Below are 565,000 nucleotides of genomic sequence, written 5' to 3'. Positions count from 1 at the left end.
ATATATAGATATAGATATACATATATATATATATATATATATATATATATATATATATATATATATATATATATATATATACATAAAGAGAGAGAGAGAGATTCCTTTTTTTCCATGAAACATAACATTCTAAATGCATAAATTGCAATCTTTTTATAATCAGTTGACATTAGAACTATACAAACAAGTAGCAGTCCTTACACTAATGCAAATGAATGGGTCAAGAATGTTGACAAAGTAACCAAAAAGTAAACGCATCCAAACTAAACAAACTAAAACTTATTAACAAGTTTTGAATAAGAAATGTTCATAACTGGATAAAGATATTTTTTTCTAAAACATATCATAACATAAGTGCCCACAAAAAGTAACCCCCCCCCCATTAAGGAATGTCAAATATTTAAATGAGGTGACCATTTAGAAGATAATAAACCAAGAACATAAGAATATCAGTTGATATTAGCAATGGAAAAAGAGGAATTTATCCTGATTCAACTTCTAACTGGAAAATGAGGAAAACAAATCTATGACAAGAAGAATCTTTGGAAGGTTCAGTTTTGGAAATATAGTTTAAATGAGCTAATCATCGGCAACAGCTATGATTATTTTAGGGATAATTAAATCACTTGATGAATAAATCAATTAATGTTACATAATTTGTTTGTGTCTTTCGGCTTTTCACGGTTAGGGGTCGCCCCAGCAGAACTCCGGTCTGCTAATGATTGGCAGTAGATTTTTACGTGCTGGCTTGCCAGGCCTAACGCACAACTTTCAATGAAGGAATGCCCATTCACGCATGTCGCCACACAGAAGACACTCTAACTGAGAATCGAACGGGCAACGTCTAACTGTGAAGTAACAATGCTACCGCAGCACAACCACCGCAATAAGAAAACTAAAGTTCATTGTGTAAATTTAAAAAATGAGATAGGGAAAACATATTATGATCCTAGCTTTAATAAACCTGGGAAGTAAGGCAGAGCTACTAACATAAAGAAAAGTGAAAAAAAAATGTATATTGAAATTTTACAAACTAATACAGAAATTGACAAGGCAAAGTTACCAAAACATTGAATAGAATTAAATGCACTGCTATATCAAAAAGATTTTGCAGCAATCAACTGACAATGCAAAAAGGTTGATTACAATTGTTTGGCATATAATGCAGATGATTAAGGCTCTGAGCTTTTACCAAACTGCTTCTTTTAATTAAGTATATATGGCTTGATTCCTTTCACATCTATTTGCCTACTCTGTGATTTTTGAGCAATTCAATTAACCAGACAATGCTTCCTCATTGCCCCAGAAAAGGGAAACATTGTCTGTTGGGTTTACACAGTTAAAAAAATCATTAAAGACTGCATGGTTAAAGATGGATCACATTTGCCTACCCTGTAGGAAGTCAGACTGACAGTTAATTGGTAGGCAACGGTTCTGTATCTTAATTATCCAGCTATTTTTTCTTTAATTTTATTTTAAGTTTTCCCTCATTGATACGAGTGGCTTTTAGGTTTAAATGACATTGTGATAGCACTAGCACTGATGACCACTGTAAATTTTCATTTTTATTTTTAATTAATGGGTTAAGTAGAAGAATTATTATTTTTTTTCTTTTAATTTGTTTTGTACTTTTTACATAGCTTAGATTGACTGCAATGCCAGAACTTTGAGTAACTTTCATAATTTGTCATTGCTTGAACTTTATATTATTTTGGTTTATTTGAGGAACTCAGAACATGAAGCCTTTGATGATTTTTTTTAGTTTAGTTGTGCATATTGAGAAGGAATTAATGTTACATGTTTAGTTCAATGATCCACTGGGTTGGATGTGTTTAACACTGCATAATCATTAATTCAATCCCACCACCCAAAATTATCAATTCCCCAAAAGCAGCATATAATACAGAACAAGCGTTCCTTAGAATTGCCTTTTTATTGCATAAATACCATTTTAATGACATTGTTATCAACCCTGTTTTTCACATTTTTGTACAGGGGTGAGGTGTTTCAGCAGTGATTGTCATCTAGAGGCAATTTTTACAATCATCTTATAAAATAATGATGTTACACAATTAATTATAAAAACTCTGAAGGCACCAGTGCAACTCACCTCCTTCTCGTTTCATTGAATAGAATGTTCCTTAAAGTTACACAGTCTATACAGGACAAGCATAATATACAACTTTTAAATGTACATGTGACAATGTACTAATTATGGTTAATCTGGCAGGCAACAACTATCAACACATCCTTTAGCACAGAGGATTATGGGTAAGAGCTATTAATGAGCTGCTGTTTCCTATAGTGTGTTTCCTCTCAGTCTTCATTCACCTACTGAGTGACTTTGAACAAGTCACTTAACCAGAAGCTGCTATGGGACAAGTGAGTAACTGGGCTAGGCTCATCAATGGTCTTTTGGACCACATATCTAGCAAAAACATATGAACTTGTAAGGCCTCTCACAGCCGGCTAAAACACAAACATTGACTGACTAGCTCTCCTGAGATGACACAGTCATGTGGTCATCCCTTATCTCCTAAGCACTCCTTTATCCATACAGTGCACTCATTGCTGTTCACTACGAAAGCTGTACCCTTCTCTTTACTTCAACAGTAAATATAAAATAAGCTATGTGACACCATCTTAATTGTTCACAACTGGCAAGGCCCAAACTACATGTACATACATTGCCGAGAATGTATATTCTTCTTGATTATTCAATGTCAGAATATAAATTAATATGCAGAATACAAAATATTCTTAAAGGTACAGACCTGCTCAAGACATGCTAAAGGTATAAACAGGTATACTGCATGATGCTTTATTATTGTAACAAGGACTCTGCATTACTCTTCAATAAGGTCTGTTGTACTCTGGTCACATTTATACATGAGTTATTAAATGTAACTCAGAGCCCTGGAAGTTTTACACGTAACTCCCTGTGAGTGTAACCTGAGCTTTTTTGAAAAAAAATCAAGTTATAGCCTCAGATTCCTGTAGCCATAAGGGTAAAGAAATGTAAATGGCAAACTGTTCATACAAACCAATCTTTTCAGTGGCAGTATTCATTAGATTCTAGGTCTTAAATTGTATTATGTTAGTCATAATAAACACAGTTAATATTAATTGTGAAATATTTTGTAAAGAACCTACAATATCTCAGTAACCACTCAAAGAGCACACATATTGTCAGGAGCATTGTATTCATCCATCTTGGCTAAGCAGTAAAGTTTATGTTATGTGGTTGTTGAGATATTTAGAAAAATATGAGACGTCACTATGCTGTAATGAATTACTATCTATTGCATCCCTGATACAGCAGAATCTCCGCCACAAGGGCCAACTCTCAAAACATTTTCATTGAGAATTTTGTCTTAGTACAATGTAAGCAACCATAATTTGAAGAACCTTGCTGTGTATTAATGTCATGTAGTCAAATACGTACCTGCAAGTGCTGTGAATTAGTTTTTGACATTCCCTGACAGAGTTGTTCTTGCATACAAAGGGCCACTTACTAAGTTGACCACTCTCCTTTCTGATGACCAATAGATTACATTGTATATACCAGTTACTTATTCTTGCTGGCTAATAGGCTTCTGCATTCAGGAAATGGAAAAAAAAAAGAAAACTAAATTGATTACATTCTGTTATAATTTGACCTAAGGGAGGAGGGTCACTGTAGTCAAATGTATTAGTATGTATCCCCACACTATTCTATCCTTTTTCACTCACTCACTAACTTTATCACATTGCATGTATGTATCATATGCTGTTACATTTCTATTTGCTTTAAGACAGTGTAGAACAAAGGAATAGACCTTGGTAGTGTGTTGTATTTGTATCAATGTCATTCAAATCAGATAATCTTTATGTATGGTGAGCCTGTGTCAGTTTCTGGTGTTTATATATATATATATATATATATATATATATATATATATATATATATATATATATATATGTATATATATACACACACACACACACACACACACACACACACACACATATATTACTGGCTAATCCTATGAATGTTACTAAGTAATGATTTTATATTATTTTGAACCCATCACTGCATAGCACTCAAACGCCTAAATTGCTTAGAACGACCAAAGCAACTAACATATATACAGATTCTTACCACCTATAAAATTATCCAGAATGCACTGCTTATCCAGCACTAAATAACATTATACACAATTATGTTCCTAGGTGGTTATTATGAACCAGTGACTGTATACTATTGCCTGCCTACAAACCTGTCAAATCTGCTAGGCATTGTTTGTACTTGTACCATGTTGCCAAGGCCTGGAACTCCTCATCTCTATCCATTAGATCAATACTCTCTATCTCATCCTTCAAAACCATTCTGAAAAACTTCCTAGCCAAAAACTGGCTCTGTTCTTGCTCAACCCCAGGATAAACTATATTGCTAAATGTGAACAAACACCTATTCATACCTTACATATCTTTACTCTCTCTTTTTTACTCATGTCCTTAATTCTTTTAGTTTCTCTCCCTTGTTTTTTTTTTTCTATAAACATACTATAAGCCTGCTTTTCTCTCATTTCGTATAGCAGTTCATGTTTGCATTATACTAACTTAGCTTTAATTTCTCTATAAACTGACTAATATGTCTTTAAGTATTAAATCATTGTGATATAACTTGAATCTGTTCTTAACTCATTCACTCCAATGGAGTTCAGGAAGTTTGCACTGTAACTTCCATTGGGCAGAACCTAAGCCTTTTGACAGAATCAAATTATGTTTTCACATTCAAATAAATGTTCATATCTCTGGAACCACAGGGATTATAGAAGAAGTATAAATGGCAAACAAACTCTTCAGCACAAACTATTTTTATAGTGTTAGCATTCTTTAGATTCTAGGTCATAAACTGAATTTTATGAGTCACAGTAAATACAGTCCCTAGGAATTAATAAGCTCTGTGTAGGCACTTTGTAGAGCTTACACGGAATGTATCCATGTACATGGCCACAGTTTCCCCTTGCAGCACGCCATGCATATTAATGATGGCACTCTGTCATAGGAGAATCATGGGACAGGGATACTGAATCAGTGTAGGGAGAGGTGTAGAGGCTACCTATGGTTCTAGATGCTTGGTCATATGTTAAATGGAGGGTGAGGCTCCCATTAATGCACTCTGCCACTGCTGACATGCTGTGAAGTCTGTTAAATGTGTAATATTTTTTATTTTTTTTTATTTTTATTATGTTATTTTTTTTTCATATTCATGTTTGCCCGATGCGGAGTGCAACAATGCCAAGCAGCGCTCACATACAGATCTAAAAATAGAAATCGGATGTAACCAATTCTCATAATTAATGTAATTATTTTATTTATTTTTTTATTTTTTACAATTGCCATTTATGCATCGCGGCATGCAGTGCTGCAGAGCTGAGCACCACTTACACATACATAGCCATCACTTGCCAGACATCTGAAAATAGAAACCAGATGTAATTAATTATTTAAAGTTTTGCTTATACATGTTTACTCTTGTTTACATGGTGCAGCGTGGTGCTCACTAACACTAACAGGTAGCTCAGTAGTATATGTGAAGGTATAATAGTTTTCATAATATCTAAGTAGCTAAATGGGTAAAGTTCTAGCTTTATGTGTAGTAGGTCCTGTGTTCATATCCATAGCAGGGAAAACATGCATGCAATTTATGGTAGCTTTTTAGTATAATTTAAGAACAAAAATGTAAAATATGGTGCTCCTATGCTCTGCTGAGTTCTGCTGAGCTCTACTCAACCATGTTAAGCACGGCATAAACATGATAACCATTTCTAATGTCTGCATAGTGTTTAGCTTTGCTAAAATTACTGTTGTATAGTTTACAAGCTGCTCAGCTCTACTTAGCTGATTTGTGAGATGCTAAGTGACACAGCACTTTTTTGAAATTTGCTCAATGACTTGTAAAGGTGGGAAAACAGCCTGTATTAAGTGTAATAGGTAGGAATTCTGCATAATTCATTTGAGGTCAATCGACTGTTGATATGGAAGGTGGTTCTGGTGAAGATACGTGCTTTCAGGTGCAGAAATGGGCCATTCAGGAGTCTAGGTCATGGTTGGGCTCCTTGTTAAAAAACAAAAAAACAGGCTGATGCAGGGCAGAGTCCAGTACTTGGGGTGTAAGGAGGTGGCCTGGACCATTTGGCAAGAGAACTCATCAGTGTTACTGATATCTCCTTATAGCTTGCCTTAGGCATAAGACAACTAGGCAGTTGCCTAGGGCGCTGCTCTAGTAAGGGTGCTTTTCCAGCAATCTGGATGGTGTAGGTAGACCAGGAAAGGGGCACAGGGTGGTGTTGGGGGCACTGAGGAGACCTTTGCCTAGGGTACTAGTTGACCAAAGGCTGGTCTTGTATTCCCTGCACAGTTGAGCAGTGTTGTTACCACAATGATGACCTGAAAAGGAAAAAGAGGGGAACCTTTGACACCTGGGTCCAAGAAGTGAGAGCAGGGAATGCCCAAGTATGTAAGTAACTTTTCCACTGTCTTAACAAAATGCAAGCTGAATCTTTGCAAAACTGATATGCATAATGGGGTGCCTCTCTCCCAATAGCTGCAGCTGAGACTGCTCGCAATCTTGAGTCCCATGTGGAGTGCCTAGCCAGGTTGTGCCATGAGTGTGGTGAGTACAGATGTATTATGCTAACTGTAGTGCAATAGGCACAAAAGAGTAAAGCATTAACTGCAATAAAGTATATGCAAGAAAATTTGTAGTGCAATAAATGGCGAATTAGAGTAGTAGTACAATAAATGAATAATAACAACTGTAGTTAAATAAAAACATGAAACAATACCAATAACAGTAAGCAAAATGATGTACAGCAGGATTGTGTTGTCATAGCCATTGAAGTAGAGCTGTGTGCATTGGTTCTGTAAGATACGGTTGTTGCGTCAAGTATAACAATGTAACAGCTGTAGAATACAAATCTAATGGCCTAGAAACTGTACTGCTTAACTCATAGTACTGTTCAAGGCTGTCACCAGGCCAATATCAGTCACATAATGTTCTTTCTTCCACAGATTTCAAGTTATAAAGGTATATGGGTGAGGTAGCCCACTCCATGGGCAGATATTGTGTGTGGACTTCCCAGATATTTCAAACCAATAACAATAAAATGTGATCACCAGCATTGCTGAATGTAAAATAAAGCTGTATTAATATATGCAGTACAGTTGTATTCCATGCATGTGTGTCCTACTGTCACTGCAGTCTGTTAAAACACAGTAATAGTACTAGAATAACAGAGGAATGTCCTGTAACTTGTATTGCTCAATTCATAGTATGGTTCCAGGTGATCTCGAGGCAAGTATCAGTCACCCAGTAGTCAGCAGTGACTCAGTAGATCAGTCTGTTAAATGCCCTGCACACAGCATATTTTGCCACACACAGTCCTGCATTCGAATCCACTACATTTTCAGTATCAGTCATGTAATGCTCGCATTTTCTCTCACCCCAGGAACACAAAATATATATGGGTGAGGTAGCCCTTTATTATGTGCAGATATTGTGTTTAGATCTCACAGAATGTTACAATCAATACCAAGAATATATATATTCATCAGCATTGTTGATTCATAAATAAATCTGTATAATCCCAGTATGGCTCTATCCTTTGCATGTCTGTACTATATTGCTGCAGTCAATTATTGCATTATTTGCAGATGTCCCCTGCAGTCACAGCTATTGGGTTCTACTCCCATACCTGCCAATTAAGGCATGACAGCTGTCTAGTTTACTTACTGTACACAAACATGCCTTTCAAGTGTCACAATTTATTGTAATATAATTAAAACTGCCTAATCCATCTGTCACATGATTACCAAATAAATTATTACCTTAATGCAATGTATTACCAAATCCGTTTACAGAACACCTTGGTAGTTATATAAGTCCACATTACGTTAAACTGTTCTGTGTAGTTGTGTACCTGCATTTGGTAGAGCCTGGCCCTTACTGTCCCATGCTATCAGCTTGAGAGGTATGTATGCGCTACAACAGCTATAGGAGAATTGTAGTGAATGTAATCACAACTGACAGTACATACCTGTAGAAGTATGTATTAACAGTGTTTTCAGGGATATCATCTGCAATGTCGCTAATGGAATTTTTTTTTTTTCTCTCTAGCCACCACTTATCTTAATTTATTCTTTACTGTTATGTATTATTATGATTTAATATTAACATACTTTGTTAAGCTAACTGTATTTTGGAAAATGTGGTTGATTATTGCTATGTTTTATTATTATTCAATATTAACATATTTTCTTTAACTGTTGTGTTGGTGTTATGGTTTATTTCACACTGGCATGCTATTACCATACTGACTGTTATGTTATTTAATGCTGTGTTGCACTTAATATACATTAATATGCATTTGGATTAATAAATGCAATGTTCCATTCTGTTAATACTAACAATGGTTTGGTTATAACTAACTATAACTTTTTGCTCTACCTCATGTCCACAGCATGTCAAGGTCGGCAGGTTCCGGCTGATCCCCCTACCTTGCCTCAACCTGCCATGGCACTGGGTCCCAGCACATCTGGGACCTAGACAGATGGTGTTCTCTCTACTTCCCCTGCACTACTTATGGTGTCTGGTAGTACCGCCCGACGGGATGGGAATGGGTTCCCCTTTGGAAGCAGTGGCCAAGGGGTAGTTGTCACCCAGAATGAGCTTTATGTCCTGGTGCACAGGATAGTCCACCGTGGCTATGATCGCCACCTACCCCAGATTGAGAACATGCTGGACAACCTGGTGGGGCAGCCACATCCTGACACCCAGCCTCCAGCACAGCCACCCTTGGGGCAGTGATGGACCAGTGCTAACAGTCCCATGAGTGGGGACTTGAGTAATGCTGCTGCTGTCTGGAGTCACATGGGACTCATTTTCCACAACACCCTCCCTACCCAAGGTGTTTTCTCCCCTCATGTGTCACACACTGTCCCTGTCTGCTGTCTTGTCTGTTTGCAAATGCATCCTCACCTACCCAACTTGCCTCCCCCACATGAAGCTATGATCCTTCCCCAACATTCCACTCTCACTTTAAAAAAAAAAAATGCACACCTGTCCCAAAAAATATCATCCCATACATAGTTCTCCATTTTGCACACGCATCCACTGGACACACGTAATTTGGTCCAATTGACTTGACAATGCAGATATGTTGTCCTCACCTCTCTCTCTGGGGTTTAGAGTCCAAAGTCATGTACAAATTATGTCAAAGTGCACAGTTGTTGCTGTACAAGCAATGGATAGCTATGGTTCTTTCCTACAATCTTCTTGCACATCCCTACCTGCCTTTCACTATGTTTTCCCCCTGCTGGCACCCATTTCACCACTTTCCTATCTCCCCCTTTTTTCTTTTCTTTATATTTTTAGCATGGTGCTGTGGAGATGTGCCACATCATGCAGCTTCGTCTAGCTCAGCTAACTAGAGGTATAATGACTATATGTGTTTATGACTTTGTAGGACACGTGTACAAAATAAACACATCTGCCATGCTTCAAACCCAAGCCTATCACACCTAGAGCACACTGCATTAACCCACCACACCACATAACTCTTTATTAAAACAGGTAGTTTATACAAATCATATTCCAAGGTACACTCATTAGGCTTGTTTCAGTGGAGCTGCAAGCTGCACTGCACTGCACAAACTGGAATTAAATGTAATGGAATAAATGGGAGTGCACATTGGACTCTAGTGCAATAGTACACCACTAGCAAGCCAAAGACATAGTTATGGATGTAAGTGAGGCCTGTGATAGCATGTAAATGTGCCTGTTTATCAGCAACATAGAAAAACACTTGCTAAGGCATCCATGGCAAAGTACATGTACAACTGAGTCCGTGGTGCAGAAATATAGTTATATAAAACCGGTGATGTATTAATGGATGTAGAAATTGTTGGTCACAGCCTGTATGTGTGCATATATATCTTGCAAATACATCTGCTTTAGCAGGGACTACTCAGTAGCTCAGTCTGTTAAATGCCTTGCATACAGTACATTTTGCCACACACAGTCCTGCATTAAAATCTAGCATTGTGTTGCATTTCAATTACATTATTGTGAAGACAGAAATTAATGAATTACACATGCACTCTTTATCCACACAAAGCATTGCAAATGTAATAACTGCTTTTCAGTGCTGGAAGTCACAGGCCTGCAGGTAAAGACACACATCATATATCCTTATAGGATAATTATATGCCACCTAGTACTCTGTTAGTGACACAGTTGCCTAACATAAGTACCATAAACACATGCCTTAATTGGAGTGTAAAAAGTACTCTCACCATGGCTCTGCCTCTACTACAAGGCTGACACAGCTGACACAGGTACACCTACAGCTTGTTGTCCTCCAAAGTGTTCACACCCTCTACCTATCTCTATTACCTGCAGCAGCAGCTGCAGCATGTGGTAGATACAGCTCTATGTAGAGGTTTCTGCTACAGACCTACCCTCTGTAACGATGTAGTCTCCTCACCCCAGTAATGTCCATCACAACAACTAAGAATGAGGGCCCTAGTCTACATGAAGGCCTTATATATTGCACAGTGGTTGCATGTCATTGGCTAATGTTAGTGCAATTCATCTGTTTAGGCTGCAATTAGAATATCAGAGCTGCAAATTGGTTTAGAGGAAATTACCTGCTAATGAGACGCATGTTAAAAATGCAAGCAGCTGGCTATGGGGAAATATTCTGTATGAGACTTTCACACACAGCGCATGTCTTTGTGAAACATTGCTAGACGCAAGTTTCAACAGCGGAGTATTGCATTGCAGCTGGCACACTGGTGCCATAGTAGTTTTGCCTCACAGCAAGAGGTTCTCTGGTTTGATTCCCGACTGGAGTGCCTTCTGTACAGAGTCTGCATGTCCTCCCTGCTTCAATATGGGTTTTCTCTGGGTACTCCTGTTTCCTCCCATGTTACAAAAATATGTGCCTCTCCCTGGGCCTTCACTGAAAAGTGGCTTTGTTCCAAGTTGGACTTTCCCGGTAAATACATGTAACTCTTTTTTGTATATAACTGGATGCAGATGGGAGGCTAGAGGTATGGGGAACAGGGATTACAGCAGTAAGCCTGTCTTAGACCTGTGGTTATGACATGTCATTGACACCCTGTTGTCTTACACCTACAGGGGATCTACAATATATCAGGGTTGCATTGCCTTTTGTCATTGCGGCACACTGGTGTTGTTGGACTGTCCCTATATAAAGGTTGTAATACCACACTGCTATTTGTCTGGTACTGATCTTATGTCATATTATTGGGTGGTTGGCCTTTGGGGACACACCACATTGGACCAGAGTGTTGGGTGTATGATCATACATCAGACTCTCATATGGCACACAGGGAAATTCCAGAAAAATAAATAAGGCAACCGTGATATAGCTAAATGTTTAAACACAATAGCAATGCAAAAAAAAAAAAAAAAAAAAAAAAGAAGAAATCGACAGTTTAGCAATGTTGAAACCTTTTATTAAAACACAAAGCTTTTGGATAACAATCCGTCTTCAGTGTGATACCAAATAAAGTATACAGCCAATTAAATATGTGAATGCCAGTGGCCACCAGGACAGGGCATCTGAGACAAAGTGCTACAGACATGGTGAATGCTGCATGATGAAGGGCAGCTGATGTAGCCAAGGATTGTGCCATCACCGGTGGGGGGGGGGGCTGCAGCAGAACAACTGCTCACAGTCACTGAGGAATTCCTGGTGAATTTAGGGACACACTACAGCTCCTAGGCATCAATCACACCATACATCATGGAGGTGGGTGCCACAGTCTCCACAGCACAGAAGCGTGCAGGTAAGCTTACTGTGATCACCACTGACATAATGTACCAGTCAGTCAGGCTGAACATACCTTTACGTGGGTGTCAGGTCAATGTGCTTTGGGGAGGGTTTAAGCTCAGTTGTACAATCATACTCAGAATGTCAACAATACATCAAATAACACAGTAGCTACTGTACATGTGAGATATATGCAGGTATTACCTTGTTGTGTGCAACATGCATTGGTACTGAAATTACCTCACTCTCACCTTTTTACAGGTCTGGCAGGTGTTGTCCAAGGCAGTGGTCCTGCTCCTGGTAAGCTATATATATATATATATATATATATATATATATATATATATATATATATATACACTATTAAAGTTAAGGGGAAGAATAATGTCCTATGTACACATCATTTTGTGTGTAACAAGAGTACAATGTTTGTATGTTCCAGTCTGGAACATTTACCTAAGGTTCCTAGAGTGGGTAATCACAGGAGTGTAGTTGAATGGACAGAAACACTTTTGCAATTATAGTTAAGAGCAATTAAGCCTCCTGGTTTACATGAGGCAAGTAATGTGACATGCCTTTTGAAAACTGAAAGGTTGACGGCACATACCAACCACGTGGCCAAAGTGGTTAGAAAAACATTTTATATAGCCCACCTAATCATGAAGGGATTCACATCTAGATCAGGGGAAGTCATCGTGCCTCTTTACTCATCCCTCATCAGGCCCATAATTGAGTACAATGCCCCTTTTGGGATGTACCTTACCAGACACCTGCAGCAACTGGAAAGACCCCAAAAGTACCTCACCAAGAGGATCAAAGGGCTCAAACAGATGCCATATGCTGCCCGGTTAAAGAAACTCCAGCTCTACTCAGTGGCATACTGCCTGTTCAGAGGCGATCTGTGCCTGATGTATAAAGCCATGTCCAACCCGGAATTAATGGACATGCTGCACCTCAGAAAATCTAAATCACATCGAGCTACATGCTCGAGAGACTTGAACCTCAGCAGTGAAATAAATAGGACATGCTGGAGGGACAGATTCATAACCCAGAGGCTCCCTTCACTCTGGAATAAAATCCCAGTCCAGGTTAGGCAGAGTCCTTCATTGACTCTCTTTAAGAGGAATCTTGATGAGTGGATGGGAGATCATAGGTTTACCCTGGGTATCACTTCTGTGTCACTGTTAGACAGAGGCACAGTATACTAACCTCGAAAAAGGGCATAGCAAAATAAATTTAAAATGGGTGGCGAAAGCCAAACACATTCTGGCTAGGCTTATAAATGCCCTAGGGCAGATAGCCTAGTATGAACCTATGAACCTATGAACCTATACCTTAGGCATTGAAACTTGTATTTGTATGTATTTGTTAAGATAGGTGTACTGGGTTTTATGTGTTGTTTTATCAAGTATAGTGAGATATTGCATAAATAAAAGGTAAAGTGTATTGGTCAAGTTTCACTGAGTTACCTGATGTGCTTGTTATAAAGGCCTTGAGTCAAATGTGTGTGTTGTTGTAAGGAAGTCTGTTGTGCATGAAAGCAGTGATGAGAAGATGTGAGACTGGTAATACAGTTGTGGATCCCCATTATTATGGGTCTTTGTAGATTTTCCATGCATAATAGTGGAGATAGTAATGTACTGCTTTTGTTCTTGGTTTTCACAGGTGACCAGGTTGGGGGTTTGGGACCTCTTCCCCACACAACCTTATGTCAGTGTCTCTTTGGGCTCTGATGATGATGGTGGCCACTGTGAGCCACAGGTAGGGTTGTCGGGAGCTGAATTTGTCCCAGAGGTTAGCATCCCTCTTCTGCCCCAATTGTCACTGCATACAGTCAGTATGCCCACACATACCCAGTTGCCAGAGGCCACAGATATTGGACAGTCAGAGAGTGGAGACATTAAACAAGGCAGTGTGGCAAATATGGCTTCAGTGAGTGTAGACAGTGGCCATAGCCAGAGAGCTGCTAACTACCACACAGGCAGATTGACAGGGTTGCTCATAGGAGGACTGCTGTCCATCCACCACCAGTTGCAGGTGTTACATCACAGGTCACTTGGCACACATTTTGGGCTATCATGGAGGCACATGCACATTCTTACTGGAATGCCAGATGTATGCTTAGGGTTATAGATGCAGCACAGTCTGACATCCGTGACTGCCTCCACCACATTGGGACACCCTGGTTTCATTCACTGATGCAGTGGACAGATGGTGGGCTGAGACAGTGTCTACCTTGGACCACACATTGTCTGTGCTGGAACATGTGGTTGAGGTAGGGCATCAGCCCCATAGATGTAGGAAAGTAACACAATCTGCTGAGAGTCCACGCAGCCATGCACAGTTACACTCCCATAGTGGCAGTACATCCAGCATTACAGAGGGGTCTGTGCTGTCCACATCACAACATGGCAGGCCATGGGCTCATGGTCCTGGGCAGTCTTTGAGGGACACAGTCCCAGCAGACCACAGTCACCATCAGGTACTAGCACTGCATCTGACCTTGGGCATGGTGGTACCAGTGCAACTCCTGGCAGAGCCAGTTCCCGTGTTTAGGGCCGGAGATGGTGAACTATCAGCTCTACCATGTAGAGTCTAAATCTATCCAACACACATATGTGTAGGGCTAGCAATGAGTTTGACTGTGTACATGCACGCACGCATACACCACTGTCACATGCAGGTCACCTATAGACACACACATGGCACCTCTCCATGGTCCATCTAACCCGCTCCCCTTCCTGACTCACCCACATGCTGTCAACTGTTTGGGCCTGCCTAGGCCTCCAGCACCCCTACACAACACCCTGTGCAAGTGATGATAACTGTGCCACATCCCTCTCATCCTTCCCATTGATGCAGGGAAATGAAGCTATGTGTCTGATGCACAGGGTTACTATGTTACTTGACATGCACTTGTGTAATGTAGTATTGTTTTGCCATGCCTCTTGTAGTAGTTACCAACATATACTGTATTCTGACATGTGCCTTGAGTATGCAACATACTTTTGTGTACCTTATGTTGTATGATATTGTAAAGGTGGTATTGCTGTACAATGACAGGTATGTCATGGATCTGTGTATGTTTCTGTTGAAGGAGTCTGAGGGGACAACCTATGGACACATGGAGACAGTAAAGCATCACAGGATGGCATGGCAGCACAGCAGAAATATGACATCAGCAAGGTACAGCAGTATACATGCATGGCTCCATAGGTTCACATCTGTATGACAGTCTACCAAGGACAATGGCAGCAGTCAGCATACTCATGCATTCATAATTTGTGATAAGGTCCACTACCTTTAATACATGTCACCTGTGTTTTCAGAACTTACACATCTACAAGCTGTGGTGATGGTTTGTAGCCATCTACAAATAACCTGTGTCTGGTTAAGACAGTTGGCCAACATCAGTTATGACTGTTATGTTCTGCATCCCATTGAGTTACATGCATGGGGGGTCCTGTTTCAAGTAGGGTGTACTTTTTATGTTATGTATCACTCTACCCAGTATGTACTATGTATACCGCATTGATGTTGTAGGTGTGTATAACACATGAGGCATGCATACTCTTGTCATGGCAATGCGGGAGGTACACTGTGGGATCTGACACCTCCCTATATGGGGACATACACATCCCCTTCAAACATTTAGGAGATGGACTACATTTGTATGGTTATGAAATGGACTCCATAGGACATGTCATCTACACTGTTTAATGGTGCACCATGCCGCCTGTGGGTCTGCTACAGCTGTATGATATGCCTGTGTGGTGACATGGCAAGGATGCCATTGCACACAATGATAGGTGTGCTGGCTGCCACAGTCAGTATAACAGTAACAGACTGACATTTACATCCAAAATCTGTTGGTATAGTTGGTACAACAGTGAATGCATCCCTACATCCTAATGAATGGTGACCATCAAAAGGTACAGTACAGTGTGTCCATACCATCATGTGTAATGGCTCAAGTGTGTGTGGTGTGCAGACACTACAGTATTATGCTGGGGTGGATGATATCCCACAGAGTAGTATCATGCAGTGGTTGGCATGTTGTCTGTGTCAGTGTCTCAGACAATAATTGAGTGTGTCATAGGCCATTCTGGATAACTGTTGGGTCTGTGTTGGAGTCATTGATGGCTCCCAATATGCAGCCACCTGCTAATGTACCAGTTAGAGGTCACTTACAGTGGCTGTCACTGCAGGTAGGGAATACCTAGAAGGGGCATTCCATTAATGGCAGATGGCAAATCTCACTGGTGAGTGGTGTCAGTGCAGCATAGGTCTCCTAATGCTATGTTCCCAGGGTATGATCTGAGACACATGCTTATACACCAGCTGGCATACCCCCCTGAACATAACGTACACAGTTTCCAGCATGGCCTGCTGCCCTAATATACACATAAATGTTGTCAGGCCACTGATGGTGGAGAGAGGCTGCTATCCAACATCCATCACATAGTGTAACAGTAATAAGGCTCCACTGGTCACAGTCGGTAGGCATGATCTGGCATATAGAAACATTAACAGTGTTTGGCCCAGTGTCAGTAGGTGTGCAACAGTGTTAGTGCTGGTATCCATGCTAACTCCTATCATGTGTTTCAGGTGACATGGCTCAGAGATCTGGGACACTGCTTGGTGCTACATGCTAGTTGTCTTTTGTGCAAGTAAGTATTGCAGTTACATACATCATGTTGCAAGGTGAGAGTCATGCAATATGTCTGTACAGACCACAGACAAATGCATTAGGGTAGAGTAATATGGACATACTGTGTTGCCTACTGGTGCTGCAGCTCCCTTGTTCACAGCATGGACAAGGTCCATACCTACACTGCCCTGTAGAGTGCCGTGACATCTCCACACAGGGAACCGACATATAGCATCATGTGTGTAGCAATATAGGTGACCACTACAGCCCCCCAATGTGAGGTCCACCCTGGTGGGATCTGGCCAGATGACAGTCTCCTTAGACCTACTAGCATGTAGCCCCTTGCAGACAATACAGACATATATGTCAAGAAAGTGATTGATAACCTCCTGTGGGATGCTTGACATAGTGTGACTGCACCTCCCCCTTCAGATGGGACCAGCATGTCTGCAGAGCTCTACACTCATGCACTATGTAATCAGCATTACAACTGCATGAACTTGGCTGCACAGAACAGGAGGGACACAGGCTCTTTATGGCTCAGCACACTTGGCTGGTGGAAAAGTCCCATTAGCAGGCTGTGCAATAACAGGTGGATATTGCTGTGTGACAGTTGTGATGGGGGTGCCCCCCCAACATGGTGCACAGCCTCCTCAGGTAACAGCAACACATAGTGTTGTTGTGATGTTGGGTAGACATGGTAAGTGACTCCTGTCATCACTCACACAAAGCAGGACTAGAACACACAGTGTAGTGACATGTTTAACCCCAAAGGACAGGCCCAGATAGTCACTGACCACAGACATCATGATGCCACATATGATAGGTCTATACTCATAGCTAACCTATACTCCCACACTGTCTGCATCATGTAGACTACCTAGTCCCCACCACACATGACACATGACATTCCTACCACCTGTCCCATAACTGCCATATTGACAGAGCAGTTCATAACTGGTCTCACAATGGAAGGCACACATCATCTATTGGACATGCTAGCATTCCAGGCTGACTCCCACTTGTGATCTGACAAGAATTACTAGCACCATTGAGAATCCCTTGCATTCATACTGACACTACTATCTGCACATCAGCTGAGTGGACTATGTCACATGTTCTAACCTTGCACAGAGGTGGTGCATCCACTGACCAACATAACTATATAACTCTCTGTGTAAATATCCATAACTGTATGCCTGTAGGAGTGATCATCATGAAGCTGATCAGCACACATATCTGTGGTGTAAACACAGTTCAGTGTACACACTTTGGATGTGTGACAGGGGGTGCTTAACTGTTACATGTGGTGGACATTTCCGAGGCAGTCAGCAGGTACCTGGGCGAGGGTACATTAGGCCATACAACCACCAGACTGAGCCAAGCTGTCTAACTATACCACCCATTTAGGCAACAATTACAAAGCACCCACGTTAGCATCCACAATACTGTCACTGTAGGGGTCACTGCATAGCCCATTGATGGCAGACATGTGCAACATAGGGACATCCCACTCCAATAGCTGATCTGTAAGCAGCAGTGTTCATTAGTTTGCAGTCCTGGGTCCTCTTCTGCTTAGACTGCATGTCACCATAGTACACATGAGTATTGAATGACTATGGTTAACACTGTTGGCTGCTTCCTGCTAATTGTGAGCAGTCATACAGTCTATGTGTTATGTTAGTATCCTGCAAGATGGCATTGCAAACATATGCCTGGTGACATACTAATGGCCATAATCTCCAAGCAAATATATTCAGTATCATTACCATCAAGTAGACATGTCCCAAGTTAGTAGCACATCAATCCAAACATGTGATGTACATACCCTCGGTTGAAAAGTAGCAACACAGATCTGGCCACACAGGTTTACACCTAATGTGCCTCAGATCAACATGTCTCTACAGTGGGATGGCAGGAGTCATATGGCATAGCTGAGACCACAGTCACCAGTAGGTGACATACTCATAATATCTGACTCCAATGGCCATTTGTTGACGCACCTTACCAAGCTGTACTGACACTTGCACACAACAGTATGGTCCCTCATGAGGCCACTACACATCTTCAGTATGTGCTCACTGCTGTTCATCTGCAATGGGTGTCATTGCCACCTGTGGCATATAGACTACTCAGAGATGATCTGTGCTTTGCATACAGGGAAAGGTGTCACCCTGTTGGAGTGCATATGATGCCTATCTGTAGGGAACATAGTAGATGGATGCATACCTCTAAACCTGGAAACATCAAAAATCTGGACAAGGCCCATGAAAAATAGGTACAAATCTGCATGTTGATTAACATAAAATTTGCATACATAATTATGTAACCCCACCCACTCCGGTGGAATTGTGGGATACCACCTTTCAAACGAAACTGAAGAACAGACAACCAAAATATGGCACCAGAGCCCCCCTGCAGCCATTCCAATGTCCCATTACCTGGCTATTTTGCCCCATTTACCATAAAGACTAATGTGCGTACTGCTTTTCTTCTACAATGATTTAGATTTTATTTTTACATTTTATAGCACAATGCACAAACACTAAGACATCTGCTAAGCAAGCAATACTGTCTCACAAGTCACAATGAAAAGAGACTTAGCATTAAAACATTCTCTGCCCTTAAAACTGCAATTAATTGAAACAGCATTGAAACCCACACCACATCCAAAAAAAAAATGCATCTGGCCAGTGGTGGATAAAAGATTACCTTTGGGCTGTTTTTAAAATTCACATCAAGGCCCCTTGCACACACAAGAAACATACATGTGTTCTTTGATACACCATCCTGACTTTATTCAATTATATTCCTTGTATAATACAGAACACTTGTTACACTTGGAGCACATTTTAAATTTATTGTTTAGATTTGAACACTTTTCCAGTAGGCAATGAGACAAAATGCATGAACCAATAATGACAAAACTGCGCAATTCAGAACATTTCCATCAAAAAAGTCTACTTCCACACGTGTGTGTGTGTGTGTGTGTGTGTGTGTATATATATATATATATATATATATATATATATATATATATATATATATATATGGATTCACTTCATAACATTGAAATATCAAAATACTGAAACTCAAAACACTGAAACAAATACTAAAGCTCAAAATACTGAATACTCAATATTGAAACTCAAAATACTGAAAACACATATTATGCATAAACTCAAACAACATAAATCATAACAATTTCTACCAAATATATGCAGGGGCAAGCCCTGTGCCCCACCCCTGCTAATTAATATATCAACTCCAAGATTGCACATAGTGTAGTTAAGTGCAATCTTGGAGTAGATATATATAATTAGCAGGGGTGTGGGGGGTGCAGCCCCCCCATGTGAGGGGTGCAGGGGGGCTTGCCCCCCTGCATATATTTGGTAGAAATTGTTATGATTTATGTTGTTTAAGCTGATAATATGTGTTTTCATTTTGAGTTTCAGTATTTTGAGTATTCAGTATTTTGAGCTTTCAGTATTTTGGTCTTCAGTATTATGAAGTTTTGTCATTTTCAGTATTTTGAAGTTTCAGTGTTATGAAGTGAATCCACATATATATATATATATATATATATATATATATATATATATATATATATATATATATATATATATATATATATATATATATATATATATATATACACACACAAACACACATACATATATATATATATATATATATATATATATATAATAGAATGATAACAGTGTAAACCACGGGCATCTTGCATAGCTTCTCAAATGTATTTTCAGTTTCAGTTTTGACTTACTTTGATTTGTGTTATCAGACCAACTCAATAGCTGTAAAACACACAACAAAATAAACTAGGAGAACTGCATGTTTTAAGACTTCCAATATTTAGTCTAAGTACTGACAGACCCTCTCCTATATTCATCCTGAAGAATAAAAACTATCATTGTAATCCAGGTGCTGTTAACTGGCCACTCTTGCTTCACCACTGTCTGCAGTGGAAAAATAATGTGTTTTATCTTCAATGCTGGAAAATGTACTGCACTTGTTTAAAAATAGTTTTCTTATAATGCAGCACAGAATTCTGATTTTCTGTTCCCAAATTTGGGTTAATGATATTTGTTGCTCATTCCACTGAGGCACAAATGCCCTTATGCATTACATTTTCTCACTTCTGTTACATCTGTAGTAGCTACACACTTGACTTGCTACATCCACCCCTCACTCACTTTAAAAGTACAACACAGTACAGTATCAGCAATGCATCTACATACTGTGGGAGTAAAACCCACAGCTGTCTGCTTCAAAAGCAAGTATGTGATGCTATTAACAATGCAAGCAGACCCAGCATAAGCAACACTAAACTTCTTTTCCCCTGAAGCTCTCAGCTCCTTGAAAAATCCACTCGGCACTCAACTGTATCTCTTAAATTTGCAGCACAAGAAATCTGGAAAAAGCCAAAATTTATTGGGTGGGGACAAAAATCTCAAAAAACAGGGACACATTTTAAACATTGCTTGCATAATTTTGGAAAGTTGTTAGAATAAAATGCTATGCTACCACCATACATTTCACTGCCAAATCTTGAACTCAGGACCCTATGCACTACAGTCAGAGAAACATACCACTATGTCAAATCAGCAGTTTCCTGAACAATAGAAAGACTGAAACTTAAATGGCTACCATTTAGTTAATTCAATTATCACTTCTCACCATAGTTCTCACCCTCTTAGCACAAAATAACCTGGACAAAGCCAATAATGGGGGAATACAGCTGTACTGATCTTATAAATTTAGAAAATTGCCATGCTGATCTTATAAACTTAGAAAATTGCTAGAATAAAATGTTGGGTGTTGCCATTTTTTTCTGAAGAATATGAAGTCTGAAATTGAAATGCTTGTCATGTCATTATTTAGTGAATTCAATCCTAAATGCAGAAAGACGCAGATTTTATTTGGAACCGTTACAGAACATATGAGGCATAAATGTGGAAAAAGTTTTCAGAAGGGGTGGTGGGTAAGGCTCTTGGGCTCTTGTTACTTGTACCCAAGGTACAAGGTTTGAGCCTGATTACCTCCTCTAGCCACCAGGTATATTCACCTGGGGCATCACACCCACACACACACACACACACACACACACACACACACACACACACACACACACACACACATAAACACTCTTGTAGGCACTCTCATAATATTCACACACACTCTTGTAGGCACGCTCATAATATTCACACACACACTCTTGCAGGCACTCTCATAATATTGACACACGCACTCTCATAATATTCACACATGCACTCTTGTAGGCACTCTCATAATATTCACTCAAAACACACGCACCTTCCCAGTTGGCAGCAGCTCTTTCCCAGCCATGCCATTTCAGTTTCCCAGCCACGCACACACCTATCTTTCTAGTTGGCAGCATCACAGCAGGTCTTTCCCAGCCATCAGTTATCCAGCCAAGTTTCCCAGCCATTTCAAATGGTTGGTTGCTGTTCGGCAGTTTGGGTCGTTCCCAGCCATCAGCCATGCCATTTCAGTCCTCCAGCCATGGTTGGTTGCTGTTTGGCAGTTAGGGTCATCCAGCCTCACTCACACAGTTGGCAGTTACTCCCACTGCAGTCATATTGTGAGAAAATTCCAGCCTCGCTCGTAGTTTCCCAGCCATTTCAAATAGTTGGTCGCTGTTCTGTTCTGTAGTTTCAAATGGTTGCTGTGTTCCCGCGCAAGTATGCATTAGCTTCAGCTTCAGTTCCGGCAGGCTGTTTCACAGAGCTGATGTCATCGTGTATGTGATGATGTAAGTTCAAAAAGCCAGGAAATTGAAAATACAAGTGCCGAGAAACTCCTAAATTAAGGGACAAGTGCTAGGAAACTCGGAAATTAAGGGGTGCCACTCAGGAATCGTGGCACCCCCTTATTTGGACCCCAAAACTCATTTTTTACTCGGTTATTCAGAACGGTTGGGAGTTATGGATGGATGACTCACTGTAAGGACATTAACCTACTATGAGATGTAAGTACTACATGCTTGTGTGAGACATTTGTCTAGCAGACATAAACACACCCTTGAAACAGACCTTACCTAATGATACATAGAGCATGATCGTTTGGCTGGGCGACTGCCATCTCAACACAGGATGTGTGCCTGAGTCTCTCTTGGACTGGGGCAATATGTGCTGATCTGGGTCTATACCATAACATCGAAGTTTCAGAATTTTAAATGTTATAATATCGAACCCAAAACCTCGAAGACTGACAACAGTGAAGCCACGGAACATTGAATACTTTCCCAGGGAAAGAATTTGGTGAGCTGTTTACATGTCTTCGCTATTTCCTCTACTGTGGTGTGATCTCAGAGTTGGTATATTTAAGTAAGGTGGTGTGGGGGGCATAGCCCCCCATGTTGGGGGTGTGGGGGGTGAAGCTCCCCACATTAGAAATAGTTTGTAGTGTTTGTGTGTTTTGTGCTGGAACAGTGATTTTTTTCCCAGGGAAAAAAATCACTGTTCTCAGTCTTCGGAGTTTTTAGCTTTCGTGGTTTTGGGTTCGATATTATAACATTCGAAGTTTTGCAACTTCGATGTTATGATATAGACCCTGCTGATCCTGAATCGAGTGGTATACAGATGTCTCTGTTTGTGAGGGCTGTATAGCCATTAGGCTAGTTAAGTTCACATGTCCTAGGGCTCCATAACATGATGTATAATGCTGTAACAGCCTCACACACAAACATGGCCACATTCAGGCTAGCACCACTTTCACTCACTGCATATAGGGCACGCGAAGGCACACATGTAGTGCAAGTTGGCTGAATGTAGATTAGAACACTTACATATTTACTGGTACAGATCACAGTATCCAATGCACACAGCACACCTCATGCCTGCTAGTACTATCAGCTTAGAACATATAATGCTTGTTGATATAAGCAAGCCTTGTTGTGGTCAGTCTTTTGGGGAGCCATATCACCTTTTACAAATAAAATAATGCAATATTCTACCTATGTCTTAGTTACAAAAGTTATCATATGCATGTCATATGGATATATACATGCACCAAGTTGGGCAGCGTGAGATTAGATCCCCTACCTATTTAAGCTTATTCAGTACAGATCATAGTAATTTCCGCATGTGCCACAGCATACATCTGACACTACATATTCAACTGATAGCCTTAAGGTGGCTGACATCATCAGGCTTTGTAGAAGAGGGCAGTTTGTAAGCCAGCAGCAAGTTATGGGGTCAAAAAGTACATAACTATTGCAGGTGGATAGCCCATGAGGGCATGTTCATTGTTTGCTGGGGTATATGTACACATGCACACACCAAGTGGGCTGGAGTAAAATTAAAACCCCTTCCTATCTAAGGTTATACACTGTAGATCACAGTACTTATTGCATGCAGCATGGCTTATGCCTGATACTACACTGTCTGCTGGTAGTCCTTAGGTGGCTGACATCATCAGGCTTTGTAGAAGAGGGCAGTTTGGCAGCCAGCAGCAAGTTACAGGCCAAAAAGTGAATAACCATTGCAGGTGGATAGTCCATGAGAGCATGTCTGCTGTTTGGCTGGGGTATATATATATATCTATATATATATATATATATATATATATATATATATATATATATATATACACACACACACACACACACACACACACACACACACACACATTTACACATGCACACGCACACACACACACACACACACACACACACACACACACACACACACACACACACACACACACACACACACATACTGACACACACCAAGTGGGCTGGAGTGAGATTAGAACCCCTTCCTATCTAAGCTTATACACTATAGATCACTATAGTTATCGCACGCACCATAGGTTAAATCTATTTTATATGTGACTGCAGGCACAGTACTTGTGCATTACACAAACTATGCTTGTGTTGAACAGCATCTATGGCCTACAGAGTGATATTGCCTTGTACTGTTATCTGCATCTACTATCCTAGCAGTGAGATAACTGTTGTTATCCTAGCTATGTGTGTACAGTTGCCAGTATGTCCATATGTGGCTGCTTGCAGTTAGATAGGTGACATTCTGGGCATGGACAATGTGCCCTGTCCATATGTGCATTGACACCATTAAACATTACATGACCTGCTCACCTGTGTCTGTCCACGTGGTGACATCCAGCAGGCATATGGGGTCTGTATGTAAGTGTATTATGGAGTGTTGCACCCTTATTTTGGATCTTTTGAGCAACATTATGGCTGTGTGATAGTGCAGATATAGTCACCATTAGAAGGGTATGTTGGACAATGCAGACATCCACACACATATTTCTGTATATAACAGGGATGTATATATAAATGTAGCTGTGCATGTGTATGATATGTATATGTGTTATGTAAATCCATGGGGGGTGTCTGTGTATCATGTAAATATATATAGCTATATATTAGTTGACACTACATAGCTATAGATATACAATGCCCGTGAGAGAGAGAGATACTGACAGATGGATATGTATACATATATGTCTGTATGTATAGACATTTATACATAACAGGTAATTTCAGTGAAGGGCCAACATAATTGCACTCATTTTGCCTAAATGTATGGGCATGCACAGTGGGACTGTTAGTACTTATAATGTGTCTCCAGGCCACACCTACCTGTACTCCAGTCCAGGTTGTTACAGACATTAACATCCTCCCCTGTTTCTGCAGTACTGCACTTCACTCAAAATGTCCAGGGCATTCCCCAGCTGTGTGCTGTAATTAATATGTGACTGCGGTTGGTAATTTTACACCAGCAACAGACTGACATTCTGCTTACCTCTCACCTATCCTGATTTTTACAGAATGTCCAGAGTTTTGCTCATATGTTTGTTCTGTTCCTCATACAATTGTGGTCTTCCAGTGCTTTATTGAATGCTGACATCAATACATTCTACTAACTATGGACAAACATTTGTGTTTCAGACTTTTTATCCTTTGGAAAATATGTGATACTGCAACACCTTTAATTCCAGCAACTATCTAGGTTTATGCAAACAATATTTAAAATCTGTCCCTATGTTTGGGCTTTTGTTCCCCCAATCTTTCAGGCTTTGTCCATATTTCTTGCACTAAGAGGTTGAGTGATATGATATTCTGTGAAAAACATCAACATGGTGCTACCTCAGATGCAAAAGATGTGAGTAATTCTAGATTAGATCCATCAACACAATCTCCCATGCTAGCTTTCCTAGTCCATTGAGCCACATGGGTTGCTACTAGACAGAGATGAGTCATTCATCACACAATCAACAGCATACATATGTACAGTACATTGTTTTCCTGCATGAAGAGAGACATACAATGTGTGAGCAATATGTATGTTACAACCCTTGGATTGCCTGGCCCACTGATATACTATAGCTGCTTTTTTGTTACAGCAGTTATATGGGAACACTGTTGTGTTGGGGGTGGGGGAACAAAAGCACATGATCAGCTTGGGTAGAAAGTAGTCCAAATATCATGTGTGTCCACTGTTTCACATCTCCCTTAACTGATGTCATGAATATTCCAACCATGAGGTCAAGAGAATACTAAGGAATGCATACTATTTGACTGGGTGTCTGTAGTCCCATGTGGATGTTAAATCTGACGACATAGCCCACTAGATTCACTTGCATAACAGCAGCAGATCCATACATATGATACCTTATTATAGTAATCCTTACAATTATTGTGTAGGTTAGAGACTTATGTTGCGAATGCAGCAGTTGACAGAAATGTAATTCAGGGCTGACTCTGTGTGATGCAAGCAGTACACAGCCAATACATGGATAGGTACAAATTGTGTGGATTGCCTGGCATCAGCTATTTTAATATATGTATGTGAGTGCTAGATTGTCAGTGAATGTGCTATGCATTGTCTCTTAGCCAATGCCAGGGCATACTGGGCAGCCTATGTCTGCCTACAGGGACACCATCAGGGAGATTTTCCTCCAAATCCTGCTGTGAGTGTGGCTGTGGTGACCTAGGCACTGGTAGGGGGCTGTGTATCCCTTCCCTTTGCTGTTCCTGCTGCAGCTGCTTCCGCAGGATCATATTTTGTAGCATGGCACAAACTGTGAACACATTTGCACATGTGGCTGGAGAGTACTGCAGGGCTCCACCAGATTTATTGAGGCACCAGAACTATGACTTCAGAAACCCAAACACATGCTCTATGATGTTCCTAATTTGTATGTGTGTGCCTAATTATGGCATTCTTTGGTGGGTGAGTATGAATTTCTGATGGTTGTCATCATTCACGGTTCCTGTGCATAGCCAGCATCCCCCAGTAAATGGCCATGTGGGATGTCCCCCCCAAGCAAACATCTGGTACAGCTGTGATGTGGGCCAGATATGGGAGTTGTCATAGCTGCTAGGGCTGCCAGCACACACATTCATGATAATGCCTTGGGCATTACACACAACCTGGCAGTGATAGAGTGGTACCCCTTGCAGTTGATGTAGATTCTACCTTCTTCACCAGGTGGTGCCTTGATGTGTACATGACTGCTATCTATTGGACCCAGTACCTCAGTGTAGTGTGATACATGGTAGAAGTGTTGCATATTGCTGGCCCTCACCTCTGGGGTGAGAGGAAAATAAATGTGCTCACTGGCATGTGATAGCATGGCATCCATGAACTGGTGGAATACCCTGGATGTTGATGCCTGTGAGACCCCCCCCCCCATTATGTTCCCAGTTGGTCTTTGGAAGGTATCTGTGACTATTATCCTAAGGACTATACATACCTTTGTTTCCACTGGGATGGGTTCCCCTCTGTTGGCTCTGGGTCTGAGTTGAGGGCTGCAGAGCTCAGTGAGTTCTTGTAGCATGTCCCTGTCCAACCTGTAGTGCTCTACAATCTCCAGCTCATGTAGCTCCTCGAAGGTTACCCTGGGCCTGAACACTCTTCCCTTTCTCTGCCTAGGCCTATTGTCAGCAGCAGCAGCATTCATATCAGCATCTAGCACATACAGATGTAGCACACCTGCAGCTGCCCCTAGCATTCTTTGAGTTAGAATTCCCAAGTCTGTACTCCGATGGTGCAGAGTATGGGGGATAAATCAGATTGTAGGGTGCATGCATACTTTATAGTGCTCTACTGTAGGTGCTACATGCGTGATTGACTACCTATGATGCATTGCACCTGCCTAGTATATCATTGACATAATTTAATGGCCCTAGTTTAAGTTAAACAAGGCTCAGGAGTAACTAATACATCATTGGCCTTTTGATACTCTTAGCAATGTGGCACGGCAAGCAAACACGCACCCCATAGGCAAACAAAGCTTACCAGTTAATGGACACAGCCCCAAAACTTGCACACTCAGCATGGCAGCACACTGCACAAACATGTGGAAACAAGCACCTCAAAGGTAAATAAAGCTTAGAAGTTAGTGCACACACCCCCAGACATGCACTCTCAGCATGCCAGCTTGCCTCGGAAATAGGTGCAGCTAAGCTCCAATGGGCTCCGAAGTTAGTGGACACACCCTCTCTTGATGTCAGCTACCTCTTCTGTGGTCCCCAACATGGTTCTCTGCCTACATGGAGGGGATCTGCGGACATGATTACCCCCATTGTGCTATTCAGTAACTCCACCTCATTTGCATAGGAATCCATGCTCACAACCTGGATACTACATGCTTCCAAGCCCTACCATATTAGCAACAGTACTAATGCACCATTGTAGACACTCCACACAGGGTCCTGTAATACATTTCTGTCTCATAGTATTAATTTTGTTTTTTCCACTGTTTTCTTTTCTTTTTTTTTTTTTTTAAGGAATGTTTGCTCACTGCGGCATGCTGCACAAACATGCCTAGATTATAAAAAAAATATATTTTAACATATTTTCTGTAACTTTTGAGACACACAGAGGATAGTTTCACTCATATCTGTGTGTGGTATGCCATTTCTGTCCATCTATCTACATTTTTACAACCCCCTTTGTCTGTCCACATTCCTGTACACGGAATTTTTCCATGTACACTAAGGACACTGACATGGGGTCTGCAGGGCTGCCTATCTGCTTACTGTATCACTCTACCTGCCTCATTTGTATGAGATTCACCTGCTTATGAGGTTATTTGCATGCCATGGAACATCCTGTCTTGGCACGTACATGCACACCACCCAGCTGTGCTTATTGAATCGCAAATATACTTACTTTCATATAAGCACCATGGCACGATGCCTACATGGTAAATAAGACCTTGCAGGCTTTATTAATTCCCCCTAGTAACTATTACCTTTGTAATATTTTGTAAACAACTTACAATATCTCAGCAACCACTCAAGTTACGCACATACTGCCAGCAGCATTTTCTTCATCTAGCTGAGAGCTTTCATATGAGACTAAGGAGTTCTTTCTGTGTTACTTGGTTGTTGAGATACTTAAAAATTATGAAAATTATACCTATATAAATTAACATAATAAAAACTACAGTTAGTATCTATTTACCTTTACTAGACAGAGGTCAATACTAATGCAGCTGAGTTTTGCTATTGTGTAACATTTCAGATGAAATCTTTTAAAACCTTGTACATAGCATAGTTTTGGAATTGCTCATGGAAATATGAACAATCAATATTTGATGCCTAGAGGTGTCAGTAGGAATTAACTACAGAGGCACCTGGAAGTGTCACTTGGATGTAATAAGTTAACCAATGTTTTCATATTAGGTCTGATTTGGTATAATTATTTAAACTGTATTTGTTTTGTATTGTTTTTAAAGACTATAAAACTATTGTTCTTAAAAAGCTTTGTAATACTTTGGAGCGTTTCTCCATGGGCCTTGTCTGAAAATGGGCTCCTACCCAATCAGACTTTCCTGCTAATCAAATATCAGTAAATACATAATAAATAAATGTAACCTCAATCTTTTTGACTAGACCATTTTCTGAATATCCCCAAGAAATATTGACCTTTTCATGTAGAAAAAGAACCTGAATTACACCTAAGTTTTGAAAACAGTAGCCGAGTGTGTGCAGCAAACTAATAGCTTGGTAGAATATGTAGATATATTGGTGGGTACATGCAAGAACATTTAATATCCACCATATAGAAAGATGTACGAGGGGGTGCTGTAAAGTTCTAAGCCATACTAACTTTCTAAATGCTGAGAGTTGTTTGCATTTGTAGCTGAAAAGAGGGCTATTTCATCTTGTAAAGTGTCAATTTGCAGGATCATATGCTTTGTGTTGACATTGTTTCAGAGCATTGATTTATCCATGTCAATGAGAAATGTGGAATTTTCAAGTGTGCACAAGCTGTCATGAAGTTCCTATTGCTGCAGAAGAAAACTCCAAAGGAAATCCATGAATGTATGATGCAAATATTGAGTGACAAGTGCTCTTCTTATTCAACTGTGAAGAAGTGGTGTCCAAGCTTTCAGTGTTATGATTTCGGAACTGAAGATGCAGCAAAGTGTGGGAAGCTGCAAACAGTGTCCTGAAATTATTGACAATTTCCATGACCTGATTTTGGAATATATGTGAATATCAGCTAAACCAATTGCTGAGACACTGCAGATAAATGGGGAATGTGTTTGATTTATAATCCATGAGCAGCTGGGTATGCAGAAGTTGTCAGCCAAGTGGGTGTGTAAATATTTGAATGCCGGCAAGAAAAGATGTTGGGTGGGCACTTCCAAGTTGATTTTGTGGCATTTTTATAACACTGGTGCCAACGTTTTGGAACAACTAGTCACTGCTGATGAAACATGGTTACAACACTATGATCCTGAGACAAAACAACAGTCCATGCAATGGTAGCTCTAAAGTTCACCAAGGCCAAAGAATGTCAAGACTCAAAAGTCATTAGAAAAAGACATGGCTACAGTGTTTTGGACTCAGGAAGGTGTTGTAATGACTGACTATCTTCCAAGGCAACAAACAGTTAATGCAGAATACTAGTGTAACTTGCTGTGCCAATTAAATGAGGCATTCAAAGAAAAAAGAAAGGGAAGCTGCTGAAAGGAGTTCTGTTTTTGGAAGACAATGCACCTGTTCACAAGGCTGGCAAAACAATGGATGTTTTGACAAAATTGGAGTTTCAGTGCATAGACCATCCACCTTACTCATCAGATCTTGCGCCATCTGACTATTTCCATGATTGCAAACCTTAGAAAGAGTTTGAAAGGTCAGCAATTTTCGAGTGATCCGGAGGTGATTGCATCAGCGGTCAGGATTTCAGTGACCAGATTTTAGACTTTCTTTTAGCAGGGTTACAGAAACTTCAGACATGATGTGCCAGTTGTGTTGAACTTCATGGAGAATATGTTGAATAACTTGTAAGTTTCATGGCTCCATGTCATTCCCTTCTTAGTTGGGCTTAGAATGTTTCAGCACCACCTCACAGTCAAAAAAATAAAGACACAATTCTATTTGCTTTTCTTCACTTTTTGTGATGTAGTTTTTCTCTGCCAGTTATTCCAGTGCATTTTTTTTTGCAAGTTTTGTAAAAGAACGGGCTTTACCACCTGGATGACATTTTTATTTCTTACAAATTTAAAAAAATAATCAATACTCCAGTTCTTATTTTGCAGGTGGTTATTCACTGAATGAAAAGAGCAAACAGGTGAAACATTTAACTACTACAAGCAGCTTCCTAAAAATTGACTTTAGGATTTCAGGATCTTTCCCCCAACATGTATACACACACACACACACACACACACACACACACACACACACACACACACACACACACACACACACACACACACACACACACACACACACACACCAGAGCAGTTGTGGGCTGTAGGTGGTTGGTGCCTCTTCTGTCTATCTTTTTTATAAGGAAGAGTATACAAAGTTTTCTGCCTACTACTAGAGAAAGCTTTCTTGGTATTCGATGACTACCGCCTAATACTTAAAAAGCCCATTTTAAGTTCATATGTTCATAGGTGTATACTAGGCTAATGGTGCTGCAACCCAAATGTGGCACATAGATTTGATTTATATAGGGGATGATTTACTGACTGCCTCTATCCATCAGGTACATAGGCACCAGACAAGATACAAATTTCTGATTAGCTATCTATTGGCCCAGGTTTTCCTTAAATAGGCCTAGGGAGGAACAATACCTCACATGGATGGGGAGCCTGTTCCAAAGAATGTGAATTCTCTTTTGAAACATATCTGTCTCTCAAACGGTTTACCTTTAAAATGTCAACTGTATGTAGTCGAATGGTCACACCACCGAAACATTTCCAGGAAACCCAAACCACAGAAACTTCAAAAATTTGAAAAAAACTCGAACGTTGACATTTCTGACCACCCCACACCTACAACAAGTGCTAACATGGGTCAAAAAGGGGGTCAGATTTTGCATTTCTGAACATAGGCATTCGAGGTTTTAAGAAAGCCCAGTTCAGAGTTCGTGGAAGCAGGTTCAACATTCCGGCCATCAACATTTTGAAGGTAAACCCTCTCAAACATGTGCTATTTATGTCGTAAGCAAAATTTTGATGCAGTAGTTCTGATGCTGCATGTTTTGCAGATGTGCGAAAAGGTTCATCAAAATAGTGTCCAGGGATGCCTCGTGCACCCAACAGAGATAACCTGTCAATAGTCTGTATGATACAGAGTAAAGAGACAGGGCTTTGAGGTGATCAGCATAGGACATTTTGTTTATTTCCTGTATTCTTTTTGGAATGGACCGTTGTGGACATTTCACTTGCTGCATATGTCTGGTCAGGTATGTGCCAAAGGGGGCATTATTAGACTAATGACATTGCTACATTTTTCACTGGAAATTCTAAGGTACAGTTAAAGAATCTTTCAAGTGGGGTTTGGTTGTCTGACCACCTGCTTTTATCATATCTGGCTAAAGGTTTATCCCACTAACCTGGGTAGAATTACTGATTCTACTGTTTATGTTAGGCCTCCATTGATTGTTTTTGTGTAATTTACAGTAATTAGACAGGCTAAACCATCAACAACAAGACAGGCTAAACCATCTCAGTGCAGCATCACTACCTTTGACTCTGCTTTGGTCCAGTATCCTATGCTACCCTATCCCCTACTGCCCCAAACATTAATTCCTTTATACCTAGTTTATCTGACCCACTGGACCTCCTCACTTCCTGCTTGATGTATACAATCATGAATCTCCTGAGTACAGATAATTTTACTGACTAATACCTGACTCCTTTCCATGCCTCTCAACTGCCCAAATTTTCCCAGAGTGTCCAGATTTTCCTCATATTTTTGGTCTGTTCCTCATACAATTTGTGGTTTTCTGGAAAATGTTTGAGGTTTGAAGTCAGTAAATAATAGTAAGGAATGACAGACAATTGAGTTACATACTTCATATCCTTCAGAAAATGCATAATAATGCAAAACCTGTTATATTAGCACCTTTCTATGTTTACAGGAGCAATTTTTAAACCTGTCCCTATTTTTGAGCTTTTGTCCCCAAATTATTTCTGGCTTTGACTAGATTTCTTGCACTGAAAGGTTTCCCATCATTCCCTCTTACCATTTCCTTCTCTGTAATTACAAAAAAAAAAAAAAAATCATCTTATAAATAATCCCTTATATATATATATATGTATAGAGGTCTACTTCATATGATCAAAAGCTCATATGAGCGACACTCATTTCACAGACACCAAAACACCTAAAGCTCAAAACACCGAAAAGTCATTTGATCGAAACTCATAACATTAACACATGAAATTCAAAGTATTATGCCCTTTTCCCGCTGTAGCACAACCCTGGATTTAGAATAAATAGTTATGGGGGTGTGGGGTGTCATTTATGTTATAAGTATCCACATGTATGTTTGAAATTTTTATGTATGTAGGGGGCTTTGCCCCCATATCCCCAATGTGGGGGGCTATCTATTTATTCTAACTCCAGGGTAGTGCTACAGTGGGGAAAGGGCATAATGCTTTGAATTTCATGCGTCGATGTTATGAGTTTCGATCAAATGAGTTTTCAGTGTTTTGGTCTCTCTGAAAAATTTGTCGATCATATGAGCTTTCGATCATATGAAGTAGACCCATATATATATATATATATATATATATATATATATATATATATATATATTTATATATATATATATATATATATATATATATATATATATATATATATATATATATATATATATATATATATAAAATACGTATGATGTTTGCAGATGACATTGTGATCTGTAGTGAGAGTAGGGAACAGGTGGAGGAGACCCTGGAGAGATGGAGATATGCTATAGAGAGAAGAGGAATGAAGGTTAGCAGGACTAAGACAGAATATATGTGTGTGAATGACAGGGAGGATAGAGGAATGGTGAGGATGCAAGGAGTAGAGGTGGCGAAGGTATAGCTATAGCTATAGCTATAGCTGTTGCCTAACATCTATATATAGTATCATCACAAAAGATAGAGGCCACATGAATTTATTGAAGGTAAGGCCATTATTAGCACACCATGCATTTACCTGGTGTAGCCCTTGCTGGAGAATTTGAGTATCAGATTGGGATCTGATAACCACCCACAGTTTGCAATCATTAACAAATTTGGTTAGCCATAGTCATTGATATCAGATATCAAAGATGAGCGGTCCCAAGAAAGATCCTTGTGAAGCACTGCTGATAATGCATTACTGTATATAACAAAGAGCCCTTACCTTAGCATGGGTTCTGACAGAAAGACAGTTATCTGTCCAGGGAAATATGTATTGACTAATGTTGAGATGAAGAGTGTGTCAATAATCCCAGCAAGTGAAACAGTGTCAAAAGCATTAATAGAGTCCAGATTATGGCTCTATTCATTACCCAGTAACCCTTTCAAAGACCTTGATAAGGTTGAGCAGGCATGACATACCGTTTACAAAGGCAGACTGCTGTGTATCCAGGGATATAAGGTTACCTATCACGGTTTACTATTTAAGCCATAGCTTTCAAATAATATTACAGAGGATAACAGGCCAGTAATGTCAAGGGACAGTAGAGGGAGTAACTTCATGCAAGGATACCAAAACAGCCATTTTCCACACCAAGGCGATGTGACCATTAGAGAGACTCAGTTAGATGATGAGTTGGAAGATGGGTTTTGCTAGACAGGATTTACTACTTCAAAGCAGAAATATACTAGTATTGCCAGGAACCTTGAAACTGGTATTTTTAATTTTGAAAAGTGTTTAAGGGATTTTGTCTAAAGCAATGCTTGAAGGGAATGTGTGAAGCGGGAACATAAAACAGGTGGGACCGGTAGATGAAGTTTGAAAAAATTTTTTTTTGCAAACATATTAGCAATGTTCTTGGAGTCAAAGGAGTTACCATGAGGTAGGGTCGGATGATGAAAATTCTTTGTCCCGACTCACTTTTAGAGGAATTATCCCTTGGGGATACTGTGGTCTGTATGATGGAACACTTTAAGTGGGATTGTGCCCAGGTCCTAGAGGTTCAAAAGAGGTATCATGATTTCTTGAAAATGGACTCACCCTGACCTTCTGCAGTTACTCCTGTTTTAGCCACCTTGTTGGACACATTTACAGCAGCTTCTCTAAGGCTCCTGATTCTCAACCTCTTGCCCTTAAGAAGTCAGGTGCATTTTATAAATTAACTGATTATCATAAATACTTGCAAAACAGTTCTTAATCTGCACGTGCTTTTATTTCCATGTCCACAGATAAGCCATCCAAACTGCTTTCCTTTTCAAAGCTTCTGCCTTCTGATAAGGATAACTGTGCTATGGAGAGATATGACAAAAAGTGTGTAATTCTGCTACTTTAGCTTTTAGGGCCATTGATTATCAGGCATGCATGACTATATATGTCAAGGCCCTTCTCTTCTTGCTAGTGATGTTTGACTGACATCCCTGATTCTGACAGTAAGATTTCTGCTCTCTCACTTTTGAGTTATGCCTCTCAGGTAGCTCACCATTCCATTTAATGCACCTCTGACGTAGCTGGTGCCCCCCTCTAGGGTAGCTGCATCTGGTTCTGTCATGAGGAGATATTCCTGGTTGTAACTGCAGGCTTTACCTGAGGACATAAAGGCCAAATATTTAGATTCTTGTTAGACAGCCAGAATGTTTTTGGCAGTGCTGTGCTGAAGAGTTTTTTAAAACTCTGCAGGATAAGGAGAAGGTTATGCAGGTTCTCAAACATGTTTTTCACCAGTACTTAGGTTCCAGAAGAACTATCCTTCAAAATCTTTTGTCCATACGCAGCCTAGAAGTAAGAGGGCTTCTAAGCAAAATTTCACAGATAAACCCACTCAGAATTCTAGATGCCAAAAACCTTCTTTTCTGCCTCATCCTATCATCCAGCCTCTCAGCCCCTTTGGCCACACTTTTCTTTCCCTCAGGCTTGCCTTTTCTTTCCCTGTTTGGCAACAGATAAAAACAGATGCCTGGGTTCACTCTACCATACAACATGATTATTTTATGTTTTGTAAGTCCCTTATCTTCAGGCCTTCCTCAGCCTCCTTCTTGACAGCTCCCTCATATTCCTCTGGCTTTGTGAGATCTAGTGGAACAGGAAACCATGCAACCTGTTCCTTGGCTAGACATGGAACATTTATTTTATTCCAGAATGGTCCTGGTTCTTAGGATGGAGAGGTTGTGGAGGCCCATTCTAGTCCTGTCCTATCTCAACACTTTTCTCAAGACTCCTTGCTTCAGGATGTTGTCTCTTTGGACCCTTTTACCTCTTTTACTTCCCCTGGTATTTATGGTCTCCCTGGATTTGAAGGATGCTTGTCTCCATATTCCTGTTTACCCTCTCTTCAGGAAATGTTTATGTTTCATTGTTTCTTCCTATCATTATCAGTTCTCTGCTTTGCTTTTTGGTCTTTTTATAGCTCAAAAGGTATTTTCCAAATGTCTGACCCCTATAGCAGCTTCTTTCAGGCTTCAGGGAATTCACATCTTCCCTTATCTAGACGACCTTCTGATTCATGCTTCCTCTAAGTAACTCCTACTTCAGAATCTGCACGTCACTCTCCTGCACAGCATGGGATTCACCCTCAATCTCAAAAATTCTGTGTGAACTCCCTCTCAAGACCAAGTGTTTTTTGAGTTGCAAGATTCAGGCCATTCCAATGTTGGCTTCATTTCCACCTTCCAAGATCCTCTCTGACTGCTTATTTTCTGTCTCGTCTTCTTATTTCAGTTATTCCTACAAGGGAATTTTTCCAAGCCCTGGAGTTTATGGAATCCACCATTCCCTTTAGGTTCACAGGTTAGTACTAGGCTAACTGCCCTTGCAAGCCTGACTAATTATCCCTTGTGAGACTCAAACCCTGCACCTTGTGTTTGTAAGGCAAACACCTTAACCATTAGGCCACCTTCCCAACCTTTGTTCCTTTTTTCCAAACTCCACATGAGAAAAATTTAGTGGTATCGCAAGACTATTTTGTTTCAGCACTACCACCCACTGGAGCTTGCAGTACTTCTCTTACCTTTTCTCAGACTCAAACTCCACTGGCGGAGTCAGCATATCTCCCTGAATCCAGGTCTGCCTTTTCAGGTTTCTCTTCCTGCTCAAGAGCTGTACATGGATGCTTCCAGTCCAGGCTAGGGAGCTTCCTCCAATGACCTGAAAGTACAAGAACTTTGTTCTCATAAACAGATGTCAAACCACATCAATATCAAAGAGATGAGAGATTTAATCCAAGATCTTTAGTCTTTCACTCCCTTTGGGTTCCATGTCCTCTGAAGGTTTTTAAAGACAATACCACAGCCATATGGTACATCAACAAGCAGGGGGTATAAAGTTTTACCTACTTAGCAGGTTGGCTGTTCAGGCTTGGGATCTTGCAAACCATCATCACTTAGATCTTCAGGCATTTATATCCCTTCAGAACATGGTCTAGGGACAGAGTTTCTGAGCAGGTCCAGAACACATCCTCATGAATGAATTAATGCTTCACAGAGAAGTTTTTCTTGACATTGTCCATTGGTGGGCTACTCCTCAAGTAGATGTTTTTGCCTCCCCTCTGAACTGACAGCTTCCTTGGTTCTGTTCCAAAGTTCCAAGTCCACTGGCTTGGAAAGTAGACAGCATTCTTGAAGTGTATGTACCTGTATGTCAGTCCTCCTCTTCCTCTGCTTTACAGGGTCTTGCATAAGATCTTGTGAGACACACCCAAACTCTTACTGGTTTCTCCCTTCTGGCAAAGACTGCACTGATATCCCCTCCTCTTACTCCTGGCCAAGGTTAATCATCACAAGTTAGGTCTTCTCACACAAGACAAGCAATCTCTGATTCCCCCTTGCTTGTCCACACTTCAGCTGACACTTCAGGTGATAGGGTTTTGATATTTTTGAGGACATACTTTGGGTTTTGCAGGAGGCTAGAAAATCTACTACTAGAAGATCCTATGTGGCAAAATAGAAGAAATTTTCTATTTGGTGTCTCAAGTATGACTAGGACCCTTTTTTGTGGAGTCCTTAAGTTCCTTTCTTATTTGTGCGAATTGCTCAATACTGGTTTGGCATATTCTTCTATTAAAGATCATTTGTCAGCCATTTCTGTCTGTCTGCCTTTGAGACAGAAAAATGGCTGACAGGTGAGCTCTGAGAAAGAGAATGGGGAACCAGCCCCTTCATAAGTAAGGGGATGTAGCTCAGTGGTAGAGGGGGAGTTTTGCATGTATAAGGACCAGGGCTCACTCCCCTGCACTTCCATACAGCAGCATCAGAACTACTAGATCCAAGGATTTAAATTTTGCTTATGACATAAATAATAAATGTTGGTGAGACAGATGTGTCTCAGAGGATCCTCATGTTCAGGAACAGGATTCCCTTCCATGTGAAACGAAATCCATCCCTAACCCTATTTAAGTATAACCTTGACCAATGGAGTGGAAATCTGAAATGCACCCTGGGTCTGGCTCCCATATCTCTGACAGACAGAGGAAGAGAGTGATGCCCAAACTAACATACCCTCACCCCACATAACCATTGGAAACTTCATAGCTAACCTACCCCTCTAATAAATGCCCATGATACATAGGGACACAACTGGGTCAGACTGCATAGCTAGACATAAAGGCCCTGGTGGTCATTAGCTTAATATATACTTATGACTGTTTGAAGCTATGAGCCCACCTTTGACTTCTAAGTTTGAAGTCAAAGAATTCCTAAAATATGTCCTTCATATCAGGCCCAAAAGAAAGCTTATTCCTCCTTCTTGAGACCTTAATTTTGTTCTTGAAAAATTTATATAGTCCCTTTTGAGCCTACCCTTTCTTCTTCCCTGCAACATTGTACTTGGAAGAGTATATTGTTGGTGGCCAAGAGAGTTCCTTAACTCCAAGCCCTCATGTAGGTTCTTCCTTTTTTGTTCTTTTAGAAGGACAAGATGTCTCTTCATACTAAGCATTTTTTTATGCCCAAGGTGGTTAATGATTTGTCTTTGTATTACTTCATTCATTTTCTCACCTTTATTTCCTTCTCCACAGACTTCTAGTGAAAGGGTGCTACACACATTGGATTTACATAGACTCCCCAGATATTATTCAGGTAAGATAAAGCTCATCAGGAAGTATGAACAACTTTTTGTTTCCTTTCATGCCAGGAAATTGGTTTTGGCACTGTCTAAGCAAGCTCTCTCCTCCTGGATTTCTGACCATTTCTTTGTGTTATTATTTCATGCTCGGCAACTTTTGTCCTCTGTTTGTGATCATCCTTCCAGGACAGTTGCCTCTTCTGGTGCTTTTTCCAAGGGTCTGGATACTAGACCCATCCTGGAAGCAGCTGATCTTCTGTTCACATTTTTACCAAGCACTATAGGTTGGATGTCATTTCCAGGGCCAGAACTGGATTTGCCAGGGATATCCTTCATGGGTTTGAGGAGGGGTCTTCTCTTCCTTCCTCCTTCCAAACTTTCCAGTAACTTTTGTACTCTCCCAAGAGTAAAGAATACTGCAGCAGTGATATGGAAAAACATAGTGCACTTGTGTAAGATCTTACTATATCATTAGATGTTCTACTTCTCATTGTTGCAGTATTCAGTCCCATCCTCCTGCTCCCAGTTATTTTCTGTTACCCTACTGCTGGCAGAGTGGTTCCTATTCCATCCTTATTTCCTTCTGATTCCCTTATTGAATGTGCATGTTATTATTTTTGTTGGGATGCTCTGACTCTCCTAGATCACTTCAGTTCTGAGGATTAGGCATCCGTATGTTACTTATGTACTTTATTCCTTACAGGTAGGACCTGCAAATGATGTATGATACTTAGAAGGAAATGCTTTGGTATACTAGCCAGACATTAAGCTATCCATAGGCAGGATATTCCAAGAGTAAGAAATAGTGCAGCAGTGAGAAGTAGGACATCTATTGTTATGTTATGATCTTACACAATTATACTATTTTGTACAAAGTTTAGAAATGGATGTATCAATCTGCAATGCCAATTTGCAGGCTAAAATTAAAACTCTATATTCTTTTTTTTTGCACTGATATGAATAGTAAGGCACCTAGAAGAAGAAAAAAATGGTCAAATCATTAAGAATCAATAGGGGAGCGTATGTTTTTTAACAATGTATTCAGAAATGTTATTATTTATTTTCCAGACCTTTTTTCACAAAGCATTTTATGGCCAAGTAGACACTTATTGCCATATATTTCTCAAGCAATTTTTCATAAAATCACATCCTAGATATGTCTGAAGAATAGCCCTTGACTGACATAGACACACACGCGTACACACACACACACACACACACACACACACACACACACACACACACACACACACACACACACACACACACACACACACACTGCATTGATTTGGTCCAGACTATTGTGGAGTAACTGAATAAGGAGTTGACAATGCCACCAAGTTTGCAGTCATCAGTAAACCTGCTTAGCCCCATCACCTTAGATTCTGTTTTCATTTCATAGAACTCAGTGCTGAAGAGAAGCAATATCAGGACAAATACCTGTGGACCCCCTCTGGTAATACTCATGTGGTAAGAGGAGGTTTCCCCAACTTTAACAATATGGGTTCTGCCACAGAGAGACAGTTAGCTATCCAATGAACTGCATGTGAGTATTGTGTTAATTTGAGTAAATGTGTATATGATACCAGCAAGTGGGACTTATGCCTTGGCAAAGTCTATGATAGTAGCATAGACCTTCATACCACATCTAGGGCTTCAATGACTCTTTTAAATAATCAGCTTGGTTTAGTAGCCATGGTACCATTTAAAAATAAACATTGTGTTGGATACAGAGTTTTTGTTTAGCAGCATTTTAATTATATGCATCATAACATTACGGATGATAAACATGGGGTTACTAGGACTATAGATCTGGGTTTGTCACTGAGCTGCATTGCTGCAATGGTGTCACTACAGCCATTGTCCATGCTTCAGGAAGATAAACTGCAGGTTTAAGAGGGGTTTTGCTGGAATGACACTTACTACCGATCACCTAGTGATTATCTAGTCCCTCAGTGGAAATAGTTCTTGATTTTGCATAGTGTGGATATTAACTGATGGATCACGGGGAGCTTGCAGGGGATGGATTGGCTGATAGAACAGGGAACATCTGGCTGGGAAGTTAGCATTACATTAGCACATTAGCACTGAGTTTTTCTGTGAAAACATCAGCACTAGCATTGGGATCTGAATGTTAAGAGTCCATTGGAAATAGGATAGGTACAATAATGGCTATGATTTCTATACTTTATAATATAATTTAAAAGTACAGTGTGGTTATCTGTAGATATGGTAACAGCCTTGAGCTCACATCTGGCTCTGCAATCCTTGATGGTGTGCCTGAGAGTTTCACATTTTAGAAGTCCCTTTTATACTGGGGTAGTGGGCAACTCTTACAGAGAGGCTGAAATATCTTATTTTTGTTGTAAAGCTTGTTTATTTGGGAATTATATCATGTATGCTTATATTAAAAATCATTGACTTTATTAGGCAAACGATAGAAATTATAATTTTCCAAACAAATAAAAGTCAACAATTTATTCAAATAGCTCTTCAAATTTAACTTGCAAGAGTGATACAATTTCTCTATTTATTGGCATGTGTTTACCAGGATAGTCTGATTGCATAAAATGAGTAACCCCTTTTCAGTGGTCACCCCCATAGAAAAGTTCCTTGCACATGATAGTAGTAAATACACCGGAAAAAGGACAATAAAGTTAAGGAGAAAATATTGGTTCCAAATGGAGAAATAAAATCATCCTTTAGGCAGAGTAAGGCTGCAGGAACTAAGGCTGCAGGAACTGACTTCATCCTCATGTCTTAGTGAGTACCTTGACATGGTGGACTTTGTTTTTGCAACACATATAGACTGTGTTTTATGAATAATGGAGAAAGATAGCTCAAAAAAATAAAAAAGAAAAGACAGTGCCCTCAGGTCCTGGGATAAAATGCCCATATCTGGTGTACACACTGGTGTCAGGGTTGGAAGAAAATGCAGTATGGAATTCTTAGAACATGAAAACAGTCCTACTGCACGGTTAGGCTGGGCTCTTTTTATTTTGTCATTTTACTATGTGAAGCTATGAGTCCAGTTAGGATCATGGTCTTACCTGGACTCAATTCCTTCCTAGTGATTTCTACTATGCCAGTATGTATATGACACACGCTTCAAGTTATTCGTACCCACTTAGGCTATACCTCTATCTATGTCATATTTTTTTTTTTGCTCACTGCAAGGGACTGAATAACCCTCATAGCAAAATGGATCATGTCACCTGTAGATATACTGTCACATAGATATGTTATAGTTGAGAAGTACTGCTAGTGGGAAAAGTGCAGTTTATTAGATTTCATTAACAGGATAAAGAATGGGAGGGTGTTTAAGGGAGATAAAAGAAGACTGGTGGAAAGAGGGAAAATAGGAAAGAATTGAGGATAACATTTCTGAGGTATAGTTACTGTTGTGTTACAGGCTAGATAGGTCTGTTATATGGTAGTCCTAGGTTATTGCTAGGTTGGTAAAACAGTAGCAGGTGCCTTTTTTACGCAGATCCTGCTTCTACTTTTTTAACACTCGAGTTGTAGGAAAGTCTCTTATTACTAGGGGATGGCTTTCCAGAGATTTGGTCCTAAGACTGAAAAGCTGTGGTTGCAATAGTTTTTTGTTTGACATCATAAGATGGAGGGATGAGTCAAGAGAAGGTTAGGATATCATGTTGTATAGCATCTCTCACACTATAAATCTGCCTAAGAGGCAGAGGAAGGAGTACTGATTTATCGGTTTACAGAGTAGATAAATACCTGTTTTAAACTTCTTACAGATTTTGTTAAATTCTTTATGCAATGACATAGAATATGACATTGAATTTATTTTTAGCTGATGTTATAAACAATGAATATGTATATAATTTCCTAAAATATATTATTATTTTTTTGGATTTAGCACTGAAGTTGCATCTACTTATACATTGTGTCATCCATGTTTTCCAAGGCTTTGTAACTAAAATAATGAAACTGCATCTCTAAAATGTACATTTTTTAAACTTTAGACTTTAAAATTCAGTAGATTAGAATGTTGTAAGAAACAGCTGTACTTGCTGATTTCATGTAGTGAAATAAATAACATTTAAAAAGAAAACGAAAAAAAGTAGTGGCAGAATATGCTTTCTTTGTAATTATTACTAACTATTAGACGTATTTAAATATCTAACTTGAATTTCTATAGGACCAAAAATTAGCAAATATCATAATATAAATTATTTATCCTTTTTTGACTAAGTTTATCCCACTAGATTACTGGCGTGTTTTAAGTGGAGACCCAAAGTTGTGTTTAAAATACAAAGGGAAATTTGACCATGGAAAAGGGGAACTTCCCATACTCTTTCTGACAGCTGCCGCTGGATCTTTTACATCTTCCTTAGCTACCACTATCTAATGCAGATGAGACTGTAGTATAACATCTCATCCAAGGACAGTACACTCATTTGGAGTGCAGTGTCAGTAATCTAGTCACCTGGAATGGGAAGAGAACCCTCTAACGTCTTGTCTTGCAGCACCAAATGCAAGTGTGCAACCTGGTTTTCATGAAATTATTTATACATTTCCACTATTCAAAGCAGTGATAGTTAAGTAAAAAAAATGAAATGGAACATTATCTAAAGTTGTTTGTGCCAGTACATTTTTTACTTTACATTTCTAGGCTGTTATGCATTATGAAAAGTTTGTTACAAGCCAGTGTGTGATCCCAAATAAGCAAACAAAGGTGTAACAAGAAACAACAAAGTAGTACTGTGCAGAAAAAAATACAATGATAGATAATTTAAACTTTGGGTCCATAACTAAGAAGCACATTTGCTTTTTTCTTAGTTCAAAGATCAGCCTGAGTAGAACTATTATTGAGAAACAGACCAAAATTGACAAAAAGTAAATTTGTTAATCATCATTAAGTATAACATTTTATACAATTTACATTGAACCAGAAGGTGCTTCCATCAAATAAATTATAAGGAATGATATAAAAATACAGATATATAATCTTTTCTAACAAGTTATTTAGCGAACTGGGCTACCCTTGCTATTGAGAATGATTATATAAATGTTTTTCTTCCACAATGCATCACAGCATACTCACTGCTGGCAAAGCCTTCTCGGAGGCCTTTCTCTGAAGCTTATTGCAGAGTTTGATGAAACTGAGCGAACTGATAAGATGCCACCTAAGATGACATCACCAGCCATAGCATATCTGTGCATTTCTGAGGCTGAAAATGTACATTGAGGTGCAAGTGTGCTACCAGCAGATGTACAGAGCAAGAAAAACAGGAAAATAATCTGTTTCACATCCATGTCAGCACTCCTTGTGTGCAAACAGTTTAGTGACTCACTGCTGATATTTATAGCTTAACAATAATTAGATAGTGTGAAAAATATAGCCATTAAATACTGTTTTGACTTATTATATGTTTTTGTATCATGTGCGATGGTGTTTTCTCAAAGGAATGAGAGGTATTTTTAAGTTCTTAATTCATACCTTTAACCCCTACATCTCCTCATCACTACTGAGCATATAATTTATTTTTCAGCAATACTGTTTCATGCATATTGAATATTAGTGTAATGATTTTGTTCTTGCAAATACATCTAGAATAAAGATCATGTCATTTATTTCTCAGAAAATATTTCAAATTGTGTTTAAAGGTCTCCAAAGACTTGACTGATGCAGCATAAAGTATTACGTTTCTTAGCAGCAACTTCTGGCCAGTCTCCATTGATCACTTTTAGTAACTTTGGCTCCCACTACTTGGTCAATAGTATATAAAAGATTTTTTTTTTCTCTTCCTTTCTTGCATTGTATTTAATTTATTGGTGCATTTAATGAATAGCTGCTTACAAGTGAGTGTGAAATATAGTTCTAAACACTATTTTAAAACAGAAATGGAGACACAAACAAGCTATATAATGCCTTATTACATGATTCTGTGTGGTGTTTTAAGATGTTTTCTCAAAGGTCTAAAAAATAATTTTATGTGCAAAAAAAACTGTTTTATCTCATACCATGGCCCTACTGCTAACAACACCTGTGTCATCAATATATATACAGTTTTATTTTAACTTCCTGACAATATTTTCTTATTACTAGAAATTTTCACCAAAGGGCCACCCAGCTCAGATCTTAATAGAACGTTGATCAGTGAAAACGATGTCCAGCTCAGTATAAGAAGGATAGCTCAGGGTGTGAGATAGTTTATGGCGGATCACTAACTCTTTAACATAATGTTATATAGATATGTTCACCGGTTCATATCAAACCTGACACCACAGCTGCCCCATGTGGGAATTTATGTGTATCCTTTACAGAGGTGTTGTGAGACCAGCAGTATAAATGCTACCTAGCCCAGTGGGACTAAACTGCCTAACAAAGTAGAAAGAAAAAAAAAAAAGAAAAAAAGGACAGTTTTTGAAGCCTCTCAAAGTAAATCAGCTAACTAAACCCATCAATTAGTTTGTCAGTGAACCTCTGCAGGCTTTCAAGCTATTAACAATGTTTTGTTAACAGCACATAGAAAGCAGCACACTATATAACAGATGCTAATAGGAGACAATAGCCTACATGTTCTCTGAGAATAATGTGAGCGACATCAAAGGTATTTGTGGATGTGCCATGATCCTTTATGGTGGCATCCACTTTGAGGTGTTTTCCTCATTATAATAACTCAGTGGAATTATTTGCCTCCTTTCTTGCATTTTTTCTTAATGATATACCACTGTTGTTACACTATGAGTGGGTTACATCAAACACCTGTTGCAGTACTAATGTATCTGTGGGAAGGGAAGACTTAACACCAGTTTTGCAGTCATCAGCAAATTTGGTTATCCAAGTAGTATTGGTACATTTTAGTTTGATACCTAATACTTAGTTTCCATATGAGATCATAATCATGTATGCTTGTCGATGGTTGAAAGAGACATGTTGCCCATCTTCACATACTGCTCAGATTCTTGTGTTTAAGTTCTGTACACCTTGTGTTTGTATAATCACACTAATCCTAAAGTCACTCTTGGTTTTATTTCTACAAATGCTAGAGATTTTACATAACTAGACAGGAGAGCAGGCCATTTCTAAGTCAATGCATAATTAAAGTACATGAACTCAGTTTTCCTTCAATCTTTGACATTTGATTTGGATGTTCTTCTCGACACCCGCAACGTACCCAGCATTTCTATTTTTGCAGTTTATAAGGGATAAGGTTTATTTGTAGCATATCTAAATAAATTTGAAGATTCTTTTTTTTAATAGCCCAGCCATTCCTGCTACAGCTAGACCTGTGTACCCTCACACCACTTTGTTATAGTTTCTACTTGTAAGTCTTGATATTTTACAAATTTATGTCTTTTGGCTCATAACTTTGTAGTCACTAGATATAGAAATGTTAATAATCAATATTATTTCTGTCTTTTTCTCTTGAACTACAATATATCGTGTTTGCTTATACCTTCTTAGCTGCCGGCATGCAGTGATCCCACATCATTATTTCATCATTTTCAAACATTCTTTCTTGTTCATGTTTCCAGTGCCTCTCAGCTGCTTCTCTCTAAACATATATTTGCCTGTATCTTATACTTTTTCTATGGAATTTGTGATCCACCTAGTATATAACTGACTGTCTTGGGCTGCTAGTTCTAAGCTTTCTTCAGTTGATTTAAATTCACCTCACCTGAGCCATTCACATGTCAAATCTTAGTCAACATGTGGCTGTTCCAGTTGATCTCTGTACTTCTTGCTATAATTCTGGTATTTTCATTTATCTTTTCTTTATTCCTGATCCCTTTCTTTGTATTCCTTCTTTTCCTTTTTTTGCACTTTCCGTTGCCACATTTTTTTTAATCCGTGTTTCATTGAATTTCCATACATGCTTATTTCCTAAAAGCATCTTCTACCCTAAACAAAGAGATCATCTATTCCAAGATATTTGTGCATTCCTTATTGTCTTAAATCATTTATATCACATGCCTCCTCAAGTTTTATAGTTTCTCAGGTCTTCAGTTTTTCTCTTTAAATTTGTTGCTTTTCCTTGTTTGTCATGACCAAGTGACATTCCTATTAAAGAACCACAGAGGTTCCTCACCAGGAGAATCCATAACCTCATGCATCTACCCTACATAGATTGGGTAACAGTCCTGTCCCTCTACTCAGTCTCCTACAGACTCCTCAGAGGTGACCTATGTCTGGCATACAAAGCAATCTCAGACCCCGCCTTGATGGGATTGCTGCATATCCGCAAGTCAAGCTCCACTCGAGTAACCCACATACGCCACCTCAACCTGGTCTGTAACATCAATAGGACTTGATGGCGGGACAGATGTGTGTCCCAGAGACATCCCCTTCTGTGGAATAGACTCCCTCTCCACGTCCCTTTTTAAGCTCAACTTGGATAACTGGATGGGGAACAGAAAATACACTCCTGGGATTTCACCTGTGTACCTGCTGGACAAGGGCATTGGGTGCTGACTTGTTGGAACATGGGCTAAATTCTTGGCTAGGCTTATAAGGGCCTCAGGGCCAGTAGTCTAGTAACATCTTATGATCCTGTGATCCTATGTCATCTGAGAAGGTTTTAACTTGTACCTGCTCTTTGAGGTGTTTATTTAATGGACTATACAGTTTTATATCACCCACAAAAAGTAGATGAGATCTTCTTTGACTTCTTAATTTTCTAAGAGTCAGACTAAATCCATGACCTAGGTTATTGAGTAAACAGCTTAATAAAATGAGAAAAAGAAAAAACAGTAATGGTGACAAAAAAATCTCCCTGAAATATTTCATGCTGAATTTTTACACCATAGATAACAATTTGTCCTTTTTTGTGGTTCAGCTGCAAAGTAGTTTGCCATTCTTCAAAGTAACTCCAATAAAATATATCAGTGTGTGATAGATCTTGTGCATCTGTAAGCATTTTATAATTGAGGAGAGATGAATACTTTCAAATTCATTTTTGTAATCTATCATGTCATATTGAGATTTCTGTTCTTTTCACGTCTCCATTGTGCCATTGTTTAAAAAAAAGATGATATTTTTTTTCAATATGAATGTTTTTATTCACTCTCTTTCAACACCATGACTGAATTTTTACCAGAATAACTGTTTCTGCATCATTTCATATATATAATTTCTACATTGCTGGGAGACAGGTTATTGATTAATAGTTCTTAAGGAGATTTTCAAGTTCATTTTTAAGTATGAATTTCCCATTCTTAGACAGTCTGGTCTCATTTCAGAGTATGCATATAAATAGCTTTTACTCAAGGCTAAATCACAGTGCAATGATGCTAATACCTTTAACCAAATGTTAGGTACAGCATCTGCAGCAGACTTGTTCCAGTTGTGAGTCTTTCTTAACATTCTGTCTACCTCAGTAGCAGTTACTTTGTTTCAATTCATAGGTTCATAGGTAGGTACTTGGCTATTGGCCCTAGGGCCTATATAAGCCAAGCCAAATGGTACCCTGGCTTTTGCCACCCAAGAAAATTATTTTCCTGTGCCCCTGTCACGCAGAGCCACAGAAGTGATCCCCAGGGTGACTTTCCTATCTCCCATCCAATCATCAAGATTTTTCTTGAAGAGTGCTAATGAGGAGCTTTGTTTGATAAAGATAGGTAGTTTGTTCCAGAGTATGGGAAGTCTCTGAGATAGGAATCTATCCCTCCAGCATGTTCTGTCTATTGTGGTGGCAAGGTTTAGGTTCCTAGATTGTGTAGCTCGGAGGGATTGGGATTTCTTTACATGGAGCATGTCCAAAAGCTCTGGGTTTGACATAGCTTTGTATGTTAGGCAGAGATTGCCTCTGAGTAGGCGATATGCGACAGAGTAAAGCTGGAGTTTTTTGAGATGGTCTGCGTAGGGCATCTGTTTGAGGCCAGTAATCCTCTTTGTGAGGTATTTCTGTGACCTTTCCAGTTGTTGTAGATGACTTCTGAGGTACATACCAAAAGGGGCGTTGTACTTTATAACGGGTCTAATGAGAGATGAGTAAAGGGGAACAATGACCTCTTTTTTCCTGGATGAGAAACCTTTTGTGATAAGGTGTGCCACATAGAAGGATTCCTGACTACTGTGGCGATGTGATTATCAAAGGAGAGACTACTGTCCACCTGTGTCCCAAGGTCTCTTATCACACTTTCAGTGTTAAGTAGACTACCACCTATGTGGTAGTTCATGGGTACAGAGTTTTTACCAAAAGGGATGACAATGCACTTTTTAGCATTGAGCTTGAGGCCATGGCTTTGACACCAGGCATCTGTCTCAGTGAGACCCTTTTGTAGGATGTCCACATCATTAAGTGATTTGATTATGGCTCCTAGTTTGCAGTCATCTGTGAACTTTGTTAGCCAAAGACCTTCTGTGTTAGCCTGTACTTCAGAGAAGTAGATACCAAAGAGGAGAGGACCTAGGAATGAACCCTGTGGTACTCCACTTGTCACTGGTCTGAAGTTGAATTTAGAGTCTGCTACTTTCACCGTGTGGGTTCGGTCAGTGAGCCAGTTGGCAGCCCATCTCGTGACATAGGGATTTATACCTAGTTTAGTGAGTTTGCCTATAATTCTAGAGTGGGGGATGGTGTCAAAAGCCTTGGCGAGATCTAGATAGGCTGTGTGTACCACCTTACCCTCATCTACAGCTTTGGTGACCACTTCAAAGAAGTCTATCAGGTTTAGGAGACATGATCTGCCTTTTACAAACCCGAACTGGGAAGGGTCCAGAGTCTGGAGATTACCAATGTCATTGTTTATAAGTTCCATGATGATATGCTCCATAGCTGTGCAGACCAGGCTCATCAGGCTAATGGGGTGGTAGTTCCCGGGGTCTGTGGTGGCTCCCTCTTTGTGGAGTGGGATAACTGTTGCTGTGTGCCATTCAGTGTACACAAAGCCTGAGGTGAGGCTATGATTGAACATGGTACTTAAGTGGGGTGCCAGTTTGTTCCGTAGTTCATGTAGAATGCAGCCTGGGATGTTGTCAGGTCCCATGGATGCTGTGTTCTTGGCTTTGGAGAGTGTGTTTTTTACCTGTGCAGCCGTGATTACAGGTACTTTGCATTCTTCCGGTATAGAGATGGGCCCTTTAGGGGATAAGAGAGGGGAAAAGTTAGCATGGAACCTATCTGCCAGGATGTTGGCAATATCAGTTGGTTTAGTGCCATTGTGCTGTAACTCAGAGCAGATCTGAGCGTTGCCAATGAGATTCTTGACATAGCTATAGAATGCTTTGTGGTTGTCGTTAGAATCAGTGGTGATTTTGTTTTCATAACTAGCTTTGGAGGATTTTATGAAGGCTCTCAGCTTCTTACTAAGGCTGACCACAGAGTTCCTCCAATCATGGGATTTTACTCTTTTTTGCAACAGTTTCTTTCTTCTGTTGTAGAGTTTGTTTATAGCAGGGGAGCACCAGATTGGCTTCCTTTTTTTGGAGGATAGCATCTTGGTTCTGTTAGGGATTGCACGACCCATGCACTCGTGTAAGTGCTTATAAAGTGCAATTGTATAGGATTCAGCAGTCGTATCTCTATTGTCCATCAGCATGGGTGTCATGAAGTTTGCCACTTCTGTCTTAAGAAGCATGAAGTTGGCTTTGGAGAAATTTTTTTACGGTGGTTTCCCTAATGGGGGATGTGGCTGGGATGTGGATGTCTAGGGTGATTTGCTTGTGGTCGGATCTGACCAACGAGGAATTGACCTCTGGTGTGGAACTCCGGTTGCCCATGTTGGCAATGACCAGGTCTAGGATATTGCTGCCCCTGGTGGGGGTGTGGATAAGTTGATCCAAGGCATTGGAATTTATGAATTACAGAAAACGTTGAGCACAAGAGTTGGTACATGAGTAGTTTTCGCAGTTAATGGTGGGGTAGTTGAAATCACCCATTATTAGGGTGTTAGGTTGTACACTAATATTTTCCAGTGTATCAAGAAATGAGGAGTGAGAATCCTGGGGCATGATGGGGGATCTGTAGCAAGCTACAATTTGCATTGCAGTCTTGCCCAGAGTTAGTTGCACTTGGATAATCTCAGATGCATTATGCTGAGCAACTAGCCTGGAAGTGTGGATATCCTTAATGAATATGGACACGCCTCCGCCTTTAGTGCTTCGGTCCAAGTTAGGTGGCCAAAAGGTGAGGCATGAATTATAGCCTGGTAATGCAGGGATGCTGTCTGGAACCTTGAACCAGGTCTCTGTCACTGCACAGATGTCGATGTTCTCCATTTTAAGTAGTCCCTCGAGTGAGTGCATTTTGAGGTTTAGACTTCTAGCACTGAGTAGTATTACCCTCAGATTTTGCTTGTTTGTACCTGTTATGGTGGTGAATTTGTCATTTGAATCTTGACTAAAAAAGGCACTATAGGGGTGGCAAGAGCCTTAGCCAGTATCCAGAATCCCAAGGGCGACAGGTGCAGGCCATCTCTGGCAAAGCATTGTGGTTTGTCGATCATGTCATCCCAGGCAGACAGATACTGGATCCCCTTAGAATGAGACCAGAAGCTTAGCCAATTTTTGAAGTCAATCATTTTGTCCTTGTACTGTGGTATCATTCTGGGTGATGGCAGGATGTTACTCAGGGCTAGGGTCATACCTGCTTGGGCTACAAGATCAGAAAGCTCCTCCATGTCTCTTTTCATGTAGTCCAGGGAGGTACGTCTCAGGTCATTCACACCAACATGGACAATGACTGAGTCATATTTGTACTTGCTGTGAAGTGACCTGAGTGCATGCGTTATGTGGCGGATCCTGGCACCTGACAGGCAGCTGACAGTGACGTTTTCCTTGTTTGGCCTGGTGAGTGGAACATCAGTGTGCTTGACTATAGATTCACCTATGACTAGAGTGTTAGGTACGTAGTTATGCCTTATGGGCTGTGGTTGAGTGGCACACTGAGTTTGTGGGCTATGTGTCATTTGGGTTGTGTTGGGGGGGTGGAGGTTGCTTGCGTTTCTGCTTTGGAGGTCCCTGTTGCTTTGGTAGATTTTTTTTGAGAGCCTCCATGAATGTAGGTGTGTGTTTTGTGTTTCTATGGGTGTGTTTTGGTGGTGTAGGTTTTGAGGGACTATGTGATGAGTGTGGTGTGGTGCAAGTGTTTACCTTCTCCTCTTGAATGTCTAGTCCAGTCTTGGGTGAAGAGAGCTTTGCTTCCAGTTTGGTTATATAAGTGCATCTCTCACAGGTTGTAGTGCTGGGTGGTAGGAGGAGAGGGTTGTCTGTGTACATGAGGCAATTGCTGCATTGCCCCAAGATGCCCAGATTCATCAGGCAGACAGGGAAAACACCGAGAGCTGACCCTTAGACATGCCTGGATAGTTGCTTATTTATTAAGTACTAAAAACTGTTTTTCTCTAGACAAGTGAGGAAAGTTGAGTGCTGTAATAAGTTGTAGCTTATTTAGTGCTTACAATGAGTTCTGAACAAGTGCTGAGCTCAAAGAAACAGATTTGAGTGCTGAAGCTAGAAAACTGGCTAGTTCTAAGAAACAAAATTAAGCTAAAAGGCTTCCCTCAAACACACAAAGGCTTGGGGGCTCAGAAGCTTACAAACAGTCCTGGATACAGCAAATCTGTATCTGGACTAGACAACTTATAGGAAAGGCAGGAAACATGCTTAGAATTTATTTATTTATTTATTTTTGTGTAAAGTGGAAAGGGGAAATTAGGAGCAGAAGCTAACTGGGTTGGCCTTCTCAAATGTTCTCCCTGGAATAGGTAGAATGAGGTAATGACACTAGACTGGGAGGAGTGTCCCAGATCAAATTTACAGTAGGGATGGGCAACTGCAAAGCCACCAAGTATAAAAACAAGATACCAAGAGGAAGAGAGGGTGGGAAACAAAAATCAGAACAAACAAACCCAACCAGATGCTTAACAATTGTAGAAAATTCTACTTAATACCTCACACAGAGTGAGTAAAATAAAAGTGCTATAAATAACTCAGAAATAAGCAAAAAACAGGATACTTAATGTTATATATCTCAGATTCGTTAGCTCAGAGCCCATCCTCCAACTTCCTCCGATTAGCTCAGTGTGAAATGTCAGAAACATTCACAAGTAACAAAGTTGAAACCTGAAACAACTTTAAAAAATAGCTTGAAAGAAGCAATGAGGTGCTTACTCCAAGGCGTAGTCCAGGCAACCCCAGTCAGCCAATGACCACAAACAATTCACTCTCACTGAAATGCTATACTGGCCTTGGCTAAGCTATGATGACCTGGGACATGTGCTCAGACACACAGCCTCTACTAACAAACAACTAGGCCCAAAACACAAGCCTGAGTACAGACAATGCTACACTACCAACACTACTTAGGTAGAAAAAAACTGCAGAAATGTTTAAACAGATAAAGGATCAAGGAGACTCTAGAGAATGCTTTTAAATGCAAACAAGTTATACTCCTAGCAGGAAATCAGAACAAACAAACCCAACCAGATGCTTAACAATTGTAGAACATTCTACTCAATACCTCACACACAGTGAGCAAAATAGAAGTGCTATAAATAACTCAGAAATAAGCAAAACACAGGATACTTAATGTTATATATCTCAGATTCGTTAGCTCAGAGCCCTTCCTCCGACTTCCTCAGCCCTTCCTCCTTAGCTCAGAATTTCATAATTGTTCTTTACTCTTTTTATCCATTCAGCCCCTTATTGTGCTCAACTACATCATCATAGATATTTCTCCAGAATATAATTGTTTGTTTGTTTGTTTGTGTCCTTCGGCTTTTCCCAGTTAGGGGTCGCCACAGCAGAACTCCGGTCCGCTAATGATTGGCAGTAGATTTTTACATGCTGGCTTGCCGGGCCTAATGCACAACCTTCAACGAAGGAACACCCATTCACGCATGTCGCCACACAGAAGATGCTCTAACTGAGAATCGAACGGGCAACGTCTAACTGTGAGGTAACAACGTTACCGTAGCACCACCACTGCAGTCAGCTACTTCTTGCTGACCTCTCTCCCTGTGCAATTTCTTTTGGTCACCCCTGCAATCCTTGTTTTTTGTCCTTTCTTCATATTTCTCTGTGCATCTCCTGAGTTTCTCAGCTTGCACACAGATTTGTAATTTACTGTTAGAGATAGTATAACTCAAATCTTGATCTGTTTTGTAGTTTTTTTAGATCAATTTCATTTTCATTCTAAAGACATGCTTCTGGAGCATTTCTCCCGGGCCTCCACTGAAAACAGGATCTGTGGAACCTAGTCGGACTTTCCCGGTCAACAAATGTTAAATAAAATAAATAAATAAATAAATAAAAATTTTCTGTATTGTTAATGCTGTTTCTTTCCTTAAGTGTTTCACAGCTGTTTGTAACTGGTATTCTCATGGCGATGATCTATTTGCTTTTTTATTTTTATTTGCTAATTTAGACTTTCATCTTAGTACATTCTCTGTTTCTGCACAGTAATGCATTCCTTTAATTTCTGTTATATTGTGTGGATCTATCTTTAGAGTTTCAATTACTTTATTAATTTGGCTTATTGATTTTTTGACATTCTGTGTCTTATTCATCTTTGGCAGCATCAGTTTCTCATATGTGTTATAATTCTCAATTTCTATCAAATCCAGCAGGTCTTCCTTTAAATTATTTTCTTCCTGATTGAGAGTTTCTTCTATGGATGGCACTTCCTACTCTTTTTCTACCGCTCTGTGGAAATATCTTGGCTTTAGAAGATTCTGGCATACTGTTTTGTAAATCACGTTCATTGCATTCAACATTTAACTGAATTAATGAGTGATCCTTTGTACTACTGCACTGCTCTACTTCCTGTGTCCCTTCTTTAAGCAGTACGTGTTTTAATAGACCACCATTCTGAATTAGAATTTGCATTTGGGATTCCCATTCAGATCCTTCACTTCATAACTTATCTGTTACTTCATTTCAGTTTCTTCCACTTCTGTATCAGACCAGTTACTTGTCACTACATTAGACTTCTGGGCTACTATTCTCTCTCTCCCTCTTGTAACATTTATCATGCCTGGGTGCCTTTGCCTCTATGTCTCTTCAAATATTGTTTCACTTTTCTTTATGACTTTTAGTTAACATTCATTTATTTTGTGCATATGAACTGCACCAGATTGGAGTTCATTTCTACTCGTGGGTCCATTCTTTTCTCTTTAACTTTGCAAATACATGTGATCATTTTTCTTTGTCTCTTAATAATTTATTTTTCCTTCCTATTCCAATTCACTCAATATGTTCTTGTCTACATATTGTTTTGTTTGATTCACTAACTTGACCTTAAATTGCCAAGTGTAATGTTTGCTACTTTTTGTATTTCAATGGTGATTCTCGTCTCTCTTTTTCCCTTACTCTTCCAGTGTAACCCCTCTCTGAGAACTCTGGGTTAGTTGTATAGAAAAAACAATATATATATATATATATATATATATATATATATATATATATTTTTTTTTTTTTTTTTTTTTTTGAGGTCATGTGTCCATTTTATAGTTTCCATGCATCTTGTTTAGCTTATTACAGTTTTTTTTATTCTAATTTTTTTGTAGACTACATTTTATTATTGACAAAATGGGTCCTCTTAGATAACCTACGGTATCAAGGCCTAACACTGTGTCAAATTCTCTATCAACCTTGCAAGACTTGGCACTAGCCTTTCTAACAGCCCTGGCCCTAAATATTTTGCTAGAGTTAGATGCTTTTTTATCTTGGATGACTGCGCCCAGCTCATTCTTTCTTCCTTCCTTCTTTTTTTCAGGGCATATATAAAAGTTTATATATATATATATATATATATATATATGGATTCCCTTTACAAGCCTGAAGTTTCAAAATTTCCAACTGCAGATCGTCAAGGCCATAAGATCAAAGTTTTGAAACTTTAAACATTTTGAATGGAGATCACTGTACAGTGTTGAATGGGAATGTACTAATCTCATCTTTCCATCCAGGCCCTCATTTCCCCATCCAGGTAATTCAGTCTTGCCCTGTGGTATTTCTAGTCTCTTCCTATCAGAAGTATGAGATCCGTAATTACAAGTCCTTGATCATCAACAAATGTAAGACTTAGGAAACAAAAATACCATTATCAAGACTTCCTGTAAGACCCTCAATGTACTTTACAGGAGGACATTGCCGACCTCCCATGCACCTTAACATGCCTACTACGTCTGTCTGCTACCTCCCAGATAACAGTAGCTCAGAGTGGGAGGAATACTCCAAGATACTACAACCCTTGTCATAATATGTAGGAGGAATACTCCAAGATACTACAACCCTTGACATAGTATGTAGGAGGAATACTCCAAGACACTACAACCCTTGACATAGGATGTAGGAGGAATACTTGAAGATACTACAACCCTTGGCATAGTATGTATGCTTTCTGTTTGCACTACTGTCTCACTTTTGCTAATATTACACTTATTATCTTCAGAAATCAACTAATACTAATTTCCCTCAATTCTACTGGAGCTGCACTGAAGTACTAACCACACTTGTTGTGCTTGTTCTCTTTAACTTTCCTCAGCAAACCTCAACTGAAAATGGATTCTTCCCAGCTTAACTTTTCCCTTTAAAAATGCACATTTTTATTTTTTGTTATTTTATTTATTATTTGATGACTGGGGGTAGAGCACTGACTCAGATGGAGCACTTCTGGACTCAGCCCAAAAGACTAGTACTAATATAACAAAAAGAACAAATAACATAAAGCTTTACAAAGTACTGCAAGCAATGTCATTAGAAAATAGCTGACTTGGCAAGAAGACTTGGCAATATGCTTAAATACTGACATCTTGAGTAGGAATAGTAGTGTTAAGATTGCATTTACAGTATGTAAACACAGTAATTAAGAAAAAGATATGGAGACTGCAGAGTTGATGCATTTCTTGAGGAGTAAGAAAGGTTTTGAAGGCAGTTAGCACACAAGATTAAGGTCAAATATCATGCAACGTCCTGCAGTGCAGGATTAGATTCCCATTGCCTGCTGTGCAACAGTGTGAAAGTTGCTTAACCAGACATTGCTCCTGTGCCATGCCTAGAAATGAACATGTATAGTGGCGGGGTTACCTGGACAACAAATAGCAGACCTATGCATTTAGGCAATTTTGAGAAGACCCCTCCCACTTTTAAACTGAGGAATATATAATCTTATAAGTTCATAGGTGTTTACTAGGCTAATGACACAAGGGACTTTAAGCCTAGCCATACATCCTAAATAACTGACAAGTTCTGTTACCCTTGATAAATGTAAGCAGGGTCTTGGGAGATGAATCATTTACAAGCAGGTGCCTGGGAGATTAAATATTTACAGGCTGTCTGTATCTTTGAGAGGCACAGGCACCAAACCTGGGATGAATTTCCTGTTCCCCATCCAATTGTCCCAGTTACACTTGAATTGGGTTAGGGAGGAAGTCTGCTTCACATGGATGGGAAGCCTGTTTTAGAGACAGAGTAGTCTCTGGCATACATACCTGTCCATCCAGCAGGTCATATTTATATCACAGGCAAGGTTTAAGTCTTTAGAATGGATAATTCTGGTGCTGTTTGTTTTGCAGATATGCAGAAGGTCTGACAATGCCCTGTATATCAGTCATAGATCTCCCTCAACAGCCTGTAGAAGACAGAATACAGGGATAGAGCCTTGAGGTGGTCTGCATAGGACATTACTTATATCCTGTATTTTTCTAGTGAGGAACCTTTGTGGACATTCCAATTGCCGGATATACCTGGTTAGGAAAATTCCATAGGGGCCATTGTACTCAATGACAGGTCTGATGGATGCCAAATACAGTGGAACAATGACTTCCTTGGACCTAGATGCCATACCTTTTTTTTATAAGTTGCGCAACATAGAATAATTTCCTCACTACTCTAGATATACTGTATGAAGGATACTATTATGCATTTCTTGGAATTCAGTTTTAGTCCATGGCTCTGACACCAGTTGTTTGTTTGTGTCAGCCCTTCCTGGAGAACATTTGTGTCAGTGTGGGATTTAATAACAGCTCCTAATTTGTATTCGTCTGCAAATTTAGTCATGCAGAGACCATTGAAATTGGCCTTGCCTTGAGAAAAGTTAATGCCAAAAATGAGAGGTCCCAAGACCGATACCTGAGGGATTCCACTTGTGACTGGATTCGTTGTCATACTTCTGAGCTGTACCAAATTACTTGTTTTTTACCAAGTTTTGGGGTCCAAATAATGGGGAGCCAAAATTCCAGAGTGGCACCCCTTCATTTCCAATTTTCCCAGCTTTTTGTTTTTTTATTTTTTTTCGCTTTTTGAGCTGACATCATCACGTGTGTGATGATGTCAGCTCCATCAACCTGTCAGGTTTCTGCCCTGGATTTTTCGCAACTGTTTGAGAGCAACTGAAGTTAACTGCCAGGAAGCAATACGCATGTTTACTTCTGTGAGCGGGAACCAGGAATTGAATGCTGGTGTACTGCACAGCTACTTCTATACTTGTATTTTCTTCTGCGAGTGTGAGCGGGAAGCGGGAATGCTACTTAACTGCACAGCTACTTGCATTGCTGGCGTACTGCACAGCTACTTCTTTATTTGCATTTTCTTCTGCGACTGCGAGTGGGAACTGGGAATGCTGCAGCACAGCTACTTGCTGTACTTGTATTTTCTGTGACTGTAGTGCAAGCAATAGTGTAGAGAAACTGCCTAGGAAGAAGGATGTTTACGTCTGTGAGATGAATGCTGGCGAGAGTTACTTGTTTTGAAGGTATTTCAATGCTGGCAAGAGCTACTTGATTTGAAGGTATTTGAATGCTGGTGAGAGTTACTTGTTTTGAAGGTTTTGAATGCTGCCAAGAGGCAGAGCTGTGTGTGTGCATGTGTGTGTGTGTGTGTGTGTGTGTGTGTGTGTGTGTGTGTGTGTGTGTGTGTGTGTGTGTGTGTATGTGAAAATGCCCCAACTCTTTACTTAAAAGCACCATTCAGAGCAATAAGCCTGTAAGCATCGTAGCCAGTAAAATAATAAAAATGTACAGTAATAGACTTTTTCAATAATGGCTGAGCCAGTAATCCCAATTTTATACAATAAGAATACCCAGTGAAATACCAGGCTGAATTTAAAGATGTGATATCTTTAAAGGCATGACATAACTTCTGTACATGTAGCATCCCATTGTGCCCTCATCACCTCCGTGGAGTATTTATTTCAGCCAGGAATTTCATTATATTTTTCCTAGGAATTGCTTTCAGAGTCAGCAAAAAGTGACTATTTATATATGGGCTTAGCATACTCCACAACAATTCCTGTCACTGTTTCCTAATATTTACTAATTTATTTGTTTCTTTGTTTTTGTTTACTGGAGAGTCTTGTTTAAAAAAAGTACATTTTCAGTGGAAGTGTGGGGAGAAAAGCTCAAGCAGATAACATTTTATATAAAAAATAGTGAAAACATGCATGGTATGATACTCATGATAATGAAACAATAGTATTTATACAGGTTAATTAGAGTTTATGGTAAATTAGCATTACGTGTTGTGGTAGGATACATATATAGAATATCAAGTTATATTTTTAAAATAAGCTATTTGGAATCTCAAGTAATTTAGTAAGGCCTGCTCATAATTACTTGTTAGCATTACACAAAATGTTACATTACACATGGAAGAAACAAAATAGCTCAAACACTACAGGTAGCACAGTATAGAGAGTCACTAGATGTTATGCTAGTAGATGAGTAAATGGAATAAGTACAATTGTATACAGATGTTTACAGTGAGCTGTAGGAGGCATGGGAGGCTTAAGGACTATTAGGTGTTATAGAATATGTTTGGTGGAAGACGTCTGTTGGAAATGTATATAGTGAGATAAGGATAGGGGAGATGGTGGGAAAGCAGATCCATCTGCCAGTTATGCAAAAGAATATTCAGATGTGTAGCTTTTCTTGTCATATTAAGGAAAGGAAACATGGTCATAACCATGTGTTGTTTAATTAGATTTTTGAATCTTAGCGTCCTTCTCTGCTTTACTTGAATTGGAATAGGTTTCCAAAGTTTAGAGACACAATGGAAATAAAGTGAGTCTCCAGCTGTGTTGCTTGATTTTCTTATAATTAAAAAAGACATTACTTGAAGTTGAGATGGGTGGTAGGAGGTGAATACACCTGGTAGCTACAGGTACTCAGGCTCAAACCGTGTACCTTGGGTAGAGGTAAAAAGAGCCTCAAGTCCCTAGCTGCCACCACTTGTGAATTTATGCCTCATATTTTTGTTCTGTTCCTCATAAAATCTGTGGTTTTTCAGGACTTTTGTGGCAAATCAGTGAAGGATTGAATTTACTAATGACAGACATTTGAATTTCAGACTTCATATTCTTCAGAAAATACACAGTAACACAAAACCTTTTATTCTACCAATTTTCTAAATTTATAATATCAGTATTTGAGATTTGTCCTTATTTTGGGGCTGTATTTCCCCGTTATTGGCCTTGTCCAGGTTTTTTGTTCTAAGACATTGACAGCTATGTTGAGAAGTGAGAACTGAATTCTGCATTCCCCCATTATTGGCTTTGTCCAGGTTTCTTGTGCTAAAAGGTTGAGAGCTATGGTGAGAAGTGAGAACTGAATTCACTAAATGATAGCCATTTAAGTTTCAGTCTTCCTAGCTTTCCGGAAACTGCTGATTTGGCATAGTGGTATGTTGCTCTGACTGTAATGCATAGGGTCATAGGGTCCTGGGACCAAGACTTGGCAGTGACATGCATGGTGGTAACATAACATTTTATTCTAGCAACTTTCCAAAATGTTTAAAATGTCCCTGTTTTTTTGGCCTTTTGCCACCCCCCCCCACACCAAAAAAAAAACTGAAATTGAAAATAAGTGCGAGAAGCTGTGCAAGATGCCTATGGCATACACTACTGTCATTCTATTTATACATATATATATATATATATATATATATATATATATATATATATATATATATATATGTATTGTGTATGTGTGGAAGTAGACGTTTATGATGGAAATGTTCTGAACTGGGCAGTTTTGTCATTATTGGTTTGTGCATTTTTTTCATTGCCTACTGGAAAAATGTTCAAACAATAAATTTAAAATGCGCTCTAAGTCTAACAAGTGTGCTGAATTATACAAGAAATATAATTTAATAAAGTCAGGAAGGTGCATCAAAGAACACATGTATGTTTCTTGTTTTGTGTGCAAGGGGCCTATGATTTGAAAACAACCCAAAGGTAATCTTTATCCACTACTGGCCAGATGCATTTTCTTTGGATGTGGTGTGGGTTTCAATTCTGCTTCAATGAGTGTGAGTTTCAAGGGCAGAGAAGTTTTAGTGTTAAGTCTATTTTCATTGTGAGACAGTATTGCTTGCTTTGTTTATCAGACATCTGTTAGTGTTTGTGCATTGTGCTATAAAATGTAAAAAATAAAATCCAAATAATCATTGTAGAAGTAAAGCAGTATGCACTCATTAGTGTTTATCGTAAATGGGGCGAAGTAGCCAGGTAATGGGACATTGAAATGGCTGCAGGCTGCAGGGGGACTCTGGTGCCATATTTTGGTTGTCTGTTATTCAGTTTGCATGTGAAAGTTGGTATCCCACAATTCCACTGGAGTGGGTGGGGTTATGCAATTATGTATGCAAATCTTTGTTAATCAGCATACAGATTTGTACCTATTTTTCATGGCCCTTGTCCAGATTTTTGATGTTTCCAGGTTGAGAGGTATTCTCATTGTGGAGGTAGACTTCCCAATTCTAACTTCCCTGGTCCTGTCTGTGAGCCAGTTGGCTATCCACTGGGTGACATAAGGGTTTGTGCCTATCATCTTGAGTTTGTCAACAATGCCTGAGTGGGGAATTGTGTCAAATGTTTTGTCCAGGTCAAGGTAGGCAGTGTGAATCATTTTGCCCTTATCCATTGCTTTGTTGACCTTCTCAAAGAAGTCCACCAGGTTTAGTAGGTATGATCTGCCCTTGATGAAACCAAATTGGGTTGGGTCCAATGTCTGGAGGTTTACTACATCATTACTGATCATTTCCATGATAATTCTTTCTATGGCTTTATGTATGAGACAAGTGACACTTATGGGTCTGCAGTTCTGAAAGTCTGTAGATGGCTCACCTATGTACAAAGGAATGACAGTTGCTGTTTTCTGTTCATGAGGAATGAAGCCTGTTTGGAGGCTACAGTTAATAGCAGTTCCATGGGACCTGATAACTCATGTTTCATGCTATTTAGAAGGCATCCTGGGATATTATCTGGGCCCATTGATGCAGTGTTCTTGGCATTAAGGACTTGTTCCCTAGTGATAGAAAGGGAGTTATATTTGATGGTATTTCTTGAGGCATGGTTGAGGGGAGGAGAGAGGGGTAAAGCTGGAGCTGAATTTCTCAGACAGTAGTTTTGCTAAATGTTTTGGCTCAGTATAGGTGGCTCCATTTACAATGAGCTCTGCAAACAATTGTGTATTGCCTTTGAGGCTGTGGACATAGCAAAAGAATGCCTTGTGGTTGTTCTTGGCCTAGGAGGCCAAATTTACCTCAAATGTACCTTTGGTAGACTTTGGCCTCTGTTTAGTTTGGTGAGCATGTTTTTATCTTGCTGGCTGCTGCTTCTCCCTAATTTTTGCCATGATTTTCTTCTTTCTGTTATACAGTTTATTGATTTTGTAATTGATCAGGGTGGTTTGCTTTTTGAGTTAGTTCTGTACTTCTTCCTCGTGAGTACAGCTGTCTCAATGAGAAATGTTTGTATAGGGTTTCTGTGAACAGTTCTGCATAGGCAGCAGTGTTCTCAGGATTTATGGGGACTTGAAATTTGGCCAGGTTATCACTAATAGCAGGAAGTTAGCCTTATAGTAGTTCCTGAATATTCCAGGGCTAGCTGGGGGTCCAGATTTAATTTTTACTTCAAAGGAAACCATTTCTTGGTCTTTAGTTTGGCCCTACAAGGGAAGACATTACAAGTCTGGTGCCGGACGCTGTTGAAGACTGGTGGGGGGGGGGGGTGAGAGGGGCACTTAGTGATCTAAAAAGAGCAAATTTTTAAATCTATTTACTACCACAACATAGGTTCACTTGGAGAACATTTTTAGCTTATCTAATTTCCCTTTTGGTGATTTAATTAACATTTCCTAATTGGTCTTACCTATCCAATGGCTGATAATTGTATATTAGCCCTAGTGAGAATAACTATAATCATACCATAGGTAATTTGTGGGGACCCATGTAAGGGATGCAGCATTTAGGAACTGCTTCTATCCATTAGTGGCATGAGGGGCAATCCTGGAGTACATTTTTTATTACCATCTTTAGGTCCAAGTTGCATTTGAATATGGACAGGGATGAGCTTTGTTTTACTTGAATGGATACTCTGTTCTAGAAGAGCTGTATATCAATTTCTCCACAACATTCAGTTTAGATACCTGAACTAAGTATTTCTGATGCCATTTGACTTGCTTATGTTCAGTAGGTCCATCTGTATTAGGTCAACGGGTGCCTTGTATGCCAGACATGTCAACTCTAAGTACTCTGTAGGATACTGAGTATAGTGATAAATCTTTGAGGTAGTCTATGCAAGACCTATTGTTTAGGACTTGTATCCTTTTAGTAAGGTATCTCTGTGGGTATTCCAATTGTTGCATGGGTCTGGAAAGATACAGGAAAAAGTGAGCATTATACAAAATGATTGCCCTCATGAGGGCTTTGTAAATGGGGATAATAACATCTCTAGATCTAGTGAAAATCAATTTGTTTATAAGCTGTGCAATATAGAAAGAATTTCTTATGACTCTGGGCACATGTTGGTCAAAAGTTAGGTCACTGTACAGACAAGTTCCCAAATGCCAAACAACTGGGTCAGTTCTCAGGGGGCATTGTCAATTTGGCAGATGACTTCCCACAGGATACAATAATGTATTTCTTGGAGGTTAGCTTCAATCCATCCTTCTGGCACCAGTTATTGTTTGGGGTAAACCTTCCTGCATGATGGCTAAGTCATTTGGGGATTCAATAACAGCTCCTAGCTTGCAGTCATCTCAAACTTAGTCCGCCAAAGCCCTTTGGTATTTCCTTCTACTTTGAGATGTATATGCCAAACAGAAAATGTCTCAGCACCAAACCCTGGGGACTCCTTTGGTGACAGATCTCTTCCCCTATTTTGATCTTCTGCATCCTGTGAGCAAGCATACATGTATGCATTCTTTGATTCACCTTCCTGATTGTATTAACCTGATTGTAGTGAATTATATTCCTTGTATAATACAGAACCACTTGTTAGAATGTGTTTTAAATTTGTAGTTTGGAACAGTCTTCTAGTAAGCAATAAAACAAAATGTATGAACCAATAATGACATAACTACCCATTTCAGAAAATTTCAACCATAATAGGCCACTCAAACTTCTGTTATTACAATCCACCAATATCAGTAAATATGCAAATTCTCTGCAGAAGTAAGTCATCTAAATAATTCTACATTAAAGGGATCTGTAACTAATGAAGAGACTGTTGCTAGCAAACCACTTTACATTTCATTGTTTCATCTACAAATACAGTGCCTGTTGCCCTTGAAGAATAAATTGCATATGCTACATTAAAAAAATGATAAGCTAGTAATTTTGCAATGAGGAATGGATGGCAAACTGATTACAGAAACATAATTACTAGGTAACTCATCCAAAGGAGGACATTCATAGGACGGCAGCATCCACTCTCTTTAAAGTACAACACAGGACAACATCAGTGATCCATCTGCCTACTGTGAGAATAGAACCCACAGCCTTCTGCATCAAAAGCAAGTATACTACCTGTTGTGCTACTAACAATGCAAATTGCTTAGTATAAGTAGCACTAAACTTCTCTTGCCCTGAAGCTCTCAGCTCCTTGTAAAATCCACTTGACACTCAACTAAATCTCTCAACTTTGCAGCACAAGAAATCTGGAAAAAGGCAAAATTTATGGGTGGGGGGGGGGTGTTGGGGCAAAGGCCCAAAACCAGGGACACATTTTAAATATTGCTTGTATAATCTTAAAAAGGTGCTAAAATAAAGTGTTTTGTGTTACCATGTGTTTCCTGAAAGATAGGAAGACTAAAACCTAAAGAGCTATCATTATTTAGTGAATTCACTTCTCACTGATTTGCCAGAAAACAACAGATTTTAAGAGAAACAGACCAAAAGTATGAGCCAAATATTCTGTGAAAATCTGGACAGTTGAGAGCTATGGACTCAACTGCCTGAATCACAAGTGGTGGTACGGGTAGAGAATTCAGGCTCTTGTTTGAGCCTGAGTAACAGTAACCACCAGGTATACCTAACTGGGGCATTTTACACACACACACACACACACACACACACACACACACACACACACACACACACACACACACACACACCATAACTCCTGCAAATAAAAGAACAAAACTCTCCTTACCGACATGACTGACTCTGGCAGCACCAACAGAACAGCAGCAGCATAACTCCTGTAACACAGAGCAAAAAGAGAACAAGAGCAGCTAGTTTAGTTAAACGTCCACCCGCGAATCCATGTTAGCATGAAAACTCCACTTCATTAATTTTTCCCGACAGGTCTTGCAGCTGTAAAAGTGTGGGGGGGTCCCCCTTCCCATGGCTCTATGGTTCTGGCACCAATGTGAGAGGTATGCTCTAGGGGGCAGCACTCTCCCATTTTAGTGAGGACCATATCCAGTATGGTTGCACCCCAGGTTGGTGTACTGGCAATCTGGTCCAGGGAGTTTGTGTTTACAAAATCCAGGAATTTCTGTGCCTGTACATTTGGTGTCATATAGAATTTCCAGTTAATAGTAAGGAAATTAAAGTCACCCATGAATATGATATTGGGTTGGATGGAGAGTGTTGCCAGTAAGTTTAAATACATTGTATGGGTTTCCTGGGTCATAGAGGGAGACCTATAGCTTGCAAGGAAGTGGTATTGGATTTTGTGTATGGTGATTTGAACATGGAAAAGTTCAAGTGCATTGTCCTGTTTAACCAGTCTTGAGGTATATTTGTTTTTGGTGCAAATCAAGACACTTCTACCTTCAGTCCTTGTCTGTGTAGGAGCTGGTCTAAATGTGTGGAAAGCATTAGAATCTTGCACTGTCAGTATTGCTCTCCGTGGCTTTAAACCTCATCTCATTGACTGCACAGATATCAGCATTCTCAAGGGTGAAGAGAGATTCTAAGAAGTAGAGAAATACCACCAAAGACTAGGAACCAGAACCTCCAGCACAATATCAGCAAAATTTCTTTTATTCGACACAATAGATGTATCAAATAGCAGCAAAACAATCTCTCTTAGTGCCTCGGCTAGAACACAGCCTTTACAGAGTAAATTACATCTAAAAATAAACTCCTTTTAATATAGCTGTTAACAAGTTATTTAATCAAGCACTAATTCAATGATACAATTAATTAATAAAAAGTGCAAATGATTTAAAAAACCCATACATTTAAATAAAACTTTTCCAGTTACATTCTTTATTCAATCCCTTCGGTTGTAATGTATTGTATTTCAATATAAAAAATTGATTCCTTCTTCCTTAATAAATATTTAATCATATCCTCACTTAAAAATTCTGACTTAATTTGTTCCAAAACTGATACTTGTAAACTACTAAAATCTCCCCGATGAATCCTATTGAAATGTTTGGCTATAGGGCTTATAGCCTTATTATTTTTAATGTCCCTGACATGTTCCTTTATTCTTTTCCCTAAACTTCTTTTACTTTCTCCTATATAAAAGCTTCCACAGGGAAACTTAATAGCATAAATAATGCCAACGCTTCTACATGTGAAGCACCCTTTTATTTGAAACTTCTTACCATTTATTCTTTCAAAAGTTGCTACTACATGCTGACATATTGTGGGACTGCCACACAGAATAGTGCCAATATCAGACAGTTCCCTTATTCTCCACAGGTCTTCTGCATGTACCATGGACCAAGAAATCGTTCAAATTATGTCCCCTTTGGCAGGAAAATTTTAACCCTACCTCTGCAAGAGATAAAACTTCCCTCTTCACTATATTCCAATAATCTCTCAGTAATTTCTGTAGCTTGGTAGAAAATAATGTGTATTTTGAAACAAAAAACAGAATCTTATCTGGGGCAGACTCTTGTTCTACTTTCCCATATATATATATATATTACCTTGTCTTTTACCCCTTTCCTTCCCTGCATCTCCATATATTCTGGCACAACTATCCATGACTCATCTCTCATCATATCCCCTATTCAGGAACATGGTCATTGTTTTCTTAGCTTCCCTTTCTGATTCCTGTCTATCACTGCAAAGTCTATTTATTCTCAATATTTCTCCATAAGGGATAGATGTCAAGGTATGTTCTGGATGGCAGCTTGATGCACGTAGCATATAATTAGGCTGATCAAACTTTCTATATATTCTTATCTTAATCTTCCCATTCCGTAGATCTTCCAAGGTTATGTCAAAATAATTCACAAGTATTCCCTCCTGCAAGCCATCATATTTAATTTGATATTTACTTTCATTTAAATATTTAATAAATTATTGCACTTCATTGCTTCCCCCTTGGCGTATAAATATGAGATCATCTATAAACCTGAAATATCTTTTGACATGATTCGTGTAGAAAGTATTTCCATAAATGTGAGTAAACTCCACCAAACCCATAAACAGATTTGCATACATGGGAGCGAAAGCTGCCCCCATGGCTGTACCCTGCATTTGTTTATATAGGTCTCCATCAAACTCAAAAATGTTGTTTGTCAAACAAAAGTATACTACTTCCTTAATATATTGAGTTCTGGACTATCTCCCAAAAAATAATTTAATGCTTCCATCCCAAACTTGTGTTGTATACTTGTGTAGGGGCTAGTTGCATCCACTACCAAAAAATATGTCTTTTTCCCATTTAATTCCCCCCAATTTCTTCAAGAAATCAAAAGAATCCTTAATATAGGACAGTATTTTCACCACTTCTTTCAGTAAAAATTGATGTAAAAAACATCCTAAATTGTGGGTCAAATAGCCACTAGCTGACACTATGGGATATCTAGAAGGATATTGTATATTCTTATGTATGTTTGGAATGCAGAAGAACTTAGCCATAGTACTATCTTTGCTTGAAAATTTGTTAGCGACATCTGATGTTGTAAAATAATTTAAACAAACTCCTTTATTTAACAATTGTTCATATCCCCTTTTAGCTTGTTTGTAGACATCTATATTTACTATATGATAAACTAATTCATTATTAAAAATGCTCCATGCACATTTTATAATAATCAATGGATTTCATTAATACTACTTTGCCCCCCTTATCAGAGGGTTTATACACTATATAATCATTCTCACTCAATTGTTTTAATTTCATCCATTCATTTTTTGACAAATTAAATGCTTTCTCAGCCTTATTAAATTCATGCATTTCCTTTTCTAGTACTAAATTAAATGCACTGTAAAAACACTGAATACTTTTGTTCTTAAATGGTGGCATAAATGTACTTTTAGATGGTATCGTAATAGTATATAATCTACTATAAGCATTAATGTCTAAATCTGAGTCAAATTAATAATAACTGTTATCACTTGAAGACTCAGTTTCATTAGAAAATGAAATACATTCAATATTTCCAGAACTATGAAAGTATTCCCTCATATGCATCTTGCGTACCAACTTGAACACATTCCCTTTTAACTCATATAATAGTCTATATACTTATACTATATACATAGTCTCTATAGTCAGGCACACTGATGTTCCACTCACCAGGCTAAACAAGGAGAAAGTTACTGTCAGCTGCCTTTCGGGTGCCAAGATCCGCCACATAACGCACGCACTCAGGTCACTCCACAACACGTACAAATATGATAAACTGATTGACTTCAACAATTGGCTAAGCTTCTGGTGTCATTCTAAGGGAATCCAGTATCTGCCTGCCTGGGGTGACATGATCGACAGACCATAATGCTTTGCCGGAGATGGCCTGCACCTGTCACCCTTGGGATTACGGATACTCGCAAAGGCTCTTGCCACCCCTATAGTGCCTTTTTTAGGCAAGGCTCAAATGACAAATTCACCACTGTAACAGGAACAAGCAAGCAAAATCTGAGGGTAATGCTACTCAATGCTAGAAGTCTAAATCTCAAAATGCACTCACTCGAGGCACTCCTTAAAATGGAGAACATCGAAATATGTGCAGTGACAGAGACCTGGTTCAAAGCCCCAGAGTACATCCCTGCATTACCAGGCTATAATTCATACCACACCTTTTGGCCACCTAACCTGGACCAAAACACTAAAGGTGGAGGTGTCCATATTCATTAAGGATATCCACACCTCCAAGCTAGTTGCTCAGCATAATGCATCAGAGATTATCCAAGTTCAACTAACTCTGGGCAAGACCGCAATCCAGATTGTAGCTTGCTACAGACCCCCTCCATGCCCCAGGATTCCCACTCCTCTTTTCTTGATACACTGGAAAATATTAGGGTACAACCCAACACCCTAATAATGGATGATTTCAACTATCCCACCATTAACTGGGAAAACTACTCATGTACCAACTCTTTTGCTCAATGTTTTCTGGAATTTATCACCTCCAATGCCTTGGATCAACTTATCCACACCCCCACCAGGGACAGCAATATCCTAGACCTGGTCATCACCAACATGGGTGACCGGTGTTCCACACCAGAGGTCAATTCCTTGTTGGTCAGATCCAACCACAAGCTAATCACCCTAGACATCCACATCCCGCTCCCACCCCCAATTAGGAAAACAACTGTAAAAAATATCTCCAAAGCCAACTTCACACTTCTGAAGACAGAAGTGGCAAACATCACGACACCCATGCAGATGGACGATAGAGGTACGACTGCTGAATCATACACAAATGTACTTTATAAGCACTTACATGAGTGCAAGGATCATGCTATCCCTAACAGAATCAAGATGCTATCCTCCAAAAAAAGGAAGCCAATCTGGTGGTCTTTTGCCATAAACAAACTCTACAACAGAAGAAAGAAACTGTTGCAAAAAAGAGTAAAATCCCATAATTGGAGGAACTCCCTGATCAGCCTCAGTAAGAAGCTGAGATATCTCATAAAATCCTCCAAAGCTAGTTAAGAAAATAAAATCGCCACTAATTCTAAAGACAATCACAAAGCATTCTATTGCTATGTCAGGAATCTCAATGGCAAGACTCAGATCTGCTCTGAGTTACAGCACAATGGCACTAAATATACAGAACCAACTGATATTGCCAACATCCTGGCAGATAGGTTCAGTGCTAACGTTACCCCCCCCTCGCACCCCTAAAGTGCCTATCTCTATACTGGAAGAATAGAAAGTTCCCATAATCACGGCTGCACAGGTAAAAACCTCACTCTCCAAAGCCAAGAACACAGCATTCATGGGACCTAACAACATCCCAGGCTGCCTTATACATGAACTACAGAATGAACTGGCACCCCACCTAAGTACCATGCTCATTCAGAGCCTCACCTCAGGCTTTGTACCCAATTGAATGGTGCACAGTGATGGTTATCCCACCCAACAAAGGGGGAGCCATGACAGACCCCAGGAACTACTGCCCATTAGCCTGATGAGCCTGGTCTGCAAGGCCATGGAACTTATCACCTTGGAACTCATAAACAAAGACATTGCAGATCTCCAAACTCTAGACCCCACCCAGTTCAGGTTTGTAAAAGGCAGATCATGTCTTCTAAACCTGATAGACTTCTTTGAAGCAATCACCAAAGCTATAGATGAGAGTAAGGTGGTTCACACAGCCTATCTAGTTCTTGCCAAGGCATTCCACACCATTCCCCACTCTGGAATTATAGATAAACTCACTAAACTAGGTATAAATCCCTATGTCACAAGATGGGTTGGCAACTGGCTTACTGACAGAACCCACACAGTGAAAGTAGTAGACTCCAAATCAGACTTCAGACCAGTGACAAGTGGGAGTACCACAGGGTTCAGTTCTGGGTCCTCTCCTGTTTGGTATCTACTTCTCTGAAGTGCAGGCTAACAAAGAAGGTCTTTGACTAACTAAGTTCACAGATGACTGCAAACTAGGAGCCATAATTAAAACTCCTAATGATGTGGACATCCTACAAAAGGTCCTCACTGAGACAGATACCTGGTGTCAAAGCCATGGCCTCAAGCTCAATGCAAAAAAGTGCATTGTCATCCCCTTTGGTAAAAACTCAGTACCCATGAACTACCACATAGGCGGTAGTCTACTTAACACTGAAAGTGTGGTAAGAGACCTTGGGACACAGGTGGACAGTAGTCTCTTTTTTGATAATCACATTGCCACAGTGGTCAGGAAATCCTTCTACATGGCACACCTCATCACAAAAAGTTTCTCATCCAGAAAAAAGGAAGTCATCACTCATTAGACCCATTATAGAGTACAACGCCCCTTTTGGTATGTACCTCACAAGACATCTATAACAACCTGAAAGACCACAGAATTACCTCACAAAGAGGATTACTGGCCTCAAACAGATGCCCTATGCAGACTGTCTCAAAAAACTCCAGCTTTACTCCTTCGCATATCGCCTACTCGGAGGGGATCTCTGCCTAACATACAAAGCTTTGTCAAACCCAGAGCTGTTGGACATGCGCCACTTAAAGAAATCCCAATCCCTCTGAGCTACATGCTCTAGGGACCTAAACCTTGTCACCACAATAAACAGAACATGCTGGAGGGATAGATTCCTGCCCCAGAGACTTCCCATACTCCGGAACATACTACCTATCTATGTCAAACAGAGCTCCTCATTAGCACTCTTCAAGAAAAATCTTGATGATTGGATGGGTAATAGGAAATTCACCCCGGGGATCACTTCTGTGTCTCTGCTTGACAGGGCCACAGGAAAATAATTTTCTTGGGTAGCGAAAGCCAGGGCACCTTTTTGGCTAGGCTTGTATAGGCCCTTGGGCCAAAAGCCTAATACCTACCTATGAACCTATGAACCTAGGCAGAACTGAAGGGATAAACTTTAAACCCCTCTGCAATATAGACATTTTTACTTCATCAAATATAAAACCAGATAAATTAACAACATAAAAATCTTTTTCAGAACAAAATACCTTGTTAATATGTCCATTTGCTATATTTGCTACATTTGTTGTAAGGGCCATAGCCCTGGTCCCTGTTAACATCATGTCCATACCAAGACCATTTCTTAGCACCGTTTCTGGGTCCTGCAGAGTCGCGAAATGTCTTACGAAAGGACTCTTTATTATTGGGTCTCGGCAGCTCTGGAAATTGTTTTTCCTCTATTTCTCCCTCGTCCATGGAAGACACTGACTTTCCCCTGAAAAAAGGTGTTAGTTTGCTGAACCTGAACTTCCTGTCCTTTATGGAACCTTACATGATGGCATTTAGGCTGCTAATTAGATGTTAACAAAAACTCCTCCTTCCAGCCATAATCACATAGGTCCCTTTGAAGTTTACTCTTTTTGCGGTTGATTAACTCCTTCTCATAGGATGACAAACGATCATTCATATTGCCTAGGAAGGATTCCAAGGCAGAGTTAGATGTCTCCCAAACCACATCCACACACAACTTTTTGGTTTCCTCCTTAAGTTTATTACTTTTGAGTGTATCCCTTTCAATCAATATTGCGACCCATTCACTGCTGCAATTGTGAGCAGCCACTGTCCACCTATAATGGAACACTCGCTCCTGTTCCTCTGATAAATTAAATGGAGCAGATGGACTTTTTACAGCCCGGAGCCCACAAGGTGTAATTTTTAGCTCCTGATATCTTTGTAGGCTGTACAAATTATAAAATACTGCAGTCTCATTAAGTATCAACTTTTCTATCTCGGTACACAGTTCCTGCACTGCCGACAGAGTAGATAATTCAGTTCTCTTACCCACTACAGCAAAGGGATTAGATGTTGTACGAGGTCTACCTTCTTCCCATTTTCGAAACACACGGGGTTGCGTATCAGATGTATTGTTAGTCAAAAGACCCATATTGTCCTTTTCAGCATTATTAACCATCCTGGGTCCCTGTTGTGCACTCAATACTCCGTTCTTCTGTGAGAAATCCATGCCTGTTTCATGGAAAATACGTGGCAAGGAGGTGAAGGATTCACTGGTCATAGAAATTATTAAAACCACTTTCCAAGAATTGCAGAGAAATACCACCAAAGACCAGGAACCAGAACCTCCAGCACAATATCAGCAACATTTATTTTAGTAGGAAGTAGAGTTTTTGTTTAGACTCCTAAGACTGAGCAGTAATACCTTTAGATTTTCTTGGTTTTGATTTGCTATGTTGGAAGTACTTTCAGTTTGGTATTGCCTAAAAAAGCACTATGGGGGATGACAATGTTTTAGCTAATATTTGAAAGCCTAGAGGGGAGAGGTGCAGTCCATCCCTGGCAAAGCAGCATGGTCTGTTGACCATGTCGATCTCTGCTGACAAATATTGCACTCCCTTAGAATGATGCCAGAAACTAAGCCAATTATTAAAGTCAGTTATCTTTTTTTCGTAATGTGGCATCATCCTTGTCGAAGATAACATGCTGCTCAGTGCTAGTTTCATACCAAGCCAGGACACATATTCCAAGACCTGCATGATGTCTCCCTTCATATAGTCTAGGGAGGTATGTCTCAGCTCATTTATATCCATGTGGACTATGACTGAGTCATACTGGTACTTGTGGTCCAATAACCTGAGAGTGTGCATAATGGGCTTAGAAGGAGAGGCTCCATGGGATGTGGCTGTATGTGATGATGTGGTTGTTATTTTGAAAGAGTGCATTTGGAGCTTTTGAGGGTATTTGTTATGTGCACTTTGTCTAGGAGGTCCTTGGGGTTTAGGAAGGTTACATTTAAGTGCCTTACAGTATATGGGTCTATATGTCTGCTTTGAATTGTATGGGTTGAGTGCAGAGTGTGTACCACTGACAACCTTAGTGATATTAGAAATAGTTTTATGTGAGAGCTTTGCCTCCAGTGACATTGTGCAAATACATCTCTCACATATCATATCAGTTTGTTTGAGAATTAACTGGTTGTCAGTAAACATGAAGTGATTTCTACATTGCGTCAGGATGCCCATGTCCGACAAGCTTGTAACAGAGATAGTGGGAAAGTTAATATCCATGACAACAGACCCTTTTATTGATTAGACAGTTGGAGTGAGAATACAAAGCAATGTCAGGAGTATCTGGTTTCCAACTCATGGTCTACATTATTTTTTTATAAATCTTCTGATAAGCTTGAAACATTTTTGTTTTCTTGTCCACCTGTCTCAAAGCTTTTTCAGGCCGGTCAGTCTCAACAAAACTTTATGTGAGCACATGAAGTACTAATTGAATTATAGCCTGGACCTTATGCGTAAATGTCAAGTCAGTTTTCAATATTAGCTTTAGTCCTTTGAAGTATTCCTTACTAAATTCTGTTCGCATTTGCTAATGTAATATTGTTGGCGCTTCATCTTTTCCATGATATGTATATACTTCCTCATGTTTGTTTGTATCATATTCCTGTCTCAAGGAGATATTTTCTTGGCATTGCAGCTTTCCTGTTATAATATTGCATTTGTATATTTATAAAAAAAGTTGTTCTTATATCATCTGGGAAAGTTTTAGTCATTTGTTACCCTACTTCGTGGTCTTCATTTGATGTGCAATACAGTTGCAATTCAACCACAAAACACTGATGAGGTGTCTTTGGACATGGCTGATTTCTGAAAGTTACTCGGTAACTATATTCTAGTCTATTAAATATACAGTTTAGTGGGTTGAGAGCAAGACAAAACAGCAATAGTGACAAAGAATCAACTGGAAATAGTTACCTTTAAAATTTTTCCCTGGGATAATAATTTGCCATTTGTCATTGCTCGTTTGCATAGTGGTTTGCCACTGTTTCATAATTACTGCAGTGTAATGGAGTAATGTAGGCTGTACCTCATGTATCTGTCAGTATTCATAATCCATGGCATACTTAGATTCTTACAGCTTTCTTCATACCTCTGAACTGTCCAGATTTTCATACAATGTCCAAAATTTTACCTCGTACTTTTGGCTTTTTCTTCAGAAAATGTGTGGTTTTCTGACAAATCAATGAGGACTAAAGTCACCAAATAATGACAAATTTTGAATTTTAGATTTTATATTATTCAGAAGTTTGTACTAAATGCAGAAGCTTTTATTCTATCAGCTTTCTAAGTTTATAAGACCAATAATTAAAATCTGTCCCTGATTTTGTGCATTTGTTTCCCCTTTATTTTTTTCTTTGTCCAGATTTATGGCACTATGAGGCTGAGAGGTATGGCTCTCTTTCATTGTTTTATTTAAAAACAGATAATCATTTCTTCCGCATGACTTTGTCTTACTACCCTTTAATTCTACTGATATAATTCAATGTTTCTAGAGTGGCTGTTAGCTCTATCAACATCAGTTCCAATATATAATTTATATATTGCCAGAAGGCAAGGTATTGGTAGATAGTTCTTAGGGTGGCTTATGTTTAGACTCTTAAGGAGGAACATTTTTTTTTTTGCTATTAAACAGGTGGGTGTCATTTTGGGATGTGCATACAACTAAGTTTTACTCAGAACTAAATCTTTCTGTAAAAATATAAATGCCTTTAGCCAGAGGTTTAGTATTACATCTGGACCTGAGGTTTTCCAGTTAGAAACTTTACGTAATTTTGCAGTAATTTCCAGAATGTTAATTTCACCTATTTTTGTATACTAAACAGCTCCTTGTTTTTTCTTGTAACTCTTTTATCCATTGAGAATATTTGTTAATTTTAACAGGGTTTTCTTAAATCTCCAAAGTATGCCAAGTTACTCATGTATTTATTTATTTATTTATGTTGGCATTTCTATTGTTTTTGCTTTGTTTCACATTTCTCTGTATAACACTTTTGTTTCACCGAATTGCTTTTTTTTGCAATTTTCATTTATATTTATTTGCATACCTTTTTCTTCTGCTTGCGCTCATATTTTTAGTCTATTATTTGAAATAGTGTGACAACTCATGGTTTGCTTGATACTGTGTGTTGCTCTTAGCTTGTCTATCTTTCTCAGAATTTTTGATGACCTGTTCTTTTTTGTATTGTTCTAATAATGATATTTCTTGTCTTAGTTGCTTTATAATTTTTTCTGTTTGATGCTAGCATGGTGGAATTTTTCTGGTAGCAGTTTATCTGTTATAATATTGTTAGCTACATAATATCATATCCTATTTATTTCTGCCATAACACTCACATTTCTCTTAATAGCCCTGTTTCATTGTTTATCTGTTTTGCCAGCTTTTTTAACATATTGGGTTGTATTTACTTTCTGCAATTTTAGTTCTTTCACTGATCTTATTATATCTGCGCAACTCTTATTATATCAATCAAATGTTCCCTTAGAAAATTCTCTCTGCATTTTCTTTGCTCTCTGTTTCCTGGTGTTTCTTTTGCTGTGCAATCTTAAATGGACTTTCATACAAGTATCCTAGGGAACATTTCAGAATATTACACTTTTGCTTACCTTGTTCAGATATATCCTGTCCCTTCAGTTCTTCCTTATTTTCTGACTCATTTTCCCCATCACATTGTAATACTACCTGTGTTAGAGACTCTGTTTTCTATTCTCTCCTTTATTTTGTAATTCTAACTCAGTTTTAATTCATGTCATCAACAGGAGGTTCCAGAACATCTCACTGCAGTTTATCTTCTTCAGCTTCATTCTGCTCTACCTGCTAATCCTACATCTGGAGACTCGTTGACCCATCATGTTGAAATATTGCTGGTGTCAGTTTCCACATAATTTTTTTCATTATGCAGATTGTGTGTTATTTCTATTTCTAATTTTATAAATTCTGCCTCTCTAAACTTCATTTTATCAATTAATTTGCTAATTTGTAATCTTATTTGTTATGGTAAAGTTTATCATATCCAGGTTTCTTTTTTTTTTCTTTTTCTTTAGCTTGACTCACTTCATTTCCAACCAGCCCGGTGTTTCTTCATCTAGGCAATGATTTATTGTAATCTGATTCTTTAATGATCTTCAGTTATTATTTGTAGCTTTTAACAGTTTTTCTTGTTTATTTTATTTTTATTTTATTTGACATTAGGTTACTGGGAAAGTCCATCAGGGTTGGTAACCCATTTCCAGCGGAGGCCTGGGGAGAAAAGCTCTGTATACTACAAGACCACACAATACAATACTATACAAAGAAAATTGAAAAACAGAGTAGTGTGGGATAAACAATGTACAGATGCTGTCAGAAATTAGGAGAGAAACAGAACTAGTCATGAATGAAAATCATGTGGTACATAAGCCTTTGTTTGTGATACAGTTATCTGACAATGTATGTTTTGCCTTTGTTTTGCATTTGTCAAGATTATTTAATTGTTGTAGTTTGTCTTTATGTACCTATAAACATATTTACATATTTACATGTAGAAGTAAGAATGATCAGAGAGAAGATTGAAACTTGTCTTGGGTTTAAAGAGTAGACTACAGTAGATTATAGATACTTTTGTAAGAAAATATAATGGGTGATAGCAGATACAGTATAGATTAAGCATATAAAGAAGAGTTTTGGAAGTGGATGTTATAGAAGCAATGGAGTATCAAAGGATTAGGTACAGTATGTGTTTAAGAAGAGAGGTTTATGCAACGTAGATATAGCATTTTGATAGGGATGTGGAATAAGGAGAAAGAGCAGCGAAGGAAAACAGTGAGTGTAAGACTTATGTATAGTGTAATTGCATGCCATTAGTGGGCTTTTTTACAATGACAGTTGCTTGACATACGTAGTGGTTGCTTTAGCTTGAACTTAAATTTCCTGTGATCTAGTGTAGATCTGATGTCTAGTGGCACTGTGTTCCACAATTTAGTTACTGAACAGGAGTAAAGAGCTTGTCCTATAGCTTTATTTGGCTTATATAGAGCTAATAGTTGTTTGTTTTTGGAATGTGGTACTCGATTGGAAGGATAGGTTTGTACAAATGTTTATTCTTTCCTCTAATTTTCCTTTGCTCTTGCTACATATCCTTTATCTGGATTTTTTTGTATAATAGTAATAGTACATAATTTATTCCTTATTCTCAACAGCCCACTTTATTGTCCCTATGTCTTTTTCTTGGCCTATCGGGGTTTTTTTCTTGTTGTTGTTGCTTTTTCTGAATAAATTCTTCCTTCTGTCACAGGGGGGCTACCTTCCCCTAATCATGGTGTAGTCCTAGGAATGTTTCTATGTTCTGAGAATTCTACACATTTTTTTCCAGTCCTGGCACCTGTGCATGCACTGCAAGTGGGCACATTTCTATTCCAGGACCTGTGTACCCAAGCTTCTCTTTTTGATTTTTTACCTACCTTTGTCCATGATATATAAAATGTGGTCTATATATCAGTGCCATGGTGAGATATTTTTAAAAACAGAGTCCACCATGTGAAGATACTCACCAAGATTTGAGGATGAATTTACTTCCAGCAGCACTGCTCTCTTTTTCTTTCTGATTTTATCTTTCCATCTGAATCCCTAAATTAGGAAATCAGCCCTATGTTTCACTGGGTTCCATGCAGTTTTCTGCAAAGTAAAACAGAGATGATGATGATGATGATGATGATGATGATGATGATGATGATGATGATGGTCCAAATGGACACATTTTAGTACCTTACTTTTTACAGTTTGTAGTATAATGTATTATGTGGAGAACTGAATGATATAATAGACAAAATATATTAAAGTCTTGGCTACAGCATGTGGATTGTACTTGCTTTTCTAACTTTTAAGAATGAAATATGAGATTATAGAAAAACTCACCAGCCTGAACATAAACCACTACGTCACAAGATGGGTTGCCAACTGGCTTACAGACAGAACTCACATGGTAAGAATAGCGGGCTTCAGGTCCGACTGTAAATCAGTAACAAGTAGTGTCCCACAAGGCTCAGTTCTGGGACCCCTATTGTTGGGCATATATTTCTCAGAAGTACAGGCAAACACAGGAGGACTATGGCTAACCAAGTTCACCGATGACTGCAAACTGGGAGCCATAATTGACTCTCTGGCTGACACGGACATCCTTCAAAAAGGCCTTACTGAGAAAGACACCTGGTGTCAAAGTCATGGCCTCAAGCTAAATGTCAAAAAATGCATAGTCATCCCATTTGGGAAAAACAAAACACCCACGAATTACCACATAGGTGGCAGCCCCCTTAATACAGAAGAGGTAATAAGAGATCTGGGGACCCAGGTAGATAGTAATCTCTCCTTTGACAATCATATTGCCAAAGTAGTTAGGAAATCCTTCTATGTGGTCCATCTAATTACTAAGGGGTTTGCATCTAGAAATAAAGAGGTTATAGTGCCCCTCTACTCGTCACTCATCAGACCCATCATACAGTACAATGCCCCATTTGGGATGTACCTCACAAGACACTTCCAGCAGCTGGAAAGACCACAAAAGCACCTCACCAAGAGGATTACTGGCCTCAAACATATGTCCTATGCAGCCCGACTGAAAAAACTCCAGCTGTACTCAGTAGCATATTGCTTACACAGAGGTGATCTCTGCCTGACTTACAAAGCCATGTCCAACTCAGAATTGATGGACATGCTCCACCTAAAGAAATCCAAGCAAGCCACGCGCCCTAGTGAGCTAAACCTCACCACAACAATAAATAGAACATGCTGGAGGGATAGATTCCTGTCACAGAGACTCCCCATGCTTTGGAACAAAATTCCTAACTACATTAGGCAGAGCCCCTCACTAACACTCTTCAAGAGAAGCTTTGATGAGTGGATGGACAACAGAAAATACACCCCTGGGATCACTTCATTGGCTGTGCTTGACAGAGGCTCAGTTAGTTAATCAGTGGGGCGGTGAAAGCCGACACACTCTGGCTAGGCTTAAAAATGCCCTCGGGCAGATAGCCTCATACCTACCTATAAACCTATGAACCTATAATTACAAAAAATAATTGGGGACTTCATGAGCTATTCACTCCCAAAGTTTCTATGACCAAATAGTCATGAACAGCTACAACAAACACTCATGTTTCCCAGCCTCCTGTATGATTCCTTTCTATTAGTTAACATTTTCAGAAGCACCACATATAATCATAAGTTTGTCTTTGATAGAATAGAATGCTTTACTTCTGGTACAACTTCTGGTTCTCACTATTGCAAAATCATTACTTAGGTTTACCTTGCAATAACGTCATAACTATCTGATGTTCACTGAACTACCTTTAGTTCAGTAGCTATTAAACCCCAGAATGTCAATCATTTTCTGAGATACTAACCTAGAATTCACACTCCAGATTTTGTCAAAAGATAAGAAAGTTCAGGTAATGTTTCTGATGAATCACCCTAACGTATCGACAATGAAAATTGCACTTAACATGTAAACCTTAACAATGTCAGTAGCTCTGAAGGTGGTTCACATGCTGTTAAAATCATTACATTCAGTTCATTACAGTGCATTGAACACTCAAAAATACTTACTACATATACAACTATAATTATCTTAAATTGAATATCATAATGTGTCTTCCCTTTTACCACACCTACAAACATTTTGAGGTGTAATTACTATATTCTTCCTAATACTTCAGATTTTATGCAGAATTATCATAATTTTCTCACATTGAATCTTCAGTACTAAACAAAAAATCACAAATTTCATTCACATTCTGATGAACATATCCTTTCTGTTCTTCTCTAAAACTGTTAAAATTTGAAACAAAAACTTTGAAGATCTGCTGTTTTTCTGTTGAAATTACTAATGATTACTCCAGAAAAAACAAACTAATCAAGCTAAAAGAGGTGCTAGGTTTAAATAAGTATAATGATATGCAAGATAGAAAAGTAGAACAAAAACTTTAGTAAAATTCACAGTAAAACTGGGGTGATTTTAAGCATTTAAGCAACATTCCAAACTCAGGAATTGAGGAAAAAAACTGTATTCTTTATGACCAGGAGGAAAGAAATCAGTATGAAACAAAATTATATTGTTTTTAAATAAATATAGATGAAGATCAAATAGCAAAAAGGTGACACAAACAAAAAAAAACCCCTAAAAATAAATCAGTTGCAACTTAAGAAAAGAAAATAGAAGGTCAAATATGGAAAAAAATAGACTTAAGAGAGAAAAAGCATTTACGGGCAAAAAAACTAAGAGGTGACTTCACTGAATTTGAATCAGCAAATGTTATTTTACAACTTAGAAAATTCTTTTAAAAAAAGTTACAGTAATTCTACATGGGATAGCATCTGGGGCTATGATCTGAGTAAGAAATAGTTATAATCTTCCTTAAAAAGCTTAGAGATAAGTACAGAAGATTGCATAGATAGTTGTGGGGCTGTTATTAGAATAGATGTCAAAAAGATTGATGACAAAACAGCTCTCAGACTGATGTTTGAACACATAAATGATAGTTTTAGAGACAGAAGAAATTTAAAGTATTAAATTCTTAAAGCATTGTAAGCAGTAAACATTTTAATAAGATACAAAGAGATAGGCAGGAAATGACCTGTTACACCACTCTACTTTTCTTATAAAAGGAACCATATATCAACAAGTGAAGGAGGTAATAGGATGCCAGAGTTTTAATTAGGTCCCTAATCCATTGTTGATAAACATTTATTTCCATGGCTAAATAGCTTAAATTATATGCATTCACTTCTGGAGTATTTATTTATTAAATCCCAGTGTAACAGAGAGGTGCAGATTGATGAATAAGGTTAAGTCACGCATTTCTTTTTTTTTTTTTTAAAGCATTTTTATTTTGGTTTCATTAGAAACATACACACATGTAAATATAACAAATGCAATAAAACAATAATAAAACTATTTACAATATTTACATTCATCCATGATAAACAATCAGTTATCAGTATTTGTTCAAAAGGTTTTCCAATTTTTGCCATGCTATTGTTTTATGAATAATGTTATGAGTTCTATATAAAACTTATATTTAGATATTTATAAAACACCATTAATGCACTGTATTAATGTTTATATGTATCTAAACAAAGAGTCTAAGACATCTAGTTAGAAATACTGATCAGAAACATATTGTTACCCCACCACTGACCCACTAGAAAAATGTACTTTGGTATTAAGTCAAATTATACTATTGCTGAAGAATTAGAAGACATATATCATTTGTAATTATTTAAAAGGGAAAAGTATATACAGTACTTATAACGAGAAAAAGACAGAAAAGGAACATTAGCAATTAAAAATAATAGGAAGAAAGAAGAGAGAGAGAGAAAGAGAGAAAATGTTATTTAAATTCTCAGTACTATATATAATTAGAACAAATACATATAGAAAGGAAATGAGAAAGTTAATAATAAAGATGATTCACATTACCTTATAGTACAGAGATTTCCAGAATCAAATATATTATGATTCATAAAACAAACCATTTAAAATTAGAAGCAATGTGTTCGTTTGTCCTTTAGTTTCTTAGTTTTGTTTGCTCCTTCCTTCACAGACCATCCATTTTTTGTTGCCTGTCTCTTCAAACTCTGGGATGACCATTACATTTCTTCTATGTCCGACTGCATTTTCTTCTTTTGGATAAATTCTACTGCTTCTTGTAGGGAATCAAAGATCTTCACTCATCCTGACAAGGTGATTTTTATTCTTGCAGGAAAAAGAATATGAACTTTAATATTGGCTTATTTCAAGGTCTTAATTAGAGGAACACACTCCTTTCTTCTGGATATGACTTTAAAGGTGTAGTCATTGTCAAAATGAATAACTGTTTCACCCATCTTGATAGGGGAATTAGTCAAAGCTGATTTCAGCACTAAGTCCTTGTCTTGTGAGGAAAGAAATCTCACTATTCTAGACCTGGGGGTTAGATAAACTCAGAGATGAAGCTGGATTTGCCAGGGACCAATGAGCCCTCTCAGTTCCAAAAGAGAGGAATTCAGGCAAGATTGGTGCTGATGGAAACCAATTATTGAGGAACTGAATCATGTTAGCACCCTCTTCTTTCTCAGGGATTCCATATATTCTTATGTTATTCCTCCTTGTACCTTCAAGGTCTTCCACTTCCTCAATCAGTCTGGTGTTTTGTTTCAGAAGAAATTCATTGTGATGTTCATTTTCTGTCACTCTAGTATCCAGGTCAGTGACTGTTTCCTCTAAGGCAAGAATCTGTTCAGATTTTTTTTACTATTTCATTTAGAAGTTCCAGTTGTTTACTGCATTCTTGTTTGATAATATCCATTTTGTTTTCGAATGTGTCCATTTTAGTGACAGTTCTTGGATGTTTGTTATTATAAGATGTAGTTCTTTCTTCACTGCACTCTCCTGGTGTGGGTTCTTCACGTTGCTCATGTTTTTAGTGACAGTTCTTGGATGTTTGTTATTATAAGATGTAGTTCTTTCTTCACTGCACTCTCCTGGTGTGGGTTCTTCACGTTGCTCATGTTTTTAGTGACAGTTCTTGGATGTTTGTTATTATAAGATGTAGTTCTTTCTTCACTGCACTCTCCTGGTGTGGGTTCTTCACGTTGCTCATGTTTTTAGTGACAGTTCTTGGATGTTTGTTATTATAAGATGTAGTTCTTTCTTCACTGCACTCTCCTGGTGTGGGTTCTTCACGTTGCTCATGTTTTTAGTGACAGTTCTTGGATGTTTGTTATTATAAGATGTAGTTCTTTCTTCACTGCACTCTCCTGGTGTGGGTTCTTCACGTTGCTCATGTTTTTAGTGACAGTTCTTGGATGTTTGTTATTATAAGATGTAGTTCTTTCTTCACTGCACTCTCCTGGTGTGGGTTCTTCACGTTGCTCATGTTTTTAGTGACAGTTCTTGGATGTTTGTTATTATAAGATGTAGTTCTTTCTTCACTGCACTCTCCTGGTGTGGGTTCTTCACGTTGCTCATGTTTTTAGTGACAGTTCTTGGATGTTTGTTATTATAAGATGTAGTTCTTTCTTCACTGCACTCTCCTGGTGTGGGTTCTTCACGTTGCTCATGTTTTTAGTGACAGTTCTTGGATGTTTGTTATTATAAGATGTAGTTCTTTCTTCACTGCACTCTCCTGGTGTGGGTTCTTCACGTTGCTCATGTTTTTAGTGACAGTTCTTGGATGTTTGTTATTATAAGATGTAGTTCTTTCTTCACTGCACTCTCCTGGTGTGGGTTCTTCACGTTGCTCATGTTTTTAGTGACAGTTCTTGGATGTTTGTTATTATAAGATGTAGTTCTTTCTTCACTGCACTCTCCTGGTGTGGGTTCTTCACGTTGCTCATGTTTTTAGTGACAGTTCTTGGATGTTTGTTATTATAAGATGTAGTTCTTTCTTCACTGCACTCTCCTGGTGTGGGTTCTTCACGTTGCTCATGTTTTTAGTGACAGTTCTTGGATGTTTGTTATTATAAGATGTAGTTCTTTCTTCACTGCACTCTCCTGGTGTGGGTTCTTCACGTTGCTCATGTTTTTAGTGACAGTTCTTGGATGTTTGTTATTATAAGATGTAGTTCTTTCTTCACTGCACTCTCCTGGTGTGGGTTCTTCACGTTGCTCATGTTTTTAGTGACAGTTCTTGGATGTTTGTTATTATAAGATGTAGTTCTTTCTTCACTGCACTCTCCTGGTGTGGGTTCTTCACGTTGCTCATGTTTTTAGTGACAGTTCTTGGATGTTTGTTATTATAAGATGTAGTTCTTTCTTCACTGCACTCTCCTGGTGTGGGTTCTTCACGTTGCTCATGTTTTTAGTGACAGTTCTTGGATGTTTGTTATTATAAGATGTAGTTCTTTCTTCACTGCACTCTCCTGGTGTGGGTTCTTCACGTTGCTCATGTTTTTAGTGACAGTTCTTGGATGTTTGTTATTATAAGATGTAGTTCTTTCTTCACTGCACTCTCCTGGTGTGGGTTCTTCACGTTGCTCATGTTTTAGTGACAGTTCTTGGATGTTTGTTATTATAAGATGTAGTTCTTTCTTCACTGCACTCTCCTGGTGTGGGTTCTTCACGTTGCTCATGTTTTTAGTGACAGTTCTTGGATGTTTGTTATTATAAGATGTAGTTCTTTCTTCACTGCACTCTCCTGGTGTGGGTTCTTCACGTTGCTCATGTTTTTAGTGACAGTTCTTGGATGTTTGTTATTATAAGATGTAGTTCTTTCTTCACTGCACTCTCCTGGTGTGGGTTCTTCACGTTGCTCATGTTTTTAGTGACAGTTCTTGGATGTTTGTTATTATAAGATGTAGTTCTTTCTTCACTGCACTCTCCTGGTGTGGGTTCTTCACGTTGCTCATGCTTTAGTGACAGTTCTTGGATGTTTGTTATTATAAGATGTAGTTCTTTCTTCACTGCACTCTCCTGGTGTGGGTTCTTCACGTTGCTCATGTTTTTAGTGACAGTTCTTGGATGTTTGTTATTATAAGATGTAGTTCTTTCTTCACTGCACTCTCCTGGTGTGGGTTCTTCACGTTGCTCATGTTTTTAGTGACAGTTCTTGGATGTTTGTTATTATAAGATGTAGTTCTTTCTTCACTGCACTCTCCTGGTGTGGGTTCTTTGAGTTGCTCATGTTAAGATCTCCAGTAGAAAACTTCTTGACAGGAATAATTAAAAAAAAATCTCTTGACTATGTATTAATGTTTGGAAAATAATAAGGAGTCTTTGTTAATCTATCTTTCAGTGTACTTTTAGATAGATTTTTCTAAAAATTAAAGTATATTTCCTGTCAGGATATTAAAATCTAAGCAGAGCTATGGATTTCTGCTGCTATCAGACTGGCATCTTGGCCATGCCCTCAAGTCACGTATTTCTGATTGATGAGTAAGCCTACTGTATTTAGATGTCTATATGTACTGTATTCGGCATTCATCAGCATTGAGTACAATGTCCACTTTGGTATGTACCTAACCAGGCATATCCAACAAATGGAATGTCCACAGGGGTTCCTCACTAAAAGAATACAGAGTGTAAGTGAAATGTCCTATACAGTCCGCCTCAATGCCCTATTGCTGTATTCTGTCTCCTACAGGCTTGTGTGGGGAGATCTATGCCTGGCATATAGGGCATCGTCAGACCCCACTCTGATGGACTTCCTGCATATCCACAAAACAAACACCATCAGAATTACCCATTCTAAAGACTTAACCCTTGCCTGTGATATAAATAGGATCTGCTGGAGAGATAGGTATGTATTGCAGCGACTACCCCATCTATGGAACAGGCTTCATATCCATGTGAAGCATAATTCCTCCCTAAACCAATTCAAGTGCAACTTGGACAACTGTCTGGGAAACCAGAAATTCATCCCTGGTTTGGCACCTATGTATCTAATGGACACAGGTAACCTGTAAATGGTTCTTCTCCCAGACCCATGCTTACACTTATCAAGGTTACCAGAAGTTGTCAGAGATTTAGGATGCATGGCAAGGTTTAAAAGGCTTTTGTGGTTGCTAGCCTAGTAAACACCTATGAACCTAATTCACCTTGTAAAGTTCCCTGTATTCTAATCATATTTTTTTATTTACTACTAACAGTGAGAATCTTGCAAACATTGTATTTAAGTATCTCACTATTCATCAGTGAGCATATCTAAAGCATTTACAAATATTATTAACACCAATCAGTTCAATACACCAAGCAATTTGTACAGTAAGATAGGCTGCTGGGTGCCCTTCTTCAAAATACAAAACTATTTTCCTCTACCAGAATGGGTTAACATAACAACATGCTGAATTAGTCTATATTTTATTATACCAACATTTTTTAAAGAAATATAAATTGGCCATGTATCCTTGATGTCCCACCAAAAATAAATTATCTATTTTTTCAAGGAACATAAATAGATCATTTGTTCTTGGTAGAGTGTCACCAATGGGAGATGAGCTATGAATCTTCCACTCCATGCTCAAAGTAAATTGCAAATAAAACTAACTTAGGATACCAATACTTTTTATCACTGCCTTGTCATCATTTAGTTAGAAGAGCATACAATGCTCATTTATGTTTTCATAACCATTCCCACTAACTTGTGACATGTCTAGATATCAGTTCTCGTGTTCCTCCAAGTGTTGCTCATAGATCTAGTTTGTCTTCTCATGCATTATTAGTTGTGCCATAAGCATCACATTTCTTTACAAATGACTGCTTACACAAAAGCCTTTCAGGCATTTATACTGAGCATGGACATTTATAAGAATCCCATCCTTGGTAGACAAACTCAATGGGTATATATTTTTCAGCACATTACACTGGGGATCCATCTTTACAGTTGGAGAGTTCACCTCTACAAGAGGCCAGTAACAAGTTGGATCCATCGGAAATTGGTCCAGAGACTACTTCTTTTTGGCATTTACTTCTCTGAAGTCAAGACCAGTGTCAATGGCCTCTGGTTGAATAAATTTGCAGATGACTGTAAATTAGGAACAGTCATAGAATTCCTCACTGACACAAATGTTCTCCAGGAAGGGCTGACACACACAAATAGCTGGTTCCAGAGCCATGGACAACAACAAAATGCCAAGAAATGCATAATAGTATCCTTCAGAAAGTCATCCACACCTTGTAACTATCATACTGACAACAGACCTCTAAGAGATGAACCAGTAATCAAGGACTTGGGGACGCACTTAGATAGTAATCTAGCCTTTGACCATCATGTGTCTACAGTAGTGATGAGATCATTATGTATTGTGCAGATTATAAACAAAGGTATGGCATCTACATCCAAGGAAGTCATTGTTCCACTCTAGTTGACATTTATCAGACCTATCATTGAGTACAATGTCCACTTTGATATGTACCTAACCAGGCATATCCAACAATTGGAATGTCCACAGAGGTTCCTCACTAAAAGAAAAGGGTGTAAGTATCATGTCCTATGCAGACCACCTCAATGCCCTATCCATGTATTCTGTCTCCTACACGTTGTTGAGAGGAGCTCTATGCCTGGCATACAAGGCATTGTCACACCCCACCCTGATGGACCACCTATATATCTTCAAATTAAACAGCACCAGAATTTCCCATTTTAAAGACTCAAACCTTGCCAGTGATATAAATAGGACCTTTTGGAGAGACAGGAATGTATCCCAGAGACTAACCATTCACTGGAACAAACATCCCATCCATGTGAAACAGAGTTTCTCCCTAACTCGATGCAAGTATAACTTGGAAAATTGGATGGGGAACAGGTAATGTATCCCTTGTTTGGCACCTATGTCTCTAATGGACACAGGCAGCCTGTAAATGTTTCATCTCCCAGGCTGCTACTTGTAAATGTTTGATCTCCCAAGGCCCTGCTTACAATTATCTAGGGTACCAGATCTTGTCAAATAGTTGAGATGCATGACTAAACTTAAGAAGGCTTAAAATTACCCTTGTGGTCATTAGTGTAATAAACAACAATGAACCAGCAAGACGATAAACTAAGCCAGACTATAAGAAAGCTGAACTTGCAATCAACTCAGCCTAATACTGAGAGCACTCAATAGATTTAAGTTATCAAGGTCAGAGAGTGGCTTCATCAGTATATTTGCTTTCTATTTAATTGCCTAGCTATGCAACCCAACCCAACTGTGCCCCTATATACCACTGATATGTATTAAGACGTGTGTATGTTAGTGAGGACGTTTCTAGACATTATCCTGGGGTGGAGTTAGTTTGAGCATTACTGTCTGCCTCTGTCTAACAGAGACCTGAGGGCCATACCAGGGTGAATTTCCAATTTCCCATCCATTGGTCAATATTATGCTTAAATAAGGTTAGGGATGGACTCTTCTTCACATGGATGGAGAGCTTGTTCCAGAACATGGGATTTCTATGAGACACATATATGTCTTGCCAATGTGTCTTATTTATGTCACAAGTGAAATTTAAGTTATTGGACCTAGTGGTTCTGATGCTGTTCATTTTGTGAATGTGAAAAAGTTCCATAAGAGCTGGATCAGAGGGCATCTTGTATAGCAGGCACAGCATACCTCTTCCTAACCTATAGGAGACTGAATATGCAGGTATGACTTTAAGGTGATCCATATATGACATTGAGTTTATATTCTGGATTCTCTTGGTAAGGAAGCTTTGTGGGTGTTTCAGCTGTTGCCTATAGACATACAGTTAGGTACATACTGAAGACGGCATTATACTCAATGATGGGAATGATAAGGGCCAGATACAGTAGCACTATGACTTCATTGGACCTGGATGTCATGTCCTTACTTATAAGCTAGGTGACATAGAATGATTTTCTTACTATCTAGGCCACATGTTGGTCAAAGGCCAGATTACTGCCTATGTATATTTACAGATCCCCAACTACAGGGACATCTCTTAGGGGATGTCTTCTTAATGGAGTAATTAGCCTAGGTGGCAGTTTTCGCAAAAGTAACCACTATGCATTTCATAGCATTGAGTTTTAATCTGTGACTTTTGTACCAGTCATTTGTCTGTTTTAGACACTCTTGTAATATGTTTGTGTCGTGGGGGGAATCCGTGATAACTCCCAAATTGCAGTCATCTACAAACTTGGTCAGCCAAAGGCTCTTGCCATTAGCCTTTACCCCCAAGAAATAGATGCCAAATATGATTGGACTCAGCATGGAGCCCTGAGGTACCCCAATGGTGACTGGTCGGGGTAGTCTCACCAGTCCTGACTTCCTGGGTCCTGTCTGTGAGCCAGTTGGCAATCCAGTGAGTTATGCAGTGTTTTATGTCCAGTTTCATAAGTTTGTCAACTATACTTGAGTGTGGTGTGTGGTATTTTATCAAATGTCTTAGCCAGGTCAAGGTAGGTAGTATACACCATGTTCCCCTATTCCATTGCTTTAGTGACCTTCTCAAAGAAGTCCACCATGTTTAGTAAACATATCCTTTCCATGACAAAGCCTGACTAGTTTGAGTCAAGTGTTTGAAGGCTGTCTGTGTCTTTGTTAATCCTTTCCATGGTAATTTGTTCCATGGCTTTGCATATTAGACTAGTCAGGCTAATAGGTCTGTCATTTCTGGAGTTGGTTGATGATTCCCCTTGTGAAGGGGGATAGCCATTGCAGTCCTCCTCATGGTACAAAGCCTGTTTGAGGTTATAGTTGAAAAGTGACTCATGTGGTCCTGTTTTAAACTATTTAGGAAGCATCAAGGGTTATTGTCAGGGCCCACTGAAGCTGTGTTTTTGGCCTTAGTGAGTGCTCCCTGGACCTGCTTCCTGTTGATAGTTGGAGAGGTTATGCATGGGGGGGGGGGGGGCAGGGTGAAGTTTGAGCTGAATGTTTCAGCCAGGAGATTCATTATTTCACTCTGCTAAGTGGAGGTGGTAGCATTAACCACCAGTTAGGCACACTGATGTATGCTGCCTTTTAGGTTTCTGACATAGCTGTAGAAGGCTTTGTGGTTGCCTTTACCCTTTGAGGCTATCTTGACTTTGTAATTAGCCTTGCTGGACTTAATTAGTCCTTTTAGATTCCTGTTTACTTTAAATAGAGAGGTCCTGTCATTATGGGAGTTGTTCTTACTGAATTTAGCCATGACTTTTTTTCCTTTTGTTATATACCCTTTTAAGGTTAGAATTCTACATGTGTAGTTTGTATTTAGAGTTTTCTTGGGCTTACATATAGTAAATACAGCAGCCTCTATACAGTCATTTACAAGGCTGTTCAAGCTCTCAGTGAACAATTCCTCATTGGTTGCTATGAACTTGGGGCTGGGAGGAGCACTGAATTTTGACCTTGATCTGTTTTTCACCTAATTGGCCCATTTGTTCCATTGGAAGCAAGAACCAGCATCCCATGGCTAGCTTACAGTCCTACAACCCATGTGTTTTTGCCCAAGGATGCTTATTAGTCTATTACTTCCCTCTCTAGTGAGGATTCTGCATTAAGGAGCATTTCAACTTAAAATACCTGGGTGCAGTTTAAGTAAAGAATTAGTTACCTTTTCTTATACAGTGATAATGTACAAGGTTAAGAAGTTAACTTATCTTGTCCCTGTGAACAACTACCCACATGAATTAAAAATCACATACCATGCAATCGTACATCATGGTGGGACTGCCTGTTTCTTTAAAAAAGAAAAAAAATGTGGACACTGAACTTCTTCTTAAGTGTGGTGCTTGGGCTGCTTTGCTATTCTCTAACCAGCCTTTGCTTTATGCACATTCCCCTTATTTGGTAGTTATGACACTTTTGGTGGGGATGTCAGTGATGGCAAGGAGAAGGCCTAAGTGGAAAATAGAAAATCATGCTTTCCCTAAAAGGAAATGCATTGTACAAAACTGATACATTTATTTATGTATCTGTTAACATTTTGTTAACCATGTTAACTATTCTGGACAATGCTCATTTTCAGAAGGAATGTCGGGTTGTATTCTAAATAGTAAAAAGTTATAAAAAACAGTGCATAGTATAACTTTATAACAGATGACAATCAGTAATGTAGATTAATATCCATGATATACAAAATGTTGGCAGATATATATTTGTCTTTACTATGTAAATTAAGTGGAGTGAGAAGGATTGAATGAAGGAGGATTAGTAAGGGAAACTATAACAAAGGGTAAGAGAAGGAGTAAAATTGCAAAGTGTGAAATAATAAACTCAAATGCCAAAAGATAAGGAGAAAAAGGCAACTTAGAGGTGTTACTCTGAGGCTTAGGACTAGGTTAATGGACACCTACACAGTTTGCTAAACTTGTTTGCATAACAAGCAATGGCAGGTGAGCTGTTTGCAATCCAGAAAACAGCAGCAGATGTTGTGGTAGTCTGTAAACAGATGTTATCAGAATATCTACCTGAATTACATGTTAATGAAACAAATAATCAAGGCAGGGCAATTCAGAAACATATAAATGAGCAACTAGATATCTTGCTTATAGCTGCTCTGAATTCCAAGACATACTGGAATATAACCACAAGGACACTGAAAAATGTTAAGGGTTACTGCAGCCATCATAAATCTGCATGTGCAACAGGCTCTTATAAAGAGTGTGTAGGGCGTTCATACCATGTTTGACCTAACAATGGGTGCATAAAATAGTAAGAATAGACTGTTGCAGGGTGGACAGAGATACTATAGAACAAATAGTATCTGATATCCTCACCTGGGACCCATGGGAATCATGCAGAACATGTTCCAATGGACACTAAGGTATTTGTAGCATGATATATAACAGCTACAGGGACTTTTGAGTGACCCACAAGGTATACAGTGGGGGTTTCACACACCTCTATCTCCAAAATGCTCTACCACTTCCTCAATACAATGTTGCAATATGTGTGTGAACATACCCCAGAAGAGAGAGCTACCATTCTGCAAAATCTGAATGACATAGCACATTTCCTTCAGGTACCGGAGGCCATAGACTGCACCCATGTTGAAATCAAGGCTCCAACCTATGAACTGGGAAGCAGGTATATAACCAAAAAAAGGTCATCAGCCTCCTTTGTTCATTGCCACAGCCTTGGCTCCATTTGTAGCATTTTGATCATACCACTGGAACTATATCTGGCACCATTGTAGTAATGGCCCTGGCCACTTACTACATGACATCATTGACCACCTGCTGCCAGACATGGTCATGGAAGAGCTTCTCAGCTAAATGAGCTTCTATGATCTGTGCCAAGTATTTACACAGGTCCTGGACTATGACCTCACCCTCAGCATTGGAGAATGGAAGTTGCCATGGGACTGAAACTTTATTTTTTGGTGCCATATCCTTTTTGAGAAATAAAAAAAAAAATATGTCAGTCATAAACAACACACTAGGGATTGTGGATTAAATGCTGAACTAAAACTGAGTAGAAAAACATTAAATTTTTATACAGGCATCACCGATGAACATGTAAAAAACATACCTGAATTTTATCAATGAAAGACATGTACAATCTCCGTATGCCCTTCCCCCAAACAATGACAACATAAGACTACAGAATGGAATGAATGATGACACGGGCATATAAGAAGATTGGTTAAAAATAGAAATGCTCAGCAGACAGAACAACATAAGCAGGGAACAGTTTCTAAATTAATCATAACCCACATAAGTTTCATATCAAACATGTCTCAACATACTCAGAATGTTGCCAGTAATTCATGAAATAGAAGTTTGTCTCTGAGGCCTGTTCCAAACTAAAACGCATACCATTTCTTGCAGGTGTGACCAACTATTTATAGTTAACCAAAAACATTCTAAAGTTGTCTGTAATTGACTGTAAATATTAACACCATGACACCAAAAATTGCATTTTGGAACTTACATGACACAGCTACAATCATAGGCCTGAATTTTCAGGTGGCATGACATAATGACCTCCTGATGGCCTTTAATTGCACTTGATTAAAAATTCATCAAACTGCAAATCCTGCCACTACATCTGCAGTGCTGCTGTGAATTGAATTCTTTGGTTAACATATTCCAAACATGGGAAAAGCGGGGAATGTGTAAACAAAGGGGGGCTGATCCCATAAAGAGCTGCTCTGGGAAGGTGCTGGAGGTGTTGGGCATATGTAATTAGTCCAATGCAGTAGTAAAAGTATGTGACAATATAATTAATGGTGAAAATCTGCAATGCAGTGGTTGAAAGAACAGAAAGCCCACATCATAGAAGTGAAGACTATTAGGAAGGTTTAACCAGAAGAACCTGAGGTGTACCAAGAATCCACATCTAACTGCTACTTTAGTAGAATCAGCATTAGATTGTCTCTTCTGTGCCACTAATACGTTAGACAAAATGTGCAACATTAGTGGAGTGAAAGGAACTGAAAGGGCAATGAGATTCAGGGAACATAGTCACACTTATTAAGTAACTTTATGCCTGCAAACATAAAACATTGAACAAAAAGAAGGTAAATGAGACATGTATTAATGAATATATGAACTAGTATTCTACAGTACATGCAGAAATATAGACACACAAGCAATAATGCCTGACAGGGTGTGTGTTATTGTGAAAATAACACTCACCCAGGGATGGGCATCTACACCCCTGGAAGAGCGATATTTCTATAACACACACCCTGGAGGTCATAATTGTGCTTAGAAAATAGATTACTAGTGGCTATATTTAAAAAAAATGGACTTTAATTACTTTACGATTTCTTTTAAAATTAATTTTTATAACACTTTTGAAATAAAATAAAACAGTCCCTTATTTATTTATTTATTTATTTATTTATCTATTTATACAACTGTATTATTGCAATGTGTTCATTTTTTATTAATAACATTTTAGTGAAACATTCTAAATTATGAAAACTATAACACTTTAATTAGAAAATTTGAATTTTTATGTTTAGTAATGTAATATTCATTTTTTTTGTTTTCTGTAACATAAAATGTAATAGGTGCATTGAATATGCATGCTGTCGGTTTAAAGTAAGTTGTTTCTACTTTCAGATTTTGTGCTTTTTCATCATTGTTGGTTGTTTTGATGGTTGTTTTTTGTTCCTGTTGTACTGCTTCTTATGTTGATGATGGTATGTTGCTCCATTTGTTTTTTTTTTTGTTTTTTTTTTCTGTTTTCATTCATTGGTGTCCAGTAGTTTATAAGGCTCATTTTTCAGTTGTGTCCAGTTACTGATGTTATTTCTCTTGGGGTTAGTCCTGCTTCTGCAAGGATTTATATAGCATTCACTCTTATACTATGCTTGGTATAGCTTCTGAAAAGATTTGCTAAATTGCTTATCTGTGGCATTACATTTCCTAGGTATTTTTTGCCATAGGTTCTGTGGTGTACCATCATGTATGAAGATGAAGATGGTGCTCTGGTATTTTAAACCACAAGGAAATCAGGCAAACTACCGGAATTGAAAAAAAAAAAAAACAAGTTAAATGAAGCGCTTTTCATCAACACAGTCGTTGAACTTCATCAGATGAAAAACAAACATAGTGTAATGATTGATGTCATGTGACCATTAGAGGGGGTTACTTAAATGTGAAGGGAATGTTTGCTTTTAATCTGATGTTCACCAACTGTGTGGACAAAAAGCGCTTCATTTAACTTGTTTTTTTTTTTTTCAGTCCTGGTAGTTTGTCTGATTTCCTCTTGGTTTAAATTATAGTTTGTCTTCATTGCTCTGGTATTTTCATTGGATGTAAGAATAATTCTGGTGGGGGTTTTGGTAATTTTTCTATGTATTTCTCAAATGATTCTACTGGGCATAATGAATTGTCTTTTTGTTTATAAACTTGGATTGTTTTGTGTTCATATATTTGACCTCTGTACCATTGCTTGTTAGTTTCAGTTGAGTTTTTCCTGGTTTTTACTTTCTTCATTCACTGTTAGTGTCAAATATCTTGTTCCTGTGGAATCTGATAGTATTGTGAAGCATTCTGGTGTCAGCTGTCTTTGTTCTTGTCTCCCTCTTCATGCCATGTAGAGCTGTAAATTGAACCAGACCTTTGTGAAAAGTCTTTGAGGTGTGTTTGCTGACAGTGCTTTGCAATGTTTTATTTCTTATATGTCTTGTTTTGAAATTGCAGGATGATGGCTTGCGTTATCTTTGTTTTCTTTTCTTAGTTTTTTTTTAAAATCATGGAATGTAGTATATTGCTTGCTGGTTTGAACATTGAGTATATTACAATGTTTCTAACCATGAAAAACAAAACACCAACTGTTCCAAGAAAAAATGCTAAAACTGCCAAATCTCTTTAACACGAAGCAAATTTAATATAATTAAGCGCTTTTCATCCAACAGTATTGCTGGACTTCTTCAGAAAAGCAAAGAATGTTTGAAAACATTAAAACTGTATTTAAATAACTTTCACTAGGTCACACGATAAGTCAATAAAAATTTTTAAAGCCATAAATACCTAAACATATTTATACTGTTATCAGAAAATTACATCTTAAAACCACTCATACTCATCATAGCAGCAACAGGTTAATATTTCTATACATCAATGTCTTGCAACCATATTAGTTGCCTAAATTTAATCATAAAAGTCGAATGGATACAAAATATAAATAAATAAAATAAATAATTTTTTTATTGTCTTATCATGTGACCTAGTGAAAGTTATTTAAATGCAGTTTGAATGTTTTCAAACGTTTTTTGTTTTTCTGAAGAAGTCCAACGATGCTGTTGGATGAAAAGCACTTAATTCTATTAAATTTGCTTCATGTTAAAGAGACTTGGCAGTTTTAGCAGTTTTTCTTGGAACAGATGTTATAATGTTTATTATTCTGCCGTTATTTGTATTGTTTAAGGCTCTGTTTAATCAAACTCTTAATGCTATGGAGCTTTGCACTGAATATTGTTTACCATTTGTTGCTCTTACTTCACCATAAAATAGTTTTATGAGGTCATCAGTTTTTGTATTATGTCAGTATTTAAGTTTATTTCTGCCTTTTTGTGTTGAGCCCATTTGTATAATGTAGTTACTGCCCATTTTATGTTTCGAGTATTCTCTGCATTACTATTGTACTTTATTTCTTGTAGTTGTTCATCTGTTACTGCTTTGAATCTGTTATGAGATGAATTATCAAAATAAGTTGATGAAGTTGATTGTCTTCACTTCAGTTTACCTGAGTTGTCAGTATTTGAACTTGTGGCTTGTTTGTTACCTGTGTTTCATTGTTTGCTGCTGCTTCTGATGTTTCTTGGGTGTTTTCAGTCATTGTTTTGCATTTTTCTTCTTGATTCAAAGATAGTGGTATTGTTTATATAGTCCATAGCTGACTCTTCTTGTGTTTCTTTATAATCTTCATTGTAGTATAAGTTCTAGCTTGTACGAGGGTAGTGTGACAGTGGTGAGGTCTGCAGTGCATGTGACGGATGCATTTAAGGTGGAGGTGGGATTACATCAAGGATCAGCTCTAAGCCCTTTCTTATTTGCAATAGTGATGGACAGGTTGAAAGACAAGATCAGACAGGAGTGCCCGTGGACTATGATGTTTGCAGATGACATTGTGATCTGTAGTGAGAGTAGGGAACAGGTGGAGGAGACCCTGGAGAGGTGGAGATATGCTCTAGAGAGAAGAGAAATGAAGGTCAGCAGGACTAAGACAAAATATATGTGTGTGAATGAGAGGGAGGATAGAGGAATGTTGAGGATGCAGGGAGTAGATGTTGCGAAGGCGGATGAGTTTAAGTACTTGGGATCAACAGTTCAAAGTAATGGTGAGTGTGGAAAAGAGGTGAAGAAGAGAGTACAAGCAGGATGGAGTGGGTGGAGAAGAGTGTCAGGAGTGATTTGTGACAGACGAGTACCAGTAAGAGTGAAAGGGAAGGTCTACAAGAGGGTAATGAGACCAGCTGTGTTATATGGGTTGGAGACAGTGGCATTGACAAAAAGGCAGGAGTCAGAGCTTGACATGGCAGAGTTGAAGATGTTAAGATTTGCACTGGGTGTGACGAGGATAGACAGGATTAGGAATAAGTATTTTAGAGTGTCAGCCCAGGTTGGAAGGTTTGGAGACAAAGCCAGAGAGGCAAGATTATGTTGGTTTGGACATGTGCTGAGGAGGGATGCAGAGTATATTGGGAAAAAAAGATGCTAAGGATTGAAACTGCCAGGTAACAGGAAAAGAGAAAGGCCTAAGATAAGGTTTATGGATGTGGTGAGAGAGGACATGCAGGTGGTTGGTGTGACAGAGCAAGATGCAGAGTACAGGAATAAATGGAAACAGTTGATGCACTGTGGCGACTCCTAATGGGAGCAGCCGAAAGAAGAAGAAGAAGTATAGGTTTTAGCTTCTTGGTTTTATTTTGTCTAGGCTGTATATGTTCTTTTATTTCCTTTCTTATTAATATCTTCATGTAGTTTATTTAAGTCGGTTGAATCTATTACCTGAAACATTATACCAAATGAGTTTGATATTATTTTCTTCTGCCGGTTTTGTTTTTTTTTTTCTGTCAACTTTTCCTTCTGTTATAATTGTAGTCTAGTCTGCTGGTCTGGTTTATGTTGCTAGATTATGAGATCATGTTAAAATCTTTCTTATGTTTTCTGACTGGCTCTTTAATATTTTATATGTAGATAAATATAAATGATGTCATTTTGTGTGGTATTTATATATTTTCCAAGGTATTTGTTGCTATAAATTGTGGCAACTAGATGCCACTGTCTATAATTTAGATCGTTTGAACTGGTTTTGGTCTTTGTTAGCCTACGTACTAATTGTTTGGAAGGATGTATATCTGGTGTTGTTATTGAAGGTTAGTTTACATTATAATAATAGGGGACAAAGGTTAAGAAACAGGGGTAAACCTTAAATATTGTTGTTATAAAGTTGATATAACAAGATTTTTTTGCATCCTTTTTTCTGAAAGATACAAATGTTTGTAACTAAAATGTGTGTGCTTATATAGTGAAGTCAATGCTTTAAGATTTGCTAGAAAATAGAAAACTTTATGGGAAACAGCAATTGTATAATAGATTCTGCAAAAATGCAAATGATTCAGTGGTATGGAAGTTTTCAGTATTATGTTTGCATATTTGTGTTTTGTAAATTTTACTGGCTTCTGGTTTTTATACTATAAATGCTTGCTTAAGTAGCAACACGGCTCATGGAAGTTTAACTTTTATTTGAAGTATTAAAAAGTTTAAAAGAAGATGTTTATGCTTACTAAATAACAAAGCACTTTAGCAAGCGTAAAAAATGGTGATTTTTTTTTTTTCAGTCCAAGTTTCATGGCACCTTAATACTCTGCTGTGAAGTGTTGACTTGTTTTTGACCAGGCATTATCTGTAGATTAACACTCTGCTGAAAAATAGGCCCCGGGATTCATGAACGTTGTGCCAGGCGGACGCATAGCGTAGGCGTTACAATGCCAAATATGGCCAGCGAGCGATTCAGGTACGATCCAATCTCACGTGCACTACCGGCGTGCACTGGATCTGCGCTGCCCCCGGTGTAGGTATGCTAAACACCCCATGTGTGGTGTTGCACCATGCAAATGAAGGCATATAGCGATCCACGAAGTGGCGCAGGCGTAGCATAAGGGCACGGCAATGTAAACCAAAAAAAAACGGTTTACATTTACCCAAACATAACATAGGAGTAACGGAAGGCTGTCAACGTTAGGTATCACACTGTTGCCATATGCCAATGGCGAAAGACACAGAGAATGTCAATAGAAAACATGCACAACATGTAAATAATAACATAAATGGTATGTCCACAGAAACTCACAGCAGAACCCCAGGACATGTCCGTGGAAGGTGCTAAACAATGAAATAATATGACAATGTCATAAAACAGCAGTGTAATACACATCAGCTTCACAGCCACAATACACCATGGTATGCAAGGAAAGCCACATCCACACTGCAAGGGTTGCCAAGGAGTCGCGGCAGTGTTCGGCGCGGTAACTATGAATTAGTAGTCAATGCCATGCAAATGAGGCAGATAATACTGAATCGCAAAACCCCCGCCGGCGTAAGGCTGTACCAAATGGCGCAGCGGTAATACACCGAGGAGTGGCTCCGAGGGAATACATGTCACCTGCAGAGGGGTGTGCCACTGTAGGAGGAAGCACATTGGAGCCCAGCAAACCTGGGCTGTACATTGCACAGCACAGCTGCAGGACCAGCGTGTGTGGAAATAGTTGAGCTGAGAGCACACAATGCGTGCAGAGGTGCATGTGCACGAGGATGACTACGTTCCCTTAACCCAGTCATGTGACGCTCGCCCCGCAAACAACATCGGATACAGGAAGGTGATGTTGACAATATGAGGAAATGCGGAAGCAGTGTAATCGGAGTAGTAATGAGCAATCAACAGTAATCAACCCACAAAGGCCAATTTGGCGGCAGCTGACAACTCTGTATGCAGAAACCTGCAAAACGGGATAGGGGAGGCATATGAATGCAAAGAAAGTAGGGGAGGTATCAGATTACAAAGAGTGAAGACCTGACACAGCAGAGCCAAGTAGACAGGCAGCATAACTTGGCGGCACACAAAACGCACGATATGCCATGTCCCAGAAACTACACATGACAGGGCTCTGCAGGATGCATGCCAGGAAATAGTAGGTGCAACGTGCAGAAACAGTAAGGTAAGGTCGAAATCTAATCCAATGCAGGCAAGAGTAAGGCAACACCAAAGGCAACAGCGTTGCAGTGCCAACGGTAAAACACAGAAGACAATCCACAGATACGGCCGCAGAGACACACCCTATGACATCACCGGGTGTACAGCACAACAGTATAAAGTGTGAACGCACACAACACACAGCCGTGTATTCCCAAACGCTGCACTCTAGGTGTAAACACATGGGGAACTTTTAAAATGTTCATGTTGGGTGCCGCCGTGGCCGTGATCCATCAGCATGTGTTAGAGACAGACGGAGTTGTGGAGGAGGGTGCTGACAACTACCGTAGGCCTCAGAGGAGAAGGAGAGTGTTCAGACCAAGGGTAACCTACCAGGGGCTACAAGACCTGGAGATAGTAGAGCGTTACAGGGTGGATAGGGACACTTTACAGCAAATAGCGGAGCTGTGCTGGCCATGCCTGAGAACAAGAAACAACAGAGGGGAGCCCATCCCAGTGAACACAAAGGTATGTGTAAGCTTGAGAATACTGGCCACAGGTACCTTTCAAAGGCCAACTGGGGATATAATGGGCATCTCACAGGCATTAGCATCCAGGGTACTACACCAGTTCCTGGATGCCATGTTACTACATGCCAATGAGCATATATACTTCCCCAGATCTCAGGAGGAGTTGGCTAGCAGTATGCGCCACTTCCACAGTGTGGCACAATACCCGGAGGTACTGGATGCGATAGACTGTACGCACATACAAATCAAGTCACCACCTGGGGAGCAGGGTAGACGCTACATAAACCGCAAGGGATTTCCCTCCATCAATTGCCAGGTCATGTGCAATGCGCAGGGCATTATCATGGATGTGTGTGCTGGCAGCCCTGGAAGCTACCACGACTCCATATCTGGCATGCCTCACAGCTGTACCAGGTATTCGCCAGGGGGGACATCCCACAAGGCCACCTTGTGGGGGATGCTGGCTATGCACTGGAGCCGTGGATGATGACTCCCATCAGAAATGCACACACACACACACACACACATGCAAGAACGCCATAATGAGGCACACGCACAAACCAGAATAATCATACAGCGTGTGTTTGGGATGCTGAAATCACGGTTCCGGTGCTTGGATACATCTGGTGGAGCCCTGCAGTACTCTCCAGGCACATGTGCCCACATATTCATAGTATGTGCCATGCTACATAATATGATCCTGCGGAAGCAGCTGCTGCAGGGACATAATGGTGAAGGGCCACAAAGCCCACCACAACTGCCAAGGCCAGTACAGGCACAGAGGGCTCAGGACCATGAACACACTGTGCCAGCCCCAGTAGGCAGATGGAGGTGTACCCAATATGCCTATGCCCTGGCAAAGAGGGAACGTATAGCACATACTCTGACAGCGTAGGCCCCATGGACTGACACCTCCCTACCTGCACACACAGTGAAATGGACGGCACACAAACATGGCCACCTGTAAAGTGTACCGTATGGGTGGCCCCATGTGTGACTCCAACATAGGCAGCACCCAAACACTGCACACCCAACAGCCAGCGGAGGATGGAACGCCAACACCTGAACCGTACGTGGGTCCTACAGCAGACGGCATTGCTGTCTGCTGCCACGTTCGCCGCAAGGTGTACACATATAGACATGTAGATATGTGCATATACAGATATGGAGATAGATATAATTACACACATAGAAATATATGTACACATATACATATAAGTACAACAGGTAAGACAGGGAATCAGAGGGATGTAAGGTGACAGAGAAGTAACACGTGATATCTGTACATAGTAAACATAGTGAACGACAACCTGAGCATCCAGGAGGTTTAACAGAACAGGAAACCGCCACCCATGGAAAGGTCAACATACCGAAATGCATAACCGCGAGTCGGGATGATCGCCAGGCCACAGTACAGTAACAGTACATGTGCGGGTAATACTATGATGATATGAGGGGGGAGGTAGACACTGCTGCCGGTGATGCGGGCCACGCAGGTACTGTGTGCAACCGTCCGTGTGACTGCCGCAGTATGTGTATGTGTGCGGTGAGGGTGCCGTGTGTTTCGCTGTGCGAGTGTAATGTGTGTGCCACTGTAAAATGTGTATGTTGGTGCCATGTGACAGGCGGAGTGGAACAACATGTGTAGGCATACAGTATAGTAACCTCAGGCGTATGTACACCAGTACTCCCAAAGTAGTACTGAGAGCCCTTCCCTGGCTAGGCGTGTGGTGACGTATAACGATGCAAAGTGAAAATGCCCCAGAATGTACCACAGGAATATACCCCACATGAAATGGAAAGGACGTATGTACAAATCATGACCGTATGTATAACACCGATATGCTAAATGCAAAACGATACGTCGGCAAAGTTACACAGCAATAGGTATGTACCGCGGAAATACGCATGTGCTACCCCGGTACTGATCGTGGCCACGTATCGGCCTATAAACACCGCTGTGTGTTCTACATGTGTCAAACAAGCAATCGCCACCTGAATAGGTGGCAACCACTAGCAAACAGGCCATCCCAAGTACAGGACCACAATGACTGTAAATATCCGGGACAGAATGACAAGGGATAGTCGTCACGTACAAACAACCGCAGATATACCACCGATGTGATGGAGGAATACATGCAGGAAGCACACACGCAGGCGATACCAACACCACATGACAACAACACAACCTACACTCCCAGAACAACAGACAAGTAACTGCCAACTCCCCAGGCAGGGATGGAGCACACAGACAAGCATACCGTGTATGTAGAGATGCAAGGCCCACAACCCGTATCCGTCACCTACAACCTCCGATATTCCCCATCGCACATATCAAAGGGATACAAGCCGTAATAGCAGCACAAACATACAGGCAGTCAATGACAGCTGCATAACCGCAACATCTCACGTGGGAAACACTATCAACAGCGGATGCATACTTGCATCCGTTGTTTAAAGGAATACAACAGCTATGTTACACATCCGAATGCAAAATGCCGTCAGGACAGGGACACCCACATGTCGAACATAATACCATACCCAACACACACAATCCACGGCTAACACCACTGTGAAATATACCTGACGCCACACATAGCGGATGCAGTTACACATAACATAACACAATACAGACCATCTCCACGAAGGTAGGGCAAATAGCCAATGCCCAGGTGAGGAATGCAACCATGCCCTAGTTACAGGGGGGTAAAACAGGGGCCCGGTGGAAAAACCCAAAAAACATTTTTGGTAGGGAAAAAATAAACAAGGGTTAAAAAAGGAAACCCCTTCCCAGGCGATGGAAAACCCCCCAATTTTAAACCTCCCAAAAGGTAAAGGGTAAACCCTGAAAAAGGGCCCCCTCCTTTTTTTTTTTTTTCCCCCCCCCCCCCCCCCCCCCCCCCCCCCCCCCAAAAACCCTGTTTCCCATAACGGGATCCCCCAAAGGAAAAATTCCCAGAATGCCCACGGAAAAACCCCCAAACTTTGTGGAAAACTTTTAAAAACAGCCGGATGAAAATTGAAAATCCGTTTTTTAAAGGGTTAAAACAGCTATTTTACCCCAAAATGAAAATTGCCCCGGACAGGGCACCCAAAACATGTGGTTTTCCCTTTTCCCAAACAACAACCCCGGCCCCCCTGAAAAAAGGGGGCCCCAACCATAGCAAACGGGCCATCCCAATACGGGACCACTACGAAATAGGGCAAATGAAAAATGCCCGGTAAAACAACCCCCCAGTTACCACCAAATGTAAAATAAGGGGAAGCACAGGGGAAAAAATGCCAAAAACAAACCCACACTGGGGAAAAACAGGGTAATGAACCCCAGGCGGGGTAACCCCGGCGGATATTAAGGATGAACCCCAAAAGGTATTCAAACCCCCCGTTTTCCCCATAAAAACTATAAAAAAGGGATAAAGGGGAATAGCACACAAACAAAACAAAAAAACAAGAAAAGGTTGAAACCCAAATTAGGGGAAACATATAACACCGGATGTATTGAATGTTGTTTAAATCAAAGAAAAGGGGGTTAAATGAATAAAAATCCGTGGGGCAACCCCCCACTGTAAACCCCATTCCAACCCAACAAAAACCCAGGAAACCCCCCCCGGGGGAAATAACAGCCAAAAAGGGGGCATTAACACAAAAAATCCACAAAAAACCATCTCCAGGGGGGGCCAAAAGGGAATCCCCAAGGGGGAAGGAACCATGTAGTTCCGTAAGACAAATGGGTAGGGCAATGTATCGAAGTCACACTGGGAACGCAGGTTATGCCCCTTTGCGGGAAAGGGGGATACTAGGTTAAAAACCTATGTTAAATTAAAAAGGGGATGGTGGAAAGCAGAATCATACAAAAAAAAACAAGGAAAACAGAAAGGAGTAGGCCCCTATTTGGTTGTAAATCAGGATTTATGGGCCTGTACTTAGGGGAAAGGGGTTTTTAAGAAAGGAAAATTGCCTTTCCCAAAGGGGGAAGGGGGAACACCGTAACCATCCAAAACGACTGTGGAAAAGGTGCAAAGGTGGGCAAAAATGAAAGCCGGGAAAAAAGGGTCCAAAGGGGAAACACAGGAAAAATGCCACAAGGCCCTCCCATGGATGCCCAAAAGGAAAACCCCAAGAGGTGGGTGTAATGTTTTGTCACACAACTGTGTTGGGGCCATATCCCTTTGTCAAAACCCCGGGACTATCCCAGGGGGAACTTTGAAATTTGTTTTGTCCCTGGGGATTGACGGGCCCTATGTTCCAAAAAGCTTTGGGTTTGGTTTTTGGGAAGTAAAAACGGGAACCCCAGGCCCTTTGGGAAAGGTGTGCAAATCCATAAAAGGGGGGCCCAATTAACCCCCCCAAAACGAATTCCTGTAGGGGTCAAGGGGCAAAAATAATCCGGAGGCCATGGTCCATGTGGCAGGACCCCCTGTGTATTGGTATGCCAGTGAACAGAAGGGGGGGTTCCTCTGTCACCAAAAAACTGTCTGGGTGGTACCATATGGCATGAAAGCTTCCATGAAAGTGATTTGTGGGGTCCCTTGGGATTGAAACCCTTTGCCCAGGAGGGTGTGTTTTGTGTTGCGGAAAGGAAACCAGAAGCCCACCCATAAAATTTGGGTGCGGCCCCGCAGATGCGTACCCATGCCATGCGGAATGGCAACCACAGCACCATGTGGGGTATGTGTGTACGGCAGCAACCATGCGCCGTTCGATATACGTACGGCATTGCATCCATGCGATACCAGTGGATGAACGTTGCTATGCAAAGGTGATGTGCATGCACCATGTGTCATGCATCCCGATGCCATGACACCCACATGATGTATCTGTTACCAATCGACACCCGCACGGTTGTTATCAGTATGAGCTGGTGGAGCTATAATGGTGCCAGGTGGCGTAGATGTGGGATATCTAGGCATGGACAGTACTCTGTGACAGTATGTTGTGTAAGGGCAAATAGTGAACAACATGAGGGGCCCCATGACTGAGGACTGTGTAATGCCATATGCACCTGACATGTAGTAGGTAGCATGATATGTTTGCAATCCACTGTGTGTCCTGTCCAGGAGCTCATATAGCCCAACATCCCGAGACAGGGCATGATGATCGCCGGGATGGCTGTTACATTACCAACGAATGTGGAATGGTGCTGAAGGCCGTGGAGGACAATGTCTGATCTGCGCCGTTCTCTGTACCACCCCCAACACACCCATGGCAATGGTATGACAGGTGGCCGCATGTATGCGGCGTGCTGTGGCAATACAGAAGCCCAACAAGGTGCCAGTAAAGCGCATGGAGGTCATCAATGAGGCGCGCGAAGCACGCCAGGAGGAAGTGCCCCAGTGCCATACAGAATGGTCCAGTCATGGGTATGAATGCAGTCCCACACGCAATGCAATGCAGTGCCAACGGCGTGTAGTATGATAGATGCTGCAGACGGGCCAAGGTACAATAATGTCCCGACAACAGGCTAAAGGGTGAATTCAGTGGGCTGGTGTGTGGAGAGACATACCAAACAGGTTTTAGCGACATAACAGGCTAGGGAGATCGAAGGTGAGATTGGACAGCGTCTTAGGACATAACACGTGCGCTGGTGTACCATGTATGTATTCAATAGGACAATGTCCATGTATGGATTGCAAACCCCGTAGTGAGTAAGAGTGTATTGCTGGTAGGTAACATTGCCTGGCATGTTACCAACATTATCTCAGTCAGCAATGCCTGGTGACTGTTGTACGCCGAAGTATCGGTCGTGGATGTAGCCAAACAACACAGACATGTACCTCACCATTAATTGCCCGAGTTAACCTGCCACTGCAATGTGCGCAGCCAAGGTAGGTAATTAGCCTTGGAGCATGTGATGGACCACGAGGGACCCACCATAGCTCGCTCAAGGATGCACCCACAATACGTGAATATACCCACCGCAACAGCTCGCACATGCGCCCATACAGCAGATGTGCAAGGGAACATGACCACCACTGTGGCGTCCAGAAAAGGCCAGTACCCGCCACAGTCTGTGTGAATACATGGTCCCTACCATTGGCGTATTACGCTATGGAAGTGCACTCCGATATGTGTCAGCATAGTTACGGCTCGTCTATCTGCCGCCGCGCCATTAACAACCCCGTCAGCAGATGTCAGTAGTACCGCTGTGAACACATGCACCATGTACGCCGCGCATGGGTGCGCCCAGGGTGTGGCTAGCAGGCCGCGGAAGCATATATGTTCATCTACCAAAGGGGAACCCCCAGGTTTAAACACACCAGACATACGCGGAGGTATCGCATGCTGAGGTAGTGGTATGGTATGTGTTGTGTAATGTGTCACCCAGCTTGGTGGAGTGCATGCCCGCTACGTGTGGGTACATATGTCCATTCTAGGAAGTGGGTTTCTTGTCAGCATTACGGCAGTAGCATGTCCGAGGCCCACGTACAGTATGACAACACAGACAGCATGTAACCTGTGGCATGGTAAGCTCTGCTGCATGTTACAATGTCTCTAGCAGTCACAAAACATGGGTACCCGAACGGAGCACCTACAATGCATTGTGTTCGCAAATATCCAGTATGTAGCAAAACATTGTGTGATGTGATCCCCCTCACCTGTGTGTGTTGGGTAAAGTCCGCATGTGCCTGGGAGGTATGATCCGTACAATCTGTACTGCAGGTGTGTTTGCAGAGCATGGAGGCAGGTCCCAGGCACCGCAGATAAATGTGAGTTGTGCACTAGTGCGCCTTTATTTGTGGTGCGCAGCACAGTAAAAGTAGCATTGTCCCATTACGACCGAGATGCCATGCCTGCCTGCTACAGTCCTGCTGGAGACAGTCATGCGGACAATCGCCACGGTTATGCGGTATAGCATGCGTGAAGATGTACATGTAAAAATTCCACAATCACAGGCAGATGTCTGCATATCGCGGTGCCACAAGTGTAATGACCAGGACTGTCAGTAGTGGTCTGATACCACATGCCCGTATAAGTACAGTGGCGAGCATAGTCAACAGTTGCAGTGACAGAGTAGGGTCATCGCACAGGTCCCTGTGTTCAGACCACTGCCCACCGTGACACTTGGTTAGACACACAATCTGGGGAGGGTGAATATACCCGTGAGCCATCACATGTCCCAGCATGGTTTAGCCTGTATAACGCCACAGGTAACCAATAACATGCGGTATGACAAGACATGTACCCAGGTGATGTGTCATGATATGTTGAGCTGCACAGCCGTCACACATCCGCAACATATCAGTGCATGATGCCTAGTTTAACATGATGTGGAACTGGCACTTCAGATCCGCCAACAGGTCATCTGAGACAGGTGTGTTGTGAATGGTGTAACCCATGGTTCAACGGGATATACACTGCGCTGTTGGCTGCTTCATGCTTGGGGCCACCAGTGGTGCCCCGGTGCAGTGGTCATACGACATACTGCACACATTAGTTTTGGCAGGAATGTCCATTGTTGTGATGATGTTGCTACGCGGAAGGGGTAGGTGTGTTGTGAATGTTACCCATCCAGATGCACTCATCAGGTGCAGTCATGGTCGGCCAGCATCACACCCATCCACAGCCGTCAGAACCCTGTCCCCAGAATGCGTCGTCACCGCACTGTGTGACCCAGGCAGGATGGCAGAACACCTCCCTACTGGCTGGCTTAAGGCGTCATCTAGAAGGCTATATGGATGCTGAATACGCCATTATAATGTATAATGCTGGTATCCCAACGAAGTACATGGAATCAATAATACCAGGCCATGGTTGGGATGTAAACCATGTACAACAATGACCGTGTGACAGACACAAACAAAGTGGAGCCATGTTGAACATGCACCAATGAGAACACCAATGAGGTATGCTGCAATACACGATGTACAACCAGCTATGGCCATAGCATGGATGCAGACGATATCCCACAGGCGCACCACTTCGCTGCAGGTAGGGGCATTGCATGACTACATGTGACAGTTGCCGTAAATCGCCAATACGTACCGCATATCTGCCAGGGTAGCAGGGAGTACGTGACTGTTGACATGCCTGGTATTATTACACCATGTCCCATGTGATATGTATACGTAGGTACAACACGGTTGTTCATCTTCAAGCCGTGAAGTGTACCGCCAGTACCTGTGCGGAGATGTTCTACCGGGTGCAAAGGTACGCAGTAGTGTATTGCATGCCCACATGCCCCACAGGCATAGCCTGAACATACAGTACAAAGAGGGCATTGAACGCGCAACTCACAAAGAGGAGATGGGTACGGGTGGCAACCCACTACCGCCCGTTCGCAGGTGTGCATGTCCATGACACATTAGCACCCTCGGTGAAGCCAGCAGTACAGCAGCACAGGGTGGCATGCATATATGTTCACTATCAATTCTGTGTGTCCCACCACTGGCCCGGGTGGACAGACAGACACCAAATAATAATGTGCAGAATTGACATGCGCAGCAGCATACCACCGCTAGCTATCAGAACGTTTACTGTGTAGACAGTAACAGAAGGTCTGGCGCCAGCCACACTCAAACATCGCGAGGTGTCTAACCCCACCATTATTTTAGCCCATGCCACAGACAGATGTTCATGCATCTGTGTATGTACGCCTGGAATGTCCCCGCCTAGCAGAGAAGCCAGCCGCGTTGTGAACAACATACTGAATGGGCTGCTGTAAAGCAGGTAAAGGCCATAATGCAGCGTATCCGGCGTGGATGCGATACCATCAGTGCCCCGCTATGCGAACATCCCTGTCCCCATACATGATTACCGCGCCGCGCCCACCAATTCACGCTTCCCCTGTGGAGGGATGGTGCCAGCCAGCAGCAGCCGATAAGTGGGGCAGGCACGGATGGAGGTATGTGGTAACCCATGTCAGGCCAGGGCAACCATCCATGTGAAGGGGATAAAGCAGGTGGACACATAATACACTGTGCGAACACGTTAATATAAAGGACCCGTCAGGGTAATGCGTATGCATGACGCGATACCCGCACGCACTATACACCACCCCACCAAGCAGCCGCAGCAGCTCACCTTGTAGCCATTGTCCACACCATGATGATAGATTATGTAATGTCCATATACACTACAGTGAATGGTATTATGGAATGGACACAATTCTGCCAATATCAGTACTCCTCGCCGGTGGGTCACATCCCAGTGCCATGTATGCACATACCCGCCATACCATGCCCCGCCCTGCCAAGGCTGCACATGCCATCACAGTCCCACATGGTGCGATGGACAAATGGCACTTCTGTAATTCATCAACCGGCCCACAGCAGTAATAAACACACCTGTGGTGCCGCCAGGCGCGTGCGTTGCGTGAATAACGTATGCAGGCAATATGCTATGCATGACCTTCCTACAGCGTCACATATTACATACGTCCGGCTGTGTATCATATGTGCAATACAGGTGAGCTGGCAGGTTGGCCAACACCAGTATTAGCCCAGTATACGCCACGGCATGTACAGGTGTCCATGTGTATGTGTGCAGTGCCACCCGCTGACGCCCATAATGGCCTGGCGTACGTGATGCCCAGTGACATATGGGCCAATGTTAATCCAGTGAACAGTAGAAACCAAGGTCACATTGGGGACACATGCCAACTGATATGAACACAGGTGCAGGCAGGTACATTACGTCCGCAGGCTACCATCAACATATGGTGTGTGTACAGTGTGATGAGTTGACACAACAGATATGATATGTTCCACTGCTTACTTAGTGCGGACGGCAACATCGCCAGCTGTGTCACTGCCATGATGCACGAGATTACTGTGCAGATGTTGTACATGTCATAGCAATGTATGTCCAGCAGCGCATGCCAGTACATCAGTGTAAATGTGACCCGTCACCATCATTATGTCTTACAGATACCGCCATCGCTCCCGCTGCCAGCCTTCACCGCCAGGGAGGATGATCGGATTATACCGCTGTTCCACGACAACCACATCTACTATTCAGCCATGTTGCCAAACAAGCACAGCAGGGACGGCGTGGCAGGATATGCGAGGATGGTGAACAACGCGGGTGGCAACAACCAAGACCTACCCAGCAGATCTGGCCGGCTACCGCACAGACCTGAATTGACGCCAAACAGCCGCGTCACGCACCCCACGCAACACAGTGGGATAGGTGGTAACGCCAACCCAACCCCCACCAATAACACGGAGGAGCTCCCCAGCCGTCTGGGGATTAACGCAGGAACAAACATGGCAGAAACACTGCCATTGTGGAGGTGGGGTGTCTCCCAACCAACGAGCCTGAGCTGCCTGGTAAGTCAGTCTTGCATGTGGCAGATAACCGACGCAGGTGTGTGCGCCATATACACCACATAATGCACCAACACATGCCAGGTATATATTATCGCTGCATAATGCCACAGTATATGTTAGTTTGCAGACATGTGCATAACACATGCTACCACACAGGTACATGGATATTTATTATGCACAGTTTACTGTATACAGTAATGGATAATGTGCATACTGCTGTGTCGCCTCTATACAGGTACCTCTGGCTGCCCATTGGGTGACATAATCCATCGAGGAGACTAAGTTGGCAACAGCCAGCCAGCAGTGCATGATATTCCCATGTCCAGGTATGACATGCACACCCGGGTTCGCTCCAGTCAATGGTATACAGGTTGTATCACCCGTCACACACCACCCATGTACAGTAGAGATATTAAACTGCTATATTAATCGGCATGACAACTGCCAACCCATCGGGTGATATGTGCAGTCAGCTGGCGCACATACAATGTAGTGGAGGTGTTCTGCCATCGGCTGCATGTGTAGTATGCATCGAATGCCTTTGTGGTACTTATCATTGTGCAAATTACTACAGTGAGCCAGGATCTGGCCAGCACACAGGTGCGTTAACAATGTGACCTGGTATGCCCTGCATTTAAAAGTAATATCGTTGTGACATGGCACATGACATGTCCCATGCACGTGGAGTGTGGTTTGAACGCTCCCGCCAGGACATGGTAGTCTGTGCAAACCGACGTACCCCCATCAATGGCCTTAGTGACTCCTCCAAACAGGTCGACCAGGTTTGGGAGGCAGGATCTGCCCTTGACTAAGCCGATGTGGGTATGTTCCAGTATTGGCTGTACACCAATGTCTTTATTTATGGGCTCCAGTATGGACCTCCCCACAGCTTTGCAGACAAGGCTTGTCAAGCTGATAGGGCAGGGATGTCTAGAGTCCATAAGAGCACTACCCTGGTGTAGTGGGACCACAGTTTCCGTATGCCATCCATCAGGGACGTAGCCCGTAGTAAGGCTAAGATGAAACAGCAGCCTTATGTGCGGGGTGAGGGCCTCAATGAGGTTGTATAGCACACAGCCGGGGACACCATCTGGTCCCATTGATGCTGTGTTCACTGCTTAACAGATATCAGCTCTTTCCTGGGCATACGAGATGTTTGGGAGGCTAGACTCTGGTGGGATGGATACGTCCCCTCTTGGGTGGGTGGGTAGATGTATGCATGGAACATGTCCGCTGGTTTGTTGACAATGTCTGTGGGTTCAGTGATCATTGTACCATTCTGGAGTAATTCAGGGCATAACTGTGTGCTTCCACCCATGTTCCTACCATAGCTAAGGAAGGCCCTATGGTTGTCTTATGTGTCCTTTGCAGTACCACTCCCACAGGCGGCCTTGGATGATTGTATGAGTGATCGTATGTTAACGCCGGTATTAATCAGTGATGCCTTCCCTGGTACTGATATTGCTCTGTCATGTATTAGCTCTCAACTCTTGTTGTATGGTTTGTCAATGGCTGGGGTCCACCAGACCATGTGCCTGCCTTCGGTGGACAAGGTCCTGATGTTATCAGGATCGCTTGGTGCAGACATTCCTGGGGTTGCTCATAGAAGGCATTTGTAAGGGTTTCAGCAGTGTGGCCTGTGTTTACCACTGGCATGGAGGCCTTGTAGGGTACCACACCGGTCGTATGATGTGTGTGGTTCGCTGTGGAGAGGTCGTCACTGTGGTGTCCCATGCTGGTGTTGGGTGCAGGATGAGAATCTCCAGTGAGTTCACTATATGGTCTGACATCACCATTGAGGGATGTCCATCCTGTGTGGAGCATATCGTCCCCATGTGTGATGATCAGAACTAGTATACGTCCCCCCCTTGTGGGTATGGTGCATGGTTGTTCCACAGCATTCAGGTGTATGAACACCTGGGACCTTTGGTGTAGGGTGTTGTGTCATGGGTAATGTTCCCGGTCTATGTATGGGTGGTTGATGTCACCCAGTATGATGGTGTTGTGAGAGCATTCACACTCATCAGTGTCTTCAGGAAGGCTGTGCAGGTATCCTGGGTTTGGGCGGGTGGTCTGTAGCATGCAACAAACTGTAGGGCAGTCCTACCCATGGTTAATTGCACCTGAATATTCCCCGCTGCTATGTGCATTTCTGCCGACCTGGAGGTGTGTGTATCCTTCATGGAAATGGAGACTCCCCCTCCTTCTGTGTTTGGTCAGGGTTATGGTCCTGAACGCGTGATATGGGGTATGACCCGATAGTGCTGGGGTGCTCTCAGCAGCCCTGATCAATGTTTCAGTCACAGCACTGACATCGATGTCCTCCATACTGAGGAGGGCATTTGAGGGTGTGCATCTTGGGCGTAGACCACTGGCACAGAGCAGTATTACCCTGTGTGTTCTCCAGGTTTGTAGTGTAGGGTGGTAGGTTTATCATCCCAGCCTTGCCTGCAGTGGGCACTGTGGGGGTGGCAGGTGCCTTAGCCAAACCCTTGAAGACCAGGGGCGACAGGTGCGAGCCATACCTTGCGAAGGGGCGTGGCGTGCCAAGCATGTCATCCCAGGTATGAGGAATCTGGATCCCCTCAGACTGACACCGGTAACCAGGCACATTATCAAGGGTGACCACTTGGAGCCAGTATAGTGGCATCATACTTGATGAGGGTGGGATACTGCCCAGGGTCAGGGACATGCCGGCCTGGGCTACACAATCTGAGGGGCCCTCTATGTCTCCTTTAATGTATCCCAGGGTGGTATGTCTCCAGTCGTTGACACCAGCATGGGCAATGACCACGTCATACCTGTACATGCTGCAGAGTGACCTGAGTGTGTGTGTTATGTGGCGTATTCCAGTGCCCGGCAGGCAGCCTACTGTGATCATTCCCTTGTTCAGTCTGGTGGGTGGGACGTCGGTGTGTCTGACAGTGGCGTCACCCATTACAAGTGTGTCTAGCAGTGTGTGTGTTGTCTTTGGGGCTCTGACAGTTTAGCACACTGACGTTGAGAACTATGTGTTGCATGTCCTATGTCTTGTGGAGGCAGTTGCTTGTGTGTCTGCTTCAGAGGGCTCGTTAGGTTCGTGACATGTTTTAACAGTGCCTCCAGGTATGTCTTAGTGTGTTCATGTGTTTGGTTAGCATTTGCGATAGTCACATGTGACACTGGGTTTGTGGTGTGCATGGTGTCCTTCCCCTCCCGCTTTGTCTTGCCGGTCATGGTCTGAGAGAGCACAGCCCCCTGTCTGGCTATCTAGTTGCGTCTGTCACATGTATTATGTTCATTGGGGGAGGTGCGGCTTGTCCGTGTCCATGAGGCACCTGTAACAGTGCCCAGGACACCCAGATTCACCATCTGAACAGGAGAGGTCGCGAGCAATTGACCCTTCGACATGCCAGAGAACGTGAATGCATTTGCTGTGTAACCGGGTCAGAAGGCACCTATAGGGAAGTGGGTACACAAGGGGATTCTAGGCCAGTGTAGTACTCCATTTAGTATACATGTACTTTACCTATGTAGGAATACTATGGGAGCAGGTGCAGAGCTTTTGTGATATAGAGAACAGACAGTCGGAATTGCAAGAAGAGAGGTCATACACATAAACCTGCGGAGCACGGAGCCGGATACAGTGTAACGTTGCTTACACGGTACATGACGCACATGTCCACACATATACTGCACCTGACGCCTGTGGTCGGTGCCATAGGCTATGGTGGACAGAGACATCACATACATGGCATGACACAGTACAGGTATGGTGACATTCTGCAGGTGTCGTACGCAGTGTGCTGGCTACTGACCGCAGGTGTCACCTGTCAGCTGTGGTGCATGGTGTGCAGGAGTCGGATGCTGTACCGGTACAGGAATATGCCCGCATTCGCGGTGCGTACACCTCTATGGCACACACACCATTGTGTGCAGATGGGGACACCTGTCTGTGTGGTCAGCACCCTCACAAGACAATGCACCCACGTGCCATGTCACAGGGGGTGGTCTTGCACAGGTGGCCAGTAAGGCTCACAGGTATGGCATTGACAGGGCTGTACAATGCAGCCCCAGTACGGGATGGTCACCCTGTGTGGTCAGTGTCCAGTCACTATATCTGCATACACCCTCTCAACAGGCAGCAGACATACACACATGTTGACACACTGACATGGTGGTGGCCACACATGTCTACACAGAGGGATGACGTGTTGCATGTACTGCACCATCCACATCGATGCACCCCACACTGAGGTAGGTACAGATCTCTACCATGGTGTACAGTGATGTGTGGCATGTGGCACATAGTCCCCCCAATCTGTGGCATACATGGGCACACATTCCTGCACACATGTTGGTGCTAGGAATGCCACACCCGCTACATGGGATTTGTGCAGGCGTGCAGCGGCATGTGGTGCATCCTGCGTACTACCACTGTATCTGGCAGCTGTGCCAATATCTGCACTTAGGAGGTGGTAGGGATTACAGTGGCAATGTGACATATGGTTGATCATGCATGGCCGATGGGTATGCATCATGGCAGTGCTGTCATGTAAAGGCAACATAGCAGACTGTATGCACATGGCAGGGTAGGATGGTGTGTGACACACATGTGACCAGCACCTGCACACATGCATGTGGACAGGGGTTTAAACACATGGTGTACACACAGACTGCCATGCGTGCTGTTACTATGCCACCATATGACGGCCCCCATGATGGGTATGCATGTGGTAGGGGGTTGCAACTGTGTTACGGACACCGGACACCACTCCTGCATGGCTGCACCGTGCACAGTACACATGTCACATGTATCCCCTGTTGACATGTGTGTATGCATTGCTATGTTGTGACATGTGTGTCAACATACATGGAACATGGACTGTGGTATGGTATCACAGCTGTCACAGGCAAACTGTACAAGGGTATGTGTCCCAGTGAACACCGCTACACCCTGTAGGGGGGTGCATACCACAGATATGTGTCCGCCTTCAGCTGTCACAGGCAAACTGTACAAGGGTATGTGTCCCAGAGAACACCGCTACACCCTGTAGGGGGTGCATACCACAGACATGTGTCCGCCTTCCCTTCGTGTGTGTATTACCGCGTACGCCTGTGTTATGTATGTGGTACATCACAGGCTTCGTATGTGTCCTGCGTGCAGTCCATGCACACAGCCAGGAAATCACATATGTGACATATCCGGACCTTGTTTCACTGTGGTACAGCTGCAGTCATGTGTCATATCTGTGTCAGGTCCGTGGTATGTGTGGAGCACGCCTGTCCGTGTATACCGGTATGGGTGGACTACATCATACCTGTGGGATCATTGATAGTACACGTGTACTCTGCACGACAGACGTACACCGCCACATAGTCTTCTGGACATATGTCACATGCAGTTGCTGAACCGTGGGGCATACTGCTGCACCGATGACATGGTGCTGGCATAGCAGCTACAGTGCTCACTACAGTGTGTACATGCTCAGCCTGCACCCGTGATGCCTGTCCTGTCATCTGTGTGTGTACGTGTGACTGCATGTGTGTCCACCCTGTGCGTGTGTACAGGTTTACCTGGCCGTGACTTGCGGTGTGTGCACTCCGTCTGCATGCCGGACGGCACGTAGCACATACTACGTGTGTGAGCATGGCGGGTTGCTGTTGTGTGGGTGGACACACACAACGGTCCACATTCTGCCTCCCATGCCATCGCCCCATGTGTATGCATGTCTGCACTGTGCAGATTCTAAGTGTCTGAGCATGCCCAGTAAGCAGCTGTGTAGATGGACACACAGTACAGTGCACACTGCGCTCGTCTGCATTGATACCTCGTGTGCATGCCTGTTTCCCCTTCGCAACTGCCACGTCTGTGGCATGGCCGGGTTGCTGTTGTGTGGGTGGACACACACGACGGTCCACATTCTGCCTCCCATGCCGTCGCCCCATGTGTATGCATGTCTGCACTGTGCAGATTCTAAGTGTCTGAGCATGCCCAGTAAGCAGCTGTGTAGATGGACACACAGTACAGTGCACACCGCGCCCGTCTGCATTGATACCCCGTGTGCATGCCTGTTTCCCCTTCGCAACTGCCACGTCTGTGGCATGGCTGTGTTGCTGTTGTGTGGGTGGACACGCACGACGGTCCACATTCTGCCTCCCATGCCGTCGCCCCATGTGTATGCATGTCTGCACAGTGCAGATTCTAAGTGTCTGAGCATGCCCAGTAAGCAGCTGTGTAGATGGACACACAGTACAGTGCACACCGCGCCTGTCTGCGTTGATACCCCGTGAGCATGTCTGTCTCCTCTTCGCAACCGCTAGGTGTGAGAGGCATGGCCAGTACACCATTCGGGGGTACACACTACAGTCGGCACCGATGTCTGCTACTAGGCGTGTAGCCATGGCCAATGACATCCTGCATAGCCATGGTGACCATCCAGGTGACTCATATGTGGTTGTTATGCCACAATGGCTGCCTACATCCTGCACGCCGGATGCCCTCTCATAGGGTATACTGTATGTGGTGCATCCCGTATTCATGTCGTGATGTACTGCTCCGTAGTTAGTTGGTATTCCTGACTGCAGCACTACCGTGTTACTGTACGGCCACCTTGGGATGGTAACATGCTGTGTGACTGCACACTCTGTCTTCATTCCCTATTGGCTGCCTTGCCTCTGCAGATGATACCACCCACCTAGGGGTATGCCTCCTGACAGTGCTGTGCTCAGTAATCTCGGTAGCGCGTTCTGTAAATGCATCATGCTGTAGTGTGTTCATGTAGGTAGGCGTAGGTTCGACTCCCGGCTCTTCTGTGTGTGTGTGTGTTTCCAGCTGCCTCTGCAGATGAACATGCTTTTAGACCCTTCGCAACACATACCTTGGCTATTGTCAGCTATTCCCTTACGGATGATGTCACCCGCCTAGAAGTATGCCTCTGACAGCACTGTGCTCAGTAATCTCAGTAGCGCATTCTGTAAATGCATCATGCTGTAGTGAGTTCATGTAGGTAGGCGTAGGTTCGACTCCCGGACCTTCCGTGTGTGTGTGTGTGTTTCCAGCTGCCTCTGCAGATGAACATGCTTTTAGATGCTTCGCAACACATACCTTGGCTATTGTCAGCTATTCCCTTACGGATGATGTCACCCGCCTAGAAGTATGCCTCTGACAGCGCTGTGCTCAGTAATCTCGGTAGCGCATTCTGTAAATGCATCATGCTGTAGTGTGTTCATGTAGGTAGGCATAGGTTCGACTCCCGGCCCTTCCCTGTGAGGTGTGTGTGTGTGTGTGTGTGTGTTTCCAGCTGCCTCTGCAGATGAACATGCTTTTAGACGCTTCGCAACACATACCTTGGCTATTGTCAGCTATTCCCTTACGGATGATGTCACCCGCCTAGAAGTATGCCTCTGACAGTGCTGTGCTCAGTAATCTCAGTAGCGCGTTCTGTAAATGCATCATGCTGTAGTGAGTTCATGTAGGTAGCTGTAGGTTCGACTCCTGGACCTTCCCTGTGTGTGTATGAGGTGTGTGTGTGTGTGTGTTTCCAGCTGCCTCTGCAGATGAACATGCTTTTAGACGCTTCGCAACACATACCTTGGCTATTGTCAGCTATTCCCTTACGGATGATGTCACCCGCCTAGAAGTATGCTTCTGACAGCGCTGTGCTCAGTAATCTCGGTAGTGCGTTCTGTAAATGCATCATGCTGTAGTGAGTTCATGTAGGTAGACGTAGGTTCGACTCCCGGCCCTTCCCTGTGTGTGTGTGAGGTGTGTGTGTGTGTTTCCAGCTGCCTCTGCAGATGAACATGCTTTTAGATGCTTCGCAACACATACCTTGGCTATTGTCAGCTATTCCCTTACGGATGATGTCACCCGCCTAGAAGTATACCTCTGACAGCGCTGTGCTCAGTAATCTCGGTAGCGCGTTCTGTGAATGCATCATGCTGTAGTGGGTACATGTAGGTAGGCGTAGGTTCGACTCCCGGCCCTTCCCCGTGTGTGTGTGGGGTGTGTGTGTTCACAGCTTCCCTAGTAGACTGTAGTTATTTTAGACGTTTGGCAACACATACCTTGGCTATCGGCGGCTATTCCTTTACGGATGTTGTCACCCACCTGGACATGTGCCTCTGACGGTGCTGTGTTCGGTGGTCCACGTAGCGCGTTCCATACCTGTGTTATACTGTTGTGCGGTTGGGTATGTGGGGGTGTGGTCAATCACCATGCTTGCCAGATGTGTGTGTGTGTCTATGCTCCCAGCCGCATGGGTTCATAGGGTATGGCTTTAGAGTTTCCGCAGAACACTCATATCCTGCCACCATCCCTGTGTTTGTGGATGGTGAGACGCAGCTCGTGGACTGCCTGTGTGCCTGCTGTGGTTGGCGACCTCCGTAGCGTGTTCTCCACGTGCACCCTGCTATGGTGTGGTGGGGTGGTGCTGTGTACGTTACACTCACGGCCTTGCCACATGTGTCCGTCTGTATCTCTGTCATTGTATATCTACAAACCTATGTTGTGCCCATAGTGCTGCTCTTGCATGGACAGCTGTCTGTCCCATGTATCGCATATTTGCACGGCTGACACATAGAACTGTGGTACGATGCATATCCACTCATTGTCCATGCAACGTCCATATTCCAGAACACCCTAGAGACATCTGCTGGATATCGTGGCAGACAGCTATCCTTGCTGTACTGACACTGTACCCATACACGCCATAAACCTTGTGTGTAATTGCCTATTTATGGTGTGTGTATGTCTAACTGTGCTGTATGCATGGTCGTGTATGTGTCCCGCTATAGCCATCTGTGCAGGTGTCGCCACTATGGGTAATCCTTGTGGACCGCTGTTTCATGTGCACTTCTGCACATACCTGCAGACCGTACTACCCCTCCTACGGCAGCGGCCTTAGATCAACTGCTGACCTAGGCTATAAGGCTCCATGGCGCCCACCACCACAACACATTGTGCCCCCATCCTGGTATACCTACATGACATACCTACTAGACAGGTGGCCCTACTAGTGTGGCGCCCTAGGCAGCCGCAGGATTGGCGTATGCCTACGGCCGGCTATGAGCACATCACAAGGCATACGTTTACATTCAGTGTTTTACGAAGGCTAGGTTATAATACCAGAGGGGGGACCTCATCAACTATGCTTTAGAATGCGGATTTAGATGGATTATTAGGTGGAGGGTTGACCACACACCAGGGATGACTGATGAAACACTGATGAAGCCTCTTTTGAGAAGCAGGTGGCTTAAACCCCCGTAACAGGAATGTAGTTTAGGTACAGATATACAGTTAACACACATTAGTCCACTCTTTCAGTTGTTTACCACTGTATTACATTGATATGATATACATATCTTCTATATATATTGTTAGATCTTTGATTGATGAGTATTAGGCATAGTACAATATCATATAATACATGTGTTAATAGGATGTTTTTGGAGATGTTAATATATGTGTGTGTAGTTAACATTGCGTCTGTGCTTTATATGCTGTGGTTACATGTTCATTGTTTGCTGAGAAATTAACCAATGAAAGTGTAAGGGGGGATATTTAAAGCCTGGAAGCTTTTATGTTATGTGTAAGTCTGACAGAGCCTACGGGTGAAAGCGCTTACATGTCTATGAAGGAACCTATGTATACCATTTGTGACCTGTCCTGGACAATGTCTACGTTGACTGTTTCATCTACCTATGTGTGTTTTGGATTGTGTGCCATAAGGTGCCAGCGGTTCTTTGATGTTGATTAGGTGTATTCCATGGTCAATTGACATTAATCCTATTAATTCACTGAAGGATGTTCTTTATAAGTGGGAACGCCATAGTTTAACCATCCTATGACCTTCCTAGCTGAAGTTGTTATTGTGCCATTGGTATGTGTTCCACAGGTCGCCCATTTGTTCTGCGGTATGGAAGCGAGTGATCCCCATTTTGGTGCTGGCAGATTGAGTGCTGTGTACGCCGGTATTCGCATGGTGGTCTGACTTTGTATGGGGAGTGTCTACTGTAGTCCCTATCTGTATTTCCTGTGTTATGCCTTACTGCAGCTGTGTGATTCCACCAGGCTTGCAGTTATGGGTGCCATCTTGGTCATACGCTTGTCCATCCATGGGAATTGCCTACTGGACACTGGTATATGGCTGTACACATTTCGCACCTGCATTTAGCATTATCCGGTGGATGCTTTGCATTATTAGTGGGGAGTAAGGCATGTGCTACTCCCACATCCCTCCCACGGGGCGGGACAACGGATTATCTGCCAAACAACACCGAGCCCCATTTCTGCATACCCAGGATCCCATGGCTACAACCCTCGACGGTACCCATTACACATCCTTCATGTGTGCGGGAATGGGATGTGGACGCACTTCTATGGACTCGACAATCTGGGGATTTCTGTTCATATGTCCTGCATTTCATGGACACTTGTCATCAACCTTGAACACACTGGTGGTGCATATGTCTAGCTGTGCCGTAGTCACGGCTGTCAGTTCTTCTGGGTCTCTCGATCGCAGCTGGTTGACATTGCATACGGATAAATTTTTGGGGTCCTACAATGGACACCAATGTGCATATGTAAAGTGTAGAACTTGTTGGACTGTGTCCATCTGGCCAGTGGGTTTGACTGCTGCTGTATGTTCCCCTATCGCGGATGTCTGTTTGACTACCCATATTATGTAGTGCTACATAAACCAGGTTTTTCTAAACTGAACCCAAATGGTGTAAATCCAATGATGCAGGCTAACAAATGCTTTAACTAATCCTCAAATGTCCCATTAGGAAATTTCTGCCACTGTATTGTCAAAATAACACAACCAAAACATGTAGATCCTATTAATTCATTGAAGGATGTTCTTTATACGTGGGAACGCCATAGTTTAAACATCCTATGACCTTCCTAGTTGATGTTGTTGGTGTGCCATTAGTATGTGTTCCGCAGGTCGCCCATTTGTTCCGCGGTATGGAAACGAGTGATCCCCATTTTCTTGCTGGCAGATTGAGTGCTGTGTACGCCGGTATTCGCACGGCGGTCTGACTTTGTATGGGGAGTGTGTACTGTAGTCCCTATCTGTATTTCCTGTGTTATGCCTTACTGCAGCTGTGTAATTCCACCAGGTTTGCAGTTATGGGTGCTATCTTGGTTGTACGTTTGTCCATCCATGGGAATTGCCTACTGGACACTGGTATAGGGCTGTACACATTTCACAGCTGCATTTAGCATTCTCCGGTGGATGATTTGCATTATTAGTGGGGAGTAAGGCATGTGCTATACCCACATCCCTCCCACGGGGCGGGACAACGGATTATCTGCCAAACAACACCAAGTCCCATTTCTGCATTCCCACGATCCCATGGCTGCAACCCTCGACGGTACCCATTACACATCCTTCGTGTGTGCGGGACTGGGATGTGGATGCACTTCTATGGACTCGACCATCTGGGAATTTCTGCTCATATGTCCTGCATTTCATGGACACTTGTCATCAACCTTAAACACGCTGGTGGTGCATATGTCTAGCTGTGCCGTAGTCACGGCTGTTACTCCTTCAAGGTCGCTCGCTCGCATCTCGTAGATATTGCATAGGGTTAAATTTTTGGGGTCCTACAATGGACACCAATGTGCATATGTAAAGTGTAAAACTTGTTGGACTGTGTCCATCTGGCCAGTGGTTTTGACTGCTGCTGTATGTTCCCCAATCGCGGATGTCTGTTTGACTACCCATATTATGTAGTGCTACGACATCCAGGTTTTTCAAACCTGAAACCAAATGGTGTACATCCAAAGATGTAGGTTAGCAACTGCTTTAAATAATCCTCAGAAGTCACAATAGGAAATATCCGCCACTGTATTGTCAAAATAACACCACCATAACATGTAGATCCTATTAATTCATTGAAGGATGTTCTTTATAAGTGGGAACGCCATAGTTTAACCATCCTATGACCTTCCTAGTTGACGTTGTTGGTGTGCCATTAGTATGTGTTCCGCAGGTCGCCCATTTGTTCCGCAGTATGGCAGCGAGTGATCCCCATTTTGGTGCTGGCAGATAGAGTGCTGTGTACGCCGGTATTCGCACGGCGATCTGGCTTTGTATGGGGAGTGTGTACTGTAGTCCCTATCTGTAATTCCTGTGTTATGCCTTACTGCAGCTGTGTAATTCCACCAGGTTTGCAGTTATGGGTGCCGTCTTGGTCGTACGCTTGTCCATCCATGGGAATTGCCTACTGGACACTGGTATAGGGCTGTACACATTTCACACCTGCATTTAGCATTATCCGGTGGATGCTTTGCATTATTAGTGGGGAGTAAGGCATGTGCTACTCCCACATCCCTCCCACGGGGCGGGACAATGGATTATCTGCCAAACAACACCGAGCCCCATTTCTGCATACCCAGGATCCCATGGCTGCAACCCTGGACGGTACCCATTACACATCCTTCATGTGTGTGGGAATGGGATGTGGACGCACTTCTATGGACTCGACAATCTGGGGATTTCTGTTCATATGTCCTGCATTTCATGGACACTTGTCATCAACCTTAAACACGCTGGTGGTGCATATGTCTAGCTGTGCCGTAGTCACGGCTGTCAGTTCTTCTGGGTCTCTCGATCACAGCTGGTTGACATTGCGTACGGATAAATTTTTGGGGTCCTACAATGGACACCAATGTGCATATGTAAAGTGTAGAACTTGTTGGACTGTGTCCATCTGGCCAGTGGGTTTGACTGCTGCTGTATGTTCCCCAATCACGGATGTCTGTTTGACTACCCATATTATGTAGTGCTACGTAAACCAGGTTTTTCTAAACTGAACCCAAATGGTGTAAATCCAATGATGCAGGCTAACAAATGCTTTAACTAATCCTCAGATGTCCCACTAGGAAATTTCCGCTACTGTATTGTCAAAATAACATGACCAAAACATGTAGATCCTATTAATTCATTGAAGGATGTTCTTTATAAGTGGGAACGCCATAGTTTAAACATCCTATGACCTTCCTAGTTGATGTTGTTGGTGTGCCATTAGTATGTGTTCCGCAGGTTGCCCATTTGTTCCGTAGTATGGAAGCGAGTGATCCCCATTTTCTTGCTGGCAGATTGAGTGCTGTGTACGCCGGTATTCGCACGGTGGTCTGACTTTGTATGGGGAGTGTGTACTGTAGTCCCTATCTGTATTTCCTGTGTTATGCCTTACTGCAGCTGTGTAATTCCACCAGGTTTGCAGTTATGGGTGCCATCTTGGTCGTACGTTTGTCCATCCATGGGAATTGCCTACTGGATACTGGTATAGGGCTGTACACATTTCACAGCTGCATTTAGCATTCTCCGGTGGATGATTTGCATTATTAGTGGGGAGTAAGGCATGTGCTATACCCACATCCCTCCCATGGGGTGGGACAACGGATTATCTGCCAATCAACACCGAGCCCCATTTCTGCATACCCAGGATCCCATGGCTGCAACCCTCGACGGTACCCATTACACATCCTTCAGGTGTGCAGGACTGGGATGTGGATGCACCTCTATGGACTCGTCAATCTGGGGATTTCTGTTCATATGTCCTGCATTTCATGGACACTTGTCATCAACCTTAAACACGCTGGTGGTGTATATGTCTAGCTGTGCCATAGTCAGGGCTATCGCTTCTTCTGATAGTACGATAGCAGCTGGATGGTATTCCGTAAGGATCAATTTTTGGGTCCTACAATGGACACCAATGTGCATATGTAAAGTGTAGACCTTGTTGGACTATGTCCATCTGGCCAGTGGTTTTGACTGCTGCTGTATGTTCCCCAATCGCGGATGTCTGTTTGACTACCCATATTATGTAGTGCTACAAAAACCAGGTTATTCTAAAATGAACCCAAATGGTGTTAATCTAATGATGCAGGTTAGCAACTGCTTTAACTAATCCTCAGACATCTCAATAGGAAATATCAGCCACTGTCTTGTCAAATTAACACCAACAAAACATGTAGATCCTATTAATTCATTGAAGGATGTTCTTTATAAGTGGGAACGCCATAGTTTAAACATCCTATGACCTTCCTAGTTGACGTTGTTGGTGTGCCATTAGTATGTGTTCCGCAGGTCACCCATTTGTTCCGCAGTATGGACGCGAGTGATCCCCATTTTCTTGCTGGCAGATTGAGTGCTGTGTACGCCGGTATCCGCACGGCGGTCTGACTTTGTATGGGGAGTGTCTACTGTAGTCCCTATCTGTATTTCCTGTGTTATGCCTTACTGCAGCTGTGTAATTCCACCAGGTTTGCAGTTATGGGTGCCATCTTGGTCGTACGTTTGTCCATCCATGGGAATTGCCTACTGGACACTGGTATAGGGCTGTACACATTTCACAGCTGCATTTAGCATTCTCCGGTGGATGATTTGCATTATTAGTGGGGAGTAAGGCATGTGCTATACCCACATCCCTCCCACGGGGCGGGACAACGGATTATCTGCCAAACAACACCGAGCCCCATTTCTGCATACCCAGGATCCCATGGCTGCAACCCTTGACGGTACCCATTATACATCCTTCATGTGTGCGGGACTGGGATGTGGACGCACTTCTATGGACTCGACAATCTGGGGATTTCTGTTCATATGTCCTGCATTTCATGGACACTTGTCATCAACCTTAAACACGCTGGTCGTGCATATGTCTAGCTGTGCCATAGTCACGGCTGTTCACTCCTTCTAGGTCGCTCGATCGCAGCTGGTAGATGTGGCATACGGATCAATTTTTGGGGGTCCTACAATGGACACTGATGTGCATATGTAAAGTGTAGAGCTTGTTGGACTGTGTCCATCTGGCCAGTGGGTTTGACTGCTGCTGTATGTTCCCCAATCGCAGATGACTGTTTGACTACACATATTATGTAGTGCTACGAAAACCAGTTTTTCTGAAATGAACCCACATGGTGTAAATCCGATGATGCAGGTTAGCAACTGGTTTAAATAAACCTCAGAGGTCCCAATGGGAAATATCCGCCACTGTATTGTCAAAACTAACACCACCAAAACATGTAGATCCTACTAATTCATTGAAGGATGTTCTTTATAAGTGGGAACGCCATAGTTTAACCATCCTATGACCTTCCTAGTTGACGTTGTTGGTGTGCCATTAATATGTGTTCCACAGGTCGCCCATTTGTTCCGCAATATGGAAGCGTGTGATCCCCATTTTCTTGCTGGCAGATTGGGTGCTGTGTACGCCGGTATTCGCACGGCGGTCTGACTTTGTATGGGGTGTGTCTACTGTAGTCCCTATCTGTATACACATTCCACACCTGCATTTAGCATTATTAGGTGGATGCTTTGCATTATTAGTGGTGAGTAAGGCATGTGCTACACCCACATCCCTTCCACGGGGCGGGACAACGGATTATCTGCCAAACAACACCAAGCCCCATTTCTGCATACCCAGGATCCCATGGCTGCAACACTCGATGGTACCCATTACACATCCTTCATGTGTGCGGGACTGGGATGTGGACGCACTTCTATGGACTCGGGACTCTGGGGATTTCTGTCCATATGTCCTGCATGTCATGGACACTTGTCATCAACCTTAAACACGCTGGTGGTGCATACGTCTAGCTGTGCCGTAGTCATGGCTGTCGCTTCTTCTGGTTGAACGATAACAGCTGTATGATATTCCATAAGTATCAATTTTTGGGTCCTACAATGGACACCAATGTGCATGTGTAAAGTGTAGAACTTGTTGGACTGTGTCCATCTGGCTGGTGGTTTTGACTGACCTTCCTAGTTGACGTTGTTGGTGTGCCATTAGTATGTGTTCCACAGGTCACCCATTTGTTCCGCAGTATGGCAGCGAGTGATCCCCATTTTGGTGCTGGCAGATTGAGTGCTGTGTACGCCGGTATTCGCACGGCGGTCTAACCTTGTATGGGGAGTGTCTACTGTAGTCCCTATCTGTATTTCCTGTGTTATGCCTGACTGCAGCTGTGTAATTCCACCAGGTTTGCAGTTATGGGTGCCATCTTGGTCGTACGCTTGTCCATCCATGGGAATTGCCTACTGGACACTGGTATAGGGCTGTACACATTTCACACCTGCATTTAGCATTATCCGGTGGATGCTTTGCATTATTAGTGGGGAGTAAGGCATGTACTATACCCACATCCCTCCCACGGGGCGGGACAATGGATTATCTGCCAAACAACACCGAGCCCCATTTCTGCATACCCAGGATCCCATGGCTGCATCCCTCGATGGTACCCATTACACATCCTTCATGTGTGCGGGACTGGGATGTGGACGCACTTCTATGGACTCGACAATCTGGGGATTTCTGTTCATATGTCCTGCATTTCATGGACACTTGCCATCAACCTTAAACACGCTGGTGATGCATATGTCTAGCTGTGCCGTAGTCACGGCTGTCGCTTCTTCTGGGTGGAACAGTAGCAGCTGGATGATATAGCGTACGGATCAATTTTTGGGGTCCTAAAACAAATAACTGAATAAATAATAATGAATAATTTAATAATCAAACTGATAATATGTTATTTGGACAATAGCTTCTGCTATTGGCATACAATGCTGTGGGTGGTGCCGGTTACCATACATATGGCTTTCTCAAAAGCCGACTTCACACTTCTAAACACTAGTGTGGTCTCCTTTAAGGCCCCTGAGCCAGTGGTAAACATTACTCAAGCCACTGAATCACTTGCATATGCCTTCTACCAGCACCTACAGGACTGCATGGATCAGGCAATCCCTTACACAACTGTGAGTCTTTGTACCAATGCCAAGCATCCAGTCTGGTGTACCCCAGCCATACACAAGCTCTACAACAAAAGGAGGTAGCTACTACAAAACAGAGCAGAATCCTTGTAAGGTATGACACCCTTGCTCATTATATGTGAAGAACTACAAGCTGTCATGACATCATCCAGGGCAAATCCGACAGATATATCACCAAGGACTCGACGGACAATCATACGGCCTTCTTTAGCTATGTTGGACACCTGGGAGGACACTCCCAGATATGCTCGGACTGGGTTCAGGATGATGTGACGTTTACTGAACATACACACATTGCCAACATACTGGCTGACAGGTTCGGTGCAAACATCTCCCCCCACCCACCCCCCCACATGGAGAGATGTCTGTACCAGAGGATTGTGGCCCCCTTCACTTCTGTAATGCACAGGTGGGACATGCTCTCCCCAAGGCAGTGAACACAGCATCCATGGGACCAGATGGTGTCCCGGCTGTGTACTCCACAAACTCATTGAGGGATTAGACCCACAGTTAGGACGGCTGTTTCATCTTAGCCTCACCTCAGGTAACGTACCCAAGTTGTGGCGCACAGCGACTGTAGTCCCACTTCACAGGGGCAGTGCCTCCACTGACCCTGGTAATTACCGTCCCATTAGCTTGACAATCCTTATCTGCAAAGCCATGGGGAAGGATCATAATGGAACTCATAGATGGCGACATAGGGGACTTGCATGCTTTGCATCCAACCCAGTTTGGCTTGGTCAAAGGCAGATCATGCGTTTAAAACTTGGTTGACGTTTTAGGAACAGTCACTGAGGCCATTGATGAGGGTCGGGCAGTCCATACAGCCTACCTCGACCTGGCAAAGGCCTTCAACACAATACCCCCCTCAGGTATCATTGATAAACCCATCGGCTTGGATGTGAACCCGTACATCGCAGGATGGGTTGCAAACTGGCTAGGTGACACAACCCACATGGTCATAGTTGCTGGCACCATGTCAGACTCACAGCCGGTCACAGGCGGTGTCCCACGGGGCTCAGTCCTGGGTCCACTCTTTTTCTGCATCTACATTTCCAAAGTACAAGCAATCACAGGGGGGTTATGGCTGACAATGTTTGCAGATGACTGCGAACTGGGTGCCATAGTGGGATGGACATCTGACACAGATATCCTTCAGAAGGGCCTCACAGATATGGATATCTGGTGCCAGGGACATGGCCTACAGCTAAATGCTGGGAAATGCATAGTCATACCCTTCGGGAAGAACATGGTTACCCCTTGCTGCCATATAGGTGGCAATCCACTGAGCACAGAGGGAGTTACCAGGGATCTGGGGACCCAGGTTGTCAGTCACCATTCGTTCGACACACACGTTGCTAACGTAGTTAGGTAGACCTTCTACATTGCACACCTGATGGTGCAGGGATCCACATCTAGATCAGGGGAGGTCATTGTCTCCTTGTACTCATCACTCATTAGACCTATGATTGAGTACATTGCCCCGTTCGGGGAATATCTGACCCGACACCTGCAGCAGCTGGGAAGGCCCCATAGGTTCATCGTCAGACGGATGCAGGGTGTCAGAAATTTGTGTTATGCTGCCCAACTGACAGGACTCCTGTACCATTCAGTCACATACCACTTGCTCAGTGGTGACCTGTGCCTGACATACAAGGCCATGTCGACCCATATTTGATGACTATGCTTCACCTAATGGATCTACATCCCTCAGAACCACAGGGGCAGGTGACGTGAACCTTGACACGGTCATTAATGGAATGTGTTGGAGGGACAGATTCATCACCCAGACACTCACTATGCTGTGGAACAACATCCCAGTACATGTGAGGCAGAGCGCCTCGCTGGCCTTGTTCGAGGGGGATCTTGACCAATGGATGGGGGATTGCAGATATACCCCAGGGATTACTTAATTGTCACTGCTTGACAGAGGTACAGCAGTATAATAGGCATTGTTATCTTTGGACTGGAGGGTTGGCAAAGGTAACATAACTATGGACTAGGGTTATAGCTGCCCTTGGGCATAGCCTACTATGTACCTATGGACCTATGAACCTATGTTCATAGTTTGTCCCATTCACACTTGTCTATCCCCTATCCTCATTCGTATGTGTATATTTCTGTGGCACATGATTGAACTGTGTATTACATGCAGGTATGCTGTGTACAGTGCACATAAGTCACGGTTGATTACAGTGTATCTGTGTACCTACCTCTGTGATACTGAGGACTACCACACATCCTTCGCAGCATTACATGCATATGTCCATACTATTATTCGTTGGCCTGTGGGGGGTTGTTAGGGCAACGGTTACACGTGTCTCTGTTTGTGCACGCGTCATGGTGGTCTTTGACCTGCCTCCGTTGCTGTCGTGGGATGGACGTTAGTGTTGGTGTGTGTTTGGGATGTGTTTCCACTGCCGGTACATCTGTGGGGGGTGGGGTTGGCACATGTTCCTCTTTGCGGCGAGCCCCATCCTGGACATTTGTGTCATGCGTCAACACTTGGCACATGCCATATGTCCTGTGCTATTCCCGCAATCGTGTATGCCTTCCTGAATTACTACTGCGTGTTACTGGCAGTTTGTATCTGGTACGCATGGCTATTATGTTGGATAGCTTGGCCTATTCCCATGCTATGACATACCCATTCATCCAGGCATATACATGTTATTTCATCCTTTGCATTGGCCGTGGGTGTTTGGCCATCCGGCAACGCTATTCTCAACGTGTGATGTCCCACCTTCACCTTCTGTGCATGTGGCACCCTGTTGGGGCATCCTGCTTGGTGGGCAGATGTTCCACCGTATGTGTTGTGTTTGACATGTCTGCATAGCTAATCATCAGTACGGTGGCTGAACATACTGCCTTGTCCAGATGTGTACAGTTATGGGCACCGTGGCGTGTGCACGCCTATGGGGTTTCGACAGGTCCATACCACATGCGGGATGTACACATTCTGCCGACACATTCACATGCAGCCATTTGGATATCTGTACCTGAGGTGGGATGTTAACATGTGGGGTAAATATTTGCCCGCGTGGCACTGCCTAGGACAATACTTCTTACTACATTTCAAGTATACCCGTTGTGTGTAGGTGTGCAGCTGCACAAGACTGCTGGCTGGGTTGGGTGTACGGTCGTACATGGGTGCGGGTTACATGCTATGACGGGGCTGTTGTGTATTACATTTGCATGCATGGGTTCTGCTTCTGGATATTTCGCTTAGGCATACGCCATCCTATGTGTATGCGACGGGCACGTTGCTGGGTGTAGTACATGTTGCTATGCACATGTTTGTCTGTGTTTAGGGTATCTGGTTTCCTTCTTGTTGTTATATTGACACGGCTACCCGGCTGTGTACTCTCACTACTGCTGGTGACCATGCCCATGTGGCTAGTTCTGTGTAGGTGCGGCGCGCTGACATGCTGCGGTACACCTTCACTGGGTATGCCCACTGACAGTGCATTGCGTGACGTACACGGTATTACGCGTATCCTTTGTTCCTTGGACGGGTACAATTTGGACTTCATGGGTTAATGTTTGGTTCTCCATTTTGTGTGGATGGGTACTATGTTGCATACTCTGCGTACGTTTCATTATCCACGGACCCTGGCTGGTGCGGTTACTATTGCAGGCGGCCTGTGGAAGTCAGCACTTTAGGTTGCTCATCGCCTGCCGGCTTGGCCAGGCCTACGGCCGCATCCTACTTCGGCTCGCTCACGTGTCCTCTGCACGTGTCTGTGGTTGCGGAGCGCACTCATTACTATGCATATGGCGCTGCTACGCCGATTATACACTGCACTGCCGGCGCAAGCCTTACACCGGCCTTGCGCCGAGCTTCATGAATCCCGGGGAGGATGTTAGTATCAGAAATGTTCATATTCTAATATAGGAAAAAAGCACTACATTTAGTAGCTTGGTGCATAATTCTAATCCATGACATATAATTGATCAAGACTTCTACTGATTCAAGGCACTGTAAACTATGGGGAAATGAAAGTACAGTGAAATACTCCATATTTAGAATATATCCCTACCAAAAATGGCAGAGGAAGTAGCAACCTGTCCCCCTGTTGAGAATATAAAATCTTGAGTATATCCCTAGTAAAATGAGGTGGGTGGAAATAACTACTACTTTTTAAGGTATTTTGACTGCAAATGATGTTAGTGAAGTGTTTTAATAAAACTGCAATCTGTGGAAGAGAATGTCATAGAACAGGATGGCAGGAAGAGATCAATTACTCCCCCACTTCATTTTCACTGCGTGAGATCAGGCCAAAACTTCAATTGCATTGAGCACACCCATGAGTTACTATGTGAAACATCTAAAAAGCATGGAAGATATAACAAATGAGACTTAGCAGAAGGATGAAACTCTGTTTAATGCTAGGATAGTTACATTATAAAATTGAAAGATAGGTTAAACATTGCTGTGCAAATAGTTAAGGAACATATGCAATAAGCACAAGAGATACAACAAAGGTAGTATTATAAGACTGACACACTTAGTGAGCTTAAAACAGGGAATAACCTATTAATGTTTGTTCCCTCTGCTAAAACACATTCCTAGTAAAAGAGAACTGGAAACAGTTGCACATCTCATTGCTGGGTGTGATACACTCATGGCTGAGATTCTTTACCCTGTAAGACACAATAATGTGGCAACACCATTGTATTGTGGAATGTGAAGTGCTACAACTCAGAAGGAGCAAAGAAGCATTGGAAAGATGAAACACAAAGCATTAACAAGGATGAATTTTATATCACATGGGATGACCCAATACCAACAGTTGAAAAATAGATGCAAGAAAAACAGATAAAGTATTACAAGAAAAAAGGAGTAGCATTGATCATTGAAATTGCTTCACCTAGCAGTTGCAGCTCTTACATGCAGAAATAATCAAATTAATTAAATACCAGGACTTGCAAAAATAAATGAGAACAATGTGGACAAAAGATTCCTAGACAGTTTCAATAGTTGTAGCAGCAACAGTACTGAGAGAAAATAATTTACAATCGTAAATTATATATGCTACCTAAGCATGTAATCCCATACAAACTGCAAAAGGATGTAACTCTGGATGCATTGTGGATGCTGAAAAGAGCACCCTTAACTAACATGACAGCCTGAAAAAATACTAACTTCATGAACTCTAATCATTCCCTGACTTTGGAAAGGGGTCCATTTCCATCATGGTATTAGAAACTTGAAACACTTGGATATATTAAAACAAGATTGTCTTGGCAGACTTCTTCTGAATCATTTCCAATTATGATTTGCCCTCTTTGTTTAATACATTCCAGGCTTAATTTCCCTATTCTAGCATTAGTCTAATTAGAACTATAAAAACAGGTAAAATAATAAAATGTTTGTTATTAGGTATGAACTTTAATAGGACAACACTTTTTCTTCTTAACTTCAAGATTATTTGATTATTAGGGTTTCTTGAGTAAACCTGGCGGAAAATCTGTATAACAAACTAAACTGACCAACAGTTGTTCTGAAACAGTATATATGTTCCAAATGCTACTTTCCTGTAAAGCTATATACAGATTGAGTTCCTTGATAATATTACAATTTGTTTTCTGGAGGGTAACCAGAAATGACTGAAGATTTTCATCTAATTTTCAATTAATTTGAGCATGCCAACACAATTCTACCTATACTTCTTGTAATCTGGATGTCTGTTTTTCTGATTATACTTTATTTAGTGTTTTGTTGCCTCACAATGTACCCCCTAGTATTCATGTCTGGTCTTATTAGAATAATATAGCATTTTGGTGAAAATATACAAAGTAACAACCCAATGCTAGATGACAGAATTGCAAAAATCTCAACAGCAACCATGTACTTCCCTTTTGTGCTGATGTAAGCTGGAACAAATGTCAGCCAAACACTTACAAAAACAATCATGCTGAATGTGATAAATTTGGTCTCATTAAAACTATCTGGCAGGTTTCTGGCAAGAAATGCTATTAAGAGGCTTACAGTTGCTAACATCCCTAAATATCCCAGCATGCAATAGAACATGAGTACAGAACCCTCATTACACTGAATTACTGTTTTCTCTGGAATCTTTTTGTCAGTCTCTGAGAAGGGTGGAGAAACTGATATCCACACAATGCATATAATAAACTGAAACAAAAAACAACAAAATATTGTAAAAAATGATGTCTTTGATCCAACCAAGTTCTTCAGTCGGCTTCCTGGTTTTGTTGCATTAAAAGCAATCACTACGGTAACAGTTTTGGCAAGAACAGCAGAAACACAGATGGAAAAGAATATCCCAAAAGCTGGTTGTCTGAAAATGCAAGTTTCATTGTTTGGAGGACCAATAAATATTAAAGCAGTCAATAAACAAAACAGGTTACTTATAAGGAGAAAGTAGCTGACTTCCCGGTTATTTGCTTTGACAACTGGTGTATCTTGATGTTTGATGAAGATACACAGAACCCCTAGAGGCATGAATGAGAAGACAACAGCAATCACAGCTAGTGAGGTACCCAAGGGGTCTTCATATGAGAGGAACTCAACATATTTCATAATGCAGAAATCTTTTTCAGTATTTGGCCAGTAATCCTCTGGGCATCGTATACAAATACCTGTAATAAAAAAAAAGAAAGAAAGAAAAAAAGAATGCTCCCAGTATCACCTATTAAGCAGTGTTGACTTTTGCATGTAACCTTTCTATGAATACTCTCTATAAAACTATATTTGTTATTATACATAATTTTATTTATTTTTTATTTTATTTTTGTTTAGCAGGATAGTCCGACTGGGTCACATAACCCATTTTCAGTAGTCATATGCAGAGGCATCTCAGCTTTAAAACACTCCCCAGCATTCAATAATGCCTACACTTTATGTGCACTAAGTGTACACTGTTCTGAGTGAACAGACAACACAGACATAACTCACACCTTCTTCCTCCTAATTTTAGTTTTCCTAGTGATATTTTGCAGCTTTAAATATTGACAGGGATTCATAAAGGTTACCACAAAGTGTAGACTACATGTACACTTAGTGTAATCTTTGTGAGTGACTAGAAAGAACAAAAACATACGAATTTTATTGAATACATATCATGTACAATTAGTGTAGGCTTTATTGAATCATGCTTTGTTTTAATTTACCCAATAAAATTACAATTTAAAATTTAAATTAAGCCCTACCCTCAAATTACTTTAATTATAAATATTTCATTACTGAAATGAATATGCCCATGAAATAATTACCTTAAACTATAAAAAAGCAGTGTGATCTCATAAATAAAACTATGCTGATAAATAGAATGCTGTCTTCTTATCCTCTTGACAGATTTGAAAAAGTTCCCAGCTAGTCAGTCAATGATCCATTATTATGTACCGTAAGTTCTGACATCACTGATCTTTTTACAATTGCTGTCAGTGATTAAGCCATTCCCAATACTTATTCCAAGCACTGACCAAGAGGAACAGAAGTGCCTCAGCAGCTGGATAAGGGTTCTACCCACAGATGCTGTAACTTGTGATCACTGCCTGCAAAATGACAGATACTTGAATCTGTGCATAGTGTTGGTAGCATATCCATCTTTGGATGAATACTAAAACATATCTCCTTAATTAAAAATAATCAACAGAGAATAAGACCAGAAGAGGGGTTAATGGCAGATATATTGCTTTGTGGAACTCTGAGAAACATAATTTATAGTGAAATACAGTCAAATGTTAATCACTGAAGCAAGTATAGAGAATTGCCTGGCATTTCTTAAATAGCCAGACAGTAACATATCAAACCTGATTTCTGCAAAAAAAAATAATATATATATATATATATATATATATATATATATATATATATATATATATAGACACACACACCTTATCTGCTATGTATGTGAGTAGGACAGTGGCCTCTAATACATACAGTAACTAACATGCAGTACTAGACATAAATACTGTTTCATTAAAATAAAACAAAACAACTAAATAAATAACTACATAAATACATGCATGCATACATAAATAAATAAATAATAACAGGCAATGGCTTCCACATGGCAATAAAAACGTACAGAGGGAAAAATCAAACAGTGATAGGAATTCAAAGAATACTGATTATGGTGTGTATTATATAAAATATTCTACTCCAAGCTGGTAACTGTATAGGGTTATGGATGTGAGATTCCTGCTATACAGAAAACTATATATATTTCAAAAATTGTCTGAAAAGCACTGAGGCAAGATGCAATATTTCAAATGTTCCTGCATTCTTCTGGTAAACATGACTTGTGTAGGAGTTGAACAAATATTTCCTGCTGATAATGTCTAAACTGGAAAAGAAATAGCCCAACCAGTACTTTAAAGTACTCTGAAGAATACTGTGGATATAGCAAAGCACATTAAGCTCTGATCTTTACCAGTGGCAAAAGACATATTATTTAGTCTCAATTAGAATGATGCTTCCTTTAAATAAGGAATGTTCTACTCACACGAAAAAAAATCATATCAGTTCTCTAAACATAAACTGACCAGATAAAAACTGGGTAATCTTATTATGTAATCTCTCTTATTATGTAATCTCTCTCTATCTCAATATATGAATGCACCACATGCATGCCCATGCACATGCGCACACGCGCGCGCACATACACACACACACACACACACACACACACACACACACACACGCACACACACAATGACACACACACACAAATATATACTGTAGAGAGAGACTAACAGAAAGAGAGTTTTGTTGTGAGCAGTACAAAGCTTTGCTATAGGAAACGATAAGGAGAGGTTAGAAAAGATGAAGTGGGAATGCAAATGCAATATCCAAAGGAAAAGTAGGAGGACATTATTTTATGGCTCACCAGTGTGCAACAAAGGCTAGTAGGTTTGTAATTTTTGTATGGGGGAGTGAGCAAATGAAATTTAAGACACCAAACAGACTTCAGATACATTTTTTGGGGTACACAGCAAATGCTGGAGGTATTATTGGAAAGAGAGGGGACCACTGGGAACATATTTTTGGGAATGTAATAAACTGGCAAAATTTAAAAATTCCCTGCAGGGTGATTGCCATTAATATTAGGCAGCAAATTATTAGCGCTAAGGAAATGATTCTTTTGAGTTGGGATATAACAGCTCAATTGCCTAGACACAGAAAGACCTTTCTAAATTTAATGCAGTACATTGGGCATGGTGATCACTGTCCAATATTCAGAAAAACACAAACCAATTAAGTGCCAGAGTGGAGCCCAATCCGACTTTAACAATTGCTAAGCAATCCCCTACTAAAGTTGTTGAGGTTGGGTCCAGCACCAGGCAGTAAAATCCACCAGTACTTATCAGAAAATGATAGCAGCAGAAATAAAAAAAAATGTTTCTGTCTGGTCTCCATACCAGTAGCATGTTACCAACTTCCTCAAATAAACTTAACTACTAAATAACAGGATAGGTAGTGTCCATTTACTGATGGACATAAACTCTGGCACTCAAATGTATGTTACTATTTAGTGACTTCAAGCCACATTTGATTGTCTAAAACCCACAGGTTTTATGAAGAACAGACCAAATCTATGACTCAATTATCTGGATGCTCTGTGAAAACCTGAACTGTTGAGAGACACAGAGGTGAGTGTAAATGTAACAGACTGCATTACAGTACATTTCTGACAGTTCTGCTAAGTGTTTCATGACTTTGAAAGCCAGTAAAATGCTTTGCAATTTTCCCTGTAACCAGCAGTACATGGAGTAGATAAAGCTTCAGGCACTACAAAGAATTATGATAGTGTGACTGATCATAACCTTAAATTATGTTCAAAACATGGATGCCAAGATTCATCTCTAATGCTTTGTTCTCAAGGTGAATTTCTTGACAACCACAGTGTGAAGATATAATACTTACAAATAGCATCAGATGTTATAGCCTATCTCAATCTTGATAAACAGAACTATAACAGAGGCTACAATTCCCTCTCTTTGGAAAATATCATATGTCATCCCACTTCACAAGGGTGGCTCCTCTATGGAAATTTCAAACTTTAGACCTATAGCAATACTGTCCCCAATAGCAAAAATAATGGAAAGGTGTGTTCACAAGCAACTCCTATACTATCTCACCCAAAACAATCTTTTGTCCAAAACTCAACATGGCTTTCGCCCCCATCACAGTACAACTACCGCCCTCCTCTCCTTGGTTGACTCAGTCAACTGTAACCATAATAACAAACTAATTACTTCTGCTTCTCTTTCTGGACTTGTCAAAAGCCTTTGACATGGTCAACCATCAACTATTGCTCCACACCCTCGAAACTCTTCACCTTGACAACTCAGCCCTAAGCTGGTTTAATGCTTACCTCTCAGGTAGACAACAAGCAGTCCAGTGGCAAAGCAAGCTATCTCACTTATTACCTAACACCATAGGTGTTCCCCAAGGCTCTATACTTGGTCCCCTTCTTTTCTCGGTATTCATAAATGATCTCTATTTAGTCATCCCCAAAGCCACCTGCATTCAATATGCAGATGACTCCACACTAATCTGATCTGACGTTTCTCTCCATAATCTCCAGGTAGCCACCCAAAACTGCTTTGCTGCGGTTGAAAAATGGTTCACAGAACGGAAACTTATCCTGAATCCAACAAAAACCAAGTTACTATTAATTTTCCCCTCCTCAACCACTTCCTTAGGGCAAAATCCTTCTCTCATTAATAATATGACCTTCCATGTTCAGTCCACTAATGGCACCATCATAGAGCCTGTTACCAACACCAAACTACTAGGCGTCATTATAGATCACAAGCTCAAATTTGACTTGCACATCAGTCAAACTATAAAGACAGTAAACAAGAAACGTGGTTCCATGTACAGAATTAAGAAATTTCTAACTCCCAATACCAAACTAACCATAGCACGTACACACCTCCTCTCCACCCTACTGTATGCCTCTCCAGTACTTTCCTTCCTAAATAAAAGTGAGCATAATAAACTCTCTATTGCTTATAACCATATTGCCAAATTCGTTACAGGAGAACCGTATCGTACTCATCATTGCATTAACCTAAAGAAACTTGACTGGTTAGAACTCCCTAATCTTCTCAAACTTAACCATCTTACTGAAGCATTCAAAATAATTAAGGAACCAGAGAAAACCCCCTCACTGAACCAACTTTTAACCCCCTACACCAATCTTAGCTGCCTCCGATCTTCACATAGTGTCCTGATACAAACTATCAAATCTAACAACTTAGGTGGAGATGCTCTCTATGCTAACTCCATTGGAAAACTATGGAATTCCCTTCCTAATAACCTAAAACTAACTACCTCTCTCAACCAGTTCAAAAGTAATCTTAAATTATTCTTAAAAGCTCATTGGCTATGTCCTTGTACTAAACTGGACTAGTCCAAATAAGTCCACAAACACCCCTTGTCATTTCCTATTGCCCTCTCTCCCTGTTCTTTTTCCACTATATCCCTATAATTACATGTTTATAACATCTCTAGTTCCTCTGACTGCCTTCCCCTCATAATCACTATGAGAGTTTTATTGTATAAATACTTCATCCTTCTCCTCTGAGCTTATAATCTTAATCCTCAATACTGTCTAGTGTAGCCCAATTTCACTTTCCTATACATCACTTGACTATTTTACCTATGCTCTGTTTAAATTGTCATCTCTTCCTATCATGTTATCAAGAATTAATTTAATTTAGGAAGATTGTATCTCACTATGTCAAAACAAAGTCTTGATTTTTTAATGTGGAGCTTTTCTCCCTGGGTCTCTAACCGGCAATGGCTATGTTTATTTCTGTGTCTCTAATTAATAGCTTTATCAAGAATTTATCTGTATGTAAGTCAAAGTCCTGTTTTTACTGTGGATTTTTTCTCCCCGGGTCTCCACTGAAAATGGATATGTATCCAGTTGGATTAACCCGGTAAACAAATGTAAAATAAATAAATAAATAAATAAATAATAAGGAGGTTATAACCGGTGACTCAATTATAATCATCAGTTATTGGCCTCCAGTAACGCAATTGTTAAAAAATAGAAATCAAATTCTAAACAAACCATAAATGAAGACTTGAATGTTGTATAGGAAATACAAAATTTAAGGTAATTTCTTAGAAAAGGGAAGGAACAAACTACATTGAAATAGATGGAATATATGGGATCAATACATCCAGAAAGATGTTCAGGATGAGGAGTGAAGTTTCAGTGAATGCAGGACTTGAATAATTCATGTAATGTTGCAGTAAGTGATAACTGTTGCATACATGAAAATGAAAAATGTTTGTACAATTTCCTTTTAATATTTGGCTAAACATGAATTTAGTTAAAGTGTTTAAACAATCCATACAGGAAAAATCCAAACAGCATTGCGAATTGCCTAAAGAAGAAAGGGGTATAGTTTAACAATTTAAAAATAAAATATGTTTCTCAGAATCTTTTTCTTATTTTAGTTAAAAGAATATGCTAGTCATAAACTTAGAGAAACCGGCGCTTGTACAAAAATGTCTTTGACGAAATTGATGTATTAACATTTGACCCTTATGACACAAAAATCAACTTTTCTAGAATAAAAGCTGTGGGAAGTATAACTGTGGGGAAACATATTTATGCTGGAAATAGATCATTATAACAGTAAATGATAATATCTCAGTTCTATATCACATTATCAGAGTCCTTTATTTTTCAAAACACAGCCTCTTCCATTTTGTCATGCATAGACAACAGCAGGCCTGCACTGGAGTAGATTGAAGTGGGCCTGCATATGGTTTTCTGTTATATCCAACATTAGTGCACATTCTCTTTAGTTTTTTAATACAGAGTGCTTGGTCATAGAAGGCTGGATCAGGTAGATAAAATAAACCTATAGATATATTTATAAAGAATGAAATGTAAAACAAAATAAAAAAACAGAACTTTTAAAACAAAATAAAAAGTAGTAGGATGATATATGCCTAATGAGTGACTAGCTATGATAAGGGAAGAAGTTTTTAGGATTAGCTAAAATTATCATGGTAGGGGTGATAAATCCATTACATGAAAAATGGATTCTTTAACATTCACAACTGTGATCATTACAGAAACATCGATCTCCAGTCACACTGAATGCAAACACTAGAGAGATTAATTGATTAATGAATATGCAAAGCAGGACTAAGTAAGATGGAGAGTTGAGTAGTTCCAATTTAGATTAGGATGCAGTGCAACTAATTGGATGTTTGCAGTGAGACAGATAGGGGAGGAGAATTTGGAGATGAGAAAAAAGAGTCTGGCTAGGCATTCCATATGAAAAGGTCTCAGGAAAGATGGCTCAAAGTCATGGTAACACTGGTAGAATTAGTGCAATCTGTGTTCAAGGACTCAATGACAAAAATGCCAACAGACTCACATAGGTGTTCTCAGTTGGAGTAAGTGTGCATAGAGGTTCGTCTCTGAGCTCACTCCTGCTCATACTGGTGACATGATACATTAGAAATAAAAGGAAGGGGACAGATAACAAAGCAGTCATATGCAGATAATGTGGCACTACAGACTCTGAACAGGGACTTCAGCAAATGGCAGTGGAATGGAATGCAGAACTGAAGGTGCATAGCAAGAAAGTGAGTACAGACAACACAGTGGTCATAGCAACAAATCTGTAAAATCTTAAAAGTTGAAAACTGAACTGAATGGAAATTAAAAGAAAGTATGAGCAATACATCAGATTTCCTTTTGACTGATTTGCTAAAATCATCATAAGATTTGCATCCCTTTGGTCAAAACCTTTCTTTGTTTGTTTTTGGTCCACTATATATATATATATATATATATATATATATATATATATAAAAAAAAAAAAAAAACATGATCAAAAATCAGCAGATCACACATACCAAATTTTTTTACACAAGAGTGGTAGAGTGGGAATCGATGAATTTACCCATTCCCCATCGGAGTACACTATCAGAAATGGTAAAGGGGGTTCAGGGAGAGCTTGTGTCACTCCAAAAATAAGCTTAATTTATTTTTTACAGGGTTTTTTGTTTGTTTGTTTGTTATTTGGAGGGGAATTAATTCATGATTGAGCATTTGTGCTTGATCATTTCTAGATATATGGACTTAGTGATCCTAAATATCAAAAACACTAATACTGACATATTAATGTTGACAACACTAACATCTAGACCCTTCTGTATATTCTCTGAGGATTAACCTCAGACCATGCAAAGTAAAAAACTATTTTTTATAGGGGGATAGCCCCCTGAATGCCTACACCCACACCTAACAATTTATTCCAAATCCAAGATCACACATTCCCCATGGAAAGGGCATATTCCCCAACCCAAGGAATTGACAGTCTCACACAACTGTTGATAATCAGTTTTGTCATTTTGTCAACTTAAATGCATCAGTGAAACAGATGCCAACCAAAGTCACATTTGACTAAAATGAGTACACCTATATATGGATCGGCACTTATGAGAAACAGGGAAGCTTGAATGTGTTTTTTCCAGTTCCCGTAATGCGGATCTGGAAATGTTCAAATCCACAGTAGCGAATGTGATAGTGTGCATTTGCTAATGTGTGATCAACGTTCTGATACCAGAGTACACTGCAGTTGGGATTAGAAAACGTATCCTTTTCCCCACTGCAGTGTAATCTCAGAGTTGGATATATAATTTTCATGGGGTGTGGAGAAGCACAGCCCTCCACATGGGGAGTGCAGGTGGGCTTGCCCACCTGCAAAACAGTAAATACTAGTGTTGTATAATTAAATGCTTTAGTAGACATTAAACACAATAGCCTGGGAGCCTGACATCACCTCCTTCTATTTTGTTTAACATCGAATGCAGACATCAGAGAAAGGTCGGTTGGAATTATAGGCATGTAAAAATTATGGATACAACATAATTTTTCTGTTTTTTGACTACAATTTTTTTTACTTTCCATCTTTTAATAGTAAACCTATATAAATATATATATATATTTATATATATATATATATATATATATATATATATATATGGTTCTACCTCACATAACCGAAACACCACAACACCGACAACGCAATCACCGACACCACATCACCGACAGTACAAAAACACGAAATCCCACATGCCCGACAACGAAACAACCGACGGTACACAAACACGAAACCTCATACACTTCACACACCACAATCAACAACCTAAACACATTCCCCGTCCAAAAACCACATACACAACACAAGCACACCAAAATCCCTACAAACCCACACTAAACCACACATACACAACTACCTACAACCCTGACCCAAACCCTAACCTAAGGTCGGTCACTACGACACTTACCTGACCCGCTCCCTAACCCTAACTCACTTATCCCGCCCTAACCCAAACACAATCACTACCGCACACTTACCTGACCCGCTCCTAACCCTAACTCACTTATCCCCCTAACCCAAACACAATCACTACCGACACTTACCTGACCGCTCCTAACCCTAACTCACTTATCCCGCCCTAACCCAAACACAATCACTACCGCACACTTACCTGACCCGCTCCCTAACCCTAACTCACTTAACCCACCCCTATCCCCACTTACCTTACTCGCACCCTAACGTCCGTCACTACCGCATACTTACACAGCCTTTTCCCATTTCGGCATCCTCGGCGTCGGTGCTTTCATCCGTCGGGTCGGTCTTCTGCTTGTCGATCTTCTTGGTCCCGTCGCGTCGGTCTTCTGCGCTGTCGATCTTCTGGGGCTCGCGATTTCCCTGTCGATGTTCCGGCGTGTCGGTGAAGTGAGGTAGAACCATATATATATATATATATACACATATAAATATTCACTTTATAATCTGGAAATACTGAAATATCAAATTTCAGTATCTCAAGACTATAAAGCCAAAAACTCACAAACCCGAAACCTCAAAACCGTGAAATTTAAAACTACGAACATCACAAAAACAATACACCACACAAACAACCACAAACACACCTACCTCCTGACACTACAACAAACCAAACCAACACACATGAACACAACAAACACCCATGCTATAAGCAGGGGGGTCAAGACCCACTGCACCCACCCCCACTACTTATATATACTAACTCCGAGGTCGCACTAAAAAACAGAAGACAGCAAATGCACTACCACACATTCTAAACCGCCTTACACAAACACACGTCAGATACACATAAACACGACCACTCTCAACACTTACACATTCAGACACTTACCCACCTACCCTAACCCACACCTAAAACTCCCCAACACACACTCACACACACAAAGCCTTCCCAAAATCCTTAAAAAACATTACACTTACCAAACGTCCCCTCACCACTGCAGGTTCGAGATTTCCATACTCGACATTCTGAAGATTTGCGCAACTGCAGATTCGACACTTTGGTCTCAAGATAATGAAATTTGATATTTCAGTATTTCAGTATTCCAAAGTGAACCTATATATACATATATATATATATATATATATATATATATATATATATATATATATAGACTTTGTTGAATGCACTATTACTTCTCTTTTAAATCATCTGTATCCATTTTCTTAAAACAATACTGGTTAATGAAGACAAAATCATTTTAATGTCATGTGTGCTGCAAATGAAATGAATAAACGTCTTACTTTATTACACATCAACTTCTTAAGTCTCAGCTGAGGTATATAGATGAGAGCTGGCTAAGTGCACCTTGCTTATATTAAAAAGCTCATGAGGTGGTGTACAGGTTTATGAAACCTAAACAATAGGCGTTATGCAGTGACTTTGAATCCCAGCACCCAATATAGCCAATAATTAGTGCTTCATTATCTACTGTGTGTCTAAGAATACCATCTCAGTGTTTTAAAAACATCATATATTTCAATAGCTTTTTACTTTTGTTAACCTAAAAATGGTCACTATCCTCCTGCTGTAAATATAGTCCCCTGGATTCTGCAAGCCTTGCATGGCATGCAGGATTAGTGCAGGAGCTCCAGCAGGCAATATGTCTGCCGTGCGATCCAGGAATAGCCTGTAGAGGCATGTACGAGTGATCCTGCATTAGTCCTGCACAGACTCAGCCCCTGTATGCATATTACCCCATTTTCAGGTGAAATCCATGCAAATGGGGTGAATTTGCAATCCAGGAACCTGGAAACTGGCCATGCAGGATTAGTGTAATCTGCAGAAATGTACTCCACCAGCAATGGAGTACATTTCTGCAAATTACAAAACGGAGCCATAGCAGCTCCAAATAAAGAGTGGATATCATGTATGAAGCATGCCAATGGCCAACTATAAGACCATTAGTATGGAAACCTCTTGGGGAGAAAAAAATCAACTTTTATTCTTTTTAGCCGATCTTGGCTGTTTAAGCGTAGGGCAGCAGCGTGCAAATGGGATCGGGGGGGAAATAAGAAAATAAACCTAAAATAAGCATTCTAACTAAAATCACTATCCTGTCATTATACTCAATGGCAGACAGACGACAACATGTCCAGTGAATAGGGATTGCTAAGGGGGGAGGCTCAGTGTGATACATGTAATTATGCATTAGCAGGCAATCCTATGCAAATGAGAGGAATGATAGTGAATCCCAGATTTTCCCTGCATGCTAGTCAGCTCCTAACAGTGTAAGAGCAGTCACCTAGTGGGGGATGCTGGTTATGCACTGGAGCCATGGCTGATGACACTCATCGAAATGCACACACACCCAAACAAGAGTTCCATAATGAGGCACACGCACAGACCAGAATTATAATAGCTCATGTGTTTGGGATGCTCAAGTCACGGTCTCAGTGCCTGGACACATCAAGTGGAGCATTGCAGTACTCACCAGCTACATGTACTCAAATTGTCATCGTATGTGCCATGCAACACAATATGATCCTGTGGAAACAGCTGCAGCAGGAACAGCACAGGGCAGGGCCACAGAGCCCCCCACCATTGTCAAGACCTGCACAGGCACAGAGTGACTTGGAGGAGGAACAACCTAAGCCTGCCCCAGTAGGCAGAAGTAGGTGTGCACAGTATGCCCTGGCCTTGGTAAAGAGGCAATGCATAGCACATACACTGACACAGGAGGGACCCAGGGAATGACACCTCTCTCTGACTCACACATACAGTAAAAGGGATGCCAAACATGACATTACCTGTGCTCAACCATGTGTAGGGAGTGTACTATGTGCATCTGACATAGGCAGCCCTGCAACACCACCCTCAGTACTGGGACACCCACCAGGTAAATCACTCAACCTACCAATTGCCGAATGGAGTAGAATGTGTTGTTACCTGTATCTATGGTATGGATGTGAGCATGCAAGGGAACTGGGTGGCTGAATGGGATGCCAGCAGAGAGTAGACAACTATAGTGGCACTATGAGATACTGCTCAACCATGTGTAGGGAGTGTACTATGTGCATCTGACATAGGCAGCCCTGCAACACCACCCTCAGTACTGGGACACCCACCAGGTAAATCACACAACCTACCAATTGCCGAATGGAGTAGAATGTGTTGTTACCTGTATCTATGGTATGGATGTGAGCATGCAAGGGAACTGGGTGGCTGAATGGGATGCCAGCAGAGAGTAGACAACTATAGTGGCACTATGAGATACAAATACTGGTGTCACTATAGTAGTCAGTACTACACAGGGCGACAAAGCTCACTGCAGGAAATGTGCTGGGCCACATGTGTGTCCATATGACTCACACATACCAGTTAGGGAGGTTCACATACCCAACAACAGTCTCAGCCAGCAGGACTGGTGTAGACACACACAAACAAAGGCTGTGCTATGGCCTCTGAATGATACCTATGGGTACCCCCCCCCCCAGGCTTACACAGACAGGCTACAGCAGGTCAGGCAGTGGGATGTTAGTTCTTAAGGGTAGGAAGTCAGAAACTAATATGTAGGTCAATCAAAACTAAGACTTGTAGTACACTGATATGCCTCTAGCCAGCATGATAGGTTAGAATACAGAATGAAATGGAGTACCTGACATACCAGTACAGTCAAAGCAAATGTGTACCAGTGTCAGGTGTGTCCCACCCAATCCTGTGTAGAACTGTAGTAACAGTGAGGTGTGCCCCCACAATCCTGTGTAGAAATGTAGTAACAGTCAGGTGTGCCCCCCCCAATCCTGTGAAGAAATGTAGAAATAGTCAGGTGGGTCCCCCCACAATCATATGTAGAAATGTAGTAACAGTCAGGTGTGCCTCCCCCCACTCCTATGTATACATGTAGAAATAGTCAGGTGTGCCCCTTCCCCCAATCCAGCTTAGAAATGTAGTAACAGTCAAGTGAGCCCCCTCCCAACCACTGTGTAGAAATGTAGAAACAAACAACTGTGCCCCCTCCTCCAATCCTGCATAGAAATGTAGTAAGAGTCAAGTGTGCCCTCTCCAACAATCCTGTGTAGGAATGTAGAAACAGTCAGGTGTGCTCCCCCCAACCCTACTTAGAAATGTAGTAATAGTCAGGTGTGCCCCCAAACCTATTTAGAAATGTAATAACGGTTTGGTGTGCCCCCCCAATCCGATGTATACATGTCATAACAGTCAGGTGTGCCCCCCCACAACCCTGTGTAGAAATGTAGTAACATGTATGTGTAGGTACAATACCAGTTGAGCACAGATGCACAGAGGTGGTCAAGGTAGCAGGATAGGTTGTAGCATCTGCACAATATGCAGATATGTGTGTGTTAGGTTGGTGTGCATTTCGTATTGTGTGAGAGTGGTCAGTATGTATGCATGTTGAGGTAAGACTTGGTGGCCATTGCCCACTACTGATGATGACAGGGACAAGTCCTCACAACTGCATTGCCAAAGACAATACCCACCAGTATAACACATACTAGCAGTAAGCCATTGTAAATGTATGGTGGTAATATGTGTCACCATCTGAAAGACTGACATGGCATGGCTGTTGGACTAGATATAGAAGTAGTACACAGGGGGAAGTACCCCAGACATACAGTATATATTGTGTCACTGTGAAATGAAGACACCCTTGGAATTGTACATACAGGTATGCATCACATTATCTGGTCCTGTAGTAGGTGATACCAGTGTTGTCTGCCCAAACACTTGCAGATCACAAAGGAGTTAGGACTGATGTATTGGGAAACAACTGATGTACCTGCAAATGCCAGCATAACTGGAATGCCCAATGCATATATGTGTGTCAGATGCAAGTAGTGTCCATAGCATACATACACCCAGCTCACGCAAACACCACCCACAGGTACCTCTCTGGTCGTATCCCTGCTGTGAGGAATGGATAAAATATGACCCTACCTGTATATGGCAATAGCAAAAGAATGCAGCATGCAGTGCAGGTGTCCCATGCAGGTGTGTTGCTAACCGTAGGTAGCACCCTGCCAGCATCCACACCACCTGAACAAGACTGATAGAAGGTATTGGCATGAACACCTAGCACACCTACCCTTTCACCCCAGGGGAATATACTGTATGGCAGTCTGAGATTGTAGGACTGACAGACTGCAACAGCCTGCCACATCTGGCCTGCATCAACACCTAATGACCCACAGGCCTCTGCCTAGGACCTGTGTCTCACACTTACTGCCAATGCATGTTATGCCATGGACACCCAAATAACAACATAACACACTCCACATAAGCCATATGCAAGGCCATGTGGACAAACCACAGTAACATGTCCACCATGTCCCACTGCATGAACTGTGGACCAACCCCAACACACAGCTGTGATGGGATGATAACCTTAGGGAAAGTATCAGAGAATGTATGCATAATGTATAGAAGAGGATAGAATAACAGAGGGGATGGGGGTGGGAGCATGCGCAGCATGGAATGTGCAAGGTCCAACACAAAGCTGTGTGCACACACTATCCCTGGCTGCAAACACATAAATGGGTGGCTACATACCTGCCAGTACACCACAATAGGGGTAATGTCCTGACTTATGGCCCCTGGCTATGGGTAACCTGTGTAAATCGTTACAGCTGTGAGGTATTGCCACGGCAATATAAGGCAATACTGTCATGTCGATGGATGTACAAGTATAGGATCCTCTGTCAGCACTGTACCAAGGGGCTGAACCAGATGCACAGACCCAGCAGCAAGTGTCTGCAGCTCTCCCTCTGGAATGGCATAACTTACCATGAATATTTAGGTGTCTGCCCACAATACTACACACAGCTGCAGTCACCCTTGTTCCCCAAGACATCACTGTAAGCAAAAATGTCCACCTGACAGCACATGAGGACAGAAAACATCACCGTGTATAACAGTACACATCTGAATATCTCTGCTAACGCCAGTATCATGTAGCTGAAGCAGCACAGACACAATCACTTACAGTACACACTATCCCCTGCACACTTTGTCCCCATATTGCCAAATGATCGATGGATACCCTGCAGGTGTACAACACAAAGGTCTGCACTGGAGTACAAACTACCTGGAATCGATCCACACATTCAATACAGAAGGGCATACTGGGCATGCTCACACACTTTGCAATGTCAGACAACAACATACTGAAACGTCATACTGGACATATTCACACACTTAAACAAATGAAGCCCATGTCTGCAAACAACAGTGGACCATACATATCTGGCAGTTGCAGATGTTAGTGCAGATACTCCTCAGTATGCACCAGTCATGCTTTGCACACACAGTGGATAGGAATACAGACATATATCCAAGGACAATACACTATAATAATCCAAAAGTAAACATACATAGATGTGTGGAAGAGAGTGACTGTGACAAGGAGCCATCCATTATGAGGCCTGCCCCTCTTAGCACACAGCCAAATAGCTACAACCACATAAGGTCTAAATGTCACTCACTGTAGACATTAGCCACCGGTATCCATCAGCATTAGAGACTATGTGGTGCAAGTGCTAGCTGTGCAACATGACTGTACAAGGAAATAGTCATCTAGCAGCTATATACACATATATGTGGAATATAACCCTGCATGTGCCTGCATGTGGTGTGTCAACCTCTAAATGAATGGGTTATGCCCCATACACACACACTGCCCTCCCCATAGCTCTACTATGACAAGCCTGCAGAGGTCATCCACTTTGAAATACACCTTTGGGAAAGTTGTAGCCCAGTAATCTCTATGGTGCAGCCTATAACTGTGTACTGCTGTAGTGTGATGAACTAGTTAGGTAGGAGTTCTGATCCCACATATGGCAACTGTGTGTGTGTGTGTTTGTCTATCTGTGTAGGGAGAAATGCTTTTTAGGCTAGCCACACTCACTACAATTCAAATGCCCTACTTTGGCAAGGCTGCTGATGTCATTCACTGTGAAATACACCTTTTGGAAAGCTGTAGCCCAGTAATTTCCATGGCACGTCCTATAACTGAGTACTGCTGTAGTGTGATAAACTAGTTAGTTGGGAGTTCTAATCCCAGACATGGCAACTGTCTGTGTCCCTGTCTGTGTAGAGAGCAATGCTTTTTAGGCTAGTCACTCTCACTACAATTCAAATGCCCTGCTTTGTCAAGGCTGCTGATGTCACTAACTGAAATACACCTTCTGGAAAGCTGTGGCCCACTAATCTTTGTGGCGTGTCCTATAACTGCATACTGCTGTAGTGTGATAAACTAATTAGGTAGGAGTTCTAATCAAAGACATGGCAACTGTTTGTTTATTTGTGTGTGTGTGTCTCTGTCTGTGTAGAGAGCAATGCTTTTTAGGTTAGTCACACCTACTACAATTCAAATGCCCTACTTTGGCAAGGCTGCTGATATCATTCACTGTGAAATGCACCTTTTGGAAAGCTGTAGCTCATTAATCTCCATGGTGCATCCTATAAATGCATACTGCTGTAGTGTGATTAACTAGTTAGGTAGGAGTTCTAATCCCAGACATGACAACTGTGTTTGCGTGTTTGTGTGTGTCTGTCTCTGACTGTGTAGAGAGCAATGCTTTTCGGGCTAGTCACATCCACTACAATTCAAATGCCCTACTTTGGCAAGGCTGCTGATGTCAGTCACTGTGAAATACATCTTTTGGAAAACTGTAGCCCAGTAATCTCCGTGGCACGTCCTATAACTGCATACTGCTGTAGTGTGATAAACTAGTTCAGTAGGAGTTCTAATCTCAGACATTGCAACTGTGTGTGTGTGTGTGTGTGTGTGTGTGTGTGTGTGTGTGTGTGTGTGTGTGCTAGTGTGTCCCTGTCTGTGTAGAGAGCAATACTTTTTAGGCTAGTCACACTCACTACAATTCAAATGCCCTACTTTGGCAAGGCTGCTGATGTCACTCACTGTGAAATACACCTATTGGAATCCTGTAGTCAAGTAATCTTTGTGGCATGTCCTATAACTATGTAATGCTGCAGTGTGATAAACTAGTTAGGTAAGAGGTCTAATCCCAGACATGATAACTGTGTGTATGTGTGTGTGTGTGTGTGTGTGTGTGTGTGTGTGTGTGTGTGTGTGTGTGTGTGTGTGTGTGTGTGTGTGTGTGTCTTTGTAAAGACAATGCTTTTTAGGCTACTCATGCTCACTACAAATCAAATGTCTTACACTGGCAAGCCTGCTGATGTCATTCACTGTGAAATACACCTTTGGGGAAGAAGTACTTCAGTAATCCCTGCGGCATGTCCTATAACAGCGTAATGCTGTAGTGTGATATACAACTCTGGTAGGGGTTCTATTCCCACACATGGCAGGTGTGGATGTTTGTGTGTGTGTGATATTATGTCTGTGTAGAGAGCAATGCTGTTTAGGCTAGTCACACTCACTACATATCAAATGCCCTATTTTGGCAACCCTGCTGATGTTTTTCACTGTGAAATACACCTTTGGGGATGCAGTACTCCAGTAATATCCGTGGCGTGTCCTATTACAGCTTAATGCTGTAGTGTGATATAGAACTATGGTAGGAGTTCTGTTCCCACACATGGCAGGTGTGGATCGTTGTGTGTGTGTTGCTATGTCTGTGTAGGGAGCAATGCTTTTTTGGATAGTCACACTCACTACAATTCAAATGCCCTCCTTTGGCAAGCCTGCTGATATCATTCACTGTGAAATACACATTTGGGGAAGAAGTACTCCAGGAATCCTGGTGGTGCATCCTATAACTGCATAGGGCTGTAGTGTAATAAACTAGTTAGATAGGAGTTCTAATCCCAGACATGGCAGGTGTCTGTGTCTGTGTTTGTCATTCGTATCCTGTGTGGAGGTGGCTGTGAGTGTGTTACAACTGGACTCATTGTGGAGTGGGTTTTGCAAATTTCTTATATGGTGGCCCTAGTATATGTCATAATGTCCACCATAAAGGGATAACAGATGTGAAATAGCTGAGAGGCTGGGGTGTAAATCCATATCCCACATCAAGGCCAGGTGAACAAAGTTAGCAACCCTTGTATTACCCAGAGAACACTCTCAACCCATGTTTCATACACACACACACACACACACACACACACACACACACACACACACACACACACACACTTGCCTCGGCAACAACCGCTATGTTGGTAGTAGCTTGCATATTGCCCACCGACGGTAACCATGGTGTGATTGCAGTGGGCTACAGAGGGCATGGCACCCTGTCCATCAGTCCAATAGGCATGTACATGCAGACAGTGCACCTTCCCAATGTTCCCCATTGGACACCTGCAACACCTGTGGTGCCATCAAATGTGACACACAAAGGACATGACATGCCTGTAACACATGCCCTGTAAGTACAGATGCCACAGACACCAGGGAATACTTGTATCATGCTATCAATGTAGGTACAGGGTCAACCTGCTGTCCATTAACAGTTTCTGCCACATGAGGACAGGAGTGACACATCTGATGATAATCTGTATACACAACATGGGCCAGACACCTCAGGTACAGTTCCACATGTCACTGTACATGCATGTGGGACGTGTGCACATCCCAGACACCGTACATTTCATGGACTAAGGAACACATACATGGCAAGCAATGCACAGCAATGGCCACAAAAAATGGTTACCCAGGTGACTGGATGGTGAATACATTACCCACCTGTGTGGGCAAATCCAGACACTACACCCTGGAGCCACACTGCAGACCATTGTCATGTGGCCTGATACCAAGGTATACCCATCACCTAGCCTTGTATAATAGTCTAGCACAGTCGACCACTACACACCCGTGAAGCAATGCACCCATGCATGTCAGTACTGGCACCCTGTGTCTGTGTGGGTGGTATATGATGCTTTTGACCACATTCACACAATCTACAACCCTCATTGCCATACTGAAGTATGCTGTCTGATGTCAGACACCTCCACATACCCTTTGACCATATAACATCTGTATACCCCTGTGGTGCATGTGATACCTGCACAGTACTGTGTTGTGGCAATCTAACTAGTGATGAGTTATATTCCTGACCCTGCCAAGTGTGTCAATGCATGTGGGTCCCTGTGAGAGTGTGGCTGTGTTGACACTGACACCTGTTCATGCGGACAGGCACGTGTAGTACACCTACCATATAGCTAACATATCACTGTTGCAGATGTCATCACATATATGTTTGGAGGGCTTCTCAACGTGTAACCTATGTGGCGCATCCAGTAACTGCATACACATGTGATAGCAATACATAGTCAGTCAAGGGGTTGATATCTTAGGTGTGTGACACAGCCATGCTTAAGTTTTACTCTCCCACCCCTCCCTGACTTATATTTGCCTCTGTCTGCCTCTTTCACTTCCTCTCTGGTGGATGTGGAGGCTTACACCTGCTTTGCTTAGGCAGCAGCGTGTGTATTGTACGTGATGCTCATGATCAACTGATGGCCTCTGCATGAATTGCAGCACTCCTCTAGCTGATTACATGTGGAACAACTGTGGTAACATTCCCATAGCCAATTGCATGGAAACACATTCCAGTATCTAGGAACATCATGTTGGTGTTGGGCCTTTCCATTCACTGTGAGCAGGAACTAGCTCTGTTGTTTGGCAAACAGCATCACAGATGGATTGGGGATTTACCTCTAACAACATACACTGTGGAAACAGGCCAACACACAGGATGGGGATGTGCCTGACTTGACTACAGACTGTAAGTGCTGCTATATTGCATTTGGAGTAATGTTGGTTTAACAGGGTGTGTGTGGATATGGCTGTCGTACATGTTTTAATACCTGTCATGTCAATGCCATGTTTATGAGGAATCCCCATCTGTAGGATCATCTGCAGACTGGGCAGTGTGTGGAGCCTTGTGTTTCATGTTACCCACAGAGCACCTATCTGTGAACTGCAGAAGGTAGTGTGAGGATTGCAGTCAGTAGATGGTGACAGCCGTGAGAGTTACAGACTTCCTCTCCCTCATAGGACATATGTTGCAACAAACCCTGTTACAACGGTAAATGTATGAGGTTATCTTAGCAACATGTCAATACTGGCCCTGTGTGTATGTGCCTCCAGCCACAACTCTGTCAACCATTGTACATATGTCATGCATTAAGAGGTGTATATGTTCAGTACATCATATTTATTGACATCATATTTGATAACAAGCCAGTGAGATATCAGACTGCTACACATGTTATGTATAGTAGAGGTTATATTTAAGGACATAACCTGAACATTCTGTGGTTGTGTGTACAGTACTGAGGTCTGTGTACTTATGGTGATTGCCGACAGTGTGTGTATTGTGAATATGTACCTTGGCCTGTGTACAGACTGTGGTAAATGTCATTGTTCTTGGTCCTGTTCTATCTGATGTTACATGCTGCTCCACTGTATGTTACCCTATCGGCTTACATGTTTGTAGGGCCAAACACACACATCCCATACCACAGACAGGCATCAGACGACACTGTGTAGTGGCCCAGTATATGTAAGGTTGGTGTGTGAGTGGCACATATGAGGATGGCATTAATCAGATAGTCCATATACTGTAATATTATGCTAGCTTACCATATGTGGCTGTAGCTGTGTTCACATTGGTTGTGGTTATGCACTTTCACACAGGTGTCTGTTACTCTGTGCCGTGACATGCCTATAGGGCCTGCTATCTATGCAGGTACATGCGTATTCCCCCATAGGAAATGTAGGCCAGTTTTGAGGCAGTATGTCTGTAGCCTGCACAGTGCTTTGTGACATGCCTAGCAGCTTAGTGTACTTATCCAGTGAGATGTCATGTCCAGATTCTTGCCAGATGTACTGCTGCTGGGCCACCATAACAGTCATGTATGTCAGACAAAGCAGTGGGATACTGTACGTATGTATGTCACTAACTAGTGGGCAGTATGTGAACATGGCACCTCTGTGCCAGCAGTTATTATGTGTCAGGACAGACAAGGGTGTATGAATGCATAACCTATGGGGCAAATGTATACCAGTATTTGCATAATATACCCATCTACATGGCTGTTAACATCCATATTGTCAGGCTTGGTCCACATGTCTTGCAATAAGGGATTCTGTCTATACCTCTGGAATGACCAGAGTGTGCAGACTGTCCACATATATTGGGAATATCTCTGCTGTAGTCCACAGGAGGATTACTGTGCTAGCAGTGGTACTGTACTACGATGTCGTTAGGATGTCTGTCAGTAGCCAATGGCGCACATGTTAAAAGCAGATGTGACCTCCCACACACACCATGTCTGTGAAGACAATCCCTATTATAGTAGCAATAGTCTACAAATATAACTGCAATAGATACCTGACATCCCATTGCACTAAGAGGTTGAGACTATTGGGGCTGAGGTAAGGCTCCACTACATGTTCAGGACATATGGTGAACATATATGTATATGTAATTATCCATATATCTATATAGATGGGTCCAGGACAGAAGAACGAAACACCGGATCACCGATGACCACATTGCCGAGACGACATTGTCGACAGCAGACATCCCCAACAAAAGTAAGTGAAGTAATTACAGAATGGAACACATTTCTGTTCCCGTAATACACACAAAATGCACATTAAAATGTGTATAGAGGGGGGCAAGCCCCCCTGCACCCCCCACACCCCCCCCCTTTTTAAATATACCAACTCCAAAATCGAACTCCCATTCTGCACTACTCACCGTTGTCAGGGATGTCTGTTGTTGGCAATGTGGTTGTCAGTAATCCGGCATTTCGTTCTTCTATTGTGGACCCATATAGATGTATACACATGTACATATCGATATACATAGATGGATTTGTATATGTACACACACATATATATATATATATATATATATATATATATATATATATATATATATATATAAACACTCAGATATATACATATACACAGCAATATATGTCTACACATATACAGCTAGAGATACATATGCACATATACCTATGGATATCAACATATATATTGACAGTAATAGGTACATCAGACTAGATATGTATGCAGATATAGTTATAGATATCTACATATATATATCTACATATATAGTCACATAAATAGGCATATCTGTATACAGAGTATGTGCTAACATATATAGCTATATATACATATATCTATATATACATATATGTGTATATATATATATATATATATATATATATATATATATATATATATTTATAAATATATATAGTGGGAGGTTGGCATACTGGTTAAGGTCTTTACCCTACAAACATAAGGTGCAGGGTTTGATTCCCACATGGGGTAATTGGCTAGGCTGAAAATGGCCCACAAGGGCAGTTAGCTTAGTACTAATATATGCACCTATGAGCCTATATGTTGCACTATACAGATGTATATACAGACATATGTATGAGTATACATGTGTATGTGCATGTAGACATATATACACCTATTATATGCATATAATCAAATTCCTATCATGTGTAAACCTCACGGTTGTGTATACCCTTCCAGATGTATCTCACCGTATGTATCTGCTATGTGTACAATATGATAAAACAACATATGTGATGCAGCAATCATATTAATAACAAGACTACACAATTTAGGAAGTAAAGACAATTGTTCAATACTACTCAATATGTGCATTGAGAACTATATTGGTAAAACAACAGCTGTTTTCGCAGTGGTCATGGTGTAGTGGTTATGTGTTGTGTCCTGGGTTTAAGACCTGCAAGAGCTGTACATTCTGTTGCTGGGCAGAACAAGGGCTGTTAGATACAGAGTGGCTAAGGCAGTTTTAAGCAGCTTTAAGTGGGTTTGCATGGGTTTGCACGAAGCTAAGAAGTGTTAAGCTATGGGTAAATGTACAGGCACTTACACTTTGTAGACTTTGCTTACCAGTGCTCAGATCAGCTCAGCTGTTATATTGCAGCAATGTTGATACTTGTTAAGCATGGCTTAGCCCTGGTAATCAGGTCACACCACCCAGTCTATTATAGCAGGGTAATAACGTCTGTAATAAGTGTATGTTATGCCATGTACAATACATGCGCCTATGTGCTGTCATTACATTAGCAAGGGGTTTGAGTGTCATGTGTGGAACACAGATGCATATGAGGCCTGTACAGCACTGTTATCCATGTAAATGTGTTACATACAGGGATACTAGCCCAAGCTACTTGCTGTCACACTGGGCATGTAGTGTATCATGGCAGTACTACTCTTGACAGTGCTTACCCAGGAAAGAGCAGAGTGCTAAATGTAGTACTGATAACATGCACATCTGCAGGCTTAGCTGGACACTGAGGTCTCCCTGTTGTATCCCTGGTGTGTGAGCTGTGTCACAGTATATACCCCTTACTGGGAAATGATCCATCAAGTGGAATGTAACTGTAGCCTACCGTCTGTACAGCATATGTTAGTGAGGGCTTCTGACGTAGTTATGGTATACATATTGTTGTCAAACATCTATCTGTCAACACACTCATCCTACTGCATAGTTACTTGCCAAGCTGATGACTGTCAGTTCCTGTACAGATGTTCAGATGACAGGTATCCAGCTGGAATATGTACAGGCAACCTAAGATTGATTGACACGGACATGTGTAAGTACTGGCACATATAGGAGATGTCACCCTGTATGCACATGTCATGGGTACCTCCACTACACTACCACAGTCAACAGAACATGCTTGGGTACAGGACTCCATCACAGACACTAAACATGTGTTGTAATTTATGTTGCATACATGTCAACTTGATCACCTCAGTGGCCATGTGCAGGAGGCACCTGGAGGATTGGCTAATACATGTCATTTTCATCCTGAGAGTCACCACAGTAGTGTCTGTTGATAGATTGCCTGCTGCCACCTGGCAGATAGCAGGAAACTACTGTACACACAACCCCTACACAGCCCATCTCCCTTTGGACAATAGCTAGGTACACAGCTATGACCACCTGCAGTGATGCACCCCTGTACTGACACATGTGTACATAATCATGACTGAGTACAGCAATGTCTGTGTGTTAGCACACCTGTACTTGGGAATTCCATGTGGGCCTTCACAACCAATGCAACACCCATTGCCATAGTCAGTTGTATGGGACATTACATGTACCCTGTTAAGCTTCTCCCCGTACTGGCTACATGAGCCTTGCAGTACCAGTACAACAGTGTTTTACAAATAGGTTGGTAGGCATGGAATGCCCATTGTGTTCTGGAATGTGTGTGTAGTTGTGCATGTCCACATATCTGTAAGGTACAGCGTTCTGAGGCCACATACTTCTATTGCAATACCCATTGCCACACAGTAGTACAGATAGTGTTGTTGCTGCCCATAGGTGAGGCATGACAATGCAATGCCCTATGTAAGTGGCATGTGCATTAGATGCATATCCCTGTAGTACCACTGTTGTGGTATACTATGGGTTGTATCACAGTCATGGTCAATGTGTGATGGTGGGTATGGCAGAGTGTCATTATGGGTTTCAGGGAGTACAATATCCACTGGGGGATGTGGGTGCTGTGTACATTGCCATTACACCAAGGTACACCTGGTATATGTCCCATGTACCACGCTATGGTTACCACTGTCATCAGCAACCATACAGGTAATTGATACCACAATCCAAGCCAGTTATACATGTGCTGTGTGCAACCTACCTGTAACACATTGGACAGTTGGTCAAGTTAGTCAGCAGCCACAGGCCGTGGTATCTCAGATGTGTGTCGGCCTGTTATGTGTCTGTTAATGTGTATATAAAGGTATGTCACACTAGGTATTATTCATATACACCCATTACAACCCCCATTAGCATACTGTACATGTCTGGGGATGTTCTGCATGTAACATGTAACCTCGGATACAGCTCAGCCTAAATGCTGTGTGGTGTGTGCAATGTAAGCCACACACTTCAGAATTACTACTTAGCTAGGTAGGGGTCTAGTCCCAGTGTTGCAAAGTAACAGTGTGCATGTATGTGGATGGGTCTACATCACGTTGCAGGGTATACACACCTCAGCGGGTCACCTGTCGTTGTAGCACAGGCAATAACCATTTTAGTAACTTGTGACATCTGTTCAACTGTACTCCAGATATGTCACAGCCATATTGTCACCACAGTGCCATACCCCATTGTGGAATATGACTGCAGACCATCCTTGTGGTGACACATGTACACCTACAACACAAATGGATAACATTATAGAGACCACAACCAACAGCTACAATGCATCATTGCTGGATGGCTACACTACCTATCATATATACATTACACTTTGCTTCTTACAACATGTTACACTGCAGTACTGTGGTACACTGTAGCAGTCACCATGTGCATCAGACCCATATTTAGCCTGTCCCTGCATTTTTGGTATGGATGACAGGGATGTGGCACAGATATCATCATATGCACAGGGTGTGATGTTAGTTTGCTAGAGGCTAAGGGTGGGCCATACATTTGACACCATATGTGTAGGTGAGGGGTGTACTGCTCTGAGTTGGGCATGGTGCTGTGGTGTGTGTAGGTATGTGGTTGCCCTAGGTGTGTTTCTGTAGTGTGTGGGTATGCATGCACACAATTCTGCCATGTGGCTGCCTACACAGGTGTTTATGGACAGCTGCAGACCATACCTGGCAGGGTGTGCAGTTCACTGACTGCAGACATGGACATGTGGACTGTGCCTGCCAGGGGTTCCATGGGCACATCCAGGTACAGACCTCGATGTGCTACTCTAACCTGTTGATGACAAATGTCCGCTGGTATCAGGTCCCTCCTGGGACTGGCCAGGACCACTTGCACGTGACCTGCTGTGGTGTGGACAGCACCCCCCTCATTGCCAGGGCTGTCACTACGAGAGCCCCTTGGTCTCCTAGCATGCCCACGTTGACTGCTAGCTGTTGGCATTGATGGCCTACATCCATGTGGCCATCACCTCACTCCCACCACATGTTCAAGCACGGACAGATCATGGTAGATGAGGGCCATCAATTCATCAGTCCACCTGTCCATATATATATATATATATATATATATATATATATATATATATATATATATATATATATATGGGTCTAAGACAGTCTACCGAAAGACTTTTCAACGGAAGTGAAATGGACTGCCACAGTTTTGCGAAAGCACTTTTTAACGAATAAAGTGCTTTCCGATACTTTCGTAAAAGTACAGGGAATCAGGGGGAAGTGGTAGTGGGCAAGATCAGACTACAGTTGGGATAAGGGAATATTCCCTTTTCCTCACTGTAGTGTGATCTTGGAGTGAGAATATAAATGTAAGGGGGTGTGGGGGGTACAGGGGGGTTGAAGCCCCCCTGCGTAAACATGGTGTGTATGTGCGGTTTTTTTTTTTGTTTTTGTGTATGTGTGTGTGTTTTACCTTCCATTTACCAAAACTGCTTTTTCGGTGAAAGCAGTTACGGTAAATGGTGTTCGGAAGGGTTGATTTGGACAGTTGGTCTTTCGATCAACTGTCTTAGATCCATATATATATATATATATATATATATATATATATATATATGTACAAATATGCATACCTATATGTGGGGTACATTTAGACATCAGGTCCACAATCTCACAACACCTTCCTGCACAGCTACACTGTTTTGCCTTGCTACAACACAGACAGGTGCCACATATGGACACAGCCTGACATTAGGGGAGTATATGTAGGGCCAAATTGCAGGTAACCCTATTACACACCTATGGCATTCCTGCATGCTACAATACAAATTAACCGAGTATCCTGCAAGGGGTGGGTGGTGGATCCCAGGTGTCCATCATAATGGCATTACTTCCACCACCAGCTATTGGCCACATAATATACATACTTCCCATTACACAACACACACTATGATGGCTTAAGTCTTATCAGTAGTCAGTGCTGCTCTGCACAGTTGAGGGGTATAGCCCACTAACCACAGGGATGGACTCTATTGTTCTTAGCAGTTGTTCAGCTGAACATTACAACAACAACAGCTGAAGGCACATATGAAGCATTCCACATCATCTTTCTCATTATTATGGACCAAGTACTATGGTCAATTACATACATATATACTTCACATACCTGTTATGGGAATGCAGACTCTTCTGGATGTTTTTTTTTCTATGCCTTATATGCACTCTCTCTCTCTCTCTCTCTCTCTCTCTCTCACTCTCAGTCTCTCTTCAGTAAATGGAATGATCTGCTTTGCATAGATTGCAACATGGAATTTGTAGGTGATGCACATGATCAGGTGATGACCTCTGCACCATTCAGTGTTCTCCACTTGCTACCTGCATGCAGCACGCTGTTTAGTACTTCCTATTACCACTGTTATGGCAACCAACTACTATAAATCCCTACATCTTGTAGGTGTGGTCCCTTTACCTTTCCTGTATGATGGACATCCTTCCTGTGTGTGGGCATCAGTGTTACAGGCAGCAGGTAGCAATGCCTCTTACAGGAGAACCTGCACACTCAGGCTGACTACATATTTGTAAGAGGTTCCAGAACTACAGACAGAGTGTGAGTAGAGTTGTTGTATGCATTGTATAGCACTGGTGTTACGGGGTTTGTGTGTACATACTAGTTTAACATGGAATGCAGTCTGTCTGCATAGCTCTCAACTGTGGGCCTATCCCCTTGATGACCAGAGGTGTACCTATTATGTTTTGTCTGTCCATCATACAGGTCTTGTGTCAGATATATCACTGGCAGTGTGTGTGTTGAGTGCTATCAGTACATGGCTACATCCATTTCTGTTTCTAACTTCATATTCCTGACTAAGGGTATGTTGCAGACTATCCTGTAACACCAGTGAACTGCTTAGTGTATGACAACAGTTTTACATATATGGGCCTGTGTTCCAGCCTCTGTCCTCCACCTACATACCAGGCTTTGTACATATTACATGCTGTCAAGGGTTGTTCTATAGTGGGAGTGAGTATGTCATGCTGCCATTCCTGCCATCAGTCCAGTGCTGCTGTTGTGTCCCCCACATATACTGTGGGGTTGGGGCCATATATGTATGGACTTCACTTACACAATACATGTGTGCCCTTATGCACTCCAGAGGCCAATGTATGAAACAGTGGTATATGGCCCTGTATTATTGAGTCTAAGGGAGGATGCACCATAACAAAGCTAGGCTGTTACAACATGTGGGGTTATCAGGGTTAAGCTGCCTTAAGGTATCTGGATGTACATTACCGTACAATCCACCTTGGGTAAATGCAGGCCTACTGCCTGTTGCCATACAGACTGTTTTGTTTGTCAGTGTGATTGTGATAGTGTCAGTTATGCCTTGTAATGTAACAGTTACATCCCATTGTGTCAACTGAGGTCTTTACCCCCTAGGGATTGTGTATAGAGTACAGATAGAGGCTGCTGACCTATATATCTGCATTACTTACTGTTGATTGTTTGGTAGCCTATTGCCCAGTTTGTCTTTACTATTGTAGTACTTGAAGACGTTGGCCTGCACAGCAGCATATGTCAACCATTCCTGACTACTGTATTAGTATAACTGTTTCACAGTTGCATTACTCTGTTTATATGCATGTCAGTGTCTAAACACCTATATGGCATGGCATATACAACTGTAATAGTACACAAACAAAGCTTTCCCATATATGCAAACCTATTTGTGGTGTTATATCCTTTGACCTCTCTGTGGGTATATGTTGCAGGCAACGATTGTCATTTGTATGGGTGGCTCACACAGTGTCCAGTTGATAAGGTGGTAACTGTAGGCATACTGGCTGTTCCATATTGTGTGCACCTTCTACATATCTATTTTCCTATAAATATCTCTGCGTGTGTATGTGTAGTTACATATACGTATATATATATATATATATATATATATATATATATATATATATATATATCTGTATCTGCATATATATGTGCCTGTGTATATGTATCCTAGAAATGTTGATTGCTTCCACATTGTACATTCCCTATGGGAGCCAGACTATACTGCATGATATGTTACTGATACCAGCCTGACATCATACTGGTGGGGTAGAGTATTGTTAACATCTTGTGCCCATGTCGTGTCAGGTCCTGGTTATGTGATCTGCAACAGTTTATAGTGTATTGCAGGGCAGATGTGTTTGGCTGTGGGGGGGTACCTATTCGTACAAGACGTATGTTGTTTGAGGCCTCTCAACCCCATTAATGTTGCATGTAGACATATTTTTGCTATGTTCCAATTTTTATCTACAGATGTATGTCCATATATATATATATATATATATATATGTATCTGCTTACATATATATATAAATTGCTGTATATATATATATATATATATATATATATATTATATTTAACATATATATATATATATATATATATATATATATATATATATATATTACTTAAAAACTCTCCGATCAGGAGTGAAGAATTCTAATTAATAAAACTAAAAAACTTCAATATACTGATAAAAAATAAAAAAATCATGAAGTACCAAACTTTTAGGAGCAGGTGTAAAGCTTTTATTCTTTATTGGTGGGAAGAACTTCATCAGATAAGTTAATAAGTGTCGGAACAGTAGTTAAATATGTTAGAGAACTTTAATGTGTCAACAAGGTACAAACCAATGAAGTCATATCTAATAATTCTTTTGTACACAACTTCAAAAGGACCAATGAATTTAAACAAAGCAATCAGTTGTTATGGAAACCTTACTGAGGAATGCATGCTGTATTCCATCATTTTAATATTTGTATATATATATATATATATATATATATATATATATATATATATATATATATATGTATATGTATATATATCTACATATATAGATATGTATACACACACACACGCACACATACACCACTACTAACTAATCTTCAGTCCTTGTTAAAAAAACAACTTACCACCTGCTATTACAAAATTGCAAAATTCGCCACCAGCCATAAGTCCTCCTCTCACCACTGTTTCTCCCTCCATAAACTAAAATGGCTAGAACTCCCCAATCAACTAACTTACACTCAACTAACTCTAGCCCATAAGCTTATTCTAAACCCCTCCCTCTGTCCCTCCCTTTCCTCTGCCTTTAAAATGCACCGACCTAACAGAGTTCTAAGATCAAATAATCAAAATCTACTAGAAGTGCACAAACCTACTCATCCCCCAGGAAAAAACCTTCTCCTTCAGCCTCGCCTCTGGAACTCCCTACCTCCACCCATCCGCACCACCTCTAACCACTCTACCTTCAAAAAGTCTCTTTTCCTATATCTAGCATCACAGTGGGAATGCTCTTGCTCCCACCCTACATAACTAACTCTACCTAATTTCTTTCAGTATTACACCCTATTTTTATTTAGTTACTATGTTTTGTTCTCTAATCTGTATTGATATTCACATTTGTTCTATTACTAGCATGTTTCTTTCAATGTATTAACTGATATTATTGCTATTCTGTACTTGATAAGTTGTATTTTTATTACTGCCTACATAGTATTAATATCTCTCTGTACCTACATTGTCACTGTCAAATGTTGAATGTACATTTTGTCTTGGAGCTTTTCTCCCCAGGACTCCATTGAAAACGGGTTCTTTTTGGCCCAATGGACTATCCTGGTAAACCAACTGCAATAAATAAATAAATAAATAAATAAATAAATCTACATGTTAAAATGCATTCCCCTGTACTGTTGAATGACTGGGCTGGATGATATGTTTGTGAAAACATTATGGTTATGTATACTTGACATGGCTTAGTGGTGAATCACTTTGGCTCTGGTGTGCAGGATCCTGGGTTCAAGACTTGCAGAGGCTATTTATTTTGTTGCTGGGCAGAACAAGGGATAGTGGAGACAGAGTGATTAAGGCACTTTTAGGCAGTTGTAAGCGGGTTTGCATGGGTTTGCATGTAGGTAAGCACTGCTACCTTCTGGTTACAGTTTCTTATTCTCAGCTAGCTTTTCAATTGCTTAACCTGTGTAGGTATTGCTTACCCACTTACTGCTGCTTAAAAGTGCTTACTCCTGCTTACCCCATGCTAATTTCTTTAAAAGTAAAGAAAAAAGGGTTGATAGGAAAGTGGTGAAAAAGGAGCACAAAGAGGGATAAACAGCAGGGAAAATAGCTAGGGATATGCAGGATGGGTTTAGGGAAGATCCATAGCTGCCCATTTCTTCCACAGCAACAGTTGTGCATATACACTGTATTAGGAGGTAGATTTGGACACTCAAACCCCTGAGAAAGGGGTGAGGACAACAATATGTTGTGATGCCAGTTAGACCAGATTACATGTGTCCAGTGTACTTGTGTGCGAAATGGACAGCTATGTATGGGGTGAGATTTTTTTTTTTTGGGAACAGATTGCCCTTTTTTTTCAGGTGAGAGTGGGATTTTGGATAGGGATAGTAGGTATATTTCAGGAGGTAGGTTGGGTAGGTTAACAGACAAGACAAACAAGACACATACAGCAGTATATGAAACATGTAGGGGGTAGACACCTTGATGGGGAGGGGTGCTGGGAAATCAAAAGCCCATGAGCCCCCTAGTGGAAGCAGTGGGACTGAGATCCCCACCCATGGGCAGTCACCACTGCAGCTTTACAGCCCCAAAGGTGGCTGTGCTGGGGGCTGTCGCAGAACCAGGCCGACCCTCTAGTTGAAACACAAGGCCCCTTGAGCTGGTGTAACAGATCTCTGACCTCCCTGTGGAGCTCACTACACACCACGACCCAGACCTCATGATGGATGACAGGTTCCTGCCCACGCCCACTCCAGGGGAGGGGGATGAGCCCCATCCCCTGATGCGGTTCCACCCAAAGGTGGTGCAGGACCAATGGACAGGGAGGTCCCGGGTTGAGCCCCAGACATGCTGGTGCCTGGTGCCACAGCCAGATGAGGAAGAACAGGTGTGTCCGCTAGGACCGGCCTTCCCAAAGTGCTATAGTGTTTAAATTTTATCATCATATGTGGGTTAGTAATAGTAAATATATTCCAGGGTTAGGTATAACAGCATGCATAGATATTCCCATTAAACCAGACACATGAAATTTTACAGTTGCATAGCAAATGGAACACATGTATATATGGGACCACAGTAGTAATAACAACAGCATGCAGGTACATTGATGGCACCATGCCACCAATGTTGGAATATTTTAATATAGCACATGCATGGAAACAAATTTAAATAATTATCAACCAATAGGACACAATCAGAACAGTGAAGTCATTGCATACCAGTTGAGGTAGGTATGTAGTTTATTGTTAGAGATATGGTGGGGGGGAGATGTCAATTAACAACTAGTATATTCAGAGAGACAGAGTTCATAAAAAAGGTGGAGGAGTAGCCCTTCTATATTCTTCCTCCCTAGTAGTTTCCCCCTATAACAAACCTATTCCACATTTTAATAACGCTGAACTTCTCCTTACCCTACTACAAATCAATAATCATAAACATATTTGCATAGCTTCCCTTTATATCCCCCCAGGGGATAATATCTCTACACTTGAACTTATCCTTTCCTGGCTATCCAGTAACATTAGTAATGAAACCATAATCCTAGGAGATGTAAACATTAACTGGGCCCTTATCCAGTCTCCTACAAACCCCATTAACATCAACCTCTACAATTTCTCACAATTAATCACTTCGGTAACTCACCCTGCCAAAAACCCCTCCAATGGGAGCATACTGGATTGGATTCTAGTCTCCCATCCTCACTATTTCACCAATAGTGGCACTCTTCCCGACCCACTTGGTGACCACATACCCACCTTTACCCACCGGCTTCCTACTATCCTTCAACGAACCCATAACTATATTACAATTCGCGACCAAAGAAACTTCAACCCAATAACCTTTTCAAACTCACTACAAGTAATTAATTGGAATTGCTTAAAAACACTACCTCTAGACAATGCAGTCTCATATTTCAACTCTACATTCTTAAAATTACTAGACTCCCAAGCTCCCTTACGGGTAAAGAGAATAAAAACTAAATCAGCCCCTTGGCTCTCCAAAAGTACCCTTGCTACCATGAGACAGAGAGACAAAGTCTGGGCACGCTAAGAAAGCACCACTCCTTAATGAATATAAAATGCTCCGAAATAAAGTAAAAAAACTCATTATTTTTGATCGTCAGAACTATTTTTCTACACTCCAAAACCATAACAAAAACAACCCTCAAAAATTCTGGAAAGGAGTCTCTACTCTCCTCCACCCTAGCAAACCAGATACTCCCACCCCTGACCCTAATGCTCCAGAACTTGATTTAGCCACCCAATTTAATTCCTTTTTTATTGACTCTATTTCCAAATTGACCTCCTCATTCTCAAATACCTCCCTACCATCCAATACTGCCTTACCCACTCCCACTCTCTCTACATCTACACCCAACTCCCCACCAACTAACGCATCTATCCCCTGTTCTACACAAATTTCTTCCTCACTTCCACCTCAAAACTCCCCCCTACCTGACTGCACTCTCTTCTCATTAAATCCCATACCTACATCTACTATAAAGAAACTGCTTCAGAAATTGAAACCATGTACCAATGCTCCTGACAATATCCCTTCTTAATTTCTCAGTATTGCTGCTGAAACTCTAGCCTACCCAATTAGCATCTTAATTAACCATTCCCTACAAGAATGCACAGTTCCCCAAATCTGGAAACAAGCCTTTATTTTACCTCTACACAAAGGCGGTAACAATAATAACATTACTAACTTCCATCCCATAGCCATCCTATCCCCCATTTCTAAAATCCTAGAGAAATGCGTCCATCTCCAACTCTTTCCTCACCTCCTAGACAACATTCTTATAACTCCCACACAGCATGGTTTTAGACCTAATCATAGCACCATGACTGCCCTCCTCTCCTTCCTTGAAATCGTAAATAAAGCCTGTGACTCTGGACAAATTGTTTCCACCTTACTTCTTGACCTTTCCAAAGCCTTCGATACCATTTCATACAGCCTCCTCTTAACTAAACTCTCCAAACTCTACCTATCCTCCTCCTCTCTGAACTGGTTCTCTAGTTATCTATCTAATAGAAATCAAGCAGTAAAATGGTAAAAAGCCACTTCGTCCTTCCTTAACACCCCTACAGGAGTTCCACAAGGCTCCATACTGGGTCCTCTTCTCTTCAATATTTTTATTAATGACTTCCACAAATCAATCCCATTCTCTAGCATCATCCAATATGCAGATGACTCAACTATCATCTGTTCTGCCTCATCTATCACTACACTACAAAAACTTACTCAAGATGCCTTCTCTTCCACAGAGCTATGGATACTAAGCAATCACCTGGCTCTCAATGCCACCAAGACCAAACTAATGTTATTTACTCCTTCCAAAGTCACTCCTCCCAACATTAATACATTCTTAATTACTAGTCAAAACAACTCTCCTCTAGAATTAGTGTCAGAGACCAAACTACTCGGGGTCAAAATCGACAATCAACTTAAATTTAACTCCCACCTGCAAATAAACATCAAAAAAACACATCAAAAACTTGGCATGCTTTACAGACAGAATGCCTACCTCACATCTGTCACTAAAATCACTCTCTCTACTTCCTTCCTTATCCCCTCCCTTCTCTATGGTGCACCACTACTAACTAATCTACAGTCCTCACTAAAAAAACAGCTTACCTCCTGCTATAACAAAATTGCAAGATTCGCCACCAGCCATAAATCCTCCACTCACCACTGTTTCTCCCTCCATAAACTAAAATGGCTAGAACTTCCTAATCAATTAACTTACACTCAACTAACTCTAGCCCATAAGCTTATTCTAAACCCCTCCCTCTGTCCCTCCCTTTCCTCTGCCTTTAAAATGCACCTACCTAACAGAGTTCTAAGGTCAAATAATCAAAATCTACTGGAAGTGCACAAACCTACTCATCCCCCAGGCAAAAACCTTCTTTCCTTCAGCCTCGCACGCCTCTGGAACTCCCTACCTCCACTCATCCGCACCACCTCTAACCACTCGACCTTCAAAAAGTCTCTTTTCTTGCATCTAACATCACAGTGGGAATGTTCTTGCTCCCACCCCACATAACTAACTCAACTTAATATCTTTCTATACCATATTCTATTTTTTTTAGCTACTATGTTTGTTCTCTAAACTGTACTAAATTCTACAATTGTTGTATTACTGTCATGTTACTTCTCAATGTATTAGCTGTTATGACTGCTATTCTATATTGGATTAGTCTTTACTTTTACTGTACCTACATAGTATTAATACTCTCTGTACCTAGATTGTCACTGCCTAATGTTGAATGTTTATTTTGTTTTGGAGCTTTTCTCCCCAGGACTCCATTGAAAATGGGTTCTTTAAGGCCCAATGGACTATCCTGGTAAACCAACTGCAATAAATAAAATAAATAATAAATAAATAAATATTCCTGTAGTCCACATTACTTTCCTAGTCAGTGCTGTTATCTGTACCTTACAAGTATTACTGCACTACCCTATAGCCTTAGTTTGGACAGTGATATGGCTGTCATCATCTTTATACATACACTGGTTTTACCTGCAGTATGCACCTCTTACCTGGTATACCTGTGGAGGAAATGTTTGTTAACACTAACTAACTGTTTCTAGACATACTCCCAGATTCCGTGCTGATATTGTGCAGATAGCTGTCCATCTCTTTCTGCACAGACTCTGGCCATGTCTTGTCCACATGCAGGTGAACCGGGACATATCTAGACTATTGCCCTCTTCAACCTTTAGTGACTTACTACACTCTTATATAGGCTTTCCTACACAGTTATATTATGTGGCACAGTGTGGGTGACAGTGACCAGTGATAAATTATTCTTCAGAGAAACTGCAACACTCACAATTCCATACAATATCAGAGTAAACAGTACTAGTACAGTGTATCAAGGTTTTTATTTTTCAGCACAGTGTTCATATCCAATGTACCTGTGGGAGCAATGTTTGTTAGCACTACCTGAATGATGCCACACAAAGTACCAGATTACACATTAGTATTGTGCACATACATTTCACTTTGTTACTGTGCACAATCTGGTCACAGCTTGACAACATGGAGGTGTAGATAGGGCATACTTGGCTTATTACTCTCAAACATCTCAAAGAACATTTTAAAACTCACTGGCTCTGCCCCTACACTAACCCTGACTGCTCTCTCCACCTTTACACATTCCTGCTATCCCTTTTATTTCTCTTCTCCAGGGCACTTTACTGCTAATTATTCTATGGCGTTTTTACTGTACTATGTTGTCCTACAAAAAAAAAAAAAAAAAAAAAAATCACACTTTTTCATTTATTGTAAATTTGTTCTTGATCATCCTCTTTTGCAAATATCCCAAATAATGGTATTATCTGTTATATGTTGATAGCTTTTCTATATTATTATTGTACAATAATGTCTTTACCTGTCTGCTTGGAGCTTTTCTCCCCGGGCCTCTACTGAAAATGGACATGTATCCAGTTAGACTAGCCCGGTCAACAAATGTAAATAAATGTAAATAAATAAAATAATAAATAAATAACAGTTTCAGGAGTTGCTAGAGTGTCAGGTTTGTTTTCATAGATGTGTGATTATTAGTTGTATTCCCTGTTTGCTGCCTAAACATCTGGGATCATCCCACTGATTTCCCAGGGGGATAGGTTGACAGGCAGCAGATATGGGCCACTTTACTGGACATTCTGGACATATCTGTACAGTTGTGGGGTAAGATTCTGTATGAAGACTACTACCACTGCTGGGATTCAAACCATGGCTGTGTATGCTAAAAATACTGCAGTTCACATCTCAGTTGCATATGCTATTCGGATTTTGTTGTCTGCTTTTTCACTGTTTTTTTTCTCTGTGTTTCTAAGTTGTACTAAATGGCCTGTGGGGATTACACCAGACATATACAGGCATTCCTACACATTCTATTTATGGTGGACAGTGTGGGTAACAGTGCTTAATACAACAGTACTATTACGTGATTGCAAATCTACATTACCATATGATAGAGTATAAACATGCAGTCCAGCAGTTAGACCTTTATTGTTAGGCTATTACGCTTTTATTTACATACAAACTATATGAGACTCTTCCTGCCATATTCTCCGGTGTATGCAGTACTTGCCTTAAACAATACAGGTTTTATACAGGCAATTAATTTACTAACACTTTTAGATTTATTTCCTATGACAGTACATGCAAGAGTATTACTGACCTGCCTCGCATCACAACCTCTCCAGGTGACTTCCGTGGGCCTCTTAGTTCATGGCCTGCTCACTTCCAGCTGTGGAGGACACAAGAGGAATATTTAGCCATACCTATCCGTGATATACATGAGCTGGCAATTATTAAACACATATTAGGGTGATACGTCCACACAGGTGGGACAGCCCCTGCTGTTCTAGCCTCTTGGATCCACTGCTCCAAGAGGTCCCCCTTAGGCTGCTTCAGGTTGGCATAGTGATGCCTGACCTGCTCACCAGTCCGGGGTATGCCAGTGGCACTGATGAGGTCATGGTCGAGACGGTCCCAGGCTTCCACCTCATATTGGGAACCCTGGTACTGGCCCTGCAGCAGACTCTTCTCATGGTCTTTGACAGGGAGTCCTGCCATGACTCTGGACTCCTGGATGCACTAGCACTGCACCCGGAAGTGCACACCTTCTCCCCTTTCTGCCATTGTGCCTGCAAGGGGAAGCTACAACCAGTTATGAGATGTATTCCTGCCAGTTGGGTTTAGGTAGGGCCAATTTCCTGCATTTTTCCGTGATTGGCTAGTTTTAAAAAGGCTGGGCTATGGGCAAACCTGCTTACCTAACGTTGGCATTGTTTAAAGGGGTATACCACTGGGCACATTGAGTTAGCTGGCCTAGACATTGCTTACACCTCTCAGCTGGTCTGTACATGCATAGCATTGCTTACATTAGACTTTGCATTAAATTTTCTTTTTGGCATTGATTTCTTATTCATTACATCTTATATACATGCCTGGTATCCATGATTCATGTGTACATACACTGTATGGGGTCCATGTGTTTTATTGGGGGCTTCAACACTCTTATTACAATTACACCTCACATCTGGACTTACTCCAGTTCACATATTTATGTTATGTAGTGGGTTATAGAACATATGACTGTATACTGATTCCTTTCACAGGTTCAGATTGATTTTTTTTTATAGTGAGGACTTGTTTGGTGATACCTCATTCTTCTGTACTGCTGTGATGGCTTGGTGGTTAACTACTGTGATTATACTGTATAGGTTCCTGGGTTCAGGACCTGCAAGGCTGCTGATTTTGCTGCTGGGCAGAACAAGGGCTGTTTGATACAGAGTGATTAAGGCATTTTTGATCAGTTGTAAGTGGATTTGAGCAGGTTTGCATGAGAGTAAGCAATGCTAACCTCCGGTTAAATATGCTTATAGAGAGTTAGCTTCAAAATTGCTTACCCTGTGTGCACATTGCTTACCTCCATGTAAATGGGCTTAAACTCACTTACTAGTGCTTAAATATGCTTACTACTGCTGATTGGTGCTTGCACTTGCTTGCTAGTGCTTACTCCCGTTTACAATTGCACTGATTTAGACAGTAGTATCTAATGGTTCTTTGAAAGGTGGGGGGATTTGGAAGATTTATGTTGTTGTCATTCATTAGACATTTTACCTTCCATTTGTGTCTATGAGTCCTGTGTACATATACTGTATGGGGCACATGTGCTTATCTGTGGACTTTGCAATATTATGACACTGACACCACACATGTACATTTAATGCAGTACTCCAGTTCACAAATATATATTATTTAGTAGGTTATGCAACTAAAATATTGGTCATAGCATGATTTGCCATGGAAAATGGAATGTGGTGCAGTGGGACTCAAACTGGGAATGCCTGCTCGTAAGGCGAATGCTCTGCCCACTACGCTATTGCTATACTGCTTCATTTGCATATATCTTCCTTGTTATCCTCTTCAGCCATTTAAGCTGCATTAACCGTAGTTAAGCGATGGGGACACCCGCACACCTATGGTTAGCTTTAATCGGATTTTTAAAAAAAAAATAAAGGGTTTCTGCATTTTATGTATGTATACTGTTGCTGTTGTACACATGGGGGAATGTTGCTGGGGATATGCGGACACCTATGAGTGATCTCGCTCATTCCTTTGGCCTTTCTGCTGTTCTTCATTGCGGGGGCATGTACATGCGCCCCTGCACTCTTACATGCTCCATGTAAGATTAGGAGCTCAGACAGCGAGCCTTCATTAATATGTATCGCGCGCTGCCATCCTGCTCCTAAACGGTTGCTTCCGTGCAGGACTAAGCTAGTCCTGCACAGCAGATTAGTAAATCCAGGGGAGTGTTTTGGAATTACTGCAGTTTGTCAGTTTCTAACGGCCATTCTGACCTTTAATGAACCTGACCAAAAGTCTATATCTTTAAAATCTTTTCATATTTCTTAACAAAATATTCGGGACATGCCATTTGAATTTATGATTTATGCTTTATGATGGCCATGTACAACACAGCACCAGTGATCCAAAGAAAGAAATGAATCATGAATGTTTGGAAATGCAGTTTACAACTCCAAAATTAACATTTACAAAGACAGAAATATAATGTTTGAGATTTAAGTATTGTTTTAGTTCTTGATATTATACCAACATGACACAGATATGTCTCTGATGTGTATTATGTCAGTCAGAACACATGCCATATTATTTCTATTTCTTTTGTAAATGGAATAGCACAGAAATAAGCAATCAAATACCTGAACAACACATGACAGTGTCACTGAAACAGTATGAAAGATTTTACAGACAAACTCTGGAAAATATGTCATGACACATAGCTACAAAATGCAGTACTTAGCTGCTCTTTTTTTTGATGGGACATAAAACATGTACATTTCTTAGATTTCTTTATTTTGTGATGTTATGCTACCCCCCTTCTTGCAGTGGTAGACAATGCAACTTCTAAGGAGCAATATATATATATATATATATATATATAGATGTATGTATGTATGTGTGTGTGTGTGTGTGTGTGTGTGTGTGTGTGTGTGTGTGTGTGTGTGTGAGAGAGAGAGTATGTATACAGATAGAAAGATAGATATATATACTTTTGATGTAATGATAACTGAAAAAAATGTTAAAATGCATTGGATCCCACCACGTAAAAAGTACTATGCCCACTCTTTATAATAACTAAATGTACTGTAGCTTGGCAAAGTGTAACAGTGAAATTACAATGGAGGTCTGCATTTGGTACCCATATGAAGGCAGCTGGCCTAACATCCTTTAACTGTTCTAAGTAGAAGTCTTAGTGTTAGAAAAATCTACATGCTGCCTAGAAAAATATATTTACAATATGTGCTGCTTAGAAAATATATTTACATACATGCTGCCTAGAAAAATATATTTACAATGTGTGCTGCTTAGGAAGATGTGTATTTAATCATTCAAACATATATAAGTTGTGTGATCAAATATATAGAGAAATGTGTGCTTTAGTTAGGAATAAATGTACTTAAATCCATAATAAAGAATAAAGGTTATGTAATGCATTTAATTCTGTCTTACTAGAATAATAGTAGAAATAAACCTGCATATTATTGCTTGAAGCACAAGCTGCAGTGTAATCAGAAATTTGACCTTGGCAGCTTGCAGATGCAGTCTGGCTCATGTCTTTCAAGTAAAGATTATTTTGCAAAGTTAGAAAATAATAAATCTGTTCGCATGTGTGTCCTCTTTCCTGCCTCCACCAGGAGAGTAGCCTTGCACTATCTCTGATAGTGCAGCTGGAACAAGAAAGACAAAGGGAGGCATTAAGGAAGACATACATCTATTGTATTTGAACTAATCAGAGAACCTTGAATTGGCTACATCCTCAGGAGGTCATCGTGACTGACCAGCTGCTTGCAAGGCTGCAACATTCTCATGGGAAAAGGACTTTTGAAAACACAAATTCAGCACTTTTATGAATTACTATGATGTAAAGACCCTGTCACTGACCACACCAGTGAGGTGGGCAAAACTGATAATGAAATGTATATAACCAATGTGTTTTGGTCAATAAAGCAGTCAAAATTCTATACAAACTTTGTGTATGGTTTTGCCTCCTAATGTACATTAGAGAATAAGATACTCAAGCTCTCCTGCATTATTGTTTGTTATTAATTGACATTGTGTTTGAATAACTCAATGATTTTTACAGTCTGACTCTAACGAATTTATTTAACATCTTGGTCCTAATCGTGCGGCAATCCGGCTGGCAAGCTACAGGTGAGAATATATAGGTGGTATTGAAGTCTGCAGAAGAAGGAAAAGACCTCCGACTGAATTGTCGTGCCCAAAGAGGCTGTCCACTTGTCTGATCTGTGGCGAAAAGCGGAAAACTGGGTCCTAAAAGCCTATCAAACATAAGCAGGAGGCTCGGGTAAGCAGAATTCCTCTCTTTGTTTTTGTTTTAGATCGGGGACCAGGTTACACTGTGCTATTGCTAAGGTTTGTGATAGCAGGGAGAGAGGTAGTCGAAGTATTGTATCTTGAGTCATAGATCAGGAAATAAAGCAAAACAAAGTAAACAGTCATTCTAGACACTACTGTGAATACGGGGAATAGAGATACCACGTGGTACAAGAGAAAGGGTTACGTAACAGTTCTGTTGTTTTTTTTCTCTCTCTCTCTCTCTCTCTCTTCTTTTTTTCTTTCAGAGACATGGGAAATGAATGCACTAAAGGGTCACGTGACCCGCCCTTAACAGAAGATGCAAAATATATGCAATTACAGAGAGCAGATAATGTGAGATATTTTGCAACATGGGTTAACAAGTATGACTTTGATGGTAAATTGGATAAAATGTCATTAGTAAAACTTTTGAGACAGTTAAAATCTGACGCAGAAGGTCAGGCAAAAAAACAACGACAGTTGGGTGTTCCTCAAGCACATAGGTGGATTGAGGAAGCGAACCGAAGGAACAGAAAAATAAAATGCAAAGGCATTATTTTTAGACAAAGAGGATAATGATAATAGTAGCATCGGTCCCTCCCTACCACGCCCACCGATGCCTTACTCAGAATATGAAGCGGGAGGCGGGCTGACCCCACGTTACCCAGAGACAACAGGGACATTAAGACAACCATTTGTAAGAGAACCTATCGGGACTAGATCCCGAACACGCCAAACACTTGTAGATGTTCAACCAAGCGGGAATTTATTAGATGAGGGTGAGGAAATCTGTCCATTAATAGAAGTACCAAACCCGCAGGCAGGACAGGAGGGCCAGGCCTCAACTCTCTTAGTGTATAGACCATGGACACCGGAAGACATCCGAAAGCTACAGAAGGAATTCCCCATCCAAAAATTAACTTTGAGAAATTTCTACAGGATTTACAGGGTATGAGATTGAGTTACCACTTAAATGGGGAAGAGGTAGAAAGAGTAGTTAGACAAATTTTAGGTCCAGACTGGCACATGATTTGTGGCACCTGGAATGCCCGTGACGCACAACACAGGCCACTCCCACATAGTGACGCAGAACTAGATACTAGATTGAAGGGTCTTACAGACCGCATTACTGAAAATGGAAACCTAGGGCAGACTGGACTTGCATTAACCAGTGTGTACAACGAGATAATGAAACTGTGGATGCATACTATGGTAGATTGTTAGAATGTTTTAATAACCATAGTGGCATGCCTGTTCCTGAAAATCAAAAGAATGATAGTTCATATGAACAACAATTGAAGAATGCATTTTTGAAAGGTTGTATTGCCCTATCAATAGCTTCATCACGAAGCACATGATAGATCACCGAACAAGTAGGCTTCAAGCCTTGTTAGAGTATGCTAGACATGCCGAAAAACATTTTAACAGTAAAAGAAAAGAAAAGCAGGTCTTCACAGCTGAAGACGGTGCGGAAGTTTTGTAGTACAAGCAGCCAAAAGGGTAAGCAAAATATTCAGGGTAACAAACGCCTGACAAAAACTCAGAAATTTATGAGAGCAGAAAGAAAAAAGGTGAATGCTTCAATTGCGTAAGAAGGGACATTTGGTAAGGGATTGCAGGAGCAAGGCACCTGGAAAAAAAGGATAAGGAAGATGAGGATTGACTATATGACAGTTATGCTGCTCAGCAGTTATCAGAAGAGACTAATGAGCAGGGGATGATGTAAATACCTTAGAAGAAGCAGATGACATGCAACTGGATGTAGAAGTTGGGGAAAGTGAAGTTTTAGATCTGGCACTACTGAGCTTAGAGCTCTATTTAGCAGACACGAACCGAAGTTACACTTCTGGTAGAAGGGAGAGAAATCAAATTTTGTGTGATTCAGGAGCATCACGAACTTTGATACATCCTTCAAAGTTACCGAACATTCTGAGTCACCTCATTACATATTAGTGAAAGCAGCAAACGGACAGTTGTACAGGGAACCACTTTCCCATGATATAGCAATAACTGATCCAGTCTCGGCATGACCCAAAGAAGTAAAATAGTACTTTCTGCCAAATGCCCCATGAACCTATTAGGAAGAGATCTTATGCAACTTTTTGGCATAGCAGTAGTCCCTACCATGAACGGTATGGAGGCACAGAGACAAACTGACACCTTTGTAGTACGGTCGGAGGGGGAGGCTTATTATTTGTACAGCCAGGATCTGGTTACAACCGGACCAGGGGCAGTGACCGAGGAACTGATGAATGTAGCCACCAGCAAGGTGCCTCCCCTCGATACTGACCAGCAACATTTATTACATTGCACCCTATATTATTGTAGCACACCAGGACCTGATAAAGAATATGAACAAAAGTTGTTCAGGAATCCTGCAAATAGACTGATATTACGGACCCTATACTGGGACACTGAGGGCAACAGTGTGGTGAGTTGTTCGTTACCTCAGGAGTTTTTGGAATTGTACAAATCCAATAAACTACCACACGTTAGCCTAACCAAAAACAAGAATGTTAGGTGGGTAGACTTTGGTGACAAAGTGACAGGATGGGAGAGACTAACTGACTCAGAGTTATCGGACTTAGGAGTACAGAAACAGAAACTAAATTGGTTAACGTTAGCACCCAGCTGTACACTTACAACAGAGTGAAGACAGCTGAATGGCGTTCTTGATAGAAGAAGAAGAAAAAGCTTTGAGTGAAATACCAAATGTTCTTTGGTCAACAGGAAAATCAGATGTAGGACTTATTCACAGCAGGGCCAGTAGTTATTACACCAAAATCAGCCTTTAGACCAAGAAAAGACAATATCCTTTGAGCAAGGATGCAGAACAGGGATCAAACCTATTATAATGGCATTACTCAAGGAAGGGATACTGGTGGAATCTTTAGATTCACCATGTAATACTCCTCTATTTCCTGTAAAAAAGCAAACGGGGAATGGCGGATGGTGCAAGATTTACAAGCTGTAAATGATGCGGTAATACCAAGAGCACCTACGGTGCCAGACCCACATACCTTATTAAATGATTTGAAGTCGAACAGAAATATTCCAGCGTGGTAGATATTAGTAATGCATTTTTCTCAATACCTATCCACCCTGACAGCCAGCATTGGTTTGCATTTACATTTCAGGGCAAAAGGTATACGTACACCGACTACCACAGGGATATAGTGAAAGTCCAACGATATTCAAGACAAGAGATGGCTAGCAACCTCGCTGGGTTTTCTCCACCAGGGGGCAGCCAAGTACTACTTTATGTAGATGACATCTTGCTTGCAGCCCCTACCCAACAACAGTGTAGGGAAGACACAATAGCATTATTGAAATTCTTAGCTGAGCAAGGGCATAAAGTGAATAAACATAAATTGCAACTTTGGAAAGAACAGGTTAAATACCTGGGATATGTGATATCCAAAGAAGGCAGAACATTAGATGAAGAACGAAAAACAGCTATTTTACAAGCACCCAGACCAACTACCAAGAAGGAAATGATGTCCTTCTTGGGAACGACTAATTTCTGTCGGTTGGATACCAATTATGCTTTAGAAACGGCTCCATTGGCTGATTTAATATTTAAAAAACCAATGGCAGCACAAGAAACACTACACTGGACTCCGGAAGCAGAGGCAGCCTTTGCAGACTAAAAAACTGATAGTTTCATCATTAGTTTTAGGGCTTCCAATTACCATAAGAGATTTTTCCAAACTGTAGATTGTAGGGATATATGACGTCAGTACTGACGCAACAACATGGCGGCAAGCAACGCCCATAGCTTACTATTCATCACAGTTAGATCCGTGGCACGATCATTACCACCCTGCGTACAAGCAGTAGTCGCAGCAGCTATGGCAGTGCAAGCTTCAGCCTCAGTGGTGTTGTTTCATCCTCTCACGCTGAGAGTACCTCATGCAGTTGCGATAATTTTACTGCAGGAAAAATAGCATTTTATCCCCTGCCAGACATCTTTCTTGCATGACCATACTATTGAGTCAACCCCATATGACAATTGAACGTTGTACAACATTAAATCCGTCGACATTACTTCCAATTCCTGTGGATGGCATACCACACAGCTGCCTACAGGAAATGGAACAAATAACCACACCCAGACAAGATCTTACTGATGTACCTTTAGCTGACGAGAGGTGACATTTTTGTGGATGGGTCCTGTAGACGAGGTCCTACAGGGAAGAACCTAGTGGGCTATGCAGTAGTGACTGATGACGAAATCATAGAAGCACAACCCCTGCAACATAACCTGTCAGCTCAAGCAGCAGAATTGATAGCTTTGACACGGCTTGCACTCTAGCGAAGGCAAATGTGTTAACATATATACTGACAGTCAGTACGCTTTCTCTACAGTGCATGTCTTTGCACAACAATGGAAAAACAGGGAATGATAACATCTACTGGCAAGCCGATTAATCATGCGCAATTAATTCTGAACCTGTTAGATTCTATTCAGTTACCCACTAGAATAGCTATCTGTAAATGTCCAGCCCATACAAAACAACAAGACAGAATTTCAAAAGGGAATGCGGGCTGATGCAGCTGCCAAGCTGCCCCAAACCCAGAAACTGTGCTTTTGAATGAAGAACTACAACCTTCTGAGACTCTAGATTTAGAAATGTTAAAAACAATGCAGACATTAGCTACAAAAGCAGAAAAGCAAAAGTGGATAAAACGAGGAGCAATCCTTGAAGAGGGACTGTACATCTCCAAAGAGAAAAAGCCCATATTGCCATCTAATTTATTTAGATATGTAGCTTTGTTGAGTCATGGGCAGAGCCATGTCTCAACAGGGGATGGTACAGTTAGTTAACAAAACATTCCAAACATATGGATTTACGAATTATACACAAAAATTTTGTGCAACATGTCATATTTGTAGCAAACATCATGCACAGGGAGCATTTAAACCAAAGCGAGGAGTTTTCCAACACCACCCTATCCGCTCCATACTATTTGTATGGATTTCATAGAACTGAACAAATGTGAAGGGAAAAATACTGTTTAGTAATCATAGATATGTTTTCAAAATGGGTAGAAGCTTTTCCAACTAGAAATCCGGATGCAGCAACAGTGGCAAAGGCCCTAGTGAAAGAAATCATTCCTAGATTTGGCATACCGGAAAGAATTTATAGTGACAATGGGACACATTTTGTTAACCAGACAATACAGCAGCTTGGGAGATTTTTGGGATTTCTTTGAAAACCATTGTGCTTATCACCCTCAGTCAGCAGGACTGGTGGAGAGGTACAATGGAATCTTGAAAACAAGTTGAGAAAATTAATGAGTGAGACTCAAAAGACTTGGATTTGCTGTCTGCCTTTAGCACTGCTGAGCATGAGAACTGTTCCAAATGTAAAGGGCTTGACCCCTTTGAAATAGTGTTTGAAGGGCATATTGTGTGCCACAATGGAAGGCCCTCATGCCTGCAGAGCTGGAGGCCGATGGCTCATTAGCTAGTTATATGAAAAGTTATTAACAAATAAGACTGTTTTGCAGTTGAACTCTTTTCAGATAAACAAGAAACAAAACCAGAAGCCGTGCTGACCCGGGTCCTGGATTTGGCTGAAAATCATAAAGAGAGAGAACTGGGCGAGTCCAAGGTGGGAAGGTCCGTACCAGGTACTGTTGGCAACACCCACTGCAGTAAAAATTGCTGAGAGATCATCTTGGGTTCATTTAACCCACTGTAAACCTGTTAAGAAATTCAGTTTGGACATACCACAGGAACAGGATGGCCAGAGGCAGAATGAATAAAAATGTGAAACAACCCCAGAGACACTGGTTCACTGGCCTACTGATCATACACTTAATAACTATGTTTGTAGTAACTTTTTGTTGTTATGGTTTTCTTGCATATAACTACAGAAGTGAAATTAATAAAACGTGATGAAGGACTGGCTACAGACTGGCACCCAAACTTTAACACATACCTGGCTATGAAACGAGTTTATGTAGAGACTATGAACGCTTCAAATTGCTGGGTCTGTACTGCAATACCCACAGCATATGGAGGACTTTTGATGTCTGCTGTCCCCTTGGGAATAAATGCAACTTGGGAAAACCTGTTATTTGACACAGGCACTGTGAGATCACAAGACAAAGTGGCATTACATTTGCCTGTTACTCAGAAAGGAATTGTTTGTTTTGTTAAAATGATACACTCCAGGTTGGTTGGAGTAACTGTAACATAACTGTGTCTTACAAATGTTATATAAAACCTATAGACCAAGGTACTAGTTGCAGCACGAATTATGATTCATATTTAAGCTTGATGAAAACAACATTGAGAAATGTGCAAAAATCTCCTGAAATATATAGACAATTCTCTGTTATAGATAAGAAAATGTTTCATTCAGGGTTAACCCGCATCAGTACAAAAGTAGAAAACTGTTATTTTGTTTGTGGGAAAAAGGCCTATAAATGGTTACCTGAGAATTGGTCCGCAGTTGTTTTTGGGTTATCTGGTTCCAGCCATAAGACATACTGCAGAATTGCCCCTGGGTAAAATACGTAATGTAAGAGATGTAGCTCACCAAGCTGAAAATACAGTCAGAAAACCTACTAATCCAGTGGGTAAGATTGAAGCAAGCTGGAAGGATCATTCGTCTGTGAAGGACAAAGAAAAATTGACCCATATGGACTTGAGTGACAGTGTTATATCCTGGGCTGGAATATTCCCAACCTATGGAGCAGTCAAATCGATTTGGGAATTGAGAAAATTGTCAAAACTTCTCGAAGTAATGAGCAATGCGACTTTCTCCGCTCTTGAACTTGTGACTGATGAGATGAATGCAATGAGAACAGTTGTATTACAGAACCGAATGGCTCTCGACTTCACCCTAGCGGCGAGAGGTGGTACGCATGCTTATCAAAGAAGAATGCTGTGCGTACATTCCAGACAACCAGCATGAAATTAATGATCACCTGGAGGTAATACAGCAGGTGTCAGCAATGGCAGAACCAGGCCCAAACCCACTGACGAACTTTTTCCAGAATCTGTTTGGGGGGTGGGGTCGGTCCTTATGAACATTCTGATTGCAATTTGTGTGGTACTGCTCATAATTGGAGCATGTGTCTGCTGCGGATACCCTGTGTGAAAAATTAGTTAAAGACTTAGTTGATGTATCAGTGACTGAAACTATGTACCAAGATATAGAATTGAATTTGTTGATACCAAGTGAAAGTCTATCTGAAATATAAAACAAATGACTTACTTAGCTGAAAGTCCTTGAAAGGAAAAGGCTAAGAAATGAACTAATACTGTTTATGTTTCACATAGCATTAAATGCATTAAAAGGAGGGAGAATGTTAGAAAAATCTACATGCTGCCTAGAAAAATATATTTACAATATGTGCTGCTTAGAAAATATATTTACATACATGCTGCCTAGAAAAATATATTTACAATGTGTGCTGCTTAGGAAGATGTGTATTTAATCATTCAAACATATATAAGTTGTGTGATCAAATATATAGAGAAATGTGTGCTTTAGTTAGGAATAAATGTACTTAAATCCATAATAAAGAATAAAGGTTATGTAATGCATTTAATTCTGTCTTACTAGAATAATAGTAGAAATAAACCTGCATATTATTGCTTGAAGCACAAGCTGCAGTGTAATCAGAAATTTGACCTTGGCAGCTTGCAGATGCAGTCTGGCTCATGTCTTTCAAGTAAAGATTATTTTGCAAAGTTAGAAAATAATAAATCTGTTCGCATGTGTGTCCTCTTTCCTGCCTCCACCAGGAGAGTAGCCTTGTGCGCACTATCTCTGATAGTGCGCAGCTGGGAACAAGAAAGACAAAGGGAGGCATTAAGGAAGACATACATCTATTGTATTTGAACTAATCAGAGAACCTTGAATTGGCTACATCCTCAGGAGGTCATCGTGACTGACCAGCTGCTTGCAAGGCTGCAACATTCTCATGGGAAAAGGACTTTTGAAAAACACAAATTCAGCACTTTTATGAATTACTATGATGTAAAGACCCTGTCACTGACCACACCAGTGAGGTGGGCAAAACTGATAATGAAATGTATATAACCAATGTGTTTTGGTCAATAAAGCAGTCAAAATTCTATACAAACTTTGTGTATGGTTTTTTGCCTCCTAATGTACATTAGAGAATAAGATACTCAAGCTCTCCTGCATTATTGTTTGTTATTAATTGACATTGTGTTTGAATAACTCAATGATTTTTACAGTCTGACTCTAACGAATTTATTTAACACTTAGAGTACTTTAATTTAGGATTTGAGTACTTATCTTGCTTAATACTGTAATCTACCCTTGGAGATGTAAAGTCGGCTTTTTGCTAAAGTTAGTACTGCCATTTTGTGTTTGCTACTTCTAGGTTTTTCAATGGTGGTATTGTCAAGTATCACAAAAGATCACATTTTGAAAAAAGTGTATAACTTTTTACAAGCTACACTGAGAAGAAGAAGAAGAAGAAGAAGAAGATGGCCCTCTTTTCACTTCTAAGCACCGCAGTCTTTGTTACTGAGCCCAGGTGTTGGAAAGCTGGATAAGGTAATGAGGATACCTGACTTTTGGCAAGTGGGATGAAGATGGCTTACTTCATCCCATACATCCTGAGATGAAGGATGTGTCTAGGGCTTCTGCATGGATACCAGCTAGTGTTGGGTAGCTTGTAGCTGCAGCAGTGTTAGTTAATAATTGAATTCCTAGGCCTGCAAGCATTGCATAGTTCTACAACTTGGGCTACGATTTTGCACATTATTGCAAATTCTCATAGCAGTGCAGTTTCTGCCTAATCAGATAGCTCACTGGAGATGACTGAAAGAGCAAACTGACAATAAAGAAACAGTGTCAAAGGCAATGGCAAAGCCTTAATTACTTGCAAGTTTCACGCACAATGCTTTAGGTAGAAAGCTGGAATTATGATCATGGTTATCATTTCCATGGCCTTATATACAAGACTAGTTAAACTTATGGGTCTGCAATTTCCTGGGTCAGTAGATTGTCACCCTTTGTGCAGAGGGATGACTGTTGCTGTCAGTCTACCAGGACAAAGACAGTCCACAGCCTATCTTTAAATAAGGATCCCCAATGGGCCTGATATGTCCTGATTTAAGCTGTTTAAAAGGCAAATTGGTATATTTTCAGGCCCCCTGAAGCCATGTTTTAGCTTTAGAGAGTGTAATGGCAACCTGTTCTTTACTGATAATTGGTGGGGGAGTGGTGGTGGGTATTTCCTGAGGGAGAATTAGGGGTGATGGGGAGTTAAAAATCTGTGCTGAATTTATCAGCCAGCAGATTTGCTATATCTTCTGGCTGAGTGTAGGTGATGCCATCCACTACTAATTCTGTATGTTGTTGGGTCTTGCCCTTAAGATTGCTGACATAACTGAAACATGCCTTATGGTTATCCTTAGCTTTGGAGGCTATTTTTGTCTCAAAGTCTGCTTTCAGAGACTTGTCCAGTTCCCTGATTCACTTGTTTAGACTAATGAGGGATTTTTTTGTTCTGTTGTGCACATTTTCTCTTTGTTCTCGATAAGATCTTCTTTCTATTCATGTGCAACCTATTAATATTGGGGTCCACCAGGGTGGCTTGTTATTGTGATTTGACCTATGATTATTTCTGTCAGGTGTTGCTGTTTCTTTGCAGTTGTTTATATGATTGTACAGGACTTTTGTGTATACCTCTGCATAGGCTTCTGTGTTTTCTAGGCTTGGGGCAGCTTGGAATCTAGGTATGCCATCACTTAATAAGATGTAGTTTGCCTTAGAAAGGTTTTTAAATGTTTTGGAGTTAGGTGGCGGGTGTAGTTTTGCCTTTATTTCAAGGGAGACTATTTTGTGATCTGATCTTATCAGTGAAGACATCACAATTTGGGGGGGGGGGTGCAGAATTCTCCCATATTTGTAACTACCAGATCTAAGATAGTTGTACCCCTAGTGGGGGTGCAGACTAGTTGCTCCAGAGCATTTGAGTTTACAGTCATGAAATCTTTTGGTCCTGCATATTCGTGGACATGTATGCCTCATAGTTAATACAGCGGTAGTAAAGGTTACCCATGAGCATGGTATTGGGTTGGATTGTGAGTGATTCTAGTAATTTCAGATATGGTGTATGGGTTTCTTGGTTCATGGAGGGGGGCCTGTAGCTAACAAGAATATGGTAATGGATTTTTGCCACAGTTAGTTGGACATGGAATAGCTCAAGCATGTCATATTGTTTGACCAACCTTGAGGTATCCTTATCATTTATGTAGATAGATTCACCTTTGCCTTTAGCTCTTTCATGTTCATTAGGTGGTCAGAGCATATGAATGGTGTTATAACCGTGAAATGCCAGATTGCTTTCTGTGGCTTTGAACAGTTTCAGTAACTGCACAGATGTCAGCATTCTCCAGGGTGAAGAGTGCTCTCAGGAGGTGCAGTTTCTTGTTGAGACACCTAGCATTGAAAAGTAACATCTTTAGCTTGTCCTGAATAGCTTTTGCTGTGTAGGAAGGTTTATCTGTTTGGCAATGCCTAAAAATGGAACTATAGGGTTGGATAATATTTTGGCCAATACTGAAAGCCTACTCAGGACAGGTGAAGACTATAAATGTCAAAGCAGTGTTGCCTGTCAATCATGTCCTCCCAGGCTGACAAGTATTGGACCCTATTAGAATGACACCCGTAACTAAACCAATTGTTAAAGTTGATCATTTCCGTTTGGTACTGTGGCATCATCCTTAGAGATTGTAGACTGCTGCTCAATGCTAGGTTCGTACCTGCTTGTAACACATATTCTGAAAGGTCAATCATTTTTTTTTTTTTTAATTTTCTTTATTTCAATTTTCAATAAAACAAATACATCAGTAAAAACCAAAGAAAATACAGAAAACAAAACAAATTGCAATACCATTCAACAAAATAACATTCAGAACAAATACATAAAAAACCAAAACTATATACAAATTCTACCTTGCCCAAGAACTAGTTATATAAGTTATTCACAGTATGGTATAATGAGATGCTATCCAAAGAAACAGAAGAAAAAGAAAAGGAGAAACTCACTTAAGTATATGATCGGATAGAATGCCCCAGAATTCCTTAGTAATTGGCTTGTGCTTAATATTGTGAAACAGGTGTTTGTGAGCCCTAAGGTACTTAATAGCTATGTGTTTAAAGCCCTCCCAGGAGATGGAGTGTCTATTTTTCCAATTTAGGGAACTGTAATATTTAATTAGCATGAAAATAGGAATCAATACCTTACAATTCCTTTCAGATAAACCTGGAGGTGGAATATGTAGAATGGTAAATTCCCATGAGAGGGTGGATTTTTCGTAGCCAATTTTCTCAAGTATCACTCTCAAGGCACACCAGAGCTTATAGGAACACTTGCAACTCCAAAACGAATGAAGAATATCATCAGTTTGGTTCAAGCAGTAACGGCAATTAGGGGATATGGTTAGGATAGAGCTTACTTAGTACTTCAGGTGTAAAGTATGCATTGTTTAGAATCATCAGCTAAGTATATTTCAGCCTGTTGAAGGGAATAGTTTTAGAGCTTCGTTTTATAGCCTGTGATATTAAACTTTGGTTTATAGCAGGATTCCTTTTTAACCAGAATTTTGAAATAATTAACTCATTCTGATATCTGAGTGACATGATAGCCTTGTATACATTTGAGGTCATCTTTTTTTCACCAAGCAGAAGTTTCTTTAGAGTTCTACATGCTGAAATATCCTCATCCGAGATCAGGGGGTGGTCTATGTACTTCCCTATCAAGTCTCTAACCTGTCGTAACATGACCAGGTACTTCTTGGGCAAGTTCAAACTAATTCTTAATTCAGAAACTGCCTGATGTCTGAAGGGGAAGAAATCAGAGATAGAGGTGTTCAAAAGAAGGGGGTAATGTATCAAGTTTAACATGTGCCCATTCAGTTTAAGGTTGGGGTTAAGGTGAATCGGTTGTAATGTTATGAAGGAGTGAGAGAGGTTCAAAGATTTGAACAGAGCCTGGAGGGATTTTATGCTATATAATTGACCTTTTGTATGTTTCAATATGCCTATGTTTGCTTCATTTAGAAATGGAAGTGCTACAGGGCTAAATTTTAATGATTTAATGTAATTGCTCCCCAGAATCACCCAAGACGGGGCCCATCTATACTTATCTTTATGATACGACGCAATCTTTAATACTCTACTGGCATTGATTATCTCATAGTAGGTTTTAAAGTCAGGTAAACCCAGACCTCCCTGCACCTTTGGATAGGTAAGTTTAGAGTAGCTGATCCTGACTGATTTAGGGGCCCATACGAATTTAGAGATAGAAGATACAACCTTTTTAAAAAAATTGTTATGTAAAATACAGGTGGTTGAATGAAACAGATATAACATTCTAGGAAGAATGTTCATCTTAATCACTGTGGTTCTGGCCAGGAAAGGGAGTTTAAGCCTGGACCATCTATTTATATCATTTTGAATATTTGACCAATACCTGACCACATTATCCTGAAAGTAATTATGATTACCTTGAGAGAATTGTATACCTAAATAGTGGAGCTGTTCCTTCGCTTTGAACTCTGATTTTAGAGTTATATTAGGTAACCTAGAGTGTATGTTTAGGGGGAATATAAGAGATTTTTTTCTATTAAGTTTGTAGTTAGCTAATTTAGAAAATATATTAATTGCAGATAATACTTTATTTGGGTCAGAGTCAGGGAGAGTGAAATAGATATTAAGGTCATCTGCGTATGCCGATAAGGGGATCTTTAAGTTATATAAATTCGGGTGTAGAAACGTGATTGTTTAATAAGCATAAACAATGGTTCCATATATAAATTAAATAAGAGAGGGGAAAGGGGACAGCCCTGTCTGACCCCATTCACCATACTGATTCTGTTGGATGAATGCTTATTAATATGTAAAGTGGTGTATGCTGTGGAGTATAGAGTTTTAATTTTGTCTATAAATGAAAGGGGAATGTTAAAGAATGGTAAGGCGGCAAATAAAAATTTCGTGCTCAATCGGTCAAAAGCCTTAGATGCATCGACTGCTAGGCGCATGGGGTGTTTGGTTAAATTAGAATGATGAATCATGGCTTCCAGCAGTAGAGTCTGATCAATCGTTTGTCTGCCCGGGATAAAGCCTGATTGCTCAGAAGAGACAATATGTGAGATAACGGTTTTCAGCCTGTTGGCTAGGACCATGGCCAGAATTTTCATGTCCAAATTGATTAAGGATATGGGTCTATAATTCCCAGGGATTTTAGGGTCCGTATTATGTTTGGGAATGAAAATCGTTCTGGAAGCATTTAAGTGCAGATCTTTAAACCCATTGCAGATAATATAGTTAAACAATAAGTTCAATATTTTGGAGACTTTTGTGGTAAATGCCTTATAAAATTCAGCCGTAAACCCATCTAGGCCAGGGGATTTGTTAGGTTTAAGGTTATTAATGGCTGAGATAATCTCTTGTGTATTTATCTCCTTTTCTAGGAGCTTATACTGACCCTCTGTTAGTTTGGGAAAGGTTAGATTATTAAGAAAGGATTGTATTTCTGCATCCCCAACTATGTTATCTGTGCACCCATAAGTCTGAATAAAAATATTTTCAAAAATTTCAATAATGTCCTTAGGTTGCTGGAAGTCCTTCCCTTGATAATGTATTTCAGGAATAAATGTAGCAGCTTTAGTGAGGTTGATCACCCTGGCCAGAAATCTGGAGGGAGATTGTATCACGTCTGCATATAAGGCCAGAGATTTAATCTCATGGAAACTCAGGTTCTCTGTGTGCAGCGATATTAAATCTTCTTGTAGTTGAATCATACGTTCTTCTAACAGGGGGGTATGTTTCACTTGGGACTCTATTTCTATTTTATGAAGTTGAAAGGTAAGATCCTGTCCTTTTTTGTAGCGAAGTTTCTTGTAGTATGCAGCTTTATTTATCAGAATGCCCCTGATCATTGATTTAATTGCGGCCCATTCACAGTCTAATGGAGATTGAAAAGATTTCCTGGATTTAAGAAAGTAGTCCAGGTATTCATCAATTTGAGACATGATCTCCTCTCTCCCCAGGAGGTTGGGGTTCAGCCGCCAGCAGATGTCTATTCTATCTTCTGAGCCCCTACTGAATCGTTGAATACCCATAGAGATCTTAGAGTGGTCAGAGATAGATCTAGGGGATTGTTTATATGAGATATTCATAGTGTAAAAGGCTTTGGAAATAAGAAAGAAGTCTATTCTGGACCAACTTTTGGCACAACTAGAAAAAAAGGTGTAGTTGTACTTTTTCTGAGCAGGGTCTAAGAATACGTTTGGGTCAAATAGATTAAACTCCTCTTTCAGTTCAGTTATATCTTTATGTACTGAGAGGTTAGCTCTAGCCCTGGGATTCGATCTATCTGATTTGGGGTCCTGCACTGAATTCCAATCCCCCCCTACGATATAATAGTAATTAGGAAATAAGGTGAGGAGGTTATATAGCTTCGTAAAGAAACTCTGCTGGGCAGTGCAAGGGGCATATATGTTGAGAAGTAGGATAGGTTTATCTAATACGGGATGCTTAGTAGTAAAATAACACCACCTACCCTCATCATCAGATCCCATCTCTCCAATACATGACCCAAAGTTATTTTTGATGACAACGGCCACCCCAGCTCTATTCATAGTGCCTTCTGAGGCTATGATCTTTTTGATCCAAGGCCTTGATTTTTCTTGTTCCCATTGATGATTCAACAAATGTGTCTCCTGAAGGAAAGTAATATCAGCAGCAGATTTCAAGATCAGGTGCATAAGCAGTTTTTTTTTTTTTAGGTGATTGTATCCCCTTAATGTTCCAGGATTCTAAGTTCCACATCTTCTAGTTAGGTTAAGTATATTTAAGAAGTCAGGAATATAATGGGGAGTTTGAACAGCATTGCATAAAAACGCGAGATTATACTGTAAAAATGAGGCAAGTAGAACATTTCCTTCCCGCTTAATCCCGGTGCCTATCCACCTCCCCCTAAGCCCGGAAGGGTCTGGGAAGCTAAGATGAGATGATCTTGAGATCAGCCAATATGTGAAAAACCTTGTTCCCAGAGAGTACAACCTAACACTCCATAGAACAAAATGCATAGCTAACCCATGCAGTGCATACACAGACCCAAAACTCTGCCTCAAAAAAAAAGTGAAAACATGCAGAATTAAACAACAGACAGATAATTATTTGCAGATAATTATTTACATAATAGCGCTGGGCTTAATTACCCTTACAGAATAAGCCAGAGCCTTCAACTATATTAAGTGTAACTCAAGGAAGTTGTTTGAGTTGTATTAGTTACCAATAAGATGTTGTTAATCATCAATAAACATATAAAGTTTTCAGATTAAGTGCTGAAATAATATTAATGATTAATTTATTTCCACTCTATCCCCTTTAAAAATTGTAGCACTCAAGGCTTGTATCCTCTGAAAGGTCAATCATGTATCTCTTCTTATAGTCCAAGAAGATACATCTCAGGTTATTCACATGCACATGAACTATGAACAGAGTCATATTGCTACATGGGGGGTAAGTGACCTGAGCGCATGCGTGATCTGATAGCTCCTAGCCCCTGACAGGCAACTAACTGTAACTCTTTCCTTATCCAGCCTGGTAAGTGGGACATCAGTGTATCTCACAATGGTGTTTCCTATGGCCAAAATATTTTGTTTTGGGGTGTTTCATAATATGGGCTGTGTAGCTGAGACACAATGAGATGTGGCTTTATGAGTTGTGATGAGAATTGTCTTCTTTGTTTACGTGCAGAGTTTCTGAGGACTGCGCTTGAGAGACCTTTGATTTTTGGGTAAATTACATGTCAGTACCTCGGCATATGTGGGTCTGTATGGCTGGTCCTTTGTGGGTGCAGTGATTGGTGTGTATGTGTATCACAAAACAACATGTTTGTTGCTTTTGGTGTCTGTATGTGAGAGTCTGGACTCCAGTGTTAATGTGTAACTACAAAACCCACATGCTGTAAGAATTAAGTGTTTGTCAGTGTACATAAGGCAGTTGCTGCATTGCCTCAAGATGCCCATGTCCACCAACCAAGATGGAAAGATAACAAGAAAGTATCTCTCCGTGGTTGCAGGTCCTAATGTGTACTTTGCAAGGGACAGGATTGGAGGATGTTTATAATCGGATGGGAGATGGGTGCTTACTTTGGTGTAATCTACATTTAACGTATGCAGCAAAGCTGCCCAGAGCCCAAACAAGATGCTCTTGCCCAAACAAGATGCTCTTTGAGTAGCAATAGTCCTGGGTGCTGTACTAATGTAATGACATAAATAGTCCTATATAAATTTGTTTATGCTGTTCGCTGTGCAAACTAGCTGCCTTATGAGTAGCACAGGACTGAGGTAAAGTTCCAAGGTATAGGGAAAGTTCAACTTCTGGTGATTGCATATATACAAGGCAACACTAACCTCTGCTGTGCAAAGACCAGTTTTGTGCAAATCCAAGGCTTATATCTGATCAGAAAAAAAAAAATTTTTATACTTACTATGCCCTAAGGCCAGTCAGGTAAGCACACAATGAGCTTTCAACCAGAAATTCCCAGCTCAGATAGATGAAATCAGCCCTCTCCTGCCACAAGAGTATAGACTTTGATCCTTTTAATGTGAAATAACTGGTTTGGAGCCCAAGTGTTAAGGAACCACAAACAAATGCATAACACTAGTCAAAAATTATTGGATACAATGTATTTAAATGCAGAATAGAAGTCCTTACAGCACTTAGAAAATGCAACTTTTAAACTTTAAAGAAGAGCAGAAAACAATACATAACACAGAAATCGTTCATGGTATAATGAAAATAATTAAAACGAGTGCTTCAGTAAGAGGTAGGATAAGATTTTAACCTCCCTTTTACATTACAAAGGAACCATTCCACACTCATAACCCTCAGAAGTTATGGTCACTAAACAGGTTGCAATCTAGATCAAAACAGTAACAGATTCACATAGGCTCATGTTGTGCATATCTCATCAGGCGCATAGTTTTGCAATAGTACAGTACAATGGAGCTCATTGTCACCGTGTAACTGTGCATTACGGAACAGTGTGCAAAGGTGCTGTTTCTGCAGTGAAAGACATGCTGACCAAAATGTAGGTAGAGTGCACAGGTCACATCTCTGTCCATGGTTACATCATAGTGTTCCCAAAGGTCTTGAGGCTGATTAATCAACCTAAAGCAATGTAAAGCTGATGGACCTGCCTAAACACATGCATTTTACTTTGCAGGCAATTATGTGTATGCAGTTCCAGCTACAAACCTCATTGCACAATCCAGGGCTGGAGCACATTGCATTAAAAAAGTAATTAACTGACTGTTCCTTATTTTGCCTCATTAACATAACTGATGTGCTACAAGACTCAACATTGCATGACAAACACAGTCACATCTATTTCAGTGATCATCCCAATACTGAAATTTTCTGGAAGGCAACTGGGTAGTAGTGGATATTACAGCAATTGCTCAAGAGAAGAAGGACCAGTCTACAACTGCTTTGGTAAAATACCATAAAGCAGTGACATATGAGGAGAATGTATGATTAAGAGTAGCACTCTTTTGATCTTGAGGAGATGTTGCTCCTCATCCAACTATTGAGATGAGGTGGTAGTCACAGGAAAGTGTGTGAGGTATCTCTGCAGTACATTTTCATGTTGCTTTACCTATTACAGAAATGTATAACATGTGATGAGGCAAGGGAATGCAGGAGTTATGCAGGTGTGAGGACAAACTACATAAAATCAGGTTTTTCAAGGACTTCACATCCAGCTGCAGGCAGCTATGAGAAGGTCACTAAGTAGACTGCAGTGACTGATGCTTGGAATTGCAGCTGCAGTGTGGGTGACAGTGGCTTACATAAATAATGGCTGTGGGACTGTGTGAGGTGCAGCAGGACCAATGTATTGCAACACTGGCAAACAAGACGATGTTGAGATGCATACTCACTGTGTTTGTATCATGTATGGAATGTAGTGGGCAATGTGAGGTAGGACCAGAACACAGGTTAGCAGAAAATGGGTTGTTGTAAATATATTGAGCTGGTATAATGGTTAAGATGCTTACCTTAAAGATACAAGGTACAGGGTTTGATTCTCACATGGGGTAATTGGCTAGGCTTAAAATGGCCCTCAAGGGAAGTTAGCCTAGTACTAACCTATGAACATGGTGTCTGTGCACAGGCTGCTGAGAGGGAGCATGTCGTAACACAGTCTATCCCTGTTCTCCCCTACTTGGACACTATGGCTACATGTCCCATGATAGTGAGATATGCCATGGGCTGCATCTAATGAGGTCACAGCTTCCATAGGCTGTGTAGACACCACAGCAGGTGCTGAAAATATGTTATTTCCACTCACTGATCATAGCTCTGTCTTTACATATACAGACTGCAACAAAGGAAAGAAAGTACCTAGACAAGTTCTCCCAGGCAGAGACAGAAGCATTATTGCACGCATCATTGGACATGGATGGTGGACACTAAAGACAGATAAAAGCAGTTGGACATTCCATGATGATGATGTGTGCCATGATCTGGTGGTGGAGATCTGTTGGTGGCCGAAATACTGCAGCCCATTATGGTCCATGTAAATACATGTGAGAGAATGGCAAAAGGCAGGGGTCTACCATTGCAGCATCTCTCTCAACCTCTCAGCACAGGAAATCTGGACAAAGCCAGAAATAATGGGGGTACAATGGCCCAAAAATATGGACAGATTTCAAAAATTGCTGCTATAAACTTAGAAAGTTGCAAGAAAAATAGGTTTTGAATTATTATGTATTTTCTGAAAGATATGAAGTCTGAAACTCAAATGTCTGTCATTATTTATTATTATTTAGTGACACCATATCTCAACAATTTGCTAGAAAAAACACAATTTTATGAGGAAAAGACCAAAAATATGAGGCAAAAATTTAGACATTCTGCTAAAATCTGGACAGTTGAGATGTATGCATTCCAGACCATGCTGACAGAAATGGATGAGTTCATGCAGCGTGGACTTTGATACTTTCTGGAGCCTCAGAAGGCAGCCTACTTCCCACATACAATGATACAACTCTGTTGCCTGTGGAATCTGACCCCAACTCTATAGAATCTGGTGAACAGCAGGTGATACCCAGCACATCTTCTCATGAGGTGTGATCATCCCTTGACCATGTACCTGCAGTTGACAATGGTGTCTCAACAGATCATGGGCTCAGGGGTTGAGAGAAGTGGGCCAGTTGTCATCAGTACCAACACTCATGGTTATAGCATGAGGTGGATGCCATATTGGGAATTACACAACTTATGTACAGGGTTGCCATCCAGACATGAGCAGATGCTATTACCACCATGGCAGAGATGATAGGTAACCTACACAACTTCTGAGATTTACAAAGGCATTCAAGAAGTGGACAGTGAGGGTGGGTCCAAGATGGCCAAGTGAAGACAGCACTTTTCTAGACCGCTGCAGAATTACTGTTACATACAGGAAAATACATACTGGAAAATAATTAATTAATTGATAAAAGTTTTGTATAGTCGTATAGATATTTACTCTGATTTTTTTATTTTCTGACTTTTGTAAGGTTCTATAAAAAAAATTCTTGTCACTTTTACTGAACTGCTGAGTGAAAATGAGTAATTCCAAACTCTCTCATGCTGACACCTCCATAAGAATGACTTACAACTAGTAACATCAACTCTTCAGGAACTATCTTTGAAAATGAATGGATTCCAAGAAAAGTTAGAAAATCTAAAAGAAAATTGTCTTAAGTAAACTGGACTCTAAAGAAATGTTACAACAACAACAAACAAAACATTTTGAAATGGAGAATGCCCTGAATGGCATGGATGGCAGACTGAAAGAGAAAGAAACACAAATTGACTTTTTACTAAAACAAAACACCTGGCTCTTAAAATAGATGATCTGGAAAATAGAGAAAGGAGATGCAACATAAAGATATTGAGCATAATATGAAGCCATTTTTTTCGATACATAAGATGTAGAAGGAGTAAAGACTCACAAATTGATAAACTGTGTGCAGATTCTAAAATGTATTCTCAGACAAAACATTATAGATATATTTACAAAATCTTATGCAAAACAGTTTGGCTCCATAAGTTGTCCTAGTAACACCCTGATAACCTCAGATACTGAAATCAAATTAGATTATATTGAAAAAGAACTGCACAAACTAGATCCACACAAAGCACAGGAAGGAGATGGAATTAGCAATATTGACCTGAGAATACTTCTGCAAGAACTTAAAGTATCTATTATTTACTAGGTCATATAAACATGGGGAGATTCCTGAAGACTGGAGACATGCTCTTATTAAACCTATCTTTAAGGGAAAGGGGAGTAGGACAGACATGTTATGGAAAAATAATAGAGAAGGTAATATTGGATAAGTTATTGTAAGAATTGGATAGATGGGGACTTGAAACCATAAATCAGCATGCATATGGTGAAAATGGACCTATTACCACCTGTAACATGATGCTCTATAAACATATAATAACAACCATGAATGAGAAATTGTGCTGTGATGTAATTTATATGGCATTTGACAGGGTCATACGCAAAACACTGATCAATAAATTAGAACAACTAGGTATCTATGTACTCTTGATAAGATGGATAGCTGCATGGCTTACAAATAGCACATGGCAAGTATCATACAGCAACTGGGCAGTTGAAATTCTTGTTTACAGTCAGGGTCCCCCACAGGGCTCTGTCTTAGGCCCCTAATTGTTTAGATTGTATCTTTCAGACCTAACTTTTTCATCTGAGGTGTTCTACAGTCTATTTGCAGATGACCTGAAATTGGGTAAACTGATTACATGTATTATAGATAAGGCATGTCTGCAAAGTAACTTGACTAAATTGACCTGTAGACTCATTTAAGGACCTGGCTATATGGGTAGATCCAGCTTTGAGGTTTCCTTATCATATCAACCAATTGGTTAATGATAGTTATCGAACTATAGGTTGTATAAAAAGATTTATCTTCTCTGTATTGTTCCAATTTTAGTATATGTGCTGCCAAACCAAGCATAAAGTCTAGGAAATCAGAAATGATGAAGTCATTATTTGTTAATTACATTATACCCAAACTTGAGTATGGAATAACATTATGGAAAACTTATAAGAAAACAAACATGAGTAAACTGGAAAGAGTACAGCAGAAATATACCAAGACCATCCATGGATGTGAAAATTTAAGTTATTAAGAAAGACTAAAATATCTCAACTTGAATAGTGTCTCCTATAGATATCTAAGAGGAGATCTTATCATAGGATCATAGGAAGTAACTAGGCTATTGGTCCTGAAACCGTTACAAGCCTAACCAAGAATTTAGCCCATGTTCTAACAGGTCAGCACCCTATGCCACTGTCCAGCAGGGACACAGGTAGAATCCCAGGGGTGTATTTTCTGTTCCCCATCCAGTTATCCAGGTTGTGCTTAAATAAGGTTAATGAGGTACTCTGCTTGATGTGGAGAGGGAGTCTATTCTACAGATGGGGGAGTCTCTGTGACACAAATCTGTCCCGCCAACAATTTCTATTGATGTCACAGACCAGGTTGTGGCTGGCCATGCGGGTTACTCGAGTAGAGCTTGACTTGTGGATATTCAGCAGTCCCATCAAAGCAGGGTCTGAGATTACTTTGTATGCCAAACAGAGGTCACCTCTGAGGAGTTTGTAGAAGACTGAGTAGAGAGACAGGTCCTTTAGCATATCTGTGTAGGTTAGATGTTTGAAGCCCTGGATTGTTCTGGTGAGGAACCTCTTTGGTCTCTCCAGCTGCTGCATGTGCTTTGTAAGGTACATGCCAAAAGGGACACTGTACTCAATAATGGGTCTTATAATGGAAGAATACAGGGATGTTATGACCACCTTGACCCTGGATGAGATAGCCTTACTATTGAGGTGAGCCATGTAGGAAGCTTTCCATACAATGGAGGCAATATGGTGGTCCAAAATCAGTAAGCAGTGTTTCTTCAGATCTAAAATTCATCAGACCAAGTAGGTATATATACACATTAAGTAACCAATTAATGTATATACCTACATGGTTTGATGAATTTTACACTGAAGAAGCACTGCTTACTAGTGTTGAAAGCACTCATCTTTTGTTACATATTTTTTATTTTATTTTACTATTAACGTGTTACTTCTTAAGCCAGCTTCTGTGGTTTTAGTGAATACTCGCTGTTTGTCTGAAGTGCTCCTATTTTGCTGGGATAGTTAAAGTCACCCAGGATCAGGGTAAAGGGTTGAATCTTGATTCACTGGTTGACAGATTCCTGATAGATTCTAAAAGGTCCAGATAGGTGATGTGGGTATCTTAAGTCAAAGTTGGGGGCCTATAGCTAGCTATGATTTGAATAGGGGTCTTGTAAATTAACTGCATCTGAAGTGTCTCCTGTATGTCATACTGTTTGTCCAGCCTGGTTTTATATGTTTATATGTTATATATTTTATATGTAAATTCTAACTGATTAATTGTTAATTAATTATACACAGGATTTTGTATAAAAAGGAGTGGTTCATTTTGTTTTGTTGTCTGATGAAGGCTGGTGTTACAGCCGAAAGCGCTTACCTGAATTTTCAATAAACCTGGATTGTGTTTTACAGCTGCTGGCTTTTTGTTTATATATATATATATATAAATATATATATATATATATATATATATATATATATATATATATATATATATATATATATAAACACTTTATAAACTTGAAATACTGAAATCTCGAATTTCAGAATCTCGAGCTCATAAAGTGGAAGAATCAGAAGATCACAACCCCAGAAGCATGAAGTTCAAAATCTTGAATGTGGGAGATTTTTTATTAGTGGTTCTGGTGTTGAGGTACTGAGCTGTGTTTGTGGATTCAGGTAAGTGTTTATGTGTAAGGGTGTTGGGTAGGGGCTGTAGTGTGTGTTAGTGTGTTGTAACTGTGATGTGTATGTGCGAGAGGAATGTAGTTTGTGTGGTGGTGTTTTGTGTGTGGGGGGGGGTCCAGAGGGGCTTTCCCCCTACATATAATAAGGGCAGGTGTGTGTGCTTGTTTAGTTGTGTGCATGTGTGTTGTATTGGTGTTTGCAATTGTTAGAAGTTTGAATTTCATGGTTTTTGCAGTTTTGGGATTTAGGGCTTCGTGATTGTGTGGTTTCGGGTATTTGGATTTTTCTACGTTATGGGCTCTAGATTCTGAAATTCGAGATTTCAGAATTTTGAGCTTATAAAGTGAATCCATACACACACACACACACACACACACACACACACACATATATATATATATATATATATATATATATATATATATATATATATATGATGCTATATGACTTTCATTTAAAGTTTTTAGTCGAAAGTTTTCATACATCGACAAAGCATTTTAGGTGGGGGCTGCCCCCACACACACTAACTACTATATATATCAACATTGGGCAACACACATTGAAGGGGGGGTGCTTGTCAATGTAATGAACTGAAATAGAAAAAAAAAACTTTTAACAAAGTCATTAATATATATATATATATATATATATATATATATATATATATATATATATATATATATATATATATATATATATATATATGCAGTTACTGAGAAGAAGAAACTACAGAGGGTGGTGAGGGTCTCTGAGAAAGTCTTGGGTACAAACCTCTCTTATAGTCAGGAACTTACAGGAGCAAGAAAGGGAACATATAAAATACTTGCTGATTCGACCCATCTGACCCACAACTGGTTCTCACAACTTGCATCTTGAAGGAGGTACCGCAGCTTCCACTGTAGGACTATCAGATTCAGGAACAGTTTGTATCCTACAGCTGTGAGACTTATTAATCTGGACACCGACCATAACACCTGATACATTGAAGATTCTTTTTTTCATTTAATCCAGCTGCTCTGAGCAATTACCGCCAGCATTACTGTTATGCAATATGATGGTTATACTGAGTCATGTCTAAGCAGATGCCTGAGATACACTCAGCATGTTCTCCTTGTGGTTCCTGGATGGTTGCTGCAATGATGATATAGAGAATAGTCAGAGCTACATATACTTAGTTTTCAAAGTGATTGGTATTCCATAGATTCCATGAAATTGCATGGAACAACACTTCTAGCAGCCCTAATATGATGTCTCTGTCCAATTGATAGTAGCCAGCTACATCCCTGCATGGAGGTAGTGGTATGCTAGGCTTTGATGGATCCTTCGGCAACATGGAGGGTGATGGCACTCCCTTTTGCCAATACTTGCTGTGAAAATGGCTTCCACCCAACATATGATCTCTATCCTTGCTCATCAAGCAATTTTGGTGTGCTGTCTCTCTTATGTCAGCAGCTGATTCTACAATTTTATACATTTATAAATTGCTCCACTATATTGTTTATCCTTGTTTGTATTTAAGGTAGGAGTAATTAACATAATGTTGCTTATTTCCATATTGTATGGTCATTAGCATATGATACAGACCGCTTAATTTCACCCGTTTTTCTTGATAAATACTACGTCTCTTAATTGGTCCCACCCTGTGCATTACCTGTCTTCATGCAAGTTTTCCTAAAGGAATGTATTTGCTTCTAAAAATCCTAATTTGATAGAAAGTGAAACATCTGTAAATGGCAGCATTTGGTGCCTGCATGTAGGAAGTAATATATTAAATCATGCTTTGACATTTGCTAGTAAAGGTTCCCGAGATTAATACTTGAACCCTGAAGTACATAACGCAACTAATATTTGATGGTTGCATCGTTTCTGTGCAAAAATGGTAATGATCTATTGTATTCTTGGTACTGAACAGAAGTGCTATATTAAACACCAAGAGGAACCAAATATAATGCAGCTTGTCAGACTGTCACAGTGAAAGGACATAGCAAAGATACATTAAGTTTTGATTATAATTCTGAAAACTATAATTGTTATCCTCAGAATTATAAAACAATTAAGTGGTTATGAGGGGAATATGTGCTAATTACAATGTTGTGCCATCTAAAAGAATTCCTCCATCCCCAGTATCAATGGATTTGTCATTAATAAATATAGTTTGTACAGGTTTACTATCGAAATTGTGAAAACTGGAATAAAATCTGGTCATTATTGCGAATTACATCTTTGAAAATCAAAACAGGTACACAGGCACTATGGCAAAATATAATGCCGGTTCGAAAACTCTACATTATTTGACATGGTGCCTATATTCCTGCATTTCATACAACACCACCTAGTGTTACACCTTGAAGCAGTACATACATACTGCACAAAACAGAAATAACTATTTTTTCAGGGGGACAAACACCCCTGCACCCCCACACCCCCTGCAAATAATATATTCCAACTCCGAGATCGCACTACAGTGGGGAAAAGGTTAATTTCCTGATCTCCATTTTACCACGATCTGTGCTCATGAAACCAAATACAGGTGTGCAAATGCATTGTGGCATTCCAGAAATGGAGCAGTCGCACTTATGCAGGTTAGACAAAACGGAATCGTCCAACTGTTATTCAGCATTCCTATTTCCGTCTAACCTGCACTCGGGATTGTTGATGCAAACCGTTTGTACAGGGTAAGTGGTGGGTTTATCCCTTGCAAAATACTTTAAACAATGTAACAGTAAATTCCAGTATTCTGTTTTACTGCAGGAACAATGCTTTATTTTTCACTATTGTGGAACTCAAAATAGTGAGTCTTTTACTTGAAATAACGGTTGCCTATATCTGATGGTTAGTAGTGTTAAGCAATAAATCAGTCATACCTTAATAGCGCTTGTTTCTGTGCTAACATTTTTTTTATCTGTTTGCTTTCTGACACTGATGTGGCAGGGCTAGCCACTTGTAGTGTGAACACTGGCTCTAGATGATTGTCACTGATGCTATAGTACCCACAGCCAATCTATAAACATGGGGAAAAAAGAGGTTATGAATGGATGGATGGATGGATGGATGGATGGATGGATGGATGGATGGATGGATGGATGGTTACTCTCTCCCTCCAGTCTTGCCTATTCATTACTCCTGATCTGGGTAATTCCCAGTGAGGTTAAGATACAAACAGAGGGTCTATCATCAAGGTAGCTATTGGAGAGCTTTCTGCCCATGATGACCTTAGAACAGTGACATCAATTATTTTGGTCTTAATGCCTCCCTGACACCTAATATGAGCACCCACAATATTTCAGGTGGGTCCTATGGCCTCCCTTGACATGTGCATACTCCCAAGCATGTTTATAAGGGTTGCCGTGATCAGCATGTGCTCATCAAGGGGATAATGTCTTTTTGATATGTTATAGAAGGATCATTCCAGTGATAGAAAAGTTCATGGTTTGCTTACTTCTGAAGCAGTTCATTCTTTATAGATATGTTCTGCATATATATATATATATATATATATATATATATATATATATATATATATATATAGAGCATTCTTTGGTCTGAACGGAAGTCATATATTCATCCATTATGAAAACCACATATAAAGAGACTAGGTAGACTGTCACACTGACAGTCATGTGATTGCTTACATTTTAAAGGGAGTATATGTTACCATTTGACAGTTTTAGTAATTTCAGGAGGTTATGTGAGCATGCCCAGGCATATTTTGCACCTAAAACTGCCATTTTACTCTGTAGTTCTTATATACAGCACAACACTGCAGTCAGCTGTGCTTTTTCCTGGTCATTTCAAGGATTTCTGGTGTTCTGGGCTCATATAACAGAAAAACTCACCATGTTGTTTTGGAGGAATAAATGTGACTTTTTTACATTTGCTTTGATGCCAATGCATTTCTGATATCCTTTGCATGAATACATGCATTCCGCAATGAGAAGAAAAGTGATGAGTTTTATCAACTTATCAGACTGTAAAGGTCAATAAGTCCCACTATTTTCCCCCCACAAAATATAAAGCAAGATCTCTGAAACTGATACACATGTTCCAGTAAGAATAATTAAATAATACCTTGTGTCAAATAAAGCTGCCTTACCTCTGGTGTCAAAACAACACAATACAGTATATTTAGTATGTTGATGTGTTCCATATTTGACTTTTTGATAAAAAGAAGAGTACAAGTAAGTTACGAATCAAATGAGTTAGACTGTTAATGATTAGAAAAAAAGCAATGGGACTGCTGTGAAACTTTAATACCAATAAAGTAATAATTACAATGCCAAAATATGGGTCCTGTCTTCATATCCTTCATACCTCAGATCAATAGGCTAAGCTAATTTTCGCACATAAACTCTATTTAAAATAAGTCCCTTGCCAAAGTGTTAGAGAGTACCATATTTGACTCTAAAGATGTCATATAAACTGTGTGCCTACAAGAGCTGCAGTAACACACACACACACACACACACACACACACACACACACACACACACGCACACACGCACACACGCACACACCCACACACGCACACATTATACTTTTTTCTTCTTCAAAACAGCAGTGCTTGATTTGTTACAGTGTTTTCAGACAAACCACAATAATCTTGGTTTAATTTTTCCAAGTATTTTAGGTTTCTAATACCATGATGAGAATGGACCCATTCCTATGTCAAAGTATGAATGAAGTCCATGAAATTAAGTATTGTTTCTGTCTTTGATATTAGCCAAAAGTTTTCTTTGCAGCACCCACAATGTGCCTAGAATTGAGTCCTTCTGCAATTCGTATGGAGTTACTTAAGGTTAATCATTTGTGAACTGAGGGGGTGGAGCTAAAAACTAAACCTTCTATTTAAAGGGGTAAAATAAAACATTTCAGAGCTTTATTGGAAAAGGTCACCCAGACTCTGCTACACTTTGCTGTGAGGGAAAGGTTGTTTTGCTTTTTATTTGTTGTATTTTGTATTGGTTTATTGCCCTTTTATATTTTGAGTGCTGTGATTTGTTTTGTTTACCTTGTGTTTTGCTTGTGTTCTGCTTTTAACTGGATATTAAAACTTCAAAAGACACCACAGCTCTGTATCTTGTGAGTCAGGCAGAAATTTTTCCCCACACTGTCACTGTTGTGTTCTTAAATACTACTGTCTTTCTAGTTGCCAGCCTCTTTTGTTACTTTGACCATATATCTCATTTCCTCTCTGCTTTTACTGGCTTGTGTGAGTAAGCACAAAATTATCATTTTGTGAAATCACTTCCCTTCAACTTTATAAATTTATTGGCCATTCTACTGTATTCCATAGTACCGGAATTCAAAAGTGATCACCCGCTTTCAATCTATCTTGCTGTTTTAAAAATAGTGGCTCTCCACTAAAACTTAACTTTTTAGACAGGTAAAACTTAAGTTACCTACTTTCACATCTAACTTCTCTAGTGCACACTGCAGTGTTTAGGATAAAACATTTTTTTTCATCTTACCTTTAAGCATCCCTGTGACTAGCACTTGCTTTAATACCTGCTGGAAAGCACTAGGAAGCCTTAAACTGATACAAGCACTCAACTCTCCTTATTAATAAGGAGAAATTAATCATAGGCAGTAAACAGTCTATAATTGCTGTGGTAGTGTTGTTGCCTCACAGCAAGACGTTGTGCTGTTCGATTCTCAGCTAGAGTGTCTTCTGTGTGGAGACATGCGTGAATGGGTGTACCTTCGTTGAAGGTTGTGTGTTAGGGCTGGCAAACTCGGCACGTAAAATATCTACTGCCAATCATTAGCGGACCAGAGTTCCGCTGTGGTGACCCCTAACTGGGAAAAGCCGAAAGACACAAACAAACCTTGCTAAGGTAAGAGAAAACAGCTCCTGTACTTTAAAAAAAAAAAGCACCAAACCAGGCATGTCCAAGGGTCATCTTCCGTTGATTTCTCCTGTCCACCTAGTGAATCTGGGCATACTGGGGCAATGCAGCAATTGCCTCATGTACACAGACAACCCTCTCCTCCTACCATCCAACACTACAACCTGTGAGAAATGCACTTGCATAGCCAAACTGGAAGCAATGCTCTCTCCACCCAAGATCGTGCTAGACAATCAAGAGGAGAAGGTTAACACCCGCACTACACCTCAAGCAACACATAGCGCTTCTAAACTCACACCACCAACACCCACACATAGCAACACTAATTCCACATATGCAGAGGCCCTTAACTGTAACCTGCCCAAACAACAAGGTTCTCCGAAGCTGAAACGCAAACAAACACCAATCACAACCAAAGTGTCACATAGCTCACAACACCAGTGTGCCACCCAGCAACAGCCCCTAAGGCAAGACAATGTACCTAACACTTTAGTCATAGGTGACTCTATAGTCAGGCACACTGATGTCCCACTCACCAGGCTGAACAAGGAGAAAATTACAGTGAGCTGCCTGTCGGGTGCCAGGATCCACCACATAACTCATGCACTCAAGTCACTCCACAACAAGTACAAATATGACTCTGTCATTGTCCATGTTGGAGTGAATGACCTGAGATGTACCTCCCTGGACTACATGAAAATAGACATGGAAGAGCTGTTGGATCATGTGGCCCAGGCAGGTATGACCCTAGCCCTGAGTAGCATCCTGCATTCGCTCAGAATGATACCACAATATAAGGACAAAATGATTGACTTCAACAATTGGCTAAGCTTCTGGTGTCATTCAAAAAGGCTCCAGTATCAGTCTGCCTGGGACAACAGGATCGACAGACCATGATGCTTTGCCAGAGATGGTCTGCACCTGTCGCCCCTGGGATTCAGGTTACTGGCTAAGGCTCTTGACATTCCTATAGTGCCTTTTTTAGGCAAAGTTCAAAGGACAAAACCACCACCATAACAGGTACAAGCATGCAAAATCTGAAGGTAATGCTACTCAATGCTAGAAGTCTAAACTTCAAAATGCACTCTCTTGAGGGACTCCTAAAAATGGAGAACATTGCTATCTGTGCAGTAACTGAGACCTGGTTCAAGGCTCCAGAGAGCACCCCTGCAATACCAGGCTACAACTCTTACCACACTTTTCGGCTACCAAACCAAGATCGAAACACTAAAGGTGGAGGAGTGTCCATATTCACCAAGGATACTCACACCACCAGGTTAGTTGCCCAACACAATGCGTCTGAAATTCTCCAGGTGCAACTAACACTAGGTAAGACTGCAATCCAAATTGTAGCTTGCTACAGATCTCCCACCGTTCCCCAAGATTCTCACTACACCTTTCTAAACATACTGGAAAATATTAATATACAACCAAACAACCTAATACTGGGTGATTTTATCTACCCTGTCATTAATAAAAGTACCTACTGTTCTGCTAGTGTAATGGCGTCAGTACTAGTCATTAACTGGGAAAACTACTCGTGCACCAACACCTTTGCCCAATGGTTCTTGGAATTCATAAATTCCAATGCCCTGGATCAACTAATCCATAGTCCCACCAGGGTCTCCAATATCCTAGACCTGGTCATTGCCAACATGGGAAATCGATGCTCCACACCTATGGCCACCCCCTCGTTGGTCAGGTCAGACCATAAGCTAATCACCCTTAACATCCACATCTCACCCCCCCCAGTAAGGAAACCTCCATAAAAAACTTCTCCAAGGCCAACTTCATGCTACTCAAGTCAGAAGTTACAAACTTCATGACACCCATGCAGATGGGAACTGAAAGTTTGACTGCTGAGTCCTACACTAAGGCACTGTACAAGCACATCCACTCATGTATGAATCGTGCCATCCCAAATAGAACCAAGATGCTCTCCTCCAAAAAAGGAAGCCAATCTGGTGGTCCCCTGCCATAAACAAACTTTACAACAAAAGGAAAAAACTGTTGCAGAAAAGAGGAAAATCCCAGGATGCAAAAAAAACTCCCTTACCAACCTCAGTAAGAAGCTGAGATCCATCATAAAATCCTCCAAAGCTAGTTATGAAAATAAAATTGCCAAAGATTCCAAAGACAACCACAAGGCATTCTATAACTATGTCAAGAATCTAAATGGCAATGCTCAGATCTGCTGTGAGCTACAACAGAATGGCATTAAATATACTGATCCCAAGGATATTGCCAATATCCTGGCAGATTGATTCAGTGCCAACTTCACCCCCCTCTCACCCCCTAAATGGTGCATCTCAATACTGGAAGATTGCCAAATTCTGGTAATAACGGCCACACAGGTAAAAAATGCACTCTCCAAAGCTAAGAATACAGCACCCATGGGACCAGATGACATCTCGGGCTGTGTACTACATGAACTACAAAATGAAATGACACCTCACCTATGTGTCATGTTTAATCATACCCTCACCTCAGGCTTCGTGCCCACTGAGTGGCACACAGCTACAGCTATCCCACTCCACAAAGGGGGATCCACCTTGGATCCTGGGAACTACCGCCCCATCAGTCTGACGAGCCTGATCTGCAAGGCCATGGAATGTATTATCATGGAACTTATAAACAAAGACATTGGTGACCTTAAAACACTGGACCCCACCCAATTTGGGTTCATGAAGGGCCGATCTTGTCTCCTGAACCTTATTGACTTCTTTGAATCAGTCTCCAGAGCCATGGATGAGGGTAAGGCAGTCCACACAGCCTATCTGAACCTCGCCAAGGCCTTTGACACCATCCCCCACTCTGGAATCATAGATAAACTTACTAAGCTGAGCATTAATCCCTACGTCACTCGATGGGTTGCCAATTGGCTTACTGACAGAACCCACACTGTAAACGTAGCTGACTCCAAATCCAGCTCCAGACAAGTGACAAGTGGAGTATGTTCATACTAGGCTAACTGCTCTTGTGAGCCATTTTAAGTCTAGCCAATTATCCCTTGTGAGACTCAAACCCTGCACCTTGTGTTTGTAAGGCAAACACCTTAACCATTAGGCCACCCTCCCAACCCCAAGGCCATGTCAAACCCAGATTACCTCAGGGTTCAGTCCTGGGACCTCTCTTGTTTGGCATCTACTTCTCTAAAGGCCAACACTAAGGGACTCTGGCTAACAAAGTTCACAGATGACTGCAAACTGGGAGCCATTACTGAATCCTCAAATTATGTGTATACTCTACAAAAGGGCCTTACAGAAACAGATGCTTGGTGCCAGAGCCATGGGCTAAAGCTCAATGCCAAGAAATGTATAGTTATCCCCTTTGGGAAAAAATATGTTCCCGTGAATTATCACATAGGTGGCAGTACACTAAACACCAAAAGTGTGATAAGAGATTTAGGGACACAGGTGGACAGTGGTCTCACCTTCAATAACCACATCAGCACAACAGTCAGGAAATCCTTCTATGTGGCACACCTCATCAGTAAGGGCTTTTAATCCAGAAAAAAGGAGGTCATTGTCCCACTGTACTCTTCCCTCATTAGACCCATTATAGAATACAATGCCCCATTTGATATGTACCTCTCAAGACATCTGCAACAACTGGAAAGGCCACAGAAATACCTCACTAAAAGAATCACAGGCCTAAAGCAGATGCCCTATGCTGACCGTCTTAAAAAACTCCAGCTATACTCTGTCGCATATCGTCTACTTTGAGGCGATCTCTGCTTAACATACAAGGCCATGTCAAACCCAGAACTGTTGGACATGCTACACTTAAAGAAATCCCAATCTCTCAGAGCCACACACTCCATAGGTTCATAGGTTCATAGGTAGATACTAGGCTATCTGCCCTAGGGCATTTATAAGCCTAGCCAGAGTGTATTTGGCTTCCGCCTCCCTATTAGATTAGCCTACTGTGCCTCTGTAAAGTAGGTCACAGAAGGTACCCTTTTAAGATTAGTTTACTGTGCCTCTGTCTAGCAGGGACACAGGAGAGATCCCAGGGGTGAATTTGCGATTTCCCATCCAAGCGTCCAAATTTCGCTTGAAGAGGGTCAGCGAGGGGCTATGTCTAACATAAACTGGGATTCTATTCCAGAGTGAGGGGAGCCTCTGGGAAATGAATCTGTCCCTCCAGCATGTCCTATTTATTTTTGTGCTGTGGTTTAGGTCCCTGGAGCATGTAGCTCTAAGGGACTTGGATTTTTTGAGGTGGAGCATGTCCATTAATTCTGGGTTTGACATGGCTTTGTACGTCAGGCACAGATCACCTCTGAGTAGGTGGTAAGCAACTGAGTAGAGCTGGAGGTTCTTTAGTCGAGCTGCATAGGACATCTGTTTGTAGCCCATGATCCTCTTGGTGAGGTACTTTTGGGGTCTCTCCAGTTGCTGCAGGTGTCGGGTAAGGTACATCCCAAAAGGGGCATTGTATTCAATTATGGGCCTGATGAGTGATGAGTAGAGGGGCACAATGACCTCTCTTGATCTAGATGCGAACCCTTTCGTGATAAGGTGGGCTATATAGAAGGTCTTTCTAACCACATTGGCAACGTGATTATCAAAGGACTGATTACTATCTATGTTGGTCCCCAAATCTCTAATTACTTCTTCCATACTTAATGGATTACCACCTATGTGGCAATTTGTGGGCACCTTGTTTTTCCCAAAGGGGATGACTATGCACTTTTTAGCATTTAGCTTGAGGCCGTGGTTCTGGCACCAAGCATCCATCTCTGTGAGACCCTTTTGGAGGATGCTTGTGTCAGCTGGAGATTTGATTATGGCCCCCAGTTTGCAATCATCTGCAAACTTTGTCAGCCATAATCCCCCCCGTGTTAGCCTGAACCTCAGAGAAGTATATACCGGACAAGAGAGGCCCCAGAACTGAGCCCTGTGGGACGCCACTTGTAACTGGTTTGGATTCGGACATGGTACCTGCGATTCTGACCATGTGGGTTCTATCTCTGAGCCAGTTTGCAACCCATCTTGTGATATAGGGGTTGATATTTAAGCTGGTAAGCTTATTTATGATGCCAGAGTGGGGTATTGTGTTGAAGGCTTTTGCGAGGTCCAGGTAGGCCATGTGGACTACCTTGTCCTCATCTATGGCTTTGGTAACTGTTTCAAAGAAATCAACTAGGTTTAAGAGGCAAGATCTGCCCTTAACAAAGCCGAATTGGGTAGGGTCCAGTGTCTGGAGGCTCCCAATGTCTTTGTTTATGAGATCCATGATAATACGCTCCATAGCTTTACAGACCAGACTAGTCAGGCTTATGGGGTGATAGTTTCCGGGGTCTGTTGTGGCACCACCTTTGTGGAGTGGGACCACTGTAGCTGTACGCCATTCTTTGGGTACATATCCTGTAGTAAGGCTAAGTTTGAACAGTGACTTAATGTGAGGGTTCACTTCTTCTTGGAGCTCATGTAAGACACAGCCTGGGATACCGTCTGGTCCCATAGATGCTGTGTTTTTTGCTTTGGAGAAGGCAGCTTTCACCTGTGCATCTGTGATGTCAGGGAGGTTACATTCAGTTGGGATAGGCGTTTGCTCCAGGGATCTAAATCTTGTCATCACAATAAACAAAACATGCTGGAGGGATAGGTTCCTGACCCAGAGACTCCCCAGACTCTGGAATAGACTGCTCATACATGTCAAGCAGAGTGCCTCTTTGGCCCTCTTCAAAAGGAACCTTGATGATTGGATGGGAGAAAGGAAATACACCCCGGGGATCACATCAGTCACCCTGCTAGACAGGGATCCAGGGAAGTAAATCATGTGGGAAGAAATAGCCAGGGAATTGTTATGGCTAGGCTTGTATATGCCCTAGGACTAATAGCCTAGTACCAACCTATGAACCTATGAACCTAGGAACACATATTGGTAGCATATCTAAGTATGATTGAACATTCTTTTTTATAAGACCCGTTGCTCCTATTACTATTGGAACTGTCTGGGTATCCGTCTTCCACATTGCCCTCATTTCTGCCTGCAAATCCTAGTATTTTATGACCTTGTGCCTATCCATTTGTAAGACACTGTAATCACCCCTCAGTATACAGGCCTTCTTCCATTAGTGTATTATACCCAGTAGCAAGATGTGCAACTGTTTCCAATTCTGTTTTACAATACCTGCATTTGTCTGCTTCTCTGACATTGCTCAATGGACTTTGCAATCCAGTGTGCATGCAGTCCACTGTTCTGGGCCAACAATATTGACCTTTCATCTTCTGGTTTAAATTAAACTGTCCTTAACCATTCCTGTATCAGGTCCTGATCGACATGAGGTTGTTCCAGGAGTTTTCTGTACTTGCAACTATATTTATGTCATTTTCACATTTCTTGCCTTCTCATTTGATCCTTCACCTTATAGTCTTTCCTTTGTTTTTTGTTTTTTTTTGGCACATTCAGTTTTTGCCTAATTTGTATTTACGTCTGGTTTGTTTTTCATTTAGTATTCTCAAAATGTTATTGTATATATTTTCCTTCTTTCATACAGTAACTATATAGAATTCCTATAATGTGGTAACATCTGCCCTTATCATCATGGATCTTATCAACAAAGATATAGGTGATCTCCAAATACTTGACCCTACTTAGACTGGATTTGTCAAAGGGAGATCATGCCTGTTAAGCCTTGTGGACTTCTTTGAGATAGTCACCAGAACCCTAGATGAGGGGAAAACTGTGCATATAGCATACCTGGACTTAGTCAAGGCTTTTGACACTATCCCCCATTCAGGCATTTTTAAGAAACTCCCCCAGCTAGGTAGCAACTCTTATATTGCTAGGTTAGTCATTAACTCGCTCACCATCAGAACCCATTCAGTCAAAATAGGGGAATCCACCTCCAATAGCAGACACATAACTAGTGGTGTTCCACAGGGATCAGTCCTGGGACCTCTAGTGTTCAGAATCTATTTCTCCAAAGTACGAGCAAAAACTAAAGTTCTGCAGCTGACAAAGTTTGCTGATGACTGCAAACTGGGAGCAGCCATAGACTCCCCAAGTGATGTCACAAGAGGCTCTCACACAAACAAATGATTGATACCAAAGTCATGGCCTTAAACTCAATGCAACAAAATGTATTATCATCCCTTTCAGTAAAAGCGATCTTCCTGCTAACTACCACATCAACAGAAACACCCTAAGCATGCACTCAGTGGTGAGAGACCTGGGTACACAGGTTGATGACGACCCTACCTTTGATCACCATGTTTCATCAGTGGTAAGAAGGGAATTCTATATTGCTAATCCCATAAGTAAGGGCATTGCCTCCAGAAAAAAAGAAGTTATAACCTCCCTGTAGTCTTCCCTCATCAGGCCAATAATTAAGTACAATGCCCCTTTTGGTATGTACCTTTCCATGCACCTGCAGCAATTGGAGAGAACACAAAAGTTCCTCACAAGGAGAATTCAAGGTATTCAGCATCTGTTCTGTGTGGATCAACTGAAATCACTGTCACTTTACTCCATTTCATAAAGACTACTCAGGAGTGATCTCTGCCTTGCGTATAAAGCAGTCTCTGACTCTGCTTTACTGGAAATGCTGCATATCCATAAGTATAATGGCTCCTGGGATACTCACTCTAAATACCTTTATCTGGTATGTGACATTAATAGAACCTGCTGAAGGGACAGGATTGTTTCTCAGATGTTACCACAGCTGTGGAACAGACTCCAATTCATATCAAGCAGAGCACCTCTTTGGCCTTTTTCAAGCACAATCTGGACGATTAGATGGGTAATCGTAAATTCATCCCAGGGGTTCCACCTGCTTCTCTCTGGACAGAGGCATGGACATATAAGAGAATTTAAGTACCTTTATCTGCTCTTTTTTTTTTAAAAAAATACAGTATTTAAATTGATTTTAACTGTGTGGAAGGAATATTAGCTGAACTGGAAGTTAGTCAGTGTTTGCTGAATTTTGTTATTTGCTAGTAATTACAGGTGTGGGGGTAGTCACATTCTTTGATTTCCTGTCCTTGCCTATTTAAGTGGTACAGTGTGAAATATTTTCTGCTTAAAAACCACAGCTTTGGCCGGCTAAGAACTTGCTATATTCAACTGGACGTATAAGAGAATTTAAGTACCTTTATCTGCTCTTTTTTTTCCCAAAAATTACAGTATTTAAATTGATTTTAACTGTGTGGAAGGAATATTAGCTGAACTGGAAGTTAGTCAGTGTTTGCTGAATTTTGTTATTTGCTACTAATTACAGGTGTGGGAGTAGTCACATTCTTTGATTTCCTGTCCTTGCCTATTTAAGTGGTACAGTGTGAAATATTTTCTGCTTAAAAACCTCAGCTTTGGCTGGCTAAGAACTTGCTATATTCAACTGGATGTATAAGAGAATTTAAGTACCTTTATCTGCTCTTTTTTTTACCAAAAAATACAGTATTTAAATTGATTTTAACTGTGTGGAAGGAATATTAACTGAACTGGAAGTTTTCACTCTGCTCTTCAGTTAGTCCCACCCACTCTCCCTGTTTTTGTTTTGGTGTTAATCTTAGTGGCCTTGCAACTGCCCGCCCCTCTTGTAAATTTGTGTTTGGATACTCCTTCTGGGCCCATCTCATTTGCTCACTCAACTGAGTGCAGTGAGATCATATTCTGATTTCAGGCACTCCTACTGTGTACAAAGAGAGCATCTGGGAAACAGAAAAAAAAAATTTAAGCTTGTTTCCTGCCTTTCCTGTTAAGTGGTATAGACTATTTGTAGGCTTCTGAGCCCCAAGCCCTTCTGTGTTGGAGGGAAGCCTTCTAGCTTAGTTTTGTTTTCTTATAACTAGCCAGTTTTCTAGTTTCAGCACTCAAATCTGTTTCTTTGATCTCAGCACTTGTTCAGAAAAAAAAAAAAAAAATGTCATCTGCTTTTACTGTACTTGTGTTTCTACCTACTTTATTTTACTTTTGCATCATCTTAAAAGTACTCAATTGTATTTATTACTGCTTGGTGTAACTCATTCTAAGCCTTTTGGTTTAAACACTTGGGCTTCGGACCAGTTGTTTTGCACTGAGAGGGTTTGTGGTCTGCACTGTAGTGGCAGAACAGGTAGCTTACATCCTTCTAGGTTGGGAACTGCTGATTGAGGGCTCAGTGTCTGTTATTCTAAAAGTGTATTAATTCTGGTTTAATCACTTGGGCTTTCAGGCCAGTTATTTTACATTAAGAGGGTTCGTGGTCTGCACTCTTGTGGGAGGAGAGGCTGGACTCTGCCCTTCTGAGCTGGGAATTTCTGGTTGAAGGCTTATAGTGCATGCATATCTGAACTGCTTCTTACTGAAGTTGGTGCGCCTTGTTTGCTGTGGCATAGACTGGATTCGGGCCTGCTGGATCTAGCTTTGTTTGTGTAACTTGAGCACTAATCCAGGCATTCTCTAAAGTATTCAATTGTATTTATTACTGCTTGGTAGTAACTTGATTAAAGTGTAGCTATCATTCTAAGTCTTTTGGATTAAGCACTTGGACTTCAGACCAGTTGTTTTACATTAGGAAGGTTTGTGGCATGCACTGTGGTGGCAGGACAGGTAGCTTTCATCCTTCTAAGTTGGGAACTGCTGATTGAGAGCCCAGTGTCTGTTATTCTTAAAGTGTATCAGTTCTGGTTTAAGCACTTGGGCTTCAGGCCAGTTATTTTACATTAAGAAGGTTTGTGGTCTGCACTCTTGTGGGAGAAAAGGCTGGACTCTGCCCTTCTGAGCTGGGAATTTCTGGTTAAAGGTTTATAGTGCCTGAATATTTGAACTGTATCTTACTGAAATTGGTACACCTTGTTTGCTGTAGCATAGACTAGATCCAGGCCTGCTGAATCTAGCTTTGTTTATATGCTTGTTGTTTGTTTGCTTGATATTTCCCTGGAACGCTAATTCCACATAATACGCGGCTTATCAGCGCTTCTGTGGATCACTAGTGATATCTGCATTGCTTACTGTACTTATTTCCTTGTTTCACTTGAAAGAAAGTTACTGTTTGTCATTTTTGCATTTAAGTTACCTGTAACACATTGCACTTAAGTTACCTGGCACTTGCTCACTAAAGCAATTATATAAGTCAGCACTAAAAATTAAAAGCACTACACCCTCACTCCCCACTGGCCCTGGTTTTCAATTATTAAGGAATTCCCAATATTATTCTAGCATGTCCAAAGGTCAGTTGTCAATCTCCTCTCCGGTCCAGCTGGTAAATCTGGGAATCTTGAGGCAATGTTACAACTGCCTCATGTACACAGACAACCCTCTCCTCCTCCCAACAAATTCCAACACATGTGAGAGATACAACCATATAGCCAAACTGGAGGCTAAGCTCTTTCAACTCAGTAATGGCATAACCAGTCAGGAAGAGAAGGAAACCACACTCACTGCAATTCCAGTCTCACATAGACCTACCACGACAGCAAACCAAACACATAATCACACAAAAACATACTCGGAGGCTTTAAATAAAGATCTGCCGAAGCAGCAGAGACCTCCAATGCAGACACCCAAGCAGCCGCTACCCCAAAACAAAACACGTGCAACACATATCTCACAAAGCCAGTGTGCCAAACAGTCACAGCCATTAAGACTAAACAACACACCTGATACACTTGTAATAGGTGACTCTATCGTCAGGCACACTGACGTCCCACTCACCAGGCTGAACAAGGAGAGGGTCACGGTGAGCAGCCTGTTGGGTGCTAGGATCCGCCACATAACACAAGCACTCAGGTCACTCCAAGGCAAGTACAAATATGACTCAGTCATTGTCCATGCTGGTGTGAATGACCTGAGACATACCTCCCTGGACTACATGAAAAGAGACATAAAGGAGCTCTCTGAGCATGTAGCCCAGGCCGGTATGACCCTGACCTTGAGTAGCATCTTACCCTCACCAAGAATGATGCCACAATATGAAGACAAGATGATCAATTTCAACAACTGGCTTAAGTACTGGTGTCATTCAAAGGGGATCCAATGCCTGTCAGCTTGGGATGATATGCTCGACAAGCCACGATGCTTCGCTAGGGACGGCTTGCACCTGTCACCCCTGGGCTTTCGGATATTGGCAAAGACTCTTGCTACCCCCATAGTGCCTTTTTTAGGCAAGGCTCAAAAGACAAACTCACCTCCATAGGTCTCACAAGGGATAAGAAACTAAGAGTAATGCTACTCAACGCCAGAAGTCTAAACCTCAAGATGCACGCACTCGAAACTCTCCTTAGCATGGAGAACATCAATATCTGTGCAGTAACAGAAACCTGGTTCAGGGCTCCCGAGAGCACCCCAGCACTACCAGGTTATATCTCATACCATTCTTTTCAGCCCCAAAACTTGGACCGAACCACAAAAGGAGGGGGAGTATCGATATTCATCAAAGATACCCACACCTCCAGGTTGGTGGCAAAGCACGAAGCATCAGAGACTATCCATGTGCAACTAACAGTGGGTAAAACTGCCTTCCAGTTTATAGCCTGCTACAGACCACCCTCCCAAACCCAGGAACCCCACTCGGCCATCCTGAGAACACTGGAAAATATGAAGGTCTCTCCAAACACCATTATATTGGGTGACTTCAACTACCCAAATATAGACTGGGAGCATTACTCTATCTCCAACATCCTAGCCCAAAGGTTCCTAGAATTTATAAACTCAAATGCTATGGAACAACTTGTTACCACTCCCACAAGAGGGGAAAACATACTGGACCTGATCATCACCAACATGGGGACTCTATGCTCCAGACAAGAAGTGAATCCCTCACTGGTAAGATCAGACCATAAACTAATCTCACTGGATATTCACATCCCGACCCCACCCCCTGCCCAGAAAATCACAGTGAAAAACTTCTCTAAAGCAAATTTCACACTCCTCAAAACTGAGGTGGAATCCTTCAAAGCCCCCGGGCCTGTGGAAAATACGGCCCAGACCACAGAATCCTTTATAAACGCATTCTATGAACACCTTCAGGAATGCATGGATCATGCGATCCCAAATAAAACCAAGACCCAATCCTCCAAAGGCAGACGTCCTGTCTGGTAGACCCCAGCCATAAACAAACTATACAATAGAAGGAGGAAGCTACTAAATGATAGAGCAAAATCCCAAAAAGGGAAGGCATCACTGATCAGTATTAGCAAAAAACTACGGGTACACATAAAATTGTCTAAGGCCAGCTTCGAGAGAAAAATTGCACAGGACACTAAGGATAATCACAAGGCTTTCTTTAGTTATGTTAGGAACCTGGGTGGTAATTCCCAGATATGCTCAGAATTAGTCCAAAATGACAAAAAATACACTGAACCCACAGACATTGCCAACATCCTAGCTGATAGGTTCAGCGCAAACTCCCCCCCCTCCCCACCAAAAGGGCAAATATCTATCCCAGCTGAGTGCTGCCCCCCTGACATCTCAGATGCTCAGGTAAGAGCCGCCCTCTCCAAAGCAAAAAACACAGCATCAATGGGACCAGATGGTGTCCCGGGCTGCGTCCTACATGAACTCCAAGAAGAGCTAAACCCAAACATAAAACTACTGTTCAATCTCAGCCTTACTACAGGATATGTGCCCAAAGAGTGGTGTACAGCAACAGTGGTCCCTCTCCATAAAGGTGGTGCCTCAACGGATCCTGGAAACTATCGCCCCATAAGCCTGACTAGCTTGGTCTGCAAAGCTATGGAAAGGATCATCATGGACCTCATAAATAAAGATATTGGGGACGTACAGACACTGGATCCTACCCAGTTTGGCTTTGTTAAGGGCAGATCCTGCCTCTTAAACCTGGTTGATTTCTTTGAAACGGTCACCAAGGCCATTGACGAGGGGAAGGTGGTCCACACAGCCTACCTGGACCTCGCAAAAGCCTTCGATACAATACCCCACTCGGGCATTATAGATAAGCTCACCAGCTTAAATATAAACCCCTATGTCACTAGATGGATTGCAAACTGGCTCAAGGACAGAACCCACATGGTTAGAATTGCTGGAGCCATGTCAGACTCCAAACCAGTTACAAGTGGTGTCCCACAAGGCTCAGTCCTGGGACCTCTCTTGTTCGGTATATATTTCTCGGAGGTACAGGCCAACACGGAAGGACTGTGGCTGACCAAGTTCGCAGATGACTGCAAACTGGGCACCATAATGGACTCTCCAGCTGACACAAGCATCCTCCAAAAGGGCCTCATAGAAACAGACAACTGGTGCCAGAGCCATGGCCTCAAGCTAAATGCCAAAAAGTGTATAGTCATCCCCTTTGGCAAAAACAAAATGCCCACAAATTACCACATAGGTGGTAATCCATTAAGTACAGAAGAAGTAATTAGGAACCTGGGGACCCAAGTTGATAGCAATCTCTCATTTGACAACCACGTGGCCAAAGTGGTTAGAAAAACATTTTATATAGCCCACCTAATCATGAAGGGATTCACATCTAGATCAGGGGAGGTCATCGTGCCTCTTTACTCATCCCTCATCAGGCCCATAATTGAGTACAATGCCCCTTTTGGGATGTACCTTACCAGACACCTGCAGCAACTGGAAAGACCCCAAAAGTACCTCACCAAGAGGATCAAAGGGCTCAAACAGATGCCATATGCTGCCCGGTTAAAGAAACTTCAGCTCTACTCAGTGGCATACCGCCTGTTCAGAGACGATCTGTGCCTGTCGTATAAAGCCATGTCCAACCCGGAATTAATGGACATGCTGCACCTCAGAAAATCCAAATCCCATCGAGCTACGCTCGAGAGACTTGAACCTCAGCACTGAAATAAATAGGACATGCTGGAGGGACAGATTCATAACCCAGAGGCTCCCTTCACTCTGGAATAAAATCCCAGTCCAGGTTAGGCAGAGTCCCTCATTGACTCTCTTCAAGAGGAATCTTGTTGAGTGGATGGGAGATCGTAGGTTTACCCCGGGTATCACTTCTGTGTCACTGTTAGACAGAGGCACAGTATACTAACCTCGAAAAAGGGCATAGCAAAATAAATTTAAAATGGGTGGCGAAAGCCAAACACATTCTGGCTAGGCTTATAAATGCCCTACGGCAGATAGCCTAGTATGAACCTATGAACCTATAATAGGTGCTAATCATGGAAACAAGGGCAGAAATTGGCTAGGCTTGTAAGGGCCCTAGGGCCATTAGCCTAGTAACTTTGTATGATCCTATATAATTATATTGTGTAGTTTAGTAGGTAGATCAGTGATCGTGATCTCAGTTTCACAGATATAAGGTTGGGGTTTAGTGCTGTCCTCCCATGTCATGGTGGTGGGAGGTCATGGCTGAAAACGCAGTTAGTAAATGAATAAATTAATCATTAATTTAAATCAGACAGCTTAGGCTATTATGCAAGTCTGTTACAATATAATCAATAAGGTGTTAACATCAAACAGAATAAATTAAATGTATCTTACTGAAAATGACCACCTTTGAAAATTGGCCTTGTTGGACTACTCTTAACTCTTGATTGCCCATATCTGTATATGACATTTAAAATATATTGATATGCTTTCAGTATAATTTGGGTAATGTTCCCCACTCACACAGAGATAATGCATTACTTTCATACTGAGAACAGCCTATAATGAATTACAAAATGTCCTCATGGTCATATTTAGCAAACTGCAGCAGAGCTAGCTTCTTATACTATAATCTGGAATAGTAGTTCCACTCTAATATACAACACTTTTTCACTTAAAGCAGCCATAATCTTCACTATCTGCCCTGCAATCATTTTACCAAGTAGTCCACTGAAATGTATGATTATGATATGAGGCAGCCCAGACCACTGTATTATTATTTTTTTTATTATTTATTGTCATTGTTGACTAGGTAGGCAGGCTGGACCTTGGAGAGTTTTTGGCCATGACCCTGGTACAGAGAAGCATAGTAGATTACAAAGTTAATATGTTTACTAATACAAAATACAGAAGTTACTATTAGGTTATAATAATAATATAGGGCATTCGTCTGTCTCACACAGAACAAATACATTGCTTGACCATTGAAATTACACTCAGAATATTAATAATCTACCTTCATAGTTGTATCAGGCAGTCCATAAAGCATTCAAAAATGTATAACCACTTACACACAATGAGCATATTGACTTCCATGTGAAGGCAGCCTTTAATGTGTCACTGTGATTCTCAGTAGCCATATAAGGCAGTCATCCCCACCATTGTTGCTCTGACTATTAGTTTCATTAGCACCCATGTGGTGTGGAATGTTGCACCTCTTACAGCCTACACACATCCTTGCATTCAGAGCATGTTCTGAAAAATCAACTTAAAAAGCATAACATAATCAAAGCTTTTCGATCGCCGGACATCCTAGATTAACAGTTTTAGTGTCATTTTGTTAATAAATCCTTGCCCTTTCTAATTCTGCCTATTATCAAATGGTAAGTCACTTATTTAAAAAGTTAGGCCCAAGAAAGGTCTGGACACCATAAGGTGTAATGGGTGTTAACTGGAAGTATACAAAAAGGTGCTATAGGCTTGAATGAGTAAAAAAAAATAAATCACTGTTACCTCATGCCAGTGTGACATTCCCTAACTGCTCACTTACTTTAACATTTAATCTGCTGTCACTGAAGACCACTTGCTACTCAGAATTTATCCTTGTTTTTATCATTAAAACAGAACAAACAAAAAATTAATTAATTGCATACCCCCAAAAAATAAAAGAACCTACTGTTTTGCCAGTGTAATGGCGTCAGTACTTATCATTAAAGTGAAAATGGTGCAGGCAGCTTTTATCATCTATTTTGCTCATGTGTTTATCAGTAACTGAGAAGAGAGGTTGAGAAGAGAGCGCTGCTAAATACTGATAACAGACTATTCTAAAATAATGTCAGCACCTGCATCATATCGTAAAATGCTGCTGATTAGCTGACCATGACTTGTTAATAAGCCACAAGAAAATGTCAATAACATCTCACTTCTCTTTTTAGGTTGGATTAATTTTTTTTATCATTTTTAATTGTAAATCGTTCAGCACAAATTAATTGTAACAATTTACAGATTAATAATGGACTAATTTTAGACCAGGGAAATATGTGAAACTAAGTTTTCTCCACATGTGATATAGAGGCACTGCATAAGATGTTACAGAAGGTAGGTTTTCTCCACATGTGATGTAAAGGCACTTTATGAGATGCTACAGAAGGTAAGTTTGCTCCACATGTGATGTAAACGCACTGTATGAGATGCTACAGAAGGTAAGTTTTCTCCACATGTGATGTAAAGGCACTGTATGAGATGCTACAGAAGGTAGGTTTTCTCCACATGTGATGTAAAGGCACTGTATGAGATGCTACAGAGGTGCGTTTTTTCCACATGTGATGTAAAGGCACTGTATGAGATGCTACAGAAGGTATGTTTTCTCCACATGTGATGTAAATGCACTGTATGGGATGCTCCAGAAGGTAAGTTTTCTCCACATGTGATGTAAAGGCACTATATGAGATGCTACAGAAGGTAAGTTTTCTCCACATGTGATGTAAAGGCACTGTATAAGATGCTACAGAAGGTAGGCTTTCTCCACATGTGATGTAAAGGCACTGTATGAGATGCTACAGAAGGTACGTTTTCTCCACATGTGATGTAAAGGCACTATATGAGATGCTACAGAAGGTAAATTTACTCCACATGTGATGTAAAGGCACTGTATGAGATGCTACAGAAGGTATGTTTTCTCCACATGTGATGTAAAGGTACTGTATGAGATGCTACAGAAGGTAAGTTTGCTCCACATGTGATGTAAAGGCATTGTATGAGATGCTACAGAAGGTAAGTTTTCTCCACATGTGATGTAAAGGCACTGTATGAGATGCTACAGATGGTAGGTTTTCTCCACATGTGATGTAAAGGCACTGTATGAGATGCTACAGAAGGTATATTTTCTCCACATGTGATGTAAAGGCACTGTATGAGATGTTACAGAAGGTATGTTTTCTCCACATGTGATGTAAAGGCACTGTGTGAGATGCTACAGAAGGTAGGTTTTCTCCACATGTGAGGTAAGTTTTCTCCACATGTGATGTAAAGGCACTGTATGAGATGCTACACAAGGTAAGTTTTCTCCACATGTGATGTAAAGGCACAGTGTGAGATGCTACAGAAGGTATGTTTTCTCCACATGTGATGTAAAGGCACTGTGTGAGATGCTACAGAAAGTATGTTTTCCCCACATGTGATACAAAGGCACTGTATGAGATGCTACAGAAGGGAAGTTTTCTCCACATGTGATGTAAAGGCACTGTATGAGATGCTACAGAAGGGAAGTTTTCTCCACATGTGATGTAAAGGCACTGTGTGAGATGCTACAGAAGGGAAGTTTTCTCCACATGTGATGTAAAGGCACTGTATGAGATGCTACAGAAAGTAAGTTTTCTGCACATGTGATGTAAAGGCACTGCATGCGATGCTGCATTGACACGAGAACTACTAGTGATCAGAGATGTTGAGAACAATGCTTTTCATCTGGAAGTAAAATGATTATACCTGTGACAGTTGCTGCAACCATTTAAAACTATTACTTTTAATGTTTGCATTTAAAATACTGAATGAGAAATGTATTCTTTAGAATATGGTTACATACCAGATATATTGGAAATCTCTCCATCTGAACAAGGGATACAATCAAAGCAACAAGCTGCCTGTCCTTGCTGCACAACTTTTCTGTATCCTGGATGGCAGGTTTCACTGCACACAGACTTTGGTACCTGAATAACACATTAAAAAATGACATTAAAAGTGGTAGCACATTTAAATATATTTACAATGTAGTTTCATTATTTGATTAAACAACAAGGATTATATAAAATGTATATATTTATATATGCATATCTATCCATTTATCAATCTATATATTTATACATACTTTCAGTTGGCCAACTAACATGTATGTCGGCATCCTGAAAGCAAAACACTCTCCCAGGGATTTATGAAGCTCGGCGCAAGGACGGCGTTAGGCTTGGGCCAACCATGCATTGTAGAGATGGCACAGTAGTGCCATATGCATATTAATGAAGGAGCGCTGCTGCCAAATCCACGTGCAAAGGAAATGTGCGCAAGTTCATGGGGTGTGTCGAAATGCTGCACGGAGGCGTGGACATGTCGGCTGTTTACATGCAACCTAAAATGCTGAATAGTACAGCCTGCCTCCAATAGTAATCACACCTCTCACTGTCCGTGGATACTGAAATGTATGCAAAGCATGCAAGACAGTTTTGCAAACACAAAAATAAGAAGCAAACACAAATGCACGTAGCTGAATATTGAGTCCCCATCCCTCGAACAAATGACATTTAAAACCCCGTGCCCATAATCTATTGTAGTGTTGATAGTTATACCAAGTGGAAGCCAAACGCATTGTGTTAGTTCGCTGCCAATAGCTAAGTCTAGCCCAATGGTCAGGGTTACCACCTGTCCCACATTGTGAGGGACAGTCCCCCTCTGGGCAGTTGTGTCCATACCAAAAACCATTATAAATGTAAAATATCCTGCAATCGTAGGACATAATTATGTCCCACATCTTATGTAATAGTCACATACAATAGTTATTTCCATATGTAACATACCTACATGTTACAAGAAACAGAATAAGCAAGTAAACGAAAAAGAAGAAGCAGCTAAACTGCTACAACAATAAGCTGACATTTAGGCATAAAACAAAAGTATTATCCATTGTACTGACCGTGGCTATGTGTTGGCCTGTAAAATCTAATGTGTGTCCCGAATATATCCCATCCTGGCCATATGAAAAGGTGGCAACCCTACCAATGGTCAGAGCATTCACACAATAACTGGCCAGCCTCTTAATCCCCCCTAAAACCAGTGACCTTTGGAGGAAAGGTGGTGAATTACACTGAATGAATAATGACAATAATTAAGAGTAATAGATGTCTTTTACTTCATAAAATAAGTATTAATACATATGCTCTGATTCTGTCAATGTTTCAAGTTAATAGTACTAATATTTTAAAAGTGTCTGTGATTGTCCCTGATTTGTCCTTGCCTTGTCCCTGATACTGTTGAAATTAGTCCCTGAGTGGTTTAGAGGTCTGTACACATATGTACACAAACCAACTGTCACATTTGTTGCCAGTACTGTTGAATACCTGTAGTGAAGTCATATATCCTAGCTACCATCCATGCGGAATGTACCACGGATGGTGTAGTGGTCACACCGGTAACTAAGGTGTGTCTGTTTCTGGGTCCAAACCATGCAAGGGCCGCAAATTTTATGTGATGGCCAGAATAATGGTATGTAGGTGTATATGTATGTGTATGTACAGACAGATATATATATATAAATATATATATATATATATATATATATATATATATATATATATATATATATATATATATATATATATATATATATATATATATATATATATATATATATATATATACTCTCTCTCTCTCTCTCTATATATATATATATATATATATATATGATATATAGATATATATAGATATGTATATATATATATATATATATATATAAATGAACATGGTCACAATAAAGCAGTTGTAATGAATGTGAAGGGAAATACCAGCGGAACCCCCCACCCGGTATTATGTAGTGCCGACATATCAAGATGGTCAGGGATGGGCAAACTCCTGCATCTGTAAACACACGTAGAATGATAACATTGGGACTAACTCTGTCTACATGCTAATTCTGACTTTCAAACGGGTACAGGGCTGTTCCCGTCTCCAGTCAGACAAGCCTAAACTCGGACGACCACAAACCCCCAGACAATAAAACACGCGTATGTGCCAGGACTATAAACTTTGGAGTTCTGAATATCCTCGGAGTGAGTAAACATGCAGCACGGGTCCAGAGCAGTAGCGAATAGGGAATGGTGCATGTGTTGTACTGAGGTTTTCTCAGCAGGAGAATGGATGCCTGCTGTGTAAGTGAAGTGTTGAAGCATGTGTTCGGGTAACTATGAACCATGGGTATAAATATAAATGAAGCAGAACCCCAATAGTGCAGTGATTAGAGCATCTGCCTAACGTAAAGGCATTCCTGGTTCAAGTTAGGCTATAGCACATATCATTTTCCTTGTGGAATGAATGTCACTGTGCTGTAAAGCCAACATTTAAACATGTAAAGGTGAACGTGTGTGTTTGCATGGGGCCATTAACCATATTCCTTAAATCAAAGTGGTACTGTCATAATGAATAAGGCACACATAAGCACAAATAAGCGTCAGTAAAGATATGTAACTCACAGTAAGCATATTCGAGTGTGCCTGCGCGGGTGTAAGCAGCTCCCAGCATAGCAAATGTATGTTTTTATGTACATATGTAATTTATATATATATGTATATAGATATATATATTTATATATATATATATATATATATCATACACACACACACACACACACATATATATATATATATATATATATATATATATATATATATATATATATATATATATATATATATATATATATATATATATATATATATATATATATATATATATATATATATATATATATATATATATATATATATATATATATATATATGTGTGTGTGTGTATAGATATATATCCATAGACATGAAATATATATATATATATATGTTGTGTCTTTTGGCTTTTTCCAGTTAGGGGTCTCCACAGCAGAACTCCGTCCGCTAATGATTGGCAGTAGATTTTTACGTGCCGAGCTGCCAGCCCTGGCGCACAACCTTCAACAAAGGTACGCCCATTCACGCATGTCTCCACACAGAAGACGCTCTAGCTGAGAATCGAACAGGGCAATGTCTTACTGTGAAGCGACAATATATATATATATAAATATATATATATATATATATATATATATATATATATATATATATATATATATATATATATATATATATATATATATATATATATATATATATATATATGTATATATGATGAATGAACGCCTTAAGAATAAAGCATACACAAGGGCTTTGAAGGGAATCGAGAGCAACTAAGGTATTATATAGTGCTTGCAGCATATATCAGATAAAGCAGCCCAAGACTGAGCAGAGCACCGCTATTCACACCACAGGCAGGGTTCTACCAGTGGGCATAACATAATTGAACTGCTACATCTACATTACACACAGACGGACTGTAGTCCATGTTGGGACCACCCACACTTTTAAACCGCAGATGGTCATAATCCATAACACCAGCAAAGGCATGTATGTGAAAATATAAATGGCGGGACACCCTGTGAATACACGAGGTGGGACAAAATGTGTGTAGGGCCCCAAACGCTCTGGAGAGGGCAATGTGTAAAGGTGTGTCATGGCTGTGATATCAAGTGGATAATGGCTGATACGCGTGGAAACTCAACATGGGTGGGTTGGAGGAACTATGGGTATGTGATTATGGATCCAGGAGTGCCAGGGTTGGTTGGGCCTGTTCCAATGGACCGCCCCGTGTAGGTCTGCTAGTACGTAATAGGCATATATGCATACGTACATGTAGACAACTATATGTTGAAGTACATTCTCTGTAACACATGCAGTCCATTTATTGACAGAAATAATATGAATGTGCACAGACAAAGACAGTAGCTGGAATAATAGGCTGTGCAGATGAAGAACAGGTCAAATGACACTGTATCACATCCCAGTTACCATCGGTAATCCGTACATGAACATATTGCGACATCTGTCTGCTGTATAACATGCTAAATACTGATTACAAGATAACCGGAGTGAAGTGTTGGTGTCATAATGACTAAGGCAATAGTATGCTGGTGAAGCATATAAAACCCAATACATGTGTAAGTGAGTATGACCGGAATGTATTGGTCAATGGACACACAGATGTATATAATATACACATATTTATATATATATATATATCTATATATATATATATATAATATATTATATATATATATATATATATATATACATACACATGTACATACCTAGGTTACATTACAACAATTACGGGTTACATATGTTGAGACCGGGCATATGTTAGTGGGGGGTCCAATAAACAAACGTCTACCTCCCACACACACCCCCCCCAGCTTGGCCCGTGAGACATACAGACACGCAATAAAGGTAAATACACCGCTGCTTTCCAGACCAATGGCAGGAAACTACCAGTGGGAGAGATCTGAAAGGTCTACATGTTAAACATGGATCACGGGGGTCCTTTGTGGGACACCAAAAATTTCCCTTTTAGGCAAAACTGTGATGATTGATGTGACCAGGATGTAGCTGTACACGGAACAGTACATTGTGCAAGTCTGATAACATATGGGTTGACAAAACGTACGACATGTGTCCCGACACGGGGAGAGTGGGCAGTGTGTAGGGGTGTGTTCATACCCCAACTGTGCTCACAGCAAGGATGAGTGCTGTAGAGGGGTGTCAGGTAGGGGAATCATGGGTATCCAATCATGGGCCTTAGTGTGCAGGTGTTGGTTTGCAGAAATGTATTAGGCCCGCCCCGTGGAAATAATTAATATTCCTATGTGGGTATAGCAGACGCCCATACCTCCCAAACCTTAAGAGCGCATCTACTGGATAGTCTGTAAACCATTGGGGGAACACATAGGGACTATATCAGTGAACTGTACCTGATTATCATGGACGTCTGTGATTACGAATCAGAATCTAACACAGTCCCAACTAAACCCTTCCAGAACTAGTGAAATTAGGTGGACAGGTGGCGGAATACATGTAATGATTATTGACAACATGTATGAGTCATAAACAGCATGTAACTCGACAAATGTGTATGAATACATATGCTCTGGGACTGTCAGTGTGTCAGGTTAATAGTACCAATCATCTAAATGTGTCCCTGAGGGTGTTATGCAGTGTCCCTGATTCAATGTTCATTCTTCCCCATTCATATGTGAGGTCTGCTAGTGAGGGAAAGTGCTTATTCTGCCGACTACCTTAGGTAGATAGCATAATAGGTTGGGGTTACCACCTGTTCACCTTTGCGAGGGACACTCCCCTTTGGCCATTTGTGTCCTGAAAAATAAATGTTAGTATGGCACATAGCCTGTGATTTAGGGCAACAAATACATATATTGTCTGTAGTGGTTGCATAAAACGATTATGTTGTATCTAAAACACCTAGATGTTATAGGAAACAGTATTAGCAACTATAATGCTACAAGAATAACCTTTTATTTAGGCAAACCGGTGAAGTAGTCTATTTTCTACTGGCTGTGGGTACGTGTTGCCCTGCCAAATCTGACATCTCTACATATAGGTCCTATAGGGCTGCCACCTTTCAAAATGGCCAAAGTGGGACCTGCTCCATAGAAATGTCAGACGTACCAGGTCAGAACACACCTGCAGCCATGCATAGTACAGAACTATATGTATTTGCACAAATAAAAGCTTAGTCTAGTAGCAGTCCAGTTGCTTATGCTACTTCATATAACATACAGAAGTGTCATATATACAATAACTGTAATATGAAACTATTAGAGAAATGTAAAATATAATATTGTCCTGTAATCTGGACATTTGCTATGTCTTGATTATTTTCACATGACACAAACGCCTAAGGAGGGACTATCCCATGCAAAGTGGGACAGGTGTTAATCCTAAAGTCTCACCTCGGCCAATTTAAAAGGTGGCAAACCTACAATAGGTATGCGGTAGCATGACCCGGCAGACGGATGTGGGTCCCAAAACATATTTACTTGTCTGCATTGCCAAGTATTGGTTCCCATGTATCAGCCAAATGGGAGCAGATTGTATGAGGAACACGCATATAATATGATTAACTCACTGGACAGGCTGCCGATTCCATACAGTCGAATGCCATGCTGTTGCCTAATGGTCAGCCATACCCGATAATGTAGTTATGTAGTCCGATGTAATAGGCATCACAAGGGATCGCGCCCATCCAGCATGAGTGAAACATGTAAGCACTAGTATCGGTGCATGTGCAAGTGAGGGGGCGAGTGGGTGTAAGCATGTTTGGCTACCAGTATGTGAGTATTGCACTGGTAAAGAAATGTGGAGTTTAACAAAGTGTAAGAAGTTGTAACCAGAGGTCAGCAGTGCTTAACACCATGCAAACCCACACACAACCGCTCCTAACTGCTTCAATGTGCCTTACTCACTAAGTATACAATGGGCTTGTTGTGGCTGCAAATAAATAACCGTCCTTTGCAAGTGTTGGTAGCAACACCCTGCGCACACAGCTAATGTGAATTACCAATACACCATGGCAAATATACAGACAATAGACAGTACCACACACGTACCATACAGCACAGTCATCCAACAGTATAGCAATGTACCGGCAGATATGTCCGGACCACTGGTGTTTGCAGACCCGGTCGTCTTGTGTTTACATGTGTGAGCATGCCCAGTATGACCATTCCACATGTTGTCGACTGACATTGCCGTCATACCTTCATGTGTTTGAGCATGCCCAGTATGGTCAACTGTATCGCATGTGTTACATGTCCAGGTAGTCAGTACTGTGGAGCCGACCTCTGCGTTGTACACTGACAGGTGGCATGCTGTGTCTGCAGGGTATCCATCGGTCATGTGGCATTGAATGTTGCTATATTTCTGCACAGCATGGTGGGACATCCGACTGTATCCACATTCCTACACAGCACCGGGGGCGGGAGCGCACCTGACTGTTGCTATATGTGTACGTTGGAAGGGGGCACACCTAACACTTGTACACTTTTGCTACTACAGTACTGGTATGTCAGGTACTCCATTTCAGTGTGTAGACCTACCTATTTTGCTGGCTAGAGGCATACCAGTGTACTCCAGATCTTAGCTTTAATTACCAACATATTAGTTTCAGATGTCCTAGCCTTCACAACCTACATCCAACTGCCTTGCCTGCTGTAGTCTGTCTGTGTGGGTCTGTGGGGGGGGTCATCCATTGGCCATATTCTGAGGCCATAGTACAGCATTTGTCTGTGTTGGTCTACACCTGTCCAGCTGGTTGAGACTTGTGTGGGCTGTATGGACACCCATGATGCTCAGCCCATTACCTGCAGTGGGTTATGACACCCTGTGTACTACTGGCAACTATGGTGACCCCGGTATGTGCTACAGATGTCATGGTACCACTATGGATATCTACTGTCTGCTGCCTTAACATTCGGCCACTAAATTCCCTTGCATGCTCACATCCATACCATAGCTACAGGTAACAACACATTCTAATACAACTGCCAATTGGTAGGTAGATTGACTTACCTTGAGGGTGTGCCAGACCTGAGGATGGTGCTGGAGGGCTGCCTATGTTGGATGCACATAGTGCACTTCCTATACATGGCTGAGCACAGGTAGTGTCATGCTTGGCATCCCTTTTACTGTCTGTGCAAGTCAGAGAGGGTGACATTCCCTGGGTACCTACTGTGTCAGTGCATATGCTATGCGTTGCCTCTTTGCCAAGGCCAGGTCATACTGGGCACGCCTCCTTCCACCTACTAGGTCCAGCTCAGGTTGTTCCTCCTCTGAGTCACTCTGTGCCTGTACAGGCCTTGGCATTGGTGGGGGGCTGTGTGGCCCTGCCTCATGCTGTTCCTGCTGCAGCTGTTTCCGCAGGATCATATTGTGCAGCATAGCACATACCATAACAATTTGGGTGCATGTAGCTGGTGAATAATGCAAGGCTCCACCGGATGTGTCCAGACACCAGAACTGTGACCTGAGCATCCCAAACACACGCTCTATTATATGTCTGGCCTGTGCGTGTGCCTCATTATGGCGTAGTTGTTCAGGTGTGTGTGCATTTCTGATGGGTGTCATCAGCCACGGCTTCAGTGGGTACCCAGCATCCCCCACTAGGTGACCATAAGGGATGTCCATATTGGCAAAGCTGTGGTACAGCTGCGTCAGATGCCATATATCAGAATCATCATAGCTTCCAGGGTAGCTGGCACACACATTTAGTATAATTCCCTGGGCATCGCATACGACCTGGCAGTTGATGGAGGGGATGCCCCTTCGGTTAATGTAGGCCCTACCATGCTCACCGGGTGGTGCTTTGATGCATACATGCATGTAGGCTATAGCACCCACTACTCCAGGGTAGTCTACCATTTGGTGGAAGAGACACATATTGCTGGTCAACACCTCACGTGTGTTGAGGAAATGTAGATGCTCACTGGCATGTGGTGACATGGCATCCAGGAACTGGTAGAATACCCTGGAATCAGATGACTGTGAGATCCCCATGATATCCCCAGTTGTGCTTTGGGAGGTACCTGTGGCTAGTATACCTAGGCCTACACATACCTTGGTATCCACTGGGATGTGTTCTCCTCGGCCTGTTTGATGTGTCAGGTGTGGCCGGCACAGCTCAACAATCTGCTGTAGGAGGTCTCTGTCCACCCCATAGTGCTCGACAATCTCCAGCTCATGTAGCCCCTGGTAGGTTACCCTGGGTTTGTACAGTCTTCTCTGTCTCCTCACTGAGGGTTGTCCGGCAGCATTCACATCCTCGACACCCTCAGCTTCCTGCACTTGTTGGTCTTTGTTGCCTGCTGCAGCCCTTCTCATTTCATTGGATTGTTTGGTGAAATTTCCCCACATGTATACACTGATGATGCAGAGTGTGGAAAAACCCTAGAGGATGGTGCTTGCTCACTTTATCGTAGTGTTCTGGGCAGGGCTGGTCTGCTGGGACAGTAATCTGCTGATTGTGATTACTATCACCTTTTTGCCCATCTTCTTCACCTTGACTACTCTCCTACTGCTGTTGTCCCTCCCATTGCACTAGGCAGGTATGGACACACCCCTAGCTTAGGCGTGCTAAGCCAGGAGCAATCCCGAGACACAGGGCTCCAATCTACGTACAGTATGCCTGACACCCCCCCATGCTTTCACCTATATTTGAGTCCTGCACCCGGCTATCTATACACATACACTCTTGGGACCTGTATCACACCCTGGTGATAAACGGGATTCACTATTTTACACCTCGTTTGCATAGTATTGTCTTATAATGCTTAGTTACGTGACCCATACTGAGCCTCCACAAAAATAACCACTGCTTACTGTCGCGCAGACCCACACACAACTGGTTAAAAGTGTCTTACTATCACCGTAGTCAATGTCCCTTATTCTTCACAGCAACAAAACAACCGGCCTCTGCATGGCTCAAAACCAGGACCCTGCACACCATAGACGATGTGCTTTACCACTAAGTCATGACAGACATACATACATCTGAGGTTATCACGTACAGATCATCCAGCACAGGCATTCAACAGTATAGGACATGTATTCCATCATGTAGATTTATGTGTGCTAATGTATATATATATATATATATATATATATATATATATATATATATATATATATATATATATATATAATATAGACTATATATATCAACAGCAGACCACATGACAACAAAGCATTAGACAAGAATGAAAAGGAAACCACATGCTCCTCCTGCATTATGTACTGGTGTTAATATCAAGGCGTGTGTTTCTGTGCGTCACACGGGTTTAGACTGTAGTAAGGGTAAGATTAGGGCTGCTGACATTACTCACCAGACCTATTGCCGAATGAATGTGTATGTCTTGCCAACCCAGTCTCTTGGCCAATTGTGACATCTATGGCCACTATATAGGAAAATAACAAAACACGCTCCTCAACACATCCAGTAGCTAGCCACTCACAGACACCAACACATAGGATATAACTGCCAAACACACACACCTGTCATGCCTTGGAATAGAACACCTAACTGTCTATTCTATCACACTACAGCATTATGCAGTTACAGAACATGCTACTGAGATTACTGGGACACAGCACTCCCAGAGGTGTACTTCTAGGTGGGTGACATCATCAGCAATGGCAAAGTTGGTGATAGGGATTGTATGTAGTGTGAGCAGTCTAAAAAGCATTATTCTGTCCTCAGGCAGATGGAGAAACACGTACACAGTTGGCATGGCTGGGATTAGAACACCGACCTAACTACCTTATCACACTACAGCATTACACAATTACAGTATGCGCTACCGAGATTACTGAGACACAACACTCCCAGAGGTGTATTTATAGGTGGGTGACATCATCAGCATTGGCAAAGACGGCAATAGGGATTGTATGGAGTGTGAGCAGTCTAAAAGCATATTTCTGTCCCCTGGCAGATGGAGACACACACACACACACACACACACACACACACACACACACACACACACACACACACACACTTGGCTGGGATTAGAACACCAACCTAACTACCTTATCACACTACAGCATTATGCAGTTACAGAATGCACTACCGAGATTACTGGGACGCAACACTCCCAGAGGTCTACTTCTAGATGGGGACATCATCAGCATTGGCAAAGACGGCCATAGGGATTGTATGGAGTGTGAGCAGTCTAAAAGCATATTTCTGTCCCCAGGCAGACGGAGACACATACACACACATGGCATGGCTGGGATTAGAATACTGACCTAACTACCTTATCACACTACAGCATTATGCAGTTACAGAATGCGCTACCGAGATTACTGGGATACAACACTCCCAGAGGTGTACTTCTAGGTGGGTGACATCATCAGCATTGGCAAAGACGGCGATAGGGATTGTATGGAGTGTGAGCAGTCTAAAAGCATATTTCTGTCCCCAGGCAGACAGAGACAAACACATGCCAGTGGTGGGATCAGGACAACTGCCTATCTATGGACCACTATTACAATACTACATAGATACGAGCCGCGCCACAGACACTACACCTTTCAAGACTGTCAATATGACCTTCTAGGAATGCGTGCATTGACATGGATGCCGTCAGTTATGATGTACATACCTGTGAACCTGTGTGTTCAATGTAGGAATCCATCCTGAAGTGGGGTATGGTCATCTGTTGACTGGATGACTACTATCACTATACAGGGTTACAATGGCCGTGCCCATACACATAGAGGCACATAACCGACACAAGGTGTCACTGGGCATGCTCACACACTAAGTAGCACACGGCCATTTGGAATGCACTGTGTGTCCATCTACACAACGTTATACTGGGCATGTTCACACACTTAGTAGCACAGGGCTGTTTTGTATGCACTTTGATTCTAAACACGGAAGGGCACAGTGGCCATGCTATTACAGTTAGACGTGAACAACACATTGTAATGGACACCGGTGTCGATAGTTGTCATTGTTAGCAGGAACGCTGCACTACATATATCTGACACCGGTCTTCTACACAACGTCTGCTGCTGTCCGTCACCTTAGATGTACCAATCTAAACCTGGCAAACTACTACCACCCGTGGTGATGTCCTGCCAGGAGTGGCTACTTCGCCCATATAGTGCCATTCATAGTCTAATGTCCTGAGACCAGGTTAAAACCCTGACACCTAGAGGGCAACTACATTGTATGTGTATGCTAAACAGTGCTAGATGTGCAGCATTTGTAATCACAGCTGCCCAATGTAGATCCAACAATGGGAAATACTGACATCAGTGCAGTGAGGAACACCTGGCTGAAGGCTCAGTTGTGCACAATAGCACTACCACCGTATACCTCGGATACAGATATGTGGGCCATATATACACAGGTACGGACCGCTCAGGTGGTGGTGTCCCCATACATGAGGGCCACACACATGTACTGACCAGTACACCCTCAAAGGCATCACAGATGTGTCAGGTGCAGATCACAGTGTCAAAAGCCACATTCTAGGATGTAGCCATCAGACATCACCATGTCCTTGGACCAGCAACACACATCCATACATGTGGTAGAACATATAATAGTACAACACCATGTGACCCATGACCAGTGGACTGTACCTAGCTCTACATCAACTGTGCAGACTACCCATGTATTGACACAGTTGCATCAAGTGTTATGCAATGCAATGATACCACTGTTTGTAACCAAGTCGGCTGTACACATAACAAGGCCTTGGGTCATATGCAACAGTAACAAATGACTGTTGCTGTACACCAGTAAACACCCTCATGTTTGGATATGACATACATGTACCTGCCGTGGATATGTACATGCCACACACACACACACACACACACACACACACACACACACACACAACACATATGTATATAGCATAGCTGTTGCTGTCCTTCATGCAGACAGGTGGCTACAGCAATTACACACATGCACATGGAAGGTAGGTCCATGGCTGTTCAATGCTAACAGTACATAAGGTGTGATATCAGTGTTGACTGAGTTAACATTCCCTCTGTACTGGTTACCCATGACAACTATCATATCATACAACAGTCCATGTGTCATGTATGTCATCACACATGTCCACCAATTGCAATGCCTACAAACATGGATAAATGACAGGAATGTAGGACCTACACACATGTACATGTAGTGTGTGCAGGGCTGGTCTGCTGGGACAGTAATCTGCTGATTGTGATTACTATCACCTTTTTGCCCATCTTCTTCACCTTGACTACTCTCCTACTGCTGTTGTCCCTCCCATTGCACTAGGCAGGTATGGACACACCCTAGCTTAGGCGCTAAGCCAGGAGCAATCCCGAGACACAGGGCTCCAATCGACAGTATGCCTGACACCCCCCCATGCTTTCACCTATATTTGAGTCCTGCACCCGGCTATCTATACACATACACTCTTGGGACCTGTATCACACCCTGGGGATAAATAGGATTCACTATTTTACACCTCGTTTGCATAGTATTGTCTTATAATGCTTAGTTACGTGACCCATACTGAGCCTCCACAAAAATAACCACTGCTTGCACAACTGTCGCAGACCCACACACAACTGGTTAAAAGTGCCTTACTATCACCGTAGTCAATGTCCCTTATTCTTCACAGCAACAAAACAACTCTACATGGCTCAAAACCAGGACCCTGCGCACCATAGATGATGTGCTTCACCACTAAGCCATGACAGATATACATACATCTGAGGTTATCACGTACAGATCATCCAGCACAGGCATTCAGCAGTATAGGACATGCATTCCATCATGTAGATTTATGTGTGCTAATGTCCACATATATATATGTATATATATATATATATATATATATATATATATATATATTTATAGATATATAATATATGAATATATATATCAACAGCAGACCACATGACAACAAAGCATTAGACAATAATGAAAAGGAAACCACATGCGCCTCCTGCATTATGTACTGGTGTTAATATCAAGGCATGTGTTTCTGTGAGTCATACGGGTTTAGACTGTATTAAGGGTAAGATTAGGGCTGCTGACATTACTCACCAGACCTATTGCTGAATGAATGTGTATGTCTTGCCAACCCAGTCTCTTGGCCGATTGTGACATTTATGGCCACTATATAGGAAAACAACAAAACACGCTCCTCAACACATCCAGTAGCTAGCCACTCACAGACACCAACACATAGATTATGACTGCCAAACACACACACCTGTCATGCCTTGGAATAGAACACCTAACTGTTTATTCTATCACACTACAGCATTATGCAGTTACAGAACACGCTACCGAGATTACTGGGACACAACACTCCCAGAGGTGTACTTCTAGGTGGGTGACATCATCAGCAATGGCAAAGTCGGTGATAGGGATTGTATGTAGTGTGAGCAGTCTAAAAGCATTATTCTGTCCCCAGACAGATGGAGACACACACAGTTGGCATGGCTGGGATTAGAACACCGACCTAACTACCTTATCACACTACAGCATTACACAGTTACAGAATGTGCTACCGAGATTACTGAGACTCAACACTCCCAGAGGTGTACTTATAGGTGGGTGACATCATCAGCATTGGCAAAGACGGCGATAGGGATTGTATGGAGTGTGAGCAGTCTAAAAGCATATTTCTGTCCCCTGGCAGACGGAGACACACACACACACACACACACACACACACACACACACACACACACACACACACACACACACATGGCTGGGATTAGAACACCAACCTAACTACCTTATCACACTACAGCATTACGCAGTTACAGAATGCACTACCGAGATAAATGGGACACAACACTCCTAGAAGTGTACTTCTAGGTGGGGACATCATCAGCATTGGCAAAGATGGCGATAGGGATTGTATGGAGTGTGAGCAGTCTAAAAGCATATTTCTGTCCCCAGGCAGACGGAGACACATACACACACACATGGCATGGCTGGGATTAGAATACTGACCTAACTACCTTGGCGCACTACAGCATTACGCAGTTACAGAACGCGCTACCGAGATTACTGGGACACAACACTCCCAGAGGTGTACTTCTAGGTGGGTGACATCATCAGCATTGGCAAAGACGGCGATAGGGATTGTATGGAGTGTGAGCAGTCTAAAAGCATATTTCTGTCCCCAGGCAGACAGAGACAAACACACGCCAGTGGTGGGATAAGGACAACTGCCTATCTATGGACCACTATTACAATACTACATAGATACGAGCCATGCCACAGACACTACACCTTTCAAGACTGTCAATATGACCTTCTAGGAATGCGTACATCGACATGGATGCCGTCAGTTATGATGTACATACCTGTGAACCTGTGTGTTCAATGTAAGAATCCATCCTGAAGTGGGGTATGGTCATCTGATGACTGGATGACTACTATCGCTATACAGGGTTACAATGGCCATGCCCATACACACAGAGGCACATAACCGACACAAGGTGTCACTGGGCATGCTCACACACTAAGTAGCACACGGCCATTTGGAATGCACTGTGTGTCCATCTACACAACGTTATACTGGGCATGTTCACACACTTAGTAGCACAGGGCTGTTTTGTATGCACTTTCATTCTAAACACGGAAGGGCACAGTGGCCATGCTATTACAGTTAGATGTGAACAACACATTGTAATGGACACCGGTGTCGATAGTTGTCATTGTTAGCAAGAACGCTGCACTACATATATCTGACACCGGTCTTCTACACAACGTCTGCTGCTGTCCGTCACCTTAGATGTACCAATCTAAACCTGGCAAACTACTACCACCCATGGTGATGTCCTGCCAGGAGTGGCTACTTCGCCCATATAGTGCCATTCATAGTCGAATGTCCTGAGACCAGGTTAACACCCTGGCACCTAGAGGGCAACTGCATTGTATGTGTATGCTAAGCAGTGCTAGATGTGCAGCATTTGTAATAACAGCTGCCCAATGTAGATCCAACAATGGGAAATACTGACATCAGTGCAGTGAGGAACACCTGGCTGAAGGCTCAGTTGTGCACAATAGCACTACCACCGTATACCTCGGATACAGATATGTGGGCCATAACACAGGTACGGACCGCTCCAGGTGGTGGTGTCCCCACGTACATGAGGGCCACACACATGTACTGACCAGTACACCCTCACAAGGCATCACAGATGTGTCAGGTGCAGATCACAGTGTCAAAAGCCACATTCTAGGATGTAGCCATCAGACATCACCATGTCCTTGGACCAGCAACACACATCCATACATGTGGTAGAACATATAATAGTACAACACCATGTGACCCATGACCAGTGGACTGTACCTAGCTCTACATCAACTGTGCAGACTACCCATGTATTGACACAGTTGCATCAAGTGTTATGCAATGCAATGATACCACTGTTTGTAACCAAGTCGGCTGTACACATAACAAGGGCCTTGGGTCATATGCAACAGTAACAGATGACTGTTGCTGTACACCAGTAAACACCCTCATGTTTGGATATGACATACATGTACCTGCCGTGGATATGTACATGCCACACACACACACACACACACACACACACACACACACACACACAAAACACATATGTATATAGCATAGCTGTTGCTGTCCTTCATGCAGACAGGTGGCTACAGCAATTACACACATGCACCTGGAAGGTAGGTCCATGGCTGTTCAATGCTAACAGTACATAAGGTGTGATATCAGTGTTGTCTGAGTTAACATTCCCTCTGTACTGGTTACCCATGACAACTATCATATCATACAACAGTCCATGTGTCATGTATGTCATCACACATGTCCACCAATTGCAATGCCTACAAACATGGATAAATGACAGGAATGTAGGACCTACACACATGTACATGTAGTGGTGTGCATTCAGCTACCATGAGTGTGCAGTAGCTGATGTTTGCAGGTGACGTGTGTCTTACTACAATATGCAGTTGCAATGCAGCCCCATCATTGCCAACTGTATATGGTGATATACTGACAGTACGGTAAGATGTACATCAGGTATGGATGGATGTGTGGACATGACTAAGTGGTGGGCCATCTTTGCAGATGGATGTTTGCTGAGGACAGCTCACAGGTGTGTCACAAGCAGTCCTACAATAATGTGTGCAAACACTAAGCTATATTTCTGTTAATTGAAGGGGAACACATACAACATATACAGCGCTCAGGGTGCCACTGACTGTAAATCACTTGACACCTGTAACACTTAAGACCTCCCGTGTGCATATCTCAGCACAATTGCCAAAGGAAGTTTCGGTACACATTGTAATGCGGGCAATACTGCTGCATATCTGTCATACGTATCATAAGATAGCAGGTGTTTGATTCACAGTACTGCCATGTGTGTTTGCTTGTGCGTCCATATATGCCATGTATGGTGGGGAATACATTCCAATTGTTACTAACTCTCCTGTACACTGTTGTAGAGATTTGTACATACTGTATTGTAGAAAGCAAGACATAGGCAGGGGTGGGGTGTGTATCACACACATGTGAGCTATCTGTATGTGCATGACATAGGTGCATTCAATTGTGGACTCCACAGTGTGTGTGTGTATGTATGTATGGCTGTCTGGTCCATGGAGTGAGGATGTATGTTACCATAGTAAACAGATAGAACCCCTAACCCCTCCAGGTGATGCAATCTACTACCCTGTTGATGCCGTCGATCTTAGGCATTACTGACTACCTGTACATGTGTAGTCTCTGTGTCGTGTCATGTGGGTGCACAGTACTGTAATGGTGATTAACACATAGGCAGGGGTCCTCACCTCAACACTATCAAGTGTGTGTGTGTTACAGTGTCATTGACCCCATGAGTGTGGGCATGTTATTGTGTGTCTGAATACATGTGTGCGAATATGTGTGTGTGTGTGTGTGTGTGTGTGTGTGTGTGTGTGTGTATATATAGTTGTGTGTTCTCATCCTGTAATGTGAATGTGTATTTGCTTGTGCATCCATATATGCCACGTATGGGGGGGAATACATCCCAATTGTTACTCACTCTCCTGTACACTGTTGTAGAGATTTGTACATAATGCATTGTAGAAAGCAAGACATAGGCAGGGGTGGGGTGTGTATCACACACATGTGAGCTATCTGTATGTGCATGACATAAGTGCATTCAATTGTGGACTCCACAGTGTGTGTGTGTGTATGTATGTATGGCTGTCTGGTCCATGGAGTGATTATGTATGTTACCATAGTGAACAGATAGAACCCTTAACCCCTCCAGGTGATGCAATCTACTACCCTGTTGATGCCGTCGATCTTAGGCATTACTGACTACCTGTACATGTGTAGTCTCTGTGTCATGTCATGTGGGTGCACAGTACTGTAATGGTGATTACCACATAGGCAGGGGTCCTCACCTCAACACTATTAAGTGTGTGTTTGTGTTACAGTGTTGTTCACCCCGTGAGTGTGGGCGTGTAATTGTGTGCCTGAATACATGTGTGCGAATACCTGTGTGTGTGTGTGTGTGTGTGTATAGTTGTGTGTTCTCATCCTGTAATGTGAATGTGTATTACTGCTACACAGTGAGGCCTCAAGCTATCAACTGGCCTCTACCCTTGTCATCAGGTAGACTGCTATGTAAACTCGCCGCCCCATGTACCTGTACCTGTGATGTCACCCGGTATGGATGTCACGTCTCTAGCCACTATAGCTTAGTACACAGCTCCCATGCTCCTGAATCAGTAGATGTGTAGACATCTTTGGAATGTCAGCCTTTCTAACAGTGAGGTTGAAGCTATGAATAGCATGCTGGTATTGCCATACATACCTGTGAGTAGTCCACATTTACACATGGAAAACTAACTGCAAACACTGACACTCAATGGCACATGCAATCAGACCTGAAGGAGGGAAGCAGGACATCATGACCAACATGCTTTTACTGTTGTTACCAAGACACATACTGTGAACAGAAAACAATGCATTCTAAACCTGTACTGCATGGTATGTCTGCTGCGTATCAACAGTACACAACAATAGTAATCTACACTTATCTCCCTATTCTGTTCACCCTGTGCATCAGACAATATGAGCATGTATCTGCACCGATGGTGTGGATGACAGGGATGCAGCACAGGCATCATCATATGCACAGGGTGATAATGTTTGCCAGGGGCCTAGGCTGCACCAGTGGATGACATCATGTGTGTGGGTTGGGGCCTGTGATCTAATTGGCCATGTGTGGTTGTTATGCATATGTGTGTTGCGGTGCCCTACAGATGTTTCTGGTGTGTGCATGTATGTGTGCACACAGTTCTGCCATGTGTCTGGCCTACACAGGGGTATTATTGACAGCTCCAGATTATACAGACCAGGTTTTACAGCTCACAGTGTCCAGCCACGGCGACGTGACCTGTGCCTGCCAGGGGTTGCATGGGCATTACCAGGCAGAGATGCAGACTGGGTACTGTCCGATGACACATGTCCACTGGAACCGTGTCCCTGTTGGGACCATCCAGGGCCACGTGCATGTGGCCTGTTGTGTCCTGGTGTGGACAGCACAGCACCAGCTGCACTGCTGCTGCTACCACCACTATGGGAGTGGGCATGTGAGGTAGCTCATTCACATAGACGTGCACCAGGTGACGTAGCTGGCCTACATCCACGTGCCCTACGCCTCACTCCTACCAGATGTTCCAGCACAGACAGCTCACACTCTCGGATTGTCATGCCACGGTCAAGGATTCCAACCATGTCACCCAATCATCTGTCCAAAACCTCAGCAATCTGCTGTTGAGCATTTGCCATTGCCTGGATTTTGTTGTTTAAAGAATGGATAGCAGCCCTCTGAAGCCTCTGCCCTTCTCTGTTCTGCCATTCAGCACATGCCTGTACCACCATTATAGCCTGAAACATGTGTCTGGTGATACCAGCTGCTGCTCTCTGTCCTGCAGGGGCATGTCGGCCAGAGGTCCTCCTACGAGCAGCACTGGCCACATGCCTGTGTGGCCCATCTCCATTCATTTGCCTGACACCATGGTGTGAATACACAGGTCCCATAGCCACTACACTCTCCTGTTCTAAGCTACCAAATGCCAACTGTCCTTCCTCTATGTCTAGTGGTGATGGGGTATGTGTTGGCATGAGATCTGTGTATGGGGATGAGGGGGATATAGGTGGAATGGCAACCAATGGCACAGATTCAGCCCCTGACAACCCTGCCTGTGCGTCAAGCATATGTTCATCATCACTGCTAGAGTCTGTGGGGACACTAACATCAGATGGACCGTAGGAGGATAATGCACCTACATCACCTGTGAGGGCAGACAAAGACTCTACATTACAATACAGACACACACAGACACACACAGACGCACACCATGCATGTGATTTGAAAGAAGGCATGCAACATGCATGTGATACAGCAGATGGCATGCAGCTCAGACAATACTAGTGGTAGTTATCATACATCCCTGGGTTGCACACAACAGCATGCATGTGTCATAGCAGAAGCCATGCATTTTGCACAATCATGGTAGTAAGCATGCATCCTTGTGTTACAACATGTGGAACAGCACAGGTTAACAGTACACATGGCTGATGTGTGGCATATGACCTTGACATTAACATGTAGTATGACATGTAATCTGCTGACGTGTGCATTGACATACGTATATGTTTAACACAATGGTGTCCTGTCACATATACAGTGGGGTAATGGTGTCACATTGCAGTGTTGTCTGTCCAGCCTACAGATAAAATGCACATTTAGCAGATGTGCATGACCATTGCAGGGTATTATGAGGCATCTGTATTGCTATACAGTGTGAAGTACAGTCAAAGTGCCATTGCATAGAATCATGAGACGTCTCTATTGCTATACAGTGTGAATTACAGACACAGTGCAAAGCCATGAATGTGTGCATACACAATACATATATACTGTGGATTGTGACTCACATCACTGAGTTTTATACACACTAAACCATGATGTGAAATGTGTGACGCAGGTCACCGAAGGCCATACGGATGACACCCCTGCACATCTGCAAACATATTTTAGTTGCCTGGCAACCATGTCCACACATGGCAGACTTGTCAATACACCATGTCCCACATGACATTTGTGTACCACACACATGAGGTGCATGGCTGACAGTGATGTCCAACAGCAGCAAGGGAAATGTACTGTATCTGTGGCCTGATGTGATTGTTTGTGTATGTATGTGGATGCTGTACAGGTGACTACTGTCATGCTGTGACACAGTCATGATGTTCAACACATCTTATGTGGTTGAATGATGTTACGCCTCTACAAGCTGTGCACAGGCCTGTAGGATGTCCAGTGTTCCGCATTTGCAATATAACCATTCAACAAAAGCTATAGTTGGACCATGTGTAGCCAATGTACAACAGGGTGTACACACAAACATGTCACATCTAATGTGTGTTGCTACATGTCTCTGGCCATCCTCCATGGCCATGTGTTAACATATGTTGGCCAAATGGTTGTGATGGCCACCTGAATCACATGTCTGTGTTGTCCCATATGACATATACCCATAGATGTCATATACTCCACTGTACACAGGGTTATGCAGACAAAGGATTGTATGTTTGATATGTGGGGTATGTTTTATGGGATAGTAAGACAATGTTGCAGCCGGCCCACTACATGCCATGGACATGTCAGATGGCACATCACAATGTGTGCACTCATAGCAGGGGCATAATCCACAATGGTGAATCCTGTGGGCTGCCCATAATCCAGCTCACTATGTAGTACTGTTTGTGTACCCCACATGTGTAGTTCTGATGTGTAGTACATGTTCCTACATTGAACAACATCTCCACTGTTGTATGCACAGCTGTCCACACATCTAGCAATGACAGTTTCTGAGGTTTCATGTTGGTGTTTCACATAGTTTGTAAGTATTGCACATGGGTAGCCATTGTGATGGATTGCAGATGCGACCTGTATATTGTGACCGGACCATACATTATGTGTTAAATGGCCACATGGTGAATAGATCTGTGCATTAACATGCCTGATACTTATAACTGTCTCACCTGCAACGGCTTGCTGTCTTAGTGGAACGCCAGAGGTACCTATATAGGGGTGACACAGCAGTATGATCATTATCCATGCCTGTATGACAGCTACAGGGTGCAATGTGCATGTTAACACATTTGCCAGTACAATAGGATATACTATGGAGTATGCAGAAGTGTGCATACACAGAGTAGCATACTTTAGTATGTGGCATGTGTGTATACATGCCTTGCATATGATGTTACATTACATATTGTACAGTGACACATGCAACTATATGGGATATAATAGTTATATGTGCAGTAGTAACTTACCAGGCAACTCCAGGCTCGGTGGTTGAGAGACACCCACCTCCACGATGTCAGCTAAGGCTTGTGGATACTGTTCTGCCAGTGTCCCCATGTTGGCCAGTACCTCCTCGGTACGTGTGAGTGGGGGCTGGGTCGGTGGCCACCACCTGTTGCACCTTTTTCCCTGGCAATTGCATTTGCATGCTGTTTCACCCGTCTGATTAGGTCCATGCAGTGTCTGCTCACCTGCTGGTATGTGCAGTTATGGCCACCCACATCATTAACCCTCCTGCGAAGCTCCTGCCACAGGTCATCCCACTGCTGTGCATCCTGTGGCACATGGCTAAACAGGATATCATAGTTGTCTTGGACGTAAGGTATAAGGGCCTCATCCTCCAAGCATGTATAGGCTGGTAGCCTTGCTCGCGGCATACCTAGAAGACATAATGATGGAGATATGTCACAGTATCTCAGAGATGCACAGAGATACAGCTGCACATACATGTGTATCACATTTATTACATATAAATAGTTGTCTTTGCAAATCTTTATGACACTGACACCACTGGCATGTTTGTCACACACGTGACACCCAGTGGGGATTGGGTATTATCACCATATATGTGTGTCACCTGATTACATTGCTCATACTCCATGGGGATGCTGTCTTGATGTGGGCATGTCTGTTTGCCTATACTGGTGTTCTTACCTATTAGCACATGCCTGGATGTGTTCACATTAATGCTGTCAACCTTGATGCTGTGTTTATGTCACATATAAACACATACACTGCCTTAAAGGACATGACCTGTATCACTGCAGACATGCACACGGAAGGCTTTACACGCATGTGTTTTGCCATGTACATCTACACGGTACTGTACAGCAGTTCAACATCCTGCCATGTATCGCCTGTGTTGCACATGTGATACACATGGGACACTGGCTAGCCTGATGGTATTTGCAGGGATGGTTATCAACTATAGCATGTATGGCCAAGGTCATCTAGTAGTCTGTATGCCCTGGGCCATGTATGAGCCTAGGATGTAAAGTTACCTATCTGTAGCTGACAGCTGTGTTTCTGGCACCAGGTTAAGCAGTGCCACATAACTGATCCACACGGTTAATGATACATCTACCATGCGGTCATCACACTATGTCTGACAGAGGTGAAATGTGCAGCTTTGCTGGACAGGGTTGCATAGTATGGCAGGAGTATGTAACACGTATGGCACAAGGATCTGTCCAGCATGTGGCGATCCTTGTACTAGGAAGGTGGATGTCCATGACGTATGTATTTGAGATCAGGATATGTACGTGTAGCATGTCCAACATCACAGTGTTGGACATGGCTTTATGCAGGGTAGGCATCATGCTACATAGTGGAGATATGGATTGTGAAGGCTGGTGTTGGCCATCCAAACATGGCCAATACCCCTTAAAGGTGATATGTGATCCGATATAGGTCACTTGATTGATGACTATTGCTGAACAATGATCTCTATATTCATGGATGGCACCCTGTCATGAATAGGGTTGCCACTTATGACAACCTAATAGGCTTGGTGATGTCACTAGCTCAGGGAGGTAAACTGCACAGCAGCATCCCTTACACACAATGTCCATTATGTTGACCGCTGCCTAGATGGTAGTTCATGGGTACAGGGTTATTAACCTAGCGGTGACAATGCAATATGCAGCTGTCAGATTGTGCACATATGTCACACACCTCACCCACAAAGCCCCTTCTGTATGTTGTCTGCAACACTGAGTCAGCTATTCACATATTTACATAGGCAGATGCCTTCCATTTGTCTGTGTGATATGGGCTACTATGAGGAGGAATACAATGAAGTAACCCGGTTTTACTGTAGCTGGCACTGGTGTGATATGCACATATTAATCTGACACCTTCTGTAATGTTGGTTCTGTCAACAGTCCACTGGCAGATCACTCCTGTGACATACGAATGTACATCTAGAATACTGAGTGTAGGTGGAACACAGTATGGGTGATGATGTCCTATGACCTGTCACATGTATGATATGCAGTGTGAAATCATCTGTACTTCATCTACATCTGTACTGCTAACAACATATACGTTGATTAAGGTTCATGGCAATTCAGACCAGACTCGGCAGGGTAGTAGTGCAGTGCTTCCCATTATGAGTGGTGTCTCCACTTTGTGGGTTGTGATAACTGTTGGTGTGTACCATTTAGTATTTTCACAGACTGGCATGAAGCTATGTTTTACATAATGTGTATGTGTAGAACAAACTGTTTTGCCATATGTGTATGATACAACCAGGCATGTGGACAGGTCCCATGCAGCCTGAGTGCACGTTGTACCATCATAGTTATGGTTACAGGGGCTCTGTAGTGTACATGGATATATGATTGTGTACCTGTTGGGGGGGCAGTGTGTTTATGTTATCCAACACCCTATCTGTATTGCTTATTCATGCTCAGCACTTGTTCAGAACATGTAAGCACTACATGAGATACTAATTACTATAGCACTCAGTCCTCCTCATTACCTACAGGTAAACACTGTTTGTACTTACATTTCTCGCTTGCTTAGAGTAAAACAGCTCTTGTGCACATTTTCCTCACTTATCTAGTGAGAAATAGTTCTATATTCAGGCATGTTCAAGTGTCATTTCCCAGTGTTCTCGCCTGTCTATATGATGAATATGAGCATCATGAGGCAATATAGAAATTGTCTCGTATACTCAGTCAATACTCCCCTCCTAACATCCAACACTACAACCTGTGGGAGATGCACATATCTAGCCGTGCTGGAGGTAAAGCTCTCTCCAACCCAGACTGAACCTGGCAATCATGTGGGGAATTTAAAAATTTGCACCACACCACACTCATCACGTAGTCTCACTAGATTTCCACCACCACAGGCCACACATGGTAAGACAACAGCATTTGCGGAGCCTCTCAATACTACTCTGTATAGACAACAGAGAACTCCAAAGCAGAAACAGAGGCAGCCCCCATCCCCCAACACAACACCAATTACTTATAGCCTACAGACTCGGTGTGCCCATCAACCACAGCCAATAGGGGGAAATAACGTACCGAACACACTAGTCATAGGTGACTCTATACGCGCTCACACTGATGTCCCACTCACCAGGCTACACAAGGAGATAGTTCCTGTCAGCTGCCTGTCGGGTAACAGGATCCGCAACATAACCTATGCACTCAGGTCACTCCTCAATGGGTACAATATGACTGTGTCATTGTCCATGTTAGTGTGAATGTCCTGAGATGTACCTTCCTGGACTACATGTAAAGAGACATGGAATAGCTCTCCGATCTTATAGCCCAGGCAGGTATCGCCCTAGCCCTGAGTAGCATTCTGCCATCGTCCAGACTTATAACACAGTACAAGGACAAAATGATTTACTTCAACAATTGGCTATGCTTCTGGTGTCATTCCAAGGGTATCCAGTATCTGTCTGTTTTGAATGACATGGTCGACAGACACGATGTTTTGGCACAGATGGCCTGCACCTGTCAGCCCAGGGACTCCAGATAATGGCTAAGGCTCTTACTGATCCTATAGTGCCTGTTTTAGGCACAGTTCAAATAACCTATTCACCACCATAACAGGAACAGGCAAGTAAAACCTGAGAGTAATGCTACTCAGTGCTTGACATCTTCATTTCAAACGCACTCACCAGAGGCACTCTTGTAATGGACCACTTCGATATCTTTGCAGTGACTGGGACGTGCTTCTAGGCTCCTGAGAGCACCCCTGCACTACCAGGCTATTACTCATACCACACTTTTCAGTCATGTAACCAGGACAGGAACACCCAGGGTGAAGATGTGTCCATATTTCCTAAGGATATCCACACCTTCAGGCTAGTTGCTTAGCACAATGCATCAGAGGTTATCCAAGTGCAAATAACTCTGGTCATAACTGCTATACAAATTGTAGCTTGCTACAGATCCCCCACCATACCCCATAGTTAATGGTCCTCTCTTCTTGATGTACTGGAAAGTAGGGTTCAAACAGACACACTACTGATGTGCGACTGACACTATCCCACCATTAACTGGGATACCTACTCATGTAGTGACACATTAGGCCAACGCTTTCTGGGATTCATAACCTCCAATTGCCTAGATCAACCTATCCACACCACCACCAGGGGCAACAGTATCCTAGACCTGGTCATTAGTAACATATGTGACTGGTGTTCCACACCTGGGGTTATCTCCTCGTTGGTCAGATCCAAACGTACTCTAATCACCCTTGTTATCCACATCCCGGCACCACACCCTTTATGGAAATCACAGTACAATATTTCTACAAAGCCAACTTCAGGCTTCTTATGACAGCAGTAGTAAATGTCATGACACCTGTGCAGATGGACCATGCAGTTACAACCGCTGAATCATACACAACTGCACATAATTAGCACTTACACGACTGCATGGATCATGCTAGCCCAAATAGAACCACGACGGTACTCACCAGAAAATGGAGGCCACTCTGGTGGTCCACTGCCATTAACATAATGTGCAACAGAAGGAGGAGAGACTGTTGCAAAGTAGAGTACAATCCCATGAGTGGAGGAACTCCCTGTTCAGCCTCAGTAAGAATCTGAGATCCCTTATCACATCCTCCAAAGCTAGCTACGTAAACATAACTGCGACTAATTCCATGGACTACCACAGAGTGTTCTAGAGGTATGTCACTACTCTCGATGGCGATACCCACATCTGCTCTGATATACAGCAGTTAGGCACGAACATTACAGAACCGACTGATATTGGCACCATCCTGGCAGATAGGTTCAGTGCTAACTTTACACTCCTCTCACACTCTAAAGGGCCCATATCTATACAGGAATGATGCAGAGTCCCTGCGATCACAACTACGCAGTTCAAAGCTGCACTCTCTAAAGCCAGGAACACAGCATCCATGTGACCGTACAACATCCCAGGCTGCGATTTCCACGAACTTCAGAATGAACTGGCTCCCCACTTAGGCACCATATTCAATAATAGCCTTGCATCAGGCATTGTGGCCACTGAATGGCACACAGCAACAGTTATCATACTCCATAACAGTGGTGCCACAACGGACCAGGGGAGCTATTGCCCTATAAGCCTGACTAGATGTCATGGATGTCATTCACAGAGACATTGGTGGCCTCCAAACCTTTAATCCCACCCAGTTTGGATTTGTTAGGGCCAGACCATGCCTCCTAAACCTAGTGGAGTACTTTGAGACAGTTACCAAGGCAATAGATGAGGGTAAGGAGGTCCACACAGCCTACCTTGATGTCTCAAAAGCTTTCAACACTGTTCCCCATTCTGGTATTATCAACATACACATCCACCTGCACATTAACCCCTATGTCACGAGATGTTATGCAAAGTGGCTCACAGACAGAACCCACACAGTGAGGGTAGCATACCCTAGGTCCTACTGTAAATCAGTTACAATTGGCATCCCCCAGGGCTCGGTCATAGGGCCCCTCATGTTCGGTATATGCTTCTCTGAGATACAGGCTAGCACAGGAAGACTTACCCTGAAAAGGTTTGCAGATGACTGCTAACTAGGGGCCATGATTGATTTCCTAGCTGATACAGACACCCTCCATAAGGGTGTCACTGGGATGGATACCTGGTGTCAATACATAGCCTAAAGCTGCATGCCGCAAGGTGCATAGACATCCCCTTTGGATTACACTAATCACCCGTGGACTATCACATAGGTGGTAGTCCCCTACATACATAAGATATAATAAGGGATCTTAGAACACAAGTTGATAGCATTCACTCCTTTGATAACCATATTGGCAAGGTGGTGTGGATATCCTTCTACGTGGCACCCCTAATCTCTAATGGGTTTGTAGCCAAAACAAAGCAACCATTGTGCCTCTCTACTCATGACTTATGAAACACATTAAAGGGTACAACACCCCATTTGGGATGTACCTTATGAGACAACAGCAATGGCTTGAAATACCACAAAATTACCACACCAATGGGAATACTGACCTCCGAAGAATGACGTATTCAGTCCAACTACAGAAACCCCAACTGTACTCGTTTGCATACTGCATACGCAGAGGTGATCTCTGCTGAACATACAAGGCCCATGTCCAAAACAGTATTGATGGATATGCTCCACATAAGCAAAAGCCCCTGAGAGCCACATGCTCTGGGATATGTACCTAAATGCAACAATGACTAGGACGTGCTGGAGGGATACATTCCTGACCCGGACACTCCCAATGCTTTGGAACATGATTCCTATGTACATCAGGCAGGGAGCCTCACTAGCACTCTTCAAGATATACCTTGATGGGTGGATGGGAAACAGACATGTACACCAGAGATCACTGCAGTGGCTCTGCTGTACAGCGGCGCAGGAAACTAATGGCTCTGCTGTTCACAGGCACAGTAAACTAACTTAGGGAGGTGTCTCAAGTCAAAACACTGTAGCTAGGATTATGAATGGCCTTGGTCAGACAGCATAATACCTAACTATGAACCTATGAAACTATTACATGTCCTTTGTGCATGGATAATTGACTAGCTCTTCCATTTCAATTAGCTATCATGCTGATACACTGTATGGTGACTACAAGTCATATGCATCCTGTTACTGTGTATTGTACATGCCAACAGACATACCTGATGTTTGCATAACATAACAGTAATGCTATGTAAAATGTTAAACATATCTACCTACAATACTGTACATTACACATTTTTGCCACTATATCCCAAAATGCAAATCATAATTGCACAGCAGGACCACTTTAGACATGTTATTCTCAGCTATACGCCCATACATATGCCTACTGTTACAGTATATCAACATATACTATCCCCTGTTATGGCACATACTTGGTGGACCAACCCTGCCATTGACAGTGGCTGGAGTGGAATTGTTGTGTTCAAAGTCCTTATATAGTATCCCTTGTGGTGTATGAGGTGTTTACCTTGTGGACTACAGCAGTACATATAATTTCTACGAGCGTTACTATGCTCAACAATACATCACTACATAATACCTTTACCCACAATATGCATTGCATACACTTTAATTATTACAGAACAGGTACTACATACACTGACATACTGAGTATTCTATATACCTTATTAGTAACCTGAGTTGCCGTTGACTGAAATATAAATCCTAATCATTTTGTGTTGCAATCCTCGTTGTAACGTTTTTCTGGTATGTACAGACAGTTTGAATGTATGACAAGCCATCCTTTTATACTTAGATATCAGTAACATGTGGTATTCTGCCACCAATTGGTGTTCTGGAGTAGATGATTACATGCACATCAGCTGTGCAGCTACTCCATTAGCTAATGACATGGCAACAGTGGTGTATGATTGAATACTCCACTTGGGCATTGCCCCTTTGCCCTACCTTCGAGGAAGATGGCCTGGATGTGTTGTTTGTGATGAATTGCAACAGCTATATGGAGACACACACAGAGATATATTAACAGCATGGCCCCCATGGATTGTGTGTAACAGCTAGAGGATGTAGTTCTACATGTGAGTCTAGCTGTTATATTTCTGAACATAGAAATAAAATCCAAGGCAACTGTAGTGACAATGTGACCTTTTAATAGTAACTGATAACGACACTAAACAAAATAATAAAACAACAGCAAATCACGAAACATAATTATGATCTTGTACACACTAAGCGCTTTCACTCATCCAATCTGTGGTTTCATCAGAATAACTTCTATTGTGAATACACTTCCTTAATATAGTGTTCTAATTAAAAATTCTCCAATCAGTCTTAGTAAATAACGCACATTTCAGCGGTTCTGGGCAGCTTTGCCTGGGATCTGAGCAATATTCAGCAAAGGTTAGACCTGTGTTGCGCATATCCATGTAGTCATGTTTAAATGCCTCTTATCGGCACTTACCGGTACAAAAACCCACTAACATGTGCTTAAACGTCCTTTAATGACCTGCATCCAACATCCATTATTTGGGACATCATAACAACCCTTGCAGGTCATGGAACCGGGACCATGAACTACACAGTCAGTGGCTCTACTACTGAGGCATCTGGGATATGTACAAGTGTTATGGTGTTTAGTATGTAGAGTGTACTATGGCTGTTCCTCCATACTGAAAACAAATGTGTAACTCAGTTGGTGTACATATGGATGATACCTGTTAATGGTATGTCCAAGTGAGGCTTAATGGATATGCTCCAGCTATGGGAATCCATGTCACAGTGAGCCACACACTGTAATGAGCTACACCTTGCCACAACCATAACTGGAGAATGCTGGGGTGACAGATACCTGTCATGGGTACTCCCCATGCTGTGGAACTACATCCCTGATTACATTATATGGAGACCCTCATTAACACACCAGGGAATCCTTGCAGAGTGGGTGGGGAACAGTGGTTACACCCCAGGGATCTCACAATTGGCTCTGCTCCACAGAGGGACAGTTAGTTAATCAATGGGGTGGCGACAGCAGACACATTTTGGCTAGGCTTATGAATGGCCTCTGACAGTTAGTCATGTACCTACCAATATGCCTAGGAACCTATACATACAGTATCAACACATGCTGTTAGCTTAATTTACTGTTCAGGTATTGACTTACCTTGTGCCAATAGCAGTTGTGTGTGCAATAGTTGACGGCTGCCTATGTAGGATGCACACTATACATGACAATTTACAGGTGGTTGTGTGTGTGTGTGTGTGTGTGTGTGTGTGTGTGTGTGTGTGTGTGTGTGTGTGTGTGTGTGTGCCATCCATGTTTATTGTGTGTGCAGGTAGAGAAGTGTGTCAATCCGTAGGGGCCTACACTGTCAGTGTATGTGCTATACGTTCTCTCTTTGTCAAGGCATGGGCATACTGGGCACACCGCCATCTGCCTACTCAGGCTGGCACAGAGTGTTTGTGGTCTGAATCCCTCTGTACCTGTGGTGCCCTTGGCAATTGCAGTGGGCTGTGAGGGGCTTCACCATTATGTCCCTGCTGCAGCTGTTTCCGCAGGATCATATTATGTAGCATGGCACATACATATGAAGATGTGGGCACACATGCCTGAAAAGTACTGCAAGGCTCTACCAGATATGTCCAAGCAACGGAACTGTGATTTCAGCATCCCAAACATACGCTCTGTGATGATTCTGGTTTGTGCGTGTGCCTCATTATGGCATTCTTGCATGGATGTGTGTGCATTTCTGATGGGAGTCATCATCCATGGCTCCAGTGCCTAGCCAGCATCCCCCACAAGGTGGCCATATGGGATGTCCCCCCTGACAAATAGCTGGTACAGCTGTGATGCATGCCAGATGTGGGAGTCATGGTAGCTTCCAGGTCTGCCAGCACACACATCTATGATAATGCCCTGGGCATTGCACACGACCTGGCAGTTGGAGTGATATCCCTCGTGGTTTATGTAGCGCCTACCATGCTCACCGAGTGGTGACTTGATGTGTATGTGCGTGCAGTCTATTGCACCCAGTACATCCGGGTAGTCTGCCACATGGTGGAAGAGGTGCATATTGCTAGCCAACTCCTCCTGCATTCAGGGGAAGTACATATGCTCATTGGCATGTAGTAACATGGCATCCAGGAACTGGTAGAGTACCCTGGATGTTGATGCCTGTGAGATCCCCATGATATCTGCAGTTGGCCTTTGAAAGGTGCCTGTGGTTAGTATTCTCAAGCTTACACATACCTTCGTGTCCACTGGGATGGGTTCCCCTCTGTTGTTTCTGGCTCTGAGGCATGGCTGGCACAGCTCAATGATTTGCTGTATGATGTCCCTGTCCACCCTGTAATGCTCTGCTATCTCCAGATCATCTAGACCCTGGTAGGTTACCCTTGGTCTGAACACTCTTCTCCTCCTCCGGTGCATGAGTTGGTTGTCAGCATCATCCTCCCCACCACCTTCAGTCTCCAACACATGCTGATGAATCAAAGCTATGGCAGCTCCCAACATGTACATTTTAAAAGTTCCCCATCTGTTTACACCGATGGTGCAGTGTTTGGGAATACACAAGTCTGTGTGAGGTGCCTTCACACTTTATACTATTGTGCTTTGGAGGCTGATTATTTCATAGGGTGTGTATGTACAATCCGAGCTGCAGGGTATCTTACTTATGGGTTTTACCACACGTACTGCTATTGTGGGGCCTTTGGTGTTGAATTACACTTGGCTGCCATGGATCATCTCTTGCCCTTGCCTTCATTTTTCAAACCGATTCCCCTCTCATTGTCAGGCATGCATCCAGCAGCCTGCTTTCTTGGTTTTGTACCTTCCCAACCCAGGATTGTGTTGCAAAATGTGTTCTCTAGCCGATCTACTGCAGGTTTGCTTCTTCTTCTTGTTCTGCTGTGACAGTTCTCTTTTCTTTGCAATCCGGCACCTCCCCTTTCCTGTTCTGCAAGTTGCTGCTAGCAGCCTTGTTAGCTACCGTCAATGGCCCACTGTGAGTTAATAGGTGTTAATTACTCAGTTGTACTCCAATTACTCTGCTGCGGCATTTCCTTATTGTCTTCCCGTAACCTTCCTGTTTCAGCTGTGGTGCACGCCATGTGCAGCCGTTTACCGGGTTTCGAGCACGTTGTCATCCACGTACACATGCGCTTTCAGCCACCTTGTGTGCTCTCAGCTAATCAAAGTTATGGCTACATCCACACCCCTATCCTGCAGCTTTGCTTAGCAATGGGCAACCCAGATTAGCAATGCTTCAATGTGCTTACAGCTATGGTGGCACACCCCTCTCCTGATGTCATGTAGACCTCCAGGCCACTCCACGGTGTTATACTGCTACACCGTGTGGTACAGCCTTATGCCGGCAAGGCATTTGCAGTTCAGTATTACTTGCCTCATTTGCATGGCATTGACTACTAATTCCTAGTTACCACACTGAACACTGTCACAGACCCTTAGCAACCTTTGCACCTTGGTTGTGGTGTAGCATGCATACAATTGACTATTATGATGAAATCATGATTTGTGTTACATTGCAGTTTTATGGCATCTATATATATTTTCCTTGTGTTCCTATTTGCGCACACATGCACTGCGGTTGTACTTTGCGTTAGTGTGGCCATGACATTAAATGTTATTTTTTATGTGTTGTGCATGTTTTTTTATGCCATTGGCTGTATATTTAGCCATTGGCATATGTTAACTTTGTAATTCATAAGTTTGGTCTGCTTTCATGGCTCCGATGTTCTGTTTGAAAAAATGTAAACTGTTTTTTTGGTTTACATTTCTGTATGCTTATGCTATGCCTGCACCACTTCATGAATCGCTATGTACCTTCATTTGCATGCTGCACTACTGCGCATGGGGTGATTAGCACACATGCGCCAAGAGCTGTGCAGCTCTGGCATACGCTGGTAGTGCACGTGGAATCAGTTCGTACCTGAATCGCTCGGTGGCCATATTTGGCATTAGAATGCCTACACTACACCTGCGCCTGGCGCAAGCTTCATGAATCCCGGGGTCTATGTTGACTCGAAAACAAAACCTGAATTTACTAGTACACATGCACTGAGGAAGGACCTCAGCACATGCAACTTTAAAGCATTGTTACTTGCAGTTGGCAAGCCCCCTTTGCCCCTCACACCCCCACTAATTATAAATGCTAACTTTGAGATTGCACAATCCCTAGAAATAGGGATTATTCCCCTACCTGGGGATTTTCAATATCACATTCTTGTTGACTGGCTGTATAATCAACCAAATGTGGTTGATTAAACAGATATTGACCAAACTCTCTGTTGACCAAACCAACAGAACCCATATAAATATGTTTATATATGTAGAGAACAAGCAAATATGAATAAAGTGATGTAGGCAAATTGTCCCTCCAAAATTAGAAGTACAATGCAAAAACAACAAAGGAGGCTCCAGACCACAGCTACTAAAAAAATATAAAAGTTTAATTCAAAGTGAGCGCTTTCATAGCTCAAGGCTACTTCATCAGACAAAACTTACATCAAAATGTGCAGTTTATATACATTCAAGTTAAGTAATCAGTCAATTAAATAACTAATTAGCTTAAAGGCACATAGCCAAATTCATTGACACTAACTAAACTCAAAATGCAAAACTGACTAAATAATTCCTACAAGGAACTCAAATCAACTAATCTACAGAAAAAAGTACGAGTCCACCAAGAAGACACTAGACAGGTGAAACAGCGATAATGTCGAACACGATGTTTATTAAAGCTACATCAGGTTGAGCGCTTTCATCTAATAGTAATTTAGACTTCATACTGATAATGCTCAAACCAAACCAATAACAAAAATGAACCAGTATTAGAGCTCCAAGAAGCAACCAGAATAACACAGGACCACACGAGTTTACCTAGGTTTCGTCTTTAATCCAACTTCATCAGAACACTTAATGAATAAAATAAAATTCCTTATATACACCTTAAAAATGACATCATCACCAATTCATAAAAAGGTTGACACCCCTCAATACAAATTGAAGTTTTTTGAAATTTAAAAAGACAGCAGACAGCAGAAGGAACAAATTCAAAATACTAAACACACCATATTACAAACGCCTTTATGTACAAATACCAGTGGGATATGGATGTGATTGCATTATGAATCCATTATTACCACTAGCAGAAATAAATATAATGAAAATAAAAATGAAAGTAAAATTAAAAATGAAAACAATTTTTGGGGAACATGAAAATGAAAATAAAAATAAAAATAAGAATGAATCACGTGTTATATTACCCCAATATATTTTTTAACTTTAAAATGGGCATAATGGAAATGCAATCATTAATCCCAGGGGCTTCCTGTGCATTAGTTAACAGCTGCCATCTCATCTCCGCTATATCTAAGTGTATATCCAGTTTCCTACCTAATTTATCCAATGTTATCTGTTGTAAGACACTAAACATAAATCCATGCCCACTATTACTATCAATGTGTCTATACAATGCGTTAAATAACAAGCAGGGGTGTCAACCTTTTTATGAATTGGTGATGATGTTATTTTTAAGGTGTATATAAGGAATTTTATTTTATTCATTAAGTGTTCTGATGAAGTTGGATTAAAGACGAAACCTAGGTAAACTCGTGTGGTCCTGTGTTATTCTGGTTGCTTCTTGGAGCTCTAATACTGGTTCATTTTAGTAATTTAGACTTCATCAGAACCTCATCTGTTGAACACAGATTGTTTAAATAATATTTAAATAATTAAACCACCAATCACTGTTACACATCTTCTTAACTAATTAAGAGTTCCTGAAACTGCATGGCTTCAAAATACAAGTATTGATCCTACCTATCGACTAAACAATGAAATAAACAATTTTTTAAAAAACATACACATTCATAAAAACAAGTTACTGAACAAATATTCTGAATTAAAAACTGTTCAACGCCTTGAGTATTAAGGGAAGTGTAATACACACCTGAACTATATTAAAGAGCTGTATATAAATAAAAATATAAATATAAAATATATATAGCCATCATATTACTAAATACATCACAATCTAGCTTGCAACACAGGTTTTATCGAAATATACTCATTAATGCCTGGAGGTATAGTGGCATTCAACAAAATCTGCCACCTAACCTCCTTATCACCCAAAATTGCCTTAATATTACCACCTCTACTGGATATATTAACTACCTCTAATAAGGCAAACTTAAATGTAGTACAACCTTCACTATCCCTAATATGCCTATACAAGGCATTATTGTCATCCTTCTTCCTTATTGCATATAAATGGTCATAAATTCTATCTTTTAAATGTCTCCCAGTCTGTCCCACATAAAAACTGGGACATGATGTACATAATGCAAAATAAATAACATTTTTAGTTTGACAATTGCCATAACAAAAATGTAGAACAGTTTTACTAGTATTATCTACCTCTACTGAAATATCTTCTAGAATTGCTCCACCCTGATTACAGTGCCCGCATTTCCTTGTGCCATTCTTATGTCCCTTAAAACAAGGACCATTTCTTTCAAATTTCTTTTTTAAGTTATTACCTGCACTATTAACAAATCTAGGTTCATTCCCAAGTATAGAAAATAACCTCTCGTCACACTTTAATATATTCCAGTTGGTTCTAATAATCTTTTTTACCTGTTCAGTGTGACACTTATAAGGTGATATACAAGCCTTATTGTAATCTGAACCATCTTTATTCATGAAGGGAGAATTATTATTCCTACTGCACACACCTAATAATGGTTTAAATTAAATACCCCACTGGCTACTGACATAGCTAATCACATCATTCACAACAGGAGCTGGATATCCCCTTTCTCTAAACACAGAACCAATAAAATTCAGCTCATGCAGCATCTCATCATAATCAGATGTCATACGTGCTGCACGTATACACTGTCCTTTAACTATGTTATTTTTTAACTTAACAGGGTGACAGCTGTTATATTCCAAATAGGAATTACTAAATGTCCCCTTCCTGTATATATTGGATTTTAAACCATTAGGAGTGGTAGAAATATAGGTATCCAAATATGCTATGCCCTCTGAACTACACTGATGAGTAAATCTTAAATAAGTAGTGGATGTATTAAGATATTGAATGAAATGTGGTATATCATTGATATCCCCATCCCATACTATAAATACATCATCCAAAAAACGGACATAGCATAAAATTTGTTTATAGTATTTACTACTAAATATTACCTCATTCTCCCAATCTAATAGAACTAAATTTGCATATATTGGGGCACTGGCCACCCCCATCGCTACACCCTTACTCTGCCTATAAAATTCCCCCTTAAAGTATATAAAGTTGTAATCCAAGACCAAACTCATAAATTCACCAATCAAGGTCACCCTTTCCCATGTAAAATCAGTATACCTACGTATACTGTTGATGAATCTCTCCATACCATCATCACATGGGATACAGGTGAAGAGATCCACCACATCTATGGTGACCAATGTTAAATGCGGTTTCCATAAGGAGGGGGTTAACCTTGCCAAAAAATCCCACAAATCTTTTACTATATGTTTCAAATTTGAATATATGGGTTTTAACCAAGTATCCACCAGTTTCCCGAAAGGAAATGTTTTAGACCTACTGCCTGAAATTATGGGTCTAAAAGGTGGATGCTGGACGTTTTTATGTATCTTGGGAATACCTATAATCATAGCCAAAATGGGATGTTCCCCTTTCAAATAGTGATATAATTCATTATCATTTCTGTTCTGAATGAGATATTCTTCCAACAAAGCATCAATTCTCCCATAGGCTATATTAACCTCATTAATAGAAGATGGATGTGATCTTTGCTCTGAGAGTGTTGATGGAGAAGTACAGAGAATGTCGGAAAGAGTTGCATTGTGTTTTTGTAGACTTAGAGAAAGCATATGACAGGGTGCCTAGAGAGGAGTTGTGGTATTGTATGAGGAAGTCAGGAGTGTCAGAAAAGTATGTAAGAGTGGTACAGGATATGTACGAGGGTAGTGTGACAGCGGTGAGGTCTGCGGTGGGAGTGACAGATGCGTTTAAGGTGGAGGTGGGGTCACATCAAGGATCAACTCTGAGCCCTTTCTTATTTGCAATAGTGATGGACAGGTTGACAGACGAGATCAGACAGGAGTCCCCTTGGACTATGATGTTTGCAGATGACATTGTGATCTGTAGTGAGAGTAGGGAATAGGTGGAGGAGACCCTGGCAGATGGAGATATGCTCTAGAGAGGAGAGGAAGGAAGGTCAGCAGGACTAAGACAGAATATATGTGTGTGAATGAGAGGGAGGATAGAGGAATGGTGAGGATGCAAGGAGTAGAGGTGGTGAAGGTGGATGAGTTTAAATACTTGGGGTCAGTAGTTCAGAGTAACGGTGAGTGTGGAAGAGAGGTGAAGAAGAGAGTACAGGCAGGATGGAGTGGGTGTAGAAGAGTGTCAGGAGTGATCTGTGACAGACGAGTACCTGTAAGAGGGAAAGGGAAAGTCTACAAGAGGGTAGTGAGACCAGCTATGTTATATGGGTTGGAGACAGTGGCATTGACAAAAAGGCAGGAGTTGAGCTGGATGTGGCAGAATTAAAGATGTTAAGATTTGCACTGGGTGTGACGAGGGTGGACAGGATTAGGAATAAGTATATTAGAGGGTCAGCCCAGGTTGGAAGGCTTGGAGACAAAGCCAGAGAGGCACGATTACATTGGTTTGGACATGTGCTGAGGAGGGATGCTGAGTATATTGGGAAAAAATGCTAAGGATAAAGCTACCAGGTAACAGGAAAAGAGGAAGGCCTAAGATAAGGTTTATGGATGTGGTGAGGGAGGACATGTAGGTGGTTGGTGTGACAGAGCAAGATGCAGAGGACAGGAAGAAATGGAAACAGGTGATCTGCTGTGGCGACCCCTAACGGGAACAGCCGAAAGAAGATGATGAATAGAAGATGTCACATATCTATCAGGATCCTGCAATATAAGTTGTATTTCATTCATATAGTCAGTAGTCTCAAATAAGACAACCCCCCCTCCCTTATCAGGTTGCATTATCCTCATATTAGAATCATCACACAGGTCACACATAATGTTATACTCATCCTTACTTAAATTATAAGGTACATTTTGTAGTCTGTTATTATTCCTATATCTATACATACGGTCTATAACTACTTTTTCAAAACTGGCCAAAGTGGGATGTAAATGGGGTGTAAACACACTTTTCTTATATAAGGGTGTGGATGCAGTTTGTTTCTTTGTTCCATTAAAATAAGCTGAGAGATTCAATTTCCTTAGATACAACTTGAATTGAATAATATTGTCCACTAAATTGAATCTGGTATGGGGTATAAATTTCATCCCCTTTCTAAATAAGGCAAAATGGGCATCTGTTAACTCCAATGAAGTATAATTGTAGATAAAAAAAATATTTTGACCATATTGTACATCATTATATTTAATAATACGATCCTTATTTCCATCTACCAATTCACTCTGCTGTCTCTGTACTGTTGTGGCTATTGTCTCCACTAGTAGTTCTTTATTTTCCCTTGTTGTTCCCCCCAATGGGTCTCCTGTTCTAAAAAAGACCTATATTGGTCCTGCCTATATACCATTCCTTTATTTACTTCATCAAAAGTTCCCCCCTTATTGTAGGCTGTACTGTAATTTTTATTTCTTCTATCCCAATTATACGTTTTCCCTCCTTATATTGTTGCAAGTCTCTTTTCAGTTTATCACATTTCCTTTTAAAAATCTTTTGGGAATTATTATCTGCTATTTTAAATTGTTTGTCAAATAAGCCTTGCCATTGATCAAATACCAAATCTTGTATAATAACCCCATTCAATCTATCAACTTCCTTAATAACATTTGCTAATTTGTGATCATTACATTTCATAATAAATTTCATAAAACTTATACCAAAGCTGTCGAACAGTGTATTACATTCAGTCAATAATTCATCATTTAACTCAATTCCCATGGGCCGTTTAAAAATACGTAACCCCATGGGGACAATTTGCAATTCAATACATCTGTTTAAATAAGAATTCTCAATTTGCAAACTTTTAATCAAATTTAGCTTATGTCCAAAGTCATAAATTAAATCTTTTAAAGTCCCATTACTGTCCGGACATGTTGTTCCTTTATCCTGTAACACAGACTCAGTAAAAACAAAATTGTTATCATACATGAAACCATCCAAGTTTCTAACATTCCTTGAGGAACGGTCACTATGATTGTCCACAGGAATAACATTAGAATTAATGACAGTACCTAGTACAACTGCGTTCCCAACTACAGAATAAGTACGTTTGGGAACCATTCTCTTCGGTTTGGTGCCCTTGGAACCAGGACTACAAAGTTCCTTCATCCTGTCGTTACCCACAACCGCACTATAAGAATGTAAAACTGCATAGAAAAGCATGTTTCACCTAGTTCATTCATATAATAGTATATATAGGCTACAAAAATAATGAATACCTATAAAATATTATATAAATAAAAATAAAATCTTAGAAGTGCACTCTTTTGACATTCTGTGTATTACAGAAACATGGCTGAAGCCTACAACTCAGGACCATGAAATCACCCCTCCTAGATATAACATTCTGAGAAATGACCCGAAAACAAAAAATGGCAGGGGAATAGTCATTCTTTATAAATCAGAACTTCAAGTTACAACTTTCAATGTGCACCTACTCTGAGATACTAATGCTGAAACCCTTACTGCTAAACTTCAAATCAATAACTGTAAATCTATCTATATAATTTGTTCCTATCTTCCTCCTGGAAATAATATCAATACCCTTGAAAATATCCTCAGTTGCCTCTCTGTTCACCTAGCTCAGGAAACAATAGTGGTAGGCAACTTTAACATAGACTGGACTACCTGTAACTCCCCTAATCCTACCACCCACATAAACCTATATGTTTTTTCTCAAGTTATAACCACCCCTACTAGAATCCATAAACCAAACAGTAAAGAAAGCACCTTAGACTGGATCCTTATTAACAGCCATCCCCATACACATAAACCAGGTACCCTTCCAGATGACATTAGTGACCACTCACTGACCTATATAATTAAACAAAAAAATCAACATCCCCAATCCAAATATCTTCAGAACCTCACGTTCAAAAAAATACTTTAACCCAGAAAACTTCCAAAATGAACTTAAGGCATGTGACTGAGCACCACTAAAATATCTTCAACTCGATGAAGCAGTGTCTTACTTCAACACAAAATTCCTACAAATCCTAGACTACCATGCCCCCGCTCACTGCACCTGAACAAGGGCTAAAATTGCTCCTTGGCTCACTAATGATACAAGGCAAAAGATCCTCCTATGTAATAAAATATGGGCCAAATGGAGAGCTTTTAAAAACCCAACAGACCATCTAAACTTTAAGCAGCTACCAAAAAGTGTATACTGCTTGACAAAAGAAACTTTTACTTTCACCTCCAACAAACCCACCAGCACAAGCCACAAAAGTTCTGGTCAGGCATTAATAAACTCCTTCAGCCAGGGCACTCCAGAACACCTGCCCCATCAGGCATCCCTCACAATAATTCTAAGCATATTGCTGATGCCTTTAACAACTTCTTTAGTGAAGCCATTCAATCTCTAGCCAACTCACTACCTCCTGTTAGCACAAGCCAGTTATCCTCTACAAATAGCCTAGTTCCCTCCTTTCATTTACAACCGGTTCCAACATCCCTTATTTGCACCCTCCTTCAAAAAGTCAAACCTTGTACCCCCGCAGCTGAACTTTTACCAGCTGAATACCTGCAAATAGCAGCAAAAGCCATATCCTATCCCATTTCTATCCTTATAAATAGAAAAATTACAGAAGGATCCATCACCTCCATCTGGAAAGTCTCCGACATCATCCCTCTGCATAAGAGTGGTAACTCTACTGAATTTTCTAACTTTTGACCAATAGCCTTACTCTCTCCAATAGTAAAAATAATGGAAAAATGCATCCACCGACAACTACTTGATCATCTTCTCCAAAACAACTTACTTGCAGACTGTCAGCATGGTTTTAGGCCTTTCCACAGTACCATCACTTCCCTCCTATCTTTTTCTGACTGTATAAACAACAAACATAACAACTCTCTATCCTCTGCTTTATTTATTGACCTCTCTAAAGCCTTTTCACGTGATTAACCATCACCCACTTGTTGACAAGCTTAAAGCCTTATCACTTGATTCACAGGCATTACTATGGTTAAATCTTATTTAGAAAACAGACAGCAAGCAGTGCTCTAGGATAATAATCTTACTGCATGCCTTCCTGTTACCATTGGAGTACCACAAGGCTCTATTTTAGGCCCTCTTCTCTTTTCAATTTTTATTAATGGTCTTAATTCTAAAATTCCACAAGCCACCTGTATACAATATGCAGATGATTCAACACTAATATGTTCTGCAAATTCCATATCCTCACTCCACACCCTTACCCAGACAGTATTTAACAGTGCTGAAAATTGGTTCATGCAACATTGTGTCTTCCTGAACCCCCCAAAAAAAAAACAAAATTGTTGCTTTTTCTCCTACACAAAAGTCACCACTAATTAACTTTACGGTAACCTCTAACAATGGAACTAATATATCTCCCGACCCCATAACCAAACTCTTAGGAATTACAATAGACCACAACCTTAGCTATGATACTCATATCAATACTTCTATAAAATCAGTCAACAGAAATCTAGGCTCCCTTTATAGGATCAAACCTTTCCTTAGTGCAATACTATTAATTTAGTGTACCTAGCCACCTGTGTATTATGTGGCTGTTTCTATGTAGGGATGATGACATGTTGACTACGTGATTGCATAAGGGAACACCTTTATGACATCTCTAGACAAATAGATACCAATGACCTGGTGAAGCATACCATGATATGTGGTAATGAGCATCACTTCAAGTTTTTAGTGATAGATATGGTCAGATCCAGTATTAGAGGGGGTGGTATTAAGAATAAAATCGAAGTCAAAGAACTTGAATGGATAATCAGGCTGCAAGCCAATGTTGGTAAGGGCATCAATGATAAAATGTATATTTGGCCATTGAAAAAGAAGGATGGTAGTTACAGATTAGTTACTGATTTACGTAAAGTCAATCAATTCACCACCACTTATGCACATTTGGTTCCAGGGGCGCCAGAAGTGGCAGCAAGAATCAAACCTCAAAGTAAGTGGTTTGCAGTCATTGATTTAGCGAATGGATTTTTTTTTGCAGTCCCTTTACAAAAGAAAGATTGGCAACGGTTTGCTTTTACCTTTGACAATCAACAGTATGTCATGACACATTTGCCACAGGGATTTAAAAATAGCTCTGTGATTTTTCACCAGGTTGTAGGGGAAATTTTAAAACCCTTAGAGACAGATAGCAGTGTCATTCATTACATTGATTACATTCTTATTCAATCAGAGACAGAAGAACAACATGAAAAACTTAAAAAAAAAAGTTCTACATGCTCTACAGAATGCAGGATTCAAAATTAACAGTGAAAAGGTTCAGGTCTTCTCACAAGAGGTGAAGTTTTTGGGAACAATAGTTTGTCCCACTGGCAGATCCCCTTGTGAGGAGAGAGTAAAAGGAATTCTGAAATTGCCTCAGCCATTGACCATTTCAGAATTGCATACATTTCTAGGGATTATGAACTACAACAGAGAGTTCATAGAAGATTATGCAGTGGATGGTGTGCCCCTATATAAAATGTTAATTGATCATAAGGAGGAACCCCGTTTGAAATGGGGACAAAGGGAAGAAGAGGCTTTTGAACTCCTAAAGAAGAATTGACACAGGCCACTGAATTAGTAGCACCTGATGATAGACAAAGTTTCATCTTACAGGGAGCTGCAGGGAATGAGACTATTTCAGTAGTTCTCCTGCAATATTGGCCTCAAAATAATGAGGGGAAGGTAGAAAGGACAGTCTGACCAGTGACGTACTGCAGCTAAAAGTTAATTCCAGTTGAGAAAGGGTATCACCCATGTATCCAACAATTGTTGGCCATTTATTGGGTAATCAAACAAACGGAGTACTTGACTTTTTTTCAAAAATTATTGTGCAGACATCACATCTGTCTATTAAGATCCTTCTAAATTCTACAGAAATGAATAAAATCACAGAAGGGGTGAGTCAGACCATTTTTGCAAAATGGATGACTCTATTCAGTACCAGCAATGTACAAATACAGACAGAGACAAGTACTACCTTTCAGATCTTGTCAACTATGATGGAAAATCCCATAATTGTGTTCAGAGTTTAGTACGGCCAGAAGTTTCTCCATTAAACACACACTGACAAAGTAGTATATTCACAGTTTATGTAGATGGGATGAGATTCTGGAAAGATGGGAAATGTTGGACAGGATTTGCAGTAATCCTAGGAGACAGCCAAAAGCCTATGCTGAAGAAATTGCCAGGTTACATGTCAGCCCAAAGGGCAGAGCTAGAAGCAGTAAAATATGTCTTACAATATTATGAACCTGTCAATATTTACAGTGATGGTGCCTATGTGGTAAATTCATTACATTTACACATGGCAGTTTGGGCCAGAAGGGGATTCGTTGCCAGTGTTGGCAAACCCCTCAAACATGCTCCAGTATTATGGGAATTATAGGCATTGATTACCCAGAATGATTTACAGGGCAAGTTTAGTATCATCAAAATCAAAGCACATCAAAAATGTAACACATAAGATCCCAGAGGAAATGCTTTGGTGGATGCTAAAGCTAAGCAAGCAGTTGAAACAGGTGAGTGGTTAGATCCACGTGAGTGTTTTGAACACACAGACAAGGCAATGTCAGTTGAAACAGCTACACCTGTAAAAATATAGGATTTGGCAACCCTTCAATCAGAGAAAGGAATTCCAGAAGAACTAGAAAGGTGTATATGAGAAGGGGAGACCAATCAAAAAAATTTCATCTATCCAATGCCGGATGAAAAAAGACAATTGGTCGAATATAATCACAAGATTTTGGGCCACATAGGTACAGAAAAAATATGGACCATAGTAAAACAGAAGATGTGGAATCCATGTCTAAAAAAGATGTGTAAGACAGTTTTAGAGGAATGCTTGGTTTGTCTACAAACTAATGCATGTGTAAAGAAACCTCAATTGCATAGAGTGCCAGTGGCAGATGGATCATGATATGCTATACAGACAGATTATGCAGGACCCCTCTTAGTTGCAAAATGGGGATACAAATATTTGTTAATGGTAGTTGACGTGTTTTCAAAGTGGGTAGAGGTAATTCCCACCAAGAGTATGACAGCTAAGACTACATCAGAGGCATTATGGAAAAACATTTTTGTTCACTGGGGATGGCCTCGGGTCATAGAATCAGATAATGGACCCTAGTTTACAAGTCAAATAATGTGGCATTTGTGCAAATTGTTGGAGATCCAACACAGGTTTCGTGTTCTATATCATCCACAATCCAGTGGAATTGCTGAAAGGATGAACCAAACACTCAAGGAGAGATTAAAAAAGGCATATTTGGAAAAAGGCAGGGATTGGGTGAGATATTTGATGGATATTCTATTAGGCATTAGAGCAACACCTAACAGTAAAACAGGACTTTTTGAGGTGATGACAGGAAGGAAAATGCCCCTCACACTTCTTTGTGACCCAGAAATGATGGATAATTGACCATTACTGACAGCAGTAGAACACCAAAAATGGTTGAAAGAAATACAGGGGGTATGTGACACTATAGCCAGAGAACAGGCATACAGTCTGTGGAAGAGCATACCAGCACTTCCCACAGAAATGCAATTACAGTGTAGAGATACAGTACGTATCAAGAACTTCCAGAAAGGGGGACCATGGGACAGTAAATGGCAGGGTCCATATGAAGAGACAGAACAAATAGGACCATTGGTATACAGGGTACAAAGGAAAAATGTAAATACTGTGGGAAGAAATAGCGAGGGAATTGTTATGGCTAGGCTTGTATAGGCCCTAGGACTGATAGCCTAGTACCAACCTATGAACCTATGAAATAAGGAAAAGGTTAACCATTAAAAGCAGAGGACATCCAAACAAAAGCAACATACCATGTTGGTTCATAGTCAGTATAAGCTAATGAAAGCCAAAACAGAGTTAGGAAAGTAACAGTCTCTTATAGTCTGTTAATAGTGTTAGGAAAGAAACAGTCTATTTAAATTTATTTCTAGATGCTGCCAAATCCAGTTGAATGGCAGCCAGAGGAAATGGTTTCTATTTATCTCTAGCTAACAAACCCTTATAACTACTAAGATAACCAACAACTAACTGACACTTCCTTTTTAATACTTTACAAATGTTTTTCTTACTCTAATGAGCTAGCCCTATACTGTACTAACTTATCTCTACCTGTCTATATTTTTTTACATTTATATTGCAGTCGACCTTAAAATGTTATTAAACTACTAAGTATTAGTTTGTATGTCTGATCTAAAATAATGTATGATATCAAATATTATCACAAGTTTTACTAAGCTACTCTGTATAAGTATCTCTGATCTAAAATGATGTACTGTATTTTATGTTACTATTGCATATAATGTATTCTTATGTTACTATTGCCGATATTGGAGCTTTCCTCCCCGGGCCTCTACTGAAAATGGACATATATCCAGCTAGACTAGCCCGGTCAACAAATGTAAAATAAATAAATAAAATAAATAAATAAACATTTACCTAGTACATGGGCCTATCTGAAGATGCATATATATATATATATATATATATATATATATATATATATATATATATATATATATATATATCATAAAAACATATATTGTTACTATAAAAAGTTTTCATTCAGAATGCATGGAATATGTAATAAAATAAATACATGATTTATCTAGCCACAGTTATCTGATGCCTCTATCCATTAGTACTGGTTTAATACAAATATTATCATCGATGCCCTTACCAATATTGGCTTACAGCCTGATTATCCATTTAAGTTCCTTGAATACAACTTTATTCTTAATACCACCCCCTCTAATACTGGATCGGACCATATCTATCACTAAAAACTTGAAGTGATGCTCATTACCGCATAACATGGCATGCTTCGCCAGGTCATTGGTATCTATTTGTCTAGAGATGTCATACAAGTGTTCCCTCATGCGATCACATAGTCAACATGTCATCATCCCTACATAGAAACAGCCACATAATACACAGGCGGCTAAGTACACTAAAATAGTATTGCAATGTGCTGTCAGTTTAAACGTATATACCCTCCCTGTATCAGGGTGTGCGAAATTCCCTGTACTGTCAAGAAAGTCACAGAACCTGCACTTCTCACATGGGTGTGTACCAAATACCACTCCCTCTTCAGAGTTAGTTGATTCATGACTAAATCGTGGCCCACATAATATTCTTTTCAAACATTTCTTATTCTTATAGACATATCTAGGTCTTTCCCCCATGAAAGGTTCCACCTAGAAGCCTGTCTTAAGCTGCATAATGTCCCTCGTGGGGTACGGGTGCTTAATACGCCTACATATGGCACTGACTATAACGAACATTTACTACAATGGCAACAAATTAATTTACAGACTAGCAGGGGCTATATGAAATTGTTAATTAATTTCTTTACACCATAGGTAGTAGCTCTGACAACTAGTATTAGCAATTTACAAGGAACTTTGTATGACATACGTTTAAATAGACAGCACATTGCAATGCTATTAATTTAGTGTACCTAGCCACCTGTGTATTATTTGGCTATTTCTATGTAGGGATGACGACACATAGACTACGTGATCGCATAAGGGAACACCTCTATGACATCTCTAGACAAATAGATACCAATGTCCTGGTGAAGCATACCATGTTATGCGGTAATGAGCATCACTTCAAGTTTTTAGTGATAGATATGGTCAGATTCAGTATTAGAGGGGGTGGTATTAAGAATAAAATCGAAGTCAAAGAACTTGAATGGATAATCAGGCTGCAAGCCAATGTTGGTAAGGGCATCAATGATAAAATGTATATTTGGCCATTGAAAAAGAAGGATGGTAGTTACAGATTAGTTACTGATTTACGTAAAGTCAATCAATTCACCACCACTTATGCACATTTCGTTCCAGGGGCGCCAGAAGTGGCAGCAAGAATCAAACCTCAAAGTAAGTGGTTTGCAGTCATTGATTTAGCTAATGGATTTTTTTTTGCAGTCCCTTTACAAAAGAAAGATTGGCAACGGTTTGCTTTTACCTTTGACAGTCAACAGTATGTCATGACACATTTGCCACAGGGATTTCAAAATAGCTCTGTGATTTTTCACCAGGTTGTAGGGGAAATTTTAAAACCCTTAGAGACAGATGACAGTGTCATTCATTACATTGATGACATTCTTATTCAATCAGAGACAGAAGAACAACATGAAAAACTTTAAAAAAAGTTCTACATGCTCTACAGAATGCAGGATTCAAAATTAACAGTGAAAAGGTTCAGGTCTTCTCACAAGAGGTGAAGTTTTTGGGAACAATAGTTTGTCCCACTGGCAGATCCCCTTGTGAGGAGAGAGTAAAAGGAATTCTGAAATTGCCTCAGCCATTGACCATTTCAGAATTGCATACATTTCTAGGGATTATGAACTACAACAGAGAGTTCATAGAAGATTATGCAGTGGATGGTGTGCCCCTATATAAAATGTTAATTGATCAGAAGGAGGAACCCCGTTTGAAATGGGGACAAAGGGAAGAAGAGGCTTTTGAACTCCTAAAGAAGAATTGACACAGGCCACTGAATTAGTAGCACCTGATGATAGACAAAGTTTCATCTTACAGGGAGCTGCAGGGAATGAGACTATTTCAGTAGTTCTCCTGCAATATTGGCCTCAAAATAATGAGGGGAAGGTAGAAAGGACAGTCTGACCAGTGACGTACTGCAGCTGAAAGTTAATTCCAGTTGAGAAAGGGTATCACCCATGTATCCAACAATTGTTGGCCATTTATTGGGGAATCAAACAAACGGAGTACTTGACTTTTTTTCAAAAATTATTGTGCAGACATCACATCTGTCTATTAAGATCCTTCTAAATTCTACAGAAATGAATAAAATCACAGAAGGGGTGAGTCAGACCATTTTTGCAAAATGGATGACTCTATTCAGTACCAGCAATGTACAAATACAGACAGGGGACAAGTACTACCTTTCAGATCTTGTCAACTATGATGGAAAATCCCATAATTGTGTTCAGAGTTTAGTACGGCCAGAAGTTTCTCCATTAAACACACACTGACAAAGTAGTATATTCACAGTTTATGTAGATGGGATGAGATTCTGGAAAGATGGGAAATGTTGGACAGGATTTGCAGTAATCCTAGGAGACAGCCAAAAGCCTATGCTGAAGAAATTGCCAGGTTACATGTCAGCCCAAAGGGCAGAGCTAGAAGCAGTAAAATATGTCTTACAATATTATGAACCTGTCAATATTTACAGTGATGGTGCCTATGTGGTAAATTCATTACATTTACACATGGCAGTTTGGGCCAGAAGGGGATTCGTTGCCAGTGTTGGCAAACCCCTCAAACATGCTCCAGTATTATGGGAATTATGGGCATTGATTACCCAGAAGGATTTACAGGGCAAGTTTAGTATCATCAAAATCAAAGCACATCAAAAATGTAACACATAAGATCCCAGAGGAAATGCTTTGGTGGATGCTAAAGCTAAGCAAGCAGTTGAAACAGGTGAGTGGTTAGATCCACATGAGTGTTTTGAACACACAGACAAGGCAATGTCAGTTGAAACAGCTACACCTGTAAAAATACAGGATTTGGCAACCCTTCAATCAGAGAAAGGAATTCCAGAAGAACTAGAAAGGTGTATATGAGAAGGGGAGACCAATCAAAAAAATTTCATCTATCCAATGCCGGATGAAAAAAGACAATTGGTCGAATATAATCACAAGATTTTGGGCCACATAGGTACAGAAAAAATATGGACCATAGTAAAACAGAAGATGTGAAATCCATGTCTAAAAAAGATGTGTAAGACAGTTTTAGAGGAATGCTTGGTTTGTCTACAAACTAATGCATGTGTAAAGAAACCTCAATTGCATAGAGTGCCAGTGGCAGATGGATCATGATATGCTATACAGACAGATTATGCAGGACCCCTCTTAGTTGCAAAATGGGGATACAAATATTGGTTAATGGTAGTTGACGTGTTTTCAAAGTGGGTAGAGGTAATTCCCACCAAGAGTATGACAGCTAAGACTACATCAGAGGCATTATGGAAAAACATTTTTGTTCACTGGGGATGGCCTCGGGTCATAGAATCAGATAATGGACCCTAGTTTACAAGTCAAATAATGTGGCATTTGTGCAAATTGTTGGAGATCCAACACAGGTTTCGTGTTCTATATCATCCACAATCCAATGGAATTGCTGAAAGGATGAACCAAACACTCAAGGAGAGATTAAAAAAGGCATATTTGGAAAAAGGCAGGGATTGGGTGAGATATTTGATGGATATTCTATTAGGCATTAGAGCAACACCTAACAGTAAAACAGGACTTTTTGAGGTGATGACAGGAAGGAAAATGCCCCTCACACTTCTTTGTGACCCAGAAATGATGGATAATTGACCATTACTGACAGCAGTAGAACACCAAAAATGGTTGAAAGAAATACAGGGGGTATGTGACACTATAGCCAGAGAACAGGCATACAGTCTGTGGAAGAGCATACCAGCACTTCCCACAGAAATGCAATTACAGTGTAGAGATACAGTACTTATCAAGAACTTCCAGAAAGGGGGACCATTGGACAGTAAATGGCAGGGTCCATATGAAGAGACAGAACAAATAGGACCATTGGTATACAGGGTACAAAGGAAAAATGTAAATACTGTGGGAAGAAATAGCGAGGGAATTGTTATGGCTAGGCTTGTATAGGCCCTAGGACTGATAGCCTAGTACCAACCTATGAATCTATGAAATAAGGAAAAGGTTAACCATTAAAAGCAGAGGACATCCAAACAAAAGCAACATACCATGTTGGTTCATAGTCAGTATAAGCTAATGAAAGCCAAAACAGAGTTAGGAAAGTAACAGTCTATTATAGTCTGTTAATAGTGTTAGGAAAGAAACAGTCTATTTAAATGTATTTCTAGATGCCGCCAAATCCAGTTGAATGGCAGCCAGAGGAAATGGAGAAAACTAGACCTTGCATACAGAAATGCAAGCTTTGGGCATGCATTATAGTAACACTCTTATGGACTGTGACATTAATATTCTATATTTTGTATGTTATACATATTTTTGAAGAGATTAAGGCACTCAAAGCATGCAATGTAAATACAGAAAATGATCAGGTAAAGGTAATTCAAAAAAGGAATGTACATATAACACAAAATGAGATACTAAGGTTGTAAAGAAAAAAAATGGGGAGAGATACTCCAATATAATAGATCACAAGAACAGGGACACCATGACTGGGTACCTGATTTCAATACATTTTTGGCCGTGCAAAAATTGTTTGCAAAGGTACACAATAAATCAAATTGTTGGGTTTGTAGACACATTCCTTATAGAGGGAAAATGCCATTGCATGTAGTTCCCATAAATGTTACAGATACAGGTTTTATGTTTAAAGGATCTTATAAAAAATAGAATTGTAAAACAATCAGCCATAAAAGAAAATTTACAGTTGATGGAAGCAGAAAAAGGGATACTTTGTTATCAAAAGAAAGGGACAGTCAGGGTTGGTGTTAGTAATTGTAACTATTGCATTATTTTACACCAACTTTGGTCATGTGGCAAGATTGAGTATCATGGAGGAGTTGATAAAATAAAAACATTATGGGAGTTAACACATAACATTTCTTTTAAGGGAGGGATGAAAGACTTTTTAAAGAGTGAGGCCACAACTAATTTAATGGACCAAGAGAATGCTACCATTCTGGCAGAAGGGTTATTTTTCATATGTGAGAAGAACGCTTACAAATGGCTACTTATAGGAGGGCAAGAATCCTGTTATATAGAGTATGCAGTTCCGATGATGAGAATTACTCACACATTACCAGAGGGCATGGTAAGAAATCACTGGAGAAAGAGGGAGGCTCCTGATAGTTTGTCTAAATTAGGGAAAGATCTAAAACAGTTGGACATAGAAGATGGTATTATTTCAGGAGCTGTAATCTTTCCCTGGTGTGGTGCTGCTAAGGCAATATGGGAATTATGGAAAGTTGCAAAGCTGATGGAAGTTTTAGCAAATGCAACTTATGGGGATATCTCAGACATAACAGAAGAGATGGTAGCAATGAGGACAATGGTCCTCCAAAACAGAATGGCTTTGGATTACCTGCTTGCTAGCTGGTGGGATTATGTGCTTTAATCAAAACGGAATGTTGTACTCGATAAATCAAAATCCATACATTGACATTTAGAGAGAATTGCTGAAATTTCCTTAAAATTTAGGAAAACATGGAGTACAGAGTGGTCTGATTGGTTAAGCAGACTGTTTTCAGGCTGGTGGGGTACTATAATCATAGCACTGACTGCGTCAGTTGTCATTATCTTTTTATCTATTACAGTTTGTATGTGTGTTAAAATTTATCTTAATAAAACCATTAATCAAGTGACTGTCATCAGCAAAGAAGAAATGGTATTAAATACAGTAAATGAAAGGGCTCAAAGTACATGACTGTCGTCAGCAAAGAAGAAATGGTATTAAATACAGTAAATGAAAGGGCTCAAAGTACATGACTGTCGTCAGCAAAGAAGAAATGGTATTAAATACAGTAAATAAAAGGGCTCAAAGTACAGAGGATCGTATTCTGCTGTCAATTACATTTTTCTTTTCTTGGCTTAATTAAAATAAAAGGGGGAATTGATAGAGATTATATAAAGTTAAATATAATTTCCGCAAATCAATGAAATGTATGCTTCAATGCAAAGGATGTATGTTTCTTATTAATACAAGGTTTTGACTGGTAAAGCAAGGGTTAACTTATTACAATATTTTTGTAATGCTTTTCTGTAATAGCAGGAACTGAAAGGCTAAACCACATAAGACAACTTGCTTAAGCAAGCACGAAAGCAGTTAAGAATAGATAAGCAATAACGGCTATGTGTCTGACACCTGCGAAAATAAAACATGCTTAGTTTTACTATAAATATGTTTGCCCAGTTAGCTTGTTTTAGTGGGCTAGATGTAACTGCAAATGGCATCCTGTTAATAATATTTGGAACATACAAAGAAGGAAGTTGCAACAGGGACTTTTTGTAAAGTCTTCAGATACAGCAAGGAAGAAAATAACCAAAGAAGTTCAGGGAACAGAAATCAATCATGCAAAGCACAAGGACATTGAAAAACAACATCTGTCGCTTTGAAAAGAATATATAATCTGGACATTGTTTTCTCTTCTTCAGAGATGTCTTAATCTGGAGTGCATGGATTTTGAGAGACTTTCATACTAGTTACATTATAATAGAATTGAAGTAACAGTGTTAACTGCTTAGCAAGACTTTTGTTTGAATACAATAAATAATAATGGATACTGTAGTACATTGTTATTCTGGTCACTTGCTGACATTTCACAGTAATTTAACACATACCATACTATACTATACCATACCACACCATACCATACCAACTTACAGAGTATTTATAACAAACACCTTGAAAAAGAGGCATGGATAGCAGTACATTCTCAAGACATCCTAGCTGCCACAGAAGCTTGGCTATATCAGGAAACAAAAAAAGAAAAAAATTGTCCAGATAGATAGGCTAAAACAAGATCAGATTAGACAGAGCCAACAAAAGTGTGGTGGGTGCCAGCATTTTCTCCAGAAGCACACATACTCCCCTAACATTCTGCCAACTTTTTCTAACTCGAAATCCTACTAATATATTCCTCCAGTTAACAATGAGAAAACATTAGAAGTTATTCTTTGCTTGGTCTCATCAAAAATCCCTCGTGAAACCATAATATTGGGAGATGTTAATATAAATTGGCAAAATATATAGTTTGAAAATCCAGCCAATAATATACATCTGTATAAGTTTGCCAAATTATAACCATGCCGACTATATAAAAGAAAACCACAGCCAGACAATCAACCTTCGACTGGATCCTAAAATCCTCTCCAAATAACAACAATCCATAGAACTCTTTTAAACAGCTTAAGTCATCACTTAAGAATTTACACTATAAGGTACCAAATCAACATTTCCAAAAGACATCATTATAGTCTGGTAAGAAGACCTCCTATTTTTTCATGAAGACACTTTTATTAATACACTACCTGTCATTAATTAGGAGTCACTAAAGACTATTCCCATATGGGATGCTATGTCTTGAGTCCAATAAAGTCTTCCTAGGTATTCGAAATGTATTAGCCCCTCTCAGAATAAGAAGACTGAAAGCTAACCCTTCTCCACGGTTATCCTTAACAACTGAACAACTGATGAAACAAAGATGAAACAAAGCATCAAAGCAGGGAAGATCTGGGCAAAAAAATAAATCAGCTCCCACTTTATTAACATATAGACTACTAAGAAATCTAAAAAAAAACATCACCAAAGATAAGAAAGATCTAACTTCAGACCAGTTGCCCAGTTGCTTTATTATCACTCATATCAAAAATATTAGAAAAAGTATTCATATAAATCCTCTGAAGTATCTAATAGATTACTTGTTTCTGTCTTCAAACCCAGCATGGTTTGCATCCTCATCACAGCATAATTACTGCATTATTACTTTACTGAATTTTGATAATACTGTCAGCACCTCGAGGAATACCAGAATACTTGCCTCCACCATCTTCCCAGACTTGCAAAAAAGAACAAATAAAGCACTAATAAAATAAGTAACAAAAGGTCACGGCTCCAAAGGTAAACCAAAACTTTAATCTGTGAGTGCTTTCATTCACTCAAATCAAATGAACTTCTTCAGACAAATTCAAACAGTAAAACCGCTCCGTATATAACCATGAAATCACATGACCAATAAAATGCATTGCATCACAAGTTTAAAACTGGTTGTTAAAAGGCATATACATATTTATAAAGATATTTATGCATACTTTAAAAGAATTTTTAAGAACAAAGCAGAGCATTATTAATATATAAAAACAATCAAAAAGGTGTATCCATACAAACCTAAAAGTACATAAAAGAGTGTGTTATAAGAACATTCCATACTGAATTTCATAAATTCATTCAGCATAATAAACTTTTAAGCTTGAGTAAACACATAACAGAATACTGCTCATTAAGGTCTGGATAACTATGCGCATTTAAAGTAAGCTGCCAACATACCTCTTGTCTTTCAAGTAATAGGGATGTATGCCCACCTCTAGGGCTCTCCATCACCTGGTCAATCACCATAAATTTAAAGTGGTGTCCAGGGTTGTCCCTAATGTGGTTGACCAAAGCATTATTTTCTGTTTCTATTTATAATATAAATGTTTTCATAGATCCTTTCTTTGAACCTATGATTGGTTTTGCCAATATAAAACACTGGGCAGAGTTGACATCTTGCCAAATATACCATGCTTTTAGAGTTACAGTCGTAACTAGCAGTGAGTGAAAAAGGCCTATTAGCAATTGTATAATCCCTACCTATAACTACGTACCTGCAATAGTTACATGCTTCACATTTAACCATTCCTGGGTTTCTGTTGCACAATTTATGCTCTTTCTCCAATATATTTTTTAAGTTAGCTCCTTTTCTATATACAAAACTTGGCAGGGCGCCTAATTTACATCTAAAATATATGTCTTCCATAAAGATACACCAGTTTTTAACAGGGTGCGCCTTATGGACTCACCATAAGGTGTATATGTAGTAATCAAGCTGACAATATATCTAATCTTAGGGTCTATATTAAAAGATGGAAGAGGTGTTTCAGCGAACACCTCTTGGTCGACACGTAATGAGCGAATGCACTAAAGCACGAATGCTCAAAACAGTGATTTCTTCCCCTGGGAAAGAAATCGCTTGGCTATCCCAATGTGTTTGCCTCTTTTGTCACTGTACTGCGCTCGGAGTTGGTATATTTAGTTGGGGGGTGTGGGGGCACAGCCCCCCCAGATTGGAGGGTGTGGGGAGCAAAGCCCTGCATGTTGTTATGTTTTAAAGTGTGTGTGTGTGTGTGTGTGTGTGTGTGTGTGTGTGTGTGTGTGTGTGTGTGTGTGTGTGTGTGTGTGTGTTTGTTTGTGCTAGCAGTTTCTTTCCCAGGGAAAGAAACCGCTGTTTTGAGCGTTCACGGTTTAGTACGTTCGCTTATTACGTGTCGACCAAAAGGTGTTCGCTGAAACACCTCTTCTGTCTTTTAATATAGACCCCTATTCTTATCACTATTGTTATTACTATGCATTGACAGTGCTATTACCTTCAGGGGTGGCAGGGCTAGGTGTATGCGCTAATAAGGCTGGTAGTCCCAAAATGGGTGAGAAGTGCCCCTCCCTTCTTTTTATTTGGACCTCTTTTATGAGTCCCTTCAGTAACACTTCTGTGTAGCCCCTTCTTTCAAACATTTGTTTTAAGTTATTGCACTCTTGCACAAATTCTATATTCAAGGTGATCATTCATGCTGCATTAACCAGCTGACCTTTGACTATGGCTTTTTTTCTAGTATTGTAGATGGCAGCTTGTGTAATGTAAAAATGAGTTTGAGTAGGTTATCTTTCTATGAATTTTAGATAAGTAGGATCCCCTTAAAATGTCCTTAGTTAATTCCACATCCAAGTAAGCAATCTTTACCCTGTCAAAATTGAATGTGAATTCCAGGAATGATATGCTGGCATTCATCTCATCCACAATTTCCTTGGTCGTTGTTTCATCTCCATTTATGATCATAAATATATCATCCAAAAATTGTGTATAATACATGATTTTATCTTTGATGTTACTACTGTTAAACACAAAATGGTGCTCCCAGAATGCCATAACTAGGTTGGTGAAACTACCACCACATGGAGACCCCATAACTACTCCCCTTTTCTGTAGGTAGCATGTACCATTAAATATGAAAATATTATTCTGCAAAATGATGTGTAGTAGTTCTTCAACTAATCTAGTTTCATTTGCAGGGGCACCACTTTCTACTAACACATCTACCACCCACTCGATCCCTAAATTGTGGGGGATGACTGTGTAAAGGTCTTTTACATCCACAGTTATAAAGCTGAGCTGTTCTCTACATTCATGATTATTCATGTCCCTTAAGAATGACCAGGAGTCTTTACAAATTTGGTGTTCCATTGCTACATATTTTTTAAAGATACCATCAACCACCTTAGTGCAAGCATATGTGGCTGAATTTCTCCCATCAATTATGGGGCGTAGAGGAGGATTAGCAAGATTCTTATGAAACCATAGTCAAAGGTCAGCTGGTTAGTATAGCATGGATGATCACCTTTGATATAGAATTTGCGCAGGAATGCAAACATTTAAAACAAATGTTTGAAAGAAAGGGCTACTCAGAAGTGTTATTGCAGGGACTCATAAAAGAGGTCCAAATAAAAAAAAGGGAGGGGCACTTCTCACCCATTTTGGGACTACCAGCCTCATTAGCTCATATGCCTAGCCCTGCCACCCCATGAAGGTAATAGCGCTGACATAAATATGCCAATGCATAGTAATAACAATAGTGATAAGAAAAGATATATTGTCAGCTTCATTACTACATATACAACTTATAGTCAGTCCATAAGGGGCACCCTGTTAAAAAACTGGTGTATCCTTATGGAAGACATAGATCTTAGATCTAAATTGGGCGCTTTACCAAGAGTTGTATATAGAAAAGGAACTAACTTAAAAAAATATATTGAAGAAAAGCATATTGTACAACAGGAACCCAGGAATGGTTAAATGTGAAGCATGTAACTATTGCAGGTATGTAGATATAGGTAGGGATTATACAATTGCTAATAGGCATTTTTCACTCACTGCAAGATATGACTGAAACTCTAAAAGCGTGGTATATTTGACAAGATGTCAACTCTGCCCAGCATTTTATATCGGCAAAACTGATCATAGGTTCAAAGAAAGGATCTATGAGCACATTTATACTATAAATAGAAACAGAGAAAATAATGCTTTGGCCAACCACATTAGGGATAACTCTGGACACCACTTTAAATTTAAGGTGATTGACCAGGTGATGGAGAGCCCTAGAGGTGGGCATACATCTCTATTACTCAAAAGACAAGAGTTATGGTGGCAACTTACTTTAAATGTGCATAGTTATCCAGACCTTAATGAGCAGTGTTCTATGTGTTTACTCAAGCTTAAAAGTTTATTACACAGCATAAAATTATGAAATTCAGTATAGAATGTTCTTATAACACAATATTTTATGTACTTATATGTTTGTATGGATGCACCTTTTTGATTGTTGTTATATATATTAATAATGCTCCACTTTGTGCTTAAAAATTCTTTTAAAGTATATGTAAATATCTTAATAAATATGTATATGCCTTTTAACAACCAGTTTTAAAAGTTGTGATGCAATGCATTTTATTGGTCATGTGATTTCATGGTTACATAGGGAGGGGGTTTACTGTACGAATTTGTCTGAAGAAGTTTATTTGATTTGAGTGAACAAAAGCGCTCACATATTAAAGTTTTGGTTTGCTTTTGGAGCTGTGTCCTTTTGTTACTTATTTTATCTTCCCAGAATTTTCAGAAGCTTTTAATATTGTCTCCCACCAGAAACATTTATATAAATTCTCATCCTTAGGGTTCATCAGCTCTTCACCGCAGTTATTCCATAGCTATAACTCTCAACCAGAGTACAAGCAGGGAAATGGAAAACTGATTTTACCACCTTCTCGCTTGTAGCTATCGGTGCTCGAAAAGGATCTATAGTAGTTACCACACTTTTCAACATATTCATATATGACCTCTACACTGCAACTAAAAATGTTAGCCTAGTTCAATATATTGATGACTTAACCTTAATCTGCTCTGCCAAATTTCTCTCTGAACTCCAAGATCTTACATAGCAATCCATCTTATTGACTGAAACATGGCTAAACAATTCAGAACAACTACTAAACCTCCCCCCAAAAAATAAATGACTGCTCTTTATCCAAAAATGCATCTCTACCAAAACAACAGTATTTGCTATTGTCTCTGCCAACAACGCCATATTCAAACAAGTAAATAAACAAAGATTGCCAGCTGAAATTCGATCACCATGTATTACCCATGATTAAAAAAAATCATCAAAAACTAGGTACATTATACAGAGCAAAAACCTGCTTCACTGATTTATCCAGAAGATGTAAAGCCTCTACTGTCTTACTGCCATCTCTCCTCTATGCTGCCCCAATAATCTTCACTAACTTTCAAGTCTCACAGCTGTCCAAACTTGAGCAATGTTAGAATATTACAGCTATAACAATATAAAACACCACCGCCTACCTCTCAGAGAAATAAACTGATTAGAACTATCACATCACCCAGCGTTTTCTCTGCTAGCTACAATATACAGACTTGTCTGTAAGTCAGAAAATTGCCCAACCCTTAACTTCTTAATAAAAGACTGCTTCCCAGTAAAATGTTGTGGTCTAGGTAAAAATCACTAATCACTATAACCAAATCATCTAATGCTGCAGGTGACTGTATTCAAATAGTGTATCAAAACTATGGAACCACATCCCACTACCACTGAAAACTATTCAGAATGCAAACTCATATAAATCATAACTAAAACTTCATTTATCAAATCATTGGATCTGCTCCTGTATATCTCCAGGCCAAATGCCACTGTCATCTTCGGCTTTCTATTATCATCTAACCATTTCTCTTCATTGAGAATATTATGCCTCATAACTAGCATTCACTAATACCCAAATAGTTTTATTAGCATCTCTCAGCCATATGCATACTTTTGTAACATTGCTCAGCCCCCACGTCTATACTTCTAATATAACCTTATGATAGCCATATTATCTTAGAACCTGCTTTATACCCCACCTCTTAACTACAGTCTTAACATTTCTGCCCTACCTAATTCCTTCCTTCAAATCCATTTTTTTTTTAATTTCTAAACACTAATCAGATGATCTATTATCTATTTGACAATCCTACTAATACTCCTCTTCAAATACTCAATGTTCAATGTCTACTGATACATAAATGTAGTTTGTAACAGACTATTTTGTCCAGGGACATCTTCAGGTGGGGTTAAATAAGGCAGTGGGAAGCAAGAAGGATAAGGGGAGGATAGGGTTAAATAAGTAAGAGGAAGGTTGAGAGGAAATGAGGGTTTGTAGGCAAGTGTGTTTGAAGTAGGAGTCACATTTTGGCATGAACTTGCTAATTGGCAGGTTTATTTCCTTGATGACCTAGGTAGGCCTTGGTTGAATAATTTGGGCAGGCAGTTGAGGTGAGTAATCGCAATATAGCTATTTTTTCCCACTCTCTCCTCTTCTTGACCCATTGCAGTTATGAAAGGCAAAGCAATAGGGAAATAAATTATTCTAGCAGTCTTAGGGGTGGTATATTCGGCATTATTAGTGATGCTGATTTGAAAAATAGTTTGTAGTTTAAAGACAGTTAAATACATAGCACGGTGTTTAATGTTTAACTAATAGTGCTGTACATGCGGTGTAGTGGTAATACAGTATGTTCGATCCACCTCTTAATGATTGCACCTCCTTGTGCCTTTTAAGAATTCGCGCCACATACTGTAAAGGTGAGGGTCTGATGTACATATTTGTAAGACATATATTACCTGTAATGCCGAAATATTTAGGCAGTGTTGTGGGGGTTGAGCATGAATTGTTAGTAAGTGTTCCCCTTCGTGCTACTCGTTGCGCTTTGTCAGTGGTGGTGATTAAATTTCAGGACCAGAAGATTGAGGGCTATAAGACAGAGGGGATGGGATCTGACTGAAATAAACTGCTTCTTATTTTCCTCCGATGGGACCGATTGTGGCTTTTCATGGGCTCTGACTGAGTTTTAATAGCACTGCGCATGATCAGTGCGGAGCTAACAGTCTGTGCCGTGCACATTCTCCTCTCTCAAACACACACACAAGGGGACTGACTTTCAGAAGTTAACGAGGTGGAGCTGAAGGTTCAACAGTATGCATTGTCGTATAGCAAAGTTACTTGTGCAAGTAGTAAAAAAAAAAAAAATATTCAAACAACATATAATGTCATGAATGCTGTACGAGCTGTTTGCGGGGAGAAGACAGGGCGTAGTGCAGCAGAGGTGGAGTTTCTTTTACTAGGGAGCTGGTTGCTGAGGGAGGTTGTTTTTCTTGGGGGTCATGGCAGTTTATGGTCCATTTGTCATAGGGGGACATCATAATCTTGGTCAGACATTTTTGGAAAATTGGTTGTTCACTATTGAATTCCTGGGGTAATCGGAGGCATACCTCTCAACTGTACAACTTTTCATAGAATGCCCGGATTTTTGCCTTACATTTGTGGTCTGTTTTTCATGGAATTGTGGCTTTCTGGTGGATTGGGGGTGAATCGTTGGGGATTGAAGTTGGAAGATAGTGACAAACATTTGAGTTTTTACACTTCATAATACCCTTCGGAAGTGCCTGTGGCGTCTATTGATAAATATATAAAAAAAATAAAGATACACAGGTATATATAAATAAATACAGCAATGGTAAGGATTCTCCGGATTAATGTTCATCCTTGGATAGGGGATGGGATAGGATTGTTAGTTGGGACTGAGAACTTTTTGATTTAGGGGCACAGGAAAGATCACAGTAGAATGCACAGTAGGGTGAGGGGAGTGCATGGATCCAGTCAGGTGGGCGAAGATAGGATCAGAGTCTTGGTTAAGCTGTAAGCCAACAGTTTCAGTAACTTTAGTGTTGCATAGCAAATGCATAAGGGCAAGCTGATGTAGTGCCCTGAAGCCTGTAATTGGGCAACATTCTGGTGGGGTTACGTTTGCCTTAACAGAACATCCCTAGCTAGGAAACTTAGCACAACAAATAAATACAGTTCTCTTTAATCCAGAAGGGCAATGGATAACATGGTTGCACCGACAGAGGAATAGACTAATGTACAGTGGGCTGCTAAAATAACAAAAAAAAAACCAAGGGGGATTGACTTGGAGGCTTACATGGTAGTTTGGTATACTCAGACCTCAATTTTGTTGCGTCAAGCAGTGGGGTTGGTGTGACGATGGGGTGAAGAGGTATGGCTTCTTCATTTTGGGTGCACTAAGGTAGCAGATTAACGGACACGATGGGGGCCTGGTCCTGATTTTAGGCCATTGACAATATGCTCTGTACAGTTTTGCTTATCACATTCTGCACCATAGTTTATGAAACATAATTTAACTTCTGTTAGATTTGGAAGGTTGAGGCTGTGCACAGGGGTTCAGTAGTAATTATTCTGTTAACTTTATGTTGCTTTAGCCATGTACTATTGTTTCATGAATTTAGAGTTTGAGGCAGTTTAATTGCTTCAGTTTATCAAGCACACTACTTAGATTGGTACAGAACATTGGCTTTCAGGAAATGTTTTGTCACTTTCACTCCCTCTCTATTTAAGATATAGCTTTTCTGTAGGTTTGTTGGCAAGACAATCAGCTCCCCCTTTTGATGCTCAAGTGCAAGGATAATTAAACTAGACTTATTTTAGAGTTTGTTTTAAGCATGATTTACATAGGTTGCTGGCAGGGTTGTTAGAGGTGATAGGCTTGCTCCTTTCTTTACATCTAAGGGGAGGCCCACCTTTGGTCATGGTTGGGTCCAGACTTTGCTCTAAGATGTGGGGAGGCATGAGTCACAGTCATTGAGGTCATACAGGAGACTTCAGGGAGTAGGTAGATACTGCGAGGCTATTTAGTTGCTTGCTAGTAGTAGGTCATTTTATCATTGCTTCAGTTCTAACATTGATAGGGTGATGGGGGGATGGGCTTGGCCCTGTCATATTGAGGTGGTCAATACTCTGTTAATTTTCATCCTGGGGTTTGTGGTAAGTCTAGTATAGCTAGGTAAGACTGATATTTACTGGGTAATAGGATGAGGCATTCCTCTCAATGGTACAGTTTTTGGCCATGTTTTGGTTTGTTTCATATATATGGTAGCCTATCAAGTCATCATGAAGGAAGGGTATAATGTTTGACATTTGGAATTCAGGTATGTACCCTTCATAGAATTCATAGTAATACAGGATCTGTTATGCTATCAAGTCATAGGTACGACGTTTAACTAACTTTAATTTCGGGGCCTGGTCCATTCTTTATTTATGGCATTCTGTAAATTTCTTGTTTGCAGAGGAGTACTGTGGATTGAGTGTGTCTGCATTGAAGGTCCTTGCAAAGGGATACATCCAGGATGGCCAGTGTCTGCAGACTGAACAGCTAATGTACTGCTGTTGGTAAGGGATGGGCTTAGGCATATTGTGTGGCTGCTCTTACACAAGGTCATGGGTTGATTACCAGCTTTATTGGGAAGGGGTCACAGATCTGGTAGGGATTAAACAGGTTGAATTGGGGTAATTTTGGGGACTAACAGGGCTCCTGCAAGATGTGTTTTACTGGTTAAGCACTGTAGCTTTTTGCTGGTTACACGTTGCTGTTCAAGCCTTTGTAGAGTAAAGTAGCCCCTAAGTAACTGCTAAAGTTTTCACTTTTACACCCAAATAGGTATTGTTGTTTAAGATGTTAATAGGGTAAGTGAGGGCACAGGGTTGTCTGTGTAGTATTTGTTACTAAAAGGCTCACAAGATTGTTTTTGTGGGTGGTGCATTACATTAAGTAGGGGATGCTTTTCACACAGTCCATTTTGTGAATTTTGGACGGAAGTCACAAGGCCATTCAGGTATTCCTGTCTCTGCAATTATTGCGGTTTGGATGATAAAGCTGCTTGCTGCATTATGTGCTATATCTGGTGGCGAAGGTTTGCTGGGGATAAGGTGGTTGTGGGTTCTTGAGAATAGGGAATGCAGGGCATGTTTGAGATGGTGCAGTTGAGCAAAGTGGACCCTTGGCAGTCTCTGCTGTTATGAAGATTTGGTGCGAGTGCACAGAACTTACATTTGTCTTTGCTTTTGTAGATTAGCTGTGATGGATTTTCAGCCACTGGAGCAGTGCGCTATGAGGTCACAGATGGGAAATACAGAACGGGCATTAGTGTGAAGTCCAGAGAAAATGCTCAAAAGTGATGGATGCAGCTGTGATGGAATTGTTTTGATCACTGGAATAGTGGGTCATGAGGTTTCAGGTAAATTCTACATTGGTAAGCATGCAGTTCGGCATGGCAGAATCGGGTGGAACTCTTGGGGTGCAGTTACCTATCCACTTTACAGTGTTGGTAGAGGGCACATGATGTGCTGGTACTACAAAATTGTAATTGTTCATAAGGCGGGGTATTTTTTGGGTTGATAAATATGTCTCTCAATATGCAGTGGTAATGTTACAGACTTGGTTTAAGGTTTATTGGGAGTTCCACAAGAGCAATTTCATTCATGCTTGAGTGAATTTCGTAGGTAGGGTGAGGAAGCATCATAGATATAGGGGTCTGTTTGTGATAATTGGGATTGGGGTGCTTTGTTTCTGTTGGAGATAGAAGGTTTAAGCAAGGCATGCTATGGAATTCTCCAGAAGTAGGTAATTTTACTTCTTTACTTGCAGCATAGGTAGCAGTGGGGGTTAAGGTGTACAGACTAGAGTCTAAGCTTTTATATCTGGCAGAATCCATATGTAATATTCCCTCTGTTAGAGTACCAGATAATGTCTGGTTAGTGTTCCTGTTTGTATAAGCAGGTGAAGAAAACAATGATTTCTGTTTAGTGGTATCATTTTTCCGTGGTTATTTTATGCTGTTATTTCTAAAAGTTCATTGATGTTTGACTCTGTGAGATGTGGAATTTATGATGCTATAAAACTCCCTCTTTTTATGTAACTGATACATGTAAAGAAATAGTATATATATTGCATTCTGTTTTTGTTTCCATGAATTACATTTTTAGTTTTGCCTAGTTACATCTGAATGTCCCTTAATTGTCTGGGATTGGAGTAGTAAATACCGTTGACACTGTTTTAATTATTTCAAGAGGTGTAGATATTTTGAGGATTATATTTGGGACCAAAGGATATGCTATACAACATTGGTTACACTTTTTAAAGGGCATTCTTAAAATGTCTTTTATCATTTATTTATTGATATTTGAATACCAGGAAAGTCTGAGTGGGTAGGTTCCCTTTTTCAGAGAAGGTCCTGGGAGAAAAGTTCCAAAGAATTAGAAAAACATTTTAAAAACAAAAATTTTACAAGCTTCAAAAATAATACAAAAGCATCTAGATACCAAATTAGACATCATGTGAAAACATTACCTAAAAATATATATGACTAATATGGCAGTAATGTACTATTTAGGGAAATTTTAACTATTTTAGGGAAATTTATGGTAAGCTAGTATAATACGAACAGTTTACAAACAAAACAAACAAACAATACAAACAGAAGTGTTTGGGTGGCGCAGTGGTGCAGTGGTTAACGTTGTCACCTCACAGCAAGAGGTTCTCCGGTTCGATTCTCAGCTGGGTGCCTTCTGTGTGGAGTTTGCATGTTCTCCCTGTGTTCGCATAGGTTTCCTCTGGGTACTCCGGTTTCCTCCCACATTCCAAATATATGCATCTGGAGCATTTCTCCCCGGGCCTCCACTGAAAACAGGCTCTGGGGAACCTAGTCGGACTTTCCTGGTCAACTTATGATAAATAAATAAAATAAAAACTGCAATGGAAAGTGAAAGAAAATAAAACAGGATTATGGTATATTTAGAAAAGGAATCAGGTGAGAAAAATTACTTGAAGTCAATGAAGAAATGGGAGTAAGAATGTGTACAGTATAAAAAGGTATAGTTTATCCATGGCCTGAGCAAGAACGCAGCCAAATATTTGCTAGGAAGCCTTTCAGAACAGTTTTAAAGTACTTTAGAGAGGGTACTGACCTGACGGATAAAGGTAAGGTGTGTCAGGCCTTAGCAACATGGTATGGGTACAGACCATGCCCAGCAGACATGGTAGGTTTGTGGACAGAGAGAAGTTTTCGGTCACTGGATCATAATGACGGAGTGGGAAAATTGCTGTTTGGAATGGTCTTTAGTGCTGAACAAGCAGATGGATAATGGATATTTTTAAAGGCGGTAAGTAACTGTGTATAAGTTAGATGATGGGGTAGTTCTAACCAGTTTAGGCTTTTTAAGTGTTATACACTTGTGGGTTCTGAAAGCCGCACTTGCAACTTAGAAAGTTTATTACAGCGTTTGTCAAGTTTTGCTATTTGTGATGCCTGGAGGCTAGTAAGAATGAGAGCACCATAAAGTAGTGAGGGAGGAGAGAAGTAGTGGCAAGTATAGTTTGGATGTGTTGGTGAGAACGTTTTTTGCTGCATAAAGCATCCATAACTTTTGATTTTTTTTATGCAGTTTCATATATGCATGTCAAATTTCAGATTATCATACACTATCATCTCGAATACATTGCTATAAGTGACTTCCATGGTTGTATTATTAAGACAGAGCATTTTAGATTTTTTTTTCATGAGAGAGGGATTTGGGGAAAATAGGGAGGTTGATCATGAGTTATGAGTTAAAAAAATATGTTTCAGTGGCTGTTAAAGCTTCCTGGGTACTTTTTGGAGGCGTGCCATGTTGTCAAATGTGCAACGGGGTGTGGAGTCATCTGTATATTGTATTAGGGAGGCTTGTTGTATGGAGGGTGTTGGTGAGAATGTTAAGGTGGAGGGGACCAAGGATAGAGCCCTTTGGTACAGCAGTGGTGACTGGGAGGTATGGAGATAGGGTGGAGTTCCATTTTATTGACTGATACCTACTGGACAAGTGGTTTTTGAACCATAAAGGGTGTGATGAGATAGACCTAATAAAGACATTTGACATAGACATTTGTTATGACAAACTGTGTTGAAGGCTTTTGACAAATCTAGAAATGAGGAAGAGACTAGTTTGCCATTATTTTTTGCTTTATTGATAGTCTATAAAGATTGGAAATGTAGTGTTAGTATCGTGTGAGGGAAGGAAGCTGTATTGTGTGAGGACAGGAGTTCTTCCTGCAAGAGACAGTTTAGCAATTGTTTTTGAATACATTTCTAAAGTATCTTGGAGAAGAGAGATAAGATTGCTATAGGTGTAAAGTTAGTGATATATGCTGACTTTCTTTCTTTGTAAAGAGGTATCATGTTTGACTTTTTCCAGAGAAAGGGAACATAGGATTTCTGGATTAACTTATTTATAAGGATTGCGGCAGGATAGGCAATACCATTGGCTGCTATTAAGGTACTCACATAAACTGAAGTAGAACATGGTTTGAGTTTGTTCAAGAGAAGTTTTATATAGGATGTGGGCACAGGTTTGAAGGTGAAAGTGGATGTGGTGATATGTGGCTGTTGGGCAGGGTTGGGATTAGACTATGGGGATTCCTTAATTAGGGATACTATACTATCAATGAAAGGAGAGTTGAATTCTGTTGCTGTTTCAAATGGTGAGTTATTGGGAAAGGGATTAGAATTTAATTTTTGGCTGGGATATAAGATTTCTTTAATGATTGACCAAAATATTTTAGAGTTGGGTTTACAATTCTTCAGAATGTTGTTATAGTACAGTTCTTGTCTTAGTTTAGCTGCATTTTAAGTACAGTTGTAGATCATTCTAAAGTTTTCAAGGTATTGTAGTGTTTTATATCTTTTCTGTTCTTTCCATGCCTTTTCTCTATCTTGCATTATCTTTCTACTCTTTTTGGTTAACCAAATTGTATTATTTGTTTTCAGTCTCTTCTTTCCAGGAGGATATGTAGGAAAGTTGCAGTGAATTAAATTACATCCTCATCTAAGGGGAGGATTTTTAGAATGTCCCAGTTAACTGATGACAAGGTAGGAATGACTGTTTATGGACTGATCTTGGACAGGTTGCACTTTGTTTTATAAACATGTTATTTAAGTGGATTTGTGAGATGTGTGGTTGTATATATTGGGAGATGGTCACTGAGAGACTCAGACATTGTACCTGTGGTGGTAAATGTACTAGGGTCTGATATTAGGATCCAGTCTAATAAGGAGTTTGATGTCTTGCTATAATGGGTGGTGTTATTAATTAGATGTGTGAAACCAAGTTCTTGCGGTATGTAGGGGAGTTAGAGGTTATGTCTAACCAACTGATATTGACATCACCTTGTAATATTTTTTCTTGTGGAATTGTTATGGATAATCAATGTAGGATACCTTCCAGTGTAGCTGCATTATCACTGTGAGGGATGTGAAGGAGATTATATATATTTGTTTATTTTTCAGGAAAAGAAATAAAAAGCTCTGCTGAACTGAATTTTTGGATTAGTTTGTTGAAGTGGAAAATGTGGTAGTTTTTGCAAAATATTAAAGCTATACCACCACCTTTCCTGTTTATATGGTCATTACGGATGATATTATAGTCAGGGAGTATAATTTCAGAATTGTTTATGCTGTTATGGATAGAATTTAAGGCTTGAGTTGGATAATCCTGGAATGCAGTTCGGAAATTTTATTTCTTTTGCTGATAATTTTTATGGTGAAAACATTTAGATTACTGGGGTGAGGGTGGATGAGTTGACTGTTGTGGGATTACAGTCGTGTGTGGAAGGGAACTGCATTGATGTTGGCTGCAAACTGTGGGGCAAGGATTAAGGTCAATATCTCCTCCTAGGGGGACTTTAGTATATTAAGGTATTATTGATTCTTGTTTTTGGAGAGTATTTTTTTACTTAATTTTATTTTGCTATCAGTTGAAATGGAGTTAATTAGTCTATATTTGGGGTAAATGTGAGAGGCTTCTTTAAATAGGTTTGGTGTGTTGAGGGTTTAGGGAGGAAGTATAGACAGATGGTTGGAACACAGTTGCAGAGATGTTTAGAGTATTAGTGAGTCATCACAGGATGACAGGTGGCTCAGTAGGATTAGCAGAATAGAGGATACGTTGAGGAGTAATATGATTTAAGTAAGGGGATGTGTGTTTTACTGATGACAGGTAGTGGGGAAGTAGGAATAAAAAAAAAGAAGCAAGAAATCACAGGACTGCTGGATATTTAGTGGTGGTGAAATCTGAAAGCTAGTAGAAGGTAGGAAAGAAGGAAATATTTTCTGTGAAGGAAGGGAGTTAGGTTGCCCTGCAATCTTCTCTTTTGTTTTTGAAATGTGAGAAATAGAAGGGTTAGAAAGGATAGTGTATGAGGATAGAGCTAAGACAGGAAGAAGTGACAGTTTATTTGGGGAAAGTGGATGTTGACATGTAGAATAATAGGTACTGTTGGGAGAGGTCAGAGTTGTTGGGAATGTTGTTAAATATTAGAGGGAATTTGGAAGATAGGAACGTATTTATTTATACAATTTATTAATTGGAGTAGAGCACTGATCCTACTGGACCAATTTCAGTCTAACCTAGCATGTCAACACACATTAAGTGGAAAAAATAAAAATGATTCATACAATAAAACAGTGCATTAAAAGCAAATGAATAATTAATATGCAACAGAAAAAAAAATGATTTAAGAAGCTAGTCAAGAGAAACAACTGTGTACAATATTTACATCAGTTATAGTAATGACATTTTAAGAGTTAAAGAGATGACACAGAGAAAATGAAAGCCAGTATGGGTCAGAGGTTAGGGACACTAAGTTATATCACCTGAAGCAGAGCATTTACAAGCAGCTTGTGCTGTGAAATGTATTTTACATTGTGCCAAAAAGGAGAAGTAGCTAAGAAAGGTCTTTAAGATGCGAGACAGATCCCTCCAGAGCTTTTGAGTAGAAGGACATTTTTAGGTGCTTGTTCAAGAGGCCTTGACTGACTAAGAGATCTTATGTTATATGTCAGATGCTGCCTAAGTAAGCTAGAGGAAAGAGAAGGGCAGAAATTTTCTTTCAGGAGATGGAAAAGTTAGGAGCCAGAGATCAGATTGGCTCATTGCTGAACTAGCAGCCAGTTTGCTTTGAAAAGTGCAAGACAGTGGTATCCATACTTTGAGAAAAGGGTAACGAAGTAATAGATGGACATAGAAATTGTTTGAATGGTGGTAGAGTTTCATTTGGAGGCTGAAGGTACAAGAGACAGAAAATATGCAAGTTGGGTTAGAAAAATCCCTTTGCCAATAGCATTTTCTGTTGAATGGAGAGGAAAGAGGATATTTTGTTGACCCAGAAGAATGGGGGGGTTACCTTTTTTAGGTGGTTTTCAAGATGATGGTGGAAGTTAAGTGAAGGATCAAGGCAGAATCTTAGGTATCTGAAGGTGTTAGCCTGCTCAATGGAATTGTTAAGGTGGTCAAGAATAAAAAGTGAGTTGGAGTTCTTGTGTCTTTTATTGGAAGTTCTAAACAGCATAGCTTTACTTTTTGAAGAGTTATTTTTTGCTATTTCACCATTTAATGATGGAGAGGAAATCATTTTGGTTAATTAACAGGGTTTCATGCGTGGAGGGGAAGATAACCCTGTCATAGGTATATAGTAAGACTAGAAGTTGGGCAAAGCTAAGAAGTAGAAACAGGAATGCTTGTATGATAGTAGAACATTTTGGATGACTTGTTGACAGGTCTTCTGTAAGAAGATTTATTTAGTCAGTATTGTCCTTTTTAGGTAAATTGTCATATTTTGGTGGTGTGTATGCTTTTCCATTTAGTAAAGCTAAGCAATTTTTACTTTTTCAGTTTATCTGGGGCTTACAGCTGAATCATATAAAAAGAGGTATTCTGTATAACAAAAAAGAGGTATTGGGATTGTGTTCAATAGACTCTGCACTATATTTAAGTTCCCCTATATTATGTTGTGCTTTGAAATTAGGTACAGTTTGTTCTGAAGTCCTCATGAAGACTTACTTATCTGCAAAAATATAGAGATTTTTGGAAATGGTGTAAGCATCCTATTAAAATAAAGCAGCGGAAACAGCTGACTTTTAAGATATTATCAAAGAATGTAATTGTGTGGAAACTCAATGTAGTCACTCTGTGTCACAACAGTGTTTTTATTTTTATATTTACCCTTGGGACCCCTTAACGTAACAGAATGAAGGTATACATACACAGACAAAACATATCGGTACATATCTGGGAATAGGCTGCTTTTTATATGCAGATTATAATTGTATAACCCACATACAAAACTGCCATGAAGTGCTAATGTTCATAAATTTGTAGGTTCATAGAAGGTTACTGGGCTAATAGCCCTGGAGCCCTTACAAGCCTAGCCATATATTTCATGAGTTGCCCCAATTGTCAGTAGTTAGGTTAGGGAATTTCTCAGAGGTAAGTATCTATGGTAGTTAATACTGACTTCTTCTATCCAGGAATGGCACACGCACCACCCTAGGAATGAATTTGCAGTCACCCATCCATTGATCTAGGTTGCATTTGAAGAGGGTCAGGGAGGGTTCTGTTTCACATGAATTGAATGCTTGTTCCAGAGAAATAACTGTCTCTGGGAGATGTATCTATCTCTCCAGCCTAAGATCCCTGGTGCAAATGACCCTCATGCATTGATTTACAAATGTGTAGCATTACTATCAGGGCCATGTCAGAGACTGCCTTTTAAGCCAGGCAGAGATCATCCCTTAGCAACCTATAGGAGACAGAATACAGAGACATGGCTTTCAGTCTTTCTGTGTAAGACGTGTTGTGTTTAGCCTGTAATTTCTTAGTGAGAAACCTATGTGATCTCTCCAGTTGTTACAGGTGTCTGGTGATGTACATGCAAAAGGGAGCATTGTACTCACTTACTGGTCTGATGAGGGCCAAGCATAATAGAATTAAAACATCTGTAGATCAAGATGCGATGCCTTTACTTATAAGATGTGACACATAGAAGGATTTCTTGCTGAATCCAAAATAGTGAGCTATTGTGATACGCACACAATCCTATTATACAATGCCTACCCTAAAAACGTGCACGCTGATTGGCCAGCCCAACCAGTGTGCCCGTGGTAAATCCTAATTAACGGAAAAAAGGTCCGGACTTTTCCGTTAGTATAAATTTTGTGTCTCTCATAAAAAGTAGAAGTCATAGCAGTAGTTTTAAGGCAGCGGAGATTCCTCCTCCCTTTTTTTTTAAAGCTCGCTTCTTAAAAATCTTTCTTATATTACATATTAAAATAAGTAACGGAGATCTTCTGATCTCGCTTTTTTTTCTCTTTTCTTTTTTTGGAAATGAGTTTAACATAGCGAGAATCTCCGTTGAAGTTTTAAAGAGGTCTGCGCTTCACAATGCCATTATTTAAGAAAAGTAATTATTTCATTGCTATAATAGACCATGTAGCATTTATTGAATCTGCCCTAATGTCTTCAGAATTTGGAGAGCAAGAAAAAGTGCAATAATTTAATATACTGTTTTGTAAATTTTCATGTTAAATGTGGTTATGAAATATTAGTATTAGCGAGAGATGGTAGACTATTTTTTGAAAAATTCTCAAAAAATGTTAATTAGTGTAACTTTTATCCCATCCAGAGCATGCAGATTGATCAAGAAAACTCTTTTGTTTGTAACTTGAAATATATGCCAATTATTATTCGTTATTATATTTAGATGCTAAGAAAGCCTTTAACAGTGCATGCTGTTATACAGCAGCCAACATGGGTGGAATAATTGTATAAAAAAATAGATAGATAGATAGATAGATAGATAGATAGATAGATAGATAGATAGATAGATAGATAGATAGATAGATAGATAGACAGATAAAAAAATAAAACATTACAATGCCTAAAACATATACAGTGTGACTTCATACGTAGATCAGCAAAAGAAGAAAGTTTGGCAATTACAAATGAAACAATAAATATTATATTATAATCAAGCTGTACACAATTCTTAAAAAGTGTAAAACCCTAGTTTAACATGCCAGGAGGCAGACAACTCTAAAAATGTTAGGATGTAAAGGAGCATGCAGTGAACAAATGGAGACAACTGTATAAATTTAGCATACCCAAATGATAAACGACATTAACAATATGGTGGCTGGTGGTATTGCATACCACCCAGCCACAAGTAGTAATACTAACAACTCCTCACTCATCAGATTTTCATCCTTCTAACTCATCAAGAGTGCCTTGAATTGGACAAGTTGGCTATTGCTATGCTGGATACCATCTATGAACAACACACCAGTCTGTCTACATAGCTGGCCCAAACATTTGCCAATAAGGCTGGTGCAAAACACTGCATTCTACCTATAACTGCATTGTAACAGCTTTTTCTAATTACAGCTGTTTTTCTACTATTATTTTCAACAAGTGAACTGGATACAGACCTTTTCCACATGTTACAGCATTGCAAGATACATTGCTTTACACAGTAGTTACTAAGACTACACCATTTAATATATGTGATTTCACAAAGACTCAAAAGGTTTATGATACCAGTGGGTGGTAGAGAAGCAGACGAAAATGATAGAACTTGGTGAAAGATTTGTGTATCCCAATGAACTCTGTATGTTTATGACTCCTGAGGGACAGAAAGATCAATGAAAAACCTACCTATTCAGGTTTTTCCTCTACCTTAGACCTTAAAAAGTGATAAGTCAAGAACCCCAGGGACATAATGTTCTAAAGAAAGCATTGTGAGATTTGTAAAAACTTTTTTTTATTTTCAGGTATCCAAAGAAAGGCACGTAAGATAGCAAGAAAGGCAGATATAAACTATTTTCTCAAATAAATGAAATATTGCTGGCAGACATAACTGAATGCCTATGTATTTTTAGGGATGAATAAAAAGGATGAAACAGTTAAAGCTTCAAAGTAAACATCTGACAGTTTATGTGTGAAACCAGATTTATTATCAAATGGTAATGGTTTTGTCTGATGAACTACTGCACAAAAATGTGTGTTGTTCTTGTTTTACTGCAAAGCAGAGTGCATTAGCAATAGTGGTTGTATATTCTATGTTTCCTACAATCACTGTACTGGAGGCCATAATATTCACACGTGCCAAATCAGCAGCCTTTGACAGGTATTCTCCTAGGGTACATAGCGTGTGGAAATCTTAAGTATGAATGATTCTCAGGTAAGTGGTAATTCTGAGTGCTATAATTGTGGAGGCAATGGGGATTTCATATTGATTAAAAACGCCATCTGTCTCTTTGTAATTAATTGATGATGCCTCTTAACATCTGTGCCCTATGTGATACCCCCAGGGATTTGATGAGGAGAGGTACAAGTTGGCTCCTAGTAAAAGGTTTGTGCTATTAAAGTGGTAGTGTGTCTGTCTGATATTATGAATTGGCTCATGAGGTGTTTCAACATAACTGATATCAAACAGTTCAAAGGGCAAGCAATGGGCCTCTGATCACCTCACTCAGACCACTTGATAACACACTTTTGCTTTATGCTTGCATGTTAAAATTATTATTCTGTGGAAAACTGGAACTAATTATGAACTCGAGCTGCCAACAACTTTTTTGGATGTAATTACAATTACACCTAGAATCACAGAGATAGCCAGTATAATGTCAACGACCATTGTTGAAATGTCTGCCTTTATATAACATCTGTATACATCTCAATTATATATAAATGACATTTTTTTAAAATACTCACATATGCAGCTCAATGGCATATACCTGGACAAGTATACAAAGGGTCAGCATTCAGTTCTTTCATAAAATACTGGGATCCCTAACTTCAGGCATTATTTCTGATGTAAAACTATAAACTCCTTGTGACAAGCAGGACTTGCCTGTCAAGTAAGGAGTTCAAACACAGACTAAGTGGCCACTGCAGAGAAAAAAACATATTATAAGGACAGTACTAATATAATTAGACCATACTGTAAGGCAGTAGTAATATAATATAAAACAACTATAAGCATTTAAACACAGAAAATCACTGCTAGGATGTATTCATGTAGTGTCACTATTTTCCAGGAAAACATTGTTTACTGTAAGACTGACAGAATTTACAGAGACACATCTGAGAATTAATAGTTATGAACATGTGGACAAGCTAGACACAGAGTTAAAGAGTGGTCTTCTATGCTGCAGAATATAAACTGTTCCCCTTAACACTTTTACCCCAGACACACTTCACTGACAAAAGGAATGCTATGACAGTGCACATTTGCTATTATAGTTTGATTAAATGAAACTTCATAACTGAAGTTTAATGTAACAGCAAAGTTGTAGACCTGTAGTGTGCAAACACTGAACAGCTTAATAATTTTTAACAAAGTGAAATTGCTCAAAAGAAAGGCACCACACAGAAATATGCTTTTGTCATAGAAAGTGTGCAAATGTGAAAAAATCTAAAAAGAAGATTTCTAATTTAATACACAAGAGAGGACTGGTGTACAGCAAAGCAAAATGATAGTAATAGTCAAAGGAAATACAAATGCACACACACACACACACACACACACACACACACACACACACACACACACACACACACACACACACACACACACACACACACACACACACACACACACACACACACACACACACACACACACACACACACACACACACACACACACACACACACACACACACACACACACACACACACACACACACACACACACACACACACCACCCATTTAAACTTTACTACCTTACAGTACTTAACATGCCTGTCAGTTTAAAGATATTTAGAAGGGTATAGTCTGCATGAAACATGCAGGCAATTATTTGGTTATTTATTTATAGATTCATAGGTGCACAGGAGGTTACTAGGCTAATGGTCCTACAGCCCTTACAAGCCTAACTGTATACCTTTGTTGCCCCAATTGCCAGTAGTTAGGTTAGCAAAGTTCACAGAGATAATAGTCTATGGTAGTTAATACCGACTATCTCTGTTCATGAGGGACATAGGCAGCACTTCTTGAGTGAATTTGCAGCCACCCATCCATTGATCTAGGTTGTGTTTGAAGAGGGTAAGGGAGGGGCTGTGCTTTACTTGAATTGTAAACTTGTTTCAGAGAAGTGGCAGTCTCTGGCAGAAGTATCTTTCTCTCCAGGATGATATGCCCATGTCATAGGCTAGGTTAAGATCTCTGGAGTGATTAACCCTCATATAGTTTAACTTGTGAATGTGTAGCATTTCCATCAGGACCCAGTCAGCGACTGCCCTGTAAGCCAGGCACAGGTCACCCCTTAGCAGCCTGTAGGAGATAGAATACAGTGACAGGCTCTCAGTCTTTCTGCTTAGGACTTGTTTTGTGTACCCTGTATTTTTGGGTCTGTATTATCTAATTGACCATTTAGCTTGTTGAACGCCTAAACGTCGATAGCTAAGGGTTGAAAACTTACAATCTTGAACAGCCAGGTAAGGGAATTCTTTCATCAGGAAAAAAATTCACTTGGCCATGCCACACTAACATAAACTTCCAAGCCGTAAAAAACTGGCGGGCTTCACCCCCACACCCCCCATGTGGGAAGATGTGCCCCCGCACCCCCCTAACTAAATATACCAACTCCAAGATTGCTCTACATTGGGGATTGGGCAAATTCTCAATAATGGCCAAGCAAATTCTTTCCTGATGAAAGAATTCACTTACCTGGCGATTCGAGATTGTAAGTTTTCGACCCTTAGCTGTCGACGTTTAGGGGTTCGACAAGCTAAGCAGTCAATATAGACCCATATTTTCTTTGTGAAAAATCTCTGTGGACTCTCCAGCTGTTGCAGGAGTCTGGTGAGGTACATGCAAAAGGGAGCATTGTACTTAATTATTGGTCTGATGACGGATGAGTATAATGGAATGATAACATTGTTAGATCTGGATGCAATGCCTTTACTTATGAGATGTGCCACATAGAAGGATTGCTTACCACTGTAGATGCATGATGGTCAAAGTTCAGATTGCTATCAACCTGAGTGCACAGATCATGTACCACTGGGTCTACACTTAGGGGGTGCTGTCTATAATGTAATTAGGAGGAATGTTAGTTTTCCTAAAGTGAATGATGATGCATTTTTTTTCCATTTAGCTTTAATCTGTGGCTTTGGCACCAATCATTTTTCCATGTTAACCATTTCTGCAGTATATTAGCATTGTTGGGGGAACTCAGTGATGGCTCCCAATTTGCAAACATCAGCGAACTTGGTCACCTACAGGCCATCCATATTGGCCTGGAATTCTGAGAAATAAATTCCAAATGGTAAAGGGACTAGCAGAGAACCCTGTGGTACGCCACTGCTGACTGGTCTTTTGCTAGAGGTAAAGTCACCCAATGTGAGTATGTGTTCTGTCAGTGAGCCAACTGGCTACCTATCTGGTGATGTAGGGGTTAATTCCCAATTGGGAGAGTTTTTCTATAATACCTGTGTGGGGGATTGTGTCAGATGCCTTGACTAGATTAAGGTAGGTGGTATGCACTGTCTTTCCCTTGTCCAGAGCTTTGGTGACTTTCTTGAAGAAATCAACCAGGTTTAATAGGCAGGCTCTATCCTTGACAGCTGCAAACTGGATTGAGTCCAGAGTTTGGAGATTACCTATATACCTGTTGATAAGGTCTATAATGATTATTTCCATGGTTTTGCAGATGAGGCTAGTCAAGCTTATGGGTCTATAATTCTCAGGGTTGGTTGCTGGTCCCCTTCTGTGCAGAGGGATTACTGTTTTTGTCCTCCATTCTGCTGGAACATAGTCAGTCTGTGGTTAAGCAGGAATCCAAGTGGATCTGCTATGTCATGTTTTTAGTTGTCTAAAAGGCAACCTGGGATGTTGTATAGTCCCATTGATGCCATGTTTTAAGCCTTGGACAGCAGGTTGGCTTTTACCTCTGTTTGAGTATGGGTGGTGCCATCCACAACCCGTTCAGAGCATAGCTGGCTATTCCCTTTTATGATTTCAGATGTAGTTAAAGAATGCCTTGTGATTATCCTTATCTCAGGAGGCTATTTTTGCTTCATAATTAGCTTTGGAGGACTTGACCAGATCTCTAAGTTGTTTGTTTAAGCTAGAGAGGGATTACTTCCTCTGCTGAGCCAGTTCCCTCTTGTTATTGGACATTAGTTTCTTTCTTTTGCTCTACAGCCTGTTTATACTAGAGGTTGACCAGGGTAGTTTGTTTTTTAGATCTTAATCTGCTCAGGTACAGAATATTCTATGCAACTGCTTAAGGAGATATACATGGCACTGGTGTACATCTCTGCATAAGTGTCCATGTTATCTATGTCTGAGGGGGCTTTGAAAATTCTTATACTATCGCTTAGTAAGAGGCAAATTGCCTTGGAAAAATTCTTAAGAGTTTTTGAACTTGATAGGGTATCTAGCCTTATTATTTCATTGAAAGAGGCTTATTTATGGTGCAGTTTTACCAGAGATAAGATCACATGGGGGTGCAATACTCCCCCACATTAATGAATACTATGTCCAGGACATCTGAGCTCCTTCTCAGTGTGCTGACTAGCAGTTCCAGAGTATTTGCCTTGACAAAGTCCAAGAATCTCTGAGCCATTATGTTTGTGGTCATGTATGTTTCCCAGTTAATGGTTAGATAATTAAAATCACCCATTAGTAAAGTGTTGGTCTGTATGGCAAGTGACTCCAGTAAGTCTAGGTATGCGATGTGCTTTTCCTTGTTCATGGTGGGGACCTATAGCTAGGTATGATGTGGTAGGGGGTTTTGTCTATGGTTAATTGGACATGTAGTAGCTTGAGAGAGTCATACTCTTTGACTAGTCTCATGGTGTACTTATCCTTAATGAAGATGAGTACATCTCATCCATTTTTTTTTCATGTTCAATTTGTGGTCTGAATGTATGGAAGACATTGTAGACTTGCACAGCAGGGATGCTTTCTGTGGCTTTGATCCATGTCTCAGTGACTGCACAGATGTCAGCGTCTTCCAGGTTGAGGAGTGCTTCCAGGGAGTGCAGTTTCTAGTTTAGACTCCTAGCATTAAGCAAAAGTACCTTGAGTTTATCTAGAGATTTGTTATACTGACAAGTTGGTTATTTTTCACTGCTGAAAAAAGGCAAAATATGGGTTGTTAATGCCTTTACCAGTATCCAAAAGCTTAGCGAAGAAAAGTACAGCCCATCTCTGGCAAAGCAGCATGACCTGTTGACCATGTCTTCCCAGGCTGACAGATATTGGATCCCTATGGACTGTCACCAGAAGCTAAGCCAATTGTTGAAGTCAATCAATTTTTTTTTGTATTGTGGCATCATCTTTGAAGAAGGTAGAATGCTGTCTAAGGCTAGGCTTATAACTTCCTGTGACACATAATCTGAGAGCTCAGTCATGTCTTTATTCATATAGTCCGGAGATGTGCATCTCAAGTATTTTGCCCTCACATGGACCATGACAGAGTCATACTTGTACTTCTGGTTGAATGACTTGAGTGACTTGATGGATCCTGGTTCCTGACAGGCAGATAACTGTAAACTGCTCCTTATCCATCCTGGTGAGAACATACATGTGTCTCACTATGGAGTCTTCTATGACCAAAACATTGAGTTTTCTAGTGTTATGCCTTAAGGACTTATTTATTGAGACACATTTGTGTGTGTGTGTGTGTGTGTGTGTGTGTGTGTGTGTGTGTGTGTGTGTGTGTGTGTGTGTGTGTGTGTGTGTGTGTGTGTGTGTGTGTTTTTATGTATTGTGGTTGTTTTTTGCATTGTTGTGTGTGTAAGTGGTTTCTGTTTGGGAGGTCTGTGGTATTTTGATAAGTTACTAGTGAGTACCTCCACATATGTGGGTTTATGTGTTGTGTCATTATTCAGTGTGGGAAGTGATGTGTGCATGCTGACAACCTGTTTGACATTTGATTTGTCAGTATGTGAGAGTCTTGCCTCCATGTTCATAGTATAACTACATCTTTCACTAGTTTCAGAAGTAAGTGGTTGCCACTATACATGAGACAATTGCTACATTGACTTAGGATGCCCATGTCCATCAGGCTGGCCAGACAGATGATGAGAAACTGCCTTCCCATGATAGTAGACTCTTACTGTATGTTTTATTAGGGAAAGGAATGGGTTAATTTGATAGGACTGTGCTGTTAGCTCTGAAACTACAAAAGGGATTTATACGTTGTGTAGGTTAAGGTTGATCAATAAGCAACGCTGCTCAGTGCACAATTGAGTCCTCCTAGAGCAGCAGAGAAACTTGGAAGGGTTTCATTGACAGTTGTTTAGGGAAGAACTGAGCTTTAAGGCTTTTGCATCTGTACAGGGCAGTGCCAACTACCAATGTACAGAGAGCAGCTACACATAAACACAAGACTTAAATATCAGCAAAGAGGAACAAGTTTTAAGCTAACTACTGATCAGGAAAGCACACAATAAGCCTTCCACCAGCAACTCACAACTCAGACAGGTTAGATCAGTACACATCTGCCACAAGAGTGCAAATAAAATCCTTGTTAATGTAGAATGGCTGGTTTGGAGCCTAAGTGTAACAAGACCACATAAACTAGCTACAACAGCCCTACGACCATAAGATACAATGTAATATAATGTAACTAACTACTTAAAGCAGCAGTCTAGTTTATTTACTTATTTATTTTGCTTGCTTGATCTCATTTAGAAAGTCTGAATGCATAACAAAAACCTTTTCATTAGAGGCCTGGGAAAAAAAGAGCCAGCTTACATAAAATAATAAAAATATATGTGCATACAGCTTACCTTGACCTTGCTAAAGCATTTGACACCATTCCCCATTCAGGTATTATTGATAAGCTCACCAGCCTGGCCATAAACCCTTACGTCACAAGATGGATCACAAACTGGCTCTCTGACAGATCCCATAAAGTAAGACTAGCGGGATCTATGTCCGAATCCAGACCAGTAATGAATGGTGTGCCTCAGGGCTCTGTCCTGGGGTCCCTCCTGTTTGGCATATACTTCTCAGAAGTACAGGCAAGCAAAGAAGGGCTGTGGCTGACTAAGTTTGTGGATGACTGCAAACTGGGTGCTATAATAGAGTCTCTGGCCGATATGGAGATCCTCCAGAAGGGCCTAAATGAGACTGATGCATGGTGTCAAAGCCATGGTCTCAAGCTAAATGCAAAAAAATGCATAGTAATCCCCTTTGGAAAAAACAGAGTACCCGCAAACTACAACATAGGAGGTAATCCTCTGAAATCTGAAGAAGAAATAAGAGATCTAGGGACCCAAGTAGATAGTCAGCTTTCCTTTGATAACCATGTTGCCAAAGTGGTTAGAAAATCCTTCTATGTGACCCATCTGATTACGAAAGGGTTCGCATCAAGATCTAAGGATGTAATGGTGCCCCTCTACTCTTCCCTCATAAGACCCATTATTGAGTACAATGCACCAATTGGAATGTACCTGGCTAGACATCTCCAGCAGCTGGAGAGACCACAGAGGTACCTAACCAAGAGGATTACTGACCTCAAACAGTTGCCCTATGCAGCATGATTGAAAAAGCTAAGACTGTTCTCTGTTGCATACCGCTTTCTCAGAGGCGATCTCTGTCTAACGTACAGAGCCATGTCCAACCCAGAATTGTTGAACATGCTCCATCTTAGTAAAACCAAATATACTCAAGCTACATGCTCTAGGGATATAAACCTCAACACAACAATGAATAGAACATGCTGGAGGGATAGATTCTCTTCGCAGAGACTTCCCTTACTATGGAACAGGGTCCCAGTCTACATAAGACAGAGCCCCTCACTCTCACTCTTCAAGAGGAACCTTGATGAGTGGATGGGTAACAGAAAGTTCACACCAGGGATCAAACCAACAGCACTACTAGATAGGGGCCAAGGGTACTAGCTGCTAGTACAAGGGTCTAGGGAACTACTAAAGGGGCGGTGAATACCACACAACATGGCTGGGCTAATATATGCCTTCGAGCAGATAGCCCAGTACCAACCTATGAACCTATAAGATACATACATTATAAAGAGATAGAAAAGGTCTCTGTTACAACAAAAGGCATAATTTACATACAGTGGACAGAGTTGCATTCACAGTGTAATATACAGTATACAGAGTTGCATTCTTGTTACATTATACTATTAACATTGATGGATATATGTGTACAAAGTTTACCTTTAGATTCATGAAAAGAAGTACTGTATAATAATATTTACATGCAATATACAGGGCTGCATTACCCACAGTAGTGGTGCTGCGGTAGCGTTGTCACCTCACAGCAAGATGTTGTCCCATTCGATTCTCAGCTAGAGCATCTTCTGTGTGGAGGCATGCGTGAATGGGCATGCCTTCGTTGAAGGTTGTGCGTCAGGGCTGGTAACTCGGCACATAAAAATCCACTACCAAGCATTAGCAGACCGGAGCTCCACTGTGGCGACCCCTAACCGGGATAAGCCAAAATCACAACAACATACAGGGCTGCATTCATGTTGCAATATACAGTGTTATATTGTCATTGCATTAATAGTGCTGGATATCTGTGTGTAGACTTCACATGTAGATTCATGAAATCAGGTGTGTGAGGAATATTCTATAATAATGCAGCAAGAGATGCTAATAATTATAGTAATACATCTGTATTAGCAAGAACTTAGTTTATGATTGTTATGACTTCATCCTGACAGAAGGAAGGAGTGGGCAACTGAGTTTAGTTCATATGAAAACAATTAAGGAAAATTATAGGAGTTGTAAATTGTACTAAGGGGGTTTAAAATGTTTTTAGCCTCCTTAAAATGTAGAAAAGGTAACACAAATATGACTTAAAAGCTTAATATAGTTAAAATTAAATAATGAGACCAAAACTATTAGCTGGGATTCATGAACACCTACAGGTCACTCTAAGCCTGTTTGAGCAATGAGAGAACTGTTTACTATTCAGTAAACATTTCTACATGTTACACCTGGCTGCAAAACAATGGTAAGGAAGCGAAAATATTAACAAAGGGCCACCTTACATGCTAATGAAGCATTTCAGAAATGTATAAAACAAGCAGCTAAACTTTGAACTACTTCTAGCCCTGAATTCCAATATGTGCTGTAATACAGATGTGAAAACACTTTGAAAATGTTAGGAGTTGCTGCTATCATAAATATATATTTGTGCAACAGGCTTTAATACAAGGTGCTGCTGCTGTTGCCAGATCTCAGCGTAGAAGGAGTAGAGTTTAGACCATGTGTGACCTTCCATAGAAATAACAGAATGCTATAGGGTTGGAATTGATATCATAGAGCAAACAGTCAATATCTGATGCTGTCATCTGAGGCCCCATTGGAATTGTGCCAATGGAACCCAAGATATGTGTAACTTTATGTAGTCTAGCTATAGGGAATTGTCAGAGACCCATAGCAGAAACAGTGAGGGTGACCTAGGCATCAGCTTCAAGAATACTCCACCATACTTCTCAGTCCTTTGCTACAACATGTAGGGGAACATATCTGCTTTCCACAAACCTCAGAGGAGACAGTTACCACCATGCAAAAAGTCTCTGCCATAGTACATTTACCTGAAATTCTGAGGATCACAGACTGCACACACAATGAAATAAAAGACCCACCTGATGAACAGTGAAGAAGGTGCATAAACAGAAAAGGCTGTCACTCTATCAACTGTCAGGTGGTCTACAATGCACAAGGGAAATTCTATAATGTTGGTTTACCTATGTGAAAAGAAGGCACAGTTTTTTGACTCACCATTCATCACAAATTCTTATGCCAAAAATGTTAGGTCAAAAAACTAAAAAAACACAAAAGAATCTTTTTTGCAAGGGAGGCAAGACCCCTGCACCTCTCAATGTGAGGACAAGACCCCCCCAAAAAGTTATACATACCAACTCCATGGTCGCACAACAGTGAAGAAAAGGGAACTCCCCCAAAAAACATATCACTAGTCCAAACAACACATTACAATGTGAAGAAACCCAATGTGACGAAATACTCTCGCTCTAAAAATGTACAATGTAAGAACCAGAGATAGCTTGTAGGTAAGCCTGAAATGTGTGTGCAGGCAACCCTGGCATTTTCCATGACTCCCACATATGGCCACACCTGTGACCTGTATGTAAAGTTTTCTATAGCAACTTCCTATAAGGACATCTAGTAGGAGATGTAAGATATGTACTGGAACCTTGGTTCATGACTTCCTTGAGAAACCCACACACTGAGTAAGGTTACAACAATCCAAATGCTAGGACTAGAAATATCATATAGTGTGCTTATGGCCTGCTGAAATCACACTGCCAATGTCTAGATACATCTTGAGGTGCGTATATAGTATGATCCAGCCAGCTCTGTCAAAATACTGACAGTCTATGCCATATTACATATTGTCAGGAAACAGTTGCAGCAGGGAGAACAAGGACAAGGACCACAGTTCCCAGCACCACAGGTAGGGCCAGCAGACTGAAATGAGGAGTCCAAGGAAGAACCAGCAGCTTGGTATGATCATGGCAGACAGAGGCCTGCACAATATGCATAGCCGTGGCTAAGAGACAGTGAATAACTCACACCCTCACTATCTAAGTGGACAACAGGAAATCAACCAAGCACACAGAAACAGTAACAGAGATGCATGCATATTATCATCCTATATTTACCCATATAGTATTGCACCAGCCTTTACTTACCCCTGTAGTGCCTGCACCAGCCTATACTTAACCATATAGTATCTGCACCAGCCTTTACTTACTCACTTAGTGGCAGCACCAGTGTATACAAAAGGAATCCAGAGACAGCGCACACAATCCGCACTTTATTCAAAGTATAAAACGTCCAAAACTAGATCACAAAGTTCGTAAACGCTATTACACATCCAGTACATGTTAGACTTCATCAGACAAAATGAATTAACTAATTAAGCATTATATAAGCCAATACATTTAAAAGGACCAATAACATTCAAGCATCTAAGTTAAAACCAATGAAAATAGTGACAGTCTGAGGAGCTCATTATAATAAAATTGTGAGTGATTTAAAATCATCTAATAAATATGTAAAAACTTTTCCTTTAAAATAATTACAGTATTTAAAAGCAGAGGTATTGATTAAAAATATTGTAGTCAATTAGGTTTCTAGAACCCACAATATAATGAAGCTGTTAGGTTAAAACTGATAAATGTATTTATGTGCACAGTAATTGTAGTAGGTACATAAAAACAGAAGCATAGACAACAGTGCCCTCTACTGTTCATAGAACTACTTAATGCGTTTCAAACTTGAATTGATCTCAGTTTGAGAGCTGGAATAATTGAGATACATTCATTTAAGCCTGGTGATTTGTTGGCCTCTAATAAAATTTGCCAATACAGTTCCCTGTATTCAAGCCATTCTTCCCAGGGACCTCCTCTTATTTCTTTTTAACTTGTTCTAAAACAAAAAGGAGAATGTGGCTTCTTTACAGTTCTTTGTGTGTTTGTACAATGCATTGGTGTCCTTTGCTTTTTGTATCTCATATAAATGTTCATAAATCCACCTCTTCAATACTCTTTCTGTTTTCCCAACATAATACGAACTGCATTTTGTACACATTGCAAGGTAAACCACTCCTGGGACTCACAGTTGAATGAACCAGTGCTATATATATTAATGTCCCTTATTTCAATGTAAATTTCTTCTTTGTTGGAAATATAGGGACATTGTTTACAGTGCCCACAATGAAATGTTCCATATGAGGTGTTATTAAGGCATGCCTCTCCAAGTAGTGATGAGGATCTTTTGAGATTGTTCTCTTTTATATACCATTTTTGGTGTTTTCCTTTTATGTTCGGTATATCTGAGAAAGAGATGAATTTCCCACTCATTGAGGATCATGCTTTTATCTTGGAGTTGAAGCCATTAAATTCCAAGATAAGTGCTGATTGATAGTCAGATTCAACTGGGGTATGATTTATGTTGATGTTTGTCTGACTCTTAGTGGTGTGCTCACTTAAGGCTTTGTCATTTAGACATCCTTTTATGGGTTTAAATTTGGTCTTTCTGTGTTGTTCAACTTCCATTCTAATGTTTTTTATGAACTCGAGTGGGTATCCTCTAGCGAGGAACATGGCTTCTAGCGTGTTACATTCCACATAAAAATTGCTTGTCATTCGACAACCTCTAACAAATTGTCCTTTGACAATGTTTCTTTTGCAGTGGGGGGGGTGTGCACTAAGAAAGTGTAGGTAGGAATTGCAGAACGTATTGAATATTTTGGTCTCAAAATCTTTAGAAATTTTGTTCTTTGGACCTCCACATCCAAGTATTGAAGTCTGTCTACCGAGCTTGTGTGTGTAAAGCTCAAAAAGAGGTGGTGTGGTTGATATACTCCAAAAAGAGATAGTTGGTCACTACCCCAGTCCAAAAGATAACAATATGATATAAGGACCAATATTGTAATTCAAACGTAGTTCAATTCCCAACCTGCAAGGACTATGTTAGCATAAGTGGGTGCACACGCCCCCATTGCTACCCCTTTTGTTTGCTGGAAAATTCTCCATTAAATGTTAGAAAGTTATTTTTCAAAATGTTGTCCATAAGTCCCACTACAGCAACCTTTTCTATGTGTGTCAAGGTATTGTCCATAAAAATAATGTCCTCAAAGATCCTCATTCCTTCATTGTGTGGGATACAAGTAAAGGTCCACCACATCAATGGTAACAAAATTAAATTCTCCGAATAGAGGGTAGATGTAATGTTCCTAAGTAGGTCCCATGAGTCTTTCAGAATGTGACTAAAGTTGTTGCAGATATGTTTGATCTTGTTGTCCACAAATTTGGCCATAGGCAGCGTCTTTGAGCAGTCAGTCGGTCTGAGTGGTGGGTCGCTACATTCTTGTGGACCTTGAATACCAAATATAATTGGAACCTTTGGTTTAGGCACTGATAGAAAATTATGCATGTTGTTGTTTATTGTTCCTTCAATAATCATGTGATCAAGTGCCATGTCTATCTTTTGATAAGCCACTTCAACCTCATCCATGGAAACATTTCTATACTTGGTTTCTTCACGAAGAATATTGTTCATTTTCCTTCGTATATAATGTTCTCCATTATAACTACTCCTCCTCCCTTATCTGGTTTCATGATTCTAATTGATGTGTTCTTCTTTAATTCTTCTAGTGTTGCATATTCCTCCTTTGTTAAGTTGTACTTTAAATGTTGTTGTTTAAATTCTTTACCTTTCCCATTTTCCAATACCATCTCAAGGTTTTTCAGTTGTGGGAGAAGCGGAGGGTTGTAAATGCTACGTCTTGTAAGGCCACCTTGTGGTTGTTCAGTGTTAGATGGTGCTGGAGGTAAAGTAGCTTTCAAGTTAATTTTCCTAAGAAACAGCTTCATATCAATAATGGTTTTAACTAGGTCTCCTCGAGTACTTGGAATGAATTTAAATCCCTTACTGAGGAGATCAAAGTGTCCCTTATTTAAAATGATATTGCTAAAATTGTAAATAGAAAAATTATTGAGGGAATGTGTAGTACCTGTATGTAAGATCTCAGTATCACCATTGGTGTCACTCTCAGTAAAAGATGCAGAAAGGGTTAAAGGACTAGTGAGTGGGGAACAGTGGTGGTGGGGGTATAGAGGGTATTCCTTAATACCTCCCTCTCCCCTTCTTCCCCCTCTCTGAAATTCTGAGGGCCTTGCCCTTTTCTGTGAACATTATATGGTAACTCTAGGTCCTCTAATGGGGAAATTCATTGTCATAGTCCTCAAAACCCATTCTGTGTTTTTATTTTTATATTGACCTTTATAATTATTACCTCTCATGTAGTCAGTCTGGTTTTTGACATTATGTCGTTTTCCCTGAATGGTGGTGATGGGTAATTCGCATTGTTTTTATATTCATCCAAGTCCCTCTTAAGTTTATTAATTTTCCTCTGCTCTAGCGTTTTACATTTTGCATCTATTTCTAACCTTAAATTAAAATATTTGTCTTTTTCCTGTTTTATTTCAAGAACAAATCATGTTTGATAAAATTATCTAAAGCAACAATTTCATCCTCAAGGTCAGCTAACTGTTTAGTGTTTTCTTTAATAATAAATTTCTAAACCACATCTATTAAAAATGTCTATAAGGTCTTTATGGTATGCAGTCCCTATCTCAACATTATTAGGGTATTTCCAAACCCTTAGGTACAATATTGTGCTTAATGCAGGTTGTAAGATACGAATTTTCAATGCATAACATTTTGTATTTGTACATACATTTATGCAATTTATCTAATTTAACACTATAGGAATCACCATCCTGTGGTGAATCATCATTATTCGTGGAAATATTAAATCGCTGGTTATGTAGCCAGTCAGTTAAATTGTCATTGTTAAAATACTCATTAGGTGGTGGAATCGAACAGTACCTGGAGCATTACTGCCCGTAGCTTTAGAAGTAGTCCCAACACGCCCATTGATGGCTTGTGCTCCGGAAGAAAGTTCTACTGTAGTTGAAGAGCCCAAAATAGCTGGTGTAATGGCAGGGTCAAATGTGCCACCGTTGGTTCTGCCCCATCTTCGGACGTAGAGCCGAATCATGATATAGCCTTTTCCTCTTCTGTTTGGTTCCTCTCAACCTTCGGTCCCTTCCTGCTTGTTAGATCGTCCGTTGACTTCCTGCCAGTCAGAGCAACGCATCGGCGTGAGTAACTCTATCAGCTCAGTGAGCTGTCCGATAAGCTTGCGGGTCTGCCCAACTTCCTCACGGCAAGATGAGTGTGAGTCTGCCATAGCTGTGCTCCCAACCAAGAAAACAGCCAAAAGGAGCCAGCAAAACACAAAACTGATAACAAAAGGAATCCAGAGACAGCGCACACAATCCGCACTTTATTCAAAGTATAAAACGTCCAAAACTAGATCACAAAGTTATTACACATCCAGTACATGCGTTTTCGTAGCTTAGACTTCATCAGACAAAATGAATTAACTAATTAAGCATTATATAAGCCAATACATTTAAAAGGACCAATAACACTCAAGCATCTAAGTTAAAACCAATGAAAATAGTGACAGTCTGAGCACCAGTGTATACTTACCCATCTAGTGGCTGTACCAACCTTAACTTACCCCTGTAGTGGCTGTACCAGCTTATACTTACCTATATAGTATCTGTACCAGCCTTTACTTACTCATGTGGTGGCAGCACCAGTGTATACTTACCCATGTAGTGGCTGTACCAGCCTTTACTTACCCCTGTAGTGGCTGTACCAGCCTTTACTTACCCCTGTAGTTACTGTACTAGCCTTTACTTACTCGTGCAATGACTATACCAGCCTTTACTTACCCTGCAGTGGCTGTACTAGTCCATACATACACATAACAGGTGGCTGATAGGTTCATAGCTAAGACCTAGGATATCTGCCTTGTGAGCAATTTTAAAACTAGCCAAATTCCTTTGATAAGAATCAAATCCAGTACCTCTGGTGTGAGAGGCAAATACCTTAACTATTATATGTGAGCAACATGCAAAGCAAACTCCAGGGTAGAAAGGTTATCAGCAGTATTAATCGAGGTAACCAGTGAGCCTGTAATGAAGAGATACATGCTTAACTTTATATGCAAGTACCACACTTCACTAAAATAAAATATTGCTCCACTAGAAAGGAATGTCAGCAGTAAGCTATACGAGTGATATATACAACACAGACAAAACAAAACAACCATTAAGCTATGACAAGTTGCATAATGGCTTTTCCTTGTACATGTAAACAACCTTTGCATCAAGTCCATGTGAAACTAACCCACAGGGTGCAGTCAATATCCCAGGTATTTTATCAAGCACTGGTATGCATCCAGTATAACTAGAAAATAAAACATAAGTAGTTAGGACACAAATGAAGATATGCTATCCAACGTGGGAAGCCAACAATGTATTGCCCAAAAAAATGTGCTTGGCCTGCTCATTACTGTGCATTAGACATAAAAGTCACCCAACAGGGACCAGGGCAATCACAGCATCATATGCACAAGTTGCTGAGAAAATAAATTATAATTAGTAGGACTGTACTACTGTTAATACTACTACTACTTCGGGTATGCACACAACAAATACTAGCATCATTGAACTTAAGCAGAATAAAACAGAAATTCAATTCAGTGCATAATCTTGATGAAAGCAGGTGTCATATCTCTCAAGTCTCCGGATTTTTGCCTCATATTTTTGGTCTGTTCTTCATAAAATTTGTCATGTTTTGCATTTTTGTGGCAAATCCATGAGGGCTGAATTCACTAAATACTGGCAGCCATTTGCTTTTCAGACTTCATATCCTTCAGAAAATGCATGGTAACAAAATACCTTTTATTCTATCAACTTCCTTAGTTTATAAGAGCAATATTTAACATTTGTCCCTGTTTTGGGGGCTTTCTCCCCACATTAATTTTGGCTTTGTCCAGATTTTTTGTGCTAAGAGGTTGAGAGCTATGTGTCTGACTAATCAAGCAAGGGTTAGCTATCCACTCAATGTATCAGACATTAGCAAGCAAAAGTAATAAAGACATGTGCAAAGGGTACAGCATAGTCCTCATCACTTGCACAGGGTTGTGGGGGTAGTTACAGAAGGACAAGCCTGACACAAAGACGTTTGTGTGTGTGAGTGAGAAATGAGGTTTATAGCAAGGATATGCTGTTAGGGCCAGTAGATCCAGATGCAGAGAAGTAAATTTTATGAAAGACTATGTGTTTGTGTGTGTGTGTGTGTGTGTGTGTGTGTGTGTGTGTGTGTGTGTGTGTGTGTGTGTGTGTGTGTGTGTGTGTGTGTGTATAATATGATTTGAAGTGTCTGTCTGTCTGTGTGTGTTTTTGCAAGAACACATAAAAAAAATTGTATTAGCACTATACCCTGGCATCCTGGACATGAGTCATGCATGGTAGAAGATTCCATTCACCATTGTAACCCTTGACCACAGGAATTACCTCTACCAGGAGTTGTACTGTTAGTTCCATGCACTGACTAGAAGTTAGTACACTACCTGAATGTGAACGATGTCTGCTGGATGAACTCTGTTCAAAATTATGCTCATAACCACACGTAGTCTGGCACATCTGGCTCACTGGTTCACTCACACCTCAGTCACTGAAAGAGCAATGGAAATAAAACCCTTACAAAACTCGGATATGGCAGAGCCATGGCCATATCACCCAACTTCAGATGATGTATCTGTTTTTTGGCCTCTTGGACACCATAACAGTTACTGCATGGTCCAGTGTGTCATTCATCGTCCAAGGAGTCATACACAGTTCATGCAGTCTTGCACATCAGAAGGCATGACATGCAGTAATCTGACTGTCTTTTACATGGCCCTGGTGGAACTTGCCCATGCCATCACAATGGCTCTGCACACACACATTCAGTCACACCTACTGACATACCAACATCAGGGGAGGGCAGTACACATTCCTCTTCTGAGCACCTCTACTGCCACACCCTGTGCAGTACTTCTTCCTCTCAGCGGCTAAAGGGAGATTCCACCAGCACTGCAAATGGGATAGATACACTACCCTGATCAACTATGTACCCCCTCAACCTGTCAAATCTCAGATATTTCCATGTCATGAGTATACACAGGCATGCTGACTCTATCCAAACTTGAGGAGGGGATGTGGAAGCCATATCCACTGTAACAGACATACATCTCCAAATACCAGACTATGACAGTGAAAAAATAAGGTATGCCCATACTATGTGCAGATGGTCACCAAACTTCAATGCCAGATGTACCTATACAAACAAAATTAAAAGTGAAAGAGGTATGCAAAGCATTAAACAGAAACACTTAAACAAAACTATTATTACTTTATAACACCTTTATGATATATACCTGAAATACCTGGAGCATCAGTAGTGTACATCTTCTAGCTGTCTTTCCACCTCTACCCCCATATCCATCACAGCACAGACACACTCATCTGAGTTGCCCAGGTCCCGTACAGTTGATAGGCTCTCCTCTGTCTCAGTGAGTGGTGGTGGGCTGGTATCAGGACAACCCCAATAGTTATATGTTCCCATGCAACAGCCCTGGCTCTAATCATAGTATTTTATATTATGTCACTGGCCCTATGTCTGACAGTTTTGTAGTTATGGCCATGGCTATCCACATCATTCACATTATTGGCCACCTGCCACCAGACATAGTCATAGAAGGGCTTGTTAGTTAAACATTTCTCTAAGATGCATCAGCCATGGAGAAGGAGGGCCTAGCTACTATCACATTCCCATTCTCAGCATCTGAGAATGCAGATTTAAATGTGATGGCTAGTTTAGGTACCATATTTCTGCAATGACGTAAAACAGCACTATTATCAGACAACACAACAGGAGATGTCTGCTAACAAGCTGATCTAACACTGGGCAGAAAACATATAGCTGTAAAATCCCTCATTTCCCCAATGCCAATGACACAACTTCATAAGGGGAAAAAAGTTATGCCCAGCCTCTAGAACAGCATTAGCAATGAGCAATTCCATAAGCACCACTTTAACCTAGAATAAGATTCTCAAGACAGGCATGTGTCAACATATTCAGGAAATGTTTTAGAAAACAAAGAAGATGTAGTCAAGGATCATTATAATAGCAACTGCTATACCTTCATTACATAAAGAACATTGTAAAAAGTGTAAACATCACTCATTTTTGTAGTAAAAAACAAGACCTCACACAATAACTCATCCACCCACCAACATACAATGGCAATAATATAACTTCATAATGGAAACAGTTACAGCAGGTAAATAAAACACCATTAGCATTGAATAGTTTCTGAAAAGTCACGTTAACATTAATACACTTCTCAACTAAAAATGTGTTAACATCCTCATAAAAATGTTTCTAGAAACCCATGAAATAGAACTAGAGTGTCATTGATATACCAACTGTTATACCTTTATTAAAAACAGAACAGTGCAAAGTGTAGACATCACTCATTTTGTAAAGAAAAACGTACTAAAATAATTGTGTATGCATTACTTTAAGATAACATGAAAAACCTTAACAGAAATTGTAAAACGGTTCTCCTAAAAGAATGTAAATGCAGCTGGTCTAAACAGCCAGCAGCAGTAGTTTTGTTTTGAAGCCCTTGGGAAATGCAATCAGACATCCCTAGCATGACGGAGGTTCACTGAGCCATGGGTTCTGTTTAAATGATTTCAGTTAACTCTATTGGACACATGAATATGTAAATCAGGTGACAATTCATTATCATTCCTGAATCACTCAGTTTGTTCAAAGTGCTGGCCAGGTAAATGTGGCATGAGGACCTTCACAATGCCATGCACATGCCCTAGCAGTTCTAGACATAGATCTCAGCCAATCAGTGACAATTCTCAACAGAACTTGGACAGAACCAGAAATAATCAGGGGCAACCAGGGACACTTTAAAAATATTAATATTATTAACATGAGACATTAACAGAATAAGAGAACATGAGTAGGTATCATGCATTTTCTGAAGTAAAAGTAGTCTAGAACTCTAATGTTTCTCATTATTTATTAAGTTTATCATCTTTTCTCTAAAAGTCACCAATTTTAGTAGGGATTAAGAGGGCCAGAGCTAAAATTTGAGTGAAAATCAGGGAGATCCCTGAAAAATCAGAGACAGATGAAATGTATGGTACAACAACAGGTACTTAGAACTATGACAAGCTAATCCCTTGCTCATATGAATCATTAGTAATACTGCATGTCTGCTTAAGTTGTTAACACTCTTGCTAATTGGGAGGATACTTACAGAGGTTGTGTCAGATGGAAAAGCCTTGCACCAAAGTTTTTTTTTTATTACATTTCCTAGCTTTGGAGATAACCTTTATATTACCTTTAGTAAAATATTGTTGGAAGATTTCTCTGCCTCTGAGTAAAGACTGTTTGTAAGTCATAACAAGTATATACAACTTAATCATACAAACAAAAAAGTCAGCATCATTACAAAATTATCTCAAAAAATGGAGGAACACAAACTTGTTTTGCTGGCATCTGTACTGTGACATGCTGCACTAGCATAACTTCTCCAAGTACCCCATTCAGCAAGACTACTACTGTGAAAGGACAAAGGACAGTTGGGGGACCATAGCTGTAGTGCCCTGTAAATGTAAAATTTCAGAACTGCAAAGATGAACATAAGTACTCTACTTCTTGTATCTTATGATGTCAGTATTGATGTGGCAAACACTGTCAGTCTCGTCAATGTTTCATAGTAATGCCATGATTTTATGGCTCAGATCTAGAGGGATTCATGTCTGTGTGAAAATAGATATACTTACCGTCCATATTTTAAAGTTAAAACATTGCAAAGTTGAGTTATCATCACACTGATTCATGATGCATTTTGTTTTTTTGATGTTTTTCCGCCATCATTTGCACAATGCTTAGCACTGCATTTCAGTGACTGTCCGTGGTCCCTATCAATTAATGACATAGCCAAAATGTAAAAAGTATGTTTTGCATATGCAAAGACGCAGACCTCACTAGCACAAATGTGACTGGCACCTGTGTACTTCAGTCAGCAGTCACTGCACTGAATGCAAAGAATTCTTCTGTTATGCATGTTTATCTGTGGCTTACTAATGCAGTAAGTTTGGAGAAATGGCACAAGTAATTCAGGACTTGAATTCAGATTTTTGAATATTATAAATTTAGTGATCACAGTAAAATAATTTTAGGTATACTTGAACCTGAAGTACACTTACAATTTTCAGTGTTTTAATTGATACATCAGAAGTGTGGAGAATGGATAATAAACAGGAAAATGTTGATCTGTGCCATCTGCAATATTTTTAGAATTCATTATCGTAATAGCACACTTTACTGTGCATAATATAACAAATGTTTCTTTTTTTACACACCTTTATTGAATCAACACTTGTGTCTTAGGCACGTTTGCATTTATATAAAAGTAAAACAACTGTATTAACAAGTTAAAAATTAACAAACATTATGCTTCACAAATAGCGCTATATATCATATAACCTAAGCAACATTAGATAAATTATTCAATTCCTGACCCTTTTTAAAACAAGAAGTATCTTTATTAAAGTATAACTTATGACATAAGCAATAATACATTTATTTATTATTTATTTATTTTGTGTGACATTTGTTAAGCGGGTTAGTCTGACTGGGCAGAAGCCCCTTTTCAGCGGAGGCCCGAGGAGAAAAGTTCCAAGTAGTGCATGTGACAAAAGTAAAAAAAATGACAGAGTGAAACAATAACATTTAGAGTTAACTAAATATGAGAACAAGTCAGAGAAAAAAAAAACATGTTAGAGCATATACAGTGACCTAAAAAATATTGAGGTTCAAAAGAATGATACAGTACTAACAAAAAATATAAAAATATTGGTCACATGCAAGCACAAAATAAAGAGAACAGATACATTATAAATGTACACTATATACAGGAGATACACTTCCAAGGCACAAATCTCTATCCAAGTCTGCAGAGCTGTAGGCTGAGAGAAGAGTTGACAATTAGTAGATATGTTAGAGAGACAGCAGAAATGGTTGCTGCAGGAGTATTAGTTGAGTATAAGAGGAGGGGAAGATAGGATTAAGTTGGATGATTGCATAAGCATGACCATGATTTATGAAGGGTACCCTTTAAAGCTGTTTTAAAAGAGTTTGGATTCAGGATTGATCTAACACTAAGAGGTAGTTTATTCCAGATGTTTGCTACTGAGTAGCTGTAGAGGAGTTTGCTAATTTTTTGGGGGGGCACATATACTTACAGAAGATGCTGTTGAAAGTTATGGAGGGCATGGCAGGAAGTGTAGGGATGGATAAGGGGAAGAGAGAGAGGGGCTGGAAGATGGTTCATTTAAAACAGAATGATTCATGAGAAGCTGGGGTAGTAGGATCTGATGGTGATTTGATCATACATTTATAGAAATGAAAACAAACCACACCAACAGAATCCTAGTTGCAAGCATTTTACATCAAAACCCATAATGACACACTCACAGTTGCAAATATTATACATCACTTATAATTTATACAATCATTTCAGTCAAACATTACATAGCTCCTTTAAGTCCTGCCTTCTTATAAACCACATTCATAGGTTCGTACTATGATACTAGGCTATTGGCCCAGAGGCCCTTATAAGCTAATCAAGAATTTTGTCCATTTTCCCACAAAGTCAGCACCTGTTTACCCCTGTCCAGCAGGGACATAGGTGGGATCCCAGGGGTGTATTTTCTGTTTCCCATCCAGTCATTCAGATTCCTCTTAAAAAGGGCTAGAGAGGTACTATTCATGACATGGAGAGGGAGTCTGTTCCATAGATGGGGGAGTCTTTGGGACAGAAATCTATCCCGCCAGCAAGTTCTATTAATGTCACAGACCAGGTTGAGGCCTTGCGTGTGGGTTGCTCAAGTGGAGTTTGACGTATGGATATGCATCAACTCCATCAAGGCTGGGTCTGAGATGAATAATCAGCACTGCCCTGTCTTGAACCCAGGCCCCTGTCAACCACAGCACAGCACATTAGCCCACTAGGACACTCAGATTTCCTCCCCTGTATGTTATCCTAAGGTCTAAGGAAGTAAAATCTGCAGCATAATGAATTGAGAAATAAGGGTAGTTAATCAATAAAATTGTAATAATATATCTGAAATATATATTTATGACAGTAATGCATTTCATTAACATAGCTGTACCTTTTATTTGTACATGCTGTGTAAATGATCACTGCCTATAAACGTATAATATCTCCCTCAATAAATCTTTTGAAAAAAATTCATGATGATCTCTATTAGTAACGCAGCTTATCAAGTGGCAAACACGGTTAAAAATGATCAGTGTTTGAGGAAAATGCCATAGGTGTTGAGTTCAAATCTAGATATTTTTATGTGCCAGTAAAAGTAGTGATCCTTACTGTCAGCATTTTACTTGTATAAGGCCACCACTTGATTAATTAGCATAATGCTTATTTATTTATTTTTTTGCCATCGTCTTTTGCAAGACTCTTAGTACTGAATGCCAGTAACAGTCGGCAGTCACAATCAGTGAACAAAAGTTCACTTTCCAAAGCAAAAACTCAGAAAATGTATTTCACATTTGCAAAGACTGTCATCAGTAACACAAATGAGACTGCTGCTGGTGTGCTTCAAGTCAGCACTCTGGGCAGTACTGAGAGCAGAAAATATCCCTCATATTTAACTTTCTCTGTGGCTCAACATGTTAAAGCAGTAAGTTCTGATGAATGGCACAAATAAAGCAGGGTTTGAATCCACATTGCAGATTGCCCTAATGTAGGGGTCCGAATAAAGTAATGTCAGTCATTGTTTTGTTCTACTTGAAGATGAAGTACAATTGTCAAATTAAAAACTGAAACTTGCAACACAATTCTGTGTAATGAATGATAAATAGGTGAACTGTCTTCTATGTCTAGTGTGTTAATCATATCACTTGGCATAGTAAATTAAAACTACACTTGCATCTATATGAAATCACCAGTATGCGGATAAAGTATGTCTCATTGCAATTAGAAGTATTAGGTGTCAGGGAAGTTACTAAAAGGTGAATAGTTCATATTTGAATGTATCTCTGAACATGGCTGCTATGGCATAAGATTTGTCTTTACTCCAAGTGTATAAGTGTATATTTTTTATTTATCATTTTGTTGACTGGGAAAGTCTGACTAGGACAGATCCCATTTTTAGCATAGACCCAGGGAGAAATGCTCCAGACACATGTCTTTGGATTGTGGGAGGAAACAGGAGTACCTTGAGGAAACCCATGTGAATGTAGGCAGAACATACAAACTCCGCACAAAAGGCACCCCAGCCAAGAATTGAACCAGTTACTTCTTGCTATCAGGCGACAATGTTAGCCGCTGCACCACTGCGCTGCCCAGTTAACTTACAGTTAACTGCCCAATTAATTAACAATTAACATGTTAATATATGTTGTGTAGAATATTATGTACTGTAAAATCTGTATGGCCCCTTCCTCAATATGTGTTACAGGGATTACTCAAATCAATGCAATGGAAACTTTTTCACAGGAATAAATATTTGTTTCAAAATGCAAATACTATAAAAGTGCACCTTAAAGTGCAAGACATAAAGGCTTGTTAGGTCTCTCTCCAGTCATGTTAAAATTGTTACACCTCAGTTTACACCCTGAGAATGTTAAATTGTTTTATTTTGTTTATTAACTTCCCATACTACAGGAGAGTATTGGAAGTTAATAAACAAAAGAAAACAATTTAAGTTTTTTTTTTCTTTGTGAGTTTGGTTCCCAGCTGCCATCAGTCACAGACTGTAAAATATTTGTCACACCAAGGCATTATGTCCTACTTAAAATACATTTTTTTTCTAATAACATCACTGAAGGACACTAACATAATTGGCAATCCCATGTCACATTTGTTTATCAGAAGGGTTTATTTATGCTTGCCATCCACCATACCAGTCAACATGGCCAGAGGTGCAAATGTATAATCTGTAATGCAACTCACACCTCATCATTAAAAACAGTTGATGTAGTCACTTTGGAACATGTGTATATACAATGAGCAGCACAGTTTCAGTACCAGTCAACCTGTTTACCTACTTTCATGCAGGTGATGTTGTCAATTATGTATGTCACTGTGCACAGCCTGGTATCTGCAAGATCTGAGTTTGGCACCAGTTCCCTGCCATTTTTCCTGATATCATTCAGAAGATATGGCAGGCCATGGCGAGGGTGGTGCTTGATACAGAGCTCAAAGAAGATGTAAGGAGGAGTCCAAGACCTTTGTTGGACTCCTTGTAAAGTTTTGCAGCTGTAGACTTTTACAGCAGGGCTGTATCAGGTCTCAGTACAAGGCTGAGGCTTGGAATAGCTTGGCTCAAGGCTGTCACCACTGCAACTGGCAATCCATGATGAGCAGTGCTGTCACCATTACAGTGACAGGAAAAGGTGCAAAAAAGACCACCTTAGCTAATAGAAGGAATATTTTTAAACAAGTGAACCACTTTGGTTAATTATATGCCTCATTGCCAGCCTACACAATACTATGGCTTCCCTGCATATGTGTGTTATCAACCTTTTTTATGTTTTCTGATCTGTACAGCTTATGAAAAGATAGAAACGCATTGGGATGTGCATTAGAGGAGAGACTGCAATGCATCCAATAGGCACGGGTAAGTATGGCTCAGGTATGAATGCTAGCCATGTCATAATACATGCAAATGCCAATTCATTTTATCATTTGATAGGGCATCAGTCTGTATAAGCTTGATGCACATACAGCTGAGAAGACATACTCTCTCTCTCTCTCTATATATATATATATATATATATATATATATATATATATATAAAACTTCAATGGACTAAAGGAAAGATACACTGATACTGAACAGATATTAAGCTTTCGTTCTTATTAAGATGAAAGAACTTCTTCACAATACAATAAAATGCAATAATCACTAGTTCAAATATGTACAACTCTAGAATGTAAATACATTAACCAATAATCATAAAACAGTGTTTTTCAAAAAACAAACAATAAGGAAACTGCAATTATAATAAAAAGGTAGATCAAATGACATAACATTAATGGATAAAACACAAGAAGGAAAGTAGGAAGCCAGGAGTAGGTCCACCACTGTTTTATTAACTCAAATACCCATAAGTTTCTGAAGTTCATTACAAGACTTCATCAGATAAAAATGAACTGAAAAGCCAAGTTTAAAAATCCTTTCCATGTCACATGATCCACCCCAAGTTAATTAACTAATTAACTGATTAAAATCAACAATAAATGTGCAAAAGAAAAAAAGGAAAATAAATCACATTATGCAACATCTTAAAACACATAAATTTAAAACCTTAAAACTATAAATATGTATATATCATTATGTGAAGAACCATAATAACCAAATCTATCTAAGTAGTGTGTATCTATTGGTTGTGTACTAAAAATGAAGGCATGACTTAGATAGATTTGGTTGTTATGGTTCAACACATAATGATATGTATACATATTTATGGTTTTAAGATTTTAAATTTATGGGTTTTAAGATGTTGCCTAATGTGGTTTATTTTCCTTTTTTTCTTTTGCACATTTATTGTTGATTTTAATCAGTTAATTAGTTAATTAGTTAATTAACTTGGGGTGGATCATGTGACATGGGAAGGATTTTTAAACTTGGCTTTTCAGTTCATTTTTTATCTGATGAAGTCTTGTAATGAACTTGACAAAGGCACTTATGGTTATTTGATTTAATAAAATAGTGATGGACGTACTCCTGGCTTCCTGCTTTCCTTCATGTTTTTTAACATTAATGGGTACAGTGAATAAGAGCTGAAAGTGGCATGTCATTAGTTATGCCAGTGTAGAGCACATTCAGTGTTTAAACTCTCATTCAGTCCTGGAGATGCTTCAGCATTCAATAACAACTGCCATTTCAGTTCCCTCAGTACAAGAAAAGAGTCAATGTCTCCCAAAAATGAATCAATCTGTTCTAATACAAAGAATTTGTATTTATTGAACTGTGTACAGGTCATACTGTGTTTTGCAAGGGCATTGTTTTCATTAGAAGTTCGAATTGCCCCAGGTGTTCCTTAATGCGATCTGATAGCCTGTGTTTGGTTTTTACCTACATATAAACATCCACAAGACATACAATTACCTGCATAACCTGCAAAGGTTGAATGGTAATGACAATATCTAGAAAATTAAACTGTATAGTTGTAATTCATAGATTAGTACTATGCTAACTGACCCTGTGAGCCATTTTAAGCCTAGCCAATTATCCCCTGTGAGATTTAAACCCTGTACCTTGTGTTTGTAAGGCAAACACCTTAACCATTAAGCCATCCTCCCAACCCCTTTGAGAGAAAGTATACTTACCACATGTAAAAATAAAAGGATAAACAACACATTTATCACAACAGTACATGCCTATAGAGGAATTATTCATAACAGGAGAATGCAATAAAAACTGTGTGTCTCTATTTTCCACATGTGAATGAATAGCTCTAGTCTTTTTAAATGTAAAAGTAGGTGCATTTCCTAAGGCAGAACTTATTTGTGGGGAATCAAAAATAATGTCCCAATTGTTGGAAATAATTTCCCTAATAGGAATAGGGAAATTAAGAATCTGTTAGATGAAGAAGGTTCTGTAATACAGGGTTGGAATCCATATTTTAGAACAGGAAGGTATTTACTATGTCTAGCTGCTGAAACTTCTTCACAAATACTGTCAATTAAAGAAGCAGGGTAGTTCCTGATGGAAAACATACGTTTCAGTAATGGGGACTGCACAAAAAATTCTTTGTCATGACTAACCAACCTAGACAGTCTAATAAACTGACCCTTAACCAAATTCTTCTTCATATAGAATGGGTGTTGGCAAGTAAAATCCAGAAAGTTGATTTTATTAGTCTCTTTTTTGAATACTGTTGAAAAGATAAAACCAGAGGGGAGTAACACAATTTCTGGGTCTAGAAAATTAACAGTCTGACCCTGACTTGAAATAATTAGATTAAGGAAACCTATACTATTTTTCAAACTTGATATAAAAAATAGCTCATTTTTTTACCATTCCATGCAAAAAATATGTCATCAATGTAAGGTTTGTAAATAAGCATGTGTTGAAATCCAGGTAGAGAAGATAAATGTTCATATTCCCACGCACTAAGAACTAGGTTGACAAAAGCTGTTGCTAGCTTTGAACCCATTGCAACTTCTTTTATTTGTTTGTATATTTTGTTATTGAAAAAGAAGAAGTAGCTGGTAAGGACAATATTAACTAGAGCACAAAAAGTATTAACTTTGCACGGAGGAAAAGATGTATATTTAATGAGAAATCTTAAATATATTTTAAGTAGTTCCAGTCCTTTTGCATGCGGTATACTGGTGTATAATGCCTTGATGTCTAACATTACCAAAAATCAATCAGATAAAACTTCCTTAGGAAATCCCAAGAGTCTCTTAAGTAATACCTGGTGGACTGCACTATGGGGTTAAGAATAGAATCTATGAATTGAACTATTTTTTTCTATTTTATTTTTTTTTTATTTGAAATTATATGTCTAAAAGGCGGGTCCCCTGTGTTCTTGTTTATTTTGGGTATCCCAAATAATTTACCTAAACTGGGGGAGGGTACAGACATGAAGTTATGTTCCTCCTGTGAGATGGCATTATCCAATTCAAGTTGTTTAAGTGTTTTGTCTATTAAAGTAAACTGTTTGTTTACTTCTTTAATGTGTACTTGTCTGAAAAGGTCATTATTATTCAAGGCTACTGTATTTACATTCTAGACTTGTACATATCTGAACTAGTGATTATTGCATTTTATTGTATTCTGAGGAAGTTCATCCAGCTTAACAAGAACCAAAGCTTGATATCTGTTCAGTGTCAGTGTGCCTTTCTTTTAGTCCATTGAAGTTTGTGGTTTTATTATTTTATATATATATATATATATATATATATATATATATATATATATATATATTAAGCACAGATTTTATTTATTATTTTTTATTTTATTTTATTTTATTTTACATTTGTTGACCGGGCTAGTCTAACTGGATACATGTCCATTTTCACTAGAGGCCCGGGGAGATAAGCTCCAAGATAGGACAATGGAATTAACACAATAACAACTAGGAAACATGAGACAAATAAATCCTATTAACAGTAGCTATTAGAGGTTATTACAGTAAAATTTACAGTGCAGAATACAGGCATAACATAGGATGCTAATACAATCAAGGTATTCTATAGATAGATAGTATAATATATTAAATAGGAAGGAGTTGCTGTTAATGAGTAGACAGGGTAGGAAGAACAAAGTATTTAGAGACATATAGACTAGTCAGGTTTTGAACAGGGGCATAACCAGTGAATTTTGAGGAACACTTTCAATTTGTTTTTGAAACAGGATAGGGAGGGAATTGTGGAGAGTTCATTTGGGAGGAGATTCCAGGCTTTTCCAACAATATTAGAAAAAAGGGAGTCACCAGCCTTGTTGTTTGGCTTAGTGGTATGCACTAGAAGTTTCTGAGAGGTTTTTATAGGGAGTGATTAGTGTGGAAAGAATAGGAGTTTTGGAAGGTTTGTAAAGAGTGTTGTGGGCTATAGTTAGTTGATGGAATTTAATCAGATTTTGTAGTTCAAGCCATCCCAGCTGCTTTAAATTATTGCAGTGATAGGTTCTGAATGGGTTGCCTGTTGCAAATCTGGAAATGTCATTGTAAGACATTTCCAGTGTGCTAAGATTATTTTTAGATAGGTTAGTAAAAATAGGTGAGGCATAAAGAAAAGATTAGATGAGTGTGTGCTATTGTGGTTCTAGCTGAATATAGGAGGATGGATTTTATCCTATAGAGAGAGCCTAGCTTTTTGTTGACAGTTTTTATAGTATTGTTAATATGGGTATCAAAGTTCAGATTATTGTCAATGGTGACACCTAATAGTTTGGTGGTTGGGTCAGGGGATATAATAGTTTTATTGGTAGAGTTAACTGAGAAATCCAATGGGGGGGACTTCTTAGTAGGAGAGAAAATGAGGAGTTTAGTCTTTTTGGGGTTTAGGAGAAGGCATCTATGTGTGAACCATTGCTCAACTGTGTTAAATACTTGTTGGGTAAGAGAGAGAAGTTCAAAAGAGGAGGGGGCTGAGCATATCAGTGTAGAGTCATCTGCATATTGTATGCATGTAGCTTGGGGGATGGCAAGGTGAAGGTCATTAATGAATATGGAAAAAAGTAGGGGTCCAAGGATGGACCCTTGAGGGGCACCCAGGTTGATGGGCATGTGAGTAGAGAGAGACTTGTTCCGAAGTACGGCCTGTTGTCTTTTATCGAGGTAGGACTGGAACCACTTTATGGAGGATGAATCTAGTGACAGGGATTTCAGTATTTTGATGAGAATTTGGTGATTTACCATGTCAAAAACTTTAGACAGGTCAATAAATAGTGCTGAAGAGAGTTTGTTTAGATTGCGTTTTTTGATGATACAATCTGTGAAGGAAAGGAGGGCAGTAGTAGTGTTATGCGATGGTCTGAAGCCATGTTGACAGTTGGCTAGTAAGTTATTTTGTTTTAGATGGTTGAGTAATTGTCTGTGAATGCATTTTTCCATGATCTTTGCCAGAGGTGAGAGGAGGGCAATGGGGCAGTAATTGGAGAGTTCAATGGATTGTCCTCCTTTGTGGAGGGGGATAATATGGGAAATTTTCCATAAACTGGGGATATAACTTTCAGTAATAGTTCTATTGATCAGGATAAAAATGGGATAGACAATAGTTTTGGCAGATTGTTGTAGGAATTCAGCAGGTAGTTGGTCAGCTGAGGTTGAGCATGGTTTCAGTTTCTGTAGAAGGGATAGAATTATGATGTTGGGATGGGTTGAAAATGAAAAGTAGGAGGTGAGGATGATTCATCGGAAGGTAGAGTGAAGTTGTTAGGTGATAGTTGACTAGCTAGTGTTTGTATAGCATCAGTAAAAAAGCTATTAAAAGCATTAGCTATATGTATTGGTTGTTTGTGTTCAGTGTTTTGAGGGTTTGGAGTAGTGGATTGCCCTGGATGGAGTAGTTGGTTGATACTAGACCAGAATTTCTGTGGCTTGTTTTGACTAGCTTGTTGGGATTGCAGGTAGTAGTTTTTTTTGTCAGATATTATAGCTTTCTTAGTTTCATTTCTTAGTTGTCTAAATATTTGTTGGTCTATAGGGTTTTTTGTTTTCCTCCATTTTGCCCAATGTTTGTTTCTTAAATGTATTTTATGTTTGGTTTCTTTAGAGAGCCATGGACCATGTTTGGTTTTAGTTCTAATTAGTCTGGTTGGGGCATGGCGGTTGAGGATGGCAAGGAAGTTGGAGTTAAAGTTACTAAGAGCTTCATCTAAAGGAAGGTTTTGTAAGGGTGACCAGTTGCATGCTCTTAGTTCCATCTGGAACAGTTCAGGGTTAAAGTACTTTTTAGACCTGATGTTTTTAACAGATGTTGGGAAGAGAAAGTTGGTTTTATGTCTGATGATATAGGTAAGAGAGTGGTCACTTAATCATCAGGGAGGGTTCCTGAGCCATAAATGTGAGGATGATGGTTAATGAGAATCCAGTCTAATAAGCTAGATTTCTTGTTAGATTTATTTATCCTGGTAAGGGAGGTAATGGTTTGGGAATACCCATATAGGTTTATATGGTTTGTGGGGAGGCCATTGCAGAAGCAGGTCCAGTCAGTATTTGGGTTGCCTAGGATAATGGTTTCTTGAAGCAGGTTTTGGGAAAGCCAGCAAAGTATATTTTCCAAGGTCGCTGTGTTATTACCAGGAGGTAGATATATACACATAATATAGATGGATTTGGAATTGTTAAGCAGAAGTTTCGAGATAAGAATTTCTGCACTGGAGTCTATATGTGGTTTACAGTTATGAGTGGTTAATTGTAAGCTAGATTTATATAGGAAAGCAACCCCTCCACCTTTCTTGGATGTTCGGTCTAGTCTCAGGATATTATATCCAGGTGGGATGATTTCATTGTCTTTGGTTGCAGGTTTTAACCAAGTTTCTGTTAAGCAGAGAATATCAAAGGAATAGATTTCAGTTAGAGCTTGGAGTTGAGTTACTTTATTGTTTATACTTTGTATATTAAGATGAGCAATTAAAAGGGAGTTAGCTGGTTTGGATAGGGCTTGGGTAGGTAATTCTTTGAGGTTGAGGAGAGATATAGGAGTTGTTGGGTGGCCTGGGTTAGGGTGAATGTCACCATCCTTTAAAGAGAGTAGTAGGCTTAGATAGTCTGGGTTGGGGAATTTGCTGTATAGAGATAGACATTTTTTGGGTTTAGATTGTTGTATTTTGTGTGTAGTGTTCTATGATATTTAGGAAGTATGTAGTTAGATGACGATGTCATGTTAGCATGAATAAAATGGAAAGGTCACTCGAGGCACTCCTTAAAATGGAGAACATTGACATCTGTGCAGTGACAGAGACCTGGTTCAAAGCTCCAGAGAGCACCCCTGCATTACCAGGCTATAATTCATACCACACCTTTCGGCCACCAAACCCGAACCGAAACACTAAAGGTGGAGGCGTGTCCATATTCATTAAGGATATCCACACCTCCAGGCTAGTTGCTAAGATTAATGCATCCAAGATTATCCAAGTTCAACTAACTCTGGGCAAAACCGCAATCCAGATTGTAGCTTGCTACAGACCCCCCACCATGCCCCAGGATTCCCACTCCTCTTTTCTTGATACACTGGAAAATATTAAGGTACAACCCAACACTCTAATAATGGGTGATTTCAACTATCCCACCATTAACTGGGAAAACTACTCATGTATCAACTCTTTTGCTCAATGTTTTCTGGAAATCATCAGTTCCAACGCTTTGGATCAGCTTATCCACACCCCCACCAGAGGCAGCAATATCCTAGACCTGGTCATCACCAACATGGGTGACCGGTGTTCCACACCAGAGGTCAGCTCCTCGTTGGTCAGATCCGACCACAAGCTAATCACCCTAGACATCCACATCCCACTCCCACCCCCCATTAGGAAAACAACCGTAAAATAATTCTCCAAAGCCAACTTCATGCTTCTTAAGACAGAAGTGGCAAACTTTATAACACCCATGCAGATGGACAATAGAGGTACGACTGCTGAATCCTACACAAATGCACTTTATAAGCACTTACACAAGTGCATGGATCGTGCTATCCCTAACAGAACCAAGATGCTATCCTCCAAAAAAAGGAAGCCAATCTGGTGGTCTTCTGCCATAAACAAACTCTACAACAGAAGAAAGAAACTGTTGCAAAAACGAGTAAAATACCACGATTGGAGGAACTCCCTGGTCAGACTCAGTAAGAAGCTGAGATCCCTCATAAAATCCTCCAAAGCTAGTTATGAAAACAAAATTGCCACTGATTCTAAAGACAACCACAAACATTCTATAGCTATGTCAAAAATCTCAATGGCAACACTCAGATCTGCTCTGAGTTACAGCACAATGCCACTAAATATACAGAACCAACTGATATTGCCAACATCCTGGCAGATAGGTTCGGTGCTAACTTTACCCCCCTCTCACCTCCTAAAGGGCCCATCTTTATACCGTAAGAATGCAAAGTTCCTGTAATCACGGCTGCACAGGTAAAAACTTCACTCTCCAAAGCCAAGAGCACAGCATCCATGGAACCTGACAACATCCCAGGCTGCCTTCTACATGAACTACAGAATCAACTGGCACCCCACCTAAGTACCATGTTCATTCATAGCCTCACCTCAGGCTTTGTGCCCATTGAATGGCACACCGTGACAGTTATCCCACTCCACAAAGGGGGGCCACAACAGACCCCGGGAACTACCTCCACATTAGTCTGACGAGCCTCAACTGCAAGGCCATGGAACGTATCATCATGGAACTCATAAACAAAGACATTGGAGATCTCCAAACCCTGGACCCTACACAGTTTGGGTTTGTAAAAGGCAGATCATGTCACCTAAATCTGATAGACTTCTTTGAAGTAGTCACCAAAGCCAAGGATGAGGGTAAGGTGGTTCACACACCCTATCTAGATCTCGCCAAGGCGTTCGACACCATCTCCCACTCTGGAATTATAGATAAACTCACTAAACTAGGTATAAATCCCTATGTCACAAGATGAGTTGCCAACTGGCTTACAGAAAGAACCCACACTGTGAAAGTAACAGACTCCAAATCAGACTTCAGACCAGTGGCAAGTGAAGTACCACAGGGTTCAGTCCTGGGTACTCTCCTGTTTTGTATCTACTTCTCTGAAGTACAGGCTAACAAAGAAGGTCTTTGGCTAACTAAATTCACAGATGACTGCAAACTAGGAGCCATAATTGAAACTCCTAATGATGTGGACCTCCTACAAGAGGGCCTCACTGAGACAGATGCCTGGTGTCAAAGACATGGTCTCAAGCTCAATGCCAAAAAGTGCATTGTCATCCCCTTTGGTAAAAATTCTGTACCCATGAACTACCACATAGGTGGTAGTCTACTTAACACCAAAAGTGTGATAAGAGATCTTGGGACACAGGTGGACAGTAGTCTCTCCTTTGATAATCACATCGCCAAAGTGGTCAGGAAATCCTTCTACGTGGCACACCTCATCACAAAAGGTTTCTCATCCAGAAAAAAAGAGGTCATTGTTCCCCTCTACTCATCACTCATTAGACCCATTATAGAGTACAATGCCCCTTTTGGTATGTACCTCACAAGACATCTACAACAACTGGAAAGGCCGCAAAAATACCTCACAAAGAGGATTACTGGCCTCAGACTATCTCAAAAAACTCCAGCTTTACTCTGTCACATATTGCCTAATCAGAGGCGATCTCTGCCTAACATACAAAGCTATGTCAAACCCAGAGCTGTTGGACATGCTCCACTTAAAGAAATCCCAATCCCTCCGAGCTACATGCTCTAGGGACCTAAACCTTGTCACCACAATAAACAGAACATGCTGGAGAGATAGATTTATGTCCCAGAGACTTCCCATACTCTGGAACAGACTACCTATCTATGTCAAACAGAGCTCCTCATTAGCACTCTTCAAGAAAAATCTTGATGATTGGATGGGTAAAAGGAAATTCACCCCGGGGATCACTTATGTGGTTCTGCTTGACAGGGGCACAGGAAAATAATTTTCTTGGGTGGCGAAAGCCAGGGTATATTTTTGGCTAGGCTTGTATAGGCCCCAGGGCCAATAGCCTAGTACCTACCTATGAACCTATGAACCTATGGAGAGTTGGTTTCTTTTTTGGGGTAGTTTTGGTTTGGGTCTAGTGGGTTTTCAAATGAGGTGAATAGATGGGTGAGGATTAAAGAAGGTAGTAGTGAGAGTGTGAATAAGAGTGTGAACAAGGGTGGGATGGATTGTTTATTCATTATATGACCTGATATAGGTTCTTTATAGGTCGAATGTAGAAATGTATTGGGAGGAGGTGAGAGAGTGAGTAGAGTGTGGTGTGATAGGAGGAGAATAGTGAGAAGTTAGTATTAATGGAGTTGGGTAACAGGAGAGTGTTTAGGAGAAAAGATAGTGGGAAACCAGTGGCTGCAGTAGCACCACCACAGGCATCACAGACACCCAGCACTTCATGATTACAAACTATCAATGTTGCATCCATACCTCCTGCACTACATATGCATCAGATAGTTCTACCCTGGGGGCTGGTGCAGTAGTATCCAGCAGAAGGTGGTAATTACATGACCCATTAAGAGCTGACTTAACTGGTGCAGGGCATAATGGAGTGGGGCCTCAATGCCTGCAATGACAGAATAGTGACAGTCCTGCATCAAAGACAAGTTGATGTCCTGTCCAGCATGTTCAGTGTATCTGCAACTGTTCGACAGGATTCAGTGATGTCAGTTTTGAGGGTAAGGACTAGATTTTCAATGTACACTGATGTCCTCTACCTTTCCCCAATCGTGTTGTCCCTCAGCCTTTTGTGTCCATCGCCATCCCTCTCTTTGTTGTTTGTCCAGTATGTCTGGTACCTGCTACCTAACCTACAATATCTACCTCACCATTTTATTCCTAGCCACCTTCCAGAAGATTGCTCTCTCTCCAAAAAAATAAAATAAAATAAAATAAATAAATAAATAAAAATAAAAAAGAGTACCTATTCCACAAAAAAATAATAAAAAAAATATACCCCACACATAGCTCTCACCCTTTCCCTATGTGAGTATCTGACACACTTGATTTTGTTCAATTAGCCACACAGCATTACTAACCTACTGTCTCTCTCTCACACACACACACACACACACACACACACACACACACACACACACACACACACACACACACACACACACTTGATGTGGCGACTATGCAAATTCCACAAATTATTTGCAGAAGTCATTGTTATCTTGTGAAGAAGTGGCTATGTATGGTGTTGTCCCACACCACCATCCTGCACATTCCTTTACTCTTCCCCTTGCGATCTTCCCTCTGCTTGCTCCCCATTTTCACCACTGACCTATCACCCCCTTTTCTCATGTTTAATCTGGTCAAAAAATAGAATCATGTACAACACCTGTGGTCAGTGATGACCCATAGACAAATCCTCAGTTTGGTCCTGAGCATTTGTGAGACACTTGGCATCAAGCAGTAGTGTTAACTGAAGGTACATGGCACTTCGTGGAATAGTCCCAACAACTGAAAAGTTTACCTTTGGCAATAGTAATACGGTTCTCATGACACAACTGTGCTTAGCCTTGCTGGGCTTCAGAAATTAATACTGATAGCAGTATGAGGAAACGCCTACTATCATATGGTGAACAGGCTGAGGGTAGGCTGTAGACCATATGAGATGTTTCAACTGACATTACTGTTAAGTAAAAGGCTGTTCGTATATTCCCTAGCTTCATACTGTTTTCATCGTCACTTCAAATGTGTGCATTTTAACACCTGAAATTTTCTTTGCTTTGTGGTGTGATTAGCTAATGCTCATGTCTATAGACTGTTGATTCACATTGTCAGATGTTCAAGTAAAGCATTAACACTAAAATTATGTTATATTTTTATTTCTCATAACATTTTCTCTTGGAAAATATGGATGCTTATGTTATTCTACAAGCAGTTTTCTGCTTGGTCCTTTATGTGGTCAACATAACCCTGCTCATACCCTCCAAGCTATACATGCAAGATATCTGGCCATTAGCCTGCATTTTCTGAAGGATATGCAAGCCTGACACATAAATGTCTGTTTTTATGTACTGATTTCTTTACTCCACTGTTTGTTAAAATAATACAAATTGCATAAGGAACACAGCAGCAAACCTTAAACAGGTAGACAACCAGCAAATATGTGGACAGTGAAGAGGTATGCCCTAGTATATCCATATAATGAATACTTCATTGCACTGATCATTACATGTGTAAATGATGACACAGCAAAAGTTAACACAACAGACATACGTTATGAGATGGGTCACAATAAGAACTATCTATATGGGTTTGCTCTTTACTAAGGTTCATATGTTCATAGGAGTTTACTAGGCTAGTGGCCCTAGATCCTTTACAAGCCTAGCAATGTTAATTCCAAGTATCCTCATTTGTTCTTTTTGGTTAGTTTGCAAAATGAGTTTATGAATAGAGCTGGTCTGTGATCAACACTGGCTACCCCTGCCCATGAGTGACATGGATGCCACCCAGAGGTGAATTTGCAGTCTCCCATCCAATTATCTAGGTTGTGTTTGAATAGGGTTAGTGATGAGCTTTTTTATGTGAAAAGGAAGTCTATTCCAAAGAAACGTCAGTCTCTGGGAGACATAGCTGTTTCTCCAGCATGTTCTGTTAATGTGACAGGCTAGGTTGAGATCCCTAGAGCGAACTACTCTTGTGCCATTTGACTTGAGGATGTGTAGCATTTCCATTAGGGGCAGGATCAGAGATTGCCCTATATGCCAGGCACAAGTCACCTCTCAGCAGCCTATAAGATGCAAAGTAAAGTGGCAGGGCGTTCAGCCTGTCCACATAGGTCATAGTTTGGAGTCCCTGTATTTTCTTAATGAGAAACCTATGAGGTCTCTCCAGCTGCTGCAGGTGTCTGGTGAGGTACATGCAAAAGGATGCATTATACTCTATTAGTGGTCTGATGACGGTCGAGTACATTGGAGTTATAACATCACTTGACCAGGATGCTATGCCCTTGCTTATGAGGTACGCTATGTAGGAGGCTTTCCTTGCCACTGTGGAAACTTGCTGGTCAAAATTCTGATTGCTATCAACCTGTGTTCTCAAGTCTCGCTCCACTGGGCTGAAACTAAAATTGCAATTTGTAGGAAATTCCATTTTGCCAAAGAGAATAATAATGCATTTTTTAATTTAGTTTTAGACCATGGCTTTGGCACCAATCATTAATTTGTGTTAGCTCTTCTTGTAATATGCTGACATCACTGGGGGACTCAATGATTGCTGCCAGTTTGCAGTCATCAGTGAACTTGGTGAGCCAGAGACTGTCTATTTTGGCCTGAACTTCTGAGAAATAGATGCCAAACAATATGGTGCCCAGCGCAGTCCCCTGTGATATTCCACTGGTGATGGGTCTATTGGTGGAGGTGGAATCACCAATTTTGACAGAGTCCATTCTGTCAGTGAGCCACCTGGCTACCCATCTAGTAATGTAAAGGTTAATCCCCAGCCAGGAGAGATTCTCAACAATGAGTGTGGGGTTGTGTCAAAAGCCATGGCTTTGGTGACATTCTCAAAGATGTCTGCCAGGTTTAATAAGCATGATCTATCCTTAACAAAACCAAACTGGGTTGGATCCAGTGTTTGGTGGGTGCCTAGATCCTTATTGATAAGGTTCATGATAATTCTTTCATGGTCTTTCAAAGGAGGCTGGTTAGACTTATGGGTCTGTAGTTACCAGGGTCAGTTGATGACTCCAGTTTTTGCAGAGGGATTACTGTTGCTGTTCTCCATTCTCCAGGATTAAAGAGAACATCATATGGGTCCATTAGGTCTTGTTTTACATTGTTTTGCAAACAACTTGGGATATTATCTGGTCCCAATGAGGCTGTGTTTTTGACCTTGTTGAGCTCAGAGATGACCTGTTCTCTGGAGATACTAGGGTAGGTGGGGATAGGGGGGTGAGGTTTCTGCTGAATATGTTAGCTAGTAGGTTGGTGATATCTTCCTGTGTAGTATGAGTGATTTGATTTACAACCAGTTTGGCACATAGCCGGGCATTCTTTTTTAGACTTTGGACATAGTTAAAGAATGCCCTTAAGATTATTCTTGCTAGGGATGTGATTTTAGTTTTATAATTTGCTTTAGAAAACTTTACAAGATTTCTGATTTTCTTATTTAGGCTTAGGAGGGAACTTTCTATCCCTCTTGCTTTTGGACAACAGTCTCTTCCTCTTGTTATATAATCTGTTTATATTTGAAGACTACCACAGTGGCTTGTTTTTACAGGAAGACCTAGTTTTCATCCGGTCAGTTTTTGCAGTCACTTAAGTGTTTGTACAGGGCATTTGTGTACAGTTCTGCATAGTGATCATTTATGTTAGTGATTGCAGGTGGTATGAAACTCTCTGCCCAAAATCTTTCAAGTTCAACTATTTCCTGGTTTGCCAGTTATCTCACTGACAGACAGCAATCTGTTAAATGGCTTTCTTAATTATCCTTTCCACTCTCCATCAAGATGGGAGTCCCTCAAGGATCAGTACTTGGTCCCTTATTGTTCAACATCTTCACTAATCTCCTATAATCATCATGCCCACAATCTTCACTCATATAGTATGCTGATTTATCAATTACCTGTACAGCACAACTTGGCTGATCACTGTCAGTGACTCATCAACAAGCTGTGCAGAACAACCTGTCTGATCACTATCATGGACTTATTAACAACCTGTGGACAGAACCTGTCTGATTGCTATCAGTGATTTATCAACAACCTGTGTAGCAATCCTGTTTGACCACTGTCAGTGACTTATCAACAGCCTGTGCTGCACAAACTGTGTGATCACTGTCAGTGATTTATCATCAACCTGTGTAGCAAACCTGTCTGATCACTGTCAGTAACTTAACTACCTGTGCAGCGCGACTTGTCTGATCACTGTCAGTGACTTATCAACACCTGTGCAGCATTACCTGTCTGATCACCGTCAGTGACTTATCAACAACCTGTACAGCATGACCTCTCTGATCACTGTCAGCGACTTATCAACAACCTGTGCAGCACGACCTGTCTGATCACTGTCAGTGACTTATCAACAACCTGTGCAGCACGACCTGTCTGATCACTGTCAGTGACTTATCAAAACCTGTGTAGCACGACCTGTCTGATCACTGTCAGTGACTTATCAACAACCTGTGCAGCGCAACCTGTCTGATCACTGTCAGTGACTTATCAACAACCTGTGCAGTGCAACCTGTCTGATCACTGTAAGTGACTTATCAACAATCTGTACAGTGCAACCTGTCTGATCACTGTCAGTGATTTATCAGCAACTTGTGTAGTGCAACCTGTCTGAACACTGTCAGTGGCTCATCAGCAACCTATGGAGCACAACCAGCCTGATCAGTGTCAGTGAGTTATCAACACCTGGGCAACACAACCTGTCTAATCACTGTCAGTGGCTTATCAACAACCTGTGCAGCACGACCTGTCTGATCACTGTCAGTGACTTATCAACAACGTGTGCAGCGTGACTTGTCTGATCACTGTCAGTGACTTATCAACACCTGTGCAGCAAGATGTGTCTGATCACCGTCATTGACTTATCAACAACCTGTACAGCACAACCTGTCTGATCACTGTCAGTGACTTATCAACAACCTGTGCAGCACAATCTGTCTGATAATGTCAGTGACTTATACACAACCTTTGCAGCACAACCTGTATGATTATTGTCAGTGATTTAACAACAACCTGTGTAGCAAACCTGTCTGACCACTGTCAGTGATTTATCAACAAACTGTGCAGCAAACCTGTGTAGCAAACTGTCAGTAGCTCATCAGCAACCTATGCAGCACAACCAGTCTGATCACTGTCAGTGACTTATCAACACTTGTGCAGCATGACCTGTCTGATCACTGTCAGTGACTTATCAACAACGTGTGCAGCGTGACTTGTCTGATCACTGTCAGTGACTTATCAACACCTGTGCAGCAAGACGTGTCTGATCACCGTCATTGACTTATCAACAACCTGTACAGCACAACCTGTCTGATCACTGTCAGTGACTTATCAACAACCTATGCAGCACAACCTGTCTGATCACTGTCAGTGTCTTATCAACAACCTGTGCAGCAAACCTGTCTGATCACTGTCAGTGACTTATCAACAACCTGTGCAGCACAACCTGTCTGATCACTGTCAGTGACTTATCAACAACCTGTGCAGCATGACCTGTCTGATCACTGTCAGTGACTTATCAAAACCTGTGTAGCATGACCTGTCTGATCACTGTCAGTGACTTATCCACAATCTGTACAGCGCAACCTGTCTGATCACTGTCAGTGACTAACAACAACCTGTGTAGCACAACCTGTCTGATCAGTGTCAGTGACTTATCAACAACCTGTGTAGCAAACCTGTCTGATCACTGTCAGTGGCTCATCAGCAACCTATGCAGCACAATGTGTCTGATCACTCTCAGTGACTTATCAACAACCTGTGCACCACAACCTGTCTGATAATGTCAGTGACTTATCAACGACCTTTGCAGCACAACCTGTCTGATCATTGTCAGTGATTTATCAACAACCTGTGCCACGCAACCTGTCTGATTACTGTCAGTGAGTTATCAGCAACCTGTGCAGCACAACCTGTCTGATCACTGTCAGTGACTTATCAACAACCTGTGCAGCACAACATGCCTGATCACTGTCAGTGTCTTATCAACAACCTGTGCAGCACAACCTGTCTACTCACTGTCAGTGACTTATCAACACCTGTGCAGCACATCCTGCCTGATCACTGCCAGTGACTTATCAACAACCTGTACAGCACAACCTGTCTTATTGCTGTCAGTGAGTTATCAACACCCTGTACAGCACACCCTGTCTGATCACTGTCAGTGACTTATCAACAACCGGTGCATCACAAACTGTCTGATCACTGTCAGTGACTTATCAACAACCTGTGCAGCAAACCTGTCTGATCACTGTCAGTGACTAATTAACAAGCTGTACAGAAAAAACTTTTCAATTATTGTCAGTGCCTCCTTAACAGTGAGTGTCTTTTTAACTGTTTCCTAAAAAGCCTTGATCCATTAAAAATATCTTTGATTTCAAAGATGTAGAATTTCTACCCTCTCTCTAAACTTGTCTTTATGGGTAATGTTACTAAAAAGCATGTATATGTACCTAGACTCCTGTCTAGGGCTATATAACTTCTTAGATATGTGTCAGTTTAGTTTTCATGGGAGTTATGACACTGAAACTGCTCTGGTTATGGTTCAAAATGACATCCATGGTGCAAGAGATCAAAGTCTGAATTTTGTCTTTATCCTACTTGATGTTTCTTCAGCAGAAATTTAAGTCTGACCATAATATCTTTCTGTTAAAGCTAATATTCTGCTATACAAGGCTTGCTATCTTCTGTCCTTATCTGCTTTCTCTTCTAGTTGTATTGATGGAAAAAGATGGAGATTTTTAGGATAACCTCATCATTACTCTACTGTTTGATTTATGTTGTCCCTCAAGACTTGATCTTGCGACTTTTCTTTTTCTTTGTACACATGTTTCTAAACAGAAATGTCATTAAAAGGAGAGATCTGCAGTTTCACTGTTTTGTGAATTATACTTACTTGTTCCTCTCCTTTCCTCTGGATTGTTTTATGTTCTTTGATCCATACCTGTGCTGTCAGTATGTTTTCCTCAGATGGATACAATTCTGATGTCTTAAGGATAACCTGGCTAAGACAGAGGCTATAACAATTTGTAGTAACCTGTGCCCTATTAATAGTCTTGGCATTAACCCTCTAATAATTTACAGGTATAATTGCCGGGAAGTTGGAATTAAGATGTGAGAGCTCTGTAAGATGTATGTAATACTCCTAGAATTAACCTTGATTATCTACAGGTATAACTAATGTGTGAGATTCCATGAGATGCTTGTAGTACTCATTGATTACCTATAGGTTCATAGGTTCATAGGTTGGTACTAGGTTATTGGCCCTAGGGCCTGCACAAGTCATAACAAATCCCTGGCTATTTCTTCCCACACTATTTACTTTCCTGGACCCCTGTCTGACTGACATAATCCCCAGGGTGAATTTCCTTTCTCCCATCCAATCATCAAGGTTCCTTTTGAAGAGGGCCAAAGAGGCGCTCTGCTTGACATGTAAGGGCAGTTTATCCCAGAGTCTGGGGAGTCTCTGGGTCAAGAACCTATCCCTCCAGCATGTTTTGTTTATTGTGATGACAATGTTTAGATCCCAGGAGCATGTGGCTCTGAAGGATTGGGGTTTCTTTAAGTGTAGCATGTCCAACAGCCCTGGGTTTGACATGGCCTTGTATGTTAAGCAGAGATCCCCTCTGAGTAGGCGATATGAGATAGAGTATAGCTGGAGTTTTTTTAAGGAGGTCAGCGTAGGGCATCTGCTTTAGACCTGTGATTCTTTTAGTGAGGCATCTCTGCAGCCTTTCCAGTTGTTGCAGATGTCTTGAGAGGTACATATCAAATGGGGCATTGTATTCTATAATGGGTCTGATGAGGGATGAGTACAGTGGGACAATGACCTCCATTTTTTCTGGATGAATAGGTGTAATAACTTGGAAATTATTACTGAGATTTAGCTGAGGTGTAATATTCCTAACATTAACTTTCTGATTATCTGCAGCTTTAATTGCTTGGAAGTCCTCATTAAGGCATGAGTTTGATGAATCATTGAAACTATGGGACTAGGTATCTGCCGTCATCATATCCTTCTATTATCACCTGAAGAATATCATCCATATCAGACCTACTACCAGTGAACTTAAAGATAATAACGTCTTCTCTGGTCTTACTATAACTTGCCAGGTGCGATGTCATTTACCTGTATTACCAGTCTGTAAATTTGATTATTTTTAGTTGAATATTCTTTTTTTAATTCATTAACTTGTCAACTGGGTAAGCCCACTGTATACAAAAGTCCTTTTTCAGGTGTAACCGGAAAGTAGTGCCTGGTTATGTGGCTTGTTCAGTTACACAGTAGGCAAAAGAGAATGGTAGGAAGCAAGGACTGTAGCATGGATTACTGTAGTTAGCTCATTAGCAGCTCAGTGCATTAATATTCGGTAGTAACTGCAAACAGGTTCTGGTGATATAAGAAGCTGATGGTAAGTAAAACAATGTCAAGTTATTTTCACCCATTCAAAACATCTAGTAGTCTGGTGCCTCATGATTAGAGTATTCTTCCCCTTCTCTGCTCATTGCAATTTCAATGACTGGTTTATTATCATACTTTCCTCGCTCTACAAGCTAATATAGCCTTAGTCAATTCTATAAAAGAACAAAGTACTTCAATGAAATGATTAGCAAAGCATTCCATTACAGCTGTAAATATAACTATCAAACCTCAGTGTGTCCTCCACTCCACAAGATGGCACTATTATTGACATAGAAATGATGACCCAGTTGAGAATATGGTTTATACTGTCCCACAGTTACAACTTCCATGGACCCATTTGCTGCTAACTGCCAGTTAATGATGTCTAACTGGAAAATTACATCACCATTCCCATCAAAAAATACATCTTCTCCATCAATGGCTTTGAAGTGTACTTTCCTTAGATGATGTAGAACCTAGAAAAAAAAATAGCAATGAAATAATATCATAAAGAGAAATGTTAATCTTATTTCAAGACTCCAATATCTAAAATCGCTAAGTCAATAAGAGAACTAGCACACATACTATATTTATATAAAGTAATAATCTTACATCACAACAATAATCTTAGTAAGGCAGCATGTTATGATATCCTGATTTTATGGAATAAACAGTGTTTTAAGTTCAGATTTGTTTTGTTGTAAAAAAAAAAAATCACATTAAATATTCAGGTTATATTTATATACAGAGGAGACTTGTCTTACGAGCTCTCAGATATGACTGAGATAGGCATGCCTCTAGGTATGAACCATATCTAAAGACATGGTCATGTTACTTCAGTAGCCACAGTCGGTTCACCAAATATATGCGAAAAGCAAAGCAATGAATACGCCAGCAGTATGTTAACATACACTGACAGAGTCTTTTGTTTGCCAACCCAGTTGGTAAAATGGTCCAAAGACATTTTTCAACAATGACTCAAGCCTCATCAGTGATGTCAGAGCCAAATTCCAGGCTATGGTAGCCTAGAAATCACAAAAACAAGAAAATACAAGGTAAAAGCAAAGCTATGGGCAGGATTTACGAAGCCTCCGTGTAAGAGATACATGGCTTACACGGAGGCTGCAGTTAAACGGTGTGACGTCAGCATGTCATGCATATGCATGAGGGCATGCTGAATCACACCTAAGGCTAACACGGTCCATGGAAGACAGTAGGGGGCGTGTCCGTAGGCCAAGCCCTGCAAGCGGACACGCCCCCAGAAGAGTAAAAGTGCCCAAAGTAAACACCCACGACAGAGGCCATGGAAATGTGAATAAACACAACACAACACATGCCCCCACAGACTATGAACATAAAATATATAAATGAACATGTTATATATTTTTTTTAAATCGTAAAGATGTTTGCCCGTGAGTGCGCTCGTTTGCGCGGGCGTGCCCATAGCTTAGCCACAGTTAGCAGTCAGTGGAAAATCATATAAGAACTAAATATGCAAAGTAAGCCACGACGCAATAGCGCAACGGTAGAGACGTCGGCTGAAGAGCAGGCATCCATGGTTCGAGCCCCCACAACATAAGCACGAAACAAGTCCATGACAAATATGTACACATATAAAATCATATTTTATGTAAAATGTAATGAAATAGTCCATTTATTTTGAAGAAATGTGAGATAACAAAACAATAAAAAATGCGAGATGTGCCTATAGCTGAGCTACAGTTTAACAAGGTGAGTGCATCTGCCCATAGGTGAGCAGTAGTTTAACAGGTGTAAAATGAGTGCCCGTAGGTGAGCAGTGGTTTAACAGGTGTAAAATGAGTGCCCGTAGGTGAGCAGTGGTTTAACACACTGAAACTGTGTGCCCCTAGCTGAGCTGAGTGTAATATGCGTGCTAACAGCCAAATGAAGCGTAAACCAGCGTACCCCATTTGCGCGGAGCTGCACACCGCGCCAACAAGCTAACCGACGGGCAACGTTGAGCAAGCTGTATCAAAACTGCCTTTACACAGATACACCCCCTAGCCTGTCTAGACAATCATAAAAAATAAAAAGCAGTGGCCAGGTTCGAACCCAGGATACTATACACCATAGTCAAGGTACTGAACCACTAAGCCAAGACAGCAATACCTAGAAATGCAGTAATAGCAAATATATAGGAATGAATACAAAGTGGAGCATGACAAAGCAGGTTTTGTGAAGTTGATACAATTCCAAAATGGCCAATCACAGATATGTGCGGGAAAAACAGCATATATCAGCCCCATAGGCGGGAATACACAGCATAAATGATTGTAGAACTAACTTGCAGACAGAATGTCAGGAGTAGGTGAGGGTAGTTGCTTTCAAGCACAGAGGTGGGGCGTTGAGGAGTCCAGATACATGGTCTGGCTCCTAGTCCACAATCATGAGGCCCAACTCATGCAGGGCCAGGTCCTATGGGGAGCATATAGGGCTGAGGCATAGGACCAGTTGGCTCATGATCTCACCAGTGCCACAGGGATTCCAAGGACTGGTGAGCAGGTCTGTCACCACCATGCGTACCTGAAGAGACACAAGCAGGACCAATTGAACCTTTGGATCCAGGAGGCCCGGCAAATGCCCAATGCCCCACTACTGAGTAAGTTACATTTAATTATGTATGTAAGAAATTAAACTAGCTGATATTATGGAGATGTGTATTCCAATATTACTTCATTTATATCACAGCTGCAGGTGTCCGTTCTGTGAACCGCAGAGCCTATGGCAATAGGCTGGTGCGGTTGCGCCACCAGGTAGGTCAGTAATCCTCTCCTAGTAACTGTAAAGAAATATAAAAGTATGACAGTTAGCAAAAGAGTGCAGTGTAGTCACTAAGTAATAAAATGTGCAAGTAACAGTGTAAGAGTGTTTGCAAGTATTGCTTGATTACAAAAGTGTGTTGCAGTCTGTAATCCAAACAGAAAAATGAAAATGTCTGAAATAAAGTCTGAAATAAAGATGCCCCACCTGTAATATAATAGTACACAACCTGCAGCAGGCTGAAAAGTACAGCTGCAGAAGATGAGCAAATCACATGTGTGAAATATACCCCTGTTGAAATACTGAAACATGACAGAAGTGAGACTGCTGGAAAGGATTGTAATAACTACAGGTAAAACATGTCAATAAAGCCTAGAAGTAAGTACCATCCTGAATAGTAAAATGAAAACAAGTGAGAGAGTGTGAGAAAGAGTTATGAATCCACCAATAAAGTAGTAATAACCCTGAATAAAGTATACTGCAGTCAGTACAGAATGAAATGAATGTGACAAGCAGAACCAAACAGCGAAATGTGTTCAAAGTGTTGCTGCAGCTGGAATGTGTATCCCAAAATCTGGATATGTTGCTCTCAGTCTGCAATATGCAGATAGTATGATTGTCTGAAATACCAAACATCCACAGTTGTCTATAGCTATATAAAGCAAATGTAGCAGGATGATGTAGCTGAACAAAGCCAGATATGAATGTGTATGAAGAACAATAAAATGTATATTGATGTAGCAGTAACAGTCCTATCACCAAATTGAAGTAGTTATCATATAGGAAACTGTAGTTAGAACAGTAGTGTGTATATATCTGCAGCTATTAGAAATGTACAGCATATGTATTGGTATTCGAAGGTGTTAATATTATTTTCTTCACCCCACCCTATAACCACATATAACCCATTCCACGTGAAAATGGTATGTGCAATCACAATTAACACCCCTGGACATTTGTCCTGTTGGGTCATAAATATTTGCATGTCCGTTGATGCATCTGCCCTGTTCATACATCCAAACCTGATGGCCTGTTGCCATCAATCAACCCTGCATGTTGTTGGACTGTGTATTGCTGTTCAAATTATGCATGTGTTATGCTCACTGTTCAATGGTGTGAATATCTCGGTGTTTGGTTAATGGGAATACTAATGCATGCTGTTACAACTAATTGCGAATGGTATTGTATGTTACTAACCCAAACTGTCATGACATAATGCAAAACATAGGACGACAGGGAAGGCGGGTTCCAGCAGACCCACTTCTCCCACCTCAGCTGGCGAGTGCACCTGGCACTAGTGCCCAGTCTGGACCCTCCTCCGGTGGCCCTGTGCCACCTGCGGGTGGAAGCGCTGCAGGGGATGGGGCCCGTCTCCCCTCTGCAAGTGTGGCTGGAGGGGAACCACCACTCACCCTCCGTAGCATCCGGACTGTGGTGCGTAGGGAGATCCGGGACTCTGTTCTTGGGCCCCTACGCCAGCTTGAGGCACAGGTGGCACAACTTACAGGCATGCCTGTTGCCCGGCCTACACAGCCCCCAGCACAGCCCCATCCTGGGCAGAGAAGGAACAGTGGCAACTGCCCATGGGTGGGGATATCAGGTAATAATGTCAGTTAATGAACATTTATAAATGTATGTATATTTACATATATATATATATATATATATATATATATATATATATATATGTATAGTTGTAGGTGCCAGTGTGCATACACACTTACTACAGGAAACAGGAGAGAGGAATGGAGAAATGTGAATCTACAACACAGCCTGAATCATGAGAGAGATACTAACCTTTACACTCACAGAACAGTGTCCACAGCATACCAGCATGGTCCCCGCCCTTACAATCTGAAAGGGCAATGCCTATCTCACATACCCTTTAATAGTATTGTCCTGAAATCACAGTGAGAACTGCAATCAGTACACAACTGGCTGCATGCAATTAGCAAATGCTGGCTTACAATTGGTGCAGAGGCCATCACATGGACTTATGCAGATACCTACAAAAGCATCCTGTACTCACACTCCACACATGCAATACGTTCATTGCACTGTCTGGAGGCAGACAGAGAGAGAGAGAGAGAAAAAAAAAACAACACAAACAACAACACACGGTACACAAACTGAGTTGAAGCGGTCAGCAGTGACAGTACCAAGCCGTGCCAGCAGCAGCAGGAAGGAGTAGTAGTGGTAACGCAACCAGCTGTGACAAACACAGGTAATGTAAAGTAACAGGTTAATAGTCTGCATACTGTGAACCCTCCATATGTGTCATAGGTCTGTATCTATAGGTATGTCCATGTGATATGTTGTGTGCACGTAGTTCCACTATACATTACATGTCATTCAATGTTAGGCCATGATCCTGACAGCAGTTTTCCATTACAGTGAGGCCTGTCTGTAGGATGTGTGTGTCAGCTGGTGTAATGACTATGGCGCTTAGTTAGCAGTCATCTGGGAACTTTGTCATCCACAACCCGCACATGTTTGCTTTTACATCTGAGAATTAAATGCCAAACAAGAGGGGTCCTAGGACAGAGGCCTGTGGATACCACATGTGACTGGCATTGAGTCTGACATGGCTCCTACAATATTGATATTATGGATTCTGTATGACAACCAGTGTGCAACCCATCATGTGACATATGTAGTAACATGTAAACTAATGAGCTTGTCTATGATGCCTGAGTGGAGTACTGTGTTGAAGGCCTTAGGCAAGTCCAGGTAGGCTGTATGGATTGCGTTGCCCTCATCAATGACTGTAGTGACTGTTTTGAAAGGTCAACCAGGTTCAAAAGGCAGGATCAGTCCATCACAAAGGCAAACTGGCCGGGAACAAGTGTCTGCAGGTACCCAATATCGCTGTATATGCATCCCATACTGAATCATTCCATAGCTTTGCAGACCAGGCTGGTTAAGCTTATGGTGCGGTAGTTCCCAGGGTCAGTAGAGGTGCCTCCTTAGTGGAGTGGGACCACTGTTGCTGTATGCCAGTGTTCAGGTACATATCCTGTAGTATGGCCAAGGTTAAATATCAGTCTTATATGCGGTTGGATGTCCTCTTGGAGTTCACGTAGCACACATCCAGGGATACCATCAGGTCACATTGATGCTGTGTGTTCTGCTTTGCTGAGGGCTGCCCTCACCTGGACATGTGAGATGATAGGGAGGTTACATTTAGCTGTGATAAGTATTTCTAATTGTGGGGGAGAAGGAGGGGGGATACGTGAACCGAACTTGTCTGCAAGTATGTTGCCAATATCTGTGTGTTCGGTGAATGTTAAGTAGGTGTGTATTAACTCAGAGCATATCTGAGGCGTTTGGTCCATATGTGTAACATAACTGAAGAAGGCCTTGTGGTTATCTATAGTGTTCATGGCCATTTTCCTCCCAGAGTAGGCCGTGGATGTTGTTATGAGAGACCGTAGCTTATTACCAGTGCTGACCACAGATGCCTTCCCTTAATGTGAATCTGCTCTGTCCTGCAGTAGCCTCCTTCTATCGTTATACAATCTGCCTTTGGCTGGGGTCCACTGGACAGGATGCCTAACCTTTGTGCATAGGATCTGGGTTAGAAATGTGTGTGCATGTTCCATGCAATATTTGGGATGTCCATGGGAAGCATTCGCAAAGGGGTCAGCAGTGTGGGTTGTGGCTTCCACTGGCCCAGTGGGCTGCATGGATACCATCTCAGTCCTAACAAGTGAATAACTGTCTAATCACATACATATCAAAGTAGTCTACTGTGCTGGTGGTGGTGGTGGTGGGATATGTATAGCCAGGCCGAGTAACTTGCATCCAGATCACACTAGTGGATGGCGTTCCACATACAGTACCTTGGTATGAACCCCCAGAGTGAGGTTGTGCATTGGACCTGTCACAGTGTGCTGACCGATGGGGCATGCTACTATGTTGTATGGAATGTGGCAGGTATTGTTGCACAGGTGTTGGCTGAGCACTGATATCTGGCCATGTACTTGTGTATCCACCAAGAGACCCACACATGCTATATATGGGAGTAGTAGTATATCACTACAGTTAAGTATCATGTATAGTATGTGTGCCATATATTGCTGACATAGTCTGCTGATATCCTGTTTGTGTTCTCTTCCAGGGACATGGCGCGTCAGTGTAATCCCACCTACTCTGCAGCAGAAGATGAGGAGATACATCAAAGCCTGGTGCACGATTATGACATACTGTTTTCCCGCACCAGCCAGAATCAGCAGGAGAGGGCTGCACTGTGGCAAGACCTTGTCCGTAGGGTAAATGACATTGGCATGCATAATAGGACATATGAGCAGGTACGACATCACTGCAGTGATTTAATCAGAAATGTTGATCAGCGTGCGTCGGATATCCACAGGCAACAGGTTGCCACTGGAGGTGGGGTGGCCACACACCCCCCTCACCAGACTGGAGGGGCTACTCCTAAGTGTTGTGGCTCCAGCCCCGGAACAGCAACAGCAATACACCTGCATCATGATGGAGGCTGGATCCACACAGCAGCACGACATGGAGCGTGCAGGTAATATGCCATATGTACACTTGACTGTTCTGTACACTGTTCGTTTATGCATGTGTAAGGTGTGTCCGTGGTATGTAGCTGTCAACATAGTATGTAATTGTGCAGGTGTGATATTGGCAATATCAGCAGCTGATGTGTGAAAGGCAACTGGTGTACTACTGCACTGTATCATATGCAGTATCAATGGCACAGTTGTGCCCACTGACATTAATCTCCTCATTTCTGCAGGTCCCTCCGGTGTTACAGCAAGGCAGGCCATCCATGCTGGTGAGTGTGTTTTAACAATACCTATAATAGTCCTGATAGTGCTAGTAATACTAGTGTAACTCAGTAGTGCTCTGTGTGTATACTGCGGGGTGTGCATGTGTGCCTGTGCCCACGTGTGCATGTGTGCATGTGTGCATGTGTGCCTGTGTCCACGTGTGCATGTGTGCATGTGTGCATATGTGCATGTGTGCCTGTGTCCACGTGTGCATGTGTGCATGTGTGCATGCGTGCATGTGTCCACGTGTGCATGTGTGCATGTGTACATGTGTCCACATGTGCACATGCCCACGTGTGCATGTGCGCATGTGTGCATGTGTCCACGTGTGCATGTGCGCATGTGCGCATGTGTGCAAGTGTGCATGTGTGCATGTGTGCATGTGTGCATGTGTGCCTGTGTCCATGTGTACATGTGTGCATGTGTGCTTGTGTCCATGTGTGCATGTGTGCATAAGTGCATCACTGGTAACATTGTGTGGACACTGTAAACTGTGTTTCCTGTCTTCCTCCCACAGGTTCTGGTGCTGCTCTGGTATCCTGCAGCAGGGAACGTGAATCTGGTGCCACAGGTACTGATAATGATGATATCTATGTAATGGCACAGGAAGGTGTGTCAGGGTCCGCCATTGGTCAGCCAATTGACAGTACACAGCTGTCAACCCCATCATTGCGCACAGTCATCCTGCCAGTACATCCTATGTCACCATTGTCCCTAGGTGATGGACAGGATACAGTGGGCATTGACCACGGTAATGTGGTATCTGTGGCACATGCTTCCCCCCACACAGCAGCCATGGGCAGGGTCCTGCGATGGTACCACACAGACAGTTGCCCATGGGTTCTCGTGGGAGCATCCGTGGGCGTACTGCCTCTGGCAGACGTGTCCAAAGAGGTCTGTCAATCTCAGCTATGTTTCGGGCTGTCATGCAGGCACAGACGCGTATGGAAAGGTACACCAGACAGGGTCTGAGGGAGCTGAGAGCATGTCGCACAGCCATGACTGACAGTATGCGTGACATCGCGGATGCTATCCGTAATTTCACCGATGTCATAGACAGACATTGTGGGGACATATTACAGCAGTTCCACAACCACATGTCCATGAGCCAGGGCAATGGTGGGCGGTTGCGGCATCGATGTGGCCATATGCCAGCAACAGCAGCATCTGGCAGTTGGCACGGATGACAACAGGCCCGCGGATGCCCCCATAGTGCCAGCAGCAGCCCCAGCAATGCTGGGTCTGTGCTGTCATCGGAACGCCCCAGGAGACCACGTGCACATGGCTCTGGACAGTCCTGACAGGGACCTGTGTCCAGTCAACACACTCCCGCTTCTGATGACAGTACCCAGTCTGGCTTAGTACCAGATATGGTCCGTAGCACCCCTGCCAGGCACAGGTACCGTGTCCGTGCCCACAGACACTGATCTGTATGACCTGCCAGGTGCAGTCTGTGGCTGTCCACAAACTCCTGTATATGGCAGCCATGAGGTGGAACTGTGTGCGTGCATACACACATGCGAAATGTTAACACCTAGGGCTACCACATACACGCACACACTGCACCAACAGTGCCCCCCCTGTACTGCTGTCCCTCACCAACACACATACACACACATGTCAATTGGTGGTATCAGTGGCAGACTCAGGCATACCTAATTCACACCCTGTGCATATGATGAAACTATGCCACCTCCTGCAATCTCCAACATCAGTGCAGGAACAGGTAAACACGTTGCTGATGCACAGGGTGACTACATAGAAGTGTATTAGTAGTATCATGTTGGTAACAGTACAGTGTGCTGATATGACTGTGTGTATATCCCAACATGCCTGATGCAATAACCGTATGACTGTCCTGAATTGTTATCTACACCCATAGTATGTACCGAAGTGTAACAGCTGCACATTATTGCATACCGGCGGTAAGGATGTCAACAGATAGCCACATACATGGGTAGCACAGGGGGGAAGCTAATGCAAGTAGTGATACGCAATGATGGACATGTACAGTAATGGTGGCAAGTTGCCCACAACAACTATGCAATGTGGATGTTTGTGCATGTTGATATGTGTGCAGTACCAATGTAATCCAAATCACAATTAACTATGACATAATATCAGTTCTACCATGGACATCTGAGCTGTGCATTCCTGGGTACATGTTGATAGTGCCTACATATTTGCACTGTTACCTACTGTTAGTGGTACCCCTTCTTTGTTGTACAATGGACTACTTCCAGCCCTGCTTACTGTAGCTTTGTTTGCATGCATGTTCGCTTGGGGTTCCCTGGAACACTGCTTCCACCTGCAATGCAGAGTTACATTGCTTCTGTGGACTCCTAGTGACAGCTGCATAGCGTACTATACGTATGTCAAGTTTAAACATGACAGCACATCACTGTCTGTCCTGTTCGCATGTACGTTGCCTGTGACACATTGCACATGTCTTACCTCGCATTTACCCACGTGTGCAGTCATATATGCCAGTGCTATGAAATCAGTAGCAGTACACCCACACATACACACCTTCAGTATGTTGTTCCCCATTGGCCCTATGTGTTGGTAATCACCATGGCAATCACACCACTATGGTAGCATGTGCAAAGGTAACCTGTGAATCACCTCTATGGTCCAGTTGTGGTTTATGTGAGTCATGTGGCAATGTCACAGCTGCCACATGTATGCAGTCAACCCTCACCCCTGGCCAGGAACGTACAACACATGTGTGGGATGCCACCACATAGCCAATCTGGGGACTGAGCACTCTGAACCCAGTAATGCCATACCCTGTCAGGTGGCATGACATACTACAGTGACTACAATACCAGTCTGACATAGACCCGCACTGACAGCAATCTGAACACACTGGGGCATACTTGGAGACTCAGAATAGCATCCTGCCTGAGCATCACACACCTCCGCAGCTGGCACACAGGCATATGTTACATCAGAACAGAGCACATGCCACACATGGCACACACATCTCATGTGCCACACACTCACAGCCTGTAGGGCTACACAACAAACCTGCTACAGATGTGTCAGGTACCTCTCTTGACCGCTGCAGTGGGGTCCCGCTCAACAGGCTGTACATGGTGAAGGTCACAGTGATATGCCTGTGGGGCACTATGGTCCACCACAAAACACATGCATACAGGTCAGTCAGAGGCATGGACACATATGACTCAGTCATTGACCATGCCACTATGGATGACCTGAGACATACCTCCCTGGACTACATGATAGGGAACATAGAAGGGATCTCTCAGCATGTGGCACGGGCCAGTATGAGCCTGATCTTGGTTGCCATCATACCCTCACCAGGTATGCTACCACTATATGTAGGAAGGGTGTTCTAGTTCTACATTCTAGTCAATCTCCATTGTCATTCATAGGGTATCCACTGGCTGTCAACGTGTGCTTACATGCTAGGGAAGCCACAATGATTTGCGAGGGGCAGCTTGCACGTGACACCCATGGGCCATTGTATATTGGCGAAGCCCCTTGATACACACATAGTGCCTTTTGCTGCAGGACATGGATTACATAGCCACCTCCACGGGTATCACACAGGATAGGACACTAACAGTGATGCTACACAACACCAGCAGTGTACACTGCAAGATGCATGCACTGGACACTGTCCTCAGCACAGTGAACTGCAATGTCTGTGCAGTACCAGAGTCCTGATTCACGGCTCACAGGTGCAACCCATCACTGCCAGGTTATACCTCATACCATGCCTGTTGTCCCCTACACATGTAACACACATGGACAGGGGGGTGGTATCCCAAGGCACCACAGATACACACACCTCCAGGTTGTTGGCACAGCACAAAGCATCAGGGCCTATTCATGTGCAGCTAACAGTGTGTCGGACTGCCTTCTGGTTCATAGCCTGGCACACACAATCCTCCCATACACAGGAAACCCACCTATCCTCCATAACAACACTGGCAATATGACAGTCTCAAGAAATGTCTTTATATGGCTGGACTGCATCCAGCCAAACATTGTGCGTGAGCATTGCTGTAGCTACAACACACTAGCTGAAAGGTTCCCAGCATGTGGTCACTGAATTGCAGTGGAATAACATGTTACCACTCCCACAACAGGTGGGAACATGCAGCACCTGTACATTGACTACATGTAGACTATATGGCCCAGACCAGATGTGTATCCCCTGCTGTAGGTATTTTACCATATACACCCACATTGTATAGACACATACCGCGTGTGGCCCCTGCACAGTAAGACACAGTCATATTGTTATGCATTGCAAATACCATTTATCCACTCGAGGCATGTGTCAGACATGGTAACTACTGCAGGTCACAGGTATTTATGTGTATGTGTCACACACACATACATCATGTGTGCATTGCCATTGCTGGTTTAGGCAATGGCATGCAATGTTATGCACAAAGACCCACACAAGGTCATAATGTGAGACACAACCACATGTGGCAGTTGTGGGTTTCCAAAACATACCTATCTGTACTCTGACAATGGTAATAGACCCAGTAGCGGAGCGCACTATTGGCATTACTGGCCAAGTAGCCCTGTTTGGCTGTGCTGATAGTGTGGTGACATCCCCTGTGTTTACCGGGGGAATATGCAGCATCTGGTGTATTGTAGTATTTGCCAAAAGGATCTGTTTTCTCACACTTGCAATTCCACACACCCTTCTACCCCCACACACACTTGCCATTTGCAAGCTTTATACCCCAACCTAACTATGTCACGACACGTGAGAGAGACACTTTAGCAGAGTGCACTATTCGGATTACTGGGAGGTGTCCCTTCTCCAGCTGTATGTATAGGGTGCTGACATCATCAGTGTTTGGAAAGGGTAATGTGCATCATGTAGTGTGATCTCCTGATTGCAAAAAAGCACATGTCTTTCATACAGAATTGCACACACACAAACTCTCCATATCTAAACACACACACTTGCCATTTGCAGGTTTCAAACTCCTACCTAACTATGTTATGACACTTGAGAGAGACGCATCAGCAGAGTGCGCTATTTGAATTACTGGGATGTTTGCCTTCTCCTGCTGTACTTATAGGGTGCTGACATCATCCATGCTTAGATAGGGGAATGTGCATCCTGTAGAGTGCTTTCACAGTTGCCAAAAAGGACATCTCCCTCACACACACTAACCCCCCTCCACACACACTGGGCAGTTGAAGGATTCAAACCCCTACTTAACTATGTTATGACACTCATGACAGACGCATTAGTGGAGCATGCTATTGGAAGTACTGGGAGGTTTCTCTTCTCCTGCTGTACTTATAGGGTGCTGACATCATCTGTGCTTAGATAAGGGAATGTGCATCCTGTAGAGTGCTTTCACGGTTGCCAAAAGGGACCTCTCCCTCACACAGATTTGCACACACACTAACCCCCTCCACACACACTGGGCAGTTGCAGGATTCGAACTCCTACTTAACTATGTTATGAGGGTGCTGACATCTTTATTTCTACAGAGGTATGTACATCTAGTACTACCTGTCAGGTGGGGGATAGCATATATATGCATTTGCAGCCACCTACGTCAGGGTCAGATATGCACATCGCACTGGCAGGTTATGTTCTATACCATGATTCGTGACCACAGGACCTGTAACACACAACACAACCAGTCCAGAACACCACTCCCACATCCAGGACACACACTTTGCTTCCCTGGGAACAGTGCCGGGATATGCAGGTGTTCACATACACCATTCCAGTTGTTAACATCAGGTACAGGCATATTGTGTGTGGGAACTACTCAGGCCTCTACCCACTTTACCCTACAGCCACTACAATTTGTGGGTCCATGTGCTATGGCAGAACCACTCACCACAGCCACATGGGGGAATACATATTGCACCTGTCCATTTGCAACATGGGTACTCACTGTTCCACACCAGAGGTAGACCACCATTGTTGATATCTGACCATACCCACCTTTCCCTGGACATCCATATCCCATCCCCACCCCCAGGCAAGGTTGTCACTGCAAACAAACTGTATTTAGCACAAGCAGACTCTACACTTGTTGGGGTGGACAACTTCAAAGGACCCATGCTGGGGGACTATACTGGCCACTCTGCATAATCCTTGACAATTGCATTCTATGGGCATGTGTAAGGTTTGCATTGATCATGCTATCCCACATATACCCATGACTGCTCCACAACAAGACACCTGTCAGGTGTACACCAGCCATATATGAGCCATCCAACAGACAGAGTGAGCTAATACATTGCAGAGCTGTAGCCCACAGAGGGAGGACATCTGTGAACAGTACCGGCACGACACTTCATTCCCACGTAATCATCACAACACAGTGTTGACAGTGGAATTGTCCAGACAATGCAGATAGGGCTCCTCTCAGTCTGTTATTGATGCCCACTTACTGTTAGAGGTCCTCAGCAACCCTCTTCCAGCACACACCAACAACATGGCTGTGGCTTAGCACATTCAAACCCTGGGATCTCCACTGTGCCCCTGCTTGACAGAGGCACAGCTCACTGGCCTCACACATTGCCTTATGTGACCTTCTTTACAGTAGCCTACTGTACTGGGGATGCAGATGCCAAGCACACTCTGGCTAAGTTGTCATTCCCTAGGGCAACAAGCCTAGTATTGACCTCTACACCCATATGTTCAATTGTCAGATGCACAATATTTGTTGTGCTGTTAGACTGTTTGCAGGTCTTTATTGCCATAGCATTCCCTGCTCCTATGAACAACTTGTGTATCTGTGGAAGATGTTTGAATATGAGGGTGATCCACTATATCACTTATGTCTCTGTAGTCATTTACTGTGTGCACTGGGCAGATTGCTGTGTTGTGGTTGGTTCCTGGAATGACACGTACAAATACCAGATATGTGTGGCCAACTGCTAAATGTAGATATGGCCTAAGTGTGTGAGCATGCCCAGTTCAGCCTTTCCATGGCATGTTATCTGACATATGCCTCATTTATCAAAGTGTGCGAGCATGCCCAGTGTGAGCTTTCCATATGTTGAACTCTGAAGTCCACCATATATTTGGGTGTGTGTGAACTTCAACAATATCTCACATTTATGGTTGTGTGTTGGGTGTCATGTTGTGTACTAACTGGCCAACTGCTTCGTGTCTGCCACAACAGGGATTATACTGTGCCTGCAGGGATTGCATGGGATACTTTGCAGACAGTTGTCAACATACTTTCATAATGACCTAACACTGTAGTACCGTATAATGTACTGGTTCAGTACTTTCACTGTGGTGGACAGTATCCTGGGCTTTAGTCCTATGACTGCTTGACATCTTCATAGTGAGCACAACAGACTGTGTAGGGGCCAGTTGTGCACATATGACCATGTTGCAATATGTTCAGATATGGACTACCTACACCAGGCTCGTCCAACATTGGTAGTGTATTCCACAACATAGGTGGACATTGGCAAACACTAGCGATGTTCCCTAGGCCATTTCTGATGCTAGTCACAGAGTGTGTTTGTCCTTCGACACACATTGTAACTGGAGTTTGCCATGACATATGTCATGGTTAGTATACTGTGCCTCCGTCTACCTCTGACATAACAGTGATACCTAGGGTTAACCTACCATCTCCCATCCACTCATCGGGATTCCTCTTGAGGGGTGTCGATAGGTGACTCTCTGGCTAACCTGTACTGGGAGTTTACTCAAGAGTGGGGTGCCTTCTGTGTTATGGATCATTCTGTACAGCTTGTCCTATGTATGTCAGTGCTGGGGTTCAGGTCTCTCATGTGCATAGCTCACTGCCATTCAGATTGTACAAGGTGCAGCATGTTCATTGATTCCAGCTTGGACATGGCTTCATACATCAGGCACAGCTTGCCTCTGGGTGGGCAGTATGGCAGTGTGTGGAGCTGCAGTTTGTTTACTCAGGCAACACATGGCATCTGTTCATGCTCTTTGCTACTCCTGGTGGGGTACTGTTGTGGACTTTACAGTTGATGGAGGTGTCTGCTGAGGTATATCCCGCAGGGGCTATTGTAGTCAATTGTGATGCTGATGAAGGATGACTGCAGAGCCACAGTGACCTCCCCTTATCTACATCTGACAACCTTCATGATTGGGTGGGTATATGGTATGTTTCTGCGAACACTACAGCCACATGTTTGTCCAATGCAGGATATCTATCACCTTGTGTCCCCAGGTTTCTTATTACATGTTAGGTACGTAATGGGTTAACACCTCTGTGGTAATTTGTGGGCACTTACTGTATATCCACGGTGGTTGTCTATACACAGTTCTGCAATTAGCTTGCTGACATGGCTATAGCTCCAGTTGTCTGTTTCTAGGTGGCCCTTTTGTGGGTTGCTTGTGTCAGCTGGGGGTCGGATATGGTGGGCTGTTTGTACTCCTCTGCATACATGTTCAGTCACAGTCCTTCCATGTTGGCCTGTACCTATGGGACATATATACGGAATGGGGGGGGTCCCAGGACCAAGCCTTGTGGGATGCCACTCATATCTGCTTTGTAGTCTGACATGAATGCAGCATGTCTGACCATGTCAGTTCTGTCCTTGGTCTGGTTTGCAGCCCCTCTACTGACATAGGGGTATATATTTAAGCTGGTGAACATATCCATACTGAACTCGTAGGGTATTGTCTGGAAGCATACGCACGGTCCAGCTACACTGTGTGGACCACATTGCCCTCATCAATGACCTTAATGACTGTTTCAAATGGGTCAAACATGTTTAGGGGCAGGATCTGCAGTTACAACAGCCACACTGTGTAGGGTGCAGTGTCAGTAGGTCCACGATAGCTTTATGTCTGTGGTACATACTGATCCTTTCCATAGCTGTGCAGACCAAGCTTGTCAGGATCCTGGGATGGTAGTTTGCAGTATCCATTCAGGCAACACCTTTGTTGTGAAGGACCACTGTTGTTGTACACTGCTCTTTGGGTACATATCCTGTGGTAAGGCTGACATTGGGCAGTAGTGTGATTTGGCATTCCATTATTCTTGGAGTCCATGTTGGCCTTAGCCCAGGAAACCATCACATACCTTTGCTGCTGTGTGTTTTGCTTTGCAGATGATGGGTGTTACCTCAGCATCTGCAATATCAGGGGACCAGCAGTCTGCTGGGATAGATATTTTGCATTCTGGGGGGGGTTTGCACTGAACCTGTCAGGTTGTATGTTGGCAATATGTGTGTGTGTTTGGTATGTTGTTTGTAATATCTGTGTGATTCGGAGCATATCTGTGAATTCCCAACATGGTTCCTACCATCAGTTAAGTAAGCCTTGTGATTATCCTTAGTGTCCTGTACAATTTGTATCTTCATAGGTTCATGGGTTCATATTAGGCTATCCACCCTAGGGCATTAATTAGACAAGCCAGAGTGTGTGTGCCTTTTGCTGCCCCTTGCTATGTGACTATTATGGCCATTTATGATTTTATTTACTGTGCCTCTGTCTGGCCGTGACACAGTGAAGACCCCCAGTGTACATATATGATCATCCATTCACTTGGCAATATTCCTGTTGAGGGGTGTCAGTGAGGGGCTCTGCCTAACATGGATTGGGATCCTGTTTCTGGGTGTGGAGAGCCTCTGGGTTATGTATCTGTCCCTCCAGCACATCCTATTTCATTATGTGTTGAGGCTGACATCTGTCACTCTCATAGCTCCAATGGCTTTGATTTCCTGTGGTGGAGCATGTCCATTACTCCTGTGTTGGACATGGCCTTGTACAGCAGATATACAATGTCTCTGTGTAGGCAGTCTGTGACTGCATTCAGCTGGGGTATCTACAGCCAGGCAGCATATGACATATATTTGACACCCTTTATCCTCTTGGTAGGGTACCTTTGAGGTCTTCCAAACCGCTGCAGGTGTCAGGTACGGTACATCCCATATGAGTCATTGTACTAGATTATGGGTCTGATAAGGGAACAGTACAGGGGCACAGTGACCTCTGTTGATGTAGATGTGAATCCTTTCATGATACGGTGTCCAATATAGACAGTCTTCCTAGCCACATTGGCATTGTGAGTGTCACATGACATAATGGTTTACCACCTATGTGGTAATTTGTGAGTACCTTGTCTGGTACTTGGTGGGACATTCATACTGTCCAGTGTCTTCAGGATGTCTGGGTGGGGTTCTTGTGTGTGAGAGTGTGGTCTGTCGCATGCTACAGACTGTACAGCAGTTTTGACTACACTTAGGTGCACATGGGTGGTCTCCGCTGCTTCATGCATTGTCAGTTACCTGGCCATATGGGTGTCTGTGCTGCATATGGATACTCCCCCTCCTTTGATGTTTTGGTCCAGGTGTCGGGGCCATAATGCATGATATGTGGTATAACCTGGTAGTGCTGGTGTGCTATCAGTAGGCTTGCAGCAGGCTTCTGTCACTGCACAGACATCAATGTTCTCCATACTGGGAAGTGCCTCGGGGGCATGCATATTGCAGTTTACACATCTGGCATTGGTCAGCATTACCCTTATGTTTCTTACCACTTATGTTTTGTAGGGTGGTGGGTTAGTCTTTTTGGCCTTGCCTACATACGGCTCTATGGAGGTGGCAAAGGCCTTATCCAGTATCCAGACACCCAGGGGTAACAGGTGCAAGCCATCCCTGGAACAGCAGCATGGCTTGTCATGCATGACATCTCAAGCAGACAGACATTAGACCCTCTTGGACTGACAGCTGTAACTGTGCCACCTGTTAAAGCAGATCATTCTGTGTTTGTACTGTGGCATCATTCTTGGTGAGGGTTGGATGCTGCAAATGGCCAGTGTCATACCAGCCTGGGGTACATACTCAGAGAGCTCATCCATGTCTCTTTTCATGTAGTCCAGGGAGGTACATCTCAGGTCATTCACACCAGCATGGACAATGAGTGCATCATATTTCTGCTTGCTTTGGGGTGACCTGCGTACTTGTGTTATGTGGCATACTGTGGCAGCCTACAGGCAGCTTACTGTACCCTTTCCCTTGTTCAGTCTGGTGAGTGGGACAGCAGTGTGTCTGCCTATACAGACACCTATCACAACTGTATCAGGCATGTTGTTTCTCCTTCTGGCCTGTAACTGTTTGGCACACCAGCTTTGTGTACTATGTGTTGCATGTGCTATGTTTGGAGGTTGTGGTTGCTTGGGAACTGCTTTGGAGGCTTCTGTTGGTGTGGTGTGTTTGTAATTAGGGCCTCCGGGAATGTTTTTCTGTGTTTATGTGTTTGGTTTACAGTTGTGATAGGTCTATGTGGGACTGGGTTTGTGGTGTATGTGGTTACCTTCTCCTCCTGACTAGTTTTGACAGTACTGAGTTGGGGGAGCTCAGCCTCCGGTTTGAATAAATGGTTGCATCTCTCACATATATTTGTATTTATTGGGGGGAGTTGTGGGTTGTCTGTGTACTTGGGGCAGGTGTCACATTGCCTCTGGATTCACAGATTCTACTTGTTGTGGCTGGCCTTAGTGGATTGTATGTGTGGACATATTTTATTGCCATACTACTGATCAGTGATTACTTCCCTTTTTATGTTTGCTCTATCATGTAGTAGCTTCCTCATTCTCTTGCATGGTTTGGTAATGGCTGTAGTCCAGCATGCCAGATGCCTGTGTGTATGGCATTGTGTCTTGTTGTTATTTGTGATTGCATACTCCAAGCATTCCTGGCTGTGTTCATGGAATGCCTGTATAACATGTTCTGCGGTGTGTCCCATATTCTGCACTTGCACAGGGCCTTTCGTGGATTCCACATTGGTTTGGAGGGGTGCAACCTATGCTTTACACATGTTTTTCACTGTGGTTTTCTGGCCAGGGACTGTGGTCAGGATGTGTATATCCAGTGTGATTACTCTATGGTCTGGTCTTACCAGTGAGGGATACACTTCTCACCTTGCCATCCAGTACACATGTTGCTGATTATCACATCCAGTATGCTTACCCCTCTTATGGGAGTGGTACGTTGTTCCTGGGCATTTTGGTTTATGGATTCTGGGAACTTTTCTCCTACTGTGTTGGTGCTAGTATAATGCTCCCAGTGTATGTCTGGGTATTTTCAGTCAAGCAATATAATGTGGTTTGGGGGGCTTGATATATTCATGTATTCCAACATAGGCCAGGTGCAGTTCCTGGTATTAGGACAGTAGTCCACAGCAGGCTATATACTGGGAGGCGGTTTCAGCCATTGGTATTTGACCATGGCTAATCCATGCTGCTTCTTGTTGTGGTACCAACATGGGGGTGTGGTTATCCTTGACATTTATTGCTAGTCACCCTCCTTTTGTAGCTTGTTCCATGTTTTGCGGCTGTACAGCACAGTATGAGGTGTAACCTGGTAGTGTTAGGGTGCTGATGTGAGCCTTGACTCAGTTTTCTATTACAGGACTGATATCAACATTCTCCATACTGTGTGCATTTACACTGCACGCATCTTTCTGTTCAGACTTCTGGCATTGGGTAGCATTACATCTAGGTTCCTATCCCTTGTGGTACCTATGAAGGTGGGTTTGTGTTTTGAGACTTACCTATTCAGGGCATGCTGTGGGTACTGACAGCCTTTGCCAGTATCCATGGGGCCTGGACTAATAGGTGCACACCACCCCTAGCAGGTGGTGCATCATGTCATGCTCAGCATGTCTTCCCAGGCTGAAACACATTGGCTCCCCTTTGACTAACTGCATTACTTCAGCCAGTTATTGCAATTGATCATCCCATCGTCATTTTGTGGCTTAATGCTTGGTGAGGGTGGATGATGTTAGTCAGGGACCTCAGGTGTGCATATAGTACATGGTGTTACATTACTTAACACATGGCATTCATGCCTCAGGTGGTGCTGCAGGGCTGCCTCTGTCGGATGCGCATATTACACTCCCTGTACATGTTTGTGAGCAGGTCATGTCATTTTAGGCATCCCTGTTATTATTTGAGTGAGTCAGAGGGGGTATCATTCCCAGAGTTCCTACTGAGCCAGTGTATGTGCTATGCGTTGCCTCTTTGCCAAGGCCAGGGCATACTGGGCACGCCTCCTTCTGCCTACTGGGGCAGGCTCAGGTTGTTCCTCCTCCGAGTCACGCTCTGCCTGTGATGGCCTTGGCAATGGTGGGGGGCTGTTTGGCCCAGCCTTATGCTGGTCCTGCTGCAGCTGTTTTTGCAAGATCATATTATGTAGCATAGCACATACCATGACAGTTTGGGTACATGTAGTTGGTGTGTACTGCAAGGCTCCACCAGATGTGTCCAGACACCGGAACTGTGACTTGAGCAGCCCAAACACATGCTCTATTACATTACGTGTTTGTGCGTGTGCCTCATTATGGCGTTCCTGTTCAGGTGTCTGTGCGTTTCTGATGGGTGTCATCAGCCACGGCTCCAGTGCATAACCTGCATCCCCCACTAGGTGTCCGTGTGGGATGTCCCCATTGGCAAATGTCTGGTACAGCTGCATCAAATGCCAGATGTGGGAATCATTGTAGCTCCCAGGGCAGCCAGCACACACATTCATTATTATGCCCTGGGCATCACACATGACCTGGCAGTTGATGGAGGGGAAGCCCTTGCGGTTAATGTAGGCCCTACCCTGCTCACCAGCTGGTGCTTTGATGCGTATGTGCATGCAGTCTATTGCACCCACTACCTCAGGGTATTCCACTATTTGCTGGAAGAGACACATATTGCTGGCCAATACCTCACAGGCATTGGGGAAATATACATGATCACCGACATGTGCTGACATGACATCCAGGAACTGGTGCAGTACCCTGGAGGCTGATGCCTGTGATCATATCACCAGTTGGTCTTTGGAAGGTACCTGTTGCTAGTATTCTTAGGCCAACACATACCTTGGTTTCCACTGGGATGGGTTCCCCTCTGTTGGTTCTGTGTGTGAGGCGTGGCCTGCACAGCTCAACTATTTGCTGCAGGAGCTCTCTGTCCACTCTATAGCGCTCTACTATCTCCAGCTCATGTAACCCGTGGTAGGTGACCCTGGGCCTGTACACTCTTCTCAGTCTCCTCACTGTGGGTTGTCTGGCACCATCTGCATTGTCACCACCCTCAGCAAGTCGCCTATGTCTCATTATGACAGCTATGGCAGCCCCTAACATTTCTGCTCTGAGTTCAGCTTTTTCAGTTTTCACTTCTAATAGCTTACTCCTGTCTTGCAGTGTCTCTTGAGAGAAACATCCTGCACTGCTGTTTGCATAGTTTTAAGTGCTGGGCTGGGCTACTATTCTGCCTGTGTAATTGCCTGCTTCTAATTGTTTTCACCTGCTAGCTCCAGCAGTATTCCCTGCTAGCTTCCTACTAATTCTGTTGCTTCCTTTTTCCTTTATGTTTCCTCAGGGGGGAGCAGCGTACATACCAGCAGAAACATGCTCACAGTGGCTTACACGCGCGCACACATACTTACACGGTTCAGGATCTGCCTATTCGGGTTAAAACGCGTGCACACCAGCGCAAACAGTCCTACAAGTCTGCCAACAGCCTCCCACATGCTCAGTCTGCCCTACACGCGCGCACACCAGCGCAAACAGTGTTAAAAATCTACCACCACACTCCCACATGCTCAGTCTGCCCTAGACGCATGCACACTGCCCTACTCACGCTTCATGGCGTGCACACGTGCGCATGCATGACCAGCAAGAAACTTTGGTGTAAGTAACAGTGTACACCTTCCATTTCTTGACTTTCCCATGCTTATCTTGTGGCACTCCTCTTTCCCTGATCTGTGTCTGTCATCTGTCATATTACACTGACCTCCAATGAACTGCATTTCTTTCTACCATTCCCCCCTGTGATGTCACCTATCTCCTACTCTATTCCTCCCCCTTATGTACCTCGTACACTACTCAGACTGTGCTCATTTGCTATGTGACTATGGGATTCAGTATCCTAACCCTCATTTACACGAGATTGCCTACTAATGCTTAGTTACATGTCTTAGACTCAGCTTCCCCCCTTAGCAACCACTACATGGTGGCCATGTTGTTTTTGGTCTGCTGGTCCCTGCATTGTCATTCCATGTATTGCATAAAACCCACATTTGTGGGTTTATAACCTTCATTTTTATGTTTTATACAGCGTAGCCGAAAAAAAAAATTATATTTTTTTAATTTTTGCATCAGGTTACCTTCCCAATGGCCACATATTTGGCCATTGGCATGCTGCCTGACACATATGCACCCTTTATTTGGAGCTGACATGGCTCTGTTGTGATTTTTGCAGAAACGTACTCAGTTGTCAACTGAGTACATTTCTGCAGCTAAAATGTCTCTTACACGGGCTGGTTTCTGCTTCGTGGATTGCTAATGTACCTCATTTGCATACCTTTCGGCTGCAAGTGAGGTATTTAGCATATCCACACCCAGTCCGTGTAAGAGACGTTTTAGCTGGTCTCTTACATGGAGTTTCGGGCTGTTCCTGGATTGCGAGGCTTGCATGGAGTGTTACACGTCTCTTACACTCCGTGCAAGCCTTCGTGAATCCTGCCCTATATCTTTCACAGCTTGTATACATTGAAAACCAGGAAGTAAAATCAAGCTGCAAGGCTGTAAATTGAGAGACTGCTTTTTTCTTCAAGAATAAGAAAAATACATGGCTTAAATTCCACAGAGGTACTGCAATCTATGTATCTTAATACATGTAAGTCCTTAAAGATAGTCTTGATTGCAAAATAATTCTGAAGCGCTAACAATCTAACAGATATAAAGGATGGAAGCAGTATTAAGTAAGAACTGTGTAAGAAACTATGATTTAAAAGATCCTTGCAGGGAAGAAAAGGGAATAGGAAGAAAAAAAAAATATATATATATAAAAAAGAAAAAATAACAGCTTATGAAGAAGAGGTTAAAATAATATGAAACGGTTGGCACATTATTGTTAACAAAATGTATATATGCTCTTTCATGATATGTCTTTTTTTTTGTGAGCTAATATCAGTTATTAGAGGAAAACTATAGTGTTTATACATGATGCATGCTAAGTAAAGCATATTGTGAAGATGCATTCATATGTGTAATTTCTCATACATAGTATTATTGAGGAAACAAAAGAAGTTTTGAAAGCACAAATTACAATTGTAATATATTTACTTAACAGTATATGCACTAGCAAAGTCAGCTAATAAATAAAAATAAGCTATTAATGTCTGAAATAGCTGGGAAACTTGGAATATAGAAGCCTACTTGGGTTAAGAACACACAAGTTATTTTAGTTAGGTTGCTGTCTGGGGAGTGTCTATCCAGGAAATGTGTGATGTTTTTTGGAATGCAAAATAACTATTGTATTATAGTTAAATCTGTAGATGGGGATTGTTTTTTTAATTTCAGAATGTTATTTACACTACTTGTTTATTGGATAATCTTTTCTCTTTCAGAGATTAGGAGTAACTGGTTATGCACCAAGGAAAGTTTGAAAGAGTAATGTGTCACCTTAATCTTATACCTAACTATTTCTCAGTCCATAGTAAAATGTGCATAAAGTGCTCCAACAAGATTCAAAATAAAATACATAGATACCTCAGATATAAATAGAACAAAATAGTATTCTCATAAAATGGTCAATATAGCCTCATGGAATGTAAATGGCTTACAAGACACTAAAAAGAAAAAGCTAGTCATGCATATCATTTATAATTCAAGAACTGATATAACCTTTCTGCAGGAAACACACATGACTTTGGAAAAATGGGACAAGGTACTGAAAAAAAATCGAAATGGATTAAGAAAATAATAGCAGCTAGAGACAGTACTTCAGCAAGAGGTACAGCTATAATAATCAAAAAATCATTTTATGGCAATATCACTAATTATAACTACGATGTTAAAGGAAGATGGTGCTATTTTACAACCTTACTGCCAACTCACAAGAATCCTGTATTGCTGTGTAATGTTTATGGGCCATGTAACTACCAACTCGATTTCTTAATTGAATTATATAATTTGCTAAATAAACATCCAAATCACTTGATTATAATTGGGGGGACTGGACTATAACTATTAATCTACTAAAAGATACATCAAATAAAAATCATACTCAACCTCTCCAAGCCACAACATTCCTACCAGAACTAATTGAGGACTTCAACTTAATAGATCCATTTGAACTAAACAATACAGACATTCAAGGTACCAGGTTCACTTATTTTTTCCCCATATCGTAAAACCTGGTCTATGATTGACATGTTTTTGATTTCTCAAGGCTTGACACATCATGAAGTGAGCTATAACACAGAACCTAGATCTTTATCAGATCACTCTAAAATAAATCTAAAAATAACGCATAACAAGGTGGGGTATAAATTACACAATACAACAAAATGGACATTAAATACAAATTTTCTGAAAAATAAAGAGGTAGAACAAGAGATTATTAAATCTCTAATGCAATTAAATGAAGATTTTTTTAAGTGGCGAGATTCCTCTGGACATTCAGTGGGTAGCCTTTAAAGTTATGGCTAGGGGTACTTTCATCCAAAAGGCATCATATTTTAAAAAACAAATAAGAGAAAATATAGAGCAATTAGAAAACAAGCTAAGGCTGCTTGAAACTGAACTAAAAAAAATGGTAATCCTACTATTGAGAAGCAAATAGCAAGCTTACAGAAACAATTAAATGAGATTATAACACAACAATTCTTGTTTACAGAACTCAGAAGGCTACATAAATATGCAGAATGGGTGCAAACACCTTCAAAAATGTTAGCAAGAATTATCAACATAAAGAACCCCCATTGTAAAATACAAGAAATAAAATATAAAGACAAGACTTATAGATCTGATATTGAAATAACTGGGGTTTTTGAAGAAATATTTCAAGACATATATGGCCCACAAGAGTATATTAATGAGAACCTATTTCAATCCTTTGCAAATAACTTAGAATTTCCTAAGGTTAATGAATCCCAGGCCAAAAACCTTAAAAGCTTAATAACTGAAGAGGAAATTAGTAGGGCTATTGATAAAATAAAACCTGGAAAAGCTCCTGGCCCTGATGGATATGTAGCAGAATTCTATAAACACTTTAAGTCTCAAGTCACACCAATACTTTTAAAACTATACAACTATATTATACAAGTTGGGATATCAGACCTATATATAAACAACTCCAAAACTGTGCTTATTCCAAAACCAAATACAGATCCCACAAACCCAAATAATTATAGACCTATAGCTTTGATTAATCTGGACATTAAGGTTTTCTCAACGATTATAGCTCAAAGAATAAAAAAGGTAGCTCCAGTCATAATATCACAGGAACAACTAGGTTTTATGAGTCATAGACAAGTTAAGGATAACACATTAACTATAGATGCTCTAATCCATTTATGTGTTAAGGACGTATCCCCAAAATATGCATTATCTGTCGATGCAACAAAAGCCTTTTACAGAGTAAATCAGAATTTTTTACTTTTTATACTGTATAAATTTGGATTCCCTAAGGAATATATAAAAATGATCAAAACATTATATACTAAAGCAACTACTACTCTTTATATTAATAAGGAAACTTCTAAACCAATACAAATAGTTAATGGAACAAGACAAGGTTGCCCACTTTCACAATATTTGGTTAATCTGTGTATAGAAACACTACTACTGAAAATTACTCAGAGAACATACCATCATCTTATCTATGTCTCCAACACCCAAATTAAATACACAGCTTTTGTGGATGATCTTAATATCTACTTTCAATATCCAAATACTAATTTAAATAAAATACTGTCGCTATAGATAATTTTTCCATGGTATCCAACTATGAGATTAATGCCAGGAAATCAATCATATATCCAATTAATCCAATAGGACATAAAGAGTTTTACTTTCCAGAGACTAAGGTCAAAGTGCAATGCACTCTGAAATATTTGGGTATAAACTTTAGTCATGTACAAGCAGAATTGTTCATTAACAATATTGGTAAAACATGGTACAATATAGTTGAGAGTATGAATAAATGGGAAAAGTTTAAACTATTTACCTTATCAAAAGCCTCAGTTTTAAAAATGAACATTCTGCCTAAAATTTTATATAATCTCAATGCCATTTTTATCAAAATACCAGTTACTTTCTTCAATAAAATGAAAGTTAGACTGCCAAAATTCATATGGTACCCAAGGTGTACGAGACTTAGCTATGATAAGCTAATACCCACAAAAGAAAAAGGCGGCCTAGGCCTTCCTGACTTTCAGTTATACTATGAAATTATCAATGCAAACGATATTGTACAGATAGCGAATTATGACCCAGTAGGGAATACATGGTACCCATTATGGATCATATTACTATATAGGGACATAACACAATATAAAATCAATCCAAAATTGATCCCCTTTATAAAACAGGAAACTCTTAAAACAATAAAAAATCATCCAATATTAATTAACAACTCTGAAATTTTTAAAAAACTACTGATTTCAGTAAACTTAAAAGATACAATTACTCTTCTGCAACCAATTCACAATAATCCAGATATAAAACTAGCAAACAATATGATAAATCTGGACAACTTTCCTTTAATAAAAAATTATACAGTTTGGGATTTTTATCAAATAAGAAATCTTTCATTGGAAGATATCACAAACTTAGTCAAAGTCAGTAAAAAATATAACCTGATAATTAAACAAATCATATATCTAGCAAATATTCTAACCAAAGATATCAAAGTAGTCGAGCAAAAAGTCAAGTTAGCACAACAAATTATAAAAATGCTATTAAGTGAAAAGAAAATTATATCATACACTTATAAATTGATAGCAACTATTAAATACCAAAACACTATCATCTTTTCAAAATTTTGGGATAGGAAGGACAACACCATAACAGATAACCAAAAGGGAGTAGCTATCAAAAACACTATAAAACTGACAACATATAAAAGTTAATATATACACAACTCATGATTTTTAACAATGCATACTTTATGCCTGTACATCTTAACAAATTTAACCCATTCACGTCACCATATTGTCCCTTTTGCCCAAATAAAGAAGCAGACATCCTTCATATATTCTGGAGCTGTAAGCTATGGTGTTCACTTAGAATTTTATTAGAGAAATCAGGATACTCAAAATTTACGCTCTCATGGCAAACAGCTATACTCCATTTATTTAAGGATAATATTATCAAGTTATCTAAGCATATCATAATAACACTTTGCACTCTGATGAAAGCTTATATAGTAAAAAACTGGATTGATAGATCAAAATTAACCTGGTTAGAATGCAAAAGCGTAGCAAAAAAAAAAAAAAATACATATTAGCCAAAAAACTATATACAAAAAGTCAGAGAAATCAAATATATTAACAAGAGTACTGTAAAACATTAATTGAAATACTCTCTTAATAGTCTGGTATAGTCTATGTATTTTAAGTAAACATTTTATTTTATTTTATTTTAAGTAAACATTATTGCTCGAATCAAACCTGCTACTAAAGGTACTGCAATATATTAATTGATATCTTGTCATGAATAGTATGTAAGCAATATATACATAAGAAATGTAAGCACACCACTCTGTTGAGATTAGCAACCAAAATAAGTAAGGTGACATATATGTTTATATGTATATGTTTTTTTTTTTAGTAGAATAAAATGCTATCATATTATAGGTTGATGTTATGCATATATTATAGCTCACAGTAGTAAAGTTGGTATAATAAATATGCCATATGAAAAACTTTTAGACAAACTTATACTTTAATTATATCAGTGTGATAATACTATGGTTTTCTACAAAATATGAATGTTATTAGCATAATAGGCAATAACTATCATTACATGTTTATGAATGTACGATGTAACATCAACTGTAAGACATGTAATTGTCTTGTTATTCTTTTTGTTTTGTTTTTTATACCAGAAAAGTTTTCAATAAAAAGATATTTGATAAAAAAAAAAAAAAAAAAAAAAAAAAAAACATGACTCAAGCCAAAGAACAATTAATGAAACAAGACGCAAAGGGTTGGATATTTTGTATTTGGCCGGGCTGCTCAGTGTGCAAAGCAGATCTGCTATTATGTGTTTCGTAAAAATGACTTGTCAAACTACTGATCAATCAAAACATCAGGAAAATGAAAGTTTTGTATAATTTTAGTTAAACAGCAAAGAGTTAATGGTACCATTTTTTCATTGTTCTCTCTTCTGTGTACAAGTTCTGTTTAGGCACAAGAAATCTTTGCTTTGCTTTCTTAGATTCATAGGTGCCTACTACAATATCAATCCATTGGATCTTTAGAAGCCTATTCCTGTATTCTCATGGGGTTTTGTCCCTTGTAATTTAAATACAAGTAACCCAGAGCCAGGCAGAACATTTACACGTTACCCTCAATCCATATGAGAAACAATCACTGAAAAATCAGTATTGTAAAGGTGAACTTGGTATGGATATTGAACAGTCTGTAAAACACAGGTGGGCAGTTTAAAGGCGATAACTAATTTATAAATTGAGAATACAGTACAGGAACAGAGACCTGAGATCTGGTAGAGGAAAGTAGGATATTATAGCAGAAGGAAATATGACAAATGTTGTTCAGGGACTAGACATTATAAATCAAAGTATGATAGATCAGAAAAAAATAAGACAAACATAACATAATAAAACATGGAGGACTTAAAGAGGAGACATGTAGTATAGAAACAAAGGGGAGAGACTGCATTGTTACTATGGAATAATTAATATAGATCCATAAAGCAACAGTACTTTAAATGAATTAAGGCACAATGTCTAGGATTCATGAAAGCTTGCTCATATCGGTATGCTTGTGTGCCCAACGAGCAGCAATGAGTAGAATTTTTGTGATTCTGGGACCACCATGTCATGACATGGCCAGCTTAAAAACAAGGGTAGGCAGAACTACATGCTAATGATTGTATAAAGAACTGTGCTGTATGCTCATGGAGTAAAAAAAAAAATGGCATAGAGATTCAGAAATGTATTGCACACAAACGTCACATATGCTTAGCTTTTAATTTGGCTATATGCTGGCATTCAGCCACCAGAACACTCTGAAATTTGTTAGGGATTTCCGCAGCTATTGTAAATCTATCTGCAGGATAATATCATAGAAGGTGCTGCTGCAATGTTTTGTGATTGTAGTCTTCAGCATTTTGATCCTCTCTGAGGAGTCGCAGTCTCTCCTGATGTGCAGCCTCGTTTCCTTAAATTTCTGCAGCAGTTACACATAAGAAAAAACAATAATGAAGGCTTCTGTATGTTCCTGTAGAATGTATTGCATGGTTATTGGGGGATACAAATACAGTACTGAGATGGTGAAAGAATTCTACAAGACTCCTTCCATCGGCTAAGGAGGGCATTTTTTACCTTTTTAGATCACTTTAATGCTTTTTTTTTTCTTTTAGGCTTGTAATAGGATGAGAACTTGTAGTACACTTTGTTGCTCGACGCCAAGCATCATGCAAATGCTGAGGACAGAATTAGAGATTTCTGTTTCTAAGTCATTTATGTCCATGTGTCTGTGTGGTGTGTGAATCTACTTTTTTGACCAGATTAAAGGTGTGAAATGGGGTAATAGGACAGAGATAAAAATGAGGAACAGCCAGAAGGTAGAACACTGAGGAAGTAATTAAGGAATGAGAAGGATGATGGGGGTTAGGACCATATTTACTTCTTCACAAGTTAGTATTAGATATGGACAAATACTATGGGACATTTGTATACTTAAATTATAAATGGTGTGTGACAACAACTTAATAATGTAGTGTGACAAATCTGACCAAATCAGGTGTCTAATACATATACATAAGAGAAGTGGACAATTATATATGTGGTGTAATTTTTTTTTTGGGGGGGTGACCTTTTTTAAGAGAGAAGAACATTGGGAAGTTACATAAGGCATATTAGTTAACAGATGCAGACCTACAGGATATACATGTGAACAGGGATGGTAATGGAGACCACCATGATTGGGGTTAGTAATAGGGTTTCTCGGTATTGAGCAACAAAGCCTACAGCAAGTTTTCATCCTATGGTAAAAAAAAAAAAAATAATAATAATAATAATAATAATTAATTATAAGCTAATACTTTGTCATCTGTCTCAAAACTAAGCTTGGCAGAACTGCACTTTGGCTTCTTGTATAGCAGATATGAGGAGTCCCTTCCAATGCACAGAGTACACTGTTGCGTGTAACTGAGGTTGGGATTCTCCACATTTCCCTTCCCATTGTCACAGTGTGTACTACTGAACTTGTACCATCACAGACATATCTGAAGACTGCTATTGCTGAGTGCAAACCGGGTGCTTCGGTTTCCTCTCACATTCCAAAGACATGTTGTAGGTGGATTGGACACTCTAAGTTGGCCACAGGTGTGAGTATGCCCATATGTGTGGTATGGAAGAACAACAGTGGCAGAACTAGCCACCCAGCTGTATGAACACTGACTCCAGGTGATTGTCACTGTAGACGTAACACCTCGACCCCATGTGCAAAAGTGAGAAAAAGAGGATGTGGATGGACGGACGAGTGCAATAGCAATATCAGTTGCATGTGCATCTTGTTATTATCCTGCACACTGTATACACTTTACATCAAACTGTCACTGTTGCACACATAAACATAAGACAATGGCAATAATGCATGTTGCAGTGATAATGCTAACAATCAGGACTGTATGGCTGGCTCTCCACTGTGTAACAGCTGTCACTTTCTCCCAACACCATCCCGGTCCACCCCCCCCCCCCAACATCACCTTTGTGATTTACATTTAGTACACCTGTGATCTGTCAGACACATGACAGCCTTCCTTATACTTAATATGCCTATTGGTTATTACTAGGCTGATGACCTCGGGAAATCTTTTTAAACCTTGCCATTATAGCATCCCCCAAGTCCCACTGTGATTTTACCTGTTGTAGCATTGCTGTGGAACATATAAATTGGTCCATCACTATATCCATTCCACTGATGTGCACTTAGCATCATGGTTACACAAATATATTATTCCCTAATATGACAGTTAATATGAAGTAAGACATATCAGTTAACAAACATGGACTAAGACTTTAAAATACTATAACAAATTACTCTTCCTGTATGAAGCCTGGCATAGAGTAACACTTCTTCTCATATTTAGACAGTGGTAATTGACACTTCACATCCTACATCGAAAATTAAGTAGAATCTGTCTTCAGCCAGATTCACATGCTATCCTTGTGCTAATACACTTAGAACTGCTACATGACAGAAAGCAATACTGATATCATTATGAGGAGACAGTTATTATTATCATTGTTAACAAACTTGATGGTTTAATGTACTCTTGATGTGATACTAGAATTTGCAGTATGGTATTTTGCTAATTCTGATCCACACAGCGCTAGTGTTTTGTTTCATAGGTTCATAGGTTCATAGGTTTATACTAGGCTATCTGCCCTAAGGCATTTATAAGCCTAGCCCAAATTATTGTGGCTTACGCCACCCTTTATATGAAAAAATACTGTGCCCATTAGTTTGTTGTGCCTCTGTCCAGCAGTGACACAGAGTTGATTCCTGGGGTAAACCTACGATCTCCCATCCACAGGTCTAGATTTCTCTTGAACAGAGTCAGCGAGGTGCTCTGCCTCACATGGACCGGGATTTTATTCCACAGCATAGGGAGTCTCTGAGTGATAAATCTATCCCTCCAGCACGTCCTATTTATATCCGTGCTAAGGTTTAAGTCGCTTGCTCTAGTGGTTTTGGTGGATTTGGATTTTTTGAGGTGGAGCATGTCCATTAATTCCGGGTTGGACATGGCCTTGTATGTCAGGCACATGTCACCTCTGAGCAGACGGTATGCGACTGAATAGAGCTGGAGTTTCTTCAATCTGGCAGCATATGACAGATTTTGGAGTCCCTTTATCCTTTTGGTGAGGAACTTTTGGGGTCTCTCCAATTGCTGCAGATGTCGGGTGAGATACATCCCGAATGGGGCATTGTACTCGATCATTGGTCTGATAAGTGAAGAGTACAGGGGAACAATGACCTCACTAGATCTGGATGTGAATCCCTTCATGATCAGGTGGGTAATGTAGAAGGTCTTTCTAACCACTTTAGCAATGTGAGTGTCAAAAGAAAGGCCACTGTCAACCTGGGTCCCCAGGTCCCTGATAACCTCTTCTGTGCTTAGTGGATTGCCACCTATATGGTAGCTTGGGGTTACCTTGTTTTTCCCGAAGGGTATGACTATACATTTTTGGCGTTTAACTTCAGGCCATGGCTCTGGCACCAGCTATCTGTTTCCGTGAGTCCCTTCTGAAGGATATCCGTGTCCGATGCACTTTCCACTATGGCGCCCAGTTTGCAGTCGTCTGCAAACTTTGTCAGCCAATGTCCTCCCATGTTGGCCTGTACTTCTGAGAAGTAGATGCCAAACAATAGGGGCCAAGGACCGAGCCCTGTGGGACACCACTTGTGACCGGCTTGGAGTCTGACATAGCGCCAGCAACTCTAACCCTGTGGGTTCTGTCCTTGAGCCAGTTTGCAACCCATCTTGTGACATATGGGTTTACATTTAAGCTGGTAAGTTTTTCTACAATACCCGAGTGGGGTATTGTGTCGAAAGCCTTTGCAAGGTCAAGGTAGGCTGTATGGACTGCCTTTCCTCATCAATGGCCTTGGTGACTGTTTCAAGAAGTCAACCAAGTTCAAAAGGCATGATCTTCCCTTGACAAAGCCAAACTGGGTCGGGTCCAATGTCTGCAAGTCCCCTATATCTTTGTTTATGAGCTCCATTATGATCCTCTCCATAGCTTTGCAGACTAGACTTGTTAAGCTTATGGGCCGGTAATTACCAAGGTCCGTAGAGGCACCGCCTTTGTGGAGTGGGACCACAGTTGCCGTACGCCACTCCTTGGGCACGTATCCTGTGGTAAGGCTGAGATTAAACAGCTGCCTTATGTGCGGGTTTAATTCCTCATTTAGCTCGTGTAGCACACAGCCGGGGACACCATCCGGTCCCATTGATGCTGTGTTTTTAGCTTTAGAGAGAGCAGCTTTCACCTGCGCATTTGAGATGTCCGGGAGGCTACACTCGGCTGGGATAGTTATCTCTCCTTTAGGGGAGAGGGGTGAAGTTTGCACTGAACCTGTCTGCCAGTATGTTGGCAATGTCTGTGGGTTCAGTGATTTTTGTATCATTTTGGACTAATTCTGAGCATATCTGGGAGTTTCCACCCAGGTTCCTAACATAGCTGAAAAAGGCCTTATGATTGTCCTTTGAATCCATGGCAATTTTTCTCTCAAAATTGGCCTTAGTTGATTTTATGAGTGCTCGTATTTTTTACTAATAATGATCAGGGGTGACTTCCCTTTTATGGATTTTGTTCTATCATGTAATAGCTTTCTCCTCTTATTGTAAAGTTTGTTAATGGCTGGGGTCCACCAGACTGGACGTTTGCCCTTTGTGGAAAGAGTCTTGGTTTTATTTGGGATTGCCTGATCCATGCAGTCCTGGAGGTGTTCATAGAAGGCATTTGTAAGGGCTTCCGCAGCTTGGGTTGTGGTTTCCTCTGGCTCAGGGGCCTTGAAGGATACCACACCAGTCTTGAGTAGTGTGAAGTTTGCTTTAGAGAAGTTCTTCACTATGGTCTTTTTGCTTGGGGTGGGGCGGGATGTGGATTTCCAGTGAGATTAGTTTATGATCAGATCTCACCAATGAGGGATATACTTCGGTGTGGAGCATTTTGTCCCCATGTTTGTGACAATGAGATCTAGTATATTTTCTCCTCTCGTGGGAACAGTGACTAGCTGTTCCATGGCATTTGAATTTATGAACTCCAGGAACCGTTGGGCTAGAAAGTTAGGGCTTGAGTAATGTTCCCAGTCTATATTCGGGTAGTTGAAGTCACCCAATATGATGGTGTTTGGAGATACATTTATACCCTCCAGTGTCTTCAGGAAGGCTGTGTGGGGTTCCTGAGTTTGAGAGGGTGGCCTGTAGCATGCTACAATTTGTAGAGCAGTTTTGCCTATGGTTAGTTGCACCTGGATGGTTTCCAAGCTTGTGCGTTGCCACCAACCTGGAGGTGTGAGTATCCTTTATGAATATGGATACACCCTCCTTTTGTGGTGTGGTCCGGGTTTTGGGGTGGAACGCATGATATAAGGTAAAACCTAATAGTGCCGGGGTGCTCTCAGGAGCCTTGAACCAGGTTTCAGTTACAGCACAGACATCGATGTTCTCCATACTGAGAAGGGCCTCGAGTGCATGCATTTTGAGATTTAGACTTCTGGCATTGAGCAGCATTACCCTCAGTTTCTTCCCATTTTTGTTTTCTAGGGTGGTAGGTTTAGAATTTGAGCCTTGCCTAAAAAAGGCACTATGGGGGTGGCAAGAGCCTTAGCCAATATCCGAATCCCAGGGTGACAGGTGCAAGCCGTCCCTTGAAGCAGCGTGGCTTGTCAAGCATGTCATCCCAGGCAGACAGACACTGGATCCCCTTTGAATGACACCAGACATTAAGCCAATTGTTAAAGCTGATCATCTTGTCTCTATATTGTGGCATCATTCTTGGTGAAGGAAAGATACTGCTCAGGGTTAGGGTCATACCTGCCTGGGCTACATAATCAGAGAACTCCTCTATGTCTCTTTTCATGTAGTCCAGGGAGGTACGTCTCAGGTCGTTCACACCAGCATGGACAATGACTGTGTCATATTTGTACTTGCCATGGAGTGACCCGAGTGCTTGTGTTATGTGGCGGATTCTAGCGCCCGATAGGCAGCTTACTGTGACCCTCTCCTTGTTCAGCCTGGTGAGTGGGACGTCAGTGTGTCTGACTATGGAGTCACCTATGACAAGTATGTTTGGTGTTGTATTTGGCCTTAAGGGCTGTGACTGCTTTGCACACTGCTTTTGTGGTTTATGTGTTGCTTGTGGGGTGTCTTGAGGTAGCAGTTGTTTGGGTGTCTGCTTTGGAGGTAGCAGTTGTTTGGGTGTCTGCTTTGGAGGCCTCTGCTGTTTAGGTAAATTTTTACTCAGAGCCTCCGAGTATGTCTTTGTGTGTTTATGTGTTTGATTCAGTGGAGTGGTAGCATTATGTGAGGCTGGTTTTGTGGTGTGTGTAGTTGTCTTCTCCTCCTGTCTGGTCTTGCCAGTCCTGAGTTGAGAGAGCTCAGCCTCCAGTTTGGCTAAATAGCTGCATCTCTCGCAAGTATTTGTGTTATGTGGGAGGAGGAGAGGGTTGTCTGTGTACATGAGGCAGTTATAACATTGCCTCAAGATTCCCAGATTCACCAGCTGGACCGGAGAGGAGATTGACAACTGACCTTTGGACATGCTAGAATAATATTGGGAAATCCTTAATTGAAAACAAGGGCCAGTGGGGAGTGAGGGTGTAGTGCTTTTAATTTTTAGTGCTGACTTATATAATTGCTTTAGTGAGCAAGTGCCAGGTAACTTGAGTGCAATGTGTTACAAGTAACTAAATGCAAAACGACAAACAGTAACTTTCTTTCAAGTGAAACAAGGAAATAAGTACAGTAAGCAATGCAGATATCACTAGTGATCCACAGAAGCGCTGAGAAGTTGCGTATTAGGTGGAATTAGCTTCCAGGGAAATAACAAGCAAACAAACAACAAGCATATAAACAAAGCTAGATTCAGTAGGCCTGGATCTAGTCTATGCTAGAGCAAACAAGGTGAACCAATTTCAGTAAGATACAGTTCAAATATTCAGGCACTATAAACCTTCAACCAGAAAATTCCCAGCTCAGAAGGGCAGAGTCCAGCCTCTTCTCCCACAAGAGTGCAGACCACGAACCTTCTTAATGTAAAATAACTGGCCTGAAGCCCAAGTGCCTAAACCAGAACTAATACACTTGGACACTGGGCTCTCAATCAGCAGTTCCCAACTTAGAAGGATGAAAGCTACCTGTCCTGCCACCACAGTGCTTGCCACAAACCTTCCTAATGTAAAACAACTGTTCTGAAGCCCAAGTGCTTAATCCAAAAGACTTGAATGATAGCTACACTTTAATCAAGTTACAACCAAGCAGTAATAAATACCATTGAATACTTTAGAGAATGTCTGGATTAGTGCTCAAGTTACACAAACAAAGCTAGATCCAGCAGGCCCGAATCCAGTCTATGCCACAGCAAACAAGGCACCAACTTCAGTAAGGAACAGTTCAGATATGCATGCACTATAAGCCTTTAACCAGAAATTCCCAGCTCAGAAGGGCAGAGTCCAGCCTCTCCTCCCACAAGAGTGCAGACCACGAACCCTCTTAATGTAAAATAACTGGCTTGAAAGCCCAAGTGCTTAAACCAGAATTAATACACTTTTAGAATAACAGACACTGAGCCCTCAATCAGCAGTTCTCAACCTAGAAGGATGTAAGCTACCTGTTCTGCCACAACAGTGCAGACCACAAACCCTCTCAGTGCAAAACAACTAACTGGTCCGAAGCCCAAGTGTTTAAACCAAAAGGCTTAGAATGAGTTACACCAAGCAGTAATAAATACAAATGAGTATTTTAAGATGATGCAAAAGTAAAAAGAAGTAGGTAAAAAGGTAAAGTACAGTAAAAGCAGATGAATTTTTTTTTTTTTTCTGAACAAGTGCTGAGATCAAAGAAACAGATTTGAGTGCTGAAACTAGAAAACTGGCTAGTTATAAGAAATAAACAAGCTAGAAGGCTTCCCTCAAACACAGAAGGGCTTGGAGGCTCAGAAGCCTACAAATAGTCTGTACCACTTAACAAGAAAGGCAGGAAATAAGCTTAATTTTTTTTTTTTTTTTTTCTATTTCCCAGATGCTCTCTTTGTACACAGTAGGAGTGCCTGAAATCAGAATATGATCTCACTGCACTCAGTTGAGTGAGCAAATGAGATGGGCCCAGAGGCAGGCTGAGGGGCGGGCAGTTTCAATGCCACTAAGATTAACACCAAAACAACCAGATAAAAATTCCTTCAACACTCCTTCATACACAGTTTAAATCAATTTAAATACTGTATTTTTAAAAAAAAAAGTGCAGAAAAAGGTACTTAAATTCTCTTATACGTCCAGTTGAATATAACCAAGTTTTTAGCTGGCCAAGCTGAAGTTTTAAAGCAGGAATTATTTCACATGCACCAGTTTAAATATGCAAGGACAGGAAGTCAAAGAATGTGGCTACCCCCACACCTGTAATTACTAGCAAATAACAAAATTCAGCCAACACTAGCTTTAGTTCAAGTTACTGAAGAGCAGAATAACTTCAGATAAAAATTCCACAAAGCACAAGCTCATTATTACATGCATGTGTCACATTGCCTTCAACTGTGTGCCTTCTGACAACTGTGATACGACTTCTGTAGCAATAGCAGCTAGTATACAGGTCTGGACAATGTTTGTCACATTCTTTTAGTCATCAAGACCCATTTACCCACAAATATACCATTCTCTTTTATCACTGTTACTTATCAAATGTCCTTCTTTTCCACACAAAAAAGCAGTTTTTGGTTGTCGCCAGTATTTTACAACACCCCTATTCCTGTCCACATTTATTATGTTTGGTATATGTATGATTTTTTTTTCTCTTTCTATTTTTAATACAATATTACAGTCGCATCCATCAGTCCATAACCCCCTTGTCTTTCTTCCATTTTCTCCAAGAAAAATTTCCATTGAAAGAAAACAGTCTCAAATATAATGTCACAAAATGTCTATATGTTAATATGAATAAACTTAAGCTTGCATTGCACTTTTTGAACTGTATTTTCCTTAATTGCTGCTTCATTTTTGTTGTTTTTACTGCTGTGACTGTTTTTCCACACTTTGAATTTCTAGTACTTGTGTATTTCATAGCATAGGCCAGAATCCAATTTGCTGAATCCTGGCTGTTTTGGAATAAATTGAGCACTAAAACCAGCCATGCTACATTAAAGAAGGCCCTCCTGCACCCTTGTGGCAGAAGTATGCAGCCCAGGACCCATCTGAGTTGGGGATTGTTGGAAAAAAGTTTCAGTTTTGGTCTTTCCTATTAGCTAGTTTGTGTTAAAACTGTTTAACTTTGCTTGCATTTTAGCCAGAGATCTAGAGTGAATCTGAACTAAATCCAAGGCATCCACTGTGATCACCAAAAAAGTGTATTTTAACCTTTTATTGCACTTTTTTCTAAACTGTATTTTGCTTAATTGCTGCTTCGTTTTTGCTGTTTTACTGCTGTGATTTTTTTTCTGCACTTTGAATTTCTAGTGCTTCTGTATTTTATTGCATCAGCTAGATTCAGATTTGCTGAATCTAGGCTGTTTGGTATTACTTGAGCACTAAAACAAGACATCCTGCATTTAGAAGTCCCTCCTGCACCCTGTGGCAGAGGTTTGTAGTCCAGAACCCCTCTGAGTTGGGGATTGCTGGACATGCTGGCAAATGTTTGGTTGAGGGCTTTCCTACTGGTTATTTTATGTTAAAACTGTTTAACTTCACTTGTGTTTAAGCCCCATGTTTGTGCTTAACTGCACGCTGCGTAGTGGGGTTTATTCATAGGTTCATAGGTTCATAGGTTCATACTAGGCTATCTGCCCTAGGGCATTTATAAGCCTAGCCAGAATGTGTTTGGCTTTTGCCACCCATTTTAAATTTATTTTGCTATGCCCTTTTTCGAGGTTAGTATACTGTGCCTCTGTCTAACAGTGACACAGAAGTGATACCCGGGGTAAACCTACGATCACCCATCCACTCATCAAGATTCCTCTTGAAGAGAGTCAATGAGGGACTCTGCCTAACCTGGACTGGGATTTTATTCCAGAGTGAAGGGAGCCTCTGGGTTATGAATCTGTCCCTCCAGCATGTCCTATTTATTTCAGTGCTGAGGTTCAAGTCTCTCGAGCGTAGCTCGATGGTATTTGGATTTTCTGAGGTGCAGCATGTCCATTAATTCCGGGTTGGACATGGCTTTATACATCAGGCACAGATCGCCTCTGAACAGGCGGTATGCCACTGAGTAGAGCTGGAGTTTCTTTAACCGGGCAGCATATGGCATCTGTTTGAGCCCTTTGATCCTCTTGGTGAGGTACTTTTGGGGTCTTTCCAGTTGCTGCAGGTGTCTGGTAAGGTACATCCCAAAAGGGGCATTGTACTCAATTATGGGCCTGATGAGGGATGAGTAAAGAGGCACGATGACCTCCCCTGATCTAGATGTGAATCCCTTCATGATTAGGTGGGCTATATAAAATGTTTTTCTAACCCCTTTGGCCACGTGGTTGTCAAATGAGAGATAGCTATCAACTTGGGTCCCCAGGTCCCTAATTACTTCTTCTGTACTTAATGGATTACCACCTATATGGTCATTTGTGGGCACTTTGTTTTTGCCAAAGGGGATGACTATACACTTTTTGGCATTTAGCTTGAGGCCATGGCTCTGGCACCAGTTGTCTGTTTCTATGAGGCCCTTTTGGAGGATGCTTGTGTCGACTGGAGAGTCGATTATGGTGCCCAGTTTGCAGTCATCTGCGAACTTGGTCAGCCACAGTCCTTCCGTGTTGGCCTGTACCTCCGAGAAATATATACCGAACAAGAGAGGTCCCAGGACTGAGCCTTGTGGGACACCACTTGTAACTGGTTTGGAGTCTGACATGGCTCCAGCAATTCTAACCATGTTGGTTCTGTCCTTGAGCCATTTTGCAATCCATCTAGTGGCATAGGGGTTTATATTTAAGCTGGTGAGCTTATCTATAATGCCCGAGTGGGGTATTGTATCGAAGGCTTTTGCGAGGTCCAGGTAGGCTGTGTGGACCACCTTCCCCTCGTCAATTGCCTTGGTGACTGTTTCAAAGAAATCAACCAGGTTTAAGAGGCAGGATCTGCCCTTAACAAAGCCGAGCTGGGTAGGATCCAGTGTTTGTAGGTCCCCAATATCTTTATTTATGAGGTCCATGACGATCCTTTCCATAGCTTTGCAGACCAAGCTAGTCAGGCTTATGGGGCGATAGTTTCCAGGATCCGTTGAGGCACCACCTTTATGGAGAGGGACCACTGTTGCTGTACGCCACTCTTTGGGCACATATCCTGTAGTAAGGCTGAGATTGAACAGTAGTTTTATGTTTGGGTTTAGCTCTTCTTGGAGTTCATGTAGGACGCAGCCCGGGGCACCATTTTGTCCCATTGATGCTGTGTTTTTTGCTTTGGAGAGGGCGGCTCTTACCTGAGCATCTGAGATGTCAGGGGGGCAGCACTCTGCTGGGATAGATATTTGCCCTTTTGGTGGGGAGGGGAGGAGAAGTTTGTGCTGAACCTGTCAGCTAGGATGTTGGCAATGTCTGTGGGTTCGGTGTATTTTTTGTCATTTTGGACTAATTCTGAGCATATCTGGGAATTCCTACCCAGGTTCCTAACATAACTAAAGAAAGCCTTGTGCTTATTCTTAGTGTCCTGTGCAATTTTTCTCTCGAAGCTGGCCTTAGACAATTTTATGACTGCTCATAGTTTTTTGCTAATACTGATCAGAGATGGCTTTTTGGGATTTTGCTCTATCATGTAGTAGCTTCCTCCTTCTATTGTATAGTTTGTTTATGGCTGGGGTCCACCAGACAGGACGTCTGCCTTTGGAGGATTGGGTCTTGGTTTTATTTGGGATTGCATGATCCATGCATTCCTGAAGGTGTTCATAGAATGCGTTTATAAAGGATTCTGTGGTCTGGGCCGTATTTTCCACAGGCCCGGGGGCTTTGAAGGATTCCATCTCAGTTTTGAGGAGTGTGAAATTTGCTTTAGAGAAGTTTTTCACTGTGGTTTTCTGGGCAGGGGGTGGGGTCAGGATGTGAATATCCAGTGAGATTAGTTTAGCGCTGTCGTGTATAGATGCAAACATTTAGAAACACAATTTTCCCTTGATAAGTGCAAGAGAACCCTCCATAGCTCTACTGCCTCTCTGTGCACAACACAGTTGCTCACTGTGACCTAACCAGCAACTCAGCTGCACATTCTAAGTTGTTGATGCAGTCTTCCACCCTTAGCCCAATACAGAATAACCACCTTTGTTAGTCTGACAAGCAAACCCTGTTCCATCTAGCCCATCCTTGCTAGTTACTACAATATATACCTGCGATAATGGATGAACAGTTTCCCACCATTTCTCCAGCCAACCTGATCGACATAGGCATCCTGAGGCAATGTAGTAATTGCCTCATGTATACTGACAACCACTTGCTCCTAAAGCAAACAAATACAGTATATGAGGAATGTGACTATACCATGAAATTAGAATAAGTCCTCTCACATAACAATATAGAAGGCACACAACAGGCTGTCAGCACACACAGCTCCCATGTTACACAAGATAAGGTCAAGACACATAAACCCACATATGCGGAGGTACTCACTAAGAGCCTACCAAAAAACCAAAGACCTCCCAAGTGCAAACAACATATACATACTGGTACATGAACAGATCCACTACTACATATAACAACACACACATCAATGTCTCAACAATTAAGCTCCTAAGGCAAAACACCTCAAAACCTAATGTTCTTGTCATAGTCGACTCAATAGTGAGACACACTGATGTCCCCCTCACCAGGATGAACAAGGAGAAGATCATTGTCAGCTGCCTGTCAGGTGTCAGGATCTATCCAATCACACACGCACTCAAGTAGCTCAGCAACAAGTACCATTATGACTCTGTCATAGTACATGTTGGTATGAATGACTTGAAATGTCCTTACTGTACTATATAAATTGAGACATGACCAAACTCTCAGATTATGTCCCAGGCAGGTATATCCCTACCCCTAAGCAGCATTCTACTTTCACTGAAAATGATGCCACAATACAGACAGAAATGATCAGTTTCAATAATTATCTTAGCTTCTGGTGTCACTCCAGGGTAATCCAGTTTCTGTCTGCCTGGGAAAACATTGTCAACAGTCAACACTGCTTTGCCAAAAATGGCCTTCACCTGTTTCCTTAAGGCTTTCGGATACTGGCAAAGATGATTGCCTCCACCATAGTGCCTTTTTTAGGCAATGTCCATGCAACAAAACTTCCAATGTAAAGAAATCCTACTAAAAACAAACTCAAGGTCATGATGCTTAATGGTAGGAGCTTAAACAGTAAACTGCACTCTCTGGATGCACTTTTCACCTTGGAAGATGATGACATTTGTGTAGTCACTGAGACTTGGTTCATGGCCACTGAGAGCACCCTAGCTATACAAGGCTACAATACCATCTGGGCCCAAAAACATGGTCCTCGGCTCGACTCTAGGCGTGTTTAATATTTTTGAATACTTTTAAATAAACATTGTTAAGACAATGACATGAATTCTTTATAGTACAAGTGTCGCTGTGTGTTGGCATAGTGCAGCAAGGTTAAGCAGCCTTGCATGGAGGTAACCATAGCAGTTTGCTGCCACTCACTGTTGCTGCACATTGGTACACAATGTGCACCTCCATGCAAACACAGAGCCCAAAAAGTGAAGGGATCCATTGCCTTTTCTGTTACTTATGAATATTGTGTGTGATTTTATTTTTTGATCTGATTTAAGGTGTTAAAATGGGGTAAATAGGAAAATGGTGAAATGGAGAGTAAGCAGCAAGAAGAACAAAGGGAAAGCAGGAAAGGAATATGCAGGAGGGAGTTAGGAAATAACCATAGCTATCCATTTCTTCAACAGTGTAAACTGAAAATATGGGCAGAATATTAACTGAATTTGGACAGTCACCTCCAGAGAGAGGGGTAGCCACAATGCAATCATGTTATACAGCCAATTGGACTGAATCAATTGTGTCAAGAAGACACGTCTGAAATGGAGAGCTTGTATGGGACGATTTTTTTTTTTTTGGCAGGTACCCATTTATTTTTTATTTGAGAGAGAGAGAGAGAATATTAGGCAAGGGACATAGGTATGTCTGGTCAGGTAAGATAGGTAGGTGAGGAAGCAAGTGGAAAATGACAAGACAAACAAGACAAGAAACAGGGATGGTGATGGACACAAAAGGTTGGGGAACACCATGATTGGGATGAGGGTGGAGACAACCCAGGCCCATGGCCATCAAGTCCTCAGCCACCAGGCTGTCATCACTATCACCTTATTCCACTGGTGGCTGGAGTGCTTGACATCCCCTCTTTCTCCTACAGTACATGAGGGAGAGCAGCCATTCCATCTGATGTAGGGATGCACTTATTGGCTGGTGCATGACCCTACACAACATCCCTGGCAACTTGCTGGGGGTGATGAAATCACCTCCTCTGCCACTGCTTCTGGAGGGTACTAGTAGACCAGCCTCTGGGCAGGACTAACTGAGGGCATAGGTAGTGCAGAGGAAGTACAGGCAGTGCTACTAGGTTGGCTCCCAGACATGCTGGGCATCAGTTCTGGAGACAGTGTAACAGGGGAAGGCTGATCCACTAGGGCTGGCCTACCCTGCTGTGCTTTGGGTCATTTAATGATGTGGTACACATGGATGTCGTGGACACATTTTGATGACACATAATAAAAATAAAAAATAAAAAACAAAAAATAACTAAACATTTTATTTTTAAAAATAAAATAAAAATAAAGAAAATAAAAATGAGAGATAAGGTTTGGGATGAGAGAAAAAAGTGATAACTTGTCTTGTGAACCATCACATTTGACATACAATGCAGTAATACAGTTATACAACTCTATTATCTTAAGATTTACATTTAAGTATACCTTGTAACAGAGACACACTACACTACAGATTGCTGCAATTAATCCTTGAAATGTGATGCATGATCAAATTATACAGATTACAGTTTACAGCAGGAAATTTGTGCCACTGATATAGAGGTTTTAATTTAATGTAAATATTATTGAAGAAATAACAGCATTGTATAGTTGTAAATTGTATTATTTGAACCCACAATCTTTGACTACAGTCTAATATTGGACTCTTACAATTGGTTGCTTTTACAATTGGGATATGCATGCTCAATTTGATACAACTCTATAAAATACCTAAAAAGCTATGTTTAACTTTTAATGCTACAATAACCCTTCTCTTCTGCTGCATACATACCACTTGCTTCCCTCAGTCTTTCTAATCTAGTCCCATGGGCCCAGACATTAAACTTCCAGTCTCTGGCAGCCGGGGAAAAACAGAACAGAAGACAGTTATGCATACCAGTCTTCCCCATATTCAGCTTTTTAAGTCTTACAAGTACTTTTTTTTTATTTTAAATGTGTTAACTGGGTAGAGTCCAGATGGTCAAGTAGCCCATTTTCAGCGGAGACCCAGGGAGATAAGTTCCATAACAATAGTACAAAAGGATTACAAATCTTTTTAAAATATTTACAAACAATATACAAAAAGTTTGCAGTTGCCAACAATCACAATTTACAAAAAGAGGAATGTAAAACAGAAAACATTACATTTCTTAAGCCTTACTGCAGACAGTAATATGAAACTCTCTCTCTCTCTCTATATATATATATATATATATATATATATATATATAACTAAAAAACATTGTAGTATTTTCATTTGGAAGAAGTAAGACAAGAAGATAGCAGAATAGAAAACATTTGATTGAAGACATGAGAAGCTAGCCAGGAGTATTACAGGAGCATAGCCATTGTTGAATAAGGTATTCCTTTAGGAGTTTTTGAAGCTATGATGATCTGTATTTTTTAAGATATTGTGGGGTAATACCTTCCACAGTTTGGCTACTTTGAAGGAGAAGAGAGTGACCAAAGTAGTTATGGGACTTTGTAACCTGGAGTATAAGTTTGTTGGATATTGTAAGGGTCCTGGGGTTGGTATTTAGTTGCACTAGGTTGGAGAGTGCAGGGCAGTTTTCAGGTTTGTGGGTAATAGAGTGGGCAGTGGTGAGATCATTGAGTGACAACAGGCTGGGAATTTCAAGCCAGTGTCATTTTTGAAGAGCAAGGCATTGATGGGACCTGCTGGATATATTAGCAGTAAATTGTACTATTTTGTTATAGCAGGAATCAAGTAGCTGTAAATCAGACTTGTGCATGTTAGTGAAAAGTTGAGAAAGTAGAGAAGAGCAGATAGGAGGTGGGATCTGGCTGTGGTTAGTCTATATATCACCAAGTTTGATGTGAACTTTCTTAATTGTGAGTGATATGTGTTCATTGAATGTTAGTTTGTTGTCTGTTGTGATGCCAAGTAGTTTGGCTTGGTGAAAGTTGAAAAGAGGAGGTTGTTTTGCTTTGGATTTCCTGTTGGAAAACATCAATTTTGTTTGTTTAGGTTTAGGATGAGTTGAAGTTCATTTAGGTAATTTTCAATATCTAGAAATGACTTTTGTAGTTTATCTTGGAGTTCTTGAGGTGTGGGAGCAGAGCAAATAAGAGTAGCGTTGTCAGCATACTGAATGATAGAAGCAGATTTAGTGGCAATGTTTAGACTATTTGTGAATATAATAAAAAGGAGAGGGCCAAGGGTGGAACCCTGAGGAACCTCAACAGAGACTGGGAGGAGTGTGGCGAGTTTATTATCCCATTTAGTTGTCTGTTGTCGATTCATAAGGTAACTAAAGAACCACTTCAGAGCTGAAGAGTTGAGGCTGAAGGAGGCCAGAGTGTTGAGTAGTAGTTGGTGGGATACCGTATCAAAGTACTCTCTTTAGTTGATACTTATCCAGCTGTACGATGTCTGCAGTCCTAAATTCCTCCACCCAACAGTCGAGAGGGGTCTATATCATTTGAACGAAAGTTCAAAATGTCGATCGCTGTAAACAGCAAAAATGCCGATAATCAATATCTGTTTTGTGAGATCGTGGTACAGTGAAGATCAGTAAATTTACCCTTTCTTCACTGTAGAGCCATCTAGGCATTGGTATATATAATTAGTGGGGGTGTGGAGGTGCAGCCCCCCACAATAAAGGATTCGATTATAGGCATTTTCGCTGTTAACAGCAATCAACATTTTGAACATTCATTCAAATGATGTAGACCTGTCGAGAGCATCCCTCTTTCGCTTCTGTAGGTCATTAAAATGATGTCTGCATTGTTCTCCAGTGTGTGGGATACCAGTGGAACTGGATAGAGGCAGCCTGGGTTAAACTATTCCATGCCTCACAATTGTACTGGGAGCCAGAATAGTCCCTCTGCAGAAGCCTTTGGCTATGATGCTTTACTAGGAGTTCAATAAGTATACTGGACTTCTGGATACCCCACCTCTGTGCTCTAAGCCTGGCACCTTCCCCACTAATGCCAGTCGTGTCTATCACCAGACCTAGTGCAATGGAGACTGATGCTTTCTCACCAATTCCAGTTATCACATTTACTGGGAGTGTAGAAACCCAAGTAGCACATTTGTGTGACGGTAAGCAGAGAGCAGCAGTGCCAAGCAGTGAGGAATGAAATAATTGCAATTGGAAGGTTAATCTGACACTTGACCTTAGGTTGTGGGGTGTCTACTGATGTAGCCTGGAAATATATATTGGAAATTGGAAGGTAACTGTTAGGTGAGTTAGGTTTACATGTAATGACCTGACATATTTGTTTTTACCTTTATACACTGAGAAAGTGATTTTTACATTGTGGGATTCAAACTTACAAATATGGGACAAAACATTTTCTTCCACATACTGATTTCCCATCTTTGCCACAGAAGAAATGCTGCTCAGACATAGTCAGGAATCATAGATAAATACAGGTAAAAGTATGAGTTGTTACACATATATGTGTGTGACCTGACAAGGTTATTGGATATAGACTCAGTTGTGTATGTGTCTTAGGCAAATGTGAAGACCATGCAAGTCCGGATAGTAGAATTATACTTACAGAAATATAGTACACAGTGTACCCTCAGTCATACATCTGATAACAAAATAATAGTGTCTCATATATACAATTAATATCAGGTCCACTATCTAAAATGCTATAAGTGAGGGTGAATATATTGGGAAGAAGAACAACAGTAAAATTGTATGGAATAACTACGGTGGTGGTGCTGCGGTAGCGTTGTCACCTCACAGTTAGACGTTGCAAGTTCGATTCTCAGTTAGAGCATCTTCTGTGTGGCGACATGCGTGAATGGGCGTTCCTTTGTTGAAGGTTGTGCATTAGGCCCGGCAAGCCAGCACGTAAAACTCTACTGCCAATCATTAGCGGACCGGAATTCCACTGTGGCAACCCCTAACCGGGAAAAGCCGAAAGACACAAACAAACAAATCCTGCATTAGAACCCAGGACCATGTATATGGCAATCCTACACTTACATGTGTTGCCACAAGGAAGTTGAAATAATTGTTTATGTTTCACTTCATTGCTATAAACTGCATTATCACAACAGTAAAAAAAAAAAAAAAAAAAAAAAAGGTTGCACATCCTGTACTAAAACCCAGGACCATCTGCAAACCAATTCTACACTTACACCTGTTGCCAGAGCACTAGTTACATAGTTACATGACATTCCCTAATTAACTAATCATTCTTAAGATCTCTCTGTTAACCACTGCTCAACACCGTTTGTTTGCACACTGCCTAATAGACTTAATTGAATGCATTTGGCTTCTATTTTTGGCTGTTTGCATCTTATCTGCTTCCTGGGTGGTCTACTTGCCCAGTTTAGGCACTGTCACACCTTGCTCAAATGAGATAAGCACAGCCAAACCCAACATTCATTTTCTCCATTCCTATGATTGTGCTAAGCACTGCATTGCACAAGCACTGGCCCACAAAAAAAAAAAAATAAAAAAACAAGACGTAAAAGAGAAAAAAGACAAAAAAGGGACAAGTATTTGAAATGAGGAAAATCAATCTATGACACACACACACTAGAAAATAATGGTTGATATGAGATACATCTACAGAGGTCTGGATGTATTTATTTATTTGCAGCTTGTTAACTGGAAAAGTCCACTGGGCCACAGAGAGCCCATTTCAGTGGAGGCCCAGAGAGGAAACCACCTCAGTACAATAAAAAGAGCAATTAAATAAAGTTATATACATTGCTAGTATACCATTGTCTAACATATTGGAGTAGACAGTTAAAAACAGTCTCAGCAATTCAGTGGCCAGACAAAACACTAGTGAGCAGATTACAAAATTTGTAGACATAATTACTGCCTAGAGATTTTTTAGATGATGCACGGCATAGAAAGTTGCAAGATTATATATCGTTAGAGATAGGTATTCAAGGAGGCTGAGTGAAAGTAAAGTTCCAGTTGGAAGATAAGTAAGTGCGGAGAAAAGTTTTGAAGTGGCCATGATTTTGGATTGTTCTGATTGCTGATGGTAGAGCATTCCAGTTCATGGCTAAAGAGTAAGAACATAACAGCTGGCCTGGTGGTATGTTGTGCTTGTGAACCTGAAGAAGTTATTTATTTATTTATTTATTTATTTATTTATTTATTTATTTGCTGTTGTTTAACCAGGATAGTCCATTGGGCCCAAAGAACCCGTTTTCAATGGAGTCCTGGGGAGAAAAGCTCCACATACAGATTATACAAAGATTATGTTACACAATACATAAAATACAAAGATTAATATCAATACATAGATTATACAGAGAAAAGCATAAGTATCAAACAAAACAAGTAATAGAGGCGAAATAGAAAAAGAAATAGTATTGTTGTTTTTTTTTTTTAATTACTTGGTACAAGTGAGGAGTTGAATGGTGGAAGCAAGCATAAATTTATTTGCTAGCTGGGAATGGAAAAAGAAAGAGGAGTAGTGGTGGTAGTAGAGTAGGTTATGAAGGATGTGAGCAGGAGCATTCCCATGAGGATGTTAGATGAGAGTGTAGTCATTTTTTAAAGTGTGGAGGCTAGCAATTGTACGGATGGATGGGGGAAGGGAGTTCCACTGGCGTGCTAGTGAGAAGGACAGAAGGTGTTGCCCTGGAGTGTGTATGGGTCTATAGACCTCTATGAGGTTTTGATTGTTAGATCTTAGAAGTCTTTGTGCTTGATGCATTTTAAAGGTAGTTGAAAGAGAGGGACAGAGTGCTGGCTGGAAGATGAGTTTATGTGCATAGGTGAGTTGAGTATAGGAGAGGTAGTGGGTTAGCTCTAGCCAGTTGAGTTTTTGGAGAGGTTCACAGTGATGGGTAGATGATTTGCTGCTGGTTGCAAATCTGGCTATTTTATTGTAGCAAGATGATAGTTTGGATTTCAGAGAAGATTGTAGGTTTGTTAGAAGAGGGGTGCCATAGAGAAGGGAGGGAAGGAGAAATGTGGTAGAGAGGGTAATTTTGGTAGTAGAGGTGAGGAACCGATGGTGGCGGTAGAGCATGCCTAGTTTTTGATGTTTTTTTTTATATTTAGGAGTAGATGGGAGTTGAATTTCAGCTTGTCATCAGTTTGAATCCCGAGCAGTTTGGCTTCAGATACCAGCTCGAGACATGTATTGTTCTGGCTGGTGATGGAGAATAAATTTCTGTCAAAGTTATTAGTTTTGGAGGGGGAGAATATTATAAGCTTGGTTTTAGCAGCACTGAGTGCACGGTGGTTCTCTTTCATCCATTGTTCTGTGGTGGAGAAGGCATCTTGAGTTAGTTTTAAGAGAGTTGGGATGGATGGGGCAGCACAGATGATAGTGGAGTCATCAGCATATTGAATAATATTTGCAAAGGGGATAGAGCGGAAAAAGTCATTAATGAAAATATTGAAGAGGAGGGGGCCCAGAATAGAGCCTTGTGTGACACCTGTGGGTGTGTCAAGGAAGGAAGAGGTGGCTTTTTTCCACTTGACAGCTTGTTGCCGACTGGAGAGATAACTAGTAAACCAACAGAGGGAAGAGGGAGAAAGGATTAGGTTAGAAAGCTTAGTAAGAAGGAGGTTATGAGAGATAGTATCGAAAGCTTTAGAGAGATCGAGGAGGATGGTAGATACAAAGAGGCCAGAGTCCTTAGCTTTGTTCACAGTTTCAAGGAAGGATAGGACGGCAGTCATAGTACTATGATGGGGTCTGAATCCATGCTGTGTAGGAGTTAGTAGATTGTTATCCAGAAGATGTGGAAGGAGTTGAAGATGGATACATTTCTCCAGGAGTTTTGAAATGGGAGAAAGGATGGCGATAGGACGGAAGTTGGAAATATTAGTATTGGTTCCACCTTTGTGTAGGGGAATGATGTAGGCTTTTTTCCAGATTAGAGGAACAAAATTTTCTTGGATTGAGTGGTTAATTAGGATACTGATAGGGAGGGCAATGGCTTCAGCAGCTATACTAAGGTAGTATGAGGGAATGTTATCAGGGGCATTGGTGCATGGGTTTAGTTTCTGCAAGAGTTTTTTTATGGTGGATGTAGGAATAGGTTTGATGAGGAAAGGTGGAGTTGTGGAATGAGTGGGGGAAGGTGGGCGAGGAGAAGTATGAGGTGATGTGGGTGAAGTTAGAGATGAAAGAGCTTGAGGAGGAGTGGGAGAAGTTGTAGGGGAAGATACCTGAGAGGAAATGCAGGTTGGAGGAGTATTGTTGTTTGAAAAAGAGCTGGTGAGTTTGGAAATAGAGTCTATGAAGAAAGAGTTAAATTGGGTTGCAAGATCAGTATCATCAGTATTTGGGAAAGGGATTGGGTTTCCTGTGTTTCCGGGTTTTAAAAGGGTAGTTATGCCTTTCCAGAACTTCTGAGGGTTGGTTTTGAAATTGCTTTGAAGTCGGGTGAAGTAGTTACGATGGTCTGCAGAGATAAGTTTTTTAAGTGAGTTACGAAGGGTTTTGTATTCTTTGAGGGAAGAAGTAGTTTTGTTCTTTTGATATTGTGTCCAGGCTTTGTCTCTAAGTTGCATGGTGGTTAGGGTGTTTACACTTAACCAGGGTTTGGATTGCCTTTTTATTATTTTGTTTTTTTAACGGGGCATGAGTATCTAGATGGTTAAGGAAGGTGGTATTAAAGTGAGTGATAGCATTTTCAAGGGGAAGAGTCTTTAAGGGGTACCAGTTCAATGAATTTAGTGCAACCAAGAAAGCTTCAGGGTTCAATTTCCTACGGCATTGGGTAGTGATGTAATTATGGGTGACTTGTAAGGGAGAAGGGAGACGTCTTGCGTAAATGGGGAGGTGGTCGCTGAGGGAGTCAGGTATTGTTCCATTATCTGGGTAGTAGTGGGGGTGGGAGACTAGAATCCAGTCTAGGATGTTGCCACTGGAGAAGTCTTTGCTTGTTCAAGTTATGGTATTGATGAGTTGGGAGTAGTTGTATAGGTTGATGTTAAGGGAGTGTGAGGGGGATTGAATGGAGGACCAGTTAATATTGGTATCTCCCATGATTATGGTTTCATTGTTGATGTTGGCTGAAAGCCGAGAGAGGATTTCTTCTAGTATTGGGATATTGTCTCCCGGGGGAATGTACAATGAGGCAATGCAGATATATTTATGTTTGTTTAGGTGTAGGTGAGCCAGTATTAGTTCTGCATTTTGGAACTGGGGAATAGCTTTATCATAGGGTGTTAAGTTTAGGGAGGATGAGTAGAGTAGAGCTACTCCACCACCCTTTTTATGGTTCTGTCTGATCTGATGATTGAGTAGTAAGGTGGCATTATCTTGGAATCTTTCATGTGTAGCTTTAGCCAGGTTTCAGAAATAGCTAAGATGTCTGGTTTGTTGTGGGATAGCCAGGCATGCAGATTTGGAATTTTGTTACCTATGCTTTGTGCATTAAGAGATGCAAATAGGATGGATTTAGGTATTGAGGAGGGGTGGTTTGGGCCTGGGTTGGGGTGTATATTGCCAGATAGCAGTATGGAAGTTAGGAGTTGTGTTAAGTAGCAGAGGTATTTGGATTGTTTAGGTTGGGAGGTGTGGGTTAGTGGATTAGTATAGGATATGGGAAGGTGATTATATCTACAGGTGTTATGAGAGTTATGGATTCTCAGATCTCAGGGGCCTATTTAGGAGATACAAAGTGAAGATAGAACTAAGGGTGGAACAATCAGAAGGTTTAAAGATAAGTTTGTGAGCAGTAGTAAGTTGCAGTAGTTAAGGTAGTTCAGTAGTTCCAGCCATTTTAGGGAGTGAAGAGAAGTACAGTGATAGGAGGAGTTTTTGAATTTGTTGCAAATTTTGCAATTTTATTATAGAATGTCTATAGCTTAGCTTTTAGAGTGATTTGGAGGTTGGTAAGTAAAGGGGTACCATACATTAGGGAAGGGAGTAGGTAGATGGTGGCAAGGGTTTGGTGGAGGGGCTAAGGGACTGGTTGTGCCTATATAGCATTCCAAGTTTCTAATTAGTTTTTTGAATGTTTTGTTGCAAGTGAATATCAAATTTTAAGTGTTCATCTATGGATGCTCCTAGAAGTTTTGTGTGGCTGACAACTTCTATTAGCGCTTTATTTTGGGAGTAGATATTGAACATGGCTTTAGCCAACAGGGTTGATTTTTGAGGATGAAAAGCATAATCTTGGATTTATTTGGATTAAGGGCTAGGTGGATTTTAAACATTCAGGATTCACTGTTGGAGAAGGCTGTTTGGGTTTTGAGCTGGAGTTCAGAAATAGAGTCTGCTGTACAGAAGATGGTCTAGTCTTCTGCATATTGAACAAGGGCTCCATTGGTAATAGATGTGTGGAAATTTTTAATGAAAATATCTAACAAGAGGACACCAAGTATGGAGCCTTGAGGGACTCCAGTAGAGGTGTTAAGATAAGAAAAGACAGAATTTTGCCATCTGACTGTCTTTAGATAGCTTGAGAACCAGTTGAGAGTGGTGGGTAAAGTCCAAAGTTAGTGAATTGAGACAGAAGCAAAGGGTGGGAAACTATATCAAATGCCTTAGAGAGATCTAAGAATATGGTAGATATTATTTTCCCATTATCACAAGCTCTGTTAACAGTATCCAGGAAAGAAATAACGGCAGTTGTAATGCTGTGGCCAGGTCGGAACCATGTTTTGTGGTGGCCAGGAGGTTGTTATGAAGTTGATAGGACATCAGCTGAATGTGGATGCACTTTACCAAGATCTTAGAACTAGGGGACAGGTTAGCGATAGGTCGAAATTTAGAGATATCTATGTTTTTGTCCCCTCTGATAAGAAGAAGAATGAAGGCTTTCTTCCATAACTTGGGCACATACATTTCTTGAATTAATCTGTTAGTTAGGAAACTTATAGGGAGTGCAATGGCTTTGACAGTAATCCTTAGAAATGTTTGGGGTGAATTGTCAGGTGCATTAGAGCATGGTTTGACCTTAAGGAGTAGACTTTTAGTGGTTATGATACAAATGGGATTGATAGTGAAATTAGGGGTAGAATGGGGGTTGGGTTCATGGGTGGTGCATGTGCAGATAGGGAAGGTGGGGGAGGTTTTTGGAGGAGCAGTGTCACTTACTCTGTGTATGTCCTAAGGAAAGCTAGTGGTAATGTTCACTACGGAGTTTATAAAGAATGTGTTAAAGAGAGAGAGAATTTCATGAGGGGGATTGTCAGGTTGTGGAAAATTATTGTTTTTTGTGCCAGGGCTCAGGAGAGATGAGATGGAATTCCAGAATTTTTGGGGGGTTAGTTTATGGTTAGACTAGTGTTTTGTGTAGTAACCTTTTTTGTCTTAAAGCTCTAGTTTTTTACCTGATTACGGATGCACTTTGGGTGTCCTGTGTTTTGTTAGTTTGATGATGTTTCCATGTTTTATCTCTAAAGTACATCAGCTATTTGATGGGCTTGGTCAGCCAAGGAGCATAGTTAGTTTTGATCCTTTCCATGGGGCATGGTACAAGGCTATTTAGTGTGTTCATGAATGTAGTATTGAAATAATATACAGCATTGTCTAGTGGGAGTGCTTTTAATATGTGCCAGTTAATATTTTTGAGGATATCAGTGAAGATTTGAGGGTCAAAGGCAGTTAGGTTTCTTATCTGTTTGCACAAGTTTTGATTTTGGAGGGCTGAGGGGGAGCAGTGGATAAAGGTGGGGAGGTGGTCACTTAGTGTGCCTGGAAGAGTGCCTGCTTCAGTTATTTTACTGGGGTGGGAGATCAGAATCCAGTATAGGGTACATCCTGTGGTGTTATTCTTGCTTGGTCTGGTTGAGGTGCAGGAGTTGGAGTTCATGTTTACCCAGTTAATATTTACATCACCTAGGAAAACAGTTTCATTTTTAATATTAGCAGAGATCCTTGCAAGAATTTCTTCTAGTAGAGGGATATTGTTTCTGGGGAGATATGTAGACAGCTATGATACAAAGCTTTTATTACTTATTAATCTTTAGGAGAGCAATGGTAATTTTGGCATTTGCGAATAGCGGAATGTGATTTGTGCAGGGTACTATGTCGAATGAGTTAGGAAACATTAGAGCTACTCTGCCTCCTTTTTTGTTGAGCTTGCAGATCTAATAATTTCAAAAAAACAGAAACAGCAAAACAAACTAAATAAATAAAAATGCTGGCAGGCAGAGTTTCACAGGCACAAATCACTCGGGTGGTAATAAACCAAAGGTATATTTAATGATAAAAATCCACAAGAAAAACAAATAAAACGTGACCGCTTTAGTTAAACAAGTGTTAACTTCATCAGACACCATTAAAATGTAAGGCAACCTTTTATATACATATAAAAAGACACTCTGGTTGGGTAAGCAAATAGGCAGCTAGCTAAGCAACACTGAGATAGAACATTAATTAACCCCTTGATGACTGTGTTACAGTTGAAACTGTTACATCTTAAATACAACTAAAACTTGTAATTAAAAGCTAAATTATTAGTCTCATGCTTGTGTCATGAATGGTTATAAATAGAATAAAACTAAAACCAAAGACATTTTTAAAATCTCATGTTAAATATTCACATAATACTAAAATGTTTCCCAAAGCAAAATACATACAAAAGTGCTTGTGCTTAACAAATGTTTTAAGATATTTTGTTCTTTTCTAGGGCTTTTAATTTCAACACAGGAGAGATGGATGTCCTGTCATTTATCCCTGGCCATCTATCTGCCTGTAGTAAGATTTGCCATCTTAACTCCTTTAACTTTAACTATACATAAAATGGAAAGTAGTTATACATTTAAAACAGAAAGGGGCTGTACAGTGCAATTAAAGCAGTTTGTTTAACAAGCATTGCATTCTTGACTGCACAATAAAGTAACAAGCAGGACTGAACTGCAATAGGTTCACCAATAAGTAAAATCTTGGTAGTACGTTGAGAACAACATGTAAAGGTACAACGGCAGAGTATCACCAAAGCAAACAATAGCTATTTTCCTTAAAAATATATCATGTCTGTTGCAATGCTGAACAGTCAGTTAACTTACTAGTAGTCAACACATAATATAATTAGAGACAAGCAAAAATTGACTCACTTTAGCAGAAAAATGACGGTCTTTTAACTTAGAAAAAAAAAAATTCTCGGTCAGTTGAAAGGCTAAACAGTCCATTAAGTTGCTAGTACACAATAAAAATGACTTGTTCAAGTGAACATGAATTATATAACTAGATAACTTCTCAAAACTGTTACAAAGCTAGAGCACTACATAGAAGTCTACAAGTGCTACAGAACTCAACAATGGCTGGAGTCAGCAATTATTATTACCTATTACCCATAAGGTTAACCATAAAATCCAGAAAATATGTTGAATAATGGCAGTAGCATACCACCAGGACCAGCAAAATGAGGAGAGTCAGGAAAAGATGGTGTGAGACATCAGCACTGGATTTTAAATGCTGGAAGACATGATGGAAGGAAAAGAAAAAAGAAAACAAAACTTAAATACTAAAATAAGTATGTAGGAAGATGTTTGAGTGATGTATGCCCCTGATATCTAGAGCTGATTATGTGTCAGACCAGGTAGAAGAGTAACAGTCAGATAAGTTGAAAGAGTGAAGCTACAGGTGAACTGTGATAGCTTGAGTAGTGAAGGTAAGTCATATAGAGTGGTGACAAGGAATGACAGAATAGAGTTAGATAACAAAATGAGATAGACAACGAAGAATAATTTGCAGGTAATTGGTGATGAGGAAAGAGATCAGCAGGAGTATGAGGTTTGGTTCAGTGATGTACTTTCAGTCCTATATGTGCAGGTTAAATTGGAGTACAATTTTATCAGATAGTGACATGCATTAAATGTGGATGCAGGCTTGTTGATCTTTTAGGCAGTATACAGGATCTGTGTTTGTATGCTGAGTCGCCAGTAAAGTGTTCCACACTGAAGATGTATCTCCAGTTATTGCATTAAATGTGGATGCAGACATGTTGATCCTCTAGCAAGTACAGAGGAGCTGCATTTGTATGCTGGGTGACAGAGAAGTCTTCTGCATTGAAGATGTAGCTGTAGTTATTGCATTAATTGTGGATGCAGACTTGTTCATCTTTTAGGCAGTTTAGTGGAGCTGCATTTGTATGCTGGGTGGCCAGAGAAGTGTTCTGCACTCAAAATGTAGCTGTGGTTAATTGCCTATTACCATTAAGGATGTTCATAAAATCCAGAAAACCTGTGAATTATGGCTGTAGCACTCCACTGGGACCAGCAAGGTGAGGGGAGTCAGTATTTGAACTCCAATGAACCTTCAGAACACAAGATGGGTGCCGTATCTTTCTTTGCCACATAAATAGCTTTGCAGCAAGTAACTAACTATTCTATACACAACCAACTATAACATCATCTACAGTAATATGAAACCATACAATTATTTGTACATTCATTACATTTGGATTAGTTGCACTTAGTGATCACACAACCTGTTATGATTATTGCTTGCAAATATACAGCTCTGTGTTACCTCTCTTTTTTTTGTTCATTCTTCAGTTATCTGACCAGTAATCTGAGACATGCGGTGTGTAAGTCATTCTATATCATTAGCCTTAAAATTTGTCAGGATATTACCTGAAAATAATATCATATGCAGTTGCCAACAAATTAATGGTAGATTGGATGTTACTGAACACAACCTGTGAATTGTGTGCTGCTTACTTATATTTCCAACATTACATCTAACACTTCGTAGATCTACCCAACATACCCACTGGATGCAAGGCAGCCTGCAACGCTGTTGTGTTTTCCTTCTCCCAACCAGTAATTATTCACAGATGCAATCCATTAAAAACAAACAAAGAGGGAGTGCCTGCAGCTATGTTTACAACTACTACACAGATATAAAGTATTTGGGATTTAGCAATTCTAATCATTTCACATCTCATTTGCATTGTCACTATGCTAACAGCCTTGAATCTACTCCATATAAAATGGCAACCATGCAGCTAGGCAAACCGATGGTGAGGAGACTTGTTTATGTGGAGAAGACTAAACATAAGCTATTACTTTGGGATATATCTGCAGAGAGTATTACTGAAGTTCAGAAGGTATGCTTGAATTTTGTTAGCTACATACTGCATATGCTGGAATGTAATTAAGAAAAATCTGAAGCAAAGATTTTACACTTTTATCTGTATGCTTCAATTAGAAGTGTACGGATAACTTAGGCATGTTTTTCAAGGCATTTCACAGGTATACATGATTGTCAATACATGAAAATAGAATGCTCTTTGATAAATATGTACAAATGTTTCAGGAACAGTTCCTTTGATAGCACTTTTAGCATTTCAAAGATGCTTTGTTAGCAAAATATGTCACTTGTCTGTTCTTTTTTTTTTTTGGGGGGGAGCAAAACTGCATTACTGTTATGGCACAACAAGAATATGTTGCTATTGTTACTTGCCTTTTTTGCATCCAGCCTGTTGTTCATACTTCACATCCTTAGATTGTTTTATGTTTCTCCAGTGAGTAACACTGAGAGACTACCTTTTCTGTTTTATCTGGGAACAGTTATTTTGAAGTTATGTGATATTTATGTGTATTATCCTTCTGTTATCTTTCAGAACACTTAGGAGTATGCCACCTAGGCGTGTCAATACTCAGAGACCAGAAGAAACACCTTTACAAAAAAAAAATCTCAATAAACATAAGTTGACACCATCAGAAAAAGGAACAGGAACATCACTCCAAGGACAAGTCTTTTTATTCATACAAAACGTTCTGGTACCTCGGCTTCTTGCCTTCTAATGGAACATTTCAAAACAACACCCTTGTCCTTAAATACATGCAGCACAATCATAATAACTTCAATTAATCAATGTTCCAATTAATTACTTAGTCAGCCAGTTAGACAGAATCATCATTTTTAAATACATTCTAAATATTTCTTAAAAGGGACATGTCCATCATATATAAAAAAAAATCACACTTCATTTTACATGTGAAAACATATACACAAACTGTAATTTCAAAAGCATCAACTTCTAATTTAACACATGAGGCAGCCTTATATCATATATATATATATATATATATATATATATATATATATATATATATGTGTGTTATTTTATATGAAGTTCACATTTCAATCTATTAAGTAGTAATATATATGTATCAAATATGATTTCATAAATATCAACTTCTAAATGCAAATTCAGGCAACCTTACATATTATGTATAAGAAAATATAAAATATAAAATATTTCTGATGCAAAGCTAATTTTCCAATGCCCATAAATACACATAAAAATAATGGAAAATTCATATCTAAATTATATATAAATATATGTGTATATGTGTACACATGTACATACATCCTTTCTGAATTTCATAAACATCAAATTTTTAAATTTTTAAATCATATGACCTTGCGCGTTATATCGAAAATAATTCTGATGTTATGATCTTTTCCCATGCAAACATATACACAAATAGAAATAAATCAAACCCAAAAGACATGTAAATATATGTGTATATGTGGGTCTACTTCTAATGACCGAAACACCGATTCGCCGACAGGGAAATAACCGACGCCAGAAAACCGACAACACACAAACCCGACAACGCGAAACACCGAACACCATAACACCGACACACTACACGTAAACAACACAGTACACTACAACACATATCCACTAGCCCTAACCCAAACCCTAACCCTAAGGTCCGACACTACCGCACACTCTCCCTACCTGCACCCTAACCCTAACTCACTTACACACCCCGAACTCCAAGCTCCGACACTACCGCACACTCTCCCTACCTGCACCCTAACCCTAACTCACTTACACACCCCGAACCCCAAGCTCCAACACTACCGCACACTCTCCCTACCTGCACCCTAACCCTAACTCACTTACACACCCCGAACCCCAAGCTCCGACACTACCGCACACTCACCTATCACACACCCTAACCCTACATCCCTGGGTATTGCACACTTACCTGTCCGCTCCCTACTCCTAAATCCCTCACTATCGCATACTTACCAGGTCGCGCTTACACATTCCCCTTGTCGGTCTTCCGTCTGTCGGGATTCGAGCGTGTCGGTCAACTGCGTTGTCGGTCGTTTCGTGTCGGTTATTTCCCTGTCGGCGAATCGGCGTTTCGGTCATTCGAAGGAGACCCGTATATGTACACATGTGCAAACATCCTTTCTAAATTCAAAACAGGAACTAATACTGTCCCAAGTTCTATAAAATTAAATTATTTTCCATATTTCCATATGCATTCCCTTTGGATGTAAAATGTGAAAATTAATAATTAATCTACTCTCAAGTCTAGATAACTCTGTCCTAAAGTTACATCTCATGCCATTAGGTCATGCCAAAACACTGAAAAATAAACTATCATCCATACCCTGATGGTTGGCCAAAAAATGCATAGTCACTGGGCTCTCAACTTTCTTTCTCCTAACATCCCCCTAGTGCTCTAAGATCCAAACCCTAACCCTCCTGGTAGTTTGACCAATGTACCATTAGACTGGGCGACAGTTACATCCCAAAATGTAAACAACACCACAACTGTTACAATCATAAAATTCCAGAGCCCTATATGATTTCCCATTGATTTTACACTCATGTAAATTCCTTACCTGATTGCATATTGAACAATGTCCACAGGAATGGGTACCTACCCGATTACCCATCTTACTCTGACCTATGTGCCCCAAAGGTTTCTTATTCAGTAATTCTTTGAGATTGTCATACCTCCCATAGGAAAACACAATATGTTTGGGAAATAAGAATCCAATAGATCTATCCTCACAGACTATATCCCTTGTCTAACTATCTTTTCCAAAAATGTCGAGAAGTCACTATACCTAGAAACAAAAAACAGTTTTTCTCTATCATCTTCAGAAACACTTTCATTATACAAAAATTCCCTCTTGGAACTAATTGTTCTCCTAACATGGCCCTCCACATTACCCAATGCCCTATTCCTAGCACTTACCAACAATTCTTTATTATACCCTCTGACGGATAACTTATCATACACCTCGCTTAAATACCTTTCATGCAGCATAACGTCAGAGGTATTGTTGAGAATTTGTTTAAATTTTCCATAGGGCAAGGACTGTATTAAATGTGGAGGGTGCATGCTAGTAGCACTTAAGAAATTGTTAACAGAAGTTAGCTTTCTATATGGTTTAAACTGGATACTGTTTTTATCATCTGCATAAAGAACCACATCCAGAAATGTGACACTAGATCTATCAGTTTCCCATGTAAATTCTAAACCATGGGGATTGTTGTTGAGACTCAGCATAAACTCCAAAAACTCCTTTTCATCTCTTTTACAAAAAAACAATAACTCATCAATATACCTCTTATAATAAACTATGTTATTCACAAAATAATCATCCAACAACATAAACTGATTCTCAAAGTCCCCCATATACAAAATAGCATGAGGGGGCAAATTCTGCCCCCATTACTGTACCTCTCTTTTGCAAAAAGAAATCATTCTTCCACCTGAAATAATTATGAGTCAAGCAAAATTCCAAAATAGTGAAAAGAAAATCAATACATGGTCCCTCTCCCAACTTTTTAGCTTTTGAAATTACAGTTTGTGTATATGTTTTCACATGTAAAATGAAGTGTAATTTGTATTATATATGATGGACACATCCATTTTAAGAAATATTAAGAATGTATTTAAAAATGATGATTCTGTCTAACTGGCTGACTAAGTAATTAATTGGAACATTGATTAATTGAAGTAATTATGATTGTGCTGCATGTATTTAAGGATACGGGTGTTGTTTAGAAATGTTCCATTAGAAGGCAAGAAGCTGAGGTACCAGAATGTTTTGTATGAATAAAAAGACTTGTCCTTGGAGTGGTGTTCCTGTTCCTTTTTCTGATGGTGGCAACTTATGAAATCCTCAGAGACCACCCTTCACTGATGCTGAAAATCAGGTGATAGTGGATGCCTTTAGGCAATATGGTATGTTCCTGCTTGAATGGGGATGGGGAGATATGTCATGCAGAATGCTAATTTGGCATCAAATTGTGGATGATGTGAATGCTGTAGGTGGCCAAGGCAGGACATATGATCAGGTGTGCCATAGGGCCAGTGACATGATCACATCTGCATGGAGGAGAGCAGCTGCAATGGGCTATGATCATAGGATTATAGGAGGTTACTAGGCTAATGGCCCTGGGGCCTTTACAATCCTTGCCAAGAGTTTATCCCCAAAAAAGAAACCTCAGTCAGCACCTGTCATCCTTGTCAATGAGGGACAAAGGTAGAACCCCTGGGACAAATATGTGGTTTCTCATCCACTCATCTAGGTTGAGCTTGAAGAGGGTCAGCAAGGTACTCTGACGTGTATGGAAAGTCTATTCCAGAGACGGGGCAGCCTCTGGGAGACAAACCTGTCTCTCCAGCAGGTTTTGTTGATGTCACATATTAGATTTAGGCCTATCAAGCAAGTAATGCACAAGGAGTTAGACTTACGGATATGGAGCATCTATAGTAGGGCAGGGTCCATTATTACCTTGTAGGTGAGACACAGATCACCTCTGAGGAATCTGTATGATACCAAGTAAAGCGATAGTGATTTGAGCCTGTCCACATAACACAGGTGTTAGAGGCCAAGGATTCTCTGTTTGGTATTTCTGTAGTTTTTACCAGTTGTGCAGGTGTTTGGAGAGGTACATATCAAATGTGGTATTATACTCAATTGTAGGCTCATGAGGGAGGAGTACAGAGAGGTAATAACCTCCTTTTTTCTGGATGCAATCCCTTTACTTATGAGATGAATGAAGTAAAAGGCTTTTGTGATCACTGTCGCCACATAATAGTCAAATGTGAGATTGTTTTCAACCTGAGTACCCAGGTTTCTCACCACGGGTTGTGTGCTTAGGGGCTGCCATAGAAGTGGTAATCAGTAGGGGCCATAGTTTTGCCGAATGGTATGATAAAATATTTTTTTGTGTTTAACTTAAGGCCATGATTTGACACCAGTTATTTGTAGCTGTGAGACCCTATTGAAGTATGTTAATGTAATTTGGGAGTCAGTGACAGCAACCAACTTACAGTCATCCACAAACTTGATCAGCCACAGGCCCTTTGTCTTTGTCTGGACCTCTGAGAAGTAGATGCTAAACAGTAGGGGTACAAGGACAGATCCCTGGGGAACACCACTAGTGACAGGTCTGCTGTCAGAGTTGGTGGCACCTATTTTGACCTTGTGGGTCCTATCTGTGAGCCAGTTGGCCACCCATCTGATGAGATAAATATTAACACCAAGTTGTGTTAGCTTTATGATGATGCGCTAGTGCGGGATTGTGTCAAAGGCCTTGGCCTGGTCAAGGTAAGCTGTATGTACTGAGTTTCCCTCATCCAGGGCTTTGGTGGCAGTTTCAAAGAAGTCAACTAGGCTCAGTCGGCAAGATCTGCCCCTGACAAATCTGAATTTGGTAGGATCAAGTGTTTGGAGATTGCCTATGTCCTTGTTTATGAGATCCATAATAATACACTCCATGGCTTTACACATCAAACTTGTCAAGATAATGGGGTGATAGTTTCCCAGGTCAGTAGTAGCACCGACTTTGTACAAGGGGATGACAATGGCAGTTCTCCACTCTGCTGGAATAAATCCAGTAATTAGGCTGTGGCTGAATACATTGCTCAATGGCAAAGCCATCTCTTGCTGGAGATGGTGCAGAATATAGCCTGGGATACTATCAGATTCCATAGAAGCTGTGTTCTTTGCCCTGGATAGGGTCTTTCACACTTGATCTACAGAGATGTGAGGTATGGGACAAGTATCAAGGATGTCAATTGGGCCTTTGGGAGTCAATAAGGGGGTGAAGTTTGCACTGAACTTATCAGCCAGCAGGCTGGCTAAGTCAGCAGGATCAGTGTAAGTGGTACTATTAAGTACTAATTTGGAACAAGCTTGGGCTTTGCCATGGAGGTTCCTAACATAACTAAAGAAGGACCTGTGGTTTTCTTTTGTTTCAGATGCTAGCTTCAACTTATAATTGGCTTTGGAGTTTTTCACTAGTGATCTAATTTGCTTGTTGAGGCAGAGGTGGGAAAATTTTCTGATTTGGAATTTGTTGCATTTTACCCTTGGACAATGGTTTACTCCTTTTGTTGTATAGCCTGTTGATAGAGGATGTCCATCAGACAGTTTTGTGTTTCCTTGAGGAGCAGGTTTTAGTTCTGTTGGGTATGTCTGAGTCCATGCAGTTGTACAGGTGCTTGTATACTGCACTGGTGTACTGTTCAGCATAGTTGTCTCCATCCTCTGAGGGGGGGGCAGTGGTGTGAAGCTGCTGATATCCTCCCTTAGGAGGGTGTAGGCTTATTTTGAGAAGTTCTTTAGCCTGGTTAGGGCTGGGGAGGGGTTGGTTGGGATAGAAACTTCAAATGAGACAGACTGATGATCTGATCTCAACAGGGAATAACATACTATGGGAGCGGAGCAGCGGTAACTCATGTTGGTGAGAACCCAAGTCCAGTATGTAATATACCCTTGTGGGGGATGAGACCAGATGGTCTAGTGCATTAGAGTAGATGAAGTCAAGGAATCATTGGGTGAGTGCATTAGACCAGGAATAGTTCACCCAGTCTATGGTGGGGTAGTTGAAGTCACCAAGGATCAGGGTATTAGGGGGAACCTTGATGGAGTCGAGTAAGTTCAGGTAGAAGGAGTGGGTGTCTTGAGACATGGAGGGGGGTCTATAGCTGGCTATTACTTGGATGGATGTCTTGCCAACTGTCAGTTTCACCTGGAGTAATTACAGTGCATCATACTGGTAAACCAGTCGGGAGGTGTGCTTGTCTTTAATGAAGATAAGAGACTCCACCACCCTTAGTCTTTCTGACCTCATTTTGAGGTCGGAAAGTGTGGAATGAGGTATAGCCTGCTAAGGCAGGGGTGCTCTCCGCAGCTCTGAACCAAGTTTCCATGACTGCACAGACATTGGCATCTTCCAGTGTGAGGAGAGCCTGCAGTGAGTGCATTTTCAGATTAAGGCTCCTATTATTGAGCAGCATGACCTTCAGTTTGCTTTTTGACAGATCTTTCATGTTGGAAGATTTGTCTTTGGGACATAGCTTGAAGAAGGCACAATGGGGGAGGCAAGAGCCTTGGCCAAGATCCAGAACACCAGGGATGACAGGTAGAGGCCATCTCTGGCAAAGCATCAACCATGTCATCCCAGGCAGACAGATACAGCTTCCCCATGGAAAGGCACCAGAAACTAAGCCGATTGTTGAAGTCAATCGTTTTTTATTGGTATTGAGGCATCATTCCTGGTGAAGGTAGGATGCTGCTCAGGGCTAGGATCACACCTGCCTTGAGCACATACTCTGAGAATTCAATCATGTCTCTCTTCATATAGTCCAGGGAGTTACATCTCAAGTCATTCACACCAACATGGACAATGACTGAGTCAAATTTGTACCTGTTGTGGAGAGACATGTGTATGCGTGATGTGGCAGATTCTAGCACCTAACAACTGATCGTGATCTTCTCCTTGTTGAGCCTGGTGAGGGAGATATCTGTGTGTCTCACTACTGAGTTGCCAATGACTAGTATGTTTAGTTTATTGTTATGACTTATGGGATGCATTAGTTTATTGTTATACCTAGTGGGCTTTGTTTGTGAGACACTGGTGTGTTGACTTCTGTGTGCGATGTGATTGGCAATGTGTGTGCAATGTTTGTGAGTGTGTTTTGGGGGTCTCTGTTGTTTTTGTTGAAGACCCCTGCATAGATTCATGTGTGACTCTGTTATGTGGCTGGCAATCTCCACTTTGGCAGGATTACTGAGTGTGGTGTGAGAAAGCATAGATTCCAGCTTACGGATGTAGATGCATCTCTCACAAGTAGAAGAATTATCTGCTAGGAGAAGGGGACTGTCCGTGAAGATGAGGCAGTTGCTACAATGTCTCAGTATGCCCATGTCGACCAGACTTGCATGGAAAACTGATGGTAATTGACGAGACATAGTGCTCTGAATACTTGGTGAACTTAGGGGGAGTAGGGTTTGATGAGGGTTTGTCCACAAAAACCCTAAATGTAATATAACTGGCCTGAAGCAAAACTGCTAAAACCAAAACTGTGATCAGATGGTTACCGGGGAGGGCCTGCTATGGACTCACTAGGAACACCAAATGATGAGATCCTGGCCACTGTCAGGGATCCAGATACCTCCCAGGAAAGTGCAGAACAACATGTACTGGACATTGGGGCAACAGTGTCAGGGACAGCAAAGGTCTACCAGAAGGAGCTTCCAGGTAGGCTTTAATATCTCAAAAGTCAAATACTGTTGTATAGTAAAACAATTGAAATCAATATGTGACTTCTGTGTCACAAGACTTTTTTGGGGGGAGGTTGAAGAATGCTAAAGTTAACAACACATTCTCACTGATTAGCTTAGGTTAGAGTTGTCAGCCAAGTTCTTGTTGAAAGTACAGTTAATGGCCATATAAAGGGGTGAAAGTATTACCCCCTTGTGTTACTGTTAATTGTGATGATGTTGCCCTTACTTTTTGCTTAACTTCATTCAGGACCATCTGGCTTGCAGAGGAGAATCTCATCTGCAGATGGCAAGCCAAACATTTTTATGTCAATACTACTGAGCAATTTAAAGTAATATTTTAGTGTGTGATGTTGAGTCAGGCCTGGTGTGTGTATTGCTGCACTGCCTGTAATAGTGGCACCACTGTTAGTTTTTTAGTATTTATATTGGTGTAGGTATTAATTTTTTCCAGTGTTTCTTTATTTTTATCACAGGTGATTCTGACAGTGAAAGTGTGGGATCTCTACCACCTGATGTCAGTGTATAAGGAAACTCTGATGATGATGGTGGCCAAATAGAGGCACAGTCAGGAAGTGCAGAGTTTGAATCTGACACTGAGGTTGACATATAGCCATCCCCTGCAATTCCATCGGACATAGCCAGTAGCCGTACACCTACCCATTCCAGTGAGTCCACAGATATTGGACAGGTGTAAGGTGAGACAATTGATCAAAAAAGTGTAGTTGACTCTAGCCATAGCCAAAGTGTGGGCGAGGTGCCATGGAGCAGGGTTGTTAGGGGTGCTCAGTGGAGGCCTGCTGTTCCATCTCTACATGCTCCAGATGTCTCTGCCCATGCCACATAATGTATGTTTAGGGCATCATGTAGGCACAGGCACATTCCCATAGGTGCTCCAGACAAATATTCAGGGTTGTAGATATAGCACAGGCTGACATGTATGACTGCTTCCACTGTGTTGCCAATTCAATGGATCTGATGAATGATACTGTGAAGATAGGTGAATGTTGCCAGCCTAGCCAGATAGAATTTTGTAGATAATTCTGTCATTTGTAAATATTAATATAAGCCACAGGCTTGTTCTCTTAAATGGGAAAAATTATGTTAAATGTGAAACTGCAAAAATGTAACAACAGTGCACTCTGCTGTAACAAAGCTGATAAGTCAATTCTTTGATGTCAAAAGTCGGAGCCAATATGTCTGGATGAAGGAATTCTGCCTATTGGTTTGAGGCCAGAGTTAATGGTTAGAAGTTGCATGTATAACTTCTTTTATTTCTCTGGTTCCTGCCCAGCTGCATGATCAAAGGGGCTATTAACCTCTGACAGTCTGTTAGCCTGGGAACCAGAAAGAAATTATGTAATCTGAAATTAATCAGTAGTACCGTGTTATCAATTTAAGGACAGAAAGAATGAGAGCATTAGAGCATTTGTCTTGACAACATCCAACTCACCACTCTGCCTGTGTCTATATGTAAGTAGGATTTTAGAACTGTGTTTTCTCTTAGATATAGCTAGGAAATAGAAAGCGTAAACTAGCTTTTTTCTGTGATGTCAAAACTTTTCTACTGTATTATTTTAAGTATTTATTTGTGATCTCTGAACTCTTGACTAGCACTGTCTAGTAAGAAGTATTATCTTGTGTTTTTATTATTTATTATTAAATATTTTAAACATTTCAGCTATGGCTGTTTTGTGTACAGATAATTTAAGCTCTAAAAGTACATTGCATGTATATAGTGATACTGTACCAAGTCCCTCCAAATAAGTCTTGACTGTTTAGTTGCACTTGCCATTTGGATAATAATATTGCACAGTATAATTGGACACCCTTTCAAAAGGGCCTTTGAGTAGCTGATAAATATTAGCTGGGTGGTGGCAGTGATTTCTACCATATAGTCTGGCTAAAAGGGGCAAAGCTGGAGAACCTGTACCAGCCTTCCCCAGGAGTGTCTGTATGGTTGTATAAACTCTTATCTCAAAGTGTGTGTGTGTCAGATACTTGGGCAGGGACACGAAGCAATAGTTGGACAGAGAGGGTGCTGGAGGTTTTAGCTTGCCCACTAGGCTGAGATCTGGACCCTATAGCTCTGCCAGTGGGGAGTCTTATTGGGGTCCTGAAGAGAAAGGGAGAAACCATACCCAGCCTTACTGTGATCTCTGTGTGCTCTTAAGGGAAATTGTACTTTACTGTGTGTGTATTTATTATCCTTTCCCTATATGGACACCCCTCACTGGTGTTAGTGCTGAGGATTGAGACGCCTTGATTGCTGGGCCAGTGCCCGGGCTTCACAGACCCACTGGAACGAGGGGTGTCTGTGATGGAATGAGGGTGTCTGTCATGGAACAAGTGTTGTCCTGTGATGGAACATCTGCTATGAGGGGAACAGCATCCTAGTGGGCATAGGTCAGCTACACCATTTACTGTTAGCCAATGTGGCCATGTCTGATCATGCTCCCATAGTGGCATTACTTCCACTGCTCCGTCAGTGGGTGAGCTGTCCACACCCAAACATGGCAGGCCATGAGGTCGTTATCCTGGGCATCTCTATGAAGAGAGCTTGTCCAGCAAACATCAGTCACATTCAGGTAGCAGCAGTGAATCTGACCATGGGTGTGGGTGTACCAGTGCAACTCCTGGCAAAGCCAGTTCACATGGTTGGGGACAATAATGATGAACTTCCTCCTCTACCATGCACTGCTCACACCTGTCCAACATATCAGGACATAGAGCTAGCACACAGCTTGGCTGTGTTCATGCAGACACCCATACACTAGTTTCACCTGGAGAATCCCTATAGACACACACACACAAGAGTTACATGGTTCAGAAGTGCAGCTTAAACCTCATTTTGTCTCACTGGCCATTTGTTAGTTTATCCAAATGTCTGCCTGCTGCTCTTTCTTACTCACACACACTCACCAACCTTTTGTGAAAGCCTAAGCTTCCTGCTCCTCCCACACATCAACCTGTGCAAGTGATGATAACTGTACCATATCCCTGTTTTCTGTCTTTTGGATTCAGGGATACATAAGCTTTGTGTGTGTGTGTGATGATCAGGTTGCATTGATAACTTAGTGCTTAGTATATCTGCACTTGTGGTGTTGAACTGGTAATTGTACGTTTGACTTATATTGACTTAGGGAAGTAAGACAGTTGATAGCGTCGATATTATCTGACTTTATTGTGAATGATGTTATGGGGGTTGTAAAGTCTGAAACTGCTATGTGTAGCATTTGTTTCTAACTTCTCTCTTTAATGATTTGCCGGTACAAATGTATGGTGCTAAACTGAGGGCATGCAGTGATCATCAGCACTTTTGAGAGGTATGATGCCTGAGGCCTACTTAATAATGGACACATATACATCAAATAAGTCTTTGCTATCATATATTAAGGTCATTTCTGTACAAATCTCCTACCTTCTACTTGCTTACAGTACCAAGTCATGAAATACAAGGATATGTCACTCATTCATATTATTACACAATACACTCCAGGTTCAGGACTCACCTTGTAAATGCAACAGTTGCCACAGTTTTACTTCAGGGCTGACTCTGTCTAATGCAGTACACAACCAATACATTGGGAGGTACAGGTTGTGAGAGTTACCTGGCATCAATGCTAATATATGTATGTGTGTAGGAGGAAGGTTTTTGGCCCTTAGGTGGTGAGTGAGTATGCTATGCATTGTCTTCTTGCCAATGCGAGGGCATATTGAGCATGTCTACATCTGCCTACACCCATAGCAGCTGGTGGGTCCCCCTCTGACTCCTTATCTGTATGTGGCTGTGGTGACCTTAGCATTGGTGGTGGGATGCATGGTCCTTCCACTTGCTTATCCTGCTGAAGCTGTTTTCTCAGGATGATGTTGTGTAACATGGCACATACTGTGAATATTTCAGTACATGGCCATGGATTGTACAGCAGGGCTGCCCCAGATGTATCTAGGCACCAGAACCACGACTTCAGCAACCCAGACACATGCTATATGATATTTCTGGTTTGAGTGTGTGCCTCAATATGGCCTTCTTCATCGAGTGTGTCTGCATTTTTGATGGGTGTCATCAACCACGGTTCCAGTGCATAAACTGCATCTCTCAGTAAATGACCCTGTGGGATAATCCCCCTAGTAAATATCTGTTACAGCTGGGAGATGTGCCTGATATGTGAGCTGTGGTAACTGCCAGGGTTGGCAGCACACACATTCAAGGTGATTCCCTTATAATTACACACAACTTGGACATTAATAGAGTGGAAGCCTTTTTCTGTTTATGTAGAGCCTACCCCGATCTACAGGTGGTGCCTTAGTTTCTGAATGTGTGCGATCTATGGCACCCAGTACTTCAGGGTAGTGTGCTTCATGGTAGACCTCCTATATATTTCTGGACCTCTCTTCAGGAGTAAAAGGAAAATATATGTGGTCCCTGGCATGTTGGAGCATAGCATTCAGGAATTTATGGAGGATCCTGGATGTTGATGCCTGTGACAGCCCCAATATGTCCCCTGTTGGTCTCTGAAAGGTACCTGTAGCTAAGGTTCTAAGTGCTACACATACGTTTGTCTCCAATGTGATGGGTTCAACTCGGTTGGCCCTGGCTCTGATTTGAGGAAAACAGACATTGCAGAGTTCCTGTAGTATGTCTCTATCCACTCTATTGCACTCTGTAACTTCCATGCTATGTAGGCTGTGAAAAATTAAATGGACCCTGAAATCTCTTATCCTTCTTGGCCTTGGTCTATTAGCAGCAGCAGCAGCATAGACCTCAGCCTGTTGCACATACACATGAAATAAAGCAACAGCAGCCCCTAACATTCTTTCCATGTAGACTCCTTCCTGTAGCTGTATTCCAGTAGGTTTTGGAATTTGCAGGGAAAACCAGGACTGAGTCTACACGATTACTTTATATAACTTGTTGAATAGTTCCACCATGTTGGATTGGTTGATTAGCATACAGTCCAGCTGCTTATGCTGTAATTAGCATGCCACTACGTTTAACTGGTTTGTGTGGTGATGCACACCTCTATATGGCACTTACTTGATCTAAATTAAAACTCTGTGCTACCATAATGGACTATGTAGGTTTTATTGAATTTGGCTGCCTATGCTTTAGTGATTATATAACAGAATAATATAAAATAATATTTATAAAATTTTGATCCTCCAAAGTGTATACAGTACATACAAGATTGAATGCATTGTTACATCTATTCCTATATTCATAGCAGTCTGAATGTAGTAAAAAAATAATAAATGTAGTCATATCTTAAGGAAAGAAAAAAGTAATACACTAGTGTTAAATTGTGCTTTGCTCCAATCTTCAGCATGGGACAGTAAACGAGATGATAAAATAAAAGAAATAATTTCTCCCACCTCTACAGTATAGCAGCCTTTTCAAGAAAGTTGTAATAATAACTAGCATATATTTTTCTACGTATCAACTAGCAGTCAACATAAGAGACCCCTCTGAAGAGGATGCCTTTATTTTCCCACTTAACAACAGTAATCAACAGAGCATCTCAGGTATTTAAGAACTTTCAAAAAGTAATCGATCATATCTCATGGAAAACCAGTGATTACATCAAAGTGCTCTAATAGGATTTCCCCACCATTTGATAGCAGATGGAAGCATCACCAGCAAAGGAGTATGGATGATGGAAAAGTTGCCATTCATTCTGGAAAAGGTAATGTCAGAACATATAGGCAGAAGACAGTAAAATTCACAACAGAAAACAAGATATAGAAAAACTCTCATTAGCCTACTATTTATCATCAGAACATCCTTTACTTGTCTCCTTCAGCTTTTATCTTAATAATATAATATCAGTAATCATTCATCTCCACCAGAGTTCCTCTGAACATACCAATGGATAGCCTTCCCTTTTCTCTCTACTGGAATGACTTCTTCAAGGTCTTTTTCAACTCACTTGGGCCACTGTTACTGAACTTTAACACAACTAGCTGCTCTCATACTTCAAAACCTTCCAGCTTTGCCCATGCATGCAGAAATAACACCCAGAACAGGGGGGCAGGTCTCTTTAGTTCTCTGCCCCAGGAGCCCTGACTACCTCATATTACAGGCTCTCATGCTTGTGAACCTTCCTCTGCCATTTCTCTGCATATGACTTCCTTCTTACTCAACTGGCACCTAAGAATTCCTGGAAGGGGCACCATCTGCTGGAAATGTAACCATCTGAATCTCTATTCCTTGCACCCCACAGTTCACGTCCCTTGCCAGAGACTCATTTTGAATTTATAGAATGCTTATCATTTACTGATTATTTATTTTTCACTTTTTTAATGAAGCTTAATGTTCATATCATGCTTGCTTTTGCTGTTATAAGTTGCTGAGGCAAGTTAAATACATTTTCTTGACTGATTAATTGACTGGTAGATTAATTGAATCTCGTGTGGCATATGGTCTTGGAAAGCTGATCCCAAAATAGATACATAAAATATGCAGCTGTTAATTTCAGCACACTACTTAATGACATTGCATCATTAAGCCCACCGGTAGGCATGGCATTAGTGAACATATAGATTTAAACCCTTTGCATGAATTTGTATTTGCAGTCATAGATCAGGTTGTCTTGGGGCAAAGAGGAGGACCTAGTGATGATTTCCTAGAATATCTAGAACCAAAATGGCAGCTAAAGACTAATGCCACGACTGCCCCATGGGCTTAATGATGCCATTAAGTAGTGTGCTGAAATTAAGGGCTGCATATTTTATGTAATAAAGAAGCATGGGGAATATTTATTCTTCATTTTTAGACATTGTGTTTGTTAATTTAATATGTGTTTTAAAATGTATTTTAGGTATATTTTTTAATACAATATAATGTGTATCAATTGAATTTATTTAGTTTAGGTTAGTACTGTTGCTATGGTGATGTTAATTGAGCGGTGGTACTATGAACTGGTGGTAATATAAAAGATGTGATGTATGTGTAATTGGTTATGTTGATGAAATCCTTGAAACCTGTGGACAAAAGCACTAAATAAATACTGTGTTGGGTACTGGCCATCTTCTTCATTCATTTATTTTGTTTAAAACTAGCAAAGAACTTAAGGAAACCATCAGGAAATTCAAAGCTGAGTATGAACTTAAAATTGCCACTTAACCAAATATAGGTGCAAATCTTAATTTTAACTATGTTAAAAAGTAACACCCAACAATGTTTGGAGATAGTCCTTAATAATATTCAACACTTTTACCAAAAGGAAATGGCTGTTATCCTAGTTGAAAAATTGAGTGCAAATTTCACTCCACCTACGGTTACATCTATCCCACAGTTTCCACAATCCCAGCAACCCCTTTAATTACTATGGAATAAGTTCAATCTGACATTTCAAAAGGTAAGAAAACCTTATCCAGTCCCACTGATAATATACCAGGTTGCCTAATTATCAGTGTCAAATATGGTCATTCTGAACCCCTTCTTAACCTCTTTAATCCAAGCCACTCAACCAGTTACATTCCTGAAGCCTGGAAAAGAGCCACTGCAATGCCTTCACACATGGGTGGCCCAACCATGCATCCTGAAAATGTAAACATTTGTTTTTCTAGTTATATGTAAAGCTATGGAGCATAGTATACCAGACCTCATTAATCTTGATCTTACAAATGTCTTAACTCTGGACTATCATCAATTTTGTGTTGGGAAAGGAAAACCCAGTCTCTTTATCTTCATTAATTTCATTGAAAAAGTAAGCAAATCTTTGGATAGTGATTATGTAGTACATACAGCAAATATGGACTGGGCCATGGACTTTGACATTATGTTCCATACAGACATTATTGACAGTATTGCTAACCTGAACTTAAATGCTTATGTTGAGCAGTGGATAGCTAACTGGGCATCTGACAGGGTCCATGTAGTTAGAGTCACAAGTGCTACTTTGGAAAGCAAAAAGGTCACCAGTGGTGTACCACGCGGTTCAGTGTTGGACCCCCTTCCTATCCAATCTCTATTTCTCAGACCTTCAGGTCAAAACCCCTGGCCTATTGTTATCTAAGTATGTAAGCAACTGTAAATTTGATGCTGCTATTTGATCTTCTATTTACTGACATTTTCTCCAGCATGTGGTAGACCATGTTAAGAACTGCAGCAAAGTCAATAGTCTTAAGTTAAATGTAAAAAAATGTATCTTAGTTCATTTTGGTTAACTAAAGATTTTTATATAACCTGTGGTTAACACAGTCTACAATATGACACTGTCATAAGGAATTTAAGCTCTCCTATTGATATTTACCATCATGTCAATACAATAGCTCAGAAAGCCTTATATCTGGCTCATCTAATTTCCAAAGGTTTTTCTACTAGACGTCTTAATTCACCCTTAGTCATCTCATAAGACCCATTACTGAATATAATGCACATCTGTGCATCTGCATAAGATAGTGCTAAGTGTGTTCCACCTTTCAAGCCCTATACAACTCTTCATGCTCCTACATTTTTTTTTTGCAACTAACATTACACTGGGGCAGCTAAAGCTACATATACTACAAAGACTGGATCTCTTCAGCTATAACTCATTTGTTAATGTGTTCTCAAACTGATTGGGATAACGGTTAAGGTGTTTACTTTAGATACACAAGATGCAGGGTTTAACTCCCACATGAGGTAATTGACTAGGCTTAAAAAATGTTCCACAAAAGGCAATTAGTTTAGTACTAATTATATGGGCATAAAGTAATAAAAAATAAAGGTTTATAGTCTAACGGATAAATGATTATTCCAAACAAGATAGCTAAATCCTTAAGAGATCACTGCTCAAAATAATGACACTCATAAGGTTGCAAAATGTAAAAAAAAAAAACAACAACAAACAACTAGTGGACAGCACTCAATAACAGAGGGACAGTGCTCCAGTACCCAAAAATTATATGTATACCAACTCTGAGATCACCCACACTCAAAGAAGAGAGAGAACGTAAGGAACCACAATGCTTACTTTGAGTATGACCACTATAATAAAATATCAGCAATCTTTCAGGGATGGTTTTCTAAGCATTTATCATCTATCATGTGACAAACAGTAGAAAAAGATGTTAATGAGTGATACTGAAACATCCGGAAACATCAGTCACAAGAAGAAAGCTTCCCATACTATTTGAAATGCTTACGCATAACACTCTGGAACAAAATAAGTTAAACTTGTTCAGATAGTCTCATATTAGCACCAAATCTGTAAGAGTTTTTTGTCATCATTTCACAAGAAAAGAAGCCAGTATATTATTAAGAGAAAAGATATAAAAACATTTAGTAGCTATGAGTACATGATGTAGCATGAATGAAAAGAATGTTCATACTTGCTGTGGCTGGAAAGTGCTGCCATTGGTGCATGTCATATTAAATAATGATCCCTCTTCATACTTGCATGCCAGTAAAGTCTGCAATGAATGGGCCACTGCATATATTGCATTATACATACTGTATGGAAATCTGAAATCTGAAACTGGATATAAATTCTGATCCAGCATCTGCAGTTTCTCTTGGCCAGTGCAGTACCTAAGGTGATCAATAATTCCCAAGTTTACTGACTGAGCAGTTTTATTATCTGTCCACTTGCACTGAAATGCTGTTTCCCAGAATGCTGTCATGAATATATCACTGGGAAATTTATCAGGATGAATTGTGTAAAGAAAGTCTTTAAAACCAGGAATGTTATTACTTACAGCCGCAAGTCCAATAGTTCCATGAAGTGCTTTCCAGATGGTTTTAACAGAGAATGCTGCAGAAAAAATCCAGCTAGCACTTGCTACCCAGATCTTTTCACTGATATTTTGGTGTGTAATTTCCTCCATCAGAGGAATTACTTGCTCCTGGAAAGCATAGATCACTATTACTGTGGCAGAAGATTCCTTTATTGTATGCACAAGTGATATGATTTTAGATTTTGTTAATTGTGGGGGAATGATTTCATTAAATGCAATACAGAATCCTGAATTCCTTAATTCTTCTTTGAGTTGCTGATTTCCTTCTATCCCATAATCATTTCCTGTAGCCAAAATGCCCACCCATTCCCACTGGAAATAAATAAGAAGCTGAGCAAGGCCTTTAGGTTGTTGGGAAACGCTTACAACCGTCCTCAGAAAAGATGGGAACTGATGTTTGTCACTTAAAATAGGAATCGCTGATGCATGGCTAAGCTGGAAAAAAAATACAATATGTAGGTTGCCCTTTGAACTTGTGTTTCATTGTATACAATGTGTAGGATAAACCAGAGTGACATAATATGAGAGAATGTAATGACGCTCATTACTTAAGGCTCAGTCATAGATGCAGCAATAATGAATGCTCTTGAAGACAGAAACACTGTGTTGTTAACATTAAAACTAAACTGTGTCTGTAATCAAAGCAGAGTCTGGCATAATTAACATTATATATAAACATAAATACTTGCATAGTTAATGTGTTTTACAGAACAAAAGCTTTTTATTGAGATTCAGTAGTGAAGCTCTCCCATTTTGTGATACATCAGTCTAAATACTGGTGCATATGATCTATCATGGTAGTGCCTCCTACTCAGCAGTTAATACAATACATGTAGTAGTGAACCACCAGGAAGAATAAATTACACTTTTTAACTGTGTGAGCAAATCTGGACATCTGCTTGTAGTTCTGTACACCACTGCCATACAGATGTGGCCAGCACCAACATAATTTAGTTCAGAGCAAAACAACAGGTATAGGAAGGAGTTTATTTCTAAACGTATGAGAATCATGGAATATCGGGAACAGTACATGCATGTTTAGGTACAAGTTAGGCTGCAAGAGGTAAGCAATATTTATAAGACCAAGCGAGACAGTGAATACATGAAGACATAGTGAATGGGTCAGAATGGTACGGAAAGTTGGATTTTAGCCTGAGTTGTCATGTGTTGTTTAGCTAAGTCAACTGATCTTTGTAAGCTTTTGTCAGACACATACCTAATGGTAAGAGAAGGAGGCAAATGAAACATTCACTGGCAATTTTGACAAGGTAATCACACAAAAGCCTCCTGGAAGTGACTGGAAACCCGATTATTCTGACAAAATATATACATAGAACTGGAAGAAGATACACACTTCACACATACAATGGCCAAATCTCAGACAAGAACCCTATACTTTACAGGTGGAAGCCTGCAGCACTAAACAACTAGCCATTGTGCCATTACTTATTTCAAACTGAAATAGTTGCATCAAAAGTCATTCCTGAAGGCATTATTGCTCAAAAATAATGAGAAAGCTGGAGAAGATAAGACAATTTAACATGTAGTTACCATTTTATACTTGTGACAGCTGCCATGGAGGACCCATACAAAAACATTAATTCATGACTAGCAATTGATGGGAAAAGTCTAGATTAAATCAAACAGGAACAAGACATTTTGACATGTTTTAAGAAAAAGGGTGTGGGTGCATAGGCACCTCAGCTTAGACACACACACACACACACACACACACACACGCACACACACACACACATACACACACACACACACACACACACACACACACACACACACACACACACACACACACACTCACACATGCATACACACATACATGTGAATACGCACACACACACACACACACACACACACACACACACACACACACACACACACACACACACACACACACACACAAACACACACACAAACATATACATATGCATTCAAACTCATGCACACACAACATATAAATAACTGCCAGCAGGCAGTCATTGTCTAATACCCCTCTTCCTCAAGAAGGTCACCAGCAGAAACTTAACTTATAAATGTCTGATATAATGCAAAATTGTCACATTTGGCAGGTACACCATCACCTTACCATACTGCATTGATAGTATCCACTTCAGAATGAAAATTTCATTAGATATCTGGGAACCTGGGTTAATAATTCATTTTCCTTTGATCACCATGTAGCAGTATTTGAGAGGGAATCCTTTTACTATGTGCAACTGATTATGTCTGACATATCTAAACAGGTTTTTGTCTCCTTCTATTTAGCATTGATCAGACCCTAAAGAGGGTGTTGTTCCTTACCCGACATATCAAACAGTTGGAAAGACCCCTGAGGTTCCTAACCATGAAAATCAACAGCTTAAAATCACAGAGATAGCAGCAAAGACTAAATGCACCGTCACTCTTTTATGTGCCTCACAGGGGCCTGAGAGGAGATGTGGATTGTCCCCTGAGAAATCAGGGACTCAGTAATCCAGCACTTCTCATACTTTCACAAATCAAACAGCCTTAGGAATACAAGAACAAGGCATTTAAACCTGCTTCAGTCAATAAAACAAGGTAGACAAACATATTGGTTACTCAACATCTCTCTTACATCTGAAATAGACTTCAACTGCAGATAAAGCAATGTGATGCACTATCTTCCTTCAAATGGGTCTTGGACAATTGGAAGGATATTCATACATTCATCTCAGGCTTAACTGGCCTAGGGCCTTGAGAATCTAGGGTGGGAAATGACCCCGACACCCTGCTAGCAGACACAACACACACACACACACACACACACACACACACACACACACACACACACACACACACACGCATACATAAGCTCTGCTCACAGGCACATGCACACACTTTATTTTTATCTTTGAAGCCAATTTTCTAAGCAAGCAATTAATGTACTCCATGTTGGACATTACAGGGAAATAACAGACCACCCTTTTGTTTCAAGAGGTCACACAAGTTTGTCCCCACAGACAGAGGGCCATGCCACAACTGGAGCTCCATTGTTTCCCTGTAACACTCACCCTGGAGGACATGATTTATTTTCTTATTAGTGAATACATTTTTTATGTTTTTAATGTAAAGCTGTTCTTCCGACTAATGTTACAAAGTCAGCATAGGATATGTAATTATTACTGAAATGAAGTATTTGACATACATAATATAAGTTCTGCAAGTATTTAATAAGGTCTATACACACACACACACACACACACACACACACACACACACACACACACACAAACATACACACACAGAGATACACACAGCTCCTCACTACACAATCCTTTATATCAGTCACATTACAGCTGAGCTCAAATATCAGTCATCCATGGCCACCATGAGCACTGACATCCTCTGTCTCCTCTATACCCCTACCATCCTGCTGCTTTTTAAGACTGCCCCCAGCCCCACAATTTGGCACCAGTCCACAACTAATATGGCACTTTTTCTGGGGAACAGCAACTACAAAATATACATGGCATAGCAGCAGACTCTGTCAATGTTTACCATTTTATTGCAGCATAATTTATTAATTTGCTACTTACCTAAATCATTGGCAAACCTGTGGTAGCTTAAATGGCAACCAATATATTTTCACAGCCAGCTGGAATTTCAATAATGCACAGCTGTTGAAGCATATATATCTATTTGAAAATATTATACAAAGACAGAACAGAACACAAAATGACCATAATGAGTCACACAATGTAACTGCACTAATGAAATGCCAAATAAAAGTATATCAGCATCAATGGCCATCTCATGTGTAGATATATTGTATTTAATCTGTTATATGTGGCACACGGTGACTCAGGCACATCAGGAAGCACATCATACTGACCTGTGACAGTGCATAATGCACACACTGAATGCTTTCTGCAAGTGCATATAAACATGCGTGACTATGAGCTATAACAGAGTAGTGGTTGTTCATTGCTCACACTGTGTATGCACTACATAGCTCTAACTGCATACAATGGTATGTGTACATGCACTGTGCAATTATGGAAAAATGCACTATTGCTTAGGGAGTGATAGTCATGTGTGGTATTGTCTGTATAACTTGTATGCCACACTAGTGCCACCACAAGGTGTATTAGCAATGCAGATACACACATCATGCACTCACATACCTTTGTGGGATATATCATTGTCAGAGTATACTGTACTTTGACATCATAATAGTACATGCAGAACAATTGATATCCTGATTGTCGGAGAGCTTTATATGAGGCAAGTATGATGCACCTGCACAGTGTTGAGTCATAATTCCTCAGTAAATTTTGCCATATACTAGACAAGCTGCACTATATTCCTATAAAAGAACACCACAGTCACTGGCAAGTTTAATATTTTAAACTCTGCTGGGCCCTAGTCTTGTAGTTTAAATCCTGGTTGTGGCAGAATTGTGAACTACTAGCAATTTGAGCCTTAGTCATTTATTACTGCATTTTTCTATTAAAAGTGTTACTGGTAAATATTTGCATAGTCTGGTGCCTTAAACTATTCAATAGTGATAGAGCTGTTATTGCTCTGGTTTGTGTGTCAGCAAATTTCTGCATAGCTGGTGCCTTAAACTGAAATAGGAGTTCAATAGTGAGAGGACTGTCATGCTTCAGTTTGTGCTTCATTACTTTTGTATTCTGTTTATCATTTACCCCTGCTTAAAGTTATATTCTGTGTCCCCCCATCCCCAACTAAAATATTAGCTTAAGTTTCTGAAAGCGTGCCAATATTGGCTAAGTCTCTGGCCTCTGCCCTTATAATAATCTAATTTCCAAAACTCCTTCCTCCTATCTTTCATTGCTATTGTCTGATTATTAGCTGTTTAAGTACTCTTCCCACCCATTGGTTTCCATAGATTCATGATACTGACTGCCCACCCACCAACCCAGTACTGCTCTTCAGCAAACTTTCTTCACTACATAACGTGTCCTGCTCATTTTCCAAGAGCTGAGCAAAGCTTTGCATCCTACCTGCATTCCAGAATTTTTATTTTATTTTATCCAGCACCAGCCATGCAAAGTTAAGTACCTTTGATTGCTAAATCACACTTGCTTAATTATTTTGAGTAATTGCTACTGCTTCCTACTTTTATCTGTGCATTTTGCTGTATTTTTCTACTCTTCCTGTTACTGTTATTGCTGTAAGACTGTCTTAAATTCACCTTCAGCAAGGGATTTCCAGCTATGTGTTTACTGATTTGTGGTAGCATTGTACTTGAGGGTCCCTTCTACTGTGTTTTACATTAGAAAGATTGGGTTTATTCATCTTTTGGCAGAAAGTGTTTGCTTGGTCTGTCTGAGGTGGAAAATATACAAAAGGACTTGTGTATTCATTTTATTAGCCAGAAGTCTCATTGGTTAGTTTCCTGTGTTTTTTTTTTCTGTGTTGCACAGTAGTAAAAATCTTGAAAGCAAATTTTCCTTGTTGAACAGTCAGTTAAAGCTAGTGCAGCTAGTTGGGCATGTAGTGGAAATTTGTGAAATCCATGAAGTTACAGAAAGGCACACAAGTATGCTTGCAAGTGAAAAGAGCATGGTTTCAGCTGGCTCCAAAGCAAATGTAGATAGCATACAATGCATGACAAACAAAAGCAGGCCTAAGCACATGGCAGCTACAGCCCCTGCTGGTTCACCAAGGAAACCCCATAGTTTTCCAGTAAGTTCTAGGAAAGGACCATGCTCAGTGCAGTACAAGTAAGTTCTAGGAAAGGACCATGCTCAGTGCAGTGCAAGTGTGAGTCACCAAAACCCAAATCCACCTTTATGGTTAACTGTCACACCTGTGGTGCCAATCATTAGTCTAAAAAAGAGAAATGCTTAGCATTTTGTCAGCATTGCCACCAGTGTAAAAAAATGGAACCATTTTCAAAAGTTTTGCAAATCAAGTAAACCTCATACAGCTATAAAGAAGGGTCACTTGAAAAAGTAAGCTGATCACATAGAGAGCTGCAACTCTAATTTCTATGTAGATGGTGTATCACTAATTGGTGAAAAGTTTGATGCAGTGAATTTATTGGCAAAGAAGTTTGTACTGTCCAGATCAATGGTAAAGCCACCAAGCTTAAAGTAAACACTGGTTCAAAGTGTAATGTTATATCAGTAGACACATTTGCTAAGGTGAAAATTAATGAACAGCTCAATATGACTAGCAGTATGAAACTTATTGCTTGAAGAAATTCAAACCAAAGGCTCAGTAGTGCTTTCATGTTATTTGGCTAAGAACTGTTACAGCTTGTTATTCTATGTAGTTTGAAGACCTTTTCAGTCATTATTGGTTCTCAGAGACAGTTTGAGAATGAATCTGGTTTCTTTTGCCAAATAAGTTCATCATATAAGGGCATAGCCTAGTTCCAATTTTTCTGAAGCCATTTTCTCTGAGTGTGCTGATGTTTTCGTTGACACGTTGGGCAAACTTCCAGTTGTGTTTCTATGAAGTTAGACCCATAGGTAAGTCCAGTAGTCAGACCAGCAAGAAAAGTTCCAACAGCTATGCAAGGTAAAGTCTAAGCTCATGATGGATAAAATAGTGCAGCAAGGTGTAATTTGTCCAGTTACAGAACCAACTGAAAGGGTGCAGTCCATGGTAGCAACCCACAAAAAAGGCTCACACAAAATCAGAATATATATAGACCCAAGAGAGTTGAAGAAAACATTAAAGAAACCATATCATCTAATGCGTACAGTTGAAGAAGTTGCAGCCCTAATACTGAAGGTCACTGTTTTTTCTATCTTGGATGTAAAAAATTTATTTTGACAAGTGATGCTTGATCACAAATCCTCATTACTGACCACTTTTGGTACCCTGTTTGACAGACATAGATTCCTAAGGATGCCATTTAGAGTAAATTCTGCAAGTGAAGTCTTCCAATGAAGCACATTTTTCAGGTTATCCTTGTGCCATAATAGTAGATGATTTATTGGTTGGAGGCAATGGTAAACCAGAGCATTTCAGAAACCTTAAGAGAGTTCTAGACAGAGCACAGGAAGTGAATTTAAAGCTCAATCCTCTAAACTGTAAATTCAAACTACCAGAAGTAGTCATTTATTCACTGGCACTGGCTTAAGACCAGACCCATCTAAGCAAGCAGCTATTCTTGAGAAGTCAGCACCAGATAATATTCAAGCTCTACAGCATTTCTTTGGCATGGTCAACTATTTAGGCATGTTCATACCAGACTTCAGTGAGTTGACAGCATCTTTAAGAGAGCTATTGCAGAAAAATGTTGCATGGTCTTGGTTGGAACAGCACCAGAAACCATTTGAAGACCTTAAGCAGAAAATTGCCACCCCATCTACATTAAGATACTATGACGCCAATAAACCAGTCACTCTTTCCTGTGATACTTCAAAAATTTGCCTTGCAGCAGTTATTCTTCAAGAAGGCAGACCAGTAGCCTATGCTTCTAGAGCACTTACACAAACTGAAATGTCATATGCTCAAATTGAGAAATAACTTTTGACAATAGTATTTGCATGTTCAAAGTTTCATAATTATATCTATGGTTGAGCTATCCAGATTGAAACTGATCACCGACCTCTAGTTACTATTCTTTTTTTTTTCAATAATTTTTATTTTTGTTTTACATTTGCAAAAACCATAACCATTCCATAGTTACAAAATGACCATATTTGCATGTTATACATTGTGGATAAAGTAGAAACATGTAGGTCATACAACATACCTAATTGCAATATATACAAAGATGCATTCCCAATTAATGTCATTAGTCTAAAAACAGCACATACAAAAATGATACTTCATCCATAGTTAAGCTGTGTACTCATGAGAATACTTCCAGTTCATAAGATATGGTGTACTTGGTGCTTTATGCTAATAAGATGTTATAGGACTGTTCCCAGATTGCTTGGGCTTTCATATTTTTGTTTCTTTTGTCCAATACTATTTTATGTGCTAGTAGATGTTTAATAGCAGATTTCTTTAATTCCTCCCAAAAGCTACTTACCGGATCTAACCATTTGCAAGCTATACATAGCTTCATTAATAAGAAAATCGTTGTAAGTGGGTTAGCTTGTTTTCCTAAGATGTTGGCCGGGAGGATGTGTAAAAGAGTAAATCCCCATGTTAGTGTTGATGCTTGATACCCCATTTTTGCAGTTGTAACTTAAGGGAATTCCAAAGCTTGAAAACGCATTTACAACTCCAGAATATATGTATTAGGTCTGCAATCTGGTCTTTATAGTTTGGACAGTATGGGGACTTAGTTACACTGAATTTGTGAAGAATTGCTGGGGTGAAATAAGCATTATTATTAATCATGAGTTGCGTGTAAGAGAGTTTTTTAAGTGGAATAGTTTTCAATGTTAAGTTGATGCCTTTTCTATTTGCTGGTCATCCATATCAGGTTTTAATTTTCTCCAGTAATTAGAGAAGAGAAGGTCTTTCTGGAATTTGATTTCCCTTATCATTTTGTATGAGTTCATTATTGCTTTCCTTGACATTAACATAGTCTTCCAAAGGGTACAGTTTTCAATGTCACTTTCGAGTACTATAAGGTTTTGGAGGTAACTGGAACACACCTCTTTGATTTGTCTTAAAATTATTATATATACTTTAGGTAAGTTTAGATTACTTCTTAATTCATGAATTGTGCTATTGAGGAATGGGTAGATATCTTGGATTCTCTTATGTTTTAACCGAGGGAAGGAGTCTAGGTTTAGCATCTTGTTATTTATTTTTAAGTTAGGATTTTTATGGGGGTGGTTGTAGTATTAACATAGCTTGTCCAAGGTTTAAGGAGTGAAAAAGTTTTTGTGTTATATTTATTAAATGTTTTAGTGGCTCTATTATGTTATAGGCTTGTAAATCTTTTTTATTTAAGAAGGGAAGTGCTTTGGGATTGATGTCTAGTGTTTTTATGTACCTATAGTATATTTTTACCCAGACCGGTGAACCAATCTTTGTCGAGGGGTCATACTCTGCTATTCTCAGTATTCTATTGGTGTTGATAATAAAGTAGTAGGTTTTGAAAACTGCAAGTTCACACCCCCTCTGTTCTTGGGAAGTGTTAGTTTTTGATAGGAGATTCTGGTCTTTTTAGGTTCCCATACAAATTTTTCTAGAAAGGTATGAATTTGTTTGAAGAATTTATTATGTATAGTTATCTGAGATGTCATAAATAGATATATTAATCTAGGTAGTATGTTCATTTTAATTATTGATACTTTAGACAAAAACGGTAGCTTAAGGTTATTCCATCTTGTACAATCTTGTGTTATGTTTTGCCATTTAAGAGTTACGTTATGTTGGTAGAATTACTTGTTATTCTGAACAAAAGTAATCCCCAGGTATTTGATTTCTTCTTTTATTTTTATTTTGTCTAAGAGAGGTATTAGGGAGATGAGTCTAGGTGGCCTTAAGGGGAATATATTAGTTTTATTAAGGTTTAATTTGTAGTTAGACATGTATGAGAATTGTTCAGTTGTGTTTATTATTTTGGTCATGTCTGAACTTGGTGTAGTAAAGTATATGTTTAAATCGTCTGCAAATGCTGAGAGATAAACTTTGAAGTTATGTACTGAGGGGGATTATGATTGTTTAATATATAGAAATAGGGGTTCTAGGTAAAGGTTGAAAAGAAGGGGTGATAATGGGCAGCCTTGTCTTGTTCCATTTTTTATCGAAATTCTGTTTGACCATGTTTTGTTTATATAAATGGATTACTATAGAGAATTTGAATGATCTGTATAATTTTTTAGGTATGTCAAAGTGAGGGAACATTTGCAGCAAGAATTCAAGATTGACCCTATCAAAAGCCTTGTGGGCATCTACTACCATTGTGAAGATGTTGGTATTTCTCTGATTTGCAAAGGATATTACCGCTTCCAATGTTAGCGTGTTGTCACTGGTCTGTCTTTGTGGTGTAAACCCAGATTGTTCTGGAGAAACGATTTTCTCTATCAGATTTTTAACTCTGTTTGCGTGTATTGAGGTCAGGATCTTGGTGTCTCTATTTAGAAGAGAGATGGGTCTATAGCTATCTGGATTTTTAGGGTCCGCTTGCTCTTTTAATATAAAAATAGTTTTAGAGGCATTAAAGTGAATATCATGTATGTTTTTATTTATTATATAGTTCAGCACGTGGTATAATAATTTGATAACTAGTGAACTGAAGGATTTATAAAATTCTGAGGTAAGACCATCCGGTCCTGGAGCCTTGTGTGGTTTTAGATGTTTAATTGTTGTGGTTATCTCGTTAATAGAAATGGGCTCCGTTAGTTTTTTTTGTTATTCTAAATCTAGTTTAGGAAATTTTAGTTTTTGAATAAAAAGATCCCTATCCTCCTTCGAGGCTTGTAGGGTTTGTTCTCCATATGTTTGAGTATCTATTTGTTCAAATACTTTGATAATTTCCTCATTTCTTGTATAGTTTTTCCCTTGGTAATTTACTTCTGCTATAACTGAGGTGGATTTTTGTTGAGCAATAATTCTAGCCAATGCTCTGGAAGGAATTTGGGCTTCTTCTGCGTAATTAGCCAACTGTCTCATCTCATAAAAATATACATTTCTGTTCTCGAGAATATATAGGTCTCTTTGTAGTTTTAGGAGGTCCATTTCTGTTTGATTACTAGGGTTATTTATCAATTCTTTCTCACGTTGTTCTATTTTCTCCTTTATTTTCTGTTCCTCATTCAGTTGGATTTTTTTTATAATATGCTGCTTTTTTAATGAAAGTTCCCCTGATTTGTGTTTTGGTCGATGCCCATTCTATATCCATTGATGTTTAGGAATTGAAGATATTTACAAGGGATGTTTTTAATATATCCTCAATCTCTTTTACTACATCTGTTTTGAAGAGCAGATTAGGATTTAATGACCATTTATTAACTCTATTGTTTAAAAACCTTTTATTGTCCCAGTTGATACTCAGTGTAACTTTGGAATGATCCGACAGAAATCTAGTGTGTATGACTATTGTAGGGTCCATGTTAATGAGTATGTCTGAGATTAAAAAGAAGTCGATTCTCGCCCACATTTTATGACATTGGGAGTAGAATGTGTAAATCCCAGTTTTGTTATCTTTATCCTCATAGTTAAAGGGGTCATATAGTTTGAAGTCTTGTTTAAGTTCATTTAAAGCTATTGTAGCTTGTCTATTATGTAGTTTGGTCGGGTTCGATTTATCCTTTCCTGGGTTTTGATATGTGTTCCAGTCACCACCAATTATTAGATAATGATCTTCTAGTTGTTCAGAATTGGGTACAGTGACATGAAAAAGAGATGTTGGTTGCTACAAGGTGCATATACATTTAACACTATTATGGGTTTTGGAAATACCGTGTTAGTAAATGTTACATAGCACCACCTTCCCTTTGTCAGCCTTAGTTTCAAGTATTTCATCCTGAAAATGTTTTTTAATCATTATGGCCACCCCAGTACTGTTAGTTTTGCCCCCAGAAGCTATAATTTGTCTTATCCACTTTTTTTTCCAATATCTGTCCATTGCTCTGAAGTTAAATGCGTTTCTTGTATTAAGATGAGATTAGCTTTGGTTTTCAGGGATAAGTGCAAAAATAGTTTCCTTTTTTCTTTATTTTGTAGTCCTTTAACATTCCACGTATCAAATTCTCCCATTTATGTGATAGATATGCTTGTTTTAACTGATCTGTATGTTAATTTAGATTTATGGTTTTTGTATGTGTTGTTATAGTGTGTCATTGGAAAGCATCTAACTATTCCCATCCCTACACTATGCCTACCCACTATACCCCTGGACCAGGAATAAATGGAGGAATACAATGTGATTTTAGTATGTACCATAAGATTCCCACTAGTATTAAATTGTGTTTTTTCTTTACGTATACGTTTGTGACATGGTATCCCTCTTATGTTACTAAATACAATATGGACAAAGCTTAACAGACTAGTTCTCTACAAAAAAACACTGCTGCATCATATCCCTAGTCTCAACCTTTAAACTATTATACCATTAGAGTGCAGCGTTTAAAGTACAAGACATACAACTTATAAGTGTATGATCTATTCCTCCTAAAAGTGCGTTTTTAAACAACATGTTAATGATCAAATTCTCAATTAGATATGGCAAAATATACAACAATGTAACCTATATTTTTAAGCCAGACATGTCATATTTAAATGATCCTTCTCCATATAGTTCTCTTACCTTCCCTCTTCTTATATATATATAAATTACCCAGCTTCTGTGTTCAGGCATTCTTCTGTAGCAAGATATAACAAACTGAGATTGCATTATTGGCATCTAAATAGAAGTGGGTATATGAGGGGAAAAAAAAGTGTTGCAAGCTTAGGCAGGTATATATACTGCTAAGACTTGCTTGTTTAGATATTTATAACTTCTGCAGTCAATTAGGTTATATTCATATTGTCATATAATTCCTCTCCTCTAAACTGCTTAAACTCTCATTCCTGCAGTTATTCCAGTTAAACATCATTATTTCAATCAAGAACCATTTACTTGATCTGGTTCTACCCGACTCCCATCCAGAAATTAAGACTGGATTCTTTACCATAAGCTTGTATTTTAGAATCAAAGTCACAATTTTGTTTTGGTAAAACAGCACCTTATTCTTCTGATTCTTCAAAGTCATGTTTGCAGGCTTTACTAGTCATCTTTCAGTCAGTTGTTGTCTTATTAAGTGTTTCATGTCAATTTTTATGATTTTGAGTCAGAAATCACTTATTGGTCTTGCTGTACCTTCCTTTTAGGTTGTTTTGCTTTTATAGTGAATATTTTGAGCTCAAAGGAGGACTGTTTTAACATACCAGTTTCCTGGGAACTGGTATCACCTTATATTACATGCATCAGAAACAGCAGTTGAATTTTAGTTCCTACCCAGTTTTCATTTCCTTTTGCTGTGTTTCTCGTGGCTCCCATCATTGATTTAAGGGCCTAGGCAGCAAGGGGAAGCTCTCAGGGTGTGTATATCTCATCAAAAACACTCACAAATTGGTCTGATTTTTTACTCAAGGGTCAAGTTTAATTTCCAGGCATTTTATTTAGTTTCTGGAGGTGGAATCTGCTTGTAAACTGACAGAAAAGTCTATTTTGCTTCCTTGGGGTTAGCAATCATGTATTTGACATCTTTTACATTGAAAATTAGAAGGTTTGGACATTTCATCTGGAACTTTATTTTCTTTTCTATCAGAAACTTGCAGTATGGAGACAGAAGTTGCCTTGCTTGCCTTATCTGAATAGGCAGATCTTGAGCAAAGGAAATTCCACTATTATTCCAGGTGAGTGTCCCTTTCTTCTTTGCTACAAAGAGTATTTTATTTACATCTTGATAGTTTAAGATTTTGGCATACACAGGTCTTGGTCTCAAGGATGATTGAGCTTCTCTCAGAGCTCTGTGGGCTCTCTCTATTATTATTTGTTGTGTTGCTTCAGAATAATCTATTAAAGATTTTAGTATGAGTTTGATAGTTGGCATTAGATCAATGTGTGACACAGTTTCAGGGATTCCACTTATGATAATATTGTTTCTCCAAGCTCTTGCTTCTAAATCTATTATTTTTGCTTGTAGACTTTGCAGCTCATTGTCATGGGAATCAGTTCTCTGAGATATAGAGTCTAATTTTATTTCATTTTCTAATATTTTTGCTTCAGATTTTTCAAATTCTGGTTAGAATTTGATTAAATGAGTCTCCAAATGTTTGAAACTGTGTGGATAAGTCCTGTATTCCTTGTTGAACGGGCAATAAAGCTGTTTTTATATCTTCCAGGCTAGCTGGCTGTTCTGACTTGGTTTTATTTGCAGGCTTGGAATTGTCAGATTGCTTATTTGTCCTCTGTCTTTTAGGAGTTGTGTCTTTGTCTGGTGAGGCTAGTATTGAGAATTTGGTTTTAGTTGTTAACGCCTCCATATTATTTTCTTCTTTCAACATTTTGCTTTTAGGTAAGTTTTGCAGATTTTATGTATGACAGCACCACACAGCTACAGATTATTTCTAGAATCTTAGTTAATCCTTTTATTTTAAAAGGAAGCTGTTGTTTTTTTTTTTTTTCCTTTTTTTTGAATGCTGTTTATTGTCTGGAATAGATATTCAGTCATATTTATTTGTTTTTTAGTCAGCGCTGTCTTCTGGGTTTATTATAATCCAGGGTATTTCAGAGAGCTAGGTGCTTGCAGTGCTCACAGAACAGCGGCCATCTTGAACTCTCTAGTTACTATTCTAAAGAAGCCTATGCATTCAGCACTAATGAGATTACAAAGAATGATGCTCAAATTGCAAAAGTACAATTTCAACATGGTCTATACAAAAGTCAAACTTCTTTATCTGGCTGATTCCTTATCCAGACATGCCCAGAAATAGAATGGAATAGCTTCATGTACAGAATTTTGACTCCACATAATGGCAGTGCATAATTTTTCTACCACGAGACTTAATGAGCTGAGAGATCATACAAAGACTGATCCAGTTTTGCAAAAGCTCAACCACTACATTAATGTGGTATGGCCATCAAAGCAATCTAGTGTACCACCTGAAGTGCAAACCTAATTTCCTTACAGAGATGAGCTGCTGATCGAAGATGACATTATTTTCCAAGGTCCTAAAATTTTTGTTCCTGCTTCCTTGCTACAAGAATATATTCAGATTTTGCATCGTGGTCACCCAGATTAAGAATCTACCAAAAAAGGTAAGATAACTAGTATTTTGGCCTTCTTAAGTAAAATATATTGACAAAATACTTTCTTCTTTTTCAGTATGCAATAGTACTAAACTGCATTTGCAGGGGGAACCACTTCAGCTAAATTCCTGAACTGCCTTGATCAACAGTAGCCACTCACATATTCGAGTGGAACAATCAGCATTACTCAGTATTGGTAGACTCTTATTCGAACTTGTATGAGATTGATTTACTACCTAATGTAACATCCACTGCTGTTATTACTAAGCTGAAACAACATTTCACAGTCCATAGTAGTCCACACAAAGTTATTTCTGTCAATGGTACTCAATTTACTAGTCAGTTATTTCAGAAATTTGCAAGAGAATGGGATTTTGTACATGTTACTAGTAGTCCAGAATATCCACAGTCAAATGGACTAGCTGAATGTGCAGTATAGAGTGTAAAGCAATTACTTAAAGGTCAAAGTGTGCCAATACTGATGTATTTTTGAATTTACTTAATCTCAGAAACATATCCCTTGACAATATACTTGGCTTGCCTGTTCAGAGACTTCTATCCAGGCAAACTAGAACAACAGTGGCTATTAGTTCAAGTTTATTGAGGCCTAAAGCTAAAAATGACAGACCTGTCGGTGCCCAATTATTCATCCATTGAAAGAAGGAGAGACAGTGAGTATACAAACAGCGAAAGGTTTCAAATGGATTGGTCAAGTAACAAATCTATTTATTTATTTATTTACTTGACATTTGTTACCAGGATAGTCCATCTGAGCAAAAGCCCTTTTTCAGTGGAGGCCCGGGGAGAAAAGCTCCACAGTACAAGTAAGCAAGAAAATGTAAGATGAATACAGTGAAACATTTACAATAAAACAGTTAAGCAAATGTAGATAAAGCTCCACAATACAATATAGTATGAGGCATTATAACATTGAAGAAAAAACTGCACAATAAAACATTTGAATGAATGTACATAACACATTGGGTTATCTTCACAGGGTAATTGTACAATACAGAGCAGTTAAGTGAGTTATGGTAGTGAGGAAGGGAGGAATAGCGAGGATAGTGATAGAGAAAGGGATGTGTTTATGTGGGATGATTACAGAGGCAAATCCATGTACTATTAAGGTAGCTTTTGAGCTTTATTCTTGAATTTGTGGATGTAGGAAATGTTTCTAAGTTTCATGAGGAGCTTGTTCCATGCAAGAGCAGGGAAGTAGCTGTAGAGAGATTCTGTCCAATAGATATTTAGGTTTGTGAATTTGTAAGAGACATTGGTCAGAGCTTCTGAGGGATCGAGTGGGCTTATAGAGGGAGACAAGTGAGAAAATGCTAGGGAAAGAGGAGGACTTATTCAAAAATGTATAGATATTGAGACATTGGGTAAATAAGAGTTGGTTAGGAAACTTGAGACATCCGAGTTTCTGGAGAGCATGACAGAGGTGTGATCTTGAGGGGTGATTGGCTGTAAATCTAGTAACTTTGCTGTAGGTGGTTTCATGTTTGGAAAGTAGTGAAGACTAAGTTGGTGAAAATTTGAGAGCAGTAAAAGAGGTTGGGGAGAAGGTAAGCTTGGGCTAGTGAGATGCCGGAGTTGTGCATGAAGAACCTTTTGTTTCTATATTCTAAAGCAAGCTTTTGGTGTGTTTTCTTCATCCATTTAAGCACATGAAGGTCACATTTTAGTTGATCATCCACTATTACTCCAAACAGCTTAGTGTGTGATTCAGCTATGATCGTAGCGTTTTTGCGGGAAGAGATGGTGAATGAGGATTTAAGATGGTAAAGGGATTTTTGGAGGAAGAGAAGAAGTTTTGTCTTTTTAGGGTTTAGTATGAATTGGTTGTTAATAAGCCATGTTTCAGTGAGGTTAAAAGATGTTTATGTCGGGGTTAGTACATCAGTGGGACTGTCAGTGATAGAAATGATGGTGGCGTCATCTGCAATCTGTATGAGGGAAGACTTGAGGACAGGATGTGTGAAGTTGGTTTAAAAAAATGTTAAAAAGGAGGAGGCCTACAATAGAGCCTTGAGGGACGCCCATTTTGAGGGGAATACAAGGAGAAAGTGCAGAGAGCCATTTTACAGATTGCAGCCTGTCTGTGAGGTAGCTATTGAACCAGGAGATAGTTGCTGAGGAGTTTGGAGAGGAGGATGGGGTGAGAGACAGTGTCAAAGGCTTTGGAGATATCTAAAAAAGTGCAGGAAACTAGCTTATTATTGTCTCTAGCTAGGGAGATAGAGTTAGTAAAGGAAATAAGTGCAGTAATGGTACTGTGGTGGGGGTGGGTGGAAGCCATGTTGAGTAGTGGTAATTAAGTTTTCATGAGTAAGATAAGCTGAGATTTGTTTGTAAACACAGTGCTAAAGAATTTTGGAGAGGGAAGAATATGGCAATAAGTCGAAAATTAGAGAGCTCAACAGAATTTCCACCTTTGTGGATTGGTATAGTATGGAACTTTTTCCAGAGAGCAGGAACAGTGGATTCACTAGCTGAGCAGTTTATGAGGATGGCGACAAGATATGCTATGAAGTCAACAGTGGCTTTTAGGAAGAGAGGCGGCAGTTTGTCAGCTGAAGGGAAGCCTGGTTTAAGTCTGATAAGAATTTTTTTGATGTAGCTGATTGGAATATGTTTTAGTGAGAAAGGACTGTTTTGCAGTTGGGGGGTGGTAGGGGGTGTGGGGCTGGTTGAGTGGGCAGTTTGCATACGTTTGTTGATGGTATCTATGAAGTATAAATTGAAAATTGAAACAGTTCTAAGGGATATGTTATTGGGGCATGGGCTGGGAGTTGAAAGATTTCTTGGGTGGAGAATTTTGTTGACAGTATTCCAAAATATTTTAGGGTTCCTGGGTCCAGTATCTTGGGGTGAGAGGTAGTATTTTTTTTTTGTCAAAGTTTATGTGTGTTTTGGTTAAATTTGAGATTTCCATGTATTGTTGGTAGTGTGTGGGAGATTTGGTCTTAGTTCAGAGTTTCCAGGTGCAATCTCTGTTATGGATAAGAGACTGAGTAGAGTTGGAGAGCCAGTGGGAACACCGTGATTTAACTCTGACAGTTTTGGGAGGGGCAAGAGAGTTCAGAATGTTTAGGAAGATGGGGTCGAATTGATGGACAGCTTCATCTAGAGGTAGGGAAGAGAGGAAAGACAAGTCAATAGCAGGGAGAGAATTACTGAATGTATCCAGGTTGAAGTTGGTTAGCATTCAGCACTTTTTAAATTTATGAGGTCTAGAGAGGTGGGGGGAGAATCTTTGGAGATGTATAGGGGATTGGTCACAGATTGAGTCTGTTAGGGATTCAGGTTAGTGATAGAGGTCAGACTTAGAGAAAAGTATCTAATCCAAGACAGAGCAGGTATTTGTGGGTTTATGAAAAAAAGTGGGTGAAGAGATAAGTTGGGTGTATCCATAGAGGTTTATGCTGGTGGTGGGAGAGTTAGAGATGAAGGTGAGCCAATTGATGTTAACATCAACTAGTATTATTGATTCATTATGTATATTGTCAGACATCCACTGTACAATTTGTTCTAATGGGGTATGTTCTCTCCAGGGGGTATATAGATTATGATTGTTGAGTTTGCAGTTGGTAATAATGAGTTCAGCTAGGTGAAAAGAGAGGGGAGGGTTAACTGGGGGAGATATGCATAGGAGGTGAGAGTACATAATGGCAACACCTCTGTCTTTTTTGTGTGTACTGTCCAGGCATTGAAAGCTGAGATCCTACTTCATAGAATCTGAGGGTGTGGAGTACAGGAGAAACTGCAGACATCTTCTTCTTGTACCAGAACTGATATTGCAGCATTTTTTCTGTGAAACAGACTCTAGATCTCAGAGCAATCCAGACAATGTTCCTGTTCCAGAACATGTCTTACCTTCTAATTCCAACTCTGACGATGTTCCCGATATTCCTAAGGTTGAACATTTAGCAGAGACCATTCCAGTTGCTAAGTCTAATTCTTAATTTTATGTCACACAATTTGGTCCCACTTCCAAATTTAGTGTGAAATACACAGTAACTTGAACATAACTGTATATACATACATAGTTCTGTATAAATACATGACAAAAAGCTATTTGTATTATTTGCATGTCAACTGATGTTCTTAGCATTGTACGGTCTATTTCTCAAAGAGGGAGGATGTAGAACAGAGTGTGTGTGCTGTGTCTTTAAAACGCACATCAAGGACTGAATGTGTATATATAAATAGCAAGCACATTCTATACTCAGTTCCATTTTGAGAGTGCAGCCAGAGAGTGAGCATGTATGAATGCAATAGCTAGTTTGTATATAAGGTACCTACATTGAAGTTAATAAGCTTCAATTATGATGTGTTTGTACATAATAAAGCTAATTGGACAGAACACACAAAGACTTGTCTATTACATTCTGACTAGATGAGCGACAGTACATATGCTTGACAACTGTGTATTAACTGCAAACACTAGAGATGAAGTCATGTCACAGTGGTCAGAAAGAAATAACTAGAAGGGATAACTTAAACACTGCATTTGATTGAGTATGTTTTCCCAAAAAGGGGTATGAAGGATCAAACTCCTGTAGCTACATTATGCTGAATTATCCACATCACATATGCTGAGTAAGCCGGTCCTGCCTGTCATTAATTCCTGACACACTCACAGTATTTAGCTTTTGCCACATTTGAATCTCTGACAACCTCTAGAACCGTATATGAACCCTGGAAATTACAGGATAAGTCAATTTAAAGTTGTCACAAAATGGGTATTTAAAGGGGTCACTTCAGCCTTGTGTTGTAATGCATATGGCTTCCAAAAGAGGACTGCAAAGCACTTTCCTTCTATCTCATGTTGTAAATGTTTCTACTAAGTGGAATTTCATACATCAGATATCTTTGATAAGCCAAAGTTGTTTGATAGTCTTCTCTTACACACTCACAGAAATTACACTTTGCCAAAATTGAATAACTGCCTATGTAAGTATATATTCTAGAAAACTGTGTATTAATCACTGATGCCACAGAATAAGTCATACTACAGCTGTCAGAAAATCCTGAAGTAACTGTTACCAGTCAGTTGAATTATCTACATCACATTTGTTGATTAAGTTAGTCCTGTTTTCACTATTCCATTTTACACTCAGAGAAATTAGACATTGCTGGATTCAAAAACCTGCCAATCAAAATTTACCTTTGTTACAAATTGGTATTATCTGCTGATGTCACTGAAGAAGTCTTATCACGGATGCTATTTGAAGGGTCAGCTGATCAGTGTGTTCCAATGCATATGTTTTCCCTAAAAGGGAGCACAATAATTTGGGGAGCTCTCTACTTGTCTAAATGTTACCATTATGTTGAATTGTATCAGACCTTTTGGAAAAGCCATTTCTGTTTGTTATTTTGATGAAGTCATACAAGTTAGACAATGCTGGAGTCAAATACAGCCTAACAAGGTCTAAATTCTCAAGAAAGTGTATATTAACTGCTGACAACACAGAAGAAATCTTATTACGGTTATCAGATAGCATGCCTGTGAAAGGTCAGCCTGATCAGTGTGTTGCAATGCATGTTTTCCTTAAAAAGAGAGTACACAAGTTGGAGAATACCTCTCCCTGTGTAAGTGTTCTCTCTAAGTGGAACTGCACATATCATTTTTTTGGGATAAGCTAGTTCTCCTTATTATTATTTTATGACATACACACTCATATTATTAGACATTGTTGGAGTTGAACACCGGCATATCTAAGTCCATATTTTTAGAATGGTGTATTAACTGCTGATGCCACAGGAGAAGTCTTATTCCAGTTTTCAGAAAGTACACTTTTGATGAGTCAGCCTGAGCAGTATGTTTCAATGGAAATGTTTTCCCTAAAAGGTAGGAGAATAGTTGGGGAATCCCTCACCCTGTGTAAATGTTACCACTAAATGGAATTGTACACATCATATATATATATATATATATATATATATATATATATATATATATATATATATATATATATGCATATGTATGGTTCCCCTTAATAATCTCGAAATACTGAAATCTCGAATTCCAGTATTTCGAGACCATAAAGACGAATCCTCAAAACACAGACAACCCAAAACCGGAAATTTGAAATCCCGAACAGACAGCACGCACCACACCACACATACACCAAAATACCCACAGTACAAAAAAAAAACCACACAAAAACACAACACCACACATCCACAAACCCTACACTGCAAATAAGAAGGGGGATCCCTGCACCCCCCACACCTCTACTTATATATATATATATATATATATATATATATATATATATATATATATATATATATATATAGTAACGCCAAGATAGCACAAACAGAAAAAGAAAGTAAACTCACACCCAGATATTCTACAGTCCCTCGCGCGCACACACACACAAACACACACACACACACACACACACACACACACACACACACACACACACACACACACACACACACACACACACACATCACACATATACAAACACCAACACATTCAACACTTACACACTCATACTTTCATATATATTTTATTGAACAGGTAGGTGTGTGTGTGTGTGTGTGTGTGTGTGTGTGTGTGTGTGTGTGTGTGTGTGTGTGTGTGTGTGTGTGTGTATATATATCTATATATATATATATATATATATATATATATATATATGTAAATATGGGTCCCCTTCAGTTTGCCAACATTCCAGAATGCCGACACTCATATGGCCAACACCATATGATTGACATTCAGAATGCAGACAATGTGGAACCAGCATCTCACTATAGTGTGGAATGGAAAGATTTCCATTCCTACACTGTAGTGCAATCTTGGAGTTGGTATATTAAAGTTACGGGGGGTGTCGGGGGTCAGAGCCCCCTACGGGGGGGGTGTAGCCCCCCCTGCTAGTAGTTGAAAGGAAATTATATTTTCCTTTTCTGTGGACTTCTCGCAATGTCGGCATTCTGAATGTCAATCATATGGTGTTGGCCATATGGTTGTCAGCATTCTGGAATGTCGGCATTGTGCATGGTATCTATATATATATATATATATATATATATATATATATATATACATATATATATTTATATACTTTTTCACTGATAAAACACAAAGGGTCATCACCTGTCCGGACCTGTCTATTAATCTCCAGATCATTGCAGGTAAGTCTTGTGCTCATGTGTGCATCAGTGACAAGTCTCTTTGATGTGTATACAATGAAAAAGGTGATCACAAGGCACACATACAGACCATATACACTGCAGTCATTAATACTGGTCTGCAAATATTTATTAAATTATACAAGTTCAATTGAACATACTTGGATAGGAAGTATGAGACAGTGACACATGCATGTTCATCCAGACGTACAGTAACTGCATTACAATGGACTCCTCCTAACAGATATACAAAAAGCCAGTAAAATCTATACAACCAACAGAGGCCCTTTAAATTATTTCAGTCTGTCAGAATCGCTCACTGAAGTGCACTGCTGCCAAGCTTATTTGAATTACCAATTTCAATGTATAGACACATGTACTTACATTTTTTCAATTTTGCTACAGTGCAAGAAATAGCAGTAGGCTTTGCTGCTCTTTTCCAACTATTGCACAAATGCTGAGTACAGAAATACACATTTGTTTTTATATGCCATTTCAAGCCATGTGTGTGGTGTGTGAATCTATTTGTTAACAAGATGAAAAGTGTGAAATGGGATTTTCAGGACAGCAAAGATAAAGTAACACACTAATATAATAATTATGGAATAAGGAGTAGGTTGGTTGGATAGAAATATATATATATATATATATATATATATATATATATATATTATATATGGGGTCTAGCGAAAGCTTACAATCTCGAACGCTTAGAACAGCTATTTTTTCCAAGGGAAAAAAATCACTGTTCCACAAAAAAAATAAATTTTAAACATTACATAAAGTGGGGTCTTCACCCCCCACACCCCCTACTTAAATATACCAACTCTGAGCTCGCACTACAGTCACAAAAATGACAAAGTAATGGAAAGAATTTGCTTATATGCCATTTCGCTATTTTGCCTTTTCGTGCTTTCAAGTTCGATCAAGACGGATTCGAAAGAATGCTTCTTCAATCATTTAATAGGAGCCTATATATATATATATATATATATATATATATATATATATATATATATATATATATATATATATATATATATATATATACATACACACTTTTTCACATAGTAAGATTGTATAATTTAAAAAATGCAACATTTGCACATAATGGCTGAATACAAACACCAGCCAGTCTCACTCAGAATTGTGTACACCTATATACTAGCTGAGCACACCAAAGAAGAACTCACACTCCAGTTAGCTAAGATCATATGAAGGGAACATTACAAATGTATAAAGGAAGGGCCAATGCGTGTATCAGACTTCACAACAATAAATGAAACATACTAAAAGGAGTACATTAAACCCTCAAGCCTTTTATAAATTTAGAAGTGCTTGTTGCATTACTGTCTGTCTCACAGTGGGCCTGAGAAAAGTAGCACAAAGACCACCATATGAATGTTTCAAAAGGCAAAATCTGATCAGTTTTTTGCTATAGCATGGGAAACGTCAGTTGCCATTATGTTTAGTGTGGGTAGTGGTGCTATTCAATGTCAAGTGCATTGTATAAATGCCAAGTAGAGAAAAATAGGACACCATGACTGGGGTTAGGTATGGAACTTTGGAGGTGCATCCCCATTCAGCATGAATACAGTAGAAATCTAGGCTGGTGAGGTAGAGCTTTGGCAATTCATGCACCAGTCTCTGTGGGAGAGCTGCCTGACACGTAGTACAGGGCTTGTGAAGGTAATTCTGACAGGTTGGGATCTTGACGTGCTGGGTGCTTGTGCTGTGCTGGGTGCTTGTGCTGCCAGTGATGGGCACCACCACAAATACCTGCGGAGGGATGCCAGTCTAAGTACATGAGTAGAGTCTAGCAACCTGTTCTAGTGGTTGTTATACAGAAGGAATGGTAGTCCAAATGCAATGTTATATAAAAAATATAACTAGACAAAGGGTGGAGGAGAGATAAAAGAAAGAAGTATCATAAATATTATAAAAATCATGTAATTGTCAAATATCCCATTTACTACATATTATGCATACATGTTTATTAATTTTATATCCATATATTGCTGCAAGGTAATAAAATTCTGTTTGACTAAAGGTTAATCTCCATGGCTGTCATTATTATAACAAATTGTACAAAAGGTATGACGATGGGATAGCTGGTTTATGCAGAACATGCCATTAAATGTACATGTGAAATGAGTACATGATATTCTAAATTATTGCTTAGACATACTAAATAGTAAATCAACAGAATAATTTCTGTTATATGAATTTTAACCCACAGATATCTCTGTTTAATTAGCCACTGCCTTCTGCAATGTTGCATGAGCTAATTGTACAGGTCAATGCAAGTTACAAATCTAGGGTATGCATATTTTGTTTTTAAATAAGAAACGTCTTTATTAAATTATCACTTATGATATAGGCAATCATGCATTTATATAAATGAAAACAAACCTATGGCCAATATACTGACACAAATGAGATGGGTCATGGGTTCTGTAATATGCCTCCCTTCAGCTAAGGATGTCCAGTTTTAATATTTTTAAGTTACTATAATGGTAACAGCATTGTTAACCTGTGTTTGGGGTGACAGTAGCACAGGTGACAGCTTTGCCTCAGCCTTGTACTGAAAACCAGTATACTCAATCTCTGACTCCTCCTAACATGTAATTTGTGCTCTAAATGAAGCACCACCCTCACCAACAAATTCCATGTCATCTATTCAAAGGTCTCAGGAAAAAATGGCAGTGAAATTGTGCCCAAATCACATCTCACCTGCACCAGCCAGTGCACAGGAAAAGAAACCTTAGAAAAATGCATTGGAATGATATAATGCACAGAAATTGGCTAGAATTAAATATATGTTTTATTTCTCCAATGTCCAGTTTAGGTGAGAAACATGACATTAAGACTTGGATATGTGTGCTGATCACTCTTTATACATGCTCCACAATATTTATTTCTTTATTAGAATTTGTTAACTGGGAAGGTCCACTAGGTCAAAAAGAACCCATTTTCAGTGGAGGCCCAGGGAGAAAAGCTCCACAATGATTCATACAACACATACATTTTGATAAAAACTCAATTGGAACATGCAGCAATTTCTGAAGAGTAGACAACATTTTTTGACAAAGAAGGAAGACAATGCGGCTGTACATAAATCTGTCTACTGATAGTGCATGTATACACAGGTGTAGAAGTAGATTATCATCCAGCCATAAAGGTGATGTTTTACAAGGTAATTTAGGATGGCGGTAGTAAAGGTGGGAGTAGTACTAGGAGAGAGACAATGTCAGGTTATAGGTTGTGAGGAGCTAGCCCATGAGCATAGCCACTGGGAGGAAAGATGTTGTCTCAAAGATTTTTTGAAGAAAGATGCATTGCTGGTGGATCTAAGTAAAGGTGGGAGAGAGTTCCATCGTTTAGCAGTGGAAAATGAGTGGAGCATTTGACCAGTGAGAGGTTAGGTTTTTCTACTTGCAAGAGCATTTGCTTTTCAGAGCGAAGAGGTCTATTAGGGTGGTAAAGTATAAATAGAGAAGGAAGGGCAGGCAGCTGGATGGGTTGAATATTAGCCTGTGGGCAGTTGTAAGTTGTATATATGTAATATGATGAGGAACTTCAAGCCAGTTTAGTAATTGAAGAGAGGTGCAGTGGTGAGATAAGTGTTGCCCATTAGTGACACATTTTGTAATTTTGTTATAGCAGGAGTGTAGTTTGGATTTAAGACTGGCCTGTAGGTTGGTAAAGAGAGGAGCACCATAAAGAAGAGAGGGGAGCAGGAGGGAGGAGGCAAGGGGTAGTTTAGAGGAGTAATTGAGAAATGTTTTGTGTCAGTATAGCATGCCCAGTTTCTGGTGTGCTTTTCTAATGTTCTTGTGAATATGCATGTCGAAAGTCAGGTGTTAATCTATTTTGACACCTAGAAGTTTAGTAAGTGTGGCAACCTCAATGGTAGTGTTATCTTGGGAAAGAATAGAGAGTCTTTGTTTATAGCAATTGTCTTCTTAGGGGTGAATAACATAAGTTTAGTTTTCTTAGGGTTTAAGGCAAGGTGGTTGTTAGCCGTCCATTTTTTGGTGGAGCTGAGGGTTGACTGGGTACGTTTCAGGAGTTTGAGTGGAGAATTGGCAGTGCAGATGATAGTAGAATCATCTGCATATTGGATGACTTTGCTTTGAGTGAGAGTAAAGTGGAAGTTATTGATGAAAATGCTGAAAAGCAGTGACCCTAAGATGGATCCTTGGGCAACACTGGTAGTGTTGTTAAGGAAAGGAGAGAATGAGTGTTGCCACTTAGTAGCTTGTTGCCTGTCTGTGAGGTAGTTAGAAAACCTGTGTAAGGTAGAGAGAGAAATTCCTAAGTTGGATAGCTTTTTAAGAAGAAGAGCATGGGAGATTGTATTAAAGGCTTTGGAAAGAGCGGTAGTTAGAAAACCAGTGGAAGGTAGAGGGAGAGATTCCTAAGTTGAATAGTTTTTTTTAAGAAGAAGAGCATGGGAGATAGTATCAAAGGCTTTGTAAAGCTCAAGAAATAGAGGGAAGACAAGCTTGCTGGCATCTCAAGCCTGACTGACAGAGTCACAGAATGATATAATAGCTGTAATGGTGCTATATCCAGGTCTAAAACCATGCTGGGCTGCTGACAGTAGGTTATTGTCAGTAGATAGTTAAGGAATTTCTTGTGAATACATTTTTCAAGGATCTTTGAGATATGAAAGTGTATGGCAATGGGTCAAAAGTTTGAGATGTCTGTTTTTTTCCACCTTTGTGCAGTGGGAGGATAAATGCTTTTTTCCAAATGGTGGGAACATACGACTCTTGAATGGACCTATTAAAAAGTAAGCTGACAGGGTAGGCAATGGAATTTTCCACTTTTTGAAGGAATTCTGGGGGAAGGTTGTCAGTGGCATTATTGCATGGTTTTAATTTCAAAAGTAGTTTCTTTACAGTGGCAGTAGGGATAGCTGCTAGAGAGAAGTTATGTGAGTGGGGAGAGGAGGTATTTGTAGTTGGAGGGTCTGATAGGGTAGGATGATTTTGAGGGAAGTTGGTGGTGAGATTTGCTATGACGCTTATAAAATATGTGTTGAAGATTGTGGCTATTTCAATTTTTTTGGGGGGGATTTGGACAAGGATTATTGTTTAACCCCGGGTGTAGTAGACTATTGATTGAGCTCCAGAAGTGTTTTGGGTTTTGTTTGTGTTGGTTTTATAAAGTATGATAGTATAGTTTTTTATCCTTAATAACTAGGTGCTTAACTTGGTTACAAAGATGTCTGTAGGTTATAACGTCAGAGGGTTTCTTGTGCTTTTGCCAAAGCTTCCAGGCTTTGTCTCTGGTGACCATGTTCTGTTTGGTTGCTCTAGTGAGCCATGGGGCATGACTAGACTTTATACAGGTGCAAGGCTATTTAAGATGTTAAAGAATGTAGAGTTGAAAAATTCTACTGTGTTGTCTAGAGGGAGTATTTTTAAGGGATCCCAGTTAATGCTGTTTAAAGAATTGTTAAAGGTTGTAGGGGGAAATGTAAGTCCCTAGTGTTTCTGCAGTGATGTATGTTTAATGTTGCTGTGGTTTTACATATTATGAAGGTGAGTAAGTGGTCACTGATAGTGTTTGGGAGAGATCCTGCAGTGGTGATTTTACTGGGGTCAGAGACCATGATCCAATCTAAAACTGTCCCACAGCTGCTGTTTTTCTGGGTATGGATATATCAGTGATTATCTGGCTGTAGTTATATAGGTTGATGTTCGTGGAGGAGTGTTGCTGTGAGAGATCTAGCCAATTAATATTAACATTGCCAAGATTTATTGTTTCTGTTATGTGTTGGTTGTCCAAGCTAAGATTTCATCTAGTATGGGAATAGTATTGCCAGGGGGAATATATAAGACAATGATTCAGAGGTTTTTGCTTTCATTAATTTTTAGGAAGGCTATTAAGCATTCTGCTGTAGAGAAGTTAGGTATGGATGAGTTGTATGAGGCAAAATTGAAGGTGTTGGGGTAGATCAGTGCTACTCCACCACCTTTTTATGGGACCTATCTGTGTGCGGACAAGCAAATCCAGGAGGAAGGAACTCTGAGCTTTTGATACATGGTTTTAGCCATGTTTCTGTAGCAGCAATAATGTCAGGCTTGTTATGGGTCACCCAGGCATAAAAGTCAGGGATTTTATTTTGAATTTATTTATTTATTTTGAATTTATTTATTTATTTATTTATTTATTTATATTTGTTGACCAGGAGTGTCCGACTGGACGTAGGTCCATTTTCAGCGGAGACCCGGGGAGAAAAGCTCCATAGTTAAAATAAACAGACAGTAGTTACATTGGATTACATAGCAATTAACAATTTACATAGAAATTAATTACAACATATTTACAGATGAAGAGCATAGTACATCAGTAGATAACTAGAATCTTTATCTGTGAAGTACATAACAGACATTAACAAATGTTACAATAAGAAGTTCCTGCTGTATAATAAGTACTAGGCTTATGAGCATCTGAGCTTGCTATAATCAAGGTATTAGTGGAGTGGAAAGAAAGGTAGTGGTTGGATGGGGTGGGTGATATAAGAGTGGGAGTTGCAAGGGCATAGTCAGCATGTTTTTAGGTGCACTTTTAGTAAAGTTTTGAAGTGGGTGCATGATGGTATGGAGATAATTGTGGGTGGGAGGGAGTTCCATAATTTGGCTATGGTGCAAGAGAATAGTGCCTCACCAGCAGAGTTATTGGCTTTAGTGATCTGCAAGTGATTTTTGTTGCTAGATCTTAGTGGTCTGGTGGTGCGATAGGGTTGGAGTAGATTCTGGAGGGATGGGACATTTAGTGGATGGTTTACTAGTTTGTGGGTGAGTGAGAGTTGATACCACTGAAGGAGGTGAGGGAGTTCAAGCCAGCCCAGTTCAGCAAGTGAGAGACAGTGGTGACTATGGTAGGATGCCCCTGTGGCGAATTTGGCGATTTTGTTGTAGCAGGTCTCTAGCTTGTTTAGATCGCATTGCCTTAGGTTGGTATATATTGGAGAGGCATAAAGTAGGGTGGAGATAAGGTGGGAATTTGCTATTGACATCTTTGCTGCTTTGGTGAGAAGATGCTTATTTCTGTATAATGCTCCTATTTTTTTGTGGACTTTTTTTTATGGTCATGGATATGTGAATGTCATATTTTAGTTTATTGTCTATTTCCACTCCTAGTAATTTGGTGTGTTCAGTTGGGTATATAGTGGTGTTACCTTTTGCTGTGATGTTAAAGTGAGAGATGTTTGGAGTATGTTTGGTGGGTTGGAAGATGAGTAGTTTCGTTTTGTTTGGGTTGAGTATTAATTGGGTATCGAATAACCACGTTTCAACAGAGGAAAAGGCTTCCTGTGTGACTTTTTGCAGTTTGGGTAGGGACTGGTCTGAGCAGATGATGGTTGAGTCATCTGCGTATTGTATGAGTGTGCCATGTTTGGTGGCAGAGGCTACATTATTGGTGAAAACAGAGAAGAGTAGGGGTCCAAGGATGGATCCTTGGGGCACCCCTATGGAGACAGGTAGTTGGGGAGATATGTCATTCTGCCATACAACAGATTGTTGGCGGTCAGACAGGTAACTCTGAAACCAGTTGTTGACTGATTGTGAGAAGGATAGGTTATTGAGGACAGAGATAAGTTGTTTGTGTGGGACCATGTCAAATGCTTTAGATAGGTCTAAGAAAGTAGCAGAGGAGAGATAGCCATTGTTTTCATGCTGAAGGATAGTGTTAGTAAAGGAGAGTAAGGCAGTGGTGGTGCTATGGTTTGGTCGGAAACCATGCTGAGTACTGGAAAGGAGGTTGTTAGTAAGGAGGTAGTCTGAGACCTGAGAGTGTATGCATCTCTCTAGTAGTTTGGAGAGTGGAGAGAGAATAGCTATGGGGTGGTAATTGGTTCGTTCTGTGGAGGGTCCGCCTTTGTGGAGGGAAATTATATGTGATACTTTCCACAGTGTGGGAACGTAACTTTCTGACAGAGATCGGTTAATCAAGATGGATACTGGGTAGGCCAGAGCATCAGCTGTGATTTGTAGGTATTCACTTGGGAGGTTGTCTGCTGCTAATTTGGTGAGCTTAAGTTTAGTTAAGAGTTTTTTTTATGTTGGAGGTAGGTACTGGAGAAAAAGAGAAGGCAGTGGGGAGATTACTAGTTGAAGGTGTGGGTTGGAGGGGAGGGGGTTGTGTTGTTTAGCTAGTGATAGTATGGTTTGTGTGAAGTGTGTGTTGTATGAGGTAGCAATTTTTTCTGAGGAGTGAGGGATATTAGGAGGAGGGGTACTGACTTTACCTGGGTGGAGGATGGAGTTTATGGAGGACCAGAATTGTTTGGGGCTGTGTTGGGAGGAGTCTTAGACAGACTGGTAGTATTGGAATTTGTCCTGTTTTATTAGCTTTCTGACTCTATTGTGTAGTTCTAGGAATTTCTGTCTAGTTGAGGGGGTTTTGGTTTTGGGCCAGTGCTCCCAGGCTTTATCCCTGTTTTTCATTTCTGACTTAGTGGTTTTCTGTAGCCATGGGGAGGGTTGTGCTTTGATTCTGGAAAGTCTTATGGGGGCATGATAATTAAGGATGCTCAGGAAGGTAGTATTAAAAAATTCAACTGCATCATCAAGACTGAGGTACTTTAGAGGATGCCAGTTACATTCTTTGAGGGATGAGATGAATGTGATTGGGTTAAAGTTTAGTTTTTTACGTATTTGACGGTAGATGACAGGTTTAGCTTGGTATAGGTATTTTTTGAGTAGGAATGTTGGGGAGTGATCACTGAGGCTATCTGATAAGCAGCCTGTTATATATGACTGGGGGCTCTTACTGACTAGTATCCAGTCCAGGGTGGTGTGCTTGCTGGAGTTTTTATTTATCCTTGTTGGTGACTGGACTAGTTGGGTGAAGCCATGAAGGTTTACACAATGGGTTGGATGGTTGCCAAAACAGGATTGCCAGTCAATATTGAAATCACCTAAAATGATAGTTTCTTGGGGGAGATGGTGGGTAGACCAGCTGAGGAGGTTTTCTAGTGGAGGGATGTTTTGGCCAGGTGGGAAGTAGCATCCAATTATGTTGATGGTTTTGTTTTGGTTTATTTTGAGGTTGGTATATATTATTTCTTCATTGCCTATTTGTGGAGCTGATGATTTTAAGATCTGGATGTTTAGATGCTGTTTAAATATTATAGCTACACCGCCTCCTTTCTTGTTTAGCCAGTCTACTCTTAGTATTCCATAACCTGTAGGGAGTATTTGCTCACTGGTAATGTGAGGTTTTAGCCAGGTTTCTGTCAGGATGACTATATCTGAATAATTTTCAAGTTAATTGTGGTTAGGGTTAGAGATTCATACGGGCTATGTAAGTTGCGAGATGAGGAAGGGGGACCTGAATTGGGATAGATATCACCACTTAATGTGAGCTGGAGTATTTAAGTAGGACAGTAGTGGGTTCTTGTTTATTTTTTATGTTATGGAGAAGATAGCTGGTATGGTTTTTGTTATCATTATCATTTGGGGGAGGACTGCTAGTTTAAAGCAGAGAATGTTGTCTGTTGTGTATAGGTTAGATGATATGTCAGAAAAGGTACTGAGTAGTCACTGAGAAGCGATTATTGATGTGTGTTTGTGGTAGACATTGTTAATTTGTAGTTGGGTATGTTGTAGTAGGAGGGTTAAGGGTAATAGAAGGCTGAAAGGTGTCAGTTTATGTACAGGTGGCATTTTGTTATGGTGAGTTATGGTGGGGTAGGGCTATAGGTTAGCCAATGTGGAGTTAATAGAAAATGTTTATTAAGTAGGGATGATGCAGAAAGAAGGGCATGTGTGATTGGTAGTAGTAGGATACACACATGCTACAGATCAATGTGTAGGTGTATGGAAAGGACAGTGATTGGATGGGAGTTAATGGGGGTGGAGTTAAGGTGAGAATAAATGCAATTGAAGTAGGGGTGGTAGGGAATGGGGGTAGGGTAGTGGAGCAAAGTGAGGCCGAATAAAGCGAAGGGTGAATGGAGCAGGGAGGACTCATGTCATTCATAGCATCATAGGTTCATAGGTGTGTACTAGACTAATGGCACTGGAGCCTTTACAAGCCTAGCCCATAGAAGTGCCCTGGTATCATGTCACCCGATATTAGCTCCCAGTGCTTCTATCAAGTAGAGCCACTGGAGTGATCCCCGGGGTGACCTTTTTATTTCCCATCCACTCAGCAAGATTTCTCTTGAATTGGGTCAGCGAGGTGCTTTGCTTGACATGTATGGGAAGTCTATTCCAGAGCATGGGCAGTCTTTGGGTGAGAAAGCTGTCACTCCAGCATGTTCTGTTGATTGTGGTAATGAAGTTAAGGTCTCTGGAGTGAGTGGTGTAGTGGGATTGGGATTTCTTTAGCTGTAGCATTTCTAACAGAGCTGGGTCAGACATGGTTTTATAAGTCAGACAGCGTCTCTAAGTAGGCGATATGAGACAGAGAATAGCTGGAGTCTTTTGAGTCTGTCCATGTAGGACATGTTATAAACAAACTTGTCAAGAAAGCCACAGGCAAACTCCACCTGGTTTGTTAATTGCTTTTAATTAATGCACACTTTCATTTGACTCCCTGGCCAAACTTCATCAGACTGTAAAAAAGTTTCATCTAAAAGCATTCTAATGAAATATAACATAACAAAATCACATGCTTCAACACCACCAATGATAGTGCACAGCCCTCACATTAATCAACACAATAATTGTTAGCACCTATCTGCCCTTTACAAGCATTCATTACATGCCTAAGAACAAACCGTGGGTGGATAAATCTAACCTCACATTCACATATTTAAGATTAAGCATTTAAAAATACAGGATAAATCTGGCAACAATAAATCAAGTGCAGATGGAATCACTACTTAAAATAAATCCTATAAAAGTTAACATATCAAGCAGAGGGAAACAAATCCCTTACATAATTACTTTAAGGATGCATCGGTGACAGAAAAAGAACATGTCACCTTCATGTTGAAATTTTATAAATACAAACAAACTATCACATTAGCATAACATTTGGCACATAACAATCCTTTCTAGCTTCTTACCATTTAGCCTTGCTCCCAATGGCCCCATTTAGGCTGAATGGCATATACGGACCTCCATAGTGGCTGTTTTTCTTTTTAAATATCACTTTTTCAGCAAGTTTACACATTTCCTAGGATAACTGAAGTCAGCACAACAAATGCATACAACCCCTTCTTCTCAAAGTTGAAGTAACAGCAGGTCTCTCTTCTCAAAGCTCTGCCCATAAGGACTTGCTCGTAATCAAGTGGGCATGTTGTGTTGCCTTGATACTTATCAATCAACAGCAACAACAAAACAAATGTCACTCCAGAAGAAAATGCTCATCCATCAGAGCAATGAGCAGAAATAACTAATACATCCATTTCAAGGTTAGAGCTATCGTAGTGAATGAATACACCTACTCCAAACAGTGCTCTTAATATTAGTGCTATAACTAAAGAAACCTACTAGACAATAAAGCCAATCAAGACTTTAAAATAAAATAGAATAGAACAAAATAAAACCAGAGGGCTCCCCATAAATCAAAGGGGTAATGGCTTATCTTATATGAGTTTAGAGTATGGTAGGCACAAAACAGTGCTAACTAAACTACCTGCTCACACATTACAACTATAACATAGAGCTATCCTATATGTCCAAATGATAATACATGGATATGAAACAACCATATCCAAACATTGAGTCTACTGCAAAATTACTAAATCTAAAATTAACATGCAAAAACATTTTATAAAACTAACTCATGTAACTATATTATGATATATCATATGCTATGCATTTAATGGGCTCATATAGGGATGCTCTTAAGATAAAAGTAACACACACAGATATTTAATAGAGCTAACTTATGTGACTATATTGTGATATATCATATTACATAAGTTGAATGAGCTCATATAGGAATGCTCTTGAGGGGCTACCCTAATATTCACCTTAATTTATACATTACATAAAATGCATTATCTTCCCAAGCTTTTCAACTTTAGGACACATTTAATCGAACAAACGTTGTTCAAGCCTGGGTGTTTATAGGCATCAAGCCTGATTTTCCAAAGCAATTCAGGTTCTTCTAACTTTAAACTCAAAGGGCCACCTCTTATATTGTGTGTAACATAATCGATAGCTGAGTATTTAAATGAATAGGCTGTGAAACTAGGGCGGCCATGGTGGTGCAATGGTTAGCATTGCCGCCTCACAGCAAGAGGTTCTCCAGTTCGATTCTTTGCTGGGGTGCCTTCTGTGCGGAGTCTGCATGTCCTCCTGTGGTCATGTGGGTTTTCTCTGGGTGCTCCGGTTTCCTCCCACATCCCAAAGACATGCTGTAGGTGGATTGGCCCTAAGTGTGAGTATGTGCATGTGTGTGCCTTCTGTGGAAGGTTGAGCGCCGGGCTGGCAACTTGACACTGTAAAACTCCATTGCCAATCGTGAGCAGACAGGTGAGCTGCTGTGGTGACCCCTAACCGGGAAAAAGCAGAAAGAAGGAGGCCTGTGAAACATAAAACAATGCCCTGCCTATTATATAGGCAAAATGGACTGGAAGGTCCGTGAATGTATCTATGAGCACCGATATGCAATTAGCAAGGGCAAGATAGGGAATGCCTTAGCGAAACACCTCTTATGTTTCACAGGCCATATCTTTTATGAATGTATATACGCATATATTTTATGAATATGGAGACACCACCGCCTTTGGAGCTTCATTCCATGTTTCTGGGCCGAATGGTGTGGAATGAGATATAGTCTGGTAATGCAGGGGTGTTTTCTGCTGCTTTAAACCAGGTCTCCATTACATCACAAATGTTGATGTTCTCCATTTTGAGGAGTGCTTCGAGCCAGTGCATCTTGAGATTTAGAATTCTAGCACTGAGCAGCATGACCCTCAAATTGCATATATTTATTGCTGTTATGGTGGTAATTTGGTCTTTGGAACACCACCTAAAAAGGCACTATAGGGGTGGCAAGAGCCTTAGCCAGTATCCTGAAACTCAGGGGTGACAGATGCAGGCCATCTCTGGCAAAGCATCGAGGTCTGTCAAACATGTCATCCCAAGCAGGCAGATACTGAATCCCCTTAGAATGACACCAGAAACTTATCCAGTTGTTAAAGTCAATCATTTTTTGTTTGTACTGCGGTATCATTCTGGCAGCAAGGATGACAGAAAAAACAATAATTAAGCTAAACAGCAGTGTTTGCTGTTAAGTTTAACTGCAGGTTATTATGCTTTACTTTTTTCCTTTAGAGATGAATATGTAAGTATCAGTTTCAGCATTGTCCTGAGCAGGCAAAGAAAGATTGATATTAGAAGTTAACTCGAGTACAGGGATATGGGGTGAGGGTGAAAAGGTAGCAGCTGTAGGAGAAGGACACTAAGTTCCTGTTAAATTCAGTCAGCTAAGCATAAGATAAGGAGTTCTGAAGGAAGACTGCAATAAAGAGAGAGATGGGAAAAGTTTAGGTTGGCCCCAGTGATGTGTTAGCACTGCATATGTTAGCGACAGTATACAAAGTAACCAAATAGAAAAGCTGAGCCAAACCACCACGGTTTTAATAAACACAACTTTATTACAAAAAGTACTGGAAATAAGTAAGCGCTTTCCTGATCTGAAGTACAGGCCAACACTAAAGGGCTCTGGCTAACAAAGTTCGCAGATGGCTGAAAACTGGGAGCCATTATTGAATCCCCAAATGATGTGGATATTCTGAAAAAGGGCCTTACAGAAACAGATGTTTGGTGCCAGAGCCATGGGCTCAAGCTCAATGCCAAGAAATGTATAGTTATACCCTTTGGGAAAAACATGTACCCATGAATTACCACATAGGTGGCAGTACACTAAACACTGCCTATCGGGAGCTAGAATTCGCCACATAACACAAGCACTCAGGTCACTCCAGAACAAGTACAAATATGACTCTGTCATTGTTCATGTTGGTGTGAATGACCTGAAATGTACCTCCCTGGACTACATGAAAAGAGACATGGAAGAGCTCTCTAATCAGGTAGCCCAGGTGGGTATGACCCTGATCCTGAGTAGCACCCTGCCCTCACCAAGAATGATACCTCAGTATAAAGAAAAAATGATCAATTTCAACAATTGGCTAACCTTCTGGTGTCATTCAAAGGGGATCCAGTGTCTGTCAGCCTGGGATGACATGCTCAACAAGCCACATTACTTTGCAAGAGATGGCTTGCACCTATCACCCCTTGGCTTTCGAATACTGGCCAAGGCTCTTGCTGCCCCCATAGTGCCTTTTTTAGGTAAGGCTCAAAATTCAAACCCACCACCGTAAACAGCACAAGTAAAAAAATGAGGGTTATGCTACTCAGCGTCAGGAGTTTAAATCTCAAAATGCATGCACTCAAAGCACTCCTAAGTATGGAGAACATCGACATCTGTGCAGTAACTGAAACCTGGTTCAAGGCTCCAGAGACCACTCCAGCACTACTGGTCTACAACTCATACCACACATTTCGGCCACAGAACATGGACCGAAACACAAAAGGAGGGGATGTATCCATATTCATCAAGGATACTCACACCTCCAAGTTAGTGGTGCAGCATGATACCTCTGAGATCATCCATGTGCAACTAACATTTGGTAAATCTGCAATACAAATTGTGGCCTGCTACAGATCACCCTCCAGGACCACCACTTTGCCTTTCTGGAGACACTGCAAAACATGAAATACCGAACACCCTGATATTGGGCAATTAATTGCCCTACCATTAACTGGGAAAACTACTTGAGTACAAACTCCCAGGCTCAGCGGTTCCTGGAATTTATCAACTCAAATGCCCTGGATCAGCTGGTAAATTCCCCTACCAAAGGCCACACATATTGGACCTGGTCATCACCAACATGGGTGACAGTTGTTCTGTACTGGAGGTCAACCAGTAACTGGTTAGATCAGACCATAAACTAATCACCCTGAATGTCCACACCCCACCACCACCTCCAACCAAGGAAACCACAGTGAAAAACTTTTCTAAAGCAAACTTCACCTTACTTAAGGCAGAGATGGTAAGTTTCACAGCCCCCACGCTAAAGGATAACACTGCCCAAGATTCAGAATCCTTTACGATTGCACTCTATGAGCACCTACAAGGATGCATGGATCATGCCATCCCTAGCAAGACCAAGACTCACTCCCCTAAGAGAAGGAAACCAGTCTGGTGGACCCCTGCCATAAACAGGTTATACAACAGAAGGAGAAAACTAGTTCAGAAAAAAAGCAAATCCCAAGAAGGAATGACATACCTGATCAGTATCAATAAGAAACTAAGGTACCTCATGAAATCATCCAAGGCTAACTTTGAAAGAAAAATATCCAAGGATTCGAAAGATAACCACAAAGCCTTCTTTAGCTATGTCAAGAATCTAAGTGGCAACTCACAGATATGCTCTGAGGTAGTGCAAAATAGCACAAAATATACTGAACCTACTGATATTGCCAACATCCTGGCAGATAGATTCAGTGCAAACTTCACCTCCCTCTCACCTTCAAAAGGGCCCACAACAATACTGGAAAAGTGTAGTGTCCCAGAAATCACAGAAGCACAGGTGAAAACAGCCCTTTCAAAAGCCAAAAATGCAGCATCAATGGGGTCAGATGGTGTCCCAGGCTGTGTCTTGCATGAACTACAGAACGAACTAACCCCCCACCTAAACACACTGTTCACCCTCAGCCTCTCCACAGGATATGTGTCCATAGAATGGTGCACAGCAACGGTTATTCTGCTCCACAAAGGAGGGGCCACAACTGACCCTGGTAGCTATCGCCCCATAAGCCTGACTAGCCTGGTCTGCAAGTCTATGGAGTGCATCATCATGGAACTCATTAACAAAGTCATTGGGAACCTCCAAACACTTGACCCAACCCAGTTCGGCTTTGTTAAGGGCAGATCATGCCTACTAAACCTGATTGACTTCTTTAAGACAGTCACCAAGGCCATAGATCAGGGAATGGTGGTTCACGCAGCCTACCTTGATCTCGCCAAGGTGTTCGACACCATTCCTCACTCGGGTATTATAGAAAAACTCACCAGCCTGAACATAAACCCCTACGTCACAAGATAGGTTGCCAACTGGCTTACAGACAGAACTCACACGGTAAGAATAGCGGGCTCCAGGTTCAACTCTTAACCAGTCACAAATGGTGTCCTGCAAGGCTTGGTTCTGGGACCCCTACTGTTCAGCATATATTTCTCAGAAGTACAGGCAAACACAGGAGGACTATGGCTAACCAAGTTCGCCGATGACTGCAAACTGGGAGCCATAATTGACTCTCCGGCTGACACGGACATCCTTCAAAAAGGACTTACTGAAACAGACACCTGCTGTCAAAGTCATGGCCTCAAGCTAAATGCCAAAAATACATAGTCATCCCATTTGGGATAAACAAAACACCCACAAATTACCACATAGACGGCAGCCCCCTTAATACAGAAGAGGTAATAAGAGATCTGGGGACCCAGGTAGATAGTAATCTCTCCTTTAACAATCATATTACCAAAGTAGTTAGGAAATTCTTCTATGTGGCCCATCTAATTGCTAAGGGGTTCACATCTAGAAATAAAGAAGTTATAGTGCCCTTCTACTTGTCACTCATCAGACCCATCATAGAGTACAATGCTGCATTTGGAATGTACCTCACAAGACACTTCCAACAGCTGGAAAGACCACAAAAGCACCTCACCAAGAGGATTACTGGCCTCAAACATATGTCCTATGCAGCCCGACTGAAAAAACTCCAGCTGTACTTAAGTGGCATATCGCTTACTCAGAGGTGATCTCTGCCTGACTTACAAAGCCATGTTCAACTCAGAATTGATGGACATGCTCCACCTAAAGAAATCCAAGTCACTGCGAGCCACACGTTCTAGTGAGCTAAACCTCGCCACAACAATAAATAGAACATGCTGGAGGGGTAGAGCCCTATCACAGAGACTCCCCATGCTTTGGAACAAAATTCCTAACTACATTAGGCAGAGCCCATCACTAACACTTTTCAAGAGAAGCCTTGACAAGTGGATGAGTAAAAGAAAATACACCCCTGGGATCACTTCATTGGCTCTGCTTGACAGAGGCTCAGTTAATTAATCAATGGGGTGGCGAAGGCCGACACACTTTGGTTAGGCTTAAAAATGCCCTCTGGTAGATAGCCTAGTACCTACCTATGAACCTATGATAAGAGACATAGGGACACAGGTGGACAGTGGTCTCACGTTTGATAACCACATTGCCACAACAGTCAGGAAATCCTTCTATGTGGCACACCTCATCACTAAGGACTTTTCATCCAGAAAAAAGGAGGTCATTGTCCCACTGTACTCATCCCTCATTAGACCCATTATAGAATACAATGCCCCATTTGATATGTACCTCTCAAGACATCTGCAACAACTGGAAAGGCCACAGAAAGACCTCACTGAAAGAATCACAGGCCTAAAGCGAATGCCCTGTGCTGACCGTCTAAAAAAAACTCCAGCTATACTCTGTCGCATATCGTCTACTCAGAGGTGATCTTTGCTTAACATACAGGGCCATGTCAAACCCAGAGCTGTTGGACATACTGCACTTAAAGAAATCCCAATCCCTCAGAGACGCATGCTCCAGGGATCTAAACCTTGTCATCGCAATGAACAAAACATGCTGGAGGGATAGGTTCCTGACCCAGAGACTCCCCAGACTCTGGAATAGACTGCCCATACATGTCAAGCAGAGCACCTCTTTGGCCGTCATCAAAATGAATGTTGATGATTTGATGGGAGATAGGAAATTTACCACAGGGATCACATCAGTCGCCCTGCTAGACAGGGGTCAAGAGAAGTAAATACTGTGGGAAGAAATAGCCAGGGAATTGTTATGTCTAGGTTTGTATAGGCCCTAGGGCCGATAGCCTAGTACCAACCTAAGAACATATGAACCTATGAACCTATGACCACACTGACTGCCTCATCAGACAGCTGTTACTAACTTTTTCATCTTATTTAAACACATACTCATCCAATAAGCAACCCATCTTAATTAAAATATAATTAATCAATCAACAACATTACTAACTTCTTTTAAAAAGAACGAAGCTGTGTCATTAAAACCCTTCCTCAAAGCAAGGGCACTTAGACATTAAATATAGTAGAAGAAAGCATCATATTTATTTTTGTATATTTAAACAAAACATTTATGTTATTTTTAGATTTTTATGTAATAAGGTTTCTGTCACATAGAGTGCAAATATTCTGAAGGTTTTTAAAAGAAGTTAGTAATATTGTTGCTTGGTTAATTGTATTTTAATTAAGTTGAGCTGCTTATTGGATGAGTATGGGCCGGATTCACAATGGCTTGCACAGCGTGTACGAGTAGAGTAAGACTCCATGCAGCCATCATGTCTGATGAGCGATCCAGGAACAGCTTGTAGGGGCGTGTAAGAGAGCTCCTAAAATGTCTCCTACATGGACAGGGCTGGGATATGCAAATTACCTCACTTGCAGCCGAAAGGCATGCAAATGAGGTAAATTTGCGATCCAGGAAGCACAAATCTGTCCGAGTAGGAGACGTGTTAGCTGCAGAAATGTACTCAGTTGACAACTGAGTACCGTTCTGCAAATAGCACAATGGAGCCTTGTCAGCTCCAAATAAAGGTTGCATATGGTTGAGGAAGCATGCCAATGGCCAAATATATAGCCATTGGAAATGTTCCCAGATGCAAAATTAAAATAAAATACATTTTTTTCGACGATTTCCAATGTTTAAGCATAGTTCAGCGCCGCGCAAATGGGGTGCGCTAAAAAAATCATAAAATAAGAAAATAAAAGCCACAAATGTGGAATCTATGAAAACTGTTAAATTACAATGTAAGGGAATAGCAGGCTGAAGACAACATGGCCACCGAGTAGGGGTTGCCAAGGGGAGAAGCCCAGTCTAAGACATGTAACCAAGCATCAGTAGGCAATCCTATGTAAATGAGTGTTAGGATAGTGAATCGCACTTTTACATAGCAAATGAGCACAGTCAGTGGAGTGTAGGAGTAGGATATTGGGAGTAACAGAGTAGGAGATAGGTGACATCACAAAGGGGGTATGTATGAAAGTAGTGAAGCTCATAGGAGCAGAGTGGCATGTGTCAGCTGTCAGTTAGACATCATGGAAAGAGGTGTGTCAACAGGTAGGCCAGAGAAAGCCAAGAAATGGAAGGTGTATACTGTGGATAACACCAAAGTTTCTTGCTGAGGGGGTATGCGCGCGTGTGCGCACCTGTAAACCCAAGTAAGACAGAGTGCGCACGTGAAAGCGTGAGTGCGTGCGTTTAAGCCGGAGTAAGCATGTATAAGGCTGTTTAAAGACCTGTAAGTGCATTTGCACTGGTGTGCGCACGTTTTAACCCGAGTAAGCAAGTTCTAGTCCGTCTAAGCATGTGGTGCATGCATGTGAGCTGCTGTGAGCGTGGAGGGAGCCTCTGGGTTATGAATCTGTCGCTCCCCCCTGAGGAAACAGAAAGGAAAAAGTAAGCCCAAAAAATAGTAGGAAGCTACCAGGGAATACTAGTAGAGCTAGCAGGTGAAAACAATCAGAATCAGGCAATTACGCAGGCAGAACACTAGCCCAGCCTAGCACTTAGAACTCTACAAACAACAGTGCAGTTTGTTTCTCTCAAGAGACACTGCAACACTGGAGTAAACTACTAGAAGTGAAAACTGAAAAAGCTTCACTCAGACAAAAAAATGCTAGGGACTGCCATTGCTGTTATAAGACGGCATATGCAACATGCTGTGGGTGGTGACAATGCAAATGCTGCCAGACAACCCACAGTGAGGATACGGAGAAGAGCGTACAGGCCCAGAGTCACCTACCAGGGTTTACATGAGCTGGAGATAGTGAAGCGCTATAGAGAGGACAGAGACCTCCTGCAGCAAATTGTTGAGCTGTGCAGGCCACGCCTCACACACAGAACCAACAAAGGGGAACCCATCCCAGTGGAAACCAAGGTATGTGTTGGCCTAAGAATACTAGCAACAGGTACCTTTCAGAGACCAACTGGTGATATGATGGGGATATCACAGGCATCAGCATCCAGGGTACTGCACTAGTTCCTGGATGCCATGTCAGCACATGTCGGTGATCATGTATATTTCCCCAATTCTCATGAGGTATTGGCCAGCAATATGTGTCTCTTCCAGCAAATAGCAGAATACCCTGAGGTAGTGGGTGCAATAGACTGCACGCATATATGCATCAAAGCACCAGCCAGTGAGCAGGGTAGGGCCTACATTAACCGCAAGGGCTTCCCCTCCATCAACTGCCAGGTTGTGTGTGATGCCCAGGGCATAATAATTAATGTGTGTGCTGGCTGCCCTGGAAGCTACCATGATTCCCATATCTGGCATATGACGCAGCTGTACCAGACATTTTCCAATGGGGACATCCCACATGGTCACTTAGTGGGGGATGCTGGCTATGCACTGGAGCCGTGGCTGATGACACCCATCAGAAATGCACACACACCTGAACAGGAACGCCATAATGAGGCACATGCACAAACACGAAATGTAATCGAGCGTGTGTTTGGGTTGCTCAAGTCACAGTTTCGGTGTCTGGACACATCTGGTGGAGCCTTGCAGTACTCACCAACTACATGTACCCAAATCGTCATGGTATGTGCTATGCTACATAATATGATTCTGTGAAAACAGCTGCAGCAGGACCAGCGTAGGCCTGGGCCAAACAGCCCCCCACCATTGCCAAGGCCATCACAGGCAGAACGGGACTCGGAGGAGGAACAACCTGAGCCTGCCCCAGTAGGCAGAAGGAGGTATGTCCAGTATGCCTTGGCCTTGGCAAAGAGGCAACGCATAGCACATACACTGGCCCAGTAGGAACCCTGGAAATTATACCTCTCTCTGACTCCCACATATAGTGAAAGGGATGCCTAAGTTGACACAACCTGCTTTCAAACATGTGCAGGGAGTGTAGTATGTGCATTCGACATAGGCAGCCCTTCAGCACCACCTGAGGCATGATGGCCATGTGTTAAACAATGTAAGGTAATGCTAAACAGCATTTACCACCATGTAGTATATGCAAACTTGATGACCTTGAGTATCATCCTACCTTCACCAAACATGATACCACAATATGAAGACAAGATGATCAATTACAACAATTGTCTTAAGTATTGGTGTCAGTGAAAGAGGATCCAATGCCTGTCAGCCTGGGATGATATGCTCGACAAGACATGATATCTTGCTAGGGATAGCTTTCACCTGTCACCTGTGGCCTATTGGATATTGCCAAAGGCTCTTGTCACCCCCATAGTGCCTTTTTTAGGTAAGGCTCAAAAGACAAACCCACCTCCATAGGTATCACAAGGGATAAGAAACTAGAAGTAATGCTACTCAATGCCAGAAGTCTAAACTGCAAGATGCATGCACTCCAAACTCTCCACAGCATGGAGAATGTTGATATCTGTGCAGTAACAGAAACCTGGCTCAAGGCTCCCAAGAGCACCCTAGCACTAACAGGTTACACCTCATACCATGCTATACAGCCGCAAAACATGGAACAAACTACAAAAGGAGGGTGAGTATCAATATTTTCCAAAGATACCCACACCCCCAGGTTGGTGGCACAGCATGAAGCATCAGAGACTATCCATGTGCAACTAACAGTGGGTAAAACCACCTTCCAGTTCATAGCCACACTTGGAACCACACTTGGCTGACTGTAGAACACATGAAAATATGAAGGTCTCCCCAAACACCATTATATTGGGCGACTTCAACTACCCAAACATAGACTGGGAGCTTTACCCTAGCTGCAACACCCTAGCCCAAAGGTCCCTAGAGTTTATAAACTCAAATGCTGTGGAACAACTTGCTACCACTCCCACAAGAGGGGAAACATACTGGACCTGATCATCACCAACATGGGGACTCTATGCCCAAGACCAGAAGTGTATCCCTCACTGGTAAGATCAGACCATAGAGTAATCTCACTGGATATTCACATCTCGACCCCAGCCCATGGCCAGAAAACCACAGTGAAAAATTACACTAAAGAAAATGTCATACTCCTCAAAACCTAGGTGGAATCCCTCACAGCCCCTCTGCCTGTGGAAAATATGGCCCAGACCTCAGAACCCATTATAAATGCATTCTATGAATACCTTCAGGAATCCATGGATCATGCAATCCCAAATAAAAACAATATCTAATCCTCCAAAGGCAGGCATCCTGTCTGGTGGACCCCAGCCATAAAAAAACATACAATACGAGGAGGAAGCTACTATATGATAGAGCAAAATCCCAAAAAGGGAAGGCATCTCTGATCAGTATTATTGAAAAACTACGGCCACACATAAAATTATCTAAGGCCATCATTGAGATAAAAATTGTACAGGACACTAAGGATAATCACAAGGCTTTCTTTAGTTATGGTAGGAACCTAGGTGGGAATTCCCAGATATGCTCAGAATTAGTCCAAAATGACAACAATACACCATACCCACAGACATTGCTAACATCTGAGCTGACAGGTTCAGTGCAAACTTCTCCCCCCATTCACCAAAAGGGCAAATATCTATCCCAGCAGAGTGCTGGCCCCTTGACATCTTTGATGCTCAGGTAACAGCCAGCCTCTCCAAAGCAAATCACACAGCATCAATGGGACCAGACAGTGTCCTGGGCTGTGTCCAACATGAACCCCAAGAAGAATTGAACACAAACATGAAACCACTGTTCAGTCTCAGCCTTACCACAGTATATGTACCCAAAGAGCAGTGTACAGCAACAGTGGTCCCTCTCCACAAAGGTGGTGCCTCAATGGATACTGCAGATTATTGGATCAGAAGACTGACTAGCTTGGTCTGCAATGCTATGGAAAGGATCATCATGGACCTCAGAAATAAAGATATTGGGGACCTACAGACACTGGATCCTACCCAGTTTGGCTTTTTAAGGGCAGATCCTGCCTCTTAAACCTGGTTGAGTCATTTGAAACAGTCACCAAGGCCATTGACGCGGGGAAGGTGGTCCACACAGCCTACCTGGACCTCGCAAAAGCCTTCCATACAATACCCCACTTGGTCATTATAGATAAGCTCACCAGCTTCAATATAAACCCCTATGTCACTAGATGGGTTGCAAACTGGCTCAAGGATAGAACCCACATGGTCAGAAATTCTGGAGCCATGTCAGACCCCAAACCAGCTACAAGTAGCATCCCACAAGGCTCAGTCCTGGGATCTCCCTTGTTTGGTATATATTTCTCGGAGGTACAGGCCAACACAGAAGGACTGTGGCTGAACAGGTTTGCAGATGACTGCAAACTGGGCGCCATAATTGACCCTCCAGCTGACACAAGCATCCTACAAAAGGACCTCATAGAAACAGACAACTGGTGCCAGAGCCATGTCCTCAAGCTAAATGCTAAAAATTGTATAGTCATCCCCTCTGGCAAAAACTAAGTGCCCACAAATTACCACATAGGTGGTAACCCATTAAGTATGGAAGAAGTGATAAGGGACCTGGGGACCCAATTTGATAGCAATCCCTCATCTGACAACCACGTGGCCAAAGTGTTTAGAAAAACATTTCATATAGCCCACCTAATCATGAAGGTATTCACATCTAGATCAGGGGAGGTCATCGTGCCTCTTTACTCATCCCTCATCAGGCCCATAATTGAGTACAATGTCCCTTGTGGGATGTACCTTATCAGACACCTGCAGCAGCTGGAAAGACCACAAAAGTACCGCACCAGGAGGATCAAAGGGCTCAAACACATGCCATTTGCTGCCCGGTTAAAGAAACTGCAGCTCCACTCAGTGGCATACCGCCTGCCCAGAGATGATCTGTGCCTGATGTATAAAGCCATGTCCAACCTGGAATCAATGGACATGCTGCACCTTGGAAAATCAGAATCCCATCAAGCTACGTGCTCAAGAGACCTGAACCTCAGGACTGAAATAAATAGGACATGCTGGAGTGACAGATTCATAACCCAGAGGCTCCCTCCACTCTTGAGTAAACTCCCACTCCAGGTTAGCCAGAGTACCTCATTGACCCTCTTCAAGAGAAATCTGGATGAGTGGATGGGAGATTGTAGGTTTACCCTGGGTATCGCTTCTATGTCACTGTTAGACAAACGCACAGTATACTAACCTTGAAAAATGTCATGGCAAACTCCACTTAAAATGTGTGTTGAAAGCCAAACACACTCTGGCTAGGATTATAAATGCCCTAGGGCAGATAGCCCAGTATGAACCTATGAACAGAATCACACACACAAACTAGTACAACTGTGGTCAATGTGGAGTAATGTATGGCAATGTCCACCCAAGTTGGTGAATGTACAGCAATGTCAGACAAGCCTTGTTTAAGTAGGCCATAGCTGAACAAAATGCAACATGCTCATAGTTGCCCAACTGGCCCTCAACTAATCTGGTCTACTCAGTATGAGCATTTAAAGCAGCGATTGGACTCAAACCCATGATACTGTGCACCATAGTGAAAGTACTGAACCACTACACCATGACAGTATTGCAGTGTTCAGCCAGTATGAAAGAATGTTGACAAGTCTTTGCAAACTATCCCATGGAAACCCTGCAGGCACAGCACAATCCTTGTTGAGTTATGACAGAAAGGAGTCTGGCAGTAAGAACACAATATGACTTCCAACACACACAGTATAAATGTCAATATTGCTCATGTTAACATGCAGCCACAAATGTAGTGGACTTCATATCACAACATATGGAAAGGTCACACTGGGCATGCTCACACACTTGGATAAATGAGACATATGTCAGGCAACAAACCATGGAAAGCCTGAAATGGGCATGCTCACACACTTAGGCCATGTCTGAGTATAGCAGTCGGCCTCACATATCTGGCAGTTGTATGTGTTAAGCCATGAACCTGCCACGATCCAGCAATCTGCCCTGTGCACACAGTTAAATGACAACATACACATATATTAATATACTGGAACCCTGTCATGATCAAACATGTTAAGCAGATGCACAAGTTGTTCAGAGAAACTGGGAAAGCTACGGCAATAAAGACCTGCAAACAGTATCAGCAACAAATATTGTGCATCCCCAACATAAACATAGGTGCAAAGGTCGATGCTAGGCTGTCTGCCCTAGGAAATTCATAAGCCTAGGCAGAGAGTGTATTTGGCATCTGCCTCCCCAGTAGAGTAGCCTACTGTGCCTCTGTAAAGTAGGCCACAGAAGGCACCCTTCAAGGCTAGTTTGCTGTGCCTCTGTCAAGCAGGAACACAGTGGAGATCCCAGGGGTGAATATGCAATTTCCCATCCATGTGGCTGGATTTTGCTGGAAGAGGGTTGGCGAGGGGCTATGTCTAACTTTAATTGGGATTCAATTCCAGAGTAAGGGGAGCCTCTGGGTAATGAATCTGTCACTGCAGCATGTCCTATTTACTTTTGTGCTGAGGTTTAAGTCCCCAGAGTGTGTAGCTCTAAGGGTCTTGGATGTTATGAGATGGAGCATGTCCATTACTTCTGGGTTTGACATGGCTGTGTACGTCAGGCATAGATTACCTCTGAGTAGGCATTAAGCAACTGAGTAGAGCTGGAGATCCATTAGTTGAGCTGCATAGGACATCTGTGTGTAGCCCATGATCCTCTTGGGGAGGTACTGTTGTGGACACTGTAGTTGCTGCAGGTGTTGGGTAAGGTACACCCCAAAAGGGTCATTGTAGTCAAACATGGGCCTGATGAGTGACTAGAAGAGGGCCACAATGACATCCCATGATCTACATGCAAACCCCCATGTGATAAGGAGGGCTATATAAAGGTCTTTGCAATGACTCTATCAATGTGATTAGCAAAGGAGAGGTTACGATCTATGTTGGTCCCCAAATCTGTGAATACATCTTCTGTACTTAATGGATTACCACTTATGTGGTGATTTGTGTGCACCTTGGTTTCCCCAAAGGGGATGACTATGCATGTCTTAGCATTTAGCACGAGGCCATGGCTCTGGCAACAAGCATCCATCTCTGTGAGACCCTTATGGAGGAAGCATGTGTCAGCTGCAGTGTTGCTTATGGCCCCCGGTTAGCAGTCATCTGTGACGTTTGTTAGACATAATCCCCCCGTGTTAGTCTGAACCTCAGAGAAGTACATACCAAACAGGACAGGTCCCACAACTGAGCTCAGTGAGACACCAGTTGTACCTGGTCTAGTGATATAGGGGTTGATATTTAAGCTGGTAAGCATATGTATGATGCCTGAGTGGGGTATTGTGTTGCAGGCTTCTGCAAGGTACAGGTAGACTGTGTGAACTACCTTGCCCTCATCCATGGCTTCAGTAACCGTTTCAAAGATATGAACTATGTGTAAGAGGCAACATCTGCCCTTAACAAAGCCGAGTTGTGTATGATCCACTGTCTGGATGCTCACAATGTTTTTGATTATGACTTCCATGATAATACGCTCCATAGCATTTTCTACCACACTAGTCAGGCTTATGGGGTGATAGTTCCTGTGGTCCGTTGTGGCACAACCTTTGTGGAGTGGGAGCACTGTATCTGTATGCCATTTGCAGGGTACATATCCTGTAGTAAGGCTAAGTTGGAACATTGACTTAATGTGAGTGTTCAGTTCTACTCAGAGCTCATGTAGGACACAGCCTGGGACACCTTCCGGTCCCATACATATGCTGTGTTATTTGCGGTGGAGAGGGCACCTGTCACCTCTGCATCTGTGTTGTCAGGGAGGTTACATTCATTTGGAATGGGCATCTGTTCCCTTGGGGGGTAAGGGGGGGCATTTGTGTAGACTCTGTCTGCCAGGGTGTAGGCTATGTCCATAGGTTTGGCATATTTTGTGCTGTTATGCAACAATTCAGAGCATATCTGTGTTGTTTCCACACATATTCCTGACATAACTAAAGAAGGCCTTGTGATTATCTGTAGTGTCTGGTCAATTTCACTGTCAAAATGTGCAAGTGATGATTATATGAGGGATTGAAGTGTCTTCCCAATACTGTTCAGAGATGTCCTCCCTCTGTGGGATATTGCTCTGTTATGTAGTAGCTTCCTCCTTCTGTTGTACAGCTTATATATGGCCGGGGTCAACCAGACATGTCTCCTGTTTTGGAGGAGTCATGGTTTTATTTGGGATAGCATGATCAATGCATACCTGCAGGTGCTCATACAATGCGTTTGTAAATGATTCTGCAGATTGGGCTGTATTATCCTCCAGCACAGGGCCTTTGAAGTATTCCACCCCAGTTTTCACAAGTGCAAAGTCTGCTTTTGAGAAATTCTTTACAGTGATTTCCTTGGCTGGGGGTGGGGACGGGATATGGATGTCCAGGGAAAGTTGTTTATGGTCTGATCTTAACAATGATGGTTCTACCTCTGGTGTGGAACATAGAGTCCCCATGTTGGTGATGATCAGGTCCAATATGTATTCCCCCTTGTGGGTGTGGTAACTGGTTGTGCCATAGCACATGGATCCACAAATTGTAGTGGCTGCAGGGTGATGTTGTTGAGGGCCTGAGTAGTATCCCCAGTCAATATTTGTGTACCTGAAGTCAACCACTATAATGGTGTGTGTGAAGACCATCATATCCTACACTGTTCCCAGGAAAGTCGGGTGCAGTTCCTGGGTATGGGGGGGTGGTCTGAACTACACACCAAACCAAAAGGCAGTTTTGCACAATGGTAGTTGTATATGTATGGCCTGTCATGCTTAGTGCAGTGGTACCAACCCAGAGGTGTGTGTATCTGTGATGTATATGGATACACCCCCTATTTGTGTTGTGTGTTACAAGTCCTGTGATCACGAAGCATGGTATAGAACATAACCTGGCAGTGCCAGTGTGCATATGTGACCCTGAACTAGGTGTCTGTTAATGCACAGATATTGTTATCCCCCATACCGAGGGATAGTAAAAGATGTACATTCCTATTTGGAAAGACTGATGATGTCAGCACCCTATATATATAAAGGTATATTATGTGTGCTGCATAGAGGATAAGTGGGATACTGAAGGGTGGCCATACAGCAGGTGACATAATTGGACATGTGTAGCAGGATAAGGTGTAGTGTCTATGCCAAACATGTGTGTGTTGTGTACATGTGTATCAGATATGCCTACACAATGTCCAGTACTGTGTTGCCACACATGTGTCATGCTCTGTGTATTGCATGTGAGTGAGGCAGCTACTGAGAATAATGGGATATGCATAGTCTCACAGCAAACTTGCACAGCATGCATTATGTGTAGGTGTTACATGTGCACACACTACACCTCCATATGACATGCACATGTCATTAGCAATAGTATTGTTATTACACACTCACCAACATGGATTGGCTGCCTTGCTGTCACTCCAGAGGGACCTGCAAAAATATGACACTGATTGTCAGTGGCCACAACTGTGCCATTGATACTGTGAGTACAACAGGTGGCTTTCACAGGTGTACAGATTATGCTCAGAATATCAATCTTGCAGAAGAATAGGCAGGTTAACAGCTACACATACAGTACATATCTCACACACGCATAAACTACCAGTACAGAGACCAGTCAACTACAGATATGGCATGTTACCTGCACACTCCATTTCAACATGCTGGGTGGCTCCGGCCTCCATGATAACACATTTTTGTGGATGTTGTTGTTGGCCTGGAGCCACAACACTTAGGAGGTGCTCCTCCACACTGGTGAGGGGGGGTGGATAGGTACCCCACCACCTGTGGCAAGCTGTTGTCTGTGGATATCAGATGCACGCTGCAGGACATGTCTAATTAAATCACTGCAGTGATGGCGTACCTGCTCATATGTCCGGTTATGCATGCCTATATCATTTACCCGACGGACAAGATCTTGCCACAGTGCAGCCCTCTCATGCTGGTTCTGGCTGGTCCTGGAAAACAGCACAGAGAAATTCTGCACCAGGCTCTGGTGGATCTCCTGATCCTCTGCTGCTGTATAAGGTGGGTTACGCTGATGCACCATCACCCTGGAAGGAAAAGAAAAATATGTGAGCAAGTCATGTGGCACACTTAAAATTCTAATGTACTGATATCACTTAACTGCCATATATAGCATCTGTCTGTCTATCAGGGGATACACATGTTCGATACCACATATCAGTGTTCAGCCCACAACTGTCTGACAGTGCCTGCCACACTACATACAACAAACTAGTATACACCAGCACTCGGCACACTGTTTGGGATACAATGCACAACCTCACACTGGGGGTATGTATCAAGCTAATGGATGAAGAATATTGTCATCCCATGCAATGCATGCAATGCACATTTACAGTTTCAACGGTAATCCACCCTAGTCTTTGATGCCATACCCCTACCTGACATATGTGCACAGTTGTTAATATAGCCAGCACACTGCTGTCACAGAGTATACATGCTGCCAGGTACACACATATACCCTGTAACACACATTTGAATGCAGCCATGATACAGGCATCATTACACACACATTACACATACATACAATACACAAGTGTATGACGACACAGATGAGCATTAACTGTGTACCTTATAGTATGTGTGCCCCTACTTACAGATACCTATGCATGAGGTATGTAATCTGTGCAGACTACAGGAAACACACCAGACAGTGTTACCAGGGAATGTGAACATGCACCATACTGTAGTGTTTAGGCCTACAACTTCAGGTAGTACAACAATTCATATGTGAGCTGGATGTAGTTTACATTACCTTTGTCTCTGACAGCTTTTTTGTTTTGGCTTGCTGGTTTGTTCTCTCTCTCTCTCTCTCTCTCTCTCTCTCTCTCTCTCTCTCTCTCTCTCTCTCTCTCTCTCTCTCTCTCTCTCTCTCTCTCTCTCTCTCTCTCTCTCTCTCTCTCTCTCTCTCTCTCTCTCTCTCTCTCTCTTCTCTCTCTCTCTCTCTCCAGTTGTCTCTCCAGTTGTTGCAATGATATTATTGCATGTGTGGACTGGCAGTACAGGCTACCTTTGTAGGTATCTCCACATGTGCATGTGATGGCCTCTGCACCAATTGGTGTGCAGCATTTAGTAATTACATGCAGCCTGCTGTGTGGTAATTGCAGTTCTCACTGTGATTTCATGACACTGCTATAAAATGATAGGTTAGGTAGGCGTAGGCCTTTCAGTTTTGCAAGGTGGGGATCATGCTGGTTTGCTGTGGACGCTGTTGTGTCAGTCAGAAGGTTGGTATATCTCTCATATCTCAGGCTGTGTTGTAGCCACTGAAATGCATGTTGTACTGAAACCTGACTGTTGCTTCTTCCAGTGCACTCTTCTCAGTGTGTATGTTAACTCACACCTGCTAATGCTAACACTGTTTACATGGGAGTATGTACTTTCCTGTGGGATTTGTGGATTAACTGGCATACAATAGTAGTTCTTGCTATGTGTTGCTATGGCTTTTCTATTTTCCCTTTACATTCACTCCTTGAATGCCTGATATTTGTCTTTACTGGAATGTGTTGCTATGGCTTTCCTATTTTCCATTTACATTCACTCCTTGTAATGCATGATATATTTCTTTCAGCACTAAGTTCTTATATGTTTGCTGTGGCTTGGTGGTACTTCATGCAGTCTGGTGAGACCAAGGTCTGGGGTTTGACACTTACAAAGGTATTTTATTTTTCTGCTGAGCAGTACTGGGGCCTTGTCATACAGAGTGAATAAGGCACTTTTAAACAGTTGTAAGCGGGAAGCAGGAAGTCAGTGGGGACACCGGCTAGGGATGTGCAGGCTGGGTGTAGGGAAGGTCCATAGTTGCACATTTCTTTAACTGCAATAGCTGTACATATGTTTGACATTTGCTGTGACATTTGAAACCTTCCACCCCTGAGAGAGGGGTGAGGACAACTAAGTATATTGTACTAACAAGTATGAATATCAGGCACATACAGTGCTTGTGTACTGCTATACTGTCATTAGTATGTTAGATGGCTACATCCTTTGATATTTCTGTGTTGTACTCCTACATATGGGCATGCTTGTGGAAGTAATTCTACAGCTATTCACAGTGTTTAACAGCAGACAGGCTAATATGCCTGTGTGTTTCTGACACTTCCAGGCCTCAGATACTCTCAGGTATATATCTGACCAGCCTCAGAGAAAGGTACATATCAGTGGGATACACCCGTGATATATTTCAGATATTCTGCAGTTGTGACTGTGGGGTATTTTGAGCATATGTATTACTTCACCATTTCTGACATGAAAGTAGTGTCTTCTGTAACTTATTGACAGTTACCAATATGTGGGATTCCCCACCTTTCTGCCTACTGTGAGTACATTTCACAGGGAGTCAGTGGGGCACAGTTAACATTTGTTTGCAAATCAGGGACATCCCTGTAAATCAGTCACATTTGGGAGGTCTGGCTTCTTACCTATTCAAATATGGTGGTGTTTATCCTGCTCTGATACTGTGTGGGGTTTCTAAGGTGCTACTGTAACATTATTACCTACTAGCATGGCTGTTTCCTTTATCACACTAATGTAATGCAATTCCACAAGAATTGCCAGTAAAGATACACGGAACAATCTTTGTGTAATGGCCGTCCTATTTTCCCTTTACATTCACTCCTTTTATTTCATGATATATTTCTTTCAGCACCAAGTTCTTGTATATCTGCTGTGGCTGAGTGGTAATTCATGCAGTCTAGTTTTTTTAAGGTCCTGGGTTTGAGACTGACAGGGGTATTTTATTTTGCTGATGAGCAGACTACAGGCCTTGTCATACAGAGTGACTAAGGCACTTTTAAGCAGTTGTAAGCAGGTTTGCTTGAGTTTGCAAGATGCTTATCTACTCTTAGCTAAGCGCACACAAGCGCACACCCACTGACTACTGCTTAAAAGTACTTACTCCCGCTAACTCCTGCGCTATTTTCTTTTAAAGAAAAGAAAATGGGGAAATAAGAAAGTGGTGAAAAAGGGGGCACAAAGAGGGTAGGACAGTAGGAAAACAAGCGTAGGATGTGCAGGAAGGATGTAGGGAAGGCCCATAGCTGCCCAATTCTTTACCAGCAACAGCTGTGCATATGTTAGAAATTTAGAGTGACATTTGACACCTTCCACCCCTGAGAGAGGGGTGAGAACAACAAAATATGTTGTACAGCCAATTGTAATGATCAGTTTACATGTCCGGCAGACATGTATGCGAAATGGGCAGCTATGTATGGGGCGTAATTTTTTTGTGGGAACAGAGTGCCTTTTTTTATTTTTTTTTTCAGGTGAGAGTGGAATGTGAAGTACAGGAAGTAGATATATTTGGGTAGGTAGGTTGAGGAGGTTAACAGACAAGACAAACAAGACACATACAGGGGTGGAGTATGACACATGTGGGGGGTAAACACAAATGACAGGGATGGATGTTTGGCTATCGCAAGCCCATGAGCACACAGATGGCAACAGTGGAACTGAGATCCCCACCCATGGGCAGTTACCACTCCGCCTTCACAGTCCAGGCCAGGGAGGTGCTGGGGGCTGGATAGGATGGGTAGGCACACCCATGAGTTGCGCCACTCTCGCCTCAAGGTGGCATAGGGGATCAGTCACAGAATGCCTGATCTCACTACGCACCACAGATCGGACCGTGTGGAGGGTGAGTGGAGGCTCTCCTCCGGCCACGCTTGCAGAGGGGGGGATGAGCCCCATCCTCTGCAGTGCTTCCACCCAAAGGTGGCGCAGGGCCACCGGAGGAGGAGGTCCCGGCCTGGGCACTGGTGCCAGGTGCACTGGCCAGTTGAGGTGGGAGAGGTGGGTCCGCTGGAACCTGCCTTCCCTGTTGTCCTATGTTTAGCAGTATTATATGGTATTTTGGGTTAGTAACAAACAACACCATTCAAAATTAGTTGTAACAGCATGTATCAGTATTCCCATTAACCAAACACACATGAATTCTGAACATTGAGCAGCAAGCATAACACATGCGTATTTAGAACAACAGTGGACATTCCAACTGCATGCAGGGTTGATTGGTGGCAACAGGCCATCAGGTTTGGATATGTGAACAGGGTACAATTAATTGTGAATACACATACCCAGTTTGGTGTGGAATGGCATAATTTGTGAAACTAGGGTAGGGTGGAGAAATATTACATTAACAACTTAAACTACCTATACATATACTGTACATTCCTAGTAGATGCAGATATATATCCCCTACATGTATTAGCACAGTTTCCTGTATGTAACCTTAGGAATGTTGGTGATGGGGATGTTACTGCTACATTAATATACATTCCATTTTTATTCATATATGTTCATATCTAGCTGTGTTCAGGTAAAGCATCCTGCTATATTTGATTTATTTGGGTCTAGACAACTGTGGATGTTCAGCATTTCATACAACCATACTATCTCCATAATGCAAGGGTACAGCAACATATACAAATTGTGGGTCAGACACAGTCCAGGTTCTGTACTTTATTAAAGACATTTCACTCTTTGGTTGTGGCTGTCTCATTCATTTCATTATGTAGTGAATGCAGTATACCTTTATTCCAGATTTATTACAGCTTTCTTGGAAGCTTCAAACTTTCTTTCTCACACTCTCTCACTTATTTTATATTTACATTTCAGGATGGTGCTTAATTCTAGGCTTTATTAACATTTATTACTGTGTTACAACAATCCTTTCCAGTTGACTCACTTATTTCATATGGCAACATTTGCAAGGATGTATTCAACACTTGTCTATCCTTTGTTGATTGATTACAACACTCATTTTCAGGCTGAAGCAGTTATCTGATATTACAATACAGGTGGGAACTGTATTTGAGACCTGTTTAATCTTTATTACTGGATTGCAATACTCTTTTCCAGGCCGCATCACTTATCTAATCTTACAATACTAGCAGAATCTTTCTTCTAGGCTTATTTGACCTTTATTACTGGGTTACAACACTGAACTCTTTTACAAGCTGTCCCACTTATATTCTATAACAATACCAGCAGAATAATTACTAACCTGCCTGGTGGTGCAACCTCAACAGCCTATCAGCATAGGCTTGCCGATTCGTGGAACGAACACTTGCAGCTGTAATATAAATGAAGGAATATTGTAACATACCTATCCATACTATAGGCTAGGAAAGCATTTCTTACATACTTAATTACATGGATACTTACTCAGTAGTGGGGCATTGGGCATTTGGTGGGCCTCCTGGATCCATCGGTTCAGTCGGTCCTCCTTTTGTCGCTTCAGGTCCGCATGGTGGTGACGGACCTGTTCACCAGTCCTTGGAATGCCTGTGGCACTGGTGAGATCATTTGCCAACCGGTTCCATGCCTCTGCCTTATACGCTCCCCATTGAACCTGGCCCTGCATGAGTTGCGCTTCATGATCATGGACTAGGAGCCAAACCATATATTTTTACTCCTCAACGCCCCACCTTTGCGCTCTAAAGTGATTTCCCTCTCCTGCACCTGCCATCCTGACTGCAAATGGGTACCACAATCAGTTATGGTGTGTATTCCCGCCTATGGGGCTTATATATGTCGGTTTTCCTTCACTTATCTGTGATTGGCCATTTTGGATATTTCTGTGCTTACAGCAAACCTGCCTTGTCATGGTTATATTTTCATTAATTTCTATATGTATGGTAATACTGTATTTCTCAGTACAACTGTCATGGCTTAGTGGTTCAGTACTTTGTCTATGGTGCACACTATCCCAGGTTCCATCTTTGCCATTGCTTTTTTATTTTTACTACTGTCTACACAGGCTAGTAGGCGTGTCTATGTGTAAAGGCGACTTTGCTACAGCTTGCCCAATGTTGCCCGACGGTAAGCTGGTTGGCTCGCTGCACAGCTCCGCGCAAATGACTTACGCTGGGTAACGCGTTATTTAGCCATAAGCACTCATATTAAGCTGGGTAAAGCACTGCCCAGCTACGGGCACTCATATTAAGCTTGTTAAAGTGCTGCTCAGCTACGGGCAATTATAATCCTTTTTATATATACATAATATAGGTTTTGTTCAGAAATACATGGGCCATTTCATTACATTTTACTTAAATTAAATTTATATATATATCGGGGAATTGTTTCATACTTATTTAAAGAAAAATGGAGGGGGATGTTGTGGGGCTCGAACTGTAACTACCTATTCTTTGGGCGACGTATGTACCGCTATGCTATTGCCACGTTGCTTAACTTGCATATGTAGATCTTATATACTTTTCAATGTCATATCTGCTAACTGTGGTTGAGCAAAGGGCATACCCACGCAAACGAGCGCAAATGTGGGCAAACATTTTGGAAATTAAAAAAAAAAAGGAAACTGCTATTTTTACATTTTACATATTTTCAGTAGGGTTTAGTCTGTGGGGATGTGTGGTGTTGTGTTCCTTGACATTTCAGCGGACTCGCTCGTGGGTGTTTACTTTCAGGACTCTGACTCTTCTGGGGGCATGTCCCTTTGCTGTACTCGGCAATCGGACACACCCCCTACTTTCCTACATAGACCGTGTTAGACTTGGGTATAATTCAGCATGCCCTCATGAATATGCATGGCATGCTGACATCATACCGTTCAACTGCAGCCTCCTAGTAAGACATATTAAGTCTTACATGGAGGTTTCGTGAATCCGGCCCTATGTGTTTAAATAAGATGAAAAAGTTAGGAATGGCAGTCTGATGAAGTGGTCAGTGTGATTGTGAAAATGCTTACTCATTTCCAGTACTTTTTGTAATAAAGTTGTGTTTAGTACAGCTGTGGTGGTTTGGCTCAGATTTTCTACTTGGATATTTCGTTCTATAGCTGTAAGCCATATCCTTTGTCTGGGGCTTCAGTTTTGTTTTTATCTGAGTATACGAAGTAACTCCAACTCATGCTGGTTAATGTTGATATCTCAGTTAGCTTTCAAGTTATATAGTCCCACCTTTGGGCATTTAGTCATGGATGATTTATAGCACTGAGAACATTAATAGTGTGGCAAATAAATATGTACTTATCTGTATGACATTGTTGTTCTGTGTTGTCCTTATGAACATTTTTGCCAGTAGGCAAAATGATATGTCACATAAAAAATAATATAGTCAGTGTGATACCACCTTAGAATCAAACCCATGACAAAAAAAGAAAAAAGAAATAGAAAAAGAAGAACTGTTGACCTCTGTATATTAACTGTTAACACCCCAGGGGAACTTACATTCCATGGCTGTAGCTTATGGTCTCAAATTTGTATATGAGTGGATACATACCTGCTTCTGACACCACTGTAATTGTTGCACTATACAGAATTGCTTTATCGGAGTAATAATTGGAGGGGAAATATGTTTTTCTGTGGCAGATATTCTCATTGCTTTAATTTTTCTTGAATCTTCAATGTTAAATGATACATGCCACAGCCAAGATTATTTACATAGCCAATGGCATGCATAATTATTTTTTGAGTTTTTTGCCATGTGATATTTTTATACAGGCATCCCTGAACAGTGACAGTACTCTGTGCCAACTGTTGTGCAAATAATAAGATGCACTCTAGTTGTTATCAATGCATGTGATGTACTCTTGTTTTAAATGACAGCATTATTGTTTTATAGTAAAGCAGACTATACAGGAGGGGATGGTTCCCCCTAGCAAATTCCAGGGTAAGTTACACTTGATCATTATCCAGATATACAACTGAAGCAGTGTATGAAATAGCTGTTGCTACACTACAATGAATTAATACACACATATTGTGATTACTTCACTTTGGATGTAACACTTTCATAGCTGTTCTTTCTCTCGTGCTGTAATCCTCTCCATATTCATACACTTAAGTAGTTGAGTGTTGTTAATGAACTTCCCCCACATGACTGTTGTCTGGCAACATTTCCATCTTTGTACAAGATTTCATGACATGTCCCGTACCTGTCATGCACATACATCTCACCTGTTACGGTTTACACATCTCTAACAATGTATATAACATAATTTAATTTTTTCTACGTATCTGTGTTTCTGTGGCATATCTTTGAGGACTACAGTCTATAGTGGTTGTAATCTGTTCTGTCTCACTCCCAGCCCTTCACAACATGCATGCTTCTGTCAAAATCCTAATAGTATCCACGTTCGTTACTCTTAGGAGCAGAATGTACAAATGTTTCATAACGTTTTGCATTTAACCACACATGTATGTATTTGTTTTTTCCAGTATTCCTGCTTTGGGAGCATGTTACATGTGTCCATGTGTAGTCCTAAACATGTATTACTTGTATGGCTTTTCCAACAACAGAGTTTTCTTTCTGAACATTTAATGACAGTTTGTTAATGTGAACTACAATGGCAGTAATGGTCCACATACCTAAGAATTTATCCAGTACAATGTACAGCAGTATAAACCTTCCTTTTCCACTTGTTGTCAGGCTTTTGCTTGCTTATGTATTCCTGATTTACCACTCTGCTTTTGTCCTGCATGCACAAACTTGCTCATAGATTTCTAGGTTTCTCCTTGCTTTTGTTTTCCTGATTTACCAATCTGTTTTTGTGCTGTGTGGACAAAATCGTTCATGGATTTCTATTTTTTTTTTTTTTTTTTGTGGATACTTCATTGTTTACATCATGTACACACATAGCTTGAGAACTTCCTTACCTCATTTTGGCCATGAGCCTGGTTGCCTGGTTTGTGGTTTGAGCCCAGCGCAAACCCCCCCCCCCACCAAAAGGGCAAATATCTATCCCAGCAGAGTGCTGCCCCCCTGACATCTCAGATGCTCAGGTAAGAGCCGACCTCTCCAAAGCAAAAAACACAGCATCAATGGGACCAGACGGTGTCCCGGCTGCCCTACATGAACTCCAAGAAGAGCTAAACCCAAACATAAAACTACTGTTCAATCTCAGCCTTACTACAGGATATGTACCCAAAGAGTGGCATACAGCAACAGTGGTCCCTCTCCACAAAGGTGGTGCCTCAACGGATCCTGGAAACTATCGCCCATAAGCCTGACTAGCTTGGTCTACAAAGCTATGGAAAGGATCATCATGGACCTCATAAATAAAGATATTGGGGACCTACAGACACTGGATCCTACCCAGTTCGGCTTTGTTAAGGGCAGATCCTGCCTCTTAAACCTGGTCGATTTCTTTGAAACAGTCACCAAGGCCATTGACGAGGGGAAGGTGGTCCACACAGCCTACCTGGACCTCGCAAAAGCCTTCGATACAATACCCCACTCGGGCATTATAGATAAGCTCACCAGCTTAAATATAAACCCCTATGTCACTAGATGGGTTGCAAACTGGCTCAAGGACAGATCCCACATGGTTAGAATTGCTGGAGCCATGTCAGACTCCAAACCAGTTACAAGTTGTGTCCCACAAGGCTCAGTCCTGGGACCTCTCTTGTTCGGTATATATTTCTCGGAGGTACAGGCCAACACGGAAGGACTGTGGCTGACCAAGTTCGCAGATGACTGCAAACTGGGCGCCATAATCGACTCTCCAGCCGACACAGGCATCCTCCAAAAGGGCCTCATAGAAACAGACCATTGGTGCCAGAGCCATGGCCTCAAGCTAAATGCCAAAAAGTGTATAGTCATCCCCTTTGGCAAAAACAAAGTGCCCACAAATTACCACATAGGTGGTAATCCATTAAGTACAGAAGAAGTAATTAGGGACCTGGGGACCCAAGTTGATAGCAATCTCTCATTTGACAACCACGTGGCCAAAGTGGTTAGAAAAACATTTTATATAGCCCACCTAATCATGAAGGGATTCACATCTAGATCAGGAGAGGTCATCGTGCCTCTTTACTCATCCGTCATCAGGCCATAATTGAGTACAATGCCCCTTTTGGGATGTACCTTACCAGACACCTGCAGCAACTGGAAAGACCCCAAAAGTACCTCACCAAGAGGATCAAAGGGCTCAAACAGATGCCATATGCTGCCCGGTTAAAGAAACTCCAGCTCTACTCAGTGGCATACCGCCTGCTCAGAGGCGATCTGTGCCTGATGTATAAAGCCATGTCCAACCTGGAATTAATGGATATGCTGCACCTCAGAAAATCCAAATCCCATCGAGCTACGTGCTCAAGAGACTTGAACCTCAGCACTGAAATAAATAGGACATGCTGGAGAGACAGATTCATAACCCAGAGGCTCCCTTCACTCTGGAATAAAATCCCAATCCGGGTTAGGCAGAGTCCCTCATTGACTCTCTTCAAGAGGAATCTTGATGAGTGGATGGGAGATCGTAGGTTTACCCCAGGTATCACTTCTGTGTCACTGTTAGACAGAGGCACAGTATACTAACCTCGAAAAAGGGCATAGCAAAATTAATTTAAAATGGGTGGCGAAAGCCAAACACACTCTGGCTAGGCTTATAAATGCCCTAGGGCAGATAGCCTAGTATGAACCTATGAACCTATGAGCCAGGGCTGCTACTTGTGTTGTCTGCCTTGGCTTACTGAATATTTGATTCGCAATGCTGCTTGTCAAGCACAGACAGGCAATAAAATTAGTTTAATGTACATGGTGATAAAGAATCCCCAGGACTGTGTTGTATTTAAGCCATGAGGCTAGATGAAAGCACTGAACACTGCACTTGTGTAAGAATTATGATGGTCTGCATCCACTGGGAAAATGTATTTATTTATTTATTTCCAGTTTGATTACCGGGGAAGTCCACAGGGCCCAAATGTGCCCGATTTCAGTGGAGGCCCAGAGAGAAAAGCTCCAAGATACATAATACAGTAAAGATACAAAAGTATAAAAGATACAGTATATAGAACAGTTTACAAATATGTACATTCAATGTCAAGCATGAGTAACAAAGTTCACTGTGGTTGATCTTAAGAGTTGTACTGTACAGATTCATTTGAGCACACATTCTTATGTTTTAAGTGTGGAAACACTTTACATACACACATTTGAAGTAAGTATGGAAACACTTTACATGCACTCATTTAAAGTAAGATGCTATTTACAATATTTACAAAGTTGGAATCGTGTGATTAGTAGCTATAGGAGTTGCAGAGAGCTTAGATCCACTCATTAGGAAATAGCTAATGAGAGTTACAGAGAGCCTAGGAACCTGGGAGAAAACCTCCTGGGGGCATATACTTACATAGAATTACATAGGGTGAAAGCAGGTACATTTCCATTTAGTGGACAGGTATTTGAAAAGCTGGGTTTTGAAGTTTTCTGAGTTAGATATTGTCCTTAGAGTGGAAGGGAGAGAATTCCATTTCTTGCCTAGTGAGAAAGAGAGAATTTGGCCTGCAGGTCGTTCAGGTTTGTGGATAGTAATTAAGTTTTGGTATTCAGATCTGAGAGTTCTGTTAGGGGTGTAAGGGGGAAGGATATTTGTTAGAGCCAGAGATCTTGTTGGGCGAAATACAAGTCTGTGTGCAGTGGTGAGTTGGAGGTAGTCTAGGTAGTTTGTGAGTTCTAGCCAATTCAAAGATTTAAGGGTAAGTCAATGACGGGTGGAATTTTTGGTTTTGGTGGCAAATTTGGAGATTTTATTATAACAGTTTTCTAGTTTGGAGGTGATGGAGGAGGTCAGGTTAGTTAGGAGAGGGGATCCATATAATAAGGAAGGAAGAAGATAAGTAGTGGCCAGAGTATGCCTAGCAGAGTTGGAGAGGAAGAGATTGTTTCTGTAAAGCATACCTAACTTTTGGTGGGTTTTCTTTATATTTTGTTGAATATGGATATCAAACTTGAGGTGTTCATCTATAGTAATGCCAAGACGTTTAGCGAAAGGAACCAATTCTATAGGTGAGTTGGTTTGACTAAGTACTTTGAATGCTTTTTTGTCATAGGAGTAAGTCTTTGTGGGAGGGAATAGTAGAATTGTTGATTTATTTGCATTGAGAGAGGTGGTTTTGACACATCCAATTTTCAGTAGTTGAAAAAGCTGTTTGGGTTTTAGTCAGCAGTTCAGGAAGGTTTGAGAAAGAGCAGACTAAGGTTGAATCATCTGTATATTAAATGATTTTTGGCTTCAAGAATAGCAGTGTGGATGTTATTGATAAAGATATTAAAAAGTATAGGTCAGAGGATGGACCCCTGTGGTATGCCGGTTGGGGTAGGTAAGAAGGTAGAGGTGGAGTTCTTCCATTTAACTGCTTGAGATCTATCTGACAGGTAACTAGAAAACCAGGAAAAAGTATTTGGTGAGAGATGTAGGTTTGATAGATGATAGAGAAGGTGTTTGTGGGAAACAGTATTGAATGCTTTAGAAAGATCGAGGAGAACTGTAGATACTAAGTGCCCTGAATCTCGGGCTTAATTGACAGTTTCTAAAAAAGAGAGTGGAGTGGTTATAGTGGCCTGGGCGGAAGCCATGCTGGGTAGGTGTAAGAAGTTGTATTTGGGTCAGGAAAGGCATAAGTTGGCGGTGGATGCATTTTTCTAGGATGTTGGAGATTGGTGAGAGCAGAGCAATGGGGCGGAAGTTTTAGCTGTTGGTGTTTTTGCTTCCTTTGTGAAGCAGAAGAATATAAGTTGAGCACCAGAGTTTGGAGAAATATGATTAATTTATAGATCTGTTAATAATGATGCTGATTGGGAGTGCTATACCATCAGCAGCACATTTTAGGAAGGAGGAGGGAATATTGTCAGGAACATTGGAGCAAGGTTTAAGTTTGGATAAAGTTAGTAGAGACAGGTTTGAGCTCAAACATAAATGGAAGGTTATTAGGGGACTTAGATGGAGAAGAATGAGGGGCAGGTGGATTATTGTTGGGAAAAGTCTAGGTCAGGTCAGAAATAGTTTCTATGAAGAATGAGTTAAATTCAGAGCCTAGTTCTAGGACAGATTTACTTGGGTCAGGACAGGGGTTATTCTTGGAGCCTGGATTGGGAAGTGAGTTTATGGATTTCCAGAATTGCTTGGGGTTTTTATTATTATTGGACTTGAGCTTAATATAGTAGGATTTTTTGTCCACAGTGATTAGTTGTTTTGCAAGGTTACGGAGTTGTTTGTATTGGAGCAGGGTATTGGTCAGTTTATTGTTTTGGTACAGCTTCCATGATCTGTCCCTTAGGTTCATAGGTTCATAGGTTCATACTAGGCTATCTGCCCGAGGGCATTTACAAGCCTAGCCCATCGTTTTGTGGCTTACGCCACCCCTTTAGTATGGGGAACTATACCCATTATTTTGCTGTGCCTCTGTCGAGCAGTGACACTGAGGTAATCCCTGGGGTATATCTGCGATCTCCCATCCATTGGTCAAGATTTCTCTTGAACAAGGCCAGCGAGGTGCTCTGCCTCACATGTACCGGGATTCTGTTCCACAGCATAGGGAGTCTTTGGGTGATGAATCTATCCCTCCAGCACGTCCTATTAATAGCCGTGTCGAGGTTTAAGTCTCCGCCCTTGTGGCTCTGATGGATCTAGATTTTTGAGGTGAAGCATATTCATCAAATCTGGGTTTGACATGGCCTTGTATGTTAGGCAAAGGTCACCTCTGAGCAAGCGGTGGCGACTGAATAGAGCTGGAGTTCTTTCAGTCGGGCAGCATAGGATAGATTTTGAGACCCTTTATCCTTTTGGTGAGGAACTTTTGTGGCCTCTCCAGCTGCTGCAAGTGTCGGGTCAGATACATTCCAAATGGGGCATTGTACTCAATCATTGGTCTGATGAGTGATGAGTAAAGGGAGACTATAACCTCCCTTGATCTAGATGAGAATCCCTTCATGATGAGGTGGGCAATGTAGAAGGTCTTCCTAACTACTTTAGCTACATGGGTGTCGAATGACAGACTACTATCAACCTGGGTCCCCAGGTCCCTGATAACTTCTTCTGTGCTCAGTGGATTGCCTCCTATTTGGTAGCTAGGGGTAACCTTGTTTTTCCCGAAGGGTATGACTATGCATTTTTTGGCATTTAACTTTAGGCCGTGGCTCTGGCACCAGTTATCCGTTTCTGTGAGACCCTTCTGAAGGATATCTGTGTCAGATGTGTTTTCTACTATGGCCCAGTTTGCAGTCATCTGCAAACTTTGTCAGCCATAACCCTCCTGTGTTTGCTTGTACTTCAGAAAAGTAGATGCCAAACAAGAGTGGGCCCAGGACTGAGCCCTGTGGGACACCACTTGTGACAGGCTTTGAGTCTGACATGGCGCCAGCAACTCTGACCCTGTGTGTTCTGTCACTCAGCCAGTTTGCAACCCATCTTGTGATGTATGGGTTAACATTTAAGCTGATGAGTTTTTCAATGATACCCGAGTGGGGTATTGTATCGAAGGCCTTAGCCAGATCGAGGTAGGCTGTATGGACTGCCTTTCCCTCATCAATGGCTTTGGTGACTGTTTGAAAAAGTCAACCAAGTTTAAAAGGCATGATCTGCCTTTGACAAAGCCAAACTGGGTTGGATCCAAAGTCTGCAAATTCCCAATGTCTTTATTTATGAGGTCCATTATGATCCTCTCCATGGCTTTGCAGATAAGGCTTGTCAAGCTAATGGGCGGTAATTACCAGGGTCGGTGGAGGCACCGCCTTTGTGAAGTGGGACCACAGTTGCAGTGCGCCACTCCTGGGTGCGTATCCAGAGGTAAGACTTTGATTAAACAGCTGTCCTAGCTGTGGGTTTAATTCCTCATTGAGTTCGTGGAGCACACAGCCGGGGACACCATCAGGTCCCATGGATGCTGTGTTTTTTGCTTTGGAGGGAGCAGTTCTCACTTGGGCGCTGGAGATGTTTGGGGGCTGCAATCATTTGGTATAGATATCTCTGCTTTTGGGCAGGGTGAGAAGTTTGCACTGAACCTGTCAGCCAGTATGTTGGCAATGTCTGTAGGATCAGTAATCTTCACATCATTTTGAACTAGTTCTGAGCATATCTGGGAGTTTCCTCCTAGGTTTCTAACATAGCTAAAGAAGGCCTTATGATTGTCTTTTGAGTCTTTAGCTATTTTTCTCTCGAAATTTGCTTTGGATGATTTTATGAGAGCTCTTAGTTTTTTACTTATAGTGATCAAGGGTGTCTTACCTTTTAAGGATTTTGCTCTATCTTGTAGTAGCTTCCTCCTTTTGTTGTAGAGTTTGTTTATGGCTGGGGTCCACCAGACTGGACGCTTGCCTTTGGTACAAAGAGTCTTTGTTTTGCTTGGGATTGCCTTATCCATGCAGTCCTGCAGGTGCTGGTAGAAGGCATTTGTAAGTGATTCAGCGGCTTGAGTACTGTTTTCCACCGCTCGGGGCCTTAAAGGAGACCACACTAGTCTTTAGAAGTGTGAAGTCGGCTTTGGGAAGTTCTTTACTGTGGTCTTTTTATCTCAGGGGGGGGGGGGATGAGGACGTCCAGTGAGATTAGTTTGTGATCTGATCTCACCAGTGAGGGGTATACTCACGGTGTTGAACATTGTGCTCCCATGTTCGTGATGATGAGATCAAGTATGTTATCTCCTCTTGTGGGAATGGTGACTAGTTGTTCCATGGCATTTGAGTTTATGAATTCCAGGAACTTTTGGGCTAGGGTGTTTGGGCTTGAGTAGTGTTCCCAGTCTATATTTGGGTAATTGAAGTCACCTAGTATGATGGTGTTTGGTGATACATTTATCCCCTGTAGTGTTTTCAGGAAGGCCATGTGAGGTTCCTGAGTTTGTGAGGGTGGCCTGTAACATGCTACTATTTGCAGAGCAGTCTTGCCTACGGTTAATTGCACCTGGATGGTCTCCGATGCATCATGCATTGCCACCAGTCTTGAGGTGTGGGTGTCCTTGATGAATATGGATACCCCCCCTCCTTTCTTGGTATTTTCCTGATTTTGGGGCCGGAACGCATGATATGAGGTAAAACCTGATAGCGCTGGGGTGCTCTCAGGAGCCTTGAACCAGGTTTCTGTCACAGCACAGACATCGATGTTCTCCATACTGAGAAGGGCCTCAAGTGCGTGCATTTTGAGATTTAGACTTCTGGCATTGAGCAGCATTACCCTTAGTTTATTTCCTTTTTTGTGTTCTAGTGTGGTAGGTTTAGAATTTGAGCCTTGCCTAAAAAGGCACTATGGGGTGGCAAGAGCCTTTGCCAATATCCGGAATCCCAGGGTGACAGGTGCAAGCCGTCCCTTGCGAAGCAGCGTGGCTTGTCCAGCATGTCATCCCAGGCAGACAGATACTGGATCCCCTTTGAATGACACCAGTGTTTAAGCCAATTGTTAAAGCTGATCATCTTATCTCTGTATTGTGGCATCATTCTTGGTGAAGGTAGGATACTGCTCAAGGTCAGGGTCATACCTGCCTGGGCTACATAATCAGAGAGCTCCTCAATGTCTCTTTTCATGTAGTCCAAGGAGGTATGTCTCAGGTCGTTTACACCAGCGTGGACAATGACTGAGTCATATTTGTACCTGCTGTTGAGAGACCTGAGTGCTTGCGTTATGTGGCGGATTCTAGCGCCCGACAGACAGCTTACTGTGACCTTCTCCTTACTCAGTCTGGTGAGCGGGACATCAGTGTGTCTGACTATGGAGTCACCAATGACTAGTGTGTCTGGCATTGTGTTTGGCCTTAAGGGCTGTGACTGTTTGACACTCTGACTGTGAGGTCTATGTGTTGCAGGTGTTGTGTTCTGAGGTGGTGGTTTTTTGGGTGTCTGCTTTGGTGGCCTCTGCTGTTTTGGTAGATTTTTGATCAGAGCCTCGAGTATGTCTTTGTGTGTTTATGTGTATGATTTGAGGTTGTAATGGTACTATGTGAGACTGGGTCTATAGTGTGTGTGGTAACCTTCCTCCTGACTGGTCTTGCCAGTCCTATGTTGAGAGAGCTCAGCCTCCAGTTTGGCCGTATAGTTGCATCTCTCGCATGTATTTGTGTTTTGTGGGAGGAGGAGAGGGTTGTCTGTGTACATGAGGCAATTGTAACATTGCCTCAATATTCCCAGGTTCACCAGCTGAGCAGGAGATGACACTAGCAACTGATCCCTCGACATGCTAGAAGGATAGACAAAAACTTTAAAAAAGATTCCGGGGGATGTGGGTGACCGAGAAATGGGGGGTTGCCTTTTTGGGGTGCTATCTATAAGAGTGCCGTATCAAGGTAATAAGTACTGTAGGAGCAAGTGCTAGGTTTAACAGATAGAGAATAGTCTACTTAGAGTCAAGTAGAGATGATCTTTTTAGTTATAGGATACGCTGATTAGATGAGTAGTATAGGTCGAGGAAGGTCGAGGAAGACATTATTTGTTTTGTGTCTTTGGATAGCCAAGGAGCAGTATTTGTTTTTATCCGTTTGTTTCTTAGTGGGGCTAGGGAGTTTACAGTGTCTAAGAAGACACAGTTGAAGTAGTCTATAGCTTTGTCAAGAGGAAGGGTGTTTAGAATTTGCCATTTCATTTGTTTGAGAATATTTGAGAAAGTTGTGAGGTTGAAGTTGCTGAAGTTGCGAGTGAGAATGTATTGGTGCTGGTGTGGGGTAGAGCTAGTTGAATGATGAATGAAACCTGGGAGGTGGTCGCTAATGGTGTCGGGAATGGTACCAGAGCTGGTTATTTTATTTGGATGGGTGACTAGGATCCAATCAATAGTGGTTCCTCGGGATTTGTTTTGTTGGGTCAGGTGATGGATAGGATTACTTGAATAAAGTTATAGAGGTTAATGGCTAGGGAGGGAGACGGACTATTGATTTTATTCCAGTCAATATTTACATCCCCTGGAATGTAAGTTTCATAGTTAATTTCAGTTGAGACCCATAGGAAAATATCTTCGAGGGTAGAGATGTTGTTACCAGGTGAGATATATAGGGCAATGATACAGATATTCTTGTGTTTATTCATTTTTAGTAGACCGACTGTAAGTTCAGTGTTGTTGAATTGAGGAATTGGAATGTACGAGTGCTGTGGGGGGAGGAAGGGGAGGAAGAAGATGAGGAGTAGGTGTTGTTAGTAAAGGGACTAGGACCAGGGTTGGGATGGATGTCTCCAGCTAAGACTAGGTTGTTAAAGGAAATAATCTTTAGCCATTTAGGTTTGCAATGTAAGAGTTTAGATAGATCTAACATTAGTTTAGGTGTCAGTATTTTAGCTGTGGTGGAGAAGATTTTAGGGTGAAATAGGTGCAGAGGGTTAGACTGAATAAGGGAAGAGGAGATAGAATGGAAATGAGTGTAAGGTTGAGGGTGAAGGTGGATTTGTGTGGTAGTTATTGTTGAAGGTAATATTGGAGGAGCACTAGAGGATTATGAGCTGGCATAGTATAGGAGAATTAGGAATACAAGGAGGAAGCAGGGGTCCCGGAGGGTGTGGTGAATTAAGGGGAGGATATCTAGACAAAGGGAGTATAATAGGTATAGATTTGGAGAAGAGAAATAGCTTTGAAATGAGAGAGGGTTGAGAAAGAGATAAAGGTTTTCTTAGTATAATAAGAAAAGGGGAGGGCACTTTATTTGGTTAGGAGTTAGAGAGAGTGATGTGTTTAAGTGGGATGGGTGTAAGTAGGTTGGGTAATGAAGGAAGAGCTACTATTGGGTAATGCATCATTAAAGGAATTAAGCCATAATGGGAATGACTTCAGTTAACAGAATGTGTGAAAAAAGTACTATATTTCATTCAGTTGCCATCTAATCTTTAGGTCTTCTTTAATCTTCTGTGTTATCTGGTATTTATTAATCTTATCAAATATAAACTAGTTGAAATATGTCTAGAATTGCTAGTTTTGTCATTTTACCCACTTAACAGTTGTTAGAATATTCTGTTTCTGCCAAGTGCCGTTTTTCTTTCATGTCCATCAGACTGGACTATCGTTGAAAGATTGCATCAGTGTAATCTGCATAGGTTCTTCTATATTAAACCCAAAAAGTGTCAACCATGCTGTACTAACACCATCTTGTACTGCTTGTATCTCGTCAGTTACCTCTCTTACAATGTTTTAAAGACATTCTTCTGGGAAACATTTTTTCCTTTGCCCAATTTATTTTTCCATAGGATCATAGGATTGTAGGGGTTTGCTATTGACCTTAACAGGTCTTTTAAGTCAAACCATCCTTCCCAAAAAAATTTAGCCAGGTTTTGGCCCCATAGGTTTTTGGGGAGTTATATATAACTCATGCATGAGTGATCAAGCATTTTCTAGGCACCTCTAATACAGATATCAGAGCCATTTCAGAGGTAAATTTATGCCTTGCCATCCACTGATCCAAGTTTCATTTGAATAGATACAGGGAAAAAACTCTGTTTCACATGGATGGGAAGCCATTTCTTCAGAAAGGACAAACATACATGTGCCTCCAGCATGTCTTATTTATGTAGCAAATGAGTAATAGCTCCCTGGATCAGGTACTTCTGATGCTGTTTGTTTTGTGGATATACAACACATCCAGTGAGGTTGGATCAGAGGATGTTTTTATTAGGTCAAACACCGATTGCCTCTCAGCAATCTGAAGGAGACCTAGCATAAAGATAAGGTTTGAGTGGGTCTGCATAGGCCATGTTGCCTACACCATGTACTCTTTTTTTAAGAGGAACCTCTGCGGATGCTCCATTTGTTGCATATGCAAGGTCAGATGCACAACAAAGGGGGCATTGTATTATATGATTGGGATAATGAGGGTGGAGTGCAGTGAAACAGTCTCATAGCTGTGTACTAGGCTAATGACCACTGGGGCATTTTTAAGCCTAGTCTAGTCATGCATCCTAAATATCTGATAAGTTCTGCAACCCTTGGTTAGTGTAACTAGACTCTTGGGAGCTGAAACATTTACAGGCTGTCTCTGTTCATTAGAGACATAGGTATCTATCAATTAAATCTTTGGACTCAGATGACATACTTTTGTGTATAAGTTGTGCAACATAAAATGGCTTCCTTACTATAGTAGATACATGCTGGTCAAAGATCAAGTCACTGTCTACATGTGTTCTCATATTTCTGGCCAATGGGTCTACTCTCAGTGGTATGCTATCAATGTAGTAATTTTCCAGAGTGGCCATCTTTCCAAAAGAAACTATTATGCATTTCTTGGCTTTAAGTTCTAGACCATGACTCTGACACCAATTATTAATCAGTGCCAGGGCTGCCTGGAGAGTATTTGTGTCATGGAGGAATTCTATGACTGCAACTAGTTTCCAATCTTCTGTGCACTTGGTCAACCAGAAGCCTTTGAAACAAGTTTATCTTCAAAGAAGTAAATGCCAAAAAGAGCAGTGTCTTGAGGGGCTCCATTGATTACTGGACTTTTTATGCAGGTGGACTATCCTGAGTTCCCGGGTTCTAAGTATTAACCAGATCTCTATACAGTTGGTGATACAAGAGTTTATACCTACTTTAATCAGCTTCTCTACAATGTCCAAGTGGGGTATTTTGTTAAATGTCTTGGCCAGGTCAAGGCAGGCATATATACCATCTTGCCTTCATCCTTTACTTTGGTGACCCTCTTGAAAATGTCAACCAGGCATAACCTGCCCTTGGCAAAAACAAACTTGAGTTGGATCCAGTATCAAATGGTTTCCTATACTGCCATTTATCAAATCCATGATTATTCTCTCCCTATGGATTTTCATAAGACTATTCAGTCTTATGGATTAATAGTTTCCCAGGTATGTGGATGGAACAGACATTGTGTAATGTGATAAAAGCTGCAGTCCTCCATTTGTTTTGTCATGAAGCCTGTTTGGAGGCTATGGTTGAATGGTGATTCAAGTGAGCTCAATTTGTAATGCTTCATGCTATTAAGGAGGCATCCTGGGAAATTCGCAGGTCACATTGATGCAGTGTTTTTGGCCTTGGTGCATGGTTTGAAAACCTTTTCCCTACTGATAGTTGGAGAGTAATAGTTGGGGTATTTCTTAAGTGGTGTCTGTGGGTGAGACATAGCTGAAGAATGCCTTGCGATTGTCCTTAGCCAAGGGAGCTTTATTTTTATTTTGAAGGAGACAGCTTTATGATTTGACATGACCAATGAGGACATTATTAAGCACTGCAATTCTTCCAACAAAAGCAATCTGTGCCAACTTTTAAGAGGGAAGTCAGTCTATCAATACGTAATTTCAGCCCTGCTGAAAATTTGCATTTAAAAGTTAAAAATAAAAGATAAATCATAATTTTATTATTATTTATTTATTTGAAGTTTGTTTGCCAGGATAATCCATTGGGCTGAATGAGCCCATTTTCAATGGAGTCCTGGAGAGAAAAGCTCCACAGATACAATGTCAAATATGCAATTAAGAATAAAACAGAATACAGTAGTATAAATGTAACATAGCATTTTGTTAGAGTGCCAGAAGTAGTACATATAAACAAAAGATAATGTTAAAGCAACATGAAAAAACAAGACAGAAGAGCTTAAGCAACAATACATATAAGTTGACAAATTGTAGTTGTCTATGTACACAAGCAAATGGAAAAAGTGTTAAGTAAAATTTTAGCTAGTAGATATGTACAGAGAATATTTACATAAATGGTAGCTACAATATGAATGTTCCCATAGGAGGGAAGAGTTGTGGAGTAGGGGGTGAGTAGTAGCTGGAGGTATTATGCAGGATGGGTACAGGAGCATTCCCAGAGAGAAGATAGGTGTGAATGGAGGAGAGATTTAAAAATTGAAAGGCTGCTGGTATTGCGGATATGAGATGGGAGTGAGTTCCAGAGGCGGGCCAGGGAAAAGGAAAGCAAGAGTTTGCCTGCTGGACGGGCTGGTTTGTGGAGTTGAACTAGGTTCTGAGTGTTGGTTCTGAGGGGTCTGTTTGGGTGGTGGATGGTGAAGGCTGAGGAGAATGAGGGGCAGAGTGAGGGCTTGAAAATGAGTTTGGAAGCATGAGTAAGTTGAGTGTAGGTAAGGTAGTTAGGGAGCTCTAGCCAATTTAGTTTGTGGAGGGCAGTACAGTGATGGGAGGAGGATCTAAGGCCAGAGGTGAAGTTAGCAATTTTGTTGTAGCAGGAAGACAGTTTTGTTTTAGTAGAGGATTTTAGGTTAGTTAAGAGTGGGGCACCATAAAGGACAGAGGGGATGAGGTATGTGGTAGATAGGAGGAATCTGGTGGATGGGGAGAGGAAGCGGATAAGCCGGTAGAACAAACCAAGTTTCTGATGTATTTTTTTAATGTTAGTTTGTATATGGGAATCAAATGTGAGCTGGTTATCAATAAGAGCTCCAAGCAGTTTGGCATTGAAAAAAATTTCTAGGGATGTGTTAGTTTGACTAGTTATGAGGAAAGAGTTTATGTCGATAGTCATGCTTTATGATGGGGTGAATAACATGAGTTTGGTTTTTGATGGGGTGAATAACATGAGTTTGGTTTTTGATGGGGTGAATAACATGAGTTTGGTTTTTGATGGGATGAATAACATGAGTTTGGTTTTTGATGGGGTGAATAACATGAGTTTGGTTTTTGATGGATTGAGAGTGAGATGATTATCATGCATCCATTTTTTGGTGGTTGAGAAGGCATCTTGAGTTAATTTTATAAGGGAGGGAATGGAGTTTGCAGCACAAATAATAGTTGAATCGTCTGCATACTGGACTATTTTAGCATTTGAGATGTGGTGGAAGTCATTAATGAAGATGTTGAACAGTAAGGGACCTAATATGGAGCCTTGGGGTATGCCAGTGACAATGTTAAGGTAAGAGGAGGTAGATTTCTTCCATTTAACAGATTGCTGCCTATTGGAAAGGTAACTAGAAAACCAGTTGATGTAAGAGGGGGAAAGATGTAGGGTAGAGAGTTTAGTGAGTAGCAGGGAATGGGAGATGGTGTCAAAGGCCTTAGAAAGGTCTAAGAGGAGAGTGGAGACAATATAGTTAGAGTCTCTAGCTTTATTTACAGTTTTGAGGAGGGAGAGGAGAGCAGTGGTAGTGCTGTGACCGGGTCTAAATCCGTGTTGTGTTGGGGTTAATAGGTGATTGCTGGTGAGGTTTGGTAGTAGTTGTATGTGGATGCATTTTTCTAAAAGTTTAGTTTAGTCTATAACTCCCTTATGTGTTATAGAAGAGACTTCACATTGTTTTCTGCTTTAATAATACAAGTTATTAGCTTAGAAGTATGTGAGAGTGGTACAGGATATGTACGAGGGTAGTGTGACAGCGGTGAGGTCTGCAGTGGGAGTGATGGAAGCGTTTAAGGTGGAGGTGGGATTGCATCAAGGATCTGCTCTGAGCCCTTTCTAATTTGCAATGGTGATGGACAGGTTGACAGACGAAATCAGACAGGAGTCCTCGTGGACTATGATGTTTGCAGATGACATTGTGATCTGTAGTGAGAGTAGGGAACATGTGGAGGAGACCCTGGAGAGATGGAGATATGCTCTAGACAGAAGAGAAATGAAGGTCAGCAGGACTAAGATGGAATATATGTGGGTAAATGAGAGGGAGGATAGATGAATGGTGAGGATGCAAGGAGTAGAGGTGGCGAAGGTGGATGAGTTTAAATACTTGGGATCAATAGTTCAGGGTAATGGTGAGTGTGGAAGAGAGGTGAAGAGGAGAGTACAGGCAGGATGGAGTGGATGGAGGAGAGTGTCAGGAGTGATTTGTGACAGACAAGTACCACTAAGAATGAAAAGGAAGGTCTACAATATGGTAGTGAGACCAGCTATGTTATATGGGTTAGAGACAGTGGCATTGACAAAAAGGCTGGAGTTAGAGCTGGATGTGGCAGAGTTAAAGATGTTAAGATTTGCACTGGGTGTGATGAGGGTGGACAGAATTAGGAATAAGTATATTAGAGGGTTAGCTCAGGTTGGAAGGTTTGGAGACAAAGCCAAGGAGGCAAGATTACGTTGGTCTGGACATGTGCTGAGGAGGGATGCTGAGTATATTGAGAAAAAGATGCTAAGGATAAAGCTACCAGGTAACAGTAAAAGAGGAAGGCCTAAGATATGGTTTCTGGATGTGGTGAGAGAGGACATGCAGGTGGTTGGTGTGACAGAGCAAGATGCAGAGGACAGGAAGAAATGGAAACAGACAATCTGCTGTGGTGACCCCTAATGGGAACAGCCGAAAGATGATGATTAGCTTACATTCCCTCTCCCTAATTCTAAAGGAAATGCCATGCAGCTTTTTTTTAATATTTTGTTACCTGGGGAAATCTGTACAAGCCCAGTATTCTGGCCACTGGAATTGACTGAGAAGACAGACTGTCTCCAATAATCACAGCCACTGGTGGATATTTTTTACAGCAGTAATTTGGGATTAGAGTCTTCTCACCAGAAAGAAGCTGGAACATACCCTCAATGGATGCAAATTCATCAAAGCAGGAATCATAGATCTGAAAGCCAATGGTATAGTTCGGCAGTAACAGCTGATTTTTGTTGATCTCTTGCAGTGCAAACACCATACTGAGAAGTTCTTGATACGCTAATATGTCAAACCTATAAGTATTAAAGAAAGAAAGTGTTTACAGCAGTAAGGATTACACTAAACTACTAATGGCAATGTACATTAGAAATTTTCACTGTATTAAGACATTTCTGAAGGCTTCCTTTTCTGTACATGCTATACCTGTTACACACTATCATAGCTCTTCTTTCTCAGTCTTTCTACTGACCAGTTCACCCATCATGCAGAACGACCAGAGATTGACAGGCATTCTCAGAGTAACAGATCAGATCTGAATCAAGTCACACTGCTTTTACATTTATTCTCATGATCGATGATGGTGAGCCGGAGTAGGTGTTGTGAGAAGTATAAGACTATAGACATCTTGGATCCATTGAGGAGAAAAGGATGCTAGGAAGGTTGTATAGGAAATGCTGGCAAGGTGAAGCAGTGTACAGGATAGTAAAGTAGGGAGAAGAGTAGAAATTAACATAAGGAGTGGCAGCAGGAGTGGGAGATAGAGAGTGTTAGTCATTAGTTAAGGAGCAGAGACAGTTATAGGTTCATAGGTTGGTACTAGGCTATCGACCCTAAGGCCTATACAAGCCTAGCCATAACAATTCCTTGGCTATTTCTTCCCAAAGTATTTACTTTGCTGGACCCCTGTCTAGCAGGGTGACTTACATGATCCCGGGGTGAATTTCTTATCTCCAATCCAGTCATCAAGGTTCTTTTTGAAGAGGGCCAAAGTGGCGCTTTGCTTGACATGTATGGGCAGTCTATTCCAGAGTCTGGGAATGAGTGTTAAGAAGGTGATTTTTGTAGTATAATTTTAAAGATCTTAAAGGAGTCTAAGGCACTAATATTTGGAGGTAGAGAATTCTATAATTTTGCAGTGGTGAAGGAGTAGAGGCTGTGACTAGCTCTTTTATTAGGCTTACTTACTTTTAAAAGATGCTTATTTATGGAGGGGAGGTTTTGGGCTGGGGTGCAGAGCTATAGGATAGGTTGTAGGGCAGGACAGGTGTCTAAGTACTAGCGATAGTTGTGCAGAGGTAAGGTAGTAGGGTCTATATTAGTTCACCAAAATTTTATTTCAGGGAGCACCTAATCATCAACCCCTATCCAGCGAAAATCGCTTGTGCAATTTGCTGAATTTGCCAAGGGCAAGGAAATACTTGCCCTGCAGCACAACATACCAACTTCTCCATAAGTCAAACCCACACCCACCAATGGGTTACACTCCCCACACACTATATATATATATATATATATACCAACTCCGAGAAGACACTGCAGTGGAGATAAGTGCTAAGTTGTGTAGTTGGCTTGTGTGAGTCCGTGTTAGCGCCATGTTATGTGCAGAGAAATTTTCCCCATTCATGAGCTAAGACAGACGTTGAGCAAGGTGAAAGCCATTAAAAGTTGGCTTTCCTTAATTATATTTAATTCTACTTTGCGTGAAGCTGTGTGAAACTTAAACTCGTGCAAAGAAGCTTATTTAAAAATATATATATTTCTTTTATTAAAAGATTAAACTGTTAAGAGGTAAAAGTCCCCTTTAACGTGTAAGATCCATGCTATCCACCTTCAACATGGCCAGACCCGGGTTGCATCCATGTGGATAGCAAAGAGTGGGAGTAGTGGGCAATAGATGTACCTGAATTGAGCTGGAGGTGTAGAAAACAGTGCTGCACCACTGTGTAAGTTAACATGGTGGTAGGCAGCCATAGGGGGAGTATGGGCAAATTTTATTTTATTTTTGCTGGCTTTATTCTGTCATTATTTTGCAAAAATAAAAACTGGGTCATGACAATGTAAAGTAAAGCATCTACTATGTTCATTAAGCCTGCCAGTGGTCAGAAGTATGGCCATTGTCATGCAAAAGTGTTGCAAAATATTTTAAATCAAAAGGTTTTTTTTTGGCAGATTTTGGCTATTTAAGCAGAGCACAGCTGTACTCAAACAGTGATCCTGCAAAAAAATAAATAAATAAAAAAATAGTAAAAAGGCAATCTAAATGTGAAACTTATTTTTTAATATTTGATATAGTGATTTATATATAAATGTAAAATGGTTGTATGTTTTTTTCCACTGCAGTTGAAGTTTAAGCATAGCTGAGTGGGTTTGCGTGCCGCGGCTCTTTGCTCAGCACTACTTAAAATGCTTTGAAGAGCTATATAGAAAAGTACAGCTGAAATCTTTACTGTCGATTTAGCTCAGTGGTTAGAGTTTCGGCTTTGCAAATAGTAAGTGCTTGGTTTGAATAGCAAGACAGGCAATTCTGCTTTTATATAAAAAAGCATTGGTAATTATTTTTTTTATATTTTTAATGATGTATTAATTGATATTTTTTAGCCAGGGTAGAGTTGCTGGCCAACCTTCCAGTGTCAGTGGATATGTGATGTGAAATCCCCCATGTAAACACAAGTGTCCCAGATAGTACAGTCACACCCTAAAGTAATTTAATCAACGCATATAGGGGGATGTCATGTAAAGTAAACTATATACACTTAATAATATGTCAGTAAGGAGTATTTAATGTTCAATTCATTAATTTCCTTTAAATGAAAACTGAGCAATGCTTAGCAGTGCTTAGCCGGTTTGAGCATTGCTAAGAAGTACAATTCTAAGCAGCAGTCAAGCCAGCTAAGCAGATTTGAGGAGTGCTTAGCACTGCTCAGCATTTCTGAAACCAGCTAAGCAAGGGTTGTGCATAAGGCTGCTTAGCTGTGCTTAGCTGGCATAAGGAAAGCTAAGCATATCTGAAACCAGCTAAGCAAGGTGGTGTGTCTGAGGCTGCTTAGCTGTTCTTAGCTGGCTTAAGGAGAGCTAAGCATTCTTGTGTACAGGAGAGGTGCAGATCAGCTGACAAGTGTTTACTTTTCAGCAGTGTGTTTGTGCAGCATGGCATGGGGCTTAAAACACAGGAAATAAGAAAAACAGAAACTCCTTTAGAAAAGGCAATCATCTAGAAATGACTAATAATCCCTCTGGCACTCACACTGGCCCATTCAAACCCTTCAGTAATGCAGCTGGCAGGTGAAATGTGTTCATAATTAGCCAATCACACAGGCTGCATCTGCAACATACCAATATGAAGTATGCAGACACCCTTCAATCTGATTTCCCCACATAGTCTGCACCATTGAAGTACACACTTGGGAATTTTAACTGACAAAATGATAGGGGCTGTTGCTGCTTCTCTACATCTTTATGTGCTACAGATTGAGGGCGATGATGAGGATGATGCTGACAACTGGCCCAGACTGAGGAGCAGAAGAGTGTTCAGACCCAGGGTAACCTTTCAGGGGCTACATGAGCTGGTGACAGCAGAGCACTACAGGGTGGACAGGGACATGCTACAGTACAGCAACTCACCAAGCTCTGCCGGCCTCAGCTCAGATCCAGAGCCAACAGAGGGGAACCCATCCCACTGGAAACAAAAGTATGTGTAGCCTTAGGAATACTAGTTACAGGTATTTTCCAAAGATCTACTGGGGACATCATGGGGGTCTCAAAGGCATCTGCATCCAGGATACTCCACCAGTTCCTGGATGCCATGCTAAGACATGCCAGTGAGGGCAATTATTTCCCCAGCACCCCTGAGGAGAAGACCAGCAATATGCATCTCTTCCACCATGTAGCACACTACCCATGGTACTGGGTGCCATAGACTGCACTCATGTCCACATCAAAGCAGCACTTGGTAAATTGAGTAGAATGTATATCAACCACAAGGGCTATCACTCCAACTGCCAGGTCATAAAAAAATAAATAAATAAATAAAATATTTTTTTTGCTTTTTCTCTCTGTATTTGATATTAACTTAAACCTACTAAATGACTCAGTACAATTTTGTTCTGACCAATATAGCCAATGTACTGTAATTCACTTGACTATTACTATATATTGTATTCTTTGTCACTGCTGATGCTTGGAGCTTTTCTTCCCGGGCCTCTACTGAAAATGGACATATATCCAGTTAGACTAGCCCGGTCAACAAATGTAAAATAAATAAATAAAATAAATAATAAATAAATGTGCAATGCCCGGGGCATTATCATGAATGTGTGTGCTTGCAGCCCTGGCAGTTATCATGACTCCCACATTTGGCACGGCTCACAGCTGTACCACACATTTGTTAGGGGGTCATCCCATGTGGCCATCTTGTGGGGAATGCTGGCAATGCACTGGAACCATGGATAATGATACCTATCAGATTGAACACACACCCACTGAAGAATGCCATAATGAAGAACATGCACAAACTTGGAACATTGTAGAACATCTGTTTGGGCTGTTCAAGTCATGGTTCCACTGTCTTGACATATCTGGTGGAGCCGTGCAGTACTCACCAGGCACATGTGCACACATGTTTATAGCATGTGTCATGCTACACAGTATGATCCTGCAGAAACAGCTGTGGCAGGAACATCACAGAGAAGGAGTACACAGCCCCCCACCATTACCAAGGCCAATACAGGCACAGGGAGACTCAAAGGAGGAAACCCCCTGATCCTGCCCCTGTAGGCAGACATAGGCATGCTCAGTATGCTCTGGCCTTGGTAAAGAGGCAATGCATAGCACGTACACTGACACCCTAGAGACCCAGGGACTGACACCTCTCTCCAACTCTTATACACAGTAAAATGAATGCCACACGCATCACACTACCTGTACCTGATCATGTATAGGCTGTGTACTGCATGTATCTGACAGAATCAGCCCTCAAGCACCGTCCTCACAAGTGCTGCAGGCACAAGGTAAGTCACTCTTCTTAACAATAAATGAATGGAATAGTATGTTGTGGTAGCATAGCTATGGTATCGCTGCATGTATGTAAGGAAATGAGGTGGCCTACCGGGATAGCAGCAGACAACTGACAGCTATGTGGGACAACAGGAAATGTCCACCCAATACTGGCTTCTCCAGAGTATGCAATAGACCCCTATGTGACAAATCTCACTGAAGCATATGTGGGGGACTAACAAACTGGGGGGTCATAGGTCACATGCATATATGTCAATGTTGGGGTCCCATACTCATCCCTCAGCCTCCCCCAGCAAGTCAGCTGCAGAAAACCATAAAGAAATGTCTGGCAAAGGCCCACAAATGGGGACAATGATGAAATATTCCACATACAGACAGACAGTCAAATGTCTACCATTACATTCAAACCTTCAGTCTTGAGTGATATGCCAGTATTCTCCAAGACAGGCACAACACTATGCTAAATGGAACCAAAATGTAAAGCCAACATCTGCACAGTCTGTGGAAATATGTACAGTTGACAGGTATGTCTCCTCCAACACACCCGTGTTCCAATAGAAATGCAGTAACATTTATGTTTGTAGAGCAGTAGCAGCACAGCACACATTCCCAGGGCTGTCCCAATCAACTTGATAACTTGCAGCATGCCCACAATATGCAGGGGACAATGTGCTATGTATCTGCATGGTTAATACTCTAAGGATGTGGGCAGCACTTACTCTTGTCTGTATAGTACTGTGGTTGACAGGGTCCATGTTCCAAGACATTCTATGGCAACTATTTTGCATGTCAGCTACACCTACAGTAGTAGTTGTACACAATGTCCAGAAGTCAATATCTGTTACTGTAAAAAAGCTGGACAAGTCAGGGACAGGGGGCCACACATATGGACAGTACACAGCTCAGAGTAACCTACACAGTGCCTAGTAGGACAGCAGGTACCTGAAAGTCAGTGTACTGCCAGGTTATAAATGGCTGCCACCTTACTGTGTCAGCACTGACAAAAAAATCACAGGCCACCATCCATAACCCTGGAATGACCGGCTGTCACAGAAGGACCACAAGTATGACTTGTACATCTGTTCTGCTTGCCCTAAAATTGCATTTGCCTGCCAAACTATATGCAAAACAAGAAAGGTTCATGTCAAAACATCAGTGGAGAAGAAGATATCATACCCATAAGAAAAAGCAAGCAAATCCCAAACCGGTCTCCCAAGTGTCTGTGTTTGGCAGAACATTATTAACACCCTGTCCCCATGTATGGGCCTGTGTCTGACTGTCATATATGGGCCTGTCCAGATGTCAGTCTGTGACAGTTTGACAGCTAGGCCAACATGTAGTCTCATAATAACATAGCAACACAAACCATCTGAGGACCATAGCAGATGTAGTGGTGCACAGGTACACTCATATGTATGAAGACCATAGCCCTGTGTGTGATGTTACGGCGTCTACTCCGCTCACTCCAGAAATACAAATACATAACAGCAGCCACTATGGACAAAGCCTGTGATTGGACTAAAGAAGGACAAAGAAACACACATAAGGGGAAGGGGAACCACTGCCCAGACAGATGGAGAATGTGCACAACGGAACAACTTGTGCAGTAACATAGGTTCTCTGCAGTGTATGGAGTCAGGAAACATCACCCACAACTACACGACACACACCCACGTGGAGGTCCTCAACAAAACAAAAACCCAAACAAAGGACACCTCAGAGGCAAAAACACATGAGAACTCCACAGACATCCACACCATAGACCATGCATAGTCCACACCCAGTGTCTCGCAACCACGAAGGCCTTACCATAAACCCAACATATTACTCATATGAGGCTCCATTGTGAGACACACAGATATGCCTCTCTGCAGACTGGATAAGGAGAAAGTCATGCTTACTTATTTATCAGGTGCCAGAATCCACCATATCACACATGCACTCAAGTCACTCCACAACAGGTACTGTTATGACTCTGTCCCAGTCCATAGTGGTGTGAAAGATGTCAGATGTACCTCCCTGGACTATAGGAAGACAGACATGATTCAGCTTGCTGAATATGTGTCCCCTGCAGGTATGTCCATCGGCTTAAGCAGCATTCTACCATCACCCAGAATGATGGTGCACTACAAACAGAAAATAATTGTCAGTAACAATTGGCTTAATTATTAGTGTCATCCCAGGGGGATCCACTGCCTGGCAGCCTGGGAACATATGATCAACAGACTATGCTGCTTTGCTAGAGATGGCCTGCATCTGTCTCACTTGGTCTGCAGGCCTGTGGCAAAGGCCCTTGCTTCCCCCATAGTGCCTTTTTAGGGAAAGTGATGGGGTCCATGCTACCAACATAAAACCCTCAACAACACAAAAATTAAAGGCCATGCCACTAAACGCTAAGAGTCTAAACAGAAATATGCACTCAGTTTCAGCAGTTGTAACCCTGAAAGAGGGTGACATTTGTTCACTGACAGAAACCTGGGTCACAGCTGCGGAGAGCAACCCATCCTAACCTGGTCACTCATCCTATCACACAGCCAGACCTCAAAATGTGGGCAGCGAAGTGAAAGAAGGTGGAGTATAAATATATGTTAGACAGACACACACCTCCAGGCTGGTCAAACAGTCTGACACACATGAGACAGTGTAGGTAACCATTGACAAGACCCCTATGCAAATTATAGGTAGCCATAGGCCAACATATCTGACTCAGGATACCCACCCCACATATCTGGCCCTCTACAAATCTATCAAGATTCAACCCTTTACCCTGATCCTGGCTGACTTTAATTACCCAACCATTAATTGGAAAACCAACCATGCCAGAACAGAAATGCACAGAGACTCCCCATCTTATAAAATGTTAAATCCTTAGGACAGTTGCTTGATACCCCACAAGATGTGATACATATGCCAGACTTGGCAGTAACCAACATGATTAACCACTGCAGCACCCCTATGGTATCATCCTCCCTGGCAAGATCCCACATAAATGCGGTCACGTTCAATATCACCATCTCTCCTGATTCCCCTCTAGCCATGGAAAAATGTAAATGTCTCCCAAGCTAGTCACAACCACAAGAGGGATTGTATAAGCAGCTGAACAGTCCCCTGCCCCACTGGAGGAACAGGCATCAACGTCCAAATGTACACAAAGGTACTATACCAGTATATATATATATATATATATATATATATATATATATATATATATATATATATATAGGTCTAGGACCAAAAGGACATTTCACGGAAACACATTTCATTCTGCACAATTCACTGAAACTCAATTCACTGAAAACACAATTCACTGAAACACATTTCACTGAAAGTTATATATGGCCTTTTTCCCACTGTACTGTGACCCTGGAGTTAATATATATAATAAGGGGGGTGTGGGGGCATAGCCCCGCACCTATTTTAAATATTTTGAACTATATACATGGATACTTGCAATTCCAATAAGTTACTCTTTTCTGAACATAATATATATCCAAATGGTGCCCCCACACCCCTTTACTATATATAATAACTCCATGGTCGCACTACAGTGGGGAAAAGGCCATATATAACTTTCAGTGAATTGTGTTTTCAGTGAATTGAGCTTTCAGTGATTTGTGCACAGTCATTTGACTTTCAGTGAAATGTGCTTTCAGTGAATAGTCCTAGACCCATATATATGGATCCCCTACAGAAGACCGACAGTTCACAACACCAACACCCACATCGTCAACACCAAATGCCAGTCACATGAAATACCGACAACAGCGCTACTACAGAAAAAAGGAAAATAATATTTCCTTTTTTCTGCTAGTAAGTGGGGCAATGCCCCCAACACCCCCCTTAAATTTAATATACCGACTCCGAGATCGCACTACAGTGCATAAATGGAAATATTTCCATTTCGCACTATGGAAACTTACTGTTTCCCCATTGTCGGTATTTCGTGTGTCGGGCTTTTGGTGTCAGCGATGTGGGTGTCGGTGTTGTGAGCTGTCGGTCTTCTGTAGGGGACATATATATATATATATATATATATATATATATATATATATATATATATATATATACACATATATACATATATATGCATGGAATCAGAAATATGTGACAGGACAACATCATTGTCTGCAAGGGAGAGTAAACCTGTCTGGAAACATCTGCTATAAATGAACTACATAACAAAAGGATAACATTGTTGTCCAGGACCAAGAAGGAGCAGGTGCACAATATAGCAATAACCCACGCCTGGGTGTGGGTAATGCTAAATTTACCCACGGTTGGCGTGTTTGGTCCCAGGAAGCCCGAGGACCAAACAAAGCCAACCGTGGACAATTTTGCATTACCCACACCCAGAAGTGGGTTATTGCTATTATATGACATTATTTAAGAAAAGAAACTGTTACTTTTCTTAAATAACGGCATAGTATAATCCCCGTTTACTGCCCTTCCGCAGATGTCTGGCATCCGCGGCAGTTCTGATGTACTGAGCACCTGCGCAGTACATCAGAGTTGTGCAAAAACGGAGAAAGCAAGATCTCCGTTGCTTTTTTTTAATGTCTCGCTATGTTAAATGAGTTTAACATAGCGAGACACTTAAAATAAGCAACGGACATCTCCATTGCTTATTTTAAAACTGTCTCGCCATGTTAAATTCATTTAACATAGCGAGACACTAAAAAAAAGCAACGGAGATCTTGCTTTCTCCGTTGCTTTTTTTTAAAACACTGTCTCGCTATGTTAAACCCTTTTAACATAGCGAGACAGTGTTTTAAAAAAACGAGTTATACTAATGGAAAAAAGTCCGGGCAACCGGACCTTTTTCCATTAGTATATCTCGATTTACAACAGGCACGCTGACCAATCAGCGTGCACGTTTTGGGGGGGGTCATGGTATAATTGCAAGTAATCTCTCCTTAGCCTGAACAAACAAATAAGAGCACCAGTGAAATCCTCTAAAGGCAACTCCGAGTTCAAATTGCCCACATCTAAGACTGGCAATCATAAGGCCTTCCTCACATATGTCTGCATTCCCAAAGGAAGCTCCCAGATCAGTGCAGAACTGATGGTCAAGGACACCACATACACAAATGCTGTTGATATAGCCAATCTACTGACTGACAGATTCAGTGGAAATGTCTCCCCTCCGTTCCCCCCATGAGTAAAGCAGGACATCCCCTGTACCTGACCACTCAACCCTTATCACTGGGGAACAGGGCATCACTGCCCTCTCAAAGCCAAGAAGACAGCCTCCATGGGACATGAATATATACCAGGCTACAACATACATGAACACAGGCATGAACTGGCAGCACCATTACACACCCTTCTCAACCAAAGCCTGAGTACTGCCTTTGTCACAGCCAAGTGGCAGACAGCCACTGTCATCCCTTTACACAAAGGTGAAGTGTTCACTAATCCAGGATATTAAAAACCCATCAGCCTAACTAGCCTGATCTGCAAGGCCATGCAATGGATTATCATGGACCTCATTAACAGGGACATTGGCAAACTCCAAATAGTAGACCCCACACAGTCTGCCTCTGTCAAAGGGAGGTATGTCAGTGAAATCTGGTTGACTTTCCTGAGACAGCCACCAAAGGCATAGATGAGGGAAAGATGGTGCACACTGGCCACCTTAACTTGGCCAAAGCCTTACACACTATTCTCCACTTGGCTATAGTACATAAACTCTGTCAACTAGGCATCAATCCATATGTTACCAGATGGGTAGCAAACTGGCTCATTGATAGAACTCACCTAATCATAATAGGGGTAGCCAACTCAAGCAGTACACCTGCAATGAGTGGCATACAACAAGGATCGGTCTTAGGGCATTTGGTATATGGGATATACTTCCCTGAGGTGCAGGCCATTAACACTGGCCTATGTCTGACCAAGTTGGCAGATGACTGCAAGCTGGGAACAGTCATCAATTCCGAAAGTTATGTGGAAGTCCTACAACAGGGTCTCACCAAAACAAATTACTGCTGCCAGAAACATGGCCTCAAGCTGAATGCCTGCATATGCATCATCCCCTTCAAGGAGACTGACATCCCCATATATTATCACATTAACAACAATGCCCTATATACACAATCAGTAGTGAGGCATTTGGCCACCCAGGTTGATAGCAATCTGAATTCTGACCACAATGTTGCTTCTGTTGTACAGAAAGCTTCATAGATGGGCCAACTTAAAAGAAGGGTATCTCATCTAGGGACAGATCCATGTATTCTAACCTTATAAGGCCAATTGTTTTGCACAATGCCCCCTTCAGCATGTACCTCACAAAGTACATGAAGCAACTGGAGAGACCACAGAGGTTCCTCACAGGGAGAATCCAGGACCTCAAACACCTACCCTACACAGATAGGCTAAAAGCACTGTCCCTCTACTCAGTTCTATACAGACTTCTCAGAGGTGACCTCTGTCTGGCATATAAAGCAATACAGACCCTACTGGGATGGGACTGTTGTACATGTGGAAGTCAAGGCCCACTCAATCAACCTGTAGGTGCTGCATCAACCTGGTCTGTGATATCAATATGGCTTTTGGTGTGAGAGATACATGTCCCACAGACTCCCCCATCTGTGGAATGCACTCCCTGTTCACATCAAGCCGAGTACCTCAATACTTCTTGTGAAGCGCTCCCTGTATAAGTGCATGGGAAACAGAAAATACAGTCCTGTGAGTCCACCTGTGTCCCTGCTGGGCAGGGACTCTGGGTGCTGACATATTGTAACATGGACTACACTCTCATCTGCAAGGGTTATAAAGACTTCAGGGCCAATAGCCTACTATCATCAGATCAACCTATGAACCAATAAATAAACAAATGTCTGCCAGTGGTTCACCACATTACTCTATACTGCTCTGCTACTGACATACCAGGAAATCACAGTGCTATGTGGAATATACCACACATATTATGGACATCTCTGCTCAGTAGACTGCACTCTGTACCCACAGCATGATATGACTTTTCAGTTAAGAAGAATACCACACAAGCAGAAGATCCCCAGCTAGTATATCACTGAGGTGCTGGACTGTTTACACAGCTTCATCCCCCAATCAGCTGTAGCCACACCTCTCAACTGGCCGGATTGGGCGAGAATGTCAACAGTTTGGCTCATAAGTTTTGTCGGTGCATGATATATCTTGTATTTCTCAGGTAAATCGCTGTTATGATTCGAGGATTTCTGTCAGTAAGTAATGACACAATACATTTCTGTGTCAGACGTCATATATGTCAGTAAAATGTCTGCTAAAACAAATGTTGTTACGCTAGCAGCTTTCTATGTTTGTAAGAGCAATATTTACAGTATCTCCCTATGTTTGGGCCATTATCCCCCATTTTGGCAAGCTATCTCCAGATTTCTTGTACTAACAGGTTGAGAGGTATGGCTGTGGCAGACAAAAACCCGGACTGGAGTACATCTATATCTGGAATGAAGTCCCACGCTTACTGTAGAAAGTCATACTGGGCATGCTCCTACACTTAGAGAATTACAGCCCATGTCTAAAGCCACATCAGACTATATAACTGTATTATGCATATATGTCTTTGCACAGAGACAGCTGTGTACACCTTAACTGCCTCTACCCACATCCATCACACAGGATGACCTTCAGCTATCTGTAGGTAGCCCAGCCAAATGTGATATATCTGCATCTGTTGCGTGTGATACACAGACATATGTATGGGCAACATATAACAATATAAAGACAACAAACTGGAGCGAAATGACCTCAGTAAAATGACGTTTCCAAAGGCGCACAAAAGAGTTATTCAACTCAATAAAAATAGCGTTCCAAAGGCACTGAAAGGTTATTCAACCCAGTAGAAACAAAAGTTCACACTTTTCCAGTCCAGTAACCATGCACAATGACATATAATCCAAACGAAATATTTATTTGAGCTAGCAAACAGTAAGCGCTTTCACCATAGGGCTTTTTCAAACTTCAAACATATAACAATATTTCAAGCATACACACACATAGACATGGGGAAGAGAGAGAGAGAGAGAGAGACAGGGAGACACAGAGAGTGACTCATAGACAGGGATACCCTGAAAGGCATAGAGTAATGTCTTGCTGCAAACAATTGTATACCAGTTGTAACCAGATGCATGTGCCAGCATGAAGGTGAGCTCCATTGTGTGATACTTGCAGGGTAGGGGTTGTAATATCACATCACCTGCCTTTGTGTGTGTGTGTGTGTGTGTGTGTGTGTGTGTGTGTGTGTGTGTGTGTGTGTGTGTGTGTGTGTGTGTGTGTTTTTGTAGGTTAAAGTATTATGAGGCCTTTTCCACCCAGTACACTTCCCATTGCCTTACTTTACAAGATCTTCTGATGTCATTTAACTTAGAATTAAGAAAAAGAAAAATAATCTGGTTCCACACCGCAGTGAAAATCAATATGTCCTTTATTGTAGTAGGTAAGTGCTTTCTCGGAATAACATCCGCTTCATCAGACCAACAAAGACAGAATAGCAGTTACATTTTTAAACACTAAAACATCCAATCAAAAATCAGATAAAATGTGCATCATAGCTAAAAGCCATGTGATAAAATACATCTGTAGAATATATAGATTGTTAAAAAATTGAATAAAACAGACTAAATGAACAATATGTACTTAAAACTGGTAACAAATACAATAGTAAAAAATAATAAAAGATGGACTATTGAAACATATATGATAAAACATTAAAAGAGAGATCAATGCTTTAATGGCCATGCTTTAAGGAAGGTTTCAGGGAAACTCTGTTGTTTAAACCAGGAGGTTTATCAGCTTGAAAGCGCAAAATCCATTTCTGTTCACTAGATTCTGTTCTATTATTTATGTCACCTCCTCTCTTGGTACTATGCAGAATCTCTAGTACCATAAAGCAAATTTATGTTCTTTACCCTCTTTAGCTACAACTAGTGATAGTGCGCTGGTTTCATTAACATTCCTGATATCCCTAAGGTGTTCAAGTATTCTATCCTTAAACACCCTATTCGTTTTCCCTATGTAAAATGAGAAGCAGGTAGTACAATAGCAAAAATAGACAACATTTTTTGTTCGACAATCTGAATAAAAACAGTATCTATCTTAAAACCCAAAATGGATGTGTGAAATGATTACCAATATGTATATGTATACAGGCCATACAATTCCTACACATATATGTACCAAGTCTATCAGATATTATAGTTGATTTAGCATTAAAGGATCGATAACAGAGCTGACTCTTAAGTGATCTATTATTTCTAAAAGCAAAATTTGGCTGTGTGCCAATGACCCCATTCAACTCATGTACAATTGACAGAATATCACAGTTCTTTTTAATAATATCACATGCTACATGCACATTACTGGCAAAGGCCAATGGCATCCTTAGTTTATTCCTAGAGGTATCAGTGGAAGCATCACTTGAGAAAGTATTGTCAATATTATCCCTGTTGTTAATACTAGTGGGGAGGGGGGAAAAGTATGGCTGGCACTTACCTGATCTATGCCACCATCCTTCTGCTATTTGAGAGACAATAAGTTTACTACTATAGTCTCTTTCTAAACATTCTTGTTTAAGTGTTTGTAATGCAACAATGAGACCATCATCATCATTAAAATGTCTCATAGTTCGAAATATCTGTCCTTTCAACACATTGAATTTGTATGATTCGGATGCATACTGCCATAGTGTAGAACATTATTTTTTCTAACAGTTTTCTTATACAAAGTAGTAGACACAGTGGATAAATTATTTTTAGTAACTTTAACATCCAAAACTCTACTTCTTTATCAGAATATTCATAGGTAAAACTCAAAAAAGTATTAAACTGATTTAAGTATAAAAGAAACTCTTGTAGCCGCTGCTCTGAGCCATGCCACAACAAAAAAATATCATCCACAAAACGTTTATACCATTTGATGTTAACCTGTTATTTATTATTCGAAAGTACATGTTTAGCTTCCCAATTAGCTAGGGATAGGTTGGCGTAGCTATTAGAGTTTCTAATACCTCTAGGAATAAACTAAGGATGCCATTGACCTTTGCAAGTAATGTGCATGTTTGTTTGTGTCTTTCGGCCTTTCCCGGTTAAGGGTCGCCACAGCGGAACTCCGGTCTGCTAATGATTGGCAGTAGAGTTTTACGTGCTGGCTTGCCAGGCCTAACACACAACCTTCAATGAAGGAATGCTCGTTCACGCATGCCGCCACACAAAAGACGCTCTAACTGAGAATCGAACGGCCAACGTCTATCTGTGAGGCGACAATGTTACCACAGCACCACCACCGCAGTAATAGCATGTGGTATTATTAAAAAGAACTGGGATATTCTGTCTACTGTACATGAGTTGAATAAGGTCATTGGCACACAGCCAAATTTTGCTTTTAGAAATAATAGATCACTTAAGAGTCAGCTCTGTTATCGATCCTTTAATACTAAATCAACTATAATATCTGATAGTCTTGGTACATATATGTGTAGGAATTGTATGGCCTGTATACATATACATATTCGTAATCATTTCACACATCCCACATTTGGTTTTAAGATAGATACTGCTTTTTATGCAGATTGTTGAACAAAAAATGTTGTCTATTTTTGCTATTGTACTACCTGCTTCTCATTTTACATAGGGAAAATGAACAGGGTGTTTAAGGATAGAATACTTGAACACCTTAGGGATATCAGGAATGTTAAAGAAACCAGTGCACTATCACTACATGTAGCTAAAGCGGGTAAAGAACATAAATTTAGATTTATGGTACTAGAGATTCTGCATAGTACCAAGAGTGGAGGTGACATAAATAATAGAACAGAATCTACTGAATAGAAATGGATTTTGCGCTTTCAAGCCAATAAACCTCCTGGTTTAAACAACAGAGTTTCCCTGAAACCCTTCTTTAAAGCATGGCCATTAAAGCATTGATCTCTCTTTTAATATTTTATCATATATGTTTCAATAGTCCATCTTTTATTATTTTTTACTATTGTATTTGTTACCAGTTTTAAGTACATATTGTTCATTTAGTCTGTTTTATTCAATTTTTTAACAATCTATATATTCTACAGATGTATTTTATCACATGGCTTTTAGCTATGATGCACATTTTATCTGATTTTTGATTGGATGTTTTAGTGTTTAAAAATGTAACTGCTATTCTATCTTTGTTGGTCTGATGAAGCGGATCTTATTCTGAGAAAGCGCTTACCTACTACAATAAAGGACATATTGATTTCCACTGCTGTGTGGAACCAGATTATTTTTCTTTTTCTTGTATTCTCTGGTTTTTGCATCTGATTCCTTATTTAGTTCAAGGACTGTTTTCGTTTGGTAACTTAGAATTAACTTTGGACACTCATTAGCCCTATACGTTCTGTGGCACATGCGATAACTGCGTAACACTGTAATGCAAATAAGTAGTTTGGTAGGGGATCTAGTCTCAGTCCTGGCAAATGTGTTTGTAGGTGTGTATTTGTGTTTGTAGGTGAAAATATTTTGAGGCCTTTCCCACCCAGTACACATCCCATTGCCCTACTTTAGAAGACCTGTTGATGTCATTCACCTGAGATGTACCTTTTGACACTCTTCAGCCCTATAAGCTCCAGGCATGTGCAACAATTGCGTACCACTGTAGTACAAATGAGTAGATAGGTAGGGCTCTAAGCACAAAACTGCATGTGTGTGGGTGAGAACAATATCCTCTGTGTGTGTGTGTGTGTGTGTGTGTGTGTGTGTGTGTGTGTGTGTGTGTGTGTGTGTGTGTGTGTGTTGGTTATACCATTTTGAGGACTGCTCCACCCAGTCCATTTCTTATCACCCTACTTTACAAAGGCTGCTTAAGTCATTCACCTTAGATGTACCTTTGGACACATCAGTCCTATAGGCATTTTAGTATGTGTGATAAATAGACAGCACTATAGTATGCACATGTAGATAGGTGGGTGTTTGAATCTCAGTACAGCCAACTATACTACTGTGTGTGTTTGTGTGTGAAGCATTTCTTCTGTGGCTGTTGTGTGTGTTGGTTATACCATTTTAAGGCCTGTTGACCCCCTCTCCATGGAATTTATTTAAAGAGCCAGTTGATGGCATCCGCATTACAAGGACAGTCACACCTTTTCTAATACAAAGGCTCAGTGGCACATGCAGTAGTTACATCAGTCTTATTGTACATAACTAGAGAGGTAGGTCATATAATAGGAAATGTGTCAACTCTGTGTGCATGTGTTTTTCAATGCATGTCCCCATGCAGCTGTGTGTCTGTGTTTCAGATGGCTATACCATGTTAAGAGCCTGTGAAGCCACTATCGGCAATCCTAACAGCCCCTGCAATTGCCACCCACTTGAATAGTAGTCGCAGACACTGCAACACTATAGTATCTCTGTGGTGTTTGTGTTATGTAGACAGCAGTATCATTTGTACAACTAGGCAGGTTCAGGTTCTGCTATCAGTAAGGGCAGGTCGTGTGTGTGTGTGTGTGTGTGTGTGTGTGTGTGTGTGTGTGTGTGTGTGTGTGTGTGTGTGTGTGTGTGTGTGTATGTAGCAGTCTACCTGTGTTACGGCCACCAGCATACCTCTCAACCCCGCACAGAAAGACATCTGGTTAGATCCATATTGAAAAATGGGGCAAACATCAAACATTGAGCACAATCTTCACATATTGCTGTGACATGCATGGAAAGTAGATACCAGAACAGGTTATGCATGTAAACACACTTTCCAAAGTGTATGCGTCGTTACATGACAATAGCTGTCATCAATCTGCAATGTCAGTCATGATTTTCCCACAGTTCGCCATAAAACCACATTTTATGACAGACGTAAAGAAAGTATGTGTCAGAGATCAGGACAATCTGCAGACATATGCAGCGGTCACAGGTATGGCCATCATCTGTACCACCCTGCAGGTTGCAGTCCATGTTTGGCAAGGTGTGACCTGTGACAACAACTGAAACAGTAAAGAGGTCCCAAGACTGCAGGACAACAAAAATGTCATATGGTCCTGTACTGATTGCATAGAGCAGTTATTGCACAGCAGAAGCACTTCAATGTTATGACAAATAGTGTAAGCTAAGGTAATGTCACAGAAAGAAAGTGTCATATTAGCAAACCAGAGGAAGTTCTGTGTGTTATGTTTGCAGTGGCCATGGTATGTCTTGCCAACTGCCACACAGGTTACAGCTACAGGTTGTGCCCCACACTCCACATTTGATAATGTTGCAAAGCCATTCATTGTCACTTATGGGTGTGTAATATGTATACACGTGAAGCCCCTGTGACTACCTGGTGCCCCCAATAACCCACAAGTATGTAGGCATGCCTGCTAATTGGCTCCACCCACATATGTAGGCACAGCCTAAGGCTGTGTGAATGTAAGTATTTTGCACTCTGCCATTGAACCACAAATTGCTCTTAACACACTGCAATGAGCCATACAGTGGGTATGGAATGCTCTCAAGGTCCCAGCCTCAAGCTGTATGCAGACAACAGTGCCAGTATGCCATACAACAAGTATATGTCCCCACCATGTCCCACATCAGTGCCAACCCCATAAACACACAGACTGCAATGACAGGCCTGGCTACCCAAGATGGCAACGTAGTTGCATTCAGGCACCAAGTATTGGCAGTCATCAGGAATTGCTTGTATGTGGACATTACCTTTGAATAGTCCTCAGTCAGTAAAACAATCCCTTAGCAGTATGGTCAGTCTGCTATGCACCTATGCAGACATCTGCAATCTGTAAAGTCTATGTTAACTCCCAGAAAGGTCAGCCGTGTTCCTCAACACACACACACACACACACACACACACACACACACACACACACACACACGCACACACGTGCGCACACACACACACACACACACACACACACACATTGGCATTGGTATAAGATAATATGTGCTTTTATGAATATGTACAGTACAACCTGTGATACTACCCAAATCACTGACATTCACAATAGGTTTGCACTTGTGTGCATTACAAAACCCCACCCACAAATGCAGCTTGACCTGACATATGCATCCAGGTATGCAAAGGCTGCCACTATGAATGCTACAGTATTGATGTGATGACAACTGGGACCTTACATATATGCTCCTCAGCTGTTGACTCTGTGCCACCAACCTCCATGACAAATGTGGGGATGTGTGCCAGGGAAGCAGTGGCACCACCAAGGTTGGCAAGGAACTCCTCTGTTCGTGTCAGTGGTGCTTCTTTAGCATGGTCCCTGGGCACAGCTGCAGCCCTTTGCCGAGTATTGTGTATTGTCTGTAGCATGGTGTCAGACCTGTTCATAGCCCCTGCAATGGTGTCCAATGTTATTGACAGTCCCCACCAGTTCTGCCCATGGGGCAGTTTGTTGCCGCATGTACTGCCAGCTTCTCCCCAACAGTACCCTGTGATGTAGTCTCAGGGAATCCAAGATCACTGCAGTCTCAGACTCCGTGCATGGTGGGTGAAGTCTATGATACATCCCACCTGGAAGACATGAACAGGGGAACACATCACAGGACCACATACATTGACTACCATCGTGTAAAGACCATACACATCCACATTTGCTAGCACTATCCACCGCTAACACCCATATTATACCACTGCCATCTATCAGTACAGTATGTGTGTGGGTATTGTGAACATACCAGCATTACAGCATGCATTGCCCCTCTTATCCTGATGTGTCATGTTCCCCTTACTGAGGACCATTAATGTGCATAATCAACCATTCATTATTCACATCACACTGCACATGCAGCATTTGAGGACATCATAGAGGTTCCTCACCAGGGAAAACCAGGTGATCAAACAGCTACCATACACCTATAGGCTATAAGGCCAACCCTCTACCCAGTGTCATACATACTCCTCAGGAGTAACCTCACTGTGGTGTACGAGGAAATCATGGTCTCCACATTGCTGGGACTGCTTGCTGCATAAGTGCAGGTCATGCTCCACTGTGTTAACACACACACACACACACACACACACACACACACACACACACACACACACACACACACACACACGTACACCCTAAACCTGGTAAGTGACCTGGACTGGCCTTGTTGACAGCTCACATGTGTGTCACACACAATCACCCTGCAGTGGAATGAGCACTGTATCCACATCAGGGAGGGTAACTACCAACACCTATGCAGGTGTGACCTGGTGAAATGGATGGTTAACAGCACATACACCCTTCGGATACCACCTGTGTCCCTGTTGGATGGGGACATCAGCTGCTGCCTTGCATACACATGGGCTAACTTGTGGCCTAGGCATATGGCTGCTCATGGCTTATAGCCTAATAACTTGAGATGGTAGCAGGACTACCAGAAATGGCCTGACTGCTTTGACAGACTGTGTTGTTATGTGTCTACACACATCACTGCCATCAATTGCTGGGTGACCTCTATAGGCAACATTACAGTACCAGGTCATCCAGCCTACATCTGGCAAATAGGTGATTGGTATTATAGGTGCATGTGGACATTCTAGGAACATCTGAGATACACAATAACAGAGAATGGTGAATATGTGGGGTAGGGTGACTTACTCATAGGTGTCTGACATCTGCAGTACCAGACGTTCTTATTTTCTGAGTGCAGTCCTTCATGATCTGTCACTAATTTGCCAGAAAAACAAACTTTTATGGAGAGCATGGCCAAAATTGTGAGGCAAATATCAGGATATTCTGCAGAACCCTGTAAAGTTCAGAGGTATGCTGCAGAGATAACCATCAGGGATGGCTGTAGGTGTTGGACAGCAGACTAACATGCAACATGACAGTCCCAGAAGTGTTGTTGAGAGCTACTGTTTAAATTCCTATTTCCCATGAGTGCATCCCCCCATCTGCATTCCATTACATACTTAATTGTTTGACATACCTGGTATAGTGTTGTGCCCCTTTTTCAGAATAACTCCACCAAAAGTGTTGTGAATAGTCACAGTCTGTCTTCTTGATGAAAGTATCAGACCTGTTTAGCATAGGCATCGGCTTGCCTTTTGTAGGTAATGCTCATGAAGAGGTGATGTCCTGTGCACCAATTTATTGCTTCCATTTGCTAACTGCATCCAGAATAGCTGGGTTGCCTTACTATTAGCCAACATCATGATAACACAGTACTATAATTAAGGCCTTCATGTGGGCCTTGCCCCTTTTCCTGGCCTGTGAGGAGGACATTATGGAGATGTTGGAGCTACAGCATCACAGAAAGTAGGTGGAAATGCTGTCCACTGTTTGGATTGATCTGTTGTGTCCACAGTTTTGCATGCTATGTCTGCATACCTCTCAACCTCTTAGTGCATGAAATGTGAACACAGCACAACAAAATGTGTGGACAAAGGGTCACAAATAGGAAGAGATTTTAATTATTGGTGTCATAACCTTCGAGAATTGCTAGAGTAACAGGGTTTGTTTTGACATTCAGTTTCTGAGGGATTTGAAGTCTGACACTCAAATGTGTATTATTATATAGTGACTTCCATCCTGATATCATCCCAGTGATTCAACAGAATACCACAAATATTATGAGGATATAAATATAACCCTCGGACATTCTGTGGAAATCTGTACAGTCACATTTGACACTTTGCAGCATTTATTGGTCTGCATGCTGTTTCTGTGTCTGTGTCAGAGGCCAAGTACACAGTGATTTTGTCCACTATATGTCAGAGTACTGTGTGACTGGCTATCAGGATGTGTTCATATAACTTAGTTGCTGTACTCAAGGGGTCAGTTGGCCTACTGGTATGTTGCCCTGACTGCAGTTCAAATGGTTCTGTGTTCATAATTTGGCAGTGATGTTTTTTGCCCTAAAGGTATATCCCTGTACTGTCTGATAACTTTAGAAATGCATCGGCATACCAAAAACTGTGCATATTTTCCCAGAATGTCCAGAGTTTGTGCTCATATTTTTGGTCTGTTCCACAGAATATTTGTTGTTTTCTGGCAAATAACTGGGATAATCTGAGGTCTGATGGCAGTAAATACTGACAGAGGTTTGAGTTACATATTTCAAATCCTTCAGAAAATGTCTGTTAATACAAACCATGTTACTCTAGCAACTTTCTAGTATGTAAGTGGGTTTGCATGGGTTTGTGCGATACTAAGCAATGCCAAGAGGTGGTTAGCCCTTTTTGGATTTGCTTAGCACTGCTTATTCCCACTTAAACTCATGCTAATTTCAAAAAAGGGTGCTAGGAAAGTGGTGAAATGGGGGCAAGCAGGGGAAAAAGCAATGTGAAAGACAGCTAGGGATGTGCAGGACAGGTGTAGGAAAGGACCATAGATCTCCATTTTTTCTGTAGCAACAGTTGTGAATGTTGTGGATAATTTGGAATTTAGACCCTCACACCACATGGGGAGGGGTGTAGGCTACATATATTGGTTGAGTAATTCAGGGGAAACTTGATTGACATCAGTGTACTTGGGGGTGAAATGGAAAGCTATGTATGGGACATGTATTTTTTTGGGGGGGACAGATGCCCCCCCCTTTTTTTTTTTAAGGTGAGAGTGGGATGTTGGGGAAAGATTGTAGGTTCATTTAGGGAGGTAAGTTGGGTAGAAGATGTTGCTTTTGCAGACAGACAAGACATTCAAGGCAGCAGACAGGGGTGGTGTATGACATATGAGGGGGGTAAACACTTTTGGATGGGAAGGGTGGTTGGGAATCGGAGGCTCATGTGCCCCCAGATGGCAACAGTGGGATTGTGGTCCTCAACCATGGGCACTCACCACTGCCCCTTCACGGCCCCAAAGGTGGTTGTGCTGGGGGCTGGACAACAGGGGCAGGCTGCTCTCAATGTGCACCAGTCTGCCCTTGATCTGGCTCAGGCATCCATCCAGCTCTGTCTGGATGACCTTGCACACCATGTCTTGGTACTTTTTGCAGGTGACGGGTTTCTCTCCAAGCATGCGCCCAGGGGGGGGCAGGCCCCTTCCCCTGTGGTGGTTCCACCCAAGGGTGGTGCAGGACCAATGGAGGAGGCAGTTCCAGGTTGGGTCCCTGACATGCTATGGCCCAGTGCCATGGCCAGGTGAGGCGGAGACAGGTGGAACTGCTGTGATCTGCCTTCCCAAATGTGCTATGGTGTGGTTTTTCAAAATGTATTGGTTAGTCATGAACAAAACATTTAAAAGGTAGTTATAACAGCATGCATGGGTGTGCCAATTAACCCAGAACAATAGAAGTGAAACAATTGCATAGCAAACAGAACACATGCATAAATGGAATAACAGTCAGCATTGTAACAGCATGCCATTTACATTTACGGCAACAAGCCACCAACAATGATATTGAACAAGGTATGTTAATATGCAACCAATTAAATATATGAACAATAATAGAACACAAGTCCCAACATTAGGTTTTCAGAACAACATACCCATAGTATATGAATAACAATTATTGATGCAGATAAGGGGTGGGAAGAGAGAAAAAAAGCCCATTAACAACTGTATAGGCTTCTATTTTTCAAAACAGTACTGCTCAATACTCTACAGGTCTGCCCTCACTTTACATCTACCTATGACCCATAGCTTCTGTAGCACATATATAACTATTAAACTGACAACCTGAAATGGTAAGAGGCAAACTGTGACAACTCTGGGTGCTGACTAGAGGGGACTTGTACATGTCAGGGTGACATATATGATGAAGAAAGTGTACCCTGCACTGATGTTGTATGAGTGTGCTACTGGCATATTCACCTGTATTCATATCTGTGTCCAAGGTTATTGGCAGCAGGGACCACTAGCCATGACAGTGTGACACTTGAGAGACGTGATTAGGGAGAGTGCATGGTGTATATACCTATTCAGTTGTCATTTGCAAGCATGGGGTTGGATAGTGGAACAGTTGTACACAGTTTATTAGTATACCCTTCATACAGCTACTACAAACATTTCTTTACCTGTAAGACCTGTGGAGAACATATCTGTTAACACTACCTGACTGCTTCTACAAATATTCAAGATTACATGAGTGTAAATATTCACACATCGTAGTACCACTCCTTGGATTCAAACCGTGGTCTGGGTGTGCAAAAATGCAAGACAAAGCTATTCCTCATCACGCTGAGCTACTGGTGAACCACTGTCTCTTGTTTGACTGATTTCTGCCTAATACTCTAGACAGTCTGACCTTGTAATCTAAGTGTAGTGTCACCAAAGACTGTGGTGACAGTTGAACATACTTGCCTGAGATTCATCCAAGACAGATAGTTAGTGTACTGTGTATTAATCCTTTGAAATAATAAGATCTGGAATGCAAAGGTTAACACAAGGCAATGCTGCAGGGGGGACACATTATAATACATTACAGATTACTATTCAAGGTTCAGATCTTAGTGCAGGACATATTTCATGTATATCTTGTTTTACAGCTCCGTAATCTGCAGTTTTGCATAACAGCTGGTTATCAGAACGACCTCAGTTAATGCATGCTGTCAAAGCCATATTTGCTGTGAAGCACCTGTACACATTCTGTTTTTTAACAGCATACCAAAGTAAACAATTTGTGGTATAAATTTTTATTTGAGAACAGGACACAATGCTTTATTACAGTTGCAATTCTACTTTCAGTAGTACTGTATATCCTGTAGATCAATACTGGTCTGGCAATTTATTTATTCAGTACACTCAGAACACACAATACCTACTGGCAGTAAACAATGTACTCCTTCTTATTTATTGCACTATGTACTGCATGATAGATCTGTACTCACCAGATTCTTGGCACAGCCTCACCAGTCTGTCTGCATGGGCTTCAACATTGCTAGCTCTCACCTCTGCAGCTGTAGGGGAAAACAGCCATTATGCATACCTGTCTATCACATACTCAGGCTAGAATTTGGTACAGCTATAGGTGGAATATTTGGAAACTACTGGGGCATTGCTGTCTTGAGCATCATGGATCCATTGGGCCAAGAGGACCCCCTTTCTCCACTGTAGGTCAGCATAGGGATGCCGTACCTGCTCACCAGTTTGGGGGATTCCAATGGCATTGGTGAGGTCTTGTACCTGATGGTCCCAAGCCTTACATTTGTATTGGGAGCTCTGGTAGTGGCCCTGCAGCAGTCTGTCATCATGGTGTTGCACAAGGAGCCCAGCTATGACCCTGGACTCCAAAATGCCCCAGCGCTGCACCCAAAAGCACGTTCCCTCTCAAACTCCAGACATAGCTCCTGCAGTGATCAAACTACAACAGCTTTTGGCTGTATTCCCACCTTTGCAGTTTAAATAAGGCCATATTCCCTTGCTTTACCGTCATTGGACCATTTTTAAAAATGCTGAGCACAGCTCAGTGGTGTGCAAACCCACTAAGCTAAGTCAAGCAGTGTTTAAAAGGGTAAATCATTTGCAGTGCTTAGCAGTGCACAAATCTGCTTAGCTGGGCTCAATGCTGCTTACAATTATACTTCTTAGCAATGCTCAAACCAGCTAAGCACTTCTAAGCATTTCCCAGTTTTCATTTAAAGGAAATTAATGAATTGGACATTAATTACTCCTTACTGACATATTATTAAGTGTATATATTTTATTTTACATGATGCCCCCATGTGCTTTGATTACATTATTTGGGGGTGTGACTGTACTGTTTGGGACACTTGTGTTTACCTGGGGGATTTCTCATCATATATCCACTGACACTGGACTTTTGGACCAGCTACACTACCCTGGTTAACAGGTATAAATTACTACATCTTTAAATAAATAAATTATTTCACAATGCTTTCCCCTGTAAAAGCTGAATGGCCTGTCTTGGTATTTGAACCATGAGCTACTGCACTCAAAGCCAAAACTCTAACCACTAAGCTAAATCAGCATTCAAATTTATAGCTCTTCACAGACATTCAAGCACTACTGCGCAACATGCAGCAGTGCACCAACCCACTCAGCTATGCTTAAACTTCACATATAAAGGGAAAAAAATTATTGGACAACTGCCAGCTATGATTCATTGGTTCATTTGCCTATTTTTGGATTATCTTCACTTTGTATGGTTTAGCACCGCTGCCCATCGTGGCATGCTATGCAAACGTGCTCTAAGATTTAAACGGGAAAATAAAAAGTTAAATTTATTACATTTACGTACATTTATAGTACATAGTACTTACTTCTACGTTAAAAGTAACTAAGCAAGCATAACTAGCATTGGTAAACCATTCAATTAATGGTTTACCAATACTAGCTTCCATCTACACACACTTCACTGCTTACAAGGAAACTTGTTCTGTATAAACAGTTAAAAAATCTCATTTATGTCAGCATATGAATGAGCTCCTTACACTGTGTAGAGTGCATGAAGCACATTAATAATGCAGGGATCGTGCACTCTATACAGTGCTATAGACAGCATGAAAAGCCTCCGTATAGGCTCTACACGGAGCTTACACAGACTTTCATGAATACTACCTAATGTGTGCAAGTCTTGTTTTAATGAAATGTTATTCAACTTTGATCAACTTTCTTTTCAGGAGTTTCTTGTGATTAAGCAAACTAGTGAAATCATTCTATTGAATAATTTTATATTTTTTAAAGTTGAGTACTACCACCAGGTAAATGGAGTTGAAATGGGGGTACATAGTTATCCTTTTTATGCTAACCTGATGCTTAGTTATTAGGAAAACATTGTTTTTCACTCACCTTATAAAAATTATTTTAACTTATTCTTGAGGTTTCTGAATGATATATTTTTATTGCAGAATTGAGAGATAGATTATAGCAAGATTTTGTCACTTATCTAAATAGCATTACTGATTTGTTTATGTTTTACTGATAGTTATTCTGAATAAAGTATTAACTATTTGGACATTTTTGTTATGAAAGACTATGGCAGTATGAGATTTTAATCAAAAAATTATGGGAAACCTACATGCTTGTACAAATGTTTACATTTTCAAAGTTGTCACCCATTTGCTCAAAAACAAACTCTGTTGAACAGCTAATATGTCCGTTTGTCCAGACTCATTTCTGATGAGGTCTTGTTTTTAACATAACTTGATTATTTTTACACGTTTCAGATATACAAAGGAAGTACTGGATAGCAGACCTATTTTAAGAGATGATTACATCATGTCTATTAATAATAATAAAAGAACCCAGGATTTCGGTAGGGGTTATAGCCTGACATATCATCCAGAGCTTATATAAACAATCCTGTCTTAGTTTGTGTATGACTGTGTAGTTGCATGGCGTGAAAAGTTTTATTGTACTCTTTTCCATTACCTTTATATTACTTAATATTCTTTTGAATTTATTTATGTATTTTGCCAAATTATTATTGTATATTGTACTATGATTTTTTTAAGTAAAAATGGAGCTTTTCTCCCTGGGTCTCCTCTGAAAAAGGACTTGTTTCCAGTCAGACTTTCCCAGTAAACAAATGTAAAACAAATAAAATAAATCTGAATTTATATTTTATTTCTTACCATTGTTTTTCACAGTATGAAGGAAGGAATAGCTTGCAGACAAAAAGATTTACTTTGATTTACATTTTGTTGTTCTATGTTTAATTTTCACCATATATTTTTTTTTTTTGTAAGAAAGGGATATATTTTAGATAGGCAGACTCTATCCATCCCAAGGGACCTAGTTATCTATAAATTTGCACAGACTGCAGATAGGACAATCCAGAGTTTATCCAAACAATCATGTCTTGCTTTGAAATTGACAATGCAGCCGCTTGGTAGGAGAAGTTTTTATTTTAATTTTTATTTTATTTTAACTGCTGTTATTTACTGTTTGAAGAAAGAAAGGGAGTGCTTCTAGACAAAAAGATTTACTTTGCTTAATATTTTGTTGTTTTATCATATATTTTCACTTTTAATTGTTAGCAAAGGGTAGGTTTTAGACAGGCAAATTCTAGCCATCTCAAGGGGCCTAGTCAGCTATAAATTCACACAGACTGCAGAGAGAACAATCCAGAGCTTATCTGAACAATCCTATCTTGATCTGTTATTTATTGATATTTACTGTTAAAAGAGGTGCAACTGTGAGTGATAGTGAGCAGAAGATACTGCATGCATTTGTGCATGATGTAAAGGAATTCCATTTTTTGTGTGACTTTCACAACTTGTACAGTCAGAGCAACAACTTTACTGTACTTAATTTATATTTAGTTGTGTATATTGATTATTCTTTTCTTTTAGAATTTTTTATTCATTTGCAGCTGAATATGGATTCCTTAAATGAGTATGCCATTAATGATTTGCTAAAGCACAAATAGCTTGTACAGTGTAATAGATGTTATGTATATTTAAAGATCACGCCTGATAGCAGTGGTGATCAGTGTTCCTCATGTCAGAAGTTGGATGATTTGCTCACCATTATCAGCGGTAAATCTAGACATACTGATGTGATGGCACTTGTGCAATTCACACAGCTTGGATAACTGCTGTTATATATTAATGACTGGACTGGTTAGATATATAATGTTAGGCAAAGAGCAAATAGAACAGATTTAGGAAAGGATGCGTCTATTGTCAGTAAAGATCACTCAGTTCCTATGAAAAAAGATAATACCAGTAACAACTTTGGAATTCTGGATATAAGTATTCAGCAATTTGAGGATTCAGAGCGTATATAAGGAGAAATAAAGAAAGAAAGAAAGAAAGAAAGAAAAGTTCACAACAAATAGCAAGGAAGAAAAAGAAAACAATGTCTCTTAAGCAAAGAGAATAAATATGTACTAAAAAAGGACACTGTTATGTTATGTAACACATGTATTACAGGAAATGATATTTATTTTTCTTGGAAAACCTTCAGTCTACAGAAAAAGGCATCATTTTTCCAAAACAGAAAATAGTAAAAAAGAGGTAAGGGGCAGGTGAAAAGGAAGAAATCAAAATGAAGTATGGAAGGATTGAAGAACATTACTGGAAGAAAAAAGAAGGGGGAAGACAGACATTGATAACTTGGCTCAAGATGTGGCTGTACCAAAGCCAGCTGGATGAGAATTGTATGCTTCCAAATGTAATAAGTGATAAAAAAACATTGTGATTAATAAGACTAATGGTGGTGAAGATCATTCCTTTGTAACAATTCACAAAGCAGATATTATTGAATTAGAAGTTGAAGATTCATCAGATCTGGTCAGAGAAGATATTATTGCTATCAGAGATTCAATAATTAGAGGAACAAATGTTTATATCTGCAGAGAAAAGAATGAACACTAAATAGTGTTATACTTGCTAGGACCAAAAATAGAGGATGTGAGGCAGGCCTTAGAATGCCTTAATGTAAGGAAGTATGGATCTGTTTTTAATAATGACGGCACAAACTATCTCATCTGCAAAGAATCTCTGATTATTACTATAGAACTTATAGCCCTCTTACATAGCATAGTTTCTACAGGTATTAGGACATATTCTTCACAAATCACATTTAGAGATCAGAAATGAGAGTCAGGTCACCATGAATGAAACGATTTTTTGGGTAAATACGTGCATGAAAAAAATTCCCATTTTAGGAAAATGGAAATGTGTAGAGCATTTTAGGTACATATATGATTAGACATGATGTTGTGTACTTGTCAAGATCAAGAAAGAATTTTTGCAGCACAGATTTTGCAATATTTGACAAATTCAAGGCAGGATTTTTGCTAGGTTGAAAGTTTAACAGTTCAAAGATAGCAACATTTGATTTTGATGCATCTCTGATGGTTGTTAATGCTAGGAGCATTAATAATTATTCATATATATATATATATATATATATATATATATATATATATATAAATATATATATATATATATATATATTTTTTTTTTTATTTTACATTTGTTGACTGGGCTAGTTCAACTGGATATGTGTCCATTTTCAGAAGAGGCCAAAGGAGAAAAGCTCCACATCAAAAAACATTAATTGCAGTGGTACAATTTAAAGAAAGTAGTGAAAAAAAATTAGTTGCATACATGATATCGGGAATTTAAATACAATACCATAGGAAAACATATGTAGAAAGGTTGTTTATAATAGGAGAGATTTTCCTCAAGATAAAAGATCTTTAGATGCTTATAAAAGTGTTAGGCTGTCAGGAGAGAAGTGATAGTATGGGAACAAAAGTTAAGTTTGGAGGAAGCGAATAGTAAAGTAGGTAGACACTCATACAATGATAATCAGGGTTAATACAGGGGCAAAGCCATTGAGTTTTGAGGTGAAGTTTGAGTTGAGATTTAAAATTTGGAAGTGAGGAAATGCAGTAAGATTTCCAGGTTTTTCCAACTGTGTTAGAGAACAAGGATTTACCAGCCATATTGTTGGATTTAGTGGATAATATGAGTAGTTTATTTGAAGAGCGTAAGCTTTTAAGGTTACTGTAAGGGGTAATAAGGGTAGTGAGTATGGAAGTTTTAGAGGGTTTGTACAGAATTTTGTGAGCTATTGTAAGTTGATGAAAAATAATCAAATTCTGCAGTTTAAGCCATCCTAAGTGTTTTAGGTTTAGGCAGCGGTGGGTTCTAAATGTAGAGCCAGAGGCAAATCTGGCAATATTATTGTATATAACTGCAAGTTTGCTGTAGTTACTTTTGGACAGATAAGTATAAATAGGGGAGGCATAGAGGAGAGCGGAGATAAGATGGGTATGGGCAATGGTAGTTCTGGCAAGAGGAATAAGGAAGGGTTTAATTCTGTACAGGGAGCCCAGTTTTTTGTTGACTAGTTTTATAGTGTTGTTAATGTAAGTATCAAATTTTAGGTTATTGTCTATCTCAACTCCAAGGAGTTTGGTTGTTGGATCAGGTGATATAATCGTGCCGTTGTTTGATTTTACTGCAAAGTGCAAAGGAGTGGATTTTTGGGTGAGAGAGAAAAGTAAGAGTTTTGTTTTCTTGGGGTTTGGGATGTTAAGATCCATGTCTCAACAGTCTGGAATACCTGCTGGGTGAGCATGAACAGTTCTGAGGAAGATGAGGCTGAGCAAATTAAAGTAGAATCATCTGCATATTGTATGCAGGTGGCTTTTGGAATATTAGTATGAAGGTCATTAATGAATATAGAAAAAAGGAGAGGGCCCAGGATGGAGCCTTGAGGGACACCAAGGGGTAATAGGGAGGTGGTTGGATAAGTTATTGTGCCAACGCACTACCTGTTGCCTGTTGTGAAGATAGGATTGGAACCATTTTACTGAGCTTGTATGTAGTGCAAGGGATTTTAGTATATGTATCAATAGCTGGTGGTTAACCATGTCGAATGCTTTAGATAAGTCTATAAAGAGGGCTGAGGTAAGAATATTGTTATTATGATTTTTATTAATGCAGTCAGAGAAGGATAGGAGGGAAGAGGTGGTGCTATGGAATGGTCTTAAACCATGTTGACAGTTAGCCAGTAGATTATTTATTAAGTGATTGAGGAGCTGTTTGTGTATGCATCTTTCCATGATTTTGGCCAGGGGGGAGAGTAAGGCTATGGGTCAATAATTTGAGAGTTCAGTTGAGTTACCACCTTTGTGAAGGGGAATAATGTGGGATATTTTCCATACTGATGGGATGTAACCCCCGAGAATGGTTCTATTAATCAGTATGGAAATGGGATAGGCTACTGCTTTAGCTGCTATTTTTAGGTATTGAGCAGGCAGAAGGTCTGCTGAAGGAGACGACGATTTAAGTTTCAGGAGAAGTGAGCAAATGAGAGATGTGGGAACTAGTTGTAGTTGGAGTGTTAGAATAGAGACATTTGAGGAAGTGGTGAGATTGGAGATATTGGGGGACAGGTGGTTGGAAAGAGACTGGACAGTTTCAGTAAAGAAGGTATTAAAGGCGTCTGCAGCCTGTTTTGGGTTATCTTGTGGTGTGTCTGAGGGGGAGGGTGTGTCAGAGTGGCCAGCTTTTAACAGACTATTTATACCTGCCCAGAACTTTTGTGGTTTATCTTGGTTAGTCTGTTGTAAATGGATGTAGTAGTTTCTTTTATTTAGAAGTACAGCTTTTTTTTAATGTTTCTTAATTGTTTGAAGTTGAGTTGATCTTTGGGGTCTCTAGTAGTCTGAAATTTGGCCCAGATTTTAAGTATATGTTTTGCCTAGTATCTTTTGATAGCCAAGAGGCAGGTTTAGAGCTTTTTCTGATAGAGTGTGAAGGGGCATGTGAATCAAGAACGGATACAAATTATTCACTGAAGTATTCTACAGCATCATCTAGAGAAAGGGGTTTCAGGGGTGCCCAGTTGCAAGCTCTGAGTTCAGCTTGGAAAGAGTCAGGGTTAAAGTTTTTATTTTTTCTAACTATTCTGTAAGTTGTTAGGTTGAAAGTATCAGTTTTGTGTCTGATTAAGTAAGTTAGTGCATGATCGCTTACATCGTCAGGAAGGGTTCCTACTTTATATGTTTGTTGGTGACTATTTATCAGAATCCAATCTAGTATGCTTTCTTTGTTGGAAGGTTTATTAGTTCTGGTGAGAGAGTGAATGGTTTGGGTAAAACCATGAAGGTTTAAGTGAGTGAAAGGGTGTTCTGAGGAACATGTCTTCCAGTCAACATTCATGTCTCCAAGAACTATGGTTTCTTGGGGGAAATTAATGGTGAGCCAGCTAAGGATCTCCTCGAAGGTATTCACGTTATTACCTGGGGGACGGTAGGTACAAATGATGTAGATGGCTTTGTGGGTATTAAGCTGGAGTTTGGAGACGAGTATTTCTGCATTGCTTACAATGGGAGGTTTTCCTGTAAAGCTGTAATTTGCTTCCCTGTTTTGTAGAGGATAGCTATCCCACCACCCTTTTTAGCTTTACGGTCAAGTCTCAAGACATTATAACCAGGGGGGGATAATGTCACTGTCATGGGCTGTAGGTTTTAGCCAAGTTTCTGATAGACAAAGGATGTTAAATGAGTGTGTGTCTAACAGAGCGTGGAGGTGGGCAATTTTATTGTTAATACTACGGATGTTGAGATGAGCTAATGTGAGAGAGTTAGGTGGTTTGGTGAGGATGTGTGAGCTAGAGAGAGGGTAAATAGCTGCAATGTTATTTGGGACTGGGTTGAGATGAATGTCACCATTTAGAAGGGAGAGTAGTAATATTTTAATTAGTTTTAAGGGTTTATGGAATATGTATAATGATTTTCTGTCTTTTTGAAAGAAGTAAGTTATATGGACCTTCCTATGAAATTTTTGTAGTAGGTAGCTGGAAGAAGATGTTATGTTAACATATTGTTGGTGCTTAGACTGGGAAGATATTTTTGTATGCTTAGAGAGAGTGTGAGATTTAATAAGGTTCAGGTGTTCATAACAGGTTAGAAAGTATGGAAAAATAAGGAGAGGATAACTGTCTTTATATATACACACGCAGTATATATATTTAATGGGAAAATTTGCTATGTTCTCGCAAGATTGATGTGTTTATGGTTTGTGAAACATAGAACTGGAAACCAGTTCTGTCAGGGTATAAATGTTTTTACTGTAACAGAAATTCTAACAAAAAATCAGGTTGAGGTGTTATCATAGGGATTAAAGACAGTTATCAGACCTGTGGTTATTACATGTTCAGTATTAACACAGATACTATAGATTGTGTAACTTGGACAATAAATACAATCTTGGAACACATTACAATTGTTGGAGTGTATAGACCTCCAAAGTCAAGTGCTGGTGGCCTAGAGGAATTCATACATTTCTTGCATGAAACACAGGAGGGAGGAATAATAGTTGCTGGGAACTTAAATTTACCAGACTGGAATAATGTTGATTCACATGCCTGTCAACTGTCCAGATTATTGCAAAATATCCAGAATTTTGCTTCATATGTTTGGTCTTGGTTTTGGTTCTTCATAATATTAGTGGGTTTCTGGCAAATTATTGATGATTGAAGTCACTAAATAATGACAGGGATTTGAGTTTCAGACTTCACATCCTTGAGAAAAATGCATGATAATGCATGATATGTTATTCTAGCAACTTTATAAGCTAATACGTCCAATATTTAAAATCTGTACCTATTTTCAGGCTTTTGTTTCCGCATTATTTTTGCATTTGTCTAGATATGTTGTACTACGAGGTTGAGAGGTGTGTTGAGTCAACAACATTAGTAAGGAAATCATTCACAATGTATGTTCAGGAACAATTGCTTCAGACTGTAAAGAACCTACCAGGGATCAGAATATAACAGACATTTTTTGTGTTCCTAAAGAAATTACTGTTACTTCATGCCAAGTTTTACCACAGTTGATGTGCAGAAGGTTAATAACAAATTATGTGGAAACAAAACAGTCACTATGTAAAACTAATTGGAGTGATTCATTCAGTGGAAAAACTGCAGAAAGAATATGAAAAGTTACATCCAGAGGATATATTTCCATAACAGCAAGACACTACGGTGAGAGACATGCTACAAAATGGAAAAGAAGTCAAACTACAACTTTGAAAACTGAAATAAACAAGACGGACAAACATACTAAGCATAGTGTTAGATAGGATCAAGAAAAAGTTGAAAAAATGATATACAGATATTGAGTATAATAGAAACCATTTTATTGATACATAATATATGGAAAGAGTAAAGACATACAGATTGATAAAAATGTGTAGATTCTAAAATTTATTCTCACATGCAACAGATTATAGATATACTTACAAAATCTTATTCAGAATGCTTTGGCTCCACAAAAGGGGTTATAAATTGTCCTACTGACATCCAGGTAACCTCAGATACTGAAATCAAATTAGATTATATTGAAAAAGAACAATGCAATCTGGATTCATACAAAGCACAGAGAAGAGACAGAATTAGTAATCCTGACCTGAGAACACTTCAGCAAGAACTTACAGTACCATTATATCTATTATTCACTAGGTCATATAAACATGGCGAGATTCCTGAAGATTGGAGACATACATTTATTAAATCTGTCTTTCATATAGATCCTAAAGTCTACTTTCATGTTGTGGAAAAATAATGGAAAAGCCAATACTGGATAAGCTATTGTCAGAAATGGAATGGTTGGGACATGAAACCATATACTAGCACGCATATGTAGAAAATAGCTCTGTTACAACAAGTAACATGATTTTCTATAATATAATAACAGTTATGAATGAAACGTTGTACTGTGATATAATTTATACAGATTGAATGTCAGCATTTCACAGGGTCATTCACAAAGCACTGATCAATACATTAGAACAACTAGGTAGCAATGAACTCTTGATAATATGGATAGCTTCATGGCTTAAAAATAGGACATAGCAAGTATCATACAGCAATTGGAGAGGTGAAATTTTGGGTTACAGTCAGGGTGTCCCACAAGGCTCTGTCCTAGGCTCTTACTTGTTTAGATTGCATCTTTCAGAGCTATCTTTTTTCATCTGGCATGTTCTACAGTCTGTATGCAGATGACTTGAAATTAGGTAAACTGATTACACGTGTTATAGATAGGGCATGTCTGCAAAAGAACTTGACTAAATTGACCATTTGGGCACAGAACAATAACACAGGTTCATAGGTTCATAGGTGTGTACTAAGCTAATGGCCCTGGGGCCTTTACAAGCCTAGCCCATAGAAGTGCCCTGGCATTATGCCACCCGTCATTAGTTCCCAGTGCCGATAGCAAGTAGAGCCACTGGAGTGATCTCCGGGGTGAACTTTCTATTTCCCATCCACTCACCAAGATTTCTCTTGAAGAGGCCTAGTAAGGTGCTCTGCTTGACATGTATGGGAAGTCTATTCCAAAGCATGGGCAGCCTCTGGGTTATGAAGCTGTCCCTCCAGCATGTAATGTTGATTGTGGTAATGAGGTTGAGGTCTTTGTAGCATGTGGTGTGGAGGGATTGGAATTTCTTTAGATGTAGCATTTCTAACAGAGCTGTGTCAGACATGGCTTTGTAAGTCAAGCAGAGATTGCCTCTTAGTAGATGATATGAGACATAGAATAGCTGGAGGTTTTTGAGTCTGTTTGTGAAGGACATGTGGTTAAGGCCTAAGATCCTCTTTGTGAGGTACTTTTGTGGCCTCTCCAGCTGTTGCAGGTGTCTAGTGAGGTACATGCCAAATGGGGCATTACACTCTATGATTGGTCTAATGAGGGAAGGCTAGCATGAAATGATGACCTCTTTCTTCCTGGATGCAAAACCCTTGGTAATGAGATGTGCCACATAGAAGGACATTCTGACCACAGTGGCAATGTGGTGATCGAAGGAGAGGTTACTGTCAACCTATGTCCCCAGATCTCTTATAATGCATTCAGTGTTCAGTGGGCTCCCATCAATGTGGTAATTAGTGGGAACTGAGTTTTTTCCAAAGGGGATGACGACACATTTTTTGGTATTAATCTTAAGGCCATACTTTTGACACCAGTCATTGGTCTCAGTGAGGCCTTTCTGTAGGATGTCTGCATCATTTGGGGATTTAATAATGGCTCCCAGCTTGCAGTCATCTGCAAATTTGGTCAGCCAGAGTCCCTCCATGTTGGCCTGGACTTCTGAGAAGTAGATGCCAAAGAGGAGAGGACCCAGGACCAATCCCTGTGGTTCTCCACTTGTGACTGGTCAGCAGTCTGACTTAGAGTCAACTGCTTTCACACTGTGTTTTATCTGTGAGCCAATTTGCAACTTACCTAATGATATAGGGGTTGATGCCTAGTTTGGTGAGTTTATCAATAATTCCTGAGTGAGGAATGGTATCAAAGGCTTTAGCCAGATCGAGGTAGGCTGTATAAACTGCCTTACCTTCATCCACCGCTCTGGTGACTGACTCATAGGTTCATAGGATGGTACTTAGCTATCTGCCCTAGGATCTATACAAGCCTAGCCATAACAATTCCCTGGCTATTTCTTCCCACGATATTTACTTCCCTCAAAGAAGTCAACCAGGTTGAGCAGGCATGATCTACCTTTCATAAAACCAAATTGCTTGGGATCTAGAATTTGGAGATTCCCTATATCCTTGTTAATTAGGTTCATGATGATATGCTCCATAGCCTTACATATTAGACTGGTCAGACTAATGGGTCGATAATTTGCAGGGTCTGTAGTCAATCCACCTTTATGGCGAGGGATGACTGTAGCAGTGCACCATTCAGTAGGGACAAAGCCTGAGGTGAGGCTGTGACTGAACAGCGCACACAGATGTGGTGCCAGTTCACTTTGTAATTCATGTAGAACACAGCCAGGGATATTGTCAGGTCTCATGGAAGCTGTATTCTTGGCCTTAGACAATGCAGCTTTAACCTGTGCTGCAGTAATGCAGGGTGTCTGGCATTCTTCCGGTATTGAGATTGGTCCTTTAGGGGGAGAGAAGGGTTAAGTTGGCACTGAATCTGTTGGCCAGTATGTTGAAAATATCTTTTGGCTCAGTATAGGAGGTACAATTGTGCAGTAACTCAGAGCAAATCTGGGTATTGCCATGGAGATTCTTGATATAACTAAAGAAGGCTTTGCGGTTGTTTTTAGTGTCTGCCGCAATTCTGACTTCATAGGTGGCCTTGGAGGTTTTGATGAGGGATCTCAGCTTTTTGTTTAGTCTATTAAGGGGATTTTTTCCAGTCTTGAGACATCATATTTTTCTGCAACAGTTTCTTCTTTCTGTTGTAGAGTTTATTAATGGCAGGGAACCACCAGACTGGCTTCCTTTTTTTTGGAAGAGAGAGTCTTAGTTCTGTTGGGTATGGCCAGTTCCATGCATTTATGTACATGTTCATACAGTGCATTGGTGCATGATTCATCAGTCATGCATGTATTTTCCATTGGCATGGGTACCGTGAAGTTAGCCACCTCTGTTTTTAGGAGTCCAAACTCAGCTTTGGAGAAGTTTTTCATGGTGGTTACCTTTATGGGGGATGTGGGTGAGATGTGGATTTCCATGGTGATTAGTTTGTGTTCAGATCTAACCGGGGAGGAATTGACTATTGGTGTAGAGCAATGGTTGCCCATGTTGGTAATAACCAGGTCAAGGATGTTGCTTCCTCTGGTGGAGGTAAGAATGAGATGCTCCAGGGCGTTGGAAGTGATGAATTCCAGGTAGTGCTGGGCCAGTGCACTGGTGCTTGAGTAGTTTTCCCAGTTGATGGAGGGGTAGTTGAATTCTCCTAGTATGAGAGTGTTGGGTTGGACCTTGATAGATTCCAGGGTGCTTAGAAACGTGGAGTGAGAGTCTAGGGACATGGTGGGGGACCTATAACAAACTATAGCATGCTGACAAATACATCAAAAACTAATCATAACAGATTTGGGAGACATACACTGAAAGGTGAACATGCATTGAAAGGTGAACATTTAATACACCACACAATGATTGAAATTGTAGATTCATTTAAAGGCCTGGGTATATGGGTGGATCCCAGCTTTGATTTTTTTTTTTTTAATTATATCAGCCAATTGGTTAATGATAGTTATAGAACTCAAGGTTGTGTAAAAAAGATTTACAAAGTGCAGGAAATCAGAAACGATGAAGTCATTGTTAATTACATTAGACCCAAACCTGAGTATGGAATAACAATAAAGAAATCTTATTAAAAAAAAAAGCATGAGTAAACTGGAAAGAATGCAGCGGAAATATACCAAGGGCATCTACAGATGTGAAAACTGAACTTGAATAGTGTCTCATATAGAAGGAGACCTTATAAGTTATATAGGGCATTTAAAGACAACTACCACTGGAAATGCCTAGCATTATAAAAAAATAGTAGAGAATCATCAGATAACCCGTGTAGAAGACTCTATAGGAATGAGAGGTGTACTAAATGATTCTTTGTAAGAGAGCAGCTGATGCATAGAATAGACTACAAAATTACATTAAAGCAAGCACTAGTTTAGATATTTTAAGAACAGCCTGGACACTTATTATAGGAAAAACTGTTTTGGTATATTGGCAGACTAGAAGGGCATTAATGTCCACCCTTAAAATATTTGTACATATGTATATCATACTAATATCAAATCAGTCAAAAATAATTGTCAACAATAGGGATAAATTTCTGTATATAATAAAAATATATTAGATGCCTTAGGTAATGAGCCTATGTTTATATTAACATGATCAAAAAATCATAAAAATCACTTTGAGTCACCACAATCCTGTTCAAAGGATGCTACAAAAACATTGACTGTGATTAGATGGGTCCATATATTAATAAAACCATTATTGGTTGAATTCCTACATTACAACAGTGGTTAATATATGGGAAAGCCAACTGTGGTGCTAGATCAGGGGTTTACTTATTGTTGTGCATATCATTCAATGCATTTACATTGAAAGGTCCAATACAGAAAGGATCTATGAACATCTTTACTAAATATATGTAAAACGTTGGGTGTAGTGGTAATGTACATTGTAAAACACTGTGAGCAGTCCAGCCGACTAGGGTTCAGAACTCAACTCTGGATGTATGACAGATCCTAAGCTGCATACTGGCAATTGTGTGTGGCATATTTTGTTTAGATTTCCTTTCCTGCAGTGGTCTAATGGATAAGGCACTGGTCTATTAGCCTATGGATTATGGGTTGCAGTCCCATCTGAAGTCATGAAATGATGATACAGCAGAAGGGTTTCGCATAATATTTAAGGTCTTTCCATCACAGACACAAGGTACAGAATTTGAATCTGATCTTGGGCTATTGGCAAGACTTAAAATGGCCCTTTAGGGCAGTTAGCCTAGTGTTCACCTATAAACCTAAAGGATTCTAGAAATACGTTAAGCAAGCATGCACAATCACTGGGGAATTTTATAAAGTTTTTTTTTTTTTGATCGTTTGTTTTTTGTTATAAACCTGCCTCCCTTGCTCTTTGACTCATGGATGAGCAAAAACTCACATTGGACTATGCCTTCCCAAATGAAGTATCATCAGTGTAAGCATCATCGGTGTCTGTTAACGCAAGAGGATGGAACTGGGAAATTTATTGGAGTTTCCAAAATAACACAGAAACTGCAAACAGAATCGAATCCACTTTTATTCCAAACGTTAATGCCTCGACCAAACAGTCTACAGGAAGTATATATAGGTGAGACTAAGAGAATGTTTAAGTGTCGTCTGCAAGAACACGTCAGAGACATTAAAAAATGTAAAATTGAAAGTGCTGTTGCTGTTCATTTCAAAGAATGTCACAATAGTGACTTTAAATTATTACAGGCTACTGTTTTGGAAAAAATATTTGTGAAATTAGGTGATGAGGGAAGGTTAAAAGATCGACTGTTATTTAAAGAATCTTTATTCATTTTAAAATATAACACTATGGTTCCTTAGGGTCCTAACTGTGAAAATAATTGGAAATGTTTTATTTAATTATATAACTGCATGCAATTGATTTTTATAACTGAATTATTAGCTTTACTTTTTGGGTATTTAAAGGGAATGCTTGGTTTATGTTTTTTATACTTCCTGAAGACTGGTCGAGGCGCTAAAGTTTGGAATAAAAGTGGATTCTGTTTGCAGTTTCTGTGTTGTTTTGAATATTCTTTTGCTGATCTTTTGTGTGGTTTTAAATTTATTGGAGTTCCTTGAAATTCATCTGGCAAGGTTTGGAATATGCACATACCTGCTGTACTGAAACCAGACTCAAGATAAATGCCAAAAAGTGCAAAATAGTAGCATTTTGCAAAAAAGCTGTTCCCACCTCGTATGTTTTAAATGGTACACATCTTCAGAGAGACATGATCATAAAAAACAGGTACTTAAGTGAACAATTCTCTCTCACTCTCTCATTTGATCATCATGTTTTCTTCATAGTCAGGACAACCTTCTATATGGCATAGTCACTTCATAAGTCAATGTCTTCAAGATCCTAGACATCAGCAGTCTGCCACTGCATTCTTCCCTTTTCAGACTCATCAGTGACTATAATGTCCTCTTGTTATTTATAAATTGAAACATAGTGCTCAAACAGAAAGTCAGGAAAAATATCTTACTAATAAAATGAAAGGCTTTAACTCTCTAAACTATGCAGGCAGATTTGTGCAACTCTCATTATAGTCAGTAGCTCAGAGACTATTTCAAGGTGACCTGTGTTCTCTTTTTTGACCTAAGAAAGATCCATTCTATTTGACCATCTCTTTCTCTGCAAAACTAGTGACTCTACAAACACCTATCTTAAGTACTTAAATATACATGAAATAAACAGAACTCATTGCAAAGATAGGCTTCTAACTCAGTATATACCCAGCCTATGGAATAAGTTGCCGCTACAAGTTAAACAAAGTGTTACTTTGATGACCTTTAAGGGTAGTCTTGATGACTGGATTGGTAGATAAAAAATTTACACCAGGATTGTTGTGTACACTCCTTCTCAATTTGTGAGGTAAGCACTATTAAATGCTTAAAAAGGGAGGCATAGACTAATAAATATGTCTTCCTAAAGGTGTATGTGGCTATATGGCTAGGAGTCATATGGTCCACATGACCACGTGTGCAGTATTGTTCTTGTAGTCCTGTGTTCTCTTAACCAGTTTATAATGAAATCTATTGATTAACATCATGTCCACCAATGGAAGAGAATCCAGAGAAGTATGCAATAGCAAGAGCTACTATATTATTTCCAGAACTGCAGGGTTTATAGCTGTCAAGAAGGTAAGTAAATACAAGGAAGTTTGTTTTACAGCAATCAATCATATATATTGTTTTGTTTGAGGGGAGTTTAAAATGTGTTTAATAGAGAAGTTAACTGCTGCGTACTTAGATTAAACTTAACAGGTAGTGACATTAGTGGTGGTAGAGGAAAGGGAGAAGCTGGTAAGGAATGAGTAAAGCAAGGAGAACACTAAGACATGATGAAAGGAATTAATATTTTTGTTCCCCCTTGGGACATCATTTTCCCTTACCCAATCCTCAGTGTCCCACCTCCACAATGGGTCCAGCAGCTTGTCTCCTATCCCCCATACTTACAGTGGTGTTGCTGGTTCAGGTTGTGGATCTTAATGGTATCCTATGGGCCCGGCCATCTCTGCTTACATCCAAGGAGGAGTTCATTTTAGATGCTCTACCCACACCCTGCCCTGCCTCCCTTGCTCATTAAGTCATCCATGAGCAAAAACTCACATTGTACTATGCCTTCCCAAAGGAAGCATCATCAGTGATTGCCCTATTCCCAGGACTGACATGCCTATCCCTTCCTGCTGCTCCATCAATCCCCTGAGAAGCTAGTTGAACTTAAGTTGACTGTGCGGTAGTTAGGGTTCTATCTCTGTATTATTTTATTTATTTTACATTTGTTGACCAGGAGTGTCCAGCTGAGCTATTGCTCTTTTTCAGCAGAGGCCTGGAGAGAAAAGCTCCAAAGATATACAATGCAATAAAAATAGCAATACAGATACATTTCAATAGAGAATTTTGGTAGTTAAAATATATAAGCTACATACATGTATATTGTTGACATAAAACAGTACTATAAACAAAAAGGAGAATGTTAAAAAAGTTGAATAAGTTGTATGTTTTATAAATGTTTTCAAGCTGATGAAGAGCTTTTCACTCTGACTCAGATAATCATCATGCTCAGAAGAGAACATAAAAGGGACCTATACTTGACAAAATATTGTAAGAAGTTTTGTGAAGACTTTCACTATGTCATCATGCATGACTTTTTGTGAAACAATAGGTTCACTAGTACAGATGAATACACCTTCACAGTCACAGTTTATTGTGAATCAGAACAAATGTTGTGCATGAAATCCTGGAATACACCTCCACAGTTCACTGTGAACCAGAACAAGTAGTGTGCACTAATCCTAGAATACACCTCTGCAGTTCACTGTGGACTAGAACAAGTGCTGTGCACTAACTCCTGGAATACACCTCACAGTTCATTGCGGACCAGGATAAGTGCTGTGCACTAAATCCTGGAACTCACCTCCATGGTTCACTGTAGACTAGAACAAGTGCTGTTCACTAACCCTGGATTATACCTCCACAGTTCAAACCAAAGAGTTCCTTCTGAAATGGCATCTAGGCCAATCAGGAAAGTCCCATCCACACACCACTCCAGTAAAGATGGCTACAAACTGATGTCACTCTGCTTCTTTTCATATGAGGAGGAGAAAAATAACAGCACCCAGTGGTGTAACCAGCATATTTGATTCTTTTTTTTTATTTTTAACACCCCACCCCATGCAGATTATTTGCACCAACCCCAAATATGCTTCTATGAAGCAGTTTACAGACTTTCAAGCAGTAAGCAATTTATAGGAAGGCTAGTAATCAATGTCCCTCAGCTCCTTCGTTCATCTGGAGCAAAATAACAGCACCGACCCTGGGTTATGGTACCCTAATCCATGATATTACAGATTTTAAAAGTACACTAAAAACATTAATGTTGTAGGCATTGTAGTGTGCACCTGGTGGTTGGGTAGATATGAAAGGGACAGTAAATGAAGTCTTGTTTTAGTCTGATGGGACAGACTTTGCAATATGACCTTGTAGAGAATACAAGAACTAAGACTGGCAGGATTTCTTTTTTTTATTTATATAAAGTGTAGACAACTGAAGAACTATTGGGTCTAAATAGTTAGGCCCACTGGACACACAGTCCCTTTTCAGAGGACCAGAGAGCAATGTAAGTTTTTGACCTCGTAGAACTACAAAACTGACAATATGCCCTTAAGGGTTTACCCAGTTGTTTGGGATTTGGAATTTATGTAGACAGTGACCTAACTTTTGATGAATATGTGTCTACTGTCATATGAAAGTCATTCTATACTGAGTAGTGTATAAACAAAGGGACTGTGTCAAGATCTAGGGATTGCATTGTCCCCCCTTTACTCAGCCCTCCTTAGGCCAATCATTGAGTATGATACCCACTTTGCATGTATCTATTCAGACACATACGTCAACTGGAATGTCCACAGAGATACTTTAGTAAAAAGATAAAAGGCCTAAATAATATGTCATATATAGACTGACTCAAAGCTTTGTCACTATAGTCAATATCCTACAAACTGCTAAGAGGTGAACTGCATTTGGTATATAAGGCATCCACTGACCCAATACTGATGGACCTACGGCAAAATAGCAAGTCAAATGTCATTTGAAATACTCAGTCTAGGGATCTAAACCTCTTCTGCAAAGTCAACAGAAGCTTTGGAAGGAACGGTTTATCTCACAGAGGATACAACTACTTTGGAACAGACTTCCCATCCACATAAAACAAAGCTCATCCCTAACCATATTCAATAGCAACTTGGATCTATGGCTGACTAATAGAAAATTTAGCCCAGGACTACCCCCATACTGCTAATGGACAGAGTCAGTTCCTAAATGCTGTATCCCACACATGGGTCTCCTCAACATATGTGTGGTATGATCCCAGTTATTCTCACTAGAGGTAAAACATAATTAGCAACCATAAGATGGGTAAGACCACTCAACATTTATTTACATTTTACAATTGTTGACTGGGATTGTCCGACTTAGCTCAAGATCCCTTTTTCATCAGAGGCCCGGGGAGAAAAGCTACAACATATTATACAATTTTCATTATAAATTAGCATTAAACAGCTACGCTACAGTAGCAATGCAATGTTATACAGTGTCAATAATCAGGAGTATAGCAAAACTATTTACAAGATGTATAAAAAGAAATATGTCAGTAAGATGAATATAGTTTTGGGAGTAAGTTGTTACCATGAAATGGGATAAGTTAATTCAAGCAACAAAAGGGAACCTGGGTAGGTTTAGAATGGCCCACTAGGGCAGCTAGCCTAATACCTATCTATGAACATATACATTTCCAGATAATTGGAATGAGGCATCAGGACTGATAGGAATTCTGACTGCACTAGATTTTTAAAGTAAAACAAACTGGAACAAAACAAGTTCAAAATACAAGAACCAAACATTACAAGGCAAGTAAGTCTAGAGATCACTTAAACCTTTCTGCTGCCCATCTCTATGATGGACTTCCACTTACAGGAGGGCAAAACAGGTCAGGCCAGGATGAATTTGTGGATGTCCAGCCAATTGTTAATTTTTGCTTTGAAAGATGTGAAGGTGTCATTCAGTTTTACATCTAAAAGTAATTTATTCTAGAGAAGGGTTAATCATTGAGTAATCACTCTTTCCCTCAAATGTGTTTAATGCATGTATTGTTGGAGGTTTAAAACCTTGGTTTGTGCATTCATGGAGCTGTTTGTCCAGTGGAGATGTCATAGGTTGGGGGGTGGGGGTTTGTCCTTAATGACACAGAACACAAGACATAGATCTCCAGAGGGCTTGAAGACTGACCTGGTAGATAAAGGTTTGCTTTTCAATCTGCATTATGTATAAAGATACTTTAGTTAGGACCTTGGTATGCTTTTCAATCTGCATTATGTATACAGATACATACATTTCAAAAGCTGCACTATATTCAACAATTGGTGTAATCAAAGCCAAGAACAGAGAAATAATAACTTATTTTGATTGTAAACAAGATGGCTTTGGGTATCAGTGAGGCAAGATATGATGCTACATGGTGGTTGAAAGAGAGGGATTTTCTAAGTTGCCAGGATCTGTAACTGCCGTGCTTCTTTTGGATTTTCATATTGGCTATATTATAAGTTGTACATGAGGGTTGTCTACCAAGTGTGACAATGCTGCATATTTCTGCATTTAGTTTTAGCCATTTTTTTGCTGAAAGTCATTGGTTTATTAGCATTAGTTCTTGCTATAGTGCTACAGTATCAAAAGTGATCGAAAAATAACACCGATTTTACATTCATTAGCAATTTCTGTTTGCCACAGGTATGAATAAATGGTTTTAATGTGGGAAAGGTATATGGAAAAAAGGAGAGGGTCCCAGTACTAAGCCCTGAGGTACACTTCTACTTTTCTTCTTGAAATCTTTGGTGTTATCTCCCAACTTAGTAATATTGTTTATATCTTTCAAAGAGTTGGCTATCCACCTTAACATGTAAAGTTCTTCATTTATGTATCTTAGCTTATTTACACTATCAGCATAGGGGGTTGTATCAAAAGTCTTGGCCAGATCTGCATACAATGTATGAACTGAATGAGCATTATTCACTACCTCAGTGACTATTTTCAAAGTAATTCACTGAATTAAGGAGGTATGATCAAACCATGACTAAACCAGAGTTTTTAGGTTTATTTGTATGGAGTTTTTGATACTGTAGTTTATGAAGTCATATGTGATGCATTCTACGGCCTTGCAAAATAAGTAATTTAAGATTATTGACCAGTCTACAGTCCCCCGAGTTTGTGAAAGTTCCCTTCTGTGAGGGGGCAACAAAACAATCAATCTCCATACATCTTAGGAGGAGTTTCATGAGAGCAGATCTGGAATTATTTTTTAAACATCCAGATAAATGGCCTGGGTTCTTGAAAGTGGTATTTTCAACTTGTGATCGCACATTTAGGACATGTTCCTTGAAGATTTACAGGGCTGTAAGGGACTCAGGGATTTGCATAATTTTGATTGTTGTTTATGTAGTAAAGATAGCACTAAATTTACTTATAGGCATATTAGCTTTGTCTTTAGGTTCTGAGTGGGTGATACCATCTTGCATTGGTTAAGAATATTGTTTGGTGTTATTTCTTAATTTTCTGATAGATTTTACCAAAAATGGAGATACTACAGGGGCTACACACATGTTGAGGCTATATTGGTAAGGATGTGGTCTAGAATATTCCTAACCCTAATCATCTGGTTTACTATTTGTTAGAAAAATGTGTATTTAAATATATGAGAAATGCTAGTTTAAAAGCAAAGTAGTATATAATGCATTTTATTCTATTAATCATGTAGTAGAAAGGATTAATTCATGTGTAAATGTAAGTAGTTTTGAAACTGCAGTGTAGGGTTGCCACCTTCGTTCACGGCTAAAACCGGAGCCACGCCACGCCCCTCGCATCACCAGTAACCCCGCCCGCCCCACCCCCTCTCCTGCCAACAATACCGCCCATTTTGTGATGTCACGACAGCATCACTCAACGGGAACGCCCTCTTTTTCGCTCCGCCGCTGCTTTTGGTTGATTTCCTATGTTTTTCAGTAAGAAAAGCATAGAAAACCAACCGATCAACGGGAACGCCCTCTTTTTTTGCTCCCGCCGCCTGCTTTTGGCTGATTTGCTATGCTTTTCTGTAAGAAAAGCATAGTAAATCAGCCGATTTACAAACTCCGATAGTCTGTTTCCTTTTTGAAACAGAATACCGGAGTTTGTACAGTGTTTTCCGGACTACCGGAGAATCAGTTTGATTTCCTGATAGTCCGGAAAAAAAACGAAGGGGTGGCAAGCCTACTGCAGTGTGACTTGAAGCAAGCTGACCTTCGACCCTGGCAGATGCTAGCTTAGCAAGTTTTAATGTTTATGCTTTTCACAAATGATTATCTGCTGGGTCAGGAAATTAAATGTGTGAAATAACGAAATCTTCTGCTCTTTCCTGCTGGGATGATTTGGCCTTGTATATGTATTACTGAGATAGCACGCAGCTGTGTGAGAAAGTGTAACAGAGAACAAAGATGTGTATTAAAAGACTGAATCTGCTATTGTATTCGAACTGATATGAAACCTTGAAGAAGTAACTTTACAGAAAGACATTATGTCTGACCAGGTGGATAGCAAGGCCGTATTCTAACCAGAGGAAAACTTTTTTTAAATATACAGCATCAGCAGATTTAATGAATTGTTAACCAACAATGAACTATAGTGTATCTTGCTTATCAAACAATCTCACAACTGTTATATTATTGACCTACTTGTATTTTTACTTTGAGTATGCCTTCTTTTGATTGTATATACCTCTTATTATTTTTTTTGTACTTGTTTTTGTTATATAATTGCATAATACTGTTTATACTATGTTGGAGCTTTTCTCCCCGGGCCTCTACTAAAAATGGAAATATATCCAGTTAGACTAGCCCGGTCAACAAATGTAAAATAAATAAAATAAATAAAAATAAATAGAGAACTGTAAGCTAAAGTGATGTAGATGCCCTGTGACATACCACGTCAGTAAGGTGGGCACAGCTTGAATGTTAAACCTATATGAAATTGTGTGCTTCCTGTTTCATGTCAAACAAAATTCTGTACTTGTACGTTTTTTGCCTCCTGGTGTACACTAGTAAATTTTTGAATCTGAACCTCCTGTGTATTGAATTCTTGATTTTATTTAACACTATTGTACCAGGAAGTTATTATTTATTAAATATAGGAGTCTTTCGGCCATCTCAGCATTCCATTTACAGGTGTTCTAGTTTATGGAATGATAGTTGAATCACCCATCATAAAATGTCATTATAGGTAACTCTATATTTACATTCAGGACTCTTTTATGGTTATCTTGGGACAATTAATGTGTGGTATAGCAGACGATGAAGTAATAATTTGTTTTGTTTAGTATTTTGGAGTTCAACATCATATTAATGATGTGTAAGTAGTCTGACATTTGTAAAACAGAGGTTAGTCCCATATTTAATCAACTGTAAGTGAATGTTTGCTTTTTATACTGTATCTGTATTTAATTGGCAGTTCTACTGTATATCTATAATTGTGCCTTGGCACCTGTATCATGGCTGAAAAGGGTCCTCAGACCAGTCCACTCACATTGTCAGCAAAGTATAAAGAAATAAAATAATTGTAATTTGCTTGTCTTTAAGAATCTGCCATCAGAAAATCTGGTTTCTAATAAATATGGAAATATATGGAAATACCTACACAGTTCCTTCTGGTCTGAGTTCATGGTAAGCATTAAACTCAGGAAGGAGGAAGTGCTATCTTTACAATGAAACCAAGTCTCGGTTATATCATAGTCAAGGAATGTTAAATTGACAGGAATGCCTCAAAATCAGGCACTTTATTATTAAGAGTTCTGGGACTGGGAAAAGTAACCCTGGCATATTCAGATATTAAATTTGCTGTACATTTACCTGTTATGTTTTGTTGTCCAGCAGCCAGAAACGTCTTTAAAAAGGTACTATGGGGTAATAAGGGATATGGTCAGTAATTGGAAGTGTGGGTAATCCCATGTTAAAAATGTTGGCCTGTCTAATTCCTCATATCAGGCTATCACACACTGGACTCCCCCAAAATTACATCAAAACATCAAATACTTAGCATTTTGTTGAAGATTGTCTTCGTATTTATGCATTATTATAGGTCAAGCTAGGATTCCAGTTGGGATCAAGGTTTTATTTGGACCTTGTTCCTGCCTAGTGAGATGCAATATGTTTGTGAGCATACGGCCCATGTCATTCATGCCCACATGTGCTACCACTAGGTCAAACTCATATTTGCCCATTGCAAGAGGCTGAAAAACCCTCATAAGAACATGGATCTTGGCTTCAGTGTTGTAAGTGTCAGCCAATTCTTGTTCAGCTTTTTAAGCATGAAGTCTCTATGCCTGACAATGGAGTCACCGATTCCCAGGATATTTCTATTTTAACTCATGGACAGTAGACATCATACAGTCTGTAGCCTGTTAGCTGTCTAATATGTGCAATGGTGGTGAGGTGTTATCACATTTCTACTAAGACTACTGGCAGCCTCAGCATATGTTGGTTTGGTGTGTTCATACAAAGGTGTTGGTGGTATTGTGGGGTGCTAACAGACACTTTTATAAGTGAGAGGTTGCCCTACATTTTGTGAACATTCTTTCTTTCTTTCAGACATTGTATCATGCACATCTAATAACAGGCTATTGTCTGCAAGCATTTAACAATTTCTACATGGCCTAAGGCTACCACGTGCTATGAGGCTGGCAACAGAAGAGACTTTGATTTGGCTTTCATGTTAGCCAGATGGGTGGATTTCTTTCAGTGTCATGTTCCACCAAATAAATAATTGGTAGCTTAGTCAAAAGTTGCAAGAGATCTCAAGAGCAAGAGATTTCAAAAATCTAATCAATAACAAAGACTGCAGTAAATAACAACACCTAAAAGGAGTTCAGGTGACAAGCAAGTCAGAAAAGACAGCAATATATGGGATAGTAAAGACAATAATAAGAAGTAATATCGGCTGAGCTTGTAGTGACAACTGCACAGAAATAATAAGAGAAGACAAAGTGACAGCAACACCAAAAAAAATAATAAATAGCTAATGGCATCATGTGGTAACCAGGCCAGCTAACAGCAAGAAAACGTGTAGCTAACAGTATTCAGTTAATACAAGTAATAGGTGTAAGAGAGTACATGACTGACAGTACTCATCAACTAGCATATCTTATCTCCTAATGGTAAGATAGTATGCAGCTAACAGTATGCTGGGACTTGTGGTGTGCATCTACAGGTAAAACTAGCAGCTAACAGTATGCTGGGACTTGTGGTGTGCATCCACATGTAAAAGCAGCAGTAAGATGCAATACTGATACCTAATGAAGGCAGAACAATCTACCAAGCAGGAAGCACAGAGCTAAAAACAGTGCAACTCTCAGCACCATTGGAAGTAGCATAGCCCTGTGCAACACACTACACTTATAGCAAGTCTGTAATGCCTTAGAAAGTTCTAAACATAAAAAACACAGCTGCCCAATACTATCAATGTTTGTTTTAAAATGAAAAACTTTTGAAGGTCTGTTTCTTCTCTTTGGTTCAACATCTTAAACGACATAGCTAATTTCCCTTAGTGAGAATTAAACTCTACATGTCTTGCTCGTGAGTTAAGTACCTTAATCATTACACCACCCAACCCTCTTGTTGGGGGGGGGGGTTCTCAGCAAGTTTATTTAAGAAATAATATCAATGTAAACCCAGTAAAGTAAACTCAAACAATAATATAGACATTTCATATTTCATTGGCTTGAGTGCTGTAGTGAAATCCAGTAATTTAGGTTACACTTAGGAATATTCAGCTTGGCATGTAACATGGAAATTCAAACAAGCATACTGGCTTATAGCAACAGCACTTGGTTAAAAGTCTAACACAATCAGAAGCTTAGAAACAGCGCTGTTCCTGTTCTACCCCTACAGGAAAAAAGTAACAGCAAAAACACATCTTATGTGCTTGGTGGTGCATTCAAATCTGGTAATTCAGGCTGCAGTCAGGTACATTCTGCTTGGCTTGTAGCAGATAGCAGAAAATGAACCACAAGTAAAAAAGTACAGTCACAGGCCTACAATGGCTGGCATCTATTACAGATTGAATCAGTCTGTCATTAATCCCTGCTATGGCTGGCATCTCTTACAGACTGAATCAGTTTGTCATTCTGTGTGCTACAGTTCCCCATCACTTTAACAGGTACAAATTTAATTTATATATATACAGTAATTTAGTAGGTTTAGGATACAGTTTTAGTCAAGAGGCATTATATAATGATCTACTTATTCCTGCTATTCTACTTTTGTTATTGTTTTTTTTTATTTTGCTTTTATTTTCTACATTTGTCCAACCGGGTTTAGTAAACAATATTTTCAGGAGTGAAACAGGAAGAAAGCCACCAAGAAATAAGAAGCATTTTAAAACATACATTTAGCAATATACATGTACAGACATGCATATTATCATAGTATCATAGAAGAATACTGGGCTAATGAATGAAGGAACAATCTTAAGCCTAGCCAAGAACCCCAGAATAAAATTTAATTTGCAATGATTTCCAAATGTTTTGGGGAGGGTGTATATTTTTTGGTAGGCAAACAATTATTTATTTTTATTTAACATTTGTTTACCATGATAGTCTATCTGGGACAGAGCCCATTTTCAGCAGAGGCCTTGGGAAAAACACTTTAGACACATGGTTTTGGAATGTGGGGGGAAAGCAGAACAAACCCACTCCAACACAGAGAGAATGTGTAAACTCCCCACAGAAAGTACCCCAGCCGAGAATCAAACCCGAAAACCTCTTGCTGTAAGGCATCAATGCTAACCACTGCACTGCACTTTTCCTCACTCTGCTATAGATATGGGAGGGGGTCAGACCAGGGGTATATTTGCAGTTCCCCATCAACTGATCCAGGTTTGTATGAATAATTGCAGGGAGGCACTCAGTTTGATGGAAGGCCTGTTCTAAAGAAGAAGGAGCCTCTGAAACACGTATTTGTCCCTCCAGTATATCCTATTTATGTAGCTTGTGAGGTTTAGGCCTCTAGACTGTGTTTCTGTGATGCTAGTTTTTTCTGAATATGTAACAGACCTATTATTGCTGGATCTGAAGAAGCTTTGTGGACTTGGCATAGGCTGCTTCTCAGCAACCTGTAGGAAACTCAATATAGGGACAATGATCTGAGGCAGTCTTATTCTTTTTTGTGAAAAATCTATGTGGATGCTCCAGTTTCACCATATACCTGGTGAACATGCAGAAGCAGCATTGTAAAAAATGATAGATCTAATGAAGACAGAGTAGAATGGGACAATGACTTGCTTGGACCTAGATGCTATACCTTTGCTTAAAGTTCTGAACCATGGAATGATTTCCTCACCACAGTAAAAGCATGCTGATCAAATGCCAATTCTCTGTCTGTGTGTGTTCCCAAGTCCCTGACTACAGGGTCTGCTCTCAGGGTGTATTATCAGTGTGGTAGTTTGCAGGGGTGGTCATCTTGCTGAAAGATACCGTGCTGGACTTCCGTACACTGACGTTTAGTCCATAGCTCTATTACCAGTTACTAGTCCATGTCTGGTCCTCTTGGAGGATATTAGTATCTATGGGGGAATCAATAACCGCTCAATTGTCTGTTAACCTGGCCAATCAGATGCCTTTGACATTGACTTTTGTGGCGGTAGAGTCCTCTGTTCTAACTTCTTCTGGGTTTTGTCAGTGAGCCGGATGGCTATCCAGAATTAGGTTAATGCCTAATTTAGTGAACTTGTTAAGAATGCCTGAGTGGGATATTGTCTCAAATACCTTGGTATTATTATATTACTTTAAGTAATGCATATTAACAATTACACATTCATTTACTAGTTACATTACATCCATTTCAAATAAAAACAACTATTACAGTATAAAAGATGCATTTACATTAGAAGATGTTCTACATTAAACATCTGAAGAGGTGCATTACTGGGATTTTCAATCAGATAATAAATTATGTGACGTGCTTTGAAATTCAAAGAAATAGAGGTAAGGAAAGGAATTGGTAGAACAGAAAAAGTTGATACTTTAGTTAAGAGGTGGGGTATAAAGCAAGTTCATAGATAAATCTATATAGGTCTATCATAAGGTATATAATAGAAGTATACAGGTGAAGGGTGAGCAGTGTCATAAAGCTATGCATATGTCCAGAAGGTGCTAGTAAAACAGTTCAGGTATAAGTGAAGACTGGTTGTTGGACATAGGATTCTGAGTGAAGATAAATGTTTTGAAGCAAATGTTAAATAAAATAAATAAATAAAACGAAAGATATGAAAAAGTGAAGATGAAAGTAGCATTTATCCCAGAGATATACAGGAACAGATCCATTGATTTGATAGGTGAACTTTTAGTTGTGCTTAGATTGATTTGCATTCTGAATAGATTTCAATGGTAGTGAAATCTGGTTGAATAGTTTATCTACACTATTTGAATGTATAGGGTCACGTGCAATATTAGATGACTTAATTATAGGTACTAGTGATTTTTCTAGAGCATTAAATTATATCAGGGAACTAATGTATTAAGTCTTTAAGGGCTGTGCAATGTTATTGCTTATAAAGAAGTCTGTGTATTGTAATTTGCCGAGAAAGAACTAGGTGATGTGCTTGCTCAACCCAGTTTAATTCTCTGATGGATAGGCAGTAATGTTTTCTGTTATTAACATTTACTATAAATTTGGTTGTTTTATTGTAACATTGGTCCAGTTTGATCGGTTGTAAGATTTAAACTTAGTGAGGATTAGGGCAACACAGAGGAGAGATTGCAATAAGAAAGTAGGGGCTGTATGTTTTCTAGCTATGTCAGTGAGGTAGATTGGCACTCTGTATATGCACCTAGTTTTTGATTACTTTTTTTATGTGACTTTCAGCTTGTCATCTATGATGTCACACAGTCATTACTGTTCTATAATGGCCTACTGGCAGAGGTGAATAGTGTTGTTCTGGGAAAGATGTGTTTTGGGGTAAAGACAGTAATTTATTTATTTTATTTTTTTTTTAGGGTTTAGTTGTAGAATTAAGTAGTCATGTTTCAGTCAATAACATAGATTGATGCATAAGGTGTTTAAGGTCTTGGATTTTAGAGAGAAAGAGATTTGACAGAGCAAATTAGGGTTGAATCATCAGCTATTTCTGCTAGGGTAACATCTTTTGAGCAGTGCAGATGTCATTGATGGATATGATAAAAAGTCAGGGCCTAATATAATGCTTGTGGGACAACAATAGTTACAGACAAGAAGGTGGAGAAATCATTATTCCATCTGCTTGTACTCTGGTAGGTAGCTATGGAATCATTGCAGTGAAGAGTTGGTGGGTCCTAAGGGTGAGAGTTTATGTACGAGTTTCTGGTGGGAAACAGTATCAAAAGCCTTCAATAAGTCTAGACAGATGTGGAGACCATCCGTCTTCCATTTCTGTGGGTGTTGGCAGTATTAACAAAACTCGGCAAGACATAAGTGGTGTAATGAGGATGGAACCCATTTTGGGATGACGACATAAGTTGGTTATCTATTAAGTAGTTCAAAAGTTGGGTATGAAAAAAAAATTCCATATTTTTTGATAGGAATGATAAAATGGCAATAGGCCGATAATTTGAAAGATCTGCATTTATTCCACCTTTGTTCAGTTGAATAATGAATAATTTCTTCCATAATAAGAGGACTTTATCGGAACTGAAACTGGATATGCAATAGCTTCAAATGTTATTTTAGGATATTTCCCAGGTAGATTGTTGCAAATCAGTTAAGCACTATGATAGCACAATTCCCGATCTTCACAAATGTTAACCACCCCCTGCTTAACTTGGTAAGGTCAGGTTTTGCACTAAACAGTCAAATCTGCCAGTACTCACCAGAAAATGACAGTGGCAGAATAAAAAAACAGGCTTGCTTCTGCTAGCTGTCTGTGCCACTGATGCGTCCTTGACTTAGTCTTATAAACCTAGAAGTTGCTAGAATAATAGCACTTGTGTTAGCCTGCATTCTCTGAAGAATATGGTCTAAAACTCAATTGCATGTCATTATTTAGTGACATCAATCCTCAGTGATTTGTGAGAAAATCATAGATTTTATGAGGAACAGACCAAATATGTGAGTCAAAAATCTGGACATTCTGTGAAAATCTAGACAGTTGAGAGGCAAAGTAAGTATAAACATAAAAGACTGTGTTACACTATATGTCTGACAGCACTCACTGTTTTATAGCTTTGAAAGCAGGCAAAACAGTTTTTTTTGTATCTAATAGTACATCAATGAGATAAAGCTCTATGCACTACATAGATTTATGATTAGTTCTCATAGGTTCATAGGTTCATAAGTTGGTACTAGGCTATCGGCCCTAGGGCCTATACAAGCCTAGCCATAACAATTCCCTTGATATTTCTTCCCACAATATTTACTTCCCTGGACCCCTGTCTAGCAGGGTGACTGACATGATCCCTGGGGTGAATTTACTATCTCCCTTGAATCGTCAAGGTTCCTTTTGAAGAGGGCCAAAGAGGCACTCTGCTTGACATGTATGGGCAGTCTATTCCAGAGTCTGGGGAGTCTCTGGGTCAGGAACCTATCCCTCCAGCATGTTTTGTTCATTGTGATGACAAGGTTTAGATCCCTGGAGCGTGTGGCTCTCAGGGATTGGGATTTCTTTAAGTGGAGCATGTCCAACAGCTCAGGGTTTGACATGGCCTTGTATGTTAAGCAGAGATCGCCTTTGAGTAGACGATATGCCACAAAGTATAGCTGGAGTTTTTTTAGATGGTCAGCATATGGCATCTGCTTTAGGCCTATGATTCTTTTAGTGAGGTATTTCTGCAGCCTTTCCAGCTGTTGCAGATGTCTTGTGAGGTACAAGCCAAACGGGGTATTATACTCTATAATGGGTCTAATGAGGGACGAGTACAGTGGGACAATGACCTCCTTTTTTCTGGATGAAAAGCTCTTAGTGATGAGGTGTGCCACATAGAAGGATTTCCTGACTGTTGTGGTGATGTGGTTATCGAAGGTTTGACCACTGTCCACCTCTGTCCCTAATTCTCTCATCACACTTTCGATGTTTAGTGTACTTCCACCTATATGGTAATTCATGGGTACATTTTTTTTTTCCAAAGTGGATAACTATACATTTCTTGGCATTAAGCTTGAGCCCATGGCTCTGGCACCAAGCATCTGTTTCTGGAAGGCCTTTTTGTAGAATATCCAGATCATTTGGGGATTCAATAATGGCTCCCAGTTTTCAGTCATTTGTGAAGTTTGTTAGCCAGAACCCTTTGTGTGTTGGCTTGTACTTCAAAGAAGTAGATGCCAAACAAGAGCGGTCCCAGGACTGAACCCTGAGGTACTCCATTTGTCACTCCCATCATAACCCTTTATTATATGTTTGAATCATGAATCTTGGCATCTATATGTGACACCAGGGAAATACTGCCAGTCCAGCTATCTGGAATTTTGTAAATAATTATATGTCACTTAAAATATTAATATGGTTCATATCCTTGCCTTACAAATGTAAGAGAACTAGATGTTATATGTATATTAAAACTACTGGTGCAGAAGTGTGAGTTGAACTGTATGATGTTATGGTGTCCTATCTTGCCTTCATTCTTGATGGTTGGTATGTTTCTCTGTCCCTACCAGACCTTATCCCAAAGCTCAGAATTGTGGAAAAATGTGGTAACGGAAATCCAAAGGAGCTTTGCCGGCTGCTCATGGTGCTTCTTCCCCAGGGGCAGGGAGGTAAATAACAATGGAAGACACCCCCACTCACAGCAGAGGGGGTCCTCAGAATCAGGGCGACAGAGATATGTTCTCTGGTAGGCCCTTCCAGTGCCCCTGAATGGAGCCAAACCTGTCCACCTCTGGAGGCAGTTGGGTGAGGTTATCACTGTACCCAAAAGCCTGGTGGGACATCACTCAAAACAAATGGATATGGTCGATCACATTCAGGGCATACAACATTCCTTTCTCCCTTCCACCCCTTCCACCAAAGTCTATCCCAGACATACCACCCAGTCAAAGGGATCAAGCAACCCTAGAAGTCCATAGGTTGCTAAGAAAAAGAGTCATCCAAGAAGTCCCCACAGACCAAATTGGATCTAGAATTTACTCAAGGTTCTTTTTAGTTCCAAAAAAGATTGGGGAGTGGAGACCAGTTTTGGCTATCAGCAGGCTGAACAAGTCAGTAAAGAAAACAAAGTTCCGGATGGTGACACTGCGGTCTGTACTCCCTTTTTTGAAACAAGACAATTGGATGTGCTCCATAGACCTTCAGGATGCATACTACCATATAAAGATGTACAGGTGATCCAGAAGATATTTACGCTTCCGGCTGGGAGCCAGTCATTACCAATTCAGAGCTCTGCCCTTTGGTCTCACTACAGGCCCCAGAGTGTTTACCATTTGCATGGCAGTAGTTACAGCTCACCTGAGACATCTAGGATTCCAGGCATTTCCATACTTAGACAACTGCCTCCTGACCTCCACCACTGAGCATCTACTAACCAGGGCAAGAGACACCACCAGTCATCTCGGCTCAGAGCTGAGCATTACCATAAATTTCAAAAAATCTGCCTTGTTGCAATCACATCATATTACCTTTATAGAGGCAGACTTAAACACAAAAGACATGGTCGCAAAACTGCCTCATGAAAGAATTCAAACATTACTCAATCAGGTGTCAATATTGCTTATGAAGGAAAAAGTGCAGGCAAGATTTGTCCTCAAGGTTCAGGGTTCAATGGCAGCTGCGATAACATTAGTCCCACTGGTGCGCCTACACATGAGAATATTACAGTTGCTACCCTTTGCTCAGTGGTCCATGCAGGAGTTGCCCATGTCACACAAGATTCGTATTACAAACACCTGCAAGAGGGACCTATGATTGTGGCTTCTGCCCACACAGGTAACAATAGGCAGACCATTTGTTCTCCCACAACCGGTAGCTACAGTGACCACTGATGCTTCCCAGATAGGGTGGGGAGGCATTATCTGGGACATACTGTCCAGTGTCCAAGGGACTTGGCAAGAACACAAATACCACTTGCATATAAATGTCCTAGAGATAAGGGTGGTGCTTCTGGTGTTGCAAGCATTCCAGAGCTCTTATAGTCTGGGCAGAAGGGGCATAGCTAGTAAACCTGTGCCAGCCTTCCCCTGGAGTGTCAGTGTATTTGTATATAAATCAAATGTCAAAGTGGATGTGTGTCAGCTATTTGGGCAAGGACACGAAGCACTGGATGGACTGAGATGGTGCTGGAGGTTTTGGCTTGAGCACTCAGCTGAGATCTTAACCCTATAGCTGTGCCAGTGGGGATTCTTATTGGGAATCTGGAGAAAGAGGCAGTAACCAGTCCCAGACTGACTGGAACAAAATGTTATTTAGCAAATTAACAGATAAAGAGAGATTTAACAGGCATTTTGCGGTGTTATGTTATTATTTTTTTTTTTTACTATAATTTATTTTTGGGGAGAACAACAATATAGTAAGGAACTAAGCCAGGGATTTGGAAAGAACCCCACCACCCATGTGAGCTGCAGCCAAAAAGGTACTTTTTCTGTAATGCAGAAATTGTGATTCAAAGATAGGTTAAGTCATTATTGGCAAACTTGTATGTCTCTGAATAGCCCTTTACTATTACAAATGCAAATCAGTAAACAATACTGTCTGCTCTTGCATCACATTAGTACAGGCTCCCCCCTCATTCACTCTTTCTCAAACATACACACACACACACACACACACACACACGAACACGCACACGCACACACACACACGCACACGCACACACACGCACGCACACGCACATGCACACACGCGCACACGCGCACACGCACACACATGCACACACTTCCTACCTGTCTTCGAGTTGACAGAATATTCTTGATATTTTTTCTTACTTTTGGTCCCTGCACTTATATAGCACAGATCCTGATAGTCAATCAGTAATGCCAAACATAGCAGCTTAAGTTTTCTTAATGTTTCTAAAGTGCTTTGTGATGCTGAACCTGTTGATGTATACATGTTTGAAGTTAACCCATGTAAAAGTTCCCTCCTTCTCCATAGTGATGTTTAGTGTTTCTTCCAGCTTTGTTCCAAAGCCCCACCACCACATGGACATATCCCAATCCCTCTAAACTGTCCCTAATTTTATGGAACTATTGCTGTTGGCTCTTATAAGTTCCCTGTTCCTCATAACTCTTGGAACATTGAAATAATTACATAATGCCAGACATTACGGTTTCATATTTCTTCCCTATGTCCATAAACTCATTTCCCCATTTTTGATTCATCAAAAGTGACCATCACCTTGTCAATGTTCACACCACTGAGTGTCTAGCCTTATCACAATTGTTCTTCTATACTGTACACATGCACACACATTCAAAATGACTGCCAATTTCAAGTAGCCAACCTACCTACAGCATGTCTTTGGGATGTTTGATGAAACCAGAACACATGAAGAAAACCTACAAGATCACTGGACAGTCATACTCCACATAAAAGGCACCTCAGCCAAGAATCAAAGCTGAGAACCTGTTGCTGTGAGGTGAAAGCACTACCCACTGTACTACTGTGCCATATTTCTTATCACATAAAAATACTGTGCTGTACTATCTACTCAGTTTGCAAAATAGGGTTATGGCTCCTACTTGACAAGTTACTCACTGTGTCACGGTACCAAGGTTTGAAAATTTCCCTTACTTTTATTTTTTTTTCTTTCTTTCTTTTCAAACACTTTAAGAAAACATGCATCCATATCCCTGATATCTAGTGTTGGTGCTGAGAACTAACATGTTGTGCTGAGGAGACAGGGCTTGAATATTCATAAGTGCCTTTATGGCATAATACAAACAGTTATCCCTGATGTCTAGTGTTCCCCTTCACCTACATCTTTCTTACAGCAAAATATTTTTGTATTTCTTTTAAGTGCTTTACAGGCATGTTATACATGTGGTCAAGTGTTTCACCCAACCAAGATACTTCAGGAAAGCTACACACACACACACACACACACACACACACACACACACACACATCCAATCACAGCCACGAGCACATTCACCATTTACTTGTAACATCATTGGGTGAACATGAGCTTTTGGTTGTGCTCATTAACATGGACGGCTAATATAATTTATGCAGCTAAGTGATTCTCTGGATTGCTCAGCTGTGTAAATGCCTAACTGCAGGCACTTCCCAGGGGGGAACAAGTGGCTAATTTCCCTGAAATGCCATAGACTACAGAGACAGCCCACTGCAGTGCTGCAGCTCTTCATGGTGGTAGGGGTGTCTCTGAACTGGAAATGGTTACTACAAGTATACCAGACATCACACTTCATAGTAACTTTTCTGACTCTGTCCCTTTATGTTTTCAAGAACAATTTAAGGCTGTTGTCACATTTTTTCAGTGCTATAAAAGCCATCAAATAATTTTTTTTCTGGAAATACCATGAAAAATATCTTAGTGATTCAAAATAGTTTAGCCTGCAATAACTGCATAACCATTTTTTTGACCATAAGATTGTTTAAATTTCTCATGTGTAAATAATGTTTTTTATTACTATTATGTAACTTGTATTATATCACTCTGTATCTTCATTTCTACTATTCATTATGTTTGTACTTCTTTTTTGGAGCTTTTCTTTCTGGGCCTCTGCTGAAAAAGGGCTTTGGTTCAGTCAAACTAACCCGGTCAATAAATGTCAAATAAATAACTCAATATGAAAAAAGCCTGACTTTTCCAATAAGTACATAGAGACTGATAAAAGTGCATATCTGAAATTATCAGTCACTGTAGTCAGATAGCATATGAGGCAAGGTTTACTGGCAAAGAGCTGAGAGAAACCAGTATGAACACTTCCTATAACTCAACTCTTAAGAAGAAACTTAATGACATTAGATGAAACTGAAGATTTGATCACTGAATGTGCTATTTTTGACAGTTTAAAGTAACACTGTATTTTATTGCTTTAATGAACAGTTTTGCGAATACTGGCTTGCATTACAAGTACTATAAGCAAAACTCAATAGATAACATGCACACCTGAATTAGAGGACATAGTGGACTAGTTGGGAACACTGCAGCCACACGAAGCCCAGTGGCTCAAATTTCAGTGTCTTGCAGCCAGTGACTCAAGAGGCTTTTAGTCCATGCAAGCATCTGCTCATGATCGAACTTGAATATGATTTCAGCCAAGCAGCAGCCGCACATGAACTGCTTACATCCTAGGAGATGAAATGACAGCAGCAGGCTGCGGACTGGATAGGTGGAGCAGGTGAGCTTGTATGCTAATGTTAGGTTAAGGGAGGGGTAAGGGTAGTGTAGTGTGGAGAGAACTGGAACTTTATGTTTGGGAAGGGGGTTGGGAATTTTAGGATTAGGAACCAGGAACCAGTCGGTTTGTTTATTTATTTAAATTTGCTAATTGGGATGGAGTACTGATCCCACTTGGACATATTTCACATTCAGCCTGGCTTACGATTCCATACAGATAAACAAATTATCAATTCAGAGTGTGAAATAGCATGTATCTACAATGCAACATGATTGTAAGCCATACAAGTGAAGATACAGTGATAACAAATGACATGCAAATTTCCACTAAGGAATACAAAGGTGAGAGGGCCAGAAGGTAGGTAGAAAAAAACCGACGAGGAATCAAGAATGAGAAAGTTATGAAGGTGAAGGGTTATTCAGGATTTTACTATGGCACCTGAAATGTCAGAATGCTGAGGAAGCAAAGCTGATGCTCAAAAGATGAAAAGATGAAAAATTAAGCTGCACATGTTTTAGTGGAGCAACATCCCCTGAATCCCACAATACCTGAGGCAGACTCACCCCTGACCAACAAACTTGTATATGCTAATTTCACCACTAAATTAATTAAAGAAGGCAGAAATTTCCCAAAACAAAGGGGTTATTGTCAGTGCATACTTAATAGTCTCACCTGCAGTGATTTATATGAAAAACAGCAAATAGTGATTGCATTCCTTAGTGACTTGTGCTTTTGTACCGAACACTGTGGGAAGCTCAACTCACCCACCTGTAGATACATGAGTATACAGGTATGATACAACTCACCCACCTGTAGATGCATGAGTATACAGGTATGATACAACTCCCCCACCTGTAGATACATGAGTATACAGGTATGATACAACTCACCCACCTGTAGATACATGATTATACAGGTATGATATAGCTGAGAAGCAGTAGTACTGAGGCAAATGTAATTTGTTAGATTTGAATAACAGGATATGGAATGGGAGGGGTTGGTGGGGATACAAAGAGTCTGGGAGGGATGGAGAGAAGATGGGAGAGTTAGGTGTACATTTCTGGGAGGGAAGGAAGGAAGATGGGAGAGAATTTGGTATATCATTTATGGGTGGGAAGGAGGGAAGATGGGAGAGAGGTATATCATGTTTATGGTATCATTACTGCTGTGTTAGAGGATAGATAGCTTATATGCTAGTCATAAGCTATTCTTGGATATTTGAAGTAGTGGCATTGGGCTTATTATCAGTGGATTATTTTTCCACTTTTTTAACATTGGAGTTTGCTGGCAAATTTCTTATTGCTAGTGTATGGCTTGCAGTGATTTGGTCCAGAAACTGAGAAGTAGAGCTTGTTACTGTTTTTGTTTGAAACCACATGAAAGAGGAATGGATAAAAGAAAAAGTGGGCTATCAGTTTATATATCCTTTCTGTTATACATAGTATGTGAAGGACTCATTTATCAGTTTATTGATTTTTATATATCTGTATCTGTCTATCTATGTCTGTATCTATTTATATATATATATATATATATATATATATATATATATATATATATATATATATATACACATATGTACTTAGATACATAGATATCAATACAGATAGATATCTATCTATATATCATATACATAGACATAATGCTGTATCTGCTATAGTTGCATCATCCAGGAAAGCACATAACACATTATAATGCTCTTACAGATATTATTAAATTATTTCTTCAATGATACAGAAAATTACATTGAATTTATTTTTAGCTGGTGTTATAAACAAGGAATATGTAAGTGTTTCTTGAAATATATTACTAATTTATTATTAAAATAATCAAAAATTAGCTGTTAAAATACTTTGTTAACAGCATACAAAAAGCAAGTGTATTAAATGACTAGAGAAACCAATGAGATATACTGGCCGACAAATTCAGCTCAAATTTATTTAAACTTTTTTTTTTTTTAACTTGGCACTGAATTTCATTTTCTCTTTCTCTGAATTTACCCATGTTGACTTATAAATGGTACCTCTATATTTTCCATGACTTTGGAATTATACTATTGATATCATAGCTCATGAAAATACTTTTTTTTTAATTTTATACATTAAAATTCAGTAGATTAGAATGTTCTATGAAAAATTGTTCCTACTGATTTGATGCTATTAAATACATATATACAATTTTAAAAAATAAATAAAAAGGAAGTGTCACAATATTTTTCTTTGCTACTATTAGACTTAATTAAATGTTAATCATGAATTTTTGTAAGACCAAAAAATTACAAATATCACAATATAACTCATTCATTCATTTATTTATCCTTTTTGACTGGGTTAGTCCCACTAGGCTAGGGGCCTTTTTCAGGGGAGAATCAAGGTGGTATTTATGCTATTGGGTGAAATTTACCCAGGGCATCTGGGAACATCCCCAACTCTTTTTCACAGATGTTGCGGGATTATTTACATCTACCTGAGTCACACTCAATACAAGCAGACAGGACCTCAGTCTTATCTGAAAGACATAACATTCAGGGGTGCAGTACCAATGTTGCAGTACAGTGTCAGTAATTTAGAAACATGGAGTAGGAATAGAACCCACTGCCTTCTGGTCTTCTAGCTCCAAGGGGGACTATGCTTCCCATTTTTCATGAAATAGTGTACAACAGTTAACATTATTTGTTCATTTTTAGAAATCAAAATGTTTCTGACAGTTAAATAAGCACATTACTTTAAAATTTCTAGCCAGTTATGCATTCATGGTCTTCCTGAGAAATGTTAAAGGAGTAATGAGAAGAAATGTTATGCAATGACAAATAATTCAGTCTTGGGATTACTGGGAAAAAATGAAGTTGGCAAAAACTAAATTTGTTGACCATCATTAATCACAACATATTATGCAAGTAACATTGCATCGCAGAAGGTACTTTCATTAGGTGATCTATAAGAAATGATAGAAAAAAAATCAGAAATGTCATATTTTCTTTTATAATTTTTTTTCAGAGAAGTGTGCTACCATGCTGTTTGGAATAATTATACAAATGTTTCCTTCCCAGAGTGAAATACAAAATACTCACTGTTGGCAAAGCCTTCTCAGAGGTCTTTCTCTGAAACCTATCCCAGGGTTTGATAAAACTGATCGAACCGATAAAATGCCACCCAAGATGACATCACCAGCCATAGCATATCTTTGTGTTTCTAGGGCTGCAAATGTACACTGAAGTTCAGTTCTGCCACCAACATATGAACAGAGCATAAATATCAAATAAATAATGTGCTGCAAACCCATGTCTGCACTCCTCCTGTGCAGACTATTCAGTGCCTCACTTCTTATATAAAGCCTAACCTTAATTAGGTGTTGTGAAAGACATGTACAGTAAGTTCTGTTTTGATTTATTATATGTTTTGCATGGTGTATTAAGGTGTTTTCTCAAAGGTATGAGATATATTTTTAAGTTCTTAATTCGCACACACCACTTCTACACCTGTGAGTATTAAACATATAATTTACAACAATATGGTTTCTTGAAAATGGAAGGATACTGTAATGAACTGGTTCCTGAAAATGCACCTAGAATTAAGATCATGTAATTTATTTATGGAAAATATCTTGGGTTGTTTTTAAAGGACTCCAAAAATGTTTCTGATGCAACACAAGGTATTACATTTCTAAGAAAAATCTCAACAATTTACAGAAAATAGAAGTGGATGTTAACTTCCGGTCAGTCTCCTTTTTCACTTTTTGTACCTTCGATCCCTCTGGCTGGTTCATATTATTTACAAATTATTTTCTCCTTTGCTTCAAAACATTCCCTGGGATTCATGAAGCTCGGCGCAAGGCTGGTGTAAGGCTTGCACCGGCGGTGCAGTGAATAGTCGGTGTAGCAGCGCCATATGCATAGTAATGAGTGCGCGCCGCAACCACAGACACGTGCATCCTACATGAGCGAGCCCAAGTAGGATGCGTCTGGAGGCATGGCCAAGCCGGCAGGCGATGAGCAACCTAAAGTGCTGACTTCCACAGGCCGCCCGTAATAGTAACCGCACCAGCCAGGGCCCGTGGAGAATGAAACGTACGCAGACTATGCAACATAGTACCCGTCCCAACAAAACGGAGAACCAAACATCAACCCACGAAGCCCTAAGTGTACCCGTCCAAGGAACAAAGGATACGCATAATACCGTGTCCGTCCTGCAATGCACTGTCAGTGGGCATACCCAGTGAAGGTGTACGCAGCATGTCAGCGCCGCGACCGACATAGAAGTAGCGACATGGGCATGGTCACCAGCAGTAGTGAGAGTACACAGCCGGGTAGCCGTGTCGATATAACAACAAGAAGGAAACAAGATACCCTAAACACGGGCAAACATGTGCATAGCAACATGTACCACACCCAGCAACGTGCTCGTCGCATACACAGGACAGCGTACGTCTAAGCGTAATATCCAGAAGCAGAACTCATGCATGCAAATGTAATACACAATAGCCCCATCATAGCATGTATCCCGCACCCATGTACGACCGTGCACCCAACCCAGCTAGCAGCCTTGCGCAGCTACACACCTACACACAATGGGCATACCTGAAATGTGGTAAGAAGTATTGTCTTAGGCAGTGCCACACGGGCAAATATGTACCCCACATGTTAACAACCCACCTCAGGTACAGATATGCAAATGGCTGCATGTGAATGTGTCGGCAGAATGTGTACATCCCGCATGTGGTATGGACCCGTCCAAACCCCATAGGTGTGCACATGCCACGGTGCACATAACTGTACACATCTGGACAAGGTGGTATGTTCAACCACCGTACCAATGTTTAGCTATGCAGACGTGTCAAACACAACACATATAGCAGAACATCTGCCTACCAAACAGGACGCCCTAACAGGGTGCCACAGACACAGAAGGGGAAGGTGGGACATCACATGTTGAGAGTAGTGTTGCCGGACGGCCAAACACCCACGGCCAACGCAAAGGACGGAATAACATGCATATGCCCGGATGGATGGGTATGTCATAGCATGGGAATAGGCCAAGCCAACCACCATAATAGCCATATGTACCACATACAAACAGCCAGTAACACGCAGTAGTAATGCATGAAGGCATACACGACTGTGGGAATAGCACAGGACATATGGCACGTGCCAAGTGTAGATGCATGACACAAAACTCCAGGATGGGGCCCCCTGCAAAGGGGAACATGTGCCAACCCCACCTCCCACAGATGTACCGGCAGTGAAAACACATGCCAAACACACACCAACACTACCGTCCATCCCACGACCACAACGGAGGCTGGTCAAAGACCACCATGACGCGCGCACAAACAGGGACACGTGTAACCGTTGCCTTAACACCCCCCCATAGGCCAAAGAATAATAGAATGGACATATGCATGTAATGCTGTGAAGGATGTGTGGTAGTCCTCAGTATCACAGAGGTAGGGACACAGATACACTGTAATCAACCATGACGTATGTGCACTGTAGACAGCATACCTACAGGTAATACAGAGGTCAATCACGTGCCACAGAAATATACACATGAGAAAGAGGATAGGGGATAGACAAGTGTGAATGGGACAAACTATGAACATAGGTTCATAGGTCCATAGGTACAGAGTAGGCTATCTACCCAAGGTCAGCCATAACCCTAGGCCATAGTTAGGATTCCTTTGCCAACCCTCCGGTCCAGAGATAAAATGCCTATTATATTGCTGTACCTCTGTCAAGCAGTGACAATGATGTAATCCCTGGGGTATATCTGCAATCCCCCATCCAACGGACAAGATCCCCCTCGAACAAGGCTAGCAAGGTTCTCTGTCTCACATGTACTGTGATGTAGATCCACAGCATAGTGAGTGTCTGGGTGACGTATGTGTCACTCCAACACATCCTATTAATGACCGTGTCAAGGTTCACGTCACCTGCCCTTGTGGTTCCGAGGGATGTAGATCCAGTAGGTGAAGCATAGTCATCAAATATGGGTCAACATGGCCTCGTATGTCAGGCACAGGTCAACACCGAACAAGAGGTATGTGACTGAATGGAGCAGGAGTCCTAACAGTGGGGCAGCATAACACAAATCCCTGACACCCTGCATCTGTCTGACGATTAACCTATGGGGCCTTCCCAGCTGCTATAGGTGTCGGGTCAGATACCCTCCAAATGGGGCAATGTACTCAATCATAGGTGTAAGACGGAATGAGTACAAGGAGACGATGACCTACCCTGATCTAGATGTGAATCCCTGCATGATCAGGTGGGCAATGTAGAAGTTCTACCGAACCACGATAGCAACGTGTGTGTCGAACGAATGGTGACCGACAACCTGGGTCCCCAGATCCATGGTAATTACCCCCGTGCTCAGTGGACTGCCACCCATATGCCGGACAGGGGTGACCTCGTTCTTCCCGATGGGTATGACTATGCATTACCTGGCATTTAGCTGTAGGCCATGTCCCTGACAGCAGCTATACATATCTGGGAGGCCCCTTTGAAGGATATCTGTGTCAGATGTCCGTCCCACTAAGGCACCCGGTTCGCAGTCATCTATAAACAATGTCAGCCATAACACCCCTGTGTGTGCTTGTACTGTGGAAATGTAGATGTAGAAAAAGAGTGGACCCAGGGCAGAGCCCCGTGGGACACCGCCTGTGACAGGCAGTAAGTCCGACATGCTGCCAGCAACTATGACCGCATGGGTCGTGTCACCTAGCCAGTTTGCAACCCATCCTGCGATGTACATGTTCACATCCAAGCCGATGGGTTTATCAATGATACCCGAGGGGGGTATTGTGTTGAAGGCCTTTGCCAGGTCGAGGTAGGCTGTATGGACTGCAAGACCCCCATCAATGGCCTCGGTGACTGTCCCTAAAATGTCAACCAGGATTTAAACGCATGAACCGCCCCTGACCAAGCCAAACTGGGTTGGATGCAAAGTATGCAGGTCCCCTATGTCGTCATCTACGGGCCGCAGTATGATCCCTCCCCATGTCTTTGCAGATAAGTCTTCACATGGTAATGGGACAGTAATAACCAGGGTCAGTGGAGGCACTGGCCCTGTGAAGTGGGACTACAGTCGCCGTGCGACACAACTTGGGTACGTTACCCGAGGTGAGGCTAAGAATAAACAGCTGTCCTAACTGTGGGTCTAATTCCTCAATGAGATTGTGGAGTACACAGTCGGGACACCAGCTAGTCCCATGGATGCTGTGTTCACTACCCTGGAGAGAGCATGTCCCACCCGTGCATTACAGAACATTCGGGGACCACAAACCGCTGGTACAGACATCTCTCCATGTGGGGGGGAGGGGGTGGAGATGTATTCACCGAACCTGTCAGCCCATATGTTGGCAATGTGTGTATGTTCAGTAAACTCCACATCATTGTGAACCCAGTCAGAGCATATGTGTGAGTTACCTCCCAGGTGTCCAGCATAGCAAATGAAGGCTGTATGATTGTCTGCCGAGTCCATGGAGATATATCTGTGGAACCTGCCCCGGACCATGTCATGACAGCCTGTAGCTCTACACATATAATGAGCAAGGGTGTCATACCTCACAAGGTGTCTGCTCTGCCTTGTAGTAGCCACCTCCTCTCGTTGTACAGCTTGTGTATGGCTGGGGTACACCACACTGGATGCTTGGCATTGGTACAATGAACCACAGTTGGGTAAGGGAATGCCTGATCCATGCAGTCCTGTAGGTACCGGTAGAAGGCATATGTAAGTGATGCAGTGGCTTGAGTACTGTTGACCACTGGCTCAGGGTCCTTAAAGGAGACCACAGTAGTGTTCAGAATTGTGAATTCGGCCTTTGAGAAAGCCATGTGTATGGTAACCGGCAACACCCACAGCAATGTATGTCAATGGCAGAAGCCATTGTCCAAATAACATAGATTAACGTCGGTATTACAATATGTATTATTATACATGTATTGACACGTGTCTGCTAATTACACTTGCAAATGGCCGGTAAGACCAGGCCAAAGTGCCTGTGATTTACCTGGTATGGTGGTGTCATTCCGACAATAAAGTGGCGATACTTCCCTACTGGGACCTCTGGGGATTAATTAAAGCAGTTGTTAACCTGCATCATTGGATGTACACCATTTGGTTCCGGTTTTGGAAAACATGGTTTCCGTAGCACTACACACTATGGGTAGTCAAGCAGACATCCGCAATTGGTGAACACACAGCAGCAGTCAAAACCACTGGCCACATGGACACAGTCCGACAAGCTCTACACTTTACATATGCACATTGGTGTCCATTGTAGGACCCAAAAATTGTCCCATACGGAATACCTGCCAGCCTTCATCGTCCAACCAGGAGAAGCGACAGACGTGACCACGGCACAGCTAGATATATGCACCACCAGCGTGTTCAATGTTGATGACAACTGTCCATGAAATGCAGCACATATGCACAGAAATCCCCAGAGTTCTGAGTCCATAGAAGTGCGTCCACATCCCAGTCCCGCACACATGAAGGATGTGTAATGGGTACTGTCGACTGTTGCAGCCAAGGGATCCTGGGTATGTAGAAACAGGGCTCGGTGTCATTTGGCAGATAATCCGTTGTCCCGCCCCGTGGGAGGGATGTGGGCGTAGCACCTGCCTTACTCCCCACTAATAATGCAAAGCATCCACCGGAGAATGCTAAATGCAGGTGTGAAATGTGTACAGCCCTATACCAGTGTCCAGTAGGCAATTCTCATGGATGGACAAGCGTACGACCAAGATGGCACCCATAACTGCAAACCCGGTGGAATTACACAGCCGCAGTAAGGCATAACACAGGAAATACACATAGGGACTACAGTTGACATTCCCCATACAAAGTTGGACTGCGTCGAACACCGCGCATACAGCACTCAATCGGCCAGCAACAAAATGGGGAACACTCGCTACCATACTGCGGAACAGATGGGCGACCTGTGGAACACATACTAATGGCACACCAACAACGTCAACTAGGATATGTAAACTATGGCATTCCCACCTATAAAGAAAACATGCTTCAATGAATACATAGGGTTTCAACATGTTCTGGTGGTGTTATGTTGAAAATACAGTGACGGATATGTCCTATTGGGACGTCTGAGGTTTATTTAAAGCAGTTGCTAACCTGCATCTTTGGATGTACACCATTTGTTCACAGTTCTAAAACACCTGGTTTACGTAGCACCACGTAGAATGGGTAGTCAAACAGACATCCGCGATAGGGGAACATACAGCAGCAGTCAAAACCACTGGCCAGTTGGACACAGTCCAGCAACATCTAACTTTACATATGCACATTGGTGTCCATTGTAGGACCCATAAATTCCTCCTAACAGAATTCCATCCAGCCGTTTCCGACCACCAGATGATGCGATAGCCGTGACTACGGCACAGTTAGACATATGCACCACCAGCGTGTTTAAGGTTGATGACAGGTGTCCATGAAATGCAGGACATATGAACAGAAATCCCCAGATCGACGTGTCCATACATGTGCGTCCACATCCCAGTCCCGCACACATGAAGGATGTGTAATGGGTACTGTCGAGGGTTGCAGCCATGGGATCTTGGGTATGCAGAAATGGGGCTCGGTGTTGTTTGGCAGATAAGCCTTTGTCACGCCCCGTGGGAGGGATGTGGGTGTAGCACATGACCTACTCCCACTAATAATGCAAAGCATCCACCGGATAATGCTAAATGCAGGTGTGGAATGTGTACAGGCCATAACAGTGTCCAGTAGGCAATCCCCATGGATGGACAAGCCTACGACCAGGATGGCACCCATATCTGCAAGCCCGGTGGAATTACACAGCTGCAGTAAGGCATAACACAGGAAATGCAGATGGCAACTACAGTAGACACTCCCCATAGAAATCCAGACCGCCGTCTGAATACCGCGCACAGCACTCAATCTGCCAGCAACAACATGGGGAATACTCGCTGCCATACTGCGGAACAAATGGGCGACCAGTGGAACACATACCAATGGCACACCAACAACGTCAACTAGGAAGGTCATAGGATGTTTAAACACTGGCGTTCCTGCTTATAAAGAACATCCTTCAATGAATCAATAGGGTCTACATGTTCTGGCTGTGTTATATTGACAATACAGTGGCGTATATGTCCTACTGGGCCTTCTGAGGATTACTTAAAGCAGTTGCCAACCTGCAGCATTACATTAACACCATTTGGGTTAATCGTAGTAAAACATGGGTTTCGTAGCACAACATAATATGTGTAGTCAAACACACATCCGCGATTGGGGAACATACAGCAGCAGTCAAAACCACTGGCCAGTTGGACACAGTCCAGCAACATCTAACTTTACATATGCATATTGGTGTCCATTGTAGGACCCAAAAATTCCTCCTAACAGAATTCCATCTAGCCATTTCCAACCACCAGATGATGCGATAGCCGTGACTATGGCACAGTTAGACATATGCACCACCAGCGTGTTTAAGGTTGATGACAGGTGTCCATGAAATGCAGTACATATGAACAGAAATCCCCAGATCGACGTGTCCATACATGTGCGTCCACATCCCAGTCCCGCACACATGAAGGATGTGTAATGGGTACTGTCGAGGGTTGCAGCCATGGGATCTTGGGTATGCAGAAATGGGGCTCGGTGTTGTTTGGCAGATAAGCCATTGTCACGCCCCGTGGGAGTGATGTGGGTGTAGCACATGACCTACTCCACACTAATAATGCAAAGCTTCCACCGGATAATGCTAAATGCAGGTGTGGAATGTGTACAGGCCATAACAGTGTCCAGTAGGCAATCCCCATGGATGGACAAGCCTATGACCAGGATGACACCCATACCTGCAAGCCCGGTGGAATTACACAGCTGCAGTAAGGCATAACACAGGAAATGCAGATGGCAACTACAGTAGACACTCCCCATAGAAATCCAATCTGCCAGCAACAACATGGGGATTACTCGCTGCCATACTGCGGAACAAATCGGCGACCAGTGGAACACATACCAATGGCACACCAACAACATCAACTAGGAAGGTCATAGGATGTTTAAACACTGGCGTTCCCGCTTATAAAGAACATCCTTCAATGAATCAATAGGGTCTACATGTTCTGGCTGTGTTATATTGACAATACAGTGGCGTATATGTCCTACTGGGCCTTCTGAGGATTACTTAAAGCAGTTGCCAACCTGCAGCATTACATTAACACCATTTGGGTTAATCGTAGTAAAACATGGGTTTCGTAGCACAACATAATATGTGTAGTCAAACACACATCCACAATTGGGGAACATACAGCAGCGGTCACAACCACTGGCCAGATGGACACAGTCCAACATGTTCTACACTTTACATATGCACATTGGTGTCCATTGTAGGACCCAAAAATTTATCCGTACGCAATGTCAACCGGCTGCGATTGAGAGACCCAGATGAAGTGACAGCCGTGACTACGGCACAGCTACATATATGCACCACCAGCGTGTTCAAGGTTGATGACAACTGTCCATGAAATGCAGGACATATGCACAGAAATCCCCAGATTGTCGAGTCCATAGATGTGCGTCCACATCCCATTCCCGCACACATGGAGGATGTGCAATGCAGCTATGAAATGTGTACAGCCCTATACCAGTGTCCATTAGGCAGTTCCCATGGATGGACAAACGTACGGCCAAGATGGCACCCATAACTGCAAACCTGGTGGAATCACACAGCTGTAGTAAGGCATAACACAGGGAATACAGATAGGGACTACAGTAGAGACTACACATACAAAGTCAGACCGCCGTGCGAATACCGGCGTACACAGCACTCAATCTGACAGCAAGAGAATGGGGATCACTCGCTTCCATACCGCGGAACAAATGGGCGACCTGCGGAACACATACTAATGGCACACCAACAACGCCAACTAGGAAGGTTATAGGATGGTTAAGCTATGGCGCCCACATATAAAGAACATCCTTCAATGAATTAATAGGATCTACATGTTTCGTTCGTGTTAATTTGACAATACAGAGGCGGGAATGTCCCAATGGGATATCCGCGGATTAGTTAAAGCAATTGTTAGCCTGCATCATTGGAATTACACCATTTGGGTTCAGTGGCGGAAATCCCGGTTTACGTAGCACTACATAATATGGGTACTCAAACAGACATCCGTGATTGCTGAACATACAGCAGCAGTCAAACCCACTGGCCAGATGGACACAGTCCAATAAGTTCTACACTTTACATATGCACATTGGTGTCCATTGTAGGACCCAAAAATGTATCCGTATGCAATGTGAACAGGCAGCGATCTAGAGACCCGGAAGAACTGATAGCCGTGACTACGGCACAGCTAGATATGTGCACCACCAGCGTGTTCAAGGTTGATGACAAGTGTCCATGAAATGCAGGACATATGAATAGGACTCCCCAGGTTGCCGAGTCCATAGACATGCGTCCACATCCCATTCCCGCACACATGAAGGATGTGCAATGGGTACCGTCGAGGGTTGCAGACATGGGATCGTGGGTATGCAGAAATGGGGCTCGGTGTTGATTGGCAGATAATCCATTGTACCGCCCCGTGGGAGGGATGTGGGAATAGCACATGCGTTACTCCCCACTAATAATGCAAATCATCCACTGGAGAATGCTAAATGCAGCTGTGAAATGTGTACAGCCCTATACCAGTGTCCAGTAGGCATTCCCCATGGACGGACAAACGTACGACCAAGATGGTCACCCATAACTGCAAACCCGGTGTAATTCCACAGCTGCAGTAAGGCATAACACAGAAAATACAGATAGGGACCACAGTACACACCCCCATACAAAGCCAGACCGGCGTGCGAATACCGGCGTAGACAGCACTCAATCTGCCAGCAAGAAACTGGGGTTCACTTGCTTCCATACTGTGGAACAAATGGGCGATCTGCGGAACACATACTAATGGCACACCACCAACGTCAACTAGGAAGGTTATAGGATGGTCAAGCTATGGCGTACCCACATATAAAGAACATCCTTCAATGAATTAATAGGATCCACATGTCATGGTGGTGTTATTTTGACAATACAGTGGTGGATATTTCGTATTGTGACTTCTGAGGATTATGTAAAGCAGTTGCTAACCTGCATCTTTGGATGTACACCATTCGGTTTCAGGTTTGAAAGACCTGGATGTCGTAGCACTACATAATATGTGTAGTCAAGCACACACCCGATTGGGAACATACAGCAGCAGTCAAACCCACTGGCCAGATGGACACAGTCCAACAGGTTCTACACTTTACATATGCACATTGGTGTCCATTGTAGGACCCAAAAATTTAGCCCTATGCAAGATAAACGTGATGGAGAAAGCGCTGAAGGCGTAACAGCCATGACTACGGCACTGTTAGACATATGCACCACCAGCGTGTTTAAGGTTGATGACAGGTGTCCATGAAATGCAGAACATATGAGCAGAAATACCCATATGGCCGTGTCCATAGATGTAAAGGCCCACATCTCAGTCCCACACATGAAGAATGTATAATGGGTACCGTCGAGGGCTGCAGCCATGGGATCGTGGGTATGCAGAAATGGGGCTCGGTGTTGTTTGGCAGATAATCCGTTGTCCCGCCCCGTGGGAGGGATGTGGGTATAGCACATGCCTTACCCCCCACCAATAATGACAATCATCCACCGGAGAATGCTAAATGCAGCTGTGAAATGGGTACAGCCCTACACCAGTGTCCAGTAGGCATTTCCCAAGGATGGACAAATGTACGGCCAAGATGGCACCCATAACTGCAAACCTGGTGGAATCACACAGCTGTAGTAAGGCAAAACACAGGGAATACAGATAGGGACTACAGTAGAGACTCCACATACAAAGTCAGACCGCCGTGCGAATACCGGTGTACACAGCACTCAATCTGCCAGCAAGAGAATGGGGATCACTCGCTTCCATACCGCGGAACAAATGGGCAACCTGCGGAACACATACTAATGACACACCAACAACATCGACTAGGAAGGTTATAGGATGGTTAAGCTATGGCGTACCCACATATAAAGAACATCCTTCAATGAATTAATAGGATCTACATGTTTTGTTCGTGTTAATTTGACAATACAGAGGCGGGAATGTCCCAATGGGATATCTGCGGATTAGTTAAAGCAATTGTTAGCCTGCATCATTGGAATTACACCATTTGGGTTCAGTGGCGGAAAACCCGGTTTACGTAGCACTACATAATATGGGTACTCAAACAGACATCCGTGATTGCTGAACATACAGCAGCAGTCAAACCCACTGGCCAGATGGACACAGTCCAATAAGTTCTACACTTTACATATGCACATTGGTGTCCATTGTAGGACCCAAAAAGTTATCCGTACGCAATGTCAACCAGCTGCGATCGGGAGACCCAGATGAAGTGACAGCCTTGACTACAGCACAGCTACATATATGCACCACCAGCGTGTTCAAGGTTTATGACAACTGTCCATGAAATGCAGGTGATATGCACAGAAATCCCCAGATTGTCCAGTCCATAGAAGTGCGTCCACATCCCATTCCTGCACACATGGAGGATGTGCAACGGGTACTGTCGAGGGTTGCAGCCATGGGATCGTGGGTATGCAGAAATGGGTCTCGGTGTTGATTGGCAGATGATCCTTTGTCCCGCCCCGTGTGAGGGATGTGGGTATGGCATATGCGTTACTCCGCACTAATAATGCAAATCATCCACCGGAGAATGCTAAATGCAGCTGTGAAATGTGTACAGCCCTATACCAGTGTCCATTAGGCAGTTCCCATGGATGGACAAACGACGCCAAGATGGCACCCATAACTGCAAACCTGGTGGAATCACACAGCTGTAGTAAGGCAAAACACAGGAAAAATAAA

At 40.8% G+C, this 565,000-nt stretch overlaps 1 protein-coding gene across 1 annotated transcript; it reads right to left on the bottom strand.

Annotated features, from left to right (window-relative positions):
• Positions 1–133,124: 133,124 nt before the first annotated feature.
• On the bottom strand, positions 133,125–497,849 carry LOC122815687. Its single transcript, XM_044088392.1, has 9 exons — positions 497,839–497,849; positions 488,907–489,198; positions 413,728–414,567; positions 338,785–338,933; positions 307,901–308,157; positions 260,721–261,310; positions 221,490–221,613; positions 181,269–181,274; positions 133,125–134,023 (listed from the first exon to the last, which is right to left on the bottom strand). The coding sequence occupies exons 1-9, from the start codon at positions 497,847–497,849 to the stop codon at positions 133,125–133,127; spliced, it is 3,168 nt and encodes a 1,055-aa protein (XP_043944327.1).
• Between the last annotated feature and the right edge of the window lie 67,151 nt (positions 497,850–565,000).

This window comes from Protopterus annectens, chromosome 1.part1 (genome assembly GCF_019279795.1).
Source record: "Protopterus annectens isolate FY-2018-M chromosome 1.part1, PAN1.0, whole genome shotgun sequence".
In the NCBI taxonomy this organism is placed as follows: domain Eukaryota; kingdom Metazoa; phylum Chordata; order Ceratodontiformes; family Protopteridae; genus Protopterus; species Protopterus annectens.
The sequence above is the reverse complement of the archived record's forward strand: the minus strand, read 5'-3'. Positions and strand labels throughout refer to the sequence as shown.

Excerpts from the sequence above, each read along its gene's own strand:
- LOC122815687 (XM_044088392.1), bottom strand. Across the intron at positions 338,934-413,727 it reads GCACTTTCCAGCCACAGCAA|GTTCTACATCATCTAAGGAA; the intron begins GTATGAACATTC and ends TTTTTTTTCTAG. Across the intron at positions 261,311-307,900 it reads GGTATTGGAAAATGGGAAAG|TTTTACATTCTTATAGTGCG; the intron begins GTAAAGAATTTA and ends TTTTCTATGCAG.